The 576,716-nt window shown below is 37.6% G+C and overlaps 12 protein-coding genes across 23 annotated transcripts; 3 read left to right on the top strand and 9 right to left on the bottom strand.

Annotated features, from left to right (window-relative positions):
• The first annotated feature begins 42,353 nt into the window (after positions 1-42,353).
• On the top strand, positions 42,354-75,381 carry LOC121298484 (poly(rC)-binding protein 4-like). Of its 3 annotated transcripts, none has more exons than XM_041225618.1 (14): positions 42,354-42,521; positions 59,917-60,088; positions 61,312-61,335; positions 63,429-63,461; positions 63,746-63,862; positions 66,236-66,367; positions 66,765-66,893; positions 67,915-67,989; positions 68,672-68,749; positions 70,299-70,340; positions 70,790-70,868; positions 71,409-71,461; positions 73,415-73,584; positions 74,260-74,375. In XM_041225618.1, exons 2-14 carry the CDS (start codon positions 59,981-59,983, stop codon positions 74,267-74,269), a joined length of 1,050 nt encoding a protein of 349 aa, XP_041081552.1. In that variant the 5' UTR covers positions 42,354-42,521; positions 59,917-59,980; the 3' UTR covers positions 74,270-74,375. The 3 variants fall into 3 exon arrangements, with proteins under 3 accessions (XP_041081552.1, XP_041081549.1, XP_041081551.1); XM_041225615.1 differs by lacking the exon at positions 74,260-74,375 and adding an exon at positions 74,501-75,381 and having other exon boundaries at positions 42,361-42,521; XM_041225617.1 differs by lacking the exons at positions 68,672-68,749; positions 74,260-74,375 and adding an exon at positions 74,501-75,381 and having other exon boundaries at positions 42,362-42,521.
• Positions 75,382-89,664: 14,283 nt separating this feature from the next.
• LOC121298319 (putative RNA-binding protein 15B) lies at positions 89,665-93,645 on the bottom strand. The gene has a single exon (XM_041225379.1). The coding sequence runs from the start codon at positions 93,422-93,424 to the stop codon at positions 90,911-90,913; it is 2,514 nt and encodes an 837-aa protein (XP_041081313.1). The 5' UTR covers positions 93,425-93,645; the 3' UTR covers positions 89,665-90,910.
• A 2,465-nt stretch (positions 93,646-96,110) lies between these two features.
• On the bottom strand, positions 96,111-99,502 carry LOC121297699 (mesencephalic astrocyte-derived neurotrophic factor-like). Its single transcript, XM_041224144.1, has 4 exons — positions 99,270-99,502; positions 98,054-98,181; positions 97,312-97,453; positions 96,111-96,857 (listed from the first exon to the last, which is right to left on the bottom strand). Exons 1-4 carry the CDS (start codon positions 99,358-99,360, stop codon positions 96,673-96,675), a joined length of 546 nt encoding a protein of 181 aa, XP_041080078.1. The 5' UTR covers positions 99,361-99,502; the 3' UTR covers positions 96,111-96,672.
• Positions 99,503-106,874: 7,372 nt separating this feature from the next.
• LOC121298236 (dedicator of cytokinesis protein 3-like) lies at positions 106,875-296,382 on the bottom strand. 7 transcript variants are annotated; one of them, XM_041225226.1, is made up of 55 exons: positions 295,914-296,382; positions 295,710-295,750; positions 254,369-254,452; positions 242,154-242,194; positions 231,418-231,473; positions 219,223-219,319; positions 178,880-179,028; positions 173,978-174,062; positions 167,419-167,460; positions 166,752-166,906; positions 157,342-157,423; positions 157,195-157,255; positions 154,236-154,383; positions 147,148-147,236; positions 143,943-144,068; positions 138,988-139,112; positions 138,706-138,868; positions 138,142-138,248; positions 137,167-137,338; positions 136,372-136,469; positions 136,068-136,151; positions 135,394-135,494; positions 134,675-134,756; positions 132,958-133,128; positions 128,431-128,623; positions 127,767-127,894; positions 125,827-125,973; positions 124,312-124,410; positions 124,060-124,154; positions 123,256-123,331; positions 122,263-122,363; positions 120,608-120,666; positions 120,082-120,233; positions 119,825-119,910; positions 119,444-119,470; positions 119,237-119,332; positions 118,303-118,363; positions 118,088-118,181; positions 117,766-117,914; positions 116,503-116,589; positions 116,109-116,213; positions 115,019-115,160; positions 114,351-114,517; positions 114,098-114,184; positions 113,791-113,970; positions 113,213-113,296; positions 112,708-112,824; positions 112,264-112,385; positions 111,891-112,026; positions 111,406-111,487; positions 110,545-110,660; positions 109,777-109,864; positions 108,766-108,888; positions 108,235-108,317; positions 106,875-107,771 (listed from the first exon to the last, which is right to left on the bottom strand). In XM_041225226.1, the coding sequence occupies exons 2-55, from the start codon at positions 295,744-295,746 to the stop codon at positions 107,289-107,291; spliced, it is 6,120 nt and encodes a 2,039-aa protein (XP_041081160.1). In that variant the 5' UTR covers positions 295,747-295,750; positions 295,914-296,382; the 3' UTR covers positions 106,875-107,288. The 7 variants fall into 7 exon arrangements, with proteins under 7 accessions (XP_041081160.1, XP_041081165.1, XP_041081166.1 ...); XM_041225231.1 differs by having other exon boundaries at positions 125,869-125,973; positions 295,710-296,382; XM_041225232.1 differs by having other exon boundaries at positions 108,766-108,885; positions 120,082-120,230; positions 295,710-296,382.
• Positions 296,383-304,452: 8,070 nt separating this feature from the next.
• Positions 304,453-322,238, bottom strand: LOC121298139 (DDB1- and CUL4-associated factor 1-like). Its single transcript, XM_041225006.1, has 24 exons — positions 322,060-322,238; positions 318,856-319,012; positions 318,374-318,450; positions 318,187-318,260; positions 317,855-317,968; positions 317,607-317,744; positions 316,937-317,401; positions 316,673-316,774; positions 316,069-316,227; positions 315,701-315,880; positions 315,259-315,468; positions 314,290-314,459; positions 313,793-313,917; positions 311,535-312,792; positions 311,033-311,231; positions 310,587-310,669; positions 310,228-310,312; positions 309,511-309,744; positions 309,131-309,224; positions 308,543-308,647; positions 308,359-308,432; positions 307,903-307,995; positions 307,423-307,714; positions 304,453-306,795 (listed from the first exon to the last, which is right to left on the bottom strand). The coding sequence occupies exons 2-24, from the start codon at positions 319,002-319,004 to the stop codon at positions 306,728-306,730; spliced, it is 4,548 nt and encodes a 1,515-aa protein (XP_041080940.1). The 5' UTR covers positions 319,005-319,012; positions 322,060-322,238; the 3' UTR covers positions 304,453-306,727.
• A 3,456-nt stretch (positions 322,239-325,694) lies between these two features.
• On the bottom strand, positions 325,695-371,895 carry LOC121297667 (semaphorin-3D-like). The gene is made up of 18 exons (XM_041224097.1): positions 371,747-371,895; positions 351,382-351,567; positions 336,207-336,367; positions 335,775-335,837; positions 335,429-335,548; positions 334,898-334,991; positions 334,484-334,612; positions 334,064-334,206; positions 332,864-332,978; positions 331,772-331,841; positions 331,371-331,515; positions 330,844-331,066; positions 330,553-330,641; positions 330,127-330,168; positions 329,228-329,385; positions 328,979-329,043; positions 328,249-328,382; positions 325,695-327,728 (listed from the first exon to the last, which is right to left on the bottom strand). The coding sequence occupies exons 2-18, from the start codon at positions 351,509-351,511 to the stop codon at positions 327,315-327,317; spliced, it is 2,295 nt and encodes a 764-aa protein (XP_041080031.1). The 5' UTR covers positions 351,512-351,567; positions 371,747-371,895; the 3' UTR covers positions 325,695-327,314.
• Positions 371,896-373,801: 1,906 nt separating this feature from the next.
• Positions 373,802-384,053, bottom strand: LOC121298052 (protein SSUH2 homolog). 3 transcript variants are annotated; one of them, XM_041224804.1, is made up of 12 exons: positions 383,880-384,053; positions 382,588-382,686; positions 382,122-382,206; positions 381,448-381,577; positions 380,686-380,746; positions 380,466-380,590; positions 380,260-380,322; positions 379,484-379,563; positions 379,123-379,215; positions 375,067-375,172; positions 374,649-374,756; positions 373,802-374,001 (listed from the first exon to the last, which is right to left on the bottom strand). In XM_041224804.1, exons 1-12 carry the CDS (start codon positions 383,902-383,904, stop codon positions 373,867-373,869), a joined length of 1,110 nt encoding a protein of 369 aa, XP_041080738.1. In that variant the 5' UTR covers positions 383,905-384,053; the 3' UTR covers positions 373,802-373,866. The 3 variants fall into 3 exon arrangements, with proteins under 3 accessions (XP_041080738.1, XP_041080739.1, XP_041080740.1); XM_041224806.1 differs by having other exon boundaries at positions 373,890-374,001; positions 374,702-374,756; XM_041224805.1 differs by lacking the exon at positions 379,123-379,215 and having other exon boundaries at positions 383,880-384,052.
• A 1,773-nt stretch (positions 384,054-385,826) lies between these two features.
• On the bottom strand, positions 385,827-398,125 carry LOC121298051 (protein SSUH2 homolog). The gene is made up of 13 exons (XM_041224803.1): positions 397,822-398,125; positions 395,148-395,191; positions 393,776-393,874; positions 393,362-393,440; positions 392,819-392,948; positions 391,902-391,962; positions 391,372-391,493; positions 390,898-390,960; positions 388,816-388,898; positions 387,907-387,999; positions 387,318-387,423; positions 387,119-387,226; positions 385,827-386,409 (listed from the first exon to the last, which is right to left on the bottom strand). The coding sequence occupies exons 1-13, from the start codon at positions 397,962-397,964 to the stop codon at positions 386,266-386,268; spliced, it is 1,275 nt and encodes a 424-aa protein (XP_041080737.1). The 5' UTR covers positions 397,965-398,125; the 3' UTR covers positions 385,827-386,265.
• A 2,635-nt stretch (positions 398,126-400,760) lies between these two features.
• On the bottom strand, positions 400,761-409,126 carry LOC121298320 (protein SSUH2 homolog). The gene is made up of 12 exons (XM_041225380.1): positions 409,056-409,126; positions 408,157-408,262; positions 407,838-407,916; positions 407,306-407,435; positions 407,005-407,065; positions 405,842-405,963; positions 404,724-404,786; positions 403,661-403,743; positions 403,366-403,458; positions 402,028-402,133; positions 401,844-401,951; positions 400,761-400,923 (listed from the first exon to the last, which is right to left on the bottom strand). The coding sequence occupies exons 2-12, from the start codon at positions 408,203-408,205 to the stop codon at positions 400,780-400,782; spliced, it is 1,038 nt and encodes a 345-aa protein (XP_041081314.1). The 5' UTR covers positions 408,206-408,262; positions 409,056-409,126; the 3' UTR covers positions 400,761-400,779.
• Positions 409,127-416,329: 7,203 nt separating this feature from the next.
• Positions 416,330-418,906, top strand: LOC121298042 (60S ribosomal protein L32). The gene is made up of 4 exons (XM_041224783.1): positions 416,330-416,434; positions 417,637-417,737; positions 417,881-418,062; positions 418,723-418,906. Exons 2-4 carry the CDS (start codon positions 417,642-417,644, stop codon positions 418,850-418,852), a joined length of 408 nt encoding a protein of 135 aa, XP_041080717.1. The 5' UTR covers positions 416,330-416,434; positions 417,637-417,641; the 3' UTR covers positions 418,853-418,906.
• A 468-nt stretch (positions 418,907-419,374) lies between these two features.
• LOC121298041 (cullin-associated NEDD8-dissociated protein 1-like) lies at positions 419,375-432,335 on the bottom strand. The gene is made up of 15 exons (XM_041224782.1): positions 432,110-432,335; positions 429,974-430,117; positions 429,609-429,763; positions 428,861-428,981; positions 428,133-428,389; positions 427,168-427,273; positions 426,263-426,411; positions 425,473-425,765; positions 424,668-424,809; positions 422,792-424,297; positions 422,408-422,503; positions 422,139-422,308; positions 421,445-421,609; positions 420,956-421,063; positions 419,375-420,276 (listed from the first exon to the last, which is right to left on the bottom strand). Exons 1-15 carry the CDS (start codon positions 432,175-432,177, stop codon positions 420,046-420,048), a joined length of 3,711 nt encoding a protein of 1,236 aa, XP_041080716.1. The 5' UTR covers positions 432,178-432,335; the 3' UTR covers positions 419,375-420,045.
• Positions 432,336-432,723: 388 nt separating this feature from the next.
• Positions 432,724-439,250, top strand: LOC121297673 (protein SEC13 homolog). 2 transcript variants are annotated; one of them, XM_041224108.1, is made up of 9 exons: positions 432,724-432,868; positions 434,254-434,298; positions 434,433-434,548; positions 435,340-435,491; positions 435,624-435,757; positions 436,284-436,417; positions 436,571-436,691; positions 436,936-437,082; positions 438,789-439,250. In XM_041224108.1, the coding sequence occupies exons 1-9, from the start codon at positions 432,866-432,868 to the stop codon at positions 438,897-438,899; spliced, it is 963 nt and encodes a 320-aa protein (XP_041080042.1). In that variant the 5' UTR covers positions 432,724-432,865; the 3' UTR covers positions 438,900-439,250. The 2 variants fall into 2 exon arrangements, with proteins under 2 accessions (XP_041080042.1, XP_041080043.1); XM_041224109.1 differs by lacking the exon at positions 432,724-432,868 and adding an exon at positions 432,896-432,922.
• Positions 439,251-576,716: the final 137,466 nt, after the last annotated feature.

Raw genomic sequence — 576,716 nt, forward strand, 5'->3', positions numbered from 1 at the left:
AGCAAATAAAGTGGACGTTACAAAGGGGTCAGAAATGTAAAAACATATTTTATTTCTTTTTTTTTTGTAAATATATATTCATAAAATACATAAATAACCAAATTACATCTTTAGGTTTGGGCAACATAGATTCATTACATTACATAAGTCATTGTACTATAAAGAAGCTTCAGTGGTCATGCAGTATTTAGGCCAATATGAAATGGAAAATTGTAGTGATAAATAGTTGATAGTTGTAGAACTCTACTATATCTTTTATGAGCGTTTTTCAAAATGAGATTGAGTCTGATTCTTTGCATTACATTTGAATTGTTACACTCACATGAGATTGTATCTAATCCTGTATAAGCAATACGGGTAAGCCATGGAGAGGTCAGTGATCTCACGTAAAAGCGGATAACAAATGTAGTTAATTACCTTCTCCCCTGAGGATAGGGCAAGCAGAAACCCTGTAAACCAGACCGAAAATATATCAGGCTGTAATTTTAACAAGCATAATTTCACAAGCTGACTGGGTCACAAGCAACGAAAGGAAGTGTTGTGTTAAGTGCATCAAAATAAGGGGTTTCAAACCATACAAAAACAAGGCACATGTTCATTTGCTACAGTGTTGTTGGCTTAAAATTGAATCAATAGTTCCCTGAATAAGGCCGGTTTAGAGTTTGTCGTCCTTTGGGTGTGTTGTACCCACTCAATGTTCTGGATGTGCTAGAGTAATCCCTCAAAGCAGTTAGTCCCATTACGAACACAATTGATGACAACTTATCATCCACCAAACAGCTGTTTACATACTGTCTCACATACACATGCTCTGACAATGTGAGAATAAAGATACTATAGACCAAGGGAAATGTAGCCTTCTTTAATGACATTGAGTATTTCAGTAATCCAGCATCCTGAATATAAACTAGTGAATCTGTCATCGTGTTTGCAATGAATGTCTTCACTTCAGTAATTGTATTTTTTTCCAGATGCTTGATTGGGTTCTTGTCAAGTGTGGGTTAACTGCAAAAAGCAGAAACAGCGTTCTGAAAAATGTGGCCTTTCTCAGAACCTGCATCCAGGTACCACAGGGGGCTAGAGTAGTCCAACAACCCAGTCATATGATGTGTTACTTAATGTTAAAACTATGTGTAGCAATAATGTGTTTTTCATAACAGAGACATCACAAAGCACTGTGCAGTATTGCTAAATAAACTGCACCAACCCCTCAAGTCTAAATGTAAGAATGCTTGTATACAATACAGCTTTATTTCTTTATAAGCCTATGATGGGGCCATATTTCAGACTCATAATAAGAATGGAAGTGCAAGTAACATGGTATTATGAGGAAATTGGGAGCTATTATTATGCTGTCTTTTAACTTCTCCCTTTTAAATGAGAGAACACTATTATATAGCATGTACAAATACCTAATAAGGCATGATAGAACAAGTTATAAACGGTGGTAACTATATTTAGTTTTTTTTTTCCAATAATAAAGTTTCCAATAATACACTGAAAACTGAAACTAGAATCTGGAGTAATACTAAAAGAAATTTCGACCAATGTTTTGACTAGAAGTCTTTCTCAATGTCTTCAATGGATACATGAGGTAACATATCTGCCAAGTCTCCCAATTTCGGCGAGAGACTCCCAATATAGAGACTTCATCTCTCGTCTCCTGGTGAGACTCAAGAAACTCAGGATAATGTAGGATTGCCAATTGTAGTGCATTATTACCTTAAGTTAAGTTTGTAAAGCTAGCATCATCCCTCCCCCCGCTGTACATTCACAACCGGTAGAGTACTGTTTTGTAACCTGATAACACAAAAACACTATAGAGTAAATGCTGAGAAATAAAACAGGACTGGAACAGACATGGACAAAATCCATACTCTATGATCCATACTCTGCAAGTTACATAGGATTGCATGGGAGCAACACATTTTCTGTTATTGTGAAATAATCTTTCTAGTATTAAAGAGAAACGTCCCCAGTCATAATAACCACCACAGGAATAGGAGCTAATGCATAGGTATTCATATGAATGCGTGTCTATTATTTTAAAGTGCAACCTACATTAGCTTTTAAACAGAATTTAGTAAAAAGAATTTTGCTGAAGAAATACAAATCAACAGAAAAGATTTAGAGTTTACCAGTGATTTCAAGTGATTCAGTGATAGCAAAACCATCAATTTGAGAGAAGTTAAGACCTTATTAAAAGCCAGCAAATAGGACCAGAGAACACAGCCAAGGATATTTTCTCTTTGGGGTGTAGATTGAAGAGAACAGACCCAGTCAGAAGTGAAGATGTGTAACTTAGGCTGTTCTTGTTTATTTAAAAGCAACACTGGCAGTCTCTGTTTTACAGTAAACTAGATTAATTGCTTTCTGATGACAGTGGGAAAAATGTATTAAATATAACAGCGGACAAACACTGATAGGAAGTTAATATGGACTTGTGTGGGAATGTGATAAGGAGTACGAGACTTGGGAATGCAACACCTGGACAGTTATCGCCACTTCATTATGCTGCAATAATACATGTCTAATTAATCAGGAATATGCTGTGCTTGGTTAGAAAAGAAGTGGGCAGGCTACACACAATGAAAAAGCCATGTATTAAGGAGATACACAATGAAAAGACTTACAGAAGCAAATGAGGCCTAATATTCCAGCCCATAATCTTGCCAATTCTTCTTTTCTATCCGTTAGCTCTGTTACTAAGATAATGTGCCCTTGCCTTCTTTTTACCTTTCTTTTCACTAGCAGTTTTACTGCTCTGAACATTGGACAGCGTTTTAAAGCTTTTTTTTTACTACAAAGTTCATTCAAATATTACAAACCTAAAGGTATTTAGTTAGGTCTTTTCAGGGCAGTTTAGTTTAGTTTTCACATTTTAACTTGTAAGCTAAATTAATTACAATGTAGAGCAAATGCTCTGAAAATTGTCCCTTTTTGTGTTGTTTAAATTGGCATTTTTAAAGGATTATAATTGCTTTTCAAAGTATCTCATTGTATCCCTGGTTCCAGCACACGGATATAGAGGAATAAGGCGTTAAGTTCCTAAATAAAGTGTTAAGCTTTTATATTCTAGTCACAAATGTTGCTATAAACAAGCATCATAAACAGGTTGCATTCATGACCTGGATACAGAATGTGACTCACAACACACAGCAACAAGAACCTGCCCTACTCTCAGCAGCATGCTGCAGTTAGCATTGAGGTTCCAATGTTACCCATGTGACTAGACTTTTATACTCACACAGACTTCAAATTTACAACCGACGTGTATCAATGAAACCGACAAAAAGTTGTCCTGTAAAAATCAAACATTTAATTGTTAAACATGTTTAAAAAAGGAAAAGAAGAAATGATTTCAGGAAAGATAGTGGCTTTGGTACAATAGCTCAAGTTTCTATTGTGAAATTTGCAGTTTTCACCACTAAACCAGGGAATAGTCCTGCAATTGTTATAGATGACTGCATGCTTCCAAACCAAAAGAGAGACCATCTAAAGCCTAAAGACCCAAAGCATTTCAATGAGAGGCAGGTTTACTGTTAAAATCCAATGAGCTCTGTAGCCATTAGTAGTTAATCAGTTATTACTTTATCTGAATAATGCATGGTTCTGCCAATGCTTTGAACCTCCAAAACAAATGTTCTTATCTACTGTAAACTGAGTGCCCACTGTGTACCAGGGTGCCATTGCCTTAGTCATGTGGCTAGTATTGACAATACTTTGAAATTTTCATATTCAACACAAAAATAAAAGGGTGCTTACTCCATTCACGTAGTGACTCAATGGATAATAATTTATGCTACCAAACTAATAAGGATCTGTCCTTGAGTTACACTATGCTTCACTTACTTTTTTTTTTGTTTGTTTTTTAATTGATTGCATTTACACATATGAATATGTTTTTAAAAAGAGCTCCCATGTTGAATTAAAAAATGTCTTTGCATACTGAGATGAAGATATTTTAAAAGTGGAGAATTTCAGTTATAAGAGTGTACAACGAACACTACAGGGCGATAGTGCATTCATACATTTAATTATCACAAGTTAGTTTATAAAGTACCTCAGAACATCCCTACTCTATTGATCAAATGCATAACTCCAGGACTATTAATGGACCTAAAAATAGACTATTGCCTTGCAAACTACATGATATGAGATTCATTATCACAGACAGACTCACTGCTCTGCCTATGTTTAGAAGTATCAGGACACAATCACTTTGCTCGGATAGGGAAAAAAAAAGTATGAAAAGTCAACAAAAATGTTTATAGATACTTATTGAAATCGGTTTCAGACTTAATCTGCATTGTACTATAATTAGAAAAAAGGCCTGCTGATTTATGGCTTAATTTCCTTAAAGAAGGATAAAGTACCTTGATGCCGATCAGTTCTTTATTCTCCCTTTGGTCAATTACCAAATTATAGCGTCAGGAATCAGCGTGTCTAATATATCGGTTCAGAGTTTAAATAAGTAATGCTGTTTCTGGAGCGTGTTACAAGGTAATAACAGAACTCAGTAAAGCAATAATGGAGTCAAAAAGCATAATATCTGCCCGAGGGGAGAGACTTGTAAACAGTGTTTAGTTACAGTACTTCTGTGAGCAGTATTAAGAACCGCTGTGAAAAAAAAAACACTTTTCTTATCAAAGAGTTTATTTTCTGTTCCATATAATAAAGAACAGTCCATAGAAGGTAAAGAGACAGGGTGAGTTTGCAGGGAAAGTTCATAACAACTGTCCACTCCATGCCTGTCTGCATGAAGCCAGTCCTTACTGACCTTCACCTTTTAAGGAACACCAAATACTATAATGAAAATACCTGGCAGCCAACGGCAGTATTACATATACTCTGTGTCTATGTGAAAGCGTGCCTGTGTGAGGTAATCGAATCTGACCTAATAAAGCACACAGTCAAACTAGTTATAACTCCACTGATATACAAATGAATACTCATCTGATACATTCTGGAGTTCATTCTGGGCCAATCCATACAATCACTGATGTGTTTAGTTAAATAAAATGATAAGGATTTAAAGAGCCCCCATGGGACCATCCAGCTTGTCAGACTGACAGCAAAAACAGCACGTCATTATCCTCAATGACATATTGCACATTATTGGAGACCTGAAGTGGGGAGAACGCAGCACAGCTCAATGAGAAAAATCAGATGATGGAAATGCATTGATCTTTGGCAATAGGAAAATGTACTTGATAGCAGTATTGATTGTCATTTTTACGACAGCATTTTGTCAATACAAAGCACTTCAGCAAGGGTTATACACTAACTAGCTGTTGTAGCTGACATTACAGAAGCATATAGTCTTGCCATTTTATTAACTGTGAAAAACTAAATTCCCCAATACATAAGGATTACAGTATGCAGATTTTTTTTTAATTTTTTTTTATTTTTTGAGTGAGCATGAAACTGTCACAATGCTATAAAACCTTAATAACATGTCATAACAGTTGACAAGTAGGCAAAAGTGATTTTGCCCAAGTACAATGCAGCTTTTATAACAAAGACATGCAGTAAGATCTGAAATGTCGAAAGAGAAAACAGTTGAGGCAGACAGCGTGTTAAATGTATGTTTACACAGCAACAGCCAATGCAACTGCCCGTGCTATTTGGGTAAAAACAAACAAAAGACAAGTGCTCCTAGATTTATTACTAATATAAACTACGCCTTTCACTTTTTGTGAAAAGGAGAATTAGGACAATTAAAAGATACATATTTCTCTTTTATCAGCCCTGATGTTCATCCATAGCAAAGCCTGGTGCAGTTGTTTGCGTTTAAAACATGAAAATTACAATTTCAGCGTACACTTTTAAACCCACTTTGCACTGGAACATTTGTAAATCATCTGCTGACAGAAGCAGATACCTAGATATCCAGAGAGGTTCCTATTAGATTAGTAGAAGTGATGAGGTATTGTCATGTTTCATGTCAACACAGACAAAAAAAGTCCTCAGGGAGTAATAGGCTTGCTCTTACAGTTCAAGGTGTTGAACTTTCAAACCCTACAATTGTTCATGAGCTCCATTTTATAAAAGAAAATCGCTACATACAGTATACATAAAAACTAAAAAAGACATGGGTCCATAAGGTAGGTATAATGCCTACAAGTGATGAACAAAAATGAAATATTTACTGTGGAAGTTGTTTCAAACTTTAACAGAGCTACCACAGGGTATATTTGCAGAAATTAACTTTTTCATATGAATCAAATTCTATGTAGGCCCACCTGTACAACTAATTCCAAGGTAGCTGTTCATACTTTGCATCCATTTTATTATGTGATCGCCTTTAAAAAACATAGGTCTTCAGTTTGTTCTTCAGCATGAGCGAACAGTTTCAATACACACAGAAAAAGAAATAAGAATGTGCAACAGGCAAGTTCTGTCGTGTATTTACCAAGTTTGTGAGATGTATAAGAAAGGAATCAACCAGGTAAATAGGATATCAACAACCATGTATTACAGCTCTTAACAATAGTTCTCCAAACAGTAGGCTCTCTGTGTTTCAGTGTCATTTAAGTTCTGGTGCTAAGAGAACATGCTGTTCTATTCATAATCTCAACCTAGTGTGGTAAAATCCCTGCAACCAATCAAGCATGTATTACATTAACAGCGTATTTGTCAGAGATACATGCATTCCATTGCATTTACAAACATTTGTTCCACAGAAGCAGCATGTTTCTGTTTCAGATTAAGAATGTATATCAAGTTAATTTCTACAAGTATATCCTACTTTCATAGTAAATATTTCATTTTTGGAAATGTAGGCAGAATTCCCATCTTATACACCCTTGTCCTTTACAGTACAATCCCAACAGCGGAACCAACTTATTAGCACTGTACAAGCAAAACCAGCTCATTTCACACAGTTGTTTTTGCAGATGGCTAAAACTGTTAGATGCTGGCTTCCTGCCACCTCTGCCTTGGTACATGACTCCTCTTAATCTTCATCCTAGGTTGCTGCACTCTAAGGTTACACAGTTGCTTAAACTAGCTCATTATGCTCCAAGACCAACAGGTGGAGGAAGAGACAGCCTGCATCGTCCACCTGCTCTAGGATTCTCCCTCTGGAGGGATGACGCTTAGCAGTCTTACACGCAGCAGGTTGGTTGGCCCCAGTCAAATCAACACTGGGTGGGAGCAGCACATTCCGTAATTCCAAGCAAATTCTCTAAATCGTTTCCGAAAGTGCAGAAGATTAAAGTTGATCCAGCAAACTTAGATTTAACCATGGACATATCCCAGTTTACAATGTCAGCTGTGCCCTTTTCAGTTGTTTATAAAATTCCTTCAATATGAACTTCACTTTACCCGGGGACCAAAATACCCCAACTATCAAAACCCAGATTCTGAAAATTATAGTAGACTCTTCTTCCAGAACGTTTAGTCCTGCTTGGGCTTAAATATTTTCCCTCATTACAGCCTTTATAAGAAGATCCACACCACCCAAAGATGGAGGTGTGTTTTGATTACTATGACTACAGGGATATCAATCATTGAAAATAAAAAGCACATTAGCAGGTGACTTTCTAGTTTTACTCAATTGATGTCCAGAATTATTCAAAGTGTGTGTGTGTGTGTGTGTGTGTGTGTGTGTGAGAGAGAGAGAGAGAGAGAGAGAGAGAGAGAGAGAGAGAGAGAGAGAGAGAGAGAGAGAGAGAGTTTAAGAAATCAGCTTCAACTGAAATAACTCAAATAAGGTGTGTTTTTATCTGTTGCTAAAATAAGGTCTGGTTTTTTTTGCAGATAGTGTTCTGGAAATGTCTAAACAATTACACTGATAGATAATTGGAAAAACAGTAACCTCGGATATGAAAATACAGTAATAGCCTCTATTATTCAAACTAATTGGGATAATCAAATTACATCTGTAAAACTGTTTATATAACTTTCTCATCCAATAAACCTCCTAAAAATATATTATACAACTAATTAACCTTGAAACATATTACATGCAATATTATTGATAATATTACATATTACATGCTGTATTTTAAATATCAGAGAGGGAAGGCTGAATAGTGCTTTTTTTTTTTTTTTTTTACAGACGAGCACAGCGCACAACAAGACAGGTTAACAAGGGGTTGGTTGGTTGGCTGTTGAGATATTGTGTATTTTCTGTATCTACAAATCGAGATATAAGCTGATCTTTGGCTTGGAGGGGCTGTTCATGCGAATTCATGTTTTAAATCATATTTGCTGTATAAAATTAGCAAATGTTTCCATACTTTCAGTTAGGGAGTTATTAATGGAGCAGCTTGCTTTTTTTATATTTATTTATTTTATTTAGGAATTAAGAATGGAAGCTTATTAAATCTGAGTCTAAAATAAATAAAAATGCACATATCTAAACAAACATTTTATATTGTTCTTCAGGAGGTTTGTTGTTACTGTAGAATAGACATTTGATCTCAAGTTTCTTTACAAACAAGGACAATTGAATTGAACTAGAATATAGGTGTGTGTGTGTGTGTGTGTGTGTGTGTGTGTGAGAGAGAGAGAGAGAGAGATGAGAGAGAGAGAGAGAGAGAGAGAGAGAGAGAGAGAGAGAGAGAGAATCAAGGAAACAATTGGAAATAATTAGAAAAGCACTATATTAACCTTTTAATCTGAATTTAAAACACCAGTAACGTTTCTGTTCAGTACATATGCTTGTCTCTGTGAGTGCCAAATAGCAGTTGTGTGTGAGTGTTTTTTTTTCTTTTCTTTTTAATTAAAATGTCTCATTCAAGCCACTGAAGGGAACAGATGGAACTCCCTCCACTCCCAAACAAAGCCCATCGAGAATTATATGCTGGCTCGCTCAACAATATAAATTATTCAATGCAAGCCTGCAACAGATCCATACGAGATCCAGTTTACCTTTGTTAATTTGCGAGCTGTGTTATGCACTGATTACGAAAGCAGTAACTATTCTTTCTCTGCTCAAATAGAGTAAGCAGGATTTAATAATCCCAGTTCACAGAAGTAGGACACAAGAGAACTCTGAATAGTAAAAGGAACTGTCCTGTCACTAACAAAGGCAATTGAGTTTGTTCAATACATAGTCATTCTTTCTTTCAAAGCAAAAACAGTGAAGCTATTTGTAATGTCAACCCCACCTACTGAGGTCCTGTCAACAGCTGCTTTCCCTGTACTCACAGCAATAGAATCAGATATCAGTCGTATGCACTGTATGAAAAAATGGTACTGCCATTAAACACAATTTTCCTCTCACTAAAAGCAAATAAATTGACACATTTTGTCAGAAATTAAATTCGCAACATGCTTTTAAATCAAACCAGCACATTACTGCCTACAAAATGTTGTATTTGCAGGAAGGCATTACATTTAAAAAGGAATAAAAACCAAACGACATCCCCACTAATTTTAAATTGCAAAAACGAAAATGTTCCCTTTAGTGTGTTTTTCTTCACCTTTACTTAGCACATAGCGCAACCTTGTGGCTAAATGTTGTATTTGCATTTTTCATAAAGGTTTTTAATTGGGTATCATTTCCCTACGAGTACTTCTTGCTTTGGTATATGCTTGGCCTATTATTTTGCCCCCACCCGTTTAACTGTAGACTTCTCATGGGTGAACAGCATGACTTTTCAATGTGATTACTGTTTTCTATTCACATACATGTTATCGTTATTTTTGCAATAGTTTAAACTATCTTATCTTTATGTTTACTGTAATGCCTCAGTAGGTGTAAGAAAATTAAACTCCTGCTCTAAAGTATAATAATCCAATTAAGTAATGCCCTTCCTGTCTATGAGAATTATTAGCTTCCCCATACATTTAGCATGCATGGTTATCGTATGCACTAGCAAATGATGTTACATCTAGTGTTAATATGTAGGCACTCTTTTTTTTTTTTTTACAAGGAATGGTAACAAAGCATGACAACATTTCATTTCTGCATGCCGCTGAGCATGGGGTCCTGTTCACCGAGCGCCAGATCAACTTGAACAGTAGCGGAAGGAGTGGAATTAATTTCCCAAGTGCATCACTTTCTCTGCCCTTCCAGTGATTCTTTTAGAAAAATACTTTTATATGAGGTTTCCTGCTAAAAGATCAGTGCCTCTGTAGACCTGGGCTTTATGAAAGGGCAAATACCAGACAGCTGAGTCACAAGAACAGCTGCTCCCAAAGGGAGTCTGCTGTGGCAGCCTGAACACAGTAATGCTTTAGTAGCTGTGAAGCCAAGTAGCCTCTAAAAAGGTACACCTCCTTCTGATTTGCTGCGAGGCCTTTGGGATAGACATTGTAACTGCATGCCCCTCAAGTAATAGCAAGAATATTCGACGACAGCCATTAGAAAAAAAAACCCTAGTATCAGATATAATGTGAGTGTGTGATGAATGCGATACAGCAGGACAGTGTTCCCAAACTGCTGGTTAAGGAAGTCCGAAGCACATACAGAATTATGACCCAATTTCCATGGGCTAGTGGATCAATTTATTTACATTAACACTGCTGTTAGGTGCTTGGTATTTTTTCCAATGTAACATCTTGATGTCATCTCTATCATATTGTGATTTATAATCTTCACTCCCAATGCCCAGGATAACAATGGGCACGTTTATACTGTACAACAAAAAGTGACGATTGTAAGGAGAACCAAACTGAACATTTCTATAGATTCGAGGGTCCATAGTCAAGATGCCTCATGTCATGGAGCGTCTTTTGGGAACTACTGGCTTCTAAAATAGTGTGTGCATCAGAGATTGAAAATGTTTCTGTGTTTTGAAGATCTAAAAGTCTTCTGAGAAATTAGCCTAAAGTATTTGGGAGTTGGGAATGTGAAATTGATTTTAGGTTGGCACCGCAGGCAGATAGTTAAACTTAAGTACAAGAAGCCTCAACCCTGCCAGCACTGGCTGGTATCAAAATCAAATACCAGTACTGTGAATCTACAGCAGGTCCCATAAACAATTACACCCCATTGTATTACACACAGCAGCTGCCATCCTTTATGGTAACTGTATATCTCAGACAATTTTAATGTTCTGCTGTTATTCAGTGCCAAGACCATGCTTTGCATCCGGTGCCACAGAAAAACCACTCTGAACCAATTTGTGCAGTTTCAGAACACAGTGAGCCAGATAGCTGGGTGGCTTTAGGGAGTTGAGATGCCTCCTCAGAAAGATAGATATATTATGTTCATACAGGATAACAAGGACATAGTCTCATTCTCAAAGGATTTTGAAAGGAACTGAATCTACCTGTCTGGAATTGGACTCTAGACTACCAACACTGGCTAAGCTTGGATATTAAATGTAATGAATTGTACAATCTCACCCATGATAACCTTCATGTTTCCCTGTTATCCCCCGTTTAGTAACCAATTAAAGACTATCAGAGAAGATTTATAGTAAGTACAGTAATCATGGTGAATTTAGACAGAGCAATGCATTGCACAAATTCAATATAATCACGTTTGTTTCATCTAAAAGTACTTTAGTTTTCATCTAGTAAGTGACTGATCAATAAAGAGTACTATCTAGTGACGTCACACTGCTGCTAAACTCTCATACTGTGAAATTAATGGCTTTACAGTTACTAAGTAAATGAAAATGAAAGAATATAATTATGCTCAGGTATTCATTTCTTTTATATCGTGGAGGAACAAATCCTTTAAAACAGCTGTTTCAAAATAAAGAACAAATCAGAGACTCTCTCTAGGGCAGTGGTTCCCAACCCTAGTCCTGGGGACCCCATGTGTCTTCTGATTTTCATTTCAACTGAGCTCTCAATTGCTTAACTAGACCTTTAATTGAACTAATAATTTGCTTAATTAGACCTGTTTTATTGTTCTCAGCTCCTAAAAAGTTGCAGATTTCAAGTTACTTACAGAATGTTGTAGCTAACTTAAAATCTGCAACTGTTTAGAGCTGAAAACAAGTAAAAAAGGTCTAATTAAGCAAATTAGTATTATGAAAAATAAAATAACTTTAAGGCCTTTTAGCAATACTTAATAAATCCCTGTTTTATATATTGTAGTTCCAGCTTGGTATTGATGCTTCCCTGAAATGACCTTTCCAGAACTAATTAGCGCCATCAGATGGTAACACTCCAATTAGCTTTAAGGGTGTTTCAACTTTAAGTTATTATTATACAGCTTGCTATCAACTGAGGAATGCCCAGGGAGGTTCTATAATTACAGCCAATTCTGTGTTAGAGCCAACTCTATGCACACTGTCTTTCCCAGAAGCCTGTTATATTAATATAACATTGCCCTTCTTTATCAGTCTGAAACGCGTGTTAGTGGTCATATGAAGGGGCCAGCTTTCAAAATCCTGTGCAGTATCCCTCTGTACCGCTAGTAAAAATAACAATGTATTTATGACTTGCCCTATGAATATGACTTGCCCTATCTGAACGACAGTTAGCGGAACACATGGCTGCTCTCCTTTTTAAAACTAAAAAACTAAAAACTAAAAGCACCCAAGGTATGACCTCATTCTATAAGGACAATGGTGTCCAATGATGTCCACTTTGCTTTTTTTTTATGATGTGTCTTCTGTTTTGTCCATTGGCAAGCAATAAATGGCCTGCTTAGGGAAAAGTGCAAATGCAATATGTAAAATTCAATGCATACATTCTCCGTCACTTGTTCTGTACTGAAACTTACCAAAATAAAACACAAGTGGTTTAATAGACTGTCTAGATGAGGTAGATAAATAGCCTACTATATCCCTTCCTCAAATGCAATGAAAAGAACCAAAACAGAGGCTTGCTTTGTACAGTACCTGATTTCCTGAGGAGGGTAGTCAGGCCCCCTACAGTACTGACCAGACCTGACCTTGTTTATCTTCTGAAAGCCTACCAAGATCACACAACAATGACTACAGACTCTGGTTTCCAACATTAAAAATACATCACTATTCCATGGCTCCTTACATGGAACATTACAATGCTAATATATAATTAACAAGAAATTATACTTGCTGGTACTTGTTGGCAGAGTATCTCCCCCAATTAGTACATCATGTATTTATCAGTGTAAATGAGGTTGCTTCTAAAAGGTGGTATTTTAGACAGGGCCCTGATTAAATAACCTTGGCTGTAAAGGCCCTTATATACAAAGGCTAATTTTAGCAACTTAATGGCATGGCATAAGAGTGCCTGACAAGTCACAGAACAGCTCGTGACATGCCTACAAGGCTTGCTTTTAAAATGTTGTTCTAAATTATCTTTACTTTTCAAGCTCCTGACAGAACTACCCTTGATTAGAATCCAGACAATCCCATACTTAGTGCTCCTACATTAATTACATTGTGAATAATAAAGCTGTTAAGGACCCAGGAAAAAGCTTTTGTAACATCATTTTTAAATGAAATGGTTTTTTTTTTTTTTTTGTTTTTTTTTTTTTTTTTTTTTTGTGTTTACAGTACCTACTAGTTGATTAATCTGTCAATTCTCATCCCTTTGATGTCATCCTTTTTAGAAATGATTGCTTACACAAGGTTGCCATTAAAAACGCCACAAAAGTAAACAATGGGCTTCAATTTATTTATTTTTTTCCTGTGGAGAGTAAAGTAAAAAATGAGCAACATTAAGTTTAAGAAATTCTCTCGGAGAAGATGTAATCAAGTTCTCTCTGTAATTTGCCAAAATGAGTACAGATGACCATTGATCAATACATATATGAATATGCCATGTTTTCGTTCAGAATTTGAAAAAAGGTACAACACTAAAGATGCTGCTTGCACGAGGACCATGATGGCACTGTCTCTGCCAACTGTTACATAAAGATGCCACTAGCAATACTGTAAAGCCAGAGTCACAGTCTTAGACTCCTTTACCAAATGATTTTCATTGGCAAAGCACAATAGCAATGTAATGGTTTGTACAAAAGGGAAATGGTGGCAAAATAGAAGCTTCTACTATCATGCCAATGCATTCTCAAAGGTAGAACCAACAATATACTCGGTATCATATCAGTACACTCACAGATCAGTCTCACTGTACAAGATATATTCCAAGTACACTGTGTTCCCGCTTCTGGTAATGATGCAGTGTTTTAATGGCTATTTGTTTCATATATGCAGGGCTAGTAGGTATGAACAAAGCACCCTAAGGCATTGTGGAACAGACAGTAAAAACCATATACATGATGGGCCAGACAAGAAGCTTCATCCTGTCTCAGAAACCTTGGTGAATTAATTAAAATCAATCACAAAGAATCTGAGATTTGACACCAGGTAAAGCTCTCTAATTGAAGGAACTTCTGTTTTGTGTTGTTTGATTTTGCTTCAGCCCCCTGACACCAATACATGTTCTGCCTGGTTAAGCCTCATAATATCCGCAAAGCACATATCTGACTCAACAGCTTTTGACCTCCCTGTTCTCAGGTTTCATCCCAAATGCAACACCTGCTGGAGTTTTTTATTTGACAAGATCTGACAGCAAGGCCTGTGACACCAGTCACCCAAGCCTCTCTTACTGCAGAAACAATGCATCCAACCTGGGGGGGTCCTGCTAGATGTTGAAAGAGAATTAGTTAATTCAAGGTCTTATCCCTTACCCTTTCTTTACCTACTGAGATTAAAAGACTCCCGTCACAGTGGTCAACCACAGAAGTGAAAGAATAGAAGTTTGAAGCCTAGCTATTTTGTGCCATGTCAGCTGTTCTGTAATAATTATTAATTATTAAAATATTGTACTTCAGCCTAGCCTTTCATTGTATCCAAGGCTGAAAAGCACAATATACTTTGCTGACAGGTACAACGACTTGATGGGAGTTGCCTGCAAGGTCTGTTCTGCATTTTTTCACAGTATTGGGAGAGGTATTTCTATTTTTCCAAGACTACTTATTGGAGATGAGTAAATCGCTGACCCTAACCCTAACCCTAACCTTCAGTACTTTGTTGGGTATATCCACAGAAGAGAACTTTGTTCATTTTGTAAATCCACCAATTAGGAACTCCCTTGTTAATAACAAATACTATTGCACTCCTGCTACAAGTTAAAATAAATAATACATGAGTATCCTTAGCATTACTTGGAAACACACTGTAATAAGATTATTATCTTGCTGAATTTTGGCTGTGATTAACAGATAGTCAGCACAGACCATTCATTATAATATTACAGACTCCTGGTTGGCCTTACGAAATGATAAGGGTAATATCAATTATAACATTCCATCAAGTTAAATATGTGTACAAATATGAAAAATAAAATATAGAAAATTAAAGTGAACTTCCTCCCCATAGACCCCACTTGTTTGGAGGTGTCTTAAATAAATTGCCAGAAACTAAGGCACCTGGAAATATTTTACAATAGCATGGCTCCCTCTGGGGCTTTCTTGAAGAACTGCAGTTGATCATGCATTAAAATGACAGTCAGGTCAACTCTTAATATGCCAGGTGGACTGCTTGATTGTAGTTGACTTTTGCAGCATAACAAAGCACTATTTTGGGGGATTGAACAAAACTTTCATTTACACTTTTTTAAAAAGAATATATGGGACATAGACGTTATAGCTGTGGTTGTACTAGAATTTCTATTACACAACTGTCTGTTCAAATTACAGTAAATGGTGAAAAAGAATCCACCACCATATGTTATTTTTCACCTTTAGTTTTTCAACACAGCAGACCGGTAAACTATAAGACGGTACGGTCATGGCTCCCATTTGTTCCATAATGGTATTACACTAGCAGCACAACAGCACGGTCTCTTGGCTATGGCTCCAGACTACAGCATTATAAAGGGGGAGCACTGTATGTATATCAAAGTCTATTTTAAATTATTTATCCTTGGGTAGTCTTTCTCTAAAGTTATAACTAGTTATGTGGTACACTGCTGCAATTTTCATTGAGAAAATCAAGCAAAGGGTTGAAATAACAGCAAAATCTAAATCTTCCTTGCAATCCATCTTTGACAGTTCATTTTCCATCATCACTCAAATGAATCTACTCTATCTGCAGTATCACAGCACTACACAACCAACAGATGTCTAAAACAAACATGCAAGAGCCTTAATAGGCAATATCATATATTATTCCAATTAAGGTGTTCTCTGATAAACCAGGCAGTTACATATGGGACACCCTGTATAGTATGCATCAAATTACCCAAAATGTTCTTTGCTATTTTTTACATGTACTCTTTCAGCACAGTAGGCCTGTATACTGGGCTAGAACAGATTATTCTGCATAAAAAAACAGATGTGTTAAAATTCAAAATCTGCAGCTACAGATTTTCACATTAAAAGGAATTTTAAAAATGTTGCCATGGACAAAATGCATGTTTCTTGCTTTTGAGTCATCAAAAGAGATCACGGATGTGTGTACGACAGGACAGTGGTCGACTGAGGTCATTAGATAGTTGGCCAAAAACTGTTGGAATTCAGCACTGCAGTTAATAAACAGTGTATTAATGAGTATTTAAAACTTGTCAATTATTAAAGGTTACAGTTCATCCAAGGAAAGATGACGCCACATAACATATTAAAATGGGATCAAATATAGAACTGTGCCAAATTACAATGCTAACATTTACAAAAATGAGCCCTGCCTTCAATTCCTTAATTCTTTGTTTTTAGAAGAAAAGCTGCCCCTGCCCCCATTCTTCTCTTGAATTGTAATGAATGGGTTTCTCTTAAACAGCCTTCTTGAGAGGGGTTCATCATCCCTGGGACACCTCAGTCCTGTGGGCACGGGATGAGTCTCAAAGTTGAAGTGAATGTGCAAGCTCAGCGCTCTTGAGCCATTTAAAGATACTTAAAAGTGAAGGCAGTAGAAGACAGTTTGAGACTAATAAAGGCAGTGAAAAACGTGCCACCTTGAAAGACAGTGTCACACTAGCAAGTTCAAAATACTCAACTAAAAAATCCATGGCAGCTGCTTAGTACTCCTGCATAGTCCAGACTTCTTTCCTTGACTCAGAATAAAACAAAAGCCGTTGGTATGGTAACACTTAAATCCCAGGGGTGTCACTGGGGCCCATGGAGAAGAGGTGTCAGCAGCATTGGTTTTACCCCCCTTGAAGAAAATAAGTGAGATCATTGCTTAAAATAATATATTTGGCAGTTTCGTTATTACAGAAAGATATCAGAGAGAAGCTTAACTGTGAAATAACTTTGGATTATAGGTAGCATATATTGTAGCATTGAAAGACATGTAGCCTGATCCTGCTTATTAGTGTGACAACATTATTATGAAGATGACATGAAAATATATACTCTTTTCTTGCCAGGAAATTGCCGAGGAAATATTACCAAATGTACTGACTTGAAGTAGGTGCAAAGGTAGCAGCATCCTTCCTTAAGCCAGAGAGGAAATCAAATCAGAGCTGCACATACAAATTTTAACCATACAATTACAGGTGGGGAAATGTTTTTAAAAAGCAAGCAAGGAGATGCATCTTTTCACTTATCTTTTTACAAACTCTGTATTCCACAATAAAGCACAGCAGAGTGTAGACAAGCAAAAAGTAAGCACAGGCCAGCATAAAATAAAAAGAAGTATGAGCACTGCATAAGCATGAGTAAAGCATGTGCAAGTCTTGAGCTTATATAAGGAATGCCTGCAGGGTAATGTTCGATTCCATGATAAATAAATAAATAAACCAGGAGAATGAATGGATTAACATTCGGTGTGTGAGAAAAGATAAGGAGCATACCAACATGCTGTAGAGGTATCCGATCAATGCCTAATCACCGTGATATGTTAGCATGCTGCACTGAGTCCACCTGCTGCAGTATCAGGTTGACTCAGTGCAGCACGTGTGATGGCAGAGCTCCAGGAGAAGGCAATAACGATAGATCAATTCAACAACCTGTATCACAGGCTATTGAGCTACGCACCCGGGACTGGAAGAATTCACAAAGAGCACAAGGTCAATACAACAATAACAGCAGTACACCTCCATACAATCACAACCCAGTAAAATACCTAGGCAAGTGTGAGGAAAGAAGAAACAAAACGCAATGTACATATCAAGCAGTTTCTATAGAAAATAAAATAATTGATATACCCCCTTTATACCCTGGGGACAAAAATATGTACAATTTATGCAAGCATATCTTCACAAATTAGGTTAGTGGCACATGGAAGAACATGTTAAGAAAGAGGATGACAGCCAATATTTCTGACTATATGTAGAACAACAATATAGTCTCATACCAGGAGTAGGGTTATTTGAGAAAAGATCAAAAAAGGTCATGCATTAAATATCAAAGAGAAAAGAGATTTACAGGAGGTTGGCAAAGCAATCGGGGTGTCCTACCATCATAACTGCAATAGAGAGAGAGAGAGAGAGAGAGAGAGAGAGAGAGGTCTCCTCCAGTGAGAAATCCCATCGAAGGAGAAATTAAGACAGCAACTCTCTTTTCAATTAAGTCCAAAGCCCCAAGGAATTCTCAATAAAAGCAACTTTATTTGAACATATTTAAAACCACAGTGAACACATCAATGGCTTATGCATTTCGACCCGTAGGTCTTCCTCAGAGCACAATAGAGATTCTATATATTATATATATATATATATATATATATATATATATATATATAATATATATCAAACAAATGTCATAAAATGAACTGTTTCTGTCCTCCCAAAAACGTTTGCACTAGTGCTTCAATAGAAAGAGTGTCAAACTTGATCTCAGCTGAAGAGTCCCATGCACAGTGGTGCAAAATAATGCCTCCATAGATAACATGTTAGTAACATGCAACGGCAGTTATATATTATATACACACACACACACACACACACACACACACACACACACACACACACACACACACACACAAACACAAACTTTCTTTTTTTTTTTCCCTGACCACAGCCTTGAGACAATGTGGCACAGACACCACAAGGATTCCACAAGGGGCTGAACGGTGTCTTGAGGAGTGTTAATCCAAAATCACTTAATAATATTTCAATAATATTTCACGCAATTGGTGCAGAGAGATAGGCAGAGGCTCAGAATGATGAATGTGCTTTTGAACTTCATCCCAAACATGCCCAGTTAATTTCAGATCTGTTTATTGTGTTCATCTTGAAAGGCCAGAAGTAACCTAATAAAGATCTAAGCGACTGTAGATGTGTTAGTATATACATAATCACAGGCCGCTGTATTCGTGCATTTAAGTCTAAACTTTTTCCCTCCAATGGAGTGGAATCTTTTATAATGTATTCCAATCCAAACCTATGTTCTTTAATTTGAACACTGTGAAGTCTATGAAAGGTGGCCAGTACTGTGTACAAAGTAAATATTTTTGCTTTTAACCTTACATCAGGTATTAACCAAGACATTTGTTGGTACATAAATTCACATGCACTGATATACACTTACTGAATAAAATGAGTCTTTAAATATTACTCACACAAAAATACACTGAAATTGGCCTTCATTTGAATTCATGTAAACCGTCAATATGCAGTGTTGCTTCAATGGTATTTACATTCCTACAATCGGTATTGCTTTAAAAAAATACTGTCAGTAATACAGGATTTCTACACAGCCTATACACCCACAGAAAAGCCCAAACAAAGTAATGCATGACTGTACCACTAGGATGAATGACTGTAGTAAATAATCCTTTACACTTAATCTGTTTTCCACACAGAAGTAAATACGTTGTACACAACAAGAAGAATTGACTTTATGGGAAGATTTACTAAACAGCACAAGCCGATTAGCTGGCGTTTTTTTTTGTTTGTTTGTTTGTTTTTTAAATGGCATTAATCTTTTTTAGCATTCTAATAATACACACTGCTTTTCTACGGAAACTCAGGCAAACACTAGGGGATGTTTAGAAATGCTTTTACATCAAAGCCATTACAACGACTGGATTATTTTAAACTATTTTAGAGCTCCTTAGCATTCCACAGAGTGTGCTGAATTAAGATACAAAAGATGGACCAAACTACCAGTATTTTGTTTTGGTAGGACAGACAATGTGCACCCTGTTGGCTGATTGGTTAATATAGCTACATTGCTGTCCTTGTTCAGTGCTAGAGCAACGTTTTTCCAATACGCCTTTTTGTTCTGTTCGTCTCTGCGTGTCAATTTCTCAATATTTGGTTTCTTTTAAACAGAATTTAATTCATCATGTCTTTTTTGGTTACCCATAGGCAGTAAGGCTCAGTTACTGACATACTGAAATAGACAGCATGGTGCATTAACACTCAACAAATAGCATTACATTTCCAATATGTATTTAAGTCATGACTCTGAAACAAAGCAAATAACATATTAAAAGCTACACAGGGAGCCCATGCTGATTTTAAATTGCATCGGCAGTATGCCAGTCACAACAGTGTTCGTATCAGAGACTGTTTAGGGCAAATGAGTTTGTCAAGTCGGCTCTTAAAGGATACCAAAGATTCAGCATTAGCAAAATGGCTTTGATAACACATTCCATACCCTGACCACTCCTAGTGTAAGGCAATGTCTTCGCCCTCTGTCTTAATTATATCTACACTTTTCCAACTTTGTTCTCTAGTCCTGGTTAATGTTATTTGTTCCAGGCTAAATCAAGTTTCCTCAGCCTCTTCATAGCTTACTCCTGAGATTAGTCTGATTACTCTTCATTGGAATTCAGCTCCACAATAATGCAGCAATGTAGTGACTGGAATTGAACACAGTATTCTCAGTCTAGTTGCACCAATCAATGACAAAACTTAACATTAAATAAAAGCTAAAAAGGGTGAAAAACAGAAAGTTTTGTTGGCAAACAAATCAAAAGATGACAAAAAATGATGATTTCTGAAAATAGGAGTTGCTAAAGACTGTAAACGCTTACAAAATGAATCTTACAGCAATTGCAATGGGAAATCCAGGGCTGTGTGGGGGAAGAACAGAGGAGAAGTGCTTTTGCGACTTAAGGATGAGTATGGGGATTTCCCTTGGCTCACAGAGAACCGCCCTCACCGAGGTGACACCGAACCGATCGGCCTCCAAGGCTGGGAAGCAACCAAAAAAAGGAGAGTTAGGATAGATTTGGCCCCTCTGGTTTACAGAGAGCCTTCCCTGCAGAGAATGAGCATCACTTCCCGCCAGAGGGAGGCCGTTGCCGAGGTGCAGCGTTATAGTGAGGAAGACGGCACAGTAGAGGAGGAGGGGAGGACCGTGTAGAACGAAAAACGCAAAGACAGAGAACAAAGGGTATAAATAGGAAAATTACAATTATACTGGAAACATAGATTGTGGTTTTCTATGTAAATTCCGATCATGATGACCATAAGATTTAACACACTGCAAGCTATTTCTATACTGGAAAATAAAGTTGTTGTTTTTTTGTTTTTGTTTTTTTTGTTTTTTTTGTATTATTATTAGGAAGGATGCTGGCGAGCTAAATAAATAAATCAAAGCCTAATAATCCTGTCCCTTACTCTTCAGTGTCAGCTATGTGTTATATTATACTGTTTATTTTGTAATTAGACTAGCTTACAATTCAGGGCTTTCACAGTTTCATCAACTCCACGACCTGCATATGTTTTAATTGTATTGAGCAGGTACTGTAGTATTTGAATAATTGCAACACCTTGATGTGCTCTGGTCTCATTATGTTTAGATAATGTCGGTGCTCCTGTAATGTATAAACCTGGCCTTCATCTCTTACCCCTCATCAGAATAAAACACTTTAGTAATTCATCATAGTAATCCTTGTCTTGGCACAGATAGCAATGTGCTGTGAAGCTCCATCAGAATTGACTTGGAAGAGATTTCTACTTATCAAATACAAGCTGATCATCTTTTTATGTCTCTAATCGGGTTCTACTCTCTGCTGTTATAGTTGATAAAAAATGTTTTAAAAAAAAAACACATGTGGACAGTTTTAGGTTTTAATAGTCTTTTGTTCCAGACTGTGACGCTCACTATGCCCTGTATTAGAATACTATGTGATGCACAGAATTACTTGACAATTTGGAATGAGGTAATGAAAGACATGGTAAAGGACTTGCTCTCTCTCTCTCTCTCTCTCTCTCTCTCTCTCTCTCTCTCTCTCTCTCTCTCGGAGGATTGTGGGAAGGGCTTGCAGAGAGGTGGAACGCCGGTGCGGTAGGACCGGGAAATTTAAAACTTTATTTATTTATTTATTTATTTATTTATTTATTTATTTATTTAGTTAGTTGTTTGTTAGTAGTTTTTTTTTTTTTTTGTGTTTGTTTGTTCGTAGGTTAGTGGTGTGTGTGTGTGTGTTTGTTTGTTTGAGGGTGTTTGGAGATCCCGTTATGGGGTCTCGTTCAGGAGGGCTGGGGGCTCTCACCCGCCGACACGGGGTCCGTTGCCTGCCTGACCCCGGGGTTTCGGTGGAGGAGTGCCTGCTGGCAGTAGGAGAGGTGGTGGGGTTTGAAAATATTATGTCGGCGTCAAGAATGAATAAAGCGCTGGTAATATTTTTAGTGGAGGTGTCTCTGGTACACAAGCTGGTAGAGGAAGGATTTACAGTAAAAGGTGAATTTGTTCAGGTTTCCCCTCTAGTAACCCCGGTTACGAAAGTTATTATTTCTAATGTGCCTCCGTTTTTAAAAAATGAGCAATTAGAAAAGAATTTAGCTCGTTTTGGTAAACTGGTGTCCCCGATTAAGGGAATCCCGCTGGGGTGCAAAAATAACAGTGTTAGGCACGTCATGTCGTTTAGAAGGCAGGCGTTTGTCTTACTAAATGATCCTAACCAAGTCATTAATGTTGCCTGGAATTTTAACGTGGAAGGGATGAATTGTGTAGTTTTTGTCAGTTCCGAAACGATGAGATGTTTTTACTGTGGAGAACAGGGACACCAGAGAAAAGCCTGCCCGAGAAAAGAGGCTAGAGCGGAGACAGGGCAGGATCAGGGCGATGCTGGCGGGGAGGAAGTCGGGGGTGTTGGGGGTGAGCGGGAGGAAGAGTCGGCTCCCCCAGCGCAGCCGCAGAGCGAGCCCGTGCTGACCGAGGAGGGGGCGATCCAGAGGGAAACCGGAGCAGAACCACCAACACCACGGCCTCGCACAAAGAGACCCAGCCGCAGCCTGTCACTGACGGGTTCGGAGGATAATACCGCTACTACTGAGAATGGTGAAGAATCATTCAAGGTAGTAGCGAAAAAGACACGAATTCAGCGGAAGGCTGCAGAGCTGCCGGATGGCAGAGCGCAGCCAGTGCAGAACTCCGAACCCGTGCAGACAGGGAGACTGCGGGCTCCAGGCGGGGCGTCAGTCCCTCCCAACGCGGAGGAAGAGAGCACAGCGCAGGGTGAGCCGGGCGCGGTGCAAGACTCTCCGCTAGCTGAATCTCAGCCGCCTGAAATGGTGCCGGCTGTAGCAGAGACCGGTGTCGGGGAGTCGGAGGGAGCTGCGGAGGAACGGATTCTCGGGGGCGAGCGAGAGGACAGCGCGGATGAGATGGAGGGGGAGCTCTCTGACTCCTCGCTTATCTCAGACATCCCTGATAGCCAACCCGTCAGTAAGAAAAAGTTATACACACTTGAGCAGGTAAATGATTTTATGATAGAAACAAAAGGGAAAAGGGGAGTAGAAATAGAGAGTTTTTTCCCTGATCTAAGGTTATTTCTCCACTCCGCTCACGTTATAACAAGGAAAGCCACAATAGAAGAATTTGATCAGCCAAAACGTTATAGATTAAAAAAAATTGTTCAGAAAATTAAAAAGGATCTTAAAAGTGGTTCAAAATCTCTTGTTTAAAAATGGCTGTGTTTTATGAAACTTCTTTTATTACTTGTTTTAGTGTGTTAGTTTTTTTAGCTATGATGGAAAGGTGCGTTTTTATTTCTTTTAATCTAAACGGCTGCAGACAGTCTTTTAAGAGGGCGCAGCTAGTCGAGTTTTTAGAGCAGAAGCAGGCGGGGGTGGTGTTTCTGCAGGAAACGCACTCGGATCAGGAGAATGAGGAGGCGTGGCGAGCGGAGTGGAAGGGGCTGTGCGTGATGAGTCACGGCGCTAGTACCAGTGCAGGAGTAGCCGTGCTTTTTAAACCCAGCCTGGGGGCAGTTTTACTAGATATAGATGAAATCGAGAAAGGGAGGATTTTAAAAGTAAGAGCTAGGCTGGGCAGTACAGTGTATGTTTTTATTAATATTTATGCCCCCAATAGAGGGGGGGAACGAATTTTATTTTTTAAGAAATTAAAGCAAGCTCTTTTTAATATTAATAATAATGATGTGGTGGTAGTAGGAGGAGATTTTAATTGTACTGTTAATTTTAATATTGATAGAAATAATGATGAACCACACCCTCAGTCCTCCAGAGAGTTGGCTGCATTGTTAGAGTCCAGTGACCTGGTTGACATATGGAGATGCCTGCACCCCAGTTCAAGACAATACACCTGGTCTCAGTATCACACAGACTGTGTATATAGAGCAAGACTAGACCGGTTTTATACTTCAAAAAACGATTTAAATAAATTTATCAAAGCAAGAATCATCCCCAGTAGTCTCTCTGACCACCACTGTCTATTAATTACAGTATTAATTCAATCAGAACCCCACAGAGCATCTTACTGGCATTTCAATGTAAAATTATTACAAGATGTAAAATTTAAGCAACAATTCAAACTTTTTTGGATAATTTGGAAAAAAGAAAAAGCACAATATAAAGATTTAAGACAGTGGTGGGACATTGGCAAAATACAAATTAAATGTTTTTGTCAACAATATACTATAAATGCAACCAGGTCACTGAACACAGCCGTGAGAGAACTGGAGTCCAAAATCCTCCTCCTAGAGGAAAGTTTAAATTCAGAATTTAAAGAACAGACCCTGGAGAACCTAAAGGAGCAGAAAATCGCGCTGGGGAGCTTGCTGAAGGAAAGAGTGAAGGGGGCGATTGTGCGTTCCAGATTCATGGAGTTGAGAGACATGGATGCCCCCACTAGTTTCTTCTTCAACCTGGAGAGGAAGAGAGCGGACAGTAGACAGCTGTGTTGTATCAGGACTCCTGGTGGGAAAGAACTGCACACCCGGGAGGAAATCAGCAGAGAGGCGGTGCGTTTTTACAAGGAACTTTATAATAAAGAACTGTGCAACATAGAGGACACTGAGCGGCTGCTCCAGGGGTTACCCAGCCTCAGTGAGAAGGAGCAGATTCAGCTGGACGCACCGCTGACCCACCAGGAGATGACCGCCGCTGTCAAGCAGCTCTCCAGCGGAAAGGTTCCCGGGATCGATGGACTGCCAGCAGAATTTTATAATAATTTCTGGGATATAATGGGGGAGGATTTGCTCCAGGTTCTGAGAGAGAGCCTCAGCCACAGGGAACTGCCTCTTAGCTGCCGTAGGGCAGTGGTTACACTGCTGCCCAAGAAGGGAGACCTATGCCAGCTTAAAAATTGGAGACCTGTGTCAATTTTATGTTCTGATTTAAAGATTTTATCCAAAACAATCGCTAATAGATTAAAAAGTGTTATTGGAACTGTAATACATATGGATCAAACATATTGTATACCGGGTCGCTCTATTTTTGATAACTTGTTTTTTATTCGAGATTTTTTAACTGTAAGTGATATTTGTGATTTTAATGTAGGAATGGTCTCCCTGGATCAAGAGAAGGCTTTCGACAGAGTCGACCACACCTACCTCTTTCATACACTGGAAGCCTTCGGGTTCGGTCCTGGTTTTATTTCTTATATTCGGCTTTTATATTCCAACATTTTTAGTATTTTAAAGATCAACAATGGGCTGAGTCAGCCCTTCCCAGTGTGCAGGGGTATAAGGCAGGGCTGTGCCCTGTCTGGTATGCTGTATTCACTGGTTATAGAGCCCCTGCTGCACCTGCTGAGGGTCAGGCTAGCTGGATGGACAGTGCCCTCCTCGCCCTCCACACCCTCCTCTGCCACAGTGAAGGTGTCTGCCTACGCAGACGATGTGACTGTGTTTGTGAGGGGGGATGCAGATGTCCAAGCGCTGCAGCAGACTCTAAATGAGTTCCAGAGAGCATCTTCTGCCAGAGTAAACTGGGCAAAATGTGACACCTTCCTGTCAGGCGGCTGGGATGAGGGCACCCCTCCTTTCCTGCCTGAGGGGCTGAAATGGAACAGAACAGGTATTAAAGTGTTGGGGGTGCACCTCGGAACAGAAAACTACATGAAAAAGAACTGGGAGGGTTTGTTGGATAGGGTGAGGGGGCGGCTGCAGAGGTGGAAGGGACTGCTGGCTCAACTGTCCTTCAAGGGCCGGGTGCTTGTTATTAATAATCTGGTGGCCTCTAGCTTGTGGCACAAGCTGGTATGCTTGGACCCACCCAGGGCCTGGTGAAGGAGATCCAGAGAGTGTTGCTGGAGTTCTTTTGGAGCGGGAGACACAGTTTGAGGCCGGCAGTCCTCTACCTCCCTAGTGATGAGGGGGGGCAGGGGCTAGTCAGCATTGCCAGCAGGGTGGCAGCCTTCAGACTGCAGGCGGTTCAGAGACTCCTGTACACTGAGGAGGAGGCTCATTGGAAGAGGCTGGCCTGTTTCCTTCTTAATAGATTTGGGGGGCTGGGGTTAGGAAAACACCTGTTTTTAATTGAGAACACCAGTTTTAGTAAAGCAGGACTTCCTCCTTTTTATCAAAGTATTTTAAAAGCCTGGCAGCTGGTGAGGGTGGAAAGGGATGTGGAGTCCTTGACAGGGCAGGACCTGTTTGAGGAGCCCCTATTTTTTAATCCACTCTTTCCAGTTAAGTTCCTCCAGTCGATGACGCTCTGTGCCAGTTTTTTAAAAGCAGGTGTAACCAGGATGGTCCACCTGTTAAACCTTGAGCTCTCCTGCTGGCTAACTGCCTCCCAGCTAACTGCACAGCTAGGCTGGCACTCAGAGAGGCTTGCAGAAAGACTGATGGGTGAGTTGAGGGGCAGCCTCTCCCCGCGGCTCAAGGCAGTCCTGAGGGAGGAGTTGTCCAGAGGCACAGAGCAGAGACAGCTTTCCTTATTTCCAGGGATGATCGTGTCACCAGCAGTAGGTGAGGAAGGTGAGGGCGGTGGAGAGAATGGAGGGACTTTGCTTAAATTGCAGAATGTGGAGGAAATTATCTTTCACACAATGAATGGAAAACAGATATACAAATTGTGTGTTAAAGCCACAGAGTATAGTAGGCTAAGGGGTCTGGTAGACTCTAAGTGGCGAGCTTACTTGGCTGTAGAGGAGGGGCACAGGCCGGTGTGGAGGGTGCTGTACAAACCGCCTCTCGCCAAGAGAGTGGGGGACCTGCAGTGGAAGATTCTACACTGCATTGTGTCCACAGGCAGGTTTCTCCATAGAGTGGACCCCAGCATCAGTGAGCAGTGCGCTTTTTGCTCAGCAGAGGAAACTCTCTTTCATGCCTACAGTGAGTGTGAGAGGCTGCGGCCACTTTTTAATTTACTGCAGGGAATCCTGAATAATTTAGGAGTCGTTTTTAGTAAGGAGCTTTTTATTTTTGGGGTTCTATACAATTTTAAAATGAAAAACAGGTGTGTTCTTATTAATTTTTTATTTGGACAGGCAAAATTGGCTATTTTAAAGACAAGGAAAAATCAACTCTCTGGTTCTGGACTGACCAGTTTAGTGGTTCAGTTCAGGGTGCTCGTGGTCAGCCAGATCAGAGTAGAGTTTGAGTATTTTAAACTGGTCAGTAACCTGGAGGACTTTCAGGAGAGGTGGTGTGTGGGAGACGCCTTGTGTGCTGTGAGTGAGGAGGGGGAGCTCCAGTTTTTGTTCTAATTTTATTTAATTTTTGTTTTACAGTGTTTTATTTTTGGCTTTTATCTGTTTTCAACAAAGAAAAAAAAAAACACTGTTTAATATTGATTTTTTAATGATCCTTTTATTTTGTTTAAAATCTGTTTTTAAGGAGAACACGATATATTTTAGGATTTTTTAAATTTTGCTCAGGCAGTAGGAATCTTAACTTTTGTTGTGTTTTACCTTTATTTGAATTTTAATGGATTTTATTTGGAATATTTAAATAAAGGATCTTAAAAGTCAAAAGTCTCTCTCTCTCTCTCTCTCTCTCTCTCTCTCTCTCTCTCTCTCTCTCTCTCTCTATCTATATATATATATATATATATATATATATATATATATATATATATATATATATATATATATATATATATATATATATATATGCTATAATAATATATAAGGGCCTTTCACTAATTTACTGTTTTCAATGTGTGTTTTTTTTTTTTAATGTGCAAGTCAGATACATTACCGAAATAAATCACTGTATTTATTTTTTTTTTATTTTTTTTTTTTCCAGTTTTGACAAATAAATAAATATTAATTTAAAATATAGGGGTTAATAGTAATATTAATCATTGTAGTTTGATCTTATAATTACCTCATCAATGAAAAGGGAAAAGGGGATGGGGAATTTTACTCAACCCCCGCTAACGAACCAGCATTTTCAATAATTAATTTGCCAGGAATGTCCTGGGAAGCCAGTCCATGATGGGTCTCTCTCTACAGAGTTGCAAGGCAGGTGTCTGTTTTAATAGACTTGTCCAGCTGAGTAATCCTGGCTGCTCTTCATGTATCTCCATCCTCAAGAGACAGCAAGCTAGTAGAACACATTAACTACCCACCATGAAAACACTGCATTTGCTACAGCATTTACGTTTACACAAAGCCTACCTCGCATTGAGTCTGCTTTTAATGGTACCACTAGCTGTTACACATTTTAATAGGAATGCAGAAAGAAAGGAGTCATTTATTTCCCATTTTCCTCTCACTCGGACCACCTTCTCACTAAATAGCCCTGTATTTAGATATAAAAAAAGTATTGCATCCATTTACAAGTAATGCAGAACAACCAGGTTAAACATGTAATCCACCCGCAATGAGGTTCTGCTTTGGTAACTGATGATACTCGTACAGTACTTTGCATATCCACGTTGAGGGATATATATATATATATATATATATATATTATATATATAATTATATAAATATATTTTCTATATATTTTATACACTGTATATATTAATAAAGCCTGTCAAGGATTCGCACTCCGCTGTGCTACTATGAGAACAGTTCCTATCCTGCAGTTTTAATGAAGCTGCTATTATTTTCTCATCCCCTGGTAGCAGTGAGATAGTACTAGGCAGACCTCCTTTTCCTGACACCAATGATTTTCTAATGGATTGTGACAGTGAGAGCAATCTGCCTGGGGCAACCTTACATAGATCATTCAAAACTCTACAGTGAGGCAGGTTTACTGAAAGTGGAAAGAGTTTTAACACTGCCTGGCACCATCATCATTATTATTATTATTATTATTATTATTATTATTATTATTATTATTATTATTACTTCTTTGGAAAATCAGTTTCAGGATCAGTTCATCTCACCGGTTACAGAAGTGATGTACAAAACCGCTTGCCTTACCTTTTGGCATCACATTATCAGCGGTAGCCTTCATTTTATAAATTAATTTAGTATGAAGGTATATGAAGTTTTTTCAAATACAACACCACAGATTTTAAATGTTTCAACTGCTCCTTCCCAGTACTTTACCACATAATGTGCTGCTGGTCAGCCCTGCAGGTCACCCTCATATTCCCAGCTTTACTGCCAGAGTGATCTCATTTTGTACTTTGCAGTTAATTGAAATTGAATTTCATGTAATGAAAACCTCACAAAAAGAATTCTACCTATCCTATCACATATGTTTGCTTTTAGACGCCCAGTCTCCCTCTGGTGGCTAATTCATTATTATTATTATTATTATTATTATTATTATTATTATTATTATTATTATTATTATTATTATTTATTATTATTATTATTATTAATGTTTTCTTTTTAACTAATAGGTTCAAAATAAAACAACCCTTACTTCCCACTTGCATACAGCCTGCAAATTGTGAAGCCGGGTAATTATACCTTATAAAAAGAGAAAGACATCAGTTTTCTAGTTTACCATGATTAGATTTTTGTACTTACTATGATCATTTTATGAATTTGGGTCACACTCTCCCTGGCTCGAGGAAGTGTGCAGCTGCAACATGTGATTATGGGAGTTCCACGCTTCACAGCCTTTATTATGATGAACTGGTCAAAAGAAGGTAACATGATGTGAAGCATCAAAGTAAAGAAAGTACAGTACTGCCCTCTAGTCAGTGTTGTATGGTTTTGTAACACAGATGGCTGAGTGACATCAGGCCACATGCATGAACACTGAGGCAAGGTGCGGTGCAAAAGGCGCCGTTTATTTTTAAACAACAAAAAATTAAATAGTTTTACAAAAACAACGCTCACAGATCAAAATGAATATTCAAACAAAAACAAACGTCAAAGTCACAAATACAAAAATTAACAAATACAGTGCTGGATCTTCGACCACTCGTAGCAATGGGTATAGGTTTAGGTTTGGGTTTGGGTTCTCCTCTCTTTCACCAAGCACAGGGATAACTGCAGGGTTACAAACACTAAACAACAATTAATTAAAATGGCATCATTCACATTCTCACGAGATATCTGGCAGATACTAGTTGCTACCATCGCATCTGCCAGACCATATCCAAAACAAAAAATAACAAAGAACACATCGTATTTTTAAATAACGCAATATCAATTCAAATCATACAATACATGAAATCACCCGTTTAAAATAACCAATACATTTTGCCATCACCAATAAACAGTATATTTATTTTCTTGCAGGTCTTTGCCCTGCCCCCTTCTATTTACATTCAGGGCTTCCTCTGCTCTGCTGCAGGGTTATATAAAATACACATTCCGTATCTTTGTTGACCTATAAACACTGTAAGTACCAGAGGAAATTTGATTGACCAGATTTTTGCATGGATGGCTTTTCACAATGCAGATAAAATGACAAAATTATCACACTTTGGAGGTTAGAGTTTGGAATTTATAGTCTTAAATTAACAAGGCTGAAATATGTCATGTTGCTTGATTAACACCAGAGGGCCCCCTAAGAGTATGTGTGGGTCAGAGAATTCTTCACAGAACCTGTAATAATAGTGCAGTGTAAAAATGACTTGTACTGCAGCTGGAAATTATTTAAAAGCCCTAATGAATCCCAAATGTAATTAATCACACTGTTAATACTGCAGTGTATTTCTGTTCACATAAGAGATTAAGAGCACCTTTAGTTCTAAGCAGAATGAATGGAAATTTGAACAGAAAGCACTTGAATTGAAAAGGACACTTGAAAGACTTTGCTTCAAGCTTCAGAATCTTTTGTACCAGGTAGCTGAGCACACAACCCAACTCTTAAGAGGGGATTACTGTGCTCTGCATCCAATCGCCTGTCTCCTCCTTTGTTATTGTAATAACCTAGTTCCATTCTCTCCTGACAAAGACAACTACAATCAAAGTAACTGATTTCAAAGGATATAAGAACAATGCTTTCTTTCTGGTATACAAAGGCTTCAGCTTGAGTTAGATATAGGTCACAGCTAATTCAGAATAATATATCAGGTGTCGATTAAGTCTATATATCATATATATAATCAGATATATATTATATAATTATATATTATATATAAATATATATAAATAGAATTAGATTGTTCACAAACTTGTTTAATTCACGTTCAGGCCATGTTTACAGTTGTCTACTCAGGTGTCCTCTTTATACAACATGTTTTCTAGCATGTGATTACAAGCACCACGAGGTGAGCAGCTATTTGGAGCACTACAATTGAAAATCAAACCCAATCGGAATGAGTATGTCATCAACAAGTGGCCCCTACATATCAGCCCAGGGATGTTAAATAAGGTAACGCATCTGGGACAGGCCACCAAGACAGGACTGTGACGTCATATTGGGTGGCCGGCTGTGTTTCACCTAGTTTTCATTTTGTATTTGAAGCACCAGCCTGGGTGCTTATCTTAGCCTAAAACTAGCACACAAAACGTAATTAAGGTCTGGCAGCCACTTCACTCTGTAATTGAATTTACTACGACTAATTGAGACTTCCTGCCCCCATTGGCAGAGAAAATTACCCACAATCCACTGTGCAATGCATAGAAATGCACACTAGAGGGTATCATGACTACACCTGCAATTCACAGCTGCTCACACGAAACCTTACTGTTACAATTTCTAAACCTTATGGTATATACTAACACTTCAGAAAACTAAAAAAAAAAAAACAGATGAGGTTAAAAACATGCCTCTCTTTGCACCAGCAATAGGCTTTAGTCCCAAATCCCTTTCAACAATATTTTATTCTCTAACTGTAGCCTTCTCAAAAAAACAAGCCTTGCTAACAGTGCAGCTTGTTATAAACCACTAACCATAGTTTAATCTGTAATTTTCTCTCTTTATAAACTCTGACTACTTTTGTAATGCACCCTATTAAAACTGGGCTATAAACACCCAACTCTAAACCACATATAGTTAAATGTAGCAATGCTAAAATAATTATGTAGAATTATATCAGAATCTCAGGGTATATATAAACTGATTGTCCATCCAACTATTTCTTTGTCATTTAAATGTTTTCCATGTATAAAACTGCTTGTCCGATTTGTGATGAAACTTGCTTTATTTAGTACAAGTTATGGGGGCAGAATCTGTAGAAAGCAATAGAATCTGGGAGCATATGAATGCAGCTGTCTTGTCTGCCTGTCAAAGTTACATTTATAAATGGGTATACAGTCTGTATAGGTCATAATGATCAGCTTATGTTACTGATGACTTTGAATGTGCCTCTGTGGCGTGCAATGAATGTAACTTACATGCTTTTTGCTACACAGCACTGACCCTGAATTCAAATTTATATAATCCAACATTAGTTTCCTGTAATAACACTGCAGTGTAGGGATAGAGAAACAGTACAGGCACACATATGTTTCTCCAATGGTAAGCACTATGCTGCTGACTAGGACAGAAAGCTGGGAGATGGAAGAATACTTCAAAGACTTTGCTTCAGGCTTCAGAATCTTTTGTACTTTTGTGTTTTACCACCAATATCCTGTCTATTCTTTGTGCAAGCTTGTTGCTATACAGCATTATATTAAAAGGTGGACCCAGATGAATACAGCTGGCTTCAGTCCGAGAAGCTGGTTATGGGATGGTGTCGTAATGTTTTCTGCTGTAATTCATTTTTTTATTATTATTGTTATTATTTTGTGATGTACCAATTATAAAAAAAAAAAAAAAAAAAATACCCATTTTCTCCCAAGAAAGCAGATTTCCCCTCAGAAATGCAGGCAAACTATTTTGCTCCAAACCCACATTCACTGATTTGAATAGGTATAGGTGCCTGCATAAATACAACAGCAGTAACTAAACAACAGCACTGCAGGGGATTGATTACTTCTGGTATTGAAATGCAAGAATAACTCTATACCATATTGTGGCTGTAAAGTACTTAGACAGGGTTTGTGTTAGGGGTAAGGTTACAGTTAATGGTCTTTTAAATCAGAATGCAGGAATAAGCATCTCAGATTAACTCTCAACAGATTTTTTGGTATCAAATATTTGTAGGTATGTGTAATACTAAAAATGTTTTAACAAAAATGTGTTTCTCAAATTGTCAGTTGTCATCAGCTTCAAAATAAATAAAAAAACAAGAAAAATTCAATTTGAGGGACTCAATTATCTATAAAAATGTGGAATGGATCGCATACAAACACGTCTTAGTCTGCAATCCTCGTGCCTAATTACAAATATACATTTTAAACACTTGTGTTACACAGACCCGTTTATATCCCTTGTACCCATGACTATACACCAACATTAACACACAACACGTAACATATAACACTGAAATACACACAGGGGCGGCCAACATTGCCACACGTGAATTCTGTAAAATAAAAAAATAAAAAAATAAAAAAATAAATAATGCGAAACAGCATCTTCATGAAAGGCAAGACAGCGGATCCGATTTTCACAGAGAGGGCTGACGGGGTGTGTTCATTTGGCAGCTGCTTCTGCTGTATCCAAACTCAAGTACTATTCTGGAGGCTTTGTTGTGGTTTTCTATCCCGCCTCCCGGAAGAAATTTGATGTGGTAACCATTGAAGAACTTGATACCCCACAACAGTTTTAACACCTTGCAGACTTGTCGAGTGGAATCTGTGCTGTCCTGCCAGCTTTTGGTGGGGCCTTGTCCTACAAAATGATAGCAGGTGGTCGTAATTTCTTTAAGTGCCACTTTTCATGCTTTCCTTTATTATTCAACATTCGACACCTGAAGAGTAATTAGAACAGCCATGATTGATAGTCCCACCCCAGGGCTGAAATGCTACCCCTGGACATTGATATTCGGACATCTGTCTGTGATTGTGCACTGGGAAGCTAGGAGAATGTTACAGGATCTTACCAACTCCCGATGGGGGCCTCGAGGATCATGCGCACACTCCACAATAATGAGCACATTTCCATAAGTGCTGGATGACACAATGTCCGTGTCAGCACGCAAGGTTTGAAGCACACACTCATAGTGGCAGTTTTGTGTCTGTTGATGAATTCATTTTGGACAAAGGGTTCTGTATGAAAAAATGTGGAACATTAATATACAGTGTGTTACTTAATTTAATTCAATATAAACTAATGTGCTGGTTCACATCATACAACTGCTGTCCATAGTTCACATTCAGTTTTTACATATATCTAGAGAAACATTAATTATCTACCTATAAGTCAAAAATACACGTGTATACGTGTGTTGTATGTGCATACATCTGAAACAGGTCAAGGTTCTTGACTTTTTCGTCTTACGAATAGCTCCGATAGTGATTGACATTGTCTGTTTTTCTGTTCAAGGTGCTGAGAGACACAGATGCTTGTGTTTTACTGCAAAATGGAATGCTTTTTAAAAGTTTCTACATTTCTCTATCTACACTGTATTTTTGCAGGAAGCTTTTATGGAAGATTTCCTTGGGGAAGGTCAACTGTTCTCAAGTACTTTACAATGGGAGATCCTGCACTGTTGAGTTGAACTAAATCTGTCAGCTGAAGGGATTACTGTGTCTTCACAGGGGTCACAAACTTCTTATTTACATGTACAAAAAATCATGCCTCTTGGAATCAGAGATTAGTACTTTCTTTAAGAACTGCAGGCAAGATTTCTTTCTGGGATTTTTTGGTGCATGCGAATTTGGTTCTGGACAATAGTGAATCTGGGCAATCAAGATATCAGTGCAGTATTTGCATCCCCAAATAATGCTGGTTACATGCCAAATTGCATCACTTGAATCTTCAGCATAATTGAGGATACAGTAGTTGCAAGTTATATAGAGGATTTCAGGATAGAAACAGTTATAATTTTGTTTTTTGTTTCCAATCCTTTTGTGCTTTATTTTATTAGGCCATCCACAACTATAAAGGACTCAATGTTAGAATGTGTAGTAATGCTAAAAGAATCACTACAATTCTTTGACAAATGTCTGTAGAAGTCAATGATGCAGTTATTTCAAAGAGCATTGCATGTACTACAGTAACTATCCATGTATTTAAAAAAAAAAAAAAGGTGCGTCCGAAATCAGTTCATTATACAGCAGGCTTTTTATAGGCACTTTTTTTTTATTTTATTTGTCGCTCATTGTGCAACATAAGTCTCAGTATTACAATATTTTGTCCATCAAGCCTCCTGTGGATACTTAAGATCCCAGATTACAGTAATACACAATCCCCCTCCCTTTGAAAGCAGCCACATTTTCACATGAATGAACCATGGTTTGAATTCCATCCGGGGGAGGGGTCGGGGCTGTGTTATTAGGTGCCAGCAGGACACTTTAGCAGCTGTGCAGCTGCAAGGGTTATTACTAGTCTGTGGAGGGGAGTGTTCTTCCATGTTAATCTATTACTGACTGCAGGGTCCACAGCTCCCCATGTAAAGTAGACATGTCCTTGTTAAAAGGTTTGGGCAATTGGATTTAACAGCGACGACAGCTCCTCTCGCTGGGCTTCCACCTGCTTGGCTTAGGGTACAAAAAGCTATTTTTTTGCCCTAAATGTGTACTTAAAATCAAAAGGAATAGAAATGTCTTTAAATCTCCTTTTTTTCTTAAGGTGGTCATTCTTAAGTGTGCAACAACAATGCCTGCATATTAGCTGGAATGTCACCATAATGATGCTCCACCCTTTCTGAAAAACAATTGCTGGACATAAGATATAAAATTATAGGTTACAGAAACTAATATTATACACTATGGAATCCAGAGATCCTGCATTCAAATGTGTTACCTCACGGTGAATGTAATCATCTGAGATCAAATAGTGCGATCTTAAAGCATTTATAAAGCATTTCACATACGCTAATATGAACTGGTTTGAATTAACTAAATACTTTTTTAATAAAAATACAATTAAATATTCACTTCTGTGCCCTGTGCTTCCCCAGAATCCACTGGCTTGCCAGTTTGTTTACATTACTTAAGGTAATTTTAGCCAAAGGAACACACGCTTCCTCCCGTCTTGAAGCTTTCAGGCCACTGTGTTCCTCTAAAATAAGGGTGGCCAATCACAGCTGTGGAGGGCCACTCCACTCCAGGTTTAACAGGTAAAATGAGATACCAGGAGTGGAAGGGCCCTCAAGGACCATGATTGGTCACTCTAAAGTAAACATGCTACCTGCAGAAACAGCAAGGTGGTATGAATGTCATATGTAAGCTATTATAGCTCAGGGTAGCAAAACAAATATAATAAAGCAGGGGCCATTGTAGCACAGTGAGGTGCCCCTGTTGATTTTGCCTTCATAACCCACCGGAGCCCAAGAGCCAACATGATGTGACTGATGGGATTGACATTAAATAATGTAGGGATTTCCACTTTATATCTGTCTTGAGATTTCATTCTTCTTCTCCCCTACCTTCTTGCAGCTGGATCTCCCATCCAGGGGATCGATGGTCTACAACACCTGACCTATGTAGACCCCTGACCTTTGTCATCACAATTTAGGATGTCTCCAGTAGAACTGAAAGACAACAGCCTGGCATGGCCACATTGTTCTAATAAACTAGTACATTAATAAAATCCACTATCATAACAGAGATGTGGCCCCAGTCCTTGCCTAGCATTCTGTATTAGATACTAAATCAGGAAAATCGTTTCAAAACATTGCAAAAATCTTACATCTGTGTTGTACCAGGTTCGTTTTTTTTTTTTTTTTTTTTTTTTTTTTTTCAGATTGATCACCACAATTGTATTAAATTGAGTTTTCTGTAATTTCAAGAGAACACAGGAATATCCTTTCATACTGCGTGAAGAATGTACACACACGTGGGACTATATTAAATTGTACAGAAAACAAATTAGATTAGTAAAAAGGAATGCACTTTTTAAAAAAATGCCACTATGGACTTAATAGCTGTATAATGGTTAGAAGCGAAGATATGCTATTCCCACCATCTCTACCCCAGACTGCCTTTGAAACAAGAAATCAACAACCACTGCATCACACATCTTAAAAGAGCTTAAAAAGAATATTTGTGGGAAGGTGACAGTTGCAGAGGATTTCATCTGAGAGGTGTAAATTAATACACACAGTAAGCAAACACTGGATGCAGGCTGATTTCTAACCTAGTACTGGTGGAGATAAACATACACACAGGGAAGCATATATTTTGCTCATGTGAAAATAGTCTCCTTTGTGTAAAAATCAAAAGTGCAATCTGCTTTTCTTTATTTCCTTAAGATAGGTGGTCCACCAAAAAGAGAAGAAAAAAAAATCATACAAAGGTCCCCTTACGTTCTGCTCAATAATAGTTACCTACCTTAAATGCAAGTTTTTTTAAGTAAGCTTCCTAGCTGAAAATTAGATGGTGTGTGGTGGTGCTGTTCATTAACAAGGACACAGTGATGTTTATCGCTCACCATTGTAAAAGCCTGTGGTATCCTCTAGCATACCTTGAAACAGATAAAGACCGCAGTGCCTGCCAATGCCAGTACAGTGCTAGACTTTGCAAAGGATATCCTCGTCACAGATTCTAAAAGTAAAAAAAAAAAAAAAAAAAAAAAAAAAAAAAGATAGAGAGGATCAAGACAAAATCAAAGTGTGTATAAATCAACTTACTAATATGCATTCCACAACATCTCTGATGTAGTTTAAGCTGCAGTGTCTCACAGTCATGTTTAGTTTTACACAGTTTTGCAGACAAAATAAACTTATACAGCTTTCTGTCCATCTGAAGTCATCATTAGCTGTAAGGACGTGGTATAAAACAAAAGAAACACTGTAACACTTAATACTTTACAGTTCACATCATTTGAGTTTTGCAATCACTCTTATTTAACATGATACATGTTCATGTGTTCAGATGTTATATCCTTTAAGATAACATAGAATTTTATTGTAAATCAGCCATGTTTGTTAGTGCATATGGTATTTACATTCAATTAAATAGGCTATGCATTAAAATGTGTAAATACATAAACAAATGAAGCAAAATAAAAGGTCAGCATTACTGACAAAAGCAAGCAATTATATGAATTATGTTAAAAATCAACCTTAAATTCTCTTATACCCTCTACAGAAACATAAATCATTACATGCAAACATGTTCTATCTCTCTCTCTCACACACACACACACACACACACACACACACACACACACACACACACCAAAAGCTCCTCCTTTCCCCACAGTTTTAGTTTTACACAGTCAAGCCTGCACGGATTTTGCCTCTTTTGATCATGCTATCCAACCCAATCCTTTTGATGTAAAGACTTGGCTTCTCCATTCCTTCCTCAAAGTTCATGTTAAAAAACAACAGCTGTTCTAGCCAGGCGAAATCAAAAGCACCCCTCAATGGATGCAAACATGGAAAAGAATGCAATGGATACTTTATCAACATGGAGTATGACGCCTTTATTTTCAAACAAACCACTGAAAACTTGCCTAATTTGCATGTTTGTGGATACATTTGCCAGCATTGATGGTAATGACTAATATGTTCTGGTGTGAACTTGACTCTGAAATGCAGAACAAATAGTTCAGGTTGAAGTGTTCACTTTTTCTTCCTCTTTTGTTATAGGCTGGTCTCTGATAAGACCTATGCCCATTTAAGGTAGCATTTGAAGCTGAAAGGACAGGTGCCTCAGTTGTGTGCCTCCTGTTCAATGATAAGCATGATGCCATCCACTTCCATTGAGAATGCTGTTTGCTTAGTGTCTTTTGTACCACAGATAGCAGCAGGTGACACCCCCCCCCCCCCCCCCCCCCACCCCCCATGAGACTCTGTGACTGTGGAATGTATTGCGGCCTGGTGATTAGACAAGAGGACAGGGTGTGTTACTAGTCCAGCCAGTTCATAGGCACTCTTGATGAATAACTGTCTATCTACTTCCAGTCCCCATCGGCTGGGAAACTGGGTGCAAGCATAATCTCAGACAGAAAAGTAAGAACAGAGTTGTGATATCCTAGATACAAACATATTCAAAGCTTGACAGACTGCTCTGACATTGTTAGACAACAAATTTCAAATAACTCTAAGTTGCCAAGTTACTCTGTCAACATAAATAACTAGTTAAAATGTTGAAAACAGCCCTATTCCATCCCAGATAAACTGGTTTTGCATTATGTGGGCAATACAAAATTATACTATAGTATATATAGTATATTCCACCTCTCTATGAGGTTGAGTCATCTATCAAATATTTTTCAAACACAGCCAGGTATGCAGCTTTGTAACCACTTTTCCATTTACCTTAAAACTGTGCATGAATAGTTATACATAACAAATGTGTAGATGTGTGTGTTTATTATGAAGACATATATGGATAATTACATAAACAGAACAAAGTGCAATTGTACTTAGAAGTATAATTTATGATTCATGAGCTCAACACTTGCTAATTTTCATGAGACAGTCCTTACTTTGGGAATAGTTTATTTTAATTGGTGGGTTTTAAAAATATATTATCACATTAACAAAATGATTCTTAGAGCAGAGGTCCTTTCTACAAATGTGAATTTGTTGGCCCAGTGATTAATAACCTAGTACAACATTTCTTATACGAGAATAGATATAATATATATATATATATATATATATATATATATATATATATATATAATGTGAACGGTCTCAAAGACACACGAACAGCCAGCGACTGTGTGCTTGTCTCTGAAGATATTGTTGCTTCTATAAACACGCTCAAAACCTATTAGGACTTTTTTTTTTTTTTTTTTTTTAATGGAAATAAAGTCTTGTAACAAGCAGTCGTTTCTTCTTTGGTTTATAACAGACGTTTTATTTGACTATAGATTACACTTGAATACAAAATAAGCTTTAACTAGTTTAATAGTAAATCAAGCTTTTTTTGGAATAAACCAAGCTTATTTTGGAAGAGACTTTAGCATTAGTTTTAACACTGTATGGTATATTATCCTTTCTGTATACTGGGACTTTTAATGGGAAGCCTGACTAGCTTTTTTTTTTTTTTAATGGGAATGTAAAAGTGTAACAGTATCCCTTATAGATGTTCCCTATCTCAGTGTGTCCTTATTATTTTCTTCCTGGTTGCATCAAAATAAAAATATACTTCAAATCTGGAGGCAGACTACCAATCCTCACATAGAGCTGGCAGTGCAAACAATGCTTTAAATGAATGTAATTCATTTTAATTGCTTTATTAATGTTGTTAATCCCTCCATCCTTTTTTATTGTGCTAAAAATCTTTTGGTTCCTTTTATGTAAGTTCAGGACTTAAGTATTGTAAAAACAGCGCCCCCTGGTGCACCATTGTGCTGTGGGTGACACTGAATGCAGATGTATCACTGGAGAGAATTTGATTTACAATGCTTGCAGTGATTAAGTACCAACAAGCGGAAACAGCGCTTTACCTACGGAGCCTGCTTTAAAAGAACTGCATGTTCCAAACTGAGCTATATAAAATACAAACAAACGTGCCTAAATATCTGGAACAGAAGAATCAGTGATAGTATTACTGGCACTAGTAAGAGGTAAGAAAATGGATTTGAAAACGTTGGTCAGCTCTCATTTAAGCCAAACCCACAAGTCAGGGGGGGGGTGCACGGTGGGTCAATCTTAGTAGGTCACAGATGGTGGCAATCGTGAGGCTGGATCAAGTCTGCCTATTAGCTCAGGGCTTGAGTACATAGGATTATTTAGGTTTATAATCCTAAATAACCCCCCAGTCACTCTGCATTTATTCATCAGTTCCTATATAATTGTAAGAGACCAACATATTCTAGTGAACCGGTTATCCAACTGGGATGGCACACAGCAGTGACATTCATTTAATAGCAGGTGTTCTTCAGAGCATCTGATTCTTATTCATGAGTTTTGGCTTGTGATTGGCTGGGCTAATAAATGGCCTATCTTAAGAAATGGTCATCTGAAGTTCATGCCACATTGTTCGCTTTGCACATTTGTTACCGGCACACAAAGCTATTCCACACACTGTGAGTGTAAATCACATGGAGGAAAAGCTTGTCACGTTTTAAAATATAATATATTATTTTTATCCTTTGGCAGGGGGATAGCTACGTTACTTCCACATATTTTCTGGTTCTATTTGCAGTGAGGGTCAGCAGTTAGGGCCGAGGTCTGGAAGCCAGCCTGTCCTGGCTGATTTCAAATCTCAGCTGAGGCTCGCAGCGTCATCACAGGTGCAATGTTTATTAAAAGAACAAGTGGCCTTTTAAACCTACGCTCCGATAGTCTCTGGCTATGCTCAATGAGGTAGCAGTAACAATAAGACAATAACGTAATCTTCTGTGGTCGCCGGTATAAAAGTCAATGTCCAGCGTGTCAGTCTTGCTCACACCAGGACAGTACAACCCATTTCAATGAAGATTATTTCCCCACAAATATTCTCTTGATACTGTATGTTGGTTCTTGCCATGTGGTATTATGAACATGACCCTATTATTACTGTCACCACAGAACAATGTTGCCCTCTGTCCCATTCCTTCCCCTTCAATTTCATTAGCGACTGCTCCACGCCCGTAGCTTCATTTCGTTTCTGTGTAATTTATGTTTAAATAATTCAGATCCATGTTTGCAGTGACTGTTAGAAAACAGAAAACCTCAACTGCAAAATCCCCCCTCCAAAAATGTTTTTATTATTATTATTATTATTATTATTATTATTATTATTATATAATAATAATAATAATAATAATAATAATAATAATAATAATAATAATAATACATTTAGGAGAAGGGCAGACGGTTAGTAGTAAAACTATATTTAACAATACTTGTCAACTTTGTCGTAATTTGAAACTGCTGATATGATATGCTGAATGTGAGTTAAATAAATGGAGCGAACAGCCGAATCGGTTTCAAACCAGAACAAAGGGTTGGACATTATAACACTGTGCCGCTGACAAGTAAAGGGTCAATCCCGAGTAACATTGCCCCAAGATTCGGGGCAAGAGAAGGGGGTTGCGGCTTGCACCTTGACAGATGGTCTTACCCAGAGTGCATTGTTTTCATTTAGCCTCTCATTTGTCTGTTGTAATTGGATCCCAGTGGGGGAGTCCGGAGCCGCTGCCTGCCTCCCTGCGCTCTCTGGTTTTATTGTTACTGAGTGACATCACGATTGTTTGTTACAGTAAAGCGTCTTGCTGGCAATGTGAAACACATCAGGAGGGGACTTATAGATAAACCTGGATTTGTTTTGTTTTTTCCTAAAATACAGAAAGGTAAGACGATACTTTTATTATCCGGCCATAGCCTATGCAAGTTAAGGACATTTATTATTTATTTTGGTGTTTCATCAGTCAGTTTCTGAAAGAACCTACTGATAGTATTACCGTACATCTTAATTCTGCTGCGAGTATTGATATGGTTTACTACTAAATTACGCGGCGCTTTGGGTCAATACATATTTGCTAAAGTTTAAATTGTACTACTTGGTACCAGTAGCATACCCTCGTTAAAATAAATAATAAAATGCGTTACTTTTTATTACATTTTGTCATGTCAACTTGCTTTTTTAATGCCTCATTTAACTCAGTGCACAACAGTATATTCAATGTAAACGGAACAGAAAGGGCCGATATACATTGCAAGTGTCAATGTAACAAAAAAAAAGAGGGGGGTGGGGGGCATTTAATGTATTGAGGAGTCGAATAAATTGAATACAGGCCCTATAACAATGTAAAGGTTTGTCACTGAAGGCATTTGAGCAGCGGAGGAGCAAAGACGCACACAGTGTAATAATCCAGTACAGTTGCATTACTGTTAGTGGCGCACTCAGCTACTTTTACTGAGCTATTTTTAGTGATGGATATCTATTCATTTGTGGGACACTGAAATTATACATGCTTTTCTCATGCGTCTATTTTCTTTCTGCACATTAATGTATTCTTTGTCATTGTATAAACGCATCCAGAAATGGTTAGATTTTCTCGTTTAACAAGACAAGACAAAAGCATCGTGGAAAACTAAGGACAGCTGGGCGGATCATGATGCGATTGACAGCTTCGTCGTTCACAAGCCTTAATTGTATTGCATACACTTACACTGACATCGCGTTTATAAACCAGGATGGAAAGATCAATACATCAAATACGAGAACAAACTATGTTATTGAGACATTAGCTCTCTGTTCGATCAGTTTCTTCTTTGTTTTATCTCCTCATCGCATCAAGTAAATTATGCGCGTTTACAGTATCATTTACTGACATGGCACCTGTACTTAACTTGCACTTTTCAGCATCCCTGTAATTACCATAACAACTACCTTGTTCATCCCATGGCCCAAACTAGTACTTAAATATGCCTTACTCAATGCCTAGAGGATCCACTACAGGATTAACATTTTACTTTATATACACACGATGTTTCACTAATATTTAAAAGCAATATAGGTCCACTGCAACTCTACACAACAATAGGCAGCTGTATTTCACCCTGAGAGAACAACACAACAGAGATGTATGTGCACTATAGAAGATAAACTGACAGTACACTGTAGTTGTAACATGTTAATTATAAGTGGGTATTGTGTTTTATGTTTAGTGTGCTGTGCTTGGTAAAGTGGTGTGCAATTGTGCACTTCTTTGTTCTGTTTGCTGGGTCACATTAAGTGCTTATGTGCCTGTCCAATACATGAATGGGTTTAGGAATTCATATCAAAGCATGATATAGTACAAGGGTGTTAATGGATGAGGATGAAGTTAAATGGACATGTTCGACTGGAGGAGATTTAAAAAGGCTGTTCTTCTACAGCAGTGCCAATGAAATGAAAAGAAAAAGCCCCCAGCACAGAATGCCACTGAGCCCCCACTCCTGACGTATTTTCAAAAGGAATGCTTTTCCATATCAAAGTCAGCAAGCTTTTACAAGGAACATTTTGAGTGGTGTCCTTGTGTTTTAGAAAAAGTGCCACAACCTTTTCATTCTCATGATTTTAAAATGCTTGGATCAACAAGATGATCTGTATTTGATTGATCTGAAGTATGTCCGTGCTTTTAAAAAAAAAAAAAAAAAAAAACACCACCTTGTAAATATGAAATGTTAAAAAAAGGAAATCAGACTCCTAGAATCTTTTATAAATCTTGTGATTCACAAATTATTTTCATGATTTAAAACAACATATGTATTCATGACAACTTTATAGAGCAATTGAATAGATACCAACATCTCCATTAGGGGGAAAATTGTGCAATATTTGAATTCTGACTAATAGCAATGTGGTTACTGTTCAATTTGTCTACTTTCCTGTTTTATTAGAACCTAATGCATTGTAAACATCAGATGTAGGGTCTATGATATGAGGCAGAACATTGCACACAACATGACAGGTTACTGGGCACTTTGTTGCTACTATAACTTAAGCATTTTTACCGCAAAACGTATTACGTTGCTGGTAAGATTAACTATCACAGAGTTTTTAAAGTCATTCACAAAAATAATTTTGAAGAGAACTTCAAACTCTGCACTTCTGCTGATAACCCTCAGGCCATCCTTACTATGGAGACACCAGATGCCTCTTCATAATCAATGCGTGTTAAAGGGTTATTGAATTCATCCTTGTACTGGTGCTCTAATAATTAATATGAAAAGCTGAGGTAGAACAAGGCTATCAGCCTAAGGGTTACATTAACATTTGTGGTCCAAAGCTTATTTTTAAATAGCATCAGTCAATATTTAATCTACCATGCTATACCTAAAGTTTAAAAAATATTTATTACACAGACAAATCATTTTCAGGTTAGGCATTAACTTCTAGCTAATTGATGAACTAACTTGTTATCCTGAGCTTGATTGAGGTTAACGATCACTACTTTTAATTATACCAGTGTGTAATGTTTTTTTGTTTGTTTTGTTTTTAATGAATTAATATTATGTTTGTGTAGCACTTTTTTCCTATACTTGTTGAAACACTAGGCACAGGTTAATGCTTCAATGAACCATTTGATATTCTTCTTACTTGTTTTGTAATATTTGTAATAACTGACCCTATGGATCCTACAGCTATGGCCAAACATTTTACATCACCTAGAATTTTAGGATTGAGACTTAATAATAATTTTAAAAAAACCACATCATCAAATAAAATTCAAAATTATATCGCAAAAGTCTACTGGAAACCATATTATTTCATGTTAGATTTCAAAATGTCACATTTTAAAATTGTCAGTTTTTCATTAAGTACATGGAAAACTGCAAAGCAGTGTGTAATTCAGTGTGTTCATGTAACATTATTCAGCATGTTTCATTATGATTAGATCATTCTATAGGGGGATTCAGTTCTTTTGGCCGCAGCTGTACATACATCTAGTGCTGTTTAAAAGGTGTCCTTTGCATGTATGCGCTGAATGTTTTTACTGCCAGGGTTTGTAAATTAGTTCAAAGCGGTTCATTATTTAAAGTCCCCAGGTAGGATGTTACATGTAATTCAAATGACATTACATCCAGAGAGCATCATTTACGCACATCACATGAAATATAGTTTCTGTATGGGGGCATGTCCAGGTTAGCACCGTATACCCCAAGACAGGATTGTTACAGGAATGTATTTAGAACAGAAAAAAAAAAAGAAATAAATCTGCTTTAAATCCAAACTTGTTATCAAACGCAAATCCACACACTACATAGAAAACACAAATGTTGTCACTGCTTGCTGTCAGCAGATCGGGGTGTTATCATTTAATGGGCTGAACTTTTATCTGTTGCTAAATGGACTGCTGATTTTGATACACCTGCCCACGTGAGTTCTTTTTTTAGTCCTGTAGATTTAATAATTTTTGGGGAACTCCGATATAACAATCTGAATGTGTAGGCGTTTCGTTCCCCCTCGAATACGAAGGCATTTTGTTCACATTCTGCAAGTCACAATATTTAATAGAAACAAACAAATATCCGTACAAAAAAAATAAACAAATAATATGTACGCTTCAAGTGGTCAAATAAAGAACAGCAACAGTCAGTCAGCAGGTGGCACTAAGCGCTATATAAAAATGCCATTGATGAAAAAATGTATATAGGGCCATTTTTAGTCACAATATTCAGTTTTTACTGTACAACGAGCATGTTCCCCACTGCATCACATTAAGTGACCCCTATAATACTGATGGCAAGTAGTGACAATCGACTTACATCCCACTACAATATGTCTGCTCTACCCCATTTCATAAGAGAGACAAGAGCTTTGAAAACCTGCAGTCTGATATTAAGTTAAACACCGGTTATGAGATACAGTACAGAGATCTCATGTAGTGCGATATTCATTGGAAAGAAGTGTTCTCAATGTCTTAAAAAAAAAAATCTAATCTAATTGGTTCTCAAACTGTTTTTTTAGGTTTATTTTTTTTAGTTATGGTTGACATACCTAGCACTTAGACAGGTTAGTCTAGATGAGTTGCCATAAAAGTGATTATATGAATGTCATTTTGTTGTTTACTGGAGTTATCTCCGAAAAGTATAAGCCCGCCATCCCCAGATGTGTGTTGGAAAATGCATTATGGCCAGGTTTTCCCTGACGTAAGATATTAACCTATAACCTTCTGGTCTAACAGCAAATGTGTACTTATGCTTACTATGCTGTAGTATTCCATGGAGAGTATTAAGTGCTTTGAAATTACTGCCTTTTAAAACGCTGCTGAGCTCAAATGCCCTACAGCAAAAGCACCTGAAAACCTTACGGTAAACTCTTGCATCAGACAACTTGCAGTCATATTGATAGGGCTGCAACGACAGGTACATTTTGACCTTCGAAGGAAGGTTCGAACCTTCGATGGTACTCATTTGCATAACTTATTGGTGATGTCACCATAGCTACTTGTTTATATTTGATTGAAAATCCTATTTTACAGGCAATCCGTATAATCATTCATATGTAGTTTAAAAATGCATTATATAGAACAGTAATCATGTTTTTCTAATTTAAATAAAAATATAAATACACATTTACTTACACGTAATTGAATGTGCTTGCGATCTATACATTAAGCTTGCATTGCACCAGCACCAACTGCTGCTGACACAGCTTTATTTAACAGTGACCTTTCCAAGCAGGTTATCAGTCACATTTTACTACTACTAAAAATATTAATAATACTAATAACAATAAGAACTTACGCTTTTGGTTGTGCCTCCATGATACGAGTCGCTTGCACAGTTTGCATTCAACTTTTTTTTTGGTTGTCTGGGCATTTAACAAAAAAATCCCAAACTGCAAAGGAGTTGAGAGACACTTATACAGCTTATGCTGTACAACGTTTTGCTGTCGAGATGGTGAGTAAAGAAATTAAAGGTTTGCCTCTGGATAACACAAGCTGGAGCGGGAAGGGGCGGACGGTACTCAATTTTCGAAATTAAAATTATTAGAGTTAGCGTATATTTTGTATGTTTCAAACATATTCTACTATAGCACTTCTCTTACATTGTCTAGTTGTACACTAGGTATTCAGTACATTACAGTATTTTAGTGACGCAGTACAGTCACTAGAGGTACAAGCTCACTGCTTTGGATACTATACCCTGCTCCATACACGGCAGTGACGCCATATAGAGTTGCTACGTATATGATTTGGTAGTGGATTTTAATAACTTTTGTGTACTTAATATGCTTTGTACAAATCAAAAGATCGAATTTTGCATGCGAGTGACATTTAATATGTGATTTATAGTATTTACACATTGTCAAATAGTTTCTGTTAACAGGGAAAAAAAGTAATAATACAGTGAGTGAACCTGTCTGACGAATCTTCGAATCCCTGGCTAGTGAACGAACCTTCGGACACAGCCCTACACATTGATAAATATTTTTAATTACTATATATATATTTTTTATATATATATATATATATATATATATATTTATTTAATATAGCATGACCAATTATTTTACCAACCATTTTCTTCCAAATTTGGAATGTCCAATAATTTTTTCCCCTCACCGCAGCAATTCCTTACACAGCTCAAGAGAACTGAAGGTTCAGTAGGCGTCCTCCGATCCCACTGAAGGTTCAGTAGACGTCTTCCGATCCCACTGAAGGTTCAGTAGGCATCCTCCGATCCCACATCCTCCGATCCCACTGAAGGTTCAGTAGATGTCTTCCGATCCAGCTGAAGGTTCAGTAGACGTCCTCCGATCCCACTGAAGGTTCAGTAGGCGTCCTCCGATCCCACGTCCTCCGATCCCACTGAAGGTTCAGTAAGCGTCCTCCGATCCCACATCCTCCGATCCCACATCCTCCGATCCTACTGAAGGTTCAGTAGACGTCTTCCGATCCCACTGAAGGTTCAGTAGGCGTCCTCCGATCCCACTGAAGGTTCAGTAAGCGTCCTCCGATCCCACGTCCTCCGATCCCACTGAAGGTTCAGTAGGCGTCCTCCGATCCCACTGAAGGTTCAGTAGACGTTTTCCGATCCCACTGAAGGTTCAGTAGGCGTCCTCCGATCCCACATCCTCCGATCCTACTGAAGGTTCAGTAGATGTCTTCCGATCCAGCTGAAGGTTCAGTAGACGTCCTCCGATCCCACTGAAGGTTCAGTAGGCATCCTCCGATCCCACGTCCTCCGATCCCACTGAAGGTTCAGTAAGCGTCCTCCGATCCCACATCCTCCGATCCCACATCCTCCGATCCTACTGAAGGTTCAGTAGACGTCTTCCGATCCCACTGAAGGTTCAGTAGGCGTCCTCCGATCCCAGCTTTATCATTTTCACCCAGGAACTCGAGAGCAGGATGTCAGCAAGCTACTGACCTCTGGAGGACAAAGGCCATCCCTGCAGTTGGCCGCTCTTTGAGCTCACTGGGCGCCTGGCCAACAGGGTTCGCTGTAGCACGATGAGGAGAAACGGTCCCTGCCGATTTTGCCTCCCTAACCCAAGGGAGCGCCAGAGCCAATACAAATCCCCAGCAAAGACCGGCGACTCCTTGCAGCGCTGTATGACTCACCCTGCACATCCACGCGGCTGTGCTTTTTCTAGGTGAGCCACTCGGGGACCCCTAATGTTTAGGTTTTGAAATATTTACATATTAGTTTGAAAAAAATGTATTGTTTATATTCATCAATAGGTTTATGCAGAACAGTAAGTTATAATGGACCATGTAACATGAACCAGATTATAGAAGCCTATAGAGTAATATACTAAATAGATACCCAGGGATCCTAGTATAACAGGGAATGTGTGCAGGGCGCAGCAGCTTCACAACAAACATTCAGTCAATCTGCCTGTTCAGCAGATGTTTGGAACCTATCAGTAAAATTAAGTCTACAGCTCATTTCAAATACATACAGTATTTATATACCGAAGCTTGTTGATGACTTAATTATGGCTTTCTTACGGGTATCCTGTTTTTCGTGAATGTTTGAATGCTTTGAGTTCTGATTTGACATGCCGTGAAGACTGTTCCCCCGAAAAGTCACATTGGATGAGGAAACAAAACAATGTTTATAAAATTCATTCACCACCTGTTTTAAATGAAATTACTTTTAAATAGAATGCAAATCAGTGTTTGAAATAGCCCCAGTCATTTTATTCTGTTAGGAAATAATGAAGAACAACATTTCATTACTGCAGCTGACTAAAGGTGTTGTATTTTGCTAAACTTGGGAGAAAATGTCATCTTTATCTACTTCTAGCACTTATTTTAAAGTAGGACTAGTGATACTTTACTGGAAGTGTAATGTTATCTCCCATTGAATTGCACAGAAGCCTAGTGCACACCCTATGGACCAGAACCATGCATTTACATAAGGGGTCATGAACCACAGGAAATCCCTGAATGCAGCAGATGGTTGAATTGGGTCATGCCTGACTGTTAGACCATTGAATGTCTGTTGTAATCTTTGCTCAATAAGCTTGCATTTTGCCATCAAAAACACAAATGGCTCTTGGCTATTCCTTTATGTATTGTACATTAAAATCAAATAAAAATAAGAGTACTAACCAATTAGTTTAAACATAAATAGGAAAGTTTTAATATTTGGGTTAATAGGAACCATTTCATTTTCTTTTCAGGCCTCTGTGAACAGAACCTGCAAGTTATCAGCACTTATTTTATGAAGCAGTGGATTGATTGAACTAGGTCAGAAGGCTTGATTCGGTTTAATGGATACACATCAAGTCTCTCTGTTTGAACTGGAGGGCGGGGGAGGGGGAGGGGTTTGCTCTGGGAAAACCAAGCATAAACAATTCACCTAAAGCTTTCTGGGATTCTGGGCCAAATGATTTTGTTTCAAGACCTGTAGCATAAAAACATGTTGCTTTTCACTGCTCCTGTTAGATTTTAAGGAACATGACCAATGACACACTCGTGTGTGTGTGTGTGTATGTGGTAAGTCTGATTAATTTCAGCCATTTCATTATTTGTGTTGGAGACACAGATAAATGTGCTCTGCCAGGCAAGACTGTGGTACAATGATAGCCCTTAAAGAAACCGTTATTGATTAATTAAATGCATTGTATCAGGTAGGGAAAGAGTTTCAGTAGTCAGAGCCCTATTAGTGAACAGAACTGTGTTAAGATTTACTGCAGTCAGGTGTGGGACTGAGGGCTGTCCTTCTGACATTCCAGTCAGTGCAAGAACAAAAAACAGATTTCTACCAACACCTGCTGCTGCTACTGGTGCTTCTTTGTTGTTGACCAGAACTAAATCTGTGTGTGTGTGTGTGTGTGTGTGTGTGCTTGTGTGTATGTAGAGGAGCTGGATAAAAATAATAATAACACAGATTCCACTAATTCTGTCTGATTATCGTCTATAATTCCTATAGGGAGATTAAGGATGTCACCCACCTACACATTGTAATTAGTGTAGCCTTGGATAACCTGCCAACCAAGAGTCTATTATCTGACTTCTGCAAAGACTTATTATATAGTTTAAACATTTCTAACTTGAATATGTCTATGTGACTATTGGTGCATAGATTTGTGCATCTGTGCTTTTCCACTCCTAGACTGACAGACTGGCAGACAGCGACATACTAAGAATATCTTGTCTGCCCCCTGTATGTTCCCGGATCAATAGGTTCCGAGAAGCAAGGCTGCAGCAGTGAGTCATGTCCCGGATTTAATTTCCTAATGCGCTCCTGGAATTGTAGATTTAATCAGAGTGATGAAATACCAAAGCAGAGGCAGTTTCAATAATTAAAATGAGCCCGGGTCCAGGAACTGGGAGGGGAAGAGGTCCTATAAATTAGAGACTAAAAACTGACACCTGCTTCTCCAAAACCTCTTAGGCTGCCAATAAAACCCTTTGTTTGCACAGAAAAGCTGCTTTGACTGCAGTCTGTGGCGAGTGATTTATCTCAGGCATAATCTGAGAGAAATGACTGGTGGCGGAGCAGGTAACAGTCTTGGTTCTAGACTAAAGGTTAAAGTGATGTGGGACAGCTCAACTTATGATTCAGCCTTGTACTGGTGGCTTGAATTGTTTTGACCATTTGCTGCTGGAGCTACATTTATATCTCCTACGGTCTGCAAGATTTCAATAATTCACCCCTCCACGCAGACCAACTGGCTGTAGAAAATACATTATCCTGTACTTGTAAGCCACATGCAGCTTAGCAATGTGTTTTAGTGTAAATAATTGTATTTATTTTGAAAAGTATTTACTGTATATTTTCGATTGTACTGTATTTAGTTTCTTGAAACTAAGCATCATTAAGACTGAAAGTTAACATTATGAAGCCTTGTTACCTTGCAGGACATTTAGTGTAGGCTAATAAGCACTGCGTCTTATTGGCTGAGAAGATTTGTAAGGTTATGATGGTGCAACAAATAAAGTCACTTTAAAATATTTCTAGTAAGAACATAGTTAGTGCGCCTGTACATGATATAGGACAGGGCTGGCTCTTTATGTCATTTTCCTAGAGTAAAGCTTTTAATTGATTTAATAATGGCAATTATCATTGCTATAGATAAGTGGTGCTTTTTGTTTTTAGCAGAAAAATGTGGACAAAATGCAGGGTAGAAAACAGAAAAATCCAATTAGCACGCAAAATCTCAACCTTGATTTTGTCTTGTCTGCCGCCCAGAAAAAAAAAAAAAAAGTCTGCCAACTGTGGCAGCGTCACTAGTTTGTACTGTTCAGAAAGTCACTCTGTGTTTGTTGTGAATGTCCAGTGGAAGTCATAGGGCACTAAGCTGTGACACATGCAGGCACATGAAGACGCATTGGCTTTTAGCTTTCTGTTATCCGAGTGCTTGGCTTGCTGCATGCTGTTGCTCTCTCGAACAATGCAAGTGCCACTGCAGCTATCACATTATCAACCCCTGGCTCTCTGTGAACATAATAGCACAGCCCAAAGAGGACCATGCGACCGGGCTGGCAGAGCCACATTGTTTTCTTTTATTTTTATGTCTGAGTATTTGAATGCAGAGCCAGAGCTTTTTGTCCCAGTCCTGTTAAAATTCACCATTTGGAACATACCCTAAGCATGACTTCACAGAAAGGCTACCCACCCTTCCAAAAAAAACTTTATGAAGGATAAATTATATATTTTAGCTACATTATTTTTCATATGGGACTTCTTTTTTCCCATTGAACTGTGCTGGACCAGAATACTTTTAACATAATTCTGACAGCAAAATGAATTAGCAGTGAATCATTATTTAGCATGCGTTGAATAGTGCTGTTTGATCAGTGCTAAAGTGTGCCTGTGGTTTTCTTTGCTGGTACTCATAATATATTTTTAAATTGGTGTATAGCATCTTTCTGTAGCTCAAATGTGTGCCCATGTTTGGGCAGAGGGGTTTTGTTCAGCATATATCCCATAACCTTGTGATTTCCATGAACTTCAATCACATCGCCCAAAGCTGGCTCCTTGCAGGACTGAATTTCTCCTGCCTCTGTGAATTGCCATTTTCAATCTATATAGTGTGTTTGGGGGGAGGGAGTTGCATACCAATAGAATGGCTTTGTAAGTCAAAGCCTGAGACAGTGTCTGTTGAAGACTTGCATGTTAATCAGTTCTTTGCATCATTTTTTTTTTCTTGTTTAATTGTCTATCAATGCGATGGAGAACTTCCTGGAACTTCACAAAGTCTTATTTATCCCTGGGGGAAAAAAACAAAACAAACATCTCAAAATCAGGCAGATGGTACACTTTCTTGGAACCCTAAGCATGCCCAGAATTTCCACAAGGGAAACTCAAATAAGTTTACATACACAATACTTCTAAGTGGCTAACAAAGTCCCTAGTTGATTATGTCTTTCCTCAAAAATTGGTTCATTTTGATTCCTCACACAAAGCCTTAATCTCTCTTTACCCAACTCATAAATGAATTGAGATTTGTTTGTTTTTCAACTATTTTTCTCGTCAGAATTTCAACTAGCATAGGATGAATAGCAAATTCTGGCTTTGCATGGGGAACACAAAAGACAGCTTACCAACTGTAATGCTTGGTTCAAATTACCTGTTCAAAACAGTTGAAATTCTGGCTAGTATCTCTGATGATGAAGCTGGCAATCTCCTTTTAAATATTGATAAAAGCATAGCATGTGTACTAAAACACAGATATATTTTAGACCATGATAAAGCAGGCTAAAATGAAACATTACTGTGTAATACATTTTTAATGTACATTGTAGAACCCTTCCATCATTATATCTCTATCTTCAGGAAGCAGCATGTTCAATCACAGCTGTTTGTCTAACATTACCTGAAAGTTACTACATGAAAGATATTTTACAAAACACTGGTTGACATATATAAACACAGCAAAGATATTAAGACTTGCTATCTTTTTTAAATTGGTATTATCTTCGCACTAACAAACATGAACCGCTGAAAATAATACAACTGTACCATCTGCACAGCTTCCAACCAGGGCCGACCATTGTTAGAATTGCTAACACAGCAGATCTGCAATTCTTACAACACCTCCTTCACACACATAATAAACCGACACACACTATGGGGCAACTTCCCTTTCTATCACCCTCCATCCCCTTTAAACAGGGCCAGTTGATTACCATCTTGGTCATCCATTGAACATGTCGATCACGGCTCAACCTTCACACTAGTCATGTTCTTAATACATACTGGGCCAAAAAGCCTTTGTATTCACAATTTTAAACTATGCATCTTGTAGTTGTTATACATTCTGATTGTTCACAGCTTAAAAGGTTATAGTGGACTGTACTGCACCAGACCACATCAGAACACAAAGAATCCTGCAGAAATATCATTCCAATCCAAGACAGCCGTTTATCAATCATGAGGCATTTCTGTAGTGCAGCACAATACAAATACACAACTGCCGTAGACTGAGCCGATGTGCTAACAGCGTCTATTGATCCCTCTTCCTTTGTGGGGGTTCAAATTCTCCTGCTAATGCAGCTATGAGGATAGAGACAGGGAGGAGGAGGGATACACCAATCCTGCAGAGATCAGTGTGACCTTACAGCAATGAGAAAAGTCAAAAGAACCTGTTGCAGAAACCGGACGCCCCACAGAAAACCAACCTTGGGAGTTTTTTCAGAAGCAATTTTGGCTTGAACAGTTAATAACCTTGCAAATGGCATAGGGATCTAAGCAGAAATGACAACAGAGAATTATACAAAACACACATAATAGAACGTTAAAAAGGCAGGAGAAAGTCCGTGGCAAGAGTTATCAGTGTCCGTGGCTGTGAATACATCTGACACACACACACGCAATTGTATAGAATTCCACTTTGTTTGTCCATGGCCTAGATTTTTATTTATTTCTTTATTTTAAAATGTCCTTCACACCCAACGTTGACCTCTGTTCTGAACCCTGTATCTTTTTTCTCTTACAGCTGACACTGTATACATACATTCACAGCAGACGTGTAAAAAGCCGGAATATTGAGCCTCCATTTAAAAGATAATTGAATTTTGTTATCGCTTAGGATGCATGAGAAATTGAAGAAAATCACATTAAATACTATGATAAATGTCCATTAGCCATAAACCATAAACCATCTTGAACATTTAGCCTTGCATACTTTTTTTTTGTTTCTTTCTGTAAAGATTACACATATTCTTGTGGTGACAGGACCAGGGAGCGGATCTGCAGTTTACAGGGAAAGTAACCAGAATGTACAGTACAATATATAAGGTGCTCGAGCAACTAAAGAATCAATAAGAGACCATCAGGTTAATGAGGGATGCAGTGGGGCTGAGCCACTCCAATGCAAGGCTAGTGGGATTTACTGCTGAGCTAAGCAAGTTCAAGAAGCTTAGTGTTGTATATCAGTTGTACAGTAAGTGCCAGCAAAGAAGGCAGTGGGTTTAACTACGTACATTAAAACAAATATCTTCAAATGAATTAAGCCACATTCTTGTACAACACTGTAGCAAGTTAAATAAGCAATATATTGTGCAGTCAACATGACAGCTAACACAATTTTTCTGACTGACGTACAGTGTGTTTCAGAGATTAAATTACTGGGCAAGATTGATTAATGTATAATGCTGTTCATTTTACAAAGTAAATAAATCAGCAGGTCACCTTCAGTTAATTGGCTATGTCTCTCACCACCAGAATGCCCTCTTCCCCTCAACTTCGTATAGGAGTGAGGAGCAATGTTAATTTGGGTCTTCTGAATACACATATATTCTGTCAGCATTAGCACTATCAATCCTCTGTCAGTTCAAGCTCAGTAAGCAAGGTGGGAGGCGGTCTGGTGTATGCTGCTATTCTACACAAGGAGCGTTTTATACGATCGACACCAGCACAGCATTAACAGCAATACTGATTTACCATATTCAAACAAAGAATGAAGTCTTCTCAATCACAAAAACCCTTTTGTGCACAAGATATCCTGTAACCCTGAAAGGGATATAAAAATTACTTCAAAACAAACATTTTCATGGTAAACTGCATCTTTATATTCTGAAAATCTATGAAGTCTGCTTAACACTGTAGTACTGTTGCTTAAACAAATAGGTTACTAAAAAAAGCTCGACACTTTGCTATCATTTTACCACATGCATGTCTGTGCAACAGGGAAATGTAATTACGGTCTATTAAAGATTGCTGTTTTAAAGAAATGGAAGAATGCAGATGATGCAGACTTGTGGAGGTGGTGGCTCCATGCAGCTGGACTGGATAACAACCCAAGCTGAAATAAACCTGACAGAACCTCCCTTAAGATCTCATTAAAGGCAGCCAATGACTAAGGCACAGCGATCGAGAAGGTGGGGTGCAGAAGCCGAGCTTCACCTTGACCTCAGCTGACGGAGCTGTAGCAGATGTGGGTTTGTGTCTGGAGCCTTGCGACAGAGACACTGGCGGATCGAGTGCACTTCTGAGGGAGAGTTCAGCGAGGCTCTGTCACTCCTGTTGTCATCCCTGCAACACGTTGCCAGACCCCCTCGATGGAGTAAGCCAGAAAAAGAGGCTGCAGCTGTCTTACCTGACAGCTGAGAGCTCCTGGGAGATCAGTGGCACACGCCTGCCCCCCTCTCCTCTCCACGCTTATGCAGCTGACACTTCTCACTGCAAATCAGAAATTTAACAAGACCTTTCCATGTTTTCCTTGGGCTCAGGCAGAGGAATCTGTGCGTGTGGCTTCTGTTGTTTTTGAGACATAACTGACTGGACACAGGCGACAGGTCCCAGCCAAGCTGCATATTTAAGCCAGCGTCTCAGCACTGGGATATTCCCTTATTTAATGTTTACTGCAGTACTCCATTGAGTGAAGTGAAGTCAGGATATAACAGTAGTACGGTAAACAAAACACATGGGGAAATGCATGGAAAAATGTGGCTAAGTCGTATTTGGTAACTGTAAGCTTGTACCCCCATTTTGATGCTGTTTATCTTTTATTTTAACAGTATTTCTTGCCTTACATTGCAGTTACAGATTGTATCAGTCAGGTCAAGTTTAACATTAAAACTAATACATTATATAATGGGAGACCAGCACCAGTAGCTCAGAGCTAGCAGATAATTAAGATTTATCATCCAGCTAATTTTATGTGGATAACACTGCTAGTTTATGGATTCTATATAGCCAACAATTTTAAAGGAACTGTACCGTTTACGAAAGGTTTAGGATTATATAGATGTTTTTTCTTTTTTTTTTCCTACAGTCAAGATTTAAAACACTACTTTGATTTGGACACTCTTTAGGTAACTTCCACCTTTAATGTGAGTTAAAGAGATTAAGTTCTGCCAGTCTGTCCTAACTGGAGATGTGGCATTTGTGGCTCCAAATATTCACCAGATGTTATAATCTAATGTTAAAGTTTAAGCATTTAAGAAAATGAATAGACTAAATAGCCATCTGCATATATTCCCTCCCTTGTGCTCAAATGTCCTTCACAATTGAGAAGCTGTTCTTATATATACACATTTAAAAACCTTAGTGTGGAACACATACAGACGCCTCCTGTATATTCCTGGATAGGAACACAGTACTTCGGTAAGAAATTCAAAAGGGATTTTTATACCAATAAATGTGAATACAGGTCGAAGATACAGAGAATTTAGTCCTGGGCCAGCAAATTTAATTATCCACTCGTGAAGCAAGCGCCTTTTACTAATTTGCTAATTGAATACTGCACATGAAATATTTTAATGGCTTGTGGTCTTTGAATTAAAAAAGAGAACTTTGTGCTGGTATCTTCAAGCATATAATTAAATAGTGAGTTCACTACTGGGGTTATATAGACCTGCATATTTAATACGCAGACCCCCTCCCCAACTACTTGGTATCTAATCTATAAATAGCAAATTCAATTTGTAGAACTCGGTACTTGGATTATACAAGCAGCAGTCTTTAATAAGAGCTGCTCTAGACCTGGATCTGAGAGACAGGCAGTTCAATATAAAAAGATCAGAGATGTTAGAGCCAGCAAATTTAATATAAATGGATCAGTAATTGCATTTTAGGAGCAGCAAAATCAGTGAAGTTAACCCAGTACTTGGCCACTGGTAATGTTATACCCAAAGAAGAAAACAACACACTTATTCAATAAATACCTAAATAACATATATGCCTATGATAATTACCTAAAAATGCTGACATTAAAATGACTGCACTGTCAAGGTGTGTATATCGTGCTTACAGTTCACAGCAAGTGTCTCTAATTAGGTGGCAATTGCATTGTAAATAAATACACAACCACATCAATGCAGCATAATCCCAAAAGACGCAAACAATTTCCAAGATTCATTTTGTAATAAACATGTTTCATTGGAACTACACCATCATGTGTGTAATTACAGAGTAGTTAATTGGAATCCATTTCTTGTAAAAGTAACACTGTGCATCATACTAAATGCTGAAGACGTACTGGTGCATTTTATATAGTTTGGGGTCAGTCTGTTGGCTCGATGTTAGGATAAGTACCATTCATTCTTTCTCTGTTTTGTGTCCACAGTTTACTTGGGGGTTGTTGACTAGATTTTTCCATAGTGCTGCTTTACATTTAGCAAAAAACAGAAATGTTTGCTCACACAAGATTTCTTTGCCCATGAAGCCTTCTTAAAACTAAACGGACATGCATCTGCAACTACATTCAGCAGTGGTGGTTATGATTTCACATGCAAGCTCTGCTACAGTAAAACAAAACAGAAACATAGCATTTCTGTTGAACTAGTAACTTTATACAGCTGGGTGACAAGATGGTTTCTGAACGATATTAAACAACGTTTTAAGCCATGTTGAGTTTCTTTCCTTATTTTTGAATAGAGGCACAGTACAGTAAAGCCAGACAAAGCCAGCTACATAAAGACACTGTCAGTGAACACTGTGATGCAGCCTGATCCGATCAAATCGACTGCACACAGCAATTCAAAGTACAGCACAGCTGTAGAAATAGATGCTCAGGTCACCCTTGTCCATTCATGTAATAATACAATTACATTTAAAGGCAGCAGTTTTACATATTTTACATATATTGAAAATAAATAAGAAATGCTCAGCTGTGCTGTAATGGTACACTTTAAAAATCTATTTGAATCAAAAACTCTATGACTGTTGGAACCAATTGAATTGTAAATATTGACCAGCAGTGTAACAAAGTCAGCGAAGGAAATAAAAGATGAGATTTTATTTGACTCCACCCATAATAAGTGTAGTTCTTACTGAACACTGGACGTTATTAACCACACATTGTGTATTTGGGGGTCACTGTATTCAAAGCCTCTTTTCCCTCCTCCTCTTTCAGGGGCTCAGTTTTCTATGTTGGTATGGGTTAGTGTGATTTTGTTAGTGGGTTTGACAGCAAAACACTGCTGCCACTGCAGTAGAAAAAAAAATAAAATCTTAATAGTATTCTTGGTGGTAGACTGGTGCGTTATTACTTGGAATCTGAGGAAGGCTGGTAATCGATTATATTTTCTGTTGCTTTTTCAGTGACCCAAGTTGTATTTCATATTGAATTTGGACTGTTGGAACTATAATAAAAAATGATTCATCCACACTAAACAATAAACTCTGCAGGGACTGATGCAAACAACTATATGCTGATTTAATGAAATATATAGAAATATAGAAATGTCCAACATTGACATTTAAACTTATTTTGTGTAAAAGTCACAATGACCAGAAACAGAGGACAAAAAGTTCATGAGATGACTCATTTTACAAGCAATGTGTTCCATTTTCCAGGTTCAGTAAATTTTATGTGATAAATCTGAGATTTTATTTTTTCATTTACAGATCTGCAACACATTTAAAAAAACAGCATACTTGTGTGAGGGATTTGGTGTCTTGAGCTACTTTCATGCGTCTCCCTGCCTCTGACTCCCAAACCATAATGAACTGTGAGCAAGACCTTGTCGAAGGGGGGCTGAACGTCACCCTCACTCTGAGGCTCCTCATGCATGGGAAGGTAAGGAAGTGGTCAGATTAGCGAACAGACGGATTGTAGCAATGGTCCAAAAACACCGAGACGAAAAGCAAGTACACAAGTCAGACTAAAGTGAAACTGGAGGATAATGAAGTGTAACAGATGATTACTGCACTGCACAATAATAATAGACAATTTGCAGTGTATATAATAATAATAATAATAATAATAATAATAATAATAATAATAATAATAATAATAATAATAATAATAACCAGAATCAGAATTTAACTAATCTTAACTATGTCTGGGTCCCTGAGTAGTAAAAGAGACAGCGAATCTGTATAGCAAAGCAGGCATTTTACTGTGTTCCAACATGACTTAGCCCAACTTATTTTTTTTATGACAATTTGACCCCAAAATTGTCTGCTGTTGTTGAATCAGTTCCTCTTCCCCCTAGCTTGGGTGACTTGAGGCTGTGGGTAAGGATGGCCTAAAGCTCCCAGTGACTTGGAGCCCAGGCCAAATCTATTTCTTTACTATCTAGCAATTGTTTTTTCTGTTTCCAATTAGGCCTGATCAGCTGTCACATGTATGCAACTCTTTATCTTGTCTAATTCTCCCTAATTCAGCTCTTCTGGCTTTTAACTTCAATCCAGTTTTTCTAAACTGCTTTGATTTGGTTTGATGGGTAAGAAAGGGGTCTTGTTGGTTTATCTGTTGGTCTTAAACTCTCCTTCCCTAAGGACCCCTTGGAAACTATGTATAGAACACAAAAATGTGTTCTTGGTGTGCTTAATGAGATGGCCCCGAGACCAGCAGGGGTAGTGGCTTCAAGCTCCCCAGTGCTGTGCATTAGTGCGTCATCCTCCTGCTCTTAAGCACAGCCAGGCCTGTCTGGGGGTTTGCATTTCTGAAGATCTTTAGGTACGGGTCTGAATGATCAGTTATCTGATGCATTCTTCTTTTTAGATTCACTTTATATAATTTCCAGTCAGCTCATCCTGGTGCGTTTAAAAAAAAAAAAAAAAAAAAAAAAAAAAAACACATGCATGTCTAATCTTTTGCAGGTGTTACCATTACCCTGCCCCCCTGAAACACTGCTAGTGGAAGGGAAAAAATACATCAGTGAGAAATACCTGTGGTCTTTTCTACATCCACTTAGGACAGAGTGGTGCAGGAAGCATGGTGATTTGGCTTTCTGGTAGAGGGCGACATATGCCTCAAATCCTTATACATTTTAAATTTTTTTTTTTTTTTTGCAGGAAGTTGGCAGTATTATAGGAAAGGTAAGAGACATCATCTTATTTTCCAAAGATCAAATAGGATAAACTGGCTATTAAAAAGTCTGAATGTGTGGGGGGTGAAAGGTGCATCTAAAAAGTATATTGGCTTAAAAAAATAAAAAGTCAATTTGTACTGAACGCCACTTTTGACAAATATTTTTAATTCCCTTAACATATATGATCTGGGCGATTCCGAGCTGAGCTGTATTGATGAGATGAGTTGAATAATGAAATCAAAAGAGAAATTATCTTCTTGGTACTGAGTAACTGAGCTCACAACCAGTCAAGATTGATTAAAGAAGATAAAGGCAAAAAAGTTATAAAAAGATACTGGTGCTCTTTAACTTTTCTATACCGCTACCTTTCAATATCAATTCCCCGCCTAGTTGTTGCATTATGGCATTACCATATACATACTTTTACACAATCAACTGGACACTAACTAGCTGGACAGGTATTCCACTTAAAGAATATTAGATACATTAAACATAAGTCTACTAAATTAATGACACCAAGAACCAGTCCATGTGTTAGGGTTACAGGTAATTAGTCTGGCTTCTTTTTAACATTTACAGAGGCACACAAAACACCATAATAAATCACACACCTTTTACACAAGGTATTTAACTGAGGTTCTTAATTCGAACACCAAAAAAACGGTTATTTATAGCCAGCTACTGTAAGCTGACGTTATGCCACTACTGAAAGACTGAAGGGGGTGGACATCCAAAATTAACAATAGGAAAATGTTGGGTATGATTGACACCCGTTTTCATCGGATAGGATTTTTCTTAGCTTAGATATTTCTGTCTAAGCTACATTTGGTCAACTGCTGGTCTGAAGCAAGGAATACATGGAAAATGATTGTATTAGGTAGCAAAGCCCTTGCAGCCCGTTGCACAATTAATAGGGTCCGTTATTTTTTACAAAAGAACCTGTCGGCTCAAAAGTAAATATATGTTTCAAGGCGACAATTGATTTTATTTTTTTCTTACTGTATTGTGCGAGCCCTTGAAAAATAAAATTTAAAAAGGAGCAAGCTTACTGTAGGTATAATCCACCTGCTGATACTGTTCGTTTGCCCAAAATAAATATGGATAGAGGATGTTCATGACAGATGACAGCTGTAGCAGAGAGTTTCATCTCCCCAGGGCTATCCCTGTAATCCATTTTTGGCTGGAGTCCAGTCCTTTAATATTGTAGTCTTAGGACAGGTTTCAGACAAAGGAACAGTACTCTAGTGTGGTGTCATAACTGCAGAACAATGCTGGCTGGTGCCCTGTGGTATAAATAAAAGATAGCTCACTTAACAAACCAGCCCTCCGTCTGCATCATTGCGCTTGCAGAACCTGGTTATAATCTTCGAATATTGTACTCTTCTTATATTCCTTGTATGCCTGTAACGCAGCACTTTGCCCCCGCGGCAGCAGGCAGTGAAACTAATTGGAAAAGAGTGCGTGGATAGCGTTACATATGCTTGGATGCATTGATGTAGTCTCCCATCCCCCTACTTCTGGCTCCTCATTTAGAAAATTGCAGCAAAGAGAGTGCCTGCCGTAGTGAAGGTTGACCTGATCCATCACATCAACTTTAGCTTTTTTTTTTTTTTTTTTTTTCTCTTATTAGGCGAATGCATCATTTCTTTACTTGTTTGTTTTCATATTTTTAAATCTTAAAGCTAACTGTTTGAAATATATATTTATTATTTTAAAAGTTGTTTTTTTTTTTTCAAAAAGCGTAGTTCTTGTTAAATTGGAACAGTATTTCTGTTTAATTTAAATATGATTTCAGATATAACCTGCCGCCTGCTGTGGGTTGCAAAGCATGCCTCTTTGACTCACAAACTGGTTTATTGATAAAGAGAGCTTGTAATCCTGCTATTGCTGCTGCATGGGAGTATTTAAAGAAACTAGACAGAGGTTTGGCTTACATCTAGGCGAATGAAGTTAACACTCAGAAGAATCATACTGTTATATGTAGATAACATTTGGATTTTGCATCTAAAATTGTACTGTTCTCATATTTGTGTCAAACAATATTAAAACCAGCAAGTGTATAACTGTAGGCTTTTTTGTATTTATTTTGGTTTTTTTTAGAAAGGAGAAACGGTGAAAAGAATTAGAGAAGAGGTAAGTCTAAATAAAACATGCTCATTTGTCCTGAAGCAATACTAAGCAAAATAAATTGCTTTGCAGACATAGTTGCCAGTAGAATGAATAGGGAGAAATCCATATATAATTACTTTAATGTCTATAATCTAGCAAGTCCATGCAAAAAACTGAGTGAACAAATAAATATGAGTAAGCACTGTTTAAAACCAGACAAACTGACACTTTGAAAGAATACATATAGTAGGGTCATTCTAAAGATAAAGCTGGAAATTCAACCCGATTGTGGTCTGCCTGTGTTGCAGAGCAGCGCACGCGTCAACATCTCAGAAGGGTCCTGTCCAGAAAGGATCATCACAATGACAGGCTCGATGGACGCCGTGTTCAGAGCTTTCACCATGATCACACTCAAACTGGAGGAGGTACGATATGCGGCTCTAATACTCACTTTCTTTCATTTCCCATGACACTGTGTGGCATACTGGCTTGTAGTTCTGTTCTAGTCTCCTTTGTGTCCATTAGTAATAATTTCTACATTCCAGAAAGTTATTCAGTTCTGTTGACCCCATCCTACTCTATTGTGGGATGGAAATAAAGAACCTAATTGCTTAGGTTTCAGAAGCCAGTCTTACCTTTACTACAGTGCGAGCTACTTGTATGCACCTGAGCCTTTGGGCTCTGTGGTGTTGTTACATGTGGTTATATGAACAAAAAATTCAGAATGGATTGAACAGCTATGCAATGGGAGCCTAATTTCCATCTCATGTATAGGACAGTATGTATAGTATAGTATAGTATAGAATAGAGCAGAGCAAAACAAAGTGATTTTCCAATCATATTAGGCTTTCTCCTGATGTGCAAGGCGGCTGAATCCGTTTAGATTGCAAAGACTGCAAGCGCCTGGCAATTTCCTAATTCAATCCATAGATTACCTGCTGTGAATTACCATTCGGACCCATTTTGTAAATTCCAGGTTACATTATCACATTGTTTAACTGTGTTAATATATAAGAAAACATGTTGTTTTTATTTGTAAAAAAAAAAAAAAAAAAAGTTCAGTCTTTGTTAATTCATGAATAATAATAATAGTATATTGAAAGAGAAACATATAAAATGACGATGACGATGATGATGACAATAAAATAAATGCCACCCTGACCAGCTAATTCAATTTCTAGTAGACTGCTCACAATGCATAGACACAATGTAAACGTATGTAGTTGCTGTAAACCTCCACTGGTGATTGATTGCCAGCTACAGTAGCCAGATCAGTGAATGTGTGTACTTCCCCAGTATATATATATATATATATATATATATATATATATATATATATATATATATATATACACACACACACACACACACACACACACAGAATATACTAGTGTGTGTTTGAGAGGGGGAAAAAAACTCAGAGGCAAGGGGTTTTTATTCAGAAGTATCTCAAAGCACTGTACAGTACATAGCAGAAAGAAGAGCAAACCACAGTACATTTGTATAGCATGTCACACATACAACTGCCACAGTCAGACCATTAAAATTACAGTATACACATAATAATACAAAAGCTGCAATTTTAAAGTTACCTTAAAACCCACTAATATAAGAAAGCCATTTTATAAAAGTGTGCTTTTAGTCTTGACTTGAAAACTGTAACAGTCCCAGCTTCCCTGACAGGCAGAGCATTCAATAATTTCGAAGCTCTAGAAGAAAAAGCCCTACATCCTGTGTTGCTTTTCTTAACCCTAAGGATAATCAGCAGCCCTGCATCCTATGATCTCAGTGCGGTTTGGAAAATATGGGGTTAGTAACTCCTGCAGATAACTAGGTGCTAATCCATTCAGGGCCTTGTAAGTTAACAGCAAAATAATAAAATAAATTCTATACTGCACTTGGAGCCAGTGTAAAGAGGCCAATACAGGTAATATGTTCACTTTTCCTGGTTTTAGTCATAATTCTATTGGTGGTATTCTGAACAAGCTGCTAGCAGGATACCACACGTTTTGGGACACCAGAAAAAAGTGCATTACAATAATCAATTCTAGATGAAACAAAGGCATGCATTAGTCTCCCGGGATCAGATATGGAAATAATTGGTCTAAGTTTGGCTAGTTTTAAGTTTTCTTGAACGACTGCAAGGGTCGAACTCATGTAATCTCACATTTCCTATTAGTTGTTTCTGTGAGCCCACTAGCATAACCTTTGTTTTGTCTGAATTCAACATTAGAAAATTCCGTGACATCCAATGCTTGATGTCTATAAGGAAAGTAGCTAATAACACCCAGGCAAAAGAAATTCCTGGCTTCAGGGACAAATATAGCTGGGTATCATCAGCATAGCAATGGAAGTTCACTCCATGTCTGTGGAAAATGTCACTTAACGGTACCATATATAATTAAAACAGCAAGGGACCTAGAATGGAGTCACTATGGTGTCACAACACAACAAGAGTGGGAAGCACCTTCCTAAAAGTGAATTGAAAATGCATCATCTTGAAAACTATTTCACTCATGAATGTTGTATCTAGATTTCTTGAATTAACACCTGGAGTGAAGATAGTAAACTGAGCTGAGCCCAGCCCACTGTAATACCTGCATTACTGCCCCCAAAAAGAGCTGGCATACTGTGAACCTGCTGCTCGGGTAACAAACAGCTAACAGGCAAGCCTCCATAGACAAGAGACAAAGATATAGGTGTCACTTAGAAAACAAGCTTGATACATATAGTGGAAAAAATTGAAAATGTATTTTTTCAGTTAATTGAAAATCAAAAGAGCGGTTTTGTATTGGCAGGATCTCAGCACGTTGGTGTCGAACGGCGCAGTTACCAGTAAACCTCCAGTGACTCTGCGGCTCGTCATCCCAGCCAGTCAGTGTGGCTCGCTGATAGGCAAGGGAGGCTCCAAGATCAAGGAAATCAGGGAGGTCAGTATGGATTCGGGGTGGAATGTGATCGTTTCATTAATACAGATGTATATTAAAGCCAACACTGCAATATGAGAAAGAGCCTCTTTGTTGAGACTGAGAACAATGGGATTGAAGAGCTGTGATTGTAGTAAGAATTTCTTTCTCTAACCTATTCCATAACCACTACTCTGTGTGACCCCACGGCAATTCAGTACGTACTACAAATAGGTCTGCAACACCATAGGACTTTGAACGGAATATTATAGTAATGAAATTCAAATTCTATATGATGGTACTGGAAACATAATTCCTGTGGATTCACCATTATTGCATGTTACAAATTAAAGTAGAAACTGTAGAGCTTTGTCCCAGCTCACTGTTGTGTTGTTGCTTTTTTTTTTTAACTGGTTTGCAGAGCACAGGTGCACAAGTTCAGGTAGCAGGAGACCTGCTGCCCAACTCCACAGAGCGAGGTGTGACGATATCCGGTACGCCAGATGCCATCATACTGTGTGTCAAACAGATCTGCGCAGTTATTCTTGAGGTGATTTTACCCTTACTATATATTTTTTTAATATTTATTTACCACAAAAGAATGATTAGTTTAACTTTCCTACACAGTATAGCACCTGCTAAAACTGTTATCATTTTATCCAAGCAGAAATCCAGTATAAATAATTTACAAAATGTATGTGTCACAATACATTATCACACAATAATGTGAGCAGTAGCATTATGAGTGCACTAGCAGTCCCAAACCAATAAGAGAGGCATATTATTGTGTAATAATATATTCTGACTAATATGTTATTTTTTTATGTCCTCTGTGGAGTAGTGGCTCCTAATAATTTGGCTACATTGTGTCATTGTAACTGCAAGTAAATAATAATAATGAAATAAATAAATAAATAAATCTGAAATGAAAACAAGAGATATGCAACTGATGTATATGATGGCCATAGCTTAATTTTGAATATATTTCTTGTTGCAGATAAATTAAAAAATGTAAATCTGTTTTGTTTTCACAAAAACAACAGTATTTTACTATATTTTATTCACATTTTATGAAAGTAGGTCTGAAGCAAAGATCTGATTGAAACTGTGTTGTGTCCAACTGTGTGTGAAAATTACCCTATTACTAACTTAGTGCTTTGAGAACGGATAGCATGTTGGTAAATCCCTACAGAGAATGAACAAGAATTAAAAAAAAAACCCTACACAGCCCAGAAAAAATAGGAAAAACCTACCAAGTGTGCATAATCTTTAGGAGTCCAGATCATTATCAGATTTTACATTATGCCTGTATTCGCAGTCTAAAAAGCCCGACAGGAATATAAGCCTCAACTAATTACCAGGGCTTGTTAGTGTTAAGGCATTTGAGATTTCATTATTCCTTCAGGGTTGTGCTCCTCTCATTGCTGATTTAATGTTTGCACACGCACTCTGTATGCTTGAAAAAGCCAAAACATATTTTTGTTATTATTATTTTAAATTCCACATTATGTGTACAGAATGGAGGTATTTATTGTTTAATAATGTTTATTTGTTTTGCTTTATTCCAACAGTCTCCGCCTAAAGGTGCCACCATTCCATATCGCCCCAGTCCCACCCCAGGTTCAGTAATTCTCTCAGGCAATCAGGTCAGACACCTACAACAGCATGTCCTAGAGAGGACCCAATGCCCTTGCTTCCACGAACCTGACCAAAAGCATTTAGGTTTGAAATGATCCTGATCCCACTATATTGATCTGGGGAACAAATTACATGGCTTTTAAATTGCGAGGGCTTAAGTACATTGTGACACCGCTGGATGATCTGAAAAAAACTAAAAAACAAACAAACTTATATATTTGTTTTGCTCGAGGAAGCAAGGCATATTTGTCCTGGCTTTAGATATGTTTCTGGATAACTGTCTTTGAGGCAGGACGGTTGGGGCTAATTGTAATGTATATTCTTCATATATACATATTCATTTTGGTGGGAGAAGCATGTGGGAAGCAAAGACAAGGTTAAGGCTGTGGTCAGTGAAGTCGATGAATATTCACTATGAATATATTAGCATCCAGGCAGAAATGTAAAAGATGAGTGTGAACTGAGATCACAAAGGTTCTGTTCATGAAGAGGTAAATGCAATACTTGACAATTGCTGTACCCTTAATGCAAGGCATAGGGCCTACAATAAGCTTTATACATTTTCAGGGCGCCTTCTGAACAAATCACAAGGGCCGCTACTGTCTGTCTCTTTAGTTTTTACTACCAGTGTTACTCCTTTGCCACACGTTGTTCTGTTGAAGTTACTATTTTCATTATGTGTATTTTAAGGTTCTCAACGAAGCCCATGATTTTGGTTATCACCCATTCTTTTCCATCGCTCAAGAAAGTCTGCAGTTGCAACATCATGTGAGTAGAGTGATGGCACCTCAAGTATAAGCAGGTGTAAGAGCCTCCCTCTGCATACAACACCAACATAGAAGGAAGCTGTTAAAGGAGTGCCATCTAAGATTTAAAATCCAGTCTCTCACATAGCATTATCTGCAATATTATCACACACCCCTTTTCCTTATGCATCTTTTGGTTTTGCATGAACTTCAAGGCTAAAGAGGAAATGTTGCTGCTACTTCCTGGTAATGAATGATGTATTGTAGTTAAAACTCACTCCAGTGGTATGGCTAACATCAGACCGTGTGACATATGGCAAAAGTACCAGGTTGCAGCAGTTCAATAGCATTTAAAAATGTTTTTAAAAATCATAAGTTAACATACAAGTGATAAACCAAACGATTCTTAGCACAATAATAGGGGGTCTGTATAATGTTAACACAGCTAAGAAGAGGTAGAAGAGAATGGATTTTAAACAACTGTTTAGCACTCCTTTGGGCTCTTCTATTCCCTTGTTGCAGTTGCACATTTCCTTGAGACAGGATATAATGGGTTGCCTACAAACCAGTCCCCTGGGTAGGCTGCATATTCAGCTTTAATAATAGGCCGTAGCAATACCAGCAGTGGTAAAGCAATCGCTTTGGAAAAAAACAGCACACTGGTATTGTACTGTAATGGGTTACCACTTTGTGTCAGATACCCCTGCGATACAATTTGTATGTCACACCATTGCATTGTCATTATTATGCCACCACAGACTCATTTGCAGCTGGAGGCCCCTACGCACTCAGCCTTCAGATGCCACACTACACAGCAACAGGGGAAAAGAACAAGAGAGAAGGGTGGGGGGGGGTTACAGTGTTAATTGATTTTTTTTTTGCTTTTAAACATTATTCAGAGATGCTCAGAACTAAGAGGGTAGAACTATATAATACATTAAAATCCCTTTGCTGAGATAGATGTTAATGAGAAATGCATTACTGCAGTTGTTGAGGAAAGGATGTAAATCAGAGCTGTCCTAGATGACAGATTAGCCACAGGGAGTCATTAGAAATGTGCAGGTACACTCATTTTTAAACAAACAGTCAGAGAACCTGAATTGCCCTGGCAGAGTCACCTAACAACAGTCCTCTGACAGCGCTGTACTAGATTAAATAAAGTCTGGAATAAAACACTCCATACCAATTCTGTTTCCCGTATTCACATTATCCCAGTGAACCTTCTCAATTATAAAACACGGAGTTCACCGCTCGTGGGCTGTAGGAGTGGGTGGTGCATAACCTTAGAGAAAGAGGCAATTACGATACCATTATACAGTAATACCAGTGAATTAGCCTGAAGAAACACTAGCAGAGCCATTATCAGACCACACCATTCCCAGCAATGATAATGCACAGTATTATACGATAGGGCTGATATGATATGATATGATGTCGGATTGCAATGGATTCCCTTTGTTCATTGGTTCCTACCGTTGGTATGTGAAAATATAAAACTATTGAACTATTGGACCTGGATTTTTTTTAGTAAAACATTTTTTTGTTTGTTTTTTATCATCGTATTCTTCCAGGCTTATTCACTGCAGAACCAATATGGCATTCCACATTCAGAGGTAGGTGAACCTACAATGAATACAAACACAAAGTAACCCAACATTGGCACAATCATTTGTATAATGAATACAAGCACAATGTGCCCCATCTATTAGCACAGTCATTTGTCAGTTAATAGTACTTTACTAATGTGAAAACCGACTGCTATTGCAATACAGTAGTTTAATTATAATCAAAATGTTATTATCTAAATGTTAGACAATGCACATTGCATATATAACTTAAGGCTAGTTTATTTTTCTGTTGGCAAGTAAAAGAAAGATACAAAGTAATGGTGTTTTTGTAAGGTTTTTGGGTCACTGCAATGCTAGGCCACACTGACTTCCTAATTTTTGATTTTGTGCGGGACCTTAAGCAGTCATGGTCTATGCAGTCTGCAGTGTAGCATTGAGGGCTCTGTGAGTAGAGTGATGGTTTTGTAATGTTGGTCTCTCTTTCTCTGATGTAGTTGGTAAAGCTCCACCAGCTGTCTATGCAGCAGGGCACCCTTGTTCCCATGGGCCAGACGACCGCTGCTGTCCTTCCTGGTATGTATAAGGAGAAAAGCCCATTTCTAAGAGAATTCCTCTGAGGAGCTCATGAATGGCAGATCAGTATCTTAGTCTGCTGGAGTAGGCTACTTTTAAGGAATCCTCTGATAAGCCAGATATGCTATCAAAGCAAGTCTGGCATTGAGGATGTACTACACACAACCTGTTAAAACTGCTTTTCAAACCAGATTGATTTTTGAAGCCCAAACACGTTTTCTGGTAACTTGTCATTAAAGTGATAGAGGGCCGGTTTTGTTTGGAGTTTTTTCTCTTTTTACAAATCACTTAGTAATTCAACTTTAATTGTACTGTATAAAAAACGGAATCATTCTTTTCTATCAAATTCCTGTAAAATTAAGTAAGCATATATTCATATTCCCCATGAAGAAAACAATCTGGAAAATTCAAGGTTATTCAATAGATGGGAGCCAACAGAGAACACTGTTTGTGTTAAAAAATCTCCTGTATTACAGGGTTAGACAGTGATTGCCAAGTGAAGTTCTAATTATACATCATTCTTCTTGGTTCCCCTTCTAGGAATGGAGGCCACTTCTCAGACAACATCCCAAGAGCTTCTCATTCCAAATGATGTAAGTTACCATTAGAATATATATTTTTTTGTGTTTGTTGTTTAAGCAAAAATTATAGATGCCAGTTTCTGTACGTTCCAGTACAGTGCAGTGGTCATTGAAACCTGCAATTATGTCAGACTAGATGCATGTAAGCAGGTGGTTCACAGAAGCACTGATGGTATTCATAGTTGGTTCTGGTATAATTGCACTGAATCACACCATAGTGCCCAGATTGGCTGCTGAGTTTTCTTAAACCTACCAGTGTGGAGAAACAGCTTCAAGATTCAACAGTCGAGGCGTAGAATCTCAGAGAATCTAAAAACGAATTTAAATCTCTCAATGGACCAACTGAAAGTGGGCTTTACAGGTGCTTAAACATGTGAAGTTTACTAAATGGAGTGTATAGGAGTGTTTATTCCAGACAAGTCGATTAACAATCCCAAACAATTGCTGTTCCTTACTATGGGTATGAATTATATTTCTACACTCCTCAGAAGCAGATTGAGACCACAAGAACTCAATTCCCTGGCTGAATTCGAATCAGGCCCCCAGAGTGTCCTATTCAAATACCTTTGCCTGTCCCGTAGGCTGCCTAAAAACAGGATTAACACCTGTCTTGTGCTCTTCAGTTCAGCTTTCTCCTGGGTATCAACTGGCTGAATCCATGGTGGTCTGACTTCCAGAGAATGCTGTCAGTGTAGCCAATTAAACACACCAGCAGTCTTTCAACAGACCCCCTCAAAGAATACATTGTGTTGTTTGGAAGACTACTGCTACTTTCATACAGGACTGTCCAAGTTCTCAGGGGTCCTGAAATCACCAGCATTCTTCCAGTGCAGTGTTGTCTGCTGGCATACCAATCTATTTGAATTACATTGCTAGTCTTCATTTTCACCGTTATTGTGGTCTCTTTCATTATCCGATTTAGAGACTATGTAAACTAGCAACAGAGATATAGCCACTTTTTTCAGTGGTATAGAAACAGTAAAATGTAGCCTTCACTTTGACCTGTGACCTAATATAAGAGATGTACTGACCACCGTTTTACGCAATAAAAATATAGTACATTCACATGTCTGAGCCTGGATTAAGTAAAATAAGTTTAGGGTTATATTACTAAAATAGAACCCTTTTTGAATGTGTTCAGAAACTGATAAACAGAACACGATAAGCAACTATTGGAGCTGGAGATCATATAGAGAAAAATACTTGAAGAAAACGTGATCTGCAAAATGAACCATCATTTTCCAACAGAATGTTGGCTGTGTGTTGCCTTATTGTGCTCGCCGGTCTACAGATTCCTAACCTCGTCAGATACATTTCTTATAATAGCCTCCCACACCTCTGCCAGTGGAACAAATCAGGCACTGTGAAGCTGTATGACTCTTATGGAAAGGAATGCTCTGCGGCCCCCAGGCACTGCAGCATTTCAGTAGTGGGGTGCTTGAACTAGAGAACAAAAGGAGATTTGTCCTTTAGTGGCATGCCAAGCTGCCGACCCTTGGATGCTGTAATCAGTTCATGCTCTCCGTGCCTACTCCAGTACTGATGGGTGGACTTAGTTCAGGGGTCTTTACCTTGAGCTCAGGCTCACAGATTAAAGGCTGAAGTCTGAGGCTCATGGGCTATCTCTGCAGCAAGTGTTGACGGAGCCTGTATTGAAGTCTAAAATGGGAACTGCAGGAGACAGGACCATGCATTTCTTAGTTAATCCCAGTACTTTAAAAATGAATGATAGTGCTCTCAACCCCCGGGGGACAGATAATCTAAAAGATTAATTTGGGTCAGAAAATAAAATGTAAAAAGTGATAATTAACCAAATTGTAGTGAGACGTTATAATATTGCTAAATAGAAGACAGTCTTTCATTTGATTTAGACTGAACCCCATTGTCTTATTTCCAGTGACATCCCAGTGCAAGATCTATGTATAGTACACAAAAAGCCAAACTGATCATCTTCTCCTTTCATAGCTGATTGGCTCTATCATTGGCCGTCAAGGAAGCAAAATCAACGAGATCAGGCAGGTGTCTGGAGCACAAATCAAAATCGGCAATCAGCTGGACGGTACGAGCGATCGTCACGTGACCATCACCGGCTCTCCAGTCAGCATCAACCTGGCACAGTACCTCATCACCTCATGGTAAGGAACAGCACCCATTCGTTTCTTAGGGGTCCTCCTGCTGGCTGTGTCTGGTAGAGCACTTGATTGTTGCAGAGCCAGGTGCAGATGTGGAATTTTAGTACCTCGTCCCTTTCCAATCACAAGAGACAAGGAGGATGGAAAGGAATATCCTGTCCTGACTTTGTGGGGGGTTTTTTATTACTCGGGGTGCCAGTAAATTAATCTCTGCAAGTTCTGCTTTTTAATAAAGTGCTCAAAAGGATGTAATAAACCAGGAACTGTGTTACACCAAATAGGATCTTGAGACACTGCAGGTTTTAATACTATTCACCATATATGTTGTCATCAAGTTAATTTTGTCAAAGTTACATATATAACACAATTGTATAGTGAAGTATAAAGACAAAGGTTGCTTATTCAATAAACAGCTTTTAGTTGTTGAACAAAATGAATGTGTTTCCATATAATAAATAAAGAGTGATCAAATACCCCTAGATTTTTTTTTATTGTTATTATTATTTAAATCAAATTGTAGCCGTTTACTAGTGTATTGTGGATATTGTGAGAGCATTCTTGGATAGTCACTCTAAATACTTAAAGTAGTGTTACTTAAGTAGTACTTTATGGTCATTGAAATTACAAACAATTAAAAAAAATGTTAATTTGAAAACCATTTTGTTTCTTCTCCCCAAGCCCACCCTGAGCCATCTCCCTCCTCAATTAAAAACAGCTCCTCCCCATTTTTAGTGCGTCATAAGTATTCAAGCCCTCAAATAATCTGTTGCAACCTCCAGTAAACACCTCAGTTATTGATTTTAATTTCTCTTTATTTATTTGCTTAACATGTCTTTGTTTAACCTTCTAACCCTCTCCATATTACCCTTCCTCTTGTCTCCCACCCATCCCCACCCCCTCCCTCTGTCCTCCCTTGCAGTTTAGAGACCGCAAAATCCACCGCCCAGCCCTCCTCCATCACGACCCCCGTTGACCTCAACATGACCTTCACCCAGCCTGCCTCCCCCGCCTCCAGCTCGGCTGCAGCGCTAGCGGCAATGAGCGGCATGCCCCATGGGCACATACTGGGGGCTCCCTATGCCCTTCCCTTGTCCAGCCTCCTGGGAATGAAATCCGTCCCCTTCCTCACTTTGTCTGCACCCTCTGCTGCATCCCAAGGGACCTTAGCTTCCTATACATCCAAAATCTCTTCCGCCAACAATGGGATCAAGAAGCCAGAGAGGCAGAAGTTCGCCCCCTACTGAAAGATGGAAGGAAGGACACCCTCTTTTTTTTATTTTTTGCATTTTAGTAAGGTGGATGTTAGCTAGAACTGTCTGAGTGACTGTAGCACTTTGTTTGTGCCCATATTTAAAGATGACTTGTATAGCTTTAAAAGGTGTAACCCGTCAGAAGACACTGGTGGACATATCTGCCAACATTGCGGCTTTGACTAACAGACTGCTCCTCAAAAATAAAATCCCTATTTATTGATTTTAATATAAATATCCCCATTTACAGTTTGCAAGTTATACACCGATAGTCAAATTTATGTATCTAGATTTGCTTTTATAAAATAATTACGCTTTACATGCTTGTAAATGTTTGTTTGCTGTTTTTTCTATATACGAACAGTGTAAATCGGGTCATTTGATCAAAATTATTATCTTTTTTTGTTTTGTTTTTGTAAATTTGCTACAAGTGGTTGGGGGCTTATTGGTCGAATGCTTTTCAATTCCCAAATGTTGGCAGATATGCATTACAATGATTGATGCTCATTCTCACTCTCTCTCTCAACACACACACACACATATATATATATATATATATATATATATATATATATATATATATATATATATATATATATATATATATATATATATATAAAGTATTTTTTTATGTATGATGTCGAAGTGATGTCAACAGTCAAGAATAATACGTCGACATTTTTATACAAATAAGCATTACACACTTAGCCTTAGACATTAACTACGGTCCTCATGAGGGTTACTCTTCTAATCTTATTATTTACTATATTATACATGAATCCTCTCCAAAAAAACCTTTCCACAATGTACATGATTGAAACTGGATTTTAAATGATCAAAGTGGGTATGGAAAAATGAAATGGGAAGCTTGTTCTGTATTCCCATAAAATCTTGTTCCTAAATGTTTGTGGCAAACGACATCCACTAAAGAGTGTTGCGACTTTTTTTATTTCCAATTATTACAGACTGGTTTGCATTAATATGAGACTCACAGGACAGGCTGCCTATGCAAAGATTCTGTTCAGCTGTGGTTCTGAAGTGTTGCTCATATCCAGAGAAGTTTACATGATGCCCATTGTGCAGCACAATGGGCACTGGCATTCAAGGTAGATGCCAGCGGTGTTTCTGCTCAATGTCTCAAGAGAGTTTCAGTCCTCAGTGCTGTCACTCCAGCACCTTTCACAAGAACTGAATTTATTGCAAAAAAAAAAAAAAATCAATAAAATGTTTGCACTTGAAATTTTTATTTTTCAATGAAGGCCAAAAATGGTTTTACTAATGAATATGTTTTCTTATACAGGCTTTTCATTTTTAACATTTTGTGAACCAGGTTATTTTATTTATTATCATTTTCTTTTGATCAATGCCGTTAAATAAATGAATACTGTGTTAACCTGACTCGGTTTCACAAATGTATACAATCCAGGAGACACAAAACCATCTTTTTAGTGACAAAACATAGACCATCAAGAAGATATATAAATGCAGAAAAATATTACTATTGTATATTCAAAGATAAGGAGAAATTTTAAAAAGAAAAATCGAACAATTAAACCTGTGGTTTCTAAACCATGTTGAGTGAGTAAATACCAATTAGTCCCTGAAAAATTATGTAAATGAGTCTCTACACCTAAGCAAGCCCACACCATTGATCTGCTTCACTAACGAACACATAACACCCTCTCATCATGTATACCCCTATAACTTACAATCCATTTACTCCTAATCAAGAAATAATTATAAAAGAACTAATCAGTCACTGCACATTATTGTAATAATGTTACGTTCAGTATAGGAAATACATGTATTTGTTTGGTCCCATGCCTTGTAAAAAGTTGGGAATCACTCATTGTATCTGTGTAGTTTTCTTTAAATTAACAATTCTTTGTGGACTACTATGTGTTACAGTTCTGCAGCAATAACGAAGGCTGTTTGCAGCCTAATCCAAAGTCGTATCACGACTTTGGATCGGGTAACAAACACTTAAATCTTTACTTGCCAGGATACAGAAAGTCAAATATGCTAGGAGTAATGTTTCAGGTAAACTCCAGATAAGTCCTCAGCAAATTCAGAACCTTGCTTGACTGATACAACAAATGTAATATAGAAACATCTACCAAAGGCAGTTGTGTTAAATAGATAAATAAAAACTACAAAGATCTTTTTATGCTCCTATTATAACAGCAATGGAGAGTATTTCCATAGGGATTGTCTTTTTGCTTTATTCTTTAGTGGACTGTTGCATAACCCATTAACAGTCAGTGTGGTTTTCATTAAGGAATCAGAGCTGAAACAACGCAAGTTCCTAGTTTGATGTTAGATATGGGAGGCGGGCTGGATTGTTGTTTGTTTAACAGTGAGCCCAGCTGCTGCATCACATGAACGATCCCGTCAGTACACAGAAAGCCTCTGAGCTTAGCTCTGCAACCATCAAAATCCACTGGCTTCGTTCCACCCCCCTCCCATAGAGTTCACAGCAAGTTTTAAATACCTTTTTTACATTTGACAAAACACAGCAAATACCTCAGAGCATGTCCTGCCACTAACTTTAAAAAACAACAACAACAACATATTTTATATCAAGTACTTAAGTGACAGCTGATGGGCACATTCAGCGTACAAGGAGCGTATCCTCTTTCCAGTGGATAAAATCTAAGACAAAGCCAAGGATGGTAGGATGGTAGACTAGCTAGGGAGACTGTAACCTCCATGTATAGCTATTATATGACAGTGCTTTGGTCTTTTTTTGTGTAAAGGTCCTGAATTTGAATAAGAAAGTCAGTTAAGTGCCGCTTCTACTGAGTTTGACTTCAACCAAAGCAGCCATTTGACCTGCTATTCTTTGACATTTTGCTCACTCAAACTGTACCATTTTGCTTTGTAACAGGAGAGATGGGTTTGGAATTGAATGACAGATACTCCACTTGTGTTTGGCAATATCATAGATCACATTTACCTTTTGCAGAAGGCTTGTTAAAGACATGGTAAAACAAATATGGACCCGTCAAGAATGTTCTTTATTGTCTTATTTCATATTCCAGCGATTTGTTTAGGGAGATGGTGAGCAATACACCCAGATGTACCTTACTCAGTCATAAATCAGTATCTTTGTAAATTAAATACAGGGGGCCTTAGCTCTAAAGGAAAGAAAGTTTGGCTATCCTAGCTACTGTACATTAGTCGGGACACAAAATTCACGGTTTACAAAGGTTTATTTTCAGTCATTTGAATATATTGTAACTGTGAAGGGAATGCAGCACGGTTACAATATTTAGCTGTTAAAGGAAATGTTTGTAGCCACAATATTAATTTTAAAATTCAACACAAAGTTTTGATACAAAAATGTAGACTTCACCCATCCCCCCAACCGTCCTCCCTCTTTCCTACTCCTCCTAAAACATGCCTATTTGTACTACCCCAACGCCCAAGCAAGCTAGCAAAAAGCAATTTCAGCTTCACCCAAATTAATTTTCGGGTTTCATTATCTAACCGTATCTGGTCATTTCGATCACTGCTGACCTTTCTAGAAAAAAAGACAACAAACAACCCCTAACTCAGCATTTGTTAACGTACTTACGGAACTGGGCAGGCTTTACATAGTAAACTCTCAAGGATTAATGGCTTTGGATGCCTCATACCTGAGTTAGGCCCTTCTGGGATTTACTCAGCTGTTCTTGTCTCTTGTGTTCATATTTCATGGAGCACCAGGTCATAAATAGGCAATTTTAACCAGTTTAGGAGAGCACTGCAAAGACAGGAGCTTCTCTTGCAATAAAAAGTGACACTGGCCAACAGGAACCACAAAACAACTTCAAAACATACAGTACTATTCATAAATATTCAATGACCTAAATACTAAATTAAATAATTACTTTTTGATTATTTCTTTTATGAACTACATTGTCCACAATCAACTTCCAATTTCCACCAATCAGTTCTGAAGACTCCTTTTACAGTATTTGATATGGTCATGAAAAAGATTTGCTTGCTAGTGACGTATCTCCATGGCTACCATGTTCCATTCTAACCAGACAAACCAACACAAATAAAACATGCTTTACTTTTAGATTTATTTTTTCTCTGGAATAGAGAATACAGAAACTATAACCTTAACCCAATTTAAAGTAAAGTGGTTTAAAAACACACTTTTTCATAGCGGATCTAAATATAAAAAGGTGGCCTCCCTAGTGTTTTACATACTTTTACAGACAAAATCTACATAGATGATTCTGCTGGCCAGGTGATGATGGTTTCCATACCTTTACTGTACATAATGCTCTGGAAACATGCTAGTTTGTAAAATGGGCCACTAGACTGAAAAGCTTGTATTTTTACCCCTTTTAATAACACAAACTCAGCATTGCTCCAGAGCAAGAGTACACGCAAAACTCTGATTCAGAATAGGTTTCTCTGTGTTAAAATGAAGCTTTACAAAAGGCAGATATGTTTATACCTGGGATAATCGATCTATTGCAATAATCACACTTCAGAACGAGAAGTGGACTTCATGGAATGTATCTTTTTTTCATTTTTTAAAAGAACAATTCTATTTGTATTCAACAACAGTTGTACATGTTGTATATAATTCATGTATTTGTTTGTACATAAACAATTCTAATAAATAACTTAAAATTGTCCATTATACCTTCTTGTGGCCTTGTTTATCTATTTATTTATTACATTATTATATGAAATTATTACATTTGAACCTTTTTAAGCTAGCTTTTGATATTTAAATAATACAGAACAATTTGTCAGATAAGTGTAAACCATGGTGTTTTCCATAGCTAAAATGTTATTTAAATAAACCACCACTTTACATTTTGCTATATTAAATAATGTATTCCTGTTGTGGTAAAAAGAAATGCACCATTTACTTCGAATATATACAAAACAATAACAGTGTGTCTGTTTCTATTAAACAAATGCTTACCCAAAGGGTAAACTGATAATAGAAATTACCCTGGCAAAAAGTCTAGGAACTGCTTGTGACCAGTGGCCAGTTTAAAACTTTTATAGTTGATGTACTTGGCAGGCTGCTAGACAGCACAATTATATTTGTTCCTGTTTCACAAAATAATATTATGTAAGGGAAGCATGGTATTGTTTTGCAGAAATCAGCTCAGCTAGCCTAAGAAACTACATCAGCTCAGCTAATAGGATTTTGCAGGCTGCTTCCTAGAAAGGGGTTTGTGAAATTCTTGAGAATTGGAATTTGGAAATCACCTTTACTGGTTTTGTATTGGATAACCATTTGTTTTATAGAACCCTAAAACAGAAATTGGATTTGTTTTGTACGTCTTTCAACAAACAGAATTCAGATCTGCCTTCAGTATTTCTATAACACCAGCGCCAGTGCATTGAAAATTACATAACAGTTTCAGATGAAAATTACATAACACAAGTCTAAGCATCTATATATATATATATATATATATATATATATATATATAAATACACATAAACACACTACTTAAGTTAAAAACTTACCTGCTCTGACCCCAGGTGTGTTGTATTGTGCTACTTTTGAAATGGGAGGCACTTGGCCAACTGCTATTTAACCCTGAGTGGCAGTTGTATTTGTCTCATAGGTGTTAAATGAGAAAGTAATATTAAATAAATATTTTGGTTGAGTAAAGTAGACATCTAAAGATTTGTTATAAAGAGTTGTAAGATGGATAATGTTTTAATGCATTGTAGTATTGCTTCCACAGACACATAGGTCATAGTTAAATACATAAGAACAAATATAATTGTTTTGTTTGTTTTTAAGACAATGTTATATATAAAGTGTGCATTTAACTAAACGTTTCATGTAACATCCGAAGTAAGGATTAAAAGCTGAAACCCACAATACTTGGTACTGACTTAATTTCACAGAAGACCTACATAGCTGTCAGCTCAGAAGATTTTCATCAAGACAGGCTGTGTGGGATTGAGGAGTGTAGAATTGGCCTGTGTAGGGACCCTTGTGGTACACATGACAACAATACTCAGAAGGCAGTCAGAAACTGATGATAGGCAACACAACTTATTGTTTGATGCAACTGCTTAAAAAGAAGGGCAGTATATAGTAACACTTGTTGCAGAGTATCTTATTGAAACAGGCTGACTTTCTCTTAACAGTTAAGTTAACCCTAGAGTCAACCCCAATACAGCATATATTTTAAATGCACCTGAGGTCTGCGAATGGATATCCTGTGAAGGGAAGCACAGTTCCATTCATTGCTAAATAATGTCTTTTTGAAAACACTTTTTGCCTACTTACTACAGGCAAACAGAAATGAGTTTTAATGAAACATGAGAAAATACTAGAGCAATAGGTACAGAAGAGTAACACAATTTTACGTATCTGATGTTTGCATTCAATTACATACCAGGTTATCAGCCGTTCCAAATGTACTGTACTGTGCATAGACAATTGCATAAGTCAGGTAAACCAAGCACTAAGGCCTAGAGTAGAAGTAAGTACATTTAACAGAACTCTGCTTTGTAGTTGCTTGTGATTTAAAAAAAAAAGATTTTATATTTGATATGCCATTAGATTTGAGCCTTTAGCATAGACCCTGGTCTGCACACTGAGCGAAAACCACTGCCGTCGATACTTTTCTATTTAACAACTTGACAGCTAATCCATAGCTCTCTACCCCATGCGCCAGTCTCATAAGAATGTATAGGTCCTCGTTGAGAGACAGAAGTATTGAAAGACCAAACCAAATGTGGGCATTTTAAAATGTCATTTTAGATGCCCGTATTAATGACAGAAGTGTTGTGTAGATGGAAATCCAAACAAAAACTTGTGTTACTGTTTCCCTTTAAGAAAAATGTAATGATTGCCTGATGTGCCTTTTAATAATCCAACTCGATCAAAAGTAAACAAGAACACCTTAAGCGAAGTGTGGATGGCTTTATCATTTTACATTTTTCAAACTGAATCCTAAGTGTCTGAGTGGGTGTTGAATATTGTATCGAAAGACATAAAACTTGACATACACCCATAAATAATGGAAGTTTGTAATATAAGCCATTTACAAAAACGTTATGGTTTGCTTAGTTAAAAAAAGATTTGTTCAAACTTTAAGTGATTCTCCTTGTGACTTTTTCCTTGGCCTGTGACCACTGAGACCTTGCAACACTCGACCTGTGGTTGAAATGGAAACCCCAGTCCCACTTGCAGCCAGTTCACTTTGAATATCTTTGGCAGTCAATCTCAGATTGTTATTAACCTTCCTCACAATTCTTCTGCTTGTTCTTGGTGAAAGAACCTTCTTTCTTCCAGACAGAGGGAGCAAAGTGACAGTCTTGTACTTCTTGATAATATAAACAATAGTTGAAATTGGGATGCTCAAATGCTTGGAAATCTTCTTGTATCCTTCTTCAGCTTTATGACAATAAATAATTTTCTGCCTAAGGTCTTCAGATAGCTCTTTACTTTTTCCCATATTGACTTATTGCTAATGACAGCAATCATCCTATACCTAATCCTTTTATACTCTCTAAGAATGTTCACTTACAATCCGGGATTTTCTAGACTTTTCTAGGATTAGGGTCTGCAGTATCGTATTAAAATGTCTAGCATCTTGTAAACAGTACTATCATAGCTTTAGAGGGTATGAATACTTTTGAATTAGCATTTTTGGAGTTTTGCACAAAAAAAAAAAATCCTGAAATAATTGTAAACATCTATTTCTTGTAACATTTTTTCTTCATCAACAAAAGCAAAACTTTTTCTACAAAAAATTAAAATCCTGTGTTCTAGAAATTTCTAGAAATTATAAATTTCCATTGGGGTATGTAAACTTTTGACTACAACTGTATATATGCACATCACACAGGGCGAGGCAATCCACACACAGGTGGAGGGCGGGCACAAACCCGGGATCTCTCGCACTAAAGCATAGTGCCGATATTGCTGTAAAAAAGAGCCGGCTCCTTTGCAAGGAGCGTATATCGGGCTTATGTCTTTGTGTGTGATTACATCACCTACCAGCCCTGCTGCTGCCTTCCCCAGTGGAAGCTATATCCATCCATTATCATTAACCACTTAATCCTTCACAGGGTTGCAGTGAGCCGGAGCCTAACCAGGCAGACACAGGGTGCAAGGCAGGACTACACCATGGTCGGGATGCCACTCCATCGCAGGGCACCACACACACAAACACAAACACTCACACAGAGGGCAATTTAAATGACCAATCAACCTGAACAGCATGTCTTTGGACTATGGGGGGAAACTAGAGTACTTGGAGAAAACCCACGCAGTCAATAGGCCCCTTGTATGTTTGTGTGTATGTCTGGGGATCCGACCTTAGTTGGGTCCTGGATCCGCGACACTAGGCGTCGTCTCGATTGATAACCACATGGTGATATATAATATAGCTATTATATATATATATATATATATATATATATATATATATATATATAATTAATCAATTTATCACATGCTTTACAGAGCCAACCTTATTGCCAGTGCCCCAGGGGTTCAGACTACATTACACGATTTATATTAAAGCCCCAGGGCACGTGGCTAAATAATACACAGGGCGCTGGACAGTACACTTGTCTTCGGAGTGGAATTTCACAAGGTCATCGCTAGCTCGGTTAAATTTCAGGACCAGTTAACCAAATCACCAGTATGACCTGCTGCTTCTCTCCACTTGTCCAATGATTTGCTGTCTGGATGATGTGAGCACACTAAAGATCCCATGGCAATAGTTCAGATGGTGCAGAATGTGAAGGTGGGTCAGGGTTCTGGTCAGCAAGTGAAAAACAAACCACATTGTTCTTTTTGGCTGGCTCACTGCCAGAAAGGCTTGTCTTTATTTAGCTGACATGTGAATGCTAATGTATGTTGCACAATATGTGTAATGCTGATGCATTGCTTTGAACAGTAAATGTATTTCACGTACTGTACAGACTGCCAGTTGTCATCCAAATACAGAGTTTCCTTCTTTCATGGGCTAGCTATTTGTACAATGGCACCCCCACTATGGAGTGTCAATTTCCCAAGGGTCGTTCACATTCTCAGTTGGTGCTGGGTACTTCACTCATAATGTTAAGTGCTCATTAAACCATTTCACTGCAGGAGTGGAGCAAACCAACTTGCACAGGTTTTCAAAGAAAGGGAAAATGCCATTGATTCTGTCTTAATGGGTTTAATTGGGGTCCTATCATCTGCATAAATATTTAATCATTTTTACATTTCCTGTCCTTTAAAAGCCTGTGATTGTTTACAGCTACCTTGCATATCGATGATACTTCATACAATGTCCACGAATTACATCCTAGAAACTCCTAACCAGACGTAGATTTGTCTTGGGAACAACATCCCTGTAAACTGTGAATCATGTGGGTGTAGGGGCTCAGAGGCAATTTCTACAATGGTTTGAAAAACTCTCCAATCGATGTAAACAATACAATATCTCATCCACAGGGCAGTTTTAATAACCAACTACACAGCAAACTGGCAAACTGTACAGGGAAGAAGGCACAGTACACTGGATTGTATTTCTTTGACCTGTGAGTCTAATAGCCAAGAAGAAAGTTTATTACCCAAATACAAATCTCATGGATCTTCTCAGGTTCCAGGTAGAGCAGTCACTATCCTGCAGTAGATGCCCTCTGAATTAGATTGGATTCTTGAATCCCCAATACAAAAACTAATTGTCATTACTGTAAATTCATGTTGCTCCATAAGTGTTTTGTAACAATTAAAACAACAATCAATGAAACAAAGCATCACTCGAGATACTGTATGAAACTTATAGCGTCATATTTTCTAGGTGTTTACCTTTTATTAACATTTTTCATTTGGAATGTTCCAAAACTGAGAAATAAACACATTAACAGTGTTTAGGAGCCCTTAAATTATATTGTTTTTATTTTGTAAAAAACAATACATAATAAGAGGTAACAAAAAATATGCCCCATAGTATTTTACTTAAACAAAACATGTTTCACATGCTGATCAGGTCTGTGTATGTACTTCTCTCTAACTGACTGGCTAGGTGTCGATAACGTGTAAAGGAAGCTGGAGGAGTAAGCTGGGATGTGAGGCCGTCTCACCCCCTTGGACAGGAGGGAAGTGTGGAGGCCTATTTGGCTGCAGTCTGCCTGCGTTGCACCTGCCCTGTGGAGCAACAGGAATTCAGTTTCCAGTAAATTTGGTCCTCAAGACATCTGCCAGTAACAAGAATATAGTCTATGTTGTATTATCCAGCATCGTGAAGGGAAGGTACAGCAAGATCTTTAACATTAACAATGTCTTTAGTTTAAAAACATTGATGAAGGCACAACTTGAGCAGGGTTTTTTTGGTGGAAAAGGGGTAATTTGGGCAAGCTGAAAGGTGTTTGATACAGTGGGCCCTAAATACAAAACTTTAAAGACTGGTAATGGAATGTTTTTGAAGCCCAAGTTAATTAATTATATCAAATGTGCGGGTAATAAAACCCTTTTCTGTTGTTTTAGAGAGTGTTTATTAGTTTACTCAAACCACTGTGTAACCTCTCCAGAAGGGTTCTTAAAAACTTGTAAATGTATCATACTGTACCTCACAATACTGATCAAGCGGCAATAGCCCCAATAGTTCAGGGATAAAAATCCATCTATTCCCATGTTTAACCTTCATAATTTAATGTTGTAAAATAATCCGCTAGTATCCAATAAGAATTGTGACAGGTTGTCCAAATATTTCCTGAAGGGTTATGTTTATTACTATATATATATATATATATATATATATATATATATATATTTTTAAGACCACCACACACAATTCTGTCCCAATATCTTGCTGGTTTGAAATGACCCGCTATTTTCTTTATCTGGACCATTCTCTAACAAAAAAACTAAACTAAAACATTCTATTAGTCTTAATAAGCAGCACCAGTTCAGCTAGGGTTATGGTTATTGTCTGACAAAGCACTGCCATCTGGTGCCTACTTCAGAAACAATCCTTTTAAAGGGGAAAGGGACAGATTTATCATCCTAATCCAATCTATTATTTAAATCACCAGCAGCTTGAATCTGACTCAAATTTCCTTAAAGAAAAAGTTCCCATTAAATTATAAACCCACCGTACCACAGTGAATTGGTGGATAATGTTTACACATACCAGCTATATAAACGGTTTGATTTGGTGCTGTACATTTACATTAACATATTTTGACTTCTTGCTGTAATTATATTACAACCCTGCTCCAAATTTCTTTTCAGAACTATAGTATATCTTATTTTTTATTTTAATACTGAATACTACACTTGAACATGGGCAGGATCCCTTGAAATTACTTTCTGGAAAAAAAAATTCTAAACCCTTGATGATTATTAAATGAGTTGCAAATTGTGCGTTTTTACATTTCAGCATCTACACTTACCTTTGGGACTGCAGACAGCGCAATTCAAGGTCATTAATAGTCCACCCCCTCCTCACATCAATGTATCACTTCAAATAAACACATTCAAGGTCACCCTGAGCCTTAAGAATTTGTATGAATTCAGAGACAACGGTTGGGAAAAGTCCTACATCTTTCATTTCATTGGAATACACTGGGAAAATAAATATGTGTTTGACTCCAGTCTTTGAGAAGACAGAATAAAGGAATATCTATTTGTCCACTGAGAACAAAGTCCTTTCTATACTATAAACTCCAATAAAAATGTATTATTCTATTAACAAAGCTTGGTTCTCTGTTCTCATGATGCTAGTTTGAGGTCTTCTATCCATGCTGTAGTTTAATATGTAGCAATTTTGCCAAAATGCTTACTAGAGTACCTGTCAAATTCAAATTCAAATATAATGTGTACCATTAAGTGTTTGTGTTTACTTTTAAGAACCAGACATTTTAGCCTGTCCACAAATAATAATTTAAAAATAAATAAATAAATCCAACTTTGAGGGTATCTAACTGAAAAAACAAACAAACAAAACAAGGTTAATTTGGAAGAATGGCAACATGTATTATTGTTTCTCTTCCTCATCAATAGTGACATGAGACTGTTGTCTGTAACCCATTTCTATGCAAGTTGTATCAAGCACCAAAACACACTATTTAGTTGTTTCAGGATGTCTAGGGCAGACGCTGAGTATTCTCCAAGGAATTGGCCCATTAAAGCCTTAGAAAAGGCAAGTCTACACCCTTCACTGGTTCCTTACAAGCAAGCAGCCAAATCAATTGGCTTGTCTGCCACTCAGTGCTGTGAATAAAAGGATGGGCTAAACCACATCATGCATTTTAAGTTGTAAAAGCATACTAGTAAAATTAAACAGATATAATGGATATAATATTTCATAGCACATTCATTTTAGGAAGTTTACAATCATTACAAGTGGTTTTTATTGCAAGTACTAAAATACAAAGTTTTTTTTTTTTTTTAATTATTATGTCTTTGTTCAGGTGCTTTAACTCCTGGAGTTCAGGAGCTATTTTTCAGTTCTAGTTGCCTGTCACAGATATCTCGAACAGGCTAGATCATCCAAATCATCTTTGCAGAAGAGCCAGCGTCATCTAGTGATGGGCTCCTTTAGAGCAGGCTTCCTTTTGTTTCTGTTGGCAATACTGCACTGCTGTGTAGTACATGTGTCAATGGCAGGCAGCTCGAATTGTATGGAAAATCATGAGTTCATAGTTAATTCCTTTAAACAGGCTTATCAAAAACAACACAATAATCATAAAAAAGAAAACAGATATAATGGATATAATATTTCATAGCACATGTGCAGGTTGAATATCTGGAACCAGGTGCCCATTATGAAAAATGGCTGGGTATGACAGCAATGTAAGGGAGCATAGTGCCATATTAATCACATTAGAAAAGATCCATGTCTTTCCCAAGTTGGACAAACACATCTATATGTTTAAAACACTCAATGAAACTTAAGTAAAACGTGAAAGAAACGAATTCAAGTAGACAGTCTGCAGTCACAACATACCTGGTTGGTTATAATATATTAAATACAGCATTACGGCCATAAACTGAATTACTGTGGTGCACTGTGCATAACAGCTCAAAGATATCATTCACCAAAAAAAAAAAAGAAATATCAGGGTTTTCACCTAACTGCAAGTCCACATAATTTCAAAGCTGCAATAACCTGTTTCTCATATCAGACAAAAGCATACTGTAGTTGTGTGAGAGGAGTAAAATACTAAAAGTGAATTATGAAAAGGCACGCAAACTAAATACAGACAAATGATCTTGTCAATATTGCCATTATTGGACAAAGTAAACATGTTTGGCTCAGACTATTAAAACATCTGGGAATGCTTTGCTGACATCTAGTGGGAAATCAAACGATTACAAAACCCAAATCAACTGATTTCCACTCTTGAACATGTTTATTTGGGTTGATTCCTTTTTACTTTAAGACAGCTGGTACTTATATAGGTAATGCATACAAACTAAACTGATATGTTATTAATTTACAGCCCCACAATTGTCTGCTTTCCCAACAACAGCAATATATGCAGTTATATTTAAGCTGCTATACGACAAAACGAATTCAGAATATTTCATTTCCTGCATGGTATTCTATTACATGTGTTTTATCTAGTGCTGTTCCTGCCTAGGCAGGTTAGGTAAACAATGATCTAATCTGAACCAATAAGAGAAACATAAAGACCCCACAAAATGGGTCACTAAACAGGAAAGAACTTAAATACAATAGTGTAAACAATAAGCCTACGGCAACATTTGGTTAAATAATTTGCTATGAAAATAATTCATAAAGGGAGTAGAAAAGTTCCCTAAAAGCTAGGTATGTAAAGAGGCAGAAGCAAGCAATCCTGGCTAATTTAAACCTGTGTTTGCTGACTGAGGAAGGTAAAATGCATTTGATAATCACAAAACACCAGGGGCTATATACTGGCCTTCACAAATTCACAAAACAAAGGATTCCTATTGAAGTGCCTGAAAGCAGTGCCAGGGGATCAATTGGCAAGCAGACACTGGAAGCAATGGTCTATGATCACAGCTACTCAAGTAATCGAAGCTGTAATAAATAAAATAATAACTAGACATTGTAATAAAAAAATGTTATGTGCGATATTCCTTACTACAGACTTTCATTATTTATCTTTCCCAGTTTAGACGACAAGCATGAACAGCTAAGTGCTCACTGGTTGAGTACACCCTATTACGTTTGCTCATAAGGATAGTAATATATTATGGAGGGTATTTTTACATTTATTAGTATGTCAAGATTATTTGAATTCTGGATGATTCCATTACAGGGTAGTTTATAAAATCCACTATATATGGCTTTTTCTTTGGGTTGTGTGGGTATTGTGGGCTCATTTCAATAAATCTTAGAATGGGCATGTTAAAAGATTCTTAACTTTGGAAATCATTCTGTTTGTTACAGATTCAGAAAACATTTTTGAAAATGTTATTAATGAAAAGTATTGTCACGCTGGGCTATTGTTTACGTCAAAGGTTTTTTTTTTTTTTTTATGTTCTTATCGTGGACTACTACATGCAAAAGACCTTTCTCTAAATGCAGTTTCTATTTCTTACCTGAAAACACTGCTGTGGTCTCAAAAGATACTTACAAATACTCATGTTACAGAATAATGTACAGAAAAAAATTGTTAATTTTAATTATACATTATATAAAATATATAATATATATATATATATATATATATATATATATATATATATATATATATATAAAAGCTATTTTTATCAGTAGTCTGAAACGTGTTTGTGTACAGAACACAAGCGAGTAGCCGATACAAAGGATAATTACTATAATGTTAAAACCTTCACAGCATAAAAAATTAAACACATATATATCTGAAATAAAAACGCAGAGAATTATAAATGAAACAGGGAATGACTTTACTGACACTATTTCATACAGTACACAGATATAAAACAAAAACAGAGGGGGGATAAAAAAAGGACTGGCCTAACATTTCACATAAAAATGACTCCAATAATGTGTGTAAAAGAATGAAGACAACAATTGGGTATAAGATCATTAAATTTGTTTCAAATTCACCACAACAGCACAAGTCGTTTAGGAAAAGGGATTTAGGAATATTCCCTTGCACGAATGTGAACATAAAAAAGGCTTGCTGGGGGCTGTAACTGTTTTAACTTGGCAAGAGTAGGTTTTTCTGCATGTTTAGTTTAGCTAGTTCTTAAATATAATAAAGCTGTAGTGAAACCAAGTCAATTTTTCATAACTCTGAAATCAATGTGTTTCAGCTTCTTAAATAACAGAACTTTTTGCCTGAGCCCCAGCACATATAAGGCAGTAAAATCCTCTACCAGTTAAGATCTGTAGACCATATTTACATTAAAACTTTTACATACAGGCCAACCCCTTTATAAAGAACTTTAAAACCTGTGGTCCATTGTCTCTAAAATTGAACTTAGATGCCGCACATAAGGCGCAAATCCTAACAGGGTGCTTGTTTGTGCAAAGTTTTTATAAACAAGATATTAGTGTAGTCATTTAAAATGATGAAACGTGTGATCCAAACTCAGTTTTGTGTAAATAAGACCTCCATCTTTCAAAGCAATACTTCCCAACTGTAGAGTTGTCCCCTTTTTGCAATTCTACCGGTTGTTTTCTGTTGCCTTGCCCATTACGTACTCCAATCACAGTGGGGGGACGGGGGGACGGGGGGACTGCCTAATCTACACTGAAAGACAAACTGACAGTGTTTGTATACACAAATACAATACCTAAAAATACATGATATAACCCGAATAAAATAGCCCCCTCCCTCAAAATAAAAACACCACCCTCATTATGGACCATTGTATTACCTTACAGTTCTCATGCCAACAGCTTTCTTTAAAAATGTAACTCATTTTAAATTGATGCAAAGAAAGATTTAAAAAAAAAAAAAAAAAACTTGCTTAGACTACTGGAGTTGCTACTAGACATTGCAACAGTTAAAAACTATTTAAAAATCTAGTCAGTTTGTCTTTAAATCTTATGTTAAAAACTTAGCAGCAGTACAACCTCTCCTCCCCCAAAAAGAAAAGACAGCTACAGCCACAAGTCTTCAGTTCTTCATATAACACACAACCAGATCCATTGTTTTTACAACGCACACATTTAAGCAGTGTCTCTGACAATAACAATCACAAGGTGCTCCTCCTCCAGCTTGCCCAAAGTCCTGAGGGCTCCCTGGAGGTACTGTTGGGAGAATTCACAGGGAGGAAAAGCATAAAGCATCCCAGTGAAGTCTCTGTCCTTGCCCCCCGCTAGAGGTAAACCGATCACCCCAGCTGCCTGCTTCTGCTTGAGGTACGAGACCAAATTTCTGAGCAGGCGCCTCTGAAGTCCTGGTTCTGGGGGGGGTGCCTCTTTGTCCTGGGGAGCCTGAACTGCCAGAAGCACTGCGTAACCATCTGGGCTGCCCTGCTTAATTCGTCGGGTAACTTCGTCCAGTTTGGGTTGATCCAGACGCAGGCGCTGAGCAATTTTCAGCTGGGTGATCTTGCCGCCAGCCACATAGTCTTTTAAGAGGATGTTAACAATCCCAGTACTACCTTCCAAGACGTGCATGTTTGTGGGGAAACAACTGTTTTTAAGCACTAGGATGCCTTGCCAAGCCAGTGACAGAGTTTGGGCATATTCAGACAAGGTTGCAGATTTTTTGGTGTCTGCTTTGTCATCAGTTTTTGCCTCTTCGCACTCGTTGGTCTTATGGTTCCGGTCACCATCTTTCTTTCGGGCATGTGGGGACTCATGCAGATCTATGTGCGGCTTGTCCTCTGCTGCAGAATGTCGGCCATCTGGAGTGGCAATGTGGTGGTCAAGCCCAAGCTCAAAGGGCCGGCCATCCCGACGGATTCTCTCTGGGGTTCGGTCTGGAGAGGAAGCACGAATTTTCGGGCGTCCCCTGTCCTCAAAAGGGCGGTCATTGGAGAGGCTCCTGCGTTTGCGGCGCTCATCCCAGGGCTTGGGGTTAGACCTGTCATTTTCTCTCTCCGCTGTCCAGCGGTCTTTGCTGCGGCTGCGTACCGCAAAACTTTCCAGATTGTTCCGCCTGTCAAGGCTTTTGGAGGGACTGGACCAGTCAGCATCGGGGAAACCCCTTTCCCGATCTCGTTCCGAGTACAGAGAGTGAGGTGGAGTTCGGTCCCGAGTCCTCAGCTCACGTTCTAGGCTACGGTGCCTACTATATCCATCAACAAGCAGGTCGTAGTGGACTGGTAATGGAGTTGGGGGCTGGTACTGCTGAGGGTAGCTGCGGGTCTCCTCTGTTTTAGCAAAGTCCACTCTGAGCCTCCTATCAGGGCCCCCCAGGGGGAAACCCCTCATCTGGGCACAGGCTGCCTGTGCTGCATCAAGGCTCTCGTACTGAATGTAAGCAAAACTGTCGCCTTTAACATAATCAATGGTCCTGATGCTGCCAAAGCGGTCAAACTCTCGAGCCAGGGCTGCTAATGAGGTATTTGGGCCCAGCCCCCCGACCCAAAGGCGGGTGGTGGGGTTAGCTTTGCCGTAGCCAATTTTTACTGGGTTGCGACCAATCACACGGCCAGACATGGCCACTTTGGCTCTGTGAGCCATGTCCAGGTTCTGAAATTTCAAAAAAGCATATGCACCCCCCTGGCCCCTGGCAGGACGCTTTATGACAACCTCCTCAATCATTCCATACTTATCAAAAGCCCTCCTTAGCTCGCTTTCTGAAACATTGTGGTCCAGGTTGCCAATAAACAAGTTTCTAGTTGCCCTATGGTCATCCTCAGGCATCAAATCCTCTTCTGGCACTTGGTAAGTGAAAGACCTCCCCCTTTCATCAAACATCCCATAGTAATCTAGAGCCCTTTCTCTTTCCCTGCTCAGCCCAATAGCTTCCACAGCATAGTGCCTTGGCCTGGGCTCTCTAATACTACTAACCACTGGCGACAAGGATCTCTGTCTGTATTGGTAGTTGCTATGAAGTGGCACATAGCCCACATCTGGGGGAGTGCAACTCCGCCTTCTAGGGTACACAGGTTCTACTTTAAGTGGACGATCGTACAAAACTAACTTGCCTTTGGCATGCTTTGCCTCCTTGGCGTTCTCCGGGTGCCTGAAATTCACGTAGGCCACTCTTCCAAGCTCCGGGGTGTGAGACAGTTTCACGCTGACGTCGCCAAACTTTTTAAACTCATGGAAAAGTCCATCCTCCACATGTTCGTCCGAAAGCTGGGAGCCCAAGTTGCTTATGAGCAAAGTCTTGTATTCCAAACCACTGCCGCCCCTGGTGGTGGTGCCGCCGCCGCTGCTGCTGCTGCTGCTCACGCCGCTGATTATGTCCAGCGGTGTTTTGCTCTTGGGCCCCCCAGTCCGGAGCGGGAGGCGATTGTTAAGGCTGAGGTCGTGATGAGGCTGCCTGTGGTGGGGGTCTCCTCCGCCGCGCTCGTCTCTAGTCCGGCTGCTGCTGATGGACTTCTCACGGTCCCTGCTCCGGCTGCGGGCCTGATGCTTGTGGTAATTCCTGCTTTCGGATACCAGCGTTGCAAGGGGTGAAGGTCCGTCTTCCCTCCGCCCCCCTTCACGCTCCCGGTCTCTCTCTCTTATTCTTTTGGCCACAGCTCTCCCAGGACTGGCGTCCCGCTCGCCCTGCCGCTTCATTATTTAATTATGCTCAAACTTTTTTTTGTGCCTCCTCCAAAAACCCTCGTTTACTCCGCTCCCTGTTGTAATATCCTTAAAACGTAATATGCAAAACGGAAAGTAGTTTAAAAACACCCGCACTGATGTAAAATATATTCACTCACACTCAGATGAAAATAAAAAAAAACAATTAAAAAAAACCAGCATCACACAGTTTGCACCTTATCCGCCATCTTGGACAAAAGGAATGTGCGCGCTCCGGCAGGGGAGGAACCTGCGTAGAACGTTACGCAGCGTATTAGCGATGAGGTCACACGCCGACGGGTTACCATGGTCACGTGATGAACAGATACGCAACAGGTAGAAGTTTGTTGCGGTGGAATATTTTGTTTAATTAAATACTTTGCATGGACCTAAAAAGTTGATACTCTAATAAAGCGATATCAAAGTATAGTTATTTTTTAAACGAGACTACTGTCGAAGTCTTTTTTTTTTATTGTTGGTGACCTGAAGAGGTTATAAAGTACAGTTCCGAGTTAAGGAGCAAGGTAACACACATAGAAGGAGGGGAGCAGAAAAGCAGCACATATTGTGAAGCATTGAGTGATTATTTGAAAACTAAAACAATGTATTCAAAGACAGTTGATATTTTTGTATTGTCATCTTCTCCAATATGACAGAGCTTGCTTTATTCTATAACGATGTGAAAGAAACACACATTTTTAATTCCCTTCCGTTTTAACAGGTGGAGTTTAGATTACTGAACAGACGGGGTGCATTTTGTGGAGACTTATTTGTGAAGCAGTGCCCACAGACACGTTTCCTCAGGTGGTGTCTTGTATAATCTGAGCATAGTTACCATTGATGTTGTCATAAAACACGTACATGTGGTAACATCCATGCAGTACGTATATCCTAAAGTATTTGTACAAAAACAGTTCGAGCAATTGGTATATCAATTAGTAGATCAAACGATTTCCCGGATCATATTTGTACTGGTTAGTTGAATGCCTAGGCCTAGACGATTGAAGGGTTCAGAAAAAATAAATAGCAGACAAGAAGTCTATTTGTTGTCAAAGAAATACTGCGTTGTTGTGGGATTTTGCTCTGAGAGCATTTGGTTTTCTAAAAGGCCACTATGATTGGCAGGTGAAGAGCATGATATTACAATATTTTGAAGTAAAATTAAGAATAACCCAAGTCATTCTGCATGGGTGCCACGGTCAGCAACTACATTTATAGGATGTTTTGTTTGTTAAAATATTGCCTTTTTTTCTTTTTTTAAGAAAGGACTGTTGCAGCAGCCATTCAGGAATACTAGGATATTTTGTAAAGATGGGGTCTGTGTGGTGTTAATAGGCAGTAAGTAGTTCATCATTCCTGGTAAATGAGTAACATTTAAGTAGGTAAGGGATGTCAGTGGACCCCCGCCACCCCACCTCAAAGCACCACAAACCAGCAGGAGTGGTCCAACAGCTTTTCCAGGGTGTTGTATATTACTTGTGGGAGGAAGAGGATAGCTTGGTCGCCCAGTCCATCCAATGTTAGCCAAGACATTAAGCAAGCTATATGAGATTTTAGAATAAATATTGACAGTCATTTGTCCATTAGGAATAAGCAGCTATAGTATAACTTTTTTCAATCATATAATACAGTTGAGTACCAACTTAGACACCATGTCAAACCCTGCAGAGTTCACAAGGCACACATCACGTTGTCTTTGCTATGTCTGGCGCAATCTGTTTAAACACATTGACAACTCTTTCCATTTTTTAATCACCTGTAATGGGTTATAAGTAGGGCTTCTGATGTTCTGTGCTTTACCCTGACTTTTCTACATGCCTTTAAGAATTAAATTGATTAATTTGTGTATCTCAATCACAACTGAGAAACATGTTAATAGTAAAATGTATTTAATTTACAGGGTTTTTCTGTGAAACTAAATGGCTTTTTAAATTGTCCAAGCCTTAATTTTTGATTAACAAGCAGAACATACAAACAAGATCACAACATGTTAATAAGCAACTAATCTTTTTTAAAGCTGTAATAAAGAATAAAGTATTTATGCTGGGCACACTTTATTACAATCGTTCTGTGTGACTGTATTTACATTAGAGTCGCTTCTGCTTTGAAATGAAAAAGTATGACTTATGATTTAAAAGCCCATTTAGTTGTTTCATAGAAAAACCCCGTAAATCAAATCAGTCTTACTATTAACAGGTTTGTCAGCTGTGATTGAGACACGAAAGGCTTAACGGGTAGCAGTTGAATTTTTTTAAAAGGAAAACTAGAAGTCATGGAAAACAGAAAATCAGAAGCCCTACTTATAAATCAACAGGGCAATATATTTCTCAATATTTACGTGGGAGCATTTGCCAGGAGGGGAAAAAAAAAAAAAGTTTTCTAACGATTGCATTGTACCTAGATAACACTCTCACACTGCAACAATGCTGGTTTTCTATACCTGCAATCCACCACTCATTTGTATCAGATCACCAATATTGTTGCAGGAGGGAGCATGAGCTGAATACACTTAAAGGTAATCTGTTTCTTGTAAACACTGCAGGGAGTTTTGTAACACTAAGAAGGCAAAAAATACAGCTGTGTACCAAACCTTACCTCAAATTGTTTCAGAGTATGAGGCATTGATACTGGCAAAAGGGTTAATTTGATCAAACTTGACCAGAAGACACACAAAATAGAGTTGTGTACAGAGTATGAATTTAATAATGCTGAAAATATTAAGCTGCAAGTTTGAGATAAGCAGTTGTAGCTGCAGTGGACTTGCAAATTAATACAAACATAGCAATTGAATCAAAAGTATACAAAATAAAAATAAATAGATAAGAGAGATACCCTACCCATGACTTATTCCTAAATTTTAGATAGTAAAAACATTTAATATATCAAATAAAAAAAAATAAAAAAAACCACACACAACCACTTTTTTTTTTTTTTTAAGTAATGTTCATTCCACAGGTTGTCAAAACAGTTTTAGGAACTTCAGTAAGGAGAGGTCTTTATTACCAGGTTCTTTTTGTTTAAATAAAAAAAAAACCACACAATTTCTACTGTAAAAGGAAAGACTAAATTTGGCTTTAGAACCACTTTTCATAATATTCACCACCCAAAACAGAAGATACCTCTGTCATAATAAATTATAAAAAGCATATCCCTTCAGCAAGAAATTATGGAAATGTATGAGTCTCTGTTGGATGGTCCATATTCTCAGAATCTGCTTTTCCTCCTCATGGGTAAGAATGGAATCAGAGATCTGTCCTTGCACTGGCTGCATTGGGAGCATACTTTGGCATGAGTTCATTGATTTTGCGGATGAAATCAGACTTCTCAGCGCACCCTTTGCAGGATTCTCCCCACTCCTCCAAGATCTTCTTCAGGTCTTTCACCTTTAGCTTCTTCAGGTCCACTGTGCTCAGGTCCACCTGTTTATCTAGATAAAAACAAGATAAAAAAGGTAGAAACCCATAAGGAGACTATTTAAAAAGAACTGTATTTGAGTACTCCAGAATCACAATGACCAACAGTAGAACAAAAATGAGTCTGTGCTACACTATTTTATACAATAAAAGATGTTGTACTTTGAAGTGTCTTTTTTAGCAGACAAGGCTGCAATTCAGTATTGGATCATTAAATGGATATAAAAATTTAAAACATGTTGACCATCCTAGTTAACACCACTGGTTTGATCTACATGGACAGTATGTTCAATAACTGTTCCCAATATTTACCTCTCTTTAGTATTACAGTAACCACACACAAGCCATAACTAAAAATCGCAATGACCTAGATTCTTGCTGTCAAAAAAGTATTATGCATCTAATATATCCCTTTTGTTGAAAGGAAAAATATATCAATACAATATTTAAACAGAATTCTTCTCTTACCATATCTGAGTTCACAGATCTGGCTATCTTTTTTCTTCAGCTTCTCACAAATTATTTCCACAGGAACATGGTGACTCAAAGGTTTAGTAACTTCATTGATGGTTTTGGTGGCCGCATCACTGGTTGCTCCAATGTAATAGCACTAGAAAAAGATCCACAACAAACATGGAAAATAGTCAGTGCTTCGAGGCACAGGGTTGTTTGTTGAAGTTATGTTGCATACATAAATATGCAAAAATGGGATTTGATTTTTAAATTTCAGAGCATTATGATGATAAATCTATGTGAGTTAGCAAGCTTTAAAAAAAGCCCTGTGTATAAAATGAATGCAAAACAAATAGTTGTTTTTACTACCGTAGCCCTGCCTTTATTGAATTTCTCCATGTTTGGCTCAAAAAGGTGTATCTTTAACAGCAGCAATATCTATAATCTACTAATAAGGATGTCATGTAAGTAGGGCCTTGCTTTAAGAGATTACATAGCTACACATTACAGTTGGGCTTTTCCATTAAATACACATATGGTACACACTGGTCATCAAGATGAGACTACATGCAAGACTTGAGGATGAAAACATGCAAATGATGGGCTTTGTTAATAACAAGCACAGAGGCGCACAGGTGACCAGGAAGCATTGCATTTACATAGTAGGTAACAAAGATTACAGACAAGTGGAGTGGTTTTACCAACAGCAAGTGATACATACTTAAAGACCAATAAAAAAGAAACACTTTGGACTTACCAGTCTGTTCTCTTTGCCCTTGGCATCCTTACATTTTTTTACCAACGCCTTTTCGATGTCTGCAGATGTGAATTTGATATCATCGTCTTTCAGAGACTTGTACAACCGCCCTATAAAACTGACACACACTGTAAAAAAAAAAAAAGAGAATGTTCGTGGTTAGTTTGTACAATTGAACGAGTTCAAGATTGCCTACTTTTACAATTGTGTGGCAGGACACTGCTCATTTTCTTATTCCAACAAGTAATTTCCTTTAAAATGTCTATCTGATAAGAATGAAAACTTTCCTCATTCAAATTACCCCCAGGGGTTTGCATTGTTCAGGATAACCACCAACTACACTCGTTCACTACAACAACTCTAAAGACTTAGTTGCTGTTACATAAGCTGATTTTACTCAAATTAATACAAACGGGATAGGGTATAATGTTGGTATTCCATTTTACTTGTCATCTTTTTTTCTCCTCAAATCCACTTATCAATTCAATAAACTGAATCAAATACATCTCAGTAACTTATAATAAATACTTGATTCAACAAAACTATTGGCACACCAAAAAATTAAAACATAGTTAGTGGTGTTTTGTGAAAACCAGGACAGATGGGGTTGTAAACATTTAGTAAAGCGGAACTGGAAGAGGCAAAAAAGTTTTGTTTAGGCAAATCGTTTGCGATTTAAGCGAATTATGTGAAAATAATTTATAACACTCCCAGTAAACATCTATAGAAGAAATGACAGCTGATATTGAACTTACTGTACAGCAACTACGTGTACTGCTATTTATAGTGATACAGTATTAACTTTACCCTTATGCATGGGGGGGGGGGGGGGGTTTAAAACGTACTAAAATTCTCAGTGGTACAGTGATGTGGTCATTTACACAGTGGCACCATTACGTAACAAGAAAATGGATGCCTTAAAATGTAATCGTTCGTCATTCAAAAAAGACCGATTATCGTGACATGGCATGCAGAAATCGTTATCCCCCCCCCCCAAATGTTTATATTCACATTTTATTATATTACTTTATTTTCCACTACACTACAAACACAATTACTGAAAATATTACAGACGGTGCCCATAAACGACAGAAATTAAACGAGTTTACAGTGCGCACTTTTAAAAACAGACAGCGGAAATTTACAAACTAAACTTAATTTTCTTCTGCAACCGATGTTACCAAGTATCGTAAAAAAATAAAGAAAAATATCTCACCTTCACATTCTCCCTCCTTTAAACTTGCCACGCTATTGCTTGGTATAAGAACCAGCGCCAAGGCTATCGAAATACCACTTAAATACAACATCGTTATATCAAATATCAATATTAATAATTCTATGATATTACAAAAGCCTATAAATTCTTCACGCTTTCTATAAATGACTTCCTCTTTCCTGCCGGTTTTCTTCTGACACGCATTGTCCCCATTCAACAAACCATCCTCATTAGAAACAAAAAACCGCCCACCAAGCATCGCTATTGGATGCTATACCGGCTCAATGTTGCCAATAATGTACTCCCATTGGCTTATATAAGTAATCCTTCCACGCACTGCATTATAATTGGATACAGCGGCGCAATTCCGGGACTAGAGTCCAGTTGGCGCCTGGTGATTGGATATAATGTTGTGTCGTTGGCAAAGACGCGGTTCTACAATCGAAAGAAAATGATTTTCTAGAATAGAAGAAAACCATTGCCGCTAAACCATGTTGATGCGTGTCAACCATCTTTATCGGGGGTAACCCCCAAAAAAATGCAGAATTGAAAGTTGAATACCAAATCGAGAAAGTGATCCCACACAGGTTATATTTTCAAACAAAGTTGAAAATACCTTCAGATGTAGTCGTAACATTGTATTTGTATTCTAGCATTTTCCACGTTCATGTGCTTTAGAGCCATGTCAACTGCTTACCTTTGGGCTCCTAGTAATAGTTAGAGCCCCACTTGTCATTTTATACAACTCAAAACCAATGAGACTGCACATTTGTTTTGCATACTTCAGCTAATAAAGCAGAAGATATAAATAATTATATTTAATATTAATTCTAATAAAGAATCTGAACTAGCAATGTAAAGACCAACATGTTTTATTGAATGGGAAAAAAATATTATTATTATTATTATTTATATTTATTTATTTATTTATTTATTTTTTTTCCAATAACACTGAAGTAAATCTTAAGAATTCTCTAAACGGAAACATGCGTTAAGAATTGTAAAGCAATGACACGAATAGTGGAATAATATTAATAACCATCGCAGTTTCAATTGGCCAGCAGGTGCCAGGAGTCGACGTTGTTTGGATAACACACCTGTTATTCTAATTCGAATGTTTTAGCTTCACTGCCAAGACATGAATAAACGCTTTCAGGTAGGTCAAACTTTTTTGATTAGAAATGATCTTTGAAAAATAACACATTTCATTTGTAAATAAATTATTACCATCATACATTGATTGAAAGTTTGCAATATTAAAGCTGCAAATATCGTTTTTTTATTCTTTACTAACTTATTGGAATAAAAGCGGAACACACAAACACAGTCGCCAGTGTGTGTGAGTGTGGTGTGTGTCTCTCTCTCTCTCTCTCTCTCTCTCTCTCTCCTCTCTCTCTCTCTCTCTCTCTCTCTCTCTCTCTATATCTATATATATATATATATATATATATATATATATATATATATATATATATATATATATATATTATATATATATATATATATATATATATACACACATACACACACACACACACACACACACGCGTTTCCTTTAATTCAGTACTAGATGGAGGTAACAACGTGTGGGTTTTGATCCATTTAAAAACAATTCGACGTCAATTCTTTTGTGCGCAAACTCATTTGCAACACTGTTTTTCTGCCTCGCCTATTATAACTTTCTATCCACGACCTTTATTCTCCTGCTTCAGTTCATTGGGACGATGCTCCATGTCGCTTCTACGTCTGATGACACTGTATACCAAATCCATTTCCAGCTGGCGGGTAACAGTATTTATCATTATTAAACAGCAAAACAGCAACATCGTTGTTGCACCTCACAAAAGTATGGTTACACTAAATTGAAATAGGTTGGGTCAAAACAAATGTAAAAGCTGTGATATGTAGTACACACTTCATGTACATGGGCTGTCCCTTACACGTCGTATTCATTTGATATGCAAATCAAATATATGACAGCAAGGGTAGTTAAAGTACTGTAAAATAAATAAATAGACATTGGAATGCATGCAATAAACCATTGGAAACGGTATATCCATTACAGTAAACTCCACTTAACTGCTGACTAAGGTACAGTAGCTGTAATTTCTGTCCACCAACAGAGAGCACAGTTGCGATTAACGTGTTTTCTCAATAGCATGGCTCGAAGGTAGCTGTTTAATTCCAAATTGTTATTTTATTCCCGAAATATTTGTCAAAGTTAAGTCATATAATTAAAAAAAAATAAAAAATAAAATAATAACCACCTCTTTTAATGAGTATACATGAGAACAGGACATTATTTATAAAAATATATTTATACACTTAACAGACTGGAATGCTGAGGTTCCAACGTGATTTCCTAGCGGGTTATGTTAACTTACCAGGACTTCCAGGTCCCCATAGCTAATAAATAATTTATTATAAATACAGTACATCGTTTTTTTTTTTTTTTTTTTTTTTTTTTTTTAATTTTCGGGGCTTTAGCTTTTTTATACTTGAAATTAGTGTTTTTGGTTACTTTCCAAAATCCTTGGGCATTTTTTTTTCTGGCAGAATGTGTATATAAGTAACTTAACAGTACACTTAAGTTGTACCTTCTTTCCTTTACTGTCTTCCACAGCAACATCCTTATGGTCAAGGGCACATTCTTTTTGGGGTTTTGTGTGTAGGCATTTTTTTACATGTCACCACAATTTGCAATTCTGTTTTAAGTCTTCTATATCTTAACTGTAAGGCAGAGGGATTTGAACCATTAGAATCTTCAGGGAGAGAAGGTCATGGGATTATCCCACTGCACCACCAGTCCCGACAAGGAAGCTGTGTTTCACACTGAATATACGTCAATTAACCTTTTTTTTTTAAAGGAATCCTCCAGATTTTAACCGAGTACCCAAAGGAGAGCAGCACAGCATACTACTGAATTAGCCCACTGTGCCATCTCCCTTCCATGGAAGAGCTTGCATTTTCATTGTCTTTATGGGAATTTTTTTTTGAAAAAGAAAGAACTACCAGATTTGAACCCATCCCTCCAAAGAGAGCAGCACAGCATGCTAGTGAATTAGTGCACTGTGCCATCTCACTTTGGTAAATAGGCCTCCTTTATCATTGTCTATGTAGGAAATGATCAAATTCTTTGAAAAAAGGGAAGGAATCAGCTGTATTTTTGAACCAAGTCCTCTGACAACAGCACAACATACTAGTGAATTAGTGTGAGATCATTTCAATGGAACATGTCACTTCTTTATTGATTATAAGGTGAATGAACCAATGAACCATCTTCAAAAGTGTTCAAAGCATCGATTTACATTGATTTAGTTGCAATTGAGAACATTTTAAAACCTAACCTGCTTGTTGAAATTGAAACTATCCTGCAGACTATCATTCATACAGTCCTCCGTACTAACCACAGGATCATCTCCAGTTAATATGCTGCATTTAGTTTGTTGCAATTCATCCACAGTGACCATGATTGAAACTGGGTCTTTCTTCCAGAGAAAGGAAAATGTATCACAAAGACAAATGGAGTCAGAATTGAGTTGATAAACGCATCTTTAATGTTAGGCATTATTAATGAATTCCACATCGCAGCACATTAGTAAATAGCAAAAAAAGCAAAACAAAACAAAACAAAAAAACACTGTGTATTTACATCTAAAATTCACATCACAGTTTATTCATGCTAGCACGATATATACAAGAAATACTTTTTTAGAACACTTGTGCAAAGTAGTTTTCTGTTTTTTCTTCCGTTCTTTAAACTTAGCTTGTGTTCCTGTTAAGATTTGTCTCAAACGCAAAATACACAAAAACAGCAGTGATTAGGCCTTTCAAATAGTGACACAGTTGCAGAGTTAAAGTTGTTGTTGTTTTGTTTAAAAACACATTTACATCATAAAGTACAAGGCAGACAATTAAATCACAATATATACATGTTTTGCCCTTTTTAAACCTTATAAATACACAGCATTCAGAAGGAATATTTACACGAAAAAAAAAAAAAAGCCAGACAGGTAGGATGTTGATTACAACTGCGATGATTCTGAAAGGGTTGTCACAATACTGGTATTCTATATTTACATGCATCTGAAAATATCTTGTCTAGGGGCATAGCCCCAAACAGCTAGTCCTTATTTCACAGATGCATTATGGCCACCACAGTAACTGTTTTAATTGAACACTCTTATAATCAACCCCTGCATTCTTCCAATGATTTCATTCGGTTGGCTTAGCTACAAAATCCCCCATATATACTTTACAGCAATCCAGTGGTCTACTTCTGCAGACTCTACGGAACGCAGTTTTAAATACCGTCAGCCCAAAAACAAAGGTGAGATTACTTATTTTGTTAGCAAAGCGCAACAGAAGTTGAGATTGCTGCAACACAAACATTTGAAAAATGAGCAGCCAGTTTATAGAGAAGTCTTAGACCTGTACCCAGCCTCACCCAAGGCATACAGAGGCTTGTTCAAATCAGTGTCTTTTTACAAAATTAGCTTAGTGACAGGGTACAAACAATGAGAATACTTCTCCTAGCTGGCCAGTTGCTAACTAGTGTCTAGGGCAGACTGCAGAACGTAAACTGTTTACCAAAGATGGCCACAGTTGTGTCTTTGCTCCCTAGTCCTTTAATAGACTGCTGTTTCTACATATTGTTTTAGCAATATAAGGGGGGGATAAATACATTTATAATAATAAAAAACTACATTATAATAGGAAAATAAGCCATTAGTGTTTAAGTTTGTGTTAAATTCTACTTAAAATATCCAGAGCCCGACCGCAGCCTTTCTTATGGAGTTCACGTACATGAAGTACCTATCTGCAGTGCAGTGTTACAGCCCCCCCCCCCACCACCATTGTTCATTCCTACATACTACAGTCAAATATCCAAGACGCAAGCTTGACTTTGTATTATGTCTTTATATTAAAACTATCATTATCTACAGTAAGGCTACCAATAATCTGTTTGTTTTCTTAATACAGTGTTTCCTTTTAAATGATTAAACACAGCACTAATATAGGATCATATTAGTAAGAAGTGCCAATTAAGGAAAAAAAAAAATCTTCAAAATGTATGTACCCTTACGGTTTAAGGGATATTATAAATTTGTTCAAAAAAGAAAAAAAAAAACATATTTTTAATTTATAAACCCACACAATGTGGCAAAATGGAATACTGCATCTTTAAGATGTATCCAAGCCTATCCTTTTTTTAATCATATGTTTGACATGAACCAAAGTACGTGCCTAACATCTGTACATCTGTTGTACTAAAGTGCTTCAGTATTAATTGGTACAATGTCTGATCCATGTTCAGTTGGGCCAATGATCTCAATTTGACAAAATTATGCTTACTTGCATAGTTTGTTTTTAATGATAACAGTAGTGTACTGTACTGTAAAACCATAAACAATTGCTTTGCTTTGGACAATTCTGACAATTGATAGATTGCCACCTGTTCAAATTGAACAGGACAGGATTAACACTTTGGTTTCTTCATTCAACTCTTTTCTTTGCTTACAGTCTGCAATGCATTTATATTCTGGTATGTTAAAAGTACTGTATTTGATATTTCGTATTTATTTACTTGTTTGTTTTTTTTGTTTGTTTGTTGTGTTTTGTTTTTTTTTAACCAGAGTGACAAGTATTGAGCCTGAATTAAGTTTCCTTTGTAATACTTCAAAGGCTTGGTTTATTTAGACGTTTTTACCTTGCAAACAGTACTGTTGCTTATGCTATCTTGGTGTCATTTTTCCATTTCCCACTAGATGTCAGTATTTAGCTAATGAAACCCCGCCCTAGATGAATATTATTGCCGTGTTTCCTAGGGTAGAGATATACTGGTAGCTTTCACTTTAGTTACATAGCAGTATTTGCTGTATACAAATGTAGTCGTTGTAACCAAAAAGAGTGTGTGGCTGAAATGAAGAAACCATAATTGTTTCTAAGTACAATGAGAACAAAACTGACTAACATTAAAAACACAAAAATGATTTAAAGAGAAATGTTCATAACAGTAATATAGTAACTGAATGTGCATTATCTTATCCGTGGAACGGTATGTATTTACCAATTTTAAAGTGGCAATTGCTAGGTTTTGGTAAATAACTTTTCAACCCCTGATCTGACCATGATTAAGCAAAGCCACTCGAACAACACACAACTCTGACAGACTCTTGAGGAAGCGTGACAGATAACTAGGACTGAAATGTCCATCTAAGCAGCTTAATGGTATTCAGCAGCAGGTAACGGCCCTAAACCTTTTCATGGATGGCAGAGATACCCTCTCCAGGGTATAAAATGGATGTTATGATGCAAAGCACAATTAGACTGTGTCAGTGTGCAATAGTAAGATTTGTTTCATGACTTGGAATTGTTTCACAGAATAACAACCCTAAATACAGACATGTTATAAAAATTATAATTCTGTACAACTGAATGTTTTCCCTAGCCACAGCACTGTCACGCTGGACAGGAAAACCAGTTGAACTGCAGGGCAGTATTCATGTTTTCCACAAACAAAAAGCATGCTCACAGAATAATTTTACAAAAAAAAAGGAAATATTTATTTACGGCAATAAGGTTGTGTTCTTTTCTCTTAAATATCTTTAAAATAATGTATTCAGTAAAACATTTCCACTGAGTCTTGCTTATTATTAAGCAGTCAAAAATGTAGCTTCATACCTTAAATCTTGCATAAATCTGAGATTCTCTTTTCCTCCTCAGTCCCAAGAAGCTAGTTTATAATTTTTAAATATATGCAGTTACATGTTTATAGTTTTTTGTTTGTTTGTTTGTTTGTTTCTTTACACAGTACAGAAAACTACTACCGTACTGGTTACATTTAATTCTACTTTTAGCTCCATCAGTCAACTTAAGCACTACGTAAGAACTTTATTTTGAATTCCATTAAGCCATAGTAAGCGATACTGTATACCAGAATTTACAGTGGATTCTAATATGTACTGGATTAATGATTTGAAATTTCTGAATTCTCTGAATATTCCAGATGACTTGGGGCATAACTCATGTGTGCCTCTTTTGTGCCTTCATATCTTTACCTTTCGTATAATATTTATACATTAGAGGAATACATATATGAGAAAGTAATCTGGAACATAAACCATACTCACTTTGTCTTGAGTATTTTTATTTATTTATTTATTTTTTTCTACTTATATTTTGCAACATTAAGTCGATTGGCAAATGGGGAGATGCCAAATTCAAAGTGATACCACATTCCTGTTTCAAAAAAGGTTTGGATTTCACACGGTAACAAAACTACAATATAACCTGTATTGTAAGGTGCTTTTTTCATAAGTTTATTTTACAATGTTAAATTGTATCTGGAATGCCTCCCTGTCCATTCCCAGGTCAAAATGATGGAAGTGGTGTGTATGCTACTGTGGGGTATCTGAGTTCAAAAGCTCCTGCATTGTAGTTTCTACAGTGCTGTGTGGAATTGCTTCCAAAGTATTTTTTTATTTTTTATTTTTATATAGCGCCTTTCATAGTGGATCACCACCACAAAGTGCTTTACAAGATACGAGATTAGGGTGTGTGAACTATGCATCAGATGCAGAGTCACTTACAACAACGTCTCACCTGAAAGACGGAGCACAAGGAGGTTAAGTGACTTGCTCAGGGTCACACAGTGAGTCAGTGGCTGAGCTGGGATAATTTCCATCGACTGATAAAGTCTTGAGGAATGATGAGAATCTAAACAATACAGGAATATAGTGCAGTATCACATAACAACCTCAATCCTGTTGTGAAAAATAAACCATTGAATCCGGCAATTTAAATAGTCGAGGGAAAACTTTATAAAAGCGTATCTACTGACATGACCATTCATGTATGTATTTTTCAAATATATGATAGGGGTTTATAAATGAATTAGCTTTTTCATACTTTACTGGGTGTTTAAAATGATAATATGTTAAAATGAAAGGAAAGAAGAGCTGGCTCAGGACTGAGGAAGCCTACCCCCTCCCCACACTAACACACCTTTCCCCAAGCCTACTCTTCCTTGATTCCATGCTCCCATGCAACCTTAGCCTGCTCCTCCTTGCAGCTCAGAAGGGGCTGGGAGATCTTGCGGGGCATGGGCCTGGGCCGCATCTCCTCCTCAGGGATGCACCCCTCCCCCCGGCCCATGTAGGGTTTGGGGGGCAGGGTGGGGGGGTCATGGTGGGGGTTGACCCCACTGGGGGCGGAGTGGCTACGGCAGGGAGGGAGCTTCATGGGCTCCAGCACTTCAGGCTCAGAGATGCTGTAACGGACGGGCAGGTAGGGCGACTCCATGTCCTCGTCTGTGGTCCAGGACTGGCTGGGGACAGAGTCCATGGTGTCTGTGTGGACTGGTGGCTCACAGGAATGCCCAAAGTTACTGTCGCTCAGTGAGGACACGCCACTGCTGGCACTGCCTGACAAGGTGGAGCTACTGCCGTTCAGGCCAGAATGCGGACTGGTGGGAGAGGCAGGGATTGGGTGCAGGGGGGACTGCAAGGCAGGGAAAAGAAAGAAAGAGGGGACTTTACCAACAGGTGTGCAAATTCATATACAGGGTTATTCAAAGAAGATACTCTAGATTAGTCCAGCATGACAGAAATACTATACTAATAGGCAACATGATACCTCATAATGCAAAATGCCAATGCCAGGCATCTTGTGTGATTCTCAAATGTAATTTGTATGTATAACAGTCAGGATGGGGGGGGGGGGGTTGTGCAGCAGAGCTTATGGTTGATACCATGGGTCATTTCTTTTAAACCATCAACATTAAGCCATCTTTGTTTTTGAGCTTGTTCTGTAGATGGTTGTCGATACACATATCTTTTTTTTTTATTTCATTGCTTATATTTCTTTGCCTGTACCTCTTTCTGTCTGACTGTTCCTAAAGCAGGTAACTGTAAAAACGGACAATGTGGATAACAATTGGATGTCACCACATGAGCTATGGTACCTTTCTCAAAGAGCGCGCAGGGAGAGCTGGAGGGAGGTCGCTGATCTGGTGGTGGAAAGCATCAAAGTGCATCGAGAAGTGCCCTAAGGGAAACAGCAGGACAAAACAAGGATTGGAAAACACAAACTAACATTGGTGGGTGTTTAATTAGCTTTTTTTTTTTTATGGGACTGGGATTGCTTTCAGCTGCAAGACAACACGCTTAGGGTCTAAGTGCAGAGAATCAAATACAAAAAGTATACATTGGATTTATTTTAAATATAAAGGAAAATACATACTGTACACTTCTAAAAGCAAATGGCAGATTTTTTGTTAGTCCCCTTTCACAGAAATAAAAAGTTGTTCATTGGTTAGATTATTGTCTACAGGCAGAGAACTTTGGCTTCTTGTTCATTTTACCGATATGTATGCACCTGCAAAACAACTTTTAAATACTCCCAAAGCCAGTACTCAAGCTAAACATACATTATGTACTTTTAGATACAGCAATGGAAAAAACGAAGCTGTCTTTGTAAGTCACAGGTTCCTTACCATGTGGTATGGTGCGAGGTGGTACTGGTGGAACCATTATACTTCCCACATGTGCAGACAGGAATGGCATCGCTTCTCGGGTTCCACTGTCGAGGCTCCAGCTGCTGGGAGCTGTAGGAACTGCTAGAAAAATAACCGCTAATAAAACAGTGTACTTCACTGCAGAACTACATTTAGTCACCTGGAGATGAAAAACAAATATCCTCAATGGACCAAGCTTTTAGGCTTTAATAATCCAGCAGGGTACATTTTCTACAGAAGCGTTACATTTTTAATTTTTAGTATACAATAATCCACCACGTATCCGCCCATCACATGTCCACCCTAGCCGTTTATTCGCCACGATCAACCTCTCCAGAAAAGTTAGTTTATTATTGAATAGAGAAGATATTGTAGATCATACCAAAGTGTTCGTACACTGCTGTATGCGCTCCATGCGCTGCCATTGCTGGTAGTGTCACATGAGCTGTTCAGTGTGTTGATATGTAAATAAATCCTGTTCGCCTGCGGGGCATATCAACTTCAACCTCCATCTCGATCTCCTGCCTGTCACTCAGCATGGAATGCACGCACCCACATGGAAAACGGCTACTCTGTCACACTACCCTGTATCTTTTTAAACAAGGGATTTAGGGGAGCTCCCTAATAAAAGCTGAATCTCAAAACAATAATTGTGTGACTATAGTAATTGTTATAGCTGCGTCTAATTCATTCATCTGCCTTTTGACATATCTGCCCTTACTCTGGTCCCACCGCAGTCGGCTATGCGACGGATTACTGCAAGTGGCCCTGACCCTCCAAAAAAAGCAAATGTCGTTGCTGTGTTGCTTGTACTGTAGATGGTATGTGCACAGCAAAGAAAGCAATGACACCACAATCTTTCTCTATCACTCTTTAGTACAGCTCACAAGCATGACTTTTCGCAGGGGTGCACTGTTAAGAGCAGCAAGGATCTTCTACAATCGAAAAAACAAAACAAAGAAACTACAGGAAATAAAAGTAAAGATGTACCTTTTTCTGCAACTGAAAGGTTTGGATCGCTGCAGGGTTTGCAGGGGCCAATTACCTGCTGGATCAGGGCCCTCTGGAAATTGGTTGGCTGAAAAAAATAAAGTGAGGAGCAGATAACCAAGTGTGCAGCTACAATACATCCTGTGCGAGGTGCTGGTAACATCCGCGATTAGTTTTGCACAATAAAATACAAAGACTCCTTTAGCATCTTGTAGTCTATGACTTATCAAATCCAGGCTGTCAAAAATGCAAAAATGCAAGCCGGCAGATATTAGCTGGGAGAATAGACAAAGAGTGCTTAACTAGTTAGGCACGTGACCAATGTGTGCATTTTATATCCTTTTACAGATTGTACTTTCTATAAAGGACGTGTGTCTGGAATTTTTCCCCAAAATAATGCTATAAAGGGTAAAAATCCCCACAATATGAACTATAAAGCTAGTGTACGGAGACCATTTGATTTTTGGTTTGAGGTCTGATACAATATTTCATGTATGTGGGGAGTTTCATTTAGATTAAAAATCCAATGAAGCTGTAAAGGGTTTGTTATTTATTTGTAGTACCCAACTTTGACTTTCAGATTGTTCTTAGGGTTTAGTTCCCTTATGATGCACTAGTTCCCAATTACTACTTAACCTACTCGGTGTGTCTTGGAAACAAAATTATTCACCTCAATAAGTTTAATACATTATTTCAAAGAAATAAATAAATACAAAAATGAATATATCTCACAATCAGGTGCTGGGTTTGGCTGTTGCCAGCCCCTACCTGTCCATTCTCGGTCATTGCTGGGTACATGGCACTGCTGGGCCGGTCGCGGTGAGGCGGCAGCAGCATTATCATCTCTCTGTTGTGCCGATATTTGTCTGGCAGCGAAGGGGAACCTGGATCAGGGTGCCCAGATAGATATCGAAGATATTAGATATCGAAACTAAGAGTCTGAGTAGTGTCTTACAGGAGAATTAACTTGCTAAAATCACTTTCCCTATAAATGATCTTTAAAATATTAGCACAATTACCATATACATAGGGCTCTTCATTTTCAGTTTTTATTTTTGATCTTGTGATATCCCTTTTTTTGAGCCAACTCCATTCAATTAAACTCTTGGAAAAGCTTGATTGTGAAACAAGTTCACTTCAGTTTTTCTCCCATAACTTGATGGTGATTGATTCTGTTTCATTAATAATGTAAAAAAAAAAAAAAAAAAAAAAGGATCTAAACCAAATGCAAACACAGAGTGAATTTCATTCAATTGGAACTAAGTGGAAACTATTTGCAAAACAGGTTATAACATTTTTTGTGACAAGTTGTTAAGATTTTAAATCCAGGAATAGCAAACAGAATCATAGTCTCATTCGAGGTAGGAGAGAACAAAAACTGTAAAAGTGGCCTTGTTTCACAATCAACTCTTTTCCAATTACTTACGAAACAGAGTTGGCTCAATAGAACGTTAAAGGGACATCATGTGACCAAAAATAACAACCAAAAATGAAGAGCTAAATATACAATAAGAAATGAGTTGAACAATATCAGAGTCACTTTTTACTTTCATATACTGCTGATATGTAAAATGGTTTGAGCATCTCTTTAGCAGTAAATTAGACCTGGAGGTGTTTCTACATTTGTACCTCTTGCACTGGAAGGGGCGGAGTTGATCATCTGCGATGGTGCAGAGTGGGTGGAGCTCAGGCTGGAGGAAGAGGGGCTTGCCTGGTTAACGAAGAAACATGGCAGATTCACGGACAATTTTACTGTTTACATTAGAACCAATTGATATCATTCAGTTGGTATTATATTTGTTTTTGAGTACCATATGTAATATAGTAACTAAGTTCTGCGGACTTCAAATTTTCTCGTGATTAATTATTATTAATAGACACTATTTCAAAGCAAAACTTAACCCATGATGGGCAATACCATAGTCCCAAGTATTTCCTCTAAAAAATGTATCTTAAGGACCATTGTGTTAAAAACATTTTAAAACTACAAAGCTTCAAGGTGCACATAAAAGGCAGCCCTCTGAAGTATTATTTAATCAGAATAGAAGTAACTAGAAAGGCCCTCTGGCTGTTGTACCCCAGTCAAGCAACAGATCTACACTAATATTCAATACCTGCATGCGGTAGATATCATCAGAGGTTTCCCCCACCAGCCCGTCAGTCAGGATGATGAGGTTCCCAGTCTCACTGGAGGTGTGTGAGGATAGGGACGAGGAGGAGTGTCGAATTGATCCCAGCAGGTTCAGTGGGCTTGACATTGAAAAAAAAACACATTCAACTGCATACCTGTGTAGCAAAAGTTATGGCAGACTGGACTACTAATGCCTTTCTGGGATCAAATGTGTTATGTATTGTGTTTCATATTGCAATCTGTGAAAGAGCACAGGAATTTGGTGTACTAACAAGAGCAATTGCATTATTGTCAAATAAATTCAAATACACCTCAGAATGGAACATTGACATGCAGTTTGGAGTGGGAAGACTCACCTGTGTCTATGGACCAGTTTGATGCTCTCGGGACTCAAAGGGCTGTGGGACACCAGAATGCTGCCCCGTGGTGTGCTCGCTCCTGAACAGGCTGGACTGATCTTCTCCAAGCCAGGGAGAGTCTGCAGGGAGACACAGAAACACTCTTGTTAGTATTACAGATTGGATTGCACTGAACTGTCCAGTGTTGCTTTATGATGGTATATTGGTTATGTATTTTACAAAAACTCACTCCTATAACTCACTACTATTAAAGGGCAATCAAGGTTAGTTAAACTGCTGCTCACAAGGTTCACATTGATATTACAATAAATAACTGCACTGCTTTTGACTACATAATAAACCTACTGGATCAGCACACGATCCCATCAACCCCAGCCAGAAATTCAAATCTAAAATAAGAATTGAAGACCAGATGTTTGTCATTTACGGATAACAACTCACATGGCAAAGGCTGCTTCTCATCATCTGGAACTGATCGATCAGCTTCTTGTGTAAGGGACGCATTTCTGGATGCACCAGTTTCTCATGCACTGCCAGCCCCACACCCAGGATATGCACCTATACAAACAGAACACTCATGGTCAATTCGTACATAAGCAGTTCTACTTTTCTATTAAATTGCTTCATTAGTTCCTGTTTTTCTTTTTTTTTTTTTTCTTATGGGCCATCTTCTTATAATTTGATGAGATTGCCTTAATCAGCAATGCATGAGAGCACGTTTGCAAGATTTCAACACTGACAGTGGTATAACACTTTTTTTACTTTTAAAATTCTAAAAAACATTTTAGTGAATTATTATAATACAGGGTGTTACATTCCTCCAGAATATAATAGGGTTTTAAAATTGTAGTTTTATGCTGGCACAGCAGGGGGAAATAGCATTCTACTTCACTAACGATGAAAGGGTAAAGAGAAGGAGATTGGAAAAACAATCAAAAATAATGACCTGCTCCTGCATGAGCTGTTTGAGTTGTGTGATTTTCTCTGCATCTTCAGGGTGACTGGTTATGTAGTCCTTATCGAAAAAAGCCTGAAATAGAAGATACAATCCTTTTATAAGGTCAGCAAAGTCAGTATGGCTATTTTTCTCCTTCAGGCTGTAGTAAACACATTGAAGTGATGTCCCTAATGTTTCTGTCGGAAAAGCCACAGGCTGATAAAATTATTATATTACAATTCTATGAAAAGGAAATCTGAAAGCAGTTTGGGGAACCAAATCAACATATTTAGCTAACTGTTGACCTTCATTTCAAGGCACAGGCATCTTTGCATTGGTTACATTCTAAGTCATCCCTGCCGACTAATGCCCTGCCACTCACACAACTGCTTTACAGTGACACCTACCATTCTTCTAACAGAAAGTTCAAGATTTTCAGAAAGTACTAAACCAAAGCTTGCTCTTTTAAATAATATTCCGTAGCGAATAAACAAAACAAAAAAACCCCAGAAAAACAGGACAGCTCTGCAGAGCTTTCCTTTAAATGTGTCTTCAGCGCCAATAGCCTGTCCTTGCCCTGGTATTACCTCTTGGTAGCGGGCAATGCCTCCGTTGACAGCTGCATCAATCATCCCGTTCAGGCACATGCTGAGTAGGTTGATGTTTCCGTGCAGCTGCTTGTGCTGGTATTGGCAGATCAGGGTCCGCAGCTCGTGGTTCTTATTCTCCACAACATAGATGCCGTTCTCCAAAGGGCTCACCTCCACCTGTAACAAGAGGCCGTAATAATACCTTTTTTTTCTTCTTTCATTTTATTTTAAAATATTTAGGGCAGAATTTCGATCATTTAAGTTATGTTTTGACAAGAGATCATTATATGTTCAATCCACTTACCACTTCTCTCTTTTCCACTTCAAACCAGCGGGAGATGCCAGGTAGCGGGCGGGTCAGGATAAGGGTAGTTCTCTCAATCCAGAGACTCTGAAAACAACAGATTTCATTTTATAAACTGACACTAACCCAATATAGGACTATAATATCCTTTATAGCTGTGTTCTTTTTGACATTAGACGGCATACATTTTAGACATTAAAGAAAAATGGCCCGTTAATTGTGTAAATCAATATAAAAGTGTAAGTTGCCTGACCTTAAACTCATTGTCCCTGTCCTTAGGTCCCTTGTGGAAAGGTCGGTCGTAGCGAAACCTGTGGACGTTGTTGATGCGGTAGAAGCTCTTGATGCGTTCGGGGACCCGGTCCATCTGCAGCACGTCTGCATTCTCTGGGATCGGGGTGACTGCGTAGATCTGCAGATCTGTATCTCACTGTCAAGGAAGCAAAGACACCAAACGTGCTGCACCACAGCGGTGATCAGGACAGCCTGCCAGACGCAAACCAAGGACCTGCTTTTCAAAATTTACTAAGTGATCCAGTGTGTATCTTGTGGAAATAATGATGTACAAAAATTCTACATTTAAAATCTGAGTCATCACTTGCACTTCAGTTTCCTAGTACCTTGTCTGACTTCTTCAGGTCATGTAGGAAAATGTACCTTTCTCTTTATCTATTTTAATTTGCAAGTTTGTTCTGCACTCTAGGCTCAAAACTTGTATGACCTTCAATATAAATCTGTAGCTGTATGAAGCCGCAAACTCCCCCAAAAATGAGAAACTAGCATGACCAATGCCAGGTAAAATGTTTGAACTGAAGGAATTGAACACATGGAGCAATTATAACCCATTCCTAAATCAGTAATCCCCTGTAGGCAAATGACACTATTTGGCGAGGACCCTCAGTGTTGCGCAGTGAAGGATACATTGTGCATCACACTGCAGGATGGTCTCATCAGGTTGGTTGGGATGCTGCATGGCAATGGCTTGTGGGAACTCTCCCAACATTCTCTGCTGAAAGGCTTCCAGCCTTTCATAGTCATGGCCCCTGCAGACAAACTCCTTGTTCTGCAGTGAGGAAATGGAGAGACTGCAGTTAACCCAGTCTGACATTGAGTGGATGAGCTGACAAACACAGGAATAGGCACTATTCTGCCAAACTGAAATAACTCACAAAAAGCTTAACCTATTCCTCTTAGGATGCAGCCATTTATGGAAAAATAGCAGTTTAACATACCAGATCTATTCTTGCCTGTTCTTAGCAGTAGAGCTAATCATTCATTTAGTATTCTAAGCAACCTTGACTGTTTGCAGCTTGTGCTGAGAGTCTGGCTCTAAGTAATTTCTAAAAACACTTTGCATTGCTAAAAATGTAAAACATGAAGAAAATATGAACTATTATATTAAAGCTGTAATTCTGGGCTCCCGAGTAGCGCAACCGGTAAAGGCGCTGCGCATGGAGTGCGGGATGCGCCCTATAGCGCTGCCGACCGTGGAAGGGACGGCACACAATTGGCCGGTCGCCACCCGGTGGGGGAGGGCTTAGGTCGGCCAGGGTGTCCTTGGCTCACCATGCACCAGCAACTCTTGTAGACTGGCCAGGCACCTGCGGGCTTGCCTGTAAGCTACCCAGAGCTAGCTCTGGGCTGGCTGCATGGCTGGCCTGCAGAATGAAAAAATGTGGTCAGCTGATGGCACACGCTTCGGAGGACAGTATGTGTTCGTCTTCACCGCTCCCAAGTCAGTGCAGGGGTGGTAGTGGTGGGCTGAGCCTAAATACAATTGGGCAATTCAAATTGGGAGAAAAATGGAGTAAAAATAATTGGCGACTACTAAATTAAAAAACCAAAAAAGCTGTAATTCCATCAAAGGGAGTCGATTAAGATGAGAACATTTATCACTTGTTCATTGGCCCACGTAATGCGGTGAGTTCTATGACTGCCTTTCAGTTTGATAGATTTAAATGGATCTCAAAACAGTTGAGACATGCCTTAAAAATATAAGCACTGGTCTCACCCTCAGGAAGAACGGAAATTTCCTGCCGTAAAAGCCGACCCTGAAAAACTCGGGTTCAAGACGCTGCTGTTCCATGATGTTGTCATAATACGCTGCCTCCATTTTCTGTACATTTGAATGGGGAATTACAGAAGCAATATCTCATTAACTACAGAATTATACAATTAGCATTAATATTATTGTACACCCCCTCCTGGGAGTGAGAGGGCACGTAATCTGGATGACATGTAAATTACTGGTGCTTTAACAACTCTATAATAGTACACTATAGGCTCAACATGATTGGAATTTATGGCTTATGAAATTGCCTGTAATTTATGAAAATTGCACAACCTAGATACATTTTCGGTGCCTATGATGAGACTACCAGCTCATTTGGTTCCTTTTCACCTACCCGAATCCAGCTGAGACTCTGATAGTCATACAAAGCTTCGTACTGGCTGGCAAGCTCCCGGCAAAGGGGGATCCCATATTCCCAACACTGAGAGGAACAAGTGTGACACAGACGGGGAAAGGTAAGCCAGTATTACTGTACTCAGATACATGTCTCAGCTCTATCATTTTTAACATCATTCTCATCCATGTAAGCTGTACTAAAGGAGACAGTAGGCAAGATTGTTATTCACTCACCCTACAATATCTTTTTATGTCATTTGAGTGTTCAGGTTACCTACTTTGAGAATCTTATTTTGTGACTGAGACCTAAAAGAACCCGAAGACCTGCAGCTGTTTCTAGAAGGGGAAAGGCAAGAACTGATTCCTTTATCACATAAAATCCAGATCTCCCTCCGTTGTGATTCCGTGCTTCAGCAATTCTAGCAGCTTCAGCTGATAAATCTGTTAACAAATTGATTGCTTTCTCTTAAATTCCATTTTCTGTTTTTTTTTTTTTTTTCTATCAGGCTGTTCATGTCTCACACAACTGGCGTATGACATTTCTAATTTCTCGCTCTTCAACGGAACAGTTTTCTTGGTTGAAAGATAAGCTGATGAAAGACATATTATCCAATCTTTTCTATTGCACTGATTGCCTTTCATGCTTCTCTTATCTGTTTTTTAAATGACAAAAAAGTACAAAAAAACTTAGAAAAGCCCAGATCCCAAGTTTGCATTTTAAATGATAAATGGAAATTCGTTTCTGCTGCTTTTGCATGCAGCTTGAAAAAGAAATGCTACATTTTTTTTAAATAATTTATGCTGAAGTACATTTTAGTGCTAATGGCTTCTATGTGATGAGCGCTACTTAACATATCTTATTATGCCTTTGAAATCTGGGTGTGTTTTAGTAGGGTCCAGACAGCTAGTACATGTAGCAGAGAAGTTTTTAGAACACATGTTATAATGGAGTGAAAATGGTTTGTTTGTAAGGGCTGCACTTTTTTTGATTTTGCATGCATCTGCGTCTAATTTATTATTACATTTTCGGTGACTTGGTTCTGAATGGTTGTCTCACCTAGTATCACTTTTAGATCTTCCAGTCCAGATCGTATTATTAAATAAAATCTAGCAGGATGAGAAACTTGTTGTTTCAAGGCACTGGACTGTAAAATACGTGAGCAAGTCCAGCTGCTCTAACCAGTCTATCAAGAAGTCTTTACTTATCACATTCAGAGATGGTTCATTACATCCCGTTTTGCTATGCCAGCTGGTACTGTACCTTGCCCTTGTTGAAGTAGTGGATGACTTTGCGGCACAGGCCCTCCTTGCGCTGCCACTCACTTTGGGTCGGGTAGTGCAGAAACTCCCTGAGTGGCCTGTCCTCCCAGTGCAGCAGCTCCCAGTACAACAGCAGAGTGAACGCAGCCTCTGTACAACATACCACGGGGAAGAGAGCATGTATTGTGTATGGCCCTTTTACTCTAGACTGTCAGCATTAAGTAGCTTTGACAGCAATGCCACTTCACCACAGAAGTAGACTCTACCTTGTGGTATATGCAAGCTACCACATATGACTTCTACCGTATTGTCTACTCTTTTACCTGTGTAATTTTCGGCCTGCAGGTGCATGTCACAAAGCTTATGGATGTAGCGGATGTACATCTCCTCCTTGTTGATTTCTGATTTATAAAAGTTCTGAAAGCAAATATACAGGAACTTAACACAAACTGATTCACACAGCTCTGGATGAAGTCCAGTTGAGCACCTTGTGCAGGCAAGACAGAATTCCAGAATTCAAAGCTATTAAACTCCTTACCAGCAGATTGACGGTACACCCAATCTTCTTATTCTCCGTCTCGTCTCCTTTCATACAGTCTCTGTTAAATATCACAGATTTTAAAAAGTGGTTGATATTGTCTTACTTTCAATATGTGTTACTGCATGTTAATGTCAAATGTTTTTAAAGCTAACCCTCTTAAAAAGGAACATATTTAATAATCTTTAGCTTTACCTTCTTTCTTAAAGGAATTAAACTAGAAATACATTTTGTTATATAAAGAATACCTGTTAATCTATCATTAAGAGAATTAATCTTTTTAGAAAAAAAGTGGTTAGACTATTTCTTCGTAGTTTTTCTCCCAGAGTCAGTGGAGGTGACATTACAATGTGCAGGTGTGACTGATTGCTTGCGGATTGCTGGGTTTATAGGGAGCTTAAAGTCCATAACTTTATCACTATGTGTGATTTTAAGTGCTACTGTGTATGAAGAAGCAAGACTTAGCAAGGTAAAATTCAGGAGAAACTCTCTAAAATATGAAGAACCCTAACCAGAAGGAATCAGGAGTCTCAAAGAATTTAGTAATGGAGGTAAGCACTTTTAAATTCTGTCTGGTCTCTCCAAAAAAATTCCAAGTTGACATGGAGTTTTGTTTATATTATTTGAAAGCCGGTAAAAAAAATCAGTTTTTTAATGTCAAGCTACCATGGTTGTATCCTTTCTGTTTATCTTATTTACAGTGATGTAAAAAAATAAATAAATAGGACTCACTGTAGGTGTGCCCATTGACAGGGACTTCCTAACGTGTGGGCCTGGAATTTTCTTTAATTGTGATTGGGTGTAACTCGTGAGTCAAAGGAACTCCAATGCATTTCAGCAGAGGTTTCATTACATTGAACCACTAGCAACTATTGTTTGAAAAGGAGTATTTTTTTAATATTTTTTTGTTGGAGTTTCCAATTCGTTTACCCACCTGTAGTCAAGGAGACGCTCCATGAGCCTTGTTACCGAGGTGACAAAAGAGACGCCGGTTTCCCGCCAGGTTTCTTGTTCGATTTTCTCCAGCAGACTGTTAAAGTCATAAAAGAAATAAATGAATAGAAATAATCAGACTCCAGGCTGCAAACCACCAGAGTTCTGCTCAGACTCAAAACAGGCTGACAGAGTGGCATTTTCTTACCTAGGATAGGGCCCAAAGAGCTGGGTTCTACTCCACGCAGCAGAAAGCAGAGCAAAGACAGAAGTTATCAAAGCAGAAGCAGGAAACAACTAAAACCATCCTTACACACTGATGACACATACAGGAAATGAAACACCACCTTACTTTGCATTAGTAGGCTCAACATGCCGTCAGATGTGTGATGTGAATGTGATGGGTTAATCCAAGCTACAATTAGATTTTTCTCTCCATGAAATGTGCGTTAATCTTACTTATATATATATATATATATATATATATATATATATATATATATATATATATATATATATATGAAACACTGCATTAAAACAGCATACAGTTCTTCTAAAGACTGCCCAGACTGGAGGGTATTATATTTACAGCAGACTGAAGAGCTCTCGGTAGTTCTCATCTCCCTTTCCCTCCGACACAAGGCTGTCCAGTTTATCAATTAACTCTGCCTCCACCTGAAATTATGAAAAAACACAGAAAACAGTTTCTGAAATATAGAGGGTTTGTTGAAACAAATGCAACCATTGTTTTTCATTGATGCCCCCATTGCTGGGGTACTTTTCAGTTACTGACAACAGGGTTTATATAGAAGATATGGTGTGGGTTCATTTCAACACGCTACTCACTTGTTTAAAGTTGCCATTCTTCCTCTGCTCCCAGTCCATCATGTCATGAAAGATGGGGATCATGATGCTTCGCACTTCGGTCTGCGGCACCAGCGTCACCCCCAGGAATGGGCCGATCATCCCGGGAATGAAGTGGATTTTATTTTCCCCTGCTAGGACAAATAAAGATACCTGTTTAATAATTTGAGGGTTTTTGTTATTTACATTAAACTACCAAGAATGTAAATATCTTACAAAGATGCAAAATAAGCCTTGCATTTACAGTGTATGTCTTCACTCAGATACAATTAACAATGCATTGGATTGTGAGATCACTTCAATTGGAGTGGGTCTAGAAAGTGGCCAGTGAGTGTACAATATCAACGTTTTGACAACATGATCCAAACTAATTCTTAGAACTAATGCATTCAATTTATGATGCCAATATTCTCCAAAATCTGAAAATGGGACTGTTGCAGCTTTTTAAGTGAGCTTATATGCTGGAACAAGCAGATAGGACATTTTTTTTTTTTTAAAACTGTCTTACCAAGGTTCTGCCACATGCTGAAGAGTTCATAAGCCATCATCACTCGCATGTCTCCATACCTGGCAGGGGAGGCATAAAAACAGATAAACGGGGCCTCAGCATTTTTACTGTTTTTCATGAAAACTATATTGTACACTATAGTTCTTTCAAAAAACTAAAGGCACTAGACTAAAATACTTTATTTTATTTATACAGTTATACAAAAAAAAAAGAACTCCGCCATTCCTAAAACAGGTAGATTCTAAGAGGAGTAGAATGTCAGTTACTGCCCACACTTTGCTGTTTCATACTACAGCTCTCAATCATAATTACACTTTCTGCATCTTGTATTTGACTTTACTCTTAAAGGTTACCACTCAGTTTTTTGTTTCTCACCATTCTCTTATTTGAAATCATCCTTATCCATTTATTGTACTCACTACTTCCTCTTATAACCAAATATTTGCAAGTTTAGCTGCTCTTAGTCGTAATCACTCAAACGTAATTATTTACTGTACTCTATAATTGCTATTATCTGTAATACGATACTTTGTAATGTGATACTTTGTGACAACAGTAAGTCGTCTACTAATTAATAAATAAATAATACTAATAGTAATAATAATTACAATTTCTAACACAGATTTGATAAAATGTATTGTTAGGAGATTAATTGTTAAACCTTTTGTTTTGGCCCTTGAGCTGGTTATTTTTGTTTCTGATTACTGTGTTTGTGACTTGTTTTTGTTAAACCTTTTATTTTGCTCTGTGAGCAGTGTTTTGTTCAACTTTTTGATTTGTTTTTGTTGATTAAACTGCACAGCCGTGCTTATACTGCAGCTTCCTTGTCTCTGAGTCTCCTTGCCTGCTGATACCACCTGGGCCCGCAACACTATCCTGTCACACTGTTGCACTGCATTCATTAGTCAACACTAGAGCCCCAGAGGGTTACTTCCTGTATCAGCCATTAACACACTGCCATTAACTCCTGGCCTGCACTCTGAACGTATAAACCAGCCAGCTAATGTAGTGAACAACAGTGTACTGTAATATAAACTGGCAGCCTATTTTAAGCTTTGTGTTATATAACCCATACAATCACAGGGCTCAAAGCTGCAGGCTGTTACTCCATACAGAACAAATGCCCATGGGACTTGTACTCCCTCCTTGGGAAGACTCTTCCATTCATTTTAATTGTGTTTGCTTGGATCTTTGACAAATGGATACTCTGATTCAAGCCATTTCTTTTTTTATATCACCCTTTAGTAATTGTGTTTCTTGGACAGTTTTATATATTTCTATTATTTATAATCCTGTTATATTTTTATAAATGTTTAATGGAAAGTGTCTGATGTCATTGGCCTTGACCTAGTTGGTCTGTGACAGTGTCAATTCCAGATTACATTTTTAAAAAAGCACCTTAACTTGCAGTTCCTTCCTAATACCTTAGCGACTTAAGACTGGACAAGGAATGCAAAAGTATTTTTTAAAACTCAATAGTTAACTAAAGGTAACTTGTGACCCCTTGCTTCCTCATAATAAATGATGATTCAAATATGCTGTCAATGTCTTGATGAATAGAAGAAGTTCTCAGAATGAAACGAGGCCCAACATGTTAATGAGCGATGGGCCTTTATTTCTTATCAAAAAATGAACTATGCAACAAACAGCCTTACTTATCCAGGATCTTCTTCCTCTTAGAAGGAGTTAGGGTCTCCAGCTGCAGGCTGGGCTGGTTAATGTACAGAACGGCCAGGCTGAAGTAGGAATTCCACACCTGTGGTCAGCAATGATAGAACATCAGCAGCAGACAAAAAGCATCCTGACCACTTTCAGGAGACCCAGCTGTAAGGTTATTCCCTTAAAACCTCCAGGTTTGTTTACTGAGGGGATGTTATCGATGTTAAAGGCAATCATAAAGACAACACGGGTTGTTTAATAACATGGTGCAGTATGTTATTTGGGGTGATTCAATGGTTTCCCCAGGGCATTGTTCAAGACATTTATCCTTGTTTAATGAAAGCCAAAAGCAACTTTTGATCTTTTTAGATAGCCCCCACCCCCCACCATCACCCCCTCCCCAGCACAAACATCCTTCAGCCCCAGTTTAATTTTCTCCACCATGTCAACTGCTGCTTGTCACCCTGACCCTTAAGCAAGGCAAGCCCAGTGTTACACAAAGTAAAACAACTACTTAGGTGTTATTCAGGATGATCCTCACCTGATTTTGCATCATATTTCTAAAATAAGTGGTGATCTGTTTGATAAATCTACTGTACATATATCTGTTCAACAAGGATTTACGGGGCTCAACATAAGGGTGTGGCACTGTAGCTTCTCCTTTCAGAGATTTTTCTTTAAAATAATGAGATCAAAGAAAGTTGTGTTCCCTTATATGGTATGCCACAATTGCATCTTTACCAGATTTCAACATGCCTATTGGTTCTGTTATCAACAGTTGGATACTTCTCGCTAAGCAGAATCAGGAATGCATTGCTAGGGTTGCTAAATGTGTGTAACACCAAATCTATCGAAGTGGGAGGAGAGACCGTGGTGACGAGGTACCACAGACATCAAGAAACAGCAAAGGGTAAAAATGTAGAGAGTGTACCCAAGATTTTATTTTTCATATAAAACAGGTAAACAAAATATTTGGAAACCTTACCCACCTTGAAATCAAAGTCTGCTTCTGTGAAGTTCTTGTGGAGGGCTGGGGATAGGTACTGGGCAGTAGTGACAATGACGCTGGAACAGTGAAAATCAACAAACACAAAGAGTGAGGGAGCAGACAAAATCTGTATTTGTGCCTTTCTGTATTGCTAATTGAGGCATGCAAGCCATTTCAAATCATATTATTAAGTTGAATGACTTACAAAAGTTGAGCAACTCCTGTACATTTAATTTTGTTATTGTGGAGTTTTTTCTCTCATGAAATAATCAACAGTAGCCTTGAGCCTGTAAGGTTATATTTCTCCCTGAATAAATAAAGTGCTATAGATTGAAACTGAAATATATAATTAGGTGCCCCTGTGGGATAACGAGGTCTGTGTTCCCGTTGCAGAACAACGGAACACAAAAGTAGCATTCCAAGGAAAGATCGCCTCACCCTGAGGCTAAAGACTAATAGGAAATAGAATTACAAATCTGATTTATGTTGCATATATACAGCACTCAAAGTCATGACAAGGAGATGTAGAATAATTTGATGGGCAGTGTCCTTCATATTAAATGTCACAACAAAGTGCTGAGGTTAAACAGTGAGTCTAATGTATTAAGCATCTCATTTTGTTGTACAAGAAAAAAAAATAAAAACATGCATATTTTCAATCTTCAACCTGTGCCTCAATGAAAGAGATTTGAAATCAGTCCCATTTGTTTCCACTGACAGAAGACTGAGATCAAATCAGTTTTAATTTGGACTTCCACTTCAGGATTATGGGTCGCTTCAACTCATTATTGAAATGGGTGCTTACTTGCTGGTGAGAAGCCGCATCACCATCCAGTCGCGAGGGAAGATGCTCAGCTTCATTAAATTACGGAACACACAGAAGATCTTCAACAGAAATTCCTCAAAACAAAGAAATAGTGAAAAAAAAATCAATCTATGAATCAAAGAATAGCAAATCAATATACAATAATAAACAGGCTTCAGGAATAATGTGTCGTGTAGAGTAAAACCACCTCTCTTCTCCATGTGGGACTGCTAACCTTAACTTCACCCTTACCTTCAGCTCCTCCTTGCTCTGAAAGTTGTCCAGTAGATGCTGGTAATGGATTTCCGACATCTGGCGAAGCAGAGACAACAGGCAGGACACATACTCTCCCTGCCAATTATAAGCACTGTGTCAGCCAATCAGACTTATGCAAAGTCAGAGTTGAATCAGAGTTAAGTAAAGCTACCAGTAGCAGAAAAGTTGTGGGGGTGAAATGGACACAATGTTTATGGAAACTAAAAGAAACATCATAGAAAAAACATTTAATACAGTTTTAAAGTATTTGCTGTAAGATCTAACACAATAGGTATATTGTTTCTGTGTCTCTCATAACTAACTTTAAAAAGGTCTATTTTTCTTTTACCAGTGCTTCTTAATGAAGATATAATTACCCAAACATTGACTGTAAAAAGTAACCTGAATTAGGCCTTTGAAATTTGAGGGAGGGTAATGGGAGTAAATCTAATTAAAATGAGCATACTAAAATTTAACAAGCCTCTAGTCTCCTCACCTAACAGCTAGATAAATATATGTTATCAGTCTTGTAGGATTATAAATAAGGCTGGAGGTTTCCCTTACATTAATTTTACATACATAATTTAGTGGCTAGTCTTTAAAACCATCCACTGCCTGACTAATGATTTTAATAGAAATGTTTGGATACAAGTGAGAACATTGACACATTACAACTATTATTGCAAAGCCTCATGTGGATGATGGGCTACCCTTATGACCAGTTGAAATGGTTTTGGGACACTGGAATTGCTCATGTCTAAAAGAGTACGCAGGACCTGAGATTATATTCTGAAGGATGGCTCTTCCAACAGTACAGCACCTACAAACACCATCTGGGGCAACTGGTTTCATGCCATTTACTTTGTGATGATACAAACACAAATTGTAAAGACATCTGACTTTTTCTCTTCAAAGCACTGTTTTCAAAGTAACATGGAGGCGGTGGAAATGATGTATGGTGAATCTCAGCAGATTTGTCTTTAAAAGAAAATAACTCCACTCCACCATTTGCCAACTCAACTGCCCTAAGTGCTTTTTGTGAAATGGCGAGAATAGCATACCTTCATGTTTTTAGTGACTATTGATTTTTAGGTTGCTAAGCAACTCATGATTACGTTACATAACTACAATTATCCCTGGATATTTAAAAAAAAAAAAAAAAAAAAAAACATAAAAATCAGCCTACAGTGGTTCACTAGCTCTTGAGTTCACCAAACAGCCCATGTTTTTATTTTTGTTGGTTCCTAGTTATTTATTTAAATTTGATTTAAGGCCTGATATATAAATCACTACAGCAACAAAACAAGATTTGTTGAGAAAAAACCCTTAGACTTTTAAATACAGGTGAAAAGCTCTGGCCTAAGATGGAAGCAGCTGAGAGTGCAAAACGATGAGACAGCAAGCGGGAGGTCCATGCGGGAGCAGGAGCGTTGGGGGCGAGGAGTTACAGGGAAGCAAGAATAAGAAGAAAAAGAAGAAGAAGAAAAAATAATTGGATTGTTAGTTACTAACAGTGATCTCAGCCGTGCACTGCGGGCAGCGCTGGCCTCTTACCGCCTCCTGAGACTGGGATTTACTCATGATGGTGAGCAGAGTCTGGAGGAGGACGTCAAGGAGGCTCTCCACCATCATCTCCACCTCCTCCTGCACCGAGGTTTCCTGGAGGACATAGACACAAGGGTCACGCTACAAACAACATGACATTAAACATGGGAATAAAAAAAGAAAGAAGCAGCAGCTTTAAATAAAAGAAATACATTGATATTCTCTTCTGATAACTATTTAAAAGGGTACTTTATAACAGCTACATCTTCATGTTGCTTTCTTACCTTTTTTAATATCCAATTAGGAGTTAATGGTTAATTTTCTATTATGGTTTCCATTGAGATTACTATTTACCAAGTCAACTAAATAATGCACTTTTAAAAGGTGGAATAAATAGGATTTACACAATTACATAATTTGATCATGTTTGTATCAATCATGGCATTGTGTTTCTAATTATTGTTTTATTACATTCTTGCAACCTTTTTTAAAAGTTTGAGCTCAACAGGTTCTTAGCAATATTTTCTCTACTGAAGACCAAACATGCTTCTAGTTAGTTCCCCACAAGGGCTTTTTGCATTATAATTGTGAGAGTTAAGGCTCATTTGATTCTCTGTAATGAAACATAAATAAAAAAAAAAAAAAGATTCATAAGACTCATTACATCTCCTTAGCAGCTCAACACTTAACACAACTAGCCCATCACAACACAATTGTCAGGAAGTTCACACAGGTATAGAAAGTGAGACTGATAATTAAAGGTCTCAATCACCTCTACTCTCATCTTGTAAGGAACTAACTAGAAGCATGTTTTAACCCTTTGCAGTCCTATGTCGGACCAGGTCTGATATTACAATTTTCACTTTCCAGTCCAATGTCAGACCCTGTCCGAGATCATCAAAAAGATGTAAAGCACATGTCTCTAGTCGTTTTTTCTCAGGAAAAAGCAGAGAAAACCTTTCAATGGCCAATTGAGACCGATAGGAGCTGAACGAAACTGAAAAAAGGGCATATCTCATAGCCCCATGCACTACAGATAGCTGCTTCGGCATCCAATGCTCAAAGAATATCATAGACATTTACAGCGCTTTTGGTTTGATGTTACAGTAACAAAATAATGACTTGGATCACATTATTGTCGAGTTTGATGATAAAACGAGTGATCAGGAGAGGATTTATCAGTATGCATGTCTATAAAGAGGTGTGTGAAAAATACAGCGCACAAGTGGTGGGGCTTGGCTGGAGATACAGTACTGAGTGTCCGTTTGCGATTCAATGCCTTTTAAACCTGTTTTACACAGCGCTTGTGAAAATAAACTGGAGCTGACATGCCTGATAAGTGCAGAATAAATGGACTGCAAAGGGTAAATGGAAAGAAATGCTTTTCATTTACTAAACAGCCCAAAGGGCACTTTAGTGTAGCTACTAGGAGTCAGTTTGGTATTTAGCGTGCGTTTGTAAAATGATTCAAAATGAGATAGTTATATATCAATACTGCAATACATTTATAAATCTGTTGAAACTGTTGAAATTGTAACCCTTCTAGTCTATTTAATCTAATTAAACTGGGGAACTGTGCCCTTCCTTTTCATAATAATTGCCTACCCTGCACTGTAAAGTATAAGTGAGACATGTATCTTCTCAGTTGGACTGTACTGGGAAAATTAAACAAGCTGTACAAATGAGTGATAATTAACCTTCATGTGTCAACATAAGTACATGATGCTGGTACTTAGTCACAGACTTACCACAATTCCAGAAAATAAGCTTAATCACTACATAAATGATGATGTGAGAAATACATCAGTTTGATGTCATGCAAATAAGACACAAAATGTCAAAGGCTTCTTCCAGTGGGTTTGAAGTCTAAGTGTGTGCGAGTGGGGAGGGGAGAGAATGCAGTTTACCAGTGAGCTGGTCTTGATGATGGAGAAGATGCTGCTGAGGATCCCTGAGCAGATGAGCAGCTCCTTCTGTTGACGCAGGTGGAGGTGGATGTGATGGAGCACCACCGGGAGCAAGATGCGACGAGACTCTGTGTGTGTGTGCATGTGTGTGTGTGTGAGAGAGAGAGAGAGAGAGAGAGTTCAGTATGGTGCTGTCCAAAGCCAGTCTAGATTCACCCTACAAAATGGGGACACATTATTCACATCGGTAAATCTATTGAGTTACTCTACCGTAATACATTAAAGGATTTATTCCCAGTTAAAGTAATTAAGAAACAATGACCTGAAATCGATTTTGCCCTGCACACAGTTCAATAAAATAATGTTCAATCAAAATTTTTGTCTGATTAGTTAATTGATTTCAAAGCATTTACTTCTTCCCTATAGCAAATTCCTCATGCAAACAATTTAAGATTACTGTGAAAGCGATTGATTAACTGTTCAGATAATTATTAGACTAAAATGATTTTACACTAAACAATAATATATTGTACGTCTCAGTAATTCATTTCTTAATTGCCTTTACTTGGAATCAATCCTGTGATGGCTGTGATCTACTTGCCAGGCAACGCATCTTCAATGCAACATTACATCTTTTATAAAATGATCTTGGTGAATTGGCTACCTGGGAATGAGAAGAGTCGGCTGTCCACAGTACGAGCGATTGACTGCAGCTTGACCACGTCCATGGACTGTCCAATGTGGACTGTACTGGGCATGCTCCCCAGCGTTCCCCGGACAAACTCTGCCACCTCCTGCACTGTGAACATCTGCAGCAGCTCATCGAAGATGGTAGGGAAGGAGTTCAGAAGAGCCGCCTGGAAGAAAAGAGCAGTAATATGAAGCCATTAGGGTTCCAGACGGCTGTGCTCTCCCTCTGTCTCTTCAATGATGGGGTTTTAAATATCTCAGTTCATAGGACTCTTTTTATAATTAACTGAACAAGAATGGCATGAAGACCCTTCATTTACCCCAGATAGCACACAATATTGGAGCACTAATTTTGGCCAACGTTCTGACAACCAACCAGTCTTGTGTAGGCTGCTGAGCAGTGGCCCAACCAAGGAGAGCATAAGGCAGAATTCTCAACCTTTACATTCAAATGGATCACTAACACACAGATCGTTTGCTACTAAAATAATTAAAAGAAAAAAAAAACACACACACACAACAGATAAGGAGGCTACTTTAAAACAGCTTTTTTATGTTGGCAAAGTAACCATGGGTCAGTGTTAGCCCAACATTCATCAGCAGTTTATAAATTCAAACATATGCACAAGTCCTCTCGCAACTCTCTCTAATTCTTTTGCCTCAGAGATTAACGTCATCCTCAGATTACAAACAGATACTTGAGGTAAGGTGCTTTGGTTACTTAATGTATTTTTCCCCAACAATAGTTATATATTTCAAGTTCCAGCTTTTAATAACCTCTGTATCCCTTTTATTTTTTTAACTCAATATTTGTAAACTTTATATTTTCATTAAGGTTGTAGGTTTTAATCATTTCTACCCTGCCATAAGATACAAACACATTTTAAATAGTGTATTATTTTTATAATGTAACCGCTAGTTGTTGTTGTTTTATTAAGTATAAGTAACAACACACTGTGTTACAGATCACTAGCTGTAGTTTACAAATTAATTACATGGTTATCAAGTGGTTCATTTTATTCACAGTCCGGTAAAGGTTCTTGCAGTGTAGTACAGTGTAATTGCAGAGATTTATATTCTTTCATTTATAGTTTACTCTGAAAACCTTCAGGCTTGATATCATGACAGGCAGAAGTGTTGTCTTCAGGATCAAGGTAGTGGAAAAAATTATCAAATTACTAATGGACTGATAGTAAAAACAGAAAAGGAACATACTTATTTTATTTTTTGCTATTTCTTCTGCCTAACTGATTTAATAAAATGAGTCAATAAAATGATCAGAACAGTTTTCCGATAAAGCATTATTATTATTATTATTATTATTATTTATTATTATTATTATTATTATTATTATTATTAGATTTAGTAGATGTATTTATTTCCCTATTTAAACATAGGTCTAAATGTCCCATATTTTTTGTTGTTGTTGTTGTACAACAATAAATAATAATAATAATAATAATAATATAATAATAATAATAATAATAATATCTCAGTTAACTAAAAACAAAACTGTATACTGTATAAGCAATTAGACCCAAAACACCAAGTACTAAGGGCTATCTGGGTAATAATGAGGCAACAGACAAAAAAAAAAATGTATATTGAATATATCATGAACCATCTGCCAGGGTTGTCTAATAATTGGATTCATGTTGGTCCATGGTAAATTCATGGTTGGCCGATAACGTTGGGCCAACGTTGGTGCAACAAGCAAAATGACAATGAGCCGAGGTTTGAAGCCAACATTGGCCCAACCTTACTGTGCTATCTGGGTTTGATTAATTAATGATTGCAATCTATAATACATCACATCTTGTATAGGACTTACATCACTGTAATATATAATTATATATTTTTTTCTCTTAAATGTAACTCTAAATTAACATTTTCCAGGATCCACATTGACTCCTGTACATGAAGAAACAGAAACCAACTCTACAAATTGGCCAGAGACCAATAGTAGATCATAATGTATGAATAAGCATAAAGACTTACAACCCCCCCCCCCCCCCCCCCCCCAAAAAAAACCCCAAAACAAAACAAACCAAAAACAAACCAACAAAAAAAACAAAAAACAAATGGAAAAGTACAGTGAACCTCTGACATTGCTAGGGTTCTCATCCCTACCCCTAACATTTCCCACAATCGTGTTGTTCTAGTTTTTAATCATGACACACCTAGTGCAACAACTTCCACAGACTCCACTGGGTATTTACCCATACAGTACTACAGTGCTGACAAAGACAGCAAGCAGAAATGGGTACCGTAGACCAATTCTGAAGTTTTTTCTAATGTCAATAAAGTATGAAGCATAACTTCCAGTAAGAAATAAAAGGAATTTTACTCCGTGCACCAACAAATGCTTCAATTAAAATTCTGAGGGGTTTGTTTATCCCCAACCTTTTGCAGATCTGGTGAGGAAGTTACAGGGACTAAATTCCCCTCTACTGGTGCCCTGAGAGCTATACTTGTAAAACTATTTAGAAATGCCTTCTTGAAACAGTGATGACACCCAGCCCTCAAATGGGTGATTGTCAAAGTGAAATCATTCTCTATTATTGCATTCTGTACAATGCAATGACTTTGGAATGATCTGAAAGGGGCAGGAAGTTAAAGGATCACATTAAAAATGTTTCTTTAAGTGGGGGGTGGGTGGGTTGGATGGTTTCAGAGGGGTGAATGGTAGAAAGTGCATTTTTGCTAATGACACCCTTGACTTATCAGGGTTGGACACAAGGGGGCACTGTTACTTACAGATAAAGGCGATGGCCTTGGAGCGTTCCCGCTCCAGGGCTGCACACAGTTCACTGCTCCAATTGCCTGTCCATGTGGCAGCTGGGGGCCCTGAGACGGATTGTGGGATAGTGGGGGAGTTATCAAAAATACAAATAAAAAGGTGGCAAACAAGGAAAAAGAAGCAAATAAAAAACAAGCATATTAAACATAAAAACAAAAAAAAAAAAAAAACACACCACACACACAAAAGAGCTTTATTTAATGATACAATGAACAAAATAATTATTAAGGAAGATAACAGGTTCTGCCTTTGTGTGTTACTGGCAAATGTTTGTAAGCAGTGTGACTGACTGTGAACGCAACAGACACAGTACAGTGGATTAGGTCTAGTACCCGCTTCTCAGGCAATCAATGCCTAGTACAGTGTTGGGCAGGTTCCTTTGATGTAAGTTGAAAGTCAGTTTGATTAGATCTGGAATGTATCCAAAAACATTTCAAATATGAATTCACTACCTCAAATGGTTTTTGAGATACAAGGCTTTGACACTGTGGTAGCAGCAGCTTTATAAGTTACAACAGGGTTCATTTTTCTTGTACGCTAACACAATTGAACTTGACGGAAAGAATCACAGAATACAGTTGTGTACCAAGTATGAAGCCAAAAAGACACGTTTGGCAGCAATCTTAGGTCACAGTTCAAAATGAAGGAGGTTGTTAAGTGCCTGAGGAGTTTCCATATCACTGAAACAATAAAGTTGCAAACTGATACGGTTCATTCAAACGCACCTCATCATGTTTTAATAAGTACATAATATTAGGTCTTGATGGTCAAGCTAGAGAATTCCAGAATAAATAATTTATGAGTAAATATATATGGCATCTGTTTTCATGTACATCCACAAGGAAGCAATCTCTGTACTTACAAATGCCCCCTGTTTGTTTTAAACAAGGATAATATCTTCACATTTGCTAAGGCACCTCTCAATAATACATTAGAAGATTACTTGAAGATAAAAAAAATAAATAAAAAAAACCATTACTGGATATACCACTTGGGGTGTGTGAGTAAATGGAAGAGTTTAGGAGAATGCCCACAGAATTACTAAGAAAGAAAGGCAATAATATAAAAAGGATTTGAGCAACCTTTTACATTTTTCTAGGAGGAGGCTCAATTGTATTTCATTAAACCACTCAAGCAATACAGTATGAGAATGCTGAAAGCTATTATACTATAGCTGCGACTATGGATTTTAATAATGAGTTTCTGGACAACAATAAAGTAAGCCCATAGCCTCAATAGTTATATTTTCACCTCACCCACGCTGTCTCTCTCACACACACACAAGATTTTTGATGTTACAAAAACAAGCTATTGACTACTTCTGTCTTTTACCAGTCCAACTTTTAGTGCCCCTGATAAAATGTTGCCTGGATTCTATCATGGCGTTTTGCTTGGCTTTGCGGTGTATAGTTTTAGAATTTGTAGGGAAGTACAAACAAACAAAAAAAAATAATGAGCATGAATTCACTTTCACCAATTCAGCCCAGAACATAGAAGTACCCAATATTCCAAAATAATGAAAATGTGTATTACCTTTAGTGCTTCTCTGATGTGGAACAGTTTGCAGGATTGTACATGGCTAGGCCAAATGTCAATACTCTAATATTGCACTTGTGTGTAGTTCTTAAGTGTGTTTTACATTGTAATGATCTCAATGATCTCTTATTCCCTATGTAAAATAAATCAGTAAGGTCGACTGACCTGTGTAAAGATGAGGGTTTCAGAGCTACGGCTGTCCAGGCTCAGCACGAAGCGGATGGACTGGAAGAGCTCCTGGATGCTCATCCTGAACTGATCCTCCTCCATCCCGCAGGTGGCTCGAGAGTAGAGGATCCGCGACTGGACAATGAACTTAAATAGGTACTCCAGAGCCTAGATGGGAGGGAAAGGTGGATAAATCGGCTGGAGTCCTGTGTCACTGGGACCTAGATGTGCTATCAACAGCCAATTTCTTAATGGAATATGGACAGGTAATAATCAACAACAAACAAAGTCTTTAGTCTAGCATTTGTTTCTGGGTAGCTAGCTATACGAGCCTCCTAACTGGGCACCAGGGAGATTCATTGATAAATGAATGTTTAACTGAGGCTCGCAAAACTGAGGGCCATGGCAATTAATTAATCAAAGAATTGTTACAGCTCTCCTGGGAACTAATGAGCATAAAGCACTACTTTGAGAAAGCATGGCTTTATTAAGATTAAATTGATATATTTCTATAGATTTTTGAACTATTTAAACTCTTCATCAGTATTGCCCAGGTTTGTACCATGTGTCTAATCCGTGTATTGTTTCCAATTGGCCCTTGTGAAAATGAGGCATGTCCTGAAAACACATTTGCGAACAAAATGAATAAATGTGTCCTGCTGGGTGGCTAAAGAACGTCCCTGGAAATACATTTTCTGAACTAATATGCAGAATTAATTAGACATAAAATAGCACAGCATCTAAACTCAGTGATGGATTTATGTTATTAATGTTATCCATTTGTATCTCTGCAACAAAACTAGTTTTCATGAATTAATCAAAATACGTTGTAATAGAAGTCCAAATTCACTCTAAAGGAAACTGGCTTTGTTCTTCTAAAATTATACCCATCCTCCTTCTCAGACTACAATTTCCAGATGGGAGTCTAACAGTTACACAATACATTTTTCATATAAACAGTAGCATGCACAGTAACCAAGCGATCTACTCTCTCGTGAGATAAGATTGCAGTGACTGCAGGGAGATAAATCGTTAATAGAAGTCAGGAAACTCAAAAAAAGAGATTTCTTTCGATAACATTTAGTTAATATATTACCAAATTTAATGTCTACTGGTTAATGTCATCATGACCTGTAAGTGTCTTACGCAAGATTTTTAATAAAAGTCAACAGCTTCTGATAAATTACCAGTAGCAATATTGCAAGCAGGCAGGATTCAATTTAATAAATAAAAAAAGCCAAAAAATGTTTCCTTAGAATTATGATTCATATTAAAAATTGTAATAAAAAGTTAGTATATCTTTACAAATGAAGTGATATCATGTATTTATAGAAGCACATTTAATAATAGATTATAGTATATGTCACAATGCTCAGGTCGTGTAAATATTTAATTCTTACTGCTAGCTAAGCAGAGCTTGACTTTTGCATACATTAGTAATCATAAGTATCACTAAGAGTTTAATGGTATACTCTGTAGCACAATTTCCCAAAAAATTGCTTACTTGAAAACAGCATCATCTGCTAATGGATGGTGAAAAAAAGAGTCATGTTCAATTGGGACACTGGCCACTATTACATTTTAAACCTGATACTTAATTTAAGGGGATTTTTATGGCATTACTTCTGCAGATTTAAGGGAACCCCCCTCTCTCTCTCTCTCTCTCTCTCTCTCTCTCTCAGCCATTTTCAGGTATTTCCACAGTGACACCTACCCTCATGGCCTCCTGAATGTGATCCTGGCGAATGACTTCGGCCGAGCGATCCATGTACCACTTCAGACAGTGGATCAGCTCCCTGCAAACCAGACACACAGACTGTCATGCATAAAGAAAGTTCCAGGTCACTCTGCACAATAATGATGCTCAGCAAGTGAAGTTACATTAAAAAAGGTTTTCAGGATGTCTTTACAAGTTGGTGGTGGGGTGAGGTGGGGGGGACATTACTGAAGACACCAGCACAATTATTTGAAGCAGGGATTGAAGTTTCTGATGGATTGAAAGATAACTTAACAGGTTCTCGCTCTGACAGACACCATCAAAACTGCTCTAATAGGTTTGATACCTTTTATGCATCTACCCTATAAGCCACTTGCTTAACATCGACTGATGGCTTCAACTGAAACAGCTAAAATTTTGGGACTACCAAAAGGCCTGCGTCCACCATTCTTAGATAACTATTTAATACAGCACATTACTACAGTATCTTGTAATTAAATGTAAAATAGTATATTAACACATTTGTCTTACAGCCACAAAAATCTAACATGAACAACACAACTCCACATTCTTTTACCATTCCGACAGGTAGCTAGCACAATATGTAAGGGTTTTCCAGATGATTGGAGATCAGAACCCAATCCATTTCAAGCCCAAGGCCTCTACCAGCTGGGCCATTTGATCTTAAGTTGCCTTCCTGTGCTCGTGTGACTTACTTGTAAGCCAGTGCTCCTGCAAAGTGCTTCTGGATGTAAGTGTCCATGACTGGCCGGAAATGATAGTACTTACTATCACGGAGTAGATTGATGATGAAGACCTGGAACACAGAAAGAGACAAGTGACTTCCAGTCTGACCTGTGAACTGAGTATGATTGAGAATCTGAAACAAATGACATTAACCCACTGGTGTCCAAAAACAGTGTTCTATAGGCACGAGGCCCTGAAAACAGCTCAGGACCTTGGATCGTATTTCCAGTACTGTAAATGCTTGAACATATTTTACAAAGCCAGGCTGTATTTATAATTGTCCATATATGGGTTTCGCTAGTCTCTGGTTGCAATAGGCTTGTCTGGAAAACTGTGGCACTGACATTCTAAGCTTCAGTAAGCTGTGTCCATGAAATCCTTGTACTGAGATGTCAGGCTGGCAGTCAAAGCTAGCTGACTCTTGTATCTCCCAGTCTTCAATGGGTTACAAGAAACGGCCTAACCTACCAACCATGAAAACAGTTTTATCTGCATCACAGCTCTGTTAAATGTTAAGAGTTTATCCTTCATCATAAATGTTGTGGTAAACCTTATGTCAGGCAGACAGATGTATTGGTCAATGTCTTCATCAGTTTAAACATTTGTTGACTTGATTAATTCTGATTTCTTAGTCTTTACATACCAACGACTGGAAAACCAGAGGGCCGTATTTGTCTGTGTTGTCATCTAGAATGGAAAACAGTGTATCTAAAATATCCTGAAGGAACTAGAAAAGAGAGGAGATGTGATAACAATAAGTTAGTTAGCCAAATGGCAGACTCAAAGCTTTTTTGAAAAATCAACAACTATTAATGTATTATAGTATGTTGCTTACAATGGTTACAAACACATTTATGTACTATATGGTCAATAATGGATAGTGACAAGCTCATATCTCAGTTCTTCAAAGTAAAGAAACTTATACAAAGTTATAAGGGGCTCCTTACTTTCACAATTTCCTCTCCACTGACGTGCCGCAGCCTTCCCAGGATGTCCATCAGTCTGTCTGGGTGAGCCTTCCACTTCAGCAGGGCCAGGAGATCCACTGAAAGCAACCAGGTCAGATAATGAGAGTGCTGGCTAGAAGAACAGCCATGAGGGATGCACCAAATTGTATTGGATTCCATTAAAATCACGAGAAGTTGTTGTGCACACAACTTCTATGCTTAACAAGAAAAAAAGGCAAACATTATCTCTAAAACTGCAGTTATTGTACTTTTAAATTGAATTTCTTTCCTGCACTTTTAAAAGATTCTCATAATGTATAATTACTATATTCACCTAAGGTTGTCAAAGTCCCTGATTCATGTTGCACCCACTTTTCTTTCTGGGAGTCTATGCTATCATGTAAAAATGAACAGCCTCTCTTTGTTCCACTGCTTGTGACATAGTGTTCAATTTTACATTGTGTAAAGTTTTGGAAAAACTGTACAACATGAATGATAAAAATTCTGTTTATGTAAACGCTGTTTTTTTCTTTTTTTTTTTTTTTTTTTTACAGGGCATGTCAACCTGAAATTGTATTGGAATTGTACATGACTGCAGTATCCATATTCTGTATTGAAAAAAGTTGTAAGCACCCAACGGTTTTAACTTATACTGAAACCCAGACTCCAACTTTGGAGATTTCTGCATTTTTTGCTTATTCAAAAGAGCCGGGCTCTAAGCAGAGCTCTGTGTTACTCATAAGATTGTTCCCACAAGTTGAAGTGCAGAGCAGTCCAGCTGTATCAGGAAGTTACCATTCTGTGTGAGCTTGGTGGAGGAGAGCTGGGTGGAGATCCAGAGCATCTCTTTGGCACTGCGCTGAAAGATAAGGCTGGACGGGATGTTGGGACAGCCATTGAAATCCTCCTTACTACAAGGCAGGCCCAGGTAAAGTGCTTGGTTACTGAAGGTGCTGTTCTCATCACACTGCCACAAATCAACATGGGAAATTGTTACATACCATTACTGAGTGGATATAAAAATGCATTTTTCAAACTTTTCAAAACTTCCTGATGTAAGTATAAACATGGAGGGCTAAGAGAGCATATTAAGAAGTACAGCATATTTGTTTTAATAATTAATTGCTTATGGAGACAGTGACTTTTTTCCTCAGTAATAAGCAACAGTTCTACATCCAAACCTTCATCTGAAGATCTATAAAATGTCTCCTCTCTAGTTATCAACACTCACAGTCTCAGAAATCTGGATAAATATTTAAAGGGAATGAGCACTGAGTTTTAAATGCACCAGTTTGATTCGTAAAACCTAGAGCTTGATTTTAGATGAATAGAAAAAAGGTTGAACCAAAACTAGCAACTAGCAAAACGAGAAAGATCTGAGCAATTATGATGAGCATTCAATTTACAATGCACAGTCTGATGTACAACCAGAAAACATATCTATCTCCTGGGTTAAGCTAGTCAGCAATCAATGGGGGTTGATTAAGAAAGGGTTTGTGAAAGGTTCTCGTGAAACGAGAGAGGCTGATGACACCGAGACAGTGATTATAGTTGACGTTAGTTCCAGAAAAGCTCATAGGAGCCTTTGAATTCTGCACTCTTTCTTGTCTGATTTATGATCTCAATGTAGAAGAAAATACTACCTCTGCAGCTGCAGTAATGCTATAACAACAGGATTTCTAACAGTGTTACTGCCTTACAGCAATTCGTATTATAATAAGCCAGCTGGAGTCCAATTTCACTACTCTGAAACACATAGTTTATCATCACCTTGTAAACGTAGAGTTCATGGCTTTCATCTGACAGAGTGGTACCATCTTCCCTCATCAGTGGAGTAAACGCAAAGCCAAACAGCTTCTTCTCCCCCTTGTCTTTTGCTGGAAAGACACCCAGAAATTTAGCTTCAATCACACGTTTAGGTGACACTTTTAAACAGATATCTTCTTCAATTAAAAGCTTCTTAACTGTCATTCAAGGGAAAACTCAACAACCAAACAACAAAAATGTAAAAGTTTAAAAAAACACTATTTAGTATTGAATATTTCCCATGTTTGTAAACCTATTTGTAAGCGTTCAGTTGCTAACGTTTGCTTCTGCACTGTCATTTCAGAGATTTCATTAATTGTTTACTGTTGTTGCTGGAGCATTATTGCTTCCTGTGCTTCAGGTCATCCCAGGTGAAATGGATCACAGAAAGTGTCCAACCATATGTGCTCAGCTCCTATGTGTTTAATTTGCAGGCTCTTGCACACATCTTGCCATGACTACAGTGTCACAGGGTGAGCATACGTTATGAGGTAGCAGACAGGGCAGTGTAAGAGAAGCTGGACTCACTGGAGCAGTGCCTGAACTCGAAGCGCAGGTGCGAGCCTCGGAAGCGGTCCACGGGAATAGGCAGCTTGATGATCTCGCCCCAGCGCGGGCTGTTGTTGTGGTACAGAACGAAGGAGCGGTGCTCACTCACATTGGGCTCACCAGAGCCAAGGCTAATACAATCCTGAGGAGCAAACAGGCAAACACACAGACTAAAGTAGAGAAAACTGCTTGTGCTGCTATACTCTGGATTTGCAATGGATTGAAGCTATGAATGGGTATAATAATAAATAGCGATCCTACCTTTAGTATTTCTCCGTCCGCATAGAGAACATACACAGTGACCTCAATGTTCTTCTGGACGCTCTTCCCGCCCCTCTCGAAATCACCTCTCTCCAGGATCAGGTATAGGTCATTCCTAATGTCACCTGGGTAACAACGAAAGAGAATAAACCAATCAGAAGATCTGTACAAGCAATCATGTGTGCAGGTGTGACCTGACGCTGTGCGGTGTGCTCAATTATCCATCAGCTCACCACTGTTTTATAGATTCCCAAAGACCTGGAGTGAACAATTTTTTACATTTCTGAATAATCAATATACCTCCTCCAAATTATGATTATCATTATCCCTACTTTTATGTGATGAATAAATGTATTAAATACACTGCTTTAATTGGCACATTGGATCCATACTATCATATCAAACAATCCAAAATAACTACATGTTTTATAAGCAAGAAACTTTTTAATGTATCATTATGTACTGAACCCATGACATCCATTTAGCCATTAATAAATGTGTTTACCTCATTTGTCCAGTATCAAGTGACTCTAGACAATTGGAACTCATTTACAAATCGGTAAACACATAGGTTACAGGCGCTATTCATGCTTGTCCCCTTGACCAGTGACTTTTGAATCACCCTGTACACGCAGATGATGAGTTAATCAGTGTTGAACATGTGTCCCCTGCATCTGATCTGTTTATTCCAGGATAGATATAAAAAAGTTCTGTTTTTACAATTGTGTATTGTAACTGCTAGTGACATAGTTCTACCAACACTAGTGTTCCATACACAGGGAATCTGAAAATAGGCCACAGTGAGTGATGGAATATGTAATTTTCATGATCTCTGCTCAAAACAAATCTAAACAACCCCCCCCCCCCCCCTCTCTCTCTCTGAAAAACAGGTCTATGGAATAATCCATTCTCAAAGGAATAATTAAAATAAAAAATCATAAACATAATTGTGTTATATATGTGATTCATGGTGAACACATTCTATAACAATAGTAAAGAAATGTGATTTCTATGGTAATGCATGATAATGTACTTAAGTGAGGCACCCCGCTCTGAATAATGAGATGAGCTTTATTCACGCCGTATTTACCAAAGGGCGATAATCATCATGTGAACCTTACAGTGAGCGATAATTAGTTTGTTTGGAAACCAGGCTTTAACCACTGATAGGTGCACTACTTAAACCTATCTTTCTGGGCTGAAATCTATCTGGCATCAGTACAAATTGGTAGAAATAACAGAGCAATTGGACCAAGCAAGGTATGATAATTTAAGACAACCTCCTCCACTATAATTTCAGACACCTCTGTGTATAGTTTTAGTTTGCATTTGCTCTGCCTGTCCCATGCGGAGGGCTGAGTTTGTCGATCGCTCATTTTCAGACAATGTAAACCATCTTAACCTTTTACAATAAGACACTGACCAAAAGATATGTCTGGACTGCTGGGACTTTTTATATCACTGTGGTCACGGGTGAGTCTTGGACATTATCGTGCACATTAAATTATCGCTCACAATACATGTAGTGTGCACGCTATGGCTTGTAAATTAGCCAAATACTGTGCATTTAAATGAATGCATTCTCTGTCAGTAAATGGGACAGTACATTTAGATTTATGGTGCACGTTAGGCTCACTGCTTAATGTGCATGTTACAGCTACATTTAGTGCCCTTTCGTAAATGAGACCCAATGACTGTAGACCTAATATAAAGTGAATTCAAGTCTAGTTAGAAATAGTTGAGAAAAATGATTCCCCTTTGTTTTTTGCTAACAATATGACACCTTTGCTCAAGAAGAAAATTTAATTGAGACTTCAAAACATTAAGATGATAAGAGAGAGGGCTGTTAGTGAAGGTCAACAGCAGCTTGGCAGCATGTACCATACTGCATGTACCAGGATGGACCATACTGCATTTATTAGTTAAACCAATAACAAAAGGAAAAGTTTAAAGCATTAGAAAAGATCATGTACTTTCTCCATAACTCTCACTGAATACAGCCGCTGTCTCTTGTGTGTTCAATAGTATTGACCCAGTTGTGATCTTGATTTATCATTTTAACTACTGTAAAAACCTTTGTACAAGTCTATTTTCTAGGTATTTAGGGTCCCCTAAAAAGGGGAGGAGAGACTTATACACCGGTGCGACTTACACACCATTTTTTTTACAGTACATGTCCCGGGTGATGTACCAAAATCATATTTCCAGGCAAAAGTAAAAGTTCCCCCAAAAAACACAGACATTGAGCAGAGTCACTTATGAAATATATAAAGCACATGAGACAGCACTTAATAATGAAAAAGACCCATATATAGTGTATACACTTTTCTGCATCACCAAGTTCAAACGCTCCCAACTTCTAACAACAGCTTTGGAATCCATACAATTAAGCGAGGATAGACCAAACCCAAAAAGAAAGGGAGTTTATTCTGAGTTCTTTGAGACTGATCTTCATCAAAAAGCAGACCTAGTTGACAGCACATCATGTTTACACTCCCAAAGCTAGATGTAGCTGTCTTTCTCCTCCCACTGAAATCCTACTATAACTTCAGCCACTAAGTTATCAATGTCATCTATAAGATTTAATTTAGGAGGTAAAACTTTTCAAATGGTGTTTTGATATACTGATATTATTTAACAGGTTACATCAACACAACTTCTCTTTATTATCAGGTCACAAATTGATGCACTGAAAACTACTTTTAAAGTAAGAATGCACCATACTATTGTACAGTGTGCACATAATCTGTGTTAGATGTAGCTGCTGACTAAAGTCACAAATGTAGTTTAACTTCAATGAGTGAACACACTGCCAGCTGATTAGTAGAACCAGTTGAAATCATGCATGCAGAATGTCAAAATGAGTCACCCGTATGAACTCCAATATGTAGGAGTGTGAAGGTTAACAGGGAAATTAGAAATCGGTACAAATCACTGCCAGTGACATTATCAAAGCTGTTATGGTCATGAAAACTGCAAAGCCTGAGACCTTACTGTAAAGTTCATAATAATCTGAGGTCACTCCAACCCAAGCAGGATTCCTTCAAATATCATATTTATAGAAGAAAACAGCTTGTCTGAATGCAAAAGTGTACACTAATGCATTGTTTAAACATGAGACTAACTGCAAAAATTACACAAAAATGTGACTGTGCAATCTCACACAACGAAAAAGTAAAACCAAGCATTGATTGAATGGTGCTCCACCTTTAACATTACCTAATACACTCAAATTGTGTTTGTGTATAATGAAAACAAACCTACAAAATGTATTTAGTTGTCTTCGTGTTTAGTTTATGTAGAGATTGACTAAGCTAAACTGAATTATGGAAGGCACAGCTACCAGTATTGTGCTCAGGTGGGTACCAACATCAGCCTATAATGGTCATTCACTGGGACATGATCTAGTAAGACAATACTTACTGTGGCACAGGCTAATAAAATTAACTTTACAGGATCTCAGAAGCTGGGCACTCAGACTGATTGTTTTGTGAGTGCAGTCCTGCTCATTCCATCAAGGCAGACAAATAAAGACGGATGAGACAGACTGAGGGCAGCCAGGCAGAAAAGCACAGAGAGATAGAGAGATAATGATGCTGAGCAACCGACAGAAGCAGGCAGGGGACTTACACCCAACTATCTTCATCTCTGCGTCAGGGAGACAGAGAGGATGGAGGAGGGGCAACAAATGCACCAGAAGAGTTGGGAGAAAGAAACAGAAAGATCACTCACTGTTTAGAGTTCAGCTCTTTACCCCTTGCATATCTGTGAGCTGACCAAGTAACTTCTGAAACACCCCGGAGCCACACTGCTGAATTTACAGGTGCAACAGCAGCAGCAGCAGCACAGCTCTAGAGGTATACAAATCTTTTTAATTGCTACACCATATGCATTTATACACACAGTAGCTCCTAAAATAACTATATTGTCCCCGATACATTGATTTGAGAGGACTTAGCGGTATGTTGATGATACATATATGGTAACCAATACAAGATTAAAAACTGTGGTATAAATGTGGTATAGAAATCCTAAAACAATGGGTCATTACACAGATATAAGGCATACACATATATCCCTACAGATTTAACTGAAGTATAAAAACTGCCCTTTGAGTTTCCACTGTGGAGGTTTTGTAAACATTTAACAAACAACCGATGATGGCTATCCAACCTTTTTCCTTTCAATGTCTATGTCAAAATACTACTTCATGTAAACTGTCAAACAGGACGTCACCCGAGCTCAAAGTGCTTGACAGGCCCGCTATGCTTGGTGGTTAGAGTCACTGTGTTAAGAGCAAGCACAAATCATGTGAGTTGAAAGCATATCACCTATCTAAAGGGCAACCAAATCTGTAAACCACACTCTGAGATAATAACTTGCATGGATAACTTTAAAACACATTAAATAATGTCGTTGTGCACAAGATACCCAATTTAAACTGAGAATGGAGCAGGGAATGACAAATTTTGGTGTGTAACATATCGTTTTTGCCTGATGTGCTGGAGTACTATTCACCTGTATGGCTGGACTTATTCTTTTTCATTTTTTCATCTTTGTTATGTTTTCAGGGTGCCACCGATCTCTATTTAGATAAAAAGTTCAGCTTTAATACTGTGCATTGATCATATTTTTAAGATGTGTAACCACTGTATTTGGTAGTAAGTTACAGATAACCAGCACAATGAAGCTTGCCAGTCAAACAAGTACAACATTCTAGAGGCCTAATAGAGCACATGTTTCAACCTCTGCTGAGCAATGACAGAGCGAAATATTAAAAGATAAAATGTGAATTGGGCTATGTGCACCAAGTGTTAGTTCAATTACATTGTATTTAGTAATGTACAAAACACAAGCAACTACAGTACACAGACATAACAGGTGCACAGAAAGCCAGCTTTATCCACACATGCTGTCAAACCCACATGGAGCTCCAGAGCTGGGGTCAGTCTTACCAGGCATGATGACATCAGGGAAGCCCAGTTTGCGGGTGACAGCCACGCCTCTGTTGAAGATCATTGGGTTCTCTCTGCGGATCAGCTCCATCTCTCCCCGCAGCAGCTGCAGGGAAATGATCAGACCTGGGAAACAAGACAGAAACACTTAGCACTGTATAACAGGAACATATTGGGAGTTACACCATGAAAAACATTACAAAAACATAGACCCAATAACTGTTAGAGATTCGTGAAAAGTCCAGTCATCCCACGCATAGAACACACATACCTCACCATAGCAATTCCCCACAACACCTCAGTATATAGGACAAAGGTGTCTACCTGTAGGGTGTGCTGTATTGAGAAGAGAAGAACAGTGTCTGACACTTTTGCTTCCCTATCCTGAGGGAGCTCCAGAGCCAATGAGACGCTCCCTCTGGAAGCCCGAGCACATTGGCAATTTTGCAGAGCCAGAACTGCATGACTCACCCTGCAGACCAATCGGCCTTGCTTTTACCAGGTCAGCTAGTCAGGGACCCCTCAGTCTTTGTTTTTCTGGTTTACAATAAGTTAATATGTGATGTGTTATTCTAAGAGATATCATTTTGCACTGTTTGAGCAGCCAAAACACAAACTACACACCCTAACACACTGTATTTAATGTATACCTTACACATACAAGCTGGTGGATGGAGGCTTGCTTCACAGGACTTGGGAGGCTTTTTCTGTCTTTTTGGAAGCTTTTTGGAATATAAATGATGTTTGATACTTCTGGTGAACACAAACACAGCTTTGCAATACATTTCAATACATTTTCTCAACTTTTTTGAGCTTACTAAACTTTTGGGCCCTAAACTAAAGAAATTCTAAACCCTGGTAAGAGTTACTTTTATCTTTCAGTGCAAATTGAATAAATAATGTATATAAAACTGATCTGAACAGTTATGAAATATTAAAGTAGATCGTACAGTACTCTTATGGGAAGAGACTATTACACAGTCATGCTTTATTCAACAGTAAGGATTTTAAAGATACAGAAAGAGCAGCCAGGAGCACGTGTGGTCCCATTGACACAAGGTGGTGCTAAAGCTTTGATGTATCAATCTTGAAATTCTTGGTGATGTACTTACAAACCTTGATTCATTGCATTGCACATTAAATGAGCTGCTAGATGACAACGATACACCCCTGTTTAGCTTTATTTTTAACTGCATGATTAACAAACTATTGTTTTAAAATTTATTTCAAATATACCACATGCATGCACATACTGTATTACCCATGTCAAAGGTATTTGTACACCTGAAAATAGCATCACTATGAGCCACACTGTTTCAGCATATTTTAGGTGCTGTTGTTCCCAATAGTCAACCTGTTCACTCTGACATATATTTTGATACCCAAAACCGTACATGTATTTATGTATTTTAAAATTAATGTGAATATATCTATGCAATATGTACTTTAACTAAATATTGAATACATGTATTATTATTATTATTATTATTATTATTATTATTATTATTATTATTATTTATAACGCAACTATCTGAATACAGAAACTGGGGAAGTAAGCCTTAATGGTGAATTTGACAGCAAAAAAAAAAGTACTGACAGTCCTACAAACTGCCTGAAAACACAATAGCTGTGTGCTGCTCTTTACCTGTTAGACTGCAGCTATATCAACATGGGGACATATTTTCATTCCAGCAGTTTTCACAGGGGAAACGATGAACAGATAAATAGGGATATTGAATTTCTAATGAGTTATGCCACCCGCTGAGGTGCTGGAAATGTGTCTTGTGGCAGTTTAACAGACAGCGAAGTGAGATAACTGAACTCTATATTGTTGTGCTGGGAAATCGGCTTCTCTCTCTCTCTCTCTCTCTCTCTCTCTCTCTCTCTCTCTCTCTCTCTCTCTCTCTCTCTCTCTCTCTCTCTCTCTCTCACAGGTGAAGCATGAGGCTGACTGCATGCTCTTACAGCCAGCAACCTGCAGTGTGCCTCATCCACCTTCACTGAGGGGAACCGATAATTAAACAAAGCAATCGGATCCAAACCCCGCTGCTTTCACAAACCCCTGGAAACCATTTCACCATTTGCTGTTACCTGAATTTGTCAACACAATTGCAATGAACTGAGGCATTGCTCCCAAACTCATTACATGGTACATGGAAACACAACTGGACAATTTGGTTCATTTTGTCACTGGTGTATGTGTTTAGTTGACTTATAGACAATTCTATAGACAATATTCATAGAAAAATAAGTTACTTCATTTGAGACAGAGTCTTGTCTGTTTAATACAGACATGAAACTAGGATTTTAACACAATTCCCTAATAAACTTTAGGCTGTAGAAGTAAATACAACTTTTCTTTCGTATGTATTGGAAGACACCAGACAGACGGTTGTTTGGCTCAATGCTATATAAAGAGTCAGTTTACTGTAAAATGAAACTTAGTAGCTCAGAATTCACAACCACAGGGAAGAGCTAAAGGAAAGTGATGGATAACACTGATGAATAATTCTGTTTGGAAAAGGGATGCAGTGAGACACAATGATATGGAGGCCCAATCAATTATTCAACACTGTTTTCCACAACCATTACTTTTAAGGCTGAACCATTAACAAATGGTATCAGTAACTAGTGAAAAAGAGTGAAACACCAACATCTATCGGTGGATTGAAGTTAGCTGGCTTTGAAAAACTACAGTGAATCAGCAAGTCAAAACTTTGAAAGCTGGTACAAAAGAAGACATTTGTAAAGTTGTCCATAACTGATCCTTTACATGTAGTATATGTTGGTTTGAGAGTGCCTTGGGGTTTTCTTGGTCATTTTACATTAAATGGTATGTTGAGTTTCTTAGCTTCATCATTATCTGACATTTACTCAACATTAGGAAGCTTTAAAATCTGTTTTTTTAGTACAATATTGGCAGCAGTTATTCAGGGTCAAAATGCCTAGCAACCGTTTTCAGTGGTATATTATTATTTGTTCTGTTTGGCTTGCAATCTCTGGTACATTTTCCATTTGGATCACTTTAAGACCAGCTTTTTCCACTTGCTCCAGCAAGACCAGATATCCCTTACTATTATTTATGTAAAAACCCTCCAGTAGTATGTTGTTATCCTCATAGAAAATATTTGTGTTTACAGATACAAACACACAGATACAAAAAATAAATAAATCTCCCGTAAAACAGCGCAAGATTGAAGGTTACCGTAGTTGGTGCTGGGTGCTGTGTACTTGGTGCTGGACTTGCGGATTATATTTTCGTGGATTTGGCACCATTCATTTTCATTGTTACAGCTGGAAAGAGAAACAAAAAGGATATGAGTCACAGTATTAACACAGTTGTATTAAGATTGACAACCAATCCTGCAAGTGGATCTACTTCAGCCTGGTTTAACCCAGGAAAGTTAAATGGTTGTTACAGTACATGCATGTTTGACTTCACTTTGCAAGTTTGTGAAGTTCAAACAGTGCCACTTTCTTATGAGTACTTATTGGTACTCTACTGGCAATACAATCTTCAACAACTGCAAAAGCTACAGGACTTTCTGTTGCCAAATGTAGCATCTGCTACAAGTGTGATATTGAATGTATTATGTACCTGGCATAAGTATTAAGGCCAAAAGCATGCATTGCCATCTGCATTTGTACTGCAATCCAATCAGTGCAGCAGTGGTGACAAACCATTGCCTTTGCTCCTCATTGAACAAAACCCACCCTTATGTTTAATGCACTTGGTCCATTGACATGCTGTAATTGACCAGCAGCTTGTACCTAACGATGCCTCTTCTGCTTAGCATTACTCATCACATTTATAAGCAAATGGAAACTACTGTTTCATATCTAAAAAATGAGCTATGTTGCCGAGGAGTGATCTGGGGTCCAGCCAAAGTAGAGCAGGTGCACTGAAACTAAATCACACTCCTGTGTATATTCCTCAGGACATTTGTTTCATTGAATTGGTCTGGATGACTTCGATAGAGTTCCCATGAAGACCTCCAAGGCTGGTTGATTACTGGGCAGCTACTCAATTGGTTCTCTTTAATATAACATATTTTCAAAATGTGCACGCTTATATTTCTTTATTATATACAGTAGACCTTGACACTGATGTGATCTAGTCCGCTGGAATTTCTTTGTCACATTAAAATTAGCTATATGGTTTGATTATTCTTATTTAGCTATATATTATAATAAAAAATGTATTTAAGATACAAATGGATTTTCACCCGAGAAGAGGTCAGAATGTTACTATGAAATGTTTATGATGTATATTGTGCTGTTTATTGTGTAACAACATCAACCTGATTTTTTGGAAGTAGAAAAAACAATCCTAAACTTTAGCAATACTGGTTGACACTCTCTTTTTTAAAACTAGAACTAACCTCTCTAGGGTCTTTACCACTTTCTGTAAAGAGGTTATTGGAATCCTTTTAGCACCATCACTCCCAAAGACAGCACAGTTAAAGCATGATATCTGTGCATGACGCTGAGGTGCTAGATGTAGTAAATTCAGGTTTTTCCCTTAGCAAGACTTCAAACTGGGACCAGCTGTCACTTATGCTTCCTAATGAGACAACCTGCACCTTCATTTATTTAGATGTGGCAGTGCATAAATCATTCAAGATCACATTTTAAAATCAAGGACTTTAGTAACTTTTGGGTCCTTAGTTTCTTAGGAGGTATGAAAATAAAATAGGACCTCTACTAGTCCTAAGTTGGAAGAAGCAACAGCTGGTAAAAAAAATCCTATAGACCTCACTTAGTGTCAAAACTTCAAAGCATGAGCTATCTGACTTCATAAACGTGATATACTATATGGGTAAAATGTAATAGTATTGGAAAGGAGTCACTAAAAGCTTGTCAGTACTCCCCCACTACCTGTCTGGTTTTTTTTTTCTTGTTTTTTTCTGTTGGCACTAGACTGTTGTTAACACCATAAAACAAACTCCCCTTTCAAAAGATGGCATCACAGCCATAGCTGCGTTTGTCAGTTTCTCTGAGTGCATCTTGCAAAAGGCTGGCCATGTTAATTATGTATATCAATGTCTCCTCTCCGCTCTTTGCAATGGCATTCACAAATGTGTCAGGTCTAGCACACAATTGCAGAACAAAAGACTTTCTGGAGACTCAAGGGATCGTGTGAGGGCCTCTTAAATGCACTGCTTAAAAAAGTTACAAGCACCTGAGTGGCACCTGTTCATGTGATATGTTGGTTAAAACTTTTCACCAAACACCTTTTTAAGATTACCCCATTAATAGGTTCCAATCTCAAATCACATTAGGTTCCAATCTCAAATCACATTCCTAAACTCAGAGAGATGGTTTGAAAGGTTATTGATAATTTGGTGACCACTTAAGATATCATCTTAAAAAGTAAGTGTGATACAGTGATAGAGACACCCCTGTAATGGCTTCACTGGTTCCAAATATCAATGCCCTTTCTTTCATTTTATTAAGACAAATTATATGAACACCAAATTCAGTCTCCTTAAGTGCATTTGGTATTTGAGTGTTTCACATTTTAATTTAATTCAACAGTGATTTTAAATACATGTTATATAAATCATAATGGATCTGTAGTACTTGCACAGATCAACTTTTTTTTTTTTTTTTAAACCGCCATCTGCTGTCATTTGCATTTCATAGTTTTATTGGCAAAAAAATAGGATCATACAGTGGCTCTCAAAAGTATTCACCCCACTTGGACTTTTCCACATTTTCTTGTGTTACAACATGGAATCAACATTGATTTAATTAGGAGTTTTTGCCACTGATCAACACAAAAAAAGTCCATAATGTCAGTGTGAAAAATAAAATCTACAAATTGTTCTAAATTATTTACAAATATAAAGCAGAAAATAATTGATTGCATAAGTATTCACCCCCTTGAGTCAATATTTGGTAGAGGCACCTTTGGCAGCAATTACAGCCATGAGTCTATTTGGATAAGTCTCTACCAGCTTTGCACATCTGGACACTGCAATTTTTGCACATTCTTCTTTGCAAAATTGCTCAAGCTCTGTAAAGTTGGATGTGGACCTTTGGTGAAGAGCAATTTTCAACTTTTTCCACATATTCTCAATTGGATTGAGGTCCAGACTTTGACTGGGCCACTCCAGGACATTGACCTTTTTGTTTTTAGGCCACTCCATTGTGGCTTTGGCTGTACGTTTGGGGTCATTGTCCTGCTGGAAGATTAATCTTCTCCCAAGTCCCAGGTCTCATGCAGACCCTTTCCAGGCCCTAAGGCAGAGAAGCATCCCCATAGCATGATGCTGCCACCACCATTCTTTGCGGTAGGGATGGTGTTCTCAGGATGAGGTGCAGTATTAGGCTTGCGCCAAACATAGAACTTAGCGTTGAGGCCAAAAAGCTTTACTTTGGTCTCATCAGACCATTCAATCTTCTTCCACTTGGTCTTAGAGTCTCTGACATGCCTTCTGGCAAACTTTAGCCAAGATCTGATGTGAGTTTATTTCAACAATGGCTTTCTTTATTCCACTCTCCCATAAAGGCCAGTTTTGTGAAGCACCCAGGCCACTGTTGCCATATGCACAGTGTCTCCCAGCTCACCCATGGAAGACTGTAACTCCTTTAAAGTTGCCATACTTTGTTTTTTTTTTTTATTCAACATAATATTGTAAATAATAAAACAAATGAAAATGGCATGGACAAAAATGATGGGACCTCTAACCTAATATTTTGCTGCACAACCTTTAGAGGCAATCACTGCAATCAAACATTTTCTGTAGCTCTCAATGAGACTTCTGCACCTGTTAACAGGTAGTTTGGCCCACTCTTCCTGAGCAAACTGCTCCAGCTGTCTCAGGTTTGATGCGTGCCTTCTCCAGACTGCACGTTTCAGCTCTTTCCATAGATGTTCGATAGGATTCAGATCAGGACTCATAGAAGGCCACTTCAGAATAGTCCAATGTTTTGTTCTTATCCATTCTTGGGTGCTTTTAGCTGTGTATTTTGGGTCATTATCCTGTTGGAGGACACATGACCTCCGACTGAGACAGAGCTTTCTGACACTGGGCAGTATGTTTCACTCCAGAATGCCTTGATAGTCTTGAGATTTCATTGTGCTCTGCATAGATTCAGGCACAGCAAAGCAGCCCCAAAACATAACTGAGCCTCCTCCATGTTTCACTGTAGGTATGGTGTTCTTTTCTTTGAAAGCTTCATTTTTTCATCTGTGAACATAGAACTGATGTGACTTGCCAACAAGATCCAGTTTTGACTCATCTGTCCAAAGGACATTCTCCCAGAAGGATTGTGGCTTGTCAATATGCATTTTAGCAAATTCCAGTCTGCCTTTTTTATGTTTTTCTTTCAAAAGTGGAGTCCTCCTGGGTCTTCTTCCATGGAGCCCACTATCACTCAAAAAGCGACGGATGGTGTGATCAGAAACTGACGTACCTTCACCTTGGAGTTCAGCTTGTATCTCTTTGGCAGTTATCCTTGGTACTTTTTCTACCATTTGCACTATCCTTCTGTTCAATCTGGGGTCGATTTTCCTCTTGCGGCTGTGCTTACAATTCCATGGACCTTAAACTTTTTAATAATATTTGCAACTGTTGTCACAGGAACATCAAGCTGCTTGGAGGTGGTCTTGTAGCCTTTACCTTTACCATGCTTATCTATTATTTTCTTTCTGATCTCCTCAGACAACTCTCTCCTTTGCTTTCTCTGGTCCATGTTCAGTGTGGTGCACACAATGATACCAAACAGCACAGTGACTACTTTTCTCCATTAAAATATGCTGAATGACTGATTTCAAGATTGGAGACATGTGTGATACTAATTAAAGAAACTAATTAGTTTGAAATATCACTATAATCCAATTATTTATTATCTTTTAATATCTTTAATTTTATCACTTTTCAGGAGGAATGAAGCATTATTTCAAAGAACTGTAAGGGTATCAACAAATTTGAGCACGTCTGTATATATATATATATATATATATATATATATATATATATATATATATATATATATATATCACTTTATTTATTTATTTATTTTTTTTAATAAAAATAAGTTAGGTGTAGTATTTTATTTTCCTCAAGAGTCCTGCATATTGGGATGCATGTTTCTTCCACTTTATTTTTCAGGAGATGTGATGATTTCTGCCATTGTCAGAAAATTAGGGAAAGCATTTACAATATATTGCATTGAGGGGTAAAGCTGTTTTAAATTTGTTACACAGACACAGTCTGTCAGAACATTGATAAAAGGATTTATATTAAGATCTGTCCATTCTGCACAAGATGAAGCTGTCCCATTCTCAAAGAAGCCAGGTCTACTCTAAGAAACAGACAGCATACATGAGAATGCAGTGTGTTCTAGTCTTTAGAGACTACTGTGCTGTATGTGTAAAGAAGATCAAAATTTCACGTACTGTGCAAATGCTTTGTTTGAGCAGTATCAGGTTTACAGCTGCCTATTTATTCCACACACAGTACATTATAACTACTAAACAGCTCACAGTGTTACAAGCAGTCAAACTGTCTGCAAATGATGGGAATTAATTGGCGTAAGTGCTAAGCTACTAAAGCAGGAACTTGAAGAAAGTTGAATAGGTGCTGTTACCAGAAAAGTGCTATATAAAAAAAAAAGCTAACAAACTGTGTTCACACAAGGGAGTCATAAATCATGTCTTCTTACAACGATACCCTTTTTATTGACCTTTCTGTTTGTGTAAGTAGCCTAGTGCATCAGCTAGTAGTCGTAAAGAGCCAAAGAGTGTTCCTCTCATCAATACTTTCCATGTTTCAACATTTCCCCAAAGTACCCGTCCCTTCCTCAATTATTACGCCGCCATTTCTCATGAAGGATCACAGAATCTACCTCCTGTCCATAACATCTCTTCTCAGCTGCAAAACCAATATGGATTTGTATCAGGAAAAATCGAATTGTAAATTAACTGTAATCTTCTCTTTAATAGTATGATGTCATGCGTCTTCCTCTCAGGACAAACAAAGTGCTTTACCATACCAATTACAGACATCAACAGGGGTGTGCCATTGTCATTGATTTTCTGACCATTTTCAAACCACTCTGCTTAAGAAACTTATCTTTTAGAAAAAGACCCTGTGGTTGAAGCATGACATTTTTCCTCAAATAGTAAGTGGTAAATAATGCTCAAGTGTAAGTAGAAACAACACTAGTGATCTATGTAACAGTTTGAAAATGTAGATGATATGAAGTATCCCTGCAACAGTAACAGCCTTCGTCAACACCTCCTGCTGTTTTAAACTGTTTGGTATTTCAATTCCTATAGTTGATCTATAATTGAAAAAAAAGAAAGAAAACCACGTATTCATTCTCCTGCTAGAGACACCAAATTAATTGTATTTCTTTGAAAATCAAACTGAAATGCTGGTTGCAATTGTAAATGACATCTGTGTTGCAAAGAGTTGAGAGAACAAATACATCCCTCTGGGAAAATGAAAATAGAAAAGCAGACAACAACATCCAAACATGTTAATGACTTTGTTTTCAGGTTCATCCCATTTGATTGATTCTTCTCTGAGGGAAAGATGTAGACTGTAATAAAGACTTGAATGTCAGATTACTTTTAACCATTTACAAGCTTAAAACACACACACACACACACACACACACACACACACACACACACACACACACACAAACATTGTTTTAGGTTTCTAAGAACTAAATATAAAAACGTTCTGAATGCTGTAGGTATTATAATACTATGTCCATTTCTGGTCTATATTCATAAGGTTAATTGAAAGGTCCTTGGACACACCTAGGAGCTTTTTGTATTTCCTTTAGAAAGGCAGAAATTGACAATATAGATCCATGGGTGCAATATGTATGTTATATCCACAAAGTCATTGTACTGTACAAAGAGTACAGAGCCCCGAGTCCCCTAACACCTTGGTAGTTGAGCTCAGGTCTAGAGAGACCTACACCACTTCATACACTGCAGTGCCTCTTTTTCCTTAAGAGGATATCCATCCAAGAATCGAACAATCAAATGATTTGAACAACCTATACCCCGCTGGGATTAGTCACAGCTGGGTTTTTTAACAGCCTTTACAGCACTAGCGAATTACCCTGAATTGCATCAGCCACCTAGCCATGGTTATCTGGTGATTACCCCCAATTAAGGGTGGTTAATGCAATCCATTTGGATTTCCTGCTAAAATGCTCCCCTTGAGCTTTTGAAAACCAACAGCTGCTGGCACTAAAATGTTTAGATATTATTCAGCCTGTAACTTTGGTAGTAAAAGGCCTGTGTTAGAGGGCTTCACTCACGTGTAAACTTTAAGCACAAAATCTTTCTCCTCTTTGAGTTCGGAGATGGACTGCAGTATGTCGCTCATGCTCAGCACTGCACAGCCATAGGGGCGGCGGTATTGCACATGGGCTGGACCTTTCTTAGAATCATTCAACAACATCCGCCCTGGAGACAGAGAAGCACAGAAACACAGATTCATTTCACCCACAAGGGGGTTCATACAGCTGTATCACACTGATCACACATAACATACAAAGTAATAACAGTCAATTCTCGTTAATTCAGATTTCAAGGGACCAACAAAACATTTTGTCTTATCAATAATTCTTACTAATCAGAAGTCTAAAAATGCATGCTGTAAGTTTTTATTGAAGTTACGGTAACACTAAAATCAAATTTCAATTACAGAACAATGAACAGCATTATACATTGAAAAAGTACTGTGTATTGTATTGGCAATGCAGTTGTAAGTGAACTTTTAAAAAGTATACATTGCAAATTAACTACACTTGATAATATGCATGTCCCATTTTGATCACTGGCATTTTTAAACCACTAAAGCAAGGCGTCCTCAACATATGAAACGCTGACGACTTGTATTCGGAAACGCTGACGACTTGCATCCACGGTTTGCTGTTCATAGGCCAGCATTATAGTACCCGCTTAATGGAAATGCCGTTGATGAGTGAGCACTATGGCAACTTGAAATGCATCATAGGATCAGTAGTCTCAAAACAGCACCAAAATACAGAAGAGAGACACTAATCTGGATGCAAGTTAATACATTTCCAAATAGCCTTTACATCCCTGTGAGGGCTCCACAATTATTTGCACTAACAAGAAATTTGTGTTAAGCAAATTTACAATAAGCGACTGCTAAATCTGGCTGGGAACATGTAGAACATTGAGTTTGTTTTAACGAGAATTGACTGTATAACAATAAACAATTATACTACAAGTATTAATAATAGTGTCTGAATTCCCACTTAATGATAAGACATGATTGAAGAGTGTAAGATTTACATTTATTTGTATACATGCTGATAAGACTTCCACAACGCTTGCAACACTTATGCTTTGTGTCATCCCTGGGATTCATTTTTAATTATGGCGCTGCTAGCCTTATAGAGCCTTTTAAAAACATGTAGTCATCACAGTTGCAGAAATGCACTGCTTATTCAAGAGAAAAAGACAGCTGCTGGTTAGCAATCCACACTTTTTTTAAAATACTGAAAAGTACCTTATCATTGGATTTAAGACAATACATTTACAGTTCAAAGTCAAATAAAGTCAGCCTGTAAAACCTCACAAATGAATTGCAAAATGAGCTACACCTGCAGGCCCTTAGCTTGAAAATGTTTGAAGCAGCACTTGAAACTGAATTTTCTGTCATTCAACACGGTTCACCGTTCATCCCCTTACATTTCAAATGCTTTTCACACTTTTCATATTCTGGGACAACAGAGCATGATTTCATTTTACATTTCTACACAATCTGTGTTCTTTGAGCTTCCGGTGGTAGTGAGCTAAATTCACTCTAGAGTTTAAAATAATCAGCATTACGGTTTGATGAGGCATCAGCACCATGATGCTAGTCTGAGTGTGTACACATTTTTTTGTTTTTTTTTTTTCCCAAGAGAGGTTTTCAATTTTTGACCATGACTCAAAAATACACATTCTTTTCATATACTATATGATAAATAATTTAGTGTACATAATTCATATACATAAAATATTACTTACAATTAACTTTTGAACAACATATGCCAAACTGTATTGGATTCCAGTTTTAATTTTGTGGAAGAGTAGATCTGCGGTCAGGCTGGCTAGCACCGAGAATAGCATACGCAGGAAACTGGGGATGCAATTAAATGCTTGTATGCCCATTTTTATCAACAAAACTAAAACAATCAAACAAAATAAAAAAATAAAAAATAATAGTCCACCCAAGCTTTGCTAACATGGTGAACATAAAAGAGCACAAAAACCACTAAATAAAACCAAATACAATACTAAAACTATCACGGTCTCTCTTTATCACGGTTGTTGTTTGCCTTGTTTTTTGTGTTAGCAGTAATCTAACTTATATCCATAAAATAAAATTTCTTCTTACTTTTTTGTTTTCCAGTCTTGGTTTTGTATTTCACCAAGCTGACATATTAGCTCAACGTTTTGCAAACTAAAATTGTGCTTAGACCTGCTTCAACAGGTCTATTTAAAGAACAAAAAAACCTATTCCATTTTGTTTCTTATTCCTACCAGCAGAAACGGAAGGCGAAAAAAAAAACAATACATGGCACTCGCAACTTATCACAATGAATACAAACGAAGCACGGAATGTCACAGTGCTTCAGAAGAGCTGCTTTTCTAAAGCCCTTTGATTACACAATAATTCTATATGCAGGTTCATCGATTACCAAAACCATCAAATCAGGACATTGTGAACGAACAGTTCTATTAAGGCTCTGTTATAAAAGTCTGCTTGTTACGGCTTTTATGTGGTTGAGAGAACATAAAATGTGATTCACACAAATCTGTTTCATAATGTCAGAAAACAAATGACTTTCCTCTGACAGTCTATTAACATCTAGTTTAATACTATGACTATGATAACTACAACTGCTACTACTACCGATAATAATAATGATAATGAATGTATAACCACTTTCACTTTGATAATTCAAACAGACTTCACGTAACATTCATACGGCAAGTGTATACACAACTGTTAAGTCATACTAGTAGTATTTAATGGGGTATTTAATGGGGTCTTAATCTATATGTTTTGGTAAGGATTAATCACTTTAGTAGAAAACCGCCTGTAAGCACAGGATGAGAAGTTTTGCCGTTTTCGGGCCCTAGTCGGGAATGAATCAAATCAAACTGATTACGCAACAGGTGAGCTGTTTGCATGGTGGGAACATGTGGTAAGAATACCAGATAGTGCTGGAGAGAACTAGAACTGAAACAACTTACCAGTTCTGATGACGTGAGAAACTATGTACAGGTCCCTTTTCATGTCTCTGTTGCTCAGATCCTGGAAGGCAAACACGGAGAGTAAATGTGTTGCGCTGGGTCATGATAATAACTACAGTAATAATAATATTAGCTTGCAGAAGTTACCGTGAAGAGGGCACATAGGCGATCTATCTTGTCAGGGTTTTTAGGTCCTCCATTCTTGTTCAGTTTCACCACGAACCTCTCGCTGCAGGACAAACAAGAAGCCTGTTGAATTTATACACTGATGAAACCTGTCTATTCCGGCATCACTTGGGACTGGAAAATTGTGCCGGATTATACAGTGTGCTGGTTTATAGAGGTAGTGCAAAATATAATACTGTACCTAAAAACACAAAGTAAGCATTTATTTTAACACTTTGAAAAACTTTTTTACAGTGCATACTGTAGAAGTACTGTCCAGGTATACTATGCAATTCACGGATTGTATTAATTCAAATTTGACATTCTCCACAATGTAAACAAGGATTGTACTATACCGTCCCCGAGGGACATGTGTGTATTTACGCATCATAGTTAGGCACACAAGGCATTGGTTTTAGGCAGACAAGACTTAGAAATCATGACAGATTGCAGATTAGACAGGTTCTGGATTGTAGAGGGGAATCACAGCATTAGTTTAAATAGGGATTTGGTTGGGACCCAAAAATTAAACCGAATTAAAGAGAATGCTGGTTTGTAGGGGGGGTGGAATTAGACAGATTTTACTGTAAACTAAATAATACATTGCTAGGGGTACAAAAATACAGTACAATATTTATGGTCTTTCAAACACATCCAATAATAATAATAATAATAACAGCAAAAAAAAAGTTATCCATCAAAAGTCCTTTTTGGAGGTGTGGACAATTCAGCTTTCCCTTTAAGAGAATCACTCAACCTTTAAAAACACCCACTTTGTTTTTGTTTGTTTTTTTCTTCTGACAAAAGTTGCATCTTGTAGTTGTAGGTGACATGCTCAAATCACAGTTTTCACTGTGTTTCCTTGAATTGTAAACATGGTCATGGGGAAACAAAATCAACCTCCAAAAAGGGAAAAACTGGCCAGCAGAGAATAAAGAGTACAATTCATATGCCCGCTGTTCGAAAGCCTTGTACCAGTGTCCGGAGCAGCTGCTCTGCCAAGCTGTGCTGAAGGCAGTGGTGGCACAGTGCCTCCTTTCACATTCTGTGCACAGACAATTTGGGACCTAGCAGGGGGTGTGAGCACAGGCCCGGTAATTAGAAACCACACTGATTAAATACGGGAGCTGGACTCTGTTTGCATTTAGGATGGCACAAAATAAGTCACCTGTGAATGAAATCAGGACATGGGGTGAGTTTCTCACACTCAGCAGTCCAAAGCAATCGATTACAGAACACACTAGAACAGGACCATCAACGGCAACGTTAATCAGTGTTTACACTGTGCAGGCAAGAGCAACACCGTGTAGGGAAACTATCTTATCATTTTAGAGCCATAGAAACTGTGCTGCTTCAGTGCCCTCTGAGATTCAGTTAACAGTGTTCAATTACTTAACAGCTAACCACATCCAATGACAGACAGTCAAATACTGTCCACAGTATGAAGCTCTCACAGTTTGTTTCTGGAATTGCCTCTTGCCAAAAACTCACCAAATCAGCACTGGTTAGCTTGTCTGGCTTTCCACAGAGATGACACTAACTGCTTTCATACTGAAAGCATTCCTACTTCTGAATTTCTTTCTCAGTGCTCAATTAAATCCAACCTTAAATATCCAAATTATTAAAAATGACTATTGAATTGGACAGGAGTTGAGCCCAAGTAAAATCTTTGTTTTTAAAAAAGCAATCAAATACAGAATTCAGTTCTGCCCTGACACTGTTGGCTGTGCTAATTAAATAGGCATTTCAGTGCACAGTATTTATTAAAAAGGCATTTTAAAACAAATACTTCATTTAAAAAAAAATGAATTTAAACGACAATTTGAATGGATCTGAATAGAACTCTATTGTAGCCGTTCTGCCCCTAGGAAAGGGACAGTGTTCAAGATCACGGTTGTTTCTCCTTGTTTGGATATTTCAACCCTTCAGCTGGTCTTCATTACTCAGATTATATATTAAGACGTATCCTTCCTGTCATCGCTCAGATCTCGTTAACTTGTAGAATTTGTCAGCAGGGAAATCAAATAAACAGTTTTCAGTTTTTTTTTGTTTTTTTTGTTTAGTTTTTTAATTATCCCTCCTCTGTTTCTGAGGGATAACACAGTAACATTTCAAAGAGCTAGAGGAAGGTTAATGTCTGCGCAGACTCTCAGATCAGAACCGGGTTGTGCAGTATTGACTTCGCCTCTCAGTAATCCATGTTAATAGAATTGGCACTGCACAAAGAAAAGGGAGGCAGGCAGCGATTAGCAGAACAAAGATTGAAACTGAATAGCAGAGGCTTCCACATGAAACAGGTGCTGTTGTCTCTTAGTCTAACTTTCCCACTGAACGAGAATCCACAGACGCAAAGATGATTTGTTTAAACCTTTTTTCACAGGGGATCGACAAAAGTAGACCTCTGTAGCACACATTGTGGAAGCGTAGCTTGAAGCATTTGGGGACAACAGACTGATGGTTAGGGGGAGTGTGTCCAGAGGAATGTAAACACTGGCATTGATAAAACACAGACAATCTGTGTAGCTTATTTACATTATTATGACAGGTGTTTTTTTGGTCCAACCATCAAACCGTTTCCTTTTAGTTCTATTGAGGAATATATTTCTGAGTGCCTGAACAGCATACCTCCTGATTGCTTATTCCATATCATCTATCTAACAGTGGCCAGATAGAACTGCCAGGGCTTGCAGGGGTGCATCCATTCTATGTCAGACAGTAGACATCTAAAAACATATCACCAACCTGGCTGTAGATCTGTGTAGATATCAACAGGAATTATCATCTCTCTGTCTCTCTGTCAAACACTTGTCGTTCATGCTTCCAGCAGGACAATCCGTTACCTGTCTGAGAATGTACAGGATGTGCTGATGTGGTGGCCCCCCTGCTGCTAGAGTACCACCTTAAAGGTAATGTGCCTGGACATGGTGCACTCAGACTCCGCTAGTAACAGCTATGTTCCAGCAAGTGGAAAGGTGACAGCATTGTAAAAAGTAGGTCACAATGACTACAGTATGTCTATGCATTCGTTTTTATTAAATGGCGAAAGCAGCTCCCATTGATATAGCTTTCAATCTAAGTTGGTCACAGTACTGTGCCTTAAAACCTTCTAAGAAATAGAAATGCAACAATATAATTATGGACATTTGTCATGGTAAAAGAGATATGAAATGTCTGGCCTGTACCAAGTTCTACTACAATTGGATGAATGACTTTCAAAAATATTTACAGTACACAGACATACATTAGCATATATGTGTGTGCCTTGCAGTATAAACACACTAGTCCCATCAGTATTTTACCTCTGCGGGGATAATAAGATCCAAAACAGAGATAATTACTAGTGATAGTAGTAGCCCATATGCAAATGTTAACATCAAAATGCCTCTCATCATATCCCAGAACCCCCTGCAAGGCAGCCTTGTGGCCAGAGTGGTGTGTCTACACAGCAGCAGAATGAACAATTGGGTGGTTACATGTTTGCATCCTTCAGCCTAAATTACTGTAATGTGCAGTTTTCTGGTCTGCCTTCATAAATCATTACAAAAATATTACAGCTGGTACACAAAAGAACTTCAATTAGATCGTGTCTCACCTCATAAATATGGATATAAACACACACCAAAGTGTTTTTATATATATATATATAAAAAAATAAGATGTCCACACATCACAGCTATATTATATTAGACACTAGCAAAGACTAAAGGAAGAGGGGGGGAAATCAGATGGCTTAGAATAAAATTGTTCCACACTGTCTAGTGCAACACATGACAAAATCTCATCTTTATAAAGATTTGTGTCTACATGATCCCAGCATGTCAGAGTTGGGCCCTGGGAGCTCTCTCCACACTGTAGCTTGTACTGCACCTGTCAAAGCTGCCAATCTGGAAAACAGCAGGACCAGGACATGAAATTACAGCTGACGGGCGCAATTCTTATACACCAGTGCTGGTGCTTTTTTTCAAGCTGGAATTGTCTTGGTTGCTCTTCCCAGATTATTTTGCAGTAACTATTTAAAAGGTTCCTTGTTCAGTCCCTCAAACTTCTAATTGCTTTATTTTTTAACCAATTCATTCACATGAAGATGGCTTGACAAGACTGCTCTTTAAGACAGAAACAGTCTGTTCACATTTATTTTTGCAAATATTACCACTGGGCGGGAGTTGGTGGAGGTGGTGGTGGAGGGTAGTTTCTGTATAGAGTTTGTCCATTAACTAACTAGCAGTTGCAAAGAGGCACAGAAAAGTTTGCCCACCCCTAGTGGTCACCTTTAAAGGCTCCTCACCTCACAAATTCAGATTTTGGGAGTTTTTTCAGAAGCACCCCACTCCACCCACCCCCCCACCCCCCCCCTCAGGTTAAAAACAACAACTTTAGTCAGTAAGCATGATAAATAAGCTTTACAAAATACACATAATTGGGTAATGAAAAATGTAATATTCAGATAATGTGAACGCTATAAAGCTAATAAATTAATTGTAATATTCCCATCTGCTATTTGTTATGCTTTTTCTTCTTTAAAGAAACCCTTGAACTAGAACCTAACAACATGCAGTCACACTGAGGGTATTCCAGGCAAAACCAAAAGCTAAACAGTTTACACTCCCGGCATGGTGTTAAAGAGTTGCATCATTCTCTTGAGGAACATGCTTCTGTTTAAACCTTAGCCTTTGCCTCCTACTTCCAATTAAACTGCAATCTGGATCTGGATTATCTGGCATTGATAAAATAAAGTTGATTTCTTTAGCGGTTCCCAAGCAGAATTCCTTTTTTGTTTTTGCCAGTGGTCGTGAAAATATCCCTGTTATCCAGTAATCCTGCAAAGAATTCGAGTGTGGCACAGAGGAGTCAATCTGAGAAAATCTGCATAACGGCCAGACTGATTAGATAAAGTGAACCAGACTGTCAAACCAAGATTATTTAGCTTTTTTCCATTAATCCCTTTCTCATCTGGAGTGAGGATTCTGGTGTTTCAGACAGTGCAAATGACCTGATATTGACGGCTTGTGTGTTGGTGCTGGCTTTACTAAATAACTGACCATTACTGACCTACTAACTCACCCTTGGTCCAAGATAGGAGCAGTTGCAGGTGTTTTTGACTACCAAAAACTTGGAGATGGTAAAGAACTACAAAACAAAACAGCTTCTGTAAAGTTAGTTCCAGCTCTCCCAGTTGGGAGCAGTGTTTGACAACTGAGGAAGGAGAAAAAATAGACACAGGTGACTTACTGCAGAGAAGCGACTGCATTTGTGACTGCATTAAGAGCATCCGAGACATACTTATAAAGGGACCAGATTGTACCCACACTGTGAGGCAAGAGAATGAGATGCCACGTCTTTAACACCACAAGCTTTTCCTGCTGTGACCTGAAGTAAACCCAGGGTTGTTAGGGAGAGAATGGGGTCATATTGTAGCTCTTTTTATAGGAATCATGTGCTTCACAGAGCTCTTTGAGAAACTTGCAGTCACAAATCTGTTAACAAAGAAAGCTAAACAAACAAACAGCACCCAGCAACCATGTCTGCTTCCCTGTGAATTCCAGCTTCATGAATTATTAAGCTGCTGCATTGGTCAGGATCCAGGCAGTGGTTAACAGAGGGTTTACTGTAGAGCTAAGGATTGCTGCAGGCTTGGGGACACCATAACAACACAGATTATCTGGATAAAAGAAATAAATAAATACAAAATGTATAGAGATTTGTGTTAACCTTCCACAAGCCAGAAAGGAGCACTACTAGTGTTAGGTTTGTAAATTCAGCCCTGGTTACTGTAGCTTTGATAAAGTGATGCAAGACTGGAGCACAGGGAGCTTGTTTAGCGCTGCTTAGGATGTGCACAAAAAAGAAAGACCATTTCAAAGCATTTCAAAGCAAGGTTTTCGCAGGATTACTCATTAGCACAGGAGTAACTTTATAGTCTAATGAGACAACAGGAATGCTGTAAGATGATACATACAGGTGGGTATAGTTTAGACTGCAGTTTGCGATTACCACAGTAGACTTCAATGCAGTCTTAATGGAAAAAAAAACACTGTAAAAGAACTTATTTACTGCAGTCCAACAGTTTTTAAGGAGAGTTTGCAAATGAGATGTTGTACTTAGGTGTGATTACATTTAGTGTAGATACATAGCTAAATATCAGAAGTGTTTTAAGGAATGGTACTTCACGAATTGGGTTAGAAGAGATGGATTTTTTTGGTAAACAAAAACAAAGCTGTCGTCTGGGTAGCCTCATGGCATGCAGAGACACTTGCAGGAACTCAGCATGCAGTTTAGCCCAGAGCTGCATTTGCAACTGTGCCTCTGCCACCAAACTGCATAAGAAATAATCAAAGTGAAACATGGAACAGCAACAAATTAAGCCTACAGTAAATTCAGGGCTCAGCAGCGCTTACATAATGCTGATGAAGAAACAGAACAGAAGTGTTTATCACACAGGAGAGATGATACTAAGAGATGATGAGACTCCACACACATTCCCTTTATCTGTCAAACACCTCCCAGTAATTCAGAGTGGAAGTCACTAATCACTGGTTGCCATCATTTATTACTCTTGGACAAGAATTGGACTGCACCCACAGGTTCTGAAAACCTACGAAAGCCAAGAGGATGACAACATGGTCTCTATTTTTAATTTCTGTACGTATGAATGTTAAAAATAGAGACCATAACAATTATATTTTAGTGTGAAATTGAATGTGATTGTGGAACATTGCAGCTTTAACCGGCAGATAGAGCTATCCGCCCACGATCCAAATTTTTATTTGCATAATAAGGCTGTGACAGGGAGGATCCTGTCGCTGGTTTTTGCATGGATGTGTGCCTTTAGAAAGCAGCTGGGACGTGCAACAGGAGACACGTTGCTAGGCAACCGATTGAGCAGGAGGGCTGATTGGCTGGGAGAGTGTGACCAGAAAGCCTGTGCACAGCTCAAAGACAGCTCGAGGCTACTGCAACGCCATGGCTGAACACGGGCGCTGACCAAAAACTTGCTTTGTGTACATCAAGGAGGAGAGTGTCTGTTCCAGAGGACACAACTACTTTACGAAACCCTTCCACTCCAAGACGGTGCTTGTGAAGGCATTGACCAGTCAAGGCATTTGGGGAGAAAAAAGCCAGAGTCGCCAGGAGGACGCTGGGACTTACTTAGGTTAGTTTAGGGGATTTGATCCCAACAACCAGTATAGAGAGGGTTTTGCAGGTTAGGTTCCTGGAGCGGGTCATCTCTTTTAGTGTGGCTAGTGCTCGCCGTCTGTGGCAAATGTTTATTTTTAGCTTTGTTTTGTTTTCTTTATTAAATCTGACAATAAGGCTATCGTTGCTGGTACCCTAGTGGCAGCACATGTGTTTATTAAATCTGCGCACCTGTGCAGTGCGTCAACACCCAATGCTCTGTGTCTGCTTCATTATTATTCAGTAATGATCCACATATGAAACATTGCTCTGTTACAAGGGAACATCTCCATCTAACTCTTCAGATCAGCCCCTGCAACGGCTCTGCAACTCTCTTTCTGAAGGGAAGCCACATTTTTTAAGCAGTTTCAAAGGCAGGAAGGGTTGAACACTAACCACAGGGAAAAGAAGTCCCTTCATTAGAAACACAGCAGGATTTAAACAAACAGACTACACCTCAGAGAGGAGCCTCTAGTTCCTGCTGGCAAGATGGCATGCTATCAGATAATTGTTTTTTTTTTTTGTTTGTTTGTTGTTCTTTTTTTTAACCAGTTGAAAAGGCAGGAGTCAGGACTGATTCAGCAAAAAACAAACAAACAAAAAAACATTCCAATACCGTACCATCAATTACATTTTGAGAAGCAGGTAGCCTGAGTGATAAATGAAAGCCTTTTTATACTACAATTAAACCACCCCTTCAGCTCTTTCAATGCAGTCCTAATTAAACACAATGAAGATACAATACGAACACATGTTGAAATGATCAATGCTTGTAGATTAAAGGAGATTCTAACCATGCTTTTAATAGCAAGATAATTATCACTCCCCCTATTCTTGGGTTGGGCTCTGCTTTTTTTTTTTTTTTTTACATATATTTTCAGGATATACATATTTTTCAAGTACAACAATGTCTTTATACCCTCCATTGTAAATTCTGCTGCAAACTTAATATTCATGATTTATAAGTGGATTCCCTGAATACAGCAGTATCTGCATATTTGGTCACTGTATTTGGCATTAGTAATTACAAAATGATGGTGATCCCTATTCTAGTCAATAAGGAAACTCTGAAGTGTCTATTGTGCTCCTACTGCTAGGAAACGGTTACCCAGACTTTGGAATAGACAACAATATATCTATCAGGACTGTGACTGACTCAACTAGGTGAGGCTGGGAAAGATCAAGATTAAAGGATCAGGATCAGGATGTTCATTTGGGTTCTGTTAGAGATAACGCACAGTCTTTCTAATTGAATACAACAGGTTGAAAGCAATTACATCAATCCATGGTGCCACGCCTGCCCAAGGAGTTGCTACACTGTTGGCACACTGGAACATGGAGATTGATGATCTTAATGAGAACATAATGAGCCTAGTCCTTGTACAGAAGGTAATTTCCTGCATGTCACCTCCAGGAAAGAGAAGAGGCAACAGGTTTTGATTACTAGCTGTGGCTAACTGCCCAGAAATAGTTCCATAACAAAAGCTGCTCACAGTACTGCAGATGTGTAATCTGAATCCAGTTAACCCTAGCATGGAGCCTTGAACTCTAAAATCAAATCTGTGACAGCAGTGCTACTTTAATTAGTTCATAGTACTTGTTTTATTAAGTATTACTTTGCAAGTTTTGTTGGTTGGGAGGCCCTTTCTCTTGTTTTAGCAAGTTTCCGATATTAGGTTAAACCACTGTTGTGGCCTGTGTTTTACCTAAATATCCCCATACTGTTTGTCGTTGGTATACAACCCTCTTATGTGTATTGGAATTACATTGTATTGTTGCAGCACAACACAACTATAAAAGTGCAATATCAAAGAAAGCATTCATTTATTTACTTGATTATACCAATAGTACAATTATGTCTCCTTCACTTTTTATTTAGAAGTATTATTACCTTCACATAAATGTAAACATTTTTAAATAGTAATGTCTACAGATACTTACAACTTATTTCACAAGTAATACAGTCAATAGGATCTTTATAATATTGTATTTACATGAAAAGCTTTTGTATTCACTGTGACTACCTGTATCGCAGCAATGAGCTCGGACTGCCCCAGAGTTGTTTAAAAAAAAACAAAAAAAAAACAGCCTTTGTCGCCATCGGATGGTTTGTCAAAGAAGTTTGCTAGTTTCTTTTTACTACTTAAGAATCTATCAGTTGAGTGTGTTCTTGTTCTGGTTTACAGATCCCTGTATTGATGGTTAGAGGAGGTCCCTACCTGATCTGTTTGCCCTCCCTCATGTCAAAGAGGGAGAAGAAGACATCAGTGTCTTCTCCGATGGTGTTGTAGGTGAAACTCTTCAAATTGAGGAAGAGATGGTGAGGTATTGGGATCCGGCAAGCCTCCCCGTGGCACTGTCGCATGCTGTCCCCCTGGGCAGAGAGAGCGACATAATCAACTACGATTGCAAGACATTACATTTTCAGTTAATGATCTGAAAACTACACATCTGATTGGACAGCTCTGTAAAGCAACATTCAATATTCATTCCCAACTTATGGCACAAAGAATATAATGTGAGTGTACTGTACAAACTGGATCAATACTAGACATATACACAAAGCAAAACACTTTAAATAGTTTTAAAAATACCACAGACCCTATTCAAAAGTTATTTAAAGATTTATTTATTTATTTATTTATTTATTTATTGTGCAGTGTGTTTTTAATAAAATGTTGCATGGAGGATTCTTTTTTAAGTGGTAGATGAATAAACTGATCCATCAACACAGTCTTTTAAAAGCAACTATTTAAATATCTCATAAGTTACAGCTGTGTGAACAAGCCTCTTCTGCATTTGGCAACGCCTGAATTACTTTGTTTTATTTGTTCGTTTTTGCAAATGAGTACATGTATTTCAAACTGGCTTTCCTTCTTAGCTTACCTGTGATGTGCTTTGCTGCACGCTGTGTCTGCTGGATAAATGCTGCAAATCAAAAACAAAGAAAAACGAGTCATTCAGTGCATCCTGGAACAGATGGAGAACTGGTTGGCCATGTCTTTAAAGATGCTTTCAGAGCACCATGACTAAAGCTAGTTCTTTGCTCTTTATTTAATCATAGTTTCACTTACAATCTATTGAGGGATAAACATCATTGAATAAAACAGTCACTTATCCCCAGAACAATTTAAAACCTTTAATGGGCCCACATCCTGTCTATAGTGTTCTGTTAGGAGTTTCTAATACTTCTGTTCAACCCATGTCTTATTCATGTAAAAGTTAAAGAGGACTGTGTTAAGGCTTCAGTAAACAGGGAAGGAAGCCATGAAAAGGAGAATACACTAAAATATATTTTAATAGACTTATGTCTGCAGTGGAGTGAAGAAACATCTCTGATATTTTCTTCAAGATGTCTTCTTAAAGTACTTAAATCCCACAGATTGCTTCTCTATGAACCAGTAAAGTACACAGGGAATCATACACAAACTGAAAAATGCATCGTATCAATGTAAGATGAGTTCAAAAAAAAAAAACTGGAGTTTTACAGGAAACAATAGAAACACCACCAGCTCAAGAACTATCGTCAGGGCAAATTGAAATGCCCTAGGATCAAGGAGTTACAAGGACATCAAGCTGTCAACAAGCACCAGGCAAAATGTCACACCTACCAGCCATAAGTCTGCAGCAAATCATTATTGTCTGGTGGCATGAAAAGCTGTCCCTAATCGGTGAAGGGTTGACTAAAACATTTTTACAGGGATAGCTGACTTGAGTTGTAACAACTGGTCAACAACTCTGCAGTCTGCAGTGCTGAGAAGTGGCATCCAAGACATGCACTGAATATGAGAGCAGAATGTTTTCCAGTTCTAATACATACTGTAAGCTCACATAGAAATTCATTCAGCAAGACACTGCATCAGTTACATTAACAGGATCACAGGAGTCTGATCTAACAAGGTGAACATGTCTTTCTTGAATGAGTTAGTGGTAGAATGGAGAAACAGCTGTATTTAAAAAATAAGGACCATGTCTGGTGAGGACCTTGTCATGGGAGAGGTGCTGCTGAATTTGGCATATAAAAAGGCCAGGGAACATCTGCAATTTAATGACATACTGATGTGCATGTGTTTACAGAGGCTGCCTGCAGCTGCAGTCAAAAGGAAATGATGGTGAACCTTGACAAAAGCTGGGAATCGTGACAAGAAGGCCTCAGCAGGCTCCCAAAAAGCATCCACTTGGACAGTCAAACAAGACAGACAGACCTAGGCCAGAAAAAACTACAAGCCTTATTAGATATTAATAGGCACCACTGTGTTCCAATAGCAAACGCTGACTCACTTTCTCTGGCTGCAAGAATAAAGTATGGAATTGTCTCAGCTGAATATAATCACATTCGTTGTTCAAGAAAACAAAACCAGTTATCTTTTGTAATAGTTTTGAGCAAAACAATTAGGGTGCACACAGAGTTAAACCACAAAAGTGATTGGAAATCTATAGAAATAAACGGCCTTTGGTATACACTGATTTCCATAGCAACCATTCTCGGTAATACCTTTCAACAGTCCATTAAGAATAACTAGAAGTTCCTGCGTTTACCTTCTTGCCAAATATACAGGTTCTTTGAACACTTTTTTTTTTCAAGCATAGCCGTAATGTATGTCAGGGTCCCTGTGAAATTTGTTACAGTTAGAAACGTGGGTTTGTATTTTAAAGCAGCGCAAAACAAATAGTTCAGAAATGAATCAAAGCAATCCCCATCCTTCACATTCTGCTGTAAATCCCAACAACTACAGTAAGCTGGTCATAGATGTTTTTGTCAGACAGATAAACTAGGTTATGTACACAGTTGAATTTGTGTGATTTGTCGGTTGCTTGTCACAAAATGTTGCCCAGGTCTGTGGACCCACTTGTGATTGAAGTTACGTTTTCCGGTGGCTGTTTTCTGCAAACATCACCATTTCAGGAGACGGTGACGGCTTTAAAAAAAATGCAGCCACTGTGTTGGGGGAGCTGGCTGCACTATCATGCCTTTCTGAGATCCTTCTGTCTTCCAATGATTGTTCTGCAACTCTCACTCAGTGGATCACAAGACTCATCACATGACCACATACATTTGCACACATGGCAGCCTGTGAACTTTCCAGTTTTAATTGGATTCTCTGATTCTTTGGCCAGTTAATGTATAATACACAGGGTATAAATTATGCCACAGGACAAAACAACAGTCATTGGAATTGCAAATATACTAAATAAATGATAACCCCCTACAATGTCCAAGCCGTGCGGTCCATTCCTTCTGCACCAGCTCATTAATGGAAACACAAAGAACATTTCCTGTGATATTTATATTTATGCTCTGTATAGTAAATGCTGAACTCATCACTGTGTAATGTGTGCCTAATTGAACAGATTATGATGTGTGATTAGTTGTGATGAGAATGCCTATTTATTTAACTCTTGTGAACACTGCTCCCCAGTTCCACCTCTTCAAGATGTTCTACAGTTTGAACACAAGACCAGCTGTGTTTGCTCTCTTTTCATTTAAGGCAAACCTTGGCACTCTTTTCTGCAGGCCTCTCATGGCTGGCTGTTAGGGAACGTTGCTCATTAATTATGCCAGGGAGAGGCCGAGCAGCAATGAATATCTTGGCTCAGCCCAGCATCTTTCAGATACAATTAACAAACTGCTTGTTCTTCTGCCCATGCCAGTGCACAAGGAGGCTTGTTTCTAACAGCTAGGCAAAGCATGACTGAGTCTGGTCTCCCATTTTTGTTGTGTTTGTTGAATGGATTGGTGTAATGTTGCAGGACATTGACAGGGCATTATTTCCCTGTGCCCTGGTGCTGAGGTGTGTCATCCTGAATCTCTTTGTAGTCTGTTATTGATGTCAAAGTAGATCACTCTATCAGGGAGGACTTCACTATATTCCTTCACAGAATTTGCGGTCAACAGACTCTGTTCTTTTAATTGCTCCAAAAACAAGGCTACAGTCAATGGGTGACAGAGCATTCTGCAGCTGTACACCAAGATTGTGGAATGCTCTTCCTGGGGTGATCAAGGACTCTGAGACTTCGGATCTTAAAACTTACTTTTATACACTAGCATTTCCTAATGTTTATATCTCTAAATTGTAATTAACTGTACAGTGCTTTGTGGTGTTTGTATGAAAGGTGCGATATATAAAATAAAGATGCTATAGAAAATAATACTGTATATACCACACAACCGTTCTCTGTCCCTCCTCTCCACCAACCCAAGCAAAGGAAACATTCCTTAGGTATTTTTAAGATTGGGCACAAACTCAGCCCTCTCCTCCTAATCAGCAGGTTTCAGATTCCTGCAAGACCCCAAGGGTCTGATTTATATTTGAACTACATTCAATTTGCATCAAATGTTATTAAAGTACATAATCAAACTGTTGTTCTTGCAAACTGATTTTGCAGGTTTTGTAACATTTACAGTTGTATTTTTGGTGTAAAGACCTTGATAAAAATTGACTCCATGTGTATACACATTATAAAACTATAAACAAGTTGCTTTTGTCGCTTTAAGCTACACCGCCTTATCTCTTAAATGATTATTAGCTTTCAAATAAATCACCATAGGGATTTCAAGAATATCAAGCATGCACCGCTTTAGGTTTAGTGCTGAAAGGATGGGGCTTACATCATAAAAAATTACCATTTATTTAAGGTAATTAGGCCATACTTGCTTTTGCTTTTGTTTTCCTTTGAAGACTCATGGAAAGGCACTAATTAAATGCCTTAGATACGTTTCAGCTTTAGCTAACTGCAGACTTTAATCAAGCTGCAGGAACCGCCTAAATCCGGAATGCCCTGGGTTGAAACCCCAGGAGCGGCTATCATACCTTCACAAACAGCCTCGTCGTCCACCAGGCCTTGCGTAGGGCACACTAGCAGGCAACAGAGGAGAATGAAAAACCAGGGCAGATTTCCAACTTCAGAGTTCAGGGGCTCTCAATTAATTATAAGTCAGCTTTGAAGCTTAAGCCAAAATTACTTCTGAGAGAGCATATGTAAATTTGGAGATGTTAAAAAAGCCTTGAATTACACAAAAGTTTTTAGCATCCCATCAGGGATTTCAAAATTACTTTCCACAGCAGTGAAATAAAAGCCCTTGGATGTAGCTAAAGTCAGTTCTTATTTTTACACCCACCTATCCTGTGAGGCAACTGAGTTCACTTGCAAGGGTTTTCACAGGTAGCAAAAACACCCCTGCAACAACCATTTGTGCCAGGTGTCTGTCCTGAGAAATAAAATACATAGTGGTTGAATATTGTCCAGAAATTAGAGCACCTTAGTGACTGAACTTTACAGTAAAGATGTCAGCCTTCCATTGGCATTCCCAATAATTTATAAAACAAGTCTCTCCTCTCTCTAGCACAACAACTTATCTCAGCTACTTCATTGTTTTCTTTAATAAACAACTTTGATTTCTAGACTTTTCATCCTACCTCCCTTGTACAGAACAGTATGAAAAAAAAAACATGAACACAGTTTGGCAATATAAGAAAATTTCTGTCTGTCTTTATATATATATATATATATATATATATATATATATATATATATATATATATATATATATATATATATATATATATATATAAATTTAGTAGTCGACAATTGTTTTCATCATTTTTTCTCCCAATTTGGAATAGCCAATTATTTTTTGGCTCATCTCACTGTCCTCCGAATCATGTGCCATCAGCCGACTGCTTCTTTTCACACTGCATGCCTGCCTTGCAGCCACCTCAGAGCTACAGTGTGGGAGGACAACACAGCTCTGGGCAGCTTACAGGCAAGCCCGCAGGCGCCCAGCCAAATTAAAGTGTTCGCTGGTGCTTGGTAAGCCAAGGACACCCTGGCCGACCTAAACCCTAAGTCCTCTAGTCGCTGCTCCCCTTGCAGTTGAGAGACAAGACTGCGAACAGTTTGTAATTTCAAATGAGCTAGATTATCTATGTTTCATTTGTGTAGTGTACAGAATATATTGTCTTCCAGTTCATAGGCACTGTATACACCTGGCTTCATTCAGAAGCTGTTATTGGTGTATCTATTAGGATACCAAGGTCTGGGTGAAAGTTAGGAACCTTTCAATATCCACGGTGAACTCAAAGCTGATGGGATCATATTTCTACTTGAGACCCTAACATATGTACGCATTAATGGCTATAAGCTGGTGCACTCAAATATGTATATATGTATTAAATGTACAGGAAGGTTTCCTTACTTCTTGCTTGTCAATTTGTCTTCAGGCTAGTCAGTCGATTCAATTTGAGCTACACAATTATTTGTGTTCAGTTTCAAAACTGTAATGCTGTTTCTTTCACATTCTCTGCAGTCCCACTGGTTGCTTACCAACCTCAGGACATCAGGAGAAATCCCGAATAAGCCAGTACTATGTCTATATGCATTATATCACTACCTTTTCTGTTGTTTTCCTATATGCCCGGTTCACTTGAGATACCTTTCAGTATTATTTTAGAATGACATGACAGCTACGATCTCCCCCCACAGCATAACGGCCATGCTTAGGGTCATCTTACCAGGATGGGGGGGGGGGGGGTTACTACTATATGACTTCTCACACAATTGACACAGACATTTTAAGCTAAAATACATCAGGCAACCACATATTTAAAAAGGGTCAAATCTATATTTATTTACCCCATTGAAGGCTTTTGTCACCTTCATAATTTCTGTTGTTATTTGGCAGATTATACAGATTCTAAAAAAGAAATACCTTGATTAAACTGATCAGCTGCCATGGGACAGCCTAGGCTATATATCTATACTAATATGGAGAGAAGGCTATTGAACATATAATAAACAATTAAAAGTAAAAAACATTTGCCACACTGAATACCTGCATTTTAAATGCAAAGCAACACAGCACCACTGTCTTAGGAAACAAGTAAAAACATAAGTCAATTTCTAGAAGTATTTCAATCCTTGCACTTTTTCATTTCCAGATATAAACAAAGATGTACGACCTGATAGTTCAGAAGGCAGGTCTCTCTGGTATAGGAAAAGGATTTCAATAATAAACATAGCACAAAAAAAAATAATAAAAAAGAACAGTGGTACAACAGCACAAGTATTAGGATGGTAGCTCTTTAATTCATCTAATTTCATTCCTTATAGATTACAGAGTAGCCATCAATACGTTTAAGTTCTAAGTACTTCAACAACTTTCAATTGTTATGCCTGCAGCAGAAAGGTCAACAAAGCTGCATTTTGCTTTCTGAACCGCTCTTAACAGGAATCAGAAAATATGCTTGTAGTGATTGTCTTATATATTGACATCTGGGGAGCTCTTTTACAGTCAGCAGATTCAGCTGACATTAAAGTGGACAACTCATCCTTAATGATTTGTAAAGATTTATTTTACAAGTATAACAATTTGTTAGTAGCCATATTTCTAACCCATACACCTCTCCCCTCTCCTTTTCTCCTCACCCACTTCACCTTCACCTACCATTTTGTAGAGGTCCGAGACGCTGATCTGTTCTGCATCTGCCATCTCAAACTCTTTTCTGGGGACCAGGTCCAAGCCTAGGTGCCTGACAGGAAAAAAAAAAAATACATTTAGGCCAGAGTGTGTGCGATGATCTTAAAATAACTGTCAAGGCTGTGGCCCAACCAATACCAACACGTGTTGACATCAAATATACTTTTTCCACCTGTCTGCAGAGCTCAGACCAGAGCAGCCAGTTGCATTGTTGCTTTTGTTATATCAAAACATTCTGTGCACCATTTTGTCCAGTCACCCATTTGACACTCAAATGTTCTTGTTCCCTACTAAATAACCTTCTCCCCATGCAAAACACAGCAGCACCACTGTAGAAACAAGAAAAAAAAAGGTTGGAAGTCTTCATCAATGTCTGAAAATACTGTTGTATTTTGCATCTTATTACGATGCATTATTTAATGCTAACACAGCATATGGGATCTTTGTTATTATTCCAATTCCACAACAGCTAAGGTAAACTGAAGGTCAGTGGGTGTCCATGGATCCCAACACTAAACCATTCACCTAAGGACTGGCTGCTGAGAGCCCAGGAGTTTGATTCAAGCAAGCTTTGAGGTCATGGAAGCAAATCCTTGACCCTTTTAATGGGAGGAAATATGGTGGAGTGGGAGAAGGCCTGAGTTTGAATCCAGTTTAGGAATCTCAACTTCCACTTCTCAATATTCCACACCACTTAGCCTCTAGCGTTCTCTGCAGGGGAGAGCTCAAGAAAGGAAATGCAGGGGTAGTAACTCAGGTCACTACTGAGGTGCTTAATAAAAACGGGTACCTAATGTACCCTTAATAAAGATGTTCGATCACGTTGCTTATCCTCCTAAAAGTGTTGCAATTAATTAGCAGCTCCTCAATCAAAGAATGAGCAAACTGCCAACACTTACTTTAGTTGACTTCTAAGCAGCATTTATGTGCTGCTGTTTGTATTGCTTCTGTGTCTAAATCTTAATCCAGCTTGTAATGTAACGCTTTACCAAGCTAACCTAATGCAATTCTGTTATTAACTAGGAACCAACAACCAGCTTCAAAGGAAGGCTGCAATGTGGAAAAAAAATTTAATTTTTGAAGGCTAGAAACCAACAAACACCCCTTTTATTCAGTAACGTGTTTCTGAATGCACACTAGGCTGCGGATAGATTATACTCTAGTACTTATTAAGATAAGGACCTTGAAGCTGAACAGAATGATTCAAAAGAGCTGAGCTTCATTGGGCAATGTTTACTAAAGCACTTCAGCTTTGACGGGGAAGGCAGTTGTCTTGCAGGTGCTCATAGCTCCAATGTATTTATGTGTGCATATTCTATTTTTGTAAGTTTTCTTGTTTGTTTGCTTCTACGAAAGCTTGTGGAGATTTTCATTTCTGAACTTCTTGTTGGATTTTTCTGAAAAGGTCTATACAGCTTAATAATGGTGGGAGAACGAAACATGCCATTACAGATTTATATACCCCAAACACTTGCATGTTGTCTAGTATGGCTCATTATTTGGTCTGCAGTCCCAATGCAATAACTTTTTAATAAATAGTGTCATTTCCAATTATTATTATTTTATTTGTTTTATTTATTTTTTTGCAGAGAGCAGTAGGATGTGAAGTAGGAAAGGTTGAAAAGCTGTCCAGCTGTGGTTCTCTCACATATCCAGCTAATCCTCTCACAGATCTGGGTCAGTAAAAGGGATTTCCAATAACTTTATACATGATAAATCTATTATGAACACGTCAGTACTGTGAATACATCAGTATAAAATATTCACAGACAAATTAGGTTACATAAACAAGTTTTCCAGTATACACTGCTTGCACATTCCCAAATCCAGCCCATTCTGCATACAAATTGAATCTCAAAGTGCAAGGATCAGTCACCAAGGTTACATTAAGAGCATTCCGAAAGCTGTGGTTACTTGTGACTCCTTCTGGGTATCTGTGAACTATCACAGAAAAGCAACAACATCAAGACAATGGTTCCTCCAGTCCTACCTCCCACCAGCAGGTGTAATATTAGGGGGTCTAAAGACTGCAAGATACCATACAGTAAAACTAATTGTAGTGAAGGATACTAGTAGACAATTAAAGATGATGGGGTTGTCTTTGAGTTACAGCTTAGATAAAGTGGAGACAGCATTGTATACAGTGTATCTCTAGTATGTTTTTAAGCCCCGGAACACTTTACCCAGGTTTATAAAAACGCACATTTCCCAACACGTTTATTTTATTGCTAGTTACAATAGTGTTTATGACAGCTGTCCACATCACTCAAGCTCAAATTGTGAAATAGCAGATTTTGGGTAGTGACTATCTCTTTAAGGACTCTGCAAAATATACAATATTTGGGGAGTCTTTATGCACATACCTAATTAAGGCACTGCAGCATTCTGTGCTGCAGTACCCATTGGGACATCAGACCCACTAAACAATATTGTTTCTCCTTTTGCTATATTGTTTTCCCTTGGAGAAGCATTGTTAAAACAATGACAAATTCTTGTTTATGTAGTCCAGGGACTCTCTCTAATCACCCAGTGATGATGAAACAGAGAAATCAAGCAGCAATTACACTCCTGGCTCCTGCTAATCTGGGTTCTACATCTCATAGACATTTTGATAAAACAAGCCCAGTGCTGACAGGAAAACCAATAACTAATAACTCTAACTAATAAAGGAAAGCACTGTGTTTAATCTCTTATTTCCCCAGATGCAAAGATCGCTCTTTACTGTCTATTCTTCCTCGTTTCAGAGGAAACAATTCATAAAAGCATATGTCGCAAAATTATGCAGGAGCCAGAGAAGAGCACCATCCCATCAGAAATAATCAGCTTAATTACCACATAACTCCTCCTTAGGCCATTCCATCTTCACTAACACCACTTCTTGCTCGCAGACTGCTTTACAAAAAATAAAAATAAAAACACACCAATGAGAGCTGACAGCTTGGAAAATAACCTGGCGGGTACCTTATACCCTCTGATTTCAATTATCTTTTAATTTTTCCCAATAGTGTATGTTAAATCTGTTTCTGCATGTATGGCTATTTAGCATAATAATGATAATAATAATAGACAGCACGTTTTACTTTTGGGGCAACCCCTGAAAAAGCCTAAAGTGAAGCCAGTATAAGTGAAAAGCAATACATGATGATTAAGATAAACAGAAATATTATGTCAATTGAGAGAATATAATATATTCTTTTAGAAGCACTATTGGTTTGTTAATATTTTATTTTAGATACCAATCCCCTAAAACAAATCAGTTTCAATGTGTGGAATCTAGGAGTAATTTGTGGTGGAAAGTACCTTTGCTGGCATCATAGTCATTTTTCTATTGACCTTCAAATGCTTGAGTGACATTGACCTCTGAGGTACCTCAATGTCAAAAACAAGTACTGTATATTGTCAGATTCCATATTTATCAACTAATGACTTGACTCAATAAAGCATTTGTGTTCCCTACGATTATCATGTGCTTTATGCCCATGACCAAAAAACAGGTGCGAGATAGTTTACGCTAATGCCAGTACAGTCTAATCTTAAATAGCTGCTATATCTGACACAGTGACTAACAGCCTGGAATAGGCTTTTCAAGAGCCTCATCTATAATACTTTCTAGCTGTGATGAAGATGACTCATGAGAGGAACTACAACTCTGAAATCACAATAAAGCAATTTTAATGTCTGTGGGTCTGTGCTGTTCGGTAAACCGAACATAGTGGATCCCATCCCAACTGAACACAGTGGAAACAATCCCTTTTAACTGAAACCCAGTGATAATTTCGGCAAGCGTCACCAAGGTATATAACCAAAGCACATAGAAAAAAATTTAGCTTCGGCTACTGCTCCCCAAAGGTCTGGGAAATTGCTGTAGCAGCAGGTGAAGTGGGTTCCTATGGGTCACAGCCTAGCTATCATCTTGACAACTGGAAAAAAAACAATCTTCATCAATATGGGATTTTTTTCTGAGGCCTCATGACATTTTATTGTTATTATTATTATTATTATTATTATTATTATTATTATTATTATTATTATTATTATTATTATTATTATTTATTATTATTTTTATTTATTACCCTCTTTGTTGAAGATTCAAGTCCCCTTAGCCTATTCCTGAAAAGTCAAAATGAACAGCATGATAGTCCAACTGTACTTGACAAGAAAAAAAGGAAAAAAAAAAAAAAATCTACTGGATTTCTAAGATAAAGCCCTACTTGACAGAAACATGGTTCAGATTAGCAGCAGCACACACAATAAAGCTATAAAAGGTGTCACATGAGGATTGACTTAAATACTGTACCTATCATAGCTATGCCCTACTTACATTTTCTTTGTGATATGCAACATGAATGCATGTTTTCAAGTGGGGATACTGTTTCTCATAAAGTTCGATCGATATGTCTTCACATAACTATTGTCCCTTGATATTTAACTTATTTCTTTGCTAGATATGTGGGGAGGCTCACGTTGTTGTACCATGCCTGTTCCATTGACAAATTAGGGTGGATCTGATCTCCAGAGTTGTCAATCCCCAGAAATACAAACAAGGATCTAAGAGGCTGCAGATAATATCTGGTTATTCATCTGTGTATGAAATAATACTGGCATAAGGAGAGTCCAGTTTACATTTCCACACTGCGTGTCAAAAATAAAGATGCTTACCAGCCATTATTACAGGCACTTTACATTTCCATTAATTTTCCAATATTTACCTCAGTTTTGCGAAATCATTCCACCATGTTTGGTTTTTGTCAACTGTACAGATATTGAGAAAAAAAAAGTGCTGTATTTTGGGTACTCACAAGTACGGTTAAGGACATTAATGGGACTTGGTTGAAAACTGTTGCAAACAACTTTTGGAAAGATACTCACTCATTCCCCCAGTCGAGGCGCACAGTGATGTGTCTCTTGACGTCTCGAATCTGGTCCTGGGTCAGGTGACCTGAGAGCAGCTGTCTTCTCAGGTCAAAGAGTTCATTCATCACGTGGCGCAGCTTGTAGAAAAGGTCCACCTTGTTTTTCTGTGTGGAGAAAAAAATAGCCAGCATTAGAAATCAGCCTACACCCACCTTCTATTAAAGACTACACAATGAACAATTCCTCACGGGATTCACCACGTTATTACAGCCAAGCTTCCCCTGCCCCTGTAAAGAATGAACATAGACTGTAATAAGGCAATATTAGTCTGATGCTTCAACAAACGAGACACAAATCCGAGCACCTCCCCTACAAAAACGTTGATCAATTTTCTGAAGAAAAAAAAAATCACAATAATAATAACAACAACAATAACATAATAGTAATTTAGGAAGCAAAGAGTCTGAGTGGGGTAAAATCTTTTTTGTTTCTGTATTTAGTAATCCCAATACCTGGAAGGTACTCTGTTAAAAGTGCATTTAGATAAGCAGTAACCAATAACCAGTGTTGTGTTTCTAGTACAGATGTAATGGGGCTTTGTGCAGGTCACAGCTCCATGCCACAGCAAATTGTACAGTTTCTAAGAGAAATTACAGTTAGGGTGGTCAGTAAAATAGAATGTGCAGTTGTCAGTCCAGGAGGCCATGTATCTATTGAATATTTTTTTCTGTAGCATTCTAAGAAATGTCTAGTTCAGGGCATATCAAAGTGTCATTTGTCACAGCAATCCAATACAGGTCTGCTCACAGACAAGGAGCTTGAAGACGTATTTTTCACTTGGCCTTGATGTGACCTCCATGCTACAAACCCCACGCACCCCTGGCTCAAAGCACCCCCGGCTCACATCATGTATCATATTCATCAACACTATACTACATCTCTGCAGGGAACAAACATACATGCACTTTACAAAATGCCTCCTTGATTTGAATGCTTATTTAAGAAAACTCTTAACAAAAAATTACTTAGCATCCAACCATCCAATTTCATGGTATGTGAAAATGCAAAGGCCATTGTTCAGCTTTGTCAATACTATTAAATAATAATGATATTAAAGTGCATTAAAACAGGGCATGGCCCTCAATCCATTAGTGATCACAGTATTTGTGGTTCAGTACAATAAAGACACACTTATAAAAGTTTACCACAGTAAATTTGTCATGTAATGCTTTTCTCCATTATCCTATGCATGTACCATAGTTTACTATGGTTTTCCATATTTTTAAACATGTGCTTTACAATGCTTACTTATTCTTTGCCATACTATCCCTATGCTTTGCTATGGGAAACTTGTATTAGGTATGGGTGTATATTTTAATGATCTAAATATGGGGGATCTAATTGCCCTTGTTCTTTAAATAAGTATTACTCCATCTGGAGTTTTCCCTCTGGGGTGATTTATAGATCCAAATATATTTACATTATTATAGATAACTAAACATAGTGGCATGAGGTCTATCACGCAAGCTGAGGTCCTCTGACTCTGGCTTGCTTGTTATGCCCAAGCAAAAGTGCACCACACTCAGAGAGTGCTCTTTTAGCTTTATGGCCCCAACTATCATGAACTCTCTCCCAGCTTTAGTGCGTGCAGCTCCCACAGTCGCTCGCTTCAAATCAATTCTCAGGACCCACTTGTTCTCTCATGCACTCAATGGTCTTTAAGACTGATATCTGTTATTAGCTATTCTCTAAATTGCTATTTCAGGTTGATTCATATGATTCTGTATGACACATGTATCCACAATGTTTAGAATTCACATCCTAGCCTTGTATTTAATGTATTATGCCTGTATTTAATGTACTAAGCACTGCATTTCACTGTATTTAATGAATTATGCATTGTTCCTCACTATCATGTAAAGCGCTTTGTGATGGTGGTCCACTATGAAAGAAGCTATATAAAATAAATACTGATTGATTGACTGATTGATTGATTAATGACAATTTAAGTTGGGAATATTACAACCTTATGCTGTTTAGATAATTAATATAGACCCCATGGTGTTTATCTCTTTATTAAAACCACTGAAGACAACAAATATGAGATCATTTAAAATAGACCCCACCGTGTCAAAATTAAGATTATGTAGCTCTGAAGCCTCTCTTATTAATTAGTGCGTACTATTAAACACTGATTTAAATGCCATTAGGCCCTTGTGAGAAAACTTGGCTACAGTGGATTTATTTGCTGTGCTTTACTTGATGGATTCACAGTTTTCAGTTGAATAGAATTACATTTACTGGAAGATAAATGGCTGACATTAACAACGTTTGAGTTACCCTCAATGACTGCCTCCTTCTTGTCACTTATTCTCACCTCATTGTCTTTTTACTGTCAAACCCTTCCTTCCAGTAAGTATTTCCTGTTCTCTCCACTCTAGTAGTGCTTTGTCTTTTTGTATGCGGTTCTTGAAAGGAGCTACAGTGTAGCTGTGGGCCCTATTGACAAAAGAATTTGCTCCAATGGTAATTTACAAGCTCCTACATGCATCTATTGTTTCCTTGCTGGTTGTGGAAGGTTAGCAGTTTGTTTTATCCTTTTACTAAAAGGTGCTGCAAACTTAGTACTGAGGTAATTGATTTGTGAACATGGTATGATTTCTTTGTTCAAATCCTGAAAGATTTTGCACACTGCAACAAAAAATAAATATGGTTTTAAATTGTACCTTTCCAAATTTTCAAAACACCCAATAATTACATTTAAATAAAACCTTTTTTTTTAAAACTTTGTTTTAACCTTCATCAAGCTGTCTTCAATTCATTCATATTCTTACTGTCTGACCTTAACTAAATAACTGTGTCCCCCGTTAAGCTTAGTAAGATGTTGTTTTCCTTATTTCAAACCAACCACCAAGTGACCTCCAGGACGTTTAAAGCCATTCTGGTTTATTCTGTCCTATGACTCGCATTTGCACTTGCTTTCTTGCAAGAGGATCTTAATAATGAGTTGCTGTTCCAGTAGTTATCAAAGGCTTATTTGTGTCTATAACGTGTGCTGCAGTTGGGTTTCAGGCTTCCTCTGACTTTCAAAAAGACAAATTGCCAGATCAATTAATTACCCCATGGTTTGACGGTGTGCTGAAATAGCAGTCCATAGTGAAGCACCTACCCTAAATTACATGTTTTTACCAAAAACAAACCTTACTTTGAACCCTGATAGAAAACATAGCAATCTCACACATTTCATCAGGCAACTACATCTCTTTTTTATGACTCCGGTCTTGCAATGCCCATGTCCTGCCTGTGAAATGAAAGGACAGATTTATCTTGCCAATTTAATTTTATTGGCAATAAGATATTCAATTTTAAACCAATAGATTTGTAGTCATGGCTGATATTGCTGATGCACCAGGATAGCTACTAAACCCTAACACCAGGTATTTGGCATTGTCTGCAGTCATAGAATATAATTGGTTGTATTAATTCCATTTTATATTGGTTTTATAGAAATCCACATTTGCACACTGTAACAAATGCAGTAGCCTCTATCTACATATAATCTAAATGATCCAAAAAATAAACAGTCAGCTGTTACAATAGATATCCCAGGCAAGCTACAACCATGATACAGCCAGCAGGTTTGTATATTGAGAACCACATCAGAAAAGAGCGAATGGCTAAGGTAACAAAAGACAAGCCACACAGACAGGCCCAATGAAAGAAAAAGATAGGCAAGACAATCATCACACAATGAGTTTAAAGAGATCTCAAGACTCGCTGGCTGAAGGCAGAAACGTTCAAGAACATGTAGTTCGATGACCCTTCAAAACTGATCAAATCAAAAGCCCATTAGTAATGTTATGATAGAACTCAAGTAATAAGAGCAATTTTATACATCATTTAAAATATTCTCCCACACAAATGGCTGATCATCAAAGCGTGCGGTAGGCTAATTCCCCAAAGGGCATTATATTCTTGTTGTCTTAATTTCAAACCTCTTATCCAAAATATACTTCCATTCTGCATCTTAAATTGTAAGTAATTTGTGGGGAATCTAGCAATATACTACCTGCACATCGATGAACAGCAACAGGTGCAACTATTGCGTTGTAATAATTACTAAGTTGTTTATAGACAGTCAGACAACATCAAGTACAGTAGTTCTGTGCATGCAGTTTTGAAAGGGGATGTTGTTGTGTACTAAAACAAATCATCACCTGTAGTTAAAGCTAAAGTGACACTGCTGATAGAATGATTTGTACACATGAATTAAAACGTATTTCAGCACGTGAAACAATTAGAACTGGTTGAAAAGTGTAGGTTTATATGAAGTATATTATGTGTTGTTACTGGTTTCTGAATTAATCATTCTTTGTTGGATAGCACCAAAAATCACAGGTGATTGATAGGATCGAAGAATACAGTTGGTTATCAAATGTGAGGATCTGTATCATTGATACAGAAAGATGAAGCTGGTAGCAAAACTCATTGTTTACTGGACAAGCTCTTCACTGAACATTGAGAGAATTATATCACATAGGTTTTTACCATATGAGAAGACAATACCGCATGACCTCAGTATTGCAGTCAATGTCAGAGTCAATAACACATTTAGCTAATCTGCAAAAATGATTTAATTAAAAAAATTTAACGAAGCATTTCTTCTTGTGTTATAATGAGTGGACACTTCTATTAAACCATGTGAAGCCCAGCATCGTCACTAACAATTCTCTGAGAATATATTAGCACTGTCAAGGTGGGCTTCGTTTAGATGAGAATGCAACATGTTTAAAAAACCCAGCCTAAAATAGACAGTGATATCAAGGAAGAAACAGTGGGACTCATTGTATCAGAAAGTGCAAGGTATCAGCTCTATCTGTCTCCCAGCAGGGTTCATTGTGGGACAGTGGAGGTTGAGAAGTCTGACAATGGAGTGGTTGGGCCAGGCGAAAAATGACCACTACTACAGTACACAAGAAAGCAAATAGAGAATGCACTGCCGTTATAAATGAACTGCTTTATTTCTCAACACCAGAACTAAGACTGCAAACTCTACAGATCGATTTAGCACAACACACCACTGAGACATGGAAGCTGTCAACAGTGACACAGTGTTGATGGGGAGAGGGATGCCAAATCATTAGAGAATTGAGGAATTCATTTGGCTCTAGTTTGTGCCAGGGGAGAGTTAAGCCCAGCTTGGTAATAAGGAACAAGTTTGCATAAACATACCAAGTGAATACCCAGCAGAAAAACAGGGCATCCTTCACAGGGAATTCATTTTGTGATTTACAATAGGTTAATACATTGTGTGTAGGGTTTATCTTATTGTGACAGAAAACACAATTTCAGAGGCTCTGCTTCACTTTGCAGTCCTCTCACCCAAACTGCACAAGATGACCGGCAAGAACTTGTAGTTTCATTCTAATACTATGTTGTTCAGTATGTGTACAGCATCATTTGGTGGCCAATGCTATATGTTTTATTTTGATTGTTTTATTTTTAATGGAAAACATGAATGTGGTAAAATTATAATATATTTATATAGAAATATGTTATAGAACAGTACTGGTTATTAGATTTTTGGAAACTTCATTATACAATGATGAGTAGAGAGACACATTTAATACCGATGATGCTAACCACTTAAGTCCATTACATACTGGTGGCTGCCAATTCCACCTGTCATTAATACAATCTGGTTTAAACGGGTCTCCCCTAAATTTCAGGTACAGTAGAGAAATGTTAACAGGGTCACTGACCTTTATTGCTGCAACTCTTTCTAGTACTATCTATGTGTGATAATAAACCAGGTAGTAAGAGGAACACACACTGCTATTTCTGCTCCAAATCCATGTCTTGGATTGGGTGATGCACACCGAGTACACAGGCAGAAAGATCAAAGGAATTATCAGTCAATCCCTAGAGAGACAGATAGGTCTCCCAGTCAGGATAGAGTCCACTGTAGGGGAACTCATTTATCAAGCCATTTAAGACATTGAAACTGTCTGACATCCCACCGAGACACACACTGCAGCAACACGCAGCTCTGCTATTTAAGAATACCAAACAAGATAACGGATTCAAATTACACATCTGCGTCTTGTCTTTTTTGGGGGTATCTCTAAAAAAGAATGTGTCTGATGTGTTGAAGAAAACAAGTGTTTCTGAGTCACTAACACTAACGTATCTTTCCTCAGGTTTCCTGTTGAAGCCTAACCTAGCTTTGCTACAGAGATCTAATGAGATTAGAATCAAGCGTGATATGACTTCAGACTGTGACAGAAAATCCCCTCTGATAGGTATACACGCCTTTCATCTCATCAGTGCAATGGAAACTCTGAAGTACAGTCAGGCTTTGAGCATGCCCTTTACAAAGCTGACTTAACCCCATGCTGGAGGTGAAAGGATTTCGAAAGGTACCATTTGAGCAGGTGGCCTTTTCCAACAATGAATTTCCAGTAGAAGACAGGACTCAAGGAAGACACCTCTGTAATCATGAAAGGCAGTAAACAGAAATTCTGGCTATGCATAGTGGCAAAACAGACCCAGGGTTAAGGGCAGTGCCAAGAGACCGAACTGTACACGTCTCCTGCTGCTTTTCTGAACTTATTGTCTATTGTCTGAAGCCTCTGTGTAACTCTCTTACTAGTCCACACTAATTTTACAGAAACCTTATTCACAAGAACATCTCTTTATTGTAAAGCTAGACCATCTACATTGAAAGCACTGTTGAATGAATGCTGTTCATGATCAGTTTGTAACAGTAAATAGCACGTCATTCTGGTTTTATTTTTTGTGCAGCATACTTCTATTTAAATAGACAGAACAAGTGATGGTGATGCTGGACTTTACTGGTATTAAACTGATTATTAATCTGCCACACAGATCGCAGGGGATCTTTAAGTAACAGAGACAGGGACAGACCTTGCAGTGGAGGCAAGATTGTGATAGACCAGTGATAAAAATGGTCAGCCTGGCACATTGAAGTTCCAGATAGATTTTTTTCTTTTTTTTTTTTTTTTTTTTGGGGGGGGGGGGGTCTTCCTCGATCTAGAGATCAATTGGAAGGCAGCAGCAGGAGACAGCCCTTGTTTCAGGAAACAAATGCATGAACAATGCCAAGCAGAGCAATAAAATGTGGCATGAGCCTTTAGCCATTCAATGCTTGGGCAGCAAGGTCTGTGGAAGTGCTTTTGTACAGTTGAGAAATGACTTTACCTTTAAGAACCAGAATTACAACAGCATTTATTATCATATGTCTAAGTGAAATCCCTAGTCAAAGAAACCACATTGGCACATGTGTGCTAATCAAAAAATACCACCATAAGTGAATGCACTGAGAATAAACATAATGTCATTTGCAAATCTCCATTAAAAACAATGTTTGTTACAAGGATGACTGTGGCTTAGAGAGCTTCCTTGAAAAATGAGGATACACAGCAGGCGACATCCTAAACGCGAGCCTGAACAGATGCTAAAGCAACATGGCAAAGTTGTGTGCTTCTGCACTGGTAGCGCAACAGCGTGGGCGTATGGGAAGAGCTGGGCACTAGGAGTCATGAAAACTTCTGAAATTGGAAGCAAACCTACTGTTTGACCAAAGCAGCCAATCTGTTTATACTTACAGGTCTTTCCTTCTGTCCAGCTGTAACGTTTGACTGCAGGGAATAAGCAGGACCACACTAGAATTAGGTCATGGCATTTGATTTAGCTGAGGTTTTCTGTTTATCAATGACAACTATATCCTCTTAATAAAACTTATTTATTTAATCAGTTTATGAGATGTTCTAGAGAGAGGTGTGTTTATGTTTTATTCTCAAACATGCTTAACCTTTGAAAGTCTTTAGAAACAAAACAGTGTGAATAGGGATAATACAGTGAAAAGGGTCTACAAATGAGACTAATTAAAAATATATAATAGTGAAGTCAGGAAGCAGCGACTACACACTCACTGAGCAAGCATCTAACCTATGTACAAGTGAGTTTGAATGAGAAGTTACTAAGTTATCTTACCTGCAGGGGTCAGTCTGAATCTTCAGTAAGGTCCAGCTGCAATTTAAACCCATCTTTATTTAAACTTGCTGCTTTTTAAGCCACTGAAATGAGGACAGGACATATGCAACTTCACTGCTAGCAATTATAGAGTGAAATAGAACCCAGTACCAGGGACTGAAGTTGAAAAGAAATGTGAAGCACAAAGCAATGTAAAAATGGTAATCAGATTACAGATTACTTTGAATGATGAAATATATCAACGCTGGTGCCGCTGCCCTTTTGTCTGCAAATAAATCATCACAGAGCTAGTTCAATAGGAGAATCTCTCTGAAGATTACTGGTGGCTCTCCCCTGACAAACCATGAAAATATAACCTCTGAAGATAAATGAACCAGAAATAAAGTAGCTTTTGTATCACAGCAGGGTTGTGCTGGCAACATTTCCCCAATCGCACAGAGAATTATTATTTATTATGACCTATATATGAAACTTTATTAGAATTGATCAGCAAAACATTTTTGGAACATACTTTCTAGTACATTCAGAATATTTTTGGTATGACTTTTCAAGAAAGTATCAATAAATCCCAATTCCAGCATTCCATTATAATCCTTTGCCTAACCTTAACACTATAGATCATATCAATGCTACATGTTGATCAACAGGTATTATATACTGCGAAAAAATCCAACGCTGTGCTCCTACTGCAGCTAATGTCTCCCAATAACTGCTTTTGATCTGCAAGCAGTAGCATGGCTGGGTGCTGAAGAAAAATCAATAATAATTTCAGTACTTTTCTTCAGTAACCATCTCATTAACAACAAAGCTTCCAAAAGCACTGTATACGTGGCCTTTGTCTGAATGCCAACTAGTTTATTAACAAAAACACAAAGCTTTCTACTCAAAAAGCAACAGGCTGGGGATTTTATTTTACATTGGTATGAAAAGACAAATCCAATATTAAAAATTGGTTATCTATTAATGTGAAAGATCAGGGTGCATTTCCAAATGTATACAAGCCCTAGCCGCAACACTATCGTGCTCATTGAAGCCTACTGAAAAGGAAGCCAGTAACTGGTTTAGGCTACATTCCTCAGGTTCCAATCAGTGAGCTGGCACCAAGATAGGTCAATGTTATCATCAGGTCAGGTCTGCACAGCACCAGTAATTGGAAATACTGAGGGACCTTGGTTTGACTCGAATGACTGAGCTTGCTCAAGTGGTTGCAGTAGTCTGGATGTTGACTTTCTTAACAGATTTGTTATAATGGAGAACTAGAAATGAAGTTAGCTGTACTTTCCCCATGACACATGTTTTAAGCGTTTTCCAAAGTCTCTCAAGGAATCTCACTGGTGCAGCATTTAAATCCATGAGCCATAGTAAATGACCTCCCCAATCTCTTCAATAATGGCTCAAAATAACACGTTCCTAAATTTTGTGGTTTACATCCACAGCTTTTACCAAATTAAATTCAAAGTAGAAAGTAGAAAGTTTTTTTTTTTAAAATCAGTGTAATTTAAAATTGTAAAGTTTAATTAATCTTTTTGTTTACAGCTACACTTACACTATTCTAAAATGAAGTCAGGCACACCCCAGTCACTGGCATCTCATTAGCATGTTATACAGACTCAAACTGCTCCCTCTTTCATGCCCATTTTCATCAACAAGTCACATGCTTCCAAGTTAAAGAGGTTCAGAGCTCAGCACAACTACCCTCAGCCCTCCAACAAAACACAACTATGATGACTTCCAAATCTTTCCTTGTGGAAATAGCTTTTTTCAGACATGCATGTTCTGTCCATTAAATTCAGTGGATTTTTTTATACTGAGCTTACTGAATGAGTAAAACTTTCAACAATGTTCTTAACATCAATCCATACAGCAGCAACAAGCTTGAATAATTTACTTGGAGCATATTTGCATGTGGAATTTTAATAAGGATGTACTGTGTCGCACTAGTGAAGCATGCTGTACCATAATATGCGCACTAAAGGGGATATTGCTACATATTGCTACATAGTATTGTATATTTCATATTGCATATTTACTTCATCATTTTTCCTTTAGATGAGATGTAAAAACAAGGTCCTATTATAAGTAGGTCCTATTGATGCACAGTTCACCCCCTAGTCTCTGTAAGTCACATTGGATAAAAGTGTCTGCTAAATGACTAATTAGTAATAATTAAGAGTAACAAAACAGTTTAAGTTCAAATGCAAAAACAAAGCGGCTAAAAGTGAGGATGAAAGAGTAATGTTTAAACATGTAAATATAATTAATCACATGTCTTTTTGGAAAGGGAGAAATGCAATAGCAACCATGACACAGTATCATTTGAGTTAAGGTCTAGGCATGTTCACTGCAAATCAAGCAGCAATCATAACCCGAGACTACATTGAGAAGCAGCACCAAGGACAGCTCCGGACTGCATTCAGGGTACCTGTTTTTCAAAACAATATGATCATTTCTCTTAAAGTTAGTCACTCTTCAGAAAATGTGCCTGTGGCAGGCTGGTGAGTGGATAGAGGCCCAGAGACAGTCTGCAGTTCAAAAAAATACTAATTTTATTATAAATAACACAAAATATAAGTGCACAAGGGCAAAATAAAGGGATTTAAACACAAAAAGAAAGACAAAAAGCAAAATGTACAAATAAAGGTTTCCAGGCTGGGCAATGCCTTCACTCAATTCACAAATCTCAAAAATACTTACAACACAAAAACTACCAACCTGCTTGCAGAGGCCTCCTTTTATGTCAGGTGGCTGGGCGCTGATTGATCGCTAATTAACCTAATCAACTAATCAACCCCAGCCACCTGAATATAATAAACCCAGGCAGGTAGGGGAAATTAACCCCATCCCTGCCAATTTAAAAAGGGCAGAGCAAAGCTGCCTTTTGATGGCACAGTGCCTTTGCCATCAAAATTGACCAGTTTCTTCATCTGATAACTTGATAACAGCTGGATTGATCAGGGGTGATTGCACGGACAACATTTTTTATTGTAGCTGCTTCCACAGGGACAGATCAATTCATTTTTGGGGAACTTTTGCATCGGATCAATCATTCTTATTGTACTTCTCCTCTCTCCTCCTCCCTCACTTTGACTGTAAGCACTTTTAGTTTTTGTCGCTATATAATAAATCAATCTCGCCCCTCGCCTAAGGCTTTTAGTGCCCTGCTGTGATATCTTTAGCAGCATGACCAGCCTAATGGAATAGCTTGTTGTGAGCACTTCTTAAAGCTCCTTCCTCAGATGAAGTCTCCCAGAACAATCGGTTACCAAGATTGTTGTTGTTATTGTAAACAAATATAAATATGACAGCATTGTAATGCTTAAAGCAATGTGATTAATATTTATTTGTTTGCCAAATTAGACCCAATGTCAATGTAATTAAATATTGGTCAAACCCAAGATATAAATACAGCTTGGGACATCTCAATTCACAGTGTTAAATAACTATGCCAAAATTATATATATATATATATCAGTTAATCACAGTTAACTTCTACAATTAACGTGTTAATTTTTTGAGAGATTATGTTTAATGCACTGCGTACCTTAGCATACCGTAATTAATTTCCTCAGTTTCAATAAGGTACTAGAAATTCAAATGAGTACTAGAAAACCAATGAATAAAGCGAAGTATGATATTACTATAACCAGTGCTGTTGGATAGCTACCGACCTGTTAACACTGTAGCTTTGTTTTATTTCAATAACCACATTTATTTCAAACGATATTATTTATAATTATGGAGGATATAACCGTTACTCTGTGAATGTTTTGTTTTATTTAGGCAGTTTCAAGTTATTAACAGAAGATAATTACAATTATATTATTATTATTATTATTATTATTATTATTATTATTATTATTATTATTATTATTATTATTTATTATTTAAATGGCAATGAAAAACATCAGTTTATGAGTAAAGTAAACACCAAAGGAAACTGATCATTGTAAATGCAGCAAGGTGAGTAATAAACTGACTCCATTGTGATTTAACAGTTGGTTCAAAACAATTTAAGTCTGGATTGTAAATAAATATAAAACTTTAAAAAGAATCCAGAAATTAGAAAAATTGGTTTTTATGCCAGGTTGTTTTTTGGATGATAATAATAATGATAAGAAGAAGACTAGAAGATACATTTTTTTAATTGCATGCACTTGGCTGAGTTTTATAAATGCAGTTGTCTTTCTTCACTGCAAGACACCTGGCACCTCCACACTCCCTGGGCCAGGGACATGTGTTTGTTTCATTAGCAGAATGAGACAGGCATGCTAAGTCCAGTGCTTCATCTTGACTGGAGATTTGTTTTCTCGGAGGCTGGAACTACATTTTCTCACCGCAGACACTGTATGTGTGTTTACTCTGAACAGAGATAATGGCATCCCTCTGGTTGGCTTCCAATGACATCCGAAGCTTGTCAAACTGTATGTTGTCATTTTTACCCTGGGCGAAGTTACCTTTCTAAGTTATATTTGAGCATGATACAAGTGCAATGTTTGCTGATGGAAATAATACTGCCATGCATTTTAGTTGTTAGATTGAGGCCAGTGGGAGAGGTATACTGCTCTTGTCATTCCTTCATCAGCATATGCTGCTGTATTGATAAATGTGAGTATACAATGGGTAAAACATTTGCTTGTTTTAAATGTTGCATTTTCAAAACCTCATCTATAACTGAAATGAAAAAATAAAACTGAGAAGAATTAAAGAAGGCAAGTTATTGGTTATCTAAATAGAACCTAAAGTATAGGATTGGTTGCTCTTTATGTGAAGCCATGTAAAAATATTGTAATAATTTAGTACAAAGTAAAAGAAATGAAATAAGTGAACAACTGCATGAGAAGCGTCAATGCTGGGATTATGAGAGGTAAGGAATGTAGCTTTTGCTAGAAAGCAAGTACAAACACATTCACCTCTTGTCTTGTTGCTCTGCCCAGGAATTCTCCCAAATCACATGACTCCACTGCCTGAGAACACAGCTGTAAATGGAAGTCATGCTTGCAAGTTTGAGATCTGGGTCAGGCCATTTGCTAATCTAAGACACATCAAGTTGTAATTTCAATTGATTTTGCTAAGTATAGTGAACTCAAATCCTGTGGCTTGCTTGAAATTCTTCTGACTTCTCTGCCTGCTAGGTAATATGCAACATGAAAAGGAAAGAATATCCCCCCCCCCCCCCCAAGGGGGGTTCCGTATGATCTCCTTTACTGAAATGGAATATTAATCGTACTGATTATAATTTTGTCAGTCACTGAAAGTGACCGGATTGCTACCCCACAAATTAAACAGTCTCTCGTGTTGTTGCTCTGGGGTCGTCCGTCTCTTGTTTATAACTAGTCAAGAGAAGACAAAGACGACCGGGTAGACGAGGAATCCTGGCCTCACCAAAAAACTACTTACGAAGTTGTGACGATACCGTTCAGTAAAGTTACCATTTCAAAAATTAATGATTTTAAGACACTTTCTATGTGACAACAGACAAGAACACCGTAAACTTTTCGTTTATGGCATTTAGGGGAGATGGATATTTGCGGTCCCGTCTACTAAAACTGACGGAGCAGTTGATGTTTGTACAAACATAAAACTTACATTGGATGTTTTTGAAGATAAATCTACAAAATTCTATGTTCGGGTAACAATATAGACATTCCCTGGACCTGTCGGGAGGTAAGAAAGTAAAACATGTTACGGACAATGCCTTTTATAGTTATACTCTATCAGAGTAGAACTTAGATCGGTGTCAGCGCTTTAAATTTTTATTTATAAAAAACTGCTAACCTTTTGGCTGTTTCGTCATCATGCCGACGTTGTCGAATCGTAACGTAGCAAGACACGACGTGTTAATGAACTGTGCTGTTCCCAGTTCTTACATTGACCTCCTCAGATCCACGGACTGGGTCGTCCAATTCATAGGCTGGAGGAGTCCAATGTCCCTGGACCCAAGATAAGTATCGGGATCTTATGTCTAAAACACATTTGACCCAAACCAAGATACTACTTCAGCCCTATAATTAATTTTCATTTTGTAAAGACGGGGATATATAGATGGATACAAAGAGTGTATAGAAGAAAAGTTTGAGTTTTTTTTTGAAAAAGTCTACCTTCAATTGGGATGGCTTGGAAACTCAATTAGAACTTTTTTTCGTAACGTTAAACAAAAGACACGTCAGGATGGTAACGTAACAAAAATCCGTATTGAGATTACGATTCCCAATCAGTTATATTGTATTGTATACAATAAACTAAACTAATTAAAGGTTATAACGACGAGGATGATGAAGTGTTTACAATATGATCACTCAGGGAACTTCTACGTATACAAGTAGTCCCCATGGGAAATAAATCCAGTTCATAAGGTACACTGGTTCCCTAGGTCAAGGATTCCTCGTGACCCGGTGATTCGAACCTACGTTATTGGGGTCAATACTGGTGGGTGAACACCTCTCTTTAGTTTTCTTACATGTTGTGATTCTGTCATACGACGTTGTCGTTCGTTTCTGGAAGGACATTTGAGTGCTGTACAAGACTTTGACGAATTTTTAGAGTAAAGAGAACGACAAATCTCATTTCTCTGATGTTGAGTAAACAGTTTGGAGTCCGGACGTTATACATTGTCGTGCCAGGACAAAATGACGACTCGTCATGTCCTCTTCCTTCTCTTGCTATCTCTTAGTACGATGGGACACTAACTCGGTCTAAGGGTTTGAGCCAGTTCCAAGGATAAAATTTACGTTTTTTGTCAAAAACGGTTAGCCTCGGGGGGTGGGGGGGGGGGGGGTGGGGGTTGGGGGGGGGATAGACTGTTTCAGCTACGTCATACAGTAACCTAATTGAAAAGAAAATTTCTTTAAGCATGACGACGACAAATTACTGCTGCTGTGATGGAACATTCAATACGAGTGTAATCTATAAGTGTGCTGCCCTTCTGTAAAGTTGCTGATTGGGTTGGTGTTGGAGACAAGGTGGTTTTAATCATCTTTATTCTGATCACAGTATATGTACCATGGCAGGACAGTGCGCGCAACCGTAAATCTGAGACTGGCACCTTGTAACGTGGTTAATATAAATACATTTAAAATTTATGGAATTGGTAGCATCTACTTTCACATCTTTCCATTTTTTTTAAATCTTTTAATGCATTGCTAGTAGTTTTTAAACACACCCGTAACCTTATCTACTGTACAGTGTTGGCTTATTTAGAAATGTGTGTATTCAATTTTTATTATGTGTGTGTAAGATGTAACCAGAGATCTTACGTAGTTTATATTTTTTATTTATTGTTAAAATATCCACCTTTTTTTTTTTTTTTTTTTTTTTTTTTTTTTTTTTTTTACAGTGCATGGCAGGCAGTTTCATTGTTATTTTTAAGTAATAAACCACCTTATTTTATTTCTGCATTTTTATCTATTCATTTTTTGTGATTTTCCTTTTTCAAATCTGTTCCCTCCTGGAAAAAAATGTTTAAAAAAAATAAATAAATAAATAAATAAATAATAATAATAACTTTTATCTTGCCCTCACAACATGCTTTCACAGTACTTTGATGAAGCACAATGCAGCATCACACACAGGGGAGTGGGGGTGGGAGGGGAGAGGGCTGGATCTTGTACATATATCACACCTCAAGTCTAAACTAAAGATACCTGTTTCAATGTCAAGCCATTTATTTTCCTATGCAGATAATCCTTATTGTGTAGTGCCTCAGTGAGTTTCTGGCGCTGGATAAACTGCCCAACACAGATAAATCAGTAGTCCGCTACCAAACTAGCAGCCTGCTTAAAAAAACTCTTTCTGTTTCACCACACTGTTGTTTCCGAGCCTTTCCTACCTTTTCATTTCTCGGCTGTCGGCTCCCTTGGCAGCCACACTAATCAGAGTGACAGGCAATCTGTGCGATAGCTCACTTCCACCACACTCTTAGGTTAGTGAAAAGCCAATTGCAGTTTCTGCATGACTCAGGCTTCCACAGTGCAGCAAACTTTCCTTCTGTCTTTTGGTAACAAGGTGTGCTCAGCCACTTCATTCCCAATAATAGTTGGGGAGTCACAGAGGTAAAATCTAATTTTAAGAGGAGAACAAAGTGAAACATGCAACACAGTAAAGCTAGGAAAGAATACACTAAGGTTCTTCACGTTATCTGATTTAATCCTGGAAAAATGGAAAATATATGGAAATGGATACTTTAAGCAATCAATCACTGTGTGTGTACAGAAGGGAACATGAAGAAAAATTAAATATTTGCATGCATATTCTGCTGGGATCTTTATGACAGGTATTTTTTTTCAAGGTTTCAATTGGTGGAATTACCTTTAGGGTTTCCCTTACTAGTAATGAGGGACTATGTCTAAATCTATGGCATAGGGGTTAAAGAGATGCAAGAATATTGGTAATAATAACAAGTGAATACATTTTGCGAAAGTCATAAAGAAAGTCAGCTTGGGTTGGAAGTGGTCTCGTACAATGCAATTGAGTCTTTTCTGGAGGAAACTGGCCTTTCAAGGCAGACCGTCTTCAATTTAGAGATTGGGTAGACTGCACTGATACAGTCTCCAAGGTCTTTTTATTTTGGGGGATACACAACAATTCCTTTAAGAAAGCCATGAGTGAAAATCTTCGAGACAATTCCTCGACCCTTTCAGCTAAACCAGCCTCCATCAGTCACTTAGTCCTTCAGGACTGAAGTCAGATAACCTACCCAGCCCATCGTGAAATTGACTTGGAAAGATATTTTTTATTTATACATTTTTACATAAAACATGACAGAGATTACACTTTGCATAACAAATGACTCAGTCATCTTCGTGACAATCTGCTTCCACAAAAGTGTGTGCTGTTGCTACACATTGCCACAGTTCTCATTGTATTTTTTAAAACCCTGTCCTTGCACTGTAATCCTAATAAATGGTTTCGGTATGGTAAGATAAATCCTGATCTCTCTTTCATGCCAGCTTCTGTACCATTTAGTTTCTGAACCACAGAAGCAATGGGAATGGCTGACACTGTGGATTGGTGTGATGGAGTTAATGTACTTCAATCTCACCTCTAGGCCATGGAGGGGAGGTGACTGACATGTTTAATCATTGATTTGTCAACGTCGCCAGGGCAGCTGGAGAGAATTACATTAAGTGCCACATTAGGAAGAACAAGAATGTTTGGGTACTGAATACTAATAGATGGCACAGCTTCAAAAAGCATGTTTTTTAAAATGGATTCCTGTAAGATACCCTATTTCTGTCAAATGGCCAAATCAGCTAGGCTTGCCTCTCCCCGCTGCTCACAGTGCCAATGACGGGATGTACAATTTGACTAACGCTGTCAGCAAAGAAAGCCTTGATCTCCAGAGTGTACCTCTCGTTACATTATTTGATTAAATAATCTGGAAAAGTAATTTAGCAACTTGTCTTTAATTTTCACATTAAAAAATACAGCTGTCCCAACAGAGAGAGATAGAGAGATAGAGAGAGAGAGAACACTGTTAAGCACTCTTCAAACCTGTGGAAAATGAAAGCAATTTTTTTTTTAACATGCCACTTTAGTCATTGTTATCAGCATCCCTACATATAGGGTGGTTGTAAAGAAACCACTCTAAACGTTAGCATATCCAACCACAACTCACCATATACCCATGTAGATGTTCAACTGGCTCATTAAGCTTTCATTCAAAAACTCGACATTCCCTTCAAAAGGAAATTACACACAACTTAAAAACATTTTTTAATCCTATATTCTTTATTAGGAACTAATTTCTAAACACCTTACTGTAATTACTGATGAAGGATCCTACATCCCCCTGGAACAATCCCAACACCCTGCAGTCTCACTGTGTTAAATCAATGTCATCCTTACTGTCCACTGTGGCCCTTCCTACAGGGTGTGCAGTTGTGAGAACAACAACAAAGAGACAAACTGTGTTTTTGGTGTTGTGCACTAGTACCATGGCAGGCAGCTGAGACCCGTTGCCAACGTTGCCAGCGTTTCCAAGTGGTGACGATACCAGTGACTCGCTCTGGTTTTTAAGCAGGCCCAGGAAATTGAGTGCACCAGGGGCATCACAAAGAAAAAAAAAAAAAGGTTGGCCTTCTGTTTGAAAACACATCAGGGAAAACTCATTCAATCTCAACAAACAGGGTGAGGAAAGAAGGCAGGAAAACAATTGCGACTCTGTCACAAAAGCCTTTTGAAACATGATTCATATAGTAAAAGCTTCCCATTGATATAAGCAGAATGACAATGTGCCACAGATCAAATCAAATTCTGGTTCTAATCCAACTGTACTGCACTAAAGCTATTTCTACTGCAATCACTTGTTAATTTTTATTACAATGAAATTGTTTTCAGAGGAATGGATGTCAACAGATTATCAAAACAGACAGGACCACAGGCTTAATTCTCAGCCAAAAACGTCATGCAAGGTAATATTTCCACAGCGGTGCAGAATTTGAAAATCACTGTTCACTGGTGCAGGTTTCCTTCTGAGGCTGTTACACAGGAAAGCCATGTTTGATCTCCTACTTCCCAGCGCCCCAGACCTAACTGCATATGCTGCATACCAAATTCTGTTTCCTGACATGTTAGTTGGGTGACTGTGATTGCAGTGTATGCTTTTATATGCGTAGCATGCTGCTTCTGTCATGTTTCTGTAGTTAGCTTTCTAAAGAGAATACTTCAAGGTATTTATTTCTCCTGCGTAAGCAGCAGTCATCTCCTAATTTTTCCAAGAATCTCTCTAGTTTCCAGAGACCATGGTGTTAATAAATGTGTCTTTCACCAAAAGCTCCTGACTGCCAGTATTTATTATTTGTAAAAGGAAACCCAGCATCAATCTATCCCTCACACAGAACTGGGTTGAGTAACGACTGGCAAACCACAAATGAAGAAGACTCAAGTTTAGACTGTCCACTTTCTCATAATTAGTTCACCTAAATCAGACAATTACATTCAATCTAGGTCCCTTTGAGAATATGCATTGTTACACATCTCTATTGTTTCAGATAATCAGGTTCTACGTAAGGAGCCGTCCTTCTGCTTTGGTCTCTCAGGGCTTTGGGATCTTGAAACAATCACTTTAATGGGGGCAAAAAAACTGCCTCATGTGACCCAATAGAAAAACACAATCTCACACATTTCAAAAAATGTCTATCTTCAAAAACTTCAGAGTTCACAATAGCCTCTACATTATTTAACTTGAGACACTGTAGTCAATTACCTAGCAGAAGACATCGTTAGATATTAAGGGTGAACTATTAACCACTGATTCTACGGCCATGCTTACTAAAAGGAGAGTAATTCAACCAAGCTGAATCCTGCAGATTTTAAATATGAATAGGATATGTTTAATCACCTTCATAAGACGAACTGAATCCGGCTTCAGCCTGCATACTGTCCCATTGAACTCTTGAAAGTATTTTGGAATTCTACTGTTGGTTACAGTAATCAGACTTTCTATGAGTAACTCTCCATATCTGGTAGTTTTATTTTTTAGTTCAGTGTGCAACATGTTCAAAGCATACCTGACCCAAGTTGAACAATGAAACAGACATTGCATGCTGCATTAAATTATCCATCCAAGTTACATTTGAGTAATTTTAGATGAGCACAGTTCAAATCTCTATTTTATGCTGTGAAGCTCAATTCTCTGGTTGTTAAGTTACAAGTCTATGTTGAAAATACCAGCTCTATTGTCGTTTCTATTGAATTGTGATCATTAACATAATAATATGAGACAAGAGCTTGATTTGTAGCCTTTCAAGTTGTACTAAGAGAATGCCTCATGGCAAGCAGGTTTGGAGGTAAAAGACAATTGTCTGTTTTATGATTAAGTTAAAAAAAAATAGTTAATGCATGAATAAAACAGTTTATGAGACTGCACCTCTGAACGCTTGTCTATTCTAACCAACGAAGGTTAAATGCAACCTACAGTTCTTTATCTTAATCTTTGATAAATATACCTCATGTTCCTGTATTTTAGTCCTGCTACCACTTGTCACTGGTAGCAGAATTCTAAAGTTCATGATGTACAATAAGGCTATGCTGTTGATGGAATTGTAAGAGCAGAAAACGTGCTCTGAATCTACAATGTGCTCAGTGCATGCCTGCTAATTTATGTAGTTAGCATTATCTGAGTTTACACAGACCACAAGTGCCTATTGATTTCAGTTCTTGATGGCTTAATAGTTCTATACTGCATTGCATACATCACAATAGGTGCTGTTTCTACCATTGTCATACTGGTGGCCCTGTTTGAACAGGCACTGTGTATTATGTGTGTTTGGGTAAGTTCATGATTACACTAATTTTGATCAAGTGACTGTACAGCTAATATGAGTCCTTAAACATCATGACTGACAAAAAGGCCAGCCTCTCATTGCCTCTTGTGACAATCCTCAGGGACAGCCGCATCGCTAGAGTACAGTGGGTGTTAATACCCAAGCAAGCATACTGTGTCACCCTGGCAGCTTTTTTCATTAATGAGTATTTAACATTTTTGAGTGTAATTCATTATCTGCCTATCAAACCCCAAACCATCCAACTGGTCATTTCAAACATTACAATCCACGCCCTAGCAACAAAAAGGCTGGCAGATTGAGTTTTTTTTTTTTTTTTCCCCTGCCCAAAACCAAAATGCATCATAAAATGCCTATTAATGTCTACTAAAGTCTATTACAGCCTGCTGTCTGCTATTGTGTTGTCTGCACCACAGTAGAGGAGAATGTGATGACCTTCTGTCATAATCTTAAATACCACTGGAATTAACAAGGCAGGCCATTAACATGGAGTTTAGAACTAGTTTGCTGGTAGGATCCTTCTTGCTAATGCTAATATTTAGAAAGTGAGTCTCTCTTGTACCAACTTTGAGGTCTTCAATGTGTATGATGGCCAAACTTCAACCTCTCACTGTCTCTCCAGGACAGGTATGAAGTTTGAGACATGTGGTATGAGTGAAGTAGACTGAGCTATACCTGCTCTGTTGGCGAAGATAGGGTTTCAGGCTCCAGAAGTTTTAATAAGCATTAAAATAATAAGCCAATGTAGAACATGCACACACACACTTTGTGAAGCTCAAATCAAATCTACAACACATGCAATCCACCTGTGTCAGAACACACTATGTCTTATTGTTCTATGTTGATTATAGTTCATCGTGGAGGGATGACCTGAATCAACACTCTATTCAGCTTGCTCTTCCAGATGTAATTATACATTTCCCTAAGTGATTACAGACACTATAGATTGCTCTGAATAAAACCAGGTAAGGCAAGTCTCTGCTCATTCAGATCTTTCATATTCAATTTTACCATTTCCTCCCCAAGTCGAATCCCAAATAGAGGCTTCTATATTCCAGAAATATTACTAGCCAACACTGTCCACAATTAGATGCCATTACGACAAATGAAAGTATAATTCCATTTGTGATAAATACAGTGTAATAATATGCAGATTCTGATTAGATCATTTTCTGCTTCAGTCGTCAAATCAATAGTTCTCAGACCAAACTCATATCCAACACCCCAGTGGATGCAACACATACAACAATATTCAATACATCCACAAGTGGGGCCAGGTTAATGGTTACACTCCAGGTACCACATTGAATTTGAGGTTCAGCGTGACATTGAGAAGATATATTACCATAGGACAGCTTAAACTTCAGAACAAGAGGAATCTGAAGGGTTATCTGGTTCTAGCATCCTTCTGATATTAATTAAATCAACAATGCAGGGATGTTTACTGTCAGGCAGGCAGAGTGTTCTATGCTTTTCTGCAGCACTTAGCAATCTAGCTGCAATCACAGGCCTCAATATAACAATGCTCACCAGCTCATTTGCAAATTGACCTGTAACTCAATACAATCTATTGCTCAGCCTAATAATCAAGATCAGCGAGGGGGCAACTGTACATTACACGTTTGGGTTTTCAATTGTTTACAATATATAGTATCTTACTGTGCATATAAATGATCATACTTATTAGAAATCTACAGTAAGACTGGGCTGAAGCAAAACACTGGACTGTCAATGGCTCTGGTTGGCCTCCCTTGCCCTAGATGCATGAAGACCCAGAACTGTTAGTCATACAGTCATACAAGGCAATCCATTAGTGAAGGCAGGCACTAATCTAACATCCCCGATTCAGTGGGAAACCATTAAACAATCCAGCATTTTCCAGTTCAGAAAGATAGAGCTCACCAGCAATAGGGATACTGTGATAAAGGTTAGGGTAAAGTGTCCACATTCTTAGAGAGCCCTGGGCTGCATTAACAAGTTTAGATCAAATAATAAAGCTTCAGCAACATGAAGGTTCAATACTACTTAAATTACTAAACTGGCTGCTTTAATTCCCAAAACCTCAAATCAAGGCAACGCTACAAAAAGAGGAAGCTATACTTACTTGTTACAGATGATTTGTTTTCTTTCCTAGACTGGTTCAACAAGCTACAAGTAAACAGTAGCTTCTACCGGATGTTAAAATAGCTTGTAATTTTTCTCAGTCTTGTTTCATTCCCCTGCTTTTCTCTCTTTGTGCAAATGTTTTCCTTTTAATACCTTAAAAAGATATAAAACCCTTTGTGCAGCCTACTACATTGCAAATTTTCTCATTTTGTATCCAATCTTTTTTTTTCTTTAAATATAAAAACAAACCCAGCCAGGCTGCCTCTTATTGTTTCCTAAAACATATTTAGCATTCTACAGTAGTTACCTAACTACCATAGCATCAAGCTTTCAGCAGCCCACACACTCTTCCTCCCTCTCTGAGTCAAAAGCAGCTTCAGATGTAGAAGGAGATGCCATTGGTCGACAGTGTTGCCACTCATTCTGCAAGCCAACTGTACCCATCCTCTGCATGATAGTTAAGGAGCATGAGGCAGGTCTAGAAAATTTGCATTTTTAAAGCAGTCCTGCAACTTTAAATGCAAAGCTGTATGTGTTTTATAAGAGTCAGGGTTCATTCTAAACCTCACCCCAACCTAATTAGACAACAACTAGTGGCCATCTGTACCAGGAGCAAGCTTTTAACAGATGCCACAATCTGTTGAGCCAAACTAATTGGAACAGGGATACCATAAATTCTACTGATGGATTATGTTGCTGTTAACAGTAATTGGAGACATCCACTGACCACGAAGTGCCACTAATGACTCCCTCATCTAGATCAGAACGCTACATTTTTACCTACATTACTCAATCATACATTATGCAGCAAAACTACCCATATATAGAAAACTACATCAATCAGACACATGGACTGTCAAATGCCTTCAGCAGTGTTGTCAGAGGACCTGTGGATACAAGTATGAAGACATTGAAAAAGACTAGTTGAAATATTTCTCATTGCATTTTAGTTTATTTTAGATGTCTCAATTCAGCACTCTGAGTACTGCATATTTATGGACTAACTTAATGTAAGTGTGACAGCCTGTCAGAGAATGTCTCAGTCTCATTCTCACTCTGTCCCTGTCTATTTTGTACTTGTTTCTTGGGTTCGGGATCTGATTCTGCCTGAAGCAGCGACTTGTCGCTGACCTTGGTCCTGATTCCTAATTGGCTCAATTCTATTCAACAGAAAGGAGCTTCTCCCGAGGAATGCTGTCCACGGTACACAAATAGGGAGGGGCTCTAAAATTACCTCAAAAGCAGGTTTGTTTACTGAAGCTATGGTGTCTTTAGCCTTCGTGACCCTGAGCTGAACCACACAAACATGACTGCCACCACTAAAATATACAACATATCACCATGACCTTCATTCATGTAAAAATGAAAGGCATAAAACTTTCTCCATATCCTCCTCATTCATGTGAATGAAATTTAGCTGTGAATGTGTTGTTTGCTTCACATGAGACCAATATTTGGCACCCTGAAATATTGAACATTCCATAGTCTGAACGAACCCATACCCGAGGGCTCTCTGGTAGACGGTAGCGCTGGCAATTTCAAATGAAAAATGTTACGTATAATGAAGAAAAGGACGAAGGAGTATAAATACTCAGATTCTAATAATCTCAAAACTTAAACTAAATAATGTCCGAACCAAGTTTAATCAGAACAGGATAAATGCTTCTCTAGATATACATATAACTCTGAAAGGTGATTTACAGGCAATTATCAAAACAAGATGTTTACTGCTGAACTGAAAGAGCAGATCTGTTAGCCCAGGTCAGCAAACATGGTACGGTGTGGGCATTTCTCTGGTCTCTATATCAAGACATTTCTATAAATCAAGAAAATAAAAATAAATATCTGGTTATTGTTTTTTTTTTCATAAACAGACATTAACAATTATAAGCTGGATAGCTGACATGGGTTCAAATCCATGTGACCCTGTCCCATATTTAAATAATGATTTGCTTTCATTCAAACCTTGCTGATCAATGCATCCAGCTCACAGCAAGAAAACAAGCCCCATGCTGTCAATTCAATACAGTGTACGCACTTCACAGTCGTTTTAAGAATAAGCAAAATGGCAGACACCGCAAAATGTTATTCAATATTCTTCTCACCTTTAGCAGTTGTGCTCAAGATTTAAACAAAAGTTGCATTTGAAAACGGCAAGATATCTTTGCAATTATTTTACGCCCCTTTCTTCTACTTGAAATGCCCAGATTGGATGCCTGCAACTGAAGATCAACCTCCATTCCAAATTGTTTCTTTTCACATCCCAAACCTAACCAATAAATGTTGTCAGGCTACCAATGGTCGAATCAGCACTCCCTGTAAGCCCCCAGCCAAGATCGGCAACTCTGTGTGAGCAGAACTCAGTGCACACCGGCTTACCCTACACTCCACACAGTACTGCTTTGGCTAGGTAAGACACTTGGGAAACAGCGCATTTTACAGACATTTTACATTTTTATTGTATTCACCATTTAAAAACGTTGCTGGAGCCTTTCAAATCGAGATCACAACAAGGTGAGCTGAACCAACAAACATACATAAAGATAGAGATAAAGCACTATTGGAATACAAGCTGCACTTCTGGCACTGAATGATGGAGATGCCATTGCCTGTATCTCTAATGTCTCTTGACCAGGATCGCGTCTTTAAATGGCCCTGGCTATTAGTTTGTTGATGACTTTACTTTGCTAATCAGACTATTTATAGGAGTCAGTAACAGGTCTACATCAAAATCATTTAAGAAACAAAACAATCTCATCAAAGAATGAAAAAAAAGGTTACACTAATTTAGCGTATTGTTGGTTTGTTACCATTGCGATATGTTTATCCGGCAGGCTCACGTTGTCAAGATTTTTTTGCCAATTAAAAGAGCTTTCCATAATGTGACTCTGAAGAATGTGCTTAAAAGAAGAAAAAAAAGTCATAGAAAGAGATTTAGTTTTAACCAATTATTTTCAGTCTATTGAATTGATGCCATTACTGTACATATAAATACATATAAATGCAATTTAGAAATCGTGTGGCTTTCTAGAAAAGGTTATAATATTATAATTATATATGGTAAGGTATTTTGGCATAAACCCATGACAAGGTAAAGGAGGTTTACTTTCTATTCTGATCAGCAGTGATTCAGTTACACTGGTGGGTCCACTTAGCTGGTGAGCTCCAATGTCTTTACAATTCACAACATCACCACAGTTGCTTAGCAACCTTAAAAATCAGTACAAAGAATGTATGTAAAAATACCGATCCATGGTCTAACAAGCAGGTTTGGAATAGCGAAGCTGCTTGTGAGTTTGCCGAGTCTATCTATGGCATTCTCCATGCAAAATCTAAACAAGCTGTCCCAGTGGACTGCATTATCAAACACCCTCCACCTCCAGTCTTGAAGTAATGTATTCTGAGGGTAAGGAAACCTGGAAAACATGTCAAATGAGATGTAAGGCACATAAAAACAACAGAAAATAAAACAAAAAGTACAAGGTTATTGACATTATTATTTAGGCATTGTAAGATTAAACTGGATTAGAGTGTTCATTGCACAAGAACGCTAATGTAACATGTGAGTTTAGGGACCCCTAATGTGTGACAGTGGAATTAACTCTTTAACTTCCAAACAAGAGATCATTGTCCTCAAGCAACAGATTCTCAGCAATCTACAAGGCCTCCTGCATCTACCACGTCACATTCTGAACAGTTTAATGACAGTACAGCTTGCACTGAAGATGCATTGGTTTTAAAGGGACCAATGTGCAATACCATAAACATACTCCTGATGCACTACAGAAACTGAAAATATACAAGTTAACTGCCTTAATGGGTATTCACTAGTTGACATATGCACAAAATCCTGCAAGGGCAGCAGCAGCAGGGTCATGAAAATGTATTATATGCTATATTTGTATGACAAACTGAACACAGTTATGGCACACTGAAGCTTTCTATGCTAAATAAATAGAAATATATTTGAAAAAAGATTGTGTGATATATATGTAAATTAATGCACAATCTTAGGCTTCTCTTCAAACATGTCTGTGCCTGCTGCAAGTGTGCTATGTCATAGAATACATACAGTAGATATGTATACAAGGTCATAAAGTGACAGTGAAGTAAATTCCCTCCCTTGGCATAAACTGCGATTTCTAATACAGTACAGTGAGGGTGACACAGTGTAATTGTTACAACTGTTTAGTCAGTTAGCACTGTTCTGAGTGTGGGTGGATGTGTGGGTGAGTGAGGGAAAGAGAGGAATCGTGAGGTTTTACTGATTCTTAAAAATCATTGTGACTTAAAAAGGAAGATTTTATACAATCTACATTCAACATACAATTTCAGTTAATTATCCTTTGAATGTGTGTTTTCCAAACAAATTACATTACTGTAACTGCTTATATTATTACTTACCAGGCTTTGTAACTAAGGTGGCAGCTTTTATTTGTGAGTTAATGTAACATTTCAATACAAAACAAAAATCACAGTTACAGAGGGGACAGAAATTACAGCAGCACACCCCTAGTGGTCATTTTCTCAGACCACTCACTTGAGAAATTTCACTCAAAATGTTTGACTCAGTGTTTGAAAAACAAATTTTTTGTTGGAATAGTTAGTAAGTATTGAAAATAGTCATCTAATCAGCAACAGTACAGAATGGCAGAGAACACGCTTAGCATATTATTAAACAGGTAAGAAATTGAATTATATGAAATTGTAAATATGGCTTATATAAATGGTGAGATCTTTACCCAGGATACATTTCCAGTAAGAACTTTGATGTCAAATTGGTGGTTAAAATCAATAGCAATATCACCAATGTCACCAAACAATTATCATTTGTAATATGCTGTTATGAGCTTTTGACCAGGGGCGCCAATTATTATAGATTTAAATTTTTTTACGTCATGCATTATATGCGCTAATCTCGAAAATAAAGCCTTTTATGTTTATTTTTTCATTTAAATACGGCGTTTCTGCTATGCAAATGTTAGATATGATGTTCATAAATAAATCTTTTGAGTTGTATCTGATAGTTTGCGTTTCATTTTCATATCGAAGCTGTTTAAAATGTACCCATCAAAATGACTACCGCTGGCTGTTCTAGTCACATAAACCCGGCGGTTCTAGTGTTAATCAGGATTCAGCTTTGCACCCCCACCTCCCCCAAAGTTTTGCTGAATTGGCACCACTGCTTTTGACCCCAGCTTCCTCACAGATTCAATTACTTTAATAAACTTAAAAGAAAAGAAATGTTTGGCCTGAGGTTCAATATTTATATTCACTGTATTAAAAAAACACAGATCAGTGTTCTGGACCCAAAGCCCTTCACAGCTTATTAAATCAACATACTAAATAATAAGGGTTTGCTTCCATTGTTGGACACCTAGTCTCTACGAGGCTGAAAGGAAAGGCCTCGTTGACCGGAATACCACCAGTATCTTCCAGTGCATCCATTTATTATTCACAGGCATGCAAACACATCAGACCTCATATTCATAACATGGCTTTTGGCTTATTAGTATGACATGTTCGGAGGTTCCTGCTGTGTCTGATATTAAAGCATAATTGTACACTAAACAGCAAAACATTTAGAAAACCAATTTCAATCTGGTATAAAACTGGGTCTTCATGACTCTCAGTCACATTCAGCAGAGCGAATTCAGCAAAATGAATTAATATGATCTACTGCAAAGAAACGCAATACATTTCTAGTAATGTCAACAGCAAGTGCTGCTAAACTTGTTTTGTACTTACACATGCATGCTCTGCCACTAGTGTACAATCAATGGGCCATCACCACAGTTTCATTATATATGATCTCTAACAATAATATTTACCAGTAAATATTATAGTATATAAAACAGTTAGCTGTACAAGTACATTAATACATTAACTATACAGTAAGGGTTCCTTCTTATAATAAGACTGTTGTTGTAATGGCATTTTGGCTGAAACTGCAGCCACAACAAATCTGTGTTATACGGGAACTAGTTCTGCACAATCAAACAGGATATTCTACTAAGAAGGCACTGCCATTCATAGTTACTACAGGCTTTATATATATATATATACACACACATATATATATATATATATATATATATATATATATATATATATATATACACACACACACACACACACACACACACACACATATATATATATATATATATATATATATACACACACACACACACACACATATATATATATATATATATATATATATATATATATATATATATAACATTCTAAATCAATACATTAGGAGCTGTTGTTTATAATTGTGGCCTGCCTGCCAGTCCAATTTACATTTACATTAAGCCTCCCTCTGACTCAAATTACAGGGGGACGACAAGCCTTATTAAACAGAGACAGAGAACAATAATTGCTACACAACTTTAATTTTCACTGCAATTATTTCCATCCCCAGGAGCCATCCAGTGCTAATAAAACCCACATTACAAAGACAGCCAATTTTACAACAGCAGACAGTTTTTTTTTTTATTTTTGCTTCTCTTCCCATTTCACATGCATTAGCCCTCTATGTCTGTTCTCCTATCTTCTAAAATTAACTATGACAGAGAACCTTTGGCAAAAATTCCTGAAACCCATGGCTTTCAAATTAAAGTAGACTTTGCTGTTTACAGTTTGAGATATTTTACATCATTGTACTGTTACAAAAAGAAAAGGAAGGACAGCCTCGGTGGTTTGGTTTTCAACCCAGAGTTTTGGAAGTGAATCTACTTTTAAAATCACAGCAAAGGCAACACAGCCCATAGCTCTCGACTTACGACTTAGCACAAGCAAAAGACAAATAATAATAAAAAAACACTTTATTAAGACACGCAAATGGACAAAAGCTCTCTAGAACCCTGTGACCTAAATAATGGAAGCAGCGATGCAATAATTCATCGAACATTCAATTACTCATCGATATTCCTTTTGTTCTGCAAGCCTCTATTATCAACCATTGGTTGATGAATTGCCCTGGTTACAAGGCTAGCTACCCAGTAACACATACTTTAAACGCTTTTTTGTTTGTAATTGCTTTGTAAGGAGAAATCCAATGAAAAAAATCAGTTGACTTGTTGCTACTTAATCATATATTCTTATATAATGAAAGTATTATGTCTAATAATATGCACATGTGTAGTGATGGCTTTCTGCATGAGGTATTAATTATGTTATTAATTATACATATTGTTATTAATTACACAAGTTTTACATTGTGTATTTTATAATTAAGTTGTTTTTAATCATGTTTAAATTGTGTGTGAACATGTTTTTATAGTCATTTTAATGTGCTTACTAATTCAGTTGCTTTAATATGCTTTTATATTAAATTTCTATACAGTATTGTGTAAATTTAGAGTTCTTTCATTTTCCATCTGCAAAACCAGCTACGTTCAGTTTTACATCGCCTAATACGACACAGTCACAGATGGACGTCTGAGCTAAACGTCAAAAGGCAAGAGATTAGCACAGATAGTGCGAGATAGGGGAGGGGAACTGAAAGACAACTTGGATGCGCCCTGCTAGGTACAACGTGGTATGCAACCCCCCCTCCCCTATCAGTTATGTCTTTTCATCTCTTTTGAATTGACTCCATGGATATCCATGCTTTCTGATAGAAACATATCCACTGAGCTGTACTGGGGCCTTGTCCAAAGCCAGTTTAAATCTCATGCTTACATGATTGTATTGGAGGTATGCCTTTCTTGTATATAAAAGGGTTTTTGAATCAAAAACCATTTGTTAGCTCAATTTTTTCAATATACATACACTATAATTCTCAAGGCATTGATTATTGTCAAATATTGCAATAGGAATTGTTTGCTAATTGCACCTCGACTAGAAATAAATATTACTTGTTTTCTTGAACTATTTAGTTGAATATGGAAACTACAGATGCCTGCTCTATGAATATTAGAACAAAAAAAAACTGCCTGAAATTCATTTGGTGGCAAATATTACCATGTTTGTATCTGTTTATATAACATAATTTATAAATGACTATGGAAAAGCTATCGGAAACAAATGCATATACAATGTCTGAAATAAATCACATTCAATGTGCAAAAGATTTTGTCTGAAATAAATCATGCTCAACTGTACAGATTTTGTTCTCTTCATTCTTAAATAGGTAATTTGATCAGGATATCCAGATTTATTTAGTTGTACTGTTGTATGGTACAAACATACTTTTGTTTACCAGCTAATTCAAAATGAAAGAATATTTTGAGCATGAAAAACCCACATTTGTCCAAGCACTGTTTATCAAGCCTGCTCTCTTTCCTCACATGCAGGAGAGATTACAACCCTAAGAACATCCTTGCTATTGCAAGCCAAGCTGACAAAATTAACAGATTCATTTCCAATGACTGACCAATTTAGGGCTGCATTTAAGCAAGTTTGGGTCTGCCATTCAGCTAGCTCCTAAAACAGTTCTCGGGAGCTTAACCATGAGCGCTGATTCTAACCCTGTAATAAAGGTTGGAGTTCACTCTCTATATAAAAGTAGCTATAGCAAAAACACAGTTTTTCAGGCTCTATCAGAGCCTTAGTAAATCGAAATGCAGGTCCAGATCAGTCACACCTATGGCTGGTTTTACAGACCCTGGTTTGCACTAATCTTGGCCGACTTTACCTTAAAATTAAGGAAATGCCTCAGCCCCAGTATGGCTATTTAAATCCCCAAATCCTCAGGGGCCTTGTTATCAAAACAGTCAATACCTGCCTCACACCAGCAGGGCAGAAATGACTATGGGTTCAGTGTTATCCCTGTGACAGCGCGTTGCTTCAGGGATGTGTCACTATAAATAGAGGACAGCTTGGAGCCCCTGACACAGTTCCCTTTTGTTTAATCAGTCAGAAAAACTTGCCAGTTAGATGCATCTAATATAGAATACCAAGGCATGGGGGAGGGAGTTAAAAAAACATGTATTTATTCATTACAGAGGAAAAGCCAAAACGCTCTTCTGTACAGAAAGGAAGACTGGTACTTTTCTTTTGCTAATTGAACAGCTGGATGTCACAAGGAAATAAGATTACTTTCAACATTAGGGAAACACTGTCAACTGTGCAAAATAAAATAAAAGAGATGAAGTGTTGGAATCCCCCGGTCTATCAACATCACACCTCTGCCATTAGATGTCATTAGATGTTATATTATCAGCCTGTGAACTGTCATGTTGCCTAACTTTCTTAACAGCTATGCTTCATTAGGAACTGTTAAGAAATAAAATAGGCACAATTTTACACAAAGGATCTGAACCATGTGACAAACCACTGTGGAATGACAAACATCCCGGTAGCAAACAATCAACGGTATAAATGCAGTCAAAAGTGACTGGGGAAAGAAAGCAGAAGACAGCGCAACATGCTATACCTATGTGTCAAATACATGGACAGACTAATCGGTGCATATTTTTTGAATAAGGATATTAATCATGATTAAACTTAAAGCTATGGCGCTTAACAATCATTTTATATTTTTTTCACTAAAATTCATAATTTATCATAAAACGCCTATAGTGCTCATGCTTCAAAAGCAGCTCATGAGATAATCCCAACAACCTTCAGAAATACACAGCTGTATGCAAAGGTTTAGGAACATTCCACTATTTAAAAAAAAAAGAAATGGTATTAATGCTTCTGACACCACCCTAATTGATGAACCTGTGTGTTTACAAACCAAGACCAGGTCAATCTGAGGGGTGAGGGGGTTCTGGAAAAACATACCACAGGATTTATTCTAAACCAATACAAAGCTGAATGCATGCTGCAAAGCAACCTAAATGAGTTACAGAAAATAATATATGTTAAATAATTACTGCATTTGATGCTTCAGAAAGCATTTCTTATACAACACATTTATTTTAAAGCACAAAATTAGCCCTGGAAATACATCCAAGTTTCCAGAGACTGGCTAACAGGTGTGCTTACTGGAGACCTGCACACTCGACTGAGCCCTGGCTGAGATGAGACAGACCCCTGCGCTCCACACAGACAGGTGATTGCCTCACTGCAGGCTGGCCAATGTGGATTCAGCTTCAGTGCCCTTCCTCCAGGCACTCAAACAACAGTTGTCTTCAAGGTGCTCACACGGAAGTAAATGCCTGTGACAACTTATCACTTTCATTCTCCTCAATGCTTCCCAGGCACCAATGTTGTTTATTTTAAACCCCCTTAATTGAAAGCATTCTGTAACCGGAATAGAAAAAAAAAGAGTTTCTCTCGCACTCTGATGTGTCAGCCCGACAGTTTCTCTTTCACATCTCCAACAGGAGAGCTTCCTGAGTGAGGGTTTCTAGTTTAAGCCATAACCTTTAACTCCCGCAAATGGGAAGTAAGAAAATAGTGACAGGCTCTATAGCAATACTTCTATTTAAAGATGTAGTGAATGCCGTGAATGAGGAACAATCAAAAACAAAAGCAGTGGAAAGATTCAATTTACTCTGTCCCACTGCTACAAAACAGTAAAAAGAAAAAAAACAAAACCATCATTAGCCCCCTCCCCCTCCCCCGTTCTAATTTACTGCTATATAACACGAGTAGTATTTCAAACCAGCTTTCAACTCAGTCCAGGCGTGAGATGAAAACACAGTGGAAGATGAAAAGCATTCATTCCCAAACAGGTTCGAGCTAACGTCTATTAGCAAAACTAAAGAAACTGTCTTGGGTGTTTATTAGTTAGGACACTGTCCCTCAAACAAAACTGGCAAACTTCTTTCCCTAATGGAATGGAAGAACAATTAAACTCGGATGCACAGTCAGCTCTTAAAAAATATCTCTGACTAGATGTTATTCTATCATTAAAATGGACACGCTATGCAAGTCATTTCTTATCTGTTCGATATCATATTATGCGTGTTCTGTATGATTTTGCTTTGATCGTTAGAAGCTCTGCTTACACTTTAATTATTCCAGAGAAAATTGTTTCTGAAAAGACTTTTCAAGGCTAGTTTTGGGTAAATGAAGAGAGAAAGTATATCAGTGTTGCACAGGCACAGACTAATGCCCTACTTGTAGACGATATGAAGTATCCTTGCCACAATTACTTTAAATGTACGATGTGTCACATAAAAGATAATTATTATGAAAGCAGTGAGGCCAATGCTGTATTTATCTATTCTTTCAACTGAAGTTTATCTTGCAGGCTGAAAATCACGTAACAAACACCTAGCTTGTTTTGTTTTAATGGTCAAATTGAAGAACCGTCACAGTAATTTTCTTTGTAATGAAAGATGTATGGATTTTAAGTAGGATAACAAAAGGAGAATGGGAAACTGAACTTTTTTTGTAATTTTCATCAGCAGGTATGGTTACGTTTCCCTTTACACATCCTTATGATTATATACATATATATATATAATATAATTATATCTATAGATAGATATATAGATATATATATATATATATATATATCACACACACACTTGAAATATAATTTTAATATTTGTATTAAAATTATGTAAGCAATTGTAAAACATTCGTTTCTTTGATGTTATAGTAGAGTTTTCATAGTCTACCGGGTATTATCATCATAGTAGTACAATATTTCAAGTTCGATTTCAAAATGTAACATTATTCAGCTGGTTTCATTCAACTTTATGAAGCAAAATTAGTTTAATATGGTGATGCAAAACTTTTGTCCGTGCCCCTAGTTAAAAACAATTCTAATACATATTCTATAACTGGAAGACGATTCAACAAAACTGCTACATTTTATGTAATGTAGTGGTAGCATTTTTGGTAAACAACGCTTCTTAATTTAAAGACACATTTTATTGACGAGGCTAATCTAAGTTAACCAGGTTCTAATTCCCACATGCTCACTATCGGGTACAATGCACTGATACAGTACTTACAGCCATGCTTGTACAGTATGGGCTGCCTTGACCATCAGGGTCTCATCTTCAGGGTTGAAACTAATTAGGCACTCCCATATGGAAACAGTCTTCTAGTTTATATACTTTGTTTAGTTATTGTTTAACATAGCAGCGGGCTAATTTCCAACTATATAATATCTTCAAAGGAAAACACATGACGCTGCCCATTCAAAAGTAAATGCATAGCAAATTGTAATAAAGCATTGAAAAGTCCAGAGGGGTATGGTAAGGTTGATTAAAAAAAACATGGCAAACCATGGCAAGCTATAGTAAGTGCGTAGTACAACCACAGGCAAAGCATGGGAAAGCTGCAGATTTACTGTGGTAAACTTTTATAAGAGTGAGTATACACAGAAGTGACATATCCTTTAGCGAACTTCACTGTACATCCATATTCAGTACTTTTAGCCATTATTATTGTTATTATTGTTATTATTATTATTATTATTATTTGTTGCCCCCAAAACAACTTTAAAAGATGCTGCTTTGACACAAAATAGTAAATAATGTATAACCCACCTGCAGATATTAAAAATATTATTAGGGTATAAACGTCACATTAGTGGTGTAAGTACTATAAAACAGTAGTTTTCTGTTTTTAGAGTAGGACTAGAACCTCACAACAAATGACCATGCACAGGAAGCTATCTAGCCATTACAAACACTGTCGTGCCAAGCAGCAGATGCTGGAGCCGTATTAGCTGCTCGCCTAACTCCTCTAAACACTCACTCATCCTTGTGGTTGAGAATGGAGAATAAAAACCATGGAAATGAACAGGAAGATAACTTAGGTCACTTACAGTCTGTTGCTCAGGCCACTCTAACCTGGATCAATGTTTAATTCCATGTTTCCAGAACCAACACCGGATCAACTGTTTATTCCGTATGCTTGATTTATTTGTGTTCCTCAGAACGCATGACATGTGTCAGTAAACAAAGCTACTTGCAGGGCAAACAAAACAAACAAAATTAAAAAAATGTAGATGCTAGCAAGGAGACATGCGCTCTAAGGGTTAAGACCTTCAAAACTAAACAAATAGAACAGCTGAGGCCTGCTGTACCAGAAAGTTGCTGGTGCGCAAAGGCATCAGAAAGGAAAGGGGCAGGTTAACTTGGAATGTTTCTCAATGTTTTTATGAACAATGGTTTCTATTTCTACCTGCTATTTGCTAGTGCAGTAGTTTTTTTTAGAAATGTAGTTCACTGAATCATTCTTATCTTTTGGACATGGGAGAAAATGTTAAACATCTTCAATATAGATTGTTCTCAGCCCCTTAAACATAATTAAAGGACTCTAAAAATGGCTAAACTCAGTATCACATTTTAAATGGAAAGCTATAAATTCCCATCAGGTTCTAGCTTTTTTTTTTTATTATTATTTTTTTTTTAATCTTTTTTAATTAATATACGGTATAACATTTTTACAAGAAATGAGCCAATTTGCCCTTGTGATCATTTTCATTTAGGGAAGCTATGGTGTGGTTTGTATTTGATTTGTAGTACTGTGAAGCACAATTTAGTGGTGCAATAAAAATCAAATAATGTGAATCCAACGCTGCTTCAGTTATGTAAATCAGCCCAAAGTGCCCCAGGCAAGTATACTCAGTCTTCTTATAAAGAACTGAAGCATGATATACTTTAACTGGTACATGTATATAGACACTGCCTGTGAAAATTAGTACTTACTGTAGAACTATACCACTTACAGCTGTGGCCAAAAGTTTTGTATCTACCTAAATAATGAACTAATTTTGCTTCATAAAATCGAATGAAACCTGCTAAATATTTTTCTATATTCTTTCCATATACAAAAAAGTTACAATTGAATTATGTGACATTTCATTTTTAATTTTTTTTATTTTGTAGTCACCAATTATTTTTGTATTATTTTCTACCAATTTAGAATATCCAATTATTATTTCAGCTCGGCTCACTGCTACCGCCCCTGCGCTGATTTGGGAGTGGTGAAGACGAACATGCACCGTCCTCTGAAGTGTGTGCTGTCAGCCAGCCGCTTCTTTTCACACTGCAGACTCACCATGCAGCCACCTCTGTGCTACAGCGTTGGAGGACAACGCAGCTCTGGGCAGCTTACAGGCAAGCCTGCAGGTACCCGGCCAGACTACAGGGGTCGCTGGTGCACAATGAGCCGAGGACACCCTGGCCAACCAAAACCCTCCCTCCCCACAGGCGGCGGTCGGCCAATCGTGTGCCGCCCCCTGGGAACTCCCATCCACGGTTGGCCTTTACTGGATGTACTGTACCACTCAGGAGCCCTGACATTTCAAAATCTAACATGAAATACTGTATTTCTATTACCGCTTCCGGTAGACTTTTGCAATATCATTTTGTAGTTTATTTTATTACATGACATTAAATAAAATATCTAAATTATGTTCACATAGGCTCAGCTCTAAAATTCTAGGTGATGCAAAACTTTGAACATAGCTGTACATTTGACCATATTAACACATTTTATTATGAATAAATCAATTCCCTCTGAGGCAATCACACTATAAAGGGCCATTCATTGATTTGGGAAAAAGGTTCCTTTACATGGATTTTTAACACATATTCATGCTATATGTTTTCAGAACATTCTGTTCTACAGTATACTCTGCTATTGATTGCAAAAAAATCAGCAAACGCCCACTAGCAAGAACAGCACACAATGCAATACAGGGTCACAAGTTTAAGGGCAATACTATTTAAATAATTGTAATAGACCCCATGATCTCAAAGTGTGATTATAAACACAGAATCACTGAGCTAGTTGTTATTGGTGTTGGTGTTCTGGAAAGGAGACAGAACATGGTTTGAAATAAATGACCATCCAGATTTCCATCCATGTGAAAAAGAAACATAACAAATCACACTCATCGAGGAAAGTGGTTCCCAAGTATCACCCTCGGGATGTGTCCATAGAGTTTCTTTAATTCTCTCTGTACATATACATATAAAAAAAGAATACATAAATAGAACCAATATCTATGACACAAGCTCACTAGGAAAGTATACATGTGGTTGAAAGTGCAGTATTATTACTGCACTCTCCTTAAATCATATTGCATAGTGACACAAATTCAAGGAGGAGTATTATTTTCCAAGAAAAAAGCCAACGTGTGACTTTCTTCTACTATGCTTCTACATGATACCTGACAATCAGGTACTATGACTTGCAGGATCTATGGATTGTTTTTCATATAGTATTTGTTTATTGTTGTTTTGTTTTCCGTTTATGTTACTGCATTTTCCAGATTCCAGTAACAGGTACAGTGATATTTATACACATTCTGATTTCTGCCGTGATAATAGCCATGACAGTATAACACTGTTTAATATTAAGTCTAAATTGATACAGAACATGTGCAGTTTTTACAAAGAAATGCATTACTTATCTTTGTTGTCTGAGGTGCTAAACGATCCAGTGAATGAAATAGATACCACTTATATTACAATGGGGCGATTAATGATCCTAAACATCATGTGAATAGAAGTAGGAAAACAACAACACCACTTAAATCAAGATCTTGCAGGGAAACAGAACAGCACAGGAGGCAGAAATGGGAAGTTTGGTCCAAACCTCACAGTGTCCCATATGGTTTTGAGATGACTTTACACAGTGATTGATACCATAAAAAGAGATTGAAACAGGTTATCATGGGTACAGACTAACTGCTGTCTGCTGTTCCTTACCCTGACAACTTTATAGAACCAACCAAACTCAATGCACTGCATACTCACGGAATCTAGGCCACTATATATTAATTCATTACATGAACATGTATTGATGTGCTAAAAAGGAATGCAGCAAACAGAAAAATTGAAAATATGTTCCAGTTCCTGTTTACACATACCCTGTTTTCAGTATGTGTCTCTGAGATACACACAAAGAAAGGGTACTTGGGGATGTTAATATTGCTGTTTAAAGTTGAATTTCAACAATCCAACTCAATCATTTTCAAGCAGCTTTTTGGGGTTGGAAGGTTGACTATTTAGCAAGCTTGTAAACAGAGGTATTATACTAACCTTTGTGTATTTCAGTGTGTGTGTACAGAACAGACTACTTAACATTATCAACTGTACAAGATAAATATTGTGGCACTTTAGCCATTTAGCGACGGAGGTGGGAGCGGAGTGTAGTCTCCTGGCGACAGAGGTGGGAGTGGCGTGTAGTCTCCTGGCGACGGAGGTGGGAACAGCGTGTAGTCTCCATCAGCGGAGGTGGGAGCGGCATGTAGTCTCCTGGTGGCGGAGGTGGGAGCGGTGTGTAGTCTACCCTTATTACAGGGGACTTGTGCGGCTCTCCCTCACTGGCAGGGGACTGGTGCGGCTCTACCTCACGGGCAGGAAAAGGTGATGGAGGCAGAAGAAGCTGCTACCTGGGCTGCTGTTCTGTTTATAGCTGCCTCCAGGTAGCAGAGGACCAACTCCACACCTTCCTCCAGAGAGTCTGGGGTGTGTTCCCTCTAATACATCTCCCATCGCTCCCTGTCCATCAGCCACAGAACTCCGATGGCTATGGGCATGGACTGGGCCTCCAGCCCAGCATTGTCCTGGATCCAGTCCCTCAGCCTGAAGGTGTCTTCTGCCATTGCCCTTCAATACAGATTTTTTCTCTTCAGTACTCCTCCTGGCCTGAGTTTTGGAGGTGCTGTTGTCCCGGTTCTGACACAACATGTGACAAAGACGGTTGTAGTGGGGACGTCAGACCAGAAGAAACACACAGTACTGCGAGAGGAAATGATAAATGGATGTGCTGCTGCACAGTTTATTATTATAAAATAAAACAGGACAAAAACAGGACACAGCACTGGTTGCCAAAACAAAAAGACAAACAAAAACGAACTACACAGACAAACACGGTGAGCTGAATTTATGATTTACTTTACGTTATTATTTTATTATTACCTCCGTCTCCAATCTCATTCTCTACTCACCGAACACACAACCCTGAGTGAGTGAAAACATGCTGCTTTTATGCAGCTGTACCAAGACTCAATTGCTAATCAATCATTCAATTGGAGTCGCGGTACAACTGCATGTGAATTAATAAAGTGCAATTCCCCGTGCTCACATATTACATTTTACCTGCACGTGAAGTGCTGTGCAATCCTTGTGCCTAAATACAAATATACATTTTAAACACTCATGTTACACCGACCCGTTTATATCCCGTGTACCAGTGACTATACACCAACATTAACACACAACACAAAATACACACAGAGGCGGGCACTTTGCCACACCATGACAGCAAGCCATGCAGCAACTAGGTATCAAATGATACAGAAGAAAAGCCAACTTACAACACAAAAAAGCAGATTTTTTTTTTTCTCTCTCTCTTTATTCCACAGGTCAAGTGTCATTGCAGGAAAATTTGGCTTCTGTGATGCTGTATACATGGGCAAAGTTTTAAAAGGTCATGCAGAGAAGTCGCGCCCCTCTAAACCCCAAGTGTTTTGGGATTTTCAGTGTAAGCAGATCTAGGGTTTCGGTCAGCTGGGGTTGGTTGGTGGGTTAAAACAAGGATTTAGCATTGCAACCTAGTCCAGTGGTCTTGCTAGGTGAACCAAGTTAGTAAATGAAATATTGTTGGGTTTCAGGGAGACATTATAATCACCTTTACTCCCCAAACATTTAAAATGTATCAAACTTTCTATGACTCCTGCCTCAAAGCACTCCTTCAGCGGACCTGTACAGTAGGTCTCAAATGTTTCAAAATTGTAGACTGGTTAAAATGGCAGCAAACTTGACATAAGAACAAATGCACTGTCCACCTGGAGAGAAGAGAAGGTCTCACTGGACACAAGTTCCAAGCCCTCTGAGTGCCCTACATGAAAGCTACCATGGCCATAGTTATTTTTACAAGACTGTTTATTCAGGAAAACTTGGCCTCTGTAGACATACAGTATAACATGAAAATCAATTATGAAGATATTGGTATTTCCAATAGCACTGATTCCTGTACAGAGCTTGGCTATGAAGAAATGAATCAAAAGGTGTACAGCTTACTCATAACTAATATCTGGATGGCTGTATGCACCCTTGGCCCGGTACTCACCACATACAGCTGCTTCCACAGAAAGGCCCATTCCTGCAGAGTGGATGTCACCTCAGTCACAATCGAGTCTTCCAGCAGGGCCACTGTCTCATACTGCCTGGAATGAGACAAAAGGAACAACAAGCTTATCACTTCAGCAACACTTGGGCACTTACAATAAGTTTACAATTGGATTATCATCCTTTTAGTATTTGGAACAGTTCCAGATGCATTTGTTACAAATTAATTGCCTGATTGTTAAGAACAGGCCTCCAATACATTAATGTCATTTTCTGTTTATAATGTGCACCACTGGTGTAGTGACGAGAGCACGTTTTGATCTGTTTGACCCAACTCCAATAAATATCATAATGGTCAACTCTGCTTTTGTCAATTTCGGATGCAACAAGGTATTTTAAAAACATACACATACAAAATAAATGTCACTGACTAATTAATATGCCCAAGGAATCTGTAAATAATAATAATCATTTACAAACAGTACTTCGCTGACGAATAATTCAAATGTTGTCTCTGCATTAACAGGATTAAATATTTATTTAACTGCACTTTGTCAAGATTTGTTTACCTTCATTTACCTAGGACAATCTTTCTAGTCTACTGTTATCTCATCTGTAATCACTCTGCCTCCTATCTCATTACTGTTCTCCATCTTAGTTTTATCTTTCTATTCTTCAATATTTAAATTCAGCGTCCCTTTAAATCCCTCCATTAAATACATAGATTGTATCAGGTCTTATGTTTTGTAAATCTTAGAGATGTCCTAGTTTTTCTGTGTTCTCTTCATCCAAAGCAGGCGTTCTTTCATTGTACACCACAGGGAGTGGTCAGAGAGTAGACGAGAAACCACGGAGACCACACTTACACCAATTCTATGTATAAATCTGTAAGACTATCACATTAACACTTTAATGGGAAAAATGTCTCATCCATGGCAGATGTCATCGGCTGGTTTGACAAAACTCTGGTTTGCACTAATCTGGGACTTCCCAATGTACCTTTAGGTAATGTCATCCCAGGTTAGTGAAACCAGCCTCAAAACTTCAATTCATGTTAGAGTTATAAGACCTAAAGCTATGGCCAAACGTTTTGCATCACCTAGAATTTTAGGATTGAAACACAATTAAATCTAACATCATTTAGACCATTTGTTTAACATTATGTAATCATATTGCAAAAGTCTACCGGAAGCCATAATAGTAGTACAGCAACTCATGTCACATTAAGTCAAGCATATGGAAAACTCTGAAGCTGTATGTAACAATATGTTAACGTAACATAATTCAGCAGGTTTCATTTGACTTTATTAAGTCAAAATTAGTTAATTCTACAGTGTGATGCAAAACTTTTGGCCACAGCTTTACATTCATGCCATATAATAGATTATCACAACAGATATCAATGCAATTTCCATAAAACAAGATTTAGTTTAAATTGCTCATCCACAATCTAAATGTTATTGGAAGATATTCTACATACTGTGAATGTAGGTCATTAAGACCATGTAAAGTTTAATGAAACCTGGGACTGAGGGACCTTGTGTTTATGAACGCCCAGAGAAAGTTTCATTACAATTGCATGAGCAAGTCCACTGGATTGTCATTGCTAAAACAGATTATTTCAATCAGTGTGCCACTGATTGAAATATCAGGCACACACTGGTTAGAATTAGAATGCTAATGCTTTAATATGAATGCACACGGGAGGCTAGTCTGCTCTTATGTATCAAAGGAAATGTAATGTCAGGCTACAATGCAAGAGCTGCAAACACAGGCAGCCGTTGAGTGCTGTGGACATTTCCAGACATTCCTGAAAAAAGTCCTGGTAAATTTCGACATAATTGGATAAGCATTTCACTAGATTTATAATCAGAATCTCTTAATAACTGTGATAAATAATCTCATTAATGCAGACTTGTACTGTAGGTGTGGCATACTGGGTGAACGAATGTACATAATATCTCGATTTCCAACTATGGGAATTACCAGAGACTATGGACTAATTATCTCAACGTGGTTTGTCATATTTCCTACTCCTTGTTCTATTCTAAGTACCAATTTAACTTTAGATTCTCCTTAAGGTTGTATAGCGATATTACATTGAAAGATTGAGGACCAGATTTAAAGCCCTGAACATATAAATCAGAATTATTCCTTGAACAGTGTCTCAAACTGTAATACTGCTATCAGGAGTTTTAACACCTCATAGAGGGCTGAAAGGTTTAACTGAATGACCATGGAGGAGCATGGAGTTATGCTTAGCCTGTAATCCCAGCAGAGTTACATCATAGTGACTCTCAGAAAAGCAGCTGTGACACAATCATATTGTCAACCAACAAGATGCATTGAGGTAGTATTTTTTATTTTTTTAATCCATCAAAAAAACTGTTCTTATTCCATTTCTTTTACCTTGCCTTCTCTGATTACTGGCTATGGACACACCAGATTCCACTGATCTTTGCCAAATGGCCCAGAAGCAATATACTTTATCTTAGCCAAGAGTCTGTAGTGGTAGTATGCAGTGCCCAAGTACTGATCTGTATGGTATTGGCATGGATGCATGTGGAGCTACTCCAGATCTGTCTGGTTTGTCCACATTACTGGAAGAGAATAAAGAACTTCAGAGACCACTGGTAATATTGTAAGTGAAGACCTAAAATGTATCCAGATTTTATATTATTAATTTTCTGCATTGCAAATAAAATACACCCACATTTGTACTGATTATAATCCCATTTTGTGTTCTGGTGACGCTGATAAACCAATCTGGCTTTAGTCTTGGGGTTTATCATGTTGCAGGAACCCCTCAATAGAATTGCAGTGTACTATTATTAAAAGGGTTAGGAACAGTACACCAGTATTCTGTATCATCAGATTTCTAGCAGAGGTGCACAATACCCTGTTGTAATCAAAGAAACTATCTTGTGCAATCATAATTTTTACCAAAACAGCATCTGCTCCAGTTTCAATTCTGTTAATTTCTCGGAACTAATCTCTTATTTAAATGTCCCAGTCTTTGCGGGAGAACTTCAATTCCCTGTGATTTTCCATCAACAGTACCTACTGTTTGATTCAGTAAACTTCCTCACTTGAGCAAGCCTGAACTCCTGGGCCTATATTTATCATCTGTGCATGATTAAATAACTTGATTTGTTCGTACACAAAATTTAGAAGTCGCACGCATAATTAAATCCAGTTTTATTAATCTTGTGTAAGGCACTCTGTGACTTGAAGACCCTGTCGCTGATTCTTGAGTGCATGTGTGCCTTTATGGAAGCAGATGTGACGTGCAAAAGGAGATGCGTTGCTAAGCAACGAATTGAGCCGGTAGACTCGCCTGGTGCTGAATTGATAGGGAGGTCCTAAAAGTGTCTGAGTCACAGCTTGAGGCTACTGCACGGCCACAGCCATACAAACGGGTGCTGAGTGAAAGCTTGCTGTGTTGACATCGAGGAGGACAGCATCCACTCTGTGGGGAGTAGCACACGAAACACTTCCACTGCAAGATGGTGCTCGTGAAGGCATTGCCAAGCTAAGGTTGTTTGAAAAGGCCGTTTGAAGAAGCCGGAGTCGCGGTGAGGATGCCGGGACTCCATTGGCCCAGAAGTAGGTCAGTTTAGGGGATCCTAAAGAGAATAAAGAGGGTTTGTGTAGTGTCGTAGGTTTCTGGAGCGGGACGTTCCTTTTAGTGGGACAGGCGCTCGCCTTGTGTGACACTTTTTTTTAGCTTTGTTTTGTTTCCTTTACTAAATCTGACAATAGGGCTACCATTGCTGGTACCCTAGTGGCAGTATCTGTGTTTTTATTAAATCTGCGCGCCTGTGCATTGTGTCAACACCCAATGCTTTGTGTCTGCCTCAGTATTATTCAGTGACGACTCACACATGTAAAGAATCCCCATTACACACTCGTATGCACGTTTCTAAGTAACAGGTGATAATAAATCTCAGTGTCACTAAAGTTATTCACACATGGACATCTACATTTAAATCCATATATGGTACATGTAGCCATATAAAAGCAATGCATTAAAACATGCATGTTTTTGAACTGTGATATTTTGTAACAGTGGATATGGGAGCCTACTGATAAGTAAATAAACAAATAAATAAATACTAACAATAACAATAATAATAATGGCAACATTGTAACAAGGCAATGATCGTAAAGTCTGCGCTCATAAATAACACACTTTCTGTCTGAATATGCGTACGCACAGTTTAGAAGGGAATAACTGCACATGCATGCTTGATAAATATAGACCATGATGCATGGCTGCAGGATAATGCAAGAGTTACCCACAAGAGGAAACAATTTAAACCAAATGTACTACAGTTATGTCCCACTAGGGCATTCAATGTTTTAGCAGGAGGTATTTGCATTGAATGATATTACATTTGCAAGCTGCACTGGATAACACAACAATGTGTTTCATTTTGGAATTATTCTTTTGAATTTCCAATACCATCTGTTGACAATGTATAACAACCAGCATTGTATTTAAAGACCCCACAGGATTACCAGTGAGGCAAACTTGCATAAAAATTCAGAAACCAACACCTCAGCATACATTTCTAGAATCTATGTTATTATGTTTCATAGGTGCCACATAATTGTACTCCTACCAATAACTACTTCTTCTTCATGTTGTAATACAGTAGGACAGTGATCAATAATATACCTTATGACTTTAATGTGTGTACATTGAGAAAGGCACCAAGTAAAATACAAGTTGAAAATAATTACCACTGGGCTATTTAGCAACAGCACTGCAATGCAGGACTGATGAATGAACATGGACTGTATGAACAGAAAAGAGCTTGAATCCCCACGTTGGGCTTTGAGCACTGCCTGTGTCACCTACAGCCATGCTGAAAAACACCAACAGAGCCAACTGCTATCTACTACTTTACTAGATTTAGATGACTGGGTTCCTTTGTACTGCAATGTTCCATAATCCGTTATTATTGGCCTGTTTTTGTTTTCAAAACTCAGCCACCATGTAATTAACATTCCAGACTCTGGTCCAGGACCTCTGATCTTCACTCAGTGGGAACAGGCTGGACGTCCCTCAGATGGGCTTCAATTTACTAGATAATTCTTAAATGCTAGTAAATGATTATTATGTGTTACACATTAGTAACGATGGTCTGTTTTGAGCTAGTTGTGAATTTTGTTCTCATGAAAGGTGAGGGACAATGGCAAGGGCTACACAGACAAACATAGTGCCAGCAGACATCAAAAGGAATTTCTCCTTGGATCATGTGACCTGCTGGTAGTGATGGCAGTAGTGATGGTAGTGATTTTCAGTCTTTGCTTCCCTTCGCCTATTTTGTTTATTATTCGAATTACATTTCTATACCTTACCTAACTTATCCTTATTCAACTTCTGAAACGTCGTGCAATGCCAGATAATCAGAAGAAAAGGTCCTCAGCCCAGCTCTCATCACCAAGTATGGGTGAAAAATGTAAGTTGGACTCTGACACGGCCGCCATTGTAGAGGCCTGCATGGAAAAGAATCGGCACTATTTTGAGCATCACTTTACTCGATTTGAAGAAATGGGGCAGAACACTGAATCCAAACTGACCTCCGTAGAAAGAGTTTTCGGCCTTCTCTCTTGATTTCAAGACTTTTAAAAAGGAACTACCTGCCGTCAGTACTTTGGTGGCTGACAACACAAAAGCTGCAAACCTACAAATCCAGGGTCGATAAACTGTTGTTGAAAATGGCCGATATGGAGGATGGAAGTAGGCACAATAACCTTCGGGGAGGGTCTGTTCTTATCCGGACCCATGTTATGGGTTTTGTGGGGATGTATTATATTTGTTCTGGTCTTAGTTGTGGGGGGCAGGGGTGGCTACATACCGGGGAGGAAGGGAGGGGACTTCATGAGAGTCAATATTGTCTTATCGTTCAATATTATTTTGTCTTTTTCTATGCCCGGACTTCCCATGCGATACACTGCTTGTTTGCTACTGACACTTATTAACTTATTTTTTATTCCTATGACTAATATTTCCTGGAACGTGCAAGGCCTAAATTCTCCCACGAAACATACTGGCTGTCTGGATCTCTTGCATAGGAAAAAGATAGATGTTTTCATGATTCAAGAATCCCACCTTAAAAAGCAAGACATTCCTAGGCTAGTGAATAAATTTTACGAGGTTCTGTAGCAGCCTTCTCTTCTGTAGAAAGCAAATCTATGGGTGCACAGATTGTATTACTCCATAACCTTCAGATTACTATTTTGGGGGGGGTTGGGGGGGGGGGGGGGGGGGGGGGGGGGGGGGGGGGGGGGGGGGGGGTTGGAGTTGGGAGAGTTTTTGTTTCAGTTTACGCTCCGACGACAATTGATGGAGGATTTTTTAGTTCACTGACTAAATTACTGCTAGAATTGCTTGACTTTTGTTTAATCTTTGGTGGTGACATGAATCCGGTAATGAATCATTCCCTTGATAGATCGGGTTTACAAGAAGGGGATCTCAGCATTTAGCACCATCTGTTTTACAGAGTCAAATTAGCGATTTAGGGGTGGTACATGTTTGCCGTGTACTTAATCCCTCTGCTAGAGAATTTTCATTTTTTTCACCAAGACACAAATCTTTTTCTATGTTTGATTATATATTCACGTCAAGGACCCTTTTCTCTGAAGTACATATCGCTAAGCTGTTGCCTCTCTGATACCTCAACTAGAGCCCCACGCTGGTGTTTTAATGATGTTTCACTCCGAATTGGAGGAGTTCCTTAGTTTTAATTGTGGTTCTGTTGATGATCTCCATATTTTGTGGGATTCAGTTAAGGGATTTATAAAAGACAATTTCACTTTATTTGCCTTGAAACTTAGCAAATCACGGCTTAATAAAATCAATGAATTGGAAACTAAATTGGCACTTTTAGAACATGATCAACAAAACCCTTTTTCTGAACTTGATTGAACTTAATCTTACAAGAAAAGAACTGAATCTATTATCAGACAGTGTGTGGAATTTCTTATCCATACAGCCAGACAAAACTATTACTTTAATGGGAGCAGACCAGTCATTTATTTGCTCTAAGGCTTTGCAATAATGAGCGCTTCACGGACATTTTAGCAGTTAAATCTACCGTGGGAGAGAGATACTGTCAGACCCTTCTCAAATAAACTCTGCATTCCGTTCCTTTTATTCTAAACTGTACAGCTCTGATATTTGCTATGATAAGGAAAAATGTCTACGATCTCTCCAAAATCTCCAATCGCCACGGCTCTCAGCTAATGATTCAGCAGTGAAGAGAGCACCATTGTCCCTAGCAGAGCTAAAAGATGTGGTGCAGGACATGAAAAAGGGGAAGTCATCTGGTATTGGTGGTATTCTACCTGAATTTGTTCTTACTTTTTGGTCTCAGTTGGGCCCCCTCTTACTAGATATGATGTAAAATGCTATTGAATACTGCTATCATATGTAAATACTGCTATCATATCTTTACTACTGAAAAAGATAAAGATCCCACATCTTGTGCAAGTTATCGTCCCCTAACACTGATAAACTCAGACGCTAAACTGTACGCTAAAATGTATGCATGTTGAATATGATAAAGGGGCTTCGCTAAATGAGACGTTTCTCAATGGCATAAAAACCCTGCCATGTTTTTTGTTTGTTTGTTTGTTTGTTTTTAACCAAAGTTTGATTTCACCCATTCTCTGCTTGAATTTAAAAATAAATATAAAAAAAACCTGGTAAATTCTTTCTAAAATAAATGTCGATATTAATCGTCGATTTGGCAAAAAATGTAATAGTAGCAAGCCTAATTATAACACAAACCTTTATTGCATGTCACCAGTTATAATTGAAGATCCCATTTCCCTTGTAATACCACCACTCTTAATTACAGCTCCCAACTACAGTTACATGCAAACAGATGTCATAATGACAATGATCAGACCCCAACAGTGCCCAGTACATGCACTCGGATATCTGTCCCTCTCATTTAACCAGCAATTAATTTGCACCAGCAGGTGATGGACCTATCTAAGTATAGACTGTATAATGACTGAGCACAGTATATAACAAGCTGATTGTGTCAGAAACTGCAGTAGAGAATGATACCAAAAGAGGCACAGAATGGGATTTGAAACCAGGTTAGAAATGTGTTTTTAAGAACGTTCACATGTGGTGTAAATATTACATAGTACAAAAACAAAAATTAAATTAAATGGGTCATTTAGCATTTTCCATAATTATAGCATGCATGTTTTGTAGGTTTAACTGCATTATTGCAAATCAACAATTCATTTGAGCTCATTCAAAGTACATTGGCCAATCTAATTGCAATTTTTAGCAACTGGGTCCCAGTGGCTGTGATATTTGTGTTCTTAGTATTCTTGTGATTGTGGTATTTCAGCCTATGTTGCAGTGCTGTGATTTTAATATGTGAAATACCCTATTTTGCCACAACTTTTTAGATAAAGATAGTGCAGCCTTTATGCACATAATAGATATCCTGTACATTGCAATGTTCAATATAATACTACAATTACAATAAAATGGTGCTAAACTGGCTATATTTAACCAAGGTCCTTAAAAATCCAATCAACTTTTGGCTAGTGTCTTTATGGTCAGTGCTGTTATATTGTCAACTACATAGATCTCGACACAGACCTATAAATTAACAATATGCTTAATATGTTCAAACTATTTTTTGAGATCGCATGGGTCAAATATATTTCATGCAACTTATCAAGTCAAAAATTGATCAGTTATTTGCATTGACTTCAACAGGGAAAGCTAAAGCTTACTCAACATATTCAAAATCTTTGATGAGAGGACCGTAGTTTAGTTAATACCATTTGCATAACAGGTATTATAAGGTAACGACAAGCAAGAGTGCTAACCAAATACTTCTGCTTTATTATTTTACTCTATAATTCTAAATCAAATGCTGATGGATGTAAAACAATAATAATAATTTAAAAAATAAAAAAAACACATTTGTGAACCTTTTGGCATGTATACTACCCCACTGGGATAACTGGCTTTTTCAAACTTGTTGATACAGCTAAATGTACAAGATCAACTACTGCAGCTTTAACAATAATATTAGAAACTCTGAGTGCTGGAACTGAAAAAAAAAGTATTAAAATTTTTCTATAATGGTACCCTTTGAAAATATAGACCCAGTGGCATGCACTTTCTGATACAATATAATCTTTAAAATACAATTCTCTACAGCGTGTGATTCATAAGCCGATAACTACAATTTCTCATTCTTTTTATAAAACTCATTTAAATTGATGCAGCAGCTATTGAGAGCTCACATTATGTCTTAAGTCATTCTGTGGAATTTCTGGACATGCAGCTCTGTTACTTTCGAGTAGCTAAATTGAATTCTGCAGCACCGTAAGAACAGTACTACTAACTGCATTATGCTTCCGTCACATGGAATCAGAGGAAACCCAGGCAATTGTGCTACTGATCAACAAAGAACGGCAGGTATACAGTATACATAATACCAAACAATACTGGGGTGTGCTTCACTAAAAACACTGTGCAAGGCATGGGGGAACGATTGCAGAAACTAGCCAGGCAGGGAGGAAAGGAGGTTGAAGTGTGAGTCTTAACCGATTATTCTAACAAACAGAAAAATAAAACTTGGGTGACCTTGGAGTTTCACAACACACAAGAGACCATAAACAGCCACAAAAAAATGCTAATGGCAACCTTTTCAGAGCCGGGAATGCCACCCAGGGATTCTTTGAAACAGTAAATAATCGTAATTTCACTTCCTTTGAAACTTCACAATATTAATTAAAACTTGGCAACATACTTGTTCTTCTAAGAACAGGGACAGTTACTACTGCTTTGACAGCAATGCAACAAGAAATGGAGGTCTTGTGAACAAATACAAAGACTCCCTGGGGGCACAATGTAAGGCAAATGCCGTATCTAATGTTAAAGTACTGGTGGCTTGACACAAAAGTTCCACCTCACAGGGGTGATTTATTATAAGACAACATGTATGACAGTAACTTACCCCTGCCATAGATATAGAAACACCATATTACAGGTGTTCCCACCATGAAATAGTAGATTTTTGTTAGTATGATTGATTATCCTTTGGTAGTTTCAAATATCATTCTATCTGGGCATAGTTAAACTCATAAGTCAATTCAGAAAAGTTCCCTGGTTGAAGCTTTCAGGGTTCAGTAACTTTGGTAAGCTCTACTGGTTGGAAACAGAAAATTATCTTGACAGTTAGATCTGAACTCTTCTATAACAAGGGAAGGAGAAATAAAGGGTAATATTAGATGGGTATAAATACTTTAAACATTAGGGGTGGAATAGATTTAAAATCAGCTGTATTTCAAACTAATGCCTAAGGATTGAAAAAAAAAAAAAATTAAATCCTCTTTCATTGTGTTTGTTTTAAAAGTAGAGCAACCTACTCCCTGTGGAGCAGATTTACTGTATTTTAATATCAAAGGGGAGACAAAACACTGAGTTAACAGTTTAGCAGTCACATGCAGTCTTTGGAGGCTGCTTTCAACACCATCTTCAAAAGATGTACAAACAGCAAGGATCTCTGGATAAAATGGGCAAATACTTAATTATCGATCATGTTAATGACACCAAAATAAATCAGTACCTACTACCTTTATCTTCCTTAATATACTAATTAAGATAAAATTAATTTATAAAACTGAATGTTTAAAACATCTAAAATGCTTTTAGTAGAATTCTCAGTAGAAGTTTGAAAACTCAACATGAATTACTGTACTGTTATTATGGATTCCAGTAGACTTTTGCAATATCGTGTTGTAGTTTCTTTGTTTACATGATGTTAAATAAAATATCTAAATTATATTCATATAGTTTTGTTTTTTTAATTACTTGTCAATCTTTAAATTCTAGAGGATGCAAATCTTTTGCCCATATCTATCTATCTATATGTTTTTTTTTTTTTACCAGTGTATTTAGAAATTAATTGTTTCTACTTTAAGAACACTATTTTTACTATTTTGAATCACTGTGTTAATTAATCAATGTGTATATACAGTGAAAAAAATGTGATGATGTCTGAATACCTTCATTTTGATAAAGCAAAGCTATTGATTCAGTGAAGGGATTTGTATTAGTTGAAGACCAAATGCAATTTTTGATTACATAGTGTGGTTCATTCAACTAAAATTTTAGTGTGTTTTTATAATTACTGAAATAGCATAAAAAAAATATTACTTTGTTGAATATATAATGAGCATAGTTGTTTTTGTGAGTTGTGGCACAAAAATAATTAGCCTTTCATTTTCTAAACGATGATGTATTTATTTTTTAGTTATTGATTAAACCCAGATAAATATTTTTAATGAAGATGTTCCTTGCCACCCTCTAGTCACAAGCTTATACAACAATGGTCGTTTTATGAAAAAAGAGGATCTACTTCAAGAAAAAACTTTGTGGACAGTTCTGAATGATAAGAATATTCAATACAAACAATTGGGAATGTCTGAATTTGAAATGAAAACCAACATCAGAGGCTATTTTAAAAGGCAAATTCTCTATCTGTAACATTTTACAAAATATGTCACGTCTTTGTCTCTTTATTTATGACTACTTAGAGACACGTTGCTTTTTGGATCTGTTTTATCTTAACAACAACATTCGTCAAACAAGCCACTCGTCAATCCAAAGCACTACAGAATCCCCAAAAGTTATATGTCTCACTTTACAGTCAAAGCATATTCGAGGATTGACTTACTTAACAATCTACTTTTTAGTCTTTTTACGAGTCTTTTTACTAAGCAAGTCACAACAGTTTATGTATTAGCCTGATGGAAGCAGAATAATGGTCTCTACAAATTGATGGCAAATGATGTATTGTAGTCCTGGGGCAAGTTGTTGCTGGACTCAGATCAGTGCTATTAGATAAGTCAATAAAACGTCCATAATACGAACACACCAAAGAACCCAACAGTCTACAGTGTTCAGGCAAACAATACCTGGTTACCAAATCTAACATAATGGTTCTTTGCTATTCTCATCTATCTCTTATGGTTAACATTTTTCAGGTTCGCAAATTTGTTTTAATCTTCTTACAGAAGATTTAAAAACATAATCAATTATGAAGAGATACAGACATAGGAATACAATGAGGGTAGGATTACAACTGAAGAGAGAATACGTTTAGTACCCCTTTAAAATAAATAGAGAGAAGATACTTACCCACTGTTACTGACAATGCCCTTCTTCAAGTGAATATAGTTGGTTGGAAAGATCCCCTATAAAAACAAAAGAGAACATTCCATTTATCACGTTGCAAATTACAGCATTACCATTTCCTTCCCAGCAGAAAAAAAACATCTCTTACGCAAGCACTGTCATGACAAGCTCGTCAATAAACCACTCGGAGCAGAAGATTAGGCTGTTACATTATCTTTGCAGGGTTCACTATTCAGACCTTTAGTATCCTCCCAAATCCCAAATGTTGCTTAGGGAAGACTGGCTTCCTAATTCTTATCTTTAACATGTCTACTGGCCTTTTAAACAGTCCCAAACATATGCTTTTTTCCCCCAGATGTTAACTGGCATAATACACTTTGAGGATCATGTTATATGCAGACAGGCTAAAAGAAATGAATCTATTTAGTCTTGAACAAAGAAGACTATGTAGTGACCTGACTCAAGTATTCAAAATTCTAAAAGGTATTGCCAATGTCGAACCAAGGGACATTTTCGACCTGAAAAAAGAAACAAGGACCAGGGGTCACAAATGAAGATTAGATAGAGAGGCATTCTGAAACCAACTCCCCAGTAATGTTGTTGAAGCTGACACCCTGGATCCTTAAAGAAGCTGCTTGATGAAATTCTGGGATCACTAAGCTACTAACAACCAAACGAGCAAGATGGCCCAAATGGCCTCCTTTCGTTTGTAAACTTTCTTATGTTTTTATAATCATCCATGGAGCATAAATAGTACAGCTGTTTCTCTATGTGAGCTTCCCTGTATTGACCTGCAAGCATGTCTCAAGGATACCCTATAGAGACCATTGCCTTTAATAGTCATTAATCATTGCCCTCTCTTCTTGAAAATGCCTGCAAAAGTTCCATAATGCAGTGTATTACCTGCTGGAAAAATGAGTGCATTACAGTTAAGCATCCTAAGCCAAAGCCATAACTATCAACTAGGTGGATAAAAAAAAAGTCTTTGTGGCCAAGTAATGATTGTCAGGAGTGATTTGCTTCACTGGACCGTTCCCCACTTGTTCACCATCTGTACGCCGATTTCTATTGTAAGCGTAATACTTCAGGTTGAATTAGAGCAGGCAGTGGTAGAAATAGGAACTAGGTGGTTTACTCACCAACCCTACCATTAGGACAATCACCTTTTTCCCCACATATAGTATAACCTGCATTCAGATCCAGCCAAGGTCAGCAATGACTGGAAAAATAATTTGTTTTTGATGACCGTTTGCTAAGGGAATAGTGTGGGTCTGGATGCAATGAGGCGTAGAACAAACCCACTAAATCAAGCAGTAGTCGTCTCTATAGACTGTTCTGTCAAAAAATAGCGAGAGAGAGAGTGACAGAGAGGAGTATAGCTAGTGCAGCAGGTGACAGCGCTATGTTTGGTTTTATCGAAACCTAGAATTCCAGCACCGATACTGATTTGTAATGAAGTGTATACATATATGTGCATTTGACTGGGAAAGGGTTTCATGTGGGGCGGGTGACTCTTGGGGAATCCAAACATACTGGAGGCAACTGCTGAAACAAAGTGCACTGCAGGTTAAGCTATGGAATACACGGAACAGCTACCAAGGAATGTTATTGCATACATGATTTGCATTTTACATTTAACATTCAAATTGGTTAACATGTGCCCATTTAAGTAAATCACTGAGTATTAAGATGCAGTCAGATGAAAGCACTGACCAAAGCCAAGGAGGAGTGTTTACTGATTTGCAATATGTTAGCTTAAATCTCCTTGAATGTGAAAATGTGACCTGTTTAGCTAAATGAAGCCCATCTCTATTAATGAGGAAGAAGTATTTTGTAAAGCGATACGGGAGGCAGTCAGCAGTAATGAAGCATCCCAGCGTAGGTGAATCTTGGATTGGAGAGAGTAGACTACCGTTGAGTAATGAAAAGCATTTCACATGCTTTGAGCGCTTAGCCACTGTAATCATTTCACTATGTTTTTAAAGGCTCATTTCTTATGAATTCTTTAGCAATGGAGTCTGTTATTTTTTTAGCCAGACAAATCGTATTCATTCCTGTACGCATATGGGAAGACAAAGAATAATGCAAATGGCCTGAAGGTCCTTTGCCTGGGTGTCAGAGCTGGAAGATTCGAGTAATGGCTATGGACAATAAGAGAGCAAGGCATTGTCAGCAAGTCCCATTGGTCTGGAGTAAACTGCTCAGTGCTAACATTAGAATTGGTTCACTACAAGAGAGGAGCTGTGTAATATTAGCATGGTTTTGCACAGCAATATTTTTTTTTGATGCCACTGCAAGCCTTAGATTTATATTTTAATTTCAGTGAACAATCTGAACTGGAAGTATTATGTTCACTTCTCCTGCTTCTGAGTAAAAAATAAAATAAATAAATACATTTTTAAAAAGTCATGTTTGGTCACATGTCAAAGCGAATTTAAATGTTTCTAAAGGCTTGGTGCATTATCCCATACAGTCTTGGATACAGAAGCAATTTCCAACTGAGCTCCTCCCATTTCTTCAGCTCAAGGCCCATTTCTTGTCAACAGTAAGTCCTATTGCCTGGAGTAACCAGGAGCCTGTCAGACCAGCTGCCTGACCCACCCTGACTAGCTGCAGAAAGACGGTAAGCATTGGGTATAACCAATGCAGAGAGCCTCCTGTAAGGGGCACTGTTGCAGCTTGTCAGATATTTAACTGTGAGCAGTTTTTAAAGCCTCAACCTACTCATTCAGCATTGTATCACTCAGTGATTTTAACCATCATAGTTAATTAACCATGTTCTTCATCAGGGCTTTTTTTTTTTTTATTGTCCCATGGCATGTTCTGTGCCAGTACCAGAATTCAGCACTCTGCCGAGCTAGATAAGTCACAGCACTTTATGCCAGCCCTGTATTTCACAATATCTCATGGATGCAATCTGCACAAAAAAAGGAATCAATCAAGTGAGAGACAGCATATTTAAGCATACTGTATACCTGTAAAAACCTAGGAAGCTTAATTTTGCTCAGGTTGTATAATTGGTAAATCAACAGCCATTGCGCAATACTCAAATGCATTATACTAGAGCCAGCAGCAGGTCAACTCTTTCTCTTTCTTCTTCACATCGCAAGGTATATTTATCCTCTAAAGAAATATATAAAGCTTTTTATAGATACACCATCATCCAGGTTGCTATAGCAAAGTAGTGGGCACCCATGTCTACTGCCATAGTGCAATTACATTTCCATTCGATATTTCACTCCAATCAGTTATTTTTTTTCTTTCTATCTACTTTACCTGCTTATCTATCTTTCAGTATCATTTTTACCCACTATAGTTAAATCTCTTGCCATCTTACAATCCCACCAGCAAACACTGGACAAAAAACGAAGAATTTCAAAAGTGTAAAACAGGCAACAAACTAAAATTGATACTGTAGCGGTCATCTGACAATCACCCTTGCTCATCGAGGAAGTCCACCCTTGTACAGCTGCTTCCTAGATCTGATATGATCAGAATACCAGGTACTCAGGATGCATAGTGGTGCCTACCCATGAGCCCGGCACATAACAGACAGGTACAGCCTGCTTATCCCTGAATGTTTCTTCCTCAGCAGCACTGAATCCCTGGCCACCCAATCAAAAAGTACCCACAAACAATGCAGTTTGTTTGATATAAGACAAGGTTAAGGGTGTATTTAGAGGCACCAATGTTTCCATCTGGCAACTTTTAATCTGTATTTGCAAGCAACTTATTTAAATAAGTTCCAACCAAATTATATTACTTAGTGACCATTAGCATTAGCTGTCATACTTTCAGCTACTCACTTAATAATTGTGTTGATTGTGCTGCCCTGCTCTGCGCTTTTAACCAGCAGGAGCCAGTTGACTTATTACAATTCCTTGCTGCTGCTGCACAGTTGCTTGAGCCAAGGATAAGAGCAGGCATGACTCACATCAGAGGCTGTGAGTAGCTTAAAATACCCATAAATAATAACTCAATAACAGATAAACAAAAAATTTCAAGATTAGAAAGCAGGTTAAGAACTGCCCCACCCAATCCTGGCTTTTGTTTGTAAGAAAATTACCAAAGTAAAAAATAAAATGTCAGTTTGTAATTCTGCTGCAACCATCCACATTGTTATTTGGTAAAAGGTCAGTGTTAAATTGAAAAGGGAAAACATGCTGAAATGATAAAGATAAACTGAAAAAATATATATACACCTGTTGTCAAGCACCAACCCAAAAGCTGTTTCTTTTTTTGACTACTTTAATGTGAAATCACATTGGTAAAATATTCGGTTCCCGTCCGGTCTTTTAACACAATAAAGTTTGTCATTTTAAATACACATCACGGTTTAGTTTTCCAGGTTGAGCCATTATGAAACCAATCATGTTCAGTCGAAATGACTTGCAACCAAAATAAAACTAAACTTCATATAGGGTTACTCCTCAACAACTTAGAAATACACCAAAGGTTTACTAATAAATTTATAGGAACAACAACAAAGTGTCCTATTCAAACTGGATGCAGTAATCCCGTGTGAAAATAAATAAATAAATAAACATAAAACACAATTTTATTACTGAAGAAAGTAAGGGGTATGATGCAGCTGAAAGAATAACCAAATAACTGTGCATCCTGTTTGCCTAGAAGCAAAAAAAAGAAAAAACACACACAGGTTTTAAAATATTTAGCAGCACAGCAAGTTGTTCACAGCCTGAGGAACCAAAACAACACAGATTCACTTTCTTCAAACATATTGCCTGAGACTCAGACTTGTTCTTTGCTTTTTTGATGGGAAGCACAGCGGAGACCTTTTTTTTTACATACCACAAGACACCGCAATGAATCATTTATGAAATTCAAGCAAACTAAGTTTATGACATTGTCAAGTCCGTTTCCATTGTATCCTTTTGGAATGGCCTGTCCCGGGGTTGCAACGATGAAGTCAGTAAAAGTAAGGTACATTTAAAAGGGATGTATTTAAGCGAGGGTAGCTGACAAAACGTGTACTCATTAAAAAAACAAAACAAAAAAAAAAAGTGATAGCTACTTTTAGAAACCTCCCAGTGTCTCTGCCTTATTCTTAGGCAATCTGTTATCATTACCTAAGCCATTAACCTCAGCAGTGTATTCTGGGTCAGAGCTATTGGCTCAAAGCATGTCAGTCAAGAGAAAGCAGCTGTTGGTTTGTGTTTGCCCTGACATACATTTCACAAACCCCCTTGTTCCTAAATTATAATTAAACTAGCATTGCTAATTAATTGGCTTAATTATGAATGGAGATGCAAGGGGTCTCTCATTTGCCAATTATGCTTTACTGTAGAAATGATGTTCCCTGAAACTCACCTTGTTGTCAGTTGTGCAGGAAAGCAAGTGCACAGTGTAATTGGGAGAACTGCGGTCTTCTTCCCCAGGGAGACAACACTGGAATAGGCCCTTTCCTCCTTTTTTGTTTGAGTTTTTATTCACCTGAAATTCTCAGTAGTTACTGTATCAGCTGTGTTAAGGCTCACTAACGTAAGCAATTAATCACCAGTAATACAAGTTCGGTTTCACACTGTTCCTACCGAAAACAAACATTGGCCGGACTGGGTATACGTGGGCTGACTCGCAACGTGAGTGGAAAGGAAAAAATGAAAATGTGTGAAATGAAATAACAAAATCTAAATAATTTACAGAGGACTGGACAAACAAAAACCAATGGAAAAAACAAATGAATACCACTTGATTTTGTTTCAGAGGAAAATGCAAACCATTTAAGCATGTTGTGCTTTATTCTGTAATTGCAAGTTCTCTATATGATTCTAAAGGGGTGGAAGAATTCAAATTATATTAGAACTGCCACTGGTTGGTGTATATTCAGTCTGGTATAAAACCTCCGGCTTTTGTTTGTGTATTTATTTCAATCACAGCCGCAGCGCAGACCTTGCCTGTCAGCTCTACAGTACGTACACAATGCTGTTACAGTTCTTTTAAAACAGCTACACATTGTTGCTGCCTCAAGTAAACACGTAGATGTGTGGGCATGTTAACTGTAATGTTCTATTCCAACGCTGATCCTGAACTAAGTTATCTGGGCCCTGTTTGTTTGTTGTTTCTCAGTTTTGAGTTACACTTTATGTAAATGCATTAGGTTACCACAATCCACTAGTCACATTAATACCAGATTGGTAAGGCTGCAGAAAAGGTTGAAAATATTATTCAAACTGTCTCAGTTAAAATATGCATATTGAAATAAATGACAACAATAATTTAAATGATACCCAGTGGGCAACCTGATTTAGTTCAAAAGTTAAGGGTAATGTAAGTTGTAATGCTGGGTTGGTCCCACAGTGCTTGCAGGAGTGATGACAAGTAACAGATAGGCAATAGAACAAGCAAAATTTTCTCAGGTTGGATCCAGTTGGTCCCTCTTTTTCTTTGCTTCCATTTCTCTCTGGTAATGAGTTGCTGCTCTATCTTGGTAGGGTTGTTTCCTCTGCCACAAGAACAAATGATTCACTCTAATGAGCAAGAATTAATCTCCAGGGAAGGCACTGTCTGTGCTGCTGCCCAGCAGGAAACGGATAATAATAGAAACTTACTTTAAAATAAGGTGGAACTTAAATAATATTTTAATGTATTCCAATTTTAGATCAGATTATAAACCAGCTGTTATTATTTTTACTTATCCTGGTGTGTTCAGCAGATGCTCATATAGTAAGCCCTCCAGCAGAAATTATTAATGCAGTAAGGAAGTGGACTGATTGGTTAACAAATGTCCCCAACCCCAACAGGGGCGGTTGAATACTTTCTTTTGAGTTTCTGTATAAAACCACATAGGTCCCACAACTCACAGTTTCAACTAAAAATTACAAAACATCAAACGTTCCAATTGAATACAGTTTTACTGTGGAGAGAGGGGAACTTTTACTTTTTCACAGTTTTGGCCTTTGAGATTATCGAATAATTGCTTCTGACTCAATTGTATATTCTTTTGGATGAATGGCAATTATGCCTGGGCGATACTGTACAGCGGGTGTGCCTTGGCATGAAAGCCAAAAGCTTCTACTGCTGAGCCGTATTGTTCTTGTCAAAGAATGTAGCAATCAGTCATCTGTCATTTTAAAGTGAGATTTTCAAACCTGTGTAAAGTGACGGGAATGAATGTCAGACCTGCCAATCAGACTGTTACATCACAGGGGGAGTGCCTCACAGACCAGCTGCTTTTCTGAGATGCTCATTAAAAACTCTTCATCAATAAAAAGAGAACTTTCATTGAAGCCAGCATCAGTACAGAAGATCAGGCTCCTTTTCCTGCCTGTTACGGGTCAGCAGAAAATCTTCACTGATGCCCTCAGAAGACTAAACAGAAAAAGTTCAGCATTTCTGCGCGGTTTATTTCCAGTTTTCCCTTAATGTATGCTTAACCAATGAAATGCACCTCCATAATTAACACACAATAAATGATCTCCAGATGTTTCTACCCACCACACTGCATTCTCAATAAGGGGCACATTTATATAAAAACAAAACAAAAATGGTTCTTTAAAAACTGAAAAGTGAGAAAACACTGAACTGGCAGCGAGTGAATTCTTTATTGATTTAGTTGAAAAAAAAATAGCCCTAAGCTGTCATTGCTAGTATTTTAAGCATCTTCAGAGCTTGTCCATTTAGTTCCACTTATTGCTGTTTCAAGTTTCACCCCAGCACAAAGGTGTGTTTTAAATTTGACTTGCAAACACATATTTTACTCACTCAGAGGCATGTGTGCATGCGTGCGTGCATGCTCTCTCTCTCTCTCTCTCTCTCTCTCTCTCTCTCTCTCTCTCTCTCTCTCTCTCTCTCTCTCTCTCTCTCTCTCTCTCTCTCTCTCTCGCTCTCTCTCTCTCATCAGCTTCCACCATGTGAGAAAGCCCTGGTGCCCCTCTCTTCATCTCTCCAATCTGATGGAGTGGCACTGCTGTTTGAGCACCACACATTCACATCTCAACCCTTTCAACTGGAAATGACTGCGTGGGAGGACAAGAGGGGGTGGATTATGCAAAAAAACAAAAAATGCTACAGCAACAAAAAATATACACATAATAAAGAGATACTGCAGATGGACGTGTTTAGATAAAGAGCACCACAGCAGAGAAATCTACCTCATACATATATGGTTCTTTAGCCAACCTCAGAAAAAAATGGATATAAAAAACACATATAGATTTAAAGCTTGCATCTCAAGAGAAGCGCGTATTTTAAAAAAATGGTGAAGGAAACTAGTCAGTGAAACATACAGGAAATGGACAGAAAAATGGAAACACCAATGTAAAATCACTTAATAGGGCGCTGGGCCACCACGTGTGGCCAGTACGGCCTGAATGCACCATAACTACAGGCAACCAGGCCTGTTCAGCATTTTTATACATGACCCTAAGCATGCTGGGATGTTATTTGTTTAATTAATGCATGAGCCACACCGAAATGCATGGAAGCCCTTGCATTCAATATACTTGGTGTCCCACATTTACCCAGGTGTTTCCATATTTTTTTACAGTTTATCTTAGTATCCCTTAGTCATGAAACTGCATTAAAGAAAGAGGATTTAGAGGATTAGGGCTCATGTGTCTTTTGGTCCCAACTTCTACCCCAGTGGACAAAACCTGCACAGTGTCCTAAAAGGGAATGATAGGTGCTCAGGTCAGGACTGAAATGTGCTTACAGAGTTATGAGCGAGAAGAGGTTTAGGTTTAACCCTAGCTATTAAAAGGTGTATTTTTAGAGTCACAGCCAAACAGACCGGTACAACTGACCTGAACTTTGCTTTCAGTGTAGTAAGAAAGAAGAAGTTCTTAATCTTGATTTTCAAGACCATCTGGAACCTAACAAGCTCAAATACTTCATAATAGGTGTGGCTTTAATCTTTACAAGCTATTATAAAGCACAGAGATTTGGCTCAGGTCTCTAAGCATGCCTGCCAGGGATTTTAGAGATCAGTCAGCATCACCTCTACAGAGGCTTAAAGAAGACTCATGGAACAACAACTACAAACAATGCAACATGCTTCTTGTCATGGCAAAAGCAAGTGCCGTGCTGTGACAAGATGGTTTTAAATAGGATTCAGTGCATTTGGAAAGCAATATTTTTTAGGTTGAGATATAAAACAGCCTCATTAGTGGGCAGCCTGGCCCAGTTAGTGTTAGATCCTGTGTAGGAATATCTAAATAGTCTTTTGATGTCTTGGTTAATCTGTTGTCAATACACTACTTGCTTGGCTAACTGTGTCCACACACACACCCACCCACAATGGGTTAAATTTGTGAATGGTTTACTCCAGAGCAAGATATGCTTTTCTTTGACAGTGGCTTCCTTTCCTTTAAATTATTGGAGTTTTCTATTTTTGTACCTGCCCTTTATTGCTCATTGTATACCAAATTCTACTCTTCAAATAGTACCTCCAGCATTTATTTTTTCAAGATTAACGTCCCTGTGTTTCCTGAAGGTTTGTGATAAGCTTGCCAGCAAAAATATTACTCATTATTTTGAAAAAAAAAAAAAAAAAAACTTGAAAAAGGTTTCAATTGTTTTTCTGACAATGTAAGTACAAACGAGTTAAACTGTATTTACACTGTTGTTACTGTAATGTCATGCTGTTACTGAATGCCAAGCGATGATTAAAGTAATTTAGTACTGTGCCACTATATTTGGTTTTTTTTTTTGCTTTTTTTTGCTTTATTTTAAATGTAACACTGATGTTTTGAACAAGCTGAATGATAATAATTCAACCTCAGATGATTTCCATTTATTACTATGGTGCTTTGCAGTTCAATAACATTTCTGCATTCCCATAATCGCACTTCAAAATATTAAATATCAGCTTCACTATAAAACATAATTAATATAAAAACTGCTCTGAACTTATTTTCTGCTGTTATATTTATCATTGTAGCTAAGATCGGCAGAGACTCTTCACACTGCAAGTGCATTACACAATATGTTACTGCTAAGAACATAGTCTAATGAGTTTTAGCAGTACATTATTAACACTGCAACCTGACAGTTCTCATAGACAGAAATGCACAAACATGGCAAATTTGAAGGCATATTTCTTGAAATGTTCATGCAAAACTGTTTTAATATGTGTTTGTTAAAGACAGGATACTGACGACAAGGCCAAAATATTTCACAACCTTTTAAATGGTTTAAAAATTTAGAAAATGTCATAGTAGTGCAGTTGCTATTAGCCATGGCTTAAAAGCTAGCAAGTTACTCTCCAAATGATGTGTCACAAGCTAAAATGGCCTCACATAGTAAACAGCCAATGTATCCCGTAACACTCTTGGTTTTGTGTGGGGCCGACTAAACAAACCAAGTTGGTTAAGTTGCTAACGGAGACCAAAGTGAAATAAACTAAACATGGTGCTTTTAGTTCAGACTATTTGAAACTGGTGAATCGTTTAGACCAGATTGAATGAACAGAAATCGCTCTCCTGTGTAATGCACAGTATAGTCAAGCAACTGTGCCACTAAAGAACCTGGCTGTTCTTGTCACAGCCAATATAAGTAACTGTATCTCTTGTTCCTGCAGGAAACAATCTTTTATCCTGGCTGTTGTAGTCATGCTCCACATTACAGTTGACTAATCAAACAATTAAAACGGCATGCTTTTATTTAAGTATGTATTACTGTATAAGCATATCGGTAATTAGAATGAATGGAATTATAGACAAACTAGGATCTGTACAGAAATGGTTAGCTGTAGAGAGAGAGACAGATTATAAAAATCTTACCTTTACTGTGGGTTTCTTGGTGGAAAACCCTCTGTACCATCCTGAAAGTGAAAACAAAGCACGTTTAAATTCAGTAATATTAGAATGGCAATTTAATAAGAGTAATTTAAATGGCCAACTAATATTTGGCCACACTGAACTGTGTCAAGAAAAAAAAAAAAAAACTCAAGGCATGGTAAAAAATCGGACATTTTTACAAATTCTACATCAGTTTGACAAAACATTGATGTTACTGGCTTGACATACATCATTTTCTGATTTAACTTCAAATCAGAAAATGCAGAATGTGTTTCTTGATGGTCGTGCAACATATGCACTCTGTAAATATGAAGTAAATGCTCTCTGCTGCTGTACCATCTTTCTTGGGCATTACCAGCAAAATGAATATTTTGTAGATGTAAAAAAAATAATAATTACGATCTTCCCCAAATTTCCAGCGGAAATGCAAAAACAGTTTTCCTTCCGTAGTATGCACAACATTCAGTTTCATTTTTTTGATGGTTTGCTCAATATATCACAGGCAGCTTTTACCCTGCTTCAATAGCTTTTATAGTGATGCCCATGAAAAAAAGGATTCCTATGATCTGATCCGATTATGTCTTTGCTGGTCAGGGTTGCTCTTTTTCCTTTGTGTCGCCATCTTTGTACAGTTCTCCGATTCATTGTTTAGACTGTGTCCCTGCTGACTTTATAACTTATACAAAAATATATATTTGAAGTTCAAATAAAAATGTAGGTGCTGAAAAGAGACTAGGTTTTTAAACACTAATGACCTGGTTTTTGAAGCAAGTGCAGTTATTGCTGCTATTAGAAAGTACCAAATAAAGTAGATCTGCCAATTTTTTGACCAAATGAATATCATAAAATGGGTGTGCTGCATAATAACAGAATGCACTGAATGTTAATGAATTCTCTCAAAATCAATAATATTTATTAATATTTGTAGGTTGTTAATTAACATTACCGGTACCAATATCAAATTTGTATTTTCTGATTATGTGACAAACAATTGAAATTTTAAAAAAATCTCCCTTCAACATGTAAATTTGTATCTCGAGGACAACTGATGAGGGCAGGCACATGGATACGCTAACATACAGTGCATCATCTGTCTTCTCTGAGCTCAGGCACTCCAAGTGTTAAAGACAGAAAATCCACAGCTACTTCAAACTAATAGACAAACCTAATTTGGATTTTCAAAATTCAATCTGATATTCCCCACTGGCCATCTCAAACACAGTTAATGTAACAGGACCGGATTTCAGAGTCACTTCATGGACCTTTTAACAAAAAATACATTAAAAAATTATTGTAATGCACTCCTGGCTGTCCTGCAACTAAAGGCTGCGTTTACCTGAAGTCACCATCAAAACGAACCGGAACAAAAAGTGTGACATGTGAATGAAGAAGAGATTACAAGAAAGGCTGTACTGCATAACTGGGATTGTTCATTTAACATCCATGAGATGTTAACGTAATGGGCTGTAAGCAAAGATAGTGAATATATACTTAGAACAACTAACCTGATATTGTTAATTTCCCCAGTTCAGAACATTAAGCACAAAGGTCAGTTTCAACAAAGAATTGAATTAGATCACATCATCCATTGTAAGGAACTCCCCCCAGAAAATGACTGAGTGGAGTAATATACACATGACTAGAGTTAAGGCTTATTAGGGGGAACTGTTGCCCAGAGTGTTGAAAAAGTCACAGACAAGAATGCCCTGTAGGCTCACAAGAGGTTTCAACACCAGAACAATTTCCACTACAAGGTGAAATCTGCAGTCAATGTGTTTTACTAAACTTAAAAAGAAAAAAATAGACAATGTTGACTCTGGTCCGCCGTTTTATTTGGTGTGGATTCAGAGGGTACTTTTGACAGCTCGACTGTCGACTTTTCACCTGTGGTCTGAGTCTGTGTGTAATGTTGCTGACTTTGAACACAAAAGGTCTCCACGAGTTCATGTTACCATCGTAATATCAACATCATTTGCCCACCCCACCCATCTTGCCCTGTGTGGTGTTATTAAACATTTGAATCCCTCACTAGCAATTTTTGTATATCCTCTTCAGTCATGATTTATTATTATATTTTTTACAGATTTTAAACAAATCGTTCGTGTGAACTCTATGGCATTCGAGATGTTGCCCTTCCGAAACTTTGAAAAAACATATTTGCGTTATAAAATAGATACGTAAATAGGAGACCTAATGTGGTACAGTAATATACACAGTGACTGAAGGGGTTATTCCACACAAGTTATTCCAACAAAAGCCTTGCAGGCAGGTTGGGTCACACAGAGACTGTCTCCACATGTTGGTGCTGAACTGAAGGCTTTTGACAGTGCAGGGTAGCGGAGTATTCCTGATTCACTTTGCTGACAATGTCTTCATCTATGACAAAGAGATGCTGAGACAGCTTTTAACTGCTGAACCCCAGAGATAAACAAGAGAAAGTAAAAATGTGTGCGATATGAAAACAAACTGTAACCCAAACCTGTGTTAAGAACAAGAGCGCTCTCTTGTAGTATGGGCAATGATGCAATGGCAACTGCCAAGACAGGTGCTAAATTCATATTGCTGTCAGTAATTTCTGTTATAATTTATATGCAAGACCGATAGAGTGATTGATCATTGCCAGAAACCGATATAACAAAATGACAACTGGCCTTATCTTAACTTCATGGTGTTGATTTAATATATCTGGAACTCCCTGCTATGTTTCTTTGGTCTCAGTATTTTCAGAAATATTGAGGCTCAACCTGCACGCCTCCTTTTAGATGGTCCCTGGAGCGGTTGTTATGAGCAAGACTGACTGTATTTGATTTTATCTTCTCATTAATGCAGTACGTTCCTTCACATTACTTGCAGCATGTTTGAAAATAAAAAATAAATGAGCCAAAGACTGATTCACAGCAGATGCTGGGCATTAAAAGAATACATAATGAAAAAAGTATTGAATACAAAAATATAATGTTAAACTTATTTTCTTCCAGTACATTTCAAGCTTCCTGCCCAAATTAATGTCATCTAACATACTGTATAAGGGTAATTACTAGAAACCATGTTCGAGAAATAAATTGTTAAGGATATGACAAAATCCCAGTACTTATCTTGTGTACAGATGTCATCCCGTGCATAAAACATGCGACAGAATATGACAGAAGAAAAAAAAATATATATTTTTTTATGTTTTATAATAGTCCCAGAGTACAATCTCAGTTTTTTGACATATAATAAGTGAATATGTCATGTGTGGGGTGTCTCTTATTCTAACATAACTCACTTTGAACAGCTTAGCTGCTGACAGCTCTTACAATAACAAAAACCGTCCACACAATGTATTATCTCATCAATCAGCTTGGCATTTTGACTTTTGAATGCTCTAAAAAGCCATTAACAAACATGGCTTTGACTTGCTGTTAACCTGATGAACATGCTTTGATTCTCCTAAAATCCATAAACAGTCCAAAGCGCCTACAGTTACAGATGATGTTTCTCTGTACTTGTTGATTATGCTTCAGATATATACCACACCTTGAAAATCAAGTGATGCAAGTTATTTCACTCAATGTTTTTCCTTCTGTGGCAGAGCAAAGCTCTGCACCTTTTTAAATTGGCAGGGATGGGGTTAATTTCCCCTACCTGCCTGGGTTTATTATGTTCAGGTGGCTGGGGTTGATTAGGTTAATTAACGATCAATCGGCGCCCAGCCACCTGACATAAAAGGAGGCCTCTGCTTCTCATTTGAGAGGAGGGAGCTGAGGAAGCAGGTTGGTGGGGTTTTTTTTGGTGTGTGATTTTTTGAATTTTGATAAATCCAGTGAAGGCATTGCCCAGCCTGGAAATTGTTATTTTTGTTAGTTTTGATTTTTGTCTTTTTTTTGTGTTTAAATCGCTTTGTTTTGGCACTGGTGCCCTTTTATTTTTGTGTATTTATAATAAAATTTATTTGAACTACAGACTGTGTCTGGGCCTCTATCCACTCGCCAGCCTGCCACACCTTCTTTATGCAAGTCAAGGTTGTTACAACAGTAGAAAACACCAATGGATGCTTTGAGTAAATTGTTAATGTTGATAATGCATCAGAGTTGAAAAATGCAACATGTTGAAGACTTTTGTACATCAGTAAATATAAATATTTGTTTTAACGTATTCTGCAGATTCCTCTTAAACCTGCCTTTTTTTATGGCATTGTCTTGCTCAAGGCCCACCTCAGAATGAGGGCTTCTATAATGTTATATGGTTCTGAGGTCTAGTGAAGTCTTTTGTCATTATCTCCTTTAAAACTAGTCTACAGAATTCAAAAGACATTACCAGAGTGGTTTTTATTGACCGGCAGTGCTCACACAGAGAAACAGTGTTGTATAAAACAGGGGACATTACCGATTGTATATTACAACTCATAAATACAAAACAAACATCTCATTATATGAACAGATTTATTTATTTAGTTCTACTTTACAGCATTGCATGTGATCTGCCTTTCTTTTGGAGGAGTAAATTACAGGCACTGCTTGCTGTCTTTTCAAATCTAAATTTGATATGCATCCTATGAAAATATGCCACTAACTGCAGTGTGAAATGTACAGTACTGTTACTGCTAAGCACTTCGGGTTTACCTTGGACTTTAAAGGCCCTGTGAAAAAACAAGTTTTCATTGATGTTGCTGCTATCCAAAAAACAAGTATTTTGTTTGGAGGAATGCCATGCTAAAGTGAACCAAACACTTTGCAGCATTTTTTACAATGCTTGTAGAGCACACATAGTGACTGATAATACCTTTATGCAACAGGATTATTTATCCCATGTGTAATACCAACACTCTCAAACAAATTTACATTGGCAATTATTTATTAAGGATATAGACGTTTGTCAATATTATTGGAGAGAAAAATAAATATTATTTAATTAGTATGCAATAGTAAAATATTAGTCAATATCAGGGATTACAGGAGTCTGCTGCACGACACATTGCGAACACAAAACTTCAGATTACACAATGGCTGGGTGATGGATGATAATAGTAAACAATAAAAATAAAACAAACAAAAAAAAAAACATTACATAATTCTGATTTTTCTGGTGGAACACCACAAGCACACCAAATTAGCACCAAGTCTGTTTTTTGTAAATACTAAAATACTTAACCTACACTCACTGATTTTGCTGGAAATTCCATGTGCCCCTTCAATACACATTAAATGAGAGCTTTGAAGCAAATAAATGAAATAGCTTCACTAGCTAAATCTGAAGCAGAACATCTCTTGTGGGCTACTTTTGTGCAGTGCATAAAACACAGGGGAATTGTAAGGCAGCCAATGCTTCAAAAACAATTCCTCAATACAATGCTCTCAGCTTATCTTGTGAGCTGTAGGCATCCAGCCATGTGTTTTTATGTTTAAGTACAGCCGTCTCAATTGTGTGTTTTGATTTCAAGCCCTTGTTTAGCAGTTATATTTTGAATGTTTTCTCAATAGAGCAGTGTGGAGTGTTTCATCAGTGCAGGACTAAGTAGATCTGTCCTTGAACAGTTCAAGGAAAAAAAAAACGGCTTTGTCTTGTCCTGGAATATCTGTCCTTGTATCATACTGATTGTACATTTTCAAAAGCACTGTGCAGTGTTACTGCATGCCATATCCAGTTTTTATTTAAAATGTTATGATTAAAAACAGTTAGTTATCCTCCGTCTACCGGGCTGTAATACACATTTTAAAATCCAAATCTTTTAAATCCTGTGCGGCTATTTGTAAATTGAACTTGTAAACTGAACCCTAGGATTACATTTTAATTATGGTACAGCTAAAATAACCAAATAAGAAACAAGAGGCTAAAAGATAAATGGTGTTTTTTTTCCCCCATTTCATTTTCCACTACACTCTCAGCATCAACCACTTCAGGCATCCCTCAGTACTGAATTATAATCCTCAGAGCTGAGTCACAAAACAATGCAGTCCATCATAGATCCTGTGCCCTGTGCCTCTGCTTCCACCAGTTTCATACATACTAGACATATGGAATAAAAACAACATCTTGGGTGAATCATGCCTGTATATTTGAAAGTTTGCAGTACTTGTGAAACAAAGCACTATGAACGACACAATATGGCTTAAAGACTTCAAAAGGATGGGTTCTGAGAGATCTATTACATCAAAAGCATAAAATGCTGGAAAAGCGATCAATATGGCAGCAAACTGCTTCCCACCAGAGGAAGTCAGATCATCTTAGCCTGAATACAGCATCACTTCCTGCATGGCTATATATATATATATATATATATATATATATATATATATATATATATATATATATATATATATATATATATATACACACATACATGTACAGCTCTGGAAAATTTTTTGCAGTTGTCTCAATTATCAGTTTCTCTGGTTTTACTATTTACAGGTATGTGTTTGGGTAAAATGAACATTTTTGTTTTATTCTATAAACTACTGACAACATTTCTCCCAAATTCCAAATTAAAATATTGTCATTTAGAGCATTTATTTGCAGAAAATGACAACTGGTCAAAATAACAAAAAAGATGCAGTGTTGTCAGACCTCGAATAATGCAAAGAAAATAAGTTCATATTCATTTTTAAACAACACAATACTAATGTTTTAACTTAGGAAGAGTTCAGAAATCAATATTTGGTGGAATAACCCTGATTTTCAAGCACAGCTTTCATGCGTCTTGGCATGCTCTCCACCAGTCTTTCACATTGATGTTGGCTGACTTTATGCCACTCGTGGCGCAAAAATTCAAGTAGCTCGGCTTTGTTTGATGGCTTGTGACCATCCATCTTTCTCTTGATCACATTCCAGAGGTTTTCAATGGGGTTCAGGTCTGGAGATTGGGCTGGCCATGACAGGGTCTTGATCTGGTGGTCCTCCATCCACACCTTGATTGACCTGGCTGTGTGGCATGGAGCATTGTCCTGCTGGAAAAACCAATCCTCAGAGTTGGGGAACATTGTCAGAGCAGAAAGAAGCAAGTTTTCTTCCAGGACAACCTTGTACTTGGCTTGATTCATGCGTCCTTCACAAAGACAAATCTGCCCGATTCCAGCCTTGCTGAAACACCTCCAGATGAGTCAAATTTTCAGCTTTGCCCAACACCTCGTCGTCTGATGGTTAGACAGAGACCTGGAGAGACCTACAAGCCACAGCGTCTTCCACCCACTGTGAAATGTGGTGGAGGATCGGTGATGATCTGGGGGTGCTTCAGCAAGGCTGGAATCGGGCAGCTTTGGCATGAATCAAGCCAAGTACAAGGTTGTCCTGGAAGAAAACTTGCTTCCTTCTGCTCTGACAATGTTCCCCAACTCTGAGGATTGGTTTTTCCAGCAGGACAATGCTCCATGCCACACAGCCAGGTCAATCAAGGTGTGGATGGAGGACCACCAGATCAAGACCCTGTCATGGCCAGCCCAATCTCCAGACCTGAACCCCATTGAAAACCTCTGGAATGTGATCAAGAGGAAGATGGATGGTCACAAGCCATCAAACAAAGCCGAGCTACTTGAATTTTTGCGCCACGAGTGGCATAAAGTCAGCCAACATCAATGTGAAAGACGCATGAAAGCTGTGCTTGAAAAGCAGGGTTATTCCACCAAATATTGATTTCTGAACTCTTCCTAAGTTAAAACATTAGTATTGTTTTGTTTAAAAATGAATATGAACTTATTTTCTTTGCATTATTCGAGGTCTGACAACACTGCATCTTTTTTGTTATTTTGACCAGTTGTCATTTTCTGCAAATAAATGCTCTAAATGACAATATTTTAATTTGGAATTTGGGAGAAATGTTGTCAGTAGTTTATAGAATAAAACAAAAATGTTCATTTTACCCAAACACATAACTATAAATAGTAAAACCAGAGAAACTGATAATTTTGCAGTGGTCTCTTAATTTTTTCCAGAGCTGTATATATATATATATATATATATATATATATATATAGGCTATATATTTTGATTTAGACAAACCGCTTTACAGAAATGATGCATTTTATTTAACTTAAACTAAAACCTTAAGTTCACTCAAACCCTGGAACCATCTCAGAGTAGATTTCACATGTGAAACTGCATCAGACTCACAAGAGGAGTAAAAAATTGAAACCCTCAAATTGCTCAACTTGAAAGACTTGACATTGTGAGATGATTCACTGGTGTACAGATGTACACAAGGGGCAAGAATGTTTTCTGATACAAACAAAATGCACTTAGTTATAATATCCAACTGCTACATCTCACTAAAATGTCATACTACAGGACCAAGAAAAACCTACTGAGTTGAAGATGATATTCCTAACTGTCCTTACCAAAGAGGTACTGCTCTCAGTTATGAATAGTAAACACTTTCCTGTAGCCATTTCTCCAAATTGTCAGAAATGTGATTTACAAATATGGCAAGTTTATCTAAATAAAATCTAAGAAAAGAAATAAGCAAAGACAATAAGCATTTTAAAAAGATACAAAGGTTACGCGTTGTATCCCTAGATTCACACTCTCAATAAATTCTGCAAAATAATGCAAGTCTAAATAAGCGCTAACTTTGAACCAAATTGGACGAGTTATCTAGATAAAGTACATACAGTATCCCTAGCACGGCATAATATTACATTATTATTATAGTATTTAACCCCAGTGATACCCTGCCTGAAAAGATGAACCCATTTAAGACACAGCCTAAATTTCTCACCCTCAATTTGAAAAATAAAAAAAAAGTCAAATAAATATGCACTTACAAAGACAAAAACTTAAATAAGCATATGGAGGCAGTTTGCGGCCGTCTGCTATCACACAGAGCATTGCAGTTATGTGCTGTTTCTCATTATTACTCATACCTGTTTTTCTTACAATTTGTGAACTGTGGTATTGCATGGCACATCAAAAAATACAGGGGTTTGATCAGCATTTCCAATCTGTCGAAGCTAGTACTGTTTGTTAGAAACACTGAAAATTGTAAAAGCTTCTCTTTGAATTCCTCACGAAGCTAATGGCACTTCTTTGATCATGGATGAGTCGAGGTTGGGCAATATAACGTTGATGCTTGTGTATTCGGGCAGAGACGTCTTTTGTTGGCAATTTTAATACACGTATCACTACTGTATTGGAATTTAAGATGCAAGCTAGTTTTGAGAAGCAAAAAATGGTTGAAAAACTGTGTCTTAAATTCAAAGGAATACTGTAATTTGGTTGGTTGAAAACTGTTTCCATGAGCAAAAGTAACAGAAAAATAAATAAATCCATGAGAACGACACATTATTGAATATAATATTAAAGGTAGTGGTATTTAATCTATTAAAAATAACATACTAGTGCATGCTTGAAAGCATTGCTACTTCTCTGTAAAATAAAATAATGAAGGACGTGTTTGAAACTGCAAGTTAGTATCACCGATTTAGAACAATCAAGCATGGCACACAGGCCTGTTAGATTAATAGATTGGATCATTTCTCTAACATATAAATGATTTCAGGAGACACTTGGCACAGTATAAATAATGAACCGTGCATGAAAAATATATTTGTGCCAAGCCTTGACCAAGTAAAGCAATCAATTTTCCATTCAAAATGTAATCTGTTTGGAAAACTTTTATGTTATTTTTCTTTGACTTTTAAATTCAGTGTCTCAAAGTCAAGCGCCCATAGTTGTTTTGAAAAACAAATGTCTTTATCATTTGGTATTTCAATAAATCTTTGAAATAAAAAGAAGCTATCAGAGTAAGCACGTCACAAGCCATCGAAGACAAGTAAGTGGTTTAAACGGCAGGCAAAGACCTGAAGTGACAAACCTCTCCAAGCAGGGTACCTCATCACACAGTAAATGTAAACCCTTAATACAATTCCCAGCCTGTGAGAAACTTCAAATGTTTTTCTCAGGGTTAAAAAAAAATGCAATATTGATTGAGGAAGGTCATGATGCTAGATATAGTGAGAGGCTACCCTGTAAAAGGGGGGTACTGTCTGTCTTCTATTAGTTAGCAAGCAAGTGGTGCTGTCAGTTTTTTCTTTCATTTCCAATTTGCCTCAGGTCACTGGCTGACTGAGGTTAAGTCTCTGTGGTCCGTACCACATCACACAGCCTGGATTACATCTCTAAACCTACACAACATAGGAATGGCAACGTAATATTATGGAAATTATAACTTAACTCTAGTCTGGACAGATAAGTGTAAAGATATTTTTGCCACATTGTACTGAGATTTTTACAGGCTATTCTTTGCATTCATGTAGCATTCATGGAGGGTATGAACCAGCATAATTTGGTTACTGGGAGGTACAAGGGTGCTCTCACAGTCATTGTCTCAAACTGGTACATGCCCACCTTTGATTGCGTTGTCTCCAATCAGCACAGAGCCAGACATGTCTCCTGTCTCATGGCCACTGTTTGCCACCACACAATGGTGCCACTCATATTTCAAAGGGTCAGTATTTTTCTCAAGCAAGACAGTCACACAATAAGTATATTTGTACCGGAATCTATCTGTATGCCTGACTCCCAACCAACATGCGAGCCCTGGAGGCAGCACGCTGCTCTTCAGTACAAGTAACTTGTAGTTCGTTACACTCTCTATCACTCACCCACACTCAATGTTTTATCATCGATAGTCCTGTAGCATTTGACCTGCAGTATTGTCTGTTCAAGATTTATGCCTGCAGCTTGCTTGTGATTACGTTCTGTACTGTCTTTTTTGGATTTACTTTGTTCCGGAATTAAACAGTTTTGATTGAAGATTATCTGAAGACGGAATTATTATTTTTAAGAAATAAACAAACCTTACATAACCAATGATGAATTTGCCAAAGTGCCTACAGTATGTTTTGTTATGGAAATAAATTTGCACAAAAATTGACTGATTCCACTTTAGAACTGGCAACGTCCGTATTTGTGATGGATGACCGGTAAATGTACTCATTCCTATCACTGAAAAATAGTGTCAACTTGACACTTAAACACATTTCGTAACATACTTCTAGATAAGCAAATCATGTTGCTCACGTCTTTTCAATAATAATCTTGGGTGTTTTTCATTTACTGGTCAGCACTGTCCCTTCTTTGAAAAGGCCACCATTAAGACCATTTGATGGATGTTATTGTATGTACAGTAACTTTCTTACTTCATTATATACAGTACACTGTTTCAATGGTTTCTGCATATCAGTATTAGTAATTTGCACAATATAAAATTATGCAAGTTGTACAATACAGATTTTGGAAAGGTGCAAGCAGGCTTGTGCCTGACGAATATTCAAATCAAAATTAAAACTACTTCTAATCGGATCCTTTTGACTCTCAGATTAGTCGCAGCACAACAGCACATAGCACAAAAACAGAACATCATTGAGAACATGAAGTAAGATAGCCTGCTCCCCCAACACTTTTGAGATGTGTGCTTCTTGCCAAGGCCTTGAACTGGCTGCTGGTGAATGCAATAAGGCACACAGTAGTAAGAGCACAGAAACCAGAGGGAACGTGTCTCCAAGCGGGAACTCGCCCACTGAGGCCTGACTTTAATACAATATTTCCCTAAAGGCAGCTTTAATTGGTAATTGCTTTGTGAATACTTCTGCATATGCCCCTCTGAAACTTTAGCCAGCAGAATAGTGTGCACATTTCTTGGATATTAAAATAATAATAATAATAATAATAATAATAATAATAATAATAATAATGCGATTTAAACCTGGTTCCATATTTTAAAACAGCCTGCAAATACTTTACTGTTCCAAATGTAAAATACTGTACTTCCTTGTTATATAACATTGCACCCCTCAGCTAACGTACTGTACACCCTGTAAACTTACCTGTGTGTTTGTCTGCCTTACAGTGACTTTTATTAAATAATTATAATTTATATAAGGAGAGTAATTTACAAAATTCAACTTTTTTTTTTCATTCATTATAGTTGTTATATAAACACAATACACTGTGCTGTGTTTATTTCATTAGGCTGTCATTCAACCACAGCATTCCACAATTATCCTCTATAGTTTTCATTTTCATTCATACTGTTAGAAATAACACATCACTGCATCATCCATTTTTAATAGAGACATGGGAATTCAGTTGGCTTTAAACCATCACATATTATTCTATTACAAACATAAAAGACTCTGATCTAATATCCTAAACTATTTTATTTGTTAGAGAAATGAATTATTAATAATGGTTTCATTTTTTTTTTCAAGTTATTGAAAACGTACCTTCACATTTTTCCAGGATCTGCACGGTTTCTCCAATCTCCAGAGACAAACCTTGCGACACTGATCCACGGAAACTGCAGATCACTGTAAAAGGAAATCAAACAGGAGATTTAAAAGAAACTCAGTGTGTGCTACTGATTTTTAACAAAGGTCACATTTCTAATGCTTCTATTGTCTGCTTACGAGATGCAAGCCCACATTTTTGGGTGATTTCCCCCATCTCAAGTGAATTTTTCAACTGAAATCAGTTACATCCCAGTACCCTCATTGTCTCCCCTGATTAATTAAGGACTACAGCAGCATTTTTCCATCTGACCCATCGGATGTCAGCTGCGGTGCTGCCAAATGGGCATTTTTTCCGCAAAATTTGGCTGTTTTTAATTACGTTTTGCAGGAAAATCACTTTAAATTTATGGGGTTATAATGTGAAAAAACTAAAAAGGCCTTAAATCGTCCAAGTCTTTACTTTCTCATTAAATACAGATTATTCCTTTTTTTTAACTACAGATTCATCGCTTGTTAAAATGTTGCACCCTCATTTGCATGCAGTTTCTTCATTCTGCATGCACAAAAACACGTACATGAAACCAATTTTACACGTCCCCTAACAAGCGATATTTCTTGACAACATGCCGTAATACAGAAACAAATGATCACTGCATTTTATCTGGTAATAACCCTTCTCCTTTTCTGTTTCCAACACTCTGTATGTAAGCTACCTTCAATCACTAATCTTTAGTTTAGTCACACACTCGCTATCACATTCATTCCCATTCGCGTCAGCACACTCCATAACCTGATGCTGAATTTTGTCAAATTGTCAAACTTGTCATGCCATTGCCACTGACTGAAGTGCATTCATTACTTAACTTGCATACTTGTTGCGCAGTAATTTTTCAAAAACAAAGACAGTGCAAGCGAATGTTCAAATTTTTGACAAAAAGGAATTTCGATGTCCATTTTAGTTTAATAGTTAAGATTTCTAGCATGCAGTTTTAATAGCATTACAGTGATAAATACTTGCTTTGTATATCTAAATACTTGCTTTGCAAAAATCGTGTCATTGTAAGTGACTTACCCCCCCCCCCCCAAAAAAAGAATATTTGACTTGCTAAAAAACAGTCCTTCATAGTAAACCGAAACCTTATTGTATGTAAAGACAATGCTGAACGAACTGCAACTGAGGCCAATTTTTTAACCACAGATTGCATTAAAAAACACACACACACACACACACACACATTTAGACAGAGCTGCCTAATCCCCAAATATTCAAAATGTGATACATATTTTCCCTATGTGTAATGTCTGGTTGCAAATACGGTAGTAAACTACAGATGGAACCAATGAGCTGTAACGGTTCATGATGCCGGTGGTAACATGGACTAAAAGTGACTTTATTGGGAAATAGTCTTTATTAAAAGGTGAATTACCATAAAAATCAGTGCACAAGTCGCACCAGTGTATAAGTCGCCCCCTCCCCCTTTTTTGAGACAACAGTTTCAGGAAAAAGCCTATAGGTCGCGCCAGTGTATAAGTCGCTCCCCCCTTTTTAGGACCCCCTAAACCTAGAAAATAGACTTACAGTCTATACAGAGATTCATCAGGGTGGTCCTTACAGACAGGTGCTATTTCTACTGTGGGCGTTTGTTCCTAAGCCTCACAGTCTGTAATCCTTAGTAATTCCCTATGTGTGAAGTCTTCTTGTCTAAATATAATAAATGCCTTTAGGACTTTCTGCAGCTTTCGTCATAACAGGGTGAGCAACTGGAGAATCCCTGTCACCAGGAATAAGTATCCTCCATGGGGACAAGTAATTAACACAGTAAGTTTTATTACAATTGGGATGGGGTGCCCCCAACTACCCATGGAAATGAAGAATAAGCACTTTTAAAACAACAGTTCCAATGTTGAAAACAGGACTACTCCAAATACTATAATGTGTACTGCCAAAAAATAAATAAATATACACTCTGCTTGAAATAAATCATAATAATAATTATAAATATACAAAATTATAATCACTAAGCTTGTGAGGCAACTGTCAGGCACTCATAATACATTATCTGGTGGATAAAAAAATAAATTAAAAAAAGGTATAAATCATCTCCTAAGCTTTATTAACTCAAATCCAGCCCAAGACGATTAGTAATGTGTGACTGGATAAGGCACAGCTTGGCACTGTGTTTATTTTTAAACTGAGCCAGGACTCCATTTTCTCCTATCCAGATTTGATGATCTGGAAAAGTTTGTGCTGTATCCAAGCAACCAGGTTGCCACTGCGCCACATAGAAAGCCTTGAACTAGCGGAACCTCAAACAATATTCCATCACCTTGCTGCTAATAAACATTTCAGGTCTAAAGCTTTAAATTTTCTCTGCTTTTACATGCCCCTTTGTGAAAACTTTCCATCTCTGGACTGCATACTCAAAAATATTCAGATATAAGACTGAATTATTAGTACTGTACTTTCAAATTTTAAACTGCACATAAGCACACGCTTTCAAACTTCCTGACAGAAGCATAGTTATTGTGTTTACAACGTTTCTTATCACATCCCAGTTTGCTAGAGACTGCTAATGTTATGACGAGCAGAGATTCACCCAGATACACTCTATTATCTGCCGTGAGGAAGCAGAACTTTGTGAAGGCAGTATGCCCAGCTAAGTTGTCTTCCATTTTAAGGTTATTTGCAGAAAGACGTGCATGAAAGAAAAATGCCTTAATGCCATTTTCAGATCAGGTTGCACCACATACTAATGGTAAATTGTACACAGCATACAAGCTTCCCTTATATGCACCTTTTACTTAAATAAATCTGTCTATTCGTGGGTCTGGACAATTACTACCTTTCATTTTCTGTGACAGGGGCACATTTATGTTGCCCTGATATGTCTCTTAATTGGATTAAGACTTTGTTTTTTGTTTGTTAGTTTTATGACTACTATGGTTTTTACAAATCTATAAAACAAAAGAAATATGACAAACTGTAAAGGGCGTGATAAAGAGATAAGCCAAGACCATGGCATAAACAGTTGCGGTTTCAACGTGGGGCAGTAAGAAACGGTTCCTGTAAAAACATAACATTTTAGTTAGGACAAAGGCTTGTCAAATTTGCATTATTACTCAAAATGAATCTTCAAAAAGTATCCCTGGATATTAATACCACAGCAATTTGTTCTTCCATTAAAGAAAACTATTTAATTAATAGACATCTCAGGCAATGGTAGTCTGTTGAAACCGTGCAACTTGGTGAGGGATTTTGTAAGTTAATGAGTCCACAACAGAGGTCAAGTAAAAAGCAAAAGTCATACTGGGAAGACAATTAAAGGTTTTACAAAAAAGTTAAAATAAAATAAAAAGTTTTTAAAAATATTGTATGAAGAGAATGAAGGAATGTGGGGAAAACAGCTGACTTATGAATAATACATTGAAACTGATAACAGCACTATTTTTGGACCACTTTATCCTAAATAACATTACGTAGTCAAGATTAGTGCTAATTGGGGTCTGGGAAACCAGCCTTTCGAGTTAAAATCTGAAGACAGACAAATAAGTGAAAATGTCAAAAGATCGGAAATGGCACATACCATGGCCATGGCCAACAAAGCTGGAAAAGGCTATCAATAAATTAATGTGTATATCAATATCCTCTTGAATTCATCTTCATAAATTATATAATTGTTTATTCCATTTAGTATAGTGTAATGTTGGAAAAAATATTTGAATGTCTTATATTTACATTTTTAAATGAGTGTACAAAAAAAATAATGCCTGAATAACATAGGAATGCAATAACCTTGATTTTACTGTACAGAAAAGCATTTACCTAATTTGTTTAAAAGTGTTGCTATTATTATTATTATTATTATTATTATTATTATTATTATTATTATTATTATTATTATTATTGAATCACAAATTCCATCTTTTTGGCACTAGATGGCACTGTATTTAACTCTCAGAAATGGAGATTTTTTTTTTTTTTTTTCCTTAAACCACTTTGTCTTATTTTTGGGTGGCACCTCAAGGGTGTAATACAGATATACAATTATGAAAAAATGCATTCAAAATCTGTGTGGTTTTAGAGCTATAGTCCTGAACTCACACCTGCATTGCCCTTTGACATCACTCTGTTTACACTAATTCTAAGCACACACGCATTTTACGGTACTTCTTCCTTTTACATGACTTTGCCTTCAGTAAATACCAGTATACAGAACTACCTGTACCCCTGAGGTGTTTATTCCACTTCATCAGGCTACATGTGTAAAATGCAGTATGCTCTGCAAGAAATGTGATCCTATGGAGTCTCTCTTTAATTGAATCAGACTCTGTTTCATTAAACTGGGTTTTCAGGTTTTATTTACATTTCATTTGCTTCCAATTAAAGTGGTACAACATAATTTCTGATAAACTGTCATATCATTGAGATTTGACCAAATACTACTCCAGCCAATCTCTCTGACTGCCAGAAAGTTTAAGATTCATGCAATCATGGGTTCTAACTCATAGTAAGATATTACATTTTTGCATTGCGCAAGACTTGCACACCACAATTAAACTGGAGGGGTGCAAATGACAAAGTAAATTAGCTTCTTAAAGCCTCCTTCTCCTGGGAGTGACCAAATGAAATGGAACCTGTACTGGATGTTTGGACACTAACCTGACTAAGAGTGGGGATTTTGAATAAAACATATTTCAATGCTCACACACTACAAATTGGAATACTACTTCACGATATCAAGGACAAAGCTCTTCTGCAAGGTGTGTATTCTTGTAATTAGCTGGTATGTAACTGTCACAAGTGAAATTACTATCATGTCCACAGAGTATCCTTGAGAATTGTTAAATTGCCATGTTAAGTTGCCATGCAAGAAATTATGTTTTCTCGAAGCATGTGCCACTTGTTCTCAAATGCATCCTGATTTATAATACAACCCTTTTTTTGGTGTGGGGGGAGGGGGGAGGGGGGTTGGCAAGTCATTAATGTGGACAGTTACAAACAGTCTTATTACCCTTCCTAAAGAGATGCTGGAATTCTCGAGTTCTTGGATGGCTGCTAGTGAACAGTCTATAATTACTGGTGCTGACAGTCTGACTGATGCAAGCAGCTGAGCAGGGTTAAGGAAGGAAGTAAAGCAATTCCTCCCCCACCTTTACTCTAGCTAGCCAAATAAATCACTGATGCCATCGTCCTCGCCTTCAGAATTCAGTTGTTCACACTAAGCTCCGTCCCTCCCTTTCCCTCTCAGCTCATTATAGTCGCTGGACAATGTGAATAAATTGCACAGTTTCTAGAAGAGTTTGTTTGTTCCCCTAACAGGTCGACTTTAGCCTACAACAGAAATATAATTAAAAAAAGCATGGCACTATTGCCAAAATGTGTCCACTTCACTTAGTTCTAGAATTTTAAGTTTGTGTATCCCTTTTAGTATTTACATCACTCCTCTCATTCGCCCATTTTGCGTGGTTAATCCAAACCTGAACAAACACGAAACACTCTATACTGTACCACATTTTCACAGCAGTGCTATGAGAGAGATTGTAAAGGGACACAGATTGCTCCCAGTTTGCTGCTTCCTGTCAGCATGGTGTTCACAGGAGTTGGCTTATACCCAACAAAGCCTATGCTAAGAATTATGATAACCTAAGGAGCATCTTGTAGTTGACAAACCTCATGCTGAAAAGCATCACTGAAACTGGCACTATCGTGCGCCTCATTTGAGAGTTCAGATAAGCTGAAATAACAGGGGAATGCAGACAATGAGTTTGCAGGGCTGAATTAGCAGAGACTGCTGCAGGGAAGACAGAAATACAAATCAAGTTAATCTTTAGACAGGTATACAGAGCTGAGGTTTGGAGGCTAAAAATATTTGACATCAAAATACTGCCCAGTGTATTGGTGAAAAAAACAACATTTCTATTTTTTTAGCTTCCAGTATTTCTCACTGGATACCACACACATAGATTTGAAATAGACCTTCAATGCCAATATATACATTCATTGATCTCTGCATGCTACATTATTTCATTAGTTAAATCTACAATGCAATAAAATGAAAACACACACACACGTATATATATATATATATATATATATATATATATATATATATATATATATATATATATATATATATATATATATATATATATATATATATATATATATATATACACACACACACACACATATATATGGGACTAATTTGGAGTTGGACTGCAATTGAGTCCGGTTGATGGAGGAACCATGAGCATTCTCCAAAAGTCTTCAGGATAGAATGAGCAGTGAATAGTGGGAATCTTATGTTTTAGAATGGAAGAGCTTGTGCAGTTCTCAAAAGCAGTGTTACAGAACTGGGCCATGAAAACTTCTCATGTTGTGACTTTCCACAGGTTGCATCACACACCAAAACACAGTCCAGCAGTAAACTGACGGGAAGTGTGACGATGATTAACAAAACAGCTTCAGCTGAGCGCTGAGCGCTGTTCCAGCAGGCAGTAATTTCACAATTAGTCTTATGAAGGGAAGAAAGACACTCAATATCAAACAGACAATACTGTTTCTGTATAGAAAAGAAACATTGAGGTACACAACAAAAAAATACATGTGCAATAAACTAGATGTAGAGCTACAAAAAAACAAGCAAACACCCAAGGGGCTTTATTTTAGTATAATGTGAATGACGGCAGATCGGAATAATAAGAGAGGGACCCTTCTGGCTCTGTGTGTAGGTATATGTGTAATACACACACAGTACAGACTGTAACATCTAAATGTACTGCCACCAGCATATACACTTAAGCCCTTGAAGCTAGCAGAAACAGCTGAGCTAGCACTAGTCTTTGATTCATAAGGGTTAGGGTTTGTATCCAGCCCCAGATTTTGATTTTCATTCAATGGGATGAGATATCAATCCACTACAATAACTAGGAGAAATTCACAAGTGTGCAACATGACAGTGAAGGCGTTTTTATTTCAATTATGGCAGATTTAGATGCACTGCTGCTCGGATCAATCAAATGAATCCCAAACAGCATTGCATGATGCTATTGTCACAATGGGGGCGATAAGTGCATTTGTCAGGATACCCTTCATGAGGTCTGCAGCTCATGCTCAATTGGCACCAAACTGCTATATCTGATCACATGCATGCATTGCATAAACATCCAATGTTACAGCCCAAGGCTCTTCTACAGCAACACTCGTTTGAGGTGTTTAAATGTAAACCATGGACAATCACACACAATCTGACAAGCTTCTCCATCTTAATTCCAAAACAGATTTTACAACAGCATATATATATATATATATATATATATATATATATATATATATATATATATATATATATATATATATATATATATATATAGCTTAAAGGACTTTTTCTTTTTGTGGTGAGGGGTGCAGATGCATTAAAGAAAGTACAAAATATAGAAATACAATTCAGTAGCTCTATAGTAGACAGTGAGACTCCAGGAGACCTCTAATTGATTAATTTTGAAAGGCTATTTGGGATATTTGGGATACTTTCCTTGAAAATGGCTATTGCTCATTAATCTGTCCATGGACGCCAGTAGTATTATGGGGGATTATCGGAGGATTAAAATAGAGAATTATCACGGACATGCTTTGAAAATCCTAAAAGAGATAATCAACATCGCAGCCAGTCTTTTTATATTCACCAAACAGAGTTCTACTGAAGCCACCTCTATTTTGAGCTTGACAAACTTATTAAAAAAAAATAATAATAATTTCACAACCTTCTGTGATACTCACTGCTTTTTAACATCAGTGCTAAACAGCCATAAGAGCTTTGAAGGAGGTGCAATTGTCAATAGCCAATAAGACGTAGGGTCTGTTCAATGTATTCTCACCAAAAGCAGCAATTCCAATGGGTTAACGTCTCAAGTACAGTAGCTCTAACATGATTCTGAAAAACTTTTTAAAATATTCTCACTTTATGTTGCCATTTCAGGTACATTATTAAATCGTATTTCCTATAGCTGTACATTAAAACAAACCTTGTCACCTCCAAAGCCTCCAGTACCCCAGAACTTCTATTACTGTTGCTTCACAGATCCAGGCTTCATGTGCCATTATAATGCATTTGTCATTATGGGTCTGAATTTGCATGCCCCACTGCGCACTGTGAAAATCAGTAGCTAATCATATCAAGTTACTGACCTGGATAAATTCTGCTTAAATAAATTAAAATGAAAACGTATATAACTTTGCTTACTAGTGTGTCACTGACAGCAGCCATCTGTACATCATACTGTACAGTTTTAATTTAAAGCAGCAGAAAGATTAGTGTGCCAATGCGTACTTGCCAACATTTGGAAAATGTTCAGCGATACGCTAGTCTCCGGGGGGGGGGTTATAAGCATCATACACATGGAAGGAGTCACCACACAGTAAAAACAGACCTATTGAAGCATTCTTACCTTTGTATAAGTTAGTGATCAGCAGATGTGTCAGCCACACGAAGAGCACAGCGTGTGGTTTTCACTAACTCCACTGTCCAGAATGATTTTTTTTCTATGGGTAAATATCGGGACTTTCTTCCTATGTATCGGGACGCGGGACATTTGCTAGGAAAATCGGGACTGTCCCGAACATATAGGGACTGTTGGCATGTATGCCAGTGAATGATTAGAATTGTGTACAAAAGAAAAAATAAGAAAATTAGAAAAACCTAGATTTAGCTTCAAACAAAGAAACACAAAAATCCTTTAGCACTGAGACAAACATTTGCATTTCCAAACAAACATTTCTACAGGCAAAAAGTATGCAGTCGAACAGCTTGGACGGTGCCAGTTCACATCCAGGCTTTGCAAAGAGACTGAACTTTGCTGGGGACCCCGAGGGGGCCATCACATTGGTTCTAACACTTCCAGGGTGGGGAATGGGAAACTGGCAGGGATTGCTTCTCCATCATGCAACAGCAACCCTATTGGCCAGACACCGAGCACATTCATCGTGGATAAGAGGCAGGGCTGGTCTCTCTTTTCCGGGATCGGTATCCCGCCCACCTCTGCTGTGGATTGCTTGGCTGAAAAGTGATTCTGGCTTTAGGCTTGTGAGATCAGAGGATGCTCACACACCCTCAGAACATCTGTGCTGTGTGGGAACTCACTGCGGTGAGGAGAAAAAAAAAATGCCGCTGCCAGGATCCTCATCAGATGTAAAGAACGTGATCACATCACCCCCCTCTACTTGCCCAGCTGTACTGGCTACCTGTAAAGTTCAGGACTATTTTCAAAACTCTCCTGGTCACCTAAAATGCCCTTCAATCACACAGGTCCTGAGTACCTCCTTAACCTACTGACCCACTATGTTCCTGCCCGCAAGCGGAGGTCCTCTGACTCTGGCCTGCTTGTTGTCCCCAAGCAAAAGTGCACCACACTTGGAGAACGCTTGTTTAGTTTCATGGCTCGGACTCTTTGGAACTCTCTCCTACATTTGGTGCGTGATGCTCCCACTGTCGCTCACTTTAAATCAACTCTCAGGACCCACTTGTTCTCTCTTGCTTTCCATGCTCTTTAAGCCTGATAGCTGATATTAGCTGCTGTGTTGCTGCTACTATTTCATGTATTATGTACTATCATGTACTTAATACACTATTTCATCTATTATGCACTTTCCACTGTATTTCATGTATTATGCTACTATCATCTATTATGCACTTTCCACTGTATTAAATGTATTATGCATTGTTTGTTTTTTACTGTAGATCATGTATTATGCATGTCTCTGTATTTAAAGTATTATGGATTTTCTTATTACTGTATCTTGTAGAGAGCTTTGTGATTGATGGTAGTCCACTATGAAAGGCGCTATATAAAATAGACTGATTGATTGATGTCAGACTATGTACAATAGGGTAATTCTAAAGTGTAGCCCATTGTTCTAGAACAGTATAGATAACAACTCCAACTAAAAATACCTTTACAATATGCTCTGTGGACTAAGCGAAACTGATATGTTGGCTGCAGACTATCTCAATCTATTTCACACTTAACTAAAAATGAGTTTAACCTTCTCAGGTGTTGTTTCTGAACTCCCGCTAGAATTTTTATTTATTTATTTATTTATTTTTGGGTAAACATTACATTTCCTCACTGTCAGAGTTCTCGTACACAGTCCTGGTTGTGCTTAGCAGGGTGACACTAACCCCTGTGTAATACGAGACTACTCGCCTCATAGCATTACATGCTAGGAATAACTTGTCATCGGATTTTCGAAAAATAAATGCAACTTTTAAAAGGATTTTATTTTGCTGTGGTTATTATACATTGCCAACAGAACTGCTTGTTTTTTGTCTGCCTTTACTGGTAGCTGTAAATTATGGACACTTCATCTCTGAGGCACTCAGAAATACAGTAAATTTCCTTTATATGGGGCTATGGCAGGGTGGAAGCCCTGCTGGTGAAATGTGTGTGGGGAATATTGGGTGGCAGGGAGGGGGTTAAATTCCTCCTTGCAAAAGTATGGGAATATGGCTGGAGCCGTAAATAGAATAAATGATTCATGATTAATTAGGTGTTGGCCACAGGTGTTGGTTTAGGATTAATGATGGTTGTGCTGTGCTGTGCTTCTTGTTTTTGTATGAATAAAATGCACATGAGCAAGTAAGCTGCAGCTTTCTGGTCTACAAGCCTCACTGATGACGCTTCCCAGTCACAGGGGCTTATACAGTTTTCTTGCTTCACTGAATAGTCAAGCTTTTTTTGACGGTTTGAGACCAATCAGTCAGCAATTATCAGCCTTAAGGTCTGTTTTAACCGCAGCATAACTCCAGTAAAACACACCAATTACTTGCGTAAACTTTTTTGTCTGTAAGTCGCCTTGAATAATGTGTCATTCCTATTTTATAAACACAAGATGTATTTAAAAAAATAATAATACATGCAAAATACATAAATAAAAGATTTATTTAAGGCTTGTTTTCCTTCAGTGAATTACAGGTTATTATCATCCCAGTTGAACTGTGTGTTTTGTGTCTGCTGGGAATTACTATCCAAGCCACCCATTAAATAAAGGGGATAGTAAAATAATAGGATTGCTATAATGGTGCTTCACTATTACTACCCCTGCCTTGGTATACTGCTTGACATTCATCTGAGTGTTGGAAGAATGGGATGGGTTACTAATAAAGTTGTCAGACAAAATCTGTCTAGCATACTCCCTGTGTCTAGTCTTGAGAAGATACAGCCACAGTACTCTGCAGCCATTGTCTTCCCCCATCAGTCATCATCAGTTCTATCTGTACCGATAGCGGTCTAATTAGATGCTTGTCTTTCCTTGTGTGACACAATGGTTTTTGATATCACACTGTCTGGAATTTACAGCAGTGTGCTCAGACCAGTTGGGCACCCAATGTGATTCCACCTTTTAAATTAACAAATCTTCGATCTAATTTGATTTCATTTTTATTTATGTTCACTGCACTGTATTTAACAGACTGGTTCCCATAACATTGGTTTGCAGGGATATATTTAATAAGGCCTTTTATGTAAGTAAGAAAGTAAGAAAAAAAGGCTTATTCTGAAAGCAGCTCGACTGTAATGTGATTCTGGCTTTAAAACAGAAAAAAACCTTCTCAATTTACTAAAATAAAACAGCTGAGTAGATTAATTAAATCTATAAATGCTCTTAAGTTGTTTTTTTCATGCTTTGTAACGCATATTTTGCTCTTTAAAAAAAAAAAAAAAAATAGGACAATTAGACTTAAAGAAAAAATGCTTTAATACTTAAGCAAACAGTGAGCCAGTACAGATAGAACTAAGAAAGCTCTTAATGCCACTATTAATACATCACACATCAATTATCCATGGTGCAGAGTTAAGGTTTCATTAATCTGTCTCAGTAATCCAATTAAGCAGTCTGAAATTACACACATCTTTGTCACTTTTCAATTCTGTAAAGTGTACATTTTGTTGTATGCTTTGAGGTGCAGGTAAGTACAACAGATAAACAAAGAGGTGTTGTTGTGCTAAAAGTGTATGCCAGTTCCTTGAATCTAAAATGCCTGAAGTTCATATGGATATTAGCTGTACATATCCTTTACTTCCAAACAGAATACTCATTACTATACAACACCGTTGAAAAAACATTAGACCTGGCATTTGTGCAGAATTTTAATAGCTTCAAGACCTCAGTGCTGCAGCTAGGAACACAGAGATACACTATACCAAACCAAACTCCGATGCAATGTCCCATCTGGAATTGGTGATACAAAATAAATGGTCATATAAATTCAGGAACTATTCAACCTTGAATACTGCATTATTCAGAGGATACTGTACAAGCACTTGCAAAAAAATCAGAGAGACAGCATTGTACACCACCTACATTTCTGAATATTTGAATTCTTATGAAAAGTGTACAAATAGGTTGACTTGTGCTTTTTGATATAGTATAGTACTATAGATCTTGCCATCTCTGCAATGTTGGGTTAGTTTATGGGAAAACAGCAAAACAGTTTCAAGGGGACAGAAATTACAGCTGCATACATGGAAAAATTGACATATCCATGCAAACATGTCAGCCTATTTTGTAGAGGGGTTAAGGCTCTCCTGTTGATTTATAGTAGCACTGGGACAAACATTTAAATATTCAAACCAATATGGCTTGAAATGTATTTGGTTGGAAAAATGACCATGTTCTGATTATACTTATACATTTTTACAATTGTATGAAAAAGTGCTAGCTTAATCAACCTCTATACAGGTCAATCAAGTCTCAAAAACAGTAATTGTATATCAGTGGCAGCTGGTGGCCAACATTTTTGTTGGGTGTTTACACCTCAGATGCAGGTGAGTGGGTCCGGGGGGGGCGGTTGGGGGGTGGTGTCAATCTTCAGTGGATCCGTTTCTTGTTGGAAGAGATACAAAAAGTTTGCTCTGCGATGTCGTGGCAAATTTTTCGATTACTTTACAATTAAAGTCAGGATTGTCAGCCATCGTGTCTTTCAATTGATAAGATGGCTGAAGCATGTAATCATTTTGTTTTTAAAAACACTTAGAAAAAAAAAAGCCTGACGTGGCTATCAACAAGATTAAAATAAATAATATAAAATATTATATAAATAATTAAAATACAAATATATTCTATGGTATACTTAATAAACGATTACACCAAACAGGCAGTAGTGGTCGGTAAATTAACAAAAGAAAGAAAAATTTGCCGAACACAGCAAGATATTACTGCACTGCTGAAGAGCAGCAGCCTCGGGAGAAAAAGGGACAGACGGCACAAAATAAAGGCAGATTAAAACTGTTTAAAGAACAAAGTTGAACAAATAAGAGTATTCATAAACATTAAATACAACGTTAGACAAAGATAATTGAAATTTTATTTTAATTTAAACAGCTGAAACATTTTCTGTCTTTCCGCAAGGTAATGCACCATGCAAGACAGAAGAGACGAAGTTGTGCTGCTCATGTTTATAGCCTTTGTTGTCTTGGCACACGCGCGCTGTCATCTGATCATAGCCAGTCCTGGCTCACTGCTGGCTGCTACTGCACATGTGCACGGTGCCAGTATCACGTGACGGGGGGAGAAGGAGGGAAGAGCAATTCATTAATAAGAGACTGGGGGTTTGGCGAATAAGCGAACACAGTTAACCGGTCGCCCCTGATCTATTTATCTATCTAATAAAAGATACACATTAAACAGATAAAAATCCCAAGAATGCATTCAACAAACATGTGTCGATAACCCAATAGGGGAAATTCAAGCAATTGAGTAGATCCGAGATGCCTGCTCATACCCTCCCACAGTGCTTCAGTTCCCACCCCACCTGTGGATAGCTTTTCAGCTTGAGCTGGCACCCAGATATGGTACAGCTGCACTTCTCCATATCCCTGTCCCCCTGGAGGCTCCAGATTTAAACCCACAGTGTAAGTCATGACCTGACATAAAACCAATTGCAAGACTTGTTCCTTCTTTTGTTTGTTCCAGAGATAGAGGAATTACAAAACATGCTTTTAATTAATTAAACACGCCTGTGTACATATATGCTTTCAGTGATAGACATTAGCACAGACTACAATACAGCATAATGATCCAAAAAGCTCAATCTAGCTTTGTAACAGAGCGGTAGGAAAGCTCTGCACATATATAAGGGGGCTGGCAAAGCCCTGATGTCTAAATATATTGGTTGTTTATTTTAGAATGGGGCCCCTGTGCATTTGTTTTATTTTGTATTTGTTTTCATATTAATTTATTTTGTGACAGCACAGCCGAGTGCTTTGTTTTGAATGTGTTCTGGCAGAAGCGGGATTGACAACTCGTCTTCTGCCAGTTTGTAATTAGAAAACCTGAGCAGAATGTGACCACGGGATAATCAGATAATTTATAGCTGGTTAATCCCTCGGTCACTAAGATAAGAAGCCTGCAGCTCTCCCTGTTCTGGGTAGGTGTTTGGAGGAACAAGAGCGAGCAAGAGAGAGAACTTCAACTGAAAGTAAAATAAAAGTGAAGGTGGAGGTGATTGCCCAGCCTGACCTGCAGTCTGTTTTGTGTTCGTGACTTGTTCTTGTTTATTATTTTATTTTGCTCAGTGAGCAGTGATTTTTGTGAAACATTTTTTAATTTGTTTTTGTGTTTAAAAATAAATGGAGCCGCAACGCCGTTTGGCACCGCAGTTCCTTTCCTGTGTTCTGTTCCTGTTTCTGGCCTGACGTCACCACCTCAGTCATCCCTGTCACAACCTTGTTGTCAATAAATCATAAACCCTTTGACATGACACTATAATGTTATTAGATTTAAAACTGCAATAACAACCCAGAATGGAGGAATGCAAAATGTCATGCAGATATCTTAAGATATGACCCATAAAATAATAAGAACATAAGAAAGTTTACAAACGAGAGGAGGCCATTCGGCCCATCTTGCTAGTTTGGTTGTTAGTAGCTTATTGATCCCAAAATCTCATCAAGCAGCTTCTTGAAGGATCCCAGGGTGTCAGCTTCAACAACATTACTGGGGAGTTGATTCCAGACCCTCACAATTCTCTGTGTAAAAAAGTGTCTCCTATTTTCTGTTCTGAATGCCCCTTTTTCTAAACTCCATTTGTGACCCCTGGTCCTTGTTTCTTTTTTCAGGCTGAAAAAGTCCCTTGGGTCGACACTGTCAATACCTTTTAGAATTTTGAATGCTTGAATTAGGTCGCCACGTAGTCTTCTTTGTTCAAGACTGAACAGATTCAATTCTTTTAGCCTGTCTGCATATGACATGCCTTTTAAGCCCGGAATAATTCTGGTCGCTCTTCTTTGCACTCTTTCTAGAGCAGCAATATCTTTTTTATAGCGAGGTGACCAGAACTGCACACAATATTCAAGATGAGGTCTTACTAGTGCATTGTACAGTTTTAACATTACTTCCCTTGATTTAAATTCAACACTTTTCACAATGTATCCGAGCATCTTGTTAGCCTTTTTTATAGCTTCCCCACATTGTCTAGATGAAGACATTTCTGAGTCAACAAAAACTCCTAGGTCTTTTTCATAGATTCCTTCTCCAATTTCAATATCTCCCATATGATATTTATAATGTACATTTTTATTTCCTGCGTGCAGTACCTTACACTTTTCTCTATTAAATGTCATTTGCCATGTGTCTGCCCAGTTCTGAATCTTGTCTAGATCATTTTGAATGACCTTTGCTGCTGCAACAGTGTTTGCCACTCCTCCTATTTTTGTGTCGTCTGCAAATTTAACAAGTTTGCTTACTATACCAGAATCTAAATCATTAATGTAGATTAGGAATAGCAGAGGACCTAATACTGATCCCTGTGGTACACCGCTGGTTACCACACTCCATTCTGAGGTTTTTCCTCTAATCAGTACTTTCTGTTTTCTACATGTTAACCACTCCCTAATCCATGTACATGTGTTTCCTTGAATCCCAACTGCGTTCAGTTTGAGAATTAATCTTTTGTGCGGGACTTTGTCAAAAGCTTTCTGGAAATCTAAATAAACCATGTCATATGCGTTGCAATTATCCATTATCGATGTTGCATCCTCAAAAAAATCAAGCAAGTTAGTTAGACACAATCTCCCTTTGGTACCTTTTGGTTCTGATATTGTAAATGACACTGAAAATACACTGCAGTATATCACTCAAACAAGACCATTTCAGAAAGAAAAATGAAAGCACACACTAACTTCTACATAGTGTATGCATTAAGATTATGTGGCATAAGGTAAAATGATAATAAGCTGGATTTAATTACCCTTTAAAACAAGCAAAATGAAAAAAAAAAAGTAGCGTTAGATTTTTTTATTCCCAAAACTCATTATTTCCTCTTCTTACAATAATTTGCAGCCAATGCACATACAAACATAGAAAGTCTCCAAAGCACTGTGCAATTTACAGACATAATCATGCATCGGACAAAAATAATATTCAAAAGGACATTGTCACAAAATTACACCAGACCCCAGGCTGACAACGTAGAAGCCAGCTTCAGGCAATAAGAGTAGTTATTTAGACCCCTGACATTGCAAAAGATGGATGAATTCATTGTTTAACTCCAGAAAAATTGTCTCAAATTGACTGATAAAATACTGTATAAAAATAATTAGAAAAATAAAATAAGACTGTCTGTTGCCAGCATATACTGAAGTCCAAGTAGCTTAGGGCTATATTTTCAAAGCGTTTACTCTAGTCTTTAATTAACAAAAACACCTCTTAATATGGCAAATCTCCATCCAGACAACTAGGTAATATAATTCAAAGTCTCCCAAGCACCCTCAGTTTTTTTGTTTCTCATTTGGTAACATTAATGACTTTTTCTCTATTAAAAAAAACAGAAGTTAATTGAAGGATGGGATGAAGACTTTGAAAGCAAGGCCTTTAATGAGTGGAGAAACCTAATGGCCTGGACTGACCAGGCTTCCTCATTGCTTTTAAATAATGGGGCAACACCAGCTTTGCCAGCCCCACCTATTTGACATAGGCAGAGTTGAAAGATCACACTATCACATGATCTGAATGGAAAAGGGGCCATCTGTTTAATCACAGCACTTGGGTTTCTCCAGACAAGCCCAATGAGCAACAAAACATAACAATAAGGGTAATGTAGAAATAATTATAGCATTCTTTTAAAAAAAGAACATTAAACACGCCACAAAATTGTACAATTCAATCTGTGGTTACTGTTTAGTCCATCCGGAGGACTAAATTTCAGGGGCGACCAATTTCCGCATGACAGCGACACAACTGCCTGTCACTCGATTTCCACCACAAATTCATTCTCGCACTTAACAACACTGACAAACATTGTATTGAGGTCAACTGCTGGCTCTCAACCCAAAAGATGTCAAATGGAGTGTTGCTTTCAGCTACTCATCTTTCAAACTGAAGACCATGTTGCAACATACAGTTATTATAGCAAGGCTGCTGAAATGGAAACGAAGATTCAGAACCTCATCTCTCAGGGATCTGAGGAAAATCCTCCTTGTGGAGCTAGGATTGCATCCTCGCTTCAGGGGCTCCAATTAACCTTTCCTAAAAGATCAGGTTTCCTTGAATCAATTGACACACAAGACTAACACATCGGTCTGGCTGATCTCACTCCAGCGACAATGTTGAGGGCTCAGTTAATGAAGTCCGTGACACTCATCTGTAAAAGAGAAGCTCAGAGAAGAGAATGACAAGGTCATCAAGAGCCTTAAAGCAAAGTGCCCCCAATCCTGTTCCATTTTACACTAAACTGTAATTATGTGTAGTTGGAAACAATCTGTAAAATTCAGAAGTATCTGTAAAACACATTTGTACCATGTAACAGTAAACCCTTATTAAAGAAAAACAAGCTTATTTATTTCAGATACATTCACAGTATGCATAGTTTCCTCTGATACCTTTTTTAGTCTTTCACACATTGTTTTATATAATGAATTATATTTTTGCCACCAAATCCATTTCAAACAGCCGGGTTTGTTTGAATATTTGTTGCAGCCCCACACAACATTTTTTGCGCATTGTGAATGAGCGATATTAACCAGAACAGTGCAGGGAATTAATACAGTAGCCATAACCATTTCCAATGCTAAATGAAGGTCACCTCCTCAAAGAGGATCAAAATGTCCCTTTAGGTAGAAAAACACAACAGCGAAATAAAAAAAACTTTACAGGTGGACACATCAAGTGCTAATCAATAACCAAAGGTAACTCTAACCGCTTAATAAGGACACAATTAATCTCTACAACGACAGCAGAACAAAGAATTTTCACAAGGAAAGACAGAACATATTGTTGGAATGCATTTAATCACAGCAATCTATCTATCTTTTGATCTCTATGAAGCTGTCTCTATTGGAAGTGTGTTGCAGACATTGCATTACATTTAAGCACAATTTAAAAGAGTACCTCACACAGTCAGATAAATGACAAAAGCCCTCGGAAACACTGCCTGTCACTCCTTCGTGACAGCCGTATCCATTATTATCCTTTACAGACAAAACCACAAGCTTTTATCCTCACCGCCCACTTCATACCTGTGTGTCTAATAGCTGATATCCAGATGGTGTATTGCATCTAGAACAGTATTCATGGAATACAGTACATCCTTTGTAATAATATGAACACCATGCTAATTATCGTTATCACGATATTGCCATCATTCCAATGCTTCCAGCCACAAATTAAAATAACCTGTAAATGTTACTAAGTTGGGCTTTTTGCACTTGTGGACTCACAGCATACAAGCTTTAAATGTTTCTTCTGCTTTATTTAATTTTCTTTACTATATAAATACAAAACTAGAACTTCTACAAAACAATGAGAAAAGTCGTCAAATTAATCTTTTTTTTTTTTTTGTAATTCTATTAAGCATCATATTATAAGTTGTGGGAAAATGACACTTACAAATGTTTAGAACAGAATACTTTCATGTGTTTATTCCCTCCCCTGGAAGAACATGTACATGAAGGTTCTGTGCTTCTTGCAACACTGTTTAATGGTGGTTAGTATTTTGTCAGAACAGAATAATGCCAGAGACAGTGGGTAGCTTAAATACCCGCATAAGCTCAAGAGTATTCAGGCATAAGCCTTGCCTGGCTTATTTTCCATAATCACCCATTTTATGTTCTGCGTGTGAATATTCAAATTCTTTCATGCTCACTGGTTTCCACCACCTATTTATTAATTCATCAATCTGCTTTCTTTTGTGACACCCTGGACAGGACAACACTATACATTGATCTTAGCCAAATTCCTCTGGGTAGTGGAGAAAGGCGCCCTCTGTGATTTCCTTACCGTTGATGTGAGAGTAAACAGGATGCAAGAGTGTAGAAAGCAAAATGTCCAGATGGCCAGCGCACATTTACAGATTAACAGCGGGATGAAAAAACAGCTCAGCATCCAACAGGCTGAGGTTACCTGGAGCTGAGCCACCCTGGATGCATGCCTGTCCCTGAACAGCTATGTATGAGGAGAAGGGCCCCAACACAATCCTCTGATACCATAACTCCTTATAGGCTGATCAGGTTATTGTACTGTACCACGTAATGTTTTTGCTGGTTTTCTGCAAGCACCACAAGCTAGCAGCTGAAGAAAAGCACAAAACAATAATTGCAGTAAGCGCTCAGTCTCTTTTTTCTGTACATTATCGGTCTCAAAGGTAAAGCAGTAATGGCATTCTCCTTTTATGATCTTCAGTGGAAATGTAATGGTTCTGTACTTTGTGGCAGTGGTAGGAGCTGCTACAGGGTTATATGCGACACTTGAAGAGATACATACCAATAGAGTCAATGGTACAGACCAATACACAATGGTAATCCATATCAACTACTATTAGCAGAAAACTATGCAATTTGTGTTCCAAAGTAATTGTGAAGACAGTGCTTCAAATTTGGTAGTCTGCTATTATGGTTTACTAGGTTTCTCAAGGTATTACAGAAGTAAATCAGACTCAAAGGCTGCTAAAGGTTTGAAAAAAATAAGAACAAAATACAGCTTCATGATGAGCTATTGATTCATCTATGAAAAATAAAATCTGTTATTTTTACTGTGAAATGAGCCATTGCAACCCCCACAAATAAGACTTCTTGGCACAACAACATAACACAAAAAGGACCAGAAATGGAGTTAAGAAATTCTAAAGTAATAAGGCGTAAGGTGATAACTGAAGCTGGTAATTATGTGCTGTGAACATGCACTTATACTTCTTGAGTGTGAAGTTAGGTAATTTCAAAATAAAATTACCTTCGCAATTAATGCTAGACATCAAAGTAGTTTATATGTGTTTAAATAATAGTTAGAGAATGAATAGATAATTTCCAGTAGCCTTTCAGAATTGGCCATGTATGAAGTCAACTTAGTGGTGTCAATTTCTCGTCAGGCGAGTCTGCCCCTTTCACACTGGCACAATCCCTCCTCGTTGCTTGTGATTTGCTCTTCTTGCGATCAACACGTTACCCAAAGACAGCCAGGAATGCCTCAGCAGCAGTGGAGTTCAAAACCAAACCATGGATAAGCTGGCTAGAGAGCAAACAAACAGGCACCGTGGCTTTACTTACACCTACATGGGGTAATTAAAACAAAATTGCCTCAGCGTTTACTAAGGCTGTCTGCGTGGCTGCCCGTACCTCAAGCTCATTAGCAACTCCAGACTCCAGACTCCAGATTCAGAGTTTGAATTATTTTAGCACATTACAGGCAGTTAAACGGCAAATTAATTAGCCTGCTTAGGATTAAAAATGTAAGGAAGGTTTCAGGGTAAACTATGAACAAATTATTTGAGCGGAACAATAAAACAGGAAGTGTGTCACAATAGGATTTCCAGTCTTCTAGTTATTTTCTCACTTCACAAATAAGCCTATGCTGTTTGATTGAAAACAGGTTTTGTTTTCAAAAACTTGACACCCTCTCCCCCACCCCAATCAGGCAAGCATCCAAGTTAAAGATGCAGGAGGATCCTGGATCTCAATCAATGAAAGGGCGGGCATATTAACACAAATTGTACCCATGTCTGTTACAACACACGTTGAAAAGTGTAGATTATGTAGGTATTTTCAAACAGACGTGTATTCTGAATGTAGACAGCAGATGGCCCTTACAATTGCTAGCAGATCCACCTATCAAGGATTCTTCCCTTTCCACACCTGCAGAAAGAGCCTGGGTCTTTTGCATAGTCACTTGCAGATGTATTTGGTCACCAGTTTCTCGCTCCACCCTGGTACACTTTGACTGTGGAAATAACAGTGGTTGACAAAGAACAGGAAGTTCAGGAGAATGAATGTGCATTGCCATTAAAGTCAGTTTAACACTGAAATGGTGAATTGTGACCATTTAGACAACTAAACACCAAAGGGTTACAGTTGGTGGATCACTAAGAGGTGTTTTTTTTTTTTTCTTTTTTTTCTGGTAATGTTTTGTGCTTTGCTTTGGTGAACAGTTAATGAAATGCATTTGGTAAATGTACACTCAGCTCTTCCCTGTGGGGTCTGTTGTGGTTTTAGGCAGTGAAGTGCATATCATTTAAAATCAATATTCTTCATTATAGTGTAAAGTAAAATATATGTATATGAGGACATATAGCTACAAACAGTTGTTATGGTGTAATCAGCTCTAATACGGAGACATTGTTTTTCTTTTGAATTTAGGAACCCGACAGCTGGTTTGGCTTGCTTCTGGCAAATGATTGAACTGCATTAAAAACATTTCTTTAAAATATCTTCATGGAAAAAGACACCAGCTGCATCTGAGATCAGAAATATTTCTGCTAAAGTTCACTCTGTCCAGTACAAGAAGTGGACATTTCACATGTCTTGTTATTTGTATTTATGTTTTTATTTCACTGATGGTGAAAACAGAATACCTTTAAAAGGTGGACATCAAAAATGAAATATTCTACAAATTTAGCATTTACTGTTTTTTTCAGGTAAGCATTTAAATATTTAGGAACATTTACTGTACAATAACTCTAGAGAAAATTATCATTTTTGTGTGACAACGCTATTTGTGTGTTTCAATACATAGTATGTTTATTAATGACACATCTGGAAATACCGATTTTTAGACTGACAAGTCATTTTTTACCATGAAAAAAATACAGCCCTACCCATAACCTTTAATAGCTCAGCCAACTGCTGTCAATATCTAAAAAAAGGTAGATCACAGTGTGTAACACAATTATGTCAGTGACATATATCCCCCACCACTGCTGTAAATGCACATTTAAAACTGTAAAGTGTGAAACAGAGACAGATAGATAGACTGATGTCTGTTGTAGGAAATCTAGACAGGGCAGACAGAATAAACAAAAAGTTCACTCAGTCCCAACCTACGTTATGGTATACCAAGGGCGTAATATTGAAAGTTCCAGACCCCCTGCCATGTTTCAACAACCTGCCTATTACTGTGGAAGTCGAGGATCGAGCCAACACAAGCCAGATCGATGCACTCAGTTTCCCATCATGAAATATGACTCCCCTGCTGAGACTACACAATCCCACCACGCAGGTGAATCTCTACAGTGGGATTAGGCTGCTGCACAGGCAGCTCAGCATTTTTCACACTTTTTTCAAAAGACGATAATATGAAGGTCATACAGCTCTGAAATGTAATTCTTGGGAAAAGCATCAGCCCTGAAGCGTGTGCTCAGGCCCTATCTGTTACAGCGGCAATGTTTTGTAGCAATTGAGTGCATTTCACTCACATCATGCATGCTCTGTCAGTAAATACAGGTACCAAGTGGCACCAAGCACAGTGTGTGAACAGTGTCTGAGTAGACCGAGTATAAATATTTGCTGCAGTCCTAATGGTTTGGTTAATTTGGATTGGTGAATCTGTGCACCATTTTTTCAGAAATCCTTGCAAAGTCATCATTGCTTTGCTGGTGTCCGGTGGATTTCCTCCAGTCATTGCTATGTACACAGATGTTGTACATACTGTATGTAGTCTCATCCACATTAAGGTTGTAATTAACTGCACTCTAAAAGGAGGGATTCTCGTAATGGCTTTTTTTTTTTTTTCTAGTTCCTAGTTTCTTTCCTAGTTCAGGTGCAGGTCTCACAGTCAAAACTCGAATCCAAGCTCCTGACTTTCCACTGCAGAAGCCAATGTGCTGCACCGCACATCATACAGTATCACCCGGTATATTACATTATTTATCTTTTCACTTTTCGCTTAACAGAAAACCCTGTCACACTGAAATTGATGTATGCCAGAAGCAAAATACATTCTACAGCAGAGTTCATACATCTTATTATACCTGACTTTTAAAAAACCCAGTATATTTATATAGTATGACAGCACTATGAACTAAGATGATGGTTTGCTTTATGGCCATAGTTCCACAAGCTGTGAAGACTGCCTCCATAGGATTACTAATAGGAGGATGCGGCTTTGCTGGGAAACATAGAATGGAACACCATTACACCAATAAGCTGTTATGTGTCTTGTCTTGACTCATATTATAAGCAGCACAAAGTGGGACTGGGACAGACTGAAAATAATTAGAGTATGACTATAGTGGAAAATGATGGTTACAAGTTAGGTAACCTTCCCAGGCTGGACTAAAAAAGTCAGAAATCTGCGGAGATGCAGCAGGAAAGAACAAATGAAACATGAAATGTGTTTAAAATGCAAAACACACTTTCAATCCTGCATCTTCCGGCCTGACAATTGTGAACAAGCGCACGCTGTGACCCTGTGAGTGTGAGCAGCGTCCTGACAGGTTGGGTCATTTTTGTTTTTATAGAAACGTTTCTAAAAGCTCTCCTGTCTGCTATGACAGGTCAAATTCAACCTCTCCCATTACATGTGGGTTAAAATATCAGAAGTGTATTCAACTATATAATGTTCAGATGGAGCAGAAATAGACAAAGGGGCTGGATGTGACTCAATATTTAAATGATTCTATTTCTTGTCCATGGCATTAATGGCTACACCGGCTCAGCTCAAATTGAATCTCCTTTTACATAAAATTAAAACGTCTTTCGTTGAGCCTCTTATAATTGTCCCTGTTCAGTCTACAAGCTGCAAACCTTATTTTTTCCTAATAAAACAGTAAAATGAATGTCTTCGGGCAGGGGGTATTTTTATGGGTTTTCACTATGACTGCTGCCAAAGAAAAAATTGTGAACAATAAGCATCACTGATATAGACTCCTAAAATATTCAACAATAACATAAACAGCTAGATATTCTATGGGATAAATAGCATAAAATATTAAAAGGAATTGCAGTGTCCCTGTAAAGTAATTGCATATTATTTGGACTTTCATTTACCATACAGTCTCAAATATGCAGTTCCCAAAGAAACGCATGTTTTAGCACATTTTCTATTTTTGTAGTTTTTTTAGTTTTTTTATTTTAAAAACAGGACATCTGGTAATAAACTAGGCCGACATAAACAGAGTTGTTAGGCAGTGAAACAGTATGTTAGGTTTCCTTGGTCAACACATGTAATGTGCCGGTCTTATTATTCACAAAGTTTGACTCAGTTTATATCAACAGTTAATGACGCAATAACCATAGCAGGGTTTAGTGAGCATTTCATTAACCATATCAATATTTTTAACAGTTCAAATAATACAGTAGTAATAATACAGCTAAAAACATTGGTGATGCAATAGTCATAGCCAAGACTGAATGTGAATGTCAATGGTCGATAAAGCAATAGCTAAATCCTATTAAATCCACAGCAAATTATATTTTGCTTCCATCTGGCTCGGGGATGAACGTTACTGAATTCTTAAAAGAACAAAATAAACTAATTCAGCTGTTCAATAGCAGTCTACAAATATATTGATCAAAGAGACAGATTCCAATACTAGTATAAAATGACATTGATTCATTTAAAAACCTTGGAGTTTTACTGAGGTAAAGTTGTCTTTTTCTCGGCATACTGAAAATGTTAAAAAAAAAGGTAATAAGAGGAGGAGACTGGCAGCTTATGAAGATTGAATCCCTGCCCCGTCAAAACAAATTGATCTTCCTCAGTCACTTGCATGATGCTTCTTTCGTTTGATTGTGGGGACGTAATTGATCAGACCTCTCCAATTACTCAAGTGGAAATGGAAAACTTTCAAACCAGAGGTCTTGAGGTCTCAATAACTTTATAATGCTCCCAATGTGTGCAAGGGAACAGTTTCACAGGGGTCAATGCTAAATCAATGTTCACAGGATGACTCATCTCCAAAACCTCCCAGTAATCCGTCTTCTATGAAAAAATGTGGACAAGTATAGATTATTTTTTTCTCCCAGAAAATGATTTGTTCAAATATACAATGGCTTGATTGTCATGTATTGCTATTGTAACTGAATCCCAAATTTCCTACTGTCATTACACACAACTGACTGCAGTCAGGGCACAATGAAGCCATGCAGAGTGGAAGTAGTGCTGGCATAGAGTGCTTAGTGAAGCAGGTGTCCAGCAGGCATCAAATGCCAATCATTGACTGAGCCTCATTAGCACTAAATACAATATCCATACGTTTACAGTGCAATTTTCATACTGGGTAAAGTTGTGAAATGTCTGTTATTTTATTATGTAGATGTATATAATTTTTGATTTTGAAAGGTGATGGATTGGCAGCTCTGAAGAATGAGATAGAATTGGGCATCCATAGGATTTCAATTTCAGATAATGCTGTGGGGGCGGCAATATCGGAACTTTAAAAAGCTTCTGGTATTCTGTATTATTCTGCTTTAAAAAGAAAAAAAATGTAAATGCCTGCTTGGAAGGTTGAAACATTCTTTTCCTATTCAAAGCTCTAACAGTGTTATTTGATCTCATTCTCAGCTGCAATACATAACAATCGGAAAAAAAAAAACAATAAAAAAAAAACAGCCACGTTTCCATACAGTATCTTCTCCATATTACCGCGCCAAGCATAACTCAAGACTGTGCTGGAGGGACCACCGTTTCAGGAGTGAGGGAGTTGTCTGGCCTCCCTTTGAGACGGAATCCCATTCACCAGTTGTGCTGAATTGTATGACAGTATATTGGTGTGAACTACTTTGTACTGACAGAGGCTTAGTTGAGACTTGTAACCTAAGCAGGACCACCCCCCCCCCCCAAACCCCCAACTCAACCCAACATGTATTGTTCTATTTAGCACTGTCTGCATTTCAGAATGGGAAACAGATTGTAAGTTACTATTGTAAATGTTCTCAAACATTGATTGCTACTACATGTGATATTAAGAAGAAAACCCTGCGTCTCAAGTTTTGAAGTTCAATACAAAATGTCTCATGCACTGCAGAAACGCCTCCTATACTGCAGTTTTTCACTTCTTTGTAAATTAATGAGCCCTGGTTTTTAAAGGGGCACGCTATAGACATGTGGGCGTGCATATCTTCTACCCTTTGTCAATGTTACATTAAATGTACATATCAGCTTACATGCCTAATGGCGGTAAAGCTGCTTAAGACCTCATTGAGATGAACATTTAAATGGTAAAATGCTTCATTTTCAGAAGGACACAGAACACATCCTGACAGATGGCATACCACTGTTTGTCACAGCATTAGGGCAACGCTGCCAACGACCCAGTATATAAAGTGTTGAGAAACACAATCATAAGCAAATGTTTCTCACTGCATGTAAATCGGCGTGAATATTTGTCTGTTACTCACAACGCAGTTGAGACATGGACTGTCTTATTTCTAACGAATCGCGGCATTAGGAGGAATCAGCATTTGCAGAAATGGATACACGGTAAAGCCAGAATATGGTAATAGGATTAACAATGCAGCAAAGTAGACCTTAAAGTGGAAGTAGCATGTGAAATACATTTTTTTTGTTGACAACATATAAATAAAGTATGTTATAATACCTTTCTAAAAATGTATACATCTTTTATATTTTTTTTGCTTAACTTCTAATAAAAATGGATTTGAAGTCTCTCCCAAGCGGCCCAATTTATAAACAACGCGATCTATCGTGATCAGTTTCTGTATTGGACTCCATTTCCTTGTCTGTAGGGCACTCAAACTTTCATCACTGAAACTTTGTAAGAGCTCTGCAATTTCCAGAATTATTGATAAATTTCAGACATTTTCATTCTATATTGGTTACCAGTGTAAATGACACATTGAGTGCTTGAACATGCAAAAGTTTGTATATAGGATGAAACTTGCCCTTTAAATATTTATGCACGCTTCCATAACCACAGAAAAGCAGGTCAAAAAAAATGATTGAGAACATAATTACTCATCTGCAGGAAAAGAGACCTGGATTAGTGAAAGATGAAGCATCCATGTACAACACTAAATCATTTATGATGAGTTAATAGCTCAGACGCACTGGTTTCTTTACATGTTTTTAAATTGCACAGCAATTCAGCTCAAGATGCTTTACATTCTGGATTATGTTCCTGTCTGTTAATTAATGTCTGCTGAATGCAGCTTAAAAGCTTTAGCTAACACACCTTGACTTTTGAATCACAAAGTAAACCTAAGCGGACTCTCACACGTTTCAACATTAGCATGTCCCAGGGGGTTGCACCCGTCAGCCTCTCTGATGAACCCCTACATTTTATCTCGTTGAAGTCACATTTCTGTGCCCTTATAGTTACAAAAATAAAGGTCCCTTTCAGCCATAATTCAGAACAGAATTGTCCTACACAGCCAGGTTGAGCTGTAGGCAGTGAAACTGATTTTTGGGTGCAATGATCACCCACGAATCTCAGCTGTGTTTAAAACAAAATGTGCAATGTTCTGCAGCAACAATAAGTTGTGAGCATGCAATAAAAGTTCTGAAAACCTGTGAAACATTATCTCCAGTCCCAGGTAAGCTATTCTGTATTAGTGTGTACAACAGTTTTACAGTTCCAATTTGAAACATGGGTCCTTAATGCAAAACTGTAAGAAACTAAGTAGACAAACCATGACTTCTTTAGTGTAACAGTCAACTGTAGAATCCCTTTTGAAAAACTAAAGAAAAGTTATGAACAAAAGAATCTAATTGATCCCATATCCAGACAGCTCTTGAAGTTTGGCCAACCCATCACAGATGTGCCAAGTAGAACCTAGTTACATTTACTTACAGCACTAATTTGAAACAAAAAGTAACTATTACAGTTCCAGTTACAACAAGTTACTACTTAAACACTGATACATTTTGCAAAGATATTTTTTTTTCTTTCTGTTTTGGTCAGGCTGCAGCTCAAAATATCATTTGAAGATCCGGTTATCTCACCCCGTGGTTTTCAACCCCGGTCGTGGGGACCCCCTGTGTCTTCTGGTTTTCATTCCAACTGAGCTCTCATTTACTTAACTAGACCCTTAATTGAAATGATAAGTTGCTTAATTAGACCTTTTGAATTGTTTTTAGCTCTTAAACAGTTGTCAAGTTTCCAACGCCATACAAAGCACGCTCATGTGACGTGTAAGGTTTGACTTGCACTGTTGTATCAATTTCCTTTTTTTTTTTTTTTTTTTTTTTTTTAATGTAACAAACTACAATATTTTTTCACATACATGTAAAATATGTTACCACATTTTGTCACCTGTCAGAAAAAGGAACCATTACATTGTTATTATTTGCAGCTGCAAGTTGCTGACCATTTTAAATCAAATTACAGTAATCCATGACTCACCAACACTGAATGCAACATTATTCTATAATGGTTTGAACACTGACGTTATAAATTCTAATAAGGAGGATTCATCTGTCAGGGTCTAACACAAACCAATAAACAAGTTAAACTCATACAGCCACTGTACCACAAGCAAACTCTTGAAGGTTGTTGTCTTACAAATACTGCAACGTGTAGAGGGTGTAAAAGGCAGTCATGAGGGAAGACAGCAATTTCTCTTCATTAGCAGTTGCTGCAAGCCTTTAAATCTACTGCATGAGTCAATTTCAATACATTCAAAAGGTCCCTTTCACCACCACTTGGTTTTTAAAGCATCACAAAAGCTTCCTGATGCCAAGATATCAGTTTTGCTTTTACACTGACTGCACTTATACAAATTCTGGGGGCTATATTAACTTCAGAGACTGCCAGGCCATTGTTTTTACAAGCAAATTGGATAGAAAATGTTTTTTTTTACAGACCACAGACATGCTGCTACTGTAACTTCAACAAAACCAATACCTTTAGAGCAGGGGTCTCCAACCCCGGTCCTGCAGTGCCCCAAATCCTCAGGTTTTATAGGCATCTATGCCATCAAAGGCTAAAGACCTGGAGCACATGTTAATTTTTACCAATTAAGCCAATAATTGGTTCAATTAAGTAACTGAGAGCTCGGCTGAAACGAAAACCAGACCCAGTACCTCTCCAGGACCAAGGTTACAGACCACTGCTTTACAGGAATTCAGTTACCAAAAATACAATAAATATATACAAACCCTTAACAGAATGAGTCAATAGAATTCCAAAATGCATAAAACACATAAAATACATAAATAACCCCAAAATCAGTCCCTCATCTCACAGCTGACCATCATCAAACATCACAACTACAGATGAAGTGTATTACGCCTCTGTCTGTAAAAGGAATCCATCACAATCTAGTCCCTTCTCGGGGCTTCAAATACATCTAGCCCCAAATATCTGAGAGGGAAGAAGTCACTGCACAAAGGCAATACAACAGCAACAATTCCTCTAAATTAAAATGGGGCTGTGAGAACGTTTGCAAACACTAATGCACTACTCCCAGTGGTGCTCTGGTGCAGGTTCAAGTTTCTAGGTTTGAAGCTGGGTACATGCTTATGTTCACCACAACAGGCAGTGCTGATGCCAAGTGAGTGCAGCCAAGTCCTTAGTGCTCTTTTTCAGACAAAGTGGCTCTGAATGTTGCCGCCCTGCAACCAGATCAGTATGCAGCAGAGAAACGGAATGGAGCGCTGCTATTTCTCGTGCATCTGCGGAGCCATACCTAATGTGCACAATTATTTTTCTGTTCAGTTTAAACACATCTGATGCGATCCTGTATGCAGTCGGGTCATTACAAGAAGCACGACCAGCTCTGACTTGTGCTTTGGTAAAGACTGAGGCTGCTCCAATTGTGACAGAAAGCTCAGCACTGCTGAATATAAAACAGGGAGTGTTTGCTGGCAATGCTGCTCATTGTAGTTAAATGTCATTATTATCATACCTGGTTTAAAAAGGTTCTGACCTTAAATAACCTTGCTTAGCTCTTCACATAATAAGTAACTGTAGTACATTCAGGTATCAAACAATTTAACTGCAACTTGGCTAATGAAAAATCTAGTTTTAGTAGCCTTTACTTGGTATCAAAACTAGCATAAGACAGCCACTTCTTTGTTCACACACTGTAAATGTTAAATAGAAAAGGCAGAACAGATTCATTGGAAATGGGACAGGGGGAGACTGGCTGCTGTCACTAGCAAAGTCATTTAGCTTCTATCAATACCAAGAGGGGAGAGAGGTCACATTACAGGAAACAATTACATAGCTGACTACCAGCATTCATTCTAGGAGATCAGAGATCAAAGCTGGTCAAGAAGCAAACGGAGGTGAATTTGACTTACATTACAGTAATGGGTTTTGTATGCTGGTTTCTCCACGCCCCAGTCTGTATCTGCAATGTCAGTATGGTAGGGGTGGTGGTGCAGCTGTAAATAGTTCATCCATGAAACTGCATGTTTGAAAAGCCTTTGAAATGATGCCCTATTTAAATGGGCCAGGAGTCCGTCAATTGAATGCATACCCCAGTTGTCTCATCCATGAAACTGCATGTTTGAAAAGCCTTTGAAATGATGCCCTATTTAAAAGGGCCAGGAGTCCGTCAATTGAATGCATACCCCAGTTGTCTCACGTTCCTGTTCACAAACGAACAGGATGCCTCCCACTCACATGGCTTTCAAATCTGACCCTGTATGATTTGACAGTAAATTAACCACCAGAACTGTAAGTAGGCATCCAGGAAGACAGGCACAATGCAATAGCCTACTACAGGTAAAAAAAAAAAAAAATTCAATATTAAAATACTCATTCAAATTACAGACTTTAATGAGGTTTCTGGAGGCTAGTGAGAGAGACAGAGAGAGAGAGAGACAGATTGGTTCCAATAACAGCAGAAACAAACTGTAAAATCACTTGCACTTTGCAGTATATTCTTAGGTTGTTATGGAGACGACAAGAGAAGATGCAGTGGGTTGTATAGATGTCAGAATCATTCTCCTTGCTTCGTCACTGGGAGCTCCAGAATTCCTCTTTCACATATACACCCAGCTGTATCTTTCAGAGAAAAATCACCATAACAACCGCCACACTTATTCTAAGCATCTCAGGAAAGTCTCGCTATTCAGTCTGAACCTGCATCCACTACACACTAAAACAGCTCATCTCCAGCAAGGGGGACTTAGGGATCAAAATAAGGAATGGTTCAAGCTGCACCAGTTGGGGTATTTTAGATACATTTTGCCAAGTGAATTCAGACCTATTTCCACCTCCGTTACCCAGCAATGCATACACGCATATCCCATCCTTTACTATGCCATGCAGATAAGTTGGAGGAACCTCCTCAGGTCCTTATGCACTTCAGCAATTAAACTGCATTTTTTGAATTACATTTAGTTATTAGATGTAGAAATTAGAAACCAATTTTTTTATGTGTACATGCTGCTATCAAAATTATATTTCCACGCTTAACAGAGAAAACTAAATAGGCTTGAAAAAATGACATTTGAATACTCTTCTGTAAAGTAGAATGGGTTTTATTTATTAAAATTTCTTGTATAATAGGATAAAATCATTTACGTTTGATACTACTTCTAGTACTTCACCGTATAAATTATTGACGCAATCATAATATATGGGGTAATAGGCCTTCAAATCGATATAATTTAACTTGATGACCCTAAAAAGCAAACCAAGTCACTATCCTTTTAAGGATCCATGTATAACTCAACTATACGTGTAATTGAAGTGTACTGAATGGCTAATGGTTCCAATAGAATATTTAATGGGTCCTATTGTATTGCTTGTACAACTAAGGACCAGAGGGATGAAAACCAAATAGTATATAGGGGCCAAATACAAACACCCAGGATAGGAAAGTATTGACTATTCTCACCGGCACACTAACTATGCATTCCACTTCAGTGCAAAAACCACTAGCAATGTGAACCTGCACATTGAATGCAGTAGCAGCAGCACACGATGCAATTAAATTCTCTCAGGCAGATAGGTATTGTATCTACTATGCTGGCTCTGGGTAGTGCAGGAACAATCCATTATCGCAATATCAATATTTTCTGTGGCTCTATCACTAATTGTACTGATCAGTCAGCTTGATTATAAAAATGGTGGACTATGTATGTTCATGATGACCCCCTTCTTGACCCCATTCAATCATGTGACATTTAACCATCTACGGCAACCTTATTGAAAAGAAAAACCCTTACTAACCAGGCCCATCCTTGCTTAGCTTCAGAAACAGATACCAATGTGGACTGGCTGTCAGACAGCAACTAAATGCAAATGGACTATCTGTAAGGCACAATAGTCTGATACTGTAGAAGCTATTGTAGTATTGATTTATGAACAGTATTATTCCTGCAGAAATATTAAGATGGATGAGAACAAGAAAAAATGTAAAAACATAAAAGTACTATTTTAACTGTTGCAACTTCTAGCACAGAACACTGTTTGTACACCACTTCGATACTGACCTGGATTTCAATGTTAGGGACAGCATTTAAAAACCAACCATGTTTCTAGTTATAAACTGTTTAAATTATATTAAAATTCTGTCACACACATACAGAAGTGGGCTAGCATGAATAATTGAGTCAATCAAGAATAAATAATATCCATTCTGTTACTTTTCGATGCATTAAAAGTTGTCTTCCAGTCGTTCTGATAGTGTAATCCACAAGCAAATAATGATTTGCCAGCAGCTCAAATACGGGGTGCTTATAGTCAGTATATTCTATACTATCTACATTCAGCTGTGCAACCATTGCCACAGGAACACTTTATAACAAATCACTGTTGCAGTACAGAGGGGACAGCAGTTACAGCTGCATCCCCTTAGTGGTCAAATGCAGCATTAGGAGTCTTTTCAGAAGCAGAATCTTAGCTGGAATATTAAGTATGTATAGAAAACAATGACAAACAAAACAGTATGTTATTTTCTTCAGGGGGTTGGGTTATTTTGCTTAAACATCTGATCATGTAATGCAAACCGATACATTTCCATGTACACACATAGGCAGGAAGGCAAGCACCTAATCCTTCTGTTTTGCTTGCACACATTTGATGCAACAGTCTTGAATGATCAGCACATATAAGTAATAATCTGTCTGTCTTTGCCAATGCTAATGGATTGGTATTGCTGTTCAGGAGGCAATGACAAAGAGCAGAACCATCCTGCAGTGCCAAACATTACTGAAGAGACACAGTGCTTGTGGCTATATGCTTTTAATTATTTAGTTATTTTTACTGTGCACAGCCACGGCTACAATATGAAAACAGGACATTATCCCTGTTGATGAAGAAAACTAAAGAGGACTTCAGAGGAATGTGAATTGTTTATGTTGAGTGTTATATTTACAGTTTTGTTCAAGCTAAATGAGCATCTATAGTAAATCTTGAGAAATGAAGAGATGTTATTTGGCTGGGTGATCTGGAGCTGTTGGCTGGGTTCTGGGCAAGGTCTTGGGAGCATTTTCAGCCAACAGCTTTAAATAAGTGACCGGTTTGAAGCCAATTTACTTGCAAGTAATAAAGCTGTAGTTATCTGCCTGTATGTTGCATCTCTAAATAATGCATAACAATAAAACTTAAATTCAAATTACCTGCAGCTTCAGTTGCGATATTGGATCCTACAGAGGAAGAAGGAATAATGTCTGACTGAACGTTCAAAATAATAATGAATAAAACAAAAGGGAGGTAATTATAATGCACAGCAATAATAAGTTTGAAAAAAGCTTTCTGTTAAAAATATGTATTTTTTTAATATAAAAACAGGCTTTGAAATAATAGATAACCACTTCACCACACTGCTGATCACTTGGGATCTGTCATCACTGTTCCAGTTGGCCACCACCTCAAATAACCACTATAACCTAACCTGGCTTAAAGTCACTTACTCCAAGGTAAGAACAGAGTGAACTTCACACTCTAGCACCATGGACAGCACAAATGGGTGTAGAGTGGTTTATCACCTCCAGGTTTTGCTTTACTGACTCTGAGGCTTTGTCTTCAGTCTCCGTTTCTCACTTACTGTATCATGTGGCGCCTCATTAAAATAAAACATGCTGGTCTGACCACGGGCAGTCACCCATTCATAATTACAATTCAGGAGACCTGTGCCAGCAAACAATTGCACAAATTATTCTGGCTTCTACAGAGGGTACAGGAAAAAACAAGCTTAAACATTCTACTGTATTAATTGATATGTTCTTACTTCAGGCATTCTGTAGAGTCCACTGGGTTCTCTTTCCCACTGCTTATGGGGGACATACAGTAGTGAGTGACTCAGTCGGTAGTATGTAGTATTTAGAACTCTTGACTTACTCCAGCTTCTAGCAACACCCACCAGCACGGGACAATGAGGTACTTCTGGTGCACTGTGATAATAACATTAAAGAGCGAACAGCTCCCAATGCAAATGTTAAGTTTTCATTATTTCATAAAAAAACCTCCCTTTTCGTCATGAGCATTATTGTCTCAAATTAGATTTCAGATAAATTCAAGGTTATGTACTTTTTGCCAAAGTTTTTAGTGTTTGCATAAAGTACAAACTGGAGCACTGCCTGACATTATGTGGTTTTCAGCTGCTGTGGGACTTGCCCATTGCCTTCAATGAACTAGATGTTTTTGTGAACAAGAACAAAGCATATCATAGGGCACAGCTGAAAGGGAATGGCCCCTCAGAAACAATGGTTTGTAGATTTGAAGTAAAATGGATACATCATGTGGAGAATGAGTAGTGCTGGTACTAGCCAAATGTATATAAACTGTTGAATCATATAAAATATGGTGGTAGGCTAAAACTAATGGGCCTACTGTACAATAACATGGCCAAGAATCAGAACACTGTTGTGTACCAAACTTGACAGGGATTTTATCGTATAAAATTGAACACTTGATTGTTTAACATTTATAAGGAGTACTAAATTAAAAACCAAAGGCTCAAGTCTTGTGTTAAAGCATTCCCATTCCTGTGAGTGATCCTCTTGAAGACCATATATGTAAACATCCACAGACCCGACAGGAACCCGGATCTGTTATGGTAACACTCCCATAGGAGCCCCTCATACAAGACCTATCTGTAACCCAGCCCTGGATTGGCTGTGCCCAGAGTTGTATTAAAGTGCCCATTTCCAAAGTGTATTGCCAGAACCAATTCTGCCTGTCTGTTTTTTTTTTTTTTTTTTTTTTTAATTCAAATTTAATCTAATAATAACTGCAGCAACCTTTATCCATAGTAAGGAAACTTTAAAATTACAAAAGTCTAGAAAATAACAATTAACAAAAAGGTGTCAGGAAATCAAACTGAAATGTATGCAAAATAGAAATAAATCTAATGAATTAAAAAATGAACAATCGTCAATTAAAAAAAAAAAAAAAAAAAACTATTCACATTCATAGTGACTGTCCGAACTTCTACAAAACATTATAAAAATGCTTTCATCCACCACCCCCTTTAAAAGGTAAACTTACTTTGTTATAATATGTTTAATCCCAATACATTTGAAGGGATATACTGGTTTAAGGAAAATAACCATATTTGACTGTCGGACATACTGATAAGGAATTCATTCATTTTGCTGGGTTTTAATTTACTTGATTACAGCCTGCAACTCCACACAGAAATTTTGCATACTGGCTCTTTGGGAACAATATTATAATAACCCATGTTTTATTATTTGAACTGTATATAATGAATGTAACTTGACAACACTAAGCCTGCTGTAAAGTGTGTAACTGAGTGTCAATTTTTAGGCTTTTTTTTTCTAGTTTAAATAAGCAAAAATGTCCGAAATCAAACCCACCCCAGTGCCTCACAAAGCCCCATTCATTAAAGTGGCTGTGTGAATAGCTGGTTTAGAAATGTGCCAGAAAGTTCTGAATGACTTGGAGAACATCCACGAGTTATCTCCCACTTGAAGACTGGAATGCAAACACTATTACCCAATGAAAAGCAGTTCTGTTTACTGCAAGCCTGGTGCTGTTTAATGTTCCAGTGTGTGTGTGTGTGTGTGTGTGTGTGTGTGTGTGTGTGTGTGTGTGTGTGACCGAGTGTGTGTTGTGGGGGGTTGGGCGGGGATTGTTTACACCCAGTTATCCAGAGGTGGTAGCTGACTGTACAGAAAAACTGGAGACTGCAATATTAAAAAATCACCTACTGTAGTCGATAACATGCGCACATGATGCTTGGCAACTGTTAGTTGGTAAACGGATCACAGTTTTCAGAGGGGACAGAAATAACAACTGCACACCCCTAGGGGACATCTTTCAAACCACTTCCCTTTAGAAATTTCATACGCAATTTTCAAAGATTCTGGGAAATAATGATCTAAGAGGAAACAATCATTGAGAATGGCAAAGGACACATAATAGGATATTAAGCAGGTACAATATTAATTATTATGAAAATGTAGATGGCTACACTCATCCAGCTCTCAATGACCTGAACGATGACGTGGAACAGACCCCAGCAGTGCACAGTACATGCATTCACAGATCTGCCCTTTAAGATGAGTCAATTTGTGGAAGTAGAATTATTCCTTTTTCATCAAGGCACACAGCATACCATGTGCATACTATGTATATGATAATGTATTTTCATCCATTAAAATGACAGACTTAATGTCTCAACACAGGCTAAGCCCCTGATGATGGTATAACCATCAGCTAGAACGAAAACATAAAGAGTTTCCTCTTTTAAATACTCATCTACGGCAGTGCAATTTGCCCCATTAGTCAAAAATGTTAGAGACTACAATATAATGTGGTTATCAATCAAAGTAATATTGGGACAGAATGGGTAGATGAATTACATGTAACAGCCAAAACTCATTTATTTCAACCGGTTTTAAATTCAAGCAAAACTATCCAATGGGAATTGCCAGACAGGTCTTAATTCAGGTATATATGATGGGCATTATTGCAATTATATGTCACTGAAAATCAGGAATTTATTTTGTGTTATTATTGCTTTTGTAACATTGTAGAAATCACCAACTTTCAACCTGTTAGATTTCAACTTGCAGGCCAGTTTGAACCACAATTTCACATGATGTAACAGATTCTATAAAAGAGTCAAAAAATCTGTACATAAAAAAAAGTATTTGTCTAATCCATTTTAGAGCGTGTTTATATCACAACCTGTTGTGCATGACTAAGTCCCTTAATATCAATTCAACCCAATGTCCCCTATCTTGAGAAGCGATTCCCTTTTAGAACTCATTAGGTCAAGGCAGTCTGCAAATAACGGCACAACATCCTGGACAGTATTATTACAGGAAGCATCAAGCAACAAAATATTGATCTGCCAGGAAAGAGAAAGAACACAGTACCCCTTTTAAGTCTTTCTACTAACACTACTTGGATCTCAGCCTCAAATTTCAAGCTGCACATTTACATAGCAGGGGATCATTCATAAGTTCCGGTGACTAACTCTTGTCCTTGGCTTTCACTTCTCTGCAAATATTATTTGCAGCACTTGGACTTAGGCGTGAGATTCAGTCTTCTCAAAGGTTCACTGAAATACTGACTATTAAATTAATAACCCTTACTATTACTGTATACATACCAAGACCAACATCTATATTTCATATTTTTTTCTAATAATGTTTAAAATGTAGACACAATTCTAAATGAAATGTAATGTTTGGATAACTTTAAAACGTTTAAAATCTCAACTATTAACAGACTTAGTTTACTCTAATTAATTTGCATTTAATTAACTCCTGTTTTTTTTGTTTTTTTTAATAGAATGTAAAAACCTGTTGATCTTAGAAAACTAGAAACAACAAAGCAATATAATTCAAGGTCACACACATTATAGTAAAAGGGCTTTACTGCTATTTTTCAAGAACTGAACACCCACTCCAACAAGCTTAGTTACTGCTTTCCCTGTGACTGTACTGTCGATAATGACTGCTTTGACTGGTAATGAACAAAATCATTCTCCAATTTGTCAGTCCATCATAGCTATGAAGAAAAAACAGAATTAAAAATTAAAAAACGTTTACCATAATGTGTGCATCTTTCATAAAGGGAAGCTGAGATGTAGTACTTACTTCACTTATTTGGTTACTTTAAGCACTCTTCCTTTAGGATTTTTCTCCAGGAGTTAATAAATATGGTCTTCAGAGCAGTATTAAGAAGTTTTCAAATTAGAAAAAGGTTTTCCTTTTAAAGTTACATAAACTACATTCAGTAGGATATTCTCTCTGGTTTAATGGTATTCTGACAGTAACTCAAAAAGGGACAGGATTTAATTCATTAGATGTGTAATTAATGTCAAATTTTCATTCACCGATTAATCCCACGGTACAGATTACCAGACTTCGGTGTGCGTTAATTACATATCTCAATTGTATTAAAAGTAAACAAATCTCTCAAAGGGGAGGACAATATTGAAGACAACACTGGGAGCCACGACCCTCCCTTGTTATAACTGATTCCGCACTATAACGAGGAGTGTTATAACGGGTGAGCACTGTATATATACACATATGCTTGGCACTGTTAGTTGGTAATATATTAATGAAAACTGCACAGGCAGCAACTAGGATTAATACATGTGCCTGCTGTAGCACTAGGGTTAAGCTATGTTATAATTTTATAGAGGGAGAGCTCTGGGCAAAGTGCTTAGTCCGAATGTACTGGATTTATACTTTTGGCACCCAGGAGTCGAATACAGTCTGGATTGCAGTGACTAAATGCCACTGCTGCCTGACAGCTGTTTGAGGACTAAACGAGTTCTGTTAAAGCTGTGTTTCAATGGCCGGCAGTCCACAGCACCAACATAACTAGCACTAACTGGGCAGCCTTCTGCAGATCCTTTTATACCTAAAACATCATTCCACGCAAACAAAGAGTCACCTATCTGTTTATCTAGGGGTTTCATTGGGTCACAGATCAGTTTACATGTACACACTGAAGTAAAAGTATGTTTATTTTATAACATCAAATCAGTATTGAAATTCTGCAGTTACAGGACATACAGTATCCAATTGAGAAATATGAAGCTTACAGTGATGGATGGATACATAATTAAACACTATTTAATTGATCGGCAGCTTGGATTTTAAACTATTATATTAGTTTCCATCTTGCATCCGAATCCAGTCATGCAAGGCACAACTGAATTAATAAGGACCTGCTATTAATGGCTGTACTTACAATCAATTCACAATGGGTCTATTGGCTGAAACATTAAGAGGGCAGAAAATAGACAGATTTTCATGAGCTTTATTAGCAGACAGTAAAATGTTTCAAAGAGGTTTTTTAATACACACAGTCATCCACCATAGTATATCAAAAACAAAAACACGTTGGCCAAAGCAATTCTACACAAGATCAAAGTCTAGAAATTTGAGACTTGGCAACTCAAGCTAAGTTTCCATCAGCCACTTGGCCTGATTTGAAAAGGATTTCCTCAGTGCAGAATTTCCAGCAACAGCAGAACGAAACCAACCCCAGGTGTGCTAGGAAAGAAACGAATCTCTCCAAATCGCTTTGAAGGAGGAAGTGACCCAAATGAGTATCCATAAGAAACCAGCCGGATATCAAACCAAATAAACAGGCAACTGAGACTGCCTTATTTATTTCTAGATCCTGCAGAGATGATGTTTGACTTTTGTCTAACGAGATTATGTAAAAGAGACAATGAGAAGGTTCATTTTAATGATCTAAACAGCGGTGAATCTAAATACTGCCGCCCTTTAACTCCAATAAAAATCATAACAGCAAAATGTAAACGCAAACTGACCTAATCAAAGAAAGCATTAACTGTTCCAAGACTTCATTGTATTTATTCATTAATTAATTTAAAGCATATTTTACTAGGAGAATCGCAATATGCTCGCTGTCATGTCCTGAGGATGTGTTTCTTCAGTACAGAGGTATTTCCATCATTTGTACAAGGCAGAAGTTTTTTTTATAATGTCCTTTGATGCTCAGAACAAACCTCTGATTTTCAGAAAACTGCTATTTACTTTCAGTTCAAAACATAACAAAACAAGTATAAATATGGGAAAGCATTCGGCTTAAGATCACTGGTATATCCATTTACTAAGATGTATTATTATTATTATTATTATTATTATTATTATTATTATTATTATTATTATTGCCTGCCTCACTGGTTGTTGTGAGACTATACATCTGAGTTAATCCGTTATGAATGTGGTTCTACAACTGCACCACCACACTCCTCTGTTAACTTTGAGTTCATTCATTTAAACCAAATTTTCAAAAAATCTCAAAAACAAAGCCTGCTCCTGGTCTTCAAAAATTCTCTCTGCAAAGGCAAATCTAAATCTCATATATATATATAAGGACTAGCTATACTGCATTTTACCAAAATTGTCATTTAATGGGGTATCTTCTTGTTCATATTGTTCACCCAGCCTCAATACATCCCCTGCTAGTAAATATCACATAAGGCATCCTTTAAATGGTAACCAGTGTACGCTTATAATTATACAACGAAGCATTGATAATGGAAACAGTAGCACATTACAGGCTTGCTGCGTTCGGTTTAGAAGGAGTTAGATGGGTCTATTGATACAGTATTTTCTTAACGCACCTGTTGTAGCGAGATGCGTTTCCAGCGCCCCCTAACGAGCTGTTCTCAAACAACACTGCACAGAATCAAGCTCGTCGGTACTTTATCAACATAAATCTTTCTGGCTGTACTGTACTGTTGTACAGAAATACATATCATATGGAAACTGTAAACGCTGGTATTTCACATTAGTCGATGTCACGTTTATTAAAAAATGACTGAACTTCACACCTAGAGCCATGCTATCACCGCATCACGTCATTGTTTAAACAATTCGTTTTTGCAAAGACCTTTGACAACGGCAAACATTTGCATATAATTAACTGGCTCGATTCTAGCTACATTTTTGCCACACTATCAACATCCAAAAAAAAAAAAAAAGTACACTTATTCGCAAAAGCGGTTTCTTCAATAACATTTCACCTTACAAAAAAAAAAAAAAAAGTAATAGCTGACATACGTTGTATGCGTTTTGTAATTTAGTGATCCAAAATTTTAAGAAGCATTATTTTAATGCAAGTGTGTATACATATTAGACACGGTTGAATTATATTTAAAATTGCAATTGCTAAATCCAAACACGTATGCAAGCATGACAATCAAAACTATAGTATGATGTGAATATCAGTAATCTTGCAATAAAACTTACCAACACCAATCTTCTCTTCTTCCGTGGGTGACCACATGATCCTGGTAAAATTCCCAAGAAATCAAAGAGTAATTTACCCGTTTTCATGGAAAAAAAAAATATTCAAAGTTACACTAATCTCACTGCTCCGTGTTCAACTGTTTATTTGTTTAACTGTGCACAAATAAAATATAAATGAAATGAATAAATAAATAAATAAAACACCGTGTATTTCCTCCCTGTTCTCAGGTCCTCGTTGTCTGTCTTGCTAAGTAAGGTACAGTTGTGCGATGTGTTTGTTATCGGTAATCTCTTCCCAACTGTGTATGGGAATCTTCTCAGCTCCGTCAATGCTGCAGCATCCACTGCTGAAGCAATAGTGAAGACACTTTATTTATTTATTTATTTATCTATCTATCTAGCTAGCTATCTATCTATGTATTTATTTATTTATTTATTTATCTATTTAACCCTCTTGTAGCACATTCCTCTTCCATTGTCCTTTAAGCTCGAGTCTCTGCAAGCCGGTGCATGTATATGCAGCAGCTTTTTTTTCCTGTTGCGTTTCTTAATTAATGTGCCTGCTCTTTTTTTTTTCTCTGCTGCTGTACAATAATGCCCCCGTGTCTGTCGCAGCTGTAGTGGGTGATGATTATCCTGAAACCCGCAGCTGCGCCATCTTTCCACCGCCGTCACATGACGCAGTTAGTCAAAACGACCATTTACAAGGCCCCCGAGAGAAACCCTAAACTATAGCAGTCATAAACAGTGTACCGGTCTGCAGTATCCCTTTGAGTGCGGGTCTAGGTCAAGTCTTTGTGATCAAAAGAAAGTAAACATTTATCTTTTAAGTTTGCCTATGTGTGAAAACCATGCTACTAGAATAGCTATAGCTTCAAGTGCAAAAATCAATTAAATTAACGGGGTATTCAAAGCATTAACTGAGCTACACTTCTCTTTTTTAAGGGTTATACCTCATAAAAATGCTAATTGACTTAAATAGACATGGTTACCAAGTAACTGCAATTTTAATAATTCCTTAAACAACGTATGCAATTTAATATCTATAAATACATTTTATAAAGTATAACATACATTGTTTCTGCAACAGTATATACCCAACGTTTCATTAGTAATGGTCCCCGCATTTCTCATTAAATGTGATTAATTTCTTCCTGTCATCCAGAGATAAGATTGCCCTACTCAGAACTTTAAACATGGCATGTTTCTATTGTGGGCACAAGTGAGCTTTTCACAGTATTGAAAGATGTATCTGATAGCACTTGAAAGAAGGATATGCACCAAGACAGCGTACCAACAAAGTACTCCACACTGTTGATGTTCTGTATAGTTTGTGATTAGAGGCTTGTTTTTAATCACAACGCCCCACACCAACATATGTGCAAATCACAGAGCAACCTCAGAGACTAAAAACATGAAGCACAGCTGTAAAAAACAAAACAAAAAACGCGGCACACCTGCAATAATTAAATGATCACATACTATTTCAAGTAAGCAGGGACGCCATTCTGCTACACCTTTTTTTATTTATGTATTTATTTGTTAAGATAAATGAATAACGCAATAAGAAACTACTCCCAGCAGTTACTGGAAGTGCTATTGGTTGTCTCATTTCAGCCCCTACTGGTCAATTCAGGATGTTACAAAATCGCAGTAATATGTCACTCAGAATGTTGGCAGACACTGGGGGTAAGATTAAAATAGTTTCAGTTGGCAGTTGCTACGGTAATAGGTCTTTGAAATAGATGGCATGCAATTCAATACAGCCCTTTCAAGCAATAAGCAATGTAACTGATCGGTCATTGCACAGTGATTTGTGGTGACCTATATATTGACTATTCCGTATTACTGCATTAAACCCGTGTTGTGAATAGCCCCCGAGCTATGTGGAATCACAAGCGGTTTAGTACAATATCTGTTATACCATGTAAGCATGAATATTTATCAAATATGTAAAACAAAAATCGAAATAGTTCATTGTACGAGATATTTCACGCATTTTGGAATGCTGGCGCATATTATTTACTGCGTAATAAGGACAGGCTAGGCGCTGACCATGGTGCTGGCATTGTACTGAAAACAAAGAAAACAAAAACAGGCTAGGAATATAATTGAATTACCTGTCGCTATTTTAAAGCTTCCTGGGGGAAAAAAAAGGTGGATTATTGGCTTTGTTTTATTAGCATAATACTTTTAAACGTTTAAGAATGGCAGATATTTCCTTTAACCTGATTGGTCAATATGAGGTCCCTAATCTCTGGTAAAGGTGTCGTTCAATCCATATCAGTCCGCCATAAAAAGCGTTAATACAGTGTGTGTATACACACACACTGTACAAATCATTAGGAACACCTCCATGAAATAGACAGATGAGGTGAATCCAGGTGAAAGCTATGATCCCTTATTGATGTAACCTGTTAAATCCACTTCAATCAGTGTAGATGAAGGGAAGACAGGTTAAAGAAATATTTTAAGCCTTGACACAATTGAGACATGGATTGTGGATGTGTGCCATTCAGAGGGTAAATGGGCAAGACAAAAGATTTAAGTGCCTTTGGGCGGGGTATGGTAGTAGGTGCCAGACACTCCAGTTTGAGTGTGTCAAGAACTGCAGTGCTGCTAGGTTTTTCACGCTCAACAGTTTCCTGTGTGTATCAAGGATGGTCCACCACCCAAAGGACATCCAGCCAATGGCAGGCCAGTGGTCAAAAACAGCCCATTGATGAAAGAGGCCAAAGGAGGCTGACACGAATTGTGCAGAGCAACAGATGGGCTACAGTTAGTCATCTGACAGTCCAGTACAACATTGGTGCCAAAAGACCCATAAAAGAATGCACAACTCGTCATACCTTGACACGAATGGGTCATGACAGCCGATGACTTAACAGAGTTCCACTTCTTTCAGCAAGCATAAGAAACTGAGGTTGCAGTGGGCTAAGGAACCAAAACACTGGCCACTGGAGGATTGGAAAAACATTGCCTGGTCTGATGAATCCCGGTTCCTGCTGTTTCACGTTGATGGGAGGACTAGGGTATGGAGAAGACCACATGAGTACATGCATCCAACATGCCGCATGTCAACATTACAGGCTGGTGTTGGTGGTGTGATGGTGTGGGGTGTGTTTTCATGGCACACATTGGGCCCCTTGATAAAAGTGGAGCAATGTTTGAATGCCACAGGCATCAATCAGGTGCATCCCTTCATGGCAGCAATGTATCCATCTGCTAATGGATTTTTCATCAGGATAATGCCCCATGCCACAAGGCTAGGATTGTCTAGGAATGGTTCCACAAACATGACGGTGAATTCAGCTTACTGCAGTGGCCTGCTCAGTCACCAGATCTCAATCCAATTGAGCATCTGTGGGATGAGATGGAACGAGCTACTCAGAGTAGAGATCCACTACCAGCCAACATGACACAACTGTGGGAAGCATTGCAGTCAACATGGGCAGGCATCCCTCTGGAATGCTTTCGACACCTTGTAAAGTCCATGCCCCGACAAATTGAAGTTGTTCTGAGGGCAAAAGTGGGTGCAACTCAATATTATGAAGGTGTTCCTAATGTTTTGTACACTCATATATATATATATATATATATATATATATATATATGCATACTTTGTCCTGCTTGATGAAAGAAAATCTCCATTCTACTAGACATCCTCTGAATGTTGTTTGTTAATATAGAATAAAGTTTGCTTTCTTCCTGTCGTAAAACTTTCAATCTAGCTAATTTATTTCACGTAGCAAATAGTTGTTGTTTTATTTAAATCAAGACTAGGTTTCAGTATCCCAGCGGTGGACAATGTTGTGGATGTTTGCAATAACCTTGATAATGACTCACTACTAAAGAAAACAAAAATCTTCTACTGAAGTCCTTTATCAGAGATTTGGGATGTCATATTGACCAATTAGGTTAAAGGAAATCTCTGATCCATTTTATAATTAGTATTCTATTGTACAAAATAGAACTATTTAAATCCCATTTTATAGAACCCTCCATTGCAAAGTGTGGTTCTGCATTCACTGTAGAACCCCAAACAATGTGCATTCCAAAAAATGACCGAAGGAACCTTAGTCATTTCCTGGCTATCTTGTTTTAAGAAAATTAAAAAGCACATGTATTTATCTGCATGAGTATACAAGCGCAGGAGCTCTCTCTCTCTCTCTGATATCACAACGTATAGACATACATCACTGGAGAAAAAGATCTGTGATTTAATTGAAATAATTAGATTGAAGAAAATGATACCAGGTCAGAGCACAACTATCTAATTTTAGATGTTAGCTGGAATGGTGGGGGATCAGAAAGAGACCACTGAACAAAGTTAGGGGCACCAGAGAGCTTGGATTTCATCAAACGGCTGGAATGTGTCCTTGAGTTTTTATCAGCACTTTGTAGAGGATGTCTTGCACCATTACAGGAATTGATTAATTATACTGATACTTACACCACAGAACAGGGCTTGAGTGAACCTTGTACCTAAGTCAGCATCCTGTTTTGTATTTTAATCGTATATTCATATAACTTTGAGCAAGGTTACTTGTCATTATAATAATAATTATTATTATTAATACAAGGTATTTTAACAGGATAGATTCAATACAACACATTCCTCATGTCACCCTTTTCCTTTCAGTGCTGTTTGCAATCATTCTGAGGTGTTTCTGTTACAGTTCCTCCAGTCCTGTATTGTGTTTATTTCTTATTTTATTACGTCTTTGTTGAGCTGCTCTTCAGTTCTATTTCTGCCGCAGACAGGCTAGATCAGTCAAAGTGTCTCTAAGCAATAGGACCTATCTCGGGCTCAGCAGTGTATTACCATCACAAGATGATCTAGCATATGATGCCATATATCCATGGAAGGTGGGGAGCTCATGAACTTGGGTGAAATTAAGTCTCTTTCATGCATGAGATATTGAAAATGAAATATTGACACATCCAAATATATATTTTCTTTTATATTTTTTCATTTTTTTCTATTGCTTTATATGTGGAAAATGGCATCCTAATATGAGATTATCATGCATTTAACAACTACATATTTATTATTCGTAATATTATTAGTTAGAGGGGCTTGTTTTGTTAAAATAAGTACATTTAAAGCATGGATAAGTCATGGTAAATCACAGGAAATTATGATAAAGCCTGGTTAAGAAAAACATGGTTAACCAGAGTTAACTGTAATTACAGGTTTAATTTCCTCTGCCACCACTCAGAAAGACCTAGAAAACGGCATTCTGTCCCTTGGATGCATAAGCTTGCCAGTAGCGTGCCTGCTGCTGTATGACTAAACCGAGCTCCTGAAGTGAACATTTCACATTTAATTCTGCCTAAACCTGAAGTCTCCTGTGCGCTGTGAGGCTGGCAGTCATTTCGGATCTCACTTGACTGAGGCGTTGGGTGATTGTGATCCACTGCGAGAGCTCTAGAGGCGATATTCCAAGAATCTGCTTGTGAAGAACAATAGCACCAGTAATGTCACAATATGACTCGGTAACAAAACCAACAGCCAGGTCTCGGTGAAGCTGATGCAGTTTGCTTCATTCTAATTCACTCTGCAAAGATGGGCAATGCCCAATACTGCATGCCATCCTCATCACAAAGTATAACTCTTCATTACTGCTATTCCATACTCTGCTCCTTAATTCCCCTGAATGTCTTCTAGATTTTTAGTGGGAAGTGTCCCAGGGGTATACTTATCTAGGGATATACTGTTTGAGGGGATTAAAAAAAAAAAAAAAACATATGGCAATGCTTTGTTATGGGGCACATATTACATGCCATCTGTAATTACTTAGTTGTTTGGAAACTGCTGTATAACTATAGGATCATTATGTTATAAATTTTTTTTGAAGGGCATTTCACATTTAACCACTAGGGAGAAATGTGCTATATCGTACAGCGTGCTATAAAACAGTGTTTCTCATTTTATTGAAAGTCATTTTCATCTGATACAAACAACCTCATAGAAAGACATTTCAGGTGATTGTATCACATGAATATCACGGTCTACTATATATTGTGTACATATCGAATTACAATTCAAGGTTTCAGAATTTGGAATCATATTCACGTTCTTCCCCTCCCTTAAATCTACAATCTCTTCTCCAGTTCACAGGATCTCTCTATCAAACCCGGGTATCTTAAATGTTGAAGTATCTGTAATAGAGTTGGGAATTCGCACACAGAGTCACCCCCACCCTCTGAAGGGGTTTTAAGAGAAGAATGGACCAAACTGGGACCATGCTGCACGCTATGATTTCAGCTTTACACATTTCAAAGAATGCTCTGCTCTGACAATATAATCAAAACCTTATGTCCTTCATTCTCTGCAATCACAGTGGTTATATTGTAACATGACCAGGTTGAATGGCATTGGTTCCACTCATGGAAGCTATTTTGCTCATGTCACCGTTTCTATGGAATCAGGCCCAGTCAAAAAATAAAACTTTTGAATTAAAACAAGAACCTTATGTACAAATAGATATATATAGATGGAACCTTGAAAACTAAATCGGTGCTTGGGTGGTAATACACTATACGTGATTGGGGAATTTAGCCAAACCACCATTATTGGCTACTTCTTCCAGTAAAAATAATCTTTTCTAAAATCTAAAACCAGATTTTCTGAATTTAGGTGGTTTTATAAATTAACAGAGGGGTGAGGAGCTGTGATTTCAGTCCATGGATGTCATTTCTAAAACCAAAAATAAAAATCTGTAGATGTACATTTCTTCACTTCAGAAATTCAGCTTTTAGTAGTCGAGAAAGGACATAAACACAGTAACCTGATGAGATATTTTCTCTGAGGAGACAGGACCTTGACTTCATCATGAGGTTATTCCCTCCAACAGGACCGAACCCTCAAACAACATGCTGTGACCAAAAGGGAAGAGAGCATCCTACTGAGCCAACCTCAGCTTAAAGTTTATAGCACATAAGAGGCTGTGTGGGCTTGTAACCAGGAGGTCCCCCAGTTCAAATCCCGGCTCACTGGCGGACTCACTGTGTGAGCCTGAGCAAGTCACTTAACCTCCTTATGCTCTGTCTTTTGGGCAAGATGTTGTTGTAAGTGACTCTGCAGCTGATGCTAATAGGCACCTTTCAAAACACTCACAAGACTAGACACATGTTAACAAATTGAAGCCAGGTGCCAAACTTTTGCAGATTGTTTTAATTCTGAAGTCCCTATACAGGGCTAATTCTACCTCAAAAGGACATTGTCACCGAGATGTTATTTATTACTCTTACTGTGGAACTTCCTCTCAGATTGTCAGTAAGATGAAAAACTTGAGGAACACGATTACATTTATTTAGGTGTCATTCGTGCAAGGGATGCATTTAGCTTGAAAGCACTGTACAACAAATTAGATATATTCTGGGATTGTTTTCCGTTCCCAGAATAGACTTTCAGTTTTCTTTCAAGAAAGATCTTAAATATATAGGTTACTCTGAGTACACCGAGTTTAAATGAAAACACTTCACAATGGATAGCCCAATGGAATACCGAATGTTAAATTAACTGTGCACAATGAAATAACACACATCACATCAGACATCCCGCATTGTTCTCTTAAACGGCTATGTAAGTTGACAGCGATGAGGAAATGATCAAACCTCATGCAGTATATAGATTTAGCGAGTTTGAGCTGTTGGGATACAAGTAAACATTACCTCTATGATTCAGACAGCACGCCACAACCCAAAAGATATGCAGCTTCCACACGTCCATCTCTGCACACTGCCAGAATGTCTCAAGAAACACAGCAAGACAATAACTAACCTGCACCTCTACATGCAACCGCAGTGGAGATTTTAGTAAGCAACCCTACAAGGCAAATGTATTGGACATAAATGGTAAAAAGGGTTAAGAATGGTTGAAATTGTGCTAGATAATGCTTTATCACCAGTTCTTCCTGTTGGTTCATCTTTCCCTTGCTTGCCAGTAGACAGATGTCTGTCCATTGAATTAATATACAGTGTGGACTTCACCAAGTGACATGATCCAAGCATGCAGCCACTTAATGTGCTGCCTGGCCTCCTTCATAGTCATCCTTTTTAAATCTGATCTTCGGATGGTTTCTCAGTTGTTGTCCAAGACAACTGGAAAGAGACTTGTTTTCAGCACAACTTAAATCTCCTCACAATAAAGCTTACAGGTCTTCTCTCCTTGCTTGTGTTTTTTGTTTCAAATCTTGATATGACACTTACCATCCTAGCTTTCTATACACATTTTACAGCCATGGCTCCAAAAGTATGTCCTTCTCCAAACATGCAGCACACACGGTTGCGTAAATGGGCTGGCATAACGGAGATCTTGTGATGCACAGTGCATCCACGAAATGTAATCGTGCAATATTTAAATCTGCATCTCTCTCTCTTTTGCAAGAAAGTTGGTACATTTCATAACGCATGTGCACCATCTAGGTGATTTACACTTGTATTACCACATAGAAAATGTAATTAAAAAAAAAACACACACACACACTTACATAAATGCTGTTATTGCTGCATTGTCCACAGATAATTTGTAAAAACATAGGATGTTCTCGTACTTATATAATTAAACATCACATCCTTATATGACTGATCATTTGCAATGCTTGGGATTCAAGTCCACACGAAGAGCTTTATATTTCAAGATCCTAACTGGACTGGCCTAAGGAAGCGGGTGTCGAATTTAACTTTTAATATTAAGTAGCTGAATAAAACAAAACAAACAAATGTTACCACAGACACATGATGCTTTAAAGAATTTATTTAATTTTTTCCTTTTGTAATAAAAATATTTTAGCTACATTCTGTACCAGGATCTTTACAGGTTTATTTTGTGGCTATTTTTTTTATTACAACAAAATGCACACAATAAACAAAAATGTCCCACACTTTGTAAAATGAAAAAAAAAACAAAAAACAAAAAAGTAAATCCTGCAAAGTATTGCAGATTACATAAAACTTTGTCGTCCCCCCCGGCATCCCTCCCTTTGGCTTATTCACCATCACTGGGGCAGTCAAGTTGGGTCTCATGAATAGAAATATCTCCGAGAGACCAATGTGCCAGTCTTTGTTCGGGTATATCATTTATTAAACAATCTGCAAGTTGTCTTTTTTTTTTAAATATCCAATGGGCAGTCTTCCAAATTTCATCTATCCACACATTAAAATAAATCCCTTCACTTCCCTGCCCTACAGTGGCATCAGCTGGAGCAACAGGGACATCTTAGATTTCCTCAACAGATGCCTTTTTTTTTTTTTTTTTTTACAAGAACGTGTTTTGAAGGATTGCTCAAGGCAGCACAACAGATTCATAAAGACACTGGGTTCTCATGTTGAAGTCTCTTTTGGGAATGAAGCTTGCGGTATTAGCAACAGACCTTGAGACAGAGACCCCACACCTGACACTCGTTCCCTGGACAAGGTACGGTAGACATTAAAGCACCTGATCAGTGTTTATAGCTTAGAACATTCCATAGTTTAAAAATCTAAACAGTGAGGAATGGGGGAAGAAAAGTTATCTTTGAACAGGCACATCAGTGCTACTCACTCATAAGTAGCCAAAGACTGGTAACCATCGGTAAGCAGCAACCATCAGTGAAGTAACAGAACATCAATGACATCAAATGTTGAGGGGGTGGGGGGTTACTAAATCACTCCAGCACAATTATACACATGCCTGATAACTGTGGAGTGAAGGAGATTCCCGACAGGAGTTATTCTTGCAATTTTTATTCTTTGTGGACATGTGTTTGCAATTCTGGAATTATAACTGTGAGCTATACCAGTGTAAAATGTAAAGAACTTCCAAACCATATACAGGAGAAACTGTAAAGTTTGTAAAGTCTGAACTATCATCACTAAATTGTAAAAGTTAGATGAAGTTACCCAATAACTCCCTCATAGAATTTAGTAAGAGATGGCAATAAACATCTAGCACTCAGTCAACTTGACTTTTTATATTTCAGCATCAAAATGTATCATGAATTGACAGTTTTTCATTCTTTGTTATGGCTGTGCCTTCACACCAAAAACAACAGTCATTTTTAAACTTCTGTCTGTTGGTTTGGTTCAGAAATGAAAATGATTAGAAGTGATTTGGTGGCATTCAAAACAAATCAAGAGGGCATGCTTTTCTTTGATCATCTCTTTTATGCTAATTTTACAACCACAGAACTACAACCCTCTTAAAACCTGGTCAAGCATTCAAATCTATTTTATTCCAACTATTCTTTATAGGTTGCTGTAGCTGTAACACTGAAAGTCAGTTTTCAGTTCAGTTCTCTGCCAGAGTTAGTTTGAACCACAAAAATCTATTTGAAAAAAAAAAAAAAAAAAGACCAGTCTTGTCTATTTGCTTCACATACAATTGCAAACTCCCTGTAATTTTTGTTGTGGTTCAGCCATGAATTAAATGGGTAGGAATAAATTGGGATCAGCAAGTACAGCCTTCAACTGTATATGCCTAGTTAGAGGCCATAAGGTAGGCACTGGTCAAGGAAGCTCGCTCTATTCAAGCCACACTTCTCTATGAGATGATCACTGAAACCCTAAAAGAAAACCTAAAAAAAAGTAACACTATCCACCAATAATTATGAAAAGGGAGGCCTGGCCTTGCAGCAGTACATTTTGTAAAATAGTTCGTGTACAATAAAAAGTGTTCCACAAATGGTCAAAATACTGGTAAATGTTTCCAGGGGCTTTTCAAGCACCACACCACATATCATTTTATATAAAACTATTTCTTACTCTTAAGAAATGCTATCATACAAATATCTTGCAGTCTGGCTTATATTTCCACCCTTCAACCTCCTGTGGCCTTACCCTGTTTTTCACCTCCAAATGGGTCCTTTGGTCTGGGAGCCCCCTGGAGGCCGTGTTGAAATGCTCATTCTGCTAGCTCTGAAATCTCAGGTGCCTGATTTTCCGCTACTTTCCATTTTTATTCTGAAATCTTTTGCCTAGACATTTCCAAGGAGTGTGTTCTTGACATCGCTTAGTGGCGGTTCTCGATCTCCTCACTCATTTAGAGACAAGATAACATCATCTTCCAAATCAGAGTTATCAGAGTTATCTGAGCTGTCAGCTGTAAAGGAACAGAAAATTGCTTTTACCTTAATTTTTTATCAAAATATACATAATGCATCTATTTGCAAACAGGGTCCTGGTGTTAGAAACGCCAAATCTACAGTTGCATACTTGAATACATTTAGTATTTCAGTTTGTGTTGCAGAGTTTTAGACAGGGAGAAGTTGACCAGAGACAGAGACAGTAAAGACGCTTGAACATTCTCATAGGCCATTCTAGAGAACACAATATGCTAGGGTTACAAAAAACACAAACAAAAATGGCTTGGATCGCTCAGGGTTTTTGGACTCTTCAACTCATAACTATAAAATACATAAACAGTTTCTTCAACAGCTTTTGGAGTCAAACTTGACAAGGTGCAGCAACTAGTACTATACAGGCTTAAATCCTGAATATTTTTATAGAGCTGCAGAAGGAACTCCTTTATTGAGTATACATGAGAACAATACATACTTATACACTACATCAAGACTGGCACCTAGGATTCTCAGAGGTTCCAATGTGAATTCTGATAGCATATGTTAACATAAGGCGTCAAGATAAGGCGGGACCTTGAGGTTAATTAAGAACAGGCGACACAATTAACTATTCTGGCTTCCTTGAGAGTAGGAAGTCGGATACTCACAGGTCTGCAGAATAAGCTCCACGTCTTCATCAGCATTGTCCGAATCATCATCGGTATCTTCATCGTCCTCGCCCTCCAATTCCGCCTCCAGCAGGCGTGCCACCTCCTCATCGTCGGAGGGAGAGAAGTCGTGGTCCCCGTCATCGTCATCATCCCCCCCGTTTTCGTTGTTCTCGCCCAGCTCTGCCTCCAGCAGGGGGTCTGTGTCCAGATCATCCAGGTCATCATCAGAGTCATCGTCGTCATCGTCATCGTCGTCGTCATCGTCGTCGTCATCCTCCGGTTCCTCATCCTGTTGGGATCAGGAATCGCATCATTCACAACCTCACTGTTCTACAGGGCCCACAATCATGTTCAACGCAAAGTATACTTCTCTGTTCTCTGTCTGCTTTAGACCTTTCAAAAAGGATAAAATTACATCATCTAAAATCACTTGCTATGATCAACTTAAAGAATCCTATATATTAATAATATTCTAACCTGGTCTTCCTCATCCTCTTCCTCCTCTGCCAGCCGCTGCCTCCCCACCTCATACAGACGGCAGACAGTGTCCATGTTGAGGGCGTCCTGGTTCTGAAAAACATGTCCAGCAGGCTTAAATGAGTTATTCCTGAAGCCAATTAGAAGTGATCACCTGCAAGCTGACTTGGTCACATGCTTAGTCTCACATTTCCATGTACAGTACAAATGTATTTTGCATTTTTTTATTTCAGGAATTATTTTGCAGAATTATTTTGCAAAATGGATGGAAATACAAGCCACTTCCATAAGCAGGAAAATTGCCTGATGCCAATGTGTCACTTCAGGAAGTCGGTAATTCCTATCAATAAGCAATGGTAGTCGTTTGCTAGTATTAGAGCGAGTACTTCGTTACAGGCATTATTTTTTATTACTATTCATTACTCATTTAGGGGAATAAACTAAAATCACGTTTACCTCAATGACAGCCATGTAGCAATCTTTGGTGTCAGTGCAAAGGTCAAAAATATTTCTTTTCACATCAATGGTAGCTAAAAAGAGATAGAGGCAACAACATAATTAATTTACAACGTCGAACAAAATCACTTAAAACCCACCACTCTGACAATGAGCAAATATACAAGGGGTGACTATAATTTACCTATAGGCTTGTAATCTGTAGCGTCAAAAGTCCTAAAGGAGGACCCAAAGGGACTTTTCATTCGTTCTTCAACCATGTCATCCTCATCATCTGCTTGCAGCATAGCTAGGAAACAGAAAACAACCACCGTTGAGCCACATCAGCAGTTATTCTTACTAAATATGCATCCTGACACAAGAATGAAGTACACACCATCTCAAGCAGAAGCATCTTTCTGTATCTTGACAGCAGATTAGCACTATTGTATATTAGATCAAGCTCTTATTGAAGCCTGAGCTGAATCCACAGCAATTCAGTTAACCCAGGCTCAGAATGTCATTTGCAAAGACTGAACAGATTGCCTGCCATGCAAGACAAGTTGCCTAACAATTATGTTTTCCAATAGATTTTACTGATCAGAAACAAACATGATAATGAATATTTTAAAAACACAAACATCCGCCACTTCACAGGGATTATGTGCTAAATAAAAAAAAAAAAAAGCAAACAGCAACAGTCTACAATTGCCAGTCCATTGCTTGCTAGGCTATGAGCCAACAGCTTGCAGTGAAACGAGATCTCTTAAAAGTAATTATCTTATAATGTCACCTCCGTAGATTACAGTTCCGTTGTTATTGAAGACTATTCTGCATTGGTCCAGTGCGGGAACAGTGTGGAGGAGATGGAAAGTTCTTAGGTCCCACTGAGATGAATGGTTAAGAAAGCACAAGCATCAACCATTATCATTACAAGCATCTTTAGAAATACCAAACAAATCCAAAAACACATCAAATGCACACAGGTCTTATACTTGAAGATTCCCGGATCCCAAGTAAACAGGTTGTTCATCCTAACCTTGTCCTCAATGGATAGTAATCCTTAAAATAAAACCAGCATAACTGTGGAGATGCCCAGGACTTAAACAGGAGAAGAATGAAAATGAACTTCAAGTTTAAATTCATGGCATCTATCCATTATAAAAAGGATACAATTTCAGTATTGACGATGACTTCCAGCCCATTCGGGTGGAAAACTCCACTGATGTTCATGTTGAATTTATCAAACTTGTGGATCGCCTGCGCAGAACGCACGTCCCACATCACCCCATCATTCAATACCAGGTCATCAGTGGGGTTGAAAGTGGCACAGTTCCTTTTGTAGTTATTCGAGAGGTCAGGATTGTTCAGTGCAAGGATATTCTGACCAGTCTGAACATCGTAGATCTTAGATTTAAGGGAAAAAAAGAGAAGTCTAAGCCTTACTACATTGTCCTGTCTATGTATGTACATTTCTATAGCACCAACAGTAGAACCTATTAATTACAGTGTTATTCAGTTTGTCAGTAAAGAAACTTAACAAGCAAACTCTAGGGAAAACAACCTGAACAACTGTGCCACTCTTGTTTAGTTTGCAGTCAGCCCCAAATCGACTCTATATCCTTACTGGCTACAAACATCTATGTATTATACATGTATACACTATATGGATTATTGCTATAATTGAAAACACATACAAAAATAAATAAAAAGATAGGATGCGTAATTGCACAAAAGTCAGAATTTGTGTGCATATAGCCAAATTACACCCACCCCCCATTTGGGTTATCATATGGGTAATAATTTAAATATACTGTTCTAGACACTCAGAGAGAAGCATTTTCTAAAACAATTCATTTTGATAATCATCATATTAGAAGAAAAACTCACATGAGCAATATCTTCCTTTGTACCAATGACTCTGTCCTGAGAAAGTTTACTGAACTCAACATAATGATCATCTAAAAATGAATGTCTGTAAGAAATATATTCAGTATTATTTAAAGACACATGAACTCACAAAAAAATAAAAAAATGAGTCAAGAGGCATACCTGTTTAACTAAAACAGTTTAAAAGGGTTCGATGAAACAGCTGAATATAACAGAAATTGACCATTATCTATAAAATGCTTTATTACAATATCAAATATGTAACAAAACAAAAGGTCATCGCTTCTTTAATATATCAAAAGTTGAAAAACAAACAGTACACAGGCTTTCAATTCACCACATTCCCTGGAAGTGCTTACTTTAAGTCAAAGACTGATTTCATCCCCCAGAGAGCTGAGAGGGGGTAACTCCATGTGGTCGACGTCAACAACAACGAGCCATCCTAGAGAAAAGGGGTGGGGTTATCAAATGAGAAACAGAAACGACTGATTTAGGCCCAGATGCTTCAATGTTGTCCATTTCTCCTTTGTCTAATGTTCCAAATAGGAGTTTTGTTTCCCCAGATATGCATCTCTTATTGAAAGTATCAGAATATAGCGGGAGGCATCCTGTCTGTGTTACACTTATATTTCAACATATATCTAGAAAAGCACTTATTCAATTTGGACTGTCTGCCTAATTGCATGTCAAAGTTAATCTAGTTTGGCCTCCAATGTTATCTTCACAGCCAGCCCTCCCCTCTTTTTTCTTCCTTGGGTTGGATTTTTATAACTGTAAAATGTTTACGTCTTGCTGCCATACTTACCCTTGATGGTTCAAGGTGAGTGATGGCAGAATTGTGGCAATTGTAACTGGCCTCTTCTTGCCCGTTAAACACATTGTAGAGCTTCAGCTGTCCTGTGCAGGTCCCGAGCATCAGGAAGCGTTCCCGAGCAGAGAACGCACAGCACATGAAGCCGCTCTCATCCTCGTCTGCCTCCCGGAACACCGAGATGGGACGAAATCTATAAAGAGAATTAAAAAGTGAAGACACTGTGGTGGTAACCTTTATATGTAAGAAGTAAAAATAAAAATAAAAGCGTATAGGGCTGAAATCTTTATTTTTTCAAGTTTGTTTTTTTCTTTCTTTATTTTTTAATTAGTGTTATACAGCAGTTAAATAACGCATTTAGTGTCTGTATTTTAGATATGTAATATATCACTTATATAAGTGCATGTACAAAGATCATAAGGAAAAACACAGTACACATATCTTATATACCCTATATTTCAGTTCAGAGCAGCTAAAATACAAAGTGTGTTATTACCTGCTGTAAATAAGATGTCTATCAAAGCAACCACCGTCCACCCCCCCATATTTGGGATAGACTACCCTCCGTGTGAGGCGGGAGGTGAAGTTGGTCGGGGCTTGGCGTCTCTGTTTGGGCTCAGGGCATTGGTGTGGAGTGAAGAGGGAGAAGGGGGGGCAGGTGGTGACAGGATTTTTGCAGCGGGCATGCTGCTCCCGAAGGTACTCTGTAATGATACTGTCCAGGGAGGGTGGAGAGGGCAGGTGCCTATCCAACTGCTTTTTCATCGCTGGGCTCTGGCTGTAGGCGCCGTGGTCCGACTTCTGCCGCAGGATCCTCAGCTTCCTGCCGTTGCAGGGTGACGGACGTTCCCGAGTGAAACTGATTCTTCCGATCAAAGGAGAGCCATTGGCATGGGGAACCACAGCAGACGACTGCGTTTGAGAGGTAGAAGGCCTGGCCTGGGCATGGCTGGTGGACGGGGTAGTGGATAAGGAAGAGAGGGTGACCAGCCTTGGAGACACCCCGTTAGCCAGACGAGGTGTTCGAGGAAGCGCTACGGGAGATGCAGATGTGGCTACAGCGTTGAAAGTCGAAGAGTGAGACAGTATGGCCATGGGCAGTTCAGCCTCTTTAGTAAGGACCGCGGCGGTATCATGAAGCCCCTTGGAAACCAGGTGGTTCCTGACGAGCAGCAGTAGTTCCTTTTCAGGAAAGGATATACGTGACTGCGCCACTACATCTGCCTTCTGCAGCCTGGCCAAAGAGACATCTGCTCCAATAAGCAGTGGCTTCCCAGAGATCCTCTCAATCAAATCTGCAGCATATTTGCAGAACTTGACATGTTCGTTTCGTTTGTCCTGCAGAACTGGCTCCTTCATCAACTGCTGGAGCTGTCCGCTGCTGAAAAGAGGCAGCTTGCTGATGATCTGTTTTACTGTGCTGCTGCGAGAAAGTCCCATCAGAGCCTTGCAGGCCAGCGCCCTGATCTGGTCAGCATCTGTAATGGGCATCTTGACAGTAAGCAGGGACAACAGCACCTTGATGCCGTTGTTGGACTGCACCACGTTCCACATTTTGGTCAGCACATTCTCTGTGCTCTTGGGGTTCTGGGGCAGCTTGCGCCGAGGCGTCCCAGAGATGAACTTGCCAATGCTGGAGATTCGCTTATCGGGCGCGCATACACAGTTGATCACCACCTGGAGAGCAGACTTCTGGATTTCTGCATCGTTCACAAACACCTCACCCTCAGCAACGCCAAGGATTATACTCATTCCTGCAAATCAACAAGGCAAGTAAAATAAAAACAAGCCTCGGAATATTTCAAACCTACAAGCCACAATGTTAATTATTGGTCTGATACAAAAAAGATGACTTATTGCTAAAATATGTGAAACAGGTTTCAGTAATTTGACCGGCTAAAGAGGTGCCCAGATTTACACAGATCATATTAAAACTGAAATACAATTATTCTATAAAACAGTATGCATAAATGGATTGCATGAAACTACATTCTAAGCAACAAAACAATTCTGGCCATTTTTGAATATTCTTTCATTAAATGTTAGAAAGAAAAACTCAAAGGTAATAAACAACTACCTGCTTTCAATGCTTACATAATTACTTTACCCTACTACCCACAAAAAGAATATTAAAATCCGACAAAAGCATGGTAAAACTGAAACGGTACTTATTCCAGTAATAATATTCAATCTGAAAAGAGTGAAATTGGAAATCTGGTTGTAAAATACTACAAAACCCCTTCATACCTTTTAACGTTAAATGCTATGGGCATGGCAATATTAACAAAAATTACTGGCAGAAAATAATCGCTTTAAATGTTAAAAAATGAACCTTACTCTAATGTATAAATAAGGGCAAGCAGGGCTGCATTGCAGGTGAGGCTAGAGAGCTTCATTATAATTTTAAATCATTTAAAAATATGTATAATTTATTAAGCAGGGTTTTTTTTTCCTTCCAATTTGTTCATAATTACTTAAAAGTTGCACTGCGGTAAAAGTCACAATATGGAATCAAATTAGATAAATCAGAACTTCTAGGTAGGCAAAGGCTCCTATTATCAGAGAGAAAGATTGACAATTACTAAAAATTAGCCTTTACTGGTGCGTTTTACTGTGTATTGATGCAGTTCTGAAATTTACATTGTGGATGGTGTATCTGAAGAAGTTATCCTTGGGCAGGAACTGAACTTGTGACCAGTAATCGTATGAGCTAGGCAGGGCACTGGAAGTGGCAAACACCCAGGAGGTACTGACCCACAGTGGAAACCGTTGAGCCGCTCTCATCAAGCACATCCACAGGCTCGGCTAGCAGCAGCTGAGTTTTCGGGACCACAGTGAGAATGGCGAGCACATCCAGCGCATACCGTACTGTATCACTCCTTGAGTGAGAAAAAATACAAATAAAATGGGAACTAAATCGGAACACAATCGTGTTCCGAACTCTATTCGCATGACAGGCAGATAAAGGGATGTAATATCTGTTAAATAATTCCTATTCACCCAACTGCATGTGAGAATGCTTCTATTAGAGCCTCTTACTGTTAATCATTCTGCAAACAGACTCAGATGTTTCAAATAGGAATTTGATGACAGAAACTCTGACGTTACTGTTAAAGTTCTATTCATGTTTCTAGTTTATATCTTTATTATTATGCTCTATCATTTAATTATTTTATAAAGAGACACAAAATAAAATTAATTAAAAAAAAAAAAAAAAAAAGAAGTTAGGCTACTGTGATTTAGATATGTACCTTCCATAGTAGGTCCTCCAATCACAAGCTATGGAGATTAGCTGCAGCATGAGGTGGATACAAGAGAGCCTGTGGAAGTCTTCAGCTGCTTCCCAGTAGAGCCGAGCTGGACCATACTCTATTAGAAACTCCATCATCTCCACAACCTGTTCTCGTGTATATGAGCATGCCTGCAAAAAACAAAAAACACACACAAAGTCACAATTGGGAGCCAGCTAGAAGATACATCCTTTCCCAAAATGCCATTAGCGACCACAAAAAAGCCAGTACAGACAGGAACTGTACAATGCTTTCTCTGATTCAGTCAGGTTGCATAAACGGTGTACAGTAAAAAGGGTACCACCCAGATTACAGAGTTGAAAACTTGAATAAATGAGAAGGATTACAAAATGTTAAGAAGCTGGCAAGTACACCTCAAAATCTCAATTACTTCTTCAATGAAAAGTGCATAGCCACCATGTCTAAATCCAGCCTATGGCAAGCAGTAAGCCTGAGCTGGGGGCAGTATAACACTATACTAGAATATAAACCTGTTATTAAATGATCAAAAGCTATGCACATTTCTGGGTTCAATTTAAGTTGAACTGACTATTGTTTAGAAATTAGATCTAAAAAGCTATACTTTACTCTCAGGTGGAATTGATTTAATAACAGATATTTTTCAGTATAGCCTTCAGATACTATAAAAGGTTAATCTGTTAAATCAACCCCACTTTGACGTGAAACATGAAAAGTAGTAAATTGCAACTTTGAGATATTCTGTTGTGCTTTAGGTGGCTGTTATGTTAGGTTCAAATACAGCACAGCACATAATAGCAATAGCATTTTTTTTAAATAAAGTACTTCATTGCTTGTAAAAGTTATAAAATCATAAAGCAAAGCCAAGTTGTAGTTACTGTTGTAGATTTTCTTATGAATCCCTCATTGGTGTTCAGTCTCACAAGTCATTTATTGAACTGTTCACCTCACCTTATACTGAGGCTGAGGGTGAACGGGAGCGCCTCCTTCTGTCCGCTGCAGAGACTGCTTCACCTGTTCCAATTTGATCGCCAGATGTGCCTCAAAATATCTGCGTAGTGCCATGCAGGTGTGCTTGGCCGTCTGCCGGCTAGCAAAGATCTCATCGTCACTCAGCAAGGCTCCCTGATCTTCCAGGTTCAGGATCTCTAGGGTACTAATCTGAAGGAGATAAATATATACAGTATACATACACATCTAGTGCATATCTAGTGGACCATTTGAAAAAGCCAAGTCAATTCTTCACCACGGCCACTGAAAACCCTTTTAAAAACAACTGTTACTGGACTTTCCCCAAGCTGTATCCGATGGCCGGACACAACTGAAAACTTGTACATGTATATAGACATTGGATTTAACGAGTTGAAATAAAGTTAGTGTTTACTGGACTTACCAAGTTGACAAGGCGCCGCAGACCGTCTTGTTTGTCAAAGAGCTCCAGGACGGCACGGAAAGCAAAGGAGATGGAGAAGAACATGGTGGCATGGCAGCCCCCTGATGCGTGAGAGCACTCCAGCAACCACAGGGTGTACCCGACCACATCTGCCAGGATACTGTGAGGGAGCATGCACACCTGCCAGCGGCAAAACATCGGATATGAATTACTCCCCATTAGCGGTCTAAGATTTTGTTAAATGTCCTGTTGCTGTAGAATTCAATGCCAATAAAAAGCAGGTGGAACATATGGAGTAAAAATCCCCACGAAATCAAAGATAATACCTAACCTAAACAGAGACAGGTTACAAGGATGAAAACCCTTACCCTCTCCATTGCATCCTGATTATATGCTAGGTAATATAGACACAAAGACACGCCAGTAGCTGCCATGGATGGGCGAGGTATTTCAAGCAACTTCTGAACACCACCATGTCCCACAAACTCGGCAGCAAACTTTTTGTGGAGGAGCAAGGAGGCCAGATACTACAGGGAAGAGAGAATAAAACCCTAATCAATAGGACTCGCTAACTAAAATTATTTGTATATATATCACGAGGCTCTCCAGTACCAAGTTTTTCTTCGAAACACCTATCCAGCTCATGCTCCCTGCAGTAACAATGTTGCAGAAGGGAGTGTGCATTCTGCATTCCGAGTGTCCTCTCCTGTCGAACGCTCTCCAGAGTAAATGTATTGCTCAGTTGATTTATGACCCATGATGTGTGATTAAAAAGTCAGTAAAAGGTTTACATATAAAATGCTGAGATAGGAAAACACGGGACACAGCAAAGGTAATGGAATACGTTCTTCTAAACTTTGCAGGGTGTTATGCACACTTTAATAAACATTTATAATGTTAAAATTTTAATCTAATTAGAATTGACACCAAGATAAATAGCAAGAATACCAGCAACAAAAACTGTAGCAATACCTTCAGAGCTTCAAAGGTAAGCTGGACATCATTGGTCTGTTTCAGGTCAATGTAATACATCAGTAGCTCCCGGGCACCAAGCTGCATAAACACAGCCAAAAGCTGCAGACAAAAATGAAGACATCATGATATATGTATCAAAAGAAAACATCAGCAAGACACAGTTCATTTACAGACACCTCAATCCCTAATTTAGTTTGAAATCCTGTACTGCTCATTGCATAAAGAAAAATTCAACAGTTAAACAAGCACAAGATATCTAACCTCTTGGTACTCCCCGAGAGGAGTTAGGTACTGCAGAATCAACTTTTGCTCTATGGCTGGGGTTAAAGGATAAAGGTGGTAGTTGGTCCCAATCACCCAGGGGGACATCTCAGACCAACTGCTGTTTGACAGCTCAGTGAATACCCGGTCTGGTTCCGGAATGGAAAAGTTCAGTTTCTGTTTTGCTTTCTTTGAATTCTTCCCAGATCTTCCATGCTTGCCATCTTCTCCATCACAAGGAGGTTTAGTGGCAGAGTTCACCCTGCTGCTAGTCTTGTGAGTCGAGTTCAGCTGAAATGGGAGTTCACTTTCTTCCAATGCCTCTTTCTCCTCTATGTTGTCCAAAGACACGTCACCAAAGTTAGCATCCACGGCCTCTTCATCGACAGTGAACATCTTCTGTGGACTTCGGCGCTTAAACTCCTTTTCCTGCAGTTCTCGTAAACGCTGTAGCATTAGTGGAACCTGAAGAAATAAAAATAACCATTTAATATATAAAGATATTTAGACATACCGAAATTTTGCCCAGGGATTTCCTATCCCAATATATTGCTACTGGTAGAAGACTTCTGGAAATATATTTTTGTTAGCGGTGTGTACCTTAATTGGGCTGGTTAACATGGATTAGTTAAAATACAAAATGTGAAAAGGAGGAGAGTGGTGCACTCACCAGATGAGAGTTCTCCTCTCTGTAGTTTGCAGCAATATCCTGGTTCTCCATGGCCCCAGCCAGAAGCCCGGTGGCATAGGTCCTCAGTGGTTGTTCTGCTTCTCGCGCCCATTTAAACAGCTTTTCAACAATCCCCTCCTAAGGGTGAAACACAAGGAATCCCCCTATAATCCATACATTCTTATACACAGAAAGTGGACCTGAAAACGGCACATGACCAATACTGGGTTGTTGTCCAAAGTTCCTACCTTCTCCTGAAAGACAACAGCCGTTTCCAACCCTGGCATGATATTCTGCAGAAGACGACAGGCAGCTGTGTTTAAAGATGGCTCTCTGCTTGTCATCACATACGAATTTACCAGCTGATAGGAGTAGAAAATAAACACATGAATAAATAAATAAATAAATAAATAATCACAGAATGGTCAACTTGACTTAGTTTTTAATATATTTATTCACGACTGACTGTTCAAAGTTCTTGGAGTTAAAATGTATGTTACTAACATACTTTATTACTTTAATGTAAAGTTTATTACACCACCTTTCTCAATGCAGAGTAAAACAGTTGGGATTCTCTTACCGCATTCATGAAGTCATCATTCTTAAAAAGAATTTTAAGAAGCTGTCCCAGCATGCCCTCTGGATCAGCACGTCCTGCAACAGTAAAAGAATATCTAATATAAACATTAGGCAGGATAAAATTCTCAAAGATGATGCTTGGGCATGACTTGGAAGAGAAAAGTGGCAAAAATGTGCTCTAGTCTTACCTGGATGCCTGTCATCAAAGGGGTCAGGATCAGCTTTATGATACTCTTCTGTCTCCCTCTCAATCAGATCTGAGATCCTGACAGACATTGAAGTGTTACAGATTTATACAGTGCACTAGCTGTGCATGCACAAGCTGGGTTACTGTGTGATCATATAAACAGCAGTAGCCTATAGATTGACAAAAAGCAAAGCAAGAGATTCACACCCATTATAATAAGCAACAGTTCAGGCTGGGTACAGAATCTCCAGCTTCAGCCTCACTGCATCATTTTAGCTGTAGGCCTCTCCACTGCTTTTCTAAGGGTCGATGTTATTTACATGACATAATGAATGCAAGCAGGGTGGGGTGGGGTGGGGACGGAAGACAAAACAGTACACGAATGGGAAGCAAATCAAACGTTGTGAATAAATCTTCCATCACTGGGCCCTTGTGTTTCACAAGGAAGTTGTCAATTAGATGTTTTATGACTCCCACACTTACTTGGTGAGAATGGGGACCATCTCCTGCCCACTGCCATGCTGTTCCCTTTCCCACTGCTCCAGCAATGAGGAAAGTTCTGCTTTGGAATCTACATGTGTGGAAGCCGAAGCTGAAGCCGAAGCCAAAGCCAAAGCCGAAGCCGAAGCCATGGCTAAGCCTAATAGAGAAAGCACATCAAAATGAACAATCTGTTCACTTAAATTTCTAAATACACTTTGTACCATTCAACTGAAAAAACGAATATAATTATTAAACTTAACAATCCTGTGTCGTTACTGCTCCAGCAGATGTTCTACCACTACCTAACAGCAGCATTTTAATTGTAAGCAGAAGAGACAGCAAAGGGACCATGAAATTTCACATTGACATGCAAATCTGGACTGAAGATTTATAAAGCTCCTATATTAAAAGCACAACTAATTTATTGAAACAGGCCTGTGGAACTGCACAAAACAAACTGAAGGTACATCGGAATTAGTGCTGCACAAGAGGATCTAATTTGTTGAAATAATGATTATTGCTTCAATTACAATATCTCCTACGTTCTCAAGTTACTCTAACGAGGGGGGGGGGGTGGGTTATGATGTACATGTAGCTTTGTATAAGTTTTCATTCCACCCCTTCCCCGGTGGCCACTGGAATTAACTACAAGCTATTCTAATACAACACCCAGCAGATTGTTTGTGTGTCCTCTGGCATGCAGGTGCTGACTCACCGCCTGCCTGCTGCAGATTGTGGGGTAGCAAGGGGGGGGTGTTATCATTCATAACTAGCTCAAGTGTTCTTGGCTGTAGCCAAAACATTTTTAGTCATGTATTAAATACTTCTGTGTATTTGAGCATTTCAGTAGAATATTGGAATCCAAGTATTCAAAGTCCTATTAAATACAGAATGAACTGGCTTAACAGCCTATTCTTTAACTGCACATCATCTAAAAACTAAAATGTATAAATAATACAACTATCTTTCTGCAACAGCCAACGCTCTTTCTTTCACAGATACCAGCAGAAGTAATTTAACGTACTGACTACAAGCGCTGCAGAAACACAGTAGTCACTGTGTATACACACAATTAAACATTTCACCTCAAATGATGTTCAAGATATGGGGATGCTTCAACAAAAACGCTGTTCTAACCCACACTAATAAAATAAAAATAAATATTACAAAATTGGTTACTGCTGATAAAAAAAAGAGAAAAGACTGTGTTCAGGGTTCAGGTCTTAATTGACTAGATAACTTTAGTTTGGTTCCAAAGAACCATTCTCGAAAATTGTAATTTGTAGCCATAAAGGTCACAGTGACAGAATTATGTTTCCACTGTAAGGAATAAAAAAAGACATCTCTCTGTTACTTGTAACCTTTTATACTTGATTTGCAGGCCATTAAAAAATGTTTATCAGCTAGTGACTAAGATGATCCAATGAATCATTTAATTTCATATTAGGCTACTATCCACCTGACAATCATGTCAATACTACATATACATTTATATATATATATATAATATATATATATATATATATATATATATATATATATATATATATATATATATATATATATATATACACACACACACACACACACACACACACACACACACTGTCTTGGTATTTCGAATATTGGACATGCTAACTGATTTGATTCAGAAAACTGTCAGTTTATGAATTTTGCTCAAGTGTGAATTCCTTCTCAGGTGTAGTCATTACATTAGAGTTTCAACCACACTTTGACTGACTCAATGCATTTAAACAAGAAGACAGAACACAGTATAGTGAAAGACCGATTTATCAAATATGTTTCCAGCTTGCAGCGCTACAGCAACAGGTACAGCGTGTGTTGTACAGCTAGTGCATTAGCTGTGTAAAACTAACATTTAGCAGTATGTCAATGCAAAAAATAAATAAAATAAAAATCCCTATGACCAAAAGCCACACTTTGTCTGATATACACACAGACAGCCCCAGAACTTGCAACTAGAACAAAACCAGCACCTTTCACAGAACAGCACCTTTCACACAAATGGCCATTGAATTGAGACAGCGCCTCACCTGTCGGGATATCAGTGAAATGAATTATCCACAGAAATGTTACAGTAAGCACATTGAACCTCCAGAGCCTATGTGAAATTATATGTATTTTGATTTATCAGTTACCTACTTCGCCTCCCAAATTGGTAGTATGGTACAGACTCGGTACATCACAAGATCGTACTCGGTATACCAAACGATAGTATACAAAATAGTACTGTATCTATTGCTGCTGGTTTCAAATCACTGCAAATGACCAGTTAACATTGCACGAAACCCGACTCAGGATGACCGTGTCTTAACTTTTTGCTTGTAAAGAAGTTGGTGACACAACAGCCACACAATGTACTTACAGTACAGTGAACACTGCCGTTCTCTATCGACCATTACTGAAACAATAGCAAAGGCGATAAAAAAAAAAAAGAAAATAATATCCATAACTAAAGTATAAAAGCAAAACACGTCCTTATTGTACGTTTTTACAAACTTATCACAGATATGTCTTACCCCTTCGGCACAAAAGATACTGTCGCCGTCAGTGTTTTGTGGCGTGATTATACCACTAATCAATATACAGTATAGCGGTATACTATGTGTGACATGGAGCATTTAGCCAGATCAAAGTGAACAACCTAGAACAGTACTTTGCAACTTTTTTTCGGCGCAGCGGAAAACAGCACTGGGTCGAGCTTAAGACACGTTATTTACTTATGTATTTATTTATAAATAAATAATCTCAACCACGGGCTTACTTCACTTTAGTTAATGTAAACGCTCGATCCCGACGGTCAATTAAATTTTGCTAACATTGTTCATTTAACGAGAGAATACAGGGATGCACGTCTTATTGCAAGGTCAGTATCAGATGTCTTTAAACATTAAATTACCCCAAGTATATGCATGTACTGATATCATCACGTTGAGTAAGCCGCTTTCATTTCATATCATACAATTGCATTGGCCTGTCCCGCCCGAAGTATTTGTACTTAACAATCAATAGGATATCATTGCATTTTTGTAAAAGACGATTCTTGCATGTTTTGTTACAATTAGTGTTTTCCTATTTCTCTTCCGCTATGTTGCCCCAAAACTTATACAAACTGACTAACACTATCTCCTGTGACAGACAGGCAGGTTCACTGAGTCCTAATAACAAATAGACAGGTCTTACCTCTGGGTCTAGCCAGATTCCCCCCCTGGCCCTCTTGAATAACCCCGCAGTACCCTCCGAAATCACAACGCTGCAACTGCGCACCAGCTATCAATATTTTACAAAGATATTGTGTGATTATTTTCACTGCCTTTTATGAGATCACTCGTTTCAGCTCCCGTGTGCGCTGGTTTATTATGGCGACCACGTTCTTCGCGTCACCACGCCTGCGACACCGCGCGAGTGTTTTCAACGTGGAGAAGGGGTTGGGTCATAGATAGAAAGAATAGCACAAGCAATCGTGCTGTCCCATGATTCAGTACAACTGCTCAGGGTAAAGCAAAGCAAAGCATTTGATGACAGGCGGGAGAAGAAACTATACTATTCTACAACTTCTAATTTTGTAAGAGAAGTTAAGAACCGATATATGATTATGTGACAGTTGAAAACGATTTTGTAATTCTGTCACTTATGTGTGTGTGTGCTGTATCACAGTTGTCTGTATAGACGAAGAATTACTTTTTGCAGTGTGTGTATTTTTCCTTCTTTCTATTTATTTGTATTTTGAAAGTTAATGTTGTATGCGTTTGTGTTTTTAAATGTTTCTGTACATGTGAAATATGTTGGTGTGATACATACATTTTAGGTATGTTATGTTCTTTGTTTTGAAACGTTTAAAAAGCTTTTTTGCCATGGTTGCCATGTTAATTTATTCATGTTCCTCCAAAGAATGAATATTTTAATTCTGATTTAATTAATGAGCATAATGGCTGTGGGGAGCAACACACTAATACAAAACCTGAAAGATTTTCTTACCACTGCTTGCCTGCTTAATCGCTGACAATTATTTTTTGAACATGTTTAATTGTTTAATTATAACAAACAGCAGAGGTGAGATTTGAACACAGTGTAACAGTAACTTTTACCCAGGTATTAACCCGACACTGTTTGTATGCATTACAAAATTACCAAAAACATAATTGTACACTACAATCCTGTTGCTATAACGATTCTGCATATAATTTACAACCCCTTTTTTCATTATTTAAAAAAAAAAAAAAATTATAACTATTTTTAAAGAACGTGTAAGAATTAATCTGGCAGGTACTTTGCATTGCCTGTCGAGAGACACAGCAGTGTTACACCAGCCTTTCTTTTGACTTGGATGGATACTAGTAGCAATTGCAAAATACAGTACCTGTAACATGTATTAATTGCCACTCCATTCCCATATGCAATCTGAACAAGAATATCCTTTCTGGGCTCCCGGCACTCGCCCCCGTCTTAGCTCCGCCTACCTCTGACATCTTTGTCCTGTCCTGATGTTCATAAAGCGCATGCGTTATTTTTGTAAGTAGAATGTAGTTGTGTCGGGAACAGATTGGCGGTATTGTTGGGTATGTGGCTTTCACTTTTGAAAATACAGTGACGTGCTGGCACTCTACATTTTATGTACCAGTATTGCTAGTTTAACTTTTCAAGTTCTCTACGCTAGTATTACTTTCATATCGGTAAACTGTAATGAAAATATCAAGCACAAACAAGTAGTGTGGTTGCGCACTGCAATAGGGTATCGCACCATTACCCCGCTAATACAGCTACAAATGAGCACAAATCACTGTTAGGAGAGTTCAAAGAAATAGCTTTTTATTTACCATCAGGAAGTCTTAGTACTATCTGTGTTACCGATTTCAGAAAACCCGGATTTATTAATTAATCGTGATGTATTTAATATATTTCATTCAAAAGCTGCAACCCCTGTAGCAAGTTAATCACAGCCATGGTGAGCAGGACAGAAACAGCAGTGGTTCTCAACCTTTTCTGATTACTGTACCTCTTTATTTTGTCTGGTTAATCTTGAGTTTCCCCATCGCAGAGAGAAGCATCAAGCTGAGGCGAGTCGCGCTAACCACTCGGTGTTTCCAAACACAGAGACAAGAGAGAATGCATGTTCTGTTAGGGAGGTGTTCACTTCAGCTCACAATTCAAACAAGAGAAGCCAGTGCTTCTCTGAGTATAACGCAGTGCAACCACTGCACAGAAGGATTTTCTTTTCTGAACCAAGCTGTGACACCGTTCGCTCTCCCTGTCATCGATGCGGCCCCGTCAGAGGAGACATATTTCAACGAATTGCAACGCAAACTGTTCAGAGAAAAAAAAAATCATTAATCAGGTTACAATTTCCTCTCCTTTCTCTTTTGCTTTTAAACTTTTGCTGAGCTGTATATGCTCCTCAATGTTGGCACTTATATTGTCAGTGTATCGAACGAAAGCGATAAACTCTGCTTCCCCACTAACATTTATAGATTCATCAAGTTAAGGGCAAATGTAGTAGCCACTTTGAAGTTTTTTTTACAGCTTATGAGACAATGTCCTCAACCATGTCGTCGATCCTATGACAAATGGTGTCATTTGACAAGGGTACTTTCTTGAGTGTCTGCCGCTGTTTTTATCAAACATGTTCTCTGCTAGCGCCAGAGGCCGGCAAAATTAATTCCTCTGCAATTGCGTGTGGCTTCTTTGATTTTGCAACAAGCAGCAAGACCGCATATTACGCCTCAAGTGCTTTGGCTGAGGTAGGCTTTGTGCATTGTGAACTACAAGTCCAGAACTCTGAAAGTTTTCTTAAAAAAAAAAAAAAAACTGCTGGCTTACTGACACGTGCGGGGTGTTTTGTGTTCAGATGTTGTACATGCGCTGGCTTCATGCTGCTATTTGACAATATTTCTTCACAGAAGAAACAACGGTTGAGGTGGATCCAAATCTGATGTAATCATCACGGAATATGGTCTTTTGTTTCTGTTCTCACTTTTTGGGGGTTTTCCAAATCCGATGTATTGGTTTCACTGCTACTGCTCCGAGCACCACATTTTACAAATGCATCCATTTCGCCAGAAGCTAGCTAGCTAATTAGCTTAAAGTATTCAAAAGCACAATTGTCACATGCTGTGTGCGTGTTTCCAAACTAGCTAACTGACGTCGCCTTACCAGTTACCCTGGTTACAAACGTACTCCCAAGGAGACGATCACGTACCCCCAGAGTTGATAGCAGGCACTCCGTTTTTACGTAGGTGCTTCAATATACAACACAGAACATATTCTTTATTATTATTGTTATTATTATTATTATTATTATTATTATTATTATTATTATTACGAACAAAAATATCAACAGAAAACAATGTTATAATGCTACAAGTACAGGTAAAACATGTTTTAAAGCCTTGGTTGTTATTACTCCTTTGACTATAATTCTAGGGAGGGATAAGAATCGCTTTAAAATTCGTCTTGGCACCTAAGTCTTTTCCACACTGGCACTCCTTCCCGGGTTCTGGCCACCTGGGTCACAATTCCGCGTGGTGTAAAACTATGTACCTGGGTCGCACCCGGGTTGACCCGGACCCTATCGAGCCACCTCAAGATGTGGGTCGACGCAGTTTTGACCCGGGTTGAGTGAGACAAAATGCACGTTGACCGTTCGTAAGCCGTCACGCCTGCGTGAAAGTTTCACTTCCGCAAGGAACGTTTCTGTTTAGCCATGTTTTTGTTTGACACATGAGCCAGATTGCAGCAGGGATGAAGAAACATTTGCTGTAATCAACATTTGGGCCGACGGTTCAATCCAGAGAAGCTTGGATGGAAGCATCTGTAACAAGCTGCTTCCGGGGCATTGATACGGGCTTTGTGCACTTGCGTCTGTCACCCGGGTCAGCCCCGCTTTATCAAATGCAGTGTGAAATCACATAGCCGCCCCGCACACACCGGATCGTGACCCGGGTAGGTTCTAATCCCTGTAGAGCGTGCCAGTGTGAAAGGGGATTTATTAGTTTTATACATTATCGCTGGTTCCCTTTTTACTGCTGAATAGCATCTGGTTTTGCACTTTGTTTTATACTTTGATCATTGTTATTTTAATATTTCTAGTGTTAAAGATAAAATAAAAAACTGCCTCCTTCCTGCGTCTTTGCTGTTGATTGGACCACGATCTGATAGCTGCTGACGGGATGCAGCTGCAACGTTTGTAGTTATTTGAATATCCAAAAATAATGTTATTTGTTTCCTGAGAAGAGGTAAGATACTTGATTTGAAAGACTAGGACTCATTTAATATCAGATCAGATATTTGAAATACAAGTAAATTAAGTGTGACCTTGGCAGTAAATGTACCACTTGGCAAAACTTGAGGGTAATAGTTTAATTTACATAGCTTTATTTTTACATACATTTTCAAACAATATTCATTTAAACTTGGCTCACAAACAGATAATATTTTGTAGGCCTAAATGACAGAGCAGAATATGTTACCCAGTCCAGACTGAAATAAGAGACAGACACACTTTCTATTCTCTTGTTTATGGTAGATACACATTAAACATGTAAGTGCTCACGCCATTTGTTGAAGCATGCTAATAATTATGATTTTATTGTGCTTTTCCACAAACTAAGTATGTAAAAATAAAGCCACAGAATGGTATATTACCACTGTAATAAAAACAATAAAAAGATGTCCATCATCCTTGTTCCAGTTTGTGTGCATTATAAATTCTGGGTCCACTTGATGTATTATCTTCAGGTCACACCTGTGAAGAAAATTCCAGAAACTGCTGGTGAGCTGGTAGAATTCTTGAACAAGCAGTGCAGTCGCATGACTAGGTAAAAAAAAAAAAAAAAAAAACTACCAGCTTCTACCAGTGCTTTGGTCATTTGTTTGTTTTCAGAACTGCCTGATTGTTGACCGCGCATGTAAGACATATACAGTCACATGAAAACAATTCTGAAGAAGAAAAAATTAGTTCCTTGTGTGACAGTGTGACAAAGCCATCATAATATGTTTCAGTACTTAATAACATAGAGTACTACCTGTCTCTTTTGTGTTACTTCTTTCTATATTTAGGTATGACTAATAAAAACAGGAAAATGTTGAGGATTGCATCCCACAGAGGTGCATATGACATAAAAATACATTTTTCCTATATTGGAATATAGACAGATATCCTATTAAACTTAGAAACTTGGGCCATGATTAGCAACCTCCTTATTTCATGCTATAGCAAGTTCTTTTTTTACAGCACAATACACATTCATTAAGCACCTTTCACAGACAAGCATTTCAAGGTGCTATCCTCTTCATAGTAATACAGATTTACAAGCAAGGATATAAGCCTGATCTAATAAATAAGTTGCTTTTGAATTTGGACTCTTCAGTTGGACTGCAGGGTTTGCAAGCAGTTGATCATCTGAACTAGTTGTGTGTAAGGGGACAAAAACCCTGGCTTTTCACTCAGTCCTCGGATGCCTGCGCACTCTGCCCTTTCTGTTCTCCAGTGCTTGTTTCCACTTTAAATTGGGCATTTTCTGCCTGCGCTTTGCTCTGTGCCAGATTTGGTCACAGTACTCATCAGCAGTCATTCCAGAGACGCTCAGCTGCATGTAGTCCTTGTAATGCAGATGACTCTGTCCAAGGGGGGTGGGTCCTTGTCTAACCCCGCCCACTACTCTATTCTCAGCCCCACCCCTGCTGGGTGGAGCACCGATATGCTTGTGCTCAATGATGCGGAGACTGTAGCGAGCAATGGTGTGGGAGAAGGAGAGCTCCTCAGCCAGGCAGGAGTAAATGCCAGCGTCATGTGTCACCAGCTGGTGAATAAGAATGCCATGCTCCATATACACAATCCGATCATCGTCTTTTAACTGCAAAACAGATAGTAAAATAGTTAGACTCCTAGGGTTACTTTACTCATGCTTTCGTCACATCCCTCAAATCAATAGAGAGAGAATTAAACAGTCAAGAGAAGGCACTATTCGACTCTAAAATATGTTCCTTTACCACAGGCTAAACTGAGTGTAATGTTGGAACTTATCTCCATTTAAAGGGAGTCGGTTTAGAAATAGCCCAGAGGAAGGTGCTAATAATAAATGATTATTAGGGGAAATCTAATTTTGTTGCACATCAGTGGTGGTCATTTCCAAAAACTCACTTCAGAAATTCTGCTTGGCAGGCTTTTCAAAAGCAGCCCCCATTGGTTGAAAAAAAGCTTATTATTAACAAATCTAAATATAAACAGCAACAGAGAACTATATAAAACACACAGAATAGGATATAAACAGGTAATAAATGACATACAAATTACATGTAGATGATATAAAGTATTTCTTATAAAACAGAGGTCTGGGGGAGAGCCTTCTATAGATACCTAAGCATGGTGCTCACCTCTTGGCTGTGGTCTGCTCTGGGGTGCTGTACAGTCCACCGGATGCTGGTTTGCTGAGACCTGGGGACACATTCCAGGTAGGTGGAGTTGGTCTCCACTCCATATATCACCTTCTCTTCAGCAACATCAAAGCCTGGAAGAAAAACCATGTCACGTTATACATCTCAACAGGCATTACTGGCTGTTACAGAAAAGGTCTCTCATCCAAAGTAAAGGTATTATCCATCATTTAAAGTGGTAGGATCATGTTCAATGCTACTCCCAATGAATGTGGAGAGCTACGGTGGCACAAAGTATCGTATTAAAAGCAAGTGTTCTCCTTATCAACACTAGGTGGCAATCATGATTCAATGATTCAAGCAGGGCTATACCATAAGGGAAGCTAAACTATCAAAGAGAGCAATGAGCAACAGGTATAACATTGTATTTTAGATTATGTTTCAGTATGTTATGGTATACTATTTAACAATTATCGTAGTCTCATTTCCCAGTTTAGTTGTACTGAGATAATTATATGACAATTCAAAAATACATCATACATGATTTAAAATGATCTGTTATAATTGTCCTATATCTGTCTATCGCTATGCAATGCTATATATATATATATATAAAATGCCACTTTTTTTTTTTTTTTAAATAATGTCTTAACCCAGAATCGTCCCTTTGCTGTGCTTGTTTAGTAACAGAGGAATATAAAATGTTATGGAAACATCAAGTGAGAATTACCATCTCCAATGTCCTGGCACTGGCTCCTGGGGTCACCGTGCTTAACATCTTGTCTCCGGGCACGTCTGCATCAAGGAAAAAAAAACAAACAAGCAAAATATGACAAATTCATGAATTATATAACAATCCTTCTTGATTACCTGCACCTAAACCCTGCTATATTAGGGTTTAACCTTAATTTGACAGCATAAAACCCTACAACTCTAAAATGAGATGCTCCACTCTGCATTTGGTTGAGAACGTGCTCACCTCTTGTTGGTTGGGAAGTACCTGCTGCAGGAGCTGCCATCCCAGGCACAGTAGGGGTCTCTGGACAGGCAGCAATCTGCACAAGCTTTCCCATAGAGACCACAGCGATGCAGGGAGACCTGGGCCACACCGGAGACGCTGCTCACATACAGCTGTTGCTGCAGAGAAAAGGGTCAGAGTCACGCTGAAACCAACACAGAGAAACCTGCCTGAGGGCATCCAGTGCCAGCGCTGGATTTGAATAACCTGTTAACCCTTTTTATACTGGATACTCCGAGACCAGAGCTGTCTAAAATTTTTGTCTGAAAGAGCCATATCGATGATGCTTCAGTTTAAAAGCTCTTAAACAACATTTGTGTTTGCCCTCTGACTTGCTTCTACAAAAAGACCAGAATGTCTGTATTGTGGGGCCGAATGACCCATATATGGCTCAAGAGCCATCTGTTGGACTTTTATCTCAGTTATAACACAAAGCAATCTTTTGTTGGTGCAGTAAAACAGTGAATCAGGGGATTGTGAATAAAAGGTGAGGTTAGAAGTCCAAACTAAGACAAATACATCAGTGATAGCCATAAATGTTTATTTCCAAATTTTCCAGTGGTAGCATTTAGCCACCAGGTGGTGCCATTCACAAATCATTTTACTTCAGTTTCCACTGCTAAGTTTTGCCATTATTTTTAAGTGACCCCTCCTCAATTTGTTACAATAGTAGGTGCCCCTCTATAGAGAAAGCTGTTGTTTTGAAAGAAGCTCCAAGTATACCCAAGTTGCCATTCACCATCTTAGCCAACTGAAGCTGTGAGACCTTACAGTATGTTTCTTGATAGTTGTTTAACATTACCAGTTTGCTTTTCCTTCTACAAAAATAGCATTGCAAACAGTCTTCAGCAGTTACCTACCCATTTTGTAGAAAGCTTCATGTTAAGGATAGGGGTCGGGTTCTAGTAAAAATAGAAACAAAAAGATCAAGTTGCTTTATATATATATATATATATATATATATATATATATATATATATATATATATATATATATATATATACACACACACACTACACAGGAGAAGAACTAGAAATAAACATTCATTTTCTCCATGGCCTGAAAACCTGATTGACCAATGGAACCTTCTAGATTAAATATATCCACAATTAGATTGAAGTACAGTCAATAAATGTTTTACTGAAATAAAAACAAGAGTTCTGTAAAATAACTTAAGCAGTTACCATATAAAAGGTGTTTTCACTTGCATTTTCAGTTTCATTTACCAGCATACATTTCAAACCCAAGGAATTCCACCCCCACCCCCACCCGACGATGGCAGTTACCTGAAAAACACTAAGCTCCTCCAGCACGACCTCCTCTGACTGCCAGCTCTCTTTGGGGATGGAGATCACCTTCAGCACTTTGCCATCATCTGGGGGAAAAAACAGCATTACTATCACAGCTAATAGACAGTCATCTCCTATTTATAGTTCACCTTCTTAGGTAAGACAAAAGAGAAACATTACAACAAAAAGTACAATTAGAACATGTTGTCAATATTTTGAGCTACTTTATTTGGTATACTAAGTGTACACCTAAGATAATATTTAAAACACTAAATTGTCAAGACCCACCAGTTGCCAGATACAAGACGTTATACTGTCCATCTTCTGCCTCCACTCTGTCCACCACTACCTTCTTGAGCAGGTAGGGGGCGCCAGTCCTCACGAAGACCGGCTTCCTGTTGAGAGGGTGGACCACCTCCCACATGAGCTGATGCCCTCGCATGAAGCTGATGACGTCGTCTGGAAAGTCCTGCGTTGACTTGTGTAAGGGGTCATAGGTCTCGCTTGGACACTAGAATCAGGAGGAGGAAAAATGATGTGGTTGAATTACAGAAGCAAGGGTAGAGAGCTTTTCCTATATAAAAATTGAATATGCTTCTGCCATGGTGTTTTTGACAAACCATGATGGATACCCTAACCCTAACCCTTTCTATTCCACAAGTAATGGGACTCTATGCCCTTTTCACTTGCTTCATATAGTGTTTTACAACAGCAGTGTATTAACTGAAAGCGGAACTCAATAACTGGAACTCACAACTACTTCAAATACAGCCGAAGCATTTCTAACCCCTATCCCTCTTGTATGTTAGACTCACAGTGCCCGGTCTGGGGTATGGGATCCTTCCTTTATACTCTACCCAGCGGTAGTCCAGCCCCTCCTTGTGTGCGAAAGGCCCACTGAAGGCAGCGCGGATGGAGGCCATGGAGTAAATACAGACAGCTGAGCCTTTGAACACAGCGCTAGGGAGAGAGAGGAGGAACTTCATAAAGCTTTTACCAAACATTTACAAAATGTATTACTAACGGGAGTGCTACCAGTGGGTTATTTCCTTTATATCACAATGGTTAGACAATTTGGCCACAACTTAAAATACACACAATGAACATTATTGCGTAGAGCTGGCAAGACATTCTATTTCAGAGTTTTAACACACTGCAGCTTTAAGTTATAAAGCCCAATTTTATATGCCATGTCAGTGCTCTGTGTCTCACTGACCTGGAGGCAGAGAACACACCAAACACAAGGGGGTTTTGTTCATCTCTTGTCTCAAGCAGGAAGATGTCCTCTGGAAAAAACAAATAAAGTGAGTCTCACAGTATCATAACTGCGATTATCTAGAGCACCCAGGGCTAAGGATATAAAGATATGTTCCCAACATGTAATTAACGGGTCTTGAGCCAGAACCCCGGGCGGCCTGGTTCAAACTCAAGCCAAACATTGACCTTTTTACACTGTGGAAGAATTCTGCTTTCACTGATACGTGCTTTGGTGAAATGAGGAAGTAGAACTAGGATTCATTTATAGTCTTCAGTATGTGTAATGCTCTACTGATAAATGGCAGATGCATTTTAATGTGTATTTGAATGTCTTATTTAGCTTAATGGTATTTTTTTATGTACCATGTTAATTCAAAAGAAACATACTACAAGCTTTATGAAGCTACAAGTTTCTAATAAAAATAAATGAAAGTGGTCGCAGCTAGCACTTACTATTGCATAAACCATACTTGCCATGCATTTCCATTAGCTAAATAGATCTTACACACTGCTGTCCTTACTGTAAGGAAGTCTGTTTCTGTTACACTTGGTAGGTCATTTCACCTCAACAGTAACTTCAGGGTGAAAGCAGGCTACTGACTGAAAGCATGACAGTCAACAGGGGAAGCAGCTTTAGTTAAAGACAAGTAAGAAGTTTGAAGGAGTGGGGACAATTTTACTGACCAAGAAATTACAACACATAATGTAAAAGCTTGCTAATAGAGATTTATATAACCTAGCACAGTGCAAGATATCATACTGCATATTATACTATATTTTTAATAGACTGCAATTTCTTTTTTTTCAGTACAAACAAAATCCCAACTACCACCTAAGAAACAAAGAAATAAAACAATAAAAATAAGTAAGTATGTATAATACTCTAAACTGGAAACGCATTGGCAGTTCATACTGTAGGAATTCATATTGCATTGCAATAATAATCTTTTCATACAGCGTTTACAGAGCTGAGTGGACTATTTCAACTCTCTGTAGTCGTTTGAGAGACTGATTAGAGCCTTAGATCCCTGAATCATTCCCGCACACCTACCAAGTTCATCAAAGTACGTGTACCTCTCTTCAGGCCCTGGGACTGAGCACACCAGCCGGGCTTTCAGAAACGTGGTCCATCTGTTGATCAGGCTCCGCTTTCCACCAACATCATTCTGAAAATGAGACACACCAAGTGAGCCGCATGGGGATGCTTTGGCGCAATACCTCAGGGCAGCTGTAATCTGTGAGCAATGCCAGGATATAGAAAACTGAATATTAAGTGTGTGGGGGATACTGCACAGAAATAATTAGTAAAATAGGTGAGTACAGCAGTACAGTGTACCAAGGGATACCAGGGGATTCCAAGCACAATAAGTCATGAATGAGCGCAGGATACATGAGAGTACTGATGTCAGGCATACAGTACAACAGCACACACAGTTCAGGGTCTGTTCACTATATTCTCGCACAGTTTGGCTTTATGTGCACTTTAAAAACAGATCTTGCTGGTCTTTGTTTACATTTCCCAAAAATGTGTTTTAGCTGAGGTGACATATCCTCTCCCCTTGAAACCTGCCCTCCACTTACAGCATGTCAGTCTGTGTGCGTTACAGGCTCCTGTTATTACTCACCCCAGTAAGAATGACATATGTAAGCTGTTTTAGAAAGCAAAACACAAACAAACCAAAAAAAAAAATGGGGGTAGCTTTTTTTTTTTTTTTTGTTCAAATCGTGTGTTTGTTACACTGAAACTGTTTTATAGCTATTGAACTGCATTTTTAACATGGATGTATAGGACAATATACCGTTCCGTCAAAATACCAGCTACAATTGGAATGACATTCAAAGAAAAGGGATGTTAAGATGTAAAGTTAACTCTTTTTTTCTAGAAACAAATTAATGGTCAGGTGGCTGTTATATCATTTGTAATACGTCAAGTGAGAAACCACTAACACTATTAAAAAATAGCAGTTTAATACATTTATTTTGCCGTACAATCTAGCAACCTCAGAGATAATCTCTGTACTTACATGTATATACAATTGTGAGGTATAATTATCTCCTTAAAAACATATTTAAAAAATGAATTGTTACAGTGTTGCTGTATACAGTACAGTTACACAGAATACACTTCAAACATGCAAAACATGTGAACCACATTAAAATATAATATGTATTTCATAATATTTTGAAGAAGCAAATTATTCGCACAGCGACACTCCAAAGATGCATAAAAATATGATGTTAATAGTATTACCTTGCAGACTCGGGCCACCCTGGTGTAGATACGCTTGTCCCACTGGTTGGACTCCACAGCTGTCTCCTTGAAGAAGAAGTACACCTTATCATCATCAGGGCTGTGGGTGTCAGGGATACAGTAGGAACCAATGAACTTGGGGTCTTAATGAAAGAAAGAGAAACAAGCAGGTTGCAATACTGCAGTTTTCATACAAGAGATACCCACCCTGTCAGTATCAAGAGCTTCCATCAGTTTACATATTTTGAAGACAGGACCAAAGATCAAATCAGTGACAAATATTCAAGCCGATGTCTTTATATCCGTTATATAAAATGATTTTTGAATGCAGATCACCAAGGACTGATCCCATTATACGACTGACTGAAGCTGAATTTGACCCCTCCCAGTGGGGCTGCAACCACCTAATTCCCTCCTCACCATTGAGCCAGTGGTCTTGATCGGCTTCGGTCCGGATGTAGTGTTGGCTGCTTCCTTGGATGGCGGTCTGGAACAGGGCTGCATTTGTACCCATGAAGTCCACTGATGTTCCAGCATAGAGCTTCTCATCTGAGTGCAAGTACAGCAACTACTGTTATACAGCATGCACTAACAATGACACATTTTAAAATCCCAACTGTACCACCTAAATAACAAACCTCACTACTGAACCATGCATTAACTGTAAGGGCTCTAGTATTGCAGTTCAGGTTGCGTTACAGTGTGAAGAAATCTAAACAATTTATAGTACTTGGAGGCCTTTAGCTCTTATATGTTCCCTAAAAATGGAAAGCCTGTCACTTTAAAACTTTTGCAATAATTTATGATTATGTGGATAGTCCCTTAATCACTTACCAGCGAGCACTGCAGTGAATGGCTCCAGGGGACTGTAAGGACATTTCCCCCGGCCTGACTCCACTAAATGAGGGATGAGGAGAAAAGTAGGCTTCTGGGAAAGACAAAAGCGTGTGTCACAATGTGCTTTGGAATATGGGTGTCTAGCAACCAAAATTATGAAGAAGATCAGCACCTGAAAGAGACATTTCCTATGAGATATAACAGCTGCTTGCAGCTTCAAAACATGGAACACCATATATTTGTGTGTGTATAAACAAGAGTCAAAATTGTGAATAAAGCTGCTACTAACAACAGGATAGTGATTTCAGGTTATTACCTGGCACGGTTACAACCTTAGCTGCACTATGTCTACCAGAAACATAATTATTGAATATATTATATAAAAAGCTCTTACCAAATCTTAACTCGTCAATTCATACTGTGGGTGCAGCCATGGCAGCCAGCAAGCAACTCCAAAAGTCAAAAGAACAAAAAACAGTCCATTTTCCATACCCCCGTTAGAGTGATGAGAGGAACGGTCTTTCTTACCTCGGAGCTGTGGCCTAGGTCGATGAAGGCACAGACTGGGTGAAAGGCTCCTGTTCCACATGCGTACACATGGGTCTTGTTAAAGTGCTGGAGGAGCCGAATGAAATTGGCACATTCTGTCTATGAAAACATGGAAAACAATGTAAGTGCCTGCTATTCAGATCGTTAATATTGGACAAGTAATCTTACAAAGATCCAAGGAGACTTTTTAAAGTCACCCGTTTTCTAGAAACTGTGTCTTCTCTCCTAGTCTGTTTGATCCCATCATCTTATGAGTCAGAAAAGGAGATTTAGCCATGCTCATAATAAACGTTATTATTAACGGTAACATCTGTTCATTTCTTACCTCTGCATTCTTCCCTGCCAGTTTGCAGTGTTCAACGTGATCTTTTGCAGCTGGCCAATAAATCTACAAGACAAAAAAAAAAAAAAACTTTTGGATTTTGCGATGAGGGGGTTGATTAGAGTTTGCAAATCAGAGATGGCATTTGACACAGTTCAGTTGAACCTACAGTTATTTGACCTGAGTAACAGGATAACAGTGTATTTACACACCTTCATGTGCTCCAACAGGAAACTGACTATTGGGGAAAAGCCAGACTACCCCAAACCTAGAAGCCTTGAACAGACCTTATTTAAGTTTAAAAGTTTAAATAATTAAAAGTTACTTTTACTATATTTTGTTTAAGTTCATGTTACATTATTGTATGTGTATGTTCTCCTTTCCAGCTTTTACAGATTCTGTATCTGGTCTCCTCTCTGTTACCCTGGCACCGACCTTGTCTGGACTTTCATTCCAGTTGTCTGATCGGAATAGAAAGATGTGGTTTTTAGCTCCAGCCAAAAGCCACCCCCGGTCCTCATCCAATAGGAGAGCCTGGTAGCTGGAGCTGTTTATGGAACCTATGATGACAGTGGAACTGTTGGATGTCTGCAGATCTGAGAAATGAAAAGTAGGAGTAACCTTTAATTAAAGCTTAATGATTATTCTTGTTGATGAAAGAGTTAGCAAATCTCTTGACACTAAAATAGAAAGCTGTTTTGCTGTGTAACTCTGCATATAGTACCAGTCAGGTATTGCATTGATTACAGTGTTTTAATTAATAACATCAGAAGCTACTACTGTACACTACTATACACGTAGGCTTATAACTACAACATATTGCAATATACAAACTGCAAATATAGTGGTTCCCGAGTGGCGCATCTGGTAAAGGCTCTTCGCGTGGAGTGTAGGATGCACCCTATAGCCTGTTCCAGACCATTCCACTGCTGATCGTGGACGGGAGATCCCAGGGGGCAATGCACAACTGGCCGAGCGCCACCCAGGGGGGGCTTAGTCTCGGCCAGGTTGTTGTTTGTGATATTATCAGGAGCTTACATCGACTCCCAGTAGAGATAAGCAGAGGGTGACATTAAGTGAATTTGACTGTATTATTATTACTAATACTTGTACTATTGTTCATAACTCTATACAGATTACAAGGCTTTAAATGTCATTTTACCGGACTCCGTGTTACACATGTTGCTGGCGATGCACAACCAAATAAAGAAATAACACCAACAGAGGTCATTGAAGGAGATATTCATCAAACAGCTACAGAATACATTAGAACATAACTCTAATACAAATCAGTCATTCCCCATTTAAAAAAAATCATAAATATAAATGAAAAAAGGTATTTCAAATGGCCAGTTGACTTGACCAAAGAGGGAACTTTGACTGTTTCAAGCAAATTATCAAATCAATAAAAGGCAACCAATTGGGATGAGTGAAGGCAGCAAAATGAATGTGTTTAACTTGATGCAAATATTTCAAAAGTAGCAGACTGGCCACTTTAGGAATAAGTGTGTCCAGGCCCAGCTGTATTAAAGCTTGGAGAAACTCAGCTGGGGCACTTCAGTTAAACAAGGCAGAAGAAAATCATGGGAATTAACCCCATGTCAGTTTCAGTCAGCATACTGTTCCTCTACGATTCTCAGGGGATTTCTTCTGGCAGTTAAACGAAGTGCATGTCATTTTCATTCTCAAGAGGTTTTTGGACTTTCATTTAGATGAGTGGATTGTTTTTTGTGCCTGTACTGCGGTAACTAGGAAAATTGGTACCGTAGTCATAAAATCCATTGTGTTTTACATTTTTAGAACAAAGTCATTGAGGGAGATATCCAAGCATATTTAGATAAAAGTGTATTATTTCATCCAGTGAATTTGAAAGTAATGTCTCAGAAGACAAAAACCACCTCCAACAGTCTCGGACAGTCTACGGTGTTATCTGCTTAACAATGGCTCAGTGCATTACAACAAAAGGCTCTGTACTAAATCAGTATAGTTTTTCTTTCTAATTATTATTGTCAGCTGGTGATATCACACAGCTGAAAACAGTGTCAAAGTATTTCATTTTTATTTAATAATAAGAGCTGCATTATCAGTTCTAAATAGGCAAATTCAACAGTTTTAATAAAGATTGATCCTGGAAATAGTGTTCCTTTCCAAGCAATTTGAAAAGCTCTTAACCATAAGCTTCTCAAAACTGTGAGGCTGTCATTGCTGCTCTTAGCTTTGCTAAGATTTGCAAATGAAGATAAATAGATGAGAGATGTGGGCAACCCTCAATAGTGATGATGAAGTATCTTCTCCACAGCCCTTCCAATGAAAGTGTGATGACAGAGATTTACATTCCAGCGTTCCTGGACACAAAATACCCTTTTAACTGCATTTTCAAATACCAAGCACTTCACCCTTCCATAGGGGTTCCAGCACGCCCCTATTTATTAGCCAGGACAGTGACATTAATACCAAGTCCAAGTGCTTGCCATGCCTCTGCAAGTTCTAAAAAATAGGTTAAGTGGATAACATGGAATGTCACATACAAGTTGCTTAAAAACAACCTCTCGGATCCCAGCAAAACGTTGTCACGAACCGAAAGTTGCCAAAAGCGATATTTACCATAAAACAAAGCAAGTTACATTTCTGCATTTTCCGGAATTGTTCCTTGTATGTACATACGTTTTCCAGTGCAGTATAACCCCAATGCTGGAGGGAGTCTCACCCCCACTAGAGGATTTTAAAACAATATATAAAACTGGTACTGTAACTGCTTGTGTATGTGTTATATCAACAATTGCTGACATTATGTTCTCAAAAACAGATGGTAACTCTCAAATAACCACAAAACAGATACATCCAGCCTGTAAGGCGGTCACTGGCTCCTTCATCAAACTAAATCCATGTTTAAAAATAGACAAACGAGAACATTTACCAGCAACAAGCACGACACTGTTTGTCAAGACTTTAATTCTGTTAATGGAAGACTTAATGTTATCGAGTTGCTGTCCTCCGATTGGTTTAGCCCCCACCCTCAGAGAGACTCATTGTCCAATTGGAACATAACCCTGATACCCACAGAGTGGATAAGGTCAGAGGTGAGTATTCAGTGACAGTATTTTAAATATGGCCTGAGCAACTTGTCTGGGTGAAACTTCTTTGGCCACCCACAAACCTTTATAAGTAATTGATAGAACTTCTACTAACCAAAAGTGTTGGATTACCAGCAGTTGTTTTACTGTTTACTTTAGAAAGAGATTGAGAGATAGGAAGAGGTAAATATCAAAATGTGTCACAGTTTATAAGCCTGCTACATATTATATATATAGTGCAAACATATTATCCCCTGTATGTCACACATATCTATTTTGCAAACTATGGATACAAACTATGGATGGGCAATTCCATTTGCTCTTGCATTAAGTTTGTAATAAAATCATGCATTTACGAGATTGTACTTCAGTTCATTTTATTTTAAGATAATTTATCTATCTTTGTATCTTTTACACAAACATATTATACATTTAATTTTACAGTCTTCTGTGTAGGTTCATGATGGAATAAACATTGTCTGTAGTTCATTTAGATTTCCAGGTTGACTGGAAAAAAAACACTGTTATATTGTATCTAGCCAGTGCATATACTAAGCTGGGGAAAGGAAAAAGGTTTCAATGTTTTTTCAGGCCGGGTTGGATCAGGATCTAATAACAAGAATTTTACATTGGCTCGGGTTGGGTCTGGTAAATAATTATCGGTTTGTGGTCGGGTCAAGTTGATTAATTTGGACCCATGAAGGCCTCTAGTGCACAAGTCTTGAGTAATAAACAGAGGGAAAGTGCAACGGGAAGTCACATTTCTTAGACAGGAATAACACAATCGTAATGGATAAAACTAGCAGAAAACAAGCCACTGTATGTCTAATGTTTAATAAGGGGCTTATGTCCAGTTTGTTTTGTCTGAGTTTTCCAATGGAAATATTCCAAGTCTTTCACCTGTGAAATATAACCTGTGAGTGCATGGGAAACGAATGCCGAGTTCAGCTCTGCAGGCACTAATTAAGAGACTTGCACTCAGCTCATTTGATAAGAGGTAATCCCTTTCGCCTCTCGTTCTTGACATCCGAGACCCCTTGAGCCTGTGGTTTTCTTAACCTTCATACCCCTTTGCCAAGCACACACAAACATGGAAATATTCCCTTTGAAGTTTCCACAAACCCTCCTGGAAACCCCCTTTCCCTCTGGCATACGGTAACCTTGCCTGGTCCCCCAATTAAGCCCAGGGAAGCAACCAAGCCTGTTCCGTGGAACTGGCTAAAACGGCTCCGCTGACTCAGGGTCAGACCCACTTACAATCAGCACATTTCAGACCTATTGCCTAATGTCAAACAGACTGTCCCATCTCTTTTAAAACATTCCTTTTTAGCCTCACTGTCGCCTCGCTTAGTGTCATAGGTTTATTTGTTTGTTTTTGTTTTATATAAATATAGTAATCAGCAATTAAATTTACCCAGTTTTTCTCCCAATTTTAAATGTCCAATTGTATTTAGGCTCAGCTCACCGCTACCACCCCTCTGCTCACTTGGGAGTGGCGAAAATAAACACACGATGTCCTCCTAAGCGTGTGTCATCAGCCGACTGCATCTTTTCACTCTGCAGGCCCATTGTCGTAGGACAACGTAGCTCTGGGTATCTTACAGGCAAGACTGCAGGTGCCCAGCCAGTTTACAGGGGTCGCTGGTGCTCGGTGAGCTGAGGATGCCCTGGCCAACCTACAGTTGGGGTTATCCCAGTCTACACATAGAGCCAATTTGTTTCTCACCCTGGTTCACCTACTCAGCCATGAGGGTTCTCCACACAGTCATCTCCTGCTTGTTGAGATGAAAGAACCAACGAAGGACTGGTTTTATAGCTCCTTTTTAAAGATGTGGCCAGGCTTAATTGATAATTTAAACTAGAAAGGAAGGGGGGAGAAATCAACAAAAAAACAGAAGGGAGACCGCATCAAAACAAGAACAACAACTCAGGTAAGACAACCATTAAATGTATTTATCTAAATGCTAGAAGTATCAGAAACAAAATTCTAGAACTTGAAGCTACTGCACTAACAGGTAACTATGATGTGATAGGTGTTACAGAAACGTGGTTATCTGAGAGTGATGGGGACGAATATAATATTTGTGGGTATACACTGTATAGGAAAGGCAGGCAGGATAGAAGAGGAGGAGGGGTAGCGCTATACATAAGAAACAGTCTTGAAGCCCAGGTGTTAAACCTGGACAAAGAAAATAAAACCGAATCAATATGGGTCAGAATAACGGACAAAAATTCAAAAGGCATAATAATAGGAGCATGCTATAGACCGCCAGATTCAGACGGTGAGCACAATAATCTGTTATACAATGACATTAGAAATGTGTGTAGCAAAGGAGAAGCCATACTAATGGGGGATTTCAACTTCCCCCAAATAAAATGGGAAAACCCGGTGGGTAGGCGAAGGATGAAATAGAAATGGTGGAAATGACAAATGACTGCTTCCTAACACAATTTGTGAAGGCACCCACTAGAGGGGAGGCATGCCTTGATTTAGTCTTTTCAAATAATGAAGATAGAATAACTAAAACAGAGGTCAGAGAACCACTGGCAAACTCAGACCACAACATGGTCTCATTTGAAGTGTTTTTTAAATCCCCAAAAGTAAAGACTAAAGCTAAGGTTTACAATTTTAGAAAAGCAAACTATGAAGGTATGAAACAGAGACTAACAGAAGTAGATTGGAGTAAAATAGAGAAAACACCCACAGAAGAAGGATGGTTGTTCTTCAAAAATGTAGTACTAGAGGCGCAAAACAATTATATCCCTAAAGTAGACAAATCTAAATGTAAAACTAAATTGCCAAAATGGTTTAATAGATCAATTAAAAAAAATATTCAGCGAAAAAAGGCACTTTACAGAGCATTAAAAAAGGACCAAAAAGAAAGTACGCAGAAAGAGTACACAGAACTGCAAACGCAAGTCAAAAAGGAAGTTAGAAAGGCCAAGAGAGAAATAGAAATGAACATTGCTAAGGGAGCTAAAACCAATTCCAAAATGTTTTTCCAATATTACAACAGCAAGAGAACATTCAAAGAGGAGATTAAATGTTTAAGAGATACAAATGGCAAAATCGTAGAGGAAGAAAAAAAAAATAGCAAATATGTTAAATGATTACTTTTCACAAGTTTTTACAAAGGAAGATACTGACAACATGCCCCACATGTCATCCAGTTCCTATCCAGTTTTAAATAACTTTAGCATAACTGAGGCAGAAGTGTTAAAGGGACTAGGAGCTCTTAAAATAAACAAATCCCCTGGGCCGGATGAGATCCTCCCAGTAGTACTCAAAGAAATGAAAGAAGTAATTTACAAACCGCTAACCAAGATCATGCAGCAGTCTCTTGACACAGGGGTGGTACCGACAGACTGGAAAATTGCAAACGTAATACCGATCCACAAAAAGGGAAACAAAACTGAACCAGGTAACTACAGACCAGTAAGCCTGACTTCTATTATATGCAAACTTATGGAAACTATAATAAGATCCAAAATGGAAAATTACCTATATGGTAACAGGGTACTGGGAGACAGTCAACATGGTTTTAGGAAAGGGAGATCGTGCCTAACTAACTTGCTTGATTTTTTTGAGGATGCAACATCGATAATGGATAATTGCAAAGCATATGACATGGTTTATTTAGATTTCCAGAAAGCTTTTGACAAAGTCCCGCACAAAAGATTAATTCTCAAACTGAACGCAGTTGGGATTCAAGGAAACACATGTACATGGATTAGGGAGTGGTTAACATGTAGAAAACAGAAAGTACTGATTAGAGGAAAAACCTCAGAATGGAGTGTGGTAACCAGCGGTGTACCACAGGGATCAGTATTAGGTCCTCTGCTATTCCTAATCTACATTAATGATTTAGATTCTGGTATAGTAAGCAAACTTGTTAAATTTGCAGACGACACAAAAGTAGGAGGAGTGGCAAACACTGTTGCAGCAGCAAAGGTCATTCAAAATGATCTAGACAAGATTCAGAACTGGGCAGACACATGGCAAATGACATTTAATAGAGAAAAGTGTAAGGTACTGCACGCAGGAAATAAAAATGTACATTATAAATATCATATGGGAGATATTGAAATTGGAGAAGGAATCTATGAAAAAGACCTAGGAGTTTTTGTTGACTCAGAAATGTCTTCATCTAGACAATGTGGGGAAGCTATAAAAAAGGCTAACAAGATGCTCGGATACATTGTGAAAAGTGTTGAATTTAAATCAAGGGAAGTAATGTTAAAACTGTACAATGCACTAGTAAGACCTCATCTTGAATATTGTGTGCAGTTCTGGTCACCTCGCTATAAAAAAGATATTGCTGCTCTAGAAAGAGTGCAAAGAAGAGCGACCAGAATTATTCTGGGCTTAAAAGGCATGTCATATGCAGACAGGCTAAAAGAATTGAATCTGTTCAGTCTTGAACAAAGAAGACTACGTGGCGACCTAATTCAAGCATTCAAAATTCTAAAAGGTATTGACAGTGTTGACCCAAGGGACTTTTTCAGCCTGAAAAAAGAAACAAGGACCAGGGGTCACAAATGGAGTTTAGAAAAAGGGGCATTCAGAACAGAAAATAGGAGACACTTTTTTACACAGAGAATTGTGAGGGTCTGGAATCAACTCCCCAGTAATGTTGTTGAAGCTGACACCCTGGGATCCTTCAAGAAGCTGCTTGATGAGATTTTGGGATCAATAAGCTACTAACAACCAAACGAGCAAGATGGGCCGAATGGCCTCCTCTCGTTTGTAAACTTTCTTATGTTCTTATGTTCTTATGTTCTTATAATCAATTAACACCTGGCTACATTCTGCACCTGGATTTGGCAGGGGTGAGATTTTAACCATCGCTGTCAAACTTAAATTTTAAATAAATTCACTTTATTTACAGTCAAAACAACAGTACATCAATAGCATGTGCAGGTCTTCTGCCCAGTCACAATATATCTCTTTCAATGGCAAAGGTGAGATCCAGCCATTCTGAGCCCTCCAGGACATCCCAGGTAGGTAGGCCAGATGGAATTGTGACATCATCAAGATTACATTATTATGGTACAATGATGTCATTCAGCCTAGTTGCAGTTATATTTGAAGATGTTCGAAGCCACTGCTGCATTGGTTTTGAACTGCAGGAAGATAGTTGCCACAGGTCAGCTTTTCAGATTAACAAACACAATTGAAGACATCCAAATACACTTTGGGTGCCATCAAATCCCATTTAGATGTAAGTTGTGTTTTATTTCTATCCTTCTAAGGTATTAGTGCTATATTTACAGTAAAATATGAAATACAACTAAAACTTGTAGATCTCTACAAAGTTGCTACCAATAAATAAATGTGTACAATTATTAAATATATATGTGTAGTATTATATATATATATATATATATATATATATATATATATATATATATATATATATATATATATATATATACCTTCTATGTATCAAAATACATTTTTAAATGCAGACTGTAGTGTTTATACTTTACTTGAGTGTTTATCCTTATGTTGCTTACTGCAAAATTAAAACTAGTTAATATTTTTCAGCTATTTTGTCCACACATGAATAAAGTAAAAACAAACAAACAAACAAAAAATCAGAGAAAATGATTAACATGAAAAGAATTCAATGATTCTTTTTTCTTTCTTTTGGTTTTCAACAAACAGTTGTGAAGTACAATACTGTGCATCTTGACCACTTAACTGATTGTCCAGTTTACTGTACTGTACTTTGCATTTGTTGTTTACGCCATTTGCATTTCGTTTATTTTCTTTTCTTATTTCTATTGGATTTGAGAAAAGGTTAAATACAGAGTCTAAGTTGTCAAATCGAAGCCCGGTGATGCAGGTAGCTGATGAGAAGGTTGCTTGTGCATCTCACATTTCTTGTAGTGTTAAACCAGAGATGGTGGGGCAGGCTCAGGTGGCTTCACAGAGAGAGGAAGAAGTCCCTGACACAATACATCTATGAAACCAAGGGTGCAGTCTTCATTCAAACAATAGTAAAACCTGGCTAGCCCAGAGCAGGTACCAGCAAGCCCAAAGCAGCTATTACAATTCAATGAGCATGGAGGGGCTACACTGGCCGAAAGAAAGGAGCTGTGATAAAGGAATCAGCTGGAACACTCATTGAGTTAGAAATTGAATTGTGTGATTTTGTAGCTTAGGGTCAACAGGGTTTATATATACTGTATAGATATGCCCCCCTAGGTTAGAACTTTTTATAGTGCAGTAGAAGAGGTGTAACGTGAATCTGCCCCTTAGCAGAATGTGACAATAACACTGCTAAAAAAAAACAACAGTCTCAAAGCTCAGTAACTTAGGTTGAATAAATCTCAACTGATAAAACTCTGAAACAAAAGATGATTTGTTGTATACTTTTGAAACTGATACAAGTGAGTAGATTATCTAAAATCAATTTACCAAAATGTACAAAAAAAAAAAAAAAATCAAGCCCATAGAGTACAATGTGCTTTCTTGGTCTAGAATCACAAATATTAAAGAGCCATGAAGGAAAATGCATTACATTTTATCAGGCAGTGTTCTCTACTTTTCATTCCACATAACACAATAACACGATGCAGGCAATTGCTGTGCTGACCTCTTTTAAATGATCACTTGACGGCTGTTGTCATCACAAGGGTCTTTCAAGTTCTTAATCCCGTTCGTTAACAAAGGATGTGTCTGGTTCAATTAGATCAGAAAAGGCAACAACACGTCACCAAAAAACATACTGACCCTTAAGGGCAGGCTGTCCTTGTGCACAAGTCCAGGACCTTACACTTAGGGCAAAGGGCAGGCCAGGACCTAAAGCCAGTACAATGAGTGTGCCCCAGGGAGGGGCTCTGCTCTGCTCAGCTAATGACAGTGCATTCCTCAGGGCTCTGCTGTGGCTGGTCACCTGCTATCGCTTGATAGTTCTAAGTGATATATGCAAAGGTACTATTGAAGTAAACCATGATACATTTATAACAGGAGCTGAGATCCACACACCACATACAAAAGAGTAAAAACTACTATTATTTATTTCACTGAGGGTGGCTTGAACAGTTTGCAATAGAATGCCGTGCCTCACTCACGCAAGCATAAACATCAGACACCGTCCCATCCCACTGGAATAAATATCAGATAATCTGGGTAAATAAACAGGGCTCCAATGAACCGTCACTGTGCTTTACACAAGTGCACCGTTACACTTCATAAAGGCAGGGAAGAATATGGGAGTCTTGGAGGCTGCACGGCAGCAGCACCCTGACTATTAATCTTAGCAAAAAGACAAAGTTATTGGACATTAGAAGAGCAGAGTGTTTAGATCCTAGGACAGAAAATAAATTGTTGCCCCAGGGAACAAAAACAAAAAAAGATTGATATTGAAGAAACAAAGCAGCCACTACAGTTTAGAGGGTGGTGGTACTGGATATATTACTAGGGTATTTTTATTGATAATTAAAAAAAAAAAATGTGTTCCTTAACTTGGGATACTGAGTGAAAGCTTGTTACCTCCCAAAATGGTTACTGCTGCTGCTACTGTGTGAAATGGGTCTGATCATTATACTAAATTGGAATATATTTCTCTGTGTTTTCTAGCAATTACCAAAGCCCATACAGTAGTACTTTGAGACATCCTTATTACTGAGGCCATAACCTTAACAGCTCATAAAGTTCCCAGCACCTGCTCTCCTCTTACTCTTCTCTGCATCCTTGTCTCTCAGGACTTCCAGTCTTGGCCACTCTTCTGAAGCTTCCCCTGCTTTGAGGGCACTGCATTACAACCACAGCACCTCAGTGATTGCCGGTAACTCTCTCTTTTGATGTCCGACTCTGACCCACAGCCTTTGTTTTCTGTCTCTGCTGCTGGGAGACTTTCTTTTGTTCTACCACAAAAAGCCAAAATAATCCTCCCCAACATCAAAATGCTACTTTCCATTTGCAAAGATCAAGCAACACCTCTTCATACAGCAAATGCTTCCCATTGTCTTTCAATATGTTTCCGACACCTATAAATCAACTTCAAGAACACCAGCTGAAAAATGTTCATTACAGTCACTGTTTATAGCATGTATATACACTGGGCCAGGGATGACTTCTGTAAAACCCCATGGTTTAGAGAGAAATTGTTTTGGGAAAACAGTTCCCTTCAGGCTAATAACTTCTTTAGACAGTAGTGTAAATATACTTTAGCTTTGTTTACAGGAGGTGTGGTCAATACTTGTTTACCAATATTTCTATTGCCTATTACTGATACACTATTGGAACCTTGCATATAGATGCTAGATAATTCAATTGATACACATATTAGTGGTAAACACAACAGGCCAGACTCCAAAAGCTCTAAGAGAACCTTTAGCACATTTTTTTTTTCAGAAAGCTAAAATGTACCCAACCAGGAACAAACCACTTTAATTTAGGGCCTTGTAAGTAGGCTTACATTGTTTTCTGTTTGTTTTACAATAGTCTTTGATGTTTTTTTTGTTCCTTTGAGCTTTGAGAATCTAACACTTCAACACCTGTTTAGGTATGCCATCTCTTTGTTTTTCCAAGCCATTTTTGTTCTATATTTCATTAAATATCATTCATAACTATTAAACACAGTAGTGCTGAATTCAGAAACACTAGAAGAAATGTAATAATGACAAACTTTTCCATTAAGACTATTTTTCAAAGCCTTGAAGACATTTGCCATTAAATGTATAAAGTTTCTTTTGGCATTTCTAAATATTAATATTATCTGTAATAGACACAGAACTTTTGACACTGAAACTTGAGGTACCGTAACTGTCTGAATAATTGTTGGTGCTCCGTTATGTTTTACACTTCATAATTGGACCTTTTAGTTGTATTACTTGTAGTTGTTGTACTGTATTTTTTTATTTTATTTATTTTTTTCACTGGCTGTATTTAATCACAAACAGGCAGATCTACAAAATAAATACATCACACAGACGTAACCCTCTTAGCGGTGTGCTGATAAATGTTACATTAACGGAGCAGTGTTTGTCAGTTTCTGACTGTGGCCGGCTGGCTGTGATTTGCTGTGCACTGTAACCTCTTGAGAGGCCTGATGTATTACGCCTGTGTTGATGGCTAGCTGTCTGTCCCAGTCGTAACTGAGTTAACAGCTTCACGGCCCATTTCACTTGGACTGCCTTTAAAACTAAGAGATTCTCCAGGAGGTCGTTTGAGGGTCAGCACTCACTGACAAACTCGAAAAAGCCCTGTGAACTGTTTCATTTTTTTCCTTCTGTGGGGTAACAAATTGCTTTGGTTTTCTGGGTTGATTTTGGGGGCCCAGAGTTGTATTCTTGGTGCTGGATAACAATTATTATTTATTTATTTATTTATTTGATCATGCCTGTAGATAGATAACTCTGACAACACTGAAGTGTGTATCTGAGGTGTGATTATCTGCTGTGGGAGGCTCAGTTCTTCAGATGAAACCTGAACCTAAGGTCCAGGCCAAACTCCCCAAGGCCTGGTATGGGGAATGGACATATTCACTGGGAATACCAGCACAGCTTTATTTTTTAAGTGTTTGTTAGAGTGATATTTAGAGTGACTAGGCATATTAAGGAATATGAATATATTTCAGATTAATTGATAAAATGAAAAACACTATGCTAAAAAACATTTCAGTTTCCATCAGGTAGTATACATGCAATTAAGCTTACAGTAGGTAAGTGCATTCTCAGTGTTGAATACATCCAGGCATGCATGTCACCCAGTCCCACACTCCTGCTTAATATCCATATTTTAACTGGAGCTGGACTTCTTTCAGAGGTCCAACACACTGCATGTCAGTTTCATCTTGGACTTGTCCACAGCACATTGTTATTTGAAAAGGTACAGGTCACACACAAATGAGGAGCTCATCGCTCAGCTTTGGTATCTCGAAGCCCTGTTTTGATAACTGTGACCTTTCTGTTTAGCAAAGTGTAGTAAATCATAGTGAAAGCACAGGCAAGCACGGGAAAGCACAGAAAGGTATGATAAACAGGGTCAATTACACGACAGAAATGCATAGTATAAGCTTAGAAAAAAAAAACACATGGGGGGGAAAAACGTAAATTATTTTGAAAGATTATGTAATTTTTCATATGGATTTTTAATCATTAGATTTGCTTTATTCCTGAAAATGTACCTTTGCCTTTTGAACTGCTTCAAAACAGGACCTTCTGGGTTCAGAAAATCTCTGCCACAGAAAACAAGCAATGCCTGTCCTTCTTAGTATTTCTGTATCCAGTCCAACATCCTAAGTATGGTTGAGCTGTTCCCAGTTCATGCAGGTGAAGTAATATATGCTCCATGACCGGTCTTGTCTATTGTATGCATTACTGGAATTGAGAAACTAATTCCGACACCTTGGTGGTGGTGAACTAAATAGCGAGCGGACCACTGATAGGCGTGTCCCTCAAGAGAAGTACTGGCAAGCTTGCCCAGGCCTGTTGGTATCGTCTGTTTTCCAAACAGGTTTTATATTACTCTGAAGTATGGTGCTATTAACTTGTTCTTTTTTCAACACATTCTTTCTGTAACAAACACTAAAACTCATTCATCTTTCTTTGTAAAGTACAAAAGTAGGCAACACTTAACATAATATATATGGCAGCAACAATTTGAGATGACAGTCAAACTGTTTTTGCCCGCACTGGACATAACTATAGTTTACCTCCAATTGTTTCATTTATACAGCATGCATTGTTATTCCCTATTAAAATCCTCAGCTAAGCTTATACAAAGAGAGTCACTAAAACGTATCATGCGTTGAGGCATTTTCATTTTCAGGTTAAGGAAATAAATTACAAGATAATAAGGCAGTCACTATAAATTAACTTTGGCATTCCAGTCTAAGATGGTATCTATTTAAACCTCCTGTGAAAATATTAAGATGACATCAGCAATGTATCATAGTCAACGAGCTAGGTTGAAACATCTGCCAGAAACACGATACTATTTAGAAGCTGACCTCTGAGTTTTCAGATGCAATGGCTTTTAATCCAAGACTTCACTTCAGCCCATTTCTTGTATTGACCAGGTCAAGGTCATTCACAACTCCTAAGTCTCAGCCCAGCCTTATACATCCTGAGTGACCCCAACCCTGACTTTTCCATGAAGAGGGGTGAAGTAAAGCAAAGACACCAATTTCCAGTAATGTCAAGATATTGCCAATTGTCTGGATGGCTGGTCTCTTCACTCCACTCCCCCCCACTTTAATCTTTAACTATATTTTATCATTAACTATATATTAACATTTTCTACGATGAAGAACAAGCACTATCCAAAATTAACTATCCATAAATTAAAAATAAAATCCGCAAAAAGATTTGTCCAATCACGTTTAGCACAGTTGAAGCATTTAAACAACTTTAAAACACTAACATTATAGAAAGTGGAATAGTAAACTACCTCGGATTACCTAAGTGTTGCTTTATGTATAATCATAAAAAGAAAAAAAAAATATTGTCTGTACTATGATGCCAATATGAAATATTTTGGAAAGCTGATATTTTATTGAGGAACTAGTGTTCACAATGTTCCATGTGAATTGCAAGATTCTTGGAAGTTAAATTCTCAATGTATGTCACAAAAAAAAAAAAGTGGCCTCTGGTATATTAGCAGTGCACATTCCAGGCTTCAAAGGCAAAGCCTATTGACGTCTTCTGGGGATGGCCTCTACAAGATACACTGGAGCCTTCTACTTAGGCATCATCCAGCGTGCCTTACAATGACATCAAGTAAAGACCAATGGCACGCCAATGTTCTGAATAAAGTATCTACAGTGTACTCTCATAGGCCCAGAGTCACAGTGCTGGTGGCTGTCTTGAGAAGCACTTTACTAGCTGAGAGATAGTAGAAATGTTTCTCACATACTATCAAGCATTTCCATGGGGACAGAAACAGTGATGGAAAATAAATAGGGCCCCATTCACAAAGCTTCAACTCTGTGGTTTGTAACTCTAGTCTTCAGGTTTTAACCAGGAAACATGTATTTGTTTCAAATCACAATTGTTTTAGACAGGCAAGACAGACAGTCTCTGCTCTGACTTCATCCCAACCAGGTTTTGAGAAGCTTTAAATCAAAGTTTGTTTTAATGACTAAAGTACAGCTTGATATTCAGGACACTTCTAGACTGTTCAAAATAGCTTTGCAAATATATTTTTTAAATGACTAATGAGTTAAAACTGTGTGAAAAGGGCCCTCATTGTACTTTCTAATAAGAAGATGTCAGTCCTTACAATCTCAACAATATTAAAATGTAAAATTTGTTTTATAATCTTGACAGGGGATGGATTTATGGCATTAGTTGTTTCTGTCAAAGATTTACTTGGCTTTACCTTGTCTTATCCAGTACCTGTTTATAATAGACCTTTTCACTGGACATTTCCCTGTTACAACACTTATAACTTGGTAGCAATGGATACATAAAGTGGGAAATCAGTAGCTGAGAGATGGATATAATTCTAAATGACATAGTAGACCAAGTGTATGCAATTGCAATAATTCCTCAGTACTGTACAGCACCTATCACAAGGTTACCTCGGAATGAAAGGTGCAGACGCGCCACCCCTGGAGTCCGAGCTGAGCTCCAGGAGGCTACCTGGAGAAGCTGGATCATCAGGCAAAGGAGCAGCGCCCTCCTCCTGGGCAACACAGTCAGAAATCCCATCTCTCGATTCCAGAGTCACGCTGCCTTACAAAATCACTCTGCGGGGGACCTGTAAACTGAGAGGGTAACACTTTAAAACAACGGCCGCAAATTCTTAATGAATTCAGAACGGATGCCACACCCTTAAGAACATAAGAACACAAGAAAGTTTACAAACGAGAGGAGGCCATTCGGCCCATCTTGCTCGTTTGGTTGTTAGTAGCTTATTGATCCCAAAATCTCATCAAGCAGCTTCTTGAAGGATCCCAGGGTGTCAGCTTCAACAACATTACTGAGGAGTTGTATCTTATGCACGTCCTTCAAGTTCTGAAGGAATTCATTTAAAATTCAGCCTTGTTAATTCGTGTGGATTTAATTCCCTGTATTTATTCCATGTTTCTTTGTAACAAACTGTGTTGATCCCATGTATAAGGCATGCATTCATACCCTCTTATTCGCCCACCAGTGGAGCTAGAGAAGTGCTCATTTATGCATGAATGCATGCCTGCGTCGATTGAAACAGTCAAGCTACAGGTAAAGGTAAATTGCTTTATCTGTGGTACATTCAGCTACAGTAGAAGTCCCACTAGGGGCAGCCATTCTGTTACAAGAGTACCAACACTGACCTCAGCTCTAGATAGCAACTAAAAAGTATATCCTGTGTTAAGCCTCAACAGATGTCTTTTGGTTAACATTCCACAACATTGGTTTTAATGACGTCGACAACACCTCTCAATACATGGCACATTCAGATCAGCAGTGCTTTGGGAAGTACTTAAACAGATAAGATAAAGCTGAGGGAAGCAAACTCCATTCAAACACTGTGAAGAGCCAGGGCTTCAATTACCCTTGACATATTTTCCAAGACACTTAAGTGCCAACCAGCAATATTCTGTTGAAGTTCTATATGTTCTTTGCTTGTAGTTTACTCTTCAGTTTGGAATATGCTGATATTTTTGCTGGTTCCTATATTCTGAATAACCAACAGATTCTCTGCACAATTTAAGTGGGAGCAGAAATAATGTGAATACAGTTATTAATGGGTAAGAAATGGATTTCAAAGCAGAGATTGGCATGCCAACTTATTGCAATTGTTTAAGACCTGAGGCTTTCTCGTGTTAAGCACTTTGGAATTCCTGCATTTTAAATACCCTGTATAAGTCCAGTTTGTATTGGATTGGATTATATACACCGTTGAAAAATCAGCCCTATTCAGAAATAATAGTCTCCCACAGTTGTTCTGTTAATGAGTCATAAAGATATCCATCTGCAAACTTCAAATGGTCTTATCATTTGTAAGGGCTGACGTTTCTAAAGCTCTGTTTTAATTTATATCGTTTCACATCAGAATAGCCCTTATGAGTTCCTGGATCATGTTTCTAAAGAGGTCACGGAGACCTCAAACCATTACCATTGACATTGTACAGGACTGCAACATTCACACAACCATCTAGGAATAGTGCCACATGCAGAAGGTTTTAGTACTGTGTATAAGAGATTTGAGCAGTTTTCCTTCACAGCCTTTCAGGCGAAATGTCTTCGCACAAAAGGTACTAAGAAGGATCAAGAATTCATATTTACATCTACCATAGATATTGTCAAACCCATTAACAGAATGCAGATTAAAAGCACAATCTCTGGGTCTACATATATACAGACCACTGAGTCTAATGAATCCTTGGCTTTTGGAAGAGGTCTGGTTGAGTTCCTAAGAGTGTGCAGCCTTCCCTGATTAACCATTTAAAAAGCTGTACTAAACATCTCAGCACATTGATGTTTTTCAAGACTGATTTATTGTACAAAACTTTTAAAGTCATGATAGCTTAAATCCAGCTAATCAAATCAGGTGGCAGTTTTACAGCACTCTCCCTGTAAAATTGTAAATCTTTCTCATTTATTTCCAGGTCTCCAGACTCTTGACTGCAGTTGGCCTACAGCCTGGGTCTAAATTAATTGTGATGGTCTGAAAACAGATCCAGGTGCTGGGAGGGATCTGTGAGGCTGTTAAGTTGTGTGTCTGGCAGTAAACTTTAACAGCCTAGGGAGCAATTTGTGGCCAAAAAGTTGTCTAGTTATCTTTAATGTCTCATTTTCTTTCTTTCTTTTTTTTTTTTTTTTGGTTTGTTCCATGGTGTATCTAGTTAACACATTTCAGACTGAATAAAATTAAGTTTTAAGCTGAATAAACAAGACTAACTCCTTTAGCTAGTGACAAGGGAGCAGTCCCAGTGTGAGGAAGGGAGCTTGAAAAGCCAGTGAGACACGAGCAGCACAGAAACACTAGAATTCCATAACATCATAGAGACAGTGTAACAAAAATATTGAGAGCTGGACTCTAGAAGTGTTAATTTGCTTCACAAGCACTACGAGAAGTTCAGTTTTCTCTTTGCTAACCACCTGCTGAATATCATGCGGAATGAAAAATGTTAATAATATATATCTATATAATGGAGAGAGAGAGAGCAAGAGAGTGAGAGAGAGAGATTGTATACAGTACGGAATGCATTAGCTACTCTATATTTTAGATTGACTTTTTAAATGATGTATTTGTATCTAACCAGAATGAGTCAAGAATAAACAAGCCTGTGAATTTTGCGTTTGTTTATCATTCCCTAGTCAATTTAGAAACAACAGCTGTTTAACTGCTGAACTAGTAGCTAATGAAGTGTCAATTATAGACAGAATTTTTTTTAAGCACTTAATTTTTTTTTTAAGAAAATCACTTTACTAAACATTCCAAAAGCAAACAGAGTGCTTTAACAGACGTTATGTGTGTGAATATATTGGCTATATATATATTTCGCATCTTGTACAGTCCTAGAACTTGCATGAAGTGGGTCTCGGCTCAACAGTTGGAACGCTCCATTGCTTTCAGAGTTCAAAAGGGAAGAATGAAGAAGTTGATGGAGGAGGGGAGTTTTAATCATTTTCTGTAAACCTGTTAAAGATGGAAAAGAGACCACAAGCGGAGATAGCAATGCTTTGAAGTAATGAGTGCATTCAAAACAGATGCCTCCCACCAGTTGCTCACACCACAAAATGAAGAAATGCACATAAAACTAAAAAATAGCCTCCATGATAGCAGAACAAGTAATAGCTGTCTGTAGCTCCAGGATTTCAATTACAGGATTAATAGGAGGGCACCACATCACCTTAATGTCCTATTGCACCCTACATCAACATGCAGTAACCCTGCTGTAATTTATAAACCGAACCCTTTTTGGCATGGTCTCAATTTTCTGTCTCTGTTGCTAATGAGACAGTGTAGAGGATAACATATGGATTCAGGGATCCCACAGCTCGAAATTGTCAAAGTTTATCAGGCCATTAATCACCCGTTTCAAACAAACCATAAGCCTTTGCTTGGTTATACAGAAAATCTGGAGATTCCTTTGCTATATTTGATTGTTTTCCAGCTCATTACAATGTGGGGTGGCTGTGACATTAAACTGTAAAGGAAAGCACTTCTAAAGACATTTTCCCTAAAGTGTTGGCCCTCATTGGGTAAAGGGTCCTCAGCCCTGTGCTGTGATTGTGGCAGTTGATTACAATTTATTCCAGATATATCACTGGTGTTCAACAAGCTCTCTAAGGTTTTATTTTCCAAAAGTAATAGTTTTTTAAACAATCAACAGTGACTATATTAACAAATTATGACATCACCATCATAGACTAACAAAGTCCCACGCTACTGACATCCAGAGTATGAACCTTAAGATCTTTGGAGCTACTGAAACCAAGCAAAAGGTTGAAACCAATCTTGTACTGGCTTCATAACTGGTAGTCGTTATCTGAAACCTTCAAGTCTTTTTTAACAGATGTTTTCCCTTTTCTTGATTACTGTAATCAGAAAACAAAGTGAACAAAACATGTTTCTCAATCCTCTGGAAATACAATACTTTCCCCAAAGCCCATTTCAAATACAGATCTGTAGGTACTGAAGCATAAGCAGCTGTTCAAACCACCCAGGTCCATGCACATTAGATGCAAGGAAAGTAGGCTGAAATACTGTTTTTTAAACAATGTCAACTTGGTTGTGGGTTGTTGTTATTTCTTCTGCGCAGCAAAATAAATATCCAACACCACAGTAGTCCTGCTGGTTCAATTAGATTCACTTTAACATATTCCCAGGGTTTAGCCCCCAGTGAGAAATAACAGAAATAACTTTGTTTCTTTACATCCCCCAAAGTTAGTTTTAGCATTTACATCTTTCTATCAAAGTAGAACGGTTCTGCTTGAAGCAGATGGATGGTATGAAGTAGATCTTAAAAGGTCTTACATGTCAGTATACTAAAATGAACAACCAAATGCTATCTGTTATACACAACTCATAACATTTTACTAGCAACCCCATATTGAACTGGTAACTTCAATACTATTTAAAAATAAAATCCAAGACTTTTTGCAACCAGCTACAAGTGCCAATCCCACTAGTTAGTTTGAATCGATTAATTTTCAATTGATTAATCAAGTTCGAGTTAAATTAAACACAATAAAGTAACACATATTATCAAATTGTTTCATTAAAACACCTTGAAATAGTTTGGAAGTAAATATGAATGTAACACCCAGATTAAAATGTCTTCTAACAGTAATTGCTTTGGTAACATTTCCTTTAAACTGAATCCAATGTAGCATTTGTAACGCTTTCAGAAATGTTACATACCATTGTATAACACTGTGCATAATCCTTCAGAATCACTTTGAAAATCACACACAACATTCACACAAGTATCGATAACATGTAATCCACACATTAGTTACTCCACTGCTGCAAAAACAGATATTACTTAATTATTGATGACTGCAAGTCACAGACTTGAAATGCTGAATTTTCAATTCCAGCACTTTGGTTTGTAATAAATGTTATGACAACATGTCATGAAAACTCATATCCAAGTTATGTCTGTTTTCAAAGAGATTATGAAGGATTATGCACATTGTTTTACATTGTTATGTTGTTTTTATGAAGGTTTCACGAGTGTCCATTTCAAATAACGCATTATAATTCTCTCACAGCCGGTAAAGAGATCCCTCCTCAGAATAACAGCAGAAACATTTCCACAGCAGGTTTCCTCCTCTCACTATGAGAAGCGTAAGGTTTTGACTCCCCTGTGCTGATAAATCACCAATCTGGATGAAGATATTTGCCAAATAAGTAAATATATAATACTGAATAATCTCCCTGAATTAATGTATTGCATGCTCCCTGCCAGAAATGTAACACCTTCTTCTATATACATAATACTGTAAATAAATGATACATAAAATTGGATTGTATTCATGAAGCTTTAGTGCATGAGGCCTTGCCATCAACAGAGGGGTGTGTATAGATATGGCCAAAAGTTTTGCATCACCTACACCTCATCACCTGAGACATCTTTAAAAAAAAAAATTATAAATAAATAAATACATAAATAAATGACCATAATTTAGCTATTTTATTTTTATCATTTAGATTTACCATGTAATCAAAGAAACTACAAAATGATATTGCAAAAGTCTACCGGAAGCCTTTATATAGTACAGTATTTCATGTTAGATTTTGAAATGTCATTTTTTTTTTTTTAAATTGTTGTCATTTTTTTTGTAAAGTGTATGGAAAACTACAAAGCGGTATGTAACATTATTCAACTGGTTTCATTCGACTTTATGAAGCAAAATTAGTTTATTCTTTTGGGTAATGCAAAACTTTTGGCTATAAGTGTATGTAACCTTTCTGTGCCACTGTAAAGCTGGAAGAGTACATTCAATCCAGAAAATTCATTTAGTGACTGTTATTCAACCTGATACTGCAAAAACAAAAACAGGTCACTCTCTCAACTGAAGGATGGCAGGTTTGAATAAAAAACAAATGGATTTAATAAACAGAGTGAGGTTGCCCAGGATAAAATGACCTCACTCTTACCCAAAGAGAGTGTGGTGTTTTGGTCAGGGGGTTCATCAGATTGGCAATAATGTGGGGAGGCTTGCCACTGTCATTACTACCCACTTTGAAGTAACTCAGGGATTCATAAGAGCCAGCAGTGCTCTCAATCTATCCCTCTATCATGAGCACAGAAATATTAAAAGATGCTACAGAGGAGTACTGTTCTACAGAGGAGTATTATTTGCGCTACTGGGATTAAAGCCAGCCTAATAATTTACTTGTAGGTCTTGAATGTGGAACACTGTTTTAAATACAAGTCCTTGTCATATATTCTTTAGAGGTGGATCAAAACTAATTTGAGAAGACAGTCGCTATGAATAGCCTTTTTCCTAGGATGATCAAACCAACACCAGACTGCCAGTTTTGGCTCCTGAAAAGAAATCTTTTGGTTCCCAACTGTGCTTTGGCTGTGTACTAAACACTGGCACCAGCACACCTTAGCAACTAAGAGAAGATGCCAGGGTCTGTACAGTAAGCCTGCTGCTCAGCTCACAGTGTCCTTATTGGTCCTATTGATCGAAGCTGAATGAAATTAATTGACAGTCTTTTCAAGAACTCTACAAGTTGACTGCAAGTGAATACTAACTAGGCAACTGACGAAGATTTTGTCACGTAACTGGGTTGGTAAATAGCGATTTAAAGAATGGTGTCTGAGAGAGAGCTTGCTTTTAAAAAAGATCCTTTCTGGAGCTGAATCTATCCCTTGTTCTGCTTCACAGCCAGGGGAGGGTTGGTGTCGAAACACACCAGGAGGTACCAGTAGATTATGTCTCTCAGTAATGATCAGTTGTGCTCTTTGTTCTCTTAAAGTTGTTCTGTATGACCAATAGGCGTTCACAGCAGGCAGTGCATTTCACATGTAAAAGCTGTACTGAGCAACATAGGAAAAACTGAAGCTAAGTTCCTGATTATCTCAATGCTGTTTGAGGATACATGCAGAGTAAATCCCTTGAACACCACCCTAACAACTCCTCTGCTACAGAGAAGCTTATAAAGACAGCATCCACTGGCAGTTACTGGAGGGGATGGTGTGAACCCAAATGTGTGTGATTTTATGGCCAACTGACAAAATGCACTGGTGCACATGGAGGTCAGATTACAGATCGGTTTCAGTGAGGTCTTGAAATGACCACATGAAAAGCAGACCTACAAAGTGCAATGGGTACAGTGCATTTCAGCAGGTCCTTTGTAGTAAGTTGATATTGCATTTGCATTTGAGTAAAAACATTGAGAAGACCTGGTGGAAGCCTGACAGGATGGGCTCAAGGCTCAGCAGCCTGGTAACATCCACTGCTTAGGTCAACTATAAAAAGTAAGAAAGAAGAGAATCAAGAACATTGGAAGGCTCTGCTCCCTCTCCACAATAAGGGTTTTCCAATTCAAGCACTCATACTGCTCATACAGGAGGGATTGTTCAGCTACAGACCAAGAGAATCAGAGTAAACCATTAGGAATCAAAGCCATGCTTTTCCTTTCAATCCTGCAAGAACAGAGAGACTAGCTGGCACAGGGATCAATGCACTCTAGCGCCACATCTTAAAGTAGTGACTCTTGTAATGGAAAACAGTATATAGAATAGTAAACCTGCCACTATCAGAAATCCAAAAAATGCATCTATTTTATTAAATTGATGGTGTGTCCCATGCTTTTTGGACCATCACAATCATTGAACAACTGTTTTATAATACTGTGCTTGTATGGATTCTAAGCCATATCATTCTATTATACAAAATGCTAGTTTACACAAAATGGTGCATCTATGTGTGAAAGAAAAAAATGTTACAAACAAGCTTACAAACATTTATCTATAAAACATTGGGCCAAAATCTTTAAAGGTGTAAAAGGTGATCCAAACAAATAGCCATAAAAATAAGAGATGATCAGGAAATGAGGTAATCAAATAATTTACCTGTAACAGTATTCTAATAAAGAGGAAGCCAGAAAGGGTGGCCATGTTTTGTCTTGTAATTAAATGCATCTATTCTGCCTGTGTGAATCCTGCTGACTGTACTCCGTTACTTACTTCCAAGGTCAAACCATCTTGAATATGGCTGTTTTTAGATTCTGGTTGGTATGTATGACAATTCACTGCAGAGTTTTTTATACTGAAGACACTGGGTATGAAGTGAACTTTCTAAAGGATCACAAACGTCAAAATATAATTATCTATATATTAATATACCAAAACCCATACCTCTATCAGATTGAGACTAATTACACAGTGATAGGCTGGTTTTCCATGGAATGCATATTGTAAATACAGAGAACCCCTGGATGTTTTGTTTGTTTTGTCAACATATTATTGTAGACAAACGACTAGAAAGGAATAAACAGCACAGGGATTTAATTAAGGAGTCTAAGTTTATTAGTTAGAATTTAAGTTGTTTTTTCCTTTCAAAAAAATAGTGTCAATAACACAAATCTGGCATATTACTCTTCTTTCATGTGGCACACATTTGGATTCAAATAAAATAATTAAAATAGGTGCAATTCAAGTTCAAACACAAGTAGCTAACCGCAAATTGCCAACATAGGGCTGGAAAAAAAACATTGGCAAAAACATTGGGAAAACACATAAGTGTGGCAGAGTGTTTCTAATCAATGTCAGATGGGGAGTCTGAACGTATAAACAAACTTCCTAAGTGATAACATCTTCACCTGAAATATTTCAGCATTGCTTGGAAAATGTGACGTGACAGTAAGGGCATTAGTGTTATAATTCCAGTTGTGCAACAATAAGAAAATGATGGACTTCTACAGAACCTGTACTCCTCACAGTTCAAGGTATTTCTAGCTGGCCAGTATGCCAGTTACCTCTTGGGCATCTTTTTCTTGAATCTGGTTAAAATTCCTACTTTGAAATCCAAAAACCCTCTTTAGTTAAAAATGTACTGTTATGGGAGATAGGGGTTTTACACCCAGATAGGACATCCCTTCTGTCCTCTTCAATATGAAGGCTCTCAGGATTTTCGGTTCTGTTTTTTTTTTTTTTTCTGTTTTCTCTGCCAAGAAGAAAATAACATGTATCACCAACAGCACCCACCCCCTCCCTCTGTGAGTTTCAGATACAAGGGCTAATTTGAAGAAGGTTCCCAAACGTCAGATGCCAGATATCCAAGTAAATACAGAGGCTGACACTTCTGTTACAAGCATTGTTGAATCACTGTACAAAGAAGCTGGCTGCTAAGAAGCTATGTTTTCGTACATTAGGATGTTTTTTATTGCAGCCATGTTACAATGAAACAGATCGAAAGCATTAACGTTCTCCACAAAAACAGTCAAAAGCTCAGAGAACTAAAATATGTGGGCTCTTCCCTTTTTCTTGTCCCTTATAAAAGTATACAATACTATTTTCAGTTACTTTGCCGCTCTCCCTGTTGTTTTATAACACTTTCACAATGGCTGCACAGTGATGTTCTTGGCTTCATCAAGCTTTTCCCTCTGCAAAGCTATGGGTTACCATGCTTTTCCTCAACTGTTACCATGCTAAAACCACAGAAAAGCTTTTAAAAGGAATTTGCAGAAACAAGATGCCCCCTGGATACATTTCCAGGGTATTCAAGTGACCTTTTCGATTTTAATAAATATTAAATATAACATTTCACATGTCTGAAAATGGAAAGAAAGCTTTTGTGGATATAACTCTATAGTTCCTCCTTATGCTACTCCTACTGTAGCTGCCCTTGTGCTAACATTTCCCAGTGTTGCCATTTTCAGTGCCAATGCCTTTAAGTGAATATAATATTGTTAGGATCTACATGGCAATGAAGCACTTTCTCAGGCATTTGTAATAATATGGGTTTGTGCAATATTTCACTATGAGTCATTATGAGAGTTCATAAGGAGGCTGTGTGATCCAGTGGTTAAAGAAAAGGGCTTGTAGCCAGGAGGTCCCCGGTTCAACTCCTGACTCACTCACTGTGTGAACCTGGGCAACTCACTTAACCTCCTTGTGCTCCCTCTTTCGGGTGAGATGTTGTTGTAAGCGACTCTGCAGCTGATGCATAGTTCACATACCCTAGTCTTTGTAAGTCACCTTGGATAAAGGCATCTGCTAAATAAACAGATAACTAAAAATCACATTTACTGTTGTTTTTTTTGGTTTTCCCAGCTAACATTTAGGCAACATAACAGCCTAAAATTGTCAGCTGACCTAGTTAAATGAAGTGGAATGTCACTCTGCACTGTAGTCTAATGTTGACACAACAGTTAGTAATCCCCATTGGTCTGTTAAGTCTATCTTCTTCTGCAGTGCTGATGGGCAGTTTAGTGGCAATAGTTGAACTTGTTGGATAAAGGCTGTTAAATATAAGCACAATTAAAAACGTAGCTAATAAGATGGTCTCAAAGTCCTATTTTCACTACTCCCATTTTTATTGTGCTGTTGAACCTACAATGGTTAAACAGTTACAGAATCTTATCTTTTGCTGGCTATAGAGAGACTAACTTCACTATTTAAAACTTGAGTTAACATGATGTCTAATGCACATTATTATTATTATTATTATTATTATTATTATTATTATTATTATTAATTATTATGTGCATTTCTATGTTTCTAGAATATATTTTTGGGATATTTTGCATATATTGGTATATGGTCCTTTATTTCCAGAACATCAGAAGTATAAATTATAATGTTCATCAGGCATATGGCAAAACAACTAACATGGTCTTTATACATTTAAAGAGGGCTTGAGTTCGTTTAAACTGTTTGTAGTTCATTTAGTTTAATCAATATAAGCAACAGACAAGTTGGTGTCCAGATGGCACCAGACACAACACTTTTAAAAATCTCCTGTTCACAGAAACCAATCTACACAAAACAGAGCTGGTTGCTGCTTGATAACAGGAAGGAAGCACATTAGCTGGATGTTTTGTAGAGATATCGCAAGTCATTGTTGTGGGTTAAATCTGGTCATATGAATGATCCTGTATTTAATGGTGTCCTGTGGGTGAGACGTATGATGAAGGTCCTGTTTGCTGAGCAAATGTAACGTAAATCTTTGGGATTTGTATTAAAATAAATAAATAAATAAATACTTCCTGCTTTCCTGCAAAGGAACATTCACAGGAATGTTCCAAAGTCAAAGTATCTGATACACTAGCACTGTGTCTTCCTGTGTGATCTGTATATCTTGTTTACACGTTTGACCTGTCTATTGCAAGGATGCAGTTCTTTAGTGCATTCCACACTCTGCCCAATATCACCCATGGTAGCAGCACTTTCTTTCAGCCATTGCGTTTCATCACACTGGAGCATGTTCACCACAGGCATCAAGAAAATCACTACTTATTAGATCCTGTCTATTTAGTATTGTTTTAAACTTGTTCTCGGACCAGTTTTATTTCTATTTGTGCCACGAGATTACACATTTAGGACCTAACCATAATGAAAACATAATTAAAATATGTCACATAACATGGTCTCTCTACTAGACTAAAACCTTGAATAAGTTTTTACAATTCCACTGTACCTGTAGAAAGACCTAATTAGAAAACAAGGTATTTTCCTGAAATTAGGTGAAAACATTTCCTGACAGGACTCCAAAGTTTAAGCCCCCTATAAGGATGTGCCTAAGGGAAGATTAATTAGTCTGACATTTGCTCAAATTGCAGGGTATCAGTGCACAGTCTAGTCTGCATTTCCAGCTAATTAGGCAGTGGAGTTAGGGAATGTTTTAAAGTGGAATATGAAAAGTACTGGACAGCTGCAGTACGGAAGGGTGTCTTTGCAGTATTCACAACAAAGACTTCTGAAATTGTTATTTCTAGAAATCAAGAATTGAATCTATTTTACAAGAATAGAGGCCGTGTCAACCAAGTTTATATTCATAGACACTAGTGTTTTATTTCAGCAGGCGACTCACAAACAAAATGTTCTGCCTTATAACGAGAATTTTTGTGTTATTTAATGGTATTATGGGGCAAATGGGAGCCATGATCATAGTGCTATAGAACCTGTTCCATGGTATAAAGGGCTGTTTTATAAAGGGGGAGCACTATATATTTCTATTGTATCTCAATAGTATTTTCCTCTGCAAGGGTCCTCTGAGGGCATCACTAACCACCTAGGTTTATCTTTGCATAAATAGTACATTATCAGTATTTCCATGTATTGGATTAGGAATTCCTTTCTGTTTTCATGATGGGTTACAGGACTGGTCTAACAGGTGCACTTGTGCAGCTGCTTAATCCCCATTAATTGAGGCAATCTTCCTGGGTGTCCGAGTGACTCTGATACCCTTAATGGATTTTGACGAATTTTGCTCATGTAAAATGCTTTAATGCAGTTCAGTAGCAATTAACATAAGGGATGTTCTCTACTGGGGAGATCCCATAACAACTGCTTATACTCCCTGGTTTTGGAAGTCAGTACAAAAATATTTACCATGACAGTGAATTTTCCACATATTTCCCATGGGGTTTTTACACTGTATGTCTTTGATATACTTTACGATTTTTGTCACTACAGTATTGGTATTCTCCCCCAACACAAGAATATATGAGAATATTTAGGAGCTAAAAATGCTTTCTGTTATCATGGCTTACAAGTTCCATTAGCTTATGGGTCTAACCCAAAGCAGAGACTCTGACAAGCTTAAAGTTTAGATAAGGAAATGTTACAAATGATCAGGAGGGGAGTCGTGGTATTACAGTAATTTCACTCGCCATCTCTGTGTGAAGAGTGATTCCATTTATTATTCCAAATGTCATATTGATAGGGACTTTTATTTATTGGCAAGGGAACCTAGTATGACATTCATGAAGATTAAGTGAAGACGTTCTCTTAACATAGTATGAGTGAAAACGTGAAATGACTTTTCAAAACAAATGATGTGAGAAAGATGTAGAAGTCAGAGGGTGTTCATTGATTCACAAGTGTATGACTCAATCCTTGGACACATCTGGATAGTCCACAGCAGCATTATGCACTTTTGTTTTTGACTGCCCAGTTCATTCATTAATGCTCCTACTGATCTTTGTTATAAAATGTTACTTTACTGAAAATGTCATGCTTGCATTTTGTGCTGTCGTAAAATGTAATAGTTTAAAATTAAATTATTATTAATTGAGACTTTTACTTTATAATCTGTTATTCTACATTTAGCATCCACTGAAGAGTTTACTGGAAAGTGTGAATAAAAATAATTAGAAACTAAAACTGTTTTATATTAAAAAAAAAAAAAAAAGTAATGTAAACAGGACCTTTCCTGCATGTTGGACCTCTAAAAATGTTTTATTTTTGTTGATGTACATTATTGAGTTTCCTGACCTCTTTGGTTGCTGTGTATCCTAAACCCAAGACCACATTTGCCAATAAATCCAGTTTTGGATAAGGTCTGAATCATGCCTCTTCTGTCTGAGGGGGTAATAAGGAGTGACCACCTGCCTTCACTTCCATTGTATCTTCCGGTAAACGACAGCTCCCCACCCAGTGCAAGATTAGCGATTTATAGTCAATCTGGTGCTCTAATGAATACCATTTGTCAGCAGCCTCAAATCAGCCAAAACAACGACAGCAGCAGCCACAGTGAAGTGCTCATTAGCACACATTCCTGTCGTACTTGAACATGAAGATATTCACATGTTCTCAATAGTTCAATGATTTACATCTTCCAGCTGAGACTGGGAACCCAGCAATACTGCACTTGTACTCATATAGAGAAGGCTACTTCTAAGATGATAATACACCCATCCACCATGGCAAAACTGTGTGTGAATCATTTGCGGAGCTTAGTAGAGACTTGTGGCATCATCTGTAGCCACCACAACCCCTAGAGATCTCAAAACAATTGAGCATGTTTGGTAGCAACACCAATGACGCATCTGTCATCACGATCCTCTGCATCAATTGCATGATATATTATTGACTGACTAGATTAACATCCCTGGAGACACCTTCCAGCACATGGTGGATTATATGACAAGTGTTATCAAGGCTGTATTATATTGACCCAAGCCATTATAATTCATTCAGGCCTACCATAACATATTCTATTCATACTGTACTATTCAAACTGTCAGAGCTGTCGCTAGTGTTTTACTGAATCTATTGAGCACTTAAATTGGGGGAGGAGGAGTGCTAGCAAGGGTGACTTAACCTGGGGTGATATCAAACTTAGTTTCTGGGTGTCTTCTTTAAAACTTTGCCTCCTTTGCTTTTGAAGATTAGACATTTCTGATTTCTTTGTCTGTAAATTACAGAATGGTAAAATCATTCCTTTCATCCGTTTCAAATTGAACCAATGGAAGCTCTATCCACGTCCTCAAGTAGTTATTTACTTTAACCTGGAAGGACTGAAGTGGAATGGCTGGGGCTGTGATTGGGCATCACATTCTAAATAGATACTGAATATTTGTATTTCTTTTGAATAAAAATTAAGGGGAGACCATATCAACAAGATATCTAAAAGAGAAAGACCTCCACTTGCAGCATCAACCCACCCAAGAAGGGGTTGAACTAGTCTGAGACCAAAGAAGTGACACAAAATGATCAGACCCCTAAATTTCACAGGGAGAAAAAAAAGACTGACTGATTTACCAGGATAAAACATTTCTGATGATGGGATGGAATTTTGGAAGAGGTAGTTCACGTGCACACACTATTTTTACTTTTCATACAAAACTTAATAAAAATAAACAGTAGTAGTATAGATCACTGTAGACATTTTAACTTAAAACCCAACAGGTAGACAGTAGAACCACATACCTTCAGACTTCTATGCTCCTTCTAAGGTCAGTTACACAGACTCAGGTCTGGTGAGTCCCTCTTGATTTCAGCAATTGTAGTTGTTTCATCCACGTGCACACCTTTGCAAACTGGCATTGCTAAATGAATACTCAGTGCACACTGTAATCATTCCTAGCAGGTTTAATGATAATCTTTCCTGCTGCATTGGATTACGAGCAGCCTCTAATTAAGAGTCCTTTTCCCCAGGCGAGCGTGTTCAGAGCAGGTCACATCATTCTCATGCCTATGTTGCCAGGTATGGGGGGCGTAAGACTACACAGATACATTTCCCTTGGTTAGACCCTGTGGATTAAAATCCTGAAGACCATGTTAAGTGCTAATACAAGTCCTATCTTGTTGATGGACTATTTCAAAATGAATTGCTGCCAAAAATGCGACATTTTGGAGTACATCCAGGACAAACGGAAAGTATAATACATTGTTTTTAAATGTATGCAGTGTGTATGAATGTAGGTGTGTTTTTTTAACTTTAAATGTGCAGTAACCAAGATCCACAATTAGTGCTAATGTTAAATAGCACTACGAAATCGAAAAGATGAGTGTAAACTTGCCTTTGGAACAATAGTTAGTCCAAGATAAGTGATACATCTGTGAAGATAAATCTGTGAAGGCAGCTGTTAAAGATTAATGTAAAGCAGCAGCAAGTTTAGGGTGCAGTGAAGACCGTTAGTTGAGCATAGCTTACTTTTGGCAGCCATGTTTGTGCAAGTTTATAAAGAATGCTCAAATATTTTGAACATGTTTTGATGAGAGTATACACTGAGATAACACAGGCACAGGTTTCTGAGGAGGGTGGTACAGCAGTAACATCACTGTCCTAAATCCCTGAAGGGGGTCAGGGTTAATTCAAAGAAAAACTGAACGTAACTTTCTTTTTTTTTGTGGGCTAGCATTTGACAGCTAAAGTGGTGCTGAGGACAGGCTGGGTCTTTTAGGTAAACGCAGGAAGCCAATAATAATAAACCTGGCTGTACGAGAAAAAATAATCTCGGGTCTATTTCTAGCGAGCACTCAACTCTGTTAGACATAAACAAGACAAGGACAGTTGCGTGTTGAATTCAAATCCCTGTAGACACAACAGGAGTTTATTTCCAGGGGATTTTGTAAAATGGAAACCAAAAAGTTTTACTAACAATTATAATTTCTCTGTGGCTGGTAATGTAACTTAATTTCTAATTTGTTTCACATGTTGTTGTTTAATGTAAAAAGTGCTAGTAAAATAGTTAACATTGACATATGCACAAAATATTACAATTATTGCCTTTTATTAATGGCAAGTACCATAAAATACTGCAGAGGTACCCTGACACACGAAAAAGTTGAGCTCTCTGCATTGCATTTAAGTCTTGTACCGGAAAAATATATATATATATTCTATTTGCAAAAATAAAAAAATATATATATTTACACTTTGTGACATTTCTGATGGGCATTTTGTTTTCACAATACCTTTCCAGTCTTGAAAGTGAAAAGATTTTAGTTTGGGATTTTTCTGATTGACTTTCAATTTATTAAACTATTTTGGTACAGAGGGGTTGTAGTGAAGTCAAACCTTACACTATTACTGATAACCAGCTTAGTGATAATGTGTAGCAGTTTTTTTTTTTTTTTTTTTTTTTTTTTCTGCACTGTTAATTGATAACCATTGGAAACTTTCCACATCATTCTGAAAAAAAACAAATTTTACTTAAAAAAATCTGATAATGACTTGCTTCTGTGAGCTCATAATTATTTCTAGTGGTTATAATTATTATTTAAATAATCTAGAGATTATTTATAGCGAGCACTCAACTATGTTAGATGTAAAAAAGTTAAAGATAATTGCACGTTGAAATCAAATCCCTGTCTTAAATACAACTGGAGGTTATTTTCAGAGGATTTTGAGAAACTGCAAGAGATTTTGTTTCAGTCAATGTGCCAAAAATGTGATTTGCTTTTTATTAACTTGCATTCAACATATGTTACCAAGCTATATAAATAACCTGACAGTATCTGTTCCAATATTAATCACAACTGGATAAGCAACTTCCATTTAGAACTGTAAATCCAACAGATGAACATGCACCTCCCCAAGACTCTGATCTTCTCAGTAAAAAGTAGTGCATAGTTTTGAATTACAATTCTATAAGCGTCTCTTTAGATATACAAAACTCTTAAGTGCGACGTACATTAGTACAGAGATTTAAAGAAAAATGCCTCGTTGAACTTGAAGTAGTTTTTAAGCATATTTTTGTATGGCTTCTACTCAAAAGAGCTTTCCACTTGCTCCCCCTTGCCTCTTGCATATCTGTCTTATTCTACACCACTGGTTACAATTACTGGATGTTGGTTTGTTAGGAGAAGCACAGAGCCAGACTTCACACACACAACAATTTCAATCTTTTTACTTCTATAGCCCTAAACCTCTATTCTCCTGGAATTCTTTCCCTAAGCCTGCATTGACTGAAGGCTTGCTGCTAATCTTTTTTAAATAGATGTTTTAAAACAGGTTGTTTAACTGTACTAGCTGTGCTGTGCTTGTTGACTGCACTTGCCTGTTAAAGGTGTAGTTATTTTGCCTGTAACCAGGCGCTTATGTTTAAAATATCATGGCTTTCTGTAAAATGTTATCAGTATGACAAAAATACCTATTAGAATAAGAAGACCACCTTTTTCCTTCATGTCATTGGTACAGCATAAGTCTATTTAGCTGATTCCAAGGAGAAGCAGGTATCAGGGGCAGGAAGTTTTAGATAGAGCTAAAACATTTAGGGAACATAAACAACCTAGAACATATACAAAGTCTAATGAAAAGTAGGCAGCTGAAAATGTTTTTTGCTTTCTGTTTTTGGAAATCGGATTAAAGCCAAGCTATATTCCCATTCCCCCATTTCTAACTTTTAAAATAAGCTGGATTTGTTAAGAAGCTGCTTGATGACATTCTGGGATCAATAAGCTACTAACAACCAAACGAGCAAGATGGGCTGAATGGCCTCCTCTCATTTGTAAATTTTCTTATGTTCTTACTTATGCTGCTGCATATTTCAAATAATTAAGAAACTAAAACTAAAGAAACAAAAAACCCTTGTGAATTTACAAATAACTGCAACTTGGCTTTAATACCCCATGCATAAATTATGGTAAGATTGTTAGTTGAGTTCTTGATGTTAACTTGAATACAAAGGTGGATCTCTGAAATGGAATCCCTTAGAGGCGTCAGGCCAGAGGATATTCTTAATGCACCAAGGCTCTTCACTTGAGCCCCAGTGCCAGAAGGAGAATGCTTGAGTTCTGTGAGCTCCACTGCTAGAAGGAGGATTAAAACTGTGAGGACAATGCAGGCAATTTTTAGAACTCAATCAGGGGATCTGTCTAACTATTGGAGGGAGAGACGCAAGTGCTAGCCGTGTGGGGTAAAAAAATATCTTCACATATCTTGCACTAATGAGAGACAGCAGATGCCACCTTCGCAAGCAGCTAGGTCCAGTGCCGCAATTACAAACCTCTGCCAAGTGGCAGCACTGCCTGATATGTATAAAAGTTTGATTAGAAAAAAACACAATCAGAATTGGCCAACAACCTCATAAAGGCAAAACAGCAAAGGTCAAGCATATTTAGCTATAATGTTGATTTTTATAATACTATTTGATAGGGTAGTTAACTGCAATAGACATCCAGCAGAAGCAACCTAGAACAACAGCTTCTGCCGGTCCTACAAAGCAGTCTGCTCACATGGTGGTTCACCATTCATTTTCGATAAGGAGGGTAAGGTTTGGAGTTTTTCCTTGCCAGAATCCTAGATGAATGGTGTATCAGCTCCAATAAGCGGAGTCCCAGGAAGAAAGAAAATACAAGTTGACCCTGAGGTGTTATTGTCCCCACCTACTAGAAGATTTAAGCTTTTCTTGTGCCCCACAAGTGCACTTGCCTTTAGAGAAAATCCACCCTCACAGGCTTCTTGTGCTGTCTTTCCTGGGAGGGGTTGCCATGGAAACCAGATGGCAGTTCCAATGGCAGCAAAATCACAACAACCAAAATATTACCTTGAGAAGTTAAAATCTTAAATTGTAACATAGAAACCAAAAAGTCATACTAAAATAATTACATTATCTCTAAGGCTGGTGATGTTAATTTATAATTTCTTTCACATGCTGTTGTTTAGTTTTATTTTTGTTTCGAAGAATGAATAAAACATACTAGTAAACTAGTGAACGTCAAAATATGTTCACAATATTACAATTACTGCCTTCAGGTTTTTTGTTAGTTTGTTTTGGGGGTTTTTTGCATTCAACTAAGTTAACAGCAAGTAGCATAAAATATTGCAGATAACTTGACCCCAAAAAAGTTGAGCTCTATGCATTGCATCTAAGTCTCTTCCCTAAAATCTATATTGTATTTGCAAAAAATGATATATATTGTGACAGAAAGTTCATATTTATAGTATATGATAAAATATATTTTATAAAATCACAAATTTGTTAAAAATTACCCGAAGATGTAAAGTGATGCTACATTCATGGTTGTTACTGTAATGGACCCCATGTGTGTGCCTTTGAGATTCAACACAGATCACCTCAAAACATCAATGCTTGGGCAGCATGCCTTTCCAGTCCTAGGGATTACATGTCAGTAATCCAGTCCTGACTGCCTGCAGGTTGGTAACAATTTCAAATACCTTGTCATTAGAATTCTTTGCAATCCTGATGCACACTCTGTTTTGTTTGCACATTTTTCAGTCAACAATCTGATCATTACATTGCCTTCCTGAGATCATAATTATTTCTAGTGGCTATTATTGTAATTATTGTTGTCCGGCATTAAAGGTGGATTTATAAACATTCTGAGCCTTATTCACAAAGCGCTAAGGACTGTTTTAAGGAAATACAAGTTTTAATACTTGCCAAATAGTATTTGTATTGCTTTTTTTTGTTAAGCATTTTAAATAGGTCACTTTAAAATCACATTGAATACGTCGAACCTAGCCAGCACAACACTGGGCCATTTGTCCACTTAAAGTTGAAACCACATAATGATATGATAGACTGATATCACTTGCTAGCACTTGCGTCCCTTCCAGCCACGTCTTGCTCAATGTACTGTACACATACAAGAAGAAACAAAACAAACAAACAAACAAAAAAAAAAAAGAAACGGCTACAAACAAAATTGTGTTACAAGAGTTAAAAACCCTTCAAATGATAATTAAATTGTTTATTTCTATTCTACACTAAATACGCAAGAGTGCAAATGGATAAGTCTTACACGAAATAATTGAATTAAAAAACGTAATTCTAAACTAAATGTATGGTACCATATACCGAGTCCTAGTTGTCCGAAGGCAATCCAACCAAATACTGTGCCTTGCAGTTGCCAGAGTCAACACCATAAACAGTACAAAATACCACATCTCGTTATGACCGCAAAACATAAAGTAATATCTGATTTATAGCACCTAACACAATATACAGGCTTCATTTACAATTCAAAATAAATATCAGTGAGCAAAGTTTTCAAATTAATAGTCAAATGGAGAATAATGCACTCACATTAGTCTGATGTAATTTCTCCTTACAAATACAGTACAGAAACTTACCAGATGGAATTTGTAGACTCGCGTGCTGTGTGAGGTATTCCAAATAAGACCGCTTTTGTGTAAAATGACTTTCCACATCAAGCTCATTCTGTTCACATGAATTAATTTACTCGAGGGGATGGCTGTAGGTTTTACTTAAGTTACGTCACACAGACCGGCCCCATTCATAAAAAAAGATAAATAAAAGCTACACGTGGGGAGTAAACCTCGCCCGTACTGCACCTCTTCGCTTCATAATTTGCATGTACAACTTAATGCTTTCAAGTTGTTTATTTCATTAAGATCTATCTGGCTTGCATCTTTTTAAAGCTGGGTGTTTTTTTTAATGACAAAGTCCTCATCTTTCTGGTAGTGCACGTTATATATATATATATATATCATATATATATATATATATATATATATATATATATATAATATCTGATGCGTAGATGTGTGTGTGCGTGTGCGTGTAAGTGTGTGTGTGTGTGTGTTTTAGCGAGCAATATCTGTTTGTATCAGTGGCTGTTTGACTGTCTCCTGAAATTTCTATATCAATTTCTGTTCGTCTATCTGAGTGTAAACCTGGAGCTGTACATTATATTTTCAATGTGCACGAAACAGAGTGCCCACTAGAGGGAGCGTCTGCACCAAATTGACAGTTGTACTGCAAAAACCATTTTAACGAGTTCTGCTTTCGTGTCGTTATTGTAGCGGATGCTATAACCCTGTATGTGAATCATGTTTAAAGCATCCCAAATCAGGCTTACTCTGTTTTTGCGTTCATTAAAACATGAAGTCTATTGTGAGTTGTTTGACTTTTTACATTATAAAAATCATTCATTAAACATTTTTTGGTGTTTAATATGCATTCTGTTTGTAATTCTGCATCTTCTTTCAAGCTAACTAGCTTGTTTTTCATCCATGGCACGCATTTGTAAAGCCACTGTTCATTCCACAACTCCACTGAAGTAAATAAATAAATAAAGAAGAAGAATACAGTATTTTACTACAAATTGTCATTTGTTGCTATATCACTGAACCCCTTCAGTCCTCCCAAGTTCCCTCCCACCTTATCTATCCGCCCTATGTTAACATGCAGTCATAAATCACGTTGGAAGGTAACGGGATTCCCAGGTCCCAGTCTTTGATAGTGTATACATGTATGTAAAATATTTTTCAATATAGGAGTTCTTTTTATAAATATTGTACATCATATTTTTTGACAGAAATAATCCAGAACTAAAAGGGTTAAAAAAACCAAGAATATATTTTTTAAAAACATGACAGCGCTGCTCCATCTGGCAAATAAAGACGTACTGCATCTATACCCCATATAGTACCAAGGAACCATGCTGAAGTGAACAATGTAGTAACCACAGGCACAAGTGCAAAGACCCAACTGATTTGCAACATTATGCAATGCCATAATGTTTTATTTTTATTATCTTTCATTTGAAAGATTTTACACAACGCATGACAAGTCACAAGCATTGTTAAGTATTATGTGCAGTTTATATGATACAAACTTTTTATTTCAATCATTATCTTGACTGAATTTTTTTAGATATCTTTTTCTTATAAACAAAATAAAAGAGTATTATTGAATAGAATAAGTATTGTTACAGTCAACTATAAATATACAATTGCACTAAAACCAATACAGTTTCAAATGTGTAAATTCATTACAGAAAATACATTGTTATTATTATTACAATCAATATTATTTTTTAATAGTTTTGTTTGCACCTTGAGGACTGTAAAATTTAAATATATGTGAGACCTAAGATAGTATGTCCTGTTCGGTGTTATAAATAAATGTTAAGATACAGTGGTGTAAGATGGTTTTGTAAGCAAAGATATACAAGGGCTTTCTAAAGAGAGAGAACATGTGTGGCCTGGTGTATTATTATATATCAGCTCTAGTCTCTCCTTATCTTGGAGAATTGAAATGGAGTCCCAACCATTTCTGGTACCTTTGTTAATAAAGTTTCTTAAAGTTTTAACTGCGTCCCTGTCACCCACAGTCACTATTCCCCAGCCACCACCATTCCAACCCCCCACCCCCCTCCCCCTCCCTCCCCTCCCCTCCCCAGGGGCGGGGTTGGGGGCTACCCTGTCACAGGCACATATCCTACACTTCACAGGATACTGCAGCTGGATGGGTATTTTGGTGCATGTACCTTGTTCTCAATACCATACACAAAGTAATTGTATGCCTGTTCTTTATATTCATAAAAAGCCTGAGTCAGAGGAATCAACTCAATGGTTTGGCGCTGCAAAAAAAAAAAAAAAAAAAAAAAAAAAAAGGCACTTTAGTTCACTGGATCCTTGGCAATCAAACACATTTCATTAAACATGCAACAAATTGCATGTGCAGTTTTAACACTTCGAGAGACTACTGGGTTCAGCATTGCACAGGTTTATACAGCATGCACTTACATGCAAAAACACAAGAGGGGGCAAGCCTTTAAACAATATTTTTTAAATAACATGTTTGTGTCAAAACAGTTATCTTTGTAGCCCCCTTTTCCAATTTTGTCCAAAATGAAATTGATGGCCCGAGGCACTGACAAGAGCAAAACCGGTATTTGAGCACTATTTGCTAAGTATGTGTTGGCAATAAAAAAATGCAGATTTAAAATATATTTTCACAAACCACTGTGACATCTATTGATAAACAGAGGCTAGATCCCAACATCCCCCACTGATCCAAATTCAAAATCTGGTTCAGAGCTGCTAGCAGTAAGAATATACACACACCCAGATACAGACGTCTGAAACTAGCACAATCGTGACCCAGACTCAGACAAATGACACATTTTTTGCCTATGCCTCGCAGTATCACTCTGTTGCCATTCAGCTTTGTCAACTTTCACACAAAGCATACAAGTTTAGGTATCAGTAGAAGGTGTCTGCTCACTTGCTGAAGGATATGCATGCTTCCTGAGAACCTGGCCATGTGTTCATCATTACCTCTCTTGGACGCGTCGCAAATTTCTTTTTCGGGAAAACCCACTATCGGATAAACCTGGGGGAGGGGAAACACCTTAAAACCAACACACACCCACAAACTATTATCAACCCCCAGCACTGCTTCATTGTGTATATTTGTTTTTATAACTAGTATACAATTATATGGTCCATAAGTATCTTAATTAAAAGTGTAAAGTTGATTTTAGAAAAAAATGCTCTTTTCATTTCCAAAGTATTTGCAAACAGTCTAATTAAAGTGCACCAATTACAAGCTCTGACACCCGTTTCATCACGAATGACAAACTGTAACGAAATCTGTTGCAACAGAAGTAGTAAGGAGGGAACAGGAAACTGTATTTTCTTACCAGAGCACTTTCATCAACAAAAAATTTATCTCCATTGACTTTTTCAAATAGTTTCACTGGAAAATCAGGGCATCGATCAGGTACATGTTGATAAATCTGGTTTTTCCTGTTGAGAGAGGCAGCCTGAATTATACTGAAGAGTTCTGTATTAAGTTAGTTCCTTGGCTGTTACACAAAGGCCCCTGACCCCATGTTGGCTCAGTAATGCTATTTGCAACAAATTGGAAGAGGTTAACCTGGTGCCTGTCTCTGCTAGGGCCCGCACGCACGCACGCACGCACGCACACACGCACGCACATACAGAGTCAGGCATTTGTTTTGGAGCTAACTGAAGATAACAGATTCACTGTATAGCCAGCCAGCACTACCGTATGTGTTATAAACATACACAGAAACTTCTAGCCTAGTGATTGAATCGAAGGTACTTAAATGTAGGTTTTTTTCACTATTGACTTCTTATTGTCAATGCTCTGTTGTGGTCAATACAGCTTTCAAATTCTATGTTGCTGGCTACTATACAGGTTAACTCCGCAGCTGTCTACTTCCCTCAGCAATTGCTTCCTTATAATTGCTTTTTTTTCTGGAATACTAACACAACAACTAATCAGGTATCTGCTACCATACATATTCTGATAAATAAACTTACTAACAGTTATAGTGCTTCTGCCGTTCACTTTTACAGACAAAAACAAAGAATAAGACTGTACTGCTTTTCTCTGCACTTAATTGCTGTAGAACTGCAGAAAGTTTGGCTGAAAGAATTTTGAACTTTTGCACTGCCTCTACTTTCACTACATGTAATTAGCTTATACTGGTCAGCACCTCATTAATATCAAGCATTGTAGTGCACAAATGACCTTTCTTGTTATTTACACACACACACACACACACACACACACACACACACACACACACACACACACACACACACACACACACACACACACACACACACACACACACACACACACACACACACACACACACACACACACACACACACACACACACACACACACACACACACACACACACACACACACACACACAGTGCCTTGAAAAAGTATTCAGACCCCTGACCAATTCTCTCATATTACTGAATTACAAATGGTACACTGAAGTTTCGTTCTGTTCGATATTTTATTTTAAAACACTTAAACTCAAAATCAATTATTGTAAGGTGACATTGGTTTTATGTTGGGAAATATTTTTAAGAAAAATAAAAAACTGAAATATCTTGCTTGCATAAGTATTCAACCTCCACACATTAATATTTGGTAGCGCCACCTTTCGCTGCAATAACAGCTTTAAGTCTTTTGGGGTAAGTAAGTACCAGCTTTGCACACAGTGTCGGAGTGATTTTGGCCCATTCTTCTTGGCAGATTTGCTCCAGGTTGTTCAGGTTGGTTGGACGACGCTTATGGACCGCAATTTTCAAATAGTGCCACAGATTCTCAATGGGACTGAGATCAGGACTTTGACTGAGCCATGTAGGACATTCACCTTTTTGTTCTTGAGCCACTCCAATGTTGCTTTGGCCTTGTGCTTGGGATCATTGTCCTGCTGAAAGGTGAATTTCCTCCCAAGCTTCAGTTTTTTAGCGGACTGAAGCAGAATCTCTTGCAGTATTTTCCTGTATTTTGCTCCATCCATTCTTCCTTCAATTGTAACAAGATGCCCAGTCCCTGCTGGTGAGAAGCATCCCCACAGCATGATGCTGCCACCACCATACTTCACCGTAGGGATGGTGAGTCTTGAGGCATGGCAGTGTTAGGTTTGCGCCACACATAGCGCTTGAGTTTTGGCCAAAAAACTCTATCTTGGTCTCATCTGACCACAAAACCTTTTACCACATCGCAGCTGGGTCACTCTCATGCTTTCTGGCCAACTCCAGACGTGCTTTCAGATGGTACTTTTTCAGTAACGGCTTCTTTCTTGCCACCCTCCCATACAGGCTAGCATTACGCAGAGCTCCTGATATGGTTGACTGGTGCACCATTACTCCACTCCCAGCCACTGAACTCTGTAGCTCCTTCAAAGTGATTGTTGGCCTCTGAGGGACAGCCTTTTGTTGGCAGTGTCTGGGTGGTGTGATGCAGCTTCCACTTCCTGATTATTGATCCAACTGTGCTCACTGGGATATCCAAACACTTGGATATTATTTTCTACCCTTTCCCTAATCTATGCATTTGTATTACTTTATCTCTAACTTCTGTAGAATGCACTTTGGTCTTCATTTTCCTTCAGATTCACAGCCTTACCAATGATCCTTCAACAGTGGGGTTTTTATCCAGAAAATGTGACAGGAACTTTAATGGTTCACAGGTGGAGGCCAATGGTAAGGTAATTGTGTCCTCGTTAGGGCAATTTCTTTCATCTGTGCAAACTGGGAGCTTCCACAGCACAGGGGTTGAATACTTATGCAAAATATTTTCTTCAAAATATTTGATTTTCTTCAAAATATTTCCCAACATAAAACCAATGTCACCTTACAATAATTGATTCTGAGTTTCCGTGTTTAAAAATATCGAACAGAACAAAATTTCAATGTACCGTTTGTAATTCAGTAATATGAGAGAATTGGTCAGGGGTCTGAATACTTTTGCAAGGCACTGTATATATATCTTTTTTTGTTGGTAACCATGCCCTCAGATAGTCTTGTTGTTACACGATTCACTGGTTACACCGTGTAACAATTTTTTTTTTTTTTTTTTTTTTTTCCTGGGTAGTAAGTGTTATTTCCTAATTGCTTACACCTCAGAAGTATAGAAAATGGCTATTATTCCCCACAAACTTTGCTTTTGTGACCAGGACAGTGATATTTTGAAATTTACCTATTTTCCAAAACATTCCAGATAGATTCAGTGCTGAGTAAACTTGGAGTAACTTCTAGAACTTTCTAGAACTTTCCAGTAATATAAATAGTAGTATAAATACAGGGGCCTTAAGCCCACCAGTTCAGTTTAGTTCCAGCTGCCTAAGTGGATACATATCTGCATTTTTCTGGGAGGTCAAAGGAGACTTCAAAACGGTGGCATTCCTGATGGGTCTCCAAGGCGGTTTTACCAAGTTTCCCTGCTATCTTTGTCTTTGGGACAGCAGGGACACCAAGGCGCACTACCACAGGCGGGACTGGCCACAGCGGACCGAGTTCTCTGTGGGGAGGAACAACTTCAAGTGGGAGCCACTGGTGGACCCCCGGAAGGTGCTGATGCCACCACTGTACATCAAATTGGGCCTTATGAAACAATTTGTCAGAGCTCTAGATAAGGAGTCGGCAGCCTTCAAGTACCTTCAAGACTTCTTCCCTAAGCTGTCTGAGGCAAAGGTTAAAGCTGGTGTCTTCGTCGGACCACAGATAAAGAAGATGAATGAATTGCCCAAGAAGCTCACTAGTAAGGAGAAAGCAGCTTGGAACAGCTTTGTCGCAGTGGTTCGGGGCTTCCTGGGCAAGCACAAGGCCGAAAACTATGTGGAGCTGGTTGAGGCTACGGCACAATGGGCTGTAGGATGTCCCTCAAAGTCCATATCCTTGATGCTCATCTTGATAAATTCAAGGAGAACATGGGAGTGTACTCGGAGGAGCAAGGCGAGCGCTTCCACCAGGATATACTGGACTTTGAACGCCGCTACCAAGGACAGTATAACGAGAACATGATGGGAAACTACATTTGGGGGCTGATTCGTGAAAGTGATTTACAATATAATCGTAAATCTCGAAAAACTACTCACTTCTAAATCTTTTGTAGTCATTTTTGTATTACTTTAGTATAAATACATGTTAATTTGGATTCATATGTTGTTTTTTTCTGACTTTATGTGAACGAAAAGACCGTTTTCTCATTGGAAATAGGTAAATTTCAAAATATCACTGTCCTAGTCACAAAAGCAAAGTTTGTGGGGAATAATAGCCAATTTCTATACTTTTGAGGCATAAGCAATTAGGAAATAACACTTACTACCCAGGAACAAAAACTGTGTTACATAGTGTTATCAGAGAACACACAAGCATAACAGAGGTACCAGGGAATATCACATTTTGTAAAATGTCTTTACCAGGTTACTATCAACTGAATGAAGTGCATGAGATTTCTGTGTCCTTTGCAAATGTCACATGTTTTAGTACCTCGTCCTGAACAGTGAAAACACCTGGGGGGATAAAAAGAAAACTGCAGCCGTGAATATGGATAAGATAAGATAAGAGGCAGTAATCACTGAGGAATATCCCATGTGTTATAAACATGTAGTTCAATACCAGAAAAACTCATTCATAGGATTACAAATAATGCGCAAAACATTTTTCAATTTTCATGTGGATGTTAATGCTAACGCTGCACAAGAAACAGGCACCATTAGAACAGATACCAAGCTGTTATGAAGATTTATATATGCTAAACATTAGGATCGATTTCTTTACCTGCTTTGTCCTGATCCATGACAAAATGTACAAGATTCTCCACTTCTATGCCCCGATCCAAAACAAAAAGAGCACTGTGTCTACAAAAAACCAAAACACATTGCTTTGGATGTTTCAACACTGTTACTGTGGCCGTAACGTCTGTCTCTTACATCCAGGCATTCGGTTTGTTCCACTACACAATAATGACATATTTGAATTGGTTGGAAGAAGCATGCAATGTATTACAGTGAATCAGCAATGCCAACACCTATAACAATTAGACACATTCACAGAGTGCAGTCACAGCATTCAACCCATACTTCACTTTCTGTAAAACCCTGTCAATTGTATCTTCATTGCTGCACTTTAATTTACTTATTTAACCAGGATAAAAAGTTCCCCTTTATTTACTGTGAGGTCACAAGGCATGTACTTGAACAAATGCAACACAAAATACACAACACATGCATAGACCTCACAGTCAAACAATTACAGTCACCAAGATCAACAGTAAAAAACCTCCTGCTCACTGGTAAATCCATCTCAGTTACATATGTGAGCAGGAGGATGATGGGAAATGTAGTTCTGAGAGTTCCATGCAGGTACATGGGAAGCCATCTTGAGGCAGGGAATGCAATTTAAAAAAGTGATCAAAATGTAAAAAAAAAAATTCTAAACAATACACGCACCTTACATAAACACTTGTAGCAATACATGGGAACATGTAACACAATGAAACAAAAAGGTCATTATGTACCCTTTCAGCTTATAAATACAGCAATGATGTATCTTACCTTACCCCATCCATTACATTGACTGCATTGGACATGGCCTTTCCCATGGCAACGGTGGCACACCTGAAACAATGAAATGTAGGTAACCAAGTTGAATGAAGCTGCAGAATAGAAAGGAAGATCTCATTTTTCTATTTTAGCACAGAAACTTGTGATGCAATGGCCCGAACATGAAAGACATTACTCCAGTGTGCAATTGATTTTACCTTGACAAATGAGGTGTGAGGCACCCTGACTTTCTGGCAAGAATCAATGTACATGGGAGGAACCTCAACCATAACATCCCAGGGTGGGGGAGGATCGCCATACTGAGGTCCATCTACAAGCTGATCTAAAATAATGGGAACATGACAGAAATACATCAGCTCTTGTAGAAATATCATCTCTCTTTAACTATAACCGCTGCCCAGTGCACATTTAACTTACTAGTATAAGGTTCAAAGGCCCAGGCAGTTCCTCTAGATTCTGTAAATGTTTCCAAGCGATACTTGAAAAAAGAATAAACACTTTTAATTATGACGTTGTAAATCAACATTACACACTCAAATATGTTGCACTGTAATATGCATATCCCAAATTAAACTAAAACAAAGATATGTTCTTCACAGTGAGAAGGTAGTGAGAAGTGATAATGTTACCAATGCTAATATGAGGTAACATAATAGACTTGGCTATCACTTTTTATAAATCAAGACAAACTTTTACCTTGAATGCATTTTGTTTGTTTTTTCCAATATCTATAGTACTGTAAATGTCAAGTAGCCATCAGTCCCTTAATTAATTACGGTTCACTGTACAATAGACTCTCGCTTAAACCAGACGCCAGGGACAGACATAGGACTCTCACAGCAGTTGTCCCCATTCCACGTGACCCTGATAAGCCACAGTGTACAGGTAACAAGTTCAGGTGTGTCTTATTAAACCCACAGTAAAACCAGGAATGGATCAAACTGCTATGCAATGGAAGTCTTATTTCCATCGTAGCCAGATGCTGTTCAGTTTAGTTTAGGCACCATACAAAAAAATAATGCTTTGTTTATTCTTTATTTTATGTTCTAAAATACAGAAATAGCTGTAAATGTAACTTTACTATCAGCTGCTTGTAGTGATATTTAAATTCACCTGTGTGGAAATTCAGTTTCCACTGTGCCTTCAGCATGCATTTCATTATGACAACATTTGAATTACCCTGTATGTAGTGAAAGGCGTTAGATCTCGAAAGACAAGTTCCTTTGCTGGTTTACTTCTGTAATTCCATTTTCTGCCAACATACTCCAGGAGGGCTGCTCTGGCTGTGTCTTCAGACACTGTGGGAAGCCTAGAAAAAAAAAAAAGAAGTACAGCTGAAAACAAAAGGGTCAACCTTTACCTCCTTCAGTTTAAACAGAATTATTATACAGATAAAGTGCATTTCAAAGCAGGCAATACATTTTTACTGCCCTTTGTGAAATGAATGCTGTCACAGAAAACTAAAAACAGATAAGACCTATACGATATGGAATTGCATGGTTAGATCGTTAACCTCTGAACCTTTAATGTGCTTGTTGGCTTTGTAATCTACAACGGGGTAAGGGCCCCCCCCCCTTACCCCGTTGTAGGGGGGGGGTCTTCTTTCCGAGCACAGTTTTTTTTTTTTTTTTAATGTTTTGCATGACATAGAAAAAAACAATCTGATTCAATATCTGATTCAATTTGTTGAAAAGTACTTTACCGCATTGAAGACCACTGGCCACCATGCCCCAAAGTTTATTTTTCACATGCACGTTTAAATGCTACGTACATGGCACCTTTGCAAAATCTGATCAGGAATAAAACATCGACATTTAGAATGGAGTTCATCTTTAAACTCAAAAGGTTCTTACCTGACATGAGGGACAGATGCATTCTGATCATTTGCTGGCTTTGGCAACCTGTCAGAGGGAGGAGGATATATCTTATCTTCACCAACTAAAGGATGCAAAACAAAAAAAATGTTATAAAAAACCAAAAAAAACAAAAAAGACCATGGCACCTTCTATTGTCAAACTCTTGTATTTTGCATCCATCATAAGAAAAATCACTCATCTTAATCATTTGGAAAAATCTATTTGCTTATAAACAAATATACTGCTTCTGTTAATAACCTATTGGCTAGTGTTGAATGACTTCAACTTGAGACAATTTGTGCGTTCAACATACAGCAATAAGAAAAAAAAACATCTCTAATTTGGGGGTTTAGCTTTCATTCAAAGAGCAGCTGCCACATAAGCACAGTTGCTCCCCGTTTCATTGTGGTTTTGTGGAGCACTGCAATACCATTAACCACACAGCACCATAGATGTTGCTTACCTCCATCTGACGGCGTCCCTTCATAGCCAGACACTGTGTCCAACAGACCAGAAGGGAGCGCCGAAGGGCCTTCTTCAGGCGCTTCGGGATCAAGAACACCTGTAGGCATTGGGTACTGTTATACTGTTTATGTTTTAAAGACTATACAATTGTAAACCTATTTTTTTACCGTTTGCTCGGTACATTTGTTTTTAAAGTTGTTAGATTTCATTTTAACATTAATTGGGGAAAATTGTTTGTCATTACGTCTTTGTCATTCGCAATACAGTAGTTTTAACGTATACAAGCTCCTTTTCTGTATTATTCACACCCCCAGGCTTGCTGGCAGTACACGTTCTCTACACTCCTCTTGCACTTAATAGCGCTATTCTATTGTTTTGAAGGGTCTGCTCCAGCGCAGCCCCTTTTACAGTCTGTGCCGGATGGGCAGACTTTTCGCTTAGTAGATGCGTGACATCAGGTTGGTGAACTTGGACATGGTTATGTGACGTAGGACCTGAGCAGACTCTCAAAAGTCTGCGTGACATGAACGCACCCACATGTTTCTAATTTAAATACTGAATAGTTATTCCGCCACCTTTATGTAAATCGAACCCATTCCACCTGTGGAAAAAACAGCAGACAAGTGTTTCATTTTACAATGGAAACACAACGTTCCAGATAAGTCAAGTTAAACAGACGCGTCGAGTTTGACTGTCGGAAGCTATACAGGGCCATGTTGTCTGCGATTGAGAACATTGTTGAACCTAGGCTGCAGTCAGTCTGGATGCTCTAGATTCCTTGTGTTTGAACCTACACTACAGACAAATGGTACTATTACTGACAAATACTGTGCATCGCAACACAGGATTATCCCCAGTTTGTCCGCTACTGTTAACTGCAGTGTTGCAATTCACCGCTTGTTATGTTTATGGTTTGGTTCCTGTGTGCAAACGAACTACGTGAATACGTTGAAGTGAGGCAGCCTCTTCAGTTTGACAATTCGGTTCGTTTTCCAAGTGGGCCTTCTTGTTCACACATCACACTGCACTCCAATCGAACCGAACTGCAGTGGATGAACCACCTCCCCTGACGAACTCAGCTTTAACTGCCGTAAACATGATTTCAATGATTAATGCAAATATGTATTAATATAACTCTCGTACAAGGCTACCTTTGCATGTAAACTTTAGGATTGGCCTAATTTTCCTACGTGGCTACAAATTCCCATTACAATTAGTACTACTAGATAGTGTAGTGGTCAGTAAAATAGCCGAAATCATACCAAATAATAAAATGTCCGTGTAACTTACCCTTTCCTTTGTCTTTGTTATCCATAAGTTAAAATAAAATAAAATAAAATACCTTATTCTACTCTTGAACTGTGACAATTCGCTTCAGAAGTTTATCTGCCAATCGTTTGTTAAAAACTCATGGGTTTTATGTAGCGTAGTACTATGACTTCCTTGTGTCAGAAAGCTATTTAAGTCCACCCCACCAGGCATATTGTGCTTGTGTTTATTGCCACGCCCCTAGCACTACAGTATCCCATCTCAACTTGATAGGGTTTGACAAAATGGTTACGCATGTTAAATCTATTGGAAACTTGAGCTAGTGTTGTTTTTAAGACATGAACACACACACACATATATATATATATATATATATATATATATATATATATATATATATATATATATATATATATACACATACATACACTGTAATTATTTTAACATTGCCTTCTGTTCAGTTGCCATTAACAGTATCATTGGGGAAAGGTCATAACAAATCCCTTCACATGGAAAACTCAATTCATTTAAGCTTTATAATTTGCATTTTCCACATGCATGTAAATGTTGCTCTGTATGAATTATAATATATCCATACCATCCACACAAGGTTTTAATCTTATTTATTGATTTATTTTAACGCCTATAAAATAAGTTTGACATCCATGGAACTATTAAAACTAACCACAGTCTAAGTTAACAGAATGTATTTAACAAATCGAAACAGACAAGCCAGAACAGTAACAAAGCTAATCAGAGGCAAGGATCTTGATTTTAAAGCAATGGTTAGAACTTCTTAAGACAACATAAAAACATAGTTTCAAAACGAGAAGAGACTTGTCTCAATGTGGTATTTTTATAAGGCCATTACTTCTGCCAATACCTTTTACTTTCCTTAGTAAGGTAATATATGACCCTGATCGCACGTACCTGCAAGCTTAAGGTGGGGTTCTAGTTGTATCTGTAACTCATGAAGTGAGCTTCAAATAAAATACCTTTGAAATTTGAAAACAAAGTCTGCAAAACCAACAGAACAGAAAACAGTAAAGGGTGTGTCAGAATGATGTTATGTTAGACTTAGTCAATACACCTTTCAGGTTTCAAACATTTTTATAAACTAGGTACAGACTTGTGCAGCAGTAATGGTAAGCAAATCTGAGGTTTAAGAGCAAACAGATTAGCAAACTGCCAACTCATCTGATCAACAACAGAACCTCTGTTTTTAATGTTCTCTGAATTTGGAAAGTACTGTAAGAGCACCCCTGCACATGACAGAAGCAGAAATGAGTGTATGACATTATCTGGTTTCTCACTGAATTGGGCCCTTTGAGTGGTGTCTGGTTTGTTTCAATATAGATGTTTTCTGTCTGTCAACCCACCCCCACCCCCGTGTCTAGCACAGCAGAACCCAGCTTTCCAATTGGTTCAGGTACTCCTTGACTCAAAGTTATACTGTAGTTACAACAGAAGATTTGTTTTCTCAAGACGCTCAATTGTGATTCTAGGGAACTTTTTTTTTTTTTTGCTGCATTTGTGGGTGCTGATTTGTAAACCACACATGATGAAGAATAGGTGTTGTGTACATGCTAAAGAAAAGCTGTGCAACTCCTCAAAGGTGAGAACGTGTCTAAGGTGGTAAAAAAAAAAATTCCCTTTTCGACGATCTCTGATATAGTTTTTTCCCCATGCTTCTAGTGCTCTTTCAACAAATGTTAGTCATTGACCTAAGAAATGCAGCAAACACCCTGGTCAACCAGAGCTGAAAATAACTGAAATAAGATCAGCGGAAAATGAGGAAAAATTTCAACAGACCTACAAACGTATGCATTGAGAGTTCCAATCTGGTGGAACTTGAAGTCATCCAAAAATAAATGACAACCCCAAGCAAATACCCTCCACTTAAAGTAACTGAAAAATGACTGGACAATATGCACTAATTGACTAAGAAACTGAGAACATGTCTGGAAATAAACAGTAACAGAAATAAAAAGTTTTATGCATGGCAAATATCAAATTGTTATAAAGCAATACAGTCTAGTAGCATATTGTGATCCTAAAAACATACATACTGAATAAGGTACTTTTCTTACATAAGCTGTGGTCATCCCATAGGCAACAAAATTCTTTGGGGTACATTTGGTAACTTTTATAAAAGCCAAACAAAATAAACTCCTGTAAATACAATAATTATAGAAATCACAAATAGAAAAACAGTAGATCATGATTTGCATTTTAGTGTACAGTTGAACTGGAATGTGTGACCATGCAGCTTTGATAGTACAGTGATCAAGTTATGCTATAAAAAGAAGCGTATACAGATTTGTTTCTGCTCATTTCTGTCAACATATATTGATGGCATAATGTATCTCCAATGCATCTGACCTATGAAAAGTGTACAATAACATAACTATATTATTGTGCAACAGCAACACTTTGCAGGGTAGTCATCTGTGTAGACTTTATGCTCCGCTCCATAGACAAAGTAGATGTAGGTCTTCTCTTTCCAGGTGTAGTGGACACGTGTGACAGGAATCAGTTCAATGCTTTGCCTCTGAAAAACAAATATTTAAAAACAACTTTCTTTAGAAGTCTAACAACTGCTTCTGCTAAAGAAAGCAGACTTTAAGGTTCCAAAAATATTTATTTCAAAATCTAAAACACACTACTGGGTACATGACGTGAGCAACTTAAGATAGAACAAGATTTAAAAAAGCTCTCTTCCCTTTTGCCACAACACAGGGCAAAAGAAAAGGTGTGGCAAATAGTTCTATAATTACCAACTGAGAAACGAATAGAATATTGAAGATTGTTGACACTATACAATATGGAAAACGGGAAAGGTACAATGATTTACAGCTTTCTTGTTTTTATCCCAAACCTCATGACGTAAATGCTATGGAAATATTCCTTTAGAGTACCATAATGTAAAAGAGTCTGCTTATTTCAACAGTTCACTTCGCAAGCACACCTTAACCCTTTAAAAGGTACAGTGCAAGTGCCCCACAAAAATAAAATTATGCTAACTTTCTTATTTCTGCAACAAGGTGTTTAAAATGAAGTGACAGGTTGGATCTGGTCATCCAAATTGCCAGTTCCCTTGTGATGCTTGAGTCACTCTCAAAAATGCGTTTTAAGAAGAACCCATTTGTACAACTGCTCAATTCCTTGTGTACCTTAAGGGGTTAAACAAAGCCCACGCACTGTAAATAACACAGTCTAATAATACAGCATGCTTATTTGCCATGGCAAGTAATGCATACCTGCTGGAGAATTCGGGACGTTGTAACAAACTGTGCTTGGTGTTCTCTCACTGCCCTCTGAGAGGCTTGGTTAATGGCGTTGTCAGGGAAACTAACAACAGGATACACCTGAGACAAACAGGAAGAAGAGCGGGAGATTGAATATATAAACATGCTGTTCAGGACACAAGGAATTGAAAAAGAAGAGCTTTCTCCTCACCAGATACTGTGTGTCAGTAAAAAGCAGCTCCCCAGTCACCTTGCTGATCTGATCAACAGGGAATCCAGACCGTTTGTCTGGTACAAATTCGAAGATGTGGTTCTTCCTGTGCAAAGGAAAAGAATGAAGTGCACCGTTTTAAATGGAAAAAAGCTATAATACCTGAAATGCATAACCCTTTTGTGAGTTTCAGCACCTAAATGTTCATGAAATATGAAATACACCTGTTAAGCTGATTTAGGTATTGCATCATGAGCAGGGCAAAGAGATGATATCCATATTGTCCATACTGTCCCATATTGCCAGGATTTAATGTGTATTTAGTGTTTAAGGCATACTAAATTTAATACATCATAACATAAGTATTCAGTAAATGGCTACTTCTCCCTTTTGTATTCAATGAATGGTTTATTCATCACCTTACAAAAGTAAATACTGCAGAACCGGTAGTTCAGCCTTTACTGACAAAATAAATACACACATTCTGATATTCTATTACCGCCCCCTTACATGAATAGTGGAATAAGCGCATTGTGCAAACAGTAAATGCTGTAATGATCCCGTCAAGAATTATAAAGCTGAAGTTTACCACTCCACAATGAGATTAATGAAGAACAGAAGCTGTCCTTTTCCTGTGCAGGTATGACATGTTTTTGAACCTCTTCCTGAACATTCTGTACATCTGCAAAGAAACAGGTTGAAAAAGGATAGCATGTAAAATGCATCAAATAATACTGTGTGTCTGTTCAAGTAGTACAGCATACAATTGCAGGATAACAGCATTGGGAATCTCAATGAAGGTGAATTGCTTCGACTTGTTTTATACTCATATAGAACGTAACTGTATTGAATTGTGGGAGCTGCCCCGCCCTTATGCGCGTTTTGTGTTTTATGTTGTCTGTTATATGTATGTACGTATAGGTGCATGGAGTGTGGGTTATCACGAGTGATTTAAAATATACAGTTGCATTTAGGCACAGGGATTGCACAATCACTCCATGTGCAGATTAAAGTGAGTATTAGTATGAAAGCACGGGGAGCACAATTAGTTTACGTGCAGATGTACTGAGATTCCAATTGAATGACTGATTAGCAATCAAGTCTCGCTATAGCTGCATAAAAGATGCAGTGTTTCACTCACTTGGGGTTGGGTGTACAATAATAACAATTGCTACGCATCCTGGAAGACCAGCACGATACTTGTTGTTTCATGTCTGTTTTGTTTGTCTATTTATTTTCGCCAGCATGCCGTTTTGTTTTATGTTTTGTGAAAGTCTTTTGGTTTGTTTAAAATCTTTTGTTTAATAAAAAGCTGAGAGCCTTAGCATCTCAGTTGCACCCCACAGTTGCCTTTGTGTGTTGTTAATTAATTTCCTGGTCTCACATCACCACCAGTCATCCTGGTCTCATGAATATTTTCAGATTGGCAGACTGGGTTTATTTAACCTTCAGCTATAGCATAAATAACCTAATAAATACATATGAAACCACTACTCACCTGACACGTCCCACGCCATTGCAGTGGGAGCATCTGTTATTGGACATGCGACTGCCAGAGCCATTACACACCCAGCACTGCATCTGCATTTTAAACAATAAAGTAGTACTGGTCTATAACATGGTAAAATAACATAAAGGCATTATAAAGAGTAAGTTGCAAGATTCCAAAAAATAGAGTGATATTTGTTCCCAAGTGTTGCTACAACTGCTTTAAATAATATACCTGGAATTTCTTTTTTCATTGTTATCATCCTTTTAACTTATGACTTCAGTCTGTTGTAAAGCTATTTTCAAAATGGCCGCTCTAGTGCACTGAGCTTTCAGATCTGTCCTCTAAATCAGTGGCGTGCAAACTTTTGATATGCCCCCCACCCTTTTCTTGACATACATTTTGTCCAGATTTAGCTAAATACATAAATGTAACAAACACATTCTTAAATTTTGAAATTTGTATTTTCAGGTATAATTTATAAATGTTGACAACGCGTATCACAGATTCAACATTCAAATCTTCAAAACTTATTTATTTATTTATTTTTAACACTTGGATTCAACATTTACCTTTTTGCCAGCTAAATCTGAAGCTAATATGCAAATGAGCCCCTGCCCACTGACGTGTCTCATTTGGCGTTGTAATAATTAGCTGTCATTTATGCATTGTGATTGGGGAGACCTGTGCTGGCTATCAGATGCAAGGTCGGGGGGGGTGTCATGTCTCCCTTTTTGAGATACCTATCATTTTATTAAGTACCCGAGTGGGTCGAATACTGGGCAACCCCCTAAGTGTCAGTGAGGGATCAGCCAAGTATCTGTGAAACCCGAGCCATACGGAAGACCGGAGGCTGAGGGACACTGTAAGGAGCAGCACCTTTTATTTGTAGTTTTGTTACTGTGTTTTATTTTCCTATTTGCTTTCACCTTTTGTTTGTGGAATATTATTTGCAGCACCTGTGAGTGCAACTTCAACTGTGTCCATCCCTACCATAGTTGGTAACCTCTGACAGCTACACATTTACCGTTGTTGGCATTTGAGCTAAGGCATCAGAGCGCCCTCTGCTGGGAAAAATAAAACTGTGCACCCCAGTGGTGTTTCAAATATACTTTGTCTCCTGTGTCCAGTGAATTCCCCACATCCTCTCACAGTTTTTTAAACGATCCATCCTTTAAAAAAAAAAAAAAAATAATAATAATATTTACAGAACTGCCCGTTTCATAGTCGCACATCTCCCCAGGATAGTGTGCCCAACACTTTGCGCAACACTGCTCTAAATCAGAGCAGCGATTAAATAAATAAATAAATAAATAAATAAAAACATAACAAGTTCTCTGGCTTTTCTGTGCTGTACCACATCATGGATCGATACTGCTGTTACCTGTTTGACAGCGTGGACAACCTTGCATTATAAGTGCACTCGGTGGCCATTTTGAAAAAAAGCTTTGAAAACAGATTGTAAGTGTAAAATGTTGTCTGGGTGTTACCAATGAAAACAAAAATGACAGGCATATTATTTAAACAGCTGTAGCAACAGGTGGGGACGGGTAATGCTAGATTTTTCAGAACCCCACTACTTACTCTTTAAATCAAGACATCTACTAAAGCATGGTAAAAAACATATGAAGTGACCCGACTGCAGCAGTATGGGCTGACACAACTGACTCCTGGTTTTCACTTTCAGGAGCTGGACAAATTCACTGTTAATAACCTGCCACAACCCAGAGCCACCATGACCTACCAAGGCAGTATTGAACTTCCCAGTGATTACAGCACCTAATTCCTATGGGGATGGGGATGATAGCCGTGGAAATCTGCAATAAAGGCTGTCCTCCAGAATTTACCGAAGAAACTGCATTTACACACAAGTATGTGCTACATATAGATTTCTTTGCCAAATACATTTCTTATAATATTAAAAAGGAAGTATAAGCATATTATTTGAAATGTTACTCAGTAGTAGAGACAGCATTTTTGCTTTATTATGGTCATTTGAATTAAACACTGGTACCGGTACTTTCTAAGGGTTAGCCATTTAAATAAAAAATTGATATAGCTGTTAATATAGCATTGTTATGCTATACTTACCCATCCACTTGCTATACATTTCTGGCAAGCAGATTTACCCAACGCCAAACAGTTGTGACATCCCTAGGATATAAAAATAATCAATTGCATTTGTTATCCAGCAAATACATTGTATAGATGTGCTTCAACAATCAACACTATGACATTTCTCTTGCAATAAGTGATAGCAGAGAGTTAAACAAGGGTAATTACACCTCACCTCTGACTGTATCACACAAACACTGGAATACATAAGTGCCATACAGTAAATGGAATCACACCCCAATATTTATTTTACTATATTTACACCCACAAAGCTGAAATATATGAATATGTATTCCCGCTGGTTTACATTACACAACTCTCTGTATTTTCTACCACACAAGATAACCTAGTTAATGATATGACCTTTCAACACGGCCCTACCTACCACTTCTGTCTCTATATTGAAGCAGCTTGTGCCACTCTTGTAATTGTCCATCAGTACATCTCTACCTTGACAGAGGAGGTGTGAGGAACTTGGATGGTGCGTTTTCCATTCTGAAACATAGCCGGGACCTGAACAGCAATGTCCCATGGGGCAGGGACACATGATCCATATGAGTCCACCACCTGACCTGAGAGAGATGAGCAACACCTTTCAGTGCCAGAGACATAAACCAACCTGACTTTATAAAACAATGTACAAAAAACAGCAGAAATGGCTACATTCAAAAGTGGACCAGCACAACACATAATCACAATAATAATAATAATAATGCACCTAGAGGTGTGCAGAGAGTTATAATATTTGCCAAATCGTTATTTTTTTCCACCCTCCAATGTGATTTACACACTGGGTATATCACCGCCTAGGGACTGCATGGTGTATTTGTATCATTTGTCTTAAAGGTATCCATCACTGAAGCCTTCCTAGTTACAGTCCCTTCACTCAGTATGCCAAAGAGTAAAACGGCAGTCCTCAGCACGTCCTCGATTCATTGCCCGTTATGCGTCCAATTAGTTTGTTCTTGTTATTTCAGTACCTGTATAAGGCACACTGGCCCACTCTGTTGTTCTGGACTCAACGAAGGTCTCCAGGCGATACTTCAAAAGGACAGAAACAGTTCAAATAAAGGCTGGCATGCACTGCAGTATTCCTCAGTTTTAGGAGAATCTATTGCTTCTATCTATGTTTTCACTTAGAAAAACTAAATGTTTCTTCACTAATTGGTAATAAAATTAAACAATCAAATATACATCTACTGTGGCCTAATGTGTGCATCTTTCATATAGGATCACGCTAGACAAAAACATATGACTAGGGCTGTATTTTTTTCCCCACAGTAACAAATTGCTTATTTTACAGTCTAAAAATAGGTGTTTCAAGATATTTCACATTCAACAAAATATTCCTAAATACTTAAATGCTTACCAAAACAGCAAATGTTAAATTGTAAAATATTTAATTGTATATGCCCTCCTTTTAATGACATCAGTGAATTATCAAACAAAATAAAAACAGAAATAAATGTAAAAATAGGTGAAATGTCTCCTTCTTCTACTGAACAGAGCAATTTCTGGCAGAAATATTTCCGATCTTTGATGCAGCTGGTGTCTTTTTCATTGAAGACATTAAGAAACCGTGAAGCTCTGTGCAGTGTGTTCAATCATGTACCGAAAGCAAACTAAAATCAGCAGCTAGGTTCCTAAATACAGTGTAACAGGATGCACGTCAATACCGCAAACCTTTGCCGCATTGATTTTTAAGTGGTAAAAAATATGTATATTTACACCATTTTTTCAGATAGAGGAACTTTCACTGGGAATTACATGGGTAAACTTCACGGAATTTGTGAAATCCATGAAAAAATACATCCTTTCACATGATGTATGATTTACTGCAATTATTTCTTAGCTTTCTGTATTAGACTGACTAAAGAATGGTAGCAAAGGTACATACCCTGTATGTATCGTGTGCCTGAAGGTCTGTAAACACCAACTCTTTGGCAGGACGAGAGCTGTAACAGCACTTACTGGAAGCATACTCGATGAAGGCATCTTTAGCAAAGTCTTCACTGATAGAAGGAATCCTGAAAACAGACAAGCTATGTCAGCAACAGACATCACACAGGTGTCAGTAGCAGGAACATATGCGTTACTACCTACTTGAAGCTTTCCAACAGAACATGTACAGTTATCACTAGAGTCTGTTCACTACATTCTTATATAGTTTCATAGTTTAACCTTTACGTTTTGAAAATAAATTTTAAAAGTACATTTGCGTTCATGTTTGAGCTCCCTCCTTGCCACTGTGCCTCTAATACTTCATGCAGCAACTTTAAAAACAGAAAGAGGGCAGCTTTTCTAAATGGATTTGTTATATTTAATAGCGTTCCCACAGAGCTGATATTTTTTTAATATCAGTGTATAGGGCATTTCACCTTTAAATGGAAAAGAAGAACAAGTGACAGACAAATCACAATACACCTAAAGAAGACCTTACTCCCATTGTCTCTCAGGAAGTGAAGGCACTCTTCCTGGGCTGGACAAACCAGGGTTTGGAGGAGGAATGCATTTTCCTTCTGTTGATAAAATCAAAAGAGTGTGTTATGAAGGAACTGTGAATGTGTACCTTTCAATATATGCAAAGTATTACAAAATGGTTTTCCACTAGGGGTCCATTCCAGCCTTCCATCTCCAGATGCCTGGGTTTGAATCTGATCTAGGGCACATGAATGTAGTGATCTCAATCTAGACCCCAGTGGACATCAGTCCATGTTACAAAACAACCAAACAAAATGGCCAGGCTGTGCTTGACAGGGGGTGTTCAGGACTGAGCTGTGCATATGGAGCTGTCAGGGGATTGCATTGTGTCACATTTATTATAAGCCAAAAATTCTCAAAAGTGGTGGTTTACCTCCAGAGCCTGTTCCTTCATATCCAGGTACATTGTCCATCACCTCACCAGGGGGCGCTGATGCTCCTGCACCCTGAGGCAGGTCAGGTGCAAGCACACCTGTAAAGAGGGCAAGAGGCCACCAAACACCATTCCTGTAAAAACTCTAATGTTTGCAGGAAATAAGCAATTCAGTTTTTTTCTTCTTGCTGCTACATACTACAATATTTACTCCACAGTTTTTTAAGTACATGTTTTGTTGATACCTTTTAATATATATAAGATTGGCCACGTGTGACGATTCTACAGGTTTTGACTGTATGTTTACACACCCCCACGACACAGGCCAAAAATTTGGAGGCAACAAATGATTTACAGAACAGAGGTATCTTGCTAGACCTGAATAAATAATCATCTCCTTTATAAAAGTACACGAAAGATTTAAAATGAGCAAGACATCTCACAGGTAGAATCTCAAAAGTGCAGAGGTACCCCAAATATGAATGACAGAGTGGAAAATTTGTTCGATATTTTACCCCCCACAAATGAGTTTCCTGGTACAATATCCAATGGCAGTCATTAGCCAGAAACCTATTTCTGAGAGTAAAAGAGAAAATGTACTACACAGTCATTCCACATTGGTAGTAAGTGAAACACTTTTGGGTTGTCACTGCACACATGGGTCTGTTCATTCAAATATTTTGTATATTTTTAAAGAGGGTTGATGACATACTTAGGGATACCAATATATTTAGTGAGCAAGTTGCCCTACAAAAAGAACATTTCGCCATACCATTATACTTTTTAAATGGCTTGCTCATTAAAATCTTGTGTTTGTTTTTATTGCAAGATAATTATTAAGTATGGGGTATGAGGGGTCTGGACAATAAACCCCCACTACTGTGATTCTGCAAATGATTTGTTCTGCAACAATATTTGGCTTGTCTTGCTGTGTATCAACAGACATGAAACGGAAAACTACTGTAATGCATTTCTGTGAATCTGATGATGTAACTGACTTCTTTACAACCAGCTGCTGCATATTCGCTGTATTTCCCAATACATAAAGAATGCTCAACATGGATAAATCATAAGTTCTGCTTTCCCCATTGTTTTCATCATAAGTTCCCTTTTTATTTATTTTTCAGCATTACATACAAATCCTGTGTGATTTTACAAAACAATAATCCAATATAATAATGTAATGGTGAAAAGTTAAAGTTTTACTTATTTATATACATGCAGTAAATCTGTATGAAAAATATTGTGAAGAACGAGGAGAAAATACCTACTGTATACGTGCTTACGCCATACCAAAACTACAATGCACAGAAAATCCGTCAACATGTTAATTCAAAAGCCACGGCAAATGTATTAATAGCAAAAACTGTACCTGGATTTCCAGGACCAGGAAATTGAGGACCATCATCTTGATCACTATAAAAGAAAGTATATACACTTTAAACTAACGTTCTTGGTTTTATTTAAAGAAACATCTACGCTTGACAAGGCTGCTGGAGATATTGTAATACATGAAGCGGAGGTAACTGTAACTGACCGGTTATTGGGAGAAGTTACACTCTTTGATATCTAAAATTTATATGGACAGGAAAGCAGTCTCGTATCAAACTCTCTACATTACATTATGTGACAACTGCAGGAGGGTTGTCTTTGCCAAATTTCAAAAATTATTTTTGGTAATTTGTCCTGCGACCTACCACAGTCTGGTTTGATCCTAATATTCCCGTCACGGCAACAGCTAGAAGAAAATTTAGTATTCCCACAGATAGGTCAAGATTTAGTCTATTCTGGCTTTCCCCTCAAACAATGTAAGTTATGCTTTGTCATCTCTCACCTAATTACTGCATGGCGCTTAGCTGAAAAATATACAAAACTTCAAACAAAATGGCATACCCACTCGCCTATATTTCATAACTTTACCCTCTTACCCTCAGGTGGCCATCCCTTTTCTTTTCCGCAATGGAGGGATAGGGAGATTTATACTGTTTGGGATGTTTTTTAAATATAACTGTCTTCGCACATTCCAAGATTTACAATTACAATTTACCGGGCACTTCTTTCTTCTTCTATCTTCGTCTCCGTTCTGCAATGCGTGGGTATGGGGTACCCTGGGGGACACTGCCATTTCATGCATTATATGATATGCTGCACACAGGGGGAAAACGAGGTGGATGACTTCCACAGTTTATACCCACCTATTAAAGGCCTCATATAAAACCTCTGATGCTTGATAATATCTGGAATAGGGGCATATCTCCTGCAAACAAAGAATATGTTGGGATACTGTTTGGACTAACCTGAGTTGTGCCTCCAAGAATCCTAACCATCAACTAATCCATTTTAATTTCATTTATAGAACATATTTAACCCCTCGTAGATGCTACCAAATGAAGCTCTCCCCTACCCCTGTATGTGCACTTTGGCCCATGGAGCCACAGGCACATTCTTGCACATGTTTGGGGCGTGTCCAGACATGGCGGCATTCTGGGAATGGGTAGCTTCAGCTTTGTCTAATATTCTAGAAAAAGATATTCCTCGCTCTGTTCCGGTTCTATTACTGAATGACAGCTCTTCTTTTGACCTATCTCTGCAGCAGAAACAGATTTCGTTAGCTGGCCTCACAAAAAGATGCTGGCTCTTTGCTGGCTGCCTCCGCACCCTTTCATGGCTCCAACTGGACCCTCGCTTTTCTTGACATTATTTATTTGGAACTTTTTATTGCCCAGGTCCATGGAGCTAGGGAGGGGACTGTGCAGGCCAGGAAAGCTGCTGTAGATTCAATCAGAACTGTAATAAATCTATACCCAGCTACTACTGACTGAACTAGGTCCCCAAGGTCCATTATGGGGTTGTTTGGGAGGGAAGTTGCCACTCAGGGGGAAGGGGAGGGATACAATTGTAAAAATGTTGGTAATTTCTTGTTGTATTGATCTATTGCTGTTTGTTCCCCAAATAAAAGATCTGATCCAAAAAAAAAAAAAAAAAAAAAAAAAACACGAGTCAAGTTATTAGCTAAATTGAATATTAGTGTCGTGTAACCAAAAAAAATAATGAAATAAAACCAGTCCTATTCCACGCACAGTCTGAAAAGAAAAATGTTCAGCAGCTGACTTTTCAGCTGTACTGTATACTGTCGCTTTCTCAAGTACAGCGCGGAACAAAACAGCGAACCCGACTGTCAGGTTGCTCGCCGACACAGCAGCCCCACCTTCTCTCATATTCACATTCAATAATAAACGCTGATGGCAATGAAACAGGTTGAGCTGCACTAGCTTTCCAGTTCTAAGGCAGCATATGTACAGACAGTATCAACAAAAATGGTTTCGGATCAAATAGCTGGGCTTGAGCTGTACACTCAAGCCTACAGGCGTTGCATTGAGCACTGAAGCCTGCGCAACACCTATAAGCGCTGGTACAACATTCCTCAAAGAAAATACATCCGGTTTGCTTTAGCCATTTTAAAAATAACCATCTGTAAACACACAGGAATTCCCCAGATTTGAATTATTTCCTAATCTATTATTTTTAGTATGGTAGTTACTTTGATTTAGCTACATTAGCTGTAAGTGCTAAGCTGCAGTGGCAAGTCATTCCAGAACCAGGAGAGTAGTTTAAAGCCAGAATCTGGCGAACACCATGTTCTTTTTAAACAATTTCCAGCTGTTTTCAGCTTGATAAAATGTCGGAATAATGCCAACTAATGCCTCTTCAGAATGCAGTTCTGTATTTAAACGCACTAAAACTCTACACTACTTGGAATTAAATGATAAAACCACTCTGTTGTTGTGCAAGTCGTAAAACAATGGCCTTTAACTTTCGAATCTAAAACATAAAATCTAAATTAATCAAAGAAGAGGGCGAAGTTATCACAATTAGGCCCCCACTGTCAGTTTTTAGAAAACACACGGTTAAATATAGTATCGTAGTTTAAAAACAAACAAAACAAAACAAAACAAAAACGTCGTAGGACAACACCAAACCGTAGTGTACAGAATATGCAAGTGACGTCCTATGTTTTACTTGAAAATATCGTTTTTAAAACATACCTTAACAAATGTCTTTTGTCCATTGTTATCTCAGGCCCCTTTGGTGATGCGTGCAGGTTGCTTGCGCATTGAGAAACGTATATTTCTCCCTCACAACAACGTGTAGTTTTAAGTTTCACTTTTACTAAAATGAAACCTAACATCCAGGAAGAAAACACAGGCAGCCAATTGCACAGACTGCATTTCCTACTACACAGAATAACCACCCCCAAACAAGAATAATTTTAAAAAGTTGTACAATACTTGGACTTAGTATGTATCTCTAAAATGCCCAGTCAGCAGCTGCAATAAACGTTAACGAGCAAAATGTGTGTAGCATGTGTCTCGTCTATACAGCACGACGTTGTAAATAACTCACACACACACATTATACATATTTGTACACTACAGGTCAGACGTTTTAGAACACCTCCATTTTTCCAGTTTTTTTATTGAAATGTACGCAGTTTAATGTCTCAATGTACTCTGAAATTAAAGCATAGAACAAATAAACAATTGAAGATAAAAAAAAAAGAAATCATGGAATCGTTTTGTTTAACAAAATTTAATCTAAATTTTTGACTCTCAAAGTAGCCACCTTTTGCAAATATAACAGTCGAACACACTCGTGGCATTCTTTCTACAATGGAAATCAAATATTGTTCGGAAAGTTCTTCCCAACACTGTTGCAGAAGTTCCCACTAATGTGTTGCACTTGTAGGTTGCTTTGCTTTCACCCGTCTACCAGTTCATCCCAAACCAGCTAGATGGGGTTTAAGTCTGGAGACTGTGCTGGCCATTCCATGATTTGAAGCCTACTGTCTCGTTCTTTTCTTCTAAGGTAGTTCTGACATAGCCTGGAGGTATGTTTTGGGTCATTATCTTGCTGTAGGATGAACCCCTGACCAACTAGGCGTATACCAGAGGGTATTGCATGGCGCTGCAAAATGTTGTGGTAGCCATTTTGGTTCAGGGTGCCACAAACTCTGTGCAAGTCGCCGACTCTGGATCTAGCAAGAGAGCCCCAGACCATCACGTATCCTCCTCCATGTTTGACAGTTGGTGTCACAATCCGAGGAACCATCCTTTCGCCTACTCAACGGCGTACAAAAACCCTGCATGATGAACCAAAGATTTCAAATTTTAATTCATCGGTCCATAAGACCTTCTTCCAGTCTTCAGTAGTCCACTGGCAGTGCTTCATGGCCCAGGCATGCCTCTTTTTCTTATTTTGCCATCTTAGCAATGGCTTTCTTACTGCCACTCTACCTGTCAGACCTGCAGCTCAAAGTCTTGTCTTCACAGTTGAAACTGAGACTTGCATACTTCAACCAGTGTTAAGCTGTGCTTGAAGCTGTTGTCCTGTGAGCCACCTATCATGCAAGCTGTTGACTCTCAGAAACTTGTCTTCTGATTCTGTTGTGGCTTTGGGTCTGCCAGACCTCTTCCTGTCAGAGTTTCCTCCAGTTTCCAAGTGCCTTTTGATAGTGTAGGAAACTGTACTCACTGACACCTTGGCTTTCTTTGCAATTTCCCATTACTTGTTCCCTGAAAAAGGCCTTTTTGTATGACTCTGAAATGTACATTATTTTTCAGTTTTTGGTAACCTAAACTTTTTTTTTAACCTCTGGCAGTTTACCGCTTACCTTTGTACCATTTCAGGTTATTCACTGGACTTAAACTGCCTAAATTTTAATAAAAACTGGAAAAATGGGGGTGTTCTAAAACTTTTGACCGGTAGTGTATACACACACACACACAGAGCTATTGTAAACATAATGACATACGGTAGCAATAAACAGGTCGGTTGTTAGTTATTTATTCCAGTTACTGGGAGATAGCGTTCCAAAGAATACCATCTCCACTTTTAGTCGGTTGTTAATTTTTTTTTTCTCATATCCTTCCTCAAAATGCAATTGGGATTAAACATGAACATGCATTACTGACGCAACCAGTGTGACGTTTCTCCAATGTTGTTTCTAGGGGTCTATCAAAACACAAATGTTTGCTTGAAAGTACAGTACGTTGTTTTGACTTCTCTTTACTTTCCTCTTCTTGAGTATCATGTTCTTGTGGTATGCTATAGAAAATGGTGGATCCAGAGTAGCTGAACTGATTTCATGAGAACCAGGGCACACAAAAACCAAAACGCTAAATACAACACACAGGTACAACACTGAGTCTACCTTTACTTGCTTTGAGCTGAAGCTAAATAACTGCTGGTACTGAACAACCTCATTTCATTCAAAGCCTGTGGCAATATGCCTTTTAAACTGGAACAACCTCTTAATTCTACATAGAGTAGGTTGAGCTGGTAGTTGAAAGGTTGCATTGTCACAATTTAAATTACATTAAATATTTACAACACCTTACCATAGTTCTCAAAAATTAACCATGCTTTACCAGTTTCCTGCAGCAATCAGCTTCTATCAGGCCATAGAATGACATTACAGCATAGCAGCTTTGCCCAATCCTGGTTTTACTACTGGTTTGATTAGCCCCAGTGTATAGGTAACAAGCTCAGATGTGTGTTATTAAACTCATAGTAAAACCAGGAATTGATCAAACTGCTATGGAATAGGAGTCTTATTTCCATCCCTGCATTCACAGAGTTTGTGTTTCAAGATGACCCACCAAACTCCTTCTGCCTTTGTGAAAAACAAATAGTTTGTTTCATTTGTTTTAAATCATAACAATTTTAGTGACATGCAAATCGAACTTAAAATATTTTGCAAACCAAATATTTGTATCCACTTGTATGCAAAACAAAGGCTGGCTATGAATACAAAATAATCAATAAAACATTGATTTATGAAATATTCAAAATAATATCGATTAAAACTGTCTCAATATTAAGTTCTTAGATCCAATCAAATGAAACAGTATTCTCATTTACTTTTGAAATAAATACTTTTAGAACTGCGAAGCACAATTTAAATTCACAATTTGAATGGTTAAACTTTTTTTTTAGATATAAATTCATATAATAGTACAGCAGCAACACTTTGCAGGATAGTCCTCTGTGTAGACTTTATGCTCAGCTCCGTAGACAAAGTAAGTGTAGTCCTTCTCTTGAAAGCTGTAGCTTGCTTTGGTGATGGGAATCAGCTCAATGGTTTGCCGCTGAAAAATAAATATTTAAGAAAATGAATTTAAAAAAAAAAAAAATGAAAAAATCAATCCTTTCACCTCAGAAACTAAGCAAGGCAGGGTCTGGTCAGGTCAGGGGACGAAGGAAATCTGGTGCTGCACTGTATGAAATGACTCTGTAGAGGGCACTCCAGAATGGTGGAAAGGGGAATTATGTTTTAACATAAAACCAAACATTACGTTACATTGTAAGACACTACAGCTTTAAAACTCATACATCTCACTTTTTGCGCTACTTTTTGATTAGGCTTTGTGTAACAGGCAGTGTTGTGTGATGCACTGCAGTTGTGGATTTTGTCCCGTCAGTGGAATGAGATGAGGTTAAACGCTCCAAACCTAGGAATGCAGATGAGCCTGGCTCTTCTGCATTGTGGTTAAGATGTTCGCTTGCAGCTCACCAGTTTTGCGACCAGCCTCCACCCTGTTAGTTATTATAGCTTTTGTCCAAACCCTGTACAATATTTGAAGTGGTGCCAAAAATTAGCGATCTCTTTGTTAATTTCAATGTTATTCATTACAGGTGTTACAGGTGACTCCCAGGTCTGAATCTGATCAAGCATTGCTGGGTTTGCACCAAGAAAAAGAAAGTGCCTCCTAGGTTTATACAAAGAATCATGCACATGCCAAGAAATGGTAAGTGATATTAAATACAAAAGGAGATCATACCAGATTTTAATTAGATGGTACAAATGATCATTTACATTTTGGGCTAATAAAAATATCTATTGTCTTTAACATTAAAAAGCAAGTTGCTTGGTATGTTATAGTGTGTGGTTCTCGGTTCGGTTTCTCCAATACTGAGCTATTATCATTTTTATCTCAATCTGCCTTTTAGTTTGAATACTTGTTCTGTTCTATGGAATATATCCTTTTAATCAATCTTCTAAGCATACCTGCTGAAGAATACGGTATGTAGAAGCAAATTTGGCATGGTGTTGCCTCACCAGTCTCTTAGCAGCCTTACTAATGTCAGGGTCTGGAGAACCTACAGCAGGAGACACCTTAAAACACAACATAGTCAAATTAAACAAAAATACACTACAAGGTTCAATGAAAAATATTGCAATGTATTCTTACCATATGCTGTTTGTCAACAAAAACCTTTTTTCCAGTCACCGCGCTGACCCGATTGATTGGAAATCCAGACTCCTGGTCTACTACAAAGTCGTCCACATTGTTCTTCCTGAACAGAGTACAAGTGAAAAATACCTGATTTAATTAAGCTGTACTGGAAATCAATTCGAGTATAGAGTTAAGGATGGCGAAAGTCTATACATGTGGGTGATATCTGCACAAGTAGAACTGACTGAGACAGAAAGTGCCAATGGGCAGCGAGTGCCAATATAACCCATACACAGACGCTTGCAGTCCTGTGAATCTATAATGCACTGCTGTATTATTATTATAAAAATTCCAGCTATATTTGTTTTCTAATCATTACCAACTTGTATTTACGTTTTTATGTCATCTTTTTAAATAAACTTTGTAGTTGAATGCAATTCCGAAAAGTGTTAGTTATGATTTTTTAAAGCACGTGATGTCAACAATGCTGATATGCGAATACATCATGGTAAAAACTAAATGATTGCCGTGTTAACTAGCCTACACGTTTTTATAAACATTTAAGATTTAAATTTGAAAGTTTAAAACAACACAATCCTTCATTCATTGACTGAAGAGCAACTTGAGGTGGTGGATATATAGAACTATCTTGGGATCTGGCTGGATCTATTCCTGAAGTTTGATCTGCACAGTTTAAACTCAAAGAAAACAGCTCAAAAACTGGGTTTTCTTTTTCGACAGCGAAAAAACGTTACACTTCAAAGTAGAAATCGTGTTATAAAGAGTTGTATTTTTCCTTTGTTTGATTATGGTGATGCTTTATTTTTACAGGCCTCTGCTGAGCAATTTAAAAAAAAGTAGTTTACGATCTAGTCTTGCACTTATTTATCTTGGGTCTTGGGTTGGCCGATCAGCATTTAGCTACAGCGCCCCCTGTAGCATGGACTAGTTTGGATAAAAGTATCCAGGATATAACGGAGCATCAAATAAATAACACAAAATGTATCAGCTAAACGAAAAATAATGACTAAGATTATGAATTGTGTTCTGAAGCACAATACATAATGATTAAAAAGGAAATAATATTTGAGAAACATCAGATAATTTAACTTAAAAAACAAATGAGCTGATGGTTTTCATGCACACAAGACATGTAAAGAGATCAGGAAGGAAATCAGGAAGGTAAATTCAGTTGTCTAAAATGTACCTTATCTGCTAATAGTTTATAGAATTGGTACGCTAATAGTGTACAAAAAATAAGAATATGGAATAAAGCTAAATCTTACAACTGAAAAATACACAAATGTGGCATATGCAATGTACATGCCTCTGCTGTGCATAGCTGAGGTTTACCATTTTATTTTCAGTCTAATATAGACCAGCAGTTGTCCTTTTCCTTTGCAGGTGTTACAAGAGTTCAATCCAGTGCCATTACAGCCATCACAGCTGTGAAGAAGCAGGAACATGGTTAAGGGTTCCTATATGCAATTGTGCTGGTAAGTTTCTGTTTTAAATACTGAAAACAATTATCAATTATCTGTGCCACAGATTAAGAGCTGTTGTGTGTCCTGAATGCTATATTTTCCTGGTTAAGTACAGTGCATGTTATATCATGCTCTCTGGCACAGGGTAATATCTTGAAACTTACGTAGTGCGGCCACTGCCATTGCAATGGTGGCAGCTTTCACCACCTGCACGGACTCTAGAACCATTGCACACCCAGCATTGCTTCTGTATTCCAAAACATAAAAAGAACACTATGTCATGTCCCCATTGCATCATATCAGTACCAGCAACACCTATTAATCTGCAAAGTGTGTTAAGATCCAATTAAAATTCTACATGTATGTTTCCTTAACATAGAGTTAACATAAATGTCAAAGGGGGAAATATTAAAAATATAAATTTTCAAGCGGTTTTATTGGCATTTTAGAAATGTTTTACTTGACAGAGTGTTCTTTTGTAGCAATATGGATTACAGTATCTTTATGTGTCTCAGGGTCTTACATGCAAAGAATGCATAACACAATTCCCATAGTATGATAAGCGGTAGCCCTGCCACACAAAGATATAATGGATAACCTTTTTAATGCACTACTACGTGCTAGATAAGTCCTTCCTAGATTTGAGAAAACAAGACAGAGAAGTCCTGATTGCTGAAAAAAAAAACAATGGATATGATCTTTGCATTTACCAGATCAAGCTTTTAAACAGGACTTAGGAGTCAGTTTGCATTAACAAACACAGGAGTGTATGTGTTTGTAGATCAGATTAAGAATAAGACAGGACATTCATATAATTGGTTTGTGGTGTTTTGTTATTAAAAACCATAACGTTAAGCATTACAGGCTCCACGGGAAAACAACATACAAGTGCAGCTAAACTATCAGGGTTGAAGATTTACAGTGTAGTTGTCACTGTATCTCTTCAGTTTTGTTCCAGTTTGAAAATTTAAAAAAAAATGCAATATGAATAAAGTGTTTGAATGAGAGATTTTCAAAATCTGGTAATATAACAAGTTGATTCTTTTTCGTGAGCTCTGTTCGTGCCCAGAGTAGGTTTTGTCTGCTGTACTAGTGAAAGCAAAATGGTCTTAAACCACAAGAGACAGAAGATTAACTGCTCATGTTAAAGAACTCAAATTAGAGAGCAGAAAATACATATTGGTTTGTACATGTCGTGGAAATGATTGTGGTTGATTGAGTACTTACACTTCCACATCGTGCACATTTCGTGCAAGGTATCATACCCATTCCCGTACAGGTGTGGCATGGCTAAAAAGGAAAAAGGAAATCAATGTTATTTACTAATTAAAACATTCATCATTTTCATAGCATTGTTATGCAGTGCCCCCCTCTCAGGGTAAAGTTGTTCATAATTCAGGAATCCAGGCATGAAAATGGTCCACCCATTGCAGCTATGTGGAATGGTTGCTGGAAACGGGGGAAACTGAGCTCTTGATATACTGAATGCCCAGAGTAAGCTGGATACTATGTTGTAAAATGATGCAATTGTTACCAGTAAACGTCTTGACTGATGTGTTGGTTTTTACTGACAGTGTAATTACACGTGGCTGCACAGCTGTATTGGAGTCTTCTGGAAAACTATGAAAGTTAACTTTTCTAGATAAATACATCTTTTGCATTAAAGAGTAAGTAGTGGGGTTCTGAAAAATGTAGCGATATGTGTCCCCCCATATGTTGCTACAACTGTTTAAATAATGCACCTGTAATTTTTTCTTTTCATTGTTAACATCTTGACATCTTTTTGCACTTATAACTTTAAAGTCTGCTTCAAAGCTATTTTCAAAATGGCTGCTCTAGTGCACTGGGGTGAGATCTGTCCTCTAAATCACTGCAGGAAGACGGTTTAAAAAAAATAACAAATGCTCGGGCTTTTCTGTTCTGTACATATCATGGATCGTTATCGCTGTGTTATGTGTTTGACAATGTGGGCAATAATCCTTACACAATTAGTGCACTAGAGCGGACATTTTGAAAAGATCTTTCAAACAGACTTTAAAGTTATAAGTGCAAAAAGTTATCAGGATGTTAACAATGAAAAAGAAAAAATTACAAATGCATTATTCAAACAGTTGTAGCAACATTTGGGGGACATATAACATTACATTTTTCGTAACCCTGCTACTTACTCTTTAAAGTCTGTTTTATGCCCACTTGCAAAATGTTATTTGCTCATTTAAAGAAAAAACAGTGAGTCCATGCATCTTTATAATTAGTATATGCACACTGCAAAATTCACTTTCTACTCTTTAAATAAATATGCTGCCCTTTATTTAGCTCTTGATAATCGACCACTGATACAGTACCTTAACATAAGCTGTATTAGGGATTTTAATTTCCTGTGTTGCATCTTTAAACATGGTGGGTGCCTTGGCTGGTATGGCCCATGGAGCAGGAGGAGGCTGAGTGTATGCATCCACAGGCTGACCTGAGATAGGCACATGCTTTAGTGAGTATGAACAGAACCAGAGTCTAGGCTGGATAATAACCAGTTCACATCAAATCCATTTTGGCTATGTGTTTGTAAAACAGACAGAAATTGACCAATTTCCTGCTGTATATTATGAACCATGCAGTACACAGATTCAAATAATACCCCACAAGCCTGCTCCGAGAACATAAAAAAATATATTTCCCACCAGACCACCAAAAATTACAGTAAACAGTGTTATTGTGTGTGTTATAAAAAAAATATGTGCAATATATTCCCACAATCTCTTATTGCCACATCCTGTCAACGTATAATGTCTGCTTCCACATTCTAATTGGGTCTATTGCACACACATGTATAAGTGATCAATTCAATTTAAGTACATTAGGCCCATAAAATGTTTTTGGGCTGCAAAAGAGGGGATACAATTAACAGTGATAATATCCTTCAGATTTATATTTGCAGAAGTTCTTATTCATATCATTATAGCTACCAGTGACAATTTTTGCAGTTATATTCTGTGTGCACGATTCATCCTATAGTTTAGGTGGAAGCTGTTAACTGGTCCTGCTGGATACCAAAATATACGAAAAGAAATTAACGTGCTTGTATTTCTGATTGGGGAAAAAAAAAAAAAAAAATTAAAAAAAAAATTCTTCTGTGCGAGAATTTCTGTCAATTACTGTGGAATCCTGGAGGAACTGATGATTAAACTTGTTAGCTTGTGATTAAAAAGAGTGTAGTATTGGAAGCAAAGATACAAACAAAATGCAATTCAAGTAAGGGTGTAGAGAAACTTCTTCTTACATCGTAGTCGTATACTCTTTCATACAAGCTAACATTCTCAGAATAAAATACTGAATACATGACTTGGCATGTTTTATGTTTATAAAAGTATTACACAAAGGTTAGGCCCGAAATAAGGCCTCGCACCGGGGCCCATCTTTCTCTTCAGCACCATTGGCCTACACTCCATACATCAGGGAAGAATGTCTGTTAATGTAGTGTGTTTGTTTTTGTGTCTTTTGGACTGCTTACCTCTATACAGCTCATGTGCCCATTCAGTTGATCTGGATTCAGTAAACGTCTCCAGACGATACTTAAAGAAAAAAAGTCAAATTAAGAATTAGGCTCATTTTGAAGGCTGCACAGTAACACATTTATTGCACATTTTAATAAAATGAAGCCAATACATACTGGTTACACTACCAAAGCATATCATTGCCAGGATATAGCTGTCGCTGGTAATGAATTGGACTGCTAATCATTGTAGTTGAGTTTCCTAAGGGACACACACTTGTATTATAATAATATTTCATTTTCTGTATGACTTTCATACCCTGTAAGTGTTGTGAGACTCGAGGTTGGAGAACACTAACGTTTCTGCAGGCTTAGTGCTATAACAGCATTTACTGGAGGCATACTGGACCAGAGCATCTCTGGCCGTATCTTCAGATATAGATGGGATGCTGTGAAATAGAAAGGTAGAAATTATGACCCATCTCATCAAATGAACAAGCTGTGGCATTGCACATTCTGTGTTGCAGGATGTTTAAACTGTGCTTGGGGTATACCTGAGCTCAAACAAATTAGGAGTTTATTCTGAACAAGAGAACCGGTTTCTGAATTGACATTAATTTAACCCTGTATGCCCACTCTGTGTAAAATATATGAACCTATACTCCAACACCCTGTGTTCCATATTGAGTTTAATAAAACACCCCCAAGCTTGTTACTTGTATACACTGGGGCTAAGCAGGCTTTGAAAATTGTATTTTGGCAATAAATCAGGGCTAGGGGGTCTGTAATGTTGAAAGGATGATGGAACAGATTTATGAAAACATATATGATGCTAATGAAACAGATCTTACTTCCACTCTGTTTGAGCAGGAGCAGGATTTCCAGGACGGTAGGGTAAACCTGCATCCGGTGGGGGAACGAATCCTCCTCCTTTTAATAGGCAGAAAGACATGCAGTGACATGCAAATTGGAAAGGGACCAATCCCTCTTAGTGTATTTGAATATGCCAGCTCGAGTGCCTACAAATTCTCCATATCATTTATGTTGAACAAATTATTAATAAATCCCACTTTTTTTTATTTTTTATAAAAAGTGTCCATTAGCAAGCAGGAGGACTGAACCACTACACTCCAGTTTCAAACTGTTACCAGATTCATAAGAGGCACTTACCACTTCCTTCTGGTGATGTGCCTTCGTATCCCGGCACTGTGTTGAACATTCTCGCAGGGGGGGGCTGTTGGCCCGTCGTATGGGGGGTTCTGAGGTGCCAACACAGCTGAATAAAGTAATGAGAGAAAAGTCTAACTACAGTTTATGAAACCAAACTGGATTTTCACAACAATCCCCAAACCCAAAGCGGATGTTTTTTTTATTTATATTTTGCGATTTATTTTGTGACCATATTTTATTATTCATCAAGGCACCGCAATTCACAGAAACAAGAATGAGACTTTTAAGGTTGTATTTTTCAGGACAGTTTGAGACACATTAGCTTTTAGTGCAACTTTACTGACTCACAGAAACACTTGCCATTAAATTGCTATAAAAATTGAATGTTGATGTAAATGTACCCCTAAATCATAACCACTGCGGTGCATCTTCTAATATCTCAGAGAAATGCATATTGTTCTCTTCGAGACACAGTATTAATGTATTTAGCCAAAGAATTTATTACTGAAAACATTATTTTTACACAAGCTGCCAAGGCAATTGAAATATACAAGGCAGAATGGATGGGTGCACAAACCCTTTAGCATATCTTAAATATGAGTGGAATGTATTTTTGACCACTAAGTAGTACTGCTGTGGCAAAAAACTAACTGATCACAAGGATGCCACTTTTAAGGATTGTTATAACTTTTTTTGTGAACCAGCGTCCACGAATCTCCAAAAAACATATGGTATATATAGACCCCTTAAGTGGAATGGTACTGCAAGGGTGCCTGTACCTTTTTATGATTTCAGAATAGATGTCGAAGGTGCATGGAGAAGGAAGAAAGCACAACAATGAGTATATAAATGCATTACATTATATAAGCAGCAAGTATAACACTGAACATGGATATTACCCAAGATTCTAGTGGGAGCACAGGCGACGATTGTCTGTTCTTCAACACTTCGTAGCTTCGGAAAAAGGTCAGCTGGCTCACTATTTTGTCAAACTAGGTGCTATTTTATAGGTTCGAGTGAGTGTGTGTACGTGACCAGATAAAGAGAAATGGTTCAGCCCCAAAAGAAGAACTGAACCAACATGTGGTTCTTCTTCCTCAGAAGATCTTACAATACGCAGTTCCTAGCTTCCCCCCCCCCCCCCCCCCACCCACCCCCCCCCCCCCCTCACCCCCCCCCCCCACCCCCCCCCCCCGCCGCATCCTATTATCAGGTCGAAGATATATATGAGCAACAGCCCCATTTTCGCGCCCCCCCCCCCCCCCCCCCCCCCCCCTGCCAAGGTGGGTGGGGGGTAGGGGGGTTCAAGTCTGAACTTATGAAAAGGTAATGTATGTGTAATCGGGTGTTACATAGTGGCCCTATTACCAATCGCGAAGCAAAAAGAAAATTCTGGGTTGGGGTCACTATGAATGTTAAGCTTTTAAAAGTACTGTATTACTAAAATGATTATTATGTTAAATAGCATTAAATTAGTAGAATGTATGACGTACTGATAACCACACCAATGGGATTGGACAAAAAACTAACTTGCACACTCCCTTTCTCTCCAGCCCCCCTTGGTGAAAACGCATGTCGAGAGTGCGGCAGGTGTAATCCTTAGAGTTGGTTGGATGTGAGTGTCACTTGTTGGGTCCAGATGTAGATGAGTTAATTGTAGGAGAAATGGCACCTTAAGCTTATAATGTGCCAGTGCAGTGGCTGATCAAACAGCCAACTTTGAGAGCACCACCAGCCATGGAAAAGTACCAGTGCTGGTCCACCATACCACCCTCAGCCCTCCATTTCAACTGTATATTATATATAAATTACTGTATTTAATATATAAATAATGACAAGGGATTGCTAATTCCATCTGATACAAAGCCATTTCAGCGGCCGTTAGCACATCAATATTTTCAAAGAATAAATTTGGATAATTTAATTCAACGTAAAATCTATTTTGTGTTGTTTATTTTACTTAAAACAAAAACAAAAACATGGGGCATTCAAGCATGTTCTATTCAGTGAGCAAATACATTTTGCAATGACAACAACTGAATGTGCCATTAACAAATCATTCACAATTAACTAGTTAACTTCATTAGTTACATTAACATTAACAGAAACCCTTCTCAATTAAATTAAGCATTGAATTAATAACACTGTGTAACTATTTATTTATTTATTTTTTGTTCCTGGGTAGTAAGTATAAATACAGTATAATCGTAAATCTCAAAAAACTACTCACTTCTAAATCTTTTGTCGTCATTTTTGTATTACTTTAGTATAAATACATGTTAATTTGGATTCATATGTTGTTTTTGTCTGACTTTATGTGAACGAAAAGACTGTTTTCTCATTGGAAATAGGTAAATTTCAAAATATCACTGTCCTGGTCACAAAAGCAACGTTTGTGGGGAATAATAGCCATTTTCTATACTTTTGAGGCATAAGTAATTAGGAAATAACACTTACTACCCAGGAACAAAAATTGTGTTACATAGTGTAATTAACAATTAACCAACCCTGTCGAAATGACACTACAGTGCGTCAGCGTGCATACCAATAAAACGATTGACTGTAATTTGTAGTACCAGATTCCAAACCAAGTCATTGTCTGACATACGAGGCTTACATGATCGATGACTTGTGCTGACAGTCTCTCCTGATTGGCCAAAGGCAGAAAGTTTCTTGAAAATGTATCTCAAAGTAGAAAACAAGTAACATCCACTCAGTAGACGAGGTAACATTTTGTTTGGAAACATGTTTCCTCATGTATGCTGGGTTTAAGGCAGAAAGAAAAGCAAACGCAAAGGGATCCAATGGTTTGGTATTTCGTATGGGACTCTACAGTACCTGGGTGTCCAACTGCTGCCGGTACCTGTGATCCTGGGTACATGCTTCCATAAGAAGACCTTTGGTTACTGGAAAATATAGAACAGGCATGTTTCAGCGTATTCAAAAACAGTCAGTTATATCATGATTTGTGAGTCATCATGAGATAATAAAATATTGTTTAAAGTGATATGAATCACACTTTAAACTTAACTACCTTGCTAAGTGTGAAATGGTAGGAAAATGCTAACATTCTCAACTCATTGTGTTCTTTTACAATATATAGTCGGGATGGAAATAAGACTCCCACTGCACAGCAGTTTGATACATTCCATGATCTATTAGGGGTTAATTAGTTCAGGTCTGTCCAAATAATCTAACAGTAAAGTCTGTAATGGTCCCTTTCAAACAAGCACTTTACAAGGAATACATTATGATTATTTAAACTGAAATAACTTCCTCAATTGTTTTTGATGTGTCCTGCTTCTAGACATGAAATCGAAATGCACACAAACACTGTACAAGTCCAGAGGAATATAGTGTTAATTAAAATTCTACATAGCTCCACAATGGGTTATTTTCCATAACCGACTTGAAGAGTTTTGTGAAAAGAAAGAATCCTGCTTCTGCTCTGTATTGGTCTCACTTCCTGTCCAAATTTCACATGGTTTAATTTTGCGTTCCGCTCGAGTGAGTTGCATTGTTTTACCCCTTCTGCTAAAGTGGAAGTGAGTCCATATAACTAAATTAACCATAAAACTAAATTAACTGGTTTCTGCTGAAATTCAGAACAAGTCGTCACATAGCCTACCAGATACCAATTTTTCATACAACACACCATATTCTCCAATATCTTACAGTTTTATAAGGGATTCTAGCTGAGACAGTAGCTTGTGTTTGTAAAACGTAAAAGCCATACAGTCAGGGCATACTGTATTTATGCATACTGTATTTATACTTGTGTTATTGTGTATTTTTCAAGTCCGTCGGTCAACTCCATTTGAAGCTGACACCCTGGGATCCTTCAAGAAGCTGTTTGATGAGATTCTGGGATCAATAAGCTACTAGCAACCAAATGAGCAAGATGGGCCGAATGGCCTGCTCTTGTTTATAAACGTTGCAGATGGCCATCTTTGTCCACTCACTGTGATCACCGATACAAAATGCTCAGCAGCGCTCTGAGCTGCTTGGTTAGAGCAGAACTGAGCAAGCCGTTAGGCCCTAAATCCTTTCTTTTACTGAGCTGCTCTGAGCCTTTCAGTTACTTCACGCGCCCCTTGTTTCTCACTGATGAAGAAATTGATCAACTTAATGAAGGCATGTAATAATAATATGTATAAAATGTAGAAATTTATAGTGTATTTAAAAAAAAAAAAAATGAAACCTTTTCAAACCGTTGGTTGTTATAATGCCCTTACCAGGATACAGAAAACATTTTTATTATTAAAGGTAACTAAATAAACTCATTTGTTTTCTAAAATGTTATTTAAGTTTATTTTAATATGTATAAATTTAGCGTTGATGTGTTATAGTTATACTTGTATTATTATTCGTGTTAGTATTATTGTAACTTTTCATTTCAGATCAACCTTATATGCTGTTGCTGTTAAACGTAGCCAGATGTGACGCTCAGTCAAAACCGAGCACCAGTAATGAACCTGCCACCAAGGTGTCTGTACCGAGGGACAGTACCTTAGCACAAGGCAAGTTATTTTTTATTTATCTGTTTAATACTTGTGGCTTTGGGTGATGTGAAATGTAGCACTTAACTTATTAAGACTTGTTGGACGTTATGTTGTAATTTGCCAGTTGGAGTAAAATACCAGTACAAGAGTCTTTTTAAAACATAACATTCTTAGCCACTTGCTTTATAGTCATTTTCAGGACTGTGCTATTTGTAGCTTTTATAAAATCTTTTCAAGTGATACAAACGATGGTGTATGTGAAATTACCCTTATGTAGGCCTATATTTAAATAAACAAATTGAATAAAAGGATTGTCGTGTTATTTAGATATTTAAATATATCACACTTCAGATCAATTGAGTAGATCTTTTTTTTTTTTTTTTTGGTATAGATTAGTAGCCTATAATACAAAAAGGTAGACTGTACAGTTTAAAGTATTTTAATTTATACATGTAGAAATAAACGAATAGAAGGACATAAAAGTGTGCTGTCTTTTTATTTTGTGATAGGGCCTATGCATTTTATATTTTGACTAGCAGCGTGTATTTGGTATAGATCACTATAAAAAATATATTTTCTGGTTGTAATAGTTTATTTAATGTTTTTGGGAGTGAACAGCACTCTGGACGCATGCTGCAACACAGCTGCTAGTTGAACAGGTCCGCCTGAATAAGGAGCAGTTCCACAAAACCATCCAAAGGCAGAAACATGTGTGGGACAGGATATCCTGTAATATTCAGGCAGTTGGCTACACTTTAATTACCCCAGATTTTTGTGACAAAAAGAACGTACAAAACTGTACTGGACAACAATAAAACTGGAAGAAGGGAAAAAACCATTGGAATATTTTGATGTGACGAAGGATGCTTCCTACGATCACACCAGTTGCTGTGTTTTAGACGAGGCTGCTGCTGCACATAAGGACCGAAAAGAAAGTACGCAGAAAGAGTACACGGAACTGCAAACGCAAGTCAAAAAGGAAGTTAGAAAGGCCAAGAGAGAAATAGAAATGAACATTGCTAAGGGAGCTAAAACCAATTCCAAAATGTTTTTCCAATATTACAACAGCAAGAGAACATTCAAAGAGGAGATTAAATGTTTAAGAGATACAAATGGCAAAATCGTAGAGGAAGAAAAAAAAATAGCAAATATGTTAAATGACTACTTTTCACAAGTTTTTACAAAGGAAGATACTGACAACATGCCCCACATGTCATCCAGTTCCTATCCAGTTTTAAATAACTTTAGCATAACTGAGGCAGAAGTGTTAAAGGGACTAGGAGCTCTTAAAATAAACAAATCCCCTGGGCCGGACGAGATCCTCCCAGTAGTACTCAAAGAAATGAAAGAAGTAATTTACAAACCGCTAACCAAGATCATGCAGCAGTCTCTTGACACAGGGGTGGTACCGACAGACTGGAAAATTGCAAACGTAATACCGATCCACAAAAAGGGAAACAAAACTGAACCAGGTAACTATAGACCAGTAAGCCTGACTTCTATTATATGCAAACTTATGGAAACTATAATAAGATCCAAAATGGAAAATTACCTATATGGTAACAGGGTACTGGGAGACAGTCAACATGGTTTTAGGAAAGGGAGATCGTGCCTAACTAACTTGCTTGATTTTTTTGAGGATGCAACATCGATAATGGATAATTGCAAAGCATATGACATGGTTTATTTAGATTTCCAGAAAGCTTTTGACAAAGTCCCGCACAAAAGATTAATTCTCAAACTGAACGCAGTTGGGATTCAAGGAAACACATGTACATGGATTAGGGAGTGGTTAACATGTAGAAAACAGAAAGTACTGATTAGAGGAAAAACCTCAGAATGGAGTGTGGTAACCAGCGGTGTACCACAGGGATCAGTATTAGGTCCTCTGCTATTCCTAATCTACATTAATGATTTAGATTCTGGTATAGTAAGCAAACTTGTTAAATTTGCAGACGACACAAAAGTAGGAGGAGTGGCAAACACTGTTGCAGCAGCAAAGGTCATTCAAAATGATCTAGACAAGATTCAGAACTGGGCAGACACATGGCAAATGACATTTAATAGAGAAAAGTGTAAGGTACTGCACGCAGGAAATAAAAATGTACATTATAAATATCATATGGGAGATATTGAAATTGGAGAAGGAATCTATGAAAAAGACCTAGGAGTTTTTGTTGACTCAGAAATGTCTTCATCTAGGCAATGTGGGGAAGCTATAAAAAAGGCTAACAAGATGCTCGGATACATTGTGAAAAGTGTTGAATTTAAATCAAGGGAAGTAATGTTAAAACTGTACAATGCACTTGTAAGACCTCATCTTGAATATTGTGTGCAGTTCTGGTCACCTCGCTATAAAAAAGATATTGCTGCTCTAGAAAGAGTGCAAAGAAGAGCGACCAGAATTATTCCGGGCTTAAAAGGCATGTCATATGCAGACAGGCTAAAAGAATTGAATCTGTTCAGTCTTGAACAAAGAAGACTACGTGGCGACCTAATTCAAGCATTCAAAATTCTAAAAGGTATTGACAGTGTCGACCCAAGGGACTTTTTCAGCCTGAAAAAAGAAACAAGGACCAGGGGTCACAAATGGAGTTTAGAAAAAGGGGCATTCAGAACAGAAAATAGGAGACACTTTTTTACACAGAGAATTGTGAGGGTCTGGAATCAACTCCCCAGTAATGTTGTTGAAGCTGACACCCTGGGATCCTTCAAGAAGCTGCTTGATGAGATTTTGGGATCAATAAGCTACTAACAACCAAACGAGCAAGATGGGCCGAATGGCCTCCTCTCGTTTGTAAACTTTCTTATGTTCTTATGTTCTTATAAAACACCTCGTTCAGCAGCAGCATCTTCTGAGGCACAGGCAGGGGCTCCACCATCTACATCATCATCACACAAAACTCCCTCCAAACAAAAAAGGAAAAGGGCATTATTTAGTAGACCACCGTCATTGTTTAAAACATACGCAAATGAAAAAAAAAGAGGACAGTAACCAATAAATAACACACTAATAGAAATAGGGAATAAACAATTAGAAATGCTGAATGGAAGAAATTATTTGCTTGGGGAATTTTCCCAAATATTGAAAGAGAACATCAAGAAATAGAAGAAGAAGAAAAAAGGCTGACAATTGTTATGTTTTGTGTATTTATTTGATGTATTTTGTGTACTTGTTTTATTTAAGTCTGTACTGTACAATTAACAGCACTAACAATTAAAATCATAATTATGTAAATACTGTACAGTTAGCAGCACGACAAATAAATCTAATGGAACACATAAATAATGGTGTTCATAAATAATTATTTTATGAAAATCAAGTTACTATCAAACCTATCCTGCAGAAGTTCAGCAATATTGCCCCTCTTAACTGCAGCAGTAGTGTGATTGGCACTGCCAAAATTCAGACTATTTCAACAAATATGTTATTGCCCACCCTATCCACGAGATGGCGCAGGCGAAGATTTAGATTCACCTAGGTCCTGGAAGATTTACGTAGTCGTAAACAATGAAATATTAAAATAACACAGACTTGAACAAATAAAACGTATTCAAATGGGTTATTTTTATATATGTAATTTAATTTCAGTGCATTTAATTTATTTTTAATCCTTGTTTTTTTTTTAAATGTAATTATTGAAAAAGCGAACTGTGTTCGCCTCTTTTTGGTTTCTAGCTCCCTTGCAGCCCCTTTATTACTTCCCAGCAGCCTCTTCTCTCTCTCTCTCTCTTCCTCAGTGCTGTTTTAATAGAAGGCAGATACCTTCTAGGCGGTGAGTGAGAAAAATCCTTAAACATCCTTAAAACAGAAGGATATAGTGATACTTTTATTAAGCAATTTATGTTTTAAACACCGAGACACATTGTTATTGTGTGTTATTTGTAGTTTAATTTAAACGTTTTTCGATTAACTGTTAAATAAAATGGTGACGTGATACACTGGTTAAAGATCTGTGCGCCTTCATGTGTGTTAATTCATAATGTTATTACACCCTATGTCAGTGTTTTAAAGACACGCTTTTTGTGCAGTGCTACTGCAGTAATAATTTGATGTTTTAAAGATTGGGGGAGTCTTCTTTATATTTGTTTTAAGTCTCTCGGAACTAGGCCTTGGTACTTTGGATAGTTAATGTCTGCTGCCTGTTCTGATAAGGTAAAATACTTGCATAACGCATTTTACAGACGTGTCCATTATTACAACGACATGTTTAACATTTACCAATACTGTTTATAGCTGATATCAATGCAAATGTCATATGTGCATTTTTACGTTAACCTACTCTCGCGATTGAGTGGTTACGACAAAAGTAAACCTCGCCAGGAAGCTTTTTAGATGGCATTTGTGGAAATGCACCGTATTGAACACGTGGGTTAAGTGTCTGCTTTCATTCTGTGAAGTTTTGTGTTCTGTAAGAAATGTTCGTGGTTATGATGTCACTGAAACGTGGTTCTTATTGTAGCCGCCGAAAGTGCAACTAAATGCTTTGATACATTAAGCAACCAGCTCATCGTATTACTGTGCACTATTGTTCATTGTCAGTTTTCCACGTTACTCGTTTGTTTTCTGTGCACAGTGGGAAACCTACTGATGGTGTGTTTACATTTGGTAAAGGACGGTTTAGATACTGTAGATCCCTTGAATCATGCCTTGTCATTTTGTGCCAAGTGGGCATGCTCTAAGTATTTTGCAGCGATAGAATGATACAGATGAACTAGCCCAAGCACTCCTGAAGGATAGGATTACATTTCAAGTAATGGTTTTGTTCTGGGTGTTTTACTGGGAAGTGCATGAGCTGATTTTAATAGCACAAATAGGTACATTTTATTTAAAAAATCATATTGGTAAATCCTTTTTGAAAAAAGTTGATGGTTAACTTGTCATTTGTTGCTGCTGCATTTGTCTGAAACCTATATATTGATTCTTTCAACATTGGTCTTTATCATGATTGTAAAAGATGTACATTTTCATATGCAGGCACCATGGTAAACCTCAGGCCTCTCATCAAGCCGAGGATCGTTAAGAAACGTACCAAGAAGTTCATCCGCCATCAATCTGATCGATATGTCAAGGTCAAGGTAAGGCACGATTTTAAGAGTGGATTCACTTTATTTCTTGGTTTAAGTACAGGCTGTTGCTTCCAGTGAATATCATCTGTCTTGGTTTTGTTTCACCATTCTAACTGATCTGTTAACTTTTTTTTTAACCTTTTGTATTTTAGAAAAACTGGCGTAAACCCAGAGGTATTGACAACAGAGTGCGCAGGAGGTTCAAGGGCCAAATTCTGATGCCAAACATTGGTTATGGAAGCAACAAGAAGACAAAGCATATGCTCCCAACTGGATTCAGAAAGTTTTTGGTACACAACATCAAGGAGCTTGAGGTCCTCATGATGAGCAACAAGTAAGCTTTACCAAAACCTAAAGTCTAAAAGAAGCACTCATATAACATGTACATTCCTCTAGGATTATCTAAATCAGTTGTTTTAATGTAAAGGGATTTAGTAACTGTCAATTTTTTTATTTGTATCTCTTATTCTGCCTGGCGAGTCTAGTTTTTGGGACTACTATACCTGGGTAGTGTAGTTCACAGCTAGGCAACTATGATTAAGGTACAGTGGAAGATTGCAGCAAAAAATGATGTGAACAGTAGGTGTTGCATCTTTGCTTACCTCCTTGGATCATAGCTGGTGAGGTCTGCCATACCCCCTCAGCTTCAGATACCAGAGGGAGAGCACAGCAGAGGACATACCCATTCCATCTGTAGCACACTTTATAGCTACCAGGTGGAAGATAATCTGCAACAAATCACTAATTAAAACAATCTGGTAAGTAAATATGTGCAGAACATAGGGAGCCATAGGGAAGTTTATTTTAGAATGTACACATTTTGCAGATGTTAACTTATTTTATACTTGGATCTATCAGTTGTCGAATGTTGTGCACGTGAAGTCTCGTTCTCTAGGAGGGGTGCTCGTGATCGCTTATTTTGAATCCCACTCCTTGGAGCCAAATGGGAGACAAATAGCTTGAGTCTGACATGAACTTTTTTTTTACTTTCCAGAACCCACTGTGCAGAGATTGCCCACAATGTCTCTTCTAAGAACCGAAAGATCATTGTTGAGAGAGCCGCACAACTGGCCATCAAGGTCACCAATCCTAACGCAAGACTACGCAGTGAAGAGAATGAATAAACTGTGTTGCTTGATCTTTTACTGTTGAAATAAAAAAAATATATAAAAAACCCAGCCATTCATATGACTTAATTCCTTTTTTAAGTGGGGGGGGGGGGGGGGGGGTCTGGCTAAGAGAACACTCCTCTGGGAAGCAGGTGAAGTGTTCTCGAAGATGGAGTTGACCACCAGACACTGAGTCCATAAATAAAAATGTCACGACTCAACATATGAAATAAACTGAATAAGAGAAAAACAATACTAGGCAAGTGTATGCTAAAGTAAGAAAAACTAACATTAAAAAAGAAAAACTGTCAAACTAAATTAATACCACTCCTACGCACAAAAAATGTAACATAAGCTTTGTAATAAGTGTACTGAAAGCAATTGCTTTAATTCGGCCATCCCTTAAGCTTAAAGTAGCTTTTCAATGTGTTCATAGAGGTCACTACAGCAGATGATTGATCTGTAGGAGCCACCCTGCATTGGTACAGTAAGCATATGTAGTCAACTATGAGTTAGCTCTCAAGTATGATACACATGGGCAGTTGGAAGATGTTTATTGTTCCTCACATGCATAAATACATATTTACTTACATCACATTCATGCAGCAACATTCCACACAAACTACGGAAAAAAAAAAAAAAACAGGTCTGTTTGTATTCCAGTAAAAGTACAAGTCTCCTTTCTTTTACATTCTAAGGCTGTATCATAGCATTATTAGTATTCTGTATACAATTGAAATTTGGCATCTTGGTATACATATTAGGAGCCCAACCTTTATGTAACAAATGCATGTAACTTCTATTTCTTTTTCCAATAAATATAAATATTATAAAAATAATAATACTTGTAATTGCTACTTTAGCCAATGAATCCACTGAGTTGAAATAATTTCTGTATAGATTCATTTAAATGTATTCATGTCCTCAGTCTTGCGATATTAACAAATATAACACTTGAACTTCACAGACTAGGGAATACATACAAGATATTCGCAATAAAAGCAGAGTTGCATAAAAGTCACATCATTAAATATCTGGCACAATATTCTTAGAGGTGTTTTATTACATCACCCTCTGTTTACAGCATTACAATATACCATGAAAACAACAAACTGGTTAAGTTGATCACTTCTCATTTGAAAATGGTGCCTTAATGTTAGACGGTATCAAACCACAGCATTCTTGATTTGGTAACAGACAGACTGATTTTAGCTGGTGTCCATTGTTTCTGTGGCAGTGGTGGAGGAGATGGTGTCCTTCTGAATGCTTTCAAAGATGGAAGCCATTTCGCTGTTGGCCCTGATCTGGGAGGTGAAGTCTGACATGACAGAACTCTTCTGAGCCTCTGCGATGGTGAGCAGCGCTGCTACAGCCCGCATGGCCGAGCGTTTCAGCTCATCCTGCTTCTCAAACTCCTGCTTCACCGAGCCAGCCTTCACCTGCAACGCAACACAGCTGGGGTTTACAGGCTCTTTTCATTACGGCATCCTGGCATTTATTCTGTAATACAGAAAAGCTGCATCTCCCTCTTGTAAGCCAGTAGATCCTCAAGACTAGGAGGCCCTTCAGCTTTTTTTTTGTGTTTTTAATGTCCAACCATGCCTTGTATTTAGTTGCTTTGCAAAACAGTAAGAAACTTTGATATATGTTTATCATGATAGATCTGAACCACTTTTCTACAGTAAACTGCATTTACCAGTTTTTTTTTATACTGTTTGAACATTTATTGTTATAGGCTTTCTGTATGCAAATAAACCTGTACAAGGGATAGGTACATCAAGCAATTTGGGACAGGCCAGCAATTAGTAATAGATTCATTGGGACCTGTTTGATTCAGAATGGCATGCAAGTTTGTATTGTTTGTTTGCTTGTGATTTACACTGTAGTATTATATTTTTATAACAGGCCCTATTCATAAAACTTAACACTGTTTTACTGTAATGAATATTTTGTTACAGACTGTGTTTTTTTTCCATTCAAATCATGTCACATTGTGACCTTTTATAAACCCTGCCTCCCAATTACTCTACATTTGTATCAACAGGGTGTAGGTGGGTCTGGTAGTGTTGAAAGGTCAAATTGTCACATGATTTGAAGCGTAAAGCAAGCTCAAAGTACCTTTGTGGTGCAGGTTGCTCTAAGTGGTTCCACCAGTCGGTCCAGTCTTTGCATGACAGCATTGGGGCACATGGCAGACAAGCGAGCCAGCATAATGAATGTCAGCATCTAAACAAGAGAAAGCGGTCCAGATCTAATGCAGGTCATGGATATTGTATCATGGTCTTGTAATTTGTAACATTCTAAACAATGTTGAATATTAACTTAAAGAAACATAAACATATTACCATTACAGTTTACTACTACTGCATACAGTGCAAAAAACAACCACTTACCTTGTAGCATAGCCATTACAAGGACAATGCGACAATTACATTTTATGGTCTGCCATGCAGGAATTTCATTAGAAATGTACAGTAGTATAAGAATTTGAAAGGGGAATTGATGTTCAGATTTTGTGCACATTTCTGTTGGCAATGTGTGTAAAATACAGTACAGTAAACAGATGCTCCTCATTAGATATAAAGCAGGTGTTTTGCTGCCTTATACCCTGATATCATAGTGATCTTTCAACCCATCTTCCACATGGTTCAGGTATTCGAAGATATCCAGCTGATCCAGACAGCTATCCAGGAGGGTGTACATGCACTCAAAAGCAGCTTTCCTCACATCCAGGCCATCGTCCACTGTGTGTTTGAAAGGGCCCATTTCCACCTAGAAACAAAGTCACCAAATGGGTTTTCATTCAAAACACTAAACTTGTTCCCAGCAATGTAAAACACTAGATGGCAGACTTACAGGTTTCTGTTTTTGTTTTTTGTTTTTTTTATACAATCAGCAAGATCCAGGAACTTTATTCAATCTAGCTTTCATTTATCATTACACATGTTAGCAAACTTAGAAACGGAGCACTATTGGGAGTCTATGATTTTGTCATTCTTTTGTTGGGTTTGAAGTCATGCTTGATTCCAAAATGAGATCAAATAAAAAAAAAAAGTAGCATTGAAAACCTTAACATAAGAGCATAAGAAACGAGGAGGCCATGTGACCTAACAAAGCTTGTTTGATTCCTAGAAGCTGACTGATCTCCAAATGAGGTCTTAGCGAACCCAGAAATATGACCAGGTAGCCTATTAAGTGTGTCCTACTTAGTTCTGCTTTATGCAGTGCCTGTTATTTTTACAGAATTGATTTGCATGATGTAATGATGTATCTGTGTGGGCTCTCACCATGCTGTACATACCTCCCGAATGAGATCCTTTCTGATTTTGGTTTCGTTGTAGAGATGGGGAAGCACACTGTCCAAGTGGTCTCGGATTAAGGAAGGCTTGTTATGAGCGGCAGAGTTAAACATCACCAAGGCCACACGTCTGACATTCAGATCAGGGTCTTGTAATGTCTTCAGGAAATCCCCTTGAGAAAATGAACAGGGACACACACATTGATAATCACACTGCTCTATGTTAAGCCTCTTTATCAGGATGTATTGCACACGAGTTCAAGAAGACTTACCTATGCATCCCTTTAAAAGTGTGTCTATTGGCAGAAGCTGGTCTGTAATAGTAAACTTTATTGCAGTGACTATGGTGCTCCGAGTATATGGTGAACCTGGAATGTAAAAGATGCTACTTTTATAAAACTGGACACAATCCAAGCTCAGTGGCTGATGGATTACCATACAAGGATGTAAAACTAAATACAAGTGCTGCATATGCTACCCGTGTATTTCTTTACCACATACGCAGCACCTCTGTTTAATTTAATATCCCTGTATAGTAACTGATACAGTCGGCATAAAATAAATAAACTTGATGAACCGAATTGTCAGCAAAATCATTACATCTATCATGACCAGACAGTTGATTAGCCATAGAGTTAATTGTTCACTCTTATTACCTGAAGTCAGCTGTTTCTTTAGCCTGGGTAGTAACTGGGCAGGATTTACAAGGGTGAGTTTTCCCAGACACTCTGCAACCACATTGCGTGTCCCCTCCTCCGAACACTCACAGTGCTTGAACAGCAAGGTCCAGATGTCCTCCACATAAGGCTTCAAGGCCTCCACAGAAGACGAGCTGATGACCTCTTTTAAGGAGTGAAGAAGCAGGTACTGTCTCTTCGGTTGACTTCCAATCTCACTTAGCATGAAGGGAAGGTATTCATTCAGGTTCCCCACACAAATGTTACCTAATGCGTAAGATGCAGCCGATTTTACTTCTTCGTTTGGGGATGAAAATGACTCAATGATGACTGTTTTGAGCTCTTTCTGTCCACCAAGGTTCATAGTACGTCCTACCTCAGCCAGACAAAGGAAAGCCAGTATTCTCACCGAGTCGGACGACTTTGTGTTCTTAACATCTTGAATGAAGTGATTAACCATATTAATTGCTTCCTTCGGACAGGTTGAAGAAAGCGCTGCCACACACTTCGCCACAGAGTAGTAGGACTGTCGGTGAATAATGTTTGATCCACCAGACTTTTGGGAGCCATAGAAAGGACCTGTTAGGTGTTTCAGAAGCTCATTGAAACCCATATTACCTGCTTTGGTTACAACCAATGCTTGGAAGAAATCTAGAATTGCATTCATTGCTCCTCCCTGCAGTAACGGGGAATGGACCAAATTAAAGACTTCAGGCAAAGCAGACCCACTGATCTTAGACAAAGAGGAAGGACAGACCTTTGTCAAGCAGCTGAGGAGCATTATAGCCACTTGTGAAATATGCATATCATTTTCCCCAATCAATGACGGAATCTCACTAAGAACAGATTCAATCATGGCAGGCTTGAGGCAGTCGCTATAGTTCTTAATTATGATGTCCAAAGCAATTAAAGTCATAAGTTTTAAGGCACGGTGATTCTTTCTTAAGAAAGAGGCCAATATGGGTACCCCTTCAGCCAGAACGGGCTTAAGATCTATTTTCAGAGAGGAACCTGCAATCAAAGTTAGTGTCTTTACAGTTGTCAGTCTTGTGATTTCATTTTTGAGTCTTTCAAGAAATATTTTTAGAGTAGGCTGCAGCTCTCCACCCAATTGGTCTCCAAGGTTGCAGATAATCTGACCCATGCAGGAGATGGCTCGTTCCTTAACCTCTTGGTCTATATCTGCAGCTTTGAGTCTCTTCAAAGTGCTTGAAAATACATCTTTCACATATGGCTTTGAGTCAAAGGAGGAGGGCTTTTCCAGTGGTCGAATGACCTTCACAAGCTGCTGGGTTACCAGTAGAGCCTCTGAAGTGATCTTGTAGAAGGGGTCTCCAATGCAGGCCACCACGGGGGGCAGGATCACCTTGATGTGAGGATGCAAAGCTTCAGGAGGGTGGTTACAAAGAATGACATTCAAGAAGGACAAGCTGTCAATCTTCATGTTTGAGGAACTAGACTTGTCAGTTAGAGAGTACACAATGCCTAAGAAAATTAAAAAAAAGTTGTAAGCCAACTGTTTTTTTTTTTCCAACTTGATGTCAGAGTTACCCTAGAAAATAGACAGCTGTCCTACACTAGAACATTCTTCTTTAAAATGTATTTTGATTTGTGCTGTCCTACTGCTTTCATCTAAATAATCTTTTTTGTGGCATAAAACATCAGTTCTTCTTTAAGGGCTACAGCTTTAAAGGCTAAAAACAAAACATAGTAGACTCTGGTCGGACATCAGAATTGTATCAAGTAAGTATTAAAAATAAAACTTCTTGTTGAAATTAGTGCATCATTTTATAATTTTATGATTGAGTGATTAAGGTTCTGGATGAACTACTCACTGTACATGCCTTGCATTTACCTGGTATTAAGGCTGGTATATGATCTGCCAGAGCACCTGGTAATACATTTGCCAGCTCTGTGAGAAGACATAAGCAGCCTTGTCTAGATTTAATACTTTTCTCCTTCAGCTGTTTGTGTAAGGCTTTCACAACATTTGGAACCTGTAAAAATGAAACGTCACTTTCAAAATAATAAAAGTTCAGTGTTAGAGTTTATATGGATCACAGGAAATTTCATTGAGGCATAAGCGGTTGTTGCGTTGGGTCCCAGTGGGTCTGAGTCTGCCTGGACCAAATCTCAATCAACCCACCTCATATAAAACATTAAAAAGGTTGAATGTATATGATTCTAGCCATGTCAATGTCCTTGGGTATTGTAGCTGCACAAACAAGCATCTGTAAAAGTGTTTTCCCTAATGTTTTTCAATTATTAATGTCTAATGACATCTAGGTTTGGCTTTGGACAACATGCTGTCTTATCACTAGTCAGTACTTTGATGGAAGGCCTCCAATAAACAGCAGGTGCTGCATGAAGTTTTGTTGGTTGCTCAGCAGGAGACACTCATTAAGCTCTCCAGCATGGTGTTAAGGGCTACTTATCTGTGTTCAGAAAAGATAATACAAGGTCCTTCTTACTTGGGGAACTTTATGAAGAAGGGCAGGGTTGACAACGCTGGTGTACTGATAAAACTCCTGGGCTATGGTCTGGCTACACTTCCCATTGGGCCATCCAACCATGGCAATGAAAAGTTGCATCTCAGCGAATCTATGAAGTTATAAATAAACCCAACCCTCTGCAGTATACAACATGCAAACTGTACTGACCTGGCTCTTGAGCATTGTAAGAGAGGATTCTTCCTTCCCCATGATGTCTGACGACTGCAGCCAGCCCTGCATGGGTCGTGTTTGTTTCAGCAGGGACATGTAAGCCAGGAAGATATCTGCCTTGACGTTCTCTTCTCGTTCCTTGAACCTGGCGATGAGGGCAGGTGACACTGTTTTGTAGAAGTCCTGCAGCATGTCATGCCGTGTGCTCACCACGGCCTCCAGGCACTTCACTGAGGACCGCCGAACCTTCCAGCTCATGTCATCATCATCACTGTACTCGTCACCTGTCTCTAAAGTGGGAACTAAGGCTTATTATTGTGTCGAAAATGTAGGGATTCAGTTGTGTTACATAAACATTTACATCTTCCAATCTCTGTTGATTTGACATGACATATTTGGGGCACATTTCCTTATCTAATAGTAACCATTCAATATCCTCTTCAATAACTTTACTGTTTCAGAGAAATCGGGTTGATGTATTTTAGCAGCATCCAGAAAATGTAGGTGCATGTCATTCTGAGAACATAAGTTTCATGCATCAAGAAATCACTCCTCCGAGCAGTATTATTGGTACCCTGTCAGAATAAATCTCTCTTATTGCACCTATATCCCATCAGATTGTACTTCAATCATGTAAAAAAAGTAAACTTGTTTAAATGGTTCCAACTTATATTGATGCAATCCTAAATATTTTAATGGAATTATTTCGTCATCGACCTCTGAACCAAAAATATAGTTTCAATGTGAATAAAAGATAAACATGTTCAAAACTGGTGTTCTAATTTACCTTCGTCTTCCTCATCCCCACTTTCTGTGTCCATCGCATTGTCGTCATCCTCCTCATCATTGTCGTAGTTGTAATTGGGGTCGTAGGTGATGTATTTGAGGCACAGTCCAATCACAGTAGGGATATGGGGAGACATTTCCTTTGGACACCTTTGATTAAACAAAAATCAATCTCCAGTGAGATCTGTAGTTAGCTGACTGGCTAATGTGCAAGAATGGAACGGGCCTTGTAGGTACGGTAGGTTTGATTCTCAAATGAGCGACAGAAGGGCAGTAAGGTTATTGTGTCTCTATCCTTTTTTTACTTCCTCCCCCCAATTTTATTTTTGGAAGATTAATGGCTGTACTCAACAGAGCTCTTTCCTTTGTTGATTCCCCTTTAGCTTATGTGGATCAATACTTGCAATATGTATAATTTTTAATACTGCGTAGCACTGCACTAACATTTTCTTATGTGAAATCCCTATAGTGACAAACAATATACAAATCAAGCAAGTCTTCTTGTTCAGACTAACATAGCAACACTAAGATCATCTGGTCTACATAAAACCCTAAATGGTATAAAGTTAACACAAGCCACGACTTCAAACTGAGCACAGAGATTAGGATGACAGGACAGAAATGAAAGCTGGAAGAGTATAATTAAGCTTAGAACAGAAGTTAGGAAGCACTTCATTCATTATAAATGCAACGAATAGACTACCAGGTGACACAGTAGTATAAAAAAAAACACTTGGGACATTAAAAAACAATTTGTTTCTGTATTGTCAAATGAGATTCCCATAATAGGGAAAAAGGATGTGATGAAAGGACAAGTGTTGATGGGCCATCCTTATGTTCTCATTAAGTGACACCTTATATAATACACAACATATGTAAACTTCCTTTATCAATTATGCATCCTACCTTCGAACAAATGACTCAAACGCCTGGAAGCAGTATTCTCTGAGTTCATCGTCCTCCACACTGCAGTACTTCACCAGCACTGGAATGATCTTCTCCAAGTGCTCTCCTAATACACATGCAGTCAGAGAAACAATACAACATATTCATGTTTATTACTGATGCTGCCCCCTGTAAGGGATACTTTATGACACTGACCACTTATAAGGCTTTGTCAATTGTAGGGTTGCGATATCTGGAATCGTTTTGGCATTGTTAATGAGCCACAGCTAAAAAAACCTTCCTTGTACTGAGAGGTATTCTTTAAATTGGGTTTATACTGGGCAATGGGCAACAAGATTTTACCTACTTAAAGATTGATTTGGTAGCATGTTGTTTTAAAATACAAGTTGCTAAAATAATTTTATGAGCCCCATGCCAATTCTAACAAATGACAAACTTTGAAACAAATGACAAAGCAGTATATTTTTTACTCAGAACAACAGCATACCTGCTCCTTCCAGCAACAAAGTTGTTTTCTGCTAGTTTTATAATATTTTTAAACGCTCTCTCTTAGAGGAATTAAAAAATTTTATATATATATTTAATATAATTTTGAAAAGAGAATAGCATATATATATATATATATATATATATATATATATATATATATATATATATATATATACACATATATATATATATATATATATATATATATATATATATATATATATATATATATATATATATATATATTATTGATATCGCTCATTTTGTACGATGTTTGCAATACCAAGCAAAGCTATATAATTTACAGGTCAAGACGGAGACGTTGGTAACGGTGCTTAGAAGAGAGAGAGAGAGAGAGAGAGAGAGAGAGAGAGAGAGATATCTCCTCTCTCATAAAAAAAAAATCAAATTGTTACAATGTTTATACAAAAGCAAAGCTCCGAAATGCTCAAGAAGTTTGCAAGGTGCATTCTTACCAACTCTGTGTCCAGCCTGCCTGCTGATGGCCGCCAAACACTGGATGTAGGTGCGGGTTGTGGAGGTGGACTCGTTCCTGGAGAGCTCTGTGAGGAGGTGCTTCATCAGCTCTGTGAAGATCGCTGCGCTGCAGCTGGGCACCAGATGACTGAGGGCGATGATGGCCCTCTTCCTCACAGCCAGCCTGGGGCTAGTGAGCTGGGGCAGCAGGCAGCTCAGGATGGGCGAGTGGAAGGAGATCAGAGTACTGCTTAACCTGCAGGGAGCAGGTTTGTGACAAGACATGATAGCAGGATTAATTCACTGAGAAGCAACATCTTTTTGTGTCCAGTGTCCTATAGGTAGGACTAGCTGGTGAGGGGGTTAATTCACTATCCTTTCACCTTTGGAAGCCTATGTTTCAATCCAACTTATGTTCAAGGGCAAGTTAAATGTGTCTGGGAGTTTAGCCAAGCAGCCAAATCAGAAAAAAAAAACACTAATTTGACACAAACAGTAGCCTCTGCTTGAGAGATTAATTGGCAAAGAACTGATAGACTGATAGACTTATTGATTAAGAATACATGATAATCATAAGACCACACCTCTGTGAGGGACACAATTCCAATGACTTGTACAGTAATATAATTGTGTGATGAAAATATACAAATCCACTGTACTGCACTGCACCACGCTCCTTTCCCCAGTAAGTCACCCCTTGCTCCTCTCCTGTGGAGTCCCTGCCTACCTGCTCAGCATGTCAGAGAGGATATCCAAAGCCTCCAGCTGCACTGACACCTCCTGCTTGCTGATGGCTCCAGTCAGCTGGGCAGTGATTTTCTTGCACACATTCGTGGTCAGAGTCGACCCTGCAGTGCAAAAGCCTTGATTATTAAGGCTAGCTAACACTGCTACAATTGGGATGGATCTCACCTAGCTTTACCTCATATTCAGTTGTGCTTGCTATAGGTGACATTTTCTGGTCCCAGTGGCTTATCTTGTTAAAGCTGCCATTTGGAGTGCATGGTGAGTCATGCATATGTGGTTCAAATCCCACTTGTGCCAAGTTGCCAATGTTGGTGGGGGGCCATTTGACCTTTGTGCCAGGAAAGTAGGCTAGGGATTGGTTTCCTCTTCATGTTTCAGTGACCACCACTGGAGTCCATGAAGAGACTTCCCAAGCAGGGATCAGTAGCTTGGTAGCATACAAGTAACTAATATATATATAGCAGGGCTTTCCTCTATGAGGCTATTTCGTATAACCCACAATACTACATGGGACCCATATAAAAAATACTACAGTATTGTACAATCCAAAAGAGTATGACATTCAGAGTATCACATTCATCACACAGAACCAAGAAGAGAGTTTTTGGATGGTACTGTAGTACAATATTCAATGACAGAAACTGAGGTTTCATTCAGAAGTCGGTCACATGTGGAATACATCTGGTTAATGAAAAGGCATGCGCATAGGACAGCAGGCCAGTTCTTACCAGTGGAGGCTGGAGGAAGCTCTGCGATGACTGTTTTCAGGCCCATACTGGAGCTGTCCCGCAGCTGCTCCTTGTCTGACAGCATGTTTGTACACAGCGTGTCCACGATGGTCTCAACTTGGTAATCCTTCACCTTGCCTACCAGTGGGCCCAGACTACAGAGACAAAAGAACACATCGCACTGAACAACTAATGTGAATCAGAACTTTACAAATTGTAGCCATTTTTTTATCCCACTGACATACACTACAGCAAGCAGATAAAAACATATTGCTTTACTCGTATACCTTATGAGAAAAATGGATTATCCCCAACCCTGAATTCGTGGAAATACCAGACAGTGTAGTACACTGTGGTCCACTCACCATTTGACTGCCAGGTTCTGTACCTCTCCGTTCTTGTCCTCCAACAGTTTCAGCAGCATTGTGACCACCTTGTTCTCGCTGTCTTCATCCAGCTTTATAGAGTCCTTCTGTAACTCCACCATCAAATCATTGGTGGCCATAAACCTGCAAATACAAACATCCCATTAAAGAACAAGTTACTGCAGCACTACTAAGTTTAGATAAACACTTTGACATGAACTCAGGCCATTAGACTACCCTTTAAACCTTATTCAATCACAAGGGATTCTCTCTGTTTGACTGAGTTATATGTACATGGTAATCATGTATATTGAGCATACCCCCAGAACTGATGCCAGTGGCTTGTTCATCTGCTGCAGTAGAACTATATCACTCCACAAACCAAACAAACACTTAATGGCTTCACTATATTTGATGGTTATTTACAATTGATGCCTCATCTGTTTGAATTGAATTGCTAGGCTGCTGATGCTGTCTGACACATCACTATATATTTGACAGAGGTCCTTGGTTTCTTCTCATCAGTCAAATCCTGAGATACAGGATAGATAATCCCACTTTACCACACAGGGGCTATATTTTCAAAGTGTTTACTCCAGTGTTTAATTAACTCCTATTACTTTTTAAAGAAGTAAAACACCTGTTAGTTTTACAAAGCTAAACACAAATAACTAAATGTTCTCTTCAGCGTTCTCATGGTGTCTGTTTCTCATTTTGTAGCATTAACATCTCCTTTAAAAAATAGAAGCTAATTAAAAAAAAAAATGAAGGGAGCACTTTGAGAATATGGCCCATAGTTTCCTATGGGCTGCATATTATAAAGCAAGTGCAAAGACCAAGGTGGAATACAATTGTAAGTATGAAACTAGCATGAAACTTCTCAGAACAATAATTAAACTGCTCCTCCTGTAAAACAGTTGTATATTGGTACTTTTTTACCTTACAATTGTTTTCCTTTGTACAGTACTTTTTTTGCGACAGGAAAAATGGCTTCACAAAAATGAACAGCGACCCACTACAATGTTGTAATGCAAATGAGAGGTTATTAAATATTTTCAGTTCTGTGAATAAGGTCCTGGACCGTGTCACTGTAGCTACTATGGCAACAAAGCGAACAATTAGGAAATAGCTAAATACATTTCCTTTACCAGAACAGCAACCATGATATAATGTACCCATGGAGAATGACTCACCAGTTTTTGACTCTCTTTATTTAAGGCTAGTCAATATTAGGAATAACTTACAATGTTTGGAGAATGCATCCAGGAAATTGTATGTTCATGCAACTACTAGACCCCATTATTAGCTGTACCAAACACAAAACTGATAATACTCAATGTATTTCACATGAAAATTACTGACAGACCCTGCAGTGTACCAGAATCATGCTCAGTTTTACACAAAAATACACTACTTGGTATTTCACTACATTCTGTCCCAGTTTAGAGAAGTTTGCTCTACTTTATCAGAAACCAGACCTTGTTGACAGTTTGGTTTGTTTAGATTCTCCAAAGACAGTAAGCACTCATGCTCTACTGCTACATCACTCCAAGATCCAAATAATCACGTTCTTAGCAGGATTAAAATGACATCTTCAAACTGTGTTACAGCTACAGAAACAGAACCCAATATCCTGTTGTTTTCTCCTAAATCTTTGTAGTCTTTTGTTTCTGTAGTAGTCTGACATAATTTTACTTTTATCACTTACAGAGTTGACATTTTACACATTCCAGGGGTTAGAAGGTAAAATTGAATCTGAACACATTACTTTTAAAACGGTATGCTGCACATCATTCCAATTTAAAAGACTTAAGCTTTACGTCCATAACGTACAGCACGTTAGAGTTAGCCTTAGGTTTACTCTATAGCAGGGAGTTTGTTTTCCATCGTGTACAACAGCTGCACAGTACAGTAAAAACATGTAAAAGGTTATTCCCATTGTTTTTTAGCAGTGAAATATGAAACGTTTTAATATGTATAAACTACTGTTATGCTACACAACTGTTGTACATTAGGGGTGGTTAGATGTTCCACACTCATTTCCATAGTATCTCATGCTGATATAAAGATACCCCGTTATTATTAGAGTTATTATTAAACTATGCAAACTAATACAATTGTAAGCAGCCCTCTTACCTAAAATCTTTGTCAGCGGATGTCATTTTCTCCAGCAGGTTGGAGATATGATAGGACACACTGGCCATCTTTTGATTGTAACGGTATTATTTTGCAAATGCAAATGGTCTTCAGTTTAAGTTTTGAAATGACGAATTCAGCTGTGGTTTCTGTTTACATGGAGAATATGGCGAGAGAGGGCAAGAGTGACGTTTTCAGGGTTAGAACTCGCTGGAAAACCTGATACTGTGTTCTGGACTGTGATATAAATAGACACAAAAAGTAAAATTAACTTTTTGAGAGTGCCAGCTAGTGGAATCTATGTGTATTGGAACACCACACCGTTCACAGATTTATTTATTTATTAAAGGGATACACTTGAATACCATGTAGCCGTGTTTTTTTTTTTTTTTTTAATTAAAACAAACAAAACATTATGAATACAAATGCACGTTAATATTTTAAACATGTGTATTATGATACCGTTTAAAAATGGCTTTTCAAGTCAGAATCCTTTCATTTAAATCTTAAAATAAAAAAGCTTGAAACGTTTACAAGCGTTGGACTGATTTCACTTGGAACTGAAGGATCGTGGTTGCTTATTTGTAACACGGGGTGTCTTCTACTGTGACGCTGCCCGGAAGTAATGTTTGGAGCCTAGTTGTAGTCGGATTGCTAGCTGCCACGTCTGAGGTGGTAGAGCTTTGTACAGGAGTGAAAACAGACACAATTAACAAGATATAACAAATTATATTTACAGTAGTCCTTACAGCAACCATGGTGAGTAAACCATGTCTCAGACTATAAATCCTGTTTGCAACTCCAGACTGAAAGGTGATTCCTTGCTGTCATTTTTTAGAACCGATTATCTGATTCATTCGTTTAATAAGAATTATAATAAAATAAAAAAACAAAAAAAAAAAACGAAGCGGTGCTAATAGAAAACTACTTTTTAATATATTTGTTTTGTCTACAAATACAAGAATGAAACCGTTTACTTGTTATATAGCAGTTTATCATTGCCACGCTGACTTGGACTTTGACAAGCTTACTCGTTGAGTTTCTTCAATTAAATCTACTTTAATAGATCTCGCAGCAAAATAATTCTAATATTTTCAATATTTTAGTGCAGTAGGGGAAACAGTTACCTTATTAATTGATAAGGTTTCTCTGTAGAATTGTTAGTCGGGGCGGCACTGTAATTAAAATACAACATGTTATTCAGGTACGTGTAAAATTATCATGGCAGATGTTACTACCAGTAAGATTCTTACTGGTTCTTAAGTTAAGGCAACTCAGTTCACTTCCGCTAGAGCTGCACAAAACACATTCTTAATACCCAGTTCTCTTTCTATAAACTTTAAGGTCAATACAATGTAAATACATATTTATTCAGGCATTACGTTAAAACTACAAGCAGTAGTCTTTTAAGGTTTTTTACTGGCAGTGGAATTTGTACTGACAAACCCTAAAAAGGCTGCAGCCAGTAGACTCCTAATTATGATATCAGAATTTAAGTTAACTAGAAAAGGTAACATACGTTCTCAAACTGCACTTCAAACCAAGTACCGGTGTATTGTTATAAAGTGGTACATCGTCACAATGTGGTACACCTACCAAAACTTGACCAATGTAATGGTAGAACGTGGTACACTGAAATTTTGGTACAGGCCATCAATTGTGATGTGTTTTCCTATTGTCAAACAGAGGTAGATTTACCATTAATTATACATAATTTTTTTTGCAAACCATTAATTATGCATTTTTTTTTTTTGCAAGGTTAAACTGTAAACAAACTGTCAATTTCTCTTAAGAAGAAAACAGTTCACTACGAACAAAACAAAATGAATACCAGATTTGAATGGGCGCTTTCTAAGTGAAAGTTGTTTAAGCATGCTTGAGCAAGTGCAGTGCACAGTGTACCACTTTTTATCTGCATACCTGAAAATAACGTTACACCTGTATTCCATGAGGACTATAACAGTATAGTATTACACTCCTAATGTACAAATTATTATTTTTTTTTTATTCCTATAATTATTTTTAAGATTGCCATACTCAGAAGAAAACCATTAAAAAAAGAATAAGAATAAGAATTTGCTGACTTAAATATAACATTTGTGTTATATATAAATTGTGTCCCAATTTGTTTTTCTTTCTATCAGGTGTCAGTTATCAATACTGTGGACACGTCCCACGAAGACATGATTGTAAGTATTGCCAACTATACTATATAGGTGGAAATGGGGAGGGGGGGGTTGGATTCGGGCAGTAAGATGTTAGTAAAACTGAACTCAATAGTAGTGATAAGTAACCCCCTGCTCCTCTGTTCTCTCTTTTCCAGCACGATGCACAGATGGATTATTATGGCACACGGTTGGCCACCTGCTCCTCAGACAGATCTGTTAAAATATTTGATGTAAAAAACGGAGGACAGATCCTTGTGGCTGACCTGAGAGGGTGAGTGTTTTTAATTTCCCACAATATAAACTACATTATCTGGTGTGCACTGGTAATAGACCATTTCTGGTGAGCTGTCACATTAGTGTGCCAGCTGAAAAAGGCAATTTCACACTGATAAACTTTAAAGAATGTTAGTTTAGCATGTTAGTCAGGGAGCCATTCCATGATCCTGATTAGCACTATTCTTGTGCAAATAATGTTACCTTAGGTAAGATAAACTAGTGATAAGGGTTTGTGAAACCAGCTTTAAGTAAATCATTAATATCAGACTACTGGCAGGCCTAAAACTTTTTGTTGGGTTAGAAACTCCTGTACCCAGTTCTGGGTTTTAAACTATCATCAGTTGAGTTTATTATTTAAATGATGATTCAGGAGTTTGTTAAATTAATTCTTCCTCCGCAAGCTGTAACCCTACAAACTGATTTGAGATTTATGTATGCTGCGATAAGGGTGGTTAGCATATTTAGCAGGAGCATATTTGCTTAAATTCCAGCCACATGGGCTTTTGAGTAATTTAATTGATTAAACTTGCCATTAGTTTTGTATTAACTTATCATTGTAACAGTAATAGTGTTTTCACACCTTGTTTCAAGGGCTTGCCAACAAAAATAGTTAATTGACGCATAAGATCGAGCAGCCATGTTTGGTCCATTTCTGGACTCAGTTATTCACCAAAACTAAATGGCTGTAACTATGGTACAACTTATATGCATCTTCAGTTTCTAACATTACTTTCTTAGTATTGTTTTTGCTTGTACTTCAGAGATTCTTTCTTTCTTCCTATAAAGTCATGAAGGCCCAGTTTGGCAGGTGGCCTGGGCTCATCCAATGTACGGGAACATTTTGGCGTCCTGCTCCTACGACAGAAAAGTTATCATTTGGAAAGAGGAGAATGGGGCATGGGACAAGATGTATGAATACACAGGCCATGATTCTTCAGGTAACTGCTGCTACTGGTTTTAATATGACATTTTCACTGAGAAATATAGATACTTACAGTACTTTGTGTGCAACCACCTTAATGGGGCATGATTGATAGATAGATAGATAAAACGGTGTTTTATCTTTCCAGTAAACTCTGTATGTTGGGGGCCATATGACTTTGGACTGCTTCTGGCCTGTGGGAGCTCAGACGGTGCCATCTCATTGCTCACCTTAACAGGGGACGGACAGTGGGATGTAAAGAAGATTAGCAATGCACACACTGTAAGCATTGTAGTCATTAATGATTTATTCTGTTTCTACCTCGCTTGATTTTAAGATAATTTGTTAAGCTGGCTTTTATAATTAGTACGTGGTGAAACCGCGTCGCATCAGTGGTTAACATTTAGGACAACACAAATAAAAGATTTTAGAAGAAAGTGTAGATGTTCTTTGCAAATCGAATAAACTGATGAAGGGACCTATGTGATCTTGAATTCTTTAACTTCTACATTAGCCCAATGATCTGTATCAACATTGTTTCTTCTTTCATCTCATAAACAATTGCATTCAAACATAAAGCAGCAAAACATTTTTACTGAATTACTCAAGACATAGTACCTTGTTTCCAGGGGCCCTAATCTGTTACAACTTTTAGGATGCAAACTATGTAAACAAAATGCATTACTTTTTCATGGCTTTTGAATATAATACTTTTTTATACTTTGATAGTAACTTTTTTATGTACAGCACTTTATACATTACAAATGTATTGTATAAATATACAAATGTATAAACTTGTTTTCTGTAGATTGGTTGCAATGCAGTGAGCTGGGCTCCTGCTGTTGTACCTGGCAGTCTCATTGACCAGCCCTCAGGACAGAAACCAAACTACATCAAGAGATTTGTATCGGGAGGATGCGATAACCTGGTGAAACTCTGGAAGTGAGTACATGATTACAGATGAACGAACCCCTTTGGGCATGTCCAAAAAGAATGATCTTCCTGGTCATATTTAAACTAGGTAAAAGATATGCAACATGCATTTGTCATTATTGTCAAATCCTTTAAGGGCAAACCATATTTTTACCTTTCCAGAGAGGAGGATGGTCAATGGAAAGAAGATCAGAAACTTGAGGCACACAGTGACTGGGTGAGGGATGTCGCCTGGGCTCCATCAATAGGGCTTCCTACCAGCTCAATTGCCAGTTGTTCACAGGTAAGATGTTTTTGTAATGTTTGTTTTATTACGTTTTTCTTTGTTTTTGTTCCAAATAGGTTCTGTTAACTTTTTCTTTAATTTAGTGTGTTGTGCACTGCCCCTGAAAACTTTTCCCTGGCCAAAGTATCTCGTCAGGGGGGGGTCCTAAAAGATTTTCATGTGGGAAATGGAGTTCCATATATGCTGGGTTTCACCACGTTTATACTTGTTGGTCAATAAAACTTTAATTGGCTCACTCCAGGATGGCAGAGTCTTCATCTGGATGTGCGATGACCCTGCTGGAAACGCATGGACAGCCAAACTTCTTCATAAATTCAATGATGTAGTTTGGCATGTCAGCTGGTCTATCACAGGAAATATCCTTGCAGTGTCTGGGGGAGACAATAAGGTAAGACACATTACTTGGTGTTTTTTCTTTATAGATAACCTACACCCTGTTTAAAAACATCATCCCTTTCCACTCTGGATTGTGTACCTTAGAAGGAAAAGCTAAAATATTACCTGAGGGGGAAATACTAGTGCTCTTAAATGGCAAATCTGATGACTAAATATCCCAATGCTCCTAACTCTTAATCAGTAAACCAGGATTTAGTAGGGCTGCTGTAGATATTTTGCAGTAAATCCTGACATCCAGTTGTGATGACCAATTGTAAGGGCATTCTTTAGCAAATGTTTGGAGGAGATCAGAATCAAGTTGATCTGCATTATATTAGCTGTAACTTCCATTTTTCTTGGGCTGATGATGGGTTTATCTCACAGAACAGCTAGTCTCAACATATTAAATTGTATGGACTTTAAAAAAAAAAAAAAAAAAAGCTCCAGTAAAATAAACTCCCAATAAAAAGCAAATCAGCATTTGCATGAAGAGGATGATGTTGATATCACAATGATAACTACTGGTAATATGTTGTTTTATAAACCACTGGTAAAAACAATACTTGTCATGTGTATTGCAGGGATTTCATTCAATAGACAATTGAGCCATTCTAGATTTTACACTCCGGATTGGGTCAGGTGTGTCTCGCTTTGCTCACAAAAAATCCTGCTATACAATGGGAGTCTTATTACCATTCCATATTACAAAGATATATTGAATATACTGTTTTTTTTTTCACATTTCATATGCACATTCACCTGATTCATTTATACTGAAGGTTGTAACTTTGAAACAATGTATTCCTTTTGGATTTAACATTTTATGGGGTGAATTGTTTTATTTTAAATTTTTTAGTGAGCTGCTTTTCTATTTGACTGACTAATGTGTACTTTATGTCTTTGTTCAAACTATCCTGATGCAGTACTCCATCAATGTGTTTTTGCATCATGTCTGCACTTCAGTTTTATACTTCTAAGATACAAAACTTGTAATCTTTCTTACCTACTGAAATAGCTTTCAGCAGTTTTCAGCTCTTTTGTCAAGAACATTAAGTAAAAGGTTGACAAATGACTAAAGTTAATTTCTCGAAGGCTCAATAACTCTTAATTTTTTTAAGGATAATCCTGTTTTAATTTGGAGCATATGTTGAGAAAGAAAACAGCTGTCTAACAAAAACTTTTTGTACTCCGAGTATACCAAGCACATTAAAGTCATCCATCACTTTTTTCTATTATTTGCATAGGCAAAAAAAAAAAAAAAAAAAAAAAAAAAAAGATTGCTTGCTAGTAGTATGGTATTTCAACTGGCAGTTAATTTGACATCTGCTATGAAGAAACAGGCATGTCCCCAGACTAAGAAAGGCATCCCTTGACTTTGTGATTAATGTCTGTAGATTGGGGGAGATTTTTGAGCGTCTTGTGGAAGGAAATATATTGGTACCTTTTGAAGTGAAGGAAACTTCTTAGAATGTTTGTATTTAGTTGGAGTTTATTTTTTTGTGTTACGCATCCTCAGTCAGATAAATATACTTCCAATATACTTATTTTTACCACGTTATATAAAATACCTGGGGTGAAATTTGCCATTATACTAAACCTAATGTGCCTTATTGTGCCTATGTAACTTTTTGTCAACCTCTTACAAGTGGACACAGTTTTCTGAAGTGAAACTCGCTTTGTATTGGTTTTGTTAACAAAGAGGCTCATTTGTTTTTTCAGGTTACTTTGTGGAAGGAGTCTTTGGATGGCCAGTGGGGTTGCATCAGTGACGTCAACAAAGGGCAGGGAGCAGTATCAGCCATAGCAGAAGGACAGCAGAGCGAACAGTGAGGAGCAGTGGCACTGGAGTAGCATTCTAATTTAACATCATTCCACAGGAAAGGGGAGGCTCGAAATGCCCTGATGTGCCAGTTGAATATGATATTCATAGCAGAATCTGAATTGGTTTCCCAGCCATTAACAAGAAAAGGACCTTTTTACAATGCAACTGTTGCTCCAAAATAAATTCTCAGTCAAATTATTATTATTATTATTATTATTATTATTATTATTATTATTATTATTAGTAGTAGTAGTAGTACTATTTTTTTATTGCATTGTTTAAGGTGTGTCATAGTTCTCGGGCTCCTCACTTATATAAATAAATGTTTAATAAACCTGTTGATTTACTCATGTCTTAAATAACTAGTCTTAATGTCTATTTTAAATTGATTCCTCCCACTAATGTTATTATTGGCGTAACAAAAATGTATACATGGTTATTGAAGTGGAAGGCGCATAACATAAAGAACTGAAAGCATAGTCCTGGTTTCAAATCCCAGGTCTCATAAATATGTGACAGGGATGGAATTTCATCTCTTCTGGTGTAATGCTCCAGATGTTAATGGACAGTTAGCGTTGTTTAGATTTTAGAAGGACATTGAGTAACCCTAATGAGCAGTTACAATATCCATAAAGGGTTAACATGTGCATTACTACTTGCTTTAAAGGAAATGAAGGCAATTTAAAAGTCATCGCATGGGCTTTGGTGACGTCTGAGACGCAGTAATTTGTCTGACAGAGATGAGGATTGAGAATTAAACAATGATCATTAATTCAGCACTTAAAATAATTATCTTAAAAAAAAAAAGTGTATGTATGTATATATGTATGTATATATATATACACACACACACACAGATACACGGTGGTATTCAGACTGTTATAATGACAGCAATATAACTGCAAGAGAGAATTGCTAGGACAGGGCTTTAAAACAAGCTGTGTTTATAGCTGACTTTATGAGCATCTGGTGCAGTTTATGACAAAATCAAAGACTAATTTTGGCAGACAGTGTCCATTTTCTGTGTTTGATTTCCCCCATGGCTGTTCTTGCATTTAGTGAATTTGTTTCTTACACACACCCCTATTGTAAATGAATTTTGTATATTTTGAAAAATTGTAAACTGAAAATGATTTAAACGGAACTAACAATCCAAACTGGTATTCATATACTTTCCACCTGCCCTGTTAATTGATTTTTATAATTCAAACCCCGTCTATGGGTTATCTATTACATATATCTGTTAAATCTGTTGATACTATGGCTGCAGTACTGGGCTATGTAACAATTGAACTCAGGTAGGCATGGTGTTTTACCACAGGAAAGCAGATGGGACATTTTTAACACCTTGATAAATGTGGCTTGGAGGAGCAAAACTCAAAGCTACTCCTGGAGACAAGACACACTGGCCTAGAAACATGACAAAAATAAAATCTCAATGTATGCCATTTGAATTTGTACATTAGATTGCAGTCACTTACCTCATTCCGTGACCCTGAAAACTGTCTAGAAAGTCTATTTGTCTGTATATTTATACGCAAAGTTTTATTAATAATTGGTCAAAGTGCTGTGAAGTGCATGGTCTCTGTGTGAATTTATGCATAACCCAGCTTGAGTTAAAAGCGCCCTCCGTTTCATATCAGTATGTTGATCGTCACTGTACTGCAGGAGATGGAGAATGAAAAAGAGGCAGGCCTCTAGTAATGAAAAAAAAAACATAGAATGAATTTAAATGCGTGACTTGCAATTCGGAATAATCTTTTATTAACTTTATTGTGTAAAATGGGTATTGAATAATTTCAGTATTCTAGATTGTTTCTGTGATACATATTTTAGCCACAAGAGGGTGCTAAAAATGTTCCTGTGTTGTCATAAGCATGGCAAGAGTTGTGTGTTCTTTTGCCATTCTTGTTAGCAATAATATAGTACTCACATTTACATAAGAACATTAGATAAATATAATGGTGCTTTTTATATGTTCAGATCTCACAATCCTGTCTGCTTTTGATTTTCCCATGGGATAGAGTATATGGGTATATTTCAAATCCCTTAAATGCAACTCAGCTTTCATTATCTTTAGAATTTTTCTGATACAAGCATTACACTCTACTCAATTTGATGGAAGGGTCACCTGTTCAATGATCCATTAACCATTAGCCTGAGTGGGTTAAAATGGCCAATAAAAGTCCCATCTGCAGTCATTTTGCATGTCTAGATTGTGGGTACCACTGAGGTTGTGAAAAGGATACTCAGCTAAGGGGTTGCCTAGAGTAACAAAGCAAGTCAACTAGTCCACATTTATATCAGTTCCCTTGTGTTTAAACTTTTTTTTAATTTTCTTTATTGATCAAGCTGTATGTCATAGATGTTTAATCTATACTGGGACAGCATGAGTGAAGAGCCAGGATTATTCATGAGGGGGATGTTCCTTATGGGAATGAGGCAGCAGGATCTCAAGGGACTTGGCTCTGGGACCTGAGGTAAACCACAGTGTAGGAATCTGTATTCGTAAGCTGGGTCCGTATCTGCATACCAGATTTACTAGCCATAATAGCTGTCTATAAAATGCTTTTTTTTCTGCCTTTGTCCATTGCTATTAACTTGAATAACAAATTTGATAGTTTATTTTGTATCTACCTACACTGAAAAAGTCCAAAAAACTTCAAACCCCCATTACCCCCACCCTTGCACAACTGTCTGCAAGGCCTTCTTCACCTTATTGCTAAGGGTGTTGTATTCCCTTTAAAGTTTAAACACATACAGCATGCACCAAAGGGATTCAAACTGTCCGGTTGCTTAAGACAAGTGGCTGCTTGTTTGAGGTGTTACTATACTGTAGGTCTCTCACAGAGATCTCCGGTTTGTTTATACAAGGCAAAGCAGCTTTGGACTGACCATTCAGATTTCTCTGACAAATAGAAGGCTTTATTAAGTTCAGTTACCACCTGGATGTGCTCCTAACGTTAATCATGTTAGTACTGCTACCGTACTTAAAATGTATCACACACTCAAAGCAGGAACAATAGGAGAAAACCTAATGCCTCCTGCCTGATGTGGTGGATACTGAAAAGGCCTAGCACAATGAAAGTGTATTTTAAAGAAAGGATGAAATATAATTCAAGTAATTATTGCTAATACAATAATTCAGTTTTACGGGTTGTGCACTTCCGTTGTCTTATAACAACGTACATTTTCAATTTTAAGACTGAAGTGCTCAGTTTTCATGTCTGACCAGCAGATAGTCTGTTACTGTTTTACCTGCCTACATCATTGCAGTGTCTCGTGGGAAAAACATGTCACTGGCTGTAAGGTACATCAGTCATCAGGGCAGCTGGTTGGTTGATGAAGGGGAAGAAGATGGTAAAGTGTGGGACAGTTTTACCCTCCTGGTTCAAGGAAAGGCAAGATTAGCTGAAAGATTTATTTTTATCCTTCAACACTGCTTCTACGAGATTTACATAAGAAAAGAAGTTCACAACCGCTATGATTTATGGAACACATTCATTACAGCTGCTTTAAAAGGCTGTCAGCAAAATGTTCAGTTTTATTTAAAAAATCACCTTTCTGAATAACCTATGCCTACATTGAAAGGATACAATAACTAAAATGCTTAAACAGCAGAAGATTTCAAATGAAATTCTCAAAACATGTCTTTACCTGACCTTACTTTGAATTACAAATGACTACACCCACACACAATACAGTACATGAAGAATGGGGTGTTTATAGAGAAGCACTCGATTTAAAAATTTTAAAACAGATTGTGAACAGATACCCACCTGTTTTTGGTCCATCATCGGAACCAATTTGTCCATGAAATACATGTAAGGTAAGAAAAGAGAGAGAATATGTGTAGCACAGTCTCATGGATACCATTCAAATAAAGGCTGTAAGCATGATAGAAATAGTATAGTACACACACAACTTTTAGGCTAGGTGACAATTCTTTTTAAAAACTTGATGACATTGGGAAAGGTCTTTGTCCTTATAAAAGTGTACCAAAATGTTGTCCCCCTCCATCCCCCGATATATTGCACTCTATGTGTGGAGTGGTGGAGTTATCATGCTCCAGGGACATAATTTATACAGGGTAAACTAGAAAGCGAAAGCCATCCTCAAGAACATTGTTAACCATATTGGCACTTACATTGAAAGCACTGGTTGTAGCTTTTCCAATGAAGCACAATCCCTCAAATATATTGGATGTCATCTATTGCTTCCACCAGCATGGTTTAAATTGCTATGTGTTTAATGATTTTGGTAAAACTGCAGTACAAACAAAGTAACCAGTACCTACCACTCTGTCTTGTCCATGTCTGATGAAGCTGACTTATGCACTGAATATACTGTATCTATGTAGCTTTAGTCTTTATGCTCAACCTTACCCTTCAACTCCTGAAACATCAATATGTACGTACAGTCTGTGCTGAGCCCTCAAGCTACACTGTGAATAAATGAATGAGGAATGTGCAGGTTGACTGCTGGCAGGTGTTCGTGCTTTCCCTTTCTCTCGCTGTCCCTCTGGGCCATGCAGCAAGTGGAGGAGATTTGAGGGATTGCTAATGGATGGGTTGGCTGCATGCTTTAAAGCTAAACAGGATAGCTGGAGATTAGAACTTCATCTGATATATGTATTGAAATTCTTGGGTTAAGTTGGATCAGGTAGGGGGTTTGCTTTTGATTGGGTCTAGTTTCTGTAGAAGGAAAAAAAAAACATTGTCACTGTGTTGTGTGACTTTTATTTGACCCACAATATGCTTCGGATTCTGAGTTAATGCTACAGGAGCCCCTTTCCCTTTATTTGAACTTGGAGAATAAATAGCTTTATATATAATAAACAATGAGTTCTTTACAGCTATTTGATTGTGTTTGCCATCACTGTGGATGGTTGCTGTTGCTTCAATATTGGACTTGTCTAGACGATCTTTAGGGACTGAACAGCCTTCTCGTTCCATTCACATCATGTGGCACTGTGACCTGCCAACTCCATCTCCTCTATTTCTATATACATGTACAGTGCAGTAGGTGGGGCTGCCAGATTTAATGCTAAAATTTAATGTCACATGATTTGAATGGAAGGAGGACAGGTGTTCCGTCCTGGCATGTAGGATTCTCCGTCACTCTCAAAGCAAGCTCAAAGCCAGGTAAGACAGATTCATAGAAAGCTGATAAGTGTTAGAACAACAGAACGCAGGGCACTCAGAGTGGCTGAAAACACGATATAAATAGTAATATAAAAAAAAGAAATCAAATGACATTTAAAGATATTTACTCTTTAATATTCTTCAAACCTGATGATAATCAGCAAAACTATAAAAAAAAAAAAACTCCCAATCCTGACCTTTTTTCCTCAAAGGAAACATCAGTTGCTCTTGTATCAGGTTCATAATTCAGGAACTGAATTGCTATTCCCATTCAACAGAAGCTGAACAGTTTCAGGCAGATTGATTTTGTGGACCCCAAGCTGTGATGGTTTTGATGGACATATGGCTTCAAAAAAGCACTATTGATTACATGATGGGCGCTATACTGTAAACCAGAATTGGTACTGTGTCAGAAAGAATAGAGTTGTATGGATTTCCAGAAGTGTGGGAAGACAATGGTGGAACGTGCTGTATTCAATCCATGTACATAGCAGCTGATTTAAATATTTAACCCTTTCATGCATGGCAACCTCATATGGGGATGGATACAAAAAAATATCTATTCTAGTCCTTATATGGGCACATATGGAAGATGCAAATGTACGATGATTTAAGGCAATGGATTAAAAAAAAAAAAAAAAAAAAAAAACACCATGCAATAGTCAGGTAACGGTACAAAAGAAATGAAGCTACTTATCCTTTAAACAACACTGCAAGGGAATTAGGTAAGATAGTCTAACACATTTTCCCTCCCAGCTGGCATGACGAAGGCAATGCACATGTTATCACTTCTGCCAGACAGCTTTGTTTTCAGAATTTAACTGTGGGTTATCAATTTTCATTTGAAACGCCATTATAAAACCATGCGCTGTCATATTTTACATCTGTGGTTTTGTCAAATGGTCTAACTACTGTGCCATAAAGCATAACACAGGCATCATTTGACAGGGCTGTGTAGTAGATGCTATTGTGCCACTCCGTCGACTGGACATTACTGTGGCAAATTCAGCAGTATATAATTCAGCGGGAAAGCAAACAAACATTAATGTTACGAGTAATTTAAAACGCTGTTTATTATTATTAATAATAATTCACAAGTTGGTCAACCTCCTCTCCTTTATAGGGCAATTATTTGTTATTATTTAATTATTATTATTATTATTATTATTATTATTATTATTTCATTATTATTATGGACACACTGTAACTTTCATGCTCTCTTCAAACGTGTTCCGCTGCTCCCGATCCTGATCCTACAGTACATGTTACTTTAGACCACAACGGGGCAGCAATATCCACAGAGTAAATCACTGGAGCACCGCTACAGCACACACACGCGTCCAGCACTTTCAGGCAGCCGCCAGCGACCCAGTGGATCAATGAACAGACCTTTAACCGCTCACTGATTCTCTGCTGCAGATTAAATCCACAACTCGGATAGGATTCGTGTGGATTATATCGGTCTGCATCCTTTTGAATCACTGTTTTGTCTTCAGTTGTGCCATGCCGGGCTGGAGGAAAAACCTGGTTTTGTGTCTGCAGAGAATGCATGATGAAGGTGAGGGTGCAGAGAAATGTTGTTACTGATGCTATTAAAATTGCAAGTGTACTTACTGTCTGACATGCCGCTTTAAAAGACGCAATCCTGCTATTTGATAAAAGGTTTATCGTGTGAGGATGATTTGTTTTAAACGCATAATTAATGTTTTAATGAGTAATGCTGTGTGTAGGATATCGCCCATGAACTGTCACAGGTCAGTGGCGTGGAAATGTCACTTGCTCCAAGTTAAATTTGGTGCCATGTTGTTGCAAGTTACTGTAAAAGCGGGTATTTAAAATGCTTTATTTGCTTTATGCGAACTAATGGTATACAAAAGCTTTCTGACAAGCAAGCATTTCTTAAACACTTCAAGTCCAGATGGGTTCAGGTTTGAATACATCAATTGCATTTTTATTGCAGGATGTTTTGGGGGTCGAGTAAAACCACCGGCTTTCATTTTTGCGTGCCATGTTCAAGCAAGGACTATAAATACAAGTGACATCATTCTGGAATTTTTAGTTTTCAGACTGGTTTGAAAAAATCACGGTACAGGTTCAGCATCTCGATACAAAGTTTACAAAGTGTGAAAACCTGTTTCTAGTCATTCCGTGTCCTCCGGTTAGGGTTGGCAATTTTGTACGTTGAAGTACAAAAAAATGATTGTGGTATTTTGGAGTACACAGTCTATTCAGTGTATACACGCTGTATTCAGTTTGAGTGTAATTAGAAAATTAGTTTTCAACTGTTTTGCTTTCAAGCACGTTGTCGCACAATGAAACGCATTACGCTTCAAAAAGTTATTTTTAATCTTATATGGTGTTCAATTAGGAACTGTGACTAATGTTTTATCAGAGACCGCGCCATCATATAGGCCTGTGCAATGACTGGATAACCATTGTCTATACGACAGTAGGCTAATTTGTTTACGTAATTGAAATTCACTTTGAAACCTATTTGAAAGCATTGGGGACATATTAGCTTGTCACCACATTGTATTTTGAACAACAGAATTCCAATTTGCGTCTATTTTAAAGTAGTCATCTCATGTCTTATAACCCGCACTGCTCACATTGACTACTCTGCTGTTTTTAATTTTCATTAAAAAAAGAAAAGGAATAAAGAAATCTGGCACCATAGATTAGCGTGTGTGTGTGTGTGTGTGTGTGTGTGTGTGTGTGCAGGTATTACTATCAATGTGGGGATACAATTTGGGAAAATGTCCCCACAAAGATAGTAACTCCCGAAAAAAACGACGTTGTGGGGACGAGCCCATTTTGTAAAACACATTTTTAAGAAGCAAATATGCCTTTAAAAAAAAAAAAAAAAAGTACCAAAATATTAGTTGTCGACTTTCACCCTGTGTGGAATTTTTGCCTGACTGGAATTAGAAATAGTAAATAAAAATATAGTGAGAGTCAATGAGAAGTCCCCACAAGTATATGAAAATAAACGTGTGTGTGTGTGTATTTTGTTTTGTTTTGCATTTTAAGTATGCAAATGAAATACAACACTTTGCATAGGTCTCCAGCCAGTTATACAATACAAAGTGATTCTTTGGTTTGTGCTTGTTTCATTCTGCTGTGCTTCAGCCTTGTGCATTTCACTTCAACACATGATGAAGGTAGTTTCAGCTACAGCCACACTGACTGCCTCCCCCTTGAATGCTGTTGTTGCCACCATGTCACTCTGGAAATGAATCAGGCATGCTGCTCCTACTACCTACTGTAACAATACATAATGATTACAGACAATTTGAAGAAGTGCAACTCCCTGTAACATATGTGAGTCTATTTTAATGACTGTATTAATCCTGCTGGTGTTTTACCCTCCGGCAATAAATACACAGTGAAAGTGAAAATGTTAGTGGGGCATAATTTAGATCTACCACTGTTTAGATCATTAAAATAGAAGTACCTGTTGGTACCATGAAATGATTCAGTACCAGTAAGCAGCAGTAATGTTTTATCTATAGCCTCAGCTTACATATTCCAAATAAAGAACAAAGAAAATAAATATATTTAACAGAAGAAACAAGGGATCGTTTCTAGATTTAATATGAGGTAATATAATGGATTTTAAGTCATTGGTTAGCACTGCTTTAAGAGAAATTAAAAGTAAAATAACAGTGTGATTGCAGTTACCAGTGAGTTGAGTAAGAACTCATTCCAGTTTGACTCAGTGCTAAGCAACGATTTCTTAAAGACAGCCCCATTGTCTAGACTGTGGGACCTCTCAAGCCCTAGAAACTTCATGGCCCATCCATAGGCTGTATAACACCAATAGATACTGTACAATACCAACAGTGTTCATCGTTAGCGTCACAATTTCATGGTAGCTCCTTGAGATACTGATCAATATACAATTAAGTGCCATTATGAGCAACTACCCCTTTATTCATATGAAATATCCATTTGGTGCAGTGGTTGTTTTTTTTTTTTTTTTTAATAAAGTTTGCTTTCAAAGAATGTTTAATTACTCCAAAACTCAGTATCTCATGGAAACAATTGAATTTTATCAGGCTATTTGGGTATTTTTTTTTTTTGTAATGTATAATTAATTTTTCTCTGTAAGAAGCCATATAGTTATTCCACGCTTTTTATGGCAATTAAAACTGCATTTATTATTAACATATAAAATAAGTTGCATCTGGAAAATATATATTTACTATATAATTTTATATGCAAAAAAACCCAAAATGCTACTTACTCCCCCTGCTGAAACAAGTGTATTCACATTAAATATACAGGGCTTATTGACACATATATTTAAGCTATATTTTAAATAGATGAAACATTAAGGTTAAGGTTAAATCATATACGTATTTTTTTAAGTTAAAGATGCTGTACTGCTGTCCAGAAAAATGTAGTTTCCTTTAATGAGCTACAGTATTTAGTTTTTTTGAAGGAAAGTTTTTGGCTTGTATTTTTTAATTTGGAACTTTAACTGACAGAAGAACACTTTTTGATTTGGCATTACAGATTTCCCTTTTCTAACCACAGACAAGAGATACAAATGCTATATTTAATTAATCCTCATGCTGTGGGTTCAGGTGCAAAAAAAAAAAAAAAACTCCCTCTGAGATCCACACATTAACCCACTTGGAACAAGACTGCTAATTGAGGTTGCTGATTGATGATAGTGTCATTAGATAACATACTAGGGCAAGTGCAATTTGTTTAGTTTATTTCAAACAAATTAATAATCCTTCCTTGATTAGCAAACCAGACAAGTGGTGAGCATAGATGGGTGATTCAGACTGCTGCACCCAGTCTAGATGCACTGTAATGACAAGCATACAGGATCTCCTTGGCATTTTCAGATATTCTGAACAAGTTTATTGAATCACCTGCATTATATTACACACACTTGTTCATGTGACATCCTGGATGTGTATTCCCTGTTATATAAAACCTGTGTCTCCCTGAAGGATTGAGTTTGTGCTCAGTTGACAGGTGCTTCCATGTCCATGGTCACTGATGTTTCATTAGGATATAATGAGTAGGTGCCATTCCGGAGAACAGACTGTTATGCAGATTTCCTACCCCACTTAGATCCACCAAAGAATATCTACTGTATAAAATAATATTAATTGATAAACCAAACATTTAGAATTGTATTCAAATAAATGGTTATTTGTCTGTTAATATAAAGCTATTTAAGAAAGCAAGGTGAAGCTAGCAGCGATTAGAGAAAAACATGCTTACAAATGCAAGTAATGCAGGGAAGCATATTAGTGTTGCACTGTGCAGCAAAGCCCAAAGCATTGAGCCCTGTGCAACACTGAGATGCTTCCCCACATAACTTTAGAAAATCAGCTTTTGGGAAGACTTTGGGAAGATTTATATATATATATATATATATATATATATATATATATATATATATATATATATATATATATATATAATTTGAAAGCACAGCTAAAAATGATCAATACATAGTTATGCAGGCATAATATCATATTTACATAAACAGGTTAATAAATGTAGGCAGGCATTAGATAAAATAGATATCTTAAGAATGGATGAAAAAAAAATGATGCAATATTCATAGTCACCACTGTGGGTGAGCTGTTGGCTAGACAAGAGCAAGGAAAAATCCAACATAATTAGAATATAAGCACTGCCATTGGGACCAATTTCAGCCCCAAGGCCCCTTAGCTCTGCTGGGGAGATTTGTGCTTCCATCTACTCTATCTTTTATTCGGCAGTATAGAAACTCATCACAGGATTCATCAGGCCTCCGACCTCGCTATGTGTCAAAAGAAGAGCGAGAAAGTTCGAGGAAATGGAAAACGTAAGGTTGGCCAATAAATAATTTAGTAGTCTATAGCCTGATGTGATCTGCATGCAGAAAAGCAATGGGGTCTTCTTGCATGTTATGATTCTTCAGTAAGATTGCTAGTAACCTCAAAATAGATGTTAGTTTCTTAAATCAAGTGAATGCTAGAAACACTATTGGATTCATGCCTATCACAAATGGTCTATGCCTTCGGTAGGCAACTCTCAAAAGGGGTCAAACGCTAAACCGTTCAGGTTGATAGCAATGGTTTGAGCTTAGGGATAGGATACATAAAAAAACTATAATAAAAGCTCATATCTTAATGTTACAGTACTGATCAGCTTCAGCTACTGAAATCTAGTACTTCCAGCTTTTTCTATTCAGACAAAAGAATATGGTAGCTAATGAATTCTGGCATTATCTGGGCAAACCCTGGGACAGCAACACTTCAATCATTGAATTAAAATGAGGGATCACCAGGGTGTTAAAATCTATTTAAGCAACATAATTACTTGTCTACTTGTTGTTTTCCTTAAGGGCTTTCGGTTCTTCTCTTTATTATCAAATAATCAAACTACTCTTCTGCATAAGTTAAAAGATTAAACTGGAGCTTTGTGATACCTACTCTTTTCCTGTGCTGTAGGTCACTTGATCAGAATTTAGGCAGTCCACAGGAAGTGATTAGGTACCAGGAAGGAGCAGCTTATTTTCTCTTGGATGATAATGCTTCTAATAAAAAGTAAGGGTAGAATAAGAAATTGATTTCAAAGCTTTGATTAACACTCTTTTAAAGTCTAGCTACCTGAGTGTCATCACCAGCATCATATGTTCCACACATTTCCATCCCTTTAAGATCTCTTTTTGTGTTACAGTTTATGAGAAGTTTCACGGGGCGTGAGCTGGGGGTGTAAGGAAAGGGCAGAAAAGCAGAAAGGAGCAGTTAGTAGGACAGAGTGCTGGCTAGACAGGACTGGACTTAGGATATAGTAGCCGGCGAGGCCCTGACTCTAGTAGCAGACCAGCAGAGCTGGACGTAGAAACCAGGATAGAAAATGGTCACTGACTGAGGGCGATGATGCCGACACAACCCAGGGGCAGAGGACACAGCAACCATAACAGGATAGAAAGATGGTCACTGAGGGCAACGATGCCGACACAACTCAGGGGCGAAGGACCCAGCAACCGAAAACACATACAAGGGTTATGACTCGGGGAGCCCCGGTAGACTGGGACACGAAATGAGATAGAGAGAGAGAGGTACCCAGCATCTGAGACTTCTGTAAAGGGTCACTCGTTAGACCCCCAACTGGCCGAGACTTCACGCTGCCTGGGACCTGAAATAAGGACAAGGCATAGAGGTTAATATGGGACTCGAGCATGGAGTAGCCACGTCCTGAAAGAAAAGCAGAGAACAGAACAGATCCTCAAGTGAAGTAAGATAAGCGCAGGAGCTTCGAAAGGACAGAGTGTGGCCGGGGGTCCGCTCTGACTCAGCATGGTGAGAACCCCCCTGAAGGTAAGGGGGGTGGATGCCTAGCCCTGAGGTTGGGGAAGTGAGACTCACTTGCCCCCCCCAGAGATGACCAATGTGAAAGCATGTATGAGAAGGTGGAGGAGGGGAGGAGGAGGAAAATGAAACACTAGACGACGAAGGTGCAAGTGAACAGGGCTTAAATAGAAAATAGTACTAATTGACCCGAACTTAGAAGCCCCCAGCTCCACTCCCCCTGAACTACGCTGCTAACATTTGAGTGAGTGTATCTGCACTCCCTTTTAATCGGAATGACTAGAAATGTGTGGGATGACAGCCTTAGACTGAAGTCATTAGCTTTGAGGATATGAGGGACTGCCATAATAGACAGTGGGCCAATAGGTAGGTCTGCATTCATGGAAGGGTTGAGCGACAAATTGTGGCAAAGGAGTGTGCTTTTAGTTTTTCATAGTCAAAGTTTTTAACAGAATTTCATCTATAAACAAATGTTTTGGCAGGGCAATTGGGTTATCTTTGGGGTTGGGGTACACACAAATTGCGTATGAACACTAATCATCATTCCATACATGTTCTTTATTTGGTTTGTTTAGTGGCTGGTCACTAATATTTAAGTAACTAAGTCAAATTCAAATTGCATTAACATGTTTACAGTTACTTAGTCTGCACCATTTAGCAATCATTAATAACATGACTCACAGCATCTCATGTTTAGTTTTATTATGTATTTGTGTATATTGTTAAACTGATTTGTTTTCATTTCTCTTCTCTGTTGGTGCTGGTGACAAGTTACCTGTGTGGTTTACAGTTTACTATTCCAAACCCTAAGTTCTCATATCCATAATTTTAAGATTTCTCTCCCAAGTAACCTTCTTTGGACTGTAGTATACACTATACTTTATTGGCTGTTACTAATACAGCCCTTAAACACGTTGTATGTATATTTTGACAGATTATTCAGATGGTTTGCTTCCATCCTCCGTAGACTCATATTGTGTAGCAGTTTGAAAAATTCCTGGTTTTACTATACAGTATGAGTTTAAGTTTACTAATGAAATGTGGCTAATGAAACACCTAGTAAAACCTGGAATGGGTAAACCTGCTAAGCAATAGGAGTCTTATTTCCATCCCTGCTCTATCAGTGGCTGAGCTTGGATTTGAACACAGATTCTCCTTCCTCTTGGTTCTCTGCTCATCCCACTTAGTAAACACACTTATTACACCCAGGATGATGACCAAAACTAAGTGTGTAGACCCAGTCTAACCCCAGGTGGACCCTGAAATATCCTAAAAATGATTCAGCTGCACCAATCACACTTCCGAACCATTCATCTCAACGCATAACCCAGCATATCACATATAAAATCAGTGCCTCCTGATCACATTGTGCTTTCCATTGTTAAAAGAAAACTTGACCTTTCTCCAGTTGTTTTCTTTATTAGGTAACTTAGAAATGAACTGACATCACGCATTGTTGGGTTGCTTTTTCTAAAGCCTAATCCCTCCACTTAAAATATTAAGAATCCATCTTCCATTTACATGAGTTAGATGCCACCTGTCATAACACTGCCAAAAACGATGTTGGGCCACAGTTTGACATAACGAGTCTAAAAGGTGTTTAAATTGTTCTGGAGGGATGCATAGCCATTCCTTAAAGTTACCAGCCTCTAACACAAGCACCTATTGTCAGCCCTAGAACTATCACAGTTAGATCTGTTGTCTTGCAAATAATAGCTAAAATGTACAAGATATGCAGCTTTTTTTGTATATATTACTGAATACATAATTTACAAAACAAATTAATCATTCATGCGAGGGGCGGTTAATATTGTAGATACAAGTGTGTGCTGTGGTGTTGCAGATGTTTGGGCTTTTTGTTTATCAGCAGTAGACTGAGACTATAGTGTGGGCAGAATGTTTGATGCAACGTTCCAGCCTGATGTATATGAAAGCTGAATAATCCTCCCTCCCCAGTAATATCAGATCACAATGTGATGTGTTGTCAATTTAAACTGTGAGTCACAGTGTTTCTACTCACAGCTGCAAAAACATATTGTTTATAGTAAAATACTAATGCTAGACGGCAGCAATATAAGTCCGATATCTGAGGAATTTACTGGGTCAATCAAGTGTGTGAATTGCGAAGACTAATAGATGACGGGTCTAAATTATAATACTCTAATTCTAATGTATTGCTGTTAGATCCCAGAGATGGAATTACAGTACTAGAGAAAATGTTTCCTCATTATTTTAATACTGTTTACCTCTGCATTCAAACAGTGTTTGACCTACTAACACATCCTGATACAGTACCACTCTGGTACCATGCTACATACAGTGGATTACCAGTTTGCATTGCCTGTTCATCCCATTATAATTGGTGTGTCAACATCTGAATGTCTTTGAACGTATGAATCTTTGTAGCTGCATTTGTGCTATCATTGCCCTTTATTGTAGAACCATTGCACTGCCTTTTTATTGCATGTTCTTTGAAAGAGAATATAATGTGGGGAAGGGGCTGTCTGTCAATGTTATCATTATGACAGTTATACACTTTCAAGCTCTGTGATTTGTAGCATATTGAGTAACAGAATCAATAGGTACGGAATTCCAATTGCCAAAGTAATATACTCCCTTCTAGTCCATTTCGTGAATTACAGGGTAATTACATAGTAATTACCCAATGTATCTATAGATTGTCAATTGGTTTTATAACTACAATGAGACTGCCATCCCTATTTGATGCCATAATTCCTGTAGAACTGATACTAAAGATTGATGTTATAATTACGATCGACTTGCCATTTCAATTAAAATTGACCTATTTTGATTTCCCTAGTATTTAATTATATGTACTGTTTAATATTCTAGTATGTGTGTTCTGTATGATTCACTATTATTGTTAATTTCATGTAAAATTACCCCGATGAAGACATTTCTGATGGCTGATTGTGTGGAGTGAGGTGGGGAAGCAGATCACAGTTTTCAGTGCACAGTGCTTCTTCTTTAGGCACCTGCGCACAGCACAGTGCTACTGTGCTATCCCCAATCATGCCTGAGGAGTCTTGTGAGAAGTATTTTTTGCTGGAATAATTAGTAAGCATGTAAAATAATGATAAACATAATTGCACACTGTAAAGTATTTAGCAAAACGTTATATATTAACATTTACTTTGCAGCAGTTATAAACCTAAGAGACGTGTGTTATTTTTGTTCTTTCACTGGTCTAAAATCGTCAGTCTGAAACCCATAAAAAATATTGATTCCCTCCCCCACAGATTGGTGGAATTTCATTAAAGCATGCAAGATGGGTTCGCCCACATAACTAGACAATGCCAAAGATTTTTTTTGCAATTAGCCAGCTGTGCACACCGAATGGAACAGCTGATCGAGGATCCCTGGCTCCACATGACTGCCTCAGTGTTCCCAGGTAAACAGTGTACATTTGTTTTATATTGTGATTCTTAGTGGATCTGACTCATTTCACTTGTAGCCTATATCCTGCCTTATAATTGTTTACAGTTGATGAACTTCAAACAGAATGAAACCTGCCCTCTGGAGCTGCTCAGGTCATCTGAAAACCAATATGAAACACACATTGACTTCCCTAACTGCTTTCCTAGAGGCACAATGTATATTTCAGCTTGTAGTCGCCACTTATTATGGGTTTCCTTCAACCTACTGTTCACGGGCATGCCGTCATTTAAATATCTACCTTTTCTAATACCACATTTGAATTGGCCATTCTTGGACATATGTTGTATTTATCGATATGTCAAAAATTTCTGCCAGTGGCTTGGAAATAGCCTGCCTGGTTTCATTAACTCATTTGTGTCTATAGTACAGTCCAGACTGGCTGATTTATTAATCTCGAGAGCCTCTTAGTACTTCTGTTTGATTTATACAGAAGACATGGTCTAGACATCCTCACCAGTGAAACCTGTAGAAATGATTCATTCATTACATTTGTCATTGGTTCATCATGCAGTGGCTATATTGTCCCTTAGATGTTTCCAGTTCTTGTATTGGAAGAACTTTCTCAGGTTTTGTTTGATGTCCGTAGCAATGTTATATTTGAATGCTTTAACTTTGACTTGCCAGCACTTCCCAACACTCTTTATGTTTTGCAGTGCTGCTGTCTTTTTTGTATGCCTGATAAAGGACACTCTTTTTTTTGGATGCTTTGCTTGATGGATTATTAAACCACTGCGGAGATTGCTTGTTAAGTTTTGACAGGTTTGTGGAAGTGAGGACTAAAACAATGGAAACTCCAATGTCTAGAAATCCAAATAAAACCAATAGAAAATGTCTTACATTTGCTGTGGCAAGAGACTCAGAACAATTGAGTTTTGTGTGCTGGGCTTATGCTTGCGATTATTCCATCATTAGAGAGTTAATCAGCTTTGGCTAGCCCGTTTATTTTTTCACATTTGGATAATGTCCTGTGAAGCGTCACAATGACAGTCCTTTATTACAACTCCCCCTTGATTAGATACTGTGTATTCTTACTATACCCCAGGAGTCTGTGATTCATTTATCCAATGGTCTGTGGCAGTCTGACCTGATGGGATCTTGATGTGAATATGGCAGTAACAGGGAAGCTGAATGTTGTCCTCTAACCAGTGCTTTCATCGAAATATTCTGCATCACTGATTTCATTGCAGCAAGAACCTGCAGAAACTGACAAGGTGTAGAGGTAATAGCTTTTTAAAAAGTGCATATATATATATATATATATATATATATATATATATATATATATATATATATATATATATATATATATATATATATATATATATAATAATTCTTGGTCTGTGACTGTAAGATGTTTGCAATAATTCTTGGTGTTTATTTTTGCAAGTGCTGTGACTGTGCAGTCACAGCCTTAGTGAAGTTATCTGGCAACAAACTCGCCATCCCCAGTTGTATTGCTTTCCTAGAAAAACCATTTCAGAGTACCATTTTCAATTCATTGAAATATTTAGCAATTTCTTTTAAGAGGCGATGGTTATCTATTCAGGATACCAAGATATTTAGTAAGTAAAGGATAGGAGTGAGGAAGAATGGGCAGTACAAACCCCATCCCTAGCCTTGCTGGAAATCATTTGTTGCTTCCATAATTTGAGCCGGAGCATCATAAAAAGGGGTCTAATGATCCACTAAAGAACACCACATTGCATTTGTTGTTTAATGATAAGAGTCTGCAGGAATTCTTGAAGCCTCAACTGCAAGTTATTAAAATGAACATGTGTTAAAAGAACTGCAGGTTCCACCGAGCATTATTCATGCTTTATGCCTTCTGACTCAAAGACATTGCTTAAAGCAAAGCTCTGCCGTTTAGAAATTGGCAGGGATGGGGTTAATTTCCCCTACCTGCCTGGGTTTATTATGGTCAGGTGGCTTGGGTTGATTAGTTGATTAAATGATTAACTTAACGATCAATCAGCGCCCAGCCACCTGACATAAAAGGAGGCCTCTGATGCCCATTAAGAAGGGAGGGGTTTTTTTTTTTTGCTTTGCTTTGCTTTGCTTGCTTGTATTTTTGCATTTTGTGAATTCAGTGAAGGCATCGCCCAGCCTGGAAACCTTATTTTTGTAAATTTTGTTGTCTTTCTATTTGTGTTTAAAGATCTTTGTTTTGCCCTTGTGCACTTTATTTTTGTGTTTATTTATAATAAACTTAGTATTTTTTTGAACTGCAGTCTGTCTCTGGGCCTCTATCCACACACCAGCCTGCCACAAAGAAACACATGAAAAAGGTATTAAAGCAGATTTCAGTTTATGTTAATGTGTGCATATGAGTGTTTTAAAAAGCATAAAATAACCATAGAGTTAGGGTTTTAATTATGGTAACATTTTCTTTATAGTGTATTTTTAATTACAAATAGCAAACCTTATGATAGCAATTATTTATTGGTAATGCTGCAAACAGTATAATCCCCACAACCATGCTGTTATTTTATTACAGTGGCTATTTTATTTGATACTTTTTAAAAGCTGGTATTTGCTACAGCTTCAATTTTCAAATTCCATTTAACACTTATTTTTGAATGACATATTTACTAATTTCCAACAGTGCAGTACTTCTCTTAATACATTCTCAGATAATGAAGTATCCCCTGCTCCTCTATCTGGTGGGCTTAAACAATACAGGTATAATGTATACACCCTTAGGGAATGTCTTCTTGACTTGCTATTCAAGATGTCTGCCTTGCTCATGGTACAGTATCTCTTAATGAGTAAGTAGTGGGGTTCTGAAATACTGTATTATGTTGCTACAACTGTTTAGATAATGTGCCTGTACTTTATTTTCATTGTTAACATCCTGCCAAATTTTTACACTTACAACTTTAAAGTCTGTTTTAAAGCTCTTTTCAGAATGTCTGCTGTAGTGCACAGGCGTTTGAGATATGTCCTGAATCACTGCTTTTCTGTTCCTTACCATATTATTGCTGTGTTACCTGATTGACAATGTGGGTAATAATCCTTGCAGTATTAGTGCACAAGAGCAGACATTTTGAAAAGAGCTTTGAAACAGACTTTAAAGTTACAGATGTAAAAATGTTAAAGAAAATAAAAATGACAGGTACGTTATTTAAAGTCATAGCAACATGTAATGTTATTTTTTGTGACCCTGCTACTTACTCTAACAGCTGAATGTTAACTCTGGAACAACCCTTAGTTTGCCTCACTCACTTTGCTGGTGGTGTTAATTTGCATGTGTCGTCTTGTGTTGCATGAATGGGCTTTGTAACATAGGGGATTTTTCTATTTAAGTAACAGCATTCTCTTCACATCTTTAACACTCCATTATGTAAGAAACAAATGAAATATTATGGTAGTGCTGAAGACCTGTTTGTACACAGGGCCTCTTTTGAAACCTGTTGTATACTGTACAGGGTAATATTTATGCTTTGTTTAAAATGAAATATGGTAATACAGGTTATATAATACATGACAAAGCTTTGCACTTTTTCAATCCTTTGATCATGTAGGTTATTCCATACTGAATATTGCTTGTATATGACCTATTTCTTGGTCTTGTGTTACAGTTCCATCCGCTTGTAGAGGGAGACTTTTCCTACACTGCAGGGTTATTCCTGTTGAAGTTTAAAGGCTGTTCAACGAATGGCTTGGATATCTTCAGAGCTTTCCACAATGGCCAGTTCTATACATTTACATTGAACTGAGTTCAAGTTGAATGGGACACCCCATTTAGTCCAAAGCCAAGCCGATTGGTTTTGTCAAGCTCTCATATGGAATATAAAGTCCATCAGTACAGGAATTGTAGAGGGGCTTCACCCTGCGAAGATTGAGTTCTTGTGAAAAACAAATCTAAGAAATCACTCCTGGCTTATGGAGTGGATACACATGCTGTGAAGTGGGTAATGCAAAAATAAACTGATTGAAGGAAAAGAACACACATTGTGTTCAAATTTTTATCTTTACTCACAAATGTATTATCTTTGCCAGTGACAACATTTTTGCTAGTGATACAAAAGTCACTAAGGAAAATTCTGTTAAGCTGACTCTCTTTGAGTGAAAGACCATGAAAACTGCCACTCCAGTGTTTGTGGGGCATGTTTAGCTGGTTGTGGCATTATAGTCCAAGGGAGGAGGCAAAGAGCATGTGTTTACAACCTGCACACTTTTGACATATACTGCATTGACTTTAAGTGATATCTGGAGACCAGTGACAAATGAATTTGATGTGCAACAACGCTGATGCAGTATGCTTCATGCTGTCACCTTTAGTTGTTATGGTGAAATAGTTTTGAAGAAATTGCATGGGCTGTGGTGATTCAAATGTCTTAAGATTTAGCAGTGGACACAATCAAAGCTGTTCTTTCCCTGAGGAAGTTTCACCTCTAGATTATGTATATAAAAAAAAAAAAAAAAAAAAAAAGGCAGTGGCCAAGCATTTAGGGAAGCTTGACCTGATGTTCTCAGAAAAATTCTGTTGTGTGCTTTCTGTCACTTTTACAACTCTCTGGGCAACAGATATCCACTGTAACCTTCAACTTCAGTCAATATTTGCTAAGTTTTATCTGATACCAAAATAATAATAATAGTACTTGTAATAATAATTACTGGTACTGACTGAAATACTTTTATAAACTCTAAAATACATCAGTACCTTTTCTGCTTTTTTAATGTAGCATATTGAGTTAGCCACCTTGCTCTTTAACAGATTTATGAGATTTATTAAAAGAAACTTCAGTAAAAACACTTTGCAGGCTGACTTTGCTATCAGTGTGATGGATGTTACATTACCCATGCATTATTAAAACTCACTGTGAGGAAGTGACCCTTCTCCCAGGAGCATGTCATTTTTCTTATTTACAGATGCATTAGATAGGGATGCATTGTGCATCAGAGGATCATTTTGACATTTGATTGTGCTGATGGAAATAATGGCAGCCAATCTTAAGGCTTTATGCTTTAATGCACATAAAAGCTCTATGACTGATAGAGATCGATACACTTACAGCTTAATCAAAGCCTCTGAATCTGTGTAATAGCAGAGGCATTCCCAAAAGTTACAATTACAGGAATGTGCCTTTTTTCTCAGTTGCTCATTCAGACTATGTTCCAATGCAATCTTACTGAATCTCTTTTTTCAAGATTTTTAAAAAAATAAATAAAATAAATGTAGTTGCTGACCTAAGCCCTCCCTACCTGGGCAGTGCTCAGCCAATTGTGTGCTTCCCCCTAGGAACTCCTGGTCATGATTAGCTGTGACATAGCCTGGACTTGAACCTGCAATTCCCAGACTCCAGGTGGAGTGCTTTTACTGGATGTGCCACTCAGGAGCCCTGCTTGCTGCATCTTTTATTTAAGATGTAGCACAGGTACAATGTTTCGTTGGTCTCAGTCTCAGTGAGTTTATTAATTGTGAAGTCATGGCCAGGCTTTCTGGGGAGAATTTAACTGGCAGTCAGTTGCGCAACAAGTCGATAATCCGTACTAACCTGTATAGGGAGATGGCATTGAGAGCAGTCCTTCATAGCACCTTAGTCTTGACTTGAAAGCTGCTTGCCATTCAGTCCTGGTTCTGTCTTCAGCAGAAACAGCCAATTCTCACTTCAGAACCCAGACCTCCAGAGGTTAACATTCTGAAAGTCAAGTGAACTCTATTCTATTCTGAAATGTTATGCTTGAGTGTTCTGTTTTGATAATTACTCTCCCCTGAGGATCTGGGCTAAATAAAACAAAATTATTATTGAAATGATAACATAAGAGATACAATTTAAAAAAAAAAGTAATTATGTCTTTCAGGGCAAAATCTGCACTTGTGAATTTCTAATAACCTCTGCTTATGCAATCACAGAGTTTATAATAGCGAAATGGAAAACATATTGTGCTGTGCTGCTGCTGAAGTAAAAAGTGTTTGTCTCAAAGCAGATTGCATATCTGTGCATATCGATACAGTTTTGTAGTTTACTTCTTTGGATTGTCAGCGAAGCTTGTGTCTGTAAAACAGTACCTGTGATGTGACCCTGATGTTCGGTTGCTTGCCAATTGTTTGGACTCAAACCAAGGTATCTGTTCCTTGACCTTGCAGTTGTGGAATCCCATGCGGGAGTTGTGGAATTCCATTCCTTTTCTTTCTTTTTTTACTGGGGGAGGGGACATTTCTCATTGATTCCTGGCACCTTCAGAAGGTCCTGCATGATCTGTGTTCATCTGTTTTCTAAATAGCTGGAATTATCAGGCTGTAAGCGAGAATCGATTGACAGTTCCGAGAGTGTGATGTGAATAGCAAACTCCAGGAAGTAATTGAGGTGAGTTTGATTCTTCCGAGTAGAAAGGGGACTTGAGAAGATATTCAGGTGCTTAGAGGAACTGGCTTTGAATTTCCATCACATTTCCATACTTAAATCGCCTTACTGTAAAGCCTTTGGTTTTTTTTTTATCTCCTGACAATGAATCACCATGAGGAATGACGCACATTTTAAAAATGTCCCCCTGCCTGTGAAATCTGTGCACTTGCATGTCATTTTGTGTTTTTTTTTGTTATATATTTATAAGTATTCCCTAGCTACTTCCAATCATTATCTTGCACACTATTTGTTGAGACAGGCCCAAGAGCGAAGCATGAACAGTTTTGCAAAAATTCTCAGTCATTAAATTTAAATACAATGCTTTATTCATTTTTGGGCAACCACAAGGAGGATAAAACTATGTTCACAGATCAGTTAAAATAAGGTGACTTTTTTTTTTTTTATAAATATAGAAATAGAAAAAAGAGAAAAGTTAAATTGATGCTAAAGAAACTCGAAACGTTTTAGTAGCGTGGAACCTGGAATTCTGGTCTATATACCCAGCAATTAATTCTCCAACCATGGTGAGGCTTATTTGTAGCAAGCTATATCTACTTTCATAAAACTGTTTGCTCAGAATAGTTTGCTTTCCAATAACCTTACAGCTCATAGCATGTTTATTTATTGATTTGTTTATTTATGTGGTTTACTGTGGTGCACAAATACAAATTCTTAATAGAACCAGTTATGCACTGGTTCTCATATTCTGAATCTCAGGTAAAAACAAGGATTGCTCTCCAGAAGATATAGCAGGGAATTGTGGCTCTGTTTGATGGCAACTCCCACATTCCTGCCAAAATGTCTGGAGCTCAGGAGTCTGTCTCACCAAATGTTGTTCAAATGCAAGACAGGGCCACTAAAATGACCACAGAAAGGACGCTACAGTAGTGGGAGAACAGTGAGTTACCAATCTAGGATAAACCCATGCCCAATGGTAATCTATTGCAGTATACCGAGCAGGATCACTGTGCATTATGTGTTCATTGTCAGTGATGGTTTTGCGAAGGTTTCAGGGCAATGCACTGCGATGGTGTCCCAGTAGTATTTTTTTCAAACCTTGTTGTTTGTGTCAATTTCCTGCACTTCAGTGTAGCTGTTTGTCACCAGGGCTGCATCCTTATTATCTGGAATGCTCTTTCAGTCCAGCCTGTCCCAGAGAGGAGCAGTATCTTTTCAGGACACAGCTCTGTTTAATTGTAATACATTGTGTTATATAAAGGAGTGGCCTGTGACATTTTCAAGAGCACTCTAAGACCTTGATGGCTGGTACATAGGGCTTATAATTAAACACAAACACTGTCTGGTGACAAAGTTACTCTACCCTACTGTCACATTTCATTTAAAAAAAGAAAAGGAAGCTTTGTTCCTAACTTTGCCTGGCTTGGCTTATAATGAATGACTGTCTGTTCATATCAGCAAGGAAACTATCTTGTTTTTGCTTTGTTTAGTTTTCCTTAACTTCACAGCTGGCACAGCAGGGTAAGATTTTAATTGTGGCCTCAGTTGATATTCTGAACAAATAGTAAAGTTTGAACTGTCAGTGTCGATGGTTGGAGCAGACAACCTACCTACAGGTCGATATATTTTTTGATTTGCCCGTTTTTTAAATCCATTTGATTTTTTTTGTAGATTCAAGCTCTTTTTTTTTTTACCTGTTTAAGCCCTTTCCAAGTGTAGGACTCCTAGGAATTACTCAGTATAAATATTTCAGAATAAAGTGGTTTATATAACCCAAACTATATTCTGAATATAAATTAGAAAGTTTGGAATTCAGTTTATTATCCTTGCTGGATTGTGGAATAGATATCTGTTTATTATGTGTGAATGTTACAATAAGATTTTTGTTTTTTTACTAATATTCTTTTACAAAATTTAGCTGTGGTATGTTCTGGTCTAACGAAGGCTACTCGGCGCTCACTTTTATGCATGAATTAGCCTGAAGTTTTTCTTTTCTATTTCAGTCATTGAATTCTGATGACTTTCAATTTCAGAAGTTTTACTCACCCCTGTGGCTTCAATAGAGCTCTCAAAAATATCTTCTCTCTGAGTACAGCTGGTATACCAGAGTGTAACCAAGAACTTGTCCCCCTGCAACACTCTGTCCTTAGTGGATGTAAAAAATGCATCAGTAAGTAATACAACATACCAGTAGAACTAATGTGTTTCAGAACAAGTTGCTCTTTAGCGTACCTCAAAAATCCAACAGAGCTATTTTAAGGACCTCAAAATTCTTGACAATAACCGAATGAACAAAATGAACATACCCTCACGAAAGAGCAAGCATATACACGCATTTAGCAAGACCAAAAAAATTAAGAAATTAAGAAATTCAGCAACAGCGACCTTTGAAGGAAAGAATCACTATTGTGGGATGGTAACCATGACAAAGAGTCATGGTTCCAATGACCCACGAGGACGGATCGAGGATAGCCCAGAGCACTAGCTTTCCAGCAGCCTCACTTCAATGAATTGACAGTGCTTTAAGTAGGCCAACATATGGCATCAAAACGCATGTTATTTATTTATTTATTTAGTGCAGTGTAAATAACTATAATAAAGATACATTATGAAAAGTTTCCTGCTGTATAAACATTAGTCTTCAACAGTATATAGAAAGAGTTGGGGCTGACAGAGCTGAAAGGTCATACTGCCACATACTGTAATTTGAATGTACATACTGGAATGTGGACTGTACAGTCTGGGTACGTAGGATTCTTGGTAAATGGTAACTCAACAAAACAAGAGCTACAAAAACCACAGCCACCATGGTTGGTATACTTGAACAAGTTAGTTCAGGAAGATATCGTGCCATATTTTTAAAGCGTTTACTTCAATCTTTTAAAGGAGAAAAAACCCATTTAACAATACAAACTTGTATCAAACATCTGTCATGTGACTCTCAGGTTGTTTGTTTCATAGTTATGTATTTTATAAAGCTTCTTTGCAGGGCACTACCACACAGTAGATGACTGTGGAACTTTCAGATAGAATGTCTAGCCTAAAAAAAGCAAAATGAAAGGAAAGCAAACCTTTGAATAAAGGCACTGTTTACCAGTGTCTAATTGCATTAAAACCTGGATATCTTAGCAGTTGATCTTGTCTATACCGTACTTACATTACAGATACTGTCAACTTCCAGACTGAAGACCTCTAGTCAGGGGTTGGTTGCTTCAATTGTCAATACATTTATTACCATTGACAAGCCTCTTCAGCTGTATCATATATTGTGGAGGCTGTGTTTGCTGTGGACTGAGCTGACGCTCTGTCAGAAGGTTATGTTCATCCTACTTGGATCGGAAAACAAATTGGATTGTTGACTTGATTATTTAGGTTCTTGCTGGAGTGTAGCCCATGGGACGTCAGCGTGAATGTGGTGCTAAATAGTGTAGTGATAGGTGACAGCTTTATGTTATTGTGACTTAGAACTCATGTCTTCATAACCACTGTGTGTGAATAAATATCATCCATAAGTATAACACACTCAATGGTGGTAGAACACCAGCTTTAAGCCTGTTTGCCACATGACAGGGAGATGCACCTTTCATATACTGTAACAAAAGCAATGTGGGGTGGGGTGTGGGGTGGGGAGTGGGGCTTATTTTTATGAAAGAGTGGCAGATCTTTGTTACAGCCCTAAAATATAGAAATTTGATTTTTGAGATTTTTTGGGTATCAGTAGCTTCAATTAGGTATATGAATAGTAAAATGTTTTTTTTTTTTTTTTTTTAAACAGGAACAATATTTCTTAAGACAAATGTGTAAGAAAGAAAAGGTAAAAAAAAAAGACTTTGACATTTATTTTTATTTATTTTTTTATTGACACATCTTGAAAACCTAGTATATCTGTGATTTTAAACAAAATTAAAATCTAAGAAAATGTACTTGGCTGCAAAATGTGGCTTTTTTAAGATTTTTGGTAGTTTGAGCGTGAGCAAGTCTGATTGGTGCTAAAAATCTCTTTCACGCTTTGAGCAGGATTGTAGGCATTACCATGCACCCTGATGCAAGTGGCTTCAACCAATGAAAATAAACAGGCTGCTGTACAGTAAGATTCAATGATGTCTTCACTCAGGGTTTGTTTGATAAAGTTGTTCTGTTCAGTGAGGGTGTAGCATTTTAATGCTGGGGATTGTGAACTGACTTGGCGGTTAATACACACATTTGTATTTCTGAGTACACAGTCATTGCTTCTTGATTGTGTGAAGTAAGTTAGAACTAGTAGCAAATCTGTCCTGAGAGATGTCCGGAAGAATACGGGAGACTCCCGGTGAATACGGGAGAGTTGACAGGTCTGCTGGTGCTCTTTGGGTTAGGGTTCCCTTTGTTTTACTGGGAATTCACTGCTGTCCACTAGAACTACAGTAACTGAACATCTACACTTATCATACTTTTCCAAAGTCTGAGTCCCGCAAGACCAAAATGGCAATACAATACTGTAGATTTAATTGGATCGTCATCTTTTTACTACACTACCATGGATAATGTATCCCCGCTGAATCTCTTTCCAATTTCTAGGTCCCATAATTCCTAGCAACTAGGAAATCAGTAGTTGTCACCCTTTTTAAAAATACTTGTTCTTTTAGATTTCTTACCATGGTTATACTGTGTATTAACTACAGTTTATCATGGTTTGCCATGTGATTTTAGTACGTTTTCAGCCTGCTTTATTACACTTTCTAATGCTTTTCCTATTGTAAACTTGTATAAAGGCATGGGGTTAGTTAATACCAATATCTCATATGAGGAACTTGACAAGTGTAGTGCTTTCAAAACAAAGAATTGGAGACAGGCATGTCATTAATATTATTGCAGTAACATTTTCAAAATAATGTATCAGCTTTGTCTTTATATACCATTTCAAATTGTATCTAAATATTGCTTTTGCTCATACTATTTACACTCTGACACATTTATAACATTTAAAGCTTTGTTATGTCAGCTGTCTCAAGAAGTAAAACCTCTGGGATAGAGCTGAAACATGCTTCCATTCTATCCAGTCGATAATAGACCTTTTAATCCTTATTTCTTATTTAATTGAAAGGAGGCTGACAAAAATTCTCTGAGAACACATCACTGCAATAGTGACAGACCATGTCAGCGGGAGACTATAAAAATTGCTGCTTTATGATTTATTGGGAATGGCTTTTTACCAAAGCCCAGCTTAGCCCTGTCAGGTTGATAAACAACCTATGCTCCAAGGAAGATTGTTAATCTTCAATAGAAAAGAGTGAACAGCTTTGGAGCATTCTCACTGCAGTTAGAGAGCGAACACGGCAAGGAGCTGGATCTTCTTCTAAAACTCAAGCGGTACCGTGTCCCATGATCATGCTCAATTTTACACTGACATTTCCTCTGTGTCAGTTTAACACAATTTTCCACGGTTTGACCCTGCTCTATGCTCAGCTGGGAAAGTTTCTGAGATCTTCTTGCTCTGTTCATTCAAAAATAAACTAGAATGGTTTGTAAAAAGTATATATGATAAAATCAGATTACACTATGTAACACAATTTTTGTTCCTGGGTAGTAAGTGTTATTTCCTAATTGCTTATGCCTCAAAAGTATAGAAAATGGCTATGTGAGGCATGTGAGTAAAAATGGATTTTCCAGACAGTGATTTATGTGTAAAAATTAAAATTTTATTTAATATTACATGGAAAAAAGAAAAATAATAAAGAAGGATGTGAGGGAGGGAGTGCTGGAGTAATCAAAAATAAAGGAACGGAAGCCTCTTAGTCCTCTTCGCGTTCTGCTTAAATCCAAAAATAAAACAAAAAGGAATAAAAACAGAAAAGAGCCAAGTTAGTAAAGCCTCCGTTCGTGACACAGTCCAAACTCCCACGTACTTCCCTCCAGCCTTTTTTCCCCCGCCTCTATTCCTTAGGACCAACCCCGAACACAGTAGCACGTTCCCTTTAGTGTGCAAACCCCGCCCCGGTAGTCAGGGATCACCAATCCCAAACTGACAGGTATCCTTAATTTCACTTGACTCCAGTGGCTGGAATTTACATACTCGTACTTCTGCCCCTCACCAAGGTGCCGCCCGTCAAAAAGATGACTTTTGTCATGGTCACAAGACCTTGGTAAGGGAAGTCCCGAGTTGGTTTGATGCCTTCTACTGTTGGGAGGCTGAATTGCAGACCGAAACCCCTTTGACTCATCACAGGCTATTATTCCCCACAAACTTTGCTTTTGTGACCAGGACAGTGATATTTCAAAATATCACTATTTCCAATGGGAAAACGGGCAAATGTGTGTCTTTTCATTCACATAAAGTCAGAAAAAAAAACAACATATGAATCCAAATTAACATGTATTTATACTAAAGTAATACAAAAATGACTACAAAAGATTTAGAAGTAAGTAGTTTTTCGAGGTTTACGATTATACTGTAAATACAGTATTTTTGTATTACTTTAGTATAAATACATGTTAATGTGGATTCATATGTTGTTTTTTTCCTGAAATGAAAAGACACACATTTGCCAGTTTTCCCATTGGAAATAGTGATATTACGAAATATCACTGTCCTGGTCACAAAAGCAAAGTTTGTGGGGAATAATAGCCATTTTCTATACTTTTGAGGCATAAGCAATTAGGAAACAACACTTACTACCCAGGAACAAAAAAAAATAATAAGTTTTGTTACACGGTGTTATAATAACGTGGCAGTGAAATGGTTAATTTCTACTGGACATGATGTCTAATGGAATGTAATTAAATAAAGGGTAGACTAGAGAAGCGTACCAAGTACGAAGCCAATGTCTCAAAGCATTTGGACTTCATGATCCAGAAATAAAAAAGGCGTATGACCCCAATATGGTAGCCATATTTGGTTACAGGTCAAAGGGAAGGATGACGTTCGATGTTTCCCCAAAGATTTTTAATTATCCTGTAATGCAAAGTTGCATGTTGACATGCTAATATCTCAGCAGCTCTAGATGCAGCAACAGAATTGCAAAAGCATATTTGCTTAATAATGGAGCATTTGAATAAATTAGCAACAGACTACTGTTATGTAAATATACACGATATTTTTCTTTGTGTTTTTTTGTAATGTTCTCTTGATGCATTAAGCAATGTGCTAAACAATGCTGCACAAAAATCTCTGACCCAACTGAAACAAATGAATATACCCTGGAGAAAGTCAAGCATAATTCACCATTTTCTAGTAGTTATCAATAGTATTCAGTATTTTACATACTGTTATTGCAGACACATCATGTAGTTTATAAACATCCTGAACAATGTATTACTGTAATAATTATTAAGATCACATGAACATTAGAATTGAGCTACAAAGAATCTATAAAATTAATGTGACTAAACTAGTTTTGCACTGCATGCATTTTATGTACCCTTTGTGATTTGTGTGTTGTATGCACTTTCATGTGATGTATGCATTTTATATAGTCTATTTGTGACTGTTTTTAACAGTGAGTTTTAATACATGATCTCGTCAGAATCTGTATATGGTTGGCAGTATCATATGTCACTCTGCTAAATTGGCCACGCCCCTTCTATCTACACCAAATATGAAAATTCTGACTGTGTTCCTCTTTCACATCTAATGTAGCGAGACATCCAATATTAACAATCACTTATGGGACATTGTTTTTGTAATGAAAGTCAAACTATCTCTGCATTTTTTTTTTTTAAACCAGATAATCTGATTTAAAAAAAAAAAAAAATCCTAAACTGTTTGCATTGTGACTCCAAAGGTGTGTCTTTTTTTCGTATTACAGCAGCTCATAATGTTTGAAAGAGTCGAGCGAAGTACAGTTATCCATCACATATCCTCTATGATCAATCTCTTCAGCAACATTAGTTTATTATTGAACAGAGAAGATTAGTTCAGAGATTGTAGATCCTACCAAAGTTTTCGTACGCTGTGTTGTATGCGCTCCATGCGCTGCCATTGCTGGTAGTGTCACGTGAGCTGTTCAGTGTGTTGATAAAAACTGAATCTCAAAACCATAATTGTGTGCATATAGCAATTGTTACAGCTGTGTATAATGGTATTTAAACGGGATTCATTTATCCGCCTTTTTACATATCCACCCTTACTCTGGTCCCATCGCAGTCAGATACGCGACGGATTTCTGTAATTAAACTTACATTCCAGGTTATATGAGAAATCTTGTAGTCGTCTGACCACATATGGGAGAGCCTAGCAGTGTGCCTGTTTGCTCTGTAGTTCTGCTGCTTTGTTTGGAGAGATTGTCCTCGCAGCAGGGTTTAGCTGGTCACAGCTGCTCATCCATTTACTTTCGACTTGATCTTTCGCTTTCTGTCCTCGGTAAACCATAGTGTGCAGCCCTTTTTTATCTGCTAAACCACACTGCTCTGCCCTTTTGAAATTCTTCTGTGAGGGCTGACATTTATTGTTTGAGCCTCGCAACACAAATCAAGGAAACAAGATAGAGGATAGCATTTGTGACTCCTGCAATTATCAATCCGCCAATGGCTATTTTTTTAACTGCTGATATCCCATAAACCATCTGAGGTGCTGACTTCATGCTGAAAATGTGAGGTATTGACCCTTGTCCCCCCACAGGCACACACATTGTTCTACTCAGTGGAGATCTGAACTGTGCAGCATCACTGGAAGAAGGGAAACAGAACTTATTTGTAGCCCTAAATATAAGGTTAGAAACATCTAACTGTTTTAAAAAGTCTGATTGTTCCTGATTCTGAAAATAGTATTAATTAGGCTTGTTAAACTTAATGGATATTTCAAAGATAATTCGATAGGCGAAAAGTTACTCGTACCTAATCACTGTGTGCATTGTAGTTCAATTCACTCTAATGGCCTAGTATAATGATACCATATGTCCTTCAGAAAAGGTACCAGGATGCAGCGTTTTATTAATAACATTGTGTTGGAAATATTTGCGTATCCCGAATTAACACAAAAAAAGTAAAACTAAAACGTTCAAATGACCTGAAACTAATACACTCTCCAGCAAACTTACTTAATTCTATATGAAATTATATCCGGCTTGTACACCTTTCAGGACTGTGAGTTGCACTAGCCAGACATATTAATCCTTTTAGCAAGAGGACATGTAAGGACATGTAAGATAAGGCAAGTTCCTTTTCACTATGTAAGTGATCTGACAAGAAGCTTGTGAAGTCTGCCTGCACATTCCGTATGTTTTCCTGTGAATTCACCGATGGGGCAGATTCTAACGTATGTAACACAATCATTTTGAAATGCACAGCTGCAAAAACTAAGCAACTGTTTTATTCATATAGGCATTGGGTAGCTGTGAAATTATTTACTTGTTAAGAAAAGCAGAGCAGAGACATCAAAATGATGTGAAAATGGTCACCTGAACAATTTCCTAATACATTTTAAGGATTTTCAAATTAACTAAAAAAGTTGTACCCTGTTTTTGTCATAGCTGTAATCATTTGTATCATGTTATACCTCTTTTTATGTTCCAAGCTCATTTACCTCAACTTGACTTGACTCGATAAGATATTTATTTTTGGTTGTTTTTACTGTTACTCAGCTGGTGCGATAGTTTGATAGTTTCTTGCATGTCTAACAGTGACAGCATGCTTTTATTTTTAGTGTTCACACTGCATTTTTTCTTGCTGCTTTCCATCACATTTTAAAGAAATGATAATGAAGATTGTGGGGTTTCTTGGGACATTGCATACTTTTACTTCTTTTTGTGTTCTGTTTCCTAATTGTTATTTTGTTTATTCAATAAAACAGTTTTTTTTATAAATAGTGTTTCTTAGGTTGAATATATGAGGATAGATCTGTGTTGATTGTATTCAGACTGAATAACACTCATTTAGTTTACGCAAGAACACATGGCATTTTGAGCTTTGAGCTGTAGAGACTAGATTATTTATTAATTAGCAGTGTGGCTAGAAATAAATATTTTTAAGAAAATCTGTTTCAGAAATTATTGTATTTTTACCATTAACGTAATGAGTCAAGATTCAGTATCATCTTCTTGTTTTATTGAAATATATTTTTCTCACACAGCATTGATTCATGCACTGCAACCCTCCCCTCTCTCCTTTTGAATATTCATCAAGACATTTCAGAGCTTATTACACATGTAATGGACTATTGTTTGAAAGAAATCACTTTGTGATAAAACCTTGTAAAGATGTAGTGGTGCCTTGGGAATGCTGATTTATTAAACGCAACATGAGCAACGTCTACCTCCAGGGAAGTTATGTCACTTCAATGTTGAAGCCCTCGAGGAATGAGGCAAAAAACATATTTCTCACATTTTCATTTTATTCACTTACGCTTTTATTATGTAACCCTGATGATATATCCAGGTACAGTCTAAATGTCCCATGCGACCAGGACTTTGAAAGAGCACACCTTACTGGAACAAAATACATTGTCTGGCCAGATTATTGGAATCCCTACCAAATATCGGGTTAATATTGCCCTGACATGATGTGGCATAGATCTTAATCAGTTCAGCCATATTTCATGCAATTGGTACAGAGAGGTAGGCAGAGGATTGTGATGATGAATGCACCGTTCAAGTTCATCCCACACATGCTCAGTTAGATAAAGATCCATTTGCATACAGTTGTGGCTAGATGCTGTTAGGTTAGTATTTATTTATTTTTTTTACCAGATCTAATTTTGGAATCTTGCATTCATCCAAGTCCAACGACCAAATGACTGGGCGAATTACACTGTTGATGCTGCGTTGCTAAGCTGACACAGAGCTTGATATAAAAAAAGCAATTATCTGAAATAATTTGTTTAATACTTTTCCATACATTGTTTGCATTGGCCATAATAACTGTAGTGCTCAATATATACGTATATGTATGGTATATCCTTGAAATGGATGGATTGAAAAATGCTTTGTAGCTGCTAGCTTTTCATTGAAAATATAGTCAAATAGTGCTTCATGTAAGGAATGCTGGGGCCAATGTAACCGTGTGTTGCTGACAGCTGTTCTGTTTCTGTGCCTGTGATGTATTATGTGAATCCTGGCAGGCTGTTGACCGAGCCTGTTGTTCAGCGCCAGGCAATCAGACAGCATTCAAAGCTGCCTTATAGAGCAATTTGTGACTGAAGGATCAAAATCAAAATCGTTCTCTTGCCGGCAGTAGGAATTCGCAGGCTTGGGTTTTATTTCAGTCCTTGTTTTCTCTGAAGATGCTCAAAGCAGTTATTAAAGGATCACTCCCAGGGTTGATATGTTTCAGTAAACCACGCTGTGACATTTCACCTGCACTTGACCGTGGCAGGTACTGTACGTTGCATTCAGACAGTAGTAGTGAAAAAATACTATAATTAAACAAACGTTTTGAGTAATATTATAAAACAAAAAGACACTGAATTCAAATGTTTGTCTAATTTGTATTGTGTTATTGATGTATTATCTATGTGGTTGATGACTGAGTGTTCAAGTTTATGTACAAACTTAAAATGTTAAGGTATTAGTCATTATTTGGATGGATAATGCAGCAGATCTATTGTATTCATGTTAATATTATGTTGGAACTAAGGCTGCAAGAATTATAGAGTCTTGCTATAATGGAACACAGTACATGGTATTACCATGGTGTGCACAGTAGTCTGTGCATATAGGAACACCTCCTTCGCCTAAGGGAACACCCTTGTGGTGAAACAGATTTTGCCCATTGTAAATTCTCCAGCTAAAGGAAAAGGAACTTTGTTTAAAAGAACACCTTCTTGGCACTGATAGCGATTCGTTCACCATGGATACAGTACTTTTTTTGTAAAAAAAAAAAACGACTTGTCATCGCAAGAGTGTCTTGAGGCACACTGATTGGTTTAATAAATCTTTTCAGAACCATGTGTAGGGGTGCTGTGTTAATTTAGGTTGACAGTTCGATTATTAACATTGTTAACCCTAAGTAACAGCCATTATTTTTGCCTCTGCCATTGTGATTGACCGAAACACACCCGCCAGCTCATTTCACAGTACATAGCGATTTAAGCTTTTTGACAGTGTTGTTTTGTTTTAGTTTTAATAACGTAAGCTTGTCTGTTACTTTTATTTATTATAGTTTATTAACATTCACTTGCCTATTATTTTGCAGTTAATTTCATGTGTTGATATACGTCCATCATGATAAGTAATACATAGGTATGTATGTATTTATTGATTGATTCATATTTTGTCTGGTGACTAACTCCATTTTAGAGAACACTTTGGCTATAAGAACACTTGTGCTTCCCGAGGGGTGTTCTCTTAGTCGGAGACTGCTGTACTAGTAATCATTAGCAGTAACATAAAAGTACCAGGCATTGCGGTACTGTATCAGGACTGCTGTTCAATATGTGTCTGCTGAGGATATTGATAAGGGAAGCAGTTCAGTACAATTCTGTAGTTCATAGGGTTAAAAGCACATGCTCTTTATTTTCTAACCAGCAGAAACACTGAGCCGCACGCACTGTTGTGAATATCTTAATGACACAGACCACATGCTTTGACAGTTGGTTCACAGTTGCATTCTTTGAGTCTCTAAATTCAGTTGCATTTCAGGGTGTGTCCGGTGATCATTAACTGTTTCACTGCCGCATTGTTTTTAACCTTTGGGTATATCAATGATCATTTTTACATTTCCATTTTACTTCATGTTTACAAACCATTCAATCTGATATGACAAACGTCTTAGATAATGCTACCAGGGATGCTTTCACAAAACATTACCATTTCTCTTTTTTTGGCCTGGTTTGCAGAAAATAAACTTCAGTATTGACGCGTACCAGAACAGCACATTCAGACAGCCAAGTGATTGATTGATTGAGTACTGGAAACCACAAGGCTTTGCTGTATATGGAAAACGCTTGCAACCGTGACCTGTCAAACTGAATCCGAAAAAATAAAACCAATGAATGAAACTAGCAAGCCTTACATTTTTTACCCACTTTATTGATAATTTACAAATGATATATATTTTTTGCTTTTGAGAATTTCATTTTAGAATCCCTGTATATCTCAGTGCACTTCAGTCTGGCCCACTGGCAGTTAAAAGTCATCAGGCTTTGAATATGAATAGATGTGAGAAGACATGGACAAATGCTATAAACTTCATTTAGAATTCAGTGCACCAATAAATACAGCAGCTGCACCAATATTAATTAAGCATTGCATCAGTCTATCTGTTATCTCCTGTAGTACAATATTACTTTCTTAGGTTGTAAGATCTGGATGAGCCATTTGGATACCACAGATATATCAACCCACTGAAGGGCACCAGGTGTCGATGTGAGCAGTGTTTATGTATTTTTGATTTCTCCCTGCTGGACAGTATTGTATGTAAGCAAGATCTTATGAAATTAATTTGCTTTTCCACCTCAGTGCTTTCCCCTGTCCAGCATTCAACGACTGGGTTTTATAGTTCATTAATGGCACCCTGTTTTCCCCTTTCCGACTGCATAAAGGATAAATATTTTCTGTTCAAGGCAAACAAATGTTTCTGTTCTTGATGATTATGTATACAGTAACAGACCGAGAGAGATTTGAGCTGCAAGGGGTTGTCTGTTGCTGTTTTCTGCTACTATTTTTTTATCCTTCAAATTATTTGTGTGTGCAGATTGTCCCCTTGGGTCTATATATATATATATATATATATGCGCTGTGTCTGTGTTTTATTCGTTAAGGCTAGATATTGTACCCTATTCACAAACTCATTGGTTTATTTAAGTAGTGTTTTTCAAGGCCCATAGTCCCATATAATGTAGGGCTTAAAGGCATCCTGATAACTCAGGTGAAATCATACCTCTTGTATCTGGTCATTCAGAATGCACCCTTTGAATGGTTAAATGAATGCTTGATTTATAACAAATGCAACTAAGAAGGTAGAAAAACACTGATCTGGGGTTGGCCAGGGACAGGAGAATGTGTAGGAGGCAATACCAGACATACAAAATCACTACGGTCCCAATTCACTCCACAATACACAGTAGAATCTTAATGAATTGATTTTCTCTGCAAAGCTCCATAAAGCTGAAAATAAGACATTTATAAGGCCAGACATGTTTAAGTGCTGAGTTACCCTGTGATTGGACACTAAAAACCAGGAGACTCCATTAAACTGGTGTAATAAAGTGAGTCAATAGAACCAATTTTTTTTTTATACTAAGCCTAGCATTTTTAACAAAAGGTCACTCCAAGCTCAGCTACTGGAAGAATAATTTGAGGGCAAGTCTTAACTCTTCATGCCTCATTCCCTCCTTGATCTAAAACTACAAGCAGAAGAAAATAAAGTACTTGTAAAGAATGACAAAATATACTGTAAAGCTGCTGTACAAAAAGCTTAACAATTCACTTATGGTGATAGATTTAGTTAAGTGTCACTGGGCCAAGTGACTGGGTTTGACTTGTCAAAAAGCATGGTAAATACACCTGATTTATTTATAGAAAACAAAAGAAAAACTAGAGAAAGAAATATGCCATGTGTCTCTCCAGCATCCACCTTCAAAGTTAGAGCTCCACCCCCATCTGAGCATTCTCAGGCCCTTATATATATATATATATATATATATATATATATATATATATATATATATATATATATATATATATATATATATAATATATACAGCTCTCATAAGTAACTCTTCCATTTAAAGATACAGCTTCTTTTTTAAAAATAAATATAAGGTTCAAAATTGCTTCATTATTTCATCAAAAAATAACGAAGTAATAGTAGTAGTTTTATATAAAACCGGTCCAATTGGTATACGTATAATATATATATAGATATATATTATATAACCGGTATATATAATATATATATATATATATATATATACACACACACACACACACACATTGTGAGGGTTTTTAAACTAATGAATTAAAAAAAAAATCAAATAATCTGCATCATTCCTTTGCATAGTCTTTAGCCAAATTCATATCCCAATAAAATATGTCAACCCAATGTTTCTCTTGCTGAAATAGTTATTACACAAACGTGTGTCTCAATCCTGTAGCTGACTTAAAGGCATGATGAGATTACAGTGGTTTTCCAGACTACCTTGTGAATTGATTAGACTTAATGAAAGGAAAGATTGTTATCCTTTTATGGGATGTGATACAATCTTTATTGTATAGTGCACCAGGCTCCTTCATCCAAAACAATGAAGCAGGTACAGTGCTGGAAGGCATTGACTATGGAATACCATTTGATGAGTCTGTGGAAAAGCCCTTGTCCTCATGCATCTTATATCAAAGTGGAGGGTGCAGTAATTTGTGTCTGGTGTTGATCCTGCTTCATACTGCATGGAGTGTGGCTGGGTTTAGATTACTGAAGGTAATACAAAATAAACTCAGGGAAATTGTGCTTGATTTCTTTAGAATTGCTCTCCTGAGCTCTCTTATATGGAAGGGCAATGCAGCAATTGCCATAACCTCAATAGCTGCCAAATTAATTTATATTCGATTTTAGTGTGGTCCCTTTATTAATCATGCATATTTCCAAATATTATATGAACTGTCACATCATAATAATAACCACTTCTAGGTAATATAGAAAATTTATGGTCGACCAGACAATTGAATGAAGGCACATTAAATTTTCTATTGCCTTTTCGCCATTTCTAAACAGACTCATACCCACACAGAAATGTTTAGTTTTGCTATCCTCAGAGTAATGCCCAAACTGGAATATCACTAAATGCTACTCAATTAAAACCTTATTTTAGGACAATTTCATTAAATGGGTATGAGAGAAATATGACTGGCGGGGGGGAAATGAAAGTTTAAGTCTTAGTTGGGGTCCCAGCAATGCCCCTGCCTGTCACACAAAGGAATGATTTTTTGACTCATATACTCTATCCATCCTCTTAGCTAAATTCAAGGATACATCAAATGGTAAAAGATGGAGTCCTGGAAACAAAGCTAATCTTTAAAACCAGGATTTCTTGGTACCCAGATTTCCACTATAGTGTCACATTGCACCTTCACAGTGGCTAAAGTGATAGGTTCACCTGTGTGGTGGATTGAGGTTAAACTGTAATATACAGTAGCTACCAGAAATGCTGACTGGTGGGTCTTGGTATTTACTTACTAAACAAACAAAAAATAGAAAATAGGCGATAGACCAATGTTTATACACTATATGTCTAATGAATGAGTTCAGGTAGACCCTGGATATTTTGTAATACTAATCTCTATACTCAGCAGAGATCCTGTGTTATGTAGATATGTGCCCTGGATTAGATATGCATTAGGACTTACTTACATTTTTGACACAAGTTTTATTGCTTCAGATAAGCGCTAAACAGATTGATTAAAGACTCATGTACTCCATTTAGATAAGAATAGATTTTCTGTCATTGGTGCCTTTGATTTAAATTCTTTCTCGTGAGATAAATGTATAACCAAAATTAAAAAAAAAAAAAAAAGAATAGAAGGTCCGTAACAAAATCTTAATGACCCAGTAACGAATGACCCCTGAAGGGCAAATGTGGTTACCTGCAGGTAGCAGTTACCCCCCTCCCTGCAATAGCCAATTTCATGTGAATGTAAGAGGGATTAAAATGGAATTCATAGACTGTGGCTGCATAATGAATGAGAACGGCCAAGTAGAGCTCCTCGATGTGGCTGGGTATGTAAATCTAATTCCTGCAGTTTTAAACCCTCCTCCAGTCCAGTGAATACAGAGAATAGAAATGATTTCTGCACACCCAATGAAAGCAGATCTTAGGAAACATATGTCTATGGAAAGGTGTGACATGTTGAAATGGAGGATATACTAACATGTATTCCCTTTTTTATTCCAAGATTGGCTCATACCACAAACACCTGCAGTTTATAGGCCAATACCAAAAAAAATAATGACCATGCAAGGCTCTGCATGTTTGACTCATTGTGGTAAAACCCTAGCTATCCCCTCTGAGCTAGGAATGTAGATGCTGCACTACAGTCCCATTGGTTATTATATCGTGTGGTTCTGTGATATATTGTTGCTCTTGTTTGGTTTTGGCAAGGTTGCATAACATCATTCGTAAAACACCTTATCCATCAAGGCAGCAGTGAAGAATTGCAGTATCTGCAGTGTCTGAAAAAATGTAATTGACTTGGCAGCAGGAACAGGGGTCATCCTTGGACCTACAGTCCTCCTGATCGGTAAACTGGTTGTCGCTAGGCAACATTTGAATTGCGTGTTTCAAGTTGGTTTGAGAAAATTGAGAGAAAAACAAATGAAACTGATGTAGCCACATATATTCATATATTGTTAACGATTTCTAGCATTTACAAAAATGTATTTGGTGGGTTGCCTTTCATTGTAGTGCTGCACATTGTGACCAGCAAACAGCAGAACAGTCTTGACAAAAACAGAACAACTTTCGCAGTGAACAACAGCGTGTGTTTATTTTGTTTCTTTTCTGTCAAGAATGAATCCTTGAAATAATTCTTGGAGGATCTGTGTGTTTCATTTTAAAACATATTAATATTGTTATATTTGCTATTTACTTGTAAGTACAGCCGTTTAATGGTGTTTTCTAGTTTCCACAGTGAGTCATCTAAATATTTTTTATTGCATGTTTAATTATGCTAGTTTGTGTCAGCAGTTTCTCAATAGGTCGTTTATTTTCATGCTTTGCCTGGTTCTGTCCTATTATTTAAATTCAATAGAAGTGTGCTGCTGCTTGTCATGGTCTTGCCTATGGAGTAAGACAATGGGTCTATGTTGTAACATCCAAAATTGCAACATTTTCACTGGTGCCCCCCTTTTCTGTTTGGTTTGCAAGTTTATTTAACTTTAATGCAGATAGCGCTTTGTTTTTTAATACAACAATGTTGATTAACAGTTACTTCTGTTTTCTGTTACCTCATCTCTTTCTGTGTAAAGATCGGGTTTAGTCCAAAGGTCTAACTGCAATCAATAAATATAACTTACAGCACAGTGAAAGAATAAGTACCAGGAACCTATCCAATCAAAGCAACTAAAGATCTTCAACTCAATAAGAGGGCAGACATGTTGTTAATGTAAGTAAGAGATAGGAAAATACATCTGAAAACTCCTTTACATCTCTATATTAATTCTGGATAAAGAAAGTGCTTATTTACTACCATCGTTAAAAAAAAAAAAGTATACATTACATCATAAACATTAGGTGCTCTAAGTTATTTTAGACGGCCACTCTGTTGCCTTTCTCACCATAAAATGGTCAAAGTTTGTCCCTCTGCTTAGACATTTCCCACATGACAGAACAACCAATATTAACAAGGATGCCTGTAATGCCTGACTTAGGGGACACTCTGTGCAGTTTTACAGACAGTTTGATTGTCCTTATCTTAGTGCATAGAGGGCTTTGTTTTAATTGTTTAGACAGTAACATCGTTAACGTTTTGAGTGTGATGGGCCTTGCTATTGTTCTGGAAACTGAAACTGGAGTAATTTGCTTCCCTGCCTTGGAGGCAATGGAGGATTTTATGTCTTGGTTTAGATTTTGATTTTTTTTTTTCTGTTAAAATCAATTTGCTTGGAGTGTGATTGGCATGTCCCTTTTGATTTCTCTAAGATTAAAAGACTGACATTTGCCATGGATCTGCCTTTGAAAATCCCAACTAGACAACAGCCCTGTATAGCGCTTTGTAAGAAATCAAACACTCTACCAAGCCATATCATTACAGACTGAAGGATTGCGAGTGGATGTGTTCTCTGGAATATTGAAAATCTATGACGTGCGTTGGAGGAATCAATAAAGACTGAGAGATTGAGAATGCTAAACACATCAATAATTGGATATACATTGTTCATTTTTTCGGCTGCTTGAGGATATCCCTGTTATCAAAGGATTCAAAAAGCAAACGATTTTACTAAGCTTTCTTTCAAAATGTTATTATTAAAAAAAATCTAATTTTGTCAAGAAAGCATTGTGTTTTTTTTTCTAAATTATCATAAAGGTTCTGTCAATTATTGATTATGTTGATGTTCTTTATAGGAAAGGCTATAGTTTATCTCTGAGAGTTCTGTTTTGCATTGTTCATCTAACACATTTGATTGCATCTTAAATCAAGCTTAATGGCTTATATTTGATGATAAGAGTAGTACTTCAAGAATACTGGCAGTAGTCCAGCTCATTTTGAAGCGAGTACAAAGGCACGTTTTAAATGTAATTATTTAAATGGTCTAACACCAGCATGAAATTACTGAGAACAATTATTTAACTGCTAGTTGTTTCTTGCTTGTTTTGTACTGTTACAATTGTTTTATACATCTCAGAAAACATGCCCTTGCACTGGCTTGAAATAGGTCCAATACAACACAAGATTCTCAGATTAGTTTTCAGGTTTTGTTGGTGAATAAAAAAAGCCAAATTTCAAAACTAATACAAAGCATCTAACAGTGAAATTACATTGGTGATTTGGAGTATTTGTGGAATAGAACTTCAAATAATAAACCTGTTTTGGAAAATGTTTGCAGACAAAGTAATTATAAATTGACAGAATTGCATGACTTCCAAATACAAAACAATACAAATTCCTACGGCAAAATAAGGTTCAAGTCAATTTGTGGCACCTCTCCAAGTGTGTTAGTAAAAATATTTGAAGACGTTTATATACATCCTAAAGCATCCCTTTCTGCTTGTTTTATTTGTGGCATTTTTGCTCTGCAAGTTTTACTATTACTTTTACTTTTACTATACCTTGAGGGGATGGATATCTCCTGGCAGAACTCTTGTGGTTTGTTGTGGGTACATTATCAGAAAGGTGTTTAAGTGATTATAGAGCGTGCATATTCTTATTAAATACATAATGGTAATTTTACATTTATATACAAAAACAAATGCAATAAATGTCAAGAAGGAAATCAGAAAACGAGAGGTACTTGTTCACAGTCCTAGGTTTCAAAGGAGGGCTTAATGTATCAGGCACATTCACTTTAAAACATAAAAAAATGGTTAATCAAATCAACCATATAACAATATTTACTACAGCCATACAATCTGTAGCAGACTTAATTGGTTTCTGGGTGGAAACGTTGCAATTTTTGGTATTCAATGTACAAGTTAAGTGTACAAGGCCAGTTGCCTAAGGAAGCTTACATCAGAGTAAACAAACATCAGTCAAAGTTGCAGTGCTCATCCAAGCAAAAGCGCATATGGATAAATATTTAATGCTAGCAAAATTCTCTCCATTTTATATTAATATCAGAAATTGTGGTTCAGAAGTCGAGTCTAGTTCTACTAAATAATTACGAATAATGTGTATTTGTCTGTCTATCGGTCTCTAAGCTTGTACATTTTTCTTATGTAAATTATTATTAATCATAGTACTCAACTTCCCAATGAGATTACTTTAAATAATGTATGTATGTATGTGAGTCTGCCGGTCTTCCCCAAGCTTAGTTCATTTTGTTTGTCAGTTTAATAATATACTGTCCTTAGACAGTAATAGGAATGAACAGCAACTCCTTTTCAGACTCCTATTTCACTCATATGCATGATGTAACTTTAGACTCAGGAATACCATACGTGACTAGGCCCCAAATTACTGTGTGTGTGCGTTGGGTCATACGCGTTTCTCATAAATCACCTTTCTCAGTCAAAAATATGTATTTTTAACAATACCATATCTGGCACTTACGTACAGTAGTAATCGGTACAGCTAATGTAGTTAGCTAAGTTTAACAAATTCATTGATTCTCTCATGTCATCAAGGAAAACAAATTAAATAAACAAGAGCAGGAACATTTCTGTTTCAATAAAGTATCTCAGAGAGATGAGATAAACCAAGCTGCGTCAATAGAATGCTCTCGGAGCGATCTGATTGTTTATACTGGCCGTCTTGTTTAGCGCCAGTGTGGCCGTGCTTAATTTATGTGAACAGATTTGAGTGCTGCAGCTGAACGAATCGATAGCTTTTGTGGATGCAAAGTCTGCATCAAAGCTCATAGTTTACTCTTTGTGTTGCTCAATGAATTCATAAGCTATGCTCATTTATCTGAACTGATTTGATACACTGCACAGTGTGTTTTGTAGATTGGTCTGCCCTTGGACTGATCGCTGGTTGAGTGTATAATTTTAAAGTTTTGTTCTTTTGCTGAACAATTGATTTTTGAGTTTTTTAAACTTTGGCTTTGGATTTGAGCTTTAATTTCTTCCTTGGTCTAATGTATTTAGTGGTATATTACTGGGTCATTTACTGGTTTGCTTTGTGTGTATCCCAGAAGTACTGGTGAAAGTACACCCCAAAGCTGTAACAAAGTGGGACAGGCAGAGGAATGATGGGAGCCAGAGAAGAAAAGTACAAGAATAATAGTTAACCTTGTGTAATTGATCCATAATGGCCAATTAGTTTGTCAATTATTTAGTTCTTTGTTAAAATTGGTGCTTTTGTGTTATGGCCTAGAATATTTGCCATTTAAAAAGCTGTAGATTAAACCAACACATTGTGACAATGAGATGGTCATCTATTTGAGGCTTTACTGAACTATAGTCCTTTATTGTAACTGACAAGTGCAGTCCATGTTTTATTCAAACACAGGTTCTAAGTTCCTCCTTGCTTTAGCTTTTATTATTGACCTTCTCATTGGGTAAGCATTGACTCATGGGGCAGATGGTCACCCAAGGGCCATCAACAAGTGGATGGGTAAATCTGGACCCTGTTCAAAAAGGCCACCCCCAAAATATGGTTCATTGTGACAGGATGACAGAGGGTGGAGGCGCAGAAACAGTGTAAAGGCAAAAATGAAATTATTTATTCAACAAAAATAATCAAATACATAGGCACAAGGGCCAACAGAAAAGAGGTTCAAAAATAAACACTATGCAACAATTTTTGTTCCTGGGTAGTAAGTGTTATTTCCTAATTGCTTATGCCTCAATTATAGAAAATGGCTATTATTCCCCACAAACTTTGCTTTTGTGACCAGGACAGTAATATTTCAAAATTATCACTATTTCCAATGGGAAAACGGGCAAATGTGTCTTTTCGTTCGCATAAAGTCAGAAAAAAACAACATATGAATCCAAATTAACATGTATTTATACTAAAGTAATACAAAAATGACTACAAAAGATTTAGAAGCGAGTAGTTTTTTGAGATTTACGATTATACTGTAAATTATACTGTACATTTTTCTATACTTTTGAGGCATAAGCAATTAGGAAATAACACTTACTACCCAGGAACAAAAAAAAAAAAAAAAATTGTTACACGGTGTAATCAAAGTGAACTTACAAAATAAATGGTCAAGTTCTCAGGTTCTTCAACACCAAACAATAAAACAAACAAAAAGGCCTTTCTTCACAAACACAAAACTCTCCAACACAAAGCAAACTCCAAACAAACAAAAAAACACCTCCCCTGGCCTTTATCCCCTGTGGCTGGAGCCCAATTAATCAATAATTACTAATCATTCAATTAGAGCTCCAGCCACATTCTCACATGTTTCCCCCCTCCCTGCCAGTTCCAAACACATTCATATGGATGGGGCAGTTCCCCGTCACATTCATTCACAACACTTCACATTTTGTTTTTATCAGGTATAATGCAGTTTGGTATTCTCCAGTGTTCATAAAAATAGCTTGTAGTCTTTAGTCCCTTGTGCATTATTGGTAATGCACTTCACCTTAAATCAAGTTTTATTACTGGTATGTACTAGTACTGAAAAGAATGACATTCAATCTTCCAGATGCTTCAACAATTGAACCCTTTTGTCAAAATGTATTTCTGAGTTTTATTTTACTGCTAATATATACATTTGTATTATTGCTGCTGTAGTAGACAGGAAGGCCTGTCTCTCTGTATTGTTCGTTAGACCGAAATACAACATGCATGATCTATAATCACTAACATTAAAAAAAAGAAGCATTGTTATTTTTTTTAAACTGTTGAACTATGTTCTATGTACAGGATGAGTTCAGAATTTTGACAAATCCTTAACAGCGATCGGTTAATTTATGAGAGTAAAATGTTATAATAAGGCTCTATACTATGTCGTTCAGTTTATTGGAATTCATCACCTGCACCTCAATAGGACTGAACAACGGAGTCTGGTGTTGCTTCTGTCTGGTGGATTTTTCAGCTACAGTGCATTTGGAGGCCAAGGGGAGGATATGATACAATATACATGAAAACTCTAGTACAGAGACTTTCCTACTAACATCATTTGACTCATTCTGAGCTACTGAGACATTTAGTTATAGGAAATAAAATTGAGCACATGTTTAGCCAAACATGCTAAATGGGTATTGGTTCAACTCTGTTTACAAGGAAACCCAGATGAAAATTATTTCATACCTCATCTGACATGACTGGGTCATCATGCCAGATGAATCGGCGCTATAGTGTACTTTCTATTGAGAAAGCACAGCCCCCCCCCCCCAGAGACCCAGGCAGATAATCCCCCAGCAATAACACAACCAAGTGTAAGACAGCATCGACCCCTGTGTATAAGATTGCAGAGCTAGGTGTACTGTGATAACACTTTAACGGTAATCTGTAAGGACTTGATTGAAGCTGACAAAGCTACTGATGTATCTTGCAGTAAATTGGCTGCTTTTGTCAGTGTGTTTTCTTCAAGTATTCACAATGCAGTATTGTCAATTTTCTTTTCTTTGATTTCAGTATAAAATAAAGAAATAAATGCATGAATGTTTTTTTTTGTTTGTTTTGTTTTGTTTCTTGGTCTATCAGGTAGTTTTCTGACCCTTTTTCAGAAAAATACCAAATAAGAATTTCCTTCTGAGTAAAGTGATGAATGTAAAAACCCTTAGACATAGACCTCATTGCATCATAATTGAATCTTTTGTTTTCCAGAGGGACTGCATCATTGGTTATAAAAGTATTTATTTAATTCAGTTGCAAATTTTCTTCATAACTGCCCAAAGATGATAAAATCTGCAGTTTTCCAATATTTTTTTCAATTTTACACTGAAGCAAAATGAATTGCAGTCTGTTTACTGTAAAGTCTTCCATAATTTTCCGTCTAAGTTTTATAAGCAGACCTTGTTGACCAGGTACTTAAATACCTGTGACCGTTGTAATGTTCTAAACTTCACAACAGTGCATATCATATTTCTTTCCAAAATGACATGTTCACAGCCTCAGAACGGCCTAATAAGCCGTAAATGCACACACACACACACACACACATGCATGCACACATACAGATAGAGCAGTGTTCACCCTTAATTACCTCTCCCTCCAATGACTCTTCTGTTATCTAATCATTCCCTGAGCTCTCTATAATGTTCACTCTTGTACTAAGGGCCCTCAGCTGTCCTGAACTCACAGCCCCGAGAGACGGCTGGCAGCCCTCTGATTGGCTTGACTTTCTGTTTTGGCTAGACAAGGACACAAGTCCCAGGGGTGAGGAGCGCCCAGTGCTTTGTACTCAAACACCTTGTCAGCAGCCTTTTACGGTACTGACTGTAAATGTGTACTAATTACAGTAGATACCTTCTACTTCTTGGACAGAATCAGAGACATATCCTGATACCATAATTATAATGTTATTGGTATTTTAATGCTGCAGAGTTAAGGTAATTCATCCATACACTCCAAATTATAAATTCTGAGGAGAACAGGGGCAGTTTTTCAAAGCGTTTACTTCTTTTTAGAGCCTAGGACCAGAGGTTGGTAATGACCCAATGACGATTGGTCTTGTCATAAATATATTGTTAAACATAAAGGTTGTAACAGTGAATAAATCACAAGCACATTAAGTTTGGTCTCATTTAAAAAAAGAAAAAAAAAACTGCCTCTATCAAGTCATGTTTTTGATTTGTTGGAAAGCTGAAATGTAAATGTAAAAATTGTCTATAGAAATCATCTTACAATGTAACTTATTATGTACAGATGTGTCTAAAACTGACAACACTGAACACCCATACAGTAGTCATCGGCCTCTTTCATGCTGGCACTCCTCTCCGGGTCCTATCTATCTGAGTCACAATCCTGCATAGTGTGAAACCACATACCTGGGTTGGACCCGGGTTAACCCAGGTCCCATTGACCCACCTCAGGATGCTCAATGCTTCGGGGGCATTGATATGTGCATTGTTTGCTTGCATCTGTCACCCAGGTCAACCCTGCTTTATCAAAAGCAGCCTGAAATCACGTAGCCTACCCGCATAACACTGGATCCTGCCTGGATAGGTTCTGACCTGGTACATCATGCCAGTGTGAAAGGGGCTATAATCTCTCCAGTTATAATATCCCCTTTGAAACCTGTATGCTATCACTGCACCCGTGTTTTTCTTTGATCTTTGCTGTCTATTTAGAATTTGGTGTTAGATTACATAAACAATTTGATGTCGTCTGTGTTTTAAAACGCTTTAATGTTAATTTAATAGAACCATGCAAACATGTCATTTTACTGTGGCATAGTAAGAACACAAACATTCCGATGTGTGGCAGTCAAAAGGTTAATTGCCACCTACTTAGCTGTCTGAATGTTACTAGCTAATTAAACCCTTAACCAACTTGCAATGACAATATATCTTTTTTTATCATTAGTTCAGCAGCAGCACAGCAGGGTTATAAGTATCAATAAAATAAGAAATGAAAGTTCTTGCTTCGACCTTGAAAGTTTATCAGCGTCCTTTGGCAAAGTAAAACTAGTTTCTCTAAGCTAATTTTGATGTTAGGGATGGTTAAGAAAAAGGAGCTTTGCCATCAAAGAAATAACCAAGAGGGATGTTTGGCCTTTGAAATAGTCCTTATGGATGTGTCTCTTCATTCCAGTGAAGCCCAGTTTCATTTGTGCAATCCGAAAGGTAGAATTTCAACTTGCAGAGGCGTCGTGGAAGATGTGTGTCCCTTGGCAATGCAAACTGCTCTGTGATGTACTGCCCCTTTACAACAAATTCAGCAGCCAGATGAAATCAGTTTCACTATTAGCAAGATGTTTAATGTTACAATAAAGCCTTTTGAAGTCACTTTCCTCCAATTTTCTTGATGTGAAGTGCATTCATTATTCAAACTGCCCAGTGTACAGTCTAGAGTTTTCGCAGTAGAGTTGGAAAATTAGTAGCAACTGATCTAAAACTAAGAAGGCTGTGTGAGGGTATATAGGGGGTTTGGGGAATAAAACCCTAATAAAATAATAGATATAGTGGATTATATTTATGAAAGTTTTCTATATAAGGTTAATATAACATGTTTTTTTTTTTTCCGCTTTGATATAAGTATGGTGGTAATATATACATCCCCTAACACAACTGTAAAAACAAAATTAAAGTTGACTGTATCAAGTAAATCACTATGACCTACGTCTATGTGAAATACAGACATATTTGGCTCTGCAGATCACCTTTAGGACAAAAAGAGAATTGTACCTGGAAAATCAACAGTAAGCAATAATACCTGGGACAGAGGGCATGAATAGAGATCAGATCTGACCAGTTTTGGCAGTAATGAACCTGAGCATCAATAACCTCTGTGCAAGGGTAATATTGCCAGTATACAGCAAGTCAGTGAAACTACTGATAATAATATGATTGGCCAGTTATTATTGTCCTCAGTCTGTCTCTTCAATTTTCCAGCTGTTTCTTCTGCTCCTGGACTGCGCTGTGCTTAAAATATTGGCCTGTGTTAACTGTCAACTCCTTTTAGAATTTCAAAAATGTAAATCAATCATCCTAGCCCTAATCCCTGCTGCACTCCCAAAAACAAGATTATCTCTATACAAGCACTCTCTACTTCTTTATCTCAAATGTTCACATTTGTATTCTTAAAAACTGACATGGAAAGTTTTTGATATTAGCTGAGTTGTGCCAAGCCACAGCTCTAACCGCAGTGGCTTACTGAATCTTTTTACTCATAACCCCTCTAATAGCAACCAGATGGAAACTCTTTTCATTTACTGCAGACAAGAGCTAGCGATGGGGTTCTTCATCGTACGTCAGTCACCTGGGTTGGTTGACCCTCATTAGATTGACATCCACATTAACAGATATGTAATGGGGAAATACTGTATTTGCATTGAAATTACTCTGACGGTTGCTTTCGCAAGATTCCAAAGAGAATTGTTCACCTACCTTTGATTTTTGCTTTCGTCTTGAACTCAAATATTGTATTTTATTGTATAAAATGTGCAGAACTCAAACTGCAGAGCTTTATTTCAAATTTGAGTGGAGTTTTGCCATAAAAAGTTGAGGTACTGGACAGGGAAGATTTGTTAACCTGTTGGTATTAAATGAAGAAGTTAAGATTTTAATGGATTTTAACTTTTAAAATATTAATTTTGTAAATACATAAATAAATAAATAAATAAATAGACCGCACGCAAGGCTGAAAGGCAATGGGAAACAGTTATTCATGTGAAATAATAATAAAATGCCCCAATAAAACTATTTCAATTAAACCAGGGCATCAGCCATAGTTTCTTTTAATAAAAAAGTGAGATTTGTTGTTCTGCATTCAGACTCATTTCAGTTAAAAATATTCTGTAGATGTCTATGAGTCCTTATATACTTGAGCATCAATTAGAAAATATGTAGTTACTTTGAGAAGGGGGAATGCCTGTCACATAGCATTCCATCCGATTATGAAACAGAAATGTAGATTTGCAGTTTAAAAATTACATGAGCGACCCACAGCTAACATGCACAAGAGAAAAGAGAAAAACATAACACATTGAAATGAAATACAAAAACAGAGCAGGGTTTTATTTTAATAAGCTGGACACTGGTTGATAGTAATACCACTACTCTTGAATTTTATAATGCTGATTTTTTTGCAGAACTAATTTCACCATCATTTTATTGTGTGTAATAATTGCAATAAGAGGGTCAATAAATCTCTCCCAGCAGATTACTACATAAACTAATAGTGGTGGTAATTAGATCAGACACTTTAGATAATTAAAATAGACCACATCGACTGGTTGTAAACAAAATAAATACTGGAAACTGTTTAAAATTATATTATATTATATTATAATTATAAAATTATATTTTGGTGTGGATTGCCTAGGTTGCTTGAAATGTATGCTGCTGTTTTAAAGCAAGGTACTAATGTCCTGTTAGCTTTTCAGAGGGCATACATCTTTGAGGCAATGACTGCCCCACTCAGATTTGCTGAGAGGATCTGTGAGGTTTTTAAACTTTATAAAAGTTTGCTTTGGTAGACTTGCATGTTAATTTTGCAGTTCACCATCATGCTTTTACAATGCTAAACTTGTTGGATATAAATGCTTGGTTTCTATAAAGGCATACTGCAGTACACTTTTGTAACAGTAAATCCTTCAGCATGGGTTGGAGAGGGTTCTCCCCTACTGAACCATCTACAGTGTACTGAGTGATAAACAGCAACAGTGATTGACGGTAGTAATTCCCCTTTTCGTCATGCTAACCGCTTTCCTAATGTGAACATTTAATGACAGTGCCATTGCCAAAGTGTTAATTTAGTCATCAGTGCCACCCTGCGATTCTACCTGATGACCAGGATGCAGAGGGTTTTAGTACTGAGTACATGAGCGTCATTTCCAATGTGCTTCCCCTGCTGTGTGCCTGCAGAGTGAGACTGTGACTCGTTAGCACGCTGGCAAAAGGCAATATGAAAACATTTTTATTTCTTTTGCTTTGACAGGTAAATCAAGAGGGGCGGATAACAGTCAAAGTAAAAGGATTTTATTATCTTTGTGGTGCTCTTGAAGTATATCTACTTATTTCAAGTTTTGCTTTGTGCAGGAGACCAGCTACAGTAACTCTCTCACAAACCCTGTTACTTCGTTTAATTCTGTACTACTACTGCTCTGCCCTTAGAAAAGTGTAGTAAACCACAGTGAAAACATGATAATGCATGGGTAAGCAGTTAAGTGAATAGCAAGGTATGGTAAAGCATATTAAGAAACATAGCAAACCAGGATAAACTGCATAATATAATAGTAATGCACATCGGCCTACTTAAAAGTATGTAAATACTGTACTTAATTTGCTAGTAGTCTGAAGTGTGATTGCAGCTGATTTGCACATACTGTATTTATTATATTTTCCTAAAATTATTTCCCCCAGCTAAAAGCTAATTGAATTTCACCCTTATTTTCAGTTTGTTTCATTTCATTATGTTTGTTATTCGGCTACTTATGAGTTTAGCTTAAAACTGTAATTTAGTATGAATAGTACAGCCGAAACAGACTATAAAACATGTTGTAGTGGTACATTTAGAAATACAACATTTATTAGCAAATTAATAAATGTATTAGCTAAACTTATTAGCAAATTAAATAACAGAAGTGTTTCTCAATGTCCTCAGTGTTTGAAACCCCCATCACTAGGCAGTTACTCAGCTCAAATCTACTAAACAGACAGTCTGCAGCCAGCTGCAGCACTAATTACAAGATCAAAGATAATTGCCTCACAAATTGGTGATCAGATAGAGTAGCTGGAATCCCAGACAAGCTCCAGATTTACTGAATGGAAGTCTTTCCAGTTTGCAGCAGGGTGCCTGTTAGCAGCAGGTCCGTGCAGCGCTGATTTCTTTGTCTGTGAAGTCCACCCGATGGACTGTGAGACCCTGGGGTGTAAGATTCCACCCCTACCTACTTCCACGTTGTCTTAGCACACTGCCTGCATTGCTGTGTTGAGTGAGTTTAGATATACACTGACTTGTTCTGAGGGCACCCACTTGGCACAGGATGCTCCAAATAACTTTCTAATGAATATTTACAGAAAATATGTTTTAGGTAATTCAGTAGCAGTGGTAAAAGTTTCAACATGTAAAAAAGTAAGTCAAAATAAAAACACCGGAAACGTTATGAATTCCTAAATAGTATTATTAATCGTTTAACGAGACGTGCACCTTTTATTGGGATTCTTGATTGGCTTTTTATATTTTTCAGTGTGAGTACACTACTGAACAGGAAATATATCAAGTCTGGGCATGAAACAGTTAAGCTTGATTTGGCCATACCAGGAAGAGATGTTCCAGGCTGTTCTCCATGGGTTGGTAACATCCGTTTCTTAGTCTTGGGGATAGAAGAGAGGCGATGGGCTTGATAACGAGAGTTGAGGTTGCCTGTTGATCTTCCCTAGTTGGTTGGGGGTTTCAGGGATCGCTTGTCGTTCTACAATTCAAATTGTGTAGAAAAGAAAAAAAATGTGGTAAAATTGCTATAAAAGTTTAGAAATTTTATTTTATTTTAAATAGTGGTAACTTCTCACTGTAAAAACTTGTAATATTGGTATAGTAAACAGATTGAAAGGACAGAAAGAAAAATATATATTGGACTCGATTATGGTTTTAGATATAAAGAAATGAGTGCAGTTTTTATTTCGGTTCACGTTAATTCATGGAACGTCTAAGGAGAGTTAAGAGAAACCATTAACTGTATATATATATATTGACCGCTGGGAGAAATGAAGTTCTGTGAGAATTTAAAATTAAATCAATTGGTTCACTTTTTATATCAAAGCTACTTTATGAGAAACTGATTTTTCTCCAGTGTTATAACTTCACTGTGTAATAACATCTATAATTGAATTTCTTGTGTGTTTCATACAGATCAGTAGCATAAAAAGTAACTAAAAAGTAACTTTGTCACCATTATCAGTTGTCTTTCAATCCTATTTAAACCCATTGTATTGTCCTTGCTGAACCTGTTTCAGAGTATGGTCAAGGCTAATAAATACATTTACATTTAAACTCAGTTAAAAACTCAATGAAATTGTTGCCTGCAACCATGTTAGTTGAATAATGTGTTTTCAAATGTGTATTTCTCTTAAACAAATAAATAAAAAGCTAGGCAAATCTGGTTGAATTGTCTTCCCTAAAGATTACCCTGGTCCTGGTGCAACATAAATAACGGATTTCAAACAGCTTCTATAGATCAGGGGAGTGCTTTGGAGGATGCACCCCTAACCCCGCAGAGCTTTTCAAATGATGAGATCAGAATGGCGGAAGGCAATTTTTGCAAACCGATATTCTCGTTCATTTTTGTTCAAACAAAAAACACTCAGTGTGCAATGGCAGTGATGGGGATGAGTCAAACTTAATATTTAATATGGCTTATTCTTACAGAGGGTGAACCCAGCTCCAGCCTAAAGCATAAACACACTGTAAGGATGCTACACAGAATAAAATAGATGGGTAAGGGAGGGCAGTGTGTAACAACAACAACCACTAGAATCAACTTTTGTCGATTCAGTTAATCAGCTTTTACCAAAGTATCAGCAGCAGTAGACATGGGGTCTGTTACAGTTGTAATTGTGTAATTTGTAATTAATTTTAATTACAATATAATTCTAATTATAGTTGAATCTGGGAACACCTGCGTAATTGTAATTATACCATATAATTGCTCGATTACAGTTCAATTAGGCATTTATTTGTCATCCGCTTGTTATTCTTGTATTTTCAACCACTTTCGGTTTATATAGTATGTTTCTGTATTTGTACCTGTGCTTGTTGCTTAGAATAAATAAAAATGTTAATTGTGTAATGACTATAATAATTCTTATTAGTATCATAACATTGACAAAGGCTTGAAACCTTTCTGCAAGACTTAAAAGCCCAATACAAATGTAATTTCATGCAAAAACAGTGCTCCTGTTTATTTGCATCCATTAGCATGTCACTGACAATAAATACAAAACTAAATCATTAAATCATTAATTAAAAATGCATGATTATTAGTTTTTAACAGGTCAGTCCCTTTTATCAGAAGTCAGGGAATGAGATGTAAAGCATTTGGTTTGCAACCATTCATCCAGATACAAAAGTGATCATAATATGAAAAACTCTGAAAATGTCAAATTAAGAATTTCCTGTCAAATGAAAAAAGTGAACTGCAATTCGGTTCCTAAAAGAGGAGCTGAAATGGCATCTCAATTACTGCTTCCAGATAAAGCACATGGGCCTAGCACGGAAATGTAATGAGGCAAGAGTAGCACTGAAGATTGATCATTTTGTCTTACTGCACTAAGCATCCCCTACTGCTTTTCATCAAGTGCAAACTGCAGTGACTAAAACATTATGCGAAATGAAGATAGCTTTCTCCTCTCGAGGAAGTGGAAAAGCTGTTACAACTGTTGTGGAGACAATGTCATTATATACTGATGCTCACCCAAGTACTAATGAATCTGTATCCTCTGCAGGGGTCAGAAAGCTGTCTATGCATATTACTAGTCAGTCTGAGAATACTTAACTGGCATTTACAGTCTGTTGTGGCTGTGATGTGATGGTATTTAACGTATGGACGCTGACTATGAAAAATGTTCTTTTTTTATTTTCAATCTTGGAGGACTTCATTATTTTGTTCAATGAAAAACTTTACTTTCTGCAAGTTTGTCATTGAAGTGAGGGGCGTTTAGTGGGTTTCAGGATATCATGCAGTAAAATGCTGTGAAGTTGTAATCTCTTTTTTTTCAATTCTGTTTTGCTATAATTATATTGAGTATGTACCTCCAACTGTGTTGCAAGTAAAAACGGAAGCATACTAAGAGTTTCAATGGGCACACCATTTCCACTGTGCTGTAATGATATGGCATAGCCATCATTTATTTAGTAAGTTCAAAACAGATGATTTAAGTAGTTTAATGTCTTTATATCATTTTTATATATTTATATGTATTATTTGTATTCCCTATGTTACTGCAATCATGCTGGCTGGTACTGGGTTCTGTTGCTCCAATACTGAGTTATTGTAATTTACTAAGTCTGCATTACTTGTCTTTTGAGTTTGTCTGGATAATCCTATATCTCAGCACTGAACATGTTTGTTGTACTTTAATATAAACGGAGTAAGTGGGGCTGGGTGAGGTCAAAGGTCACGTAAGTGGAATGGAATGAGGAAGGCTGTTCAGTTCTGGCACTTAGGATTCTCCAGACAAGCTCAAAGCAAGTTGAAAGCCGGATTTAAAGAAAACTGATTTAAAATGAAATATTTAAAAAACAGAACCCATAACCACCCAGAATGATTCAACACAAAACAGGAAGGGGAGTGTAAAAAAAAAAAGCAATTAAAATGACATTGGAGGCTTTACTCTTCACAATTCTTTGCGTGTAACGTAACAGGTATAATCGGTGTGGGACACTGCCGTGTTTATGGAAGCCATTTCATCTCATTTGCTCTTCTGTGTCAAGCTGAGAATGTTGAAACATTGTTAAACGACTGCACAAGATGAAACCTCCTGGAAATTGGACACCTTGTAAGTTTTGTAGGATGGAACCAGAGAGAAATGGTGTCAAACTTCAATGTAGACCTCTTACATGAATGAAGTGCCTCCAAATCTTCTGCAGAAAGGGAGGTATGTTTTATAGTATAATGGCTTTTCTTTGTCAGTCCATTCATGGAATGACAGGTCTCAAAGGAGCAGAAAGCCTCCGAGTGTTGTACGACTCCTCATTTCCATATATAGAAAGTAATCTCATAATGTGTGTCTAATGTTAATCAGTTACAGTTATATTGATTGCCACATATTTAGGGTGTGGACTGTGGCGTATCGATATTGAAATGTTTTGAGCCTATTTTAATTTCCTCTGGTGAAGCAATTTCTGTTATAGCTTCTGCAGGAAAAGACAAGATTTTTGAACGATTGTCACTTGAAAAAAGCACTAAATGATACTGTATGGAACTTCCAAGTACTACAGCATACTGCTGCATAGTTTTATGCAATTGATAGAATTGGCAGGTATTAATAGTTTTGCTTATCTACATTAGTAGACTGACAATTTGAATGGTTGTTTAATCATTTCTGCAAATACCATACCTGACATATATGCTGTAATATATAAAATCTCCCTAAGACACCAGATCTAACAAACTTGATGGTTGATTGAATTAGATTAGTTAGCAAGTCTTTCTGTGTACAGAAATGCACAACATACTGATGTTCAACAAGACACAATCTTATAAGTTATAATTCTGTGCGCCATTCTGGAGAACAGACATCGCTACAGATTTCCTTGTAGTAATTCGAGCTGGTAATCATGGTCATTTATTGCCCCCTCATTTAATTTGCACACCTTGCAGAATCATCACATTGGCACACATCTTTCCTGGCTGCCAATGGTGAACTTTCACCCTATTAACAGTGTATTGGCAAGTCTTTCTGTTTCTTGAATACAAGATATAATAAGTATGTATGTTAGACCATCTAATACATGAGGTGGATACAGTATTCTTCGGTTAATTCATTAAAATAAACAGGACTTGCCCTGTATCGCATAGGTGAAACATGTTATTAAATACCTACCAGAACCTCTTTCATTCTTAGCGTGTTGTAAAGCCGACAGTACCATTATGTCTGAAAAAATCTTGAAAAAAACAAATTTCTAAGATCAGTAAAAGAACTGCAGAGGAGCTTGACAAAATGTTTATTTGTCCAGCATCCAGGCAGCTTACACTGAAATTAAAGTTTGCATGCCAACTCAAAGGACAGAAGTTAATTGACTGAATCAGAACCATGTACGTGTATGTCAGGGCTTCACAGGCAGGGGAATATAAATTTAAAAATGAATTGGAGGGATGCCGCAGGGAAACGAGATCTGGAGAAAGTGCAGGGTGTTCATTTTTTCTTGACACGACAGCAGCAGAGCGTTTGAAAATTGGAGGCGAATGCAGGATACTATGTGCTGCTGTGCGGTAAAGGCAACAGGCGCAGTAGCCTCAAGTCTTAAGGAAAAATCCTGAGAACTGGCAAGCATGTTCTAAGCTGCTATGAAAGCTGAATACCTCAGTGTCCACAGTTATGTAAGTATCTAAGCACCTACATATGTCTACACTGATATGAAGTTGCTATAGAAACTCATGGGAGTATTGATGGGAAAATATTTTCTTTTATATAAAAAAAAAAAAAGCAAAGTCTTTGCTTTACAGATATACATAGCAAAGTGTATTGCGATCTACAGCACTGATATTAGATACGTATTGTAAAGCATGGTAAAGCACAAGGTTAAAAGATATACATCTCTTGCTGCTAACAGTGCCATTGTATTTTGTCTTGTATGTTTGTAAATGAATGAGTCAGGCTCATTGCACAAATAAGAGATAGAAGGCTGAGTTGAAGCAACTAGTAGGCGGGAGCAGATGTAGGCTGAAGGCAATCCTGGGGCTATGCCTTGACCCACAACCCCAAACACGCACTGTGATGACAGAGCGGATGGAAGCTTCTCTGACGGCAAGGTAGTTTTTGGTTCAATGGTATGTCTCCTTGGTGAGCCAAAGTTACGATGGGAATTTGACAAGACGTTGGTAATTGGTTTGTCGGATTAAAATAAGTGTATATCCACATTCATTTGTTGAGTGTATGTTTTTTTTTTTTCTTCCTGAAATACTCTAGGTGTATTTAACGACTCTGAAGGACTGTTTTTGTTTTTATGGAGGTGTGTGTGGGGGGGGTGCTCCTTGCTCCTGCCATAGCAGGAGCAAGGGATCATCAACACATTACCAATGTAGGATAAGGTTTTCCAGTAAACTGTATTTAAATATGTTTTTATATGTACTTGTCAATCCTCTGCTGCCACTATTTCAATTGTTAATATCTCATAAACAGTTTTAGATGTTATGGAAACTCCTCGGGCACCATCTAACAGTACCCCTTTATCTATCTAAAATGGCCTCAATTTTGCAGTATTGCAGTATGTGCATGCAGACAAGAAACTATAATATCTTAAGCTTGTTGGAATATTACCTTAGTTTTGTGTTTCTCATTATAAAATACACCCAATTTTATATTATTTTATTAGCTACAGTAAGTACTGCATTGGTTTAGAGTGGGCCTAAGGGTTTATTGGACAAATAACACACTTAAATCTGAGTAAATACTTTATTACATGAACTAATTCAAATGTCCTTACATTTGTCTTCTTTTTTTTTTTTACACAGATCTGTGTTGTGTTAAGCGAATTGTGTCCACCTGAAGCAGATACAATGATATATTTCCATTTAATTTTACTATTCTTGGGGAAGCCCAACATATCTGTCATTTCAAAATGAGTGGTGGGGGAGAATAGGGTCACATTTTCGCACTTGATCATACATTCGCAATGGGTTATTTTTAACCTATTATACATACAGGTAATCACTGTGTTTTACTCAATATATGTACTGCTATAACCCTTCTTCAGCTTGCTGAGATTACAGCCTATTAGATTGGCAAAGCATGCCCACAAATTGTACATGTCTATCTGTCAAGACCAATGGACATTAAAGACAGGATATGGCTACTGAGTGAAAATGCGAGCGGTAAAGTGCCACTCAGCTGCCAGTTTCAGCTTTTCAATTATAAAAACAGGAAGCTTAGTGCATTTCTTTTTCTCAGTTCTTGTATTAACTTAATTGGATTCTGGGATTTCCACTAAAACCTATGCAGTGTTGAGAATTGCTGGTGGCCAGCCACACGCATTGAAATTGGAACATACATTTACTAGTTTGTTACTTGGTATGTAAAACCCCAGTATAGGTTTATAGTAATGTTTAAGAGAGTAGATCATATTTGGCTTTAGAACTGTATGGTAGAGGGGCTTAAATGGGTTATTTATTGACCCAGCAGTTGCATTTCATCTTTTCAGACTCTTAAACCAGTTAAAAACCAGCACAAATACCAGCTTTGACCAGAATGAACCAGTGCTGGTCGTCTAAGTTTGTATTTAAGTAGAGGCTTCACACATTCTACGTCACAGACATAAAAAAAGAAAAAAAAATCCACTTGAGAAGAAAGACACTGTGAAGTGATGAGGGGTATATACCTGTGATATAGGATATAGTGATATAGGTCTGGACCCTTTCCCTGGCTGACAAACCTAGTCCTCACTACTGTATATACTATCGTTTTTGTTTTTGTTTTTTAAAAGCCTGATAACACCGTGTAACAATTTTTTTTTTGTTTTTTGTTCCTGGGTAGTAAGTTTTATTTCCTAATTGCTTATGCCTCAAAAGTATAGAAAATGGCAATTATTACTCACAAACTTTGCTTTTGTGACCAGGACAGTGATATTTTGAAATATCACTATTTCCAATGAGAAAACGGGCGCTTTTGTGTCTTTTCGTTCACATAGTCAGAAAAAAACAACATATGAATCCAAATTAACAATATTTATACTAAAGTAATACAAAAATGACTACAAAATATTTAGAAGATGATACTGTAAATTTATGTGAACGAAAAGACACAAAAGCGCCCGTTTTCTCATTGGAAATAGTGATATTTCAAAATATCACTGTCCTGGTCACAAAAGCAAAGTTTGTGGGGAAAACAATTAGGGATGCACCGAATCCAGGATTCGGTTTCGGATTCGGCCCGAATACCTACTTTTTGAGCTGCGTTCGGATTCGGCCGAATACTTAGGATTCGGTGAATCCGAATCCGAATCCTAAATCCGTACATCCATTTTAATACATCCCTCCACTGTGTGCAGTTCTTCTTTAATTAAAAGACCCGAATCCGGTACTGAACGTACCGGATTAACAAGAACACGTGAACTCTGTCGCAACTCGCAACTCCGTTAAATACTAGGGCGCAGGCACTAAAAAACAAGCAGCTGCTGCATGCAAACATACCCTTGTATGCAACAGCACATTTTTAATTGAGTAGTTACGTAGTAAACCTGTAATATATAGTAAGGAGACTTTTTATGCTTTGTTGCTTTGTCTGTCAAACGTGTTCTAGAGATTAAACTGAGATAAATAAATAAATAACGTTTTAAAAATCGGTGCACAGAAATATACATTTTTTGTAACTTTACAACTGTCAGATGTGCAAGACGTTTAACAATATATGCTTTAGTAAATTCAATTTTACGTTATTGCAATGTGCCAATACAAGTTGAACCATTTGGGAACTGCTGTGTTTTATTAAAATATTTTTAAAACTATTTCATAGCGTATTTGATGTGTTACACACACGGTGCATTTAAATCAACGTGAGTTTTATTTCGCAGGGAGATCATTCAGGTCACTCATCCTCCTAGCTCTCAGTCTCAGATCAGGTGACACAGGTTGAAACGTCATTAAAGAAAATAGTGGTTTTTGGACTGTGGAAGTGTTAAAGGGACTAGTAGCTCTTAAAATAAAAAATCCCCTGGGCCGGATGAGATCCTCCCAGTAGTACTCAAAGAAATGAAAGAAGTAATTTACAAACCGCTAACCAAGATCATGCAGCAGTCTCTTGACACAGGGGTGGTACCGACAGACTGGAAAATTGCAAACGTAATACCGATCCACAAAAAGGGAAACAAAACTGAACCAGGTAACTACAGACCAGTAAGCCTCACTTCTATTTCCAAAACTTCTAGATCCTCACTTCTAGATCCAAAATGGAAAATTACCTATATGGTAACAGGGTCCTGGGAGACAGTCAGCATGGTTTTAGGAAAGGGAGATCGTGTCTAACTAACTTGCTTGATTTTTTTGAGGATGCAACATCGATAATAGATAATTGCAAAGCATATGACATGGTTTATTTAGTTTTCCAGAAAGCTTTTGACAAAGTCCCGCACAAAAGATTAATTCTCAAACTGAACGCAGTTGGGATTCAAGGAAACACACGTACATGGATTAGGGAGTTGTTAACATGTAGAAAACAGAAAGTACTGATTAGAGGAAAAACCTCAGAATGGAGTGTGGTAACCAGTGGTGTACCACAGGAATCAGTACTAGGTCCTCTGCTATTCCTAATCTACATTAATGATTTAGATTCTTGTATAGTAAGCAAACTTGTTAAATTTGCAGACGACACAAAAGTAGGAGGAGTGGCAAACACTGTTGCAGCAGCAAAGGTCATTCAAAATGATCTAGACAAGATTCAGAACTGGGCAGACACATGGCAAATGACATTTAATAGAGAAAAGTGTAAGGTACTGCACGCAGGAAATAAAAATGTACATTATAAATATCATATGGGAGATACTGAAATTGGAGAAGGAATCTATGAAAAAGACCTAGGAGTTTTTGTTGACTCAGAAATGTCTTCATCTAGACAATGTGGGGAAGCTATAAAAAAGGCTAACAAGATGCTCGGATACATTGTGAAGAGTGTTGAATTTAAATCAAGGGAAGTAATGTTAAAACTGTACAATGCACTAGTAAGACCTCATCTTGAATATTGTGTGCAGTTCTGGTCACCTCGCTATAAAAAAGATATTGCTGTTCTAGAAAGAGTGCAAAGAAGAGCGACCAGAATTATTCCGGGCTTAAAAGGCATGTCATATGCAGACAGGCTAAAAGAATTGAATCTGTTCAGTCTTGAACAAAGAAGACTACGTGGCGACCTAATTCAAGCATTCAAAATTCTAAAAGGTATTGACAGTGTCGACCCAAGGGACTTTTTCAGCCTGAAAAAAGAAACAAGGACCAGGGGTCACAAATGGAGATTAGACAAAGGGGCATTCAGAACAGAAAATAGGAGGCACTTTTTTACACAGAGAATTGTGAGGGTCTGGAATCAACTCCCCAGTAATGTTGTTGAAGCTGACACCCTGGGATCCTTCAAGAAGCTGCTTGATGAGATTTTGGGATCAATAAGCTACTAACAACCAAACGAGCAAGATGGGCCGAATGGCCTCCTCGTTTGTAAACTATCTTATGTTCTTATGTTATGTCCTAAGTACCGGAACGCCAATTAAAATACAGATTTTCTTCTAACACATTTAATTGGTATTCACGTTTTATTTGTACATTGAACTTGAGGTAACAAATTTTGCCTGTTTTGAAAGCATCGAGCAGGTTAATGTTGTCTTTGGTGATTTGGTTATTTTTTTTCCACTTTTTAAAATGCATGTTTTTTTTTTTTTCTGTTCGTTTCTATTATGTCATCTCCAGCGCAGAACTTCAATTACCACGCTGTAGTATATCACGTCTTCCCCCGTCTTTTTTCTGTTCAGCTCTGCATTCAATACAACTACGAACCACACTGAGGATATTTATGCTAGTTATGCTAAACCAAACAAAATACATTTTTTAAATGTATTTCTTAGTTATATTTGTGTCTGGATTTCTTAAGCTACTTGAAATGGTGTTTAAAGAGAATTTCAAGATTCTTATGTGCTGTTGACTTTTAGTGGGAATCTAATGACTGCGCTACATGAAACCTGTCAAGCTGACTGGCTAATAATACTCAAAAGACATTTGCTTGTTAGTCTTTCAAGCACAGCCTTGGTAAATAAAACCACACAATAAAAACTGCTAATTTAAGGTCTAATGAAGACAATTATACATTGGGAGTTCCCCTTTAAATATAATATTATAAAATATATAAAATATAAAATATATTTAAATTTGGTAAGGACATTTCTACTCATTGCAGCTGCAATGCCAATGTAAAATTAAGTAATCTTGAAGCCGGCAGGCATGGAGAAATAGGATTTAATTTGGTGTTTTCGATCAGATGGTGGAAATCTGAAATTCCTTTGATCGATTTTCATTTATAAAGCTGTGAGCTCAGTTTAATCCCCCTGGATTAAAATGAATTCCAGATTGCCATGGTTATACGCACTATATGTCTTTCTAAATACAATGTAAGCATAAGATGAACTGTATCTGTTTTTGAGATCTGTTTTAATCTTAAAGCTATTCAATTTGGGCAGCATTTCCTTTTTGCTGGACAGACTTCAATACTTTTAAAAGCTCTCTGGCCAAATGTAGGAATTTCAAAGTGTTTTACAAAGCTATAACCAACCTTAACAATATAATCCAACGCTTTTTCAAGTGGTTACTTTAAAAAAATAAGAGTTATTTAAAGACTTGAGTAAACGCTTTGACAATCTGGTCCATATTGTGGCCTGTAATGTTAAAATACTTTTCTTCTGGAACAGTGGAAAGCAGCTATACAATAGTCTGTAAAACAATACATACTGTACAGCATACTGTATATGAATCACTGTTCAAAAAGCATTTCACATGTAGTACAGGGATATTATTATGGAACTTTTACCGTAAACATTTAAAATATAATTTGCACAATCCTTTTGTAGTGTACTGGGGCTTTTACCATGCTTTACCATGTTTTCTCTAAAAAAAACTCCATTACAGGTAGTGTCCAGTGAACATTAACCAGCTCAGTGCAACATTGTATAACCTCTGGCCATATTAATGATACAGACCACTCACTTTCAGGCAGTATCTTTACAGTTGGTGAACAGCGGTATTTTATGATTCTATCAATAAAGTTCCATTAGCTGTCCAGTAGAAATAATCAATTTCATTGCCACATTGTTTGAACCCTGGACGTCTGATTACTGATCTTTTTCACAAAGCAGTTTTACTCCGTCTGTAGAAACTCCTAGCTCCTAGATGTAATAGATGAAACAAATACACGTTTAAAAGAGCATTGAAAATAAGCCAGATCGTAAGTTGTGTGTGCTGATAGTACGACTGGAAACATGGAACCATCTTCTACTGGGAAGTTTAAGCACATGGTGCAAATGATCTTGTGTTTCAGATGAAGCTCTGCAGTATACTCAGGTAGGAAGACCTGGCACTAGGTGAATGCTAACCTCACATCTCACACAAGTACCAGTTACAGTTTGAGGCTGCTGACAGGTTGCTGTTTTTTTTTTAGATCAGGGGTTTCCGCAGCAATGTGTCAGTGAAATAAACCAGTGCTGATTTTCCTCTGCATTGACTGGAGGACTGAGCTGAGCAGGTATTGAGATCAAAGATGAAATGCATTCCACAGGGTCAAGAAAGATGCTGCTTAGCTAACGTTTAGATCAACAAAGAACATTGCAAAAGTTTCAGTGTCCGATGTTCTGTTTATTCAGGTGGATTTAATATAAATACTTAGTGGATGTGGGCGTTTACTGCAAACCTTAAGGACTTTATCCTGTACAAAAACTACCGCTATAAAATCAAAATGTGCTTCCTGTGAAAAACATGCAATATTCAATTACAAATGCATGCTAGATCCACCTTACATAAAACAGATGTGGCAAGATTTAAAAAAAAAACTAATAATAATTGTTAGCCTTAACAATGCATTTGTCTCAATATAGCCAATAGTATGTTTAGGTAGAAAACTCCACAATGTTGCACTTATATTCAAATCCACTTATTGTCTAACAAATCCTAGATAACATTACTGTATATAAAACCGAAATGAGGTGAATGTTTGGATTTTCACTTCAAGATTTTGCCTGGGACTTCTAACATAAGTGATCATTTAGATAGGGTATACATATATGTACATTTACTTCGCAAACATTGATAAGTATGCCAGCTTTTTATCTTTTAATGTTGATGCTATACTGGTATAATTGCATTTCAAATGGAGTTAAATATGTAGCAATATGTTTGTGACTGATTTAGTTTGTCAGGCAAAAACCATTCAGTTGGTAGGTGCTTTCTGCACAAATATTGCAGTTTCCTGAGGAACAAAGGGTTGATTAAACAGGCCATTCTGGAGAACAAACTTCCCTGAAGATAGGTGATGGCCATTGAGGTCACATACTACCTTCAGACACCAGCTGCCCATGGTGCATATCCTATGCTGTATTAGAGCAGATGTCTTTTTGTCTGTGTATCTTATTTTTGAAACATTGCTTTGATTACATTTGTATTTTGGCATTGGAAGGCGCTCAGACAGTAATGTGGTAAACCTTAATTGCTTGTATCAAGGCTGTTGTGCACATGCTAATGTGTAATATCTATGGTCCTTTGCTGAGAGCACAACATCTGCTATGGAATATTATTGATTCCCATAGAGTACAACAAGCACAGCTACGTAACACAGGCCTTTAATAAAATAGCTGTAGAACTCCTCCAGAGTTCCTATTCGGGTGTGTGGAAGGGTGGTGGGTAATTCACTGACTCAGGAGACAGACAGGTGAACTTGACAACACTGCACAGGTGCCCAGTTTTATTTCAGGGGTGCTTTGGGTTTCTTTACCCCGCAGAGGGCACTGTTGGTCCGTGGTCTGCTTACCAACTATTGTAAACAGAACCACGGGAATACCAAGCAATGGTAAACAGTCCAGGCGCACTCGCAGGTGCTTCAAAACAATAATGCAAAAATCAAAGGCGCAAAGAAACAGGGAAAATAAAACGGTAACAAAACTACAAAGAAAAGGTGCTGCACTTTGCAGCGATATCCTGGTCGCCGCTGCCCATGCGACCCGGATCAGACCTACGCTGCCGGCTAACTAGCCTGCTCGGCTACAATATTACGGGGTCTGCCCAAGGGTTCCCCGCCCTCACTGTCTCTCTCTGAAACACTCAGTTTCGTTCTCTCCCGACTGTTCTCGGTCCTGGACCAGCACTTCCGCAATCTCGGCGCATCTAAAAGGGCAGACCTGAGGAAACAGCAGAGCATTATCTTATAGGGCAAACAATCACCCAGTACTCGCCTCTCAGCCATTCAGAGAGGGGGAAAGTCCACACACCCACTTTCCCACCTCCCTGTGTCACTGCCATGACTCACAGGCGGTTGTTGGACAACTGCCGTCCTCTTCCTGCAGCACTGTGAACACGCCAGCAGAGTCAGCACAGATCTGCCCCTGCTACAGGGTGGAATAGAGGCCTACTGCTATAGCTTGGGACAGGGACAGCTGTCCCTATATCAGGCTGGGCACAGATGATTGTGTGTTAGGGCCAGGCAGACCAATCAGTTACGATTAAAACTGCTTCAGACGGCATTGAAAAGCTCACAGAGAGAGATTATTTATGAACTAAATGTCAATGAACTTTCAGGCATATTCAGTTGAACTAACAGGCTATTACATTTAGGACTCCCATCACGTGGGTTGTTGTGGTCATACACATGGTGATAATTAAAAGGAAAGCACTGGAAGCTAAATGTTTTAGTTGGGAAAAGAGCGCAGGGGAGTTGCTGGATTGCAGAAATGGAAATCAGAAGTTCCACTTGCATCAACGTGGTTCCTTATCCAAACATGGCTGTGCAGGTTTTATAATATTAGAATTGAATTATTTGTATTTACATCCAGTATTATTTACAGTTGAGACTACAAGAGAAGATAAATGACACTGAATAAATCATTAGCTGCACATTTGCTTACTTGACTTAGTATACTCAGAATTTGTGATGGAGTGTTCAAAGTTATGGTTGAAAAATAAATAAAAGCAAATAGATTAGACTTTTGCTTATGTATCACAAAATTATGTAACACATAAAAACAATGAATAGATAATTATTACAAATCTAAAGATTTCCAAGGTGAGAAGCTATAGGCATCTAACGACATATTAAACCAGTGCTGAGTTCAATGGGGTTTGCCTAACAGCCATTGTTGTCACTTTCCTCAATTGCTTCAAAACACCAGAATGGATTTCCTTTTCATTTTGAACACTGATTACTCTTTATAAAGATGTGTTGCTTTCAAAGAGGATCCAATAAAAGTGGCTGGCTGATGATTATACTGGCTTTTATTAAATTTTTTTGGTAGGTCACAGTTTAAAGGGCTTTACCCAGTCAAGCTATAAAAGCTACAATTTGACTGCAGATCCCAATCCAAGACTAGTTGTTTCTTAAAACAACTGGCAATTTTGGGTGATAAAAATCAGTCCATATTATTTTAGTAAGCATTCCTCTTTCAAACTTATAATTACAGGTAAAGCATGCAGTGGATCTGCCAGAACAGGAAGGTAATATATATTAGATACAGATATTTTTTTTTAATTATCAGCTGCAAATGCCTTGTATCAAATGGAAATGACATTACATAAAGATTAGTGTGACAGGATAAGAAAATGGGCTTTCCTGGGATGAGAAAGCCTGTGCACTGAATTATATTATGTTATATTGTATCATATTAGAATGCACTTTGTATGTATGTTGAACGCTGTGGAATTTTTAACTGCTTATCACGTGTACAATAATGCATATGAGAAAGCATGCCAATCTTAATGCCTAAATTGCTATAGCACAACTGTTGGCGTGCATTAATTAGGGAGCAATTATCCAGCCCGATGTAAAACAGGAGCGGAGAGCAGAGATGTCAGTTTGGGACTCCACTGCAGAAGCATGAGGCCATGTAGCCATGTGTTGCTGAGAAGGGCATTCAGAAATATCCTGTCAGATATAAGGATTGCAAGGCGGTACAGGCTGTAATGATGTTGATTGTTTTATATAGAGTGGAGTCCCAGGTCACAGTGGCACACTGACTGTAGCAAGTTGCCAGTTGCATTTGGCTAAAGGTAAAACTATATGAAACTCTAGTGAAGTAGGCACACACTTCAGCTAATGCATTCTGCAATGTACTGTTGCTCAGCCTTATTGTAACAGCCTTGACATAAAAGTAACATGCAGTGCTGTCTTAATACAGAACTATTAGCAGACTGCAGCGTTACCTGTGAGACGTTGAAACATTTGACAAAATAAAATACCTTCTTTTTGGTGCTACTATATACCAGCAATGGAAACACAATGCGTTTAAAAACATATTGAACAGTGGTTCTGATCTGGCAGCACACTGGTACTGATATTATATCCCAATGGTATTTACCCGCAGTGTTTATTGACCCATGCGATGTCAGTGGCATGTCAACATATTTAAATAGTTCCAGTGTTCTTACCAGTCCTGCACTGTGTCTGCCTCTGCGCTGCTAGTGACCCTAAAAAGGTATTACTTGGATTGCTGTTGTAGTGCCACAGCATTGCCATTGAAGAGCATTTGTTAAGGGAGGTGAATTTAGTTGTGACTTGCTAAGCATAACCCTAGACACTGCAGAAGTCTCAGTGTTGCTGAGAACAAAGCTGGGACAGAGAGAGAGAAGGCACTTTTCAAGAAAGAGAGTAAAGCTGATTCATGCTCAAGTTTCAACACTAACCCAGCAAAGTGACTCTGACAGCTGAGATCTCTCCAGGTAGTTAGCAGCAGGAGCCATGCCTGGCTGTATGGATTCATACTGTCTCTAGCTGCAAGAGATAGCCACCGGCTCCCTTTACATTTCAGGTATTATAAGTACACAAGACAGTTTTTCTTTTAAGAGAAAGGCTGAAGTAAGTGATTCTTTAATTTGGTTTCTCTAATCACACGGATATACAGACGATTGGTTAGGATATGGCAATATGCTGAAATAATGTGTTTTTTTGTGAAGTTTAGTATTTGAGAGTGAGAAAGTAAATGGGGACCTCAATAAGAATGACCTCCGCCTTCGAGTACAGTTGACCACCACACTGCCAAGACACATCCAGACTTATTGTATGCATGTTGGAGGCTTAGTGTAAGTAGTAGTAAAATAATATTTTTAGTTTATTTGTTAGGTGAGTGAACCTAAAACATTCATGGCATACTAACTAACTGGAATATTTCTGTTATTCCTTCAGTGCCTACTGGTGACAACGTATATGTATGTATTTTTGTCTTACAAAATCGTATCTGTGTAGGATCAGGGACAAGGGCCTGGTTACACACACACACACACACACACACACACACACACACACACACACACACACACACACACACACACACACCTTTTGTAGACCAGAGTACACAGCATCAACAATTATGTCTCCCTCTAGTGGAATTAAGAGGGAGTGTACATCTAATTTGAGTACCTGTTTCATAATGGTTAAGTCTGTATTAAAAAAAAGAAAACATTGTAGGCTTCTAATTCCTACCTAGAACAAAAGCATATTCAATAGTACAATAAATAAATAATAATTAAAAAAAACTATACAAATCACAAAGCTTTAAGTCACAAATGATTCATTGTCTTTAAAGTCACAAATTAAATAGTGCTTGAATTAATCTTATTTGTGGCTTCTTAGCAACAGCCAGGAGCTGCAGTATCTTTTAGCTGCAGTATTATTTGGGATTTCCCCAGGAGTGTGACTGGCTACCATGCTAGTATTGTAACACTGAATCCCATGACAGCTTTCCATCAGTAGATTAACCTGTTTGTTGTGCAGTACTGTTTGTTCCTTTTCTTTCAGTATCTTGTCCTCTCAGCTGGTAGGAGTGGTTAATTCAAAAGGTTCTCTTTGCACAGTATGTCAACCATAGGCATGGATCTGCTGTCAGACTGTCAGTAATGAAATTAACCAATTGTCCCCAGTTAAGCAGTTATACCCTGATATGCTCCTCCGCTATTGTGGTGTGATGTTTCCTGAGTTTTTGTGAGCATCCTTTTTCTTTTGAGTTCCCAATAATCTGGTCGGTGTTGTCAGAGTTATTCCAACATAATTATTTGTATTCAGCTTTTTTTATTGCAGCTGTTAATTCTCACTTTTGAACACCTTTGATTGGAAGTTTAGACACATTTTAGAACGACAACAAAGCATAACAAAAGCTGGCAATCAGTCCACTGTTGTCAAAACAAGCAAACAAACAAACAAAAAAAGATTTCCTGTTAGCTTAAATCATAATCTGACACAATGATATTAGAATGGTGTTCAGGGCTGCTAGTAGAACTAATCATTACCAATTTAATTTAATTTAAATTAAAATTCAGTATATTAGCTTATAGTACAGGGCTGGAATAAACAGATTTGATAAACAAAGCTTAGAATGTTCAACCAGTGTTCAACACAGGGGTCCAAAAAAAAAAAAAAAAATTGGTAAATACAGTAGCCTCCATATCTGGTTGGGGGGGCAGCCCAGCCCAGCCCAGCCCAGCCCAGCCCAGCCCAGCCCAGCCCAGCCCAGCCCTTATCCTCGAGACCCTCAGGGTCTACAGGTTTTCATTCAACATGAGTTCTCAATTACTAAATTTAACCAATTATTTTCTTATTTGGTCAAAACTAACTTTTTTTTTAGCCATTGATTATTTAGAGATACCCAGAAATCCTACAGGATTGTGGCTCTGCAGGACCACGGTTGGCCACCCTGCCTTCATCATACAGTATAATGCATACAATTCCATATGCAGATTTGTACCTCAGTGTAACTATAGGACTCACCAATAAGAAACAACAAGGTGTACTCAAATGAACCATCTTGGATGTTTGTTTCTAGCATTTCAAATTGAGAATTTATTTTTTGCTAACTTTGTGCTTGGATGAAAAGAAAAAAAAAAAAAAAAAACATTGCAATTGCCTTTGCTTTACTTTTCTGCCAGGTTTTAGGAAGACACTAAGACACATTGATGTAGATAGTCCATGGTGTGTGACTGCCCGATTTAACAGAGAATATCTTAATGAGCATAATATACAGTATGATACTGCCTATAATTCCTCTACCTGAGTTATGGGACAGCCTATAGATTGAGTGAGTCCATGTACCAGACACATTATTCACTGTTCTCTTTAATGAGTGGGTAAAGGTCCATCTTATTTATCATCTGAATTAAAAGAAGTTAGTCAACACTATTCTTTGAGATCTTGCAGACTATGTGCCAAAAATAAGAAAAGCACATGTGAAAGGTCTATCAGACAGCATAAGAAATGAAAGCACAGCAAAGAGAAATGCGTTGAATTATTGAACTATGTATCAGTTGGATTGCGATTGTAATATAGGAAAGATGCTACTGGATTGTGTGTATGTGTGTGTGCGTGCGTGCGTGCGTGCGCGCGCATGACGCCTCATGAACAAGAGGATTTATGCCAAGGGTAATATCCTATCAAGCAAAAGTGAGGTCCGAGTCAGCCAGGATCTGTTTTATAAGGAAAAGAAGCAGCTGTAGACTTGGCCCATCTTCCAGAAGGAGAAGCCCAAGCCACTCTGCAGTTTGATTTACTTAGGGTAGTTTCTTTCTATCAGGTGTGGGTAGCCTCTGTAATTTGTCTTTCAGTTCTTCTTTGCTGTGGTGTTTTATTGTATTTGTACTTATGTTGTGACTTGAAGTAATTGCATCTATTCGTCAATGTAGTTGCTGCCTTGCATCTGAGCGTTTTGAATTGCAGCGATCAGGAAGCATGTACATATAATTGCCTTGTCATTTTGGGAGAAAATGTCAGAAGACAGAAGGCTTTTGTTTATTATACCTTCAGATGGTATACAGATTTGTCAGACAAGACCATTTTTACAGTTGATTTTGTAACAGTTATTGAATTAATAACAGTTATTCCTTTTATTAATTTGAGAAAAGATGAACAAAATTACTTTTGTTGTGCAATGAGGCCTCGGGACTAGATTAGCATACTAGCCCCAAAACAGCTGCTGTACTGACAGATTGAAGTCACAACAAGACACTCAGTGGAAGATCTGTGCTCCCCTAGATGTGTCTCTTTACATTTCAAATAATGTACAACGCCAATGGTAATCTGGTTTTCCTTTGAGAAACTAGAAACTTATTACAGATAGCGCTAATTAAAAACAAATGTGTTCACAAGTCATGTTAAATGGGCAATAATAACCAGGTGTGATTGTTGTGTTAAGCATTGAGAAGCAGTCCCTTTGCCTTCAAGGTGATTGTAGCCAACACAATAACCTCTTACCTGTTGTGGACTTCCATTGGTTATATAGGTCTTGTGTGCAGTTTTGAAAGAAACACATGTTATAGTAGACATGTATCAGTCATTTCACATGGAGAGTGGAATTGTCCCCACCCCTTCAACAGCTACCATCCTGTCACTAAACAGCCAGTGCAAGTGTAACAGATTTCCTGAGAACACAGCATGGAAATCGAGAACTTTCTTTAACTTAATGCAGTACCAGAAATCAGATTAAAACTGCACCTTTGAAACCTATGCAGCTAATGGAAGTTTAAAAAGGCAAGGGTGATGGGATTATCTTATTTGCTACAATCACTTTAATGTGTAATTGATGCCACTTAATAATAAAAAAGGTCTACATTTGTTGCAGTAGCATATCCTCATCTAAACTGGCACGTGCCCTCATACCTTTTTGTACATTGAAAAAACATTTTATGAGACTAATGGCTTTTTGATGTATTTAATGTGGATCAAGCAGTCAGGGTGAGCTGGCAAAGCCTGTGGAGAGTACAGGTGCAGGATTACCAAGGTAAAGACAGCTGCATGCGTGGAGCCCCATGTGGAAGGATTGTCGTTTGCAGTTCAACGGATTTCCAATACCCACGAGCTGCTGTTTCTGCCCTGTATACTGTTGTTAATTTTCCAGCCTTCCTGACACATTCGCGCCAATCCTGTAACTGTACTGTATAAAAGAAAGCTGACATTTCATGGTTTGTGGTTCAGCACGCTGCGCACAGCATTCCTTTGCTTGTGTGTATTTTCTTTATTGTTTCACTGGTATGGTTAAGTGATACTGCAGATAGGGATGTAAAAGATTAAGGTACAATTCAGATACTAGAGATAACAGTAATGAAACTGCCAGGCACTTCTCCCATTCATGCTACTAAGAAATGCACCTATAAAATAGAGCGCACAAAATCCTTGACATAGTATTGCATAAAATCTGTTTTCATCACATCAGGCAATACGAAGGGGGTCTATTGCAAAGTTAAATATAGAAACATCACAATTTGACGCCACTGTTTTGATCATTAAATATACCCCAGTAAATCCGACACACATGAAGACTCCTAGTATGAACCTGATTTTGTATCCAAATTACTGATATTTTGCAAGGCCACAGATTCAAATATAGGAGACACAGTATGGTACATTTGTAGAGGACTGAAAGGTACATTTATTTGTATTTGAGTCTGGTTATAGATTTGTATTTCTTTTATGTGCCATTTGATAGAGCTGTATAATAAACATCATCACTGCTGTATTTGCGTCAGGACACCCATTAACACATAACAGGATTTATAAGGCCTAATATAAAGAATTGGTCTTTATAGAACAAAATACAATATTTTTGCATTTTGTTAAGGGACCTTTTTGCCTGTAAACGTTGCTTGCAGAAATCATTATTGCATGCAGTATGAGCAATTATTAATATTATTTTTTTTATAAGTTAATATGTCATGTATAGAGTGCCTGTTATTGTATAAGAGATGTCATGTTGTGCAGTTTGGTTGAGCTGAGTTGATATGGCTGCTTAAACTATGCAATGAAAGACACCCTACACATGACTATTAACGTATTATAAATTACACAAATGAAGATTGTGCTCGGGAATATTTTTAAAAGCTTTAATTTTTGTTAAACATAACTTGTATCCCTCTCTCCCTGCCTCCCATTGTGAAATGGTTCAGTCCAAAATCAACTGCCACGATCCCACAATAATGCACGTTGGCCTGCAGGAGGTGCTGTGCCGTGGTGAAATGGGTGTTTATCATAATTTAAAGAAAGAGTGAAGTCAACAGCATGATCCATTTTACAAAAGGTGCCAGGTCTGTGTTGTTTTGGTATTGTTTTGATTTTTGAACATTTGAATTCTATGCACAGGATGTATTGACATTTTGGCAAATGCTTAACTGTGATTGGTTAGTTTCTGATACATGATTTATAATCCAATACATTAACACCTTCAATAATCAGTTTGGTTAATGTTATGTTCTGTAATATACTGTACTGTATATTACATATATATTACATATAACTACTATACTGTAGTTCAAAGATAAGGTTCCAATTTAAAGGCACTGATATAGTTAGCACTGAATCTTGTAAATATTGCTTGAGCCAGATAATACCAGATGATGGAGCTATATACCTATAGAACAAGACAAAAACTTATTAAAATTCCTTTGAAAGTCCGGAAGTGTACCTGGTAAAACATATATTATATATATAGTATATTATATATATATATATATATTATATATATCTATATATATATATACGTATGCATGAAAGTAGCTGATTTGACTGCTATAGTAATACTGTATATCCTGAGCCTAAACTCTGAGTTTTATTTGGATTTATAACGAATAATGTCAAACGCTACTCTATAATTTAATGATTTCTGAATGGGGCAGAATGACTGGTCTGGGAAGTGAATTGTAATCATAAGCTGAATGAGTTCTAGCAGACACAGTGTTTTCAGTCAGTTCCTTCTGGGTTAATGCATATTTCTTATGACTTGCTATTGTTTTTATGACACTCTTACACAGTCAGAGTGTGAATGAGTATAACGCATTTCACCATACTTAAGGAACTGCAACACTTTAACACAGTCTCTACACAGTAACTAGAGGATAACAAAAGACATTGCAAACCTCTTTAGTATTGCAATGACACATCTACTAACATGGTAAGAGCAACACACAACACCTATTTAGTTTCACCTCATGTGTGTATTGTTGTGTCCACTACTGAACTCAAAGGTATAGAAAAGAGCAACTGCACTGCCAAAAATAATTACAAAAAAAATGTCCTATTTTGTTGGTTTAATACATATTCATTAGGAAAATGATAAATTAAAAAAATATTAGCATACTTTATTTCCAGTCTCTAAAAAAAACCATAATTCTTAAAACTTGGAAAAAAATAAATATATATATATATATATATATATATATATATATATATATATATATATATATATATATATATATATATATATATATATATATATGAATTCATTTTCAGGAAAATTCATTGTTGGAGCCAGGTTAAAAAAACAAACTAGTTTTAAAATTGGTGACTTGGCAGTGCAGCTTTATCCCTGACTAAATGTAATGAGCTAAGAATTCATTCGCTTCAGAGATGACAAAGGAATTAAAGGTGATAAAATCCTAAGTGCTATAGATAAGGTTAAAACACTGAGGTCGCTACTCAAGAAACAGTCATGTAGACAGCACTGCACTGGAGCTAATGGTGTGCTAGCGAAGGTCAAGCCTAAATGGGCTGAACAGCCCGTGTCTGCTTCCACTATTTCTTATGTTCTTATTACAGTGTAATTAACGTCACTACAAATTGTTGTCCAGAAGTTTACCCACCAGAGAGCTCTATGAAAAAAATGCCACCGGTAGATCTTGGATGTCTTACAAATACAGAATTAAAGAAGTACACAGTACATACATGTTTGTATCTCATCTTTTCAAGATTCAGTTGAGGACAATGGCTGGAGAACACCCAGTTGTGTTGGCAAAGCGCTTGCAAAATCTAACCTACAGTAGTTACAGGACTGTTAGGCACACTTCTGCTACCCAGTGACGATTTTGCAAAATAAGAATAACCCGCTTTCTCCACAAGAGGGAGCAGTTTGCTCTCAAGAGCTCAATTAACCGTCTGCTACTGAACGCAAATACCAACTAATTGTACTCCCCTAGGTATCACATTAAAATAACCAAATCGGCAGCTATAAAGTGTATTATATATTGCATTGAAACAGAACATGTTGGTGTGGATTTGTAGCTATGTCTGTAGATAGTAGCTTCTTTGATACTGTATCCGTCACATAGACAGCATGCCACAGATGCTGCATGTTAGTTTTGGTTGTCAGTGTTTTCTTGAAATAAATCTGCAGCTAGGTTACACAGGGTATCTAGTCTGCTGGAATTGAGTTTTAGATCACACAGTGGCAAGCTTCACATTGCGCCAGTGCCTGGGTTATCTGATTTCATTGTTGCAGTCATTGGAATTTGCTTTTGGGTGCATGTACCCATTTATTTCAGCTAATCTACAGTAGACTGCCTCAACTGGCATGAGCATATTGGATGTACAGTAACAGATTAATGGAGGCACAAACAGTCCCCACAATTGTGAGATTACAAAGAAAACTAAATGAAACAGAGAAAAAATGTACTAAGATAAAATTCTATACAGATTATTGTGTAATCATTTATCATTACAGAGACATGCTAAACGAGGTACCCCGTGAATGCAAATACTCCAGTACAATGAAAAAGTCAGCGATAATGAGTCTGTATCATACAGAATAGCATATTATACCAGACATGTGGTTCCCAAGATATAGCTTTGAATAACTCGGCCAATTACGTGTCAGTACCACAAATTAGTCGTACCATTTCTTGTTATTCCATGACATTTTTCATTACATTTGTGTGGTTCTGAAGGTAGGCTCTTGATTACGCCACCAAATCAGAAGCCAAATAGGTCATAAGTAATATTCTGATACCTTGTGCCAAGGAATGACCTTTACACGTTATCACAGTTGGATGAGTGAAGTTCTCCATATACCATGTGCAAGAATGATAAAAAACATAAAACATGGCAAATCACTTAAATGCACAGTATAGGACTGGGGAAAAGATAATGAAGTTTCTAAAGGTTTTAAACTTTATGCACTGTAAAGATTCCAGCCGCCGGTCCCCCCAGACTGTATGTTCCCTGGTTGTTTGATCACATATGGATAAACTGAAGATATTCCCAGTCACTTGGTTCTTGATTTGCCTCCTTTTGTATTAATAACCCAATAAAGAGCATGATTTCCTTGCCGCCTGGTTGTCTTTTAATATACTTTACTGTATGTGAAATAAAAATTAGTAATAAAATAATAACACGTGACTCCATGACAAAGTTGGATTCTTGCAGCATTCAATACATATTCTGTCTGATTGTACAAGTTATATTTTTATACACTATACAGCAGTAACTTTTAACTGTGAAGCCCTCTTTATAGTTGGTTATAAAACCTACTGTATAGGGACAAAAAGTATGTAAAAGGACAGCATTTGTAATATGATCCAACAGTGCCTAAGTTGTCAGGACAATTACCCACCAAATACCCTAAGCCCTAATGTGTGGAAACAAAATCTCATCACATTGGGGAAGTATTTTGATTCGTCTCTTCAGCTCCAGTTGTTGTGACCAAACAATTATTCAAAATAATGGTCACAGGAATTCAGTGCTTTATTGACATCCTACTGTAGAAGACACAACGTATTGATGACACGCAGTCTTTAATAATTCCTTTGTTTTAATGCTGTTCCATTAGGTGGCCAGCCATTATGACACTTCCCTCCCAAAAACACTAATTCCATTGTCGTTTCAACTCTCACATTGAAGGCTTTTGTATTGCCTTTGTGAATTTGTACTTGTCTGAATTTGTAAGGCTCTGAGAACAGAGGCTATTCTCCAAGGCCCCTTGGAATATTCTTCATTTTAGTTATATGTCAGGGCTAGCACTGAAAGCTTGTGCTATAATTACCATTGGAGGGATATGAACCAGCTGGAGAATAGATCAATTTTGATTGCAAAGCGGAGTACAAACAATACACCGCCTTGTGATTCGCTCTCCTGATCTCTAAGGTTGGAAGGGTGTGGATATGAGAGTGAAAGATTCCTTTCTCATTGGAGAGTTGCGTACAGATGGATGATAATAATACATTGCGACTGTCATTTGTAAAATATTGAAATTGTGTTCTGCATTGGCTGACTGTGTCATAGAGATCTTCATGCACTTCCTGGGGTTCATAGCATCACAAAGTATTCCCTCTTCAAACGAGCGAGAATCTAAATTGTCTAGATAACATTTTTTGTTTAAATGAGTAATATGCAAATGACATTCTAGTTTATTCTGTAATACGCTGTATAAAGAATATAACTCCCTCTGACAGACATTGACGAAGGACTACAGCATTTGTGTGCTTAATTGTCAGATGCTTCTAACTGGTGTTTCATGAGAAACAGCCTCAAAAGAGAAGATAAAGACTATTCTGGAGAAACTCCCAAGTTCCCTGAAAGGCAAACAATTACTGAGGGATGGTCATGTATCCCTTAAGAATAATTTAAGCAACTTTCAGACTTCAAGAGATGCAATTTTGGCTGCTCACGATTTGCCTTCACATTGCTGACAGTGTTTTGACAGAGATCCAAGTTTCTACACTGGTATGTCTTATTTGTTCAGTGCTTTTTAGATGCCCTTGTGTGTTAACGTTTGTGTGATTGATGTGTAGTAGTAACTGATGCCTCTTTTCCACTGTACAACCGAGCCACGCTGAGCCCTCACGGTGCGTTCAAGGGGAGCCTAGGTTGTTTTTCTACTGCAGAGCCGAGCCGTGGTACTCACATCACACGCAAATAAGCCGCCGTTTCCCCAGTCGCCGGGGGGGTTGCAGTGGTGAACCGGGATTAATAATAACACCATTTGCAATTCTAAATTGGGGGGGGGGGGGGGGGGGGGGGGGGGGGGGGGGGGGGATGGGTAAGGGGGGGGTGGGGGGGGGGGGGGGGGGTGGGGGTGGGTGGGGGCAGCGACTAAATGTTTATGAAGAAAAATAAACACATGTAGGCTACTAGATATTTTTAATACTTTTTTTTAATTTTTTTATTTTTACGAATTCATTTTAGAATCGAATGGTAACTTAAATACTGCAACTTATATACTGTACAAACATGCACTCAAATCCTAATTAAAAAATCCAAGTTGCTGGTACTTTAATTCTTTTACATACATGGCTATAGTTTGGCGTTGTTTTTTTATATCACTAAGATGAAAGTGGGCTAAAAGCTCAGCAGATCTGTCTCACTTTGTCTAAAAAAATGAAGCTTCTGGCCAATGGGATCTCATGTGATGAACAGAGCATCACTCCTTAGAATAGTTGCTATGGATAAAAACATTCAAGGTCTTCTACTAAGACTGAACAATTGAACAATGCATTGATTCATACAGAGATTCTCCCCACAATTGCCAATCTGTTTAGTTTTTCAGTTATCTTTGTCAGTGCCATCCTTACCTCCTACGTGAATTCACTACAACTAATTGTAGTGCCTACAGAATTCTTGCATTCCTATAGAAGTCTTGCATTCCTATAGAAGTATCACATTCTTTTCTTCTCAGTCAGGTCAAGAATCCGAGGTCAGGGTCAAGGTCACACAGTGTTGCCTGTAATGTGTCTTTAAATGTTACAGACATGTGCATTTGGTGAAAAAGTTGTTATTACCTTTAAAGGTGATCCAATTAATGAAATGAATCCTTTTACCTGTTGAGCATTTCTATTCACTAGGTCTTACATGTGCAGTTTTGCATGTTATAACAAAATATTTATATATTTAAAAGTATATTTCCTTATAGAGTAAGTAGTGGGGTTCTGAAAAATATAACATTATATGTCCCCCACATGTTGCTACAACTGCTTAAATAAAACACCTGTAATTTTTATTTTCCTTGTTAACATCGCTTTGCACTTATAATTCTAAAGTCTGTTTCAAATCTTTTTTCAAAATAGCTGCTCTAATGCACTGGGGTTTGGGATATGTCTTCTAAATCACTGCAGGAAGAGTGATTAAAAAAGAAAAAAATATATAACAACATGTGAGGACATGTAACACTGTATTTTTTTGAAACCCCACTACTTTCTCTTTAAATCTCTTTATTTGTACATTTTACTTTCAGGCAGTATCTTTTTACTTTCTAAATCATTTCATTTAAGCAGCTTCAGGGCCTTTGAAAAGTGTTGAATACGCCTTTAATAATAATAAAAAAAGATTCTGTATAAATTTTTTTTTTTTTTTTTTTTTTTTTTTTTTAAGTTATGTGAGTCCTATGCTTTATTCTGCAAGTGTTATCGTTTCTGACATTCTCTTCACCAGCATACTGCGAATTGCCTAAAGGACAGGCTAATTTATATGTACTGGGGAGTTTATTATTTGTGCTATCCTGCCAGCCTGCTGATGGGGGACAAAGCAGAAATGGGTTATATTTGCTAATATATTCTGCATACATGAAAATGAACTGTAATTTGGTACATTTATCCTGGGGTGCAGGTCTAGTACCATGATAGTGAGTCCAGCCAAGTTAGAATAAAGACACATAAACAAATATATATTCAGCTCAAAGCTTCTGAAAAGATCCAGAAAATCAAGAAAATCTTCTCCTTCTTCTTCTTCTTCTTCTTCTTCTTCTTCTTCTTCTTCTTCTTCTTCTTCTATTGTCAGCTATGAAATGCTCCCATAGAAGTTTTTGGAATTAAAATGGTGACCAAGTTGGTGTTTTGCTTTTTGGTAACTACGGCTAAAATATAGTTTGGATAGACACTATAAATTTGAAATATAATTCACATTCTTTAAGTTCCACAAAAACGATTAGTTTTTATTTTCAATTAATCCATTAATTGCATATAGTCTTCAGAAGGAATAAAAGTAGTGAATAGCCTAGTATAATCCAGCTGGCCCCATCTTTATTGCCTCTATTTCCTGTTTTTATTCATTTATGGCTTGAATCCCTTGATAGCTACAATTAAATTGATTCTAAATCTTCTCTGTTTTTGCTCGATAGAGTTTTGTCCAGTTCCAGGTCAACTCACACATGAATTTTAACCATTCGCTCCTGCTGAAACATAAGGATTCACAATAATTTGTGGGGGAATTTATTCCAGGTTCACAATAACCACCATAAGCCTGAAAAACCCCTACAAAATTATACATGATTTAGCACTTTCCTAGTATAAAGATATTTGTTTGATGTGCCACCAGTGCATACTACTGTATATTGCAACTTTTCTGTCCATCCAAATGTATTGCTTTAATAAAACCAACCAAGGGATTTATAGCCTTAAGGATAAAAACAATGCGGACTAGAAAATGCAGAGTCCTTTACTCTTTTTACTCTTTATGACACATATTCATCTTTAGCTAGAGATTGTCAAGAGTTGTCAAGCTTTAATTAAGTCAAGTAATGTGTAATACCTATCATTTTAAAATGTTTGTGATACCAGAGTAGGCCCTTGTGTCACACAGCTTTTGTGATTCATTGTAGTAGTTATATAAACTCAGCATTACCCATACTTCATATAGGTGGTGAGAAAGTGAATCAAAATGAATACAGTACTGTTAATATACTTTAAAGTATAGTATGACTCCAGCACCAATGGCTTCACTAGTATTGGGTCACTGAAATTGAGAGCTCTGAAGCCAGATCCATAAGGTTGAAGACAAATGAGCTTCTTTTGTTGAGTCTGTTTATACTTTTATACTTAATATCCCTACAAATGTAGTTGCTATTTAATATCTTATGTATATCACCAGCTTCTTCTCTTAGAGTGGAACTGATAAAAGGAGAACTGGAAATTGCACAAGGAACTTAGGACAAAATCATATCTCAGATAACACCAGCTATTGCACAATGATTTCAAATACTGTGCCAGAAGTTTCCCATACTGTACACCTTTTGAATCCACTGAATTTGAATGTGGGGGGTGGGGTGGGGGTATATAGCTTTACACGCCCCCACGTGTTGCTGGCATACCTGTCATTTTTCTTTCCATTGTTAGTCTGACCTGTCAACAATCGCCAAATGTGCAGCCAACAGTCTTCTGTGTATGTTTGATCAAAGAGCTGTCATATTTAATGTGTGGCTGCTTTGGGACACACTTAAAATATGAAGGTGTGAATAAACAGTACTGTTAATCCATTCTGGCGTGACTTTATGTGCTCTGTCAGTTTTCTCTGATGTTATTTTTGACTGAAGAGACTTGTCAAGGGGCTTGCAAATGTGCTAAACGATTGTCTAAATACATGGTAATCAACACTAACCTAAAAATGTGTCTACTTTCTTGTAAGTTTTACCTTAGAATCTGTGAGTGTTTTTGATATACAGTACATGACATTATTGATATAGTCCATGTAGACAAAATGTATGTTTGATACACAACCTGTGCCTTACACTACAAATGGTACAAATATTTTTCCTTTGACTTAAAAATATTTTATGCTATGTTTTAAGCATATTGTGTTTTAATGAATAAGCTAGTCCTGTTTTAAAAAAAATAAAATACATTTTTGCACAATTGGACATGCTTACTACAGAATTCCATAAAGCAAAGACTGCAAAAAAAATGAAAGGCTATTTAGGATCATGTTATCTTAATTCTATTTCTTAAACAATTCTGTTCTGCTCTCAACATTGTAATACACAGTTTAACAAGAACAATCCGTCAACTCCAATAAGCCGTGCCCCTAAGCAAGGAGAGCATGCATGAAAAAGATAGATGCTATTTTTTAATTTAGGATGGGAGGATAGTTTACTGATAGAGAAGTGGAAGTGTTTGGCAGTTTGTAAGAGAAATGAATCATTTAGAAGACACTTCAAACAGTGTTTTCTGGGGCTCTTGCCAGCTTGCTTGATAGAACTCTAATTGTTTTGTCTGATAAAAATGAATGGGTTCGCCAAAAAATAAGAGGAAGAACTTGCACACCACCCATATGGCACCAGTGCGACCCAATATGCATTTTAACCCTAATTAGATTCAATAACTTGGTGTATTTCACATTACAATGACAGCAGCATCTACCATCATTAAAATATCACAGTGACAGTGACAGCGAAAGCGTGGACTGGGGGCGCTGGAGCATATGGTCAGTTGTAGATAGGTCAGTGACTGTGAGTTCCAGAGAGAATGCAATTTTGGATGCAGTGCAGCAGTGTTAATGTTGAATAGCACATTTGAGGTAGAATGTTGCAGTTACAAATCCCACAAGCAGAACATGGGTATACTCTATCCACAAGCATGTGATTCAATAGTGTGTGGTGGGCACAAAGCATTTCTGATTAAAGGTAACACTTATGATGATGCTTTATTTTAAGGGGTAGTTATTTTTACTCTTGCATGGAACAAGAAGAAGCTTGCTTTTTAGATTATGTTTAGTAAATTATGGAAAAGGTTAACATTCATACATTTTATATTTACATCAAATATATTATGGACATTGTTCTGAGAAAAACAGTGCTAATAAGGCTAGGATTTTATGTGGGTGTATGGTATCAGTATATTCAAATCATATTTTTGCAAACCTAAACCTAATGTTTATGTTGACAGATGGTCTTTTGTCACTTGCTGTGATGATGTCATCATCACGTGATACCTCCCTCTACAATGAGACATGCCTGAGCCCAACAAACTACCACAGCTGTCCAGGGATTCTTCAGTGAACAGGGCGGGAAACTACGGGGTCTGGAGAGACTGGTCACGCCCAAATGCAGACATGTAAATCTATGGGGGCTACCCTCCCCAGGACCGCTACAATTACTGTACCTGTGTTTGCAAGTACTGCAGGAGATACTTCAATAAGGACAAGTGACTGATGTCTTACACTCTCCATCAAAATATTTGACTGTGTGATCAGGGCCATTTTCCACTTGTGAACCATTACACCACTGTCCCATTATTAAGCAGTCAACAACAGTCAATTCAAGTTGCAGTTAAGGCAGGCAGAACATTCTAACATCTCAATTTGCTGGCATTTTAAACATTTTCTATATATATATATTATATATATATATATATATATATATATATATATATATATATATATATATATAAAACGTCCGTACATTTCATACTTGAACATGACAAGGTCCAACTGTGACATGTCACCAAATCAGGTATAACAATGTAATGAATGAGGGAATCCATGTGAAGTACCTCTTCATTATTAAGAGCAGCATTAAACAATGACAACCCAGAAAGACTTATCCAACAACAGTGTGGATGGGCAATACAGAACTGATGCTTCTACAAAATTCATACTTTGACCTTTAGTTGTATTGACTTGAAATTTACTGGTACGAGATAATATATGTGGCTTATCCCAGTGGTGTTTACGATAAACCTTACCTATTGCATTCATTGTTTGGTTACAGTTGTTTACAGGCCCTGGGTGTTTGTTCTTAAAAATACAATGAGTTCCAAATTCCACCTGAGTGGTTGTTCTTTGCATAATCCTTGCTCGTTTTTAAAGAAAGTCTTTTAAGAATGAATGTCAATGACTAAGAACAATCGAGAAGGTTTCTGTACTATTTTATTACTTGATAAAAAGCAATGGATGACAAACATGTTTGTCAGGTGTTTCAATTTAGTTGTGGTGAAAGTGTTGCATAGTGAAGTACAGGGTGAGAAGAGCCACTTGGCTAGACAGCAGGAATGGAGGTTGCCCCTCTTTATCAAGATTGCAGGGCTGGCTTTCTAATGGGTGCAAAAAAAGATGAAATACCTGACTGAGAACTCTTAAAGGAAATGTTAATAAAAATAACAGGAAACTGCAAGATTTCTGTAGAAATGTACTGTCATGAACTATTGTACTTTACAGAACGGAAGGCTGTACTGTTTGGAGTCAACTCAATATATTAGGAGAGCCATATTTAAAAGTGAACACAGTATCGCTTATGAAATAATCCAATAGCAATTATAGAGCAAGAAGAGCTACAATGTTATGACCAATTTGATACATACCAGAGTGGTGGTGTTTTCCTGTTTACTATATATGTCCCAGTGGCATGACAATTGCAATACTGTAAACCATGTCCACAATAGTCTCCTACTGTGTCAGGACCACTGTGCAATATTGGTTCATTTGCTGTTGTATTGCGTGTGCTGTTAATGCTGTGGTATGCTAATAGAAATACCTCAGTTTCTTCTGGGTGATACACAGGTATCGCAATAGTACCCCAATAGTGTGTGTGTGTTTTTTTTTTTTTTTTTATTTGTTTTTGATAGTAATTTCACATGGAGGTCTTAGAAAAACATCTTTGTGTAAAAATACACAGCTTCTGTTCCATTTTCAATCTTGTGAGAAGGAATTTGATTTGAATTGGCTCAATTACATTTATAACCTTAACCATATTTAGAATTCATGGTATATTGATGGCATACCTATAGTGTACTAAATACATAGCATTTTGTTTGGGGGAAGCTGTATAGATTAAGAAGAAAGCTTTTCCAGGTGTGTTGGATTTAGTGTCACACATGATGTAGGAATCATTTACTTGGGTGCTGGGTCTACCTGTAAATAATGCAGTATCTTGAATACAGAGGTAGTGAGTGGGTTGACTTTCATAAACAAATGTATATTTTATACATATACAGTATAATTAAGATCTTGCATGTTATATATATTTATCTTGATCATTTAAACAAAAAAATGGATTCAGTGTATCAGCCAATCAGGTTCCAGCTCTAGTGGGCTTCAGAGATATATGCCCTCTGAGATATCAGCTGTGATTCAAATCAATCTATAGGTTTTTTTTTTTCATTTTCAGTTTTCAGCTTCGTAAAAGCGTATGTGTCCACCACTGTCAATTTGACTATCTCTTGTAATGCCTACGTTTGCTATGATATTCTGCTGCTGGTCTAAAAGCTGCCCTACTATAAAAAACATGCTTCTTAACCCTCTCAATGAAGGCTCTACCATCTGGTAGATCACCTTGACTTTTCGTTAGCGACCGCTGCCTGGGATGCCTAAATCCAATTTTTTTTTAAACAGAAAACTAGCATCAAGAATGATAGCCCATAAATCTAATGAGAAAGTTGAAAACTAAAATGAAAATAACAAAAACCCCATCGTTACATGTGAGAGACCTGGTTGGGCTAGTTTGGGATGGTATTGATGTAAGGGTCTCACGCTGTGACCATTAAATGCTTGCCCCCACACTCACTATTCCTTCCTGTTATGTTCTGCACAGCACTACACCATATAAGGCATTCTTCCGTTAATTATTAAGCTGCAAATTATCTGCCAGCACACATCTGACCTAGTTAAAGACTCTTTTTATATATACATACTGCTTGTCCTGTTTTTACAGAATATTAAGACACCTGTAAACTACCAAGAATAGGCAATTATTCCCATCAGGAGGCTTCTGGAGGGGGGGATAATTGTCAAGATGGTGGCCTAGCAGGGTCCTGACTTTGACAGATAATATCCCATCTGTCAAGGGGGGTGTACTGAAATGTAGCAATCATTGTAAAATGGGTGTAGTATGAGCATTTTCCATTGCTTTCCAAAGGAGAAGCTACACTATAAGAAAAATATTTTAAGAAACAAAAAGTCAAGTAGATTAACTTTTTAGCAATTGCCTTCATCAGTGATTGTATTGATGAACAAACATTTCAGCTAGTGACTGTAATGCTGGACAAACATCAGAGAAACTAAATTAAAAGACTGTACCCAAATTATTTTTTTAAAGTGATATCATTTTTGAGCCAGTTAATTTAGCATTTTAAATACTGGATTACTCATAACTGTTTCGCTGTGTATGTATATACACAATATAATCCATGTATATATAAATAATTGCTTATTTGTGGGTATACAGTTCTTCCACATTTGTACCTGCCAATACTTTTGCATTCACACTGCCAGAAGTTATTTTAAACAGTTAGCAGCCTCTTAAGATTAACAAAAGGGAACTGTCAAACAATTACATGAAAAATTGCTTTCGGAACTTTTTTTTTTTTTTTTTTTTACCTAAAAACCTGTTTTCAGTATCCCTGAGAGAGTTGAATTAGCATTTTGATTCCACTGGATCTGAGGGCAGAGGCCAATACTCAGTGGTCTCATTGATTTATCTGTTGGTCAGTGTGTGCGCTTGGTGGAGTGGGAAAATTGGGTGTTTCAGACCTATTTATTTGAATTCCCGGATACTTACTGTATTAACGTTTAACTACATGTTGTATTTGTTTCTAAATATTAAAACACATTTCTTGTGTTTTCAATTAATGTTATCCACATTGGTTGGTTTTATAGCAGCCTGGGTGACATGTCAGTATCTGCTCTCTGATTTATTTTATCTTGGTATATATATCATATATATATATATATATATTATATATATATATATATATATATACATATATATATATATATTCTATACTGAGAGGTTGGGAATGTATGTAACATATTTTTTTTAAGTTAGAAATATCTTATTTGATGGGGCAGATATGTATTTCTTTATTTATTATTTTAAAATCAATATATCCTAAGAAGGATTGGTTTTATATGCCAATTAAGTCAGATAAGCCCATGTGCACTGGAGCTCTTGTGCTGTAATTACCTCTATTATCAAATGATTTTCATTTACTAGGGCATTGCATTAAGACAGAAGGATAGACCAAGAATGAAGTTGGATTTGCACTTTGCAGTTTTTAACCCTTAGAAATCTGTATATACATTTTCAGCCTGTATTTTTGTAGTACATTCAGAACATCTCAGACTCACAGTGATTTAAAGTAGAATGAGCTCTTTTTTCTGATCAAAGGACAAACCAAAATCCGACATTTTACAATTCACTGGGAGAGATGTATAAAGGGATTCTTAAGCCTGATCCTGTAGCTGATAGTACATTGCTAATGTACTGTTACTGATGCTCCTTCAGATGTGAACCTTAAAGGTATAGAAATACTTCAATTGAAGGAGCATACAATTAAGTTCTTGGGCTTTTATGAATGTACTGTATCTCTGTCTGTTATAGTGTTGGCCATTTAACCTATAATAAAAGTGACCTAGTAACCAAAATAGTATGGAATGCTTTTGAATACAGTAACCTATGGTATCCTACATATATGGTGTTTTGGTCACGAATCTACATAGTCTTTCTTATTGTGGTTGTCGTGAATCACACTGTATTTGGGAGGGACTTCTGGCTGGTACTAAACCGTTAATAATAAAATTTAAAAAACTAAAAGAAAGAATGCAGCAATCACGTTGCATTGCATTGTGTTGGCTTACCGAAATAGGGTCTGTGATTTCTTTGTACTTCTTCCACATTTTAATTTCTGAGTCCCACGTTCTGAATTGTATGCTATCTGCGTCATGGAGCCTAGGGATGTAGATGAGAGCTCATTTTAGAAAAGGCTAATTCAAAATATATTTGTTACTTGGTTCATATCAAGGTCAACCAATATTTTCAAGGTCATTAATTGTCATTTTTTTGTAGTTCACTGTTAATTAATATATTGATTATCATCTGTCCTTTAGTTGTATTCCACCTGGAGATTAAAACATCACTCGCATCTCATTTACAAGGGGCCCCTGGAGCACATTGGCAGCCCGCCAAAGGTACAATTCATGCCCACACACATGCATTCCAATTTGTACCAGCAATGTCATACTGTATCATACAATATTTTACTATGATCTTCATAGAAAACCCTCTGACCAGCTCACCAGTAAGACCAGGTTTTCTCTTATGTTTTTGGCTTTGCATTGCGTAAGAGCCCAGGCCATCTAATGATCTGCCACTGTGGATCATGTCCCATTGGTTTGTTTTCTGGTAATACACATCTGTGATGGAGCTTATTAATACAAAGGCACTCTGATCTTGACTACATTACGCATGTCTATGACAGGCAACTGGAACTAAAGAACAGCTCTTGAACTGAAAAGGCTTTTTAAAGACATCTTTAAAGTTAAGCATGAATAATGTTGGGTGGGGGGTTCAGAAAGCTTACAAGTAACAAAGTTTTCAGATTCCTAAGTAAAAGGGCTATGCTGTAGCAGCTCAACGAACTGCCCTACCGTGGGCCTCTAAGACAGTCCACTGAAAACAAGGTGAATGTTTCCAGTGTTAACCGTTCACAGGTTGTTGTGACTCACAGTGCCACAGGCAGCATAGAGTTTAGGTGCTACATTCTATCTTTGGAAACAAGGCATTGACTGCTCTGTTGATTGTATGCCTTTGTCTGTGCAACTGTATTTGTTCCAAGTCCCCTAGCTTTATAATTCCTTTGAGAAGCTGCTTTTCAGCACTGGAGTCCAAAGTCCTCTCCATTTCGACAGAGGCAATATAGGTAAGGCTTTATCATGTGTTACATAAATAAGTATTTAATCTATGCCATTTACTATTGAAGTTTAGTTACATGTTATCACACTGTCAATAGATATGTAATAAGAAAATGGGCAACACTTTACAATAAGTGTCTCTAACTATACTGTAATTGAAATGGATTTGTCAATGCACAACCGCTTCTGTAAATACACTGTAATTACACCAGACAACTATTTGATTTTGTAATTAAACACGGGGTAACATTGTAGCTAAACAATGACATGTGCAATTACTGTGTTACATGGTAGTTACAGTGTAGTTACAGGCTCTTAATGTACAGTGATACCAGAAAATATAAACATATTAAAATGACAAGATATCTGTATTATTCCAAAACGTATACGTGCTTGAGCAGGAAGCCACCAAACTTGAAATTAACCAACATAATTACCTATTCCACACTCCAGCTAATTTCCTAGATCTCTTAGTAATCCATGTAAAAATCTATGAATGATAAGGATGCCAGCGTAGCCATGCAGTCTGTAACAGGTTAAACAACAGATCAGAGTTATTAGTTACTATAACTCATCAGACTGTAGGAAAGCGAGAGAGAGAAGAGAGAGAGCAGGAGGGAGAGAGAGAGAAGGGGAGTTCTCCTCTAGAGATTTTAAAAAGCTGTCGGCTGATCTTGGCTGCTGTGAAAGCTGTGAAAATAGTCTTTACAGCTAGACGGTTGATGTTTAATGCCTTCGATAAATTAGGTTTGCTTCTGCTGTCCACTATATTTATAATCAGATCCAGGGAAGAAGATAGATAACTCAGTTAAGTGTCTATTCTACCGCAAACAAAATGGAAAAAGTCACTAAAGTCTTTAAGAATGTGAAGAGGACATCGCAAAGGAAGAGGGACAAGGGCTCGCAGGGAGAAAAGGATAATCAAGAGATATGTGAGGAAGGCTTGTGCTCCTTAAGTCTCTGCATAAGTGGTAAGGAATGAAAACCAGCTTTAATTGATTACTCTAGCACTTGCTTCACATTGAACCGGTAGTTGCTTCCTATGCTTTGTATTTTTGGAATACATACTAAGCCCACATACTATATGCACATGCTATTGGTGTGATAACCAGAAATGTAAAGTAGTTTTTTTTTATTATAATTACTATTATGATTACTATTTGGCTATTTATAGTATGTGTAAGTGAAATATACATTGCTCTGTGTGTGTGTGTGTATATATACACACACACACACACACACACACACACTATTTTATAATCATTTAAACCTTCTGTGTATATAAAAAAACAAGATGTGTGTGTGTGTGTGTACCATACACTGTTTATTTCTCTATTGTATACCTTTTATAACTAATATTTTTGGGGAACTGTGCCACTGAATTTTTTCTATTTTTATTCAAGGCTTCTGCCTCTTAAATCTTCTTATTGCTTCATATACTTGCCGGTGGGGATCTGGTGGATAACGACACAGTGAAAATCCATTTCTAAGTGAATGCCCAAGTAAATTCATTATTTCTCATTTTTTTTCATATTTGAATACAGCAGCCTATTAGAATTGCATTATTCTTTTTTTTTAAGTAAGTGGGATTTGAAATTGTTCTCTTGAGAGCACTTGAGGAAAACTAAAACAGCTAGAGTACAGCATTTATTGATAAAAAAAACCCCTTTGCATTCAAACATAAAGTCACTTAAAAACTCACTTTTTGAGTTTATTATGTTCTGTCATATATATATATATATATATATATATATATATATATAGCATATATATATATATATATATATATATATATACACATATACACACACACACACACACACACACACACACACACACACACACACACACACAGTGCCTATAGAAAGTCTACACCCCCTTTCAAAATGTTTTTGGTGCCTTATAGCCTGGAATTAAAATGCATTAAAATATATATATATTTTTTATTTATCTACTCATCCTACCCCACAACTTACAAGTAAAAAAAAAACAATTCTAGAAATTTGTAGAAAATTAATTAAAAATAAAAACTGAAATAGCTTGGTTGGATAAGTGTCCACCCCCCTTGTAATAGCAATCCTAAATTAGCTCAGGTGTAACCAATCGCCTTCAAAATCACACACCAAGTTAAGTGGCCTCCACCGGTGTTAAATTGTAGTGATTCACAGGATTTCAGGATAAATTCGGGAGTTCCTGTAAGTTCCCTCTGCTGGGTAGTGCATTTCAAAGCAAAGACTCAACCATGAGCACCAAGGAGCTTTACAAAGAACTCCGGGACAAAGTTGTTGAAAGGCACAGATCAGGGGATGGGTATAAAAAAAATATCAAAGGCCTTGAATATCCCTTGGAGCATGGTCAAGACGATTATTAAGCATCTGTCAAACCGTTAAACTCAGAAGGCATCAAAATCTCCTATACTGAATATTGTATTTGACTATCTGAGTGTCATAGAGTGTGAGGTCGTGAGGATCCAATTATAACAGGAGTCTCTTTACGTTTGTTTCATAGCCAGCGTTGCTGTGCACATAGTTGGGTGACTTGTTCAAAATGTCCTTTACCATGTAAAACACTAGGATATAGAGCAATTTGAAAGTGATGGAAATAAATCAAAAGAATGCAACATTCGGAAAACATATGTGAATAAAATATACATTAAGGATAACAGCCAAGTGTGAATAAAATATACGTTAAGGATAACATCTAAGTATGAATTGCATTAATACTTAAATACCTGGCTGGTAAGGGTACTAAAATACAGCGTTATATTTCCTCACATTTTGCTCTGACTCGAAGTTGAGCCTTTTTTTGTTTCAGTGTTTACGCCCTGGCAACTTTTTACACTTTTAGTCTGCACACAGGCCTTTGTACTCCAGGGGCCTTAATGCACAGACATCATTTGTGGAGCTCCTGGTTGTGAGATTGGGGGACACCCACTGACCTTCAGTTCTGAGCTGTTGATGGAATTCCTGAGGTGAGGGAACATAATTGCACATTTTAAAAACGGAGGTAAATTAATTGTAAAACTAAATATATAAAAAAATAAAAACTGCAAAGAGGGAGCAGGAATAACGGGAGCTGTTCTGCTCAACATAGCTTCTGATTTTCTTTCACAATCATAAGTGTTGCTCAGACAAACCCTACAAAGACGCACCTATTTTTCCAAGTGGCATTGGCACTGTTTGCTACAGAAAATAAAGTCTTGAAAGTGACAGCTGCAAACATTACATTATTACAGTTCCTGGGATAGTAGTTTCAAGAAGATCTTTATTTGAAACATGGTTAGAAAAAGAGAACGTGTTGCAAGGGTATGCTGCTTGTACAAAAGGCATATACACCCTTGAAATACAATCTAATAAGCATTTAACATAATGTGTGCATTTTTCATTTAGGAATATGTTAGATCTTCAAAATGATGGTAATATTTATTAGATTATTTTGGGTGCTCGTGCCCGTTTAAGGATCTAGGCTATTTTTTAGTATTTTAAGAGCGCATCACAGATCAATGCCTTTTAGTGACATAAGCATTCATTTTACTGGCTGCAGGTGGGAGCAAGTGATGGATGCAGCCATTTGTAGGCACCGCAGAGCTTCTTATATTGTGATTGGATCTCACGAATTGTTGTTACGACAGTTTGCAGTTTACTTTATAATGCAACCAATCAATTGCTTTATTTAACCAGGTTATGTTTCAAGCCCAGGTGACTGGCTTCCAGACGCTGTAGTAAATTGGTTTAAATAATGGATAGGTGATGTCGTATGAGTCACATGTCATTACCCGTCATTGTTTGATGCACATGAAATGAACAGGACTTACATTCAGCAACATCGGATAGGATTCCTTGATTATCCCCTGATGTTGCTATAAGTCATCCTTAAAGCTGCCTCTCAGACACAGCCTCCCGCATTTATTCTTTTGAGGCAATGCTGGTTTCTGTTGTGCCGTGTGAAACAATAGTGCTTTGTTTAAAAGTGAAGTGTTTTTGGACCTGAAGCTAGTGCTTATACATATGGGGTTAACAGCTAGTCAACATAGCTGCATTTCTCTACTAACCCAAACTATTCTATGTAGATGATACAACCTGCATGTAAAATAAGTTGTAAAACTCTTCATGTTTTATAAACTAGCTACTATGTAGACAGCTAGAAATGTTCTGTATCTGTGATTTTTGGTGGAACATTTATCACAGAAGCACAGAGAGTCACTTTGTATTATTAACAAACAGGGAATGTATTGTTTTTATAACAAAGCACAGTTCAGTCAGACTTTAGTTTTAGGATCCTCCTATAAACATAGTTCAATGTGAAATGAAAGGTGTTGTCGTTTATTAACAAGCAATTAACATTATACAGTTTTCATGACATTGCTTGTGGAATGCATTGTGCCATGTTGCAAAGTCATTCTAAAATCTTCTAAATGCATTACTTTTATGTTTTATATCACTGCATTGCTAAAGGGTGTTATCGTTATTAATAACTAATGTCATAAAACATCCTTCATATCATATTTATAAATGCAGTGTTTGTTATTTAGAACTATCTGTAATGTGTTACCATGTCTAAGTTCTACGGTGTATTTTGCTTTTTGTAAGAACTATTTGCTCCTGCGCTGTACTGACTGTAGATGTCTGATGAATTTGAATTTGCTTATTCGAAGGACGTTATTTTATTATAGTGTCTGATTCCCATGGACCCTTATAAAAGCAGGAGATACTCTAGAGCTAATGCAGAGTCCAGAATCAGACTGTCCAATAGAATAATAATAATAATAATAATAATAATAATAATAAATAATAATAATAATAATGTGTGGATTAGAGGAGTTATGCTGCTATTAGTAATGTTATATTTTTTTCACAGTTATCACAAATGTCATGATTTCTGTGAAATTTACCCATTGCTGTGTAATATGTAGTTCCTTATGCAAATTCACATTTCTGTTAGGATAGTGTAAATATACATATTTGTTATCACTTAAAAATAAACACAGTAAATGTTTGCCTTTTTGACACACTGTCTGTAACATTGCTTTAGGAACCTGGTAGCTGGTTTAGTTTGCTTCTGGTAAATTATTAAACATACTCCATACAGCTGCACGATTTCTTTAAAAAAGACACTGCATCAAAGATCGAAAATATTTCTGCCAAAGATCGCTGTGTCTGGTACAAGAAGGGGATATTTCACTTGTTGTCATTTTTATATTTAGTATGAATAAGAGTATGACCTTCCTGTGTGCAAATGTGAAAGATGCGATGAAGCTGTGCAGGGAAATGGTGGTGTTGAAAAGTATTTCCTTCACAATAAATATGACAGAAAGGTTAGAATTTGCCCAGCATACTCACAAACTTGGAATAGTAAGCAGCTTTTCAGCTCAGGCAATGGTGAGAGATGAGTGTTGTATTTAAATCTTTTATGAACGCACACACACGCACACACACACACACACACACACACACACACACACACACACACACACACACACACACACAGAAAATCCCTATAGTTAATCTTTCTGCTGTCACTTCCAAAATCTGTTTCTTCACTCTAGGGGCTGGAATGAACTAAGCGGTTGCAGCAGCTCATCATTTGTATCATTTTTATTCTATAAAGGGAAATAAACCTAGGCTAAAATCAATATACCGTAGTGAGGGTTCTGAATGGTCTGGAAGTTAGGAGTCAAGCTCGTTAGTAATTGTCAAGTCATGTGATGCATTGTGGTGGATCTCAGAAATTAGTAAAATAAAGTTAACCCTATTGACCAAATATTATGTTGCTCTAACAAATACTAATATTCCTTATTTAAAATAAAATGTAATTAAATTAAAAACATTGGAGGGAGAGCAATTTCAAAATGCTTGAAGCCTTAAAAGAGACTCTGGCTCAAGAGGTTACCAGCCAGGATTTTGATTAGAAAGTTTTCTGAAATTTTAATGCATTGCTAAAACATAGGCTTACCATGTCAAACCAACAATGCATTTAAAAAAATATTTTCATGAATTCATAAAACAAAACAAAACAAGTCCTATGTTCAGATTTTCCCAAAGATCTATCTCAAAGTTCTCGCGAGCAGCTTGCGAGCCACGTACTGGCCACCGCTGATGTACATATGAATGAGTCCACATATGAAGGAGTTTGACATATACCTGACTGCTTATCCAGTTGTGATACAGGTTAGGTTACATCCACATTGTTACCAAGAATTTAGAGAACCTTTTACCCAGATCTGATGGACTGGTTACAGCATTATTATAGCTGGGGATATAAGCAGGAACCTGTATGAGTTTCACATTATTTTTACATGTAAATACGATGGCAGGAGCTCTTTTCACCATCCTAAAGGGTCTAGTTTTGTATTTACACCTGTAGCAGAGAATATTTTGTTACTTACAATTACAAACATGTTTGGTTTTGTCATGGCACCTATATTGTTGAGATATTTGATGTGACCTATTTTTTTTTAAAGATCGGTAACATTGATATCTCTTCTTTTTAGATTATTGAAACCTCAGAAGTTAAGACATTGCTGTATTTAGTGTAATTGTGGTTGAACAGTGCCACATAAGCTTCAATCCCAGTGTTCTCGCACTTTTTTTTTATCTACAGTAAAAATAGAATATATCCAAATGGTTGTAAAGTAAGTATTGCGCTATAGGCTTTTTCCAAATCTACAAGTGTATCTGCTGCCTGTATATTTTCAGTAATCAAATAATGCGATGCATAGAAGCGACATCCCTGAAAAATGCAAAACAAATTGCAATGCGGTAGTGAGATGATTTGCATCTTAGTTCAGCAGTCTTGTACTGTAGCGAGAGGATGTTTATCCCTTAGGGGATTCTATCAGAGTCACTCTTTTCAGACTCCCCCCCCCCACCAATCTGCATATTTTCTATATGAAATATAAACAACAAAATGCGAACCCTCTCAGAATGTGAACCGGGACGTGTTTCAGGTCTGAGGTAGTCTTTTTTATTTGAAGAAAAAGCTTGTGTCTCACCAGCTGTCAAGTGTTCAAGTTAGAATCCCTCTGCCAGGAAAGCTGTGTACCATGCTACCAAGAGATAAAACAAAATACAAATCAAAATGGGGGTTTATCATAAACCTTACCTCCGAATGCTGTGATTCATCAGAGAAAAGAATGGTTTTGCTTCCAAAAAGCAAATGTGTTGGCTCACTGACTAATATACTTAATAATATCAAGACATTTGTGCAGTCGCTGAATAATGTGTGCCCCCCCCCCCCGAACCTACATTATTCTGTGAGTCAGAAATAGATTCTCCTGTTAGAAATTACATATTCAAACTGAGAGCTATGGAAGTTTGGCAAACATTTAAGTGGTTGCAAACAGAGATGTTTTGTTTGTTTGAAATGTTAGAAAATTAAAATACATGTTTTTATAACATGTTTCTTTCAAAACTACACATACAAATTACAGTAATATTGCACTACACATTGTATACAGTACAGTGCTCCCCTCTTAAAAAAAAGTCTGTAGCCATAGTTAACAAGAGTGAAAGTAAAATGACATTATGGAAACAAGCAGCAAGGGTTTGTTATTAAGGTATGAGGAAACTTTTAATAGTGTTGGCACTATATGCATTTGGTTACTTGGCCCAAGATTAATTGGATCTTTGTATTTGTGATCTTTCCTCTTTTATGTAGTTCAAAAAGCTTTGAAATCCTCTTTTAATCAGACGGCTCTCCTTCTGCGAGATAATAGTTTTATTATGCATCCTTGACAGTTCAGATTTTGTAAACCATTTTGAGTGATTCTAATGCTATTCCCTGTTAATGTCCCATTTTTCACATTTTTAGTGGTGGGAGAGTTTGCTTGATTTTTATTCAGACCTTATCTGAATTTCATGCTTAAAGTTCAGAGAAGAATTGGTTTTATTTCTTGTCCATGTATTCAGATTTTGCTTACATAAGCAAACTGAAACAAGTTCTAAACCTCAGAACTTTCATTCACCAATTATAAATCACACCCGATGTATTCCCTTAATAGAACATACACAAGAAAACTGTTTTTATATTTTGTTTTTGAGTCGGAAATATGTAACAAACATCCAAGCTGTTTTATTGTGGTATACTAGGATCATACTGTAGTGACCTTAGGATGTTTTACTCAAAATACCTATTTCATTTGAAAAACCTAATGTATTTTAATGATGTAAATCGATCACTATGTTTTAAGTTGGTTTTGAAACCAGAAAATGTTTTATTTGAAAAAAGAAAATGTTTCATTTTGTTTTACCTTGTGCCTTAGCAGATCCTCTACAATGGTTTCAAAAGAACATTTTCACTTAAAGAGCTTGCCTTATCTAGCACTCCAGATATAACATGTACCTTTGGTCTGTTGGCTGGATTTTGTGTCATGTTTATATAGCAAAACTGCCTGAACAACATCAGCCATGCCCATGTCTCCCTTGCCTTTTAAACTAATTCTGTAAAACCCCTTTGAATATTGGGATTAAAAAAGTCAAGCAGCTTCTTAATTTATTCATGACAGACCTGGACAGCCTTTTTCTCTCAGAGAAGTAGTTCATTGTAAATATGAATATTGTTGTGGCGCTGTGAGATGTATTTGAGTCCCATTATCCAGGAAGGTTAATGAGCACTGTTCAATCCATCAGTGCTCGTCCCTTCTTAGCATACCACTGATTTAAAAGGACAGAATCTATTTTGTTAATGTTCCTAATATTTTATATTCTACCACTTCACCTGGTAGGCTAGCCCCTGCATTTACAGCTTCCTACCTTCTAAACGTTCTTATCTATTTTAACCTGTCCTCATAGCATGAGTCTTGGGATAAGCCTGGCTGCATTTCTCAAGTGCAATAATGTATTTTTGCAGTGAGGTGACTACAGCTGGACGGTATTCTACGTGGGGTCTAACTAGAGCATTATACAGTCGAAGGATAACTTTCCTAGACTTGTTTTTCACACTATTGGCAGGGTAACCTGACACTGAAGTACACTTTTGAATGGGCAATTTAGCTTTTTAATTATGTGCTTATGTTCAAACTGTTCAATCCATTGCCAGTGCTCCCTCAAGTTATGGGTACTAAATACATTGTTTTAAAGAAAATAATGAGAATTTAGTAGCTGTATATAATGTTGAAAAGCTTTATCTCTTGGTAAAAATGAGTGGGTAAAGCAGGCAGGCAGATGTCACTCAACAAGATGCGATTCAGATACGATTCAGAGCTTTTATTTTAGCCAACAAAAAATTAAGCAAAACTAGTTTCAAACTAAACAAAACCATGATCAACTGAATGAAACATAAAAGGAAAAACCTACCGGCATACAGTATTCATGAGACATTTAACACAGATTTCAACACACACTATTTGCATGGGGAAACTGGCTTTCTAGTTTACAAGGGGAGTGGATAGCTCGACAGAGGCTTCTCCTAGCCCACATCAATCTGGTTAAGTGCAGTCATCATGCACTTTTGCTTTTAATTATTTATTTTACTGTGTGATGTAAAAAAAACCAATAAGCCATTAACAGTGATTTTTAGGCAACCACTTTGTACAAAACCTGATGCAACCAGGCCCTCTCAGTCGGAGAAGTCACAGTCCCAAAGAGCCAAGTGCTCCGACTCACTTTCAATCACACCCTCTCCAATTCCATCATAACTAAAGTATGAGCTCTCAGATTGATTCTGCCTCCATTCAGTGAGCTGAGGAATAATGAAAATTCATGAGGTGTTTTGAAGAGAAAAAGTAGGAGTTTTGAGAATGAAACTCAAAAGCATTCTGAAACGCAAACAGTATCAATCACTTCTGTTAGCAGGCTTGAGTTCTCCATTACAACATTGTTGCTTTTTTCTTATTTAAATATCACCTGCTTGAAAAAGTAAGTTTCTAGGCATTTTAACCTGTCCTATACCATTACTGGTGTTCTGTAAGACAATCAATGACTGACCCTGAATACTTAGCAGTTTAAATATAAGATGAGCCCGGGGTTTGTTCCCAGAGATTAAAATGCCAACTTGATGGAGACCTGACATATGTCTCGATGATGCCAGTTCATAGGAGGCTGGCTATATGAAGGACTAAACTAACATGTTCGGCAAAAATAACAAATACACTAACCAATGGTTTGGATCTCATTTCATTCTAATCAGGAAAATCACTGCACCAAAACAGTAATGACCCATTTTATAAGCACAGTTAAAACCCACTTCTCAGGTGTTTAAAGACACTTAGCCGCATCTGTGGTTCACAACGCAGGCTTGGGATGTATCAGTACAATCTACGCCTTCTCATGTGCTGATTGAAGGTTTCAGTAAGTTTTGTTACATTTTATATAAAACATGCAACCGTGAAGCACAGGCATACACATTTTACACAGGGAGTGAGCTATCGTCAAAATATTACTGTATTTTGTATTTGGAAATGTGTATCAGTTTACAAGTTATGAAAACGTATGTACTGTTAAAATAAATTAATCTTGCAGTAGCAAACCATAGTGACAACATTTGACAACAAACTAGTCAATGGTAAGCAGCTGTTGTTTCTACGCTTAAGCTGCTTGCCAGTATTTTCTCATGCAAACTCTCTGGATGCTGCTATGAATTGCAATCTGCTATTTTCTGTAATGTGTTGCTGGCATCGTTGCTATCCCATTGTAACTGAAACCAATACAAAGTCTTAGCAGATCTTGGCAGAATACCGGCATTTGAATATTGCACTAACTAATAAACAATTAAACAGGACTTTCAATAATTTAACAGCTGTAGACGGTAACAAATGTACATGGACAGTAGAGAGATCTGTTCAACAGATCTCTACTCTCCTTACAGACAGTGATACCTAAAAGTAATGATGTCCTTTTCAATGCAGAATTCTGTAATTCATACTGATGTTATTGCCACTTAGGCCATGTGGATATGTATGTGCTATAGATGAAAATTCCTCTCAACACTTGTAGTTTCAATTGCATTAAGAACTCAGGCATCTGCAATTTAAATTAGGCAGTGAAATATGAAAGTCAAAACATTCTAAAAATAATATACATATTTCAACAATTTCAGAAAAGTGGTTTAAACCATATGTGGGAGAGTATGGGAATTCACTGATACATCAGACAGAGGGTTTTAATTGAAACACCTTTCTGGTGTCCACTTTTATTACTCTTTTCTTTTCCTTCCTTTATTAACCACAGATGGCGCTAGTTTGGCTATCCCCAATACCAACAATGGTAAAGGGATTGCAATTGTAAAAGGACAGCACGTGCAGGTGCTCAGAAATAATAATGAAAACAAAAGGCGAAAGAAAAAGGGAAAGTAAAACACAGTAATAAAAAACTACAAACAAAAGGTGCTGCTTATGTAGTATCCCCCCTATTGCCGCTAAACTGGTCAGCTCGAGTCTCGAACCTGTGCTCTGATGTTCCTTCACTATACACTGGGTTTGCCAAGACTCCCCCAGCTAACTACACATGCCCCCTCGGGTACATAACAATTATTTTAATTTTTATTTAATAGCAGCTGTCTTTCTCAGCCGTCTCGTTCTCTCGCTCCAGCTGCTGGCATTCTTGTTTGGTTTATTTACCTCCCTTCCAAACCCAGCGTCACTAGGTATCCTCTGTAATCGCCAGCCCAAATGAATAACACACCACCCAAGGCCTGCCTCTCGACCATTCAGAGAGAAGGAAAGACAACACACCCTCACCCAACCTCTCTGTGTCATCGCCGTGATTGACAGGCCGATCCCACGGGGCTCCCGAACCCCCCCCCCCCCCCCCAGGATCATGCATGCGTCAGACTGCCAGCACAGATCTCACCCTGTTACCCCATATTATTTATTTTCTTGTTTAATTGTATTGGTTGGAACTATAACAATTTTCATTTAAATACAAAAGGGCTGCAAACTTAAAGGGATTCATTTTTTTTCCCCATGAAGCCTAAAAACTTATTGGAATAACAGTTTTCCTGAAACACACATTCATATCACATAATGAAAGCAATAATATTGTAAAGTACACAGATGTATTTCATATTAAGGCTTATTCCTAATCATACTTGCAGTTTTCTTTGAATTTAAATCAATGCTACTCTAAAGAAACCAATTCACTGAATATCATAGATTAGAATCCCAGCATTAGCCACCACTGAGAGAATTAGTATCTAAACCAGATTGAGGACTATAATCTGACATACAGGCTGGTTACTACTGATAACGTTTGGAATACAAATGTTATAGATATGACAGACGCAATTCATGCAGAATGCAGATGCTGTCACACATCTGTTTTGGCGAAGTTCTTTATCTTTCAAAGTCATACACCACGGTACACCTACATTGGAATCCTATTGCAAATTAATAATACAGGGTTTTTTTATGGTATAAACTGAAGTGGTGTGTTAACACTTTACACAAAGTGTTTCTAGCTACACTTGAATGAAGTTGTAATTAAGCCTATAGGTGTGTTGTTACAGTGCTACATCGTGCTTAATTACAAAATCCAAAATACTGTCAGTTGCCATTTGAAATTAAACTGTATTTTTTGGTCGTGTTTTTAGGTTTTAAAATCATATTAGTGGTAGCTAAGTACTGGAGTAAAAGAACTGGCCTGAACCAACGACAAAGAACAGTACGGGGAATGTGAAGCAATACTGATGTGGCTTTTGAAGCTGCTTACTCTTTAAAGGTGAGACTGCACACAAAGATAAACTATGGAAAAAAATGATCATAATCTAATATACAACTGTGGGAAACTTAAACATTTATCAGCACAAATAACCTTATAAAAGCTATCCTTTGATAGGTTACATAACTAAAGAGTTTATGTCCATTCATCCTGTTGTGGACCCCATCGTTTTGACTGTATAAATATTTCAACAGCTGTCTAAAAAGAGTGCTGTTTAAACAGAGAGAGAGATAGAGGATATTACAGCATTGCTGGGGCCATCTCGATATTTACAGACAGACCTTTTAATCACATCAAATGCATCCTTCTCGTGGTGTGATTGAGCACAGAAAATATCTGCTTTGAGATGACTGAGGAGAGCAATTACAGTGTATCGACGGTGCCGGCTTCATGAAAACTAGCAACGACTGTCAAGTGAAAACAAAAGGCAGATGAAGGTAGAAAAAAAGCAGTGAATAGTAGTGGATTCCAAGAATAATTGTTTCATGGCTATAATTGAACAGTACAGTTTAATCACACAGAAAAGCTAAATATTCAATACAATTGTATTTAGTTTTCGGTATTGTCAATCATTTTTGTCATGTTTAAGTATGATACCTAATTTCCCAGTTAGATGAAAATTCTTACAGAGTCACTTGTGAGTCACTCTATTTCACTGGTCAGTAGTTTCTAAGTCACTTATTACTAGTCTCAGTAATTCATATACTGTGTACAGATGTCATCCCATGTATAGAACAAAGTAAACTGGTGCCCACACATACAGGGGGTCCTCATAATTGCACAGTACATAATAAGGTTATAACATCTGTATTTAACTGGAATATAGTCAAATTCTATCCAAAATGTCTATACAGGAGAACACTTTGGTGAAGAGCTTTGCTTCATTTCAAAAACACACATCTTAATAACTTTGATAGATCTCAACTTCTCCAGAGGGGCTGTATTTTTGTGAGATTTAAATAAGGGCTTACCTATGTTAAAACAGGTCTAATAGAAATTATTATAAATGATAAGCAAGAGGTTTTTTTTCTGTTGCAGGTGTAGGTTCAGTCCAGGTCATCCTATGGTATGGAAGAATGATTCAATAGCACCATTGAAGAAAGGAGTAACTTTAATAACATTCCTGTATTTACCACACAGAGGTCCCTTTACACATGCATTTCTTTTGTGCTGGTCATGCTTTAAAGTAACGATAGGAATGAAATGTTAGGAACAAAATCAGAATAGTTTATACTTTAGAACAGTTTGTGTTCACACAAATAATATTTAGCATTTTGTTTCTTTTTAGTACTACTGGATAATTCCAAATTAAACAATGGAAGGACAATGGAATGACAAGGGAAAGTAGTTTTTCCATTGATTGCAATTCCTGCAGATCTACAGTCATTATTCTAAATAGAATATGGCGCGTCACGATTGCATTCAAACACATATATTATTTCTTTGCAATAGTTTGCACATATCTCTGCACTTTCAGCAACTTTTATACTACTTTTAGTACTAAGTGATATAGGTGTTTTTTTTTACAAGTATAAGCACTTTTTGCTATTGAAGTTTCCACAGGAAAATGTTACCTGGCTAAACATGGTTAAGGCATGGGTCAGGCAATTACCATCAACAAGAGTTTAAACTAGGGGATTGCTCTCAAATTAATTTCTGTATGACTCAACTTGAGCTGTCTTGTCCAGTCTGCCTTTTTAATGACATATCACTGCACACGTGGTATAAAAAGTCCTCTGAGTGGTTGAGAGGAACTTTCATTTAGTCAGAAGCGTGTGGCAATATGACATTCAGAAAGCAAACTGGAGTGCCTGCTTATGTGACATTGAATGAGTTTCATCTTCCAAACACATATGAGGCATGCTAACCTATTTAGGTTATTCTGCAATCTGGGGCAGTAGGTAGCAGGAGATGCAGCAAGAAATGGGAGTTACTGAAACATTGAAAATGTATAATTGAGTATCATTTACATAGAAAGGTGTCTGCCTGTCTTCAAAACACATGAGATGCTATTGTATATGTAGAATCCATCCAATAGTTTACTTTTCCAACAGTACTTAATACAAATGCATTGAAATTGGAGATGGGAGTATTCACCAAACAATTGTTATGTTAGCCCATCTAACTTTGGTTCAGGGGGCTGCAGCTAGGCTCCTCCCTATCTTATCTCCTATCATCAGTCAAATCTACTGCCTATTTAAACCATTAGTCACAACCTATACCTTTGTCTTATGTTGGGTCCCCCAAAATATTCTGGGCAATCTGATTTCAATCCTCCATCAAGGCTGCTTCTCTACATTTGATGATCTAACAATGGAAGCTATATGTCTAACTGCATTTTTTTTTTAAAGATGCTCAGAATATGCAGTTCCTTCTATTTCCAGCTTGCCTATGCTGGGTTTTTGCTGTAGTGATCTCACACTCATCTTAGATTCCCACTTTACCCTCTTCAGCGCATTTCCAAAACAGATCAACTTCGGCAAGGTCAATTTATTCAGCTATCAAAAATGTACTCCTATATGACCATATGCTTCCCTGCAGAAGATATCACACCTATTTCAAATTCTGAACCCCTGTTCATCGATTCAAGCGACTGTTATATCTAGACATTGGTTAACATCTCATCTGTCCATGTTGGCTTTCAGAGCAGGACTTCCCCTGTAATGCTATACTCATTATTCATTCAAAATCTGGGCAGCCATATCAACAGCAAGAGCAAAGATTAACCAGCATCTAATTAAAAATATGGGTCGCTGGACCTCATTAGCAGTTGAATCATACATATGTTCTTCCCAATCTGAGATATCTTCTGCAAAACAATCTATTGCTAGTATATCCGGAGAGGGGACTACCCTTCCGACTGTGCCACCAAAGGTTTCCCCTAAAAAGAAAGGGGGGTTTTCCTTTCTACTGAGCAGAGGGTCTTCACATAGTTAGTAGGGAGTCAGTTACTAACCTTCTTTGTTGTGTTAAATGTTTTCTTTCTTTCTTTGTTGTATATGCATTGGAAGTTCTTTTGTTTGTCTGCACTCGTAAGAATCTTTAGAAGGGAGCCGGGGGTCCATTCTTTGGGGGGTTAGTGAGTCACACTTCCCTGACCTTTGTGCAAGCTATGCTTCCTTTACCTACCGAGGTAGGTTCTTTGTGAGTCTTTAGCATCTCATGCGCTATCATTTGCCTCGCAATCCAAGGATCTGAGCTTATTCTAGCTAACCTATCAGAAGGAGCTCTTCCTTCATAACACAAGGCAATCTTCTTATTTCAGGTTCTCTGGGGGTGTGTCTCCACCCCAGCTTGGGTCTACAATTCACCTCATCGAGGGCAGCTCTCAAGGAGATCCACTTTGTTTCTTCCTTTCAGGTTCTCAAGCCTCTATTCATGTGCAGGGCCCCCCAAACGAGGGGGACCCCTCTTCATAGCTTGGATCTCCCAAACAGCGGGGACCCCTCTTCTATACAGTGGCTTGCGAAAGTATTGACCCCCCTTGGCATTTTTCCTATTTTGTTGCCTTACAACGTGGAATTAAAATGGATTTTTATTTGGATTTCATGTAATGGACATACACAAAATAGTCCAAATTGGTGAAGTGAAATGAAAAAAATAACTTGTTTCAAAAAATTCTAAAAAATAAATAACGGAAAAGTGGTGCGTGCATATGTATTCATCCCCTTTGCTATTAAGCCTCTAAATAAGATCTGGTACAACCAATTACCTTCAGAAGTCACATAATTAGTTAAATAAAGTCCACCTGTGTGCAATCTTAGTGTCACATGATCTCAGTATATATATACACCTGTTCTGAAAGGCCCCAGAGTCTGCATCACCACTAAGCAAAGGGCACCACCAAGCAAGCGGCACGATGAAGACCAAGGAGCTCTCCAAACATGTCAGGGACAAAGTTGTTGAGAAGTACAGATCAGGGTTGGGTTATAAAAAAATATCCGAAACTTTGAACATCCCACGGAGCACCATTAAAGCCATTATTAAAAAATGGAAAGAATATGGCACCACAACAAACCTGGCAAGAGAGGGCCGCCCACCAAAACTCACGGACCAGGCAAGGAGGGCATTAATCAGAGAGGCAACAAAGAGACCAGAGATAACCCTGAAGGTGCTGCAAAGCTCCACAACGGAGATTGGAGTATCTGTCCGTAGGACCACTTTAAGCCGTACACTCCACAGAGCTGGACTTTACGGAAGAGTGGCCAGAAAAAAGCCATTGCTTAAAGAAAAAAATAAGCAAACACATTTGGTGTTCTCCAAAAGGCATGTGGGAGACTCCCCAAACATATGGAAGAAGGTACTCTGGTCAGATGAGACTAAAATTGAGCTTTTTGGCCATCAAGGAAAACGCTATGTCTGGCGCAAACCCAACACCTCTCATCACCACGAGAACACCATCCCCACAGTGAAGCATGGTGGTGGCAGCATCATGCTGTGGGGATGTTTTTCATCGGCAGGGACTGGGAAACTAGTCAGAATTGAAGGAATGATGGATGGCGCTAAATACAGGGAAATTCTTGAGGGAAACCTGTTTCAGTCTTCCAGAGATTTGAGACTGGGATGGAGGTTCACCTTCCAGCAGGACAATGACCCTAAGCATACTGCTAAAGCAACACTCGAGTGGTTTAAGGGGAAACATTTAAATGTCTTGGAATGGCCTAGTCAAAGCGCAGACCTCAATCCAATTGAGAATCTGTGGTATGACTTAAAGATTGCTGTACACCAGCGGAACCCATCCAACTTGAAGGAGCTGGAGCAGTTTTGCCTTGAAGAATGGGCAAAAATCCCAGTGGCTAGATGTGCCAAGTTTATAGATACATACCCCAAGAGACTTGCAGCTGTAATTGCTGCAAAAGGTGGCTCTACAAAGTATTGACTTTGGGGGGGTGAATACTTATGCACGCTCAAGTTTTCTGTTTTTTTGTCTTATTTCTTGTTTGTTTCACAATAAAAAATATTTTGCATCTTCAAAGTGGTAGGCATGTTGTGTAAATCAAATGATACAAACCCCCAAAAAATCCATTTTAATTCCAGGTTGTAAGGCAACAAAATAGGAAAAATGCCAAGGGGGGTCAATACTTTCTCAAGCCACTGTATGTTGGGCATTCTCAAAAGGGTGGGGCCCTCTCTTATATGTCTTCAGTCTTTACTAAATATGTTCCTGAGGGTGCCAGGCACCTAGCCTTGGAGTTAGCCGCATCATGACACAGCCCTCTCATAATCTGCGGCAGTGACCTCACTTCTACGTGGACCTCGTCCTGCCGAGGGCTTGGTCCTAATGGTGGGCTGCTCTCTGAGGTGTCAGGCGACATCACTACAGGTATCCTGGCTCCCGCACTATGAACTGGAGGTGGGACTTGTAGTAACTCTACTTTTTGTGTGTCAAGGTGCTGCTGTCCAGGAATATGTATACGTATGTTTGATCTTGATAACCTAAAGTAAACCAGAACTGAACAGGAAGTGTGTTGAAACAAATATTTGTAATCGTTTTGTAATGTTGTAATAAAAATTGCATCATGTAAGAAAATATATACTGTACATTAACCCTTTACAGAAAAGTTGATCATATTGCTCATAAGATGCTGAATTTAATTTGGTGTGGCATGGCAAATGAGAGCTTCTCAATTTGTTCATTCTGACTGCTTAAGTTTATGTAGTGTTTCATGTTTTTTTTTTTTCAGATTGTATAATATTATCCTAATCTTTGAATCGTGTCTTATTAATTGTAGAATCAAAATCGGGTTCAGGCTCAACCCTAATCTACAGCATTACAAGTGCAGGGGATGGTGCTGGCTCTTATTATTTCAGACTGACACTTCATAGATTAACATTTTTGAAAAGTGTTTGTAAGAAATGACAGTAAAATCTCACACTGTGAGTTTAGTGTTTAGTGTGTTACACCAAAAACAACCTATAAATAAATGAATGCCAAGGAAGAATGCTAGATGATTACTGGTGTGGTGTCCTGTTCATATGCACCAGAAGAAATTTTCACATAAGTCTGAGTATTAATAAGGATAAAATAAATCATCAGTTCTCCTTTCTTCTGGGTTTCTTTTGAATTTTGGACAGAATAGAGGGAGCTGCCTGCTATTATAGGCTTTGAGAGGTTATTAAAAAAGAGCTCTAAAGTGCACCAAAGTGATTAATTAGACTGTCTTAAAGTCGAAACTAAAATACCACAGAACTCCACAGTACTCCTCTGTATGGAGCAGTAGAAAGAAAGAGGGATGGAGGCTTATAAATATTGATTAGTATTCCTGTGCTGATCGAAAGAAATGAGAAGAAGCACTCAGATATTAAGCAGGATCGAGCAGGAAGATTCTCTCTCTCTCTCTCTCTCTCTCTCTCTCTCTCTCTCTGTTTCTTGTTGGCTCTACCTAGATCTTGTTCATTTTCATTCGTCACCTGAAACATGGAACTTCTCCCTGCTGGGGACATGGGGATTTCATAAAAAAAAAAAAAACTCTGTGCTGTTCAATTAGCTTGTGTGAGGTGCTGCTGAGCGCCATGTGACTGAGTTCTGGATTTTTATAATGAGACGGTGAGAAGGAGGAGATGTTTACCGTGTCGTTGAAGTGCCGGCTGGGGGTCATCAGGCATCGGACTAAAGGTATTGTGTGCTGTACAGATTTCTTCTTTAAAGGACGCCCCAAAAGCAATACAAAAGGAGAGCTTAAAGACAGCATGGAAATGGAGTTTGTTCAGGGCTGCTATACCTATTAGTTCATGAGATTTGTCTATGACTGTAATGTAAGAAATGTGCCTTTTTAAAATGTCCTAGTTCCAATCTGTTTCTCAAGTCTGTATCTATGGAAAGCATGTGTGGATGGACAAGGAGAGAGAAAAATACATTCTACAAATAAACTGTGCTTTATTGTTTTAAATGTGTAAAAAACACCTTTTTTTTCCTTTTAAGGTGACATGCAAAAAAGAAAAAGAAAAAAAAGATTACATACAGCAGAAGCAATTTCAAATCTGATGTAAAAACCCATTTAAATTACCCTAAAAGGAGAAATGGCTGTCACAAAATGCATTAAGTCTAACATTTACATCAGTCTAAGGTAGTCTGTAGTCCTTTCAGTGCTCTTGTATTGCTAAGCATGCTGCCTTTCAAGACAATGCTTTTAAATATTCATGAAACTTGAAAGCACAGAATAGATGCATTTGATGTTTTTAAACGATGCCAGTGTGTGGGTCTGTCATTGACTGACATTGTGCAAATGTGCTATAAGAGTAATATTACTCCCCAGTCCCCACTATGATATCAACTAAAGTAATTTGTACCTAACTTGAAACTTTCAATATTAGATGCTAAGGTAAAATGCATAAGTAGACCAATGTTTCAGCAACAGAAACAGACTGACTGACACCAGCAAGACTTCTTCCACACATACAGCGATCTTTAAATATGTGTCACCTATTGTAAAATTCCTCACAATATAATACTGAAAACTTTCATTTTCAAATGATACATGCAGTACATATCGGCCCAGAGTAAAGCCAATATCTACTTTCTCTGTTGATTTTGAGTCTTATGGCAGGATTGCTGTACAGTACTTTTAATGATGTCATCAGAGGTTTCAGTCTGGGGAATTAGATAGGGGTATGGTTTGCATTTACCTTTATTATAAATACAATTGTTACCAAGGGATCCTTGTCCTCGCTCAGAATATTACCTTTCTCTCTAAAACCCTCGACTGTATAGTATCTCAGAAAAATATGTCTTGGTTCTTAATTTCTGCTACAAAACACTTCTAGTGCACCATATTTACGTCATTGCAACACATTGGCTTGGCTTCAGAGGATGCATTTATAATGAATTTTAATTTAAAAGTGGCCCCAATTAGAGTTCAGTCAGTATATCACTGCCGTCAAACACGTACAGTAATCGTAGAATTTTAAAATGGTCATGTCGTTATGTGTTTCAACCCAATCTAACACATCTGTCCTACACTTACTGCATATTGATATAAATGCATCCACTTGTACACCTTGACAGGGTAAACAGTATGAAATACCATGTGCAGTTTGACGTTTACTGTTGCAAACTATGATGCATGTTGCATGTCAATAGACTGCACCGCTACCACACTGAAAACGTATGAATAGTGTATTAGTCATTGTAAATAATTGTTTCCAAACTTGTACTGGAATGTAAGAACTTGGGGGATGGGGAAATATTTTCTATATTTCATATTGTTGCCAAACACGTTGATTTATGTCTTTCAAAGTATGTGCGATTTCTATTCTGAAGTGCTTTCATCGTTTTTTAATAAACAGCAGAATTGATGGATGGCTTTTGAAGTGACACAAGCCACACGAATGACTTTGAGATCTAATGGTTTTTATCAAGCAATCCCTTTTCTTTAATACTAATCTTTAGCACATGGAAATGCGGCAATCCCCCTGAGAAACAAGTGCCAGCGCAAACAGCAAAGCCAAACAGGAGGCGGCTTCGGGAGCTGCTTTGTAGAACTGAAGTCAGGATGGCAGATGTGTTTGTAAGTCAAGTGGGATTAGTAATAATAATAATAATAATAAAATAATAATAATAATAATAATAATATACTTGACTATTCAAGGGCTGCATGGAACCTCAGGATTTGAAATAGGAGAAAAGTGCTTTGTGACTTAGAAAAGATGACAGGGGTTCCTTTTGGCTCACGGAGAGCCACCCTCGCGGAGGTAAGACCAAACCGATCGTCTTACAAGGCTGGGATGCAAAGATTACTTCCCCAAGGGTGGAATTTAGTGGGCAGAGAAGAGGAAAACAAAAGAGAGTTAGGATAGATTTGGCCAGGGGGTCCCCTCTGACTCACGAAGAACTTTCTTGGCGGAGGACGAGGCCAGCATGGCTCAGCCTCTAAGGTTGGGAAGTGACCTTCACTTGCCCCCCAGAGGGAGACCGTTGTAGAGGTGGAGCAGCATATTGGAGGAGGAAGGGAAGATGGAGGAAATGAAAAAGCAAGACAGAGAATAAGGGCATGACTTGGGGTTTAAACAGGGGAGGAGCCCTAGCGCCTGCCTCCTGAACCACGCAGAAGGTTACAAATAAGCTTTAACATCAAACTTCTGAAACAGCGCAAGCTCTGATTTCCAAGTGCATGCGCCATCTTATTTAGTAGTAGCATCTACCAAAAAAATATATGACTGAGTTTTCGTCACTGTCTGACTCAGCATTAAACACTACATCCAGTTATAAAAGACATATAGCAGATACCGATTATTAGAAACCCTGATAAAGACAACTTTCGGTTAGTAACAACATTTTCCCAGGAACCAATCCCGTCCCGTACACTTTAATGTTAATGGAATTCTGATATTAGCAACTGCGTGCCGCTTATTGACGTTGTTACTAGTTGCCAGTGCTGCAGAGCTCACTTGCATGATTTATGCACATACATCATGCAGCTTTTATAACACACTGACTTCACAACTCCGTATTTCTGGTGGGCTGAGGTAGAATTGTGGCTTTTAAACTGGCTACAAAGCTGCACACAAAACTGAGATGGATTTATAGCGGGAAGTGGTACATTGTAAAAAGCAGACAACGTTGGACAATTTCTTATTTTTAAATTGTGTTCTTTAGAATTGATTTTAAGTATGCGTTACACATTGTAAGGACAATTGTAGCACATTGTTGTGTAGTACTGTTTAAGCCTACTTTTTTATTTTATTTTACACATGCGTGAAGTAAACAGTTCTATGTAAACAGTTTGTGTTTCTCATGTTAATTTTTTAACACTGTAACATTTAAAACATATCTATTTCAGTGCCAGATTTATACAACTACAGTATATATCATTCCATATAAATGCACTTGAAAACGGATGCTTTTCGCCAAGAAAGGACTGCTGTGGCTTTAAGAAGCATTGTGGTTGTAGCCTTGACATAATAAATTCAAATCACCTTTTTTTCTTTTTTTTAATTTTTTTTTTTTTTAACATTTTATAATGTGTCTTGATTTACTTTTGTAATTATCACATTTTCGCAGCTCATCCTATTTTGTGGTGAAAGATTTAATTGGCAGAAATTAGTGAGCTGCATGTTTTCTCTAATTACTTTTTTGTTTAATTTAAGACCGTAATGCTTAGCTTTTTATTTTATTTTTCTTGCAATGACACATTGAACGTGAATTGTTTTACATACCTAAACAAGTAGGGTTCTTATCACTTGTTCTATTCTCTGTTGATTTTATATGTATCTGCTTTCATCTTTGCACTGTCTCTTGCGGGTCTCATGGATTTTGGTGAACTGCATAGATTGGTGGGTTGTATGTGTATTCCTGCTGTGGGCTTTTTTGTTTAAATGTAGTTAACAGGAACATTTTCTGTAGTGTCACTTATGTGGTTTATATTCAGAGGCACTGCTTACCATTAAGAAGGCTGGTATTCTTTAAGACATCAGCTGTGTGATATACATGATGATTAGCAATAACTTATTTAGAGATCTGTTGCAAAACATGAAGGGCCATAATCATAGAGCATTACTTGAGGTCCTATGCATTTACTGGCACATTAATACTTTATAAATATGCCACACAGTGGCAAGTATTGTAGCTGCTCCCCATAAGTTAAAAAGCTCCATGGTTGCTTAGGTTAGAAAGAGCAGAGGAGAGAGAAAAGGGATGTTTCCTCTGTATCTGAACAGTAGTAGTTCATTAGCGGGGCATGAATGCGGGGAAGCATATTAGTGTTACACAGGCTGTAGTGTTCAGTGCTTCACCTATGAGCTTCAGTCCACAGTGCAATGCTAATAGATTTCCTCCCCTCACTTCCTCTGTCAGCTTTGAGGACTCTTCTGAGAAGCTTTTTTTTAATTTTTTTTTAATAGTTAGAAAGCAAATAGTGAATAAAGCAGAAACAACAAAAGAGAACAATTCAGAACACATACAACAGGATATTAAACAGCTAAGAAATGAAATAATTGGAAATTGTAGATGGGATCAAATCCATATTCAGCAAGGGCAGTGTGACAAGTCATCTACAAGGAGTTCTTCCCCATCCCTCAAATGCTGTTATCTTCTTGTAGAGGATTGGACAACCTGAACTAATGCTGAAAAGAGTCCACTTTGGTTAAGGAAGCTGTTTTCTTGTATTCTTCCAAAGCGTCACCAGAGGAGGGCAGGAAATGAATAACAAACAAGTTAGAGCAATTGAAAAAGCCCTGCTTTGCACTGGGTATCAGACCTTGTTGGACTTTAATTACTTGGATTTCGCTGCTGTTAACACATGGTTGCTTTTGTAATGAATTATTGAAGCCGCGCTCTCGAGAAAATGGAAATGATATCAGCTGTTGTTTCTGCTGAGATTTAAATCCTGCTGATATACTGCAGGCCAGTTAAGGCATTTTAAATGAGTCAAGATAGGCTCTTTGTTCATATCATCAAAGCATCACTTTAAAATTATATTCCCTTTCTATCTTTGTGTCCAGTAAGAAAAAGGTTGACGTGACAGGGGTGTTTATTTACTATATATCTTTTAGGGCCAGCTTGATTCGGGCAATGGACTATTGAGGAAGATACAATCTCCCTTAAATTCTACTGTTTTCAGATTTAGGTTAGAGCAATCACAAGGACCATTACCTAAATGGGAAATAGTGAGTATCTAATGACTACTTGTGAAATATTATAATTTCAGCTCCATGACTGACTACTGTTACTGCTAATCTAGTATAATGTATCCTTGTCAGTGGGGATATAGTGGAGGATATCCAATTGTAATTAAAGGTTATTGAAAGGATCAGAAACTGGGGATACGTGGAGACTGTTTGTCTTTATGTCAATTTTAAATGTATAGTATTTTGAGAAAGAGTTATTCAATTTTGATGAAATTTGGTAAAGACATTTTTGTTACATGTTATTGGGACCATTAACATCTAGGGATATATGGAGTCACCAGTCTGTCAGTCCGGCCTTCATTTTTGCATATTTAGCCAATTTTGATGAATCTTTGCAGTCGATTGCACAGTGGGCAGTTCTTAACGAATTCACTCAGAAAGACTGTATAAAATGCGGATTAGGAAAAAAAAAATAGATGAATCAACAGGGATTTCTAACTAATTAGAATTGATAATCATTGAGGAATGGTCATGTATCTCTCCTGGCTTCTCTGGCTCCTCATGGTGGCCATTGTCTGTATTAAGGCCAATGCTCCTGATTTGCTGTTCAGTCCTGGTTTGCAACTGTATCCATTTCAGTATGCTTTGTGACAGTCCATGTATTCTGTCAGTTTAACGGGTTGTCAACCCGTTCTCCACTGTCAGCTTTAATCCCACTGAACCTTGCCTGTAGCTGCTTCAAATATTATGTTTTATGAATGGGCATACTCTTTTAAACATTGTGACCTACATGGTATATTTGTGTTTCTTGCTATAATGTTTAATACAAAATGATGGTATAATACTTCTGTTTTTTTTTTTTTTTTTTATTTATTTGACTATTGTCTTCCTTAGCCTAACCCTCAATTGTGATTGAGATATTTCAAAAGCAATAGTAGAGTTGCAAACTGTACACCCCATTGTGCTTCTAACTGGAAAACTGACATAGTCAAGTGGGTGAAAATGGGAAAAGTACCTATAATGGGAGAAAATATGTATACCCCATATGATATATATATATATATATATATATATATATATATATATATATATATATTATATATATATTATATATTATATATAAACAGTACATTTTGCTATAGAACCACATACAAAGTTATTCATCTTCAATGGTAATGCAGTGGCACTAATGATATATTTCAGTTAAATAACAATACAGTTGTTCAGAGCTATCCTTATAAAGTTTACCAGAGTAAACCTTTATATGATTTTATTACGGTAAGCTTTTATATGGGTAATTGGGACAGGAGAACCAATAAGGAGAGCTGCAGTGGTAACATTTTCAGATTTTGTTCAAAACTATTGTGTTGCCATTGCTGGCTTGCTAAAAACAAAATTCATGGCACAGTAATATAAAGAACCCCAAGGCTCTTTTTTTTTCTTTTTTGTAAAGCTTATTCATTTAGGAGTTAACACTGAATTTTCACAGCACCTTCAGGTCTTCCTTTTTTCCCTCTGATCAGCCCAGCACAATCTCGTTTGAAACATTCCGATTAGATATATACAGCGCTCCACACATCCCACTTTATGTCATTTTCATGTTAACAAAGGCCTGGGATTGTCAGTACTTCCAAGACATAGCTTAACCTCTGAGGCAGGCACTTAGGAGTAAATCATTGTGATCGATTTAGAAGATACACATTCTTGAGGAATGACTTAATTAGCTCAGTGGCCAGTGCGAGACTTTTACTGGGAGAGATGCACAGGAGAACATATGGAGCCATATAAGGAATATGAAATTGCAAAGTCATCTCATCAGTAGGTTCTTGGCTGCTTTTATTAGCAGGATAACTAACAAGATTGTGAACAACATTAGAAAATGTAAGTCCTGAGTGAGTGAAACTGAGATATCTGTGTGTATCTTGTACAGTATATGTTACCACTAATGCTCTAAATCTATGCTATGATGTGTCAAAGCTGTGATCAGTGCAACGGATGGCCCAACCCAACAGCAGATACAAGAAGCGTACACTGCCACATTGATTCAATGATGTCAATGATGGAGGTCTTTTTCACTTACTTTATGTTTACAAACCATTCAGTGAAATGAGCCACCCCTGTTACATTGTTGTTAAATAGAATTTCAAAAGCATACAGTACTACGAAAAAGCAAATTCTGCTTTTAGAACATTTGTTTCAATGAATCAATGAGTTGCTTCAAATAAAATTGCTTCTAAGATTATGATGATGATATGACTACTACTACAACTACTAAGACTACTACTACTGATAATAATAATATTACTAATAATAATAAACACAAATAATAGAATAATGTTTGTGTCTTTTTACATGGATTGAATCTGATGTAGGTGCTACAGAACAAAGATTTATACTACCATTAAAGATTACATTGGTAAACTACTGCAACAGCACTAGCACAAGTAACTGGCAGCTATCATATTTAAGGCATAGGCATGTTAAAAAATACATGTGCCAATCAACAACATCATAACTGGAGACCAAAATGAATATCAAACTGGATGACAGTGTGTCTTTATTAACACAGGCATACTGTGCATGGACATAAATATGTCATGAATGGTCTGATCATTTGGAAATAAAAAAGTCACATTATTGTAATACAGTATGACAGTCATATTAAGTTCACTTGCAGTTAAAACATGAAGTCTGTGTTTCAAATAATGTTAAAAATATTCTTGGGGCTATCTTAGTTATATAAACAGTGGTCTATTGTGTTGAAACTGAGGCTAATTAATACAAAAAAGGAAAACAGGTCTGTTTAAAAAAACATGTATTTAAAAAAAAATCTGTTTGCAAGCCATGTTTTTAGACTCTCTTGAACTTCCTGGGTCATTTTACCTGGAGGGTGAAATTGTCCACAACCTTTCACTGTTTTTTTAGACAATGCTGGGGATAAAATGAACAAGGAATTAAAGCAGTAACACTTTACAATACTTAGTAAGAGGGATCACGGCTACATTGAATCTATTAATGGTTTAATAAATGATTAAAGCCTAGATTGTTTCTATTATGTTTCATTTTCCTTAACTGACCCAGCCATTTCTGTACACGCTTACTTGTTTTGTTAAGTGAAGTGTAATTAATGTGTATTGTTGGATCTGTTATTATGCTGTAAATACATAAAAAGGGGCATAATTAACACCTGTCTGCTTGTCATGCCTGTTTTGAAGTTCATGCTGTATACAGCTTTAGAGAGTGCCAGTGTGGGCAGAAAACAAGGTAGGATACTGACAGATTAAGACATCTATTTCGGTAAGGAATTTCTTGCCTAAAGGGATGCTGAACAACGCTTTACACATTATATCTCTGAATAGCATAACAATAGTATCCCTATTTTATTTATTTATTTGCTGTTGATCTCTGCATTTCCAAATAAAGGTGGAAATTACTGATCTGTTCTCAGTACTGATTGTAATTTGAATCATCCTAAAAAAGGTTTGCCAAGAGATTTTGTATTCATATTTAAATAGCTTGAGTGGATTTTCTTAGTGATTTAAACTGTGGGCCCTGCATTCCACCTCACTTTAACCCCTGTACTGTAGCAATTAACAAACTGCTTAAAACCACAGACAAGTCTTTATGGTTTTTGGTTTGCCTATACAGTATAAATATTCACTAAGGGCTTCAGGTGTTTTAGCTAAAAGCCATGTTTTTTTTTTTTTCTCTGGAAACCCCCAAAACGGAAGCATACACTACTCTATAGATTTGACATACAACTGCAATGCAATAGAATAAACGACCTTACCTCAAAATGCCTTCCATGGAGAGTTAAATAGACACATTATCATCAATTATTCTTAAAGCCACAGGAAGAAAAGGATAATATACACGTTTTATTTAAAGACTATTGTATGGAAACTTTACTATTGGCGGCTTTGTCTTTTCTAACCTTAAAGTGTAATTCATTAGGGTGGATAGAAACTATTAGTCGAACACTATATGTATTATCAAGTTACTATTCTTTGTAAAAAAAAAAGTAGGCTAGTTGATGCAATTTCGTTTGAGCTCGTTTATCTCCACATGTTGCACAACAGCACTTACAAATAGGCCAGCAGAAGTCCCAAAGAAGGTTCATACAGTATTTTGCATTAAATAAATAAATACATAAATTAATAAATAAACAAAGTAACGTTACAATTGACAGCAACGCCATTCGTTATAGCTTATTTAAAACACGAAAACCCCTCGGGTGGCCAATGATCACAGAAATGTTCAAAGGAGATAGAAAAACATTTTTTTTTTGTTTTTTTGTTTTTTTAGTTCCTTGGCGGTCGGTGTGTGTAACTAGAGTTGTAATTATTAATGAAGATTGCTGATAGAACACACTCTAGCGGCTCATTTCCCAGGTGTGCTTTGCTTCATTAGTATGGCGAGCTATCGGGGGTAAGAACAGATTTTGTGGGACGGCCGAATAATTAGCTGGATACTGGGAGCGACATTGTGTTTTATGAGTAATCGATATTTTAACGAGAAAGGACCTACAGTTTAAGCGGTGTTGGAAAGCGGGATTAAGTGGAAAACATGCACTTCTTCCAAGCACACTTCAGGAGGAAAATCTTTAAAGGTATCGCTTAAGCTAATTAGTTTTTTTTTTTAATATATATATATATTACGTTCTATTTAGTTGGTTTTAAACCCGCTTACTGTGTAGATGCAGCGTTATTAAATTCATATCTGCCCCCCACCCGTCCCCCCGACCAATCAGGATTTAGATGCATGCTGCTATAATTAATATGTGGAGAGATATGGAGACAGAAATTTACACCCACTTGACAAGGCATTTATGACGTCCAGGTTGATTTAACTTTGGAGGTGAAATATTCGTAACTGTTACGGGGAGTTACTCTGGTTACACATTTGACAGTTTTAACAATAACCACGCATACTACAGTAATGCAAATCGATGTTTTTGTCGTGTTTAATAGTAATGGGTTTGCGCTGTAACTGTGTAGCGGTGTTATGAAAAACAGTTTTGGCACATCATTGCTTATATAATTTAAAATGGCACCTACTGCATTTGCGTGTTTAGTATGTTTTTGTGATCCAGTTAAAACTTGCAGCATGTAATAAACATTGTAAATGTGGGAAATGTAAAGTAATTCTTAACCTGCTTTTTACTCCATGGAAAATAGAAGATGCTGCAGGCTTGTTTCTTGCAGGTGTCTGTTTACAGCCCATTGATTAAAACGGGACTGCAGCCCACTGAAATGATAAAGCTGACCTTAAATAATATAGTGGTTTGTATTGCTGATGGGCATGAGAGTGACAAAAAGCGGAGTTGGAAAGTTTGCCTCATTCTGAAATGACCTGGCTGTATTCTGGCTGTGGCGTTTCAGGACACTAATGCAAGTGTCACCTGCACTGGAAATGGTAGAAGTGGCATTTAACCTGTATACAGCTGTCTCACTTCTTCCTGCTGATTGGTCATCACATGGCTGGAATCACATGTTGATTCTTCATCTGATGTACTTAAAAATTTTGTTGCCAGTATTCCCCTGTTCATAAAATAAGAAAACAATACCTACTTTGTCATAGACATACTCCAATTCTCATAAAACAGAATGGGCATTCCTTAGAACAAATCTGTCAGGAAAGCCTGATGTTGGTTCACACACTGTGAATGTAGCTTTCATTATCTGACTTTTGATGGTCTTGCCAGATATAGTAGCTGTATCTTGGAAAGCTATTATTCAGGTATTGTTCAGGGGATGTTAGTAATGGTGATATAGTTGTAACTGTAATGGGACCTCCAATGTGTTATACTACTAATGTGTTTGGATTAAAATAGATCAATCAATGACCTAGTAGTACTCCAGTGATTAGTCAGTGAATGATGAAGGGTAATTGTATACAACTGCAATTAGGATCTGGTGCCCTTTTAATAGAAGGGTAAACACTACAGCAATATTTCTGTACCTGTACATATCTTTAACCTTTTCACCACCCCCTAATCATTGTGTATTTCAACTTTTATTTTAAAAAGAGCAAGTAGCTTTAAATGTTTTTTTTCCCCCTACTTTTGCCTTTTTATAGATTTTTGCAATTGTTTGGGGGTTCTTTTCATCCAGTATGGAGTTACACATTTTCTCGGTATCTGTCTTTACCTGTCACAATTCTAACTGCCTAGGGCTGATCAGCCCTCCTCATTCTATTCGAACAGTATTCTATTTGTATTGAATGGAATGGGGCAGCTGTTCAGTGCAAGGCAGTTAGAATTCTCCAGACAAGGTTAAAGCCAGGCAAGTACAGCTATAGAAAAACAAACCCAACAGTGGATTACGAGGACCCAGAATTACTCTACATGATTGCAAACCGCATACAATTACATCTGAAACTACTCTTTCAGTGATCTTCAATTTTGACATCTTGAAAAGAGCCTCACGATTTGAACAGTGGTCTAGTTCATGCGAGGTCGCAGGCATTGTTTGGGACAGAGCACTCTGCTCAACACATGAATTGCCACCCTGCATTTATTAAGGGCAGAATAGCCACAAGAATGCAAGTGCATTCCACAATCGGTTTGTGATTTGTTCACAAATAGCTAATCTAAACCTGTAAAAATCATCTGGTTGTAGTCTTACAAAGGTTCATTCAAATTAAGTTGAAAGCAAAGTGAAGGTTGTAGATTTGCTAATTTGCGCTGTAATGACCATCTTCCGAGCTACTGATGAGTTAATAGTGCTTGTCTCTTGATTACAGAGCTTGCTCTTTAGTTGAATGGTAAGTCGTTCTACTTTGAACCATATGGTTTGTGATTGGCATCCAATCCTTGCTTTTCCATTCAATTCAGTAGGCTGAGATGCCAATTCATTACATAGTGTAAAGCAGTTCAAATCAGTTGTGTGGCATCTTCTATGTTGCACCATCTTTAGGCATATACTATCACCCATATAACTAGAACAAAATGTATCCTGTTGCTGGCCCTACGGTAGTTAGTGTAGTCAACTGAGAGACACATAACACAATATAAATTACATTTTTAGAGTACAGTTTAAGAGTACATGAGGTTGTAGCATATTTTCAAATTAAAACAATTAATAGTGCTACAGTTTACAGAGGTTGTGCAGAAGAAAATGATACAAGCATTTTTATTTAAATATAATTAAGATGTGTTAAATAATATAATAAATACTCTTTTATTGTTTTATTGCCCTGTGAGGGGCAGAAAGTGATTCAGCCTGAAATTCAACCTCCCAACACTAAGTGGCACTGAGCCAACAGGGAGTTTCTTTCACCAGGATCTGCAAGACTGTGAAGTCCTCACATTTTCAGGCCACCATCTTGGTGAAGGAGGACAACCTATGTGCTTAAAGCTCTGCTACTGTATTCAGCTGTCTTTGAGGACAGGATTGAGGTTCGGCTGATTGCAAACAAGACTAGCTGCTCTGTATTTAAACTTTTTTTGTTTTTAAAGTTAAATGTATATTTTAAATGACAGTTGAAAAGCGGGGGAGTGGTTGCAGAAAAAAAAAAAAAAAAACACACACACACACCTTGTATTTAAGCACAGTAGTTAGTTTTCCTCAGACACAAATGTGAAGAAAATAAACAGCTGAAGAATTTGACTCATCAAAGAGAGTTTTGGCAGTTTCAAAAAATTTTCACTTGTGTTTGCCTTTGGAACTGAGCCACGCTGCTGAAATTTGGCCAATGTATAAGGATTATTTTTTCTTCTATGCTTTGTTACGTTGGGTGATTCATTTTGTATTCATTTTCCCCACTTTTATCTATCGGCGCAATTGCATAATAACCCAGATGCTAAATTAACCCAGCAGTAGAAGAATATCATTCTATTGAACATGTGCGGTGTATGACTACCTTATGTTTCAGGTTAGTCTGTTGACCACAAGAAGGCAGTATAGGACTACCACATGAGAGACCAAAGTGACCAGAATGTTTCAAGTGAAAGTGACACCTCCATATATCCCTGAGAAGGTTCTTAGCAAGTTCTGTCGCAATTGACCAATATGTTGTGTACATAATGTATATGGGGGAAAAGTGTGAATTACTGTATTTGTCTCCATATACCCCCACGTTTGCATACTCTGAAAAACGTGTACTTAATCTGTCATCACAATTGGAAGTATAGTTCTCAATTTTATTTGAGTGTTCTAGGATATTCTGAAGGTAAATTAGTTGTTTAAAAGACACAATTTTCATGTTTTTTTTTTTTAAATTTTGCATACTTTTTAACACGCCTTTCTGCTGTCCCTTACAGAAATAATAATAATAAAAAAAATAGTTTCAATAATTGACCGCTTTACTGTTGTCTGTATACATTTACCTGTCAGTGCACTGTCCCAATAATTGTTGTTTCCAGTTGGTTTACATTCACCTGTGCATAGTTTTTACTGCTAGTAATTTCAACTGTAGTAGCACTGTTTACATCTCTTGTAGCACAGGAAGCAATACAGAAATGTAAGAAAACATTTTGTTTTAAATGCTTCTGTTATATAAATAAATAATGTTACACAAAACTCTCAAAGAATGGATGTGTCGGTAAAAAAAGATTGCAATACCAGTCTATACGTGTGAAATGTTTATTTGATAACCTGTCATGCGTGCATTCATGATTATCATGAATACAAAATGAGTTCCTGTTCTTTTGAAGTTAGGAAATTCACATTATGCACTGGGAAGAACCTGTTTGTGATTATAAATTGCTGATCTGGTGAATTCTCTACTGCGTTGTGATGGGAGTTGTTCAGGACATTCATTAACAGTAGAGTACCCGTGAGGATATAGTAATTAACCTGTCTGTGTTTCTTGTGTCTCATTTGGAATTGAGCTGTGATCCTTCAGTATTTCATTTGGCCCTGTCTGTTTTTAGTTCTAAGAACCAGATGTCAAAGGAATGCATTGCAATTGTTTATTAAGCATTATTGTGAGGAGACCTTTTGCAGTACTGCTTTATTCTATGGTTCTCTCAAAGTTCTGTGACAGTTGGTGTCCACGTTAAATGAACAATTTCAGTGCTGCACTGTTTTAACCTCCTGGGTAGATCAATGAAACTGATCTTTTTCACATTTTGCTTTGCTTACAAACCCTTCAATGACGTCTCCTGGCACAAAAAAATAAAACGCTGACCCCTTCGGTTTCTGTTCATTGTGAGCCACAGAGCTTCTGTCTGGGATGAAGCCTGGACTTCAGAGGTGGTAATTCGACTTGCCTGGAGTCAAATGTTTTGTCAGTGTTGAGTATTTCATGAAAGCTGACAGATCAGACTGAATGTCTTGCAGAGCAGAGTGCCTTCAGTTAGAGTCAGCCATTCTGCCTCAAGCTAGGAATACATGATCCTTTTCTTGTGTCATACTTGTGTCGGCAGGCCAATTTTCAATCACTAGCATGCCCTTTTCGGTTTGATTTTCGGTTTGGTTTATATGTAGACATTTAGAATATTTTTGTAATCCTATTTTGTTTTTCAAACTGAGTTGAAATGCCCAATGTATATGTCTCTGCTCCTGCTGTCAAGCAAATCCCCCCTCCGAATGAAAGCAACAGTCACAAACCCTGGAAGCAAGAACCTAGCCTGGCAGTCTCCACCTAGATTTGTTGGTTGTCTTATCGGTAGTGCCAAGGCCTCCACCCAAATCAGAAGTTCCACAAAAACACAATTCAAACCACGCACGCATGATCTTGCACCCCAAATGGTAATCCGTTTACAAGGCACAGGGGACTCCATTATCTCATTTTCTCATTCATGTAAGCTGTGTTAATTAGAACTGCGACTTCTTGAATACTGTAATGTGAATGAAACATCTTGACCATGGCAATTGAATTTATTTTATTCCCCAGCATCTTGGTGGCCAGTAATAACCCTTCACATCAACCGGGTTTCGTATCTCATCAGCAGAGGGATTTAATTTCCTTTTGAGCTGCAGAAATCCCAATTTCATTATTTTGAGATTCTGAAATGCACACACTTCAAGTCTGCCTTTTTCACTTGCAGCTTGGCCACAAAGGCTATCACTTTTCATTTTTTCAGAACTGGCAATCAACTAGATGGCAAGGGCTGTAACAGATTGCAGTTATCAGGCTGGAAATATAAACAGGTTTGACTTCATTGTAATGCAGTGATGGTGATATTTCTTTATATTGCCTTTCAAGTACAAACCTGTCAACAAGACTGAAATGTCGTTCTACCATATTGAAAGGTCAGATTCCCCTTGGCACGTGGGTGTCAATCTTAATTTTACAGAGGGTTGTATTATATGTTTTTATATTTGATTACTTAAATATATTTTTTTAGCCTGTTTTCATTTTATTTCCCCCTTGACCTACAGTTTTGCTGCTGGATGACATGCATAACCACCTCCTGCTGCAAGTAGAGCTGGAGCGTGATCCGTTTTGTTGAAATTGAGATTGGCAGAGTGGAGAGAAGGCAGGAGTAAGCTTGTGTAGTTTATCATACATTGGAAAGCTTGTTTCTAATGAGTACACATATAGGAGAATTAAGGCAAATTTTGCAACCCCAGTAGCAAACCCATTAGATTTGCAACTTTTGTTATTGTAAGGATTTAGTTGACTTTGATCAGATATGTACGTTGAAGCTTTTCTCAGTGGAGCAAAATTGAACTAAACGATTGATACTCGCTTAGGTTTGAACATGTACAGTATATGATTCTGAATAAAGATGCAGGTCTTTGAAGCGCTTATTTGGGTTGAAGACATGAGACATGACAGACCATGTAGTGGAATAGTCCAGTGATCTGTCTAAGCTGTCTTTGGGAGGTAAAATTGTTACAGGTGAAAGAGGATAATTCTATACTTTTGCATCCAAGCTCAATGTTTAACCTGTCTTGATTTTATACTGTAATGGAAATTGCTGAAACTTTGGAAATCAGCAATGCAGATTGCTGCCTAAACGCAATTGCTGATAGTTAAAACTGTTGTTTTACCTGTGCTATACTGCTTATCCAGTAGCAGTCTTGTTCTTTCTTGACTTTTATTTACTACCACAATTTGTATTTTGTTATATCCCAGTTGGAACAAAATGTGTGGATAGACTGTGCAGTCACGTGGCTATACGATACACACCAAATAAAATAACAGATCTTGACTAACTAGTTGAACGCACACTGTTTCTGGGAAACACACATTACTAACAAGGGATGGACAGGATTCCAGCACAGCTGTTTTGTGTGTAAATATGCTATACTGTAAAGTATGGATTAATGCTGTGACATCTACCATTTTTAACATGTCCAGCAGTAAAATACTATTAAAAAAAAAAAAAATCTGTTTATTGTTCAACACATTCAGTAATGGGAAATGCCTGTAGTAGTATGTGTTGCTTACTCATTTTGTGGCCCCATACTGTTGTTGCTGAAATTTAACGTGACAAAATATTTCATTGTGATGGATTTCTTTCTAGTAGAGTTTTATATTTTTGAATATTTCATTAAACAGTTTGACTAGCGCTTTTAAAATCTTGATAACAACAATTTTGAAATAAAAGCATTTCATATTAAATACTGTATAGGCAAAAGTTCATAAACATCTCTAAAGACAACATAGTTTAGTACTGCGTTACACAATGTTGGCACAATGCATAAGAACGAAAGGAACTGGACTAAAAATCGTCTAAATGCCTCCTTTACGCATCAGTAAATGATCAAATCCTGTTACATTTTTCCTTTTCTAGAATTATGAATTCCATTAGCCTTTTTTGCTGATGGAGCACTGTTGTTCAGTAGCAAAAATACACTGATTTTTACGAGATACAACATTAAAACATGGTGTTAGAGCCTTTGATTCTTAATGGGAGAAGCATCGAACCATTATCGGATTTGATCTGATGATGTGCAATGTCAAGTATTGTTCAGAGGCAATCAACAGCTTCTTCACTCTGCAGTCAAATGACTTGTATTTATATAATGCTCTATCCTTCTAACTCAATTTCATTATTCCAAAGAGGATGCTGTGTTGCTGTCATGGAGTTCAAGGTGGTGAAGGTTAGCGGATTTAGGGGAAGGCTTGAGCCATTCTCTAGCTGAAACCACCTCTCAACCCCATGCCCTTCACACTGTGACTGACTCTCCCTGCTCTTCCCTCATCTCCTCACTGTTCTGTAATTGGCCCCTGAAGGCACATCCTGACTGGATGTGATGGCAGAATAAGTTACTGTTTCTATAGGATCTAAACCCCCTCTGAATGACTGTATAGCTGGGACTGCAGAAGGAACATTGTGCAATTGCATATACCCTCAGGAGCTAACCTTGTAGATATAGAGATGGTGTAACAGGAATAGAATCAGATCAGAAATACAGGGACGTACATATCCTGTTTGGTAACCAGGCCGAGATGTTCTTGTTGGGATGGGTTGTGGGATTTAATGAGTGGCCAGGAAATTGGATTGTCTTTTTTGGAAATGAGAAAATCCCATCTTAATATTTAAACATTTTGAAACGATCCACTTTGGAGCGCTTGAGAGACATTGTAATACATTAGATAGTTTCCAGTTATTTAAAAATGTTGACAAATGACTGTATGCTTGCTATGGTTGTTACACAATACTCCAATTCCACCCCCTCCCCTCCACAACCCATCTTGGGTGCACATTTGACTATCCCTATTTACGAGTCCTACATGATGTTTTATCTCTCTTTTGTGAAACCTCCTTGCTTTCTCTTTCTTTTGAAGTCAGCTGATTAGCAGCTGTGTCCTGACGATAAAGACAGGCCTGTTATTATAAAGGGTGTTATTGTTCAGCGAGAAGTTCCATTCTATAGAAAGACCTTTGTGGTTCCATGTATTGTGTTTAATTAGCACTGAGTCTGTAATGCGAATTGCATAAACCAATAGCACTGCAATTACTGGTGTAGTCATACTATAATTGCCACCGTGCTATTGACTTGCTGTTGTAGCTTAAATGAGTCTTTTTGAATACTTATCTTTAAATATCTGTGAGGGGAGGGTTATTGGTAATGTTGCATATAATATATTTTTTCGATTCAAAATAGATACTCCATTTATTTATTTATTTATTTTTAAGCCTGGCTGAAGGTAGAAACTCCAACCTTTTAAATGCTTCTGCCTTATCCTAGCTTAAATGCATCAGATAGCGGTACCTTCAGACAGTTCCTGAACTAACATTCTTGCACTATTCAGACAGTGTGTCCAAAAAGATTTTAAGTATTATAAAGTAGTTGAAATATGGCATAGCCATTTTAAAGTGGTAAAAGAGAAAAGTTTGATATCGCCTTAGAAGTGTTTGGAGGATGGAGGATGTTGGTCAGTTGCCAGAGGATTCTGAGCACTCAGGCAGATTCTGGAGTCCTCTGGCAACTTTGGTTGCTTTGGTAAGACTGGATAGAAAAGACGATTAATTTGACAGCAGAACGGAGGTCGCCTGTTGATTTCAGTTTTTCTTCTTGGGTTGAGCAATTAGACATTTTAAATTGAGTAAATATAATAATAATGCTGTCAATCTGGTGTTTTGTGGTAATAAATGCCACCTAAGATTCTTTTGGTGTTGCAACCAGCAAGATAAAGTAATGTACTTATATATAAAATAAACTCCAACAGTCATCCAATTATGAAGCATTTACTTTCAAGAAATATACAAGGTTGAGTATAGTGCAATGGGGGCATGTGGTTTTTGTTTCAGACAGACAATAACCAAAATGAATTCCCATCTCAAGTGGAAGGAAAATGCCTTTGCTATACCGTTTTTAACAATGACCTCTGAGAGATGGGGAAGATCAACAGGCTTGCATCACACGTGTTCATATGCTGCCCCAAAGATGCCCTCAAGCAAGTGTGTGCTGCTTTGAACGTTGCAGAAGCTACTTAGAATATTAGCGCCAGGGCAACTACGGAGCTTTGTAGCTGACATGATAACATATATGGGAGCATTATCGTTCTTACCATTGTCAGTTGACATGCTTGCACTGTATACCTCCCGATAATGAGCTGTAAACCTGTAATTGAGAATAAGTTAAAACAACCAATGAAAAAGGATGTTAACCAACATTTTTATTGAAATTAAGATTGCCCATTGTCCTATTGCACCAAGATGTATCAATATTTCAGTGTTTTGCATTTTAAAAGGCTAACCTGCAGAAAGAGGAACGTCTTTTTATTTTTTAAACGAGCCACTTTGGGTAAGCATTTTATTGCTTCTATTATCTTTTATAGCAACTGGAAGTGCTAACCACATTTTCCTGAGCATTAGCAGTTGTATTTTACATACATTTAAGTCTTCAGATTTGTACGATGCTTGGAGCTGTAAATAAGTGATGCGTGCGTTTTTGAATACTTGTCTGAAAGTTGACAAAAGCAGGGAATAATAACAACAACCTCTGAGTGCCACTAAAGCAAAAAGTATGTTCCCTCAGTGTAGAAACTCCCCACAACAGTAGGCGTCCTCCTGATCAAAAAACCAAGCCAATTGCCTCTTCGCACCCAGGAGTGTGACAGCAGATGTCGGTTAGCGACCAACCCCTGGAGAACAAACACTAGCCCTGCAGGTGTCTGCTTTCAGCTCAACTGACACCTAAGTCGCCATAGTTACGCATTTATTCTATCTTGATGTCCTTTGAAAAAAGCAGAGGTAGTGGTGTAACATTTGACAAACCAATGTGCCGCCTTCATATTGGATTCCCCTGCTCAGGGGTTATCAGTGAGTATTTTGTGTCTTGTGTGAATTGTGCTCAACGCAGCCTTTTACACACTAACTCATCCCTTGCACTCCTACTTCCACTAGAAAACATTTACTAATCTGTAGCTCTGATTGCTAAAATACAATACCTGATTGATAGAATGCGTTTAAACCATTTCTGTTTTATCCATTTCCACATATCTTCCAAGCACAGGGGTAAGCAATACTCTATTGAAAGTATTTTTTTTTTCCAACCCGGTCCTTCTAATTATTTTAGTAGTAGGGTCGAATTAATAAGTAAGGGACTGCCTGGAACAAAGGCCTGCAAATCGAGTGGAGAAGAAGAGACAACAGTAATATGCCTACTAGCATTATTCCAACAAAAGGCTTACTACAGTGCTGCCTTGCTATAAGGCTCTTGATTATAATGCACCTCGGATATAACGCTTTTACAGCGTGTCCCCCAATTCCCTACACTAGTGATTCATGCAGTATTTTTTTTTTTACAGTAAATACATTAACGGTGTTCAAACTGTAAACAACTTCTCAGTCTAAATTCCATTTTTGTCTCTCCCTTTTGATACAGTGTAGGAACTGAAGAAATGCTGATCTGGCATTTTATAACACAGACATCTTATTCAGCATTTGTTTTTTAACTAAATAAATGTTAGACCTATTTTCTTTCCTAAAGTACCGTATTACTTCAGTTTAGCGCCGCCCTCGAATTAAACACGCCCTAGTATTGACGCTGCAGTCATGTCAGCTATATACTGGAGACCGCCCTTGAATAAACACCGCTATCAATAAAGAAACATTAAGGTATTTTTTTCTATCCCATACTAAAAAAAACACACACAGTAAACAAATAAACACGCAACATTGACTATATACATGTAACGCCCCCGAAGAGACGGGAGCCTCAATCTAGCACGTACATTACAAACTAAAATGTACATACACATAGTAAGCACATTTTATTTTATGGTACAGTTCTGGAGAAAAAAAAAAAAAATCCAAGAAAAACTGTGTACAGAACGTCAGTCCTTCTGAAGTTCTTGCAGGTGGTTTTGTTGTTTTGTTTTCAGCTCAACTAATTCCCGTACTCAATGCCCTTTAAATAAAAACAACGCACTTACTATCTACGAGAAGAGTTAGTTTCAGAGAAATTACAAACAAGCAAGTTTATAGAAGAAAAAAAATTAACCGAGTAGGATTTATTGAGTTTTTACAGAAATCAAGCTGATAGTCTGAGGTAATTTTGGTGCAGAAAAACATCTACGTCACACTCTTGGATTTAACTGCCACACCAGCATTGCCCCGCCCCTTAACAACTAATACATACTCCTAATTCGCTGGGACAGTGAGTGCTGCAGATGGGAGCCTCTCACAGCATCTCTTCTAAAATGCCTTAAACCATGTAATAAAATATTGCATCGTTTGTAAAGCATAGTATTATTAATAAAGGCCACCCTCTTATAATCGCCGCCCTCGTTTAAGGGCCGCACTTATTCTGATCAATTTAAAATAAACGCTGCAGCGTCAAATTGATGTAATATGGTATTTACTTTTTTGCTGGAAGAGATGCGGCTTTCTTCGAGGCACAAGACGCTTCAGTTTAATTTTAGCCCTGATTCAGCCCGCTCTGGCAGCCGAACCTGGTGCAAGTCCTTTCCCTCTTCCCCTCTCCTGACCCGCTCTCCTTCTCGCACTTGGTTTGCTTGTGAACTGAACTCCCGACCACCGTTTACCCAGGATAGTTATAGTTTAAAAACAGCTAATTTTGGGGAATGCTACATTTATTTTCTACAAAAAAATAGCGTTGTTCAAGTGGTGCTTTATGTATGGTTAATTCATGTAAAGTTACATTATTCTTTTTATATCTTTTTACTTTACTTCATCCTATATTCTTGTCCTGTGAACAAAGCTTGCAATTTTAATAGATTGTGTTGTGCTATGTAACACATGATAAAGCAGTGCTAGTTCACCAGTTGACAGGCTAAGCTTTCTTGTCACTGCTTATTCATGCCTTCAGGAAATGCCTTGGTCAGCATAGTCTAAGAGAAATGAGGACAGAATGTTAAGCATAGAATATTATCATTGTAAAGCAATAGTCTCTAAGGCTTTTCAAATTCATTTCCTACCCTATTGGCTTCACTTCACACCTCGCGCTTATTGTGCTTGCAAACTTTTAAATTTTCTTCACTTTAAAAAAGATTCTGAAAGTACAGCACGATAGACTAGCAGTCTGCTCCAGTTTTTGGTCCTCGCCTATTGGAGTAACCATAAGCTTCTGCTGGTTAGGAAGGGACACTTTCTGGTTTAAATCCTTCTTAACACCCCTCTTGGACGCTTCTAGTTGCGTATTTGCTACATTTTTCTATCAGGGTTACAGTAATTGAATAACTGACTGTTTAAGTAAGGGGTAGGGAAGTCTTGTAATGGAGAGCTATTCCACTTATGGGTTTGTTTGATATAAGCACTGGTCAGAAGTGTCATTAGTTCAGTTTAATTACGGATAGATGAACCAAAGTTGCTGACCCCTGGTTTAAGTGAACCTAATGCACAATTAATTTCTATGATCCAAGGAATGACCCATTTTTTTTACAGTGACATGTAATGGGAAGATGCCCTCCTAGAAAGTGAATATTGCTTTGAACTATGAAAGAGAGTGCTAGATTGATAAAATCAAAACTCTAGCCATGTCCAAAGTAGTTCAGTCTTTTAGTCTGAGACTTCAAAGATGATGCTTTATGTATTACTGTATGTTCTGGCACTAAGTTTTTCTTGCAGCTTTTGTAAGACAAACTCCCCTGGGCAGGGAGAAACAAAATTAATTTAGCTGTCAGTTGAATGCTTGTGTTTGCTGAACCAAGTGCTGCAAGGTAAACTGAGAGATATAGGGCCAGGGATGTTTTGTTATGTCTTAAGAAATAATAGCCAAAATCTTGCCAATAACTCGTACCTTAAATTGATTCCAAAGAAGATTGTTGAGGTGACTGTTACTTGCAGACATAAACCACATACTAGAAATCCTATTTAGTGGCCCCTCCCAAAGTAGAAATTTCTTGTGAACCAAATTGAAGCAAAAGTGTAAGCGAGCCATTTATCAAGGGAGTGAAAATGATGTGACTTTTAAATTGATGTTCAAGTTGCCATCTCAGATATAAGTCTATTTAACCCCAAAGGAATGCTGTAGCACAACAAATGTTGATGCTTTTGGTGCAATTGCATCTCTTCTGTTATCTTGCAGTCAAGAGGTAGGTATGGAATTGCAGTCTCATGTAAAGGTAGTTTTGCTGAGAACAGCAATAATTAAACGGAACTAATGGCACTGAATCTGTCCAAGAACCAGAGAACTCTTAAGATTACAACCTATCAAACTTCAAGAGGCTTTCTCATTTTCTGAAACTTTCACCCAGGTCTTCAACCTATACTGGTGTTCTTTTAAAATATATATTTTACCACTATCGTCATCCATTTGGCCATTTCATTGTCACTACTTTGAAGTACATCTCTAAATGAACCCAAACCAAGGGTTGATTCCTCCAGTCTTTTTTCGTGATCTAAACCGTGGCAGATCTTTAACACCACTGTTGTTGAAACTCTTGTCACTCTTATTTGTATTGTGTGTTGATAATAAGTTGGTCAATAAACCATACCATGGGGAAACACCAGCGTCATTATTATAGGGTTTTTGGATCTGATCAGTAACCCCCCCCCCATAGATGATGCACTTTGCACCTACTTTAAAAATACCCTCCTAACGCACTGGTCTGTCTGCAAGGGTTCATTCAGATTTGTAATATTGATTGCTCTGAAGAATAGAATTTCAGTTTGAATCGTCAAGATCCTAAGTACTGGTATTTGTCTTGTGATCTCAACCAAACCTATTTGAGATGTAGAGAACCTGAGATCATTCATCTTTGAATCTCAGCATTACTAAGACCGCACTGACACTTCCAAAAAGAAAACATGTTCTCGGATGCTTCCAGTGGGTGGTGTTTGTTTCCTCCCTCACATCTGCTGCCTGTTAGTTTCCATTGCATTTTTTTTTCTTGCTTTTGAATAAACAATTGTCCTAAAAATAAGGGAAAGCAGTTAAACTACTAACTGCAGGTCATCCTTTTTGGAACTGGTTACAGGATTAGTAATTTCTCAATAAGCAAGACACCTGCTTAGATGAAAGATGTAAAACCAGAGAGAGCCACGATTATAATCAAAGACTGCTGCACAACGTTTATTTGGAACAGCATTTACTATTGAGTTATGTCTTGTACTGTATAGTTGTACAATATACCAGACAACAGAGAAATACATATTGTTTTATTATATGTACTGTGTATATATAAACCTCATACTTCTGCCATTTATCTCATGCTGCGGGGGTGGTATTTGCAGCTGTGTTTTCTTCAAGTTGTATTGAAATTCTGAATACAAGCTGATGATGATGATGATGACTGATCAGGCTGGAACTGCCTGTATTCTTTTAAGGAACATGTAACATTTAGTGCAGCTGCAGTTTGTCAAACCCTAAATGCAATATGTAACCCGATTTCCACAACTTCTATGATAATGCTGCACCATCAGAACCAGTCTCTCATTTATACATGCCTATCTCTGTCAGAGCCTGTCTGATCTTGGAGGTGCAATATATTTTGCCTTAACACTTTTAAATGTTAATTTGTTGGATTTATTACAGCACAGTACAGTATATCTGTCCAGTATACTGTGCGCATTTGGTGTTGTCATTTTGTTTACTTTTAAGAAATGAGTTTGGCACACAACATTTTTGTCTGTCTTTTGCAGTGTTTAGAATGCATTGATTCAGGGGCTGAAGACAGACTGACTAGGTGTGAGTTCCTCAGGGGGCAGGTGGAGTGGGTTTTAAGTTGTCGCATCCACTGACTTCTCAATTTGTAGCTTTTGAAAGTAGCCGGGCAATGATGTAACAGCATTTGTTGGGTTAGTGAGAGGTTTATAAGGTGAAATACTGTGTCAGTTTATAAACATGTTCTGTGAGAGCTATTTTTATTTGAATGACTCATGTCTGACAATGGGGATGGGGGCTGGAGTTGAGATGAACTGAGTTTGGTTGCAATAAATGTGAGAGCTCTGATCAAAGCAAAAGGGAAAAGGGAGTATCTGTTAATCTTTCATAGTCTCCCTTTGGGAAAGTATCCTTTTGAAGTGGATATACTCAAGGCACCTGTATGTACCTGTGTGCTACACTTCTAGAGAACCACTTACCCAACTGCATTGAAGCTTGGTTCATAAATGATTCACTGTATCGTAATCTGGGGGATATTGGGACGTGCCTTTTCTTTAGGTCAATACATATGCCACGCATACATTTCTGCATGTTATTGAGACTTATCTTTTCATTTTACTGATGGCTTTAATGTTGTATTTACAGCCCTTGTGGGCAATGTACATTTATTTTACTACCATACTGGTTTAGTTGAGTTATGGAAGTGTATAAAAAATGTCAGTAGGATTGTGATCAAGCTTCCTTGCCAAAGGACACTTCACTCATGATTTTAAGAAGGGTTCTGATGTTCCTTCAGTCCTATGGCAGGACACCAGATATTGTTTTTGTCAAGCTGATAAGTTGTATTTCTGACATGGCCTCATATGTTTGGTCGGTTCTGCAGTTTCTCTGACCCAGGTAGCTGTTTTCATTGTCAGTTCTTAATATGATTACGCTGGGGCAGCTGAGGCCTCTTCTTCTGAGGTCGCATATGCAGCACTGTCCCTTGATGCCATGGGATATATAATTCAGCTCAGCATGGTTGTAGCACTGGGGTTATTCTGGGTCTATATAATCAGTAGTTAGTTCTACAGGGTCATCACCGCTTACTGTGGCCTGTGAGCTGGAATTGAGGTTGGCCAAACATTGCTTACTTGTAATGTATCATGAAAATCACTTTCTTGATCACATTTGACCTTTATATGGTGAGTCTGGGGCTTGACTAACAATAACCATATTAAAGCTTGGTCTTTAGATACAAAAAAACAATTTAATGAAAGCCCCTCGTTCTAACAGAGTTATTATATAGTACTACACTGTAAACAGTTAGCAGTATGAATTTTATTTATTTATTTTTTTTATAAATATATGAGTTGTCCAACAAATCTACTAAATATGCTATTCAATATAAGCATGGTACTTTTTTTCTGAAGGAAATAAACCAGATCTAAACATGGTGCACACAGTTCATTTTCATGTTAACAACTGGGACTTTTGATGGCTTGGGAACCATTAGGCTGTACATCTGAATTGTTTTTCTAGGGGGTCGAGCAACCCTCACCCTTTGAGCTAGAATAGCCCTGTACCAAGCAGCAAAGGAATACTCTCAAAGACCATAAAGGTACAGAAATAACCTAGTGCATCTTGCCTGTAATGCATTGCCATTTCCTACAATGTCTCACAGTTCATATATGAAAGCTGCACACATCATTCTAAATGTGTATTTATTTTTAGTTAAGAGCACAGTTTTCTGCTTATATTTTAACAGTTTAAATGTCAAATTGTATTTTTTTTATCCATAGAAAGATTTTCAAATTCTTGAAATAACCTTGTGATTAGGGCCAAATATGACAAAACCTACCCTGAAATACATAAGCCAGTTCTAAATGCAATTCCATATTTAGTGAAGGCTTTAGTCTCCAGTGCTGTCATCCTCTCGCCTTCATGAACACTAGATTTAGCAACACTGCTTAATGGTCCAGGTTTAAACTTTGGATTATCCAGTTCTGTTGGCGCCTATCTTGTGCTTCAGATGGTTCCTAGTCTGATTTAAAGATGATGAAGGGCAACTGTTAAATGAATAATCCTCTGACACTTCAAAGAGCTCACTCAAGACATGAGAAATGAACGGGATGACGGTGGAACATGTTACGCTATTTATCTGTCTCGTTCAAGTGCGAGTATATCGGTCTGTTTGTTTTTTTAGTCTAAATAAATCTTATAACCAAGCAATGTTTGTATTCAGAGTTTCTAGTTTTCATTCTATCACGTTTAACAGAAGCAGCCCAGAGAATGTTTTCTTTGCATGTTATGTGTGATCTTTCAATGGCTTTAAATGCAGCTTTTATTTTGCCTAAATTAAATGCTCATTGTTTGATTTAATCGTACTTGTGCACTATTTGAAACCTCACATGTATAGTCTATTACTAGTATTTGAAGAAGTTTGTTTTGCTGCTTGTTTTTTTATACACTTTTATTGTTTTGTATTTATTTTATTTGAGAGGTAATTACTACAGTATATATCGTGCATGTTTTCAGTTGCATTTGAAGAGCTAACAATGTTTTGTATTATTTTTCAGTAATGTCCTCAATGCATTAATTACTGTTGGATATCAAGTGGCTGCATCTCTTGCTAATCGCTACCTATGATTTTTTCTCTGCTTGTTCAGTGGTCTGGTTGAGTCTTGAACTATGTAAAAGTACAACTGGAGTCATGAAAAAAGACTCCATTGAGTAACAGTTTGATCCATTCCTGTTTTTTTTTTAATGAGTTTAATGAGACACACCTGTTACGTCTACAATATGGCTAATCAAGCTCATAGTAAAATCAGGGATGGATGAAACTGCTGTGTGGTAGGAGTCTTATTTCTATCCCTGAATTGCATATGTAGGTCTATATTGCAAAAATGGTGGTAATTTAAATGAATGCATTAGACTGTGCTACATCAGTCTTCCCTTACAACCCTTGACTTCGAGCTCCAAACTTGCACAATTGAGTGAAGTCTCTGTACATTTTAAGATGTGTTGCCCTGGATTGAATATGTGTTTTATATTAAAATGTATACACTTCTTTTTCGGTATACACCACCCCACCCCAATTAACCCAGTTCTAGAAGCTGATCCTCTGGAGTTCTGCATAACCATTTGACTACTGCTTACTACAATTCTGATGGCAATTAGTCTCGTTCTCGTATATTCCATTTTTGGGGGGGGAGGGGGGCTGGCAGTCGAACCCGTCAATCAAAATTTGGAGGCACCAAAAGTTGAAAGGTGAGGCCAAGTGCCAAAACCAAATCAGTCAAAAAGCTGTCATTCATTCCATCAGCTGTTTTAATTATATTACAATCTCATTTTTAAATTACGAGATGCTCTGACTAAAATTGTCAGCAGCCAAGGCACACTTTCAGAGCTCCTACATTTGCCAATGAGAATTATTTTTCTCTCTGTTTTTAGTTTTAACGTCAGACAGAAATAAATAAATCGCATGGATGTATTGTTTGTGCTAATGAAGCTCACACAAGTGAAACCGCATTCCCCTACACATACCCAGAATGCTCTGCAGGTTTGTTTTTCATTTCCTTTGGAATAAATTGAGCATAAGCTTGTTTGACATATGGAAGCGAAAGATTTCCATCTCCAAGCAATGCTGGGTGTCAGTAAACCCCTGTGGTCCTTTGGAGGGGGTGTAATGCACCTTTGACCCTTATGACCTGGACCACCCAGTAGGCTCCCAGTAACCCATTATGGCATGACATACAAAGATTTTAATCTGTATCTTAGGGTCCAGTTGGATGTGAATCAATTAACCACATAAAACTCCTTCTGGGGTATCAACTGTGCACACATTTTGTGCCAAAGCTACAGTACCCCGGCATAAAGAACTACATCAGAGACTTCCTTAAGGCATTATGTACCATCCAATTCCTCTGCATTACTGATCATTCTAAACACTGTTTCGACAAGAAGGCTTTGCCAGTATCTTGCACTTTACCCTAAGTGGCAAAACTTTAAAGAAGACAATCTATATTACTTGCTGGTATTCATTGTAAATCTGTGACCATTAAATCATATTCCTCTTTTGAGAGCGCATACGGTAGAAATCCTTAAGTAACCAGCAACTGTGTGCGGTTGAATTTTGCATTTTGTTGGGCTGTAACTCATCATGGTAAGGAGGATGCTGAAATCAAGTTAAGTCTTACTCTACTACAGCTAGTGGTTTTTACTGGTAGTGCAGCGAAGCACACACAACTATCCCTGGTGCAGTTTCTCAATGACACTGGTCATATCCAATAGTAATTGACCTCTATGTTGAAGCTCAAACTTCTCTAGAGAAGTCTGATGTGATTTCCTTGCCAAGTTGTATAATCTGCTTTATCTACCTTGTTATAGAAAAACAGTTTGGAAACTGTCAAGCAATTTAACCCTCCAAAAAGTGGTCAGAAACTCCTTTTAAATTGTTCTACTAGCGCTGTTAATATTACAACCCTAAATCCAATCCACACACAAGGTTAATTAAGGGGCTTGAACTTGTGCTTCCTGAAAACTAGAAGTAGGGGAATGAATCTGTATTTCTGTTTTGTTATATACTTTTAGTTGAACACCAGTGCACTGTGTGTTTGTGTATGTGTGCTTGAGTACAGTATGTTAATTTTAATTTCAAAAGTTTGCCTTTCAGCACTGCCTCAAATCCCCTCAAATGAGTACGTCACTCAAAGTAGGGGCTGAATCTAACAGGATTAATTGCGGTGAATGAGATTTGAGGTTTTATAAAAAATGCCAAGTTTTTCTGAATACTTAAAGGTGGATTAGTGTGGTAACTCAACTGCCATAGCTATGTTTACTACTAAGAAGCTTAGGGGCTACTTTATACAATTATTACAATTATTTACTTGCTAATGAGTGTCTGTGCTAGGGTTGCAGAGTCCCACATTTTAACATTGAAAAGTATTTACAGTAACACTTTAGGTATCCGTTAGTGGTTATAAATAAGTTGTTAATTATAGAATACAATTAGAAATACTTATACACTTTGCAGTTGTTTTTTTTTTTTTTTTTTTTGCTTTGGTTTCTAATCACTTACGGCTAGCTAAACTAAGGTGTTACCGTCCTTACTTTGTGTGTGCTTACGACACTCTTCCACAGTGCACATTGCTGCTTTATCAGAAAGGGGGTCCACTTTACATTCCCTTATAGCTAGCGTTTAGTTTTAAGCTCTAAGCAAAGCATACAAGATTCCGTTCTTTTTGAAACCAGCTTTCTGTAATGTTGATTTGAACAAAACTTACACTGATGTCTTATCAGCAAAAGTGGCCCCCCTCTGAAAATTAGTGACGAACACTATTAAGTGAACTGCTTTACTAAGCTTCCCTGTGAGGGGAGCTTATCTGTTCTTTGCACTTGGCAGCTAGTTCAATTGTCCAATAAAAAATGAGCTTTCCACTGCCATATTTTTTCAACCCCTTACCACAGCATTGATACAGATTACACATATTTCTCACAAATCCTTTTAGTTCATGTTTACAAACCTTTGAAAGTCCCTTTAAATGCCCCCGGGATGCATTGTTTTTGTTCTCACACACAAACATGTTTAGTTCGTACCTGGAAATAATAACAGTTGCATTAGAACAAATTTAGCAAGTGGTAAAAATGTTGTGTGAAACCTGATATATACAGTGTGTGTGTGTGTGTGTGTGTGTGTGTGTGTATATATATATATATATATATATATATATATATATATATATATATATATATATATATATATATATATATATATATATATATATATATATATATAATACATACACATACACACACACACACACA

The sequence above is a fragment of the Polyodon spathula genome, chromosome 23, assembly GCF_017654505.1.
Source record: "Polyodon spathula isolate WHYD16114869_AA chromosome 23, ASM1765450v1, whole genome shotgun sequence".
NCBI lineage: Eukaryota > Metazoa > Chordata > Actinopteri > Acipenseriformes > Polyodontidae > Polyodon > Polyodon spathula.

Bases quoted from the DNA above. Each gene is read 5' to 3' on its own strand.
- LOC121298484 (XM_041225615.1), top strand. From the start codon at position 59,981: ATGCGTCTCCCTGCCTCTGACTCCCAAACCATAATGAACTGTGAGCAA. The intron at 63,462-63,745 runs GTAAGTCTAAAT...CCTGTGTTGCAG, and splicing joins TGAAAAGAATTAGAGAAGAG to AGCAGCGCACGCGTCAACAT. The intron at 66,368-66,764 runs GTCAGTATGGAT...ACTGGTTTGCAG, and splicing joins AGATCAAGGAAATCAGGGAG to AGCACAGGTGCACAAGTTCA.
- LOC121298319 (XM_041225379.1), bottom strand. From the start codon at position 93,424: ATGAAGCGGCAGGGCGAGCGGGACGCCAGTCCTGGGAGAGCTGTGGCC.
- LOC121297699 (XM_041224144.1), bottom strand. From the start codon at position 99,360: ATGTTGTATTTAAGTGGTATTTCGATAGCCTTGGCGCTGGTTCTTATA. The intron at 98,182-99,269 runs GTGAGATATTTT...TTTTTTTTACAG, and splicing joins AAAGGAGGGAGAATGTGAAG to TGTGTGTCAGTTTTATAGGG. The intron at 97,454-98,053 runs GTAAGTCCAAAG...ATCTTTTTCTAG, and splicing joins AGGGCAAAGAGAACAGACTG to TGCTATTACATTGGAGCAAC.
- LOC121298236 (XM_041225226.1), bottom strand. From the start codon at position 295,746: ATGTGGTCACCCACGGAAGAAGAGAAGATTGGTGTTG. The intron at 138,249-138,705 runs GTGAGTCCAGCT...GTGTCTTTCCAG, and splicing joins CGAGTTCAGGCACTGCTCCA to CAAAAGACAAGGGGGAGAAG. The intron at 136,152-136,371 runs GTAAGGAGCCCC...TCTCTTTTCTAG, and splicing joins GTGGAGAGGAAATTGTGAAA to TTCCTTCAGGATATTTTAGA.
- LOC121298139 (XM_041225006.1), bottom strand. From the start codon at position 319,004: ATGGCTTCGGCTTCGGCTTTGGCTTTGGCTTCGGCTTCAGCTTCGGCT. The intron at 316,775-316,936 runs GTTAGATATCTT...TTTTGTCTGCAG, and splicing joins CTCTCGGGGAGTACCAAGAG to CTTTTGGCTGTGTTTATGCA. The intron at 309,225-309,510 runs GTATCCTTTTTA...CATTCATCTCAG, and splicing joins TCATCGTCAATACTGAAATT to TGGGACCTAAGAACTTTCCA.
- LOC121297667 (XM_041224097.1), bottom strand. From the start codon at position 351,511: ATGGGATTTCTGACTGTGTTGCCCAGGAGGAGGGCGCTGCTCCTTTGC. The intron at 335,549-335,774 runs GTAAGAAATGAA...ATGTTTTCATAG, and splicing joins TGGCAGGGAAGAATGCAGAG to ACAGAATGTGCCAATTTCAT. The intron at 329,386-330,126 runs GTAGGTAACTGC...TTTTCTCTGCAG, and splicing joins TGAAGCTTTCTACAAAATGG to CAACAGCTGTATGTGAGCAG.
- LOC121298052 (XM_041224804.1), bottom strand. From the start codon at position 383,904: ATGGATAACAAAGACAAAGGAAAGG. The intron at 382,687-383,879 runs GTAAGTTACACG...CAATGCCTACAG, and splicing joins TAACAAAGACAAAGGAAAGG to GTGTTCTTGATCCCGAAGCG. The intron at 381,578-382,121 runs GTAAGAACCTTT...TTTTTTTTCTAG, and splicing joins GCATCTGTCCCTCATGTCAG to GCTTCCCACAGTGTCTGAAG.
- LOC121298051 (XM_041224803.1), bottom strand. From the start codon at position 397,964: ATGTTAGGTTTCATTTTAGTAAAAGTGAAACTTAAAACTACACGTTGT. The intron at 393,875-395,147 runs GTACAGTTTTTG...CCCTCTTTACAG, and splicing joins TCCTGGTCCTGGAAATCCAG to GTGTGCTTGCACCTGACCTG. The intron at 387,424-387,906 runs GTAAACTTCAGC...TCCTTTGCACAG, and splicing joins ATTAATCTCATTGTGGAGTG to GAAGAACCACATCTTCGAAT.
- LOC121298320 (XM_041225380.1), bottom strand. From the start codon at position 408,205: ATGTTCAACACAGTGCCGGGATACGAAGGCACATCACCAGAAGGAAGT. The intron at 404,787-405,841 runs GTACTGTATCAG...TTTCCTTTTTAG, and splicing joins CTAATACAGCTTATGTTAAG to CCATGCCACACCTGTACGGG. The intron at 402,134-403,365 runs GTAAACCTCAGC...TACTCTGTTCAG, and splicing joins ATTAGACTGAAAATAAAATG to GAAGAACAATGTGGACGACT.
- LOC121298042 (XM_041224783.1), top strand. From the start codon at position 417,642: ATGGTAAACCTCAGGCCTCTCATCAAGCCGAGGATCGTTAAGAAACGT. The intron at 417,738-417,880 runs GTAAGGCACGAT...TTTGTATTTTAG, and splicing joins ATCGATATGTCAAGGTCAAG to AAAAACTGGCGTAAACCCAG. The intron at 418,063-418,722 runs GTAAGCTTTACC...TTTACTTTCCAG, and splicing joins GTCCTCATGATGAGCAACAA to AACCCACTGTGCAGAGATTG.
- LOC121298041 (XM_041224782.1), bottom strand. From the start codon at position 432,177: ATGGCCAGTGTGTCCTATCATATCTCCAACCTGCTGGAGAAAATGACA. The intron at 426,412-427,167 runs GTAGGATGCATA...GTTTAATCAAAG, and splicing joins TTTGAGTCATTTGTTCGAAG to GTGTCCAAAGGAAATGTCTC. The intron at 422,309-422,407 runs GTAAGTCTTCTT...CATTTTCTCAAG, and splicing joins ACTTTTAAAGGGATGCATAG to GGGATTTCCTGAAGACATTA.
- LOC121297673 (XM_041224108.1), top strand. The intron at 434,549-435,339 runs GTGAGTGTTTTT...CTTCCTATAAAG, and splicing joins CTTGTGGCTGACCTGAGAGG to TCATGAAGGCCCAGTTTGGC. The intron at 435,492-435,623 runs GTAACTGCTGCT...TTATCTTTCCAG, and splicing joins CACAGGCCATGATTCTTCAG to TAAACTCTGTATGTTGGGGG.